At 41.2% G+C, this 487,587-nt stretch overlaps 6 protein-coding genes, 1 long non-coding RNA gene and 1 pseudogene across 13 annotated transcripts in view; 4 read left to right on the top strand and 4 right to left on the bottom strand.

The window, feature by feature from the left end:
- Nucleotides 1–42,974, bottom strand: part of LOC145346608 (retinol dehydrogenase 10-like) — a 55,171-nt gene extending 12,197 nt beyond the window's left edge. The window contains exons 1-3 of the mRNA XM_080194080.1: nt 42,373–42,974; nt 8,294–8,392; nt 3,214–3,359 (exon numbers count right to left, since the gene is read on the bottom strand). Of these exons, the coding sequence (XP_080050206.1) occupies nt 3,214–3,359; nt 8,294–8,392; nt 42,373–42,822 (695 nt within the window). The 5' untranslated portion in view covers nt 42,823–42,974. The remainder of the gene's footprint in view (nt 1–3,213; nt 3,360–8,293; nt 8,393–42,372) is intronic.
- Nucleotides 42,975–43,228: 254 nt separating this feature from the next.
- Nucleotides 43,229–58,816, top strand: rpl7 (ribosomal protein L7). Its single transcript, XM_080194083.1, has 7 exons — nt 43,229–43,279; nt 43,714–43,816; nt 46,026–46,192; nt 46,341–46,478; nt 48,573–48,682; nt 55,392–55,602; nt 58,757–58,816. Exons 1-6 carry the CDS (start codon nt 43,266–43,268, stop codon nt 55,598–55,600), a joined length of 741 nt encoding a protein of 246 aa, XP_080050209.1. The 5' UTR covers nt 43,229–43,265; the 3' UTR covers nt 55,601–55,602; nt 58,757–58,816.
- Nucleotides 52,176–67,342, bottom strand: LOC145346611 (uncharacterized). Its single transcript, XR_013887717.1, has 3 exons — nt 67,286–67,342; nt 64,770–64,879; nt 52,176–53,859 (listed from the first exon to the last, which is right to left on the bottom strand). It is a non-coding gene; the product is annotated as an uncharacterized LOC145346611 (long non-coding RNA).
- c8h8orf89 (chromosome 8 C8orf89 homolog) lies at nt 66,877–164,084 on the top strand. Its single transcript, XM_080194082.1, has 5 exons — nt 66,877–67,266; nt 104,114–104,253; nt 126,779–126,926; nt 155,408–155,463; nt 163,768–164,084. Exons 1-5 carry the CDS (start codon nt 66,980–66,982, stop codon nt 163,899–163,901), a joined length of 765 nt encoding a protein of 254 aa, XP_080050208.1. The 5' UTR covers nt 66,877–66,979; the 3' UTR covers nt 163,902–164,084.
- An 8,926-nt stretch (nt 164,085–173,010) lies between these two features.
- Nucleotides 173,011–385,774, bottom strand: LOC145346612 (ATP-binding cassette sub-family C member 8-like). 6 transcript variants are annotated; one of them, XM_080194086.1, is made up of 32 exons: nt 385,641–385,774; nt 384,886–384,984; nt 359,681–360,359; nt 357,833–357,942; nt 352,677–352,749; nt 351,341–351,397; nt 351,054–351,242; nt 345,947–346,099; nt 343,131–343,286; nt 341,168–341,356; nt 325,743–325,851; nt 316,820–316,860; nt 313,155–313,265; nt 299,507–299,674; nt 281,296–281,456; nt 268,421–268,544; nt 239,042–239,305; nt 236,636–236,697; nt 234,072–234,228; nt 226,981–227,086; nt 218,458–218,747; nt 218,183–218,297; nt 217,911–218,013; nt 216,973–217,161; nt 209,418–209,613; nt 208,335–208,448; nt 206,929–207,061; nt 197,163–197,366; nt 191,020–191,128; nt 190,828–190,906; nt 179,008–179,184; nt 173,011–175,050 (listed from the first exon to the last, which is right to left on the bottom strand). In XM_080194086.1, exons 3-32 carry the CDS (start codon nt 360,281–360,283, stop codon nt 174,871–174,873), a joined length of 4,722 nt encoding a protein of 1,573 aa, XP_080050212.1. In that variant the 5' UTR covers nt 360,284–360,359; nt 384,886–384,984; nt 385,641–385,774; the 3' UTR covers nt 173,011–174,870. The 6 variants fall into 6 exon arrangements, with proteins under 6 accessions (XP_080050212.1, XP_080050213.1, XP_080050210.1 ...); XM_080194087.1 differs by lacking the exon at nt 384,886–384,984 and having other exon boundaries at nt 385,515–385,774; XM_080194084.1 differs by lacking the exon at nt 384,886–384,984 and having other exon boundaries at nt 385,215–385,774.
- On the top strand, nt 282,892–298,738 carry LOC145346918 (zinc finger and BTB domain-containing protein 18 pseudogene; annotated as a pseudogene).
- A 19,827-nt stretch (nt 385,775–405,601) lies between the features above and the next one.
- On the top strand, nt 405,602–443,841 carry sbspon (somatomedin B and thrombospondin type 1 domain containing). The gene is made up of 5 exons (XM_080194093.1): nt 405,602–406,018; nt 431,783–431,977; nt 436,669–436,747; nt 441,372–441,548; nt 443,506–443,841. Exons 1-5 carry the CDS (start codon nt 405,796–405,798, stop codon nt 443,621–443,623), a joined length of 792 nt encoding a protein of 263 aa, XP_080050219.1. The 5' UTR covers nt 405,602–405,795; the 3' UTR covers nt 443,624–443,841.
- Nucleotides 442,634–487,165, bottom strand: terf1 (telomeric repeat binding factor (NIMA-interacting) 1). 2 transcript variants are annotated; one of them, XM_080194092.1, is made up of 10 exons: nt 486,930–487,165; nt 479,558–479,653; nt 475,128–475,261; nt 473,891–473,983; nt 473,547–473,696; nt 470,968–471,062; nt 467,863–467,928; nt 466,477–466,580; nt 463,911–463,996; nt 442,634–443,371 (listed from the first exon to the last, which is right to left on the bottom strand). In XM_080194092.1, the coding sequence occupies exons 1-10, from the start codon at nt 487,114–487,116 to the stop codon at nt 443,288–443,290; spliced, it is 1,095 nt and encodes a 364-aa protein (XP_080050218.1). In that variant the 5' UTR covers nt 487,117–487,165; the 3' UTR covers nt 442,634–443,287. The 2 variants fall into 2 exon arrangements, with proteins under 2 accessions (XP_080050218.1, XP_080050217.1); XM_080194091.1 differs by lacking the exon at nt 442,634–443,371 and adding an exon at nt 458,829–460,670.
- Between the last annotated feature and the right edge of the window lie 422 nt (nt 487,166–487,587).

Consider the following 487,587-nt stretch of genomic DNA (forward strand, 5'->3'; position numbering starts at 1 on the left):
GTTTGGGAAAGCAAGAAATTATACACCTGTTACCCCAATATCTGCTATGAAATTGCTAGTCTATGGTTAAGGATATGGCAATGGAATATCTAAAAGTCAGATGATCAGACAGAGTCAAGTTTGGATTTGAAAAGAGATCATTCCATGATGAATCTGACTGATTGTTTTGAACAAGTGACTCAAGTATTGGATAGGAAAATGTTTGATATTATTTGCACAGATTTTCAGAAGGCTTTTAGGGAAATCAATGCTAGCAGCCTCTTAGCAGTGAAGGCAAACATTTCCCTGGTTAAGAAATTTGTTTAGTAGCAAGAGATAGAGAATAGGAACAATAGTTAAATCTGTAATAATTGGTAGAATGTGACAAATGCTGATCTGTAAGAATCTGTAATCGTGGCCTTAAGTAGTCACTGTACTCATTAACTACTTAGACAAAGGGGTAGAAAGCCACACATCTAAGTTTGCCGATGATACTTGAAACATAGGTGGAAGCATATCCTGTTATTGTTATTTAAGTGAATGGGCAAAATTATGGAAAATGTATTTCAATACAAGCAAATGAGGTCATCCACTTGGACGCAATAAAGGATAGAATGTATTTTCTAAATAGTGTAATGCTAGAAACATTAATGGTCCAAAAGAGACTTGGGAGTCCAGGTATGCAGATCATTAAAATGTCATGAACAGATAGGAACAATTAAAGCTAATGGAATGCTTGCTTGTGTACCTAGAGGATAACAGAAGGGGTCAAATTCATATTTCAACTATAAAGGCCCCAGTTGGATCATATCTAGATTAGAGTGCAATTCTCCCTCTACACCTTGGCCTTGGAGAGTGCAATGCAAATTTACCAGAATATTGTATTACACAAACTAGGACTGCCAGGAAATGCAAGGAATGATGCGACTGAAGGTTAAGATACAAAAGGGAACAGAGTGTAGATAGAAATTGCATAAGAAATAAACAATTAGAACTAGATCTTTCAGGAGCAAAATTAGGCAACACATACATACAAAAGCTAGTATTTGCTTCCACAAATGACAATTGATGTTAGATAGTTCTTAATTTTAATTTCACAATTGATTTTGGTGAACAAAAAGCCTAAGGGATATATGGGGAAAAAAGGTAGAATAGGTTGCAGCTTAAAAGGAAATATTGCCAGAGTGTAAATGAAAGACCTAAAAGTCTGCTGGAAGTGAACTAATTTAGCAATTGCCCTACAGGTTTAATAAACCTTCAATTTCAGGAGTGTCTACAGCTAGTTTTACTTGATCACCTGCTTGTTCTAAATGTAAATCAGAAACCCAGTTGTAGAAGTGAAAAACAATTAGTTGCATTTCAAATAATTCAAACCATTACTATTGAAGTAGGAAGAACTATATGCAAACTACAGAAAGTCTGGAAGAACCAGAGGCTTCCTGTAGAGAATGAAATCGGTGACAATAAAAACAGCAATATTAAAGACTTCTTGACTTATTGAAAAGCTAAATGAGGCTTGGAAGAAGGGCTTTTTTAAAAATCGAAGAATATTTTAATTTCATTCCTTACATCACTTTTTTCCTGTTATGTTGAAAGCCTTGGATAGCTAAATTGGTATAAAGAGTAGACAATGGTTAGATCAGATATCAAAGAAGTTTATGAAATCAAAGATGGCACGGTGGCGGTGTTAGCACTGCTGCCTCAGCACCAAGGACCAGGGTTCGTTTCCCAGCTTGGGTCACTGTGTGGAGTTGGCATATTCTCCCATGTTTGTGTGGGTTTCCTCCAGGTGCTCCAGTTTCCTCCCACATTTCAAAGATATGCAGGTTAGGTTGATTGGCTGTGCTTAATTGCCTCAGTGTCAGGAAGATTAGCAGGGCAAATACAAGGGATTGTTGTCAGTACAGGCTTGATGGGCCAAAATGACCCTTTTCTGCATTGTAGGGATTCTGTAGAGAACTGATAACCAAATCTGTTCAAGCAAATACGAGTTTTATTTTATGAAAGTAGGGCTAATGAATTGAAGGTTCTTTTGATTAATTCTCTAGTTTACCAGTGAAAGTTCCTATTGTAGTCATGTGGTGATCAGTGCTACAAATTCTCAGGTCTCAAGGCATTCTTGCTGAAAGTCCAGTTTACTTATTCCTTCTAATTGCGAAAGTAAGTAATTGAAGCACCATGTCTGAAGTAGTACACACCTGCACTGCTCAAACCTAACTTGAAAGCTTTAGTGGTTGCCCCACTACATTTTTGTGGCTTGAAGTAACAAATAAATTTCATATCCTGAAATGCTGCAGGTGCGTCAAACCTGAGGTATAAATAGACATCAACACAAATGCCTTTCAGCTATAAATAAATGACACAATTACCAAAACATACATCATGGAAAACTAATCAGTTTTCAGCTACGCCTTTATTTCAGAATGCTGGAGGCTTACATTCATTAAATATCAACTTGTCATGATCTACCCTGGCACCCAAACATATGAACAATGTAGCACTGGAAGATATGCTGATGTTTTGTAAGAGGGATGCTAAGATAGAAAGTGGTAACCTGAACTGTGCGTCAGACGAGCCAGTAAACAAAATGTCCTATTTGCTTCTCAGTGAATGCTTATTTGAAAAGAATCAAGCAATTTCTAGAAATTTTTTGGTAACATTCCCCTTTCAACTGGGGATTCATCTTAATGCCGTTTTGTGGGTTCGCTATGTAAAAGGGACCGGGTATGATACTCGGTCATAGTCGATGCAAATACGATGGGCTGAATGGCCTATCGTGATTCTATGGCTAAGAAAAATGGGCATGAAAATTCTAATATGAAAAGGCAATGCTGCATTTATTCTGAATTTAAAAACACAAAACTTCATTAACAATCAGAAATAAATACCAAAAAATTGTTTGCAATGTGACACTCCAAAAACTTAAAACACTTGAGCTACGCATTTTCACTTAACCCCCAAAATACCTTTTCCTTCCTTTTGCCAAATACTTTTGAAGGGAATAAATAAGGAATACACCCTGTACTATACAGTGTGTACCCAGCCTTAATACAGCTGGTTAAAGTGGCTTAATGTAAACTAATGATATACAAAGTGCTAGGTCAAATTTCCTCAGAAGTTAACCCCTCATCATTCCTCTGAAGACAAATCTTTTTTTGACCACAAGACTTTTAATTCAGTAATTAAATATACAATTTAAACTTCATGCACTCAACAGCTCATTGTTCACCTCACCTTATTCTGCAGCCACGAAACATGCCAGTGTCCACTAAATATGGACAGACAAGTGTCATCTTGATCCCATCTTTCTCTGATGCCTTCAACTCATGGCTCAAGGATTCATGAAATCCTATTGCTCCAAATTTGCTTGCACAGTAATCCTAAAATGATAGGATAAATTTATAGTTCAGAACAGTTTTTATTTCAATTATAATCAAAGCCACTGATGCACATTTGATTCATGGGCAACAAGTTTACCAGTTGTGTGAATAGTACTGACCTTCTGTGACCAAGACAGATCATGCTTTCATTAGTAAATCTGCCACTTACCAGATTGGGTGGTTTCTGGAGGAATGGGTGGGAGAATGAATGAAAGAAAGAATGAACGAACGAACGAACGAAGCAGAAGCATTTCAGCTTCATTTGGAAGTGCTAAGCAAATCAAATTTAATACATGTCAGTATTTTGGAATCAAGCATTTTCTTTTACATTGGTCATGTCACTAGTAGTGAATGGAATTTGAATCCAATTAAGTGGTTTTATCAGGAACTGAACAGGTATATATGTATAACTAATAGAAATCAGTAGGGAATAAAAGAAACCAAAAAGCAATAAAGTATATCAAAAGGAAAAACAGTAGCTAAAGCTTTGGGATTAAAACTAGGTAATTAGTAAACAAGGAAATGCCATGTTATTTCTACCAGCTGTTCCAGACACTTCTTTGAAAATCTTTTTGCCATTCTAGATTTTTGGTTTTCATTCCAGCTTTATCATTTTCAACACCTCAATTGATTCTCAGTAAGTTTGAAGCATCCTGTGTTTTCTTCAGAATTACATTTCTGATATTTGCTGCAGATAAGAGGAGCTTTGTCCTCATGCTTCACTTAGTCAGGTTGGTCTTTGACAGTCTCAATTTATTTCAGTTCTGCTATCATGCTACTCATGGTTTCAGTATCTGCTCGGCTTGGAAAACCTTTCCATTTAATGCCTCTTCTTTACTAGTCAGCTGATTCTTCAGCCTAACAACCTCTGTTTCCATCTGATCTTTCACTTGGTTCTGCTGCAAAAGTGGGAGTGAACACTGATTGTCAAATTGGAGCTAAGTTTTCTACTTCTGTTGCTATTGTACTTGAATACCTTTTCCTCTGGAAGTCCTTCACTTTGTAGTTTGACTTCTGCATACTTTCACTTTTTCCATGCATAGTATTAACAAGTTTGCTTTCCATTTCTTCATGTGCATTTTTGGAAATGATATTTTTCTTGTTTTCTAAATGTTCTACCATTTCCTTCAGCTCTGCAGTTTTTGTACCTCTGGCTACCTCCTGGAATATTGAGCATTGATGAATCTTCTCTAAAAAGAACCAGTTGGCATAGTGACATTAAATTTTGCTTCTCATGATTTTCCAGACAAACAAATGGTGACTCGAGGGATCTTTGGAGCACATGAATGTTGTTCAACAAGTTCTTTTCCTTTGTGAAGCTCAGTTGCCCGATCGAGATTTCTCATAATTCAGGGCTCGTTTTTTTCTGCTGTTCAAGATAGTCTTCAGCAGCACTGTGGTTGGCACTGTTGCTTCAGTGCCAGAGTTTCAGGTTCAATTCCAGCCTTGTGTTGCCGTGTGGAGTTTACACATTCTACCCCTTTCTGCACAGATCTCCGCTGGGTGCTCCAATTTCCTGCCACAGTCCAAAGATGTATAAGGTTGATTAGCTATGCTAAATTGATTCTAGTGTCATGGGGATTAGCAGGGTAAATGCATGGAGTTGCAGGAATAGGGCCTGGGTGGGATTGTGCCCAGTACAGACTTGATGGGCCAAATGGCCTCCTTCCACTGTAGGGTTCCATAACTATGTATTCCTTTTACATTTGATTGTGAAGAACAATTAGCTGTTCATTTTCTTGTTGACCTCTTGACAAGATGCATGGTGCTTTGATAGTTCCAAAGCAGCTTCCCCCTCCCCAAGTTGTATTCAACATTAAGCTCTCAGGCTCATGTAATAAGCCTTTCAGGGCAGAGGCTGAGTATTTTTTCTGCTTGTTGTGCTGGTTGCGTTCTTCCACCTCACTTTTGATATGATCATTTTCCAATGAAATAATTTTTTTTTGGCAGGTTTTGTTGCTTTTGCACTGCACCAGATAACATTCCTTCATTCACAACCATCTGTTCATTCTGCACTGCCACTAGCTGTTGCAGTTTGGGTACTGTCAGAATTTTCAAAAGGTTGTGTGAAATACCATATTCCTCACTCTGGAGTCTCCTTGCACTTTTGGTGCTTTATTAGAGGTATTCAAGACCTTTTATTTAAAGTCTATGGTCTCCACAACTTGGAGTTTAAAATAGTTGTGAAAAGGCTTTTAATACCTCATGTTGAGGATTCATCTATGCCTTGTCAAAAATTTCAATTACAAGAATGTATTAACTTGCACCACCTTTGATTTCCTACTTAATCCTGATGTACTCCTGTAACCTAAAATTTCACTTTCCTATGATGCCCAGTTTTGAGTCCATGTAGGCCTAGGCATGAAAAGTAAAAAAATTTATTAGTATCACAAATTGCTTTACATTGACATTGCAAGGAAGTTAGAGAAAATCCCCTAGCCAGCACATTCCAGTTCCTGGAGGGAGAATTTAGCATGGGCAATGCACCTAACCAGCACATCTTTTGGACTGTGGGAGGAAACCTGAACACCCAGAGGAAACCCACACAAATTAGTAACCCAAGCTGGAAATTGAATCCAGGTCCCTGGTGTGGTGAGGTAACAGTGCCAAATCATGGCCACCATGCCACCCAGAGCTCAAGTTGGTCTGAGTGTCAAAAACTGATTTCAAGGTGCGCATTTAGCTCAGCTGAATGGGATGGCACACAATCTAGATCCAGCTGCAGTGTTATTAGCATGCTCTGATTTTTAAAAGGCTACTTCAGCCTTTTAGTGAATTTTTCTCACCCTTTGACACTTCATCTGATCAGGTTGGGCAGTGGATCTACACTTGCACCAGTGGGGTCCCTTTCAGCTACAGTGAAATTTCCTTCACTTCTTCACCTATAATGAAGCTTTTTAGGCAATCTCCAGTCCTGTCTTTGATTTAGGCACAACACTATAGCCTCACCTCTCAGATGTTTTCATTGATATTTTGGGGTTCTTCACCTGCTGCCACCACCATGTTTAAAAAGTTGTTTGGTGTCTGAGGCCTGGAGGCTTGTGGTTGAACATAAACTGTGTACTGTTAGCACACAGCTATATACATGCTTGCCTCCAAGATACAGCACTAACTACGTACTTTCTTCATGCAGAGTTCGCTCCTGCTCTTTCCACAGATAGGCTATCATGTCACTCTTTACATAATGTGGACAGTACATTTGCCCATGTTGCACATTAACCCTTACTACAAATTACTGCACAAGGTGGATGCTGTAGGGAACAGAATAAATGAGTCCCTCAGGTTGGCAATTGTAAGTAGTGGAGTACCACAACAACATCACTGGAGTCTAATTATTTATTATCTAAAAATTGTTTGCAAGTTTACATGGGGACATCAGTAACATTGGGGAAAACAAATTTACAGTTACACCATGTAAAGAATGCTCTGGAAAGAGAAGTTGCTACCTTGAGAATTCCTTGGAAAAGCTGAATATGGGTGGGTCTAAGTGTGTTTGTAACAGGTCAGTTTGTGTGAACATTCTTGCTGCTGACTGGTTGTTTCAGTGGTATCTTTCTTGATCAAATATGTCCAAATGTCACTGACTGGGCAGGCAGGAAAATGGATACTAGAATCAGTTCAGTCATGATCTTACTAATTGATCAGAACAGGCTTGAGGGGCCAAATCTTATGATGTTACAAGATTTAAGTTGGATAGTTTTTAGGAAATGCTCTTGTGTCATAGCTGTCCAAAAACAAACAGACAAAAATGATAAAAAATCTCACTCATCAACTTTTCTAGTAGCATGGAGAATAATGTGCATTTGATGCACTATGGAAATTAATTAACTAGATAAATAATAAGTGCTTCATAAAAAGGGAACTAAAGATACTCTTTAAATCATCAGAACCCTCCTGTACTTTAGACAATTTCTTAAATTCCTTTGCTTTATGTATTAGAACTCGTTTTAAAGGTGCAACATTATTACATACCAAATTACTGATGAAATGGCAGCAAAACACCGGTTATATATGTTGGAGTAAGGCAATTCTTACATTGATAGCAACTTTAAAAAACAGACAGACAGAGCAAATGAGCATAAGAACATCATGTGAAAGAGCTTGCTGTCCTCCCTTTCCTTATTCACTGTCATTTTTTCTTCTGCTTGGCTGAACAAAGTTGTCTTAATTGGAGCACAGTGGCACAACATTGTAAATGGATTTGAAGTTGAGCACATGTAAACAAGAGAATAGCTGACCAGCTGTAAAAAAAGGGGCCCAATGCAAGGAAGAGGGAATCAAAAAAAGGCCAGAATATGACAACACAGGAGATGACTGAGGCATTAAAAATGGTGGATAGTGTTATCAGTTCAGTAACTAATTTGTAAATTAAGGAAATATTGCTCACCAAACTAGTTTCAAAAAAAAAATTCAGTCGGAATCATAGGGTGGGGGAGGAAAGAGACAGACTCAAATCAAGGTATACAGTTTCGGTGCTGAACACTATGTAACTTAGGAATGTTCAACCTTTTGGAGGTGGGTGGGGTGAATACCAGTTTCAAAGCTTAGTAACTGAGTTCCATTGATTACACAAAGGCCCAGGAGGGGGAAGAGTCCATGCAAAATGCTTCAAATTCTCTTTTCCCCTTCGCTGCTGCCATCATGAGATCTTCTAGTCCTCCAAACATAGTGTTGCACAACGCGAAACAATAATATTTTAGCTGCTTAAATTCTATTAGTATCTTGCTATAATTGAGCAAATATCTATATATTGACTAGAAAATATAATTGATATGCTGAGACACCAAGACATGAAGCATTTCACTTCAAAAACAATCTGGGATTGTGGAATGTTTTAGATTTTAGACACTTAAGGCATTGCTTGTTCTTCAAAATGAGAAAATACACCTAAAAAATGAACATTTTTCTGGAGCAATAGTTAAAAAGGTACTAACCTCAACACCAGCAGTGCTGAACAACCCTAAGGAACTTGCCACTGTCACAATATGTCCATGGTTCATTTCCAGCATCTTGGGAAGAAATGCCTTGGCAGTCTGATGAAGGAAAGTCAAAATAATTTTGTTTCAAGACCTACTACACAAAAAAAAAAATCAGGAACTGTAAATAAGATTGTGTTCTCAAAGAGTTCAACCCTTAGTCTCTTTAAAGCTGGGAGATGTGATTGTAAAAAAAGAGCAGTGATTCAAATGGCAATCTTCAGACATAGAAAATAACTGCTCAAATCTTGGTGGAATAGTTTTAGAATCATCTGATAACAAAGACATAGTAAATAGTTCAGGTGTACAGTTATGTCTAATGACACATTATTTAGAATAAAGTATCCTTTTCAGAGTAATGATTTATTTACCAAAAACTCAAGAAATATCCTTCTCCTCAATTCAATGCAATCACATTTTACTGTATTCAGTTAACCTAGAGTCACTGAAATATCAGAGGAAATCAAAGTTCAAATATTAGCACGCAACATTCCCCTTCCTTCTTCCTAGCCAGACTTCAAGTTGAAGTTCATGATGCAAATGAGAACTGCATTAAGAGATGGTTACTTTTCATAACATTGATTCATTTCTCTTGGGTGCTGTCTTCACCTTCCCAATACAAAGTTGGTACCCATCAGAAAAGGGAGTCAATTTCAATTTACTATAATGAATGAATTTATTCCGTTAATTTAATGATCCATGCAAAAACAATTTAGCAAGCCCAGTGGCTGTTGTTAAACAAAATGCTACAGCAGTTCAGTTTTTTTTGTAGCTCCAAAGCTTTAACTGCAGCATATCCAACTTAGTTTTACGTTTCAATATCATCGGCATGGAAAGGAGTTACAGTTTGATTAGGGAAACAATGGTTGCATCACCCTCCTTCAAGGTAGAGAAAATTAGCAAAAGGAGCCTAGAACTAAGCCTAGCAATTTCATTCAAAAACTACAAAGACTAGTTCTGAGACAGATGGCATCCATATTCAACAGGAATGGGTTGCATATCAACAGGAATGCAGGGATGTGTGGCTTGGGAGGGTTTAAACTAAACTGGCTAGGGATGGGCATCAGCACATTAGAAGAAAAAAAAGGAAGACCACATAAAAGAAATGGATTGTACCAGAGAAGAAAGGAATACCATTTCAGTTAGGAGCAGACAAGGAATACAACTCACATTTAAAACAAAATGACTTGTTCAAAAAACGCTGGAAAACCTTAGCAGGTCTGACGGCATCTGTGGAGAGAGAACAAGGCCAACATTTCCAGATGCCAACAGACCTGAACATGTGCTCAGGAAAACTAAGGGAGGTGGCTGATAGAATTGATTAGGAAAGACATTGTACAGTTGGAAACAGGATCTCCTTGTCACTCAAAAACACATTTGTTTAAAGTTGAGAAACTAAACACTACTAGGGATGTTCAATGGGCCACAACATCATATGACAGATAGAAAAGCAAATCAGATGTTCAAGGGGAATAACGTAGTGACATCAGGGGAGCTAATCATCCAAAAGACAAATCAAGGTAATGTTAGAACAAAATAAAAAGCATAGGAGGGGAAATACATTTTTAAAATGTGTTCAGCAGAACTTTTAAGCAGCACTACCTCAGTCCAATTATGAAGGAGGCACTGCTGTGGAATAAGCTGGGCAAAGTGTCTGTTGGAGAAGTGGGTAGGAGTTAAATTGATAACCGAAACTAACAAGAAAAAATTTAATATAGAACTTGGGGGGAAAAAAGAGGACTAATTGGGGAGGGGGATCTTGCCCAAAAATATTAAACAGTTTGACAATTTCAAGATGCTTTCAGGACTAGACCAAGTACATTTCAGGATGAAACGCCAGGAAATAACAGCTAGAACTGATCAGGAAAATAAGGGACAAACAAAAAAAGGAGATAGGAGGTCAGGTGAATTCTTCAAGCAGGAGCAAAATTAATGAGTTTGAATAGAAAATGAAGAATAAATTAAGACTTGCATAGAGACAATAAAAATAGAATGGCAGTCAAAACCTTAATAACCTACCAGTATGTAACCAGTAAGCAGGATAGAACAAATTGGGAGTAAAGATGTTGATTTGAAAGAACTGAAACTCTTTTTTTTCCTTACTGTCCATAATCTTTTTCTTCAAAAAGGAAAGTGTTTAAGCAGAGTACAGTCAATTTAAATAACCAGTGGCAAGCTTTCATAAGTTTAAATTGTTGTTTATTCACATTTTTGCCCTGAAAAATATAATGCTATGACATGCACACATGAAAAAAATTTAAAAAGTTTGCAAGTCACAAACAAGGGAATAGTTTGCAAGTCATGTAATTGTCCTGGTAAAGAGGAGTTCTTTTCCACTTGTGTGGCTAGGTGAATTCAATAATCAAAGTCTTAAATGTTGTTGCAGGATTCCCTTGAAGACGTGGATTTTTCAGGAGGTCATAAAGTTAGGTGTAGTTTAAAAGGCTGGTTTTCTGTACTGGTGTCCCTTAAAACAGGTTTGGAGACCTTATGATGTTACAGGTCCAGTTTAAGCATAGATGTTGCTGCTGCTTCTCATTGTGTTGTTTGCTGACTGCCTGGTTTCTCCCTGGCACTTGTAGAAGCTTGGTCATCTTGATCAGTTTGATCAGGTGAACACTTCTATCAGCCATGATCTTATTGAATGGCAGGGCAGGCTCGAAGGGCTAGATGGCCTACTCCTGCTCCTATTTCTTATGTTCTTATGTTATGTTCACCCAGAATTAAGTTTGAAGCCATTGCTATACAAATGGAGGATGGATGGTGAACATTCACACCAACTCGTGATGATCTGGTTTCTCCATAGCTAAGTTTCAAGCTCGGACAAAAAGTCCATGGATTTTTAGTTTTTGGGCAAGTCCACAAGCAAGTGTTAATTCCACAAATGGTTTTGTCCTTTTATATCCATGGTATTCTACTCAGTCTTTCAATTAGGAAGTTCCCAGCACCTGAGGTAGTTGAGTTTACACAAATTGTAAAGTTACCTGAACCTTGCCAGCCATGTTAACAGTAGTTTAATTGTCCTTTGATTTAAAAAAATTCCAGGAAAGTTATGCAAATACAGTCCATGTTTAAAATTATGCTTATGGCATACTTCCACTGGGCATGCCAAAATGCTTACAGAAAGAGGTTAGAATACTTGATGAATATTTTGTTTTAGTATTTTCAAAGGCATGGATGCTGACAAAATATTGTTCAAAGTAAGAGGATTGAGATAATAGGTGAAACCTGATTGTCAGCCTTTTGATTTACATCCTGTCTGTGCTGATGTTGGCAAGTCATAGTTCAGGTTCCTAATGGGAGTAGGGGGTCCAGATAACAAAGGCCTTCCAAAAATCCTCCAATCTTCACTAGATACAGGAGAGGTGCCAGAGAACTGGACAAGTGGTTAATGTGACCTCCTTATTCAAGGGTGCAAGAACATTCCTGGTAACCAAGGGAGTCCATTTGAAATGTAGGTAATCTCAAGAAACAATAATCAGAAAATCAACAGCACCTGGGGAGTTTGTTAATTAGGGAGATCAAGCAATGGAATGTCAGCATTGATTGCTCATCCCAAATTGCCTGTGAAGTGGTGGTGAGCAGCCTTCTTCAACCACTACAATCCAAAATGGTGAAGGTACACTCAGGGGCATTGGGAACAGAATTTTAGTTTTTTCTGACCTATTGACAGCCAAGAACCAGCAATATCCAAGTCAGGATAGTACAGGACTTGAGGAAACCTTGCACGCGGTTGTATTCCCATGCATCTCCTGCCCCCAAATTTCAAGGTGGTACAGGTCATGGGTTTGGAAGCTGAAGTGCATTTTGTAAATGGTACACACTACTGGCACTATGCAACAGTAATGGAAGCAGTGTTTAAGGTGGTGGATGAGACCCTGATCAAGCAGGCAGCTTTATTGCTTATAATTTTGAGCGTTGTTGGAGAAGCAGTCATCCAGGCAAGAAGAGTATTCCATCACACTCAACCTTGTAGATAGCCAACAAACTGGATCAGCAAGAGGTCAGAGGCTTTGAATTTTGTAACAAGTAACTGACCACCCGACTCCCCAAATGCTTCTCCCAAGACAAGAGTGTGACAGAATACTCTTCAGTTGCCTGGGAGTGACACTCCAACCATGCTCAAAATTATCTGTTCTGAATCATTAAATACTGATGATGCCACACGACATTGAATGTCCATGTGATATCATCTCAAGAATTATGCTGTAGTTATTGCTACTAAAGGTGATGGATATTTGCATCCATAACAGATGGGCAAGGACAATATCAAATAGGCTTTCCCTTGTGTTGGTTTGCTCACCATCTACAGGCCCCATCTGGCAGATGTTCAGGATTCAGCCATCTCTAGTCAGCCACGATGCTACCAAAATACTTTGATACCATAAATAAATATTAACATGGAGCAAAATTTTAAAATCCGATTAATCCAAACTTGGAGGTGTGATAGACAATAACGATGATACTAACTGACTGCAAGAGGACAAAGGTCAGCAGAATAGGCAAGATCAGGGGGTAGAAATTTAAGCGCAAGATGATGCATTTTGACAAAGAGACAGATAATATAGACATACTAGCATAATTCTAAAATGTATGCAAAGACAAATTGAACCTTGGGGTTCATACACATAGACCTTTGAAGGTGGAAGGATATATTGTGATTAGCTAGCAAAGCATAAGGGATCAAAAAAAAAAGGCAGTGTGTTGAAAAAGGGAAGTAAAAAGTCTGTTTAGTCCACCAGAGTGTTATGTGCACTTCTGGTAACCACTAGGTCATCAAGAGGGTTCAGAAATTTACTAGAGATGAAGGAATTTAGCTAAAAGGTTGGGATTCACCTTGGAGCAAAGGTTGAAGGGAGATCAAATGAGTACAAGATTATGACCAATTTGGAGAAGATGGACAAAGAACATCCGATCCCATTAGCAAGGACTAGTGGACATAGTCGGTTTAAATGTTTTAAGCAAGAGATGTATAGAGGATGGATTTCTTTAAAAACTAAGATGATAGGACCTGCAACTTGTTGCCATTTGCTCCAACCAAGGTAGGTAGAGAGAGAGAGAGAGAGAGAGAGAGAGAGAGAGAGAGAGAGGGAGAGAGAGAGCAAGCACAAGAACTTTCAAAAAGGAAATAAACTTGCAAGGCCATGGTGTTAGAATGGGATGGAAAGGATTGTACTGCAGAACTTGCATAAGGGAGCCAAATGACTTCCAATGTTATAACATCCCAAAAACCTACACAAACACAATTTGTCTTTTAAACTAAATGGAAATCAAAACAAGCAGGCATGCTGGGTTGCTTTATTGGATGGGCAAGTAAATATTTAGTTTTGAAAGTATCTTTAAAATCCTGAATTGGTGTCATAGTACACAAGCAGCTACAGCATTATTTTTCCCTCATGTTTATGTATTTTAGTGTTTACAGTCTACCAAATGGACATGACTAAATTTAATCTGTGCCCTAGTGATGAATACATCGTCATAATGGTTGGAATCATAGATTCATACAATGCAGGAGACAGCCATTCAGCCCATCAAGTCTGCACTGACCACAGTCCCCCCCAGGCCCTATCCCATAACCCCATGCATTTACCTAGTCCCCCTGACACTGAGGGGGGAATTTGGCATGGCCAATCCACCTAAGCTACACATTCTCGAACTGTGGGAGGAAACCCATGCACACATGGGGAGAATGTGCAAGCTCCACACAGTGACCCATGTTGGGAATTGAACCCAGGTCCCTGGTGCTGTGAGGCAGTGCTGACCACTGTGCTGCTTAAATGTTATTAGTGAATCTATAAGTATCCCCAATGAGTAGGGCTGAAATACATGGAACATATGCCTAATATTTAGAATTATGTACATGTTAGAGCCAGCTATACAATATTAGGCAAAGTAATTTCAAAACAAGAAAATCAAGGCCACGTGGATACAGCAAAGCTCATTTGCTCCAACTGAGAATCCAATTACATTTTGACTGATGCAATACCTATTTCAATTATACCACTGATCAGAGGGGACAGTGAATATGCATGTTAGCGTATAAGTCAACTTGATGCTTCAAAGTGAAATGCCTGTATGGGGATGGATAATTGCCATTTTCAAATGGCATCTGTTTTTGATGCAAGATCTCTGCGACATACTGAATTTTGTCTCTTGATCCCAGTGTAAAAAAGATAAACATGCATTTGTGGGGACAAAAATTGAGGCAGCTATTACAAGTATAGCATGCTGTGGCTGACAAAGATGTCAAGCTATATAGTGAGCACATGCCCAAAAACAGGATTTTTTTTGGGGACCAAGAAAGGGTCAGCTTATATATGTCAGAATTTGCATCATAGTTAAACATCTTTTAAAAGTTAGGTAAGGAGGACCAGAGAGGGAGACTGTTATGAATAGCATTTTGGTTGTGCATGTTGTTATTTATTATGTTAGGAGATAGTTTGAAGGACTCCTGACAGCAAAAACAACAAACAAAAAAGTACATTGAATGAATGTACATTTTTAAGCATTAACTAATTATACAGCATTACATTAAATTGGACACTGGTGTTGTTAGCAACTCCTGGTATTCTTGATCATGAGCCTAAAAGCTTGGCAACAGTACAAAAATTGTGAAAATGCCCAAGAATTAAATTAAGCGACTGAGCCAAGAAAAATAGCCAACATTCCAGTTTCCCTATACAAGAACAAGAAATGGGTGGGTGCAGGTAGAGGGAGCAATGATAGACAAATCAGAAGTCCCATAAAATAAAACAATCCCAGACATTTACATGTGGCTAGTAAGTTAGCTTACTCAGACTTTACTCATTTTGCTCCCACTATATCTACAGGCATTAACCAGCATCTGCTAGTTAAGGAGTAGGTTGGCTTCAAGTACAGCAGTAGTTTGCTAAATATAGTGATATAAAAAGTCAGATACACATTGCTGTATAGATTAGAGCATATTTACCAATTCTGACAATTTAGCATGATGATACACAATCTGAAGTGAAAAGTCAATTCTTGTGTTTTCATTTGCACTCAATAGAATATATTAGGAATTGCCCAGGGTTTTTGGGGGGGGGGGGGGCGGAAATGGCAGGAAGCGAAGTGTGGCAGTTACTTAAAATGCAAGAAAACAGCCTCACCCCCAGTTTTATAGCAAGCAGAAGGTAGATAGAAAGAGCTGATCATAGAACTCAGCTGGGTAGAACAGAGACTAAAATAAAATGATGGGAATCATAGCCATACCCACTCTTCTTCATAGTTTTCACATACCTGCATTTCCTTGTAGAAGACATTGGATGGCAAGTCATGAATGAGTGAAAATTCCTCAAGTTTAAACACAGGAAGGATGGATTTTGGCTTCCAATATTAACTCCTCTCCTTTGCTCCTGATTCCAATCACCTCCCCTGTCAATAGTTTAGTCTTAAGTCAGGTTATATAAACTTAAATTGTTCAGCCAAAATCCACAACTGGCTGCAACATTAATTGCCTCCACCCTTTCATATTTCAGTCACCTCTAAACTCAATATTCTCCTTTGCAGACATCCCATCTTCTGCCTAGCATAAACTCTTAGTTAGCTGCTCAAATACAAAAGGTCTCAAAGTGGAAGGAGGGGAGGCAATGGAAGGATTTACAATTATGCTTGCACCTACTTCCACATTAACCAATTTACATCTCTCACCACCTCCTAAAAATTACCATTTAATCTGCACAATTATTTCATCCAGACTCCAAACAATGTTTCTAGCTTTTGTTCTGCTATTACAGTACTTTTTCTAATGACCTCAACTTGTTCATTGCAAACTCTGGTTAGTTTTGAAACAGATTGCAACAGCTGAGCATCCTCAAATGTTCAGGTATTGCATACAATTAGGTTTGCAACTTTTAAAATATCCCCATTAGCACCTGATTGTTTTTTTTCTATTTTTATTCCAATTAGAAGAGGGACAATGTTTATAATGTTTCAATTTCTCTAGAGGAGGAAGCTATTTAAAGATGGTAGAGAAGATCAGCTTTTTTCTGGGCTTACCACAATAATGCAGTTGATTTAGAAAATTCATATTTAAAAACAAAAACTATCACATTTACATAACACTTTTAACATGTTAAAAAAATGCCCAAACGGTCTTCACAATAGAAGTGGCGCTTCCTTTGGAAAGTGTCAAAAAGATTCTATGAGCAACACTTTCAGCAGATACAGAAATAGGAGTAAGGGAGTTTTAAAAATTGCTTGGCACAAAAACAGGAATTCTTTTCTTTCACAAACCTGATGACAAAGGCCAGGTGCACCCACCACCTAAACAGTGAAGACTCCAATTCATACATCTGATTTGCCTTTATTCAGTACTACAAAAAAAAACAGAAGTATAACTGGACATTTCAAATAATTTAAATGGGTAAATGAGCAAAGAATGGTATCTGGTCATTATTCAGTGATCCCATCTAGACAGTGAACAGGCAAGGGCAATTTCAGATCAGGGCACACCTAAAATTAGCTAGTTGTACAACTGTGCTGATATCATATTGCTTAAAGAATATCTACTAAAAATACTGGAGGACTGTGGAAATATGCTAATGTAGCAGTACAAATTAAAAACATACCTAAATGATACTGGATGCAACATTTGGTCAGACAGCAAATTTTAGGGGAAGGCAAGTGAGGTGTATGGGGAAAAAATGTTGGTCAGATTCTATAGTACAGGTATGTTGAAACAACCAGGTCTTAGCCTGAAGTGTCAAATTTGTTAAAATACCCAAATGATGCTCAATGTCAAATGATTCATTATGAAGAATGTCTCATTGCATAAAACAGAACAATGAGACCATGGGAAATGATGTACTGCTCCAAGGGCTTTGTTTTTCACACTTAAAGCAACAGTGGATCACACAAGTGAATTATTAATCTCTGAAGTGACTAATCCACAGTTCTGACCAAAAAGCAAGATTAATCAGTATATATTATGAAACTCAACCGTTCAAATCCCAAAAGGGTTACAGAAAATAATAGGAGCATATTTTGCATCGTGTATACATTTTAAACAAAGCTTCAGAATTTTGCTGCCAGGTTGGGTGTGGAGATTGGAGAATTCCTGACTCTGGGAACCCATGTCCAATGGACTTTTTTTTTGGGGGGGGGGGGGGGGGGGGAGGGGCAGGGCAGCGCAGGGGTGTGGGTGTGTGGTCATCACTTTAGCTGTAATGAGTAACTGGAGGAAAAAAAGGGGCCCAGCACAAAAATCAACCATATAGCCATTCAAGGAGGTAGGATTTCACTGGCAAAGTCCCTGGCATTGCAAGAGATATTGCATCATCAGGAATGTCCAAACTGTAAATGTTGCCCTGTGAGCTGACCCTGAAATGGTTGGCCCATCATGGGTTATTCTTATGGGAGAAATATCTTTGTCACTGCCCTCTGTTGAACCACTCAAATTGTGGAGTAGCTGGTCCCATCCCTTTCCCCATGTCAACTTGTGTGACATTCTATGAATAAAAATGTAAAGCAAAGTCATGAGCTATTCAGATTACAATACTGTGTGCTTACATGTACTATTGTTAAATGATTACTGGTAAAGTTGTGGCAAAAACTTTGGATTTCAGGGGACCATACTCATTTTTAATAATAAGTGTGTAGTCACTACTTGAATGGAGGAGAGCCAAAAATGTAGTGGCAGCAAATTATGATGGACTGAATTTGGTATTCAAAAGTAGAAGGAAGGAATATAGGCCTTCAATATTTACAAATTAAAGCAATTAAGTGCCACCAAAGCCAGTTAGCCTAACATTTGTCCTTGGGGAAAATGCTGGAATCAAAAATCAAGGTAGTAGCAGGACATTTAGAAACTCAATAAAACGTGCAAAAAAAAAGAAACAAAGTTGCCATACAAAAAGGTTGCTCTGGAATGTTTGAAGTAATAGACTAACATGGATAAATAATTAAGAGAAAACAGCTATAATAAACAGGTCATTTTTCAGTTTGGAAAAATGTAAACAGCAGCATGCTACAGGGTTCAGAGCCATGGTCTCAACTATTTATAATTTCTGTTAACAACTTGGGATGAAGGGACCAAATGTATTCTAACTAAATTTGTTAAATGACAAAAAAGGAAAGCAAGTTTGAGTAGGATATATGGGGATATAGCTAGGCTACAGGAGGGGGCAAAAGATTGGCAGTGGTAGAGATGAGCCATAAATGCACATCATGCATTATTGTTGGTCTGCCTTCTCAACTCTACCCATTTGGATTCAAATAGAAATCCTTATTATCTCAATTATTGCTAAACTACAGTGTCTAGAGGACTTTAGTGTCATAGGACTAGGTGCTCAAATGCACAAGGTTTGATAGGTGTTTGATGCTTACTGGATGCCCAAGTTTTTTCCCACCAAATTATAATTCTATATTTAATAGTAGCTGAGTCTTCCACTATCTTGCTTTTCTGGCTCATCTTCAGAAGTTGAATCTGAGTAATTGTAGAGTTTCTATTTACTGCTAAATTTGCTTTTAATGCACTAACAGAAGGGAAGACTTGAACAACTAGCAGGAAATGTATAAACTGAAGCCAATGTAATGGATGAATGTGGCCTTGAGGCCCTCCAAAACACCAAATGTGTTAAACCAAACAAGGCTCCACATCCTAGTTCAGAAACTTGGCTACTCTAACTATTGTTAGTCACAAAGCAGCCTTCAGTTTCTGCTTATGGCAGATTAATTCACAAAAGTGGAGAGATCTTGTTTTGCTCGCCTGCACCTCTTAATTAAATTTTCCTGTTGCCTTTTTAAACAGGAAGAATAGAGATGGGTTTTAGGAAACCAAGCTGATCACAGCTGTAGTGTCATCCCACATTAGTGCAATGAGGCAGCTGAATCAACGTTTAAACAGACCTCATTTTCAAAAAGCCACCTGGATTTCATTAGTTGAAATCCTTATTCTTGTACTTATAGCCACACCACAAAGCCTGTCATATTAGGATTTATCTGAACAAGTTCTATTTATAATTCAGCTTACTTACATTTGTGCTTGTAAAACAAATAAGTCCATTTGCCAACACAGGCAGCCTCGAATTACTTTCATCTGATGAATTTCAGTACAATCCATAAGCAATATTCTAGCATATTGTCAGACCAGCAGCTAATGGTGCAATACATAGCAGTAGCTCGGCATATCCCTTATTAGGTAGGAAAGCCTGGCAGCTTATAAGCAGGAGCAAATTATTGCAGATGTTGGAATCTGAAGCATAAACAGAAAATTCTAGGAAAGTTCAACAGGTCTAACAGCATCTGTGGAGAGCTAACTTTTCTGCAAGATAGTTGGTTTCACACCAAATATTTGTATGGCTGAACATTTGTATGGCAGTATAGTACATTCCTAGCCAAGTTTCAATATCTTTTTGGGTGGAGCAGCAAGAAATATTGTACGGAGTTGGTGCTTTGAAACGTTTTGGATCAGGAAGTACTTGCCGCAAATTTGGACAAGATTATTTTCCTTACTTGTTGTTTCATGTGTTCCATGCTGCAGAGCTGCAAAACATTTTGCAATACCTGACATTCCAACCAAAATATTGCATACCTACATATTGAGACCGAAGTGGGTGACCTGAAGAAAATCAGATTTTCTGCTTTCAGGGATGTGCATTAGATCTCTTCTCCCTCCTGCCCCAAAAACTCATTTCAGAACCAAGTCAGATTGTTATTGTATTAGACAAACTAATCTAAATAGAACTGTTACACTTCTCCATTTATATTAACTAAAAGTGACACGTTTGCCAATGAGTTTCTCTACTTCAATAGTAGAAAGAATTCATATTAGTACCTCCAAAATCACCACATGTCTGTATAAGCTATGCATGCTTAGCTTAGTAGCAATGTCAAGTTAGTTTGATTCTCATTCTCTTCTAGAACAAAAGAGATGAATTAAAAGTCTTTTGATTGTTGCATGGGTTTGAGACACATTTGGGTAGTCAACCCCATGTCTAATGTTACTTTACATAGAGACCTTTAGCAAACTATTTTCTTGCCATGGTATACTTTCAGCACAAGTTTAGAAAGAACAAGAGTGGAAAGCTCAAACAATGTCTTGTTATTCATAACAATCATAGAAACCCTACAGTACAGAGGCCATCCGGCCCATCGAGTCTGCAATGACCGCAATCCCACCCAGTCCCTACTCCTGATATTGGTATATAATTTTACCCACTAATCCTCTAACCTACGCGTCTAGAGTTAATTTAGCATGGCCAAATTGACGTAACCCGCGTGTTTTTGGACTATGGGAAGAAATTGGAGGAAACCCATGCAGACATGAGGAGAATGTGCAAACTCCAGAGTGACCCAAGCTGGGAATCAAACCCAGGTCCCTGGAGCTGTGAAGCAGCAGTGCTAACTACTGTAGTACCGTGCTTTTGCACATGTTAACAATTCTAAAGTGTTTGAAGTATTACAACCATTGCTTTATACCCTGTAAATCTAGATAACAAAGCTCCATTTAAAACATTGCGCAGATTATCACCAGAAAATATTTGCGACTTGCTGTAATTCAAGATTTAAAGACACGATTGGAATAGAAAGTGGATTGAAATGCATGAAATTCTGAACCAGTAAAGAACATATCTTTGGCACACAAGGATCACAAAATGCTTTTTACATGTGCCATACATATTAACAGCTAAATCCCTTTGCCTGGCAAGCTTGATTACCCTCAGGACAGTGAGAATTCTGTGCCATCAACATGGCATTTGCACCCTGTCATTTGGCATCTTGTCAAACTGCTCCCCAAAACAAGTAACCAATTGTAAAATAACTGGGTCAGCTCAGCCCACCTTTAGAAATCACTGTACCTCATCTACTGGCTTTCATTTCTTAAAGTAGAGCTCAGAGCCAAATATCCTCCTAGTTGTTCATGCACAAACTGGCCAATTACACTTTCCAGTCATAAGTTTGAGAGCCACAAACCATATTTCAATTTTACCTAGCATTACCTTCAATATTAACTTAAGTACAGCATGAACTATAGTTTACCTAGACATTGGCAGTCACAAAAAGGTAACAGGAAAGACTAGTCTAAAAAAATAGAAAGTAGTCTAGTTTCAGGATATTAACACTGTAGTTTGATTTACATAGATCATATTTGGAGTTTGATATTTTCAATCCTCTCCTCCCTGAGGTGTGGTGCTAGTCATGGATGCTTATAAATTTACAATTCAAGTACAGCACTACTTTGCTAGGTTTCTTTCTGAAAATGGCAACAGCTTTTATTTTTTTTCTCTTCCAAAAAACGTACATGGAGAGTTTACACTTATTTCTCCAGCATTTACGGCTTTTTTTTTTGCAGAGGGATAATAAATAAAAGGCAATGTCATCTTGCCTCACTCACCCACTCCAAAAGGATGTTACCAAAACAAATTTTGGCCCAATTATATATTATAGATACAGCACTTCTTGTTCTGTCAATGTAATTAAAACGAACTTAGTTATCAATGGAAAGGTCAAGAACACTGCTTGTGTTACCCTGCACTGCTGTTTTTATAGACTACATTTTAGAAAAATTAAGGAAAAAATATAATGCATGTGCACATGCATCTTCTAATACAATGAGTGGAGGGATTCACTTAATTTTTTGTTTCCCCCATCACCTGCCACACCCCAAACTAAATAGCTCATCAATATGTAATAAGCCATTCAGTCCAAAGTCCAATTTAATGGAGATCATGCTGATTTGTGACTCAACTCTTTACACAAGTGTTTGTCCTATGTCCCTTACTGTCTTTGGTTAAGAAAAAAACTAATTCCCAATTTAAAATTAGCAAGTGATCTAGCATTAATTGCCATTTGCGAAGAGTTACAAACTTCTTACCATCTGTGTATGCGTGTGGAAGGGTTTCCCAATTTTACTTCTGAAAGTTCTGGCTCTAATTTAAGATTATGCACCCGAGCCCAGTTCCTTCATGATCTTAAATTTCATTCAACTCACTCTTTCCCAATATTAATGGATCCTTAAAGTTTCCAGGATCTGGATCCACACCAAAATCCAAATCAGTCCTTCCTTTGGTTGTACCCTCTGTGTACCAAGTTACAGTCCATATTATTCTGATACAGGTTTAGAAACAAACCAACAGGGTTAAATCATTATCTCCACCACCAGCTTCCCAAAATCCCCACTGAATCCTGTCACCCAGCCAATTTCCAATGCAGGAAAATGTTTTTAATGTCAGCCAACAGTTTATTAGGGATGTCTGTAGATTTTGATGATATGAATTTCCAGAAGGCATTTGGTATTCTCCAATCCACACTTTAGCTACCTCTTCAAAAACACACATCAGGTTCAACTGGCATGACCTGCCTTATGCAAATCCACTTGGAGCTGACAGATGAACAGCATCTTGCCAAAAATGACTAGATCAATACCAGCAAAAAGCCTGATCATTGGCCTGTAAATGCAAGATGAGCCCAACAGCTCGCTGACAAAGGATGATGGCCTCAAAGCAAATGTAAAAAGGATCGGAAATTGTATGCTTTCCTGAACAAAGTAAATAATTTGACCATTTAAGCCTGCTTCACCAGAATAGATATCAGAAAGTTCTGATATCTATTCCTTTCAAGTTAGCCACTACCTTTAATATGCTTAAGCACCAATTAATTCTGCTTTGGTGATTTTTTTTGGCACATTCTACATTCCCAAAAATCAAATGGTGCTTGCAGGAATTTCACTTTGCCAGTTCAGTTCAAATGTTAAATCTTAATTCTCCCATATATATCTCTGTAGTAGGAAGCAATCAGTCTCCAGTTCAACCACGATCATGTTAACATTTCAAGATCATCCCTCAATCTTGGCTGCAAGTCTTGAAAGGCAGTGAATGAAAAAGGTGTCAAAACCAAAAACTGTAAAAACCAATTCAAGATTCAGATTTCACATGTTTTAAATGATTAAATTTGAAACTAACATTTACTCACTGCAGTTTAAAGTGTTCAATTTTTAAACAGATGTGTAAAGCAGGCCACTTTCTTAAAATGGCAAAAGAATCACAAATCCAGGCAATTCACTAATAATCCAGATAATGGTCAATATCAAGATTGCATTTGTAAGTTCCTTTTCATTATTTAGTTTCACTTTAAGTTATACGCAAAGGAAAATGCATTGTAGAACAATTTTCAAAAATACCAAAGTGATCACATTTATTGACCAAAAGTAGCTAGTTTTAAATCTTACAAAACAAGGGCAGTAATACTATCACCAAAAAGTCATTCACAAATTTATGATGAAAAAAATTAGTCAGGCAGCATCTGCTGAAGGAGAAAACACAAGACAAATCCTAGTTGACTAATTACTGTTCCAGCCTACTTTTGATCAAAGTGATGGATGGGGTCATTGACATGCTATCAAATGGCACTGACCTGCTCACTAACACAGTTTGGGTTCTACCAGATCACTGTGCCTGACCTCATTATATATAGCCTTGGTCCAAATAGTGGTAGAGGAGGATGACTGCCCTTGATATCAAGGTACCACTTGACCAAAGAGATGTAGAAAAATTGAAGTCAATGAGATTCAGGGAAAACTCTCCTCTGGCTGAAGTCATACTTTGAACAAAGAAAGATGGCTGTGGTTGTTGGAGGTGATCAATATGGTCCCAGGACACTGCTGCAAGAGTCCCTCAGGAGTGTCCTAGCCAATTATATCCAGCTGCTCCAATGATCTTCTCCCACTACCATGTCAGAATTGCAACTTCTCCAATATTAAAACAATGTGTCCATATGATTTATGCAACATTCAGTTTTGGGCTAAGTGGCAAGTAATGTGTGCACTATTCAAGTGCCAAGTAATGACTGTCAACAAGACAGAATCTAACCATAGCCCCATTACATCCAATGAATCCCCCACTTAACATCCTGAGGATTACCACTGACCAGAAACTAAATCAACCATATAAATAGTCTAGCTGCAACAGCAGTCCAGAGATTGGGAATTCTGTGGCAAGTAACTAAGCTCCCAACTCCCAAAGTCTGTTCACCATACACAAGGCATCAGTCAGCAGCATGTAATGGAACACTTTCCACTTGCCTGAAAGAGTGCAGCTTCAAAAGCACTCGCTGTAACTATCCAGGACAAAGCAGTTTGCTTGATTGAATATTAAGCGGTGGATGGGGTGCCAAAGTTAAGTGAACACCCTACACCATTGTATCATGGCAGTGTGCCACTACAAAATGCATTGCAACAATTCACCAAGGACCTCTACGTGAGGAGGAAACAGCTACTCATATCTGCTCTAATTTTAACCTCAACTCCTCATTCATGATTACCCCAATAACCTTTCACTAGCTTAGGAGAATCTCGGCTTCCACCTTTGAGGAAGAGAATTCCAAAGACTCAACCTGAGAAAATATATTACAATATAGGTGATCTCTTCATCCAGATTCATACTCGAGGAAACATCCTTGCCACATCCATCTTGTAAAGCCCCCTCAGAATCTTATGTTTCAACCAAGTCCGATGGATACAAGCTGCACCTGCCTAGCTTTTTCTCATGACAAACTCACCCATTCCATAATTGTGGCAATTCACCTCCACTATTGGCAAGGACAGAAAACTTGGTACTTGGCCAAATTTGCATTCATTACAGCAGGACCAGTCTTGCTAGCATGTACAGCCCAAGAATCCCACCCATGCTCTGAAGGACTGTTTCTCGACCCAAAGTTAACAAAAGCTGCCAGATTGGAGTCCTTCCAGCATCTATTCTGACTTATCAACATGTTTATACCCTTCCTTAAAAAGGAGATCAATACCATACACAGCACTCCAGATCCTTCAACAGCACCTTCCTCAACCATCCAGAAGGACAAGGGCCCTGGGACACCAACACCTGCAAGCTACACACCATGCCAACTTGGAGCTAGATCCCCTTACTTCACTGTTACTGGGTCAAAGTCCTGGAATTCCCTTCCTAATGGCTCTGCAGGCATACCTACTGGAGTCTGTAGCAATTCAAGACTCACTCAAGGGCAATGAGAGAGAGAGAGAGAGAGAGAGAGAGAGAGAGAGAGAGAGAGAGAGAGAGAGAGAGAGAGAGAGAGAGAGAGATGCTTGTATCTGCCAGTGCCTTACACTGGCAACCTGCATTGCCATGATTTGGGCAGGGGGTGGTTTACACCACAAAATTGGTCATATAACCCCCATTATCTACGTGGTATCACAGCATCAGGGCCCCCCTGATGAGTTCTCAGATTGGAGAGTGGTGCCAGAGGATAGAAAATTTCAAACATTGGACCTCCAAAATAAGGGACAAAAGTCACATGGACAAATGCAGGTTAAAGGAAAGCCAGCAAATTTAAAAATCACAAAACACATTTAACTAGGTTTTTTTTGGATGAGGAAATGAATGTTGATGAGACAAGGCCATTGTGGTGGTGTTCATGAACTTCCAAACAATAAGAAACCACACAAACTTACAAGCAGTTGTGGCTTATGGAATAAAATGGATAAGTAGTAATATGCATATTAAATAGGCCAAGTGACACCAAACAGTAAGTAGCGTTAACGAGTGTTTGGCGTGCTGGAAGAAACTTTGTAATGGAGTTCCTTGGGGTCAGTGTTGGAACCCTTGCTCTTTCAGACATATTAATGACCTATACTTGTGTTTGGGTACAAACTTAAAGTTTGTAACGATTCCAAGTTTTGTATCATTTGTGAACTGAACTATGGAGAATGACAAGGTAGAACTTCAAGGAGCAAAAACAAGTTGCTGCCATGGGCAGATGACAAGTAATCAATTTCAGTAGGACAAAAACAGAATATAAATTCTAGTGTGGGTGCAGGAGCAGAGGTACTTGGGTGTATATACACAAGTCATTGAAGGTGACAGGACAGGTTGAGAGCAGTTAAAGCATAGGTGTCCTCAGCTTTATTAATAGGAACATTGAGTATGAGTGTAAAAGGAGATTGTGTTAATTCTACAATACTGGCTTAGCCTCAGCTAGAGTATTGCATTTTAGTTCTGAGCAACACCAAGACTGCAGAATAGTTGCACAAGAATGGTTTCAGGGATGAAGAACTTCAGTTAGAGAGTCAGAGGTTGGGACTGCTCTCCTTGGAGGACAGGTCAAGGGAATTTGATTTGTCACATGCATTAGTATATAGTGAAAAGCATGGTTTCTTGCATGCTGTACAGACAAAGCATACCGCACAGACAAGGAAACAGCAGACTGCAAAATGTAGTATTACAGCCATAGGTAGGGTGTAGAGAGATCAACTTAATGCAAGGTAGGTCCATTCAAAAGTCTGATGGTAACAGGGAAGCAGCTGTTTGAGTTAGCTGGGTCGTGACCTCAGACTTTTGTATCTCCTCCCCCACCAAGGGAAGAAGGTAGAAGAGAGAAGGTCTGGGGTGCATGGGGTCCTTAAAATGATGCTGGCTGCTTTGTTGAGACAGCATCAGTGAATAGGAGGCTGGATTGGGCAACATTCACAGCCTTTAGTTCCTTGTGGTTTTGGGCAGAGCAGGAGCCATATCAAACTGCCACAACCAGAAAGAATGCCTTCTGTGGTGCATCTGCAAAAGATAGTGGGAGTCATAGCTGGCATGCCAAAGTTCCTTAGCTTTGAGAAAACAGAGCTCTGGGCAGGTTTTCTTAACTGTAGTGTCAGCAGGGGGAGTGGTGGACAGAAACTAGGACAGGTTTTTGGTGTCTTGGACACCTAAAAACTTGAAGCTTTCAACCATTTCTACTTTGTCCCCACTGGTGTAGGCAGGGCATGTTCTCCATACACTTCCTGAAGAAGTCGATAAGTCTCCTTCATTTTGTTGACATTGAGGGAGATTGCCATCACACCAGTTCACCATATTCTCATTCCTGTACTGTCTTGTCATTGTTTGAGATCTGCCCCATTACACTGGCGTCATCAGCAAGCTTGACAATTGAGTTGGAGGGGAAATTGGCCACAAAATCATAAGTGCATAAGCAGAATAGTAGGGGGCTGAGAACACACCTTGTGGGGCACTGGTGTTGTCAATAATCATGGAAGTGGTATTGTTGCCTATCCTTAGATTGTAGCCAGAGGGTTAGGAAGTTCAGAATCCAGTCACAGAGGGAGGTGCCAAGACCCAGGCCACTGAGTTTGGAGATGAGTTGAGTTGTGGGAAAAGTGTTGAAGGCTGAGCTGTAGTCAATAAATATGAGTCTGACAGACGTCCTTGTCATCTAGGTGTTCCAGGGTTAAGCACAGGGCCACAGAAAAGGTGTCTGCTGTGGACCTATTGCAGTGGTAGGTGAACTGTACTGGATCCAGGCAGTCAGGGAGGCTGGAATTGATTCGTGCCATGAGTAACTTTTGAAGTACTTCATGATGGATGTCAGAGCCACTGGATGATGGTCATTAAGGCATGCTGCTTGGCTTTTCTTTGGCACTGGGGTGATGGTCATCTTCCTGAGGTAGATAGGGACCTCAATGTTGTAAAGAGAAGTTGAAGATGTCTGCAAATACCCCTGCCAGCTGATCCACATAGGATCTGAGTGCTCATCCATATACACCAAGCAGACCAGTCACTTTTCAGGGCTTGACCTTGAAGACTGACATCTGCAATGGTGACCTCAGATACAAGTTCACCCATGGCTTCTCAGGTGGATGGCATGCTCTTGTTGACTTCTTGCTTAAAAAATGGGCATAGGATACATGGAGCTCATCAGGGATGGGTGCATTGGAGCTGGTGATTTACATGCCTTCATCTTGTAGTCTATGTCTTGCAGACCTTGCCATAATCAGTGGGGGTCTGTGTGGCTAGCCTGGGACTCTAGCATGGTCTGGATCTTGAAGATTCAATAGTGGTATTTAAAAATCATGATGGGGGCAAACTCTTCCTGCTGATGGCTCAATAATGAGGGGACATGGATTTAAGGTAATTGGTAGAAGTGCAACAGAAACAAGAGAAACTTTCAGCAGCCAGTGGTTAAGATGTTAAAGCACCGCCAGAGAGTGTACAGGAGTCATGTTCAATCGAGGCATTTAAGAGGGAACTGCATCATCTAAAAAGAATGCACAGGGTTATGGGAAAAGGTAGGGAATGGCACCAGCTGCACTGCTCATTTGGAGCTGGCACAGATAAATGGACCAAATAGCCTTCTTCTGTGACTAACTCATTGAGGAATGCTCTGCAGACTATGTATTTTACAGTCAAAGCATCAACCTAGATTCTAAACATGCCTGGAAAGAAGGTTTGAACCCATAAGCCTCTGGTTGAGAAAAACAAACTAAATTGATACTCAGAAATGGCTGTCAATCATGGCAACTAGAAAGTCACAATCAAGATCTTCAATGTGAGAGTTAAGTGGTTTTCAATATCATAACCATGCAGCGATTGCAACAAATTTTGCACTAGTAACTGAGAAATTGATGTGGTACAAATTTTAAGTTAAAAATTAAAAACACATGTACAAGAAATATTAGCAAACTTTTAAAATACTTATACATCCAAACTTCTTCCAAATGTGGAAAGTAAAACTTCAGAAATCATTTCTCAACTCAATACATTTCCTAATGCTATCAAAGATTTGTCAAAACTATTGAAAGAAGTCTTCTACTGTCCTACATATGATTTATTGGGAGAAAAATGTTAAACTTCCTATTCTTTCAAAAGGCATTAAGTGATGAGTGCCCAGACAAGTGTTAGATTTTTCTCAGCAGCAAAGCAAAAAGATCAATAATACTGACTGAATGATGTGTTCATTCTTTATAACAGCTATTTGTAGGACATGGTCACTATTAGACTTGCTGTTCCTTCCTTCATCATATGTTTTGGAATTCCCCCATTTCCAAAACACCAGTTTTTTTAAAATAAAGGTGGGGATCTTGAAATATCCCAAACTAGTTTACAGAAGGAAATGAGTTTTGTTTTTATTCCCCCTTAGTTAATAGTTTATCACAAGGATTTAAGACTTGGAAATCCCCCACTTCATTTACAAACATTAGTTCAGTGGGGAGGAATCTCCCATATTCCTACCTAAAGGTTAAGAAAAAGGAAATGCCTGTTAAAAATAAATTTTATTGAAATAAACACAATGTTCCCCCTCCAACAGTTGCAGCCTGTGTTCAGTGCCAGTGTTTCAGAGAGAAAAGTCAAAGGTTTGATTTCTTATTTAAAGTGGAAGTTGCAACATTGCTTGGCAGGCAGAAGGGGTAGCTCATTCCAGGTAGCAATCTGTGCCTCCTCATGCAGACATGAAGGATAACAGGAATTTAGTAGCAGACCATTCAGTTCTCTTATTACCAGAACACAAAATCCAGGCAGACCGAAAAACCTACCCTAATCAGAAATAGTGTCATGTATAACCTACACATTTAAAAAGCTGTGAAACATCTGCAGAATACAGTTTATAAAAGCTAAACAGTAAGATTGGAAGTGCATTATCTAACTGTTTAGATGTTTAAAAATGTAGAATAATCTTTACTTGTTCTTAAAAGTAGAAGTCTAATTAGTTCATGTCCAAACAATTGGTGATAAAGTGTGATTCCTGTCTGTACATTCTTCCATTAAAAAAATCACATCAGCAATTTTGTCACCCTTATCTTTTCTACACCAAAAACTTAGTTTACACAAGATAATTAGCCCTTAGCAAGATCCAATATAGTAGCATTTGTGGATCCCAGCTGTACCACTGTTAAAATGTTGCACATACTCCCTGCTCTCCTTAGATCATATTTTTTTTGCCATGTTGCAAGGTACTTTGTAGCATTGCAAAAGGAAGAGGTGCATTAAATTACAACATCAATTAAATTATCTGGACAGGTTAGCAAGAGCTTGAAATGACCCAACCTCCTGGTCGATAGTAAAAAAAAAAGCACTTTCTTTAAAAACTAAAACCCTACATGCTAATAGGAATAATTAAAATCAGAGAAATACACAAGTGCAGAAGCACAAAATATGAATGAGACCACCACCTCATTTTTTCTATTATGTATAGTGTTGCAGTATAGATTATATCAGAATTTGTTGTAGAAAGAACAAAATCCATTTGTTATTGGTACAATTATTTCCCAATAAATCCTGTGAAGATAGTGACAACTTAATAAAATTAATGCATTCTCTCCACACAGCAACACCCCCCCCCTCAAAAAAGGTGTTAAGCATCCATTTGCTAATACACTTTGCACTGTCATGAAATTTCATTTTTACACACGAAGTATGGCCAAAAAGCTGCTACATTTGAGACAACTGAATGCAAGTGCCAAGCTGTACACCATCTTTAATATTGACTGTTAATGCCTGCTGTGGGTGAGAATTCTAGTACATGCTATGGTATTTTTAATTTACAAAGATCTACAGCAAGTGATTACCTGCTTTTCCTTCATACAAAAGAGCTAGATGTTGGTGGAATCTCACCTTAAAATCTTGTGCTGGTTGAGCACAGAATTAGTGTAAAATTTGCATCTGATTTCCAAAACCAGTTGCATATGACACAGCACTTTATGAATGTGACTGAAGCAACCTTCTCCAGCTGCTCCATATTTGAAAATAGGAGAAACTACACCATGAATATTTTGAAAATCAGTTAGAAGGTTCATAGTAGATCCTTGATTCTTGTATGCCAAGACTGCACAAATTGAATTTAATGGTTTACACACCTAGATTTCTGGGACAAAAATAGGGAAAAAGTTACTCAAGTTCTCCAAATTCACACAAAGCACAAACAAGATTTAAAATCTGATTAGTTAACAAGATCCTTTGATCTGCTTCTTGTGGAGATGGTACAGTGATCAAGGGAACTGCAACATTGGATAATCCTCTTAATCTTGCATAATAAGAGTCTGTCTGAAATTCTGGCAGTCAATTGTAGAGTTTGTTTATTGTAATATCCTTCAAAAGGGAAGGGATTATTGCACACATTTACCATTAAAGCAGAGAATTCAAAACAGATTTTTCTAGAGCATTCCAACAAAATTTCCTCTTTCTGGTCACTTCAGTGTTATGTTGGCAAAATACTGGTTTGTACTAAATAGCAAAAGTGATTCACATCCCCAATTCACACCATGGTGTACATGCACAACCCAAGGAGAAAGCTCCTTTCAAATGTGCATCAAGTTTAAGCAGTTCACAAGTCAGGTTTAGTCATATGTACTAAATTACCAGCATTACATGCCACAATACAATGACCATCTTAGTGATGGTGGCAAACTAAGATGGTGGACAGCATTTTTGATTCTAGCAGCCATTTTACTCCTCTCAAGGCAGGGATTTATTTGGCTACTCTAATTTGAATTCTGAATTTAAAAAATTCTTTTAGGATGTAGCTGCTGCTGGCATGGATGATATTGATTGTATCTACAGTGGCCTCAGAAGTTGTGATAGTCCTTCTTGAGTCACTCACTGCAAGATGTTTTACACAAAAAAAGTTAGTGTTAGTCCAAAAAAAAGTCCAAGTTAGTTAAAAAACTGTTTTTGGAAAAATGCTTGAATCTGTCAAAGAAGAAATAGCGAGGCACCTGGAAAGGAATGGTTTGATAGAGCAGACGCAGCACGGATTCGTTAAGGGGAAGTCGTGTTTGACGAATTTATTGGATTTCCAAGAGGATGTGACTAGTGCGATAGACAGAGGGGAACCAGTGGATGTGGTGTTTCACGATTTTCAGAAGGCATTTGATAAGGTGCCTCAAAAGGTTGCTTCAGAAAGTTAGGGGGCATGGAGTTGGGGGTAAAGGTGTTAGCGTGGATAGAGAATTGGTTGTCTAATAGGAGGCAGAGAGTTGGTATCAACAGGTGCTATTCTGGTTGGCAGTTGGTGACTAGTGGAGTGCTGCAGGGATTGGTGCTGGGGCCTCAGCTATTTACCATTTATATAGATGATCTGCAGGAGGGGGCTGAGTGTAGGGTGATGAAATTTGCTGATGATGTAAAGATGAGTGGAAAAGCAAATTGTGCTGAGGGTGTGGAAAGTCTGCAGAGGGATCTGGATAGGCTAAGCAGGTGGGCAAGGACCCAGCAGATGGAGTATAATGTTAGCAAGTGTGAGGTTACACACTGGCAGAAATAATAGTAGGAGGGATTACTATTTAAAGGGCGAAAAGCTGCAGCATGCTACAGTGCAGAGGGACCTGGGGGTCCTTGTGCATGAGTTGCAAAAACCCAGTCTGCAGGTGATCAAGGCGGCGTATGGAATGCTGGCCTTTATAGCGAGGGGGATGAATATAGGAGGTCTTGCTGCAACTGTACAGGGCACTGGTGAGGCTGCAGCTGGAGTACTGTGTGCAGTTTTGGTCACCGCACTTGCACAAGGATATATTGACCTTGGAGGGAGTGCAGAGGAGGTTCACTAGGCTGATACCAGAGATGAGAGGGTTGGACTATGAAGAGAGACTAAATAGACTGGGTCTGTACTTGTTGGAGTTTAGAAGGATGAGGGGGGAATCTTAGAGATGTATAAGATAATGAAAGGGATGGATACAGTAGAGGTAGAGAGATTCTTCCCGCTTAGAAAGGATAGCAGAACTAGAGGACATAGCCTCAAGGTAAGTGGGGGGCAGTTTAGATCAGAGTTGAGGAGGAACTTCTTCACTCAAAAGGGTGGTGAATCTCGAATTGAAGTGGTGGAGGCAACCTCGCTAAATATATTTAAGTCATGGGTAGATAGGTTTTTGACAGATAAGGGAATTAAGGGTTATGGGGAGAAAGCAGGAAAGTGGAACTGATCCACTTCAGATCAGCCAGGATCTTATTGAATGGTGGGGCAGGCTCAAAGGGCTAGATGGCCTTGTTCTCATGAAACTGCAGTCTCAATGGCAATGTCCCTGAAGAGATGTGTAAGCAAATTATATTTTTCCTTAACTAACTGCTGAAACCAGGCATTTTTCTTACTTTCAAATTTAAAATCTTAACTAAGATCTCATGATTACTAGCTCAATATAACCAATGCCCAACAATATTTCACTTGTTAGCCAAAACCAGACTGTGATTAAAACTGCAATCTTCTCAGTCCATTTCAGGAAAACCGAGTGCAATTCTTAACCAATGCATAAAACAGGTAAGCTCAGTCAAATTGAGAACTTGGCTATATGATAAGCTGCCACTTTGCAGTAAAGTCATTTTCTGTATTTTTGGATCTTGTCTCCTTGTTCAATTGAATGCAAGATCCCATGGCACTACTCAAGAAGCGTAGTGGAGAACATGCTCCCGTCTACAACAATGGTGAAGTGGAAACGATTGAGATCTTCAAGTTTCTAGATGTCCAGATCACCAATCACTGTCCTGGTCCCTCTTGCTGATGCTATAGTTGAGAATGCCCACCAATACCTAGACTTTCTCAGGAGATTTAAGAAATCCAGTACGTCCACTATGACATAGATGCACCATAGAAACCATCTTTTCTAGATGTATCACAAATTGGTATGGCTCCTGCTCAGACCAAGACTGCAAGAAACTATGAAGGTATGTGAATGTAGCCTAGTACATCATGCAAAGCAACCTTCAATCCACTGTCCCCATCTACACTTCCTGCTGCCTCAGAAAAGTAGCCAACAGAATCATGGATCCCATTAACCCTGGGCACGCTCTCCCACCTTCTTCCATTGGAAAAAAAGATACAAAAGTTTGAGATTATGTACCAACCAACTCAAGAACAGCTTCTTCCCTGCTTCCATCAGATTTCTGAATGAACCTACCATATTAAGCTGATCTTTCAGCACGCTATATTTTGTACTCTCACCCTTCCTTCTCCCTATGCACTCCCTGAACAGTATGTTTTGTCTATATAGGTTTTCACTGTATCCCAACACGTGACAATAAGTCAAATTTTCAGCTCTCAACTAGCATTGTATGCTGGTAAAAAAAGGCTACATGAAGAAAACAATTCTGAGTTGGGATGATCTGAAATGTACTGCCTAAAAATAAGATGTAGGCAATCTCAGTGATATTCAGAAAGGAATTGGATAAATATCTACAAGAAAAAGTGGAATGGAACTAATTGGATAGTCTTCTAAAGAACCAGAATAGGCACAAAACTAAATGTGCACCTCTTGTGCCATATCAAAGTAATGTCACTTGTTTGCGTAAATTGTACCTGGGAAATTCTTCTCACTGGCAGATATTTACCTATAAAGTTGTGGCTACATTAAAGTTAGCAAGAATCTCATCACATCAAGACCAATATAAATGCTCCTGCTCTCTTAGCTTGCTCATGTCTCACTGTAAATGAACACACTTTTTACAAAGAGGCACTGTAAACAGACATTCCCAAATATTAATTTTAATTAAGCTTTGGTCTAACAGGACAAGTTTTTTCTTGGTTAACTTTTCTTGAAAATAGAACTTTTACAGATCAGGAAAACTGTAGTTTTAATCCCCATCATTGGAATTAAAATTGGGAGGAGATAACAAATTCACCATAGAGGTTGTGAATTATTTTATTTAGAATGTTGCAGATTGTCTCAGCTGATGTTCTGGAATTTCTTCACCATTGAAAACTCTGCTTGCATTTTGACAAAGCAGGTTGGATGTGGAATGGCCTAAAGCCTCCTCTGGATGGAAGTGCTCAAGAATTTTTTTCCTTACTTTGTAGTAAACCACAAGGAAACTACATAAATGGTAATAATGCTGAGTTAACAACAGGGCAGATGAATGCAATCTACTGAATGTCCTCCTCACTGTTCTCAGACTGATCAGTGATCCAAATTCTGCTGTCTGTTAAACAAAGCGAAGCCATTTTCTCACAATGTAGTGTACATACAGACTTAGAAACTAATGTTTTTCTCATTAGTTGGTGCTAGTTTAGTTTCAGTACCAAGGGTACATTTTGTTATATTAGATCAAAAAGATCTACTTCAGATAAACACAACCTCACCAGCAGCCTTTCAAAATCTGTTGAAGGATTTAAATAGGTGCCATTTTTGTTGCTTGGTAGTACAGAACTTGTCATTAAGGTCTTTTGTATTTTACTCACTGGGCACAAGAATACCAAATTTCAAAAGGAAAAACTATTTATATTGTAAAGAGAAGGATGGCAAGTTGACTCCAATTGGTCAATATTTTACCATGCTGAACGCACCAGGGAAATTGTTCCCAAGTTTTTGTTTAATTAAAAAGATGCAATGCCTGGACATGTTCATCTGTAGCAGTCAGGGCCATGTGTATGAATATGTAGTCACAAGTAAGTGCAATTGAGCCACTGGATCCAATTGAATCTTAAATTGGCTAGTATGCAATTCTTAGCACACTCAGGATTGACCAGCACGAGTACTTGTTTTGCAGTATGGGCTGGTTTAACAGTCAGTATTCTGCCTGTTGCAAATAGCAGAAAGGATTTGCTCTTTTGCAATCCTTGTGGCAACGTCTTGGCCACGTCTTGGCCACAGTAGACTTGTGGTTTTTAAATTAAACGTGTGGCAACTCCTTAATCAGAGACCACTTGCCAACCAACCAGCACCCTTTTTCCTCATGCATTATAAATTGTTGTTTCCTTTGAAATTGGCATTGTATCTGCTCTGATGAGCACAGGATGAAAAGCTTTGGCAGCACCTTATTTCAGAATAACAGATTTTTAATACTAAGGAACTTATATGCTATTTCATAGGCTCTTGCTTTATTTTTGAATTTATATCAGCATAGACATTTGAAATGAGATGCAGTCATGCTATCAATTCATGTCTGTCATCACCTCTCCAAAACCTAAAAGTAGCTTGCTTGCCATTTCCCTTTAAGATCAAAAACAGCCACACAAGGAGTGGAAAAATGCACTACAGCAGACAAGCATTTTCCTAATTGTGCAAACCTCATGGGTCAATAGGTTACAAAATAGGCCCTTCCCCTGAAAATTAAAGCTGAGATGCATATTTACCTCTTTCCAAGAGCTCAGACTTTAAACATCAAGATATTTAAGAAATGATACAAATAATGTTAATTTTATAATGCAAGTAATACAAATTACTTCAGCTCTTCTTTCAAAAGATTATGCTCCCACACAAAGTTGCAATCCAAGGCTTACATCCTAATCTTGAGAGAGTTCTTTAAAGATATTTTTCCTCACACTGTAGTGATCAAAAGTAACTTTATTCAAAAGTAGATTTTATTAAAGAGTTCAGGGCACAGGCAGCAGATGCAAATAAATGGGGGTGGGGGTGATCAAATCAGGTGATCAAGAAGGCGAATGGGATGCTGGCCTTTATAGCAAGGGGGATAGAATATAAAAACAGGAGGTCTTGCTGCAACTGTACAGGGCACCAGTGAGGCCACAGCTGGAGTACTGTGCGCAGTTTTGGTCGCCACACTTGCACAAGGATATTTTGGCCTTGGAGGGAGTGCAGAGGAGGTTCACTAGGCTGATACCAGAGATGAGGGGGTTAGACTATGAAGAGAGATTAAATAGACTGGGTCTGTACTCATTGGAGTTTAGAAGGATGAAGGGGGATCTTATAGAGACGTATAAAATAAGGAAAGGGATAGATAGGGTAGAGGTAGAGAGAATCTTCCCACTCAAAAAGGACAGCAGGACTAGAGGGCACAGCCTCAAGATAAGGGGGAGCAGTTTAGAATGGAGTTGAGGAGGAACTTCTTCACTCAAAGGGTGGTGAATCTCTGGAATTCTCGGCCTGAAGCGATGGAGGCTACCTCGTTCTTATACTCCAGGGATGAGTCTAGAACAGTGGGAAACTTGCAGATAGAAGTGGAGACTGATGGGTTTTGATGTAGTACAGTTGGTCCTGGTGATAGCAAGTTAAACTAGTTCTTTGCTAGGTACACAAGCCTGCACTCCTTGAACTTTGAATAAAGATGAAGACCATTACAAGAAAAATAGAGGCTCCGCTGGGAACAAGGACTACAAAAGGTAGAAATGAGCAAGCAACTGACCAAAAGCACTTTGTTGAATGGAGGGCCATATGTTGGGCAGTTTGGAGTTTCCATATGTACATGAAGTGCTGTCAGGGGAGAGTGCGAAAGTCCATCCATCCCCTCATGCTCAACAGGGACTGACTACAGAGGCTGCCAGAAATAACAAAATTAAGTGGCTGGGTAGTAGAGTTTGTATGGGAGGTTAAGATTAGGGAAGGACAGGAGGATAATGAAATTAGAAGAGGGGACTAGGGGAGCCAAGGTGAAGACTGGACTATGAGGGTGAGGAAAATTGTCAATACAGAAACAAGACATTGCAAAATAAACTTGAGGGGTAGTCAAATTATATAAAATCATTAATTTTGTTTGGTGTACATGAAAATGTAATATTCCTTTTAAATCAAAGAAAGGAAATATGGAAGAGGTTATTCACCAGCACTTGAGTACACCAATGTTTATGGGATTTGCCATGACAGTATGTACATGTTCAGGGCCAACAGGAAGGCAAATGGTACATTTCAAGCTATTAAACAATGAACATGGGATGGGATAGGATAGAGGATTTATAGGCAATTCTGAAATATGCAACAGGGCAGTAATATGAACACATTTTTAAGAATGTACCAGGAGTCTTGGGTCAGTTATGTTTCTAATTTTAGAAGGAAAAGAAGCAACTTCCAGTTCTCAGAAATGAAGGTGGTGCATGAAGATAACAAGAGTGAAATTAGTAAACAGTGACCACAACATTCAATAGGAAAGAATGACAATAACAACTGGGTGCTGGATTAGGGTGGGGGCAAGGATATCTAAAAAGTAGTTAACACTGGGAAATCTTTTAATTGGAAAAGCACTGGAAATTAATACATAGGTACAGATGTGGATAAGTAGGAAGATTAAAACTTAGCTAACATTAAAATATAAAATCAAAAAAGTAATGAGGTGAAAAAATAAAGCAATCAAAATATGAAAGAGGCCTAAAAAAGATGTTTCTAGACATTGTGATAACAGTGCCACACAGGAATGGAGTCTACAATGTAGAGGATAAAAGCATGAAATTTTTAGTGAATATAACTCACTAGTTTACACAAGTGCAGGTGGTGGTTAGGGAGAACTGTAAAAAAAGCAAACTAGTATTGAAATGATTCGATCAAGGCAAATAAGTCATCAGACTTGAAATGGCATACAACCCAGGCTGTTGATAAAAGCCAAAGAGATGAAAGATTCTGGATACAAATGCTCAAACCTTAAAAATTAAGTGCACCATAAGCTGGACAATTGCTGACACAGCAACTTTGCTCAAGATGGAGAGAAGCATAGGTAAAGACATATTGACTAGTTAGCAAAACGTCAGTCATGGACAGACTGTTACAAATATCAATAATCAGAAAAAAACAACACAATTGTTTACAGATTTTGGCAACTTTAAACAATGTCCAATGTCACTAGAATTTAGGCTCCCAGCAGTAATTCTACAAATATTAGATTACTTACTGCATGGATGATTTCCTCAGAATGTAGCTCAATTCACATAGAAGTAGGAAGTTACCATTATTCTGTAAAGAAAAACACTACAACATTTCTATTACAAGAAGTACCAGATTCCCACAGGTATTCCTTGTATACAAAATGGTGAGAGCTTTATCCTCTATTTGTGATAAACAAATGGAAGAGAAATTAAATTCATTTGTTTACATATATTGCATCAAGTCAGGTAGAACCAAGGGAGATGAATAGCAGGAATTGAAGAAAACAAATTAATTTTAGACAATGTCCCCAAAATGGTGTGGGCTGCCTGCACCTCAATTCAGGAATTTAAAATGATAATTTTCATTGCTGCTGCTACTAATGTTGAGGTTGATTGTGGCATGACAAGAACCCAAGAGACTCTCTACACATAGGAGTATAAGCAAGCAAACATTTTGAAGACTGCTTTGAACTCCTGCATCATTTTATTGTATTTGTACAAGTCTAAGTGAGGATTCCAAAAACATGAATGCATGATCTGGGAGATGAAAGTAATAAACATTTCCAAAGAGGAAAAAAAACTTTGTTTCAGGTAACGTCCCTTAATGTCAGGTCAAATAAAGGTACATAGTGCTTCATTCTGGTCCACTGCATTAGAATGGGGCAGATATAAAAGCAGCCTTGAGCTTCAAAGTGTTTTAGCAAATTAAAATACATTCTTCCTTCCACTTAACTCCACAAAATTGCAGAATACTAAAAAGTTACTATACAGGTTCAAATTACTTTGCAGCTGCAAACAGAACACCTCAAATTGCAAACACTGTCAGTTTACTAGTCTGTTGTTTCCTTGTGACTCATTTCTTCAAACTCCACAGTCCAGTTCGAGGATGGCACAGAGGCAAGTTACTGCTGCCTCCATGCCAGGGACATGGGTTCAATCCCAGCCTCAGGTGACTGTGTGGATCTTGCATTTACTCAGGATTTATAGGGGTTTTCTCCCACAGTCCAAAGATGTGCAGGTTAGGTGGATTGGCCATGGTAAATTGCCCCTTCAGAGGGATTAGTCAGATTGAGATTGCTGTTGTGTAGGCTTAATGGCCGAATAGTCTCCTTCTGCAGTGTAGGGAATTCAATAATTTATCTACCACTGCCCATCCTGCCATTTCTCCCAAAAACTTAAACCCATTCAGATCATAGCAGATTGTTATCTTCTCTCTTCCTCTCCCCCCCCCGTTATCCATAAACATGGTTTTGATGGTTAGAGAAATAATTGAAATGCTAAGTTTAACATGTCTTTTCATTAAAAATCAAAGACATACAAAAAGGATATTTGTTCCATTAAAAAAAGATTAGCTTGAGAAAAATTTAAAGATTGAATTTTAGCCCAAAAGAAAAGCTACAGCAGTGCCACTCAATGGTCAGGAGTGGTAATTGCAAGGATATTACACAAACCAACATTTTTTTGGACTGCATCATTGCTACTGCAAAGGAGCCTTGTGTTCCACTCTATGTTGGCATCTCAGCACATTCATTCTGAAGGGCAATGTGACAAACAGCAAGGGAAGAATGGAGGATAGTACTATTCAGTAACAAAACGTGGAATGCTGTCACACTTTCTGATCAGTGGGGGAAAGGCAGACGAGAACACTGCAGCATGGTGGCTAGTACTGCTCCCTCAGCACCAGGGACCTGGGTTCGATTCCCAGCTTGGCTCACTGAAGTTTGCCATGTTCCCATGTCTGTTTCCTCCCAGTCTCCATAGATGGAAAGGTGCCACATCAGCCTACACTTCAGTATGTAGTGTCATATGGTTACAGGTCAGTGAACCACAACTCATTGCAGATAGGGAAATAGGCTACAGGATATTCAGTTTAGGGTATAAGATTGTACTAGTTATATCAGATCACAGTCATCACCTTCTGTGCCTCATGCAGCTGATCAGAAGGAAGTGACATACCATGTTTTGCCAATTTTGCTGTGATTCAGTGTTTTCCTAAATCAAAGAATTGATCAGTCCAATATATTGCAAGCTTCCAGATTTAGTTTTATTGTGAATTCAAGTTGTATTTCTAGTGCTAGGATCATAGACTTATTGTGCCAACTGTCAATTAGATTCAGGTATCAGGTTGTTTATTCAATTTGTAGTCTTCCAGAAAGTTATTTTAAAGATGTGCAGCTCCTTCATTATTCTCAATCATTTACAGGTACCACGTATTTGCAGTTTACCTCATTTTTATTAATAATAGCTCAAGTGACATCAGAAACAGATTTAGTTTTATTAAAAGTGATCTAGCTCTATTTCATTTATTGAACACAACAGATGCAGGTTGAAAAGAGGCTGCTATTGGGGGTCTAATACAAAATGATAAATCACTCAACAGCAGTGCTGTCAAGCATCGTAGCCACACATTGGACAAATTGATCAGCTGCAGTCTTCATGATCGATGAAGAGTCCCAACTTCATATTCTCAGGGCACCCCCCAGTTAAAACTGAATGTTTTCTGAACAAAAATCTAAATGATTCCTTCTCAATCTTGGAGCCGTCTTCAGCGTTTGATTACAAGAAAATAGAATTCTGCTCAAGACACAAATGGAGTGATTTGAGAAATGAACCAAGACGGTTTTATAAAACGTTGAACATTCGGTTCTCTTCTCCCCCCCCCCCAACGCGCAAAAAGTACCCCAAGGCAGTTGAGGCAGCAAGTTTTATACAACTACAAAAATCATTCCTTAAAACGGGGCACAAGGTCCCTAAGCGTTTGTCTTTGTACGGTCACTTCACGAAAGTTGCGCTCATTACTACGACCTGAATTTATAAAAACACTCATGTATCTCGATAGGCGCCAATAGGAAATGGAACAATTTGGATGGTTCAAGGATTAAGGGGATGACGGATTCGCGTGAACAACACCTCACTTTTACTGGCGTGGGAGAGAGAAGTCCTTCCCACAATTTAGAGTGTGGAGGAGCACTTCAAATTCTGGCCCCTTTAAAAAAATCACAAGTGTTAAGTTTCTCCAGCATTAGCTAGCAATAGGATTATTGCTTTACAGGGAGCAATACACCGACCGATACGAAAATTGTTGCGCTCACAATATCCCCATTTATATATTTAGACTGCTACTGGACTCATTAGTCCTTATACGATTTTACAATCGGAATCGTAAAACGAATCCCTATCTTTTGCGTTTAGTTTTTCCACGCGAGGCTGTTGGGCAAGGAACACTATCCAAAGACCAAACAGACATCCTACTTCTATAGGGAAAATAAAATCTTTCACAGTAAAGTCCCCCACGTTAAGGGCAGCAGCTCAGGACCGGAAGCTACTCATATCACCAAATTACCAGGAACTGCTCTGAATCATGAAGACATCAATATTAAAAGCCAAAGTGTTTGGATACAGCTAGTAAAAGCTATGCACCATGTAGAAGGTCACATTAATCATTAATACTAAAGTGCTCACTAGTGTCTTAATATCTACGGAGCTTATTCACAGTTCTATTTCCCTTAAAAGCTTAGCATCGACACCGCGACTCAGGTGATAACTGTTACGTAAAAAGTTTCATTTTCCAGTGAAACGCCATTTACTGGGATGTTCATAGCATCTTAGTATTACAAAGCTTGTCGCGCAATTCAATAGACTTGAGTAAGGAATGTGTTGGTGTCAAATTAATTTGGCATATTAGAAATGATACTCAATTTAAGCAGAGGCTTCAGTTTAAATGGGAATATTTCATGGACAACACAACATGCAATTAAATACAGACTTCCTCAGCTTTTCACACTCACCCAAAAGTGAGCGTGGCAGTTGACCATCATGGTCCTCTCGATAAGTTCATCAGGACACTCGAGGAGATGGTGTCCAGACACCACACCTGCGTTATTGACCAGCACCGTCACATCTCCGATCTCCCTCCTCACCAAATCGGCCGTCCGGTACACACTGCTTCTTTTACTCACGTCGCAAGTGTAAGTGTACACCCGGGCGCCCAGCTGCCGGACCTTCTCGGCCGTCTCCTCGTTGCTCTCCCGGTTGATGTCCCATAGCACCAGGCTGGCGTTCCTCTTGGCGAACTCCAGCGCGAAGAGGCGGCCCAGCCCGCTGCCGGCTCCCGTGATCAGGCACACCTGGTCGCACACGCTCTTCTCCTTGGGCTTGATCAGCCATCTGGCGGCGGCCAGCACAAAAGCCCACAGCACTTTGAAAGTGACAACGAAAAACTCGGCCGCGATGTTCATGGCTGGCGCCGGGAAGAGCGGGTGGGAAAGGCTGGTAGGTTGCCGCACAGAGAGCTGTCGGAGGTGGCTGTATGGTGATGCTGATGAGGTGACTCCCCTGAGGCTGGGCCGGTATCCAGCCAGTACCGCCGCCTCCTCCGGACTCTGATCATCTTCACTCCGCCTCAGCCTTTAAATAAGCAACCGGCCCTCCCCGCGGGCAAGGACCCCTCCCAGAAACAGGTCACTTCACCACTGCCCACCTCTGACTGTCCCCCAATACGTTGTCTTCAGCTTTTCTTTTTAAAAAAAATGCCAATCGAAATAAATAGACGTATATTATTAAAGACATTGAAATCGCTGCATCGGTTCAGGCAATATCAGGGACAGCGGCCAATGGTAGGTTATAAATACCTTCTGCGCATGCGTGGCTCCCTTTCTCCTCTCCCTGGGCCGCAGTAATAATGGCGGACGTGAAGTGAGTGTAGGGTGGGGGGAATTAAAATCCGAATCCATCCGGAGTTAAATTTCCATTTCCAACACTTTCCACTTACGGGATATTCTTGTATGACGAGCCAGCTTACTTTTTACCCTTTTATTTAATTTAACGGTTTGGATACAGTGTTAAGACGACTAGCTTATCTAGCTCCGGCTGCTCAGGTTACATTGTGCCCAGTTGAAGCTTTCATTTATTCTTAATTGATGCAATTGACTAACCGAGATCTTAGAAATAGTATTTAAAAACAAATTTTGCATCAGGACAATATTCACTGTAAATATGTATTTAGTGTTTTCACGATCAGGCTATGGCCTACTACAATGCACGTTGTTTAGTATCCCCATCAAGTCAAGGGCACTGAAAATAATTTATGATAAAATAACATCAGTTCCATCTGTTTCCTTTTTAACCAGAGCGAAGAAGGTGCCATCTGTCCCTGAGAGCCTTTTGAAAAAGCGTCAGGCGTTTGCACTGATGAAGGCCAAGCGCATCAAGCGTTTGTTGGTAGAAAAGAAGGTTTGTGAAATATTTCCATCTATCGAACTACAACTTTTAATCATGATTAATAAATGTGTGACAGTAAAAGTTTAATTGCCTTTGTCTTACATTGCATAATAATGGAAACATTTATGCCCATGTACTGCACTATTAAGGACACATGAATGGTTTGGGGGGGGGGGGCAGCCGAACTCCGACATGATCCCCCACAGGCCTTGTTGGCTGACAGCGTCGAAGGCTTTTGTGAGATCAACAAAGATTGTGTAGAGTTCGCAGTTTTGCACCTGACAGTTCTCCTGAAGTTGGTGTGCAGCAAAAATCATGTCAATAGTCCCGCAACCGTTGTGGAAGCCACAGTGACTCTGGAAGCAGGCCCAGCTCCAGATGAGTGACCAGATGATTTAGCAGGACTCCTGCGAGGGTCTTTCCTATGATAGAGAGCAGCGAGATTCCTCTGTGATTGTTGCATATTTGCCGATTGCCCTTCCTCTTATAGAGGTGTACGATGGAAGCATCTTTTAAGTTTCTGAGGAATGGATCCTTGCTTCCAAAAGGACTGGAACAACTCAGTCCTCATCGACAACGATGGAAGAACGCATAAGGACGCATAATGTTCCTATCATAAATATATTATTTTGGTTGGTGGTTCATAATCTTTTAACTCTTGCAGACAAAATCTTTAACTCACCTGTTTCCCTATGTAGTAACAATTAAAAGGCTCCTTCCGTGCCCTCTGGGCACCGTGGGGGCTGAGGTGCGTTATAGACCCCGACAATCACATTTTGATTCGATGTGTCTTAAGTTTCCTTTGTACTTTTGTTTTTGTTCGGGCTGTTCCCCTTTTTGGGGAGCTGCCCCTTTTACTTTGTCCTAATGTAATTTGAGTTTGTCTACTTGGTTTGACCTTAAAAGAGGAACAATTAAAAGGCTATCATTTCGTGTTAAGCTGTACATGGGACAAAAAACCGAGGATTGCACACTTAGCGAGTTAAATTAATAGCAATTGTAATGCTTCATCAATAAGACAATTTTTGAAGTTAAAAACAAGTAACAGGACTGAAAGCATTCGTGGAGAGAGAAACAGTTAAGTTTTGGTAGACTGAAAATATTAACAGTTTTTCTCCATGGATGCTGTTGGACTTGCTGAGGTTATCCGGAATCTTCTGTTTTTATTTCAGATTTCTAGCATCTGCAGTATTTTGTTTCTATTACAATTGTTGAATTGTTCAGTTACAGAAGTAGCTTCAGTGCCTCTAAAGGCAGCTGTGACACAAGTTGGTAGAATTATTGCCACTGAGTCAAGAGGTTACGAGTTCAATTCACACTTAAAGATTTGAGCAAAAAAGCTAGGCTAAGATAGTGCAGCACTAATGTGCAGGTCCCATCCTTTGGATAAAATGTTTATCAACCAAAATCACCAGGTTGATAGCTTATGCATATGTTTTTCTTGCTGCTGTTTATATGATTTTTGTGCAAATTAACTACCGTGCTTTATCTTCATTACCAATATGGGGGAAACATCAGAAGTATTTAATTAGTTGTGAAGTCGTTTTGGATGTCCTGAGGTTGTAAATAAAGAATAAAGAAGATTGCAGCACACAAACCAGCCTTTCGGCCCTCTAAGCCTGCACCAACCATGCTACCCGATTGAACTAAAACCCCCTACCCTTCCGGGGACCATATCCCTCTATTCCCATCCTATTCATGTATTTGACCTTGACGCCCCTTAAAAATCACTATAGTATCTGCAAAGATCAACTCCTTGCAGACCATGAACTTACCACAGAGCAGAATTTAAATACTACCACGTACAAAGTAACATTAGTCTGATGATTTGGAAAAGAGGGAATAAAGGTAGACGTGCAGTTATATAGACCCTTTCAGGGACACCAGGCATCTCAAATATATCTTGTGAAGTTACTGTTGTACTGTGGGAAATTCAGCTGCCAAATTGTACACAAGCTCCCCCACAAACAACGCAATAAAGACCACATAATATTTTCATGATGTTGATGGAGGGATGAATATTAGCTAGAAAACGCTAACTCCCCAGTTGATCAGGTTAATCAGATGCTGTTCAGACAGTCAGTGCTGACTTGATGGGTTGTATTGGCCTCTTTCTGCACTGTAGGGATTCTATGTTTTTTATTTTAACTTTTTTTAATGGAGTATAATGTAAGCCATGTATATTTAGTACATTTTAAGCAAATATGCCTTTCATTTCAAGATGAATAGAGTGAAGAGAAAACTAATCTACAAGAGGGCTGAGTGTTACCACAAGGAATACAAGCAAATGTACAGACGTGAGATCCGCCTTGCCAGAATGGCACGCAAAGCTAATAATTACTACGTCCCTGCGGAGCCCAGGCTAGCTTTTGTGATCCGTATTAGGGGGTAAGTAGAAATGCAGAGTTATTCATCAGTGTAATGATGGGTTAATCTGATTTTTTTTCAAGCCATTACAAACTGACAGCAAATTAACAGCTACTTTTAAAAGAATGTTCCTTTATCTATCTTGTTAATTTCTGTCCTTGGTTCACAGCATCAATGGTGTTAGCCCTAAAGTTCGTAAGGTGCTTCAGCTCCTACGACTGCGTCAGATCTTCAATGGAGTGTTTGTGAAACTGAATAAGGCTTCAATCAACATGCTCCGTATCGCAGAGCCGTACATTGCATGGGGGTATGTGGTTAGAAATAAGCAATTAGCAAAGATGAAATGGTATGTTTTTGGTCAAGTGCTAAAATATAGTATAGTGTGAAACCAGGTTTTTTTTAATGCATGTGATTGGTGATTTATTATAACAAACCTCAAGCAGGCATGGATAGTGGCCTACACAGTTTCTGTCACTGTTTTTGATTACTTAATTGGAAAACATTCTAGTCTGCTGTGATTAGGTAACACATTCTTTATGTTTAAGATAAAATGTTTTCCTTAAGGTATTGACAACTTGCATGTCCCATGTTGTTAGATATTTTGGCAATTTGGCAATCATGACGTCATGGTGCAATTTAGCTCTTAATGGCCTGCTATAAAACACAGCCTGGTTATTTCATCACCCAAAATTTCACAAGTTTCTAGAAATAAGGACCGTTGCTGTTTCATTCCCATACCAGAGTACCGAGGTTATTGGATGTGACACAGGTGTCAGTTGTAGCTCAGAGCTAGCACCCTTCCCTCGGAAACAAGGTTATGGGGTCAGGCTCCATTGTCCCTCAAACACACTGTCCAGTTTCAGGTTTTAATTCTACACTGGGGGACTGCTGCATTGTTGGGTCATCTTTGATCTTTTGATTGAGACACTGTACCTCTAGGATAGATTCCAAAATTACTGTGGCACTACTTGGTGAACAAGGGATATATCCTATTCCATGTTTATCAGCCACAATCACCAGCGTATGATAGCAATGTGGCTATTGTTCCTGCAATTTATATGACCTTTGTGCAAATTAACTCTCATGTTTTTCCTTCATTACAATGCAGGGGAAACATCAGAACTACCTAATTAGCTGTGAAGTTGTTTTGGATGTCTGAGGTTGTAAATAAAGAACAAAGAAAATTATAGCAAAGGGACCGGCCCTTTGGCTGCCAAGCCTGCACCGACCATGCTGCCTGACTGCAAGTTGTATCTTCTTCATCAGAAGTATATATTAATAGTGTTCTCCAATGTATATCTGTCAAGCTGACAATCTGACGCACAAAGCCCAGAATTCAGTTCTATTTGTATTTCCATGTCTATTGTGGGATACAGTCCCTTCTGCCTTCTGGGGACTGTATCCCACAATAGACATGGAAATACAAATAGAACTGAATTGCTGGGCTTTGTAGGTCAGATTGTCAGCTTGACAGATATACATTGGAGAACACTATTAATATATACTTCTGATGAAGAAGATACAACTTGCAGTCGGGCAGCATGGTCGGTGCAGGCTTGGCAGCCAAAGGGCCGGTCCCTTTGCTATAATTTTCTTTGTTCTTTATTTATCCCAGAAGGGACTGTATCCCACGATACCCATCTTATTCATGTATTTGTCCAGACCCTGCTGCTGCTATCCCCCCTCCCTGCCGGCAACAAATTCCAGGCACCCACCACTCTCTTTTAAAAAAAAAACTTGCCTGGTACATCTCCTTTAAACCTTGTCCCTCGCACATTAAACTTATGCCCTCTAGTAATTGATTCCTCCACCCTGAGGAAAAAGTTTCTGACTATCCATTCTGTCCAGGCCCTTCATAATCTTAAAAACTTCTATCAGTTTACCCCCAACCTCTGTTGTTCCAGTGAGAACAAACCAATGGATAGTAACGTACTTGCCGTTTCTCTTGCTTTCATTTTTCTCCTCCCGGCTAAACTCTATCCCTTTTGAACCACCGGCGAACATCTGGTTGTTTTTATGTTTAAATTTCTGCCCTAGGATGGATTAACAAGCATTTTCACAATAGACATGGAAATACAAATAGAACTGAATTGCTGGGCTTTGTGGGTCAGATTGTCAGCTTGACAGCCACACATTGGAGAACACTATTAGTATATACTTCTATTGAAGAAGATACAACGTGCAGTTTCTGGTTAAACATGCCTTCCAAAATGGACAAGAATTTTGATTTGATTTGTTATAGCTAGGGACTAAATATGTCACTTTATCAGAAACTGAACTACATTTATATTGGTTGAAACTAGCTGTTCTTGGTGATTTAGTAATATGTGCACTGGGAGTTTAACTAGGAGATGGTATGTCATGGAATGGTGATATTCTTACAGAAACATTTATTTTCTAGATATCCAAATCTGAAGTCTGTCCGTGAATTGATCTACAAACGTGGCTTCGGCAAGATCAAACATCAGCGCATTGCTCTTACTGAGAATGCATTGATTGAAAAACAGCTTGGTAAGGTTATTTTCTTTTAATTGGCACTGATTTGGTTTGATAAAGACGTATGTTCAGATTTTACAAGTTAAGCAAGTGTTTTTTTCATTATAGCCCTTCATCTTTCTGATATTTGTACTGCTACACTAATGCATGGTTTCTCTAATAAAGTGAGTGACTGAATTTTTGTACACAGGCATTCAGAAGTTTTTCCTGCTATTGGAAGTTTGTAGATTTTTTTCGATTTGGCTTTCTCTCTCATTTTTATGCCAATGATATGTTTCAAAGGAAGAAAATTTAGTCCATTTGCAATACTACTCTGCAAGATAGTTATCCCTAAGGTGTTCTCCAAACTACATTGTAGACTGTTGGGACTCCAGAGATATTCTTTTCTGATTATTGGTTGAAGCTGCATTAAATTTAAAGCATCAAAGCAAGCCATTTGCCAGCTGGACTATGCCTTAGATCAGTTGATAGCACTTTCGTCTCGTTGCAGTTTTGGGTGCCGTACTTACGCAAGGGTATTTTGGCCTTGGAGGGAGTGCAGAGGAGGTTTACTAGGCTGATGCTGGAGTTGAGGGGGTTGAGCTATGAGGAGAGGCTGAATAAACTAGGCTTGTACTCGTTAGAGTTTAGAAGAATGAGGGGAGATCTCATTGAGACGTATAAGATGATGAATGGGATGGATAGGATAGAGGTGGAGAGACTCTTCCCGCTCAGAAAGGATAATAGGACTAGGGGGCACAGCCTCAAGATAAAGGGGGGGCGGTTTAGAACGGAGTTGAGGAGGAACTTCTTCACTCAAAGGGTGGTGAATCTCTGGAATTTTCTGCCCGTTGAAGTGGTGGAGGCTACCTCGCTAAATATTTTTAAGACGCGGGTTGATGGGTTTTTGATAAGAGAGGGGATTAAGGGTTATGGGGAGAGGGCGGGAATGTGGAACTGAGCCAAGACAGATCAGCCATGATCTTATTGAATGGCGGGGCAGGCTCGAAGGGCTAGATGGCCTACTCCTGCTCCTATTTCTTATGTTCTTAGTCAGATGGTTGTGTGTTCAAACCCTGTCCAGCAGTGGACTGACGCTCAGTGCAGTACTCTCTCAGAGATGCCATTATTTCAAATAAGACCTTAAAGCAAGGTCATGTCAGTTCCCTCAGTTGGATGTCCAGGGTTGGGAGACTGAGAGGGTGGGGGGGGGACACCGGAGGAAATAAGGTCAGTAATGGTGTTGGGGATGATAGCTAGGTGTGGTGTGGTTCAGTGTTCAGTAGTGTGGCTGTGGTCCAGGGGGAGTATCTTAAAGTTGGTGCTCAGTCTCTGCGAAGTAGAGGTCAATATGCCAGATGACAACAATGCCCACTTTGCTGTAATCCACAGTAATTTACATGGGAGTTCTAGTCTTGTGATCAATCAATCCTCCAATCATTACCACAAAGCTAGATTATCTGATCATTATCACAATGATGTGTCTGTTTATTATGTTAGAACAGTAACTGCTGCTTTGGGATGCTTGGTGGCCCTGAAAGGCACTATATAAATATAGATTTTCCTTTTTGCACCCATGTGAGCTGACCTTCATCAGCATAGACTTTTATTCATTTCTCCCTCACGTGATTCTCTAGCCTTGCCTTTGATGCATATATCTTATTTACTTCAACTACTTTTTGCGAAAATGAGTTCCACGTTCTTACTAGTCTGGGTATTTTTTAATTCATCCATGGGGTGTATGTCTTATTGGCAAGCTCAGATTTTATTCCCCCCTCCCTAATTACCCTCAAGAAGGTGATGGTGAATACAAGTGAATGACATGCTTAGCCATTCCAGAGGGCAGGGAATTGTCAATCACATTGCCCTGAGTTTGGAAGCTGCATTGGGTAAAGATGTTGATTTCCTTTGTTAAAGGGCATAAATAAACCATTTAGCTTTTACACTTCATGGTTCACGTTATGGTCACCTTGCTAGCTTTTTTTCAGAATCCATATTTTGTTTGGTTAATTGAATTTAAATTCCCCAACTACTGTGGTTGGATTTGAATGCATGTCGCTGGATCATTTATCCTTGCCTCTGGATTACTATTCCAGTAATATAAATATTTTGCATGTAAATAGGTTTCTCCTTTTATTGGCAACTTTCATCTTTCCCTGAAGTTTGGGGTGTCCACAATTGGATGCATCTTCTCTATCCATCCTATCAAACCCTTTCATAACTTTAGACACCTATTTTAGATCACCCTTTCCTAAAAATTTCCTAGTTGGAAAAGTTGTTCATTTTCCTCAATGCCTCTATATCCATAGTATAATATGGCAACCAGAACTGTGCACTTAGCTCCCAAGTATGATCTAACCAAGGCTTTACAGGTTTAACATGACCTGTCTGCTTTTCACTATCTATAGTGATTTGGGTATCTGTACCGCCAGGCCCTTTTGCTTGGACTGTTAAAGTTATAATTTTGCCATTTGTATTTTCAATATGTGGAGAGTTCTTTGAACTCCTATGTTGGGACCTTCAAACATAAATGCTTTTAAGTGAGAAGGAAGCTGCTTGATGGAGAGTAGTCTGCTCTGTCATTTGAAATGTGAATTTCTGAGCTCTCCGCTTGCAAGAAAACATGTTGACTATTGCAACAGCACTGATGTTTTTCAGCTTGCTGCCTTTCTCTACTACTCAAGTCTGGAATTGATTATCCATTGACCTTGATATGATATATTCCACTTGTCGGGCTTTAGGTAATGGTTAACGTTATATGAATATATGAATTAGCTGCTGGAGTAGGTGCAAAATGGTCATTCATTATGAATGAATGCCAGAAGTAATTAATAGGAAGTTGTTCTAATGAAATCTTACATCAGAGTAAGCCAAATGGTTACCTTTTGACTTGATTGTGTGATAGCAAACCTTTTGGTTATTTTTCCACATGAAAATAATCAGCACATCATAATTACTTTTTGTTATGTTAAAAGCATGATAAATGTAACATTTTGTAGTTATTTGCAGGCTTAAAGCAAAATTAGACATTGAGTCATAAAAGGTGATATCAGGACAGATGGCTAAAAGCTTGATGGAAGCGTTTTAAGGAATGCCTTAAAGAAGGAAAGAGGTAGAGAATTCAGGAGGCCGAGGAAAGGAAAACCAGAGCTTGGAGCTAGCCAGTTAAAGGCGTGGCCAGTGGTGATGAAGAACTGAAATCAGGTACTCAGGAGGTGTGTTGGAAAATCATGGAGGTGCTGGAGGTGATTTATAGACATGATGTGGGTATGCCGGCGTTGGACTGGCGTAAACACAGTAAAAAGTCTGACAACACCAGGTTTTAGTCCAACCGATTTATTTGATAATAGACTCACAAGCTTTCGGGTTAGTCCCTTCGTCAGGTGAAAGCACTGGTGAAATTCACCTGACGAAGGGACTAACCCGAAAGCTTGTGAGTCTATTATCAAATAAATCGGTTGGACTAAAACCTGGTGTTGTCAGACTTTTTACGGTGATTTATAGAGGCAGGGTACAGCTGAGGCCATGGAGGGATTTGAAACACAAGTGGGAATTTTAAAATCTTTCTTGACCCAGAGCCAGAATAGGTCAGCATGTACATAGGTGATGGATGAACAGGGCTTGGGATGAACTAGACAGCAGGTGAGAGACTAGCCATTAGTAATTGGAATAATTGAGCCTTGGCATCCAGGAGTAATTTTATTTAATTTTACAAGGTCTAAGTGCACATTCTAAAGGAGTGTATGAATGAGTCCAAAATAATTGGCTATAAAATCACCTAGTAATTTGCTGCATACTAAAACTAGTGATCATAGTAATCAGTTGTTGATTATGATGTACAATGCTATATAACCATGAATCTATGGCCGCATTAGCTGTTAACATTGCACGTGTGCAGTTATATGTGTGGCCACCATTGTTATAGGGGGTAGTGAGAGGCCCTCACTAGTCCTGGAATTGCAAATGTTGCAGTGCTGGCAGCATCAAGGTAACACTTCTGCCAACCCCCTCTGTCCTTAGCTCACCCCAAATCTCTCAAAGCTGGAAAGAGCAAGTGGCAAATGGGAATCACTTAGCCTACCCACCCTCACCCCCAAATCATGTGTCTTTAGAAATTTATTAGAAGTTGAAATACCAAAAAAAGGGGGGAAGGAGAAAACAGGCAGGGAAATGGCTATGCCCCGAGTGCTCACTTGCCTCAGAGCTCAGGAAGTGTGGAATTGCTTGAAATTTCAGTCTGACCATTTAATTAGTTCAGAAGAATGGTCCACCTGGTTGCTTTTTTTGGCTGGTGTAAACTATTTTGGAGATATGTGGGCAATGCTGTAATATTTATTATTAAAACTTAAGGCTGTCAAAAAGTCGTCACCATTGGATTCGTATCTCTTGCATATCACATCTTTGGGTTCCAGTGTGTATGTGCAGATGGGTATCAGCAGCCATCTTGGCTTGGCAGGACATAGTGTTATTTCATCGATGATCTCATCTGAGCTGTCAGGTAATAAATCAACAGCCCAAGGCAGCAACAAAGGGACAATAATCATTGTGAGTCAAAGAAACAGGACACCCCACTGCAATCGTTGTGTTCAGTAATGATTATCTGGGACAAAGGTTGGATTCCTGACTAGTTTAGGGGAGCGACCTGAAGTCAGTTACTTGGGCCATGGTTATCTTATTTGAGAGAGGCCGTGGGGAGAGAACCTTCCAGCGGGTTGTCTGCTTTGTGCTGGTTAGATTTTTGTCTCGGGGAGCCATTCTGACAGGGGATTATCATTCTTGGTCAGTTTCTCGGGTCGTGGTACAGACAAGTCTTGCCTCAAAGCACCAAGTACCTCTGTTACAGTACAACTTGCATATTGCAGTTATTAGATATATTTCTGAATTTTGTTTTAAAAAAGAAAAACAACTCATGTATCAACATAAGAACCATAGAGCTTTACAGCACTGAGGCTCCTCTTGGCCCATCATATCTTCGCCGGCCATCAAGCATCTATCTCTTCTACTCCCATTTTCCAGTGTTTGGTCTGCAGCCTGTTAGAGACAGACTGATGTTTCAGTTGCGCATCCATTTCCAGGCTCTGAAGTTGGTTTTAAAAAAATTACAGTTCTTGGATGCTAACTCCTCCTTTATTTATTATACTTTGTTTTTGCATAGGCATACTGTCAGTGGAATCTTAATCCTTTTTTTGTAGTACTCAGTGGTAAAGCAGCATCTGTAAAGAGAGAAACTGAGTTAATGTTTAAGGTCAATGCACTTGATCAGAATGGGGAAAAATTAGAAATTGTGACATCAAAAGAAATAGGAGTAGGCCATTCAGCCCATAGAGAGTGTTTTACCATTCAATAATATGGCTAATCTGATTGATGGTTTTAAGTCCACAGTTCTGTCTGTCCCCACAATGTTTGACTTAATTGTCTTAGTTGACTAACTCTGCCTTGAATATATTCATTAACTCAGCCTCCACTGCTCTTTGTTGAAGAGAGTTGTAAAAAGACATGACCCTCTGAGAAGAAATTCCTCTTTGCCATTTTACGTGGGAGGGCCCATATTTTTAAACTGCTCCGTAGTTCTAGATTCCCCCACGAGGAGAAATATCCTCTCAGCATCCACCCTGTCAAGCCCCCACAGCATCAAGTATGTTTCAATAGGATCACCTGTTACTATTTTAAACTCCAACAAGTATGACAAAACCTTTTCAATCACGCTGATCCCAGGAATCAGCCACAGTGAAGCTTCAAATGCAATTGTATCTCTTTTTAAATAAAGAGACTAAATTGGGTGCAATAATTTAGATGTATTTCCACCAATGCCCTGTACAGTTACAGCAAGCCTGGCTTTACTTCTGTATTAGATACATAATAGATTTTCAGCAAGCGAGAAAAGGAGGGTTGAAAAAGGATAGATGAGAGATTCTGTGATAGGGTAGGATAAAAGTAAGATTATGTGAAAAAAGAGTTGGTCGTCCAGGGGCAAAAAGGGTGGTAATAGGGCAAATAAGCAAAAAGTGTCTAAAAGAGGTATGAATGATAAAGTGATGAACTGATTGAAACCAAAACCTGCAAAGAAAAGGGCAACAATATGCACAGAGATTATAGTCTGAAATTGTTCAGAAGACAGTGGGATGCCAAACTGAAAGATGAGGAATGTGTTCCTGTTCTTCAAGATTATTTTGTATTTCAGTAGAACACTGCAGGAGTCTGAGGACATGGAGGTCAGTCTGACAGAATTAAAATTATAGGTGACCTGGAAGCTCGGTTTCATGTTTGGAGACTGAACAGAGGTGGTCTGTAAAGTTGTCAGCCAATCTGCAATTTTTTATTGTACAATTTTTTTGGGGTGGGAGGGAGGGGTGAATTATTACAACTGGATTTATATGATCCTAAAGTGGAGCATAATGTAAACAATGTTAATTTATTACGTTTTAAGCAAAGAAGTGCTCTTTATTTTAGATAAATAAAGGGCTAAGGGTTACCATTAGCAGTATGAACAAATGTAGACAAGCAAAGTTAACGTTGAGCTTGTAAGATTGTTTTTTCCTCTTCCAGATGGGGAATGATATCCTGGTTTTAAACTGATTTACTCTTTGCGTGGTTTACAATCCATTTTGTCCATTATTGCATGGCCTGAACCAGTGTAGAAGGCAGATGGGATGGTTTCGCTAATACAGTTCCTCCTTTTAATGGTGCATTAGAGAAACATTTCTAGGTAACATGAAAGCAAATAATCCATTTATTTACTTTTCAGGAAAATATGGTATAATTTGTATTGAAGATCTGATCCATGAGATCTACACAGTTGGCAAGAACTTCAAAATGGCCAACAATTTCTTGTGGCCCTTCAAGCTATCCTCGCCACGTGGTGGCATGAACAAAAAGACAACACACTTTGTTGAGGGTGGTGATGCTGGTAACAGAGAAGACCAAATCAACAGAATGATCAGAACAATGAACTAAAGGTAAGCTGCTCATTTGTGCTTTTTTTTTTGGTGGGAGGGGATTTGTGACTGGGAGTAGAGTATTGCAGTTCATATTGAAACATATCTTCCATTTAGTGTTTTTAATCATGGGTGAACTAGTACTCATAGTTTTGATCACAAAAATTGGCATGAATAAGTAATAACGCATGCTGGGAAAGTTTTATTGTGTTTCATATGATACTGGATATCATTTTTTAAAGTGAATTATGTTTGGTAGCAAATTAAATGAGTGAATAAAGCTACAAGAAAATTTCTCATTTGCCAAGTATAAAATCTTTATAAAACATAACCAACTAAATATTTGAGTTCAAGAAATGTAATTTATTGAAAAGATAAACAGCAGAATTATGGTATTGCACATGTACAGATTTTAGATTGTAAATTTAAAATCTAAAGTAAATTCTGGAGATTTTTGCACAGCAGCTCTGAGCACCTATAGCCATAAAAGGAAAATTACAGCACAGGACACAAATGTCCTTGCTATTTTCCACAATGACTAGAGATATTAAGTAACTAACTGTCTTCATTTAAACTAAAAATAGACCATCTATTCAAGGTATGTACTCTTGGGTACACAGTTTATTTGCTGAGAATAAATGTAAAGTTCCACAGAGCCAAATCCCCTTTCAGGGAAAAGCTGAATGATGGTGATTTAATCTGAGGACCACCACACTTCAGGCGAGGGGCAAGATTAAGAAGGCACGCCTTCATGAATAACCTCAGCCAGTCCAGGAATTGAACCTGCGCTGTTGGTGTTGCTCTGCATCATGAACCAGCCATCCATCTAACCAACTTCTCAAACTGAAAATATCCTCTTGGGGAGAGGGTAGCAAGTTTGGTTGCCAGGCAAACTGGAAAGCTCCAGAGCAGGAAAGAGATGGGGGCAGCATTTTCATTTCCTGGGAACAGTAAAGGGATTTACATCCTGCTGTATCCTCTGATGGTTCTCGTTGCTATTGCAAATCCACCAACCTCTGTCGTCCGCAAACTTACTAATCAATCCAGTTACATTTTCCTCCAGATCATTTATATATATTACAAACAGCAAAGGTCCCAGCACTGATCCCTGAGGAACACCACTTGTCACAGCCCTCCATTCAGAACCGCACCCTTCCACTACTACTTTCTTTGACGGAGCCAGTTTTGTATCCACCTTGCCAACTCACCTCTGATCCCATGCAACTTCACCTTCTGTACCAGCCTGCCATGAGGGACCTTGTCAAAGGTCTTACCGAAGTCCTTGTAGACAACATCCACTGCCCTACCCTCATCAATCATCTTCGTCACTTCCTCGAAAAACACGATCAAGGTTGTGAGACACAACCTCCCCTTCACAAAACCATGTTGCCTCTCACTAATAAGTCAACTTATTTCCAAGTGGGAATAAATCCTGTCTCGAAGAATCCTTTCCAATAATTTCCCTACCACTGATGTAAGGCTCACCGGCCTGTAATTACCTGGATTGTTCTTGCTACCCCTCTTAAACAAAGGAACAACATTGGCTATTCTCCAATCCTCTGGGACCTCCCCTGTAGCCAGTGAGGATACAAAGATTTCTTTCAGGGCCCCAGCAATTTCCTCTCTTGTCTGTCTCGGTATTATGGGGTATATCCCATCAGGCCCTGGAGACTTGTCTACCTTGATGTTTCTAAAGAACCCCAATACCTCCTTTTTGATCTCAACATGACTCAAACCATCTACACATCCTTTCCTAGACTCATCCACAAGTCCTTCTTTTTGGTGAACACTGACGCAAAGTACTCATTTAATACCTCACACATTTCCTCTGGCTCCACACATAGATTCCCTCCCTGTGTCTTGAAAAGTTTGATTATAATGTATAGAAGCTGAGTACATAGACTATTGAGTTTAAATTTTAAATATTCAAAGCAAGTGCTGGTTTTGTGATTAAATAAATGAACTGTGAAAGTTAAACTTACTGGGGCAGGTGGGGAATGAGTATAGTACATGAAATTAGTATACCTAAAACTCTGAGAATAGCTGCAAGGTTGTTGGGGCAGAGTATGGGAAAAGATTATTCTGCACCTGGCTGCAATTATGACTTGGTTGAGTCTGACACTAGGCTATTAACACATTCCTTTCAGTTAGTTTGGAGACTGGGAAAGAACTGTCATCTCGTTCAAGTGGCCACGAAACATTTTCTGCACAGGCAGCAATATTGCTGGAGTTGTCCATTTTGTATCATCACCTATTATTTTCTAGGGTGGGTAGTTATTGATGAGTCTGGAGGGGAATTGAGAGGCCCACCTAATAGAAAACACCTTTACCACTGTTCCTCCATTAAGAACTTTCAATTCTTGCTTGGCCAGAAATGCTGGTAATGTGGAGCATATTTTTCAATTTTCAAAGCCACACAGTAATAGTGTGTTCTGGTCTAGTTGCATGACAAGAGGCCATCTGGTACAAAAATGCATAACTAACTTGGTTGGCAACAAAATGCTTGTGCAGCTGAGGAGTATGGGATAGTAATTAAAATGTTATCATGGTAACATTGTTTTTTGCAGCTGAAGTAAGCTTTTGTAACTAATTCAGTTGATCAGGAATTTGTACATTTTGATTATTCTTATGCAGTTTTTGCATGGAAGGAATTCATCATTTTAAGTAGAATGTTAGTACCAATGCCACTCAAGCTATTAACATTCTGAAGTTGTTTCAGCACAAGGATTTCATAATACCCAAGAAAGCAAAAAACAAACATTAGTATTTGCATATTAAGGAATAACTCATTTACAATTGCAGTAGTCACTGTATGCAATGACTTTATTCTAAACCTTATAAAGGATGAAATAAACATTTGTTTTATAGGATGGGGGTGGGAAAAATATCTGTAATTTAGTGCTACTCTAAAGGGCAAAAGCAGCTTGTTCTTGTTATCTCTCGTAAAAGGGAGTAGGGGAGTCTTTGGAGGAACAGAAGGAAATAAAGAAGGCACGGGTATGTAATTTTTGAGCAAATTATTCATATAACTAAAGTTGACTGTTAACTGTTTAAAAGGAATCTCAAGATCTTTGCCAGATGCAGTGTAGTCCACTTTGTGTACAAAAACCCAAGAAATACTGTCATTGTGTTTGTAAAGTTTTTCTACTAAAAGGGTTTTTTTCTCTTCTTCTAGGTAAACCACAGATGTGAGATTTCGACCATGTTCTGTTAAATAAAGAAATTATTTACAAAATGTTCTTTTGTCCTGGACTCTTGTTTGCAAGTTCAGTAGAATTTTTAAGTAGTTAATACTAAATTGAGAGGTATGCCATTCAATCACCAAACTCAAAAGTAGGAGGAGTGAAAGTGGAAAGCTTGTGATTTTGGAATTGCCAAAGGAAATATTTGCAAAAATACACTTGTCAATTCATGGGGGTAAATAACATTTATAACCTTTTTCTAAATTTAAATCAATAATTCAGTGGTACTCCTTAATTGCACAACAGTTTTTATATTAATATTTTGAAATGAACACATTTATTGATTTGAAATAGTTAGAATGCAAATTTGCATTTGATATGGGTGGAGTGTCACCCCTCAAATTAATTGCTTGTGAACAAAAATTTTGTTAATGCGGTTTCTTTAACATGTTGAGATTTATTTGCCTTGCCTCACTTATACAACATTGCATTATTCTAACAATGGGTGCACCTTATTACGTGTAAAGTGTCCGATGGATTAGTTGAACCTTTGTAATGGAGATGTTTAACAACATAGAGGAGAGGCAGTGGTATTGTGGTATTGTCACTGGGACTAATAATTCAGGAACCAGGGGTAATATCTGGGGACATGGATTTGAATTCCACCATGATGTAATTTGAATCCAATAAATCTTTGTCAGTTGTTGCAAAAATCCATCGGGTTTGCTAATGCCCTTTAGGGAAGGAAATCTGCTATCCTTACCTGGTGTTCTACATGTGGCTCACGTTTACAGCAGTGTGATTGAGTGTTAAATGGCCTAGCACACCTCTCAGTTAAAGGGCAGTTAGAGTCATAGAGGTTTCACAGCATGGAAACAGGCCCTTCAGCCCAACTTGTCCATGCTGCCCTTTTTAAAACCCATAATCTAATCCCAATTGCCCGCATTTGGCCCATATCCCTCTATACCCATCGTATCCATGTAACTATCCAAATGCTTTTTAAAAGACAAAATTGTACTCGCCTCTACTACTACCTCTGGCAACTTGTTCCAGACACTCAACACCCTCTGTGTGAAAAAAATTACCCCTCTGGACACTTTTGTATCTCACCTTAAACATATGCCCTCTGGTTTTAGACTCCCCTACCACTGGGAAAAGATATTGATTATCTAGCTAATCTGTGCCCCTCATTATTTTATACACCTCTATAAGATCACCCCTCAGCCTCCTCCGCTCCAGAGAAAAATATCCCAGTCTATCCTGCCTCTCCTTATAACTCAATCCATCAAGTCCCGGTAGCATCCTAGTAAATCTTTCCTGTGCTTTTTCTAGTTTAATAATATCCTTTCTATAATAGTGTGCAGTTCTGGTCACCCAGTATTCAAAGTGTGGTCTTACCAATATCTCGTACAACTTCCAACAAGCCGTCCCAACTCCTGTATTCAATGTTCTGACCAATGAAACCAAGCATGCCAAATACCTTCTTCACTACTGTGTTCACCTGTGACTCCATTTTCAAGGAGCTATGAACACGTACCTCTAGATCTCTTTGTTTTGTAACTCTAACGCCCTACCATTAATTGAGTAAGTCCTGCTCTGGTTCAATCTACCAAAATGCATGACCTCGCATTTGTCTACATTAAACTCCATTTGCTATTTGTCAGCGCACTGGTCCAATTGATCAAGATCCTGATGCAATTGGAGATAACTTTCTTCACTGTCCACAATGTCATCAATCTTAGTGTCATCTGCAAACTTAATAACCATGCTTCCTATATTCTCATCCAAATCATTAATATAAATGACAAATAACAGTGGACCCAGCACTGATCCCTGAGGCACACCACTAGTCACAGGTCTCCAGTTTGAAAAATAACCTCTACAACCATCCTTTGGCTTCTGTCAAGAAGCCAATTTCGTATCCATTTAGATAACTCGCCCTGGATCCTGTGAGATCTAACCTTGTGCAACAACCTACCATGTGGTACCTTGTCAAAGGCCTTTCTAAAGTCCATGTAGACAACATCAACTCACTGCCCTCATCTACTTCCTTGGTTACCCCTTCAAAAAACTCAAATCAAATTTGTGAGACATGATTTTCCACTCACAAAGCCATGCTGGCTGTCCCATATCAGTCCTTGCGTCTCTAAATGCCTGTAGATCCTGTCTTACAAAATACCTTAGGGATGGCTAATAAATGCTGGCCCAGGCAGCATTTTGAATGAATTTTAAAAATGTAAAGATGTTTTGAATTTTACTAAACTCTAAAGAGGAAAGTGGTCATAATAAAAGTAACAATTACTTCATCAATTGTAATTGCTGAACAAATTTAGTCAATTTTTAAATTCTTGATGGGTGACCAGACATGCCTCCCAGTGACCCTGAGTAGTTTGGTTGTTGTAAGCAGAAATAGAGTTCTGAGGTAAAGCTAAGGATTGATTTGACTTAAGTAGCGGACTTTAATATTGTTTCTAAAACACTGAAAGGCTGTACTCAAAATTAGAAATGAACAATGCTTTTCTCCCCCAAATGTTGCGGAGAAGCTTGTGCTAAAGGCACTTTAAATTGGATGGCTATTCTGAGTTTAAAAAAAATTCTTGTTCTTGTTTTTTTCCCTTGATGTAGGCCTGATGTTTTTAATGTGGCCCCTTCTAAGAATAAATTAACTTCACATTTTTAAAAAATTAGTCCCTGAGTAGGATTGGAATATGAAAACAAAAGGAGACCTTCCATTGGAGCTAGGATTAAAGGCAGGCACGAGTTCAAATATATTCCTCTGGTTGGCGTGCTGGTTCACTGACTCCAGCCTGTCTCAGCTATTTTGTGAAGATGTAGGGCTACTCAGCTGGATGCAGTGGGCTCGTTAAGAATCTAACTGAGGCCAAAAGGTTCCTGCAGGCATCAGGAGCCAGCTTAATTGTCTGGATACTGGAACACAGGAAGGTCTAGAGGCAAAAATAGATGGAAAAGCAACTAATGAGGATAGCAAAGTCTACCGATGGATGTACGAGTTAGGTGTGTGGGCAAAAACTTGGCGGATGGAATATAATGTAAGTTATGCACTAATTGGAAGAATGAAAGACCTTTATTATTTAAATGGAGAAAGTTGCAGCAGAAGGATTTGGGGGTCCTTATGTATAATTCACAAAAAGCTAGCTTGTAAGTTCAGGAGGAAATTGGGGTGGCAAATGGAATGTTGGTGTTTATTTCAAAGGGAATGGGTTAGAAAAATAGGGAAGTCTTGCTAAGACTGAAGGCACCAGTTAGACCACACCTGGACTACTGTGAACAGTTTTTGTCCCCTTATCTAAGGAAAGATGTACTATCATAGGAGGCAGTCATAAGAACATAAGAACATAAGAAATAGGAGCAGGAGTAGGCCATCTGGCCCTTCGAGCCTGCCCCGCCATTCAATAAGATCATGGCTGATCTGTCGTGGCTCAGTTCCACTTTCCCGCCCTCTCCCCATAACCCTTAATCCCCTCTCTTATCAAAAACCCATCAACCCGCTTCTTAAAAATATTTAGCGAGGCAGCCTCCACCACTTCAACGGGCAGAGAATTCCAGAGATTCACCACCCTTTGAGTGAAGAAGTTCCTCCTCAACTCCGTTCTGAACTGCCCCCCCTTTATCTTGAGGCTGTGCCCCCTAGTCCTACTGTCTTTTTTGAGCGGGAAGAGTCTTTCCACCTCTATCCTATCCATCCCATTCATCATCTTATACGTCTCAATGAGATCTCCCCTCATTCTTCTAAACTCTAACGAGTACAAGCCTAGTTTATTCAGCCTCTCCTCATAGCTCAACCCCCTCAACTCCGGTATCAGCCTAGTAAACCTCCTCTGCACTCCCTCCAAGGCCAAAATATCCTTGCGCAGGTGCGGCGCCCAAAACTGCACACAGTACTCCAGCTGCGGCCTCACCAATGCCCTATACAGCTGCAGCAAGACCTCCCTACTTTTATATTCAATCCCCCTCGCTATGAAGGCCAGCATCCCATTCGCCTTCCTGACCACCTGCTGCACCTGCAGGCTGGGTTTTTGCGACTCATGCACAAGGACCCCGAGGTCCCTCTGCACCGTCGCCTGCTGCAGTTTTTCGCCACGTAAGTAATAGTCCTTCCTACCATTCTTCCTACCAAAGTGGACCACCTCACACTTGCCAACATTAAATTCCATTTGCCATTTCCTGGCCCATTCACCCAGCCTATCTAGATCCTTCTGCAGACTCTCCACACCCTCCGCACAATTTGCCTTTCCCCCAATCTTGGTGTCATCAGCAAATTTCGACACCCTACACTCGGTTCCCTCCTCCAGATCATCTATATAAATGGTAAATAGCTGAGGCCCCAGCACCGACCCCAATTTCGACACCCTACACTCGGTTCCCTCCTCCAGATCATCTATATAAATGGTAAATAGCTGAGGCCCCAGCACCGACCCCTGCAGTCCAGAAGGTTTACTAAGTTGATCCCAAGTATGGAGGGATTTTCTTATGAGGAGAGGTTAAGTAGGTTGGGCCTGTACTCACTGGAGCTCAAAAGAATTATTGAGACATATAGGATTCTTGGGGCTTGACACAGTAGATGCCGAGAGGGTGTTTGCTCTTGTGGGAGAGTCTTAAGACCAGAGGGCATAATCTTAGAGTAAGGGGCCACCCATTTAAGACGAGATGAATTCTTCTCAGAGAATAGTGAATCTGGAATTCTTTTCTGTAGAGGCTGGGTCATTAAGTATGTCCAAGACTGAGAGTTTTTTCATCAGTAATGGAATTGAGCTTTATGGGGATAAGGCAGCAAAATGGAATTGATAATATCAGATCAGCCATTATCTAATTGAATGGTGCAGACTTGATGGGTTGAATGGCCTACTTATGCTCCTACATCTTGTACTTCTGGACCTACAATGCTTGTGCAAGATTTCCTGTCTAAAGTTGGATCTAGGGGATGTAAATAGATCCAGAAAATTCTATTTTCGGTTTGCTGCATTGTGACTTAGTGGTTAGCACTGCTGCCTCACAGTTCCAGTTCAATTCCAGCCTTGGGTCACTGGTACATTCTCCCTGTGTCCACATAGGTGCTCCGTTTCCTCCTGCAGTCCAAAGTGCAGGTTAGGTGGATTGGCCACACTAAATTCCCCCTTAGCGTCCCAAGGTGTTTAGCTTAGATGGATTAGCCATGGGAAATGTGCGGTTACAGGGTGCCGGAGAGAGCAGTCAGAGTTAGTGCAGACTCAGTGAGCCAAATGGCCTCTTCTGCACTGTAAGGCGTGCTATGATTTCACTGCCTGGAACGACTAAATATCTTCCATCCATTATTGCTGATGATCCAGTGCTTTCATCTGTTGCAATATTTCATATCATTAAAACAAGCATTTAATGCATCTGATGGACACTTCAATGGCGATGGCTTGTTATGTGACTTATTCAAGAATAATTCCCAGACTTGTGCCTCAGAGTCTTCTGGGTTTCTTGATGCTGCTGATCAACTTCCCTGTTAACTCACTCCCTCAATTCAAATATTGCCCTAAACCACTACTGTTCCTTAATTGTACTTGATTGCAAATTGGTGCGGACTACCCAGTAGCTCATCGGAGGCTTTTCTATACGATTTGAAGAGTCTAAAATTCCTACGAATAGAGATGTTGTAGGAATGAGTAGTTGAAGCAAGACAATCTTTGAGGCTTATGTTCAACAGCAACCTTCTGAGGCATACTGTAGCAGTAACTTGGCGAGGTTTTTTCAAAAAAATCTTGGCTGGTAACATGACCGCTATGTTACTTAACCCAGTGGCAGCATCACATATAATTTGAATCGATCGTATAATTGGCGTCTTTAGTGTTGCTACGCTAACTAGAATATGAAAAGTAATTTCATACTTTTTATGGTTCTGTAATGGTAATCTTAAACTAGAGGCCTGGACAAATTCAGAGAATGAGTTCAAATCCCCACTGTAGGTAATTTTAGAATTTGCATTGTTAAAATTAAAAAGGGCAGCAGAAAGGGGTTCACCTGGGTGCAGTGGGATTATGGATGTCATGGTTGCTGATGAACGACAGTAGATGTCTGAAGATACCTCAAGACAGATGAGTGTGAATTCAAGTGCAACTTGGTAGGAGTAACTGCAAGCAAGACAGGAGAATAATTAAGAAAGTGGAATGAAGAGCTGGAACCAGTAAAAATGACCATGAAGTTGTGGGATTGCTTTGAAAAATTAACTGGTTCACTAACTGTAGCTTTGTTTACAAATTAAAAATCAAGTTGAAGTGAAGTTTAATTAAAGTGCTTATCTTTTCTGAATTCTTAAACTCATTTAAATGTACACATTTAAAAATATTAATTGCATATATTTTCTGAAATCTAACAGGCATGTTTAAGTCAGATTCTATTCTTTTTCTGACCATTCTTGTCCCAGAATGTTTGCAATTTTAACCTTGAAATGAATTTATCAATTCCTTGTCTCTTTCATCACAAAGACTGACTGCTTCCACCCAATACCCTCAATTAATCAGTTGGTGAATGGGCTCTTGCATGTTTTCCTTAACTTCCAAATTCAATTGTTGCAATCTTGGTTCAAAGGCCCTCCAATTTACCATTGAACATAAGGTTGTCTCATTCAAAGTCCTGCTGCCCATGCCTGAATTCACACCAAGTCCCCTTGTTCAGCTGCTATATAATGTTTTGAGTTTATTTATTGTCACAAGTAGGCTTACTTTATCACTGCAGTGAAATTACTGTGAAAAGTTACCACGCTATGGTGCCTTTTTGGGTACACTGAGGGAGAAATTTAGCATAGGCAATACACCTATTTAACATGTCAAAACAAACTTATAAAAATATTACTTCATTGTTAGCGTTAATGAACATTACACAGAGGGGTAAGCAAGACCATGAAGAAATTTGAAACAATAATGACAATATCAAAATGTGGAGATGCCACCGTTAGGCTGGGATAAACACAAGTGAGAAATCTCACAACACCAGGTTAAAGTCCAACAGGTTTATTTGGTAGCAAAAACCACTAACTCAAAGTCCTGCTGCACATGCCTGAATTCACACCAAGTCCCCTTGTTCAGCTGCCATATAATATTTTGAGTTTATTTGTTGTCACAAGTAAGCTTACTTTATCACTGCAGTGAAATTACTGTGAAAATCCTTTAGTTACCACACGGGAGGAAACCCATGCAGGCAGAGAATGTGCAAACTCCTCACAGTGACCGAAGCTTGTAATTGAACCTGGGTCCCTGTTGCTATGAGGCAGCAGTGCTAACCATTATGCTGCCCACAAACACTGCAGTGAAATTACTGTGAAAATCCCCTAGTCGCCACACATTTTGTTTGTGTATGTTGAGGGAGAATTGAGCATAGCCCGTCCACCTAACCAGCACGTCTTCTGAACTGTGGGAGGAAACTGGAGCACCTAAAGGACTCCAAACCACACAGACGGGAAGAACGTGCAAACTACAAACAGTGACCCAAGCCAGGAATTGAACCTGGGTCCTGGTGCTGCAAGACAGCACTGCATGTCCCCCTCACCAAAGCCCTGGTTTTGACACTGTCAAAAGTCTCACAACACCAGGTTGAAGTCCAACAGGTTTATTTGGCAGCAAAAGCCACTAGCTTTCGGAGCGTTGCTCCTTCGTCAGATAAGTAAGTGGAAGTGGGGTAACTTCCACTTACCTGACGAAGGAATAGCACTCTGAAAGTTAGTAGTTTTTGCTACCAAATAAACCTGTTGGACTTTAACCTGGTGTTGTGAGATTTCTCACTTGTGTTTATCCCAGTCCAACGCCGGCATCTCCACATTTTGACATTGTCATTATTGTTTCAAACTTCTCCATGGTCTTGCTTGCCCCTCTGTGTAATGTACATTAACACTGTGACAATTAAGTAATATTTTTATAAGTTTGTTTTGTGGTCTGATTTAGTTCTCGATTTGTGTTGCGTCTCCCCTGAAGAGGGTTGCTTATTTCAATGCTACTGTGGAAACGGTGCTTACAGTTCCATGAAAGCACGGTCTTCCATGTCGGGTGGAACACCTGTGCCCGTTGCTAGGAGACTGCGCGGGACACAATGGCGGTTATAGAAGGTGCGCGGGTGTTGGGTGGGGTAACGGCCCGGCTCGCTCACAACAATGGAAGCACTGAGCGCGAGGGAGTGCGCTCGGTGCTTTTGCTCCCGTAATCTGTCTATTGATCTTTTAACATAAATGAGGACGATAAATGTCGTGGCTGGATGCGGACGACGATGATGAAGAGGACGACGACTACCAGCTCCTGGAAGAGGTTTCTGAGAACTGGCGACGCGGACCCACAGTTCCACCCCGAAGTGTGTTCAAGGTTGACGGCCTGGTGCCGGCCCTCTCACCTTTGCAGCTTGGCCTGGGCTCAGAGCTGAGTCCTGAAGCTGGACTTCAGTCTCCGACTAGACACAAAGCCAAGCCATTGCGGGACAACGACAAGAGTACTCAAGAACGAGAGGATATGTACGAAGTGGAACAGTTGCGCGAGTAAGTGCAGAGCAGTTACCAGTCCTCTAAGTTTACGAGGTGTGAGGGATGAAGCATCCCTGCCTTTGTGCGTCGGTAAGTCGCTTCTGTCCCAGTATTGCACCCCCAGAGGACAAGAGCAGCAAGTTGTCCAGCAAGAATGGTGGTTGCCCAAATTCTGATTGCCCTTCCAAATGGTAATTATTTTTGTATGGATCCATGAGTGTTGACTCACTATTTGGTGTGGTGCTTGATCATGCCCCCTATTGATATAAAATTACATAGAATCAAAGGCACATAAACAAATCATTCAGCATCTGGTTTGTGCTGGGGTTTATATTCCACACAAGTCTTCTGTCACTAATTACCTCTTCTCACTCTGTCAGCTATCCCTCATCCACACATGAACCTTTTAATGTTAGTCCCAGCATAGTGGCACAGTGGTTAGCATGACTGTCCCAGAGTCAGGGACCTGGGTTCAGTTGTGGTGTTGAGTGACTGTGGAGTTTGCATGTTCTCCTCTTGTCTGTGTGGGTTTCTTCCAGGTGCACTGGTTTCCTCTCACACTCCAAAAATGTGTGGGTTAGGTTGATTGGCCATGCCAAATTGCCCCATAGTGTCAGGGGGACTAGCAGGATAAATATGTAAGGGTAGATAAAAAGGCCCAAGCTAAGAAAGCAGTTCTCTATCTAATTAGCTAATCCAACACAGAGTGTGTATTAAACTTAGAAACTTTCAGACCTATATGTTGTTTAACACGCAGTGCAGTTTATTTATGTTCAACTTTCTTGTTTAACTACAGGATGTGAGGGCAACAACTACTTACTTTGCAAATTGAAGCAGTCAGGTGTTGGGTTCCATTAAAATAACCCAATTTTTACTCATAGAACAGTTGTGTTAGTGTGGGGCTTTCATTATTGTTCGAGGCACTATTCAGAATGTTGGTGATGATAAGATCTTGAACTATGTTAAGTTGTGTTTGTGGAATACTGAAGAGGATTGGTCAATATTTTAAATGACTGGGACAGAAAAACTCTTTCAATTTTTGAACATGGTTATGTTTTCCATGGTTAGCTATCATCAGATTTAAAAAAAAGGGACGATATCAGTGATTTGATAAGAATTGACCTTGATTAGAGATTTTCAGACTGGAGGGGTACGTTGATGGTCATCTTCATCTTAAATGTGACCCCTTATTTTTAAACAGTGATCCCCCTCCTTCTACGTTCCCTGACAAGAGGAAACATCCTCTCCAAATCCACTCTATAAATATCTTTCAGAATCTTAAAGGTTTCGATCAAGTCTGTAGCACCATAAGACATAGAAGCAGAAATAATCATTTCATTTCATTGAGTCTGTTCTGCCATTCAATAAGTTTATGACTGATCTGATGTGATAGTCTTCAACTCCACTTTATTGCCTTATCCCCATAACCCTTGATTCTACTGATGAAAGATCTATGTCAGCCTTGAAAATATTTGCCTCTTAATCACATAGTCGCCTCTTATTCTTCTAAACTACTGCAGTGGTTCCCAACCATTGTGCCTTGAAGATCCCCTAAGTATGCCACAAAGAATTCAAAATTCACGTAACTAAATTAACACCAACCTTCGTCTTCAGCTTTGTGGTTGACATCTCCGAGATGCAGCGAGTCTTGGGCCTTGTGTGTATGTGCATTGGTAAAGAGCCGCACATGCATGGTTTAGATATTTTATGATGGTGAGGGCAATGCATGACCAATGGCACTTGGGACTTTTGTCTTCAGCTCCATGCGCCAGTGCAAAATCTCAGAAAGGGTACAAAATCCCCAGGAGAAGCCACAGAGACAGAACATAAGAACATAAGAAATAGGAGCAGGAGTAGGCCACCTAGCCCTTCGAGCCTGCCCCGCCATTCAATAAGATCATGGCTGATCTGTCGTGGCACAGTTCCACTTTCCCGCCCTCTCCCCATAACCCTTAATCCCCTTGCCTATCAAAAACCTGTCCACCTGCGTCTTAAATATATTTAGCGAGGCAGCCTCCACCACTTCAACAGGCAGAGAATTCCAGAGATTCACCACCCTTTGAGTGAAGAAGTTCCTCCTCAACTCTGTTCTAAACTGCCGCCCCCTTATCTTGAGGCTGTGCCCCCTAGTCCTACTGTCCTTTCTGAGCGGGAGGAGCCTCTCCACCTCTATCCTATCCATCCCATTCATCATCTTATATGTCTAAATGAGATCTCCCCTCATTCTTCTAAATTCTAACGAGTACAAGCCTAGTTTATTCAGCCTCTCCTTATAGTTCAACCCCCTCAACTCCGGAAAAGTGTCCCTCATCAGGGAAAAGTTTTAAAAAAAACACGTGAATGAACAGGAAAAAATTAAAAATGAAGTTTCCAGCGAGGGAAGAACATGGAGAAAATAGGAGATGTTAAAATCTTTTACAGTATACACTTGTGCCATGTCACGCAAAAGACTGGAAACCACTGCTCTGCTGGCTACAAGCCTAATCTTACAACCTTTCCTCATAAGACAACCTGTCGATTCTCAGTATTAGTCTAGTAAACCCTGCCTGAACTGTTTCTAGTGCATTTACATCTTTCTATAAATAAGGAGACCAGTACTGTATTCACTGCTCCAGATGTGGTTGCACCAATGCCCTGTACAACTGAAACATAACCTCCCTACTTTTGTAATCAGTTCCCGTCACATTTAAATAGTAACGTTCTATTAACTTTTCTAATGACTTGCTGTATATGTACACTAACCAGTCTTTGATTCATGGACGAGGACACCCAGCTTCCTCTGCACCTCAGAGCTCTGCAATCTGTCATCATTCAGATAATAAACTCTTTTTTTATTCTTCCTGCCAAAATAGACAAATTCACATTTGTCCACATTAAACTCCATTTGTCCACATTAAACTCCATTTGTGAGATTTTTACCTGCTCAATTAATCTATCTGTGTCACTTTGTAGCCTCCTTACATCCTCTTCACAATTTCCTTTTCTACTGTTGTGTCATCAGCAAATTTAGCAAGCATACCTTCAGTCCTTTTATCCACCTCTCTGTGGCACACCACTCACCACTTCCTGCCAACCAGAAAAAGACCCATTTATGCCAACTTTGTTTCCAGTTAGCTAGCTAGTCTTCAGTCCATACTAATATGTTATTCCCTACACCACGAGCTTTTATTTTCCACAATAACATTTGATATGGCACCTTTTTCAAATGCCTTCTGGAAATCTATGTACAGTACATCTGCCAGTTGCCCTTTATCCACAGCAAGTGGGGTGGTATGATGGTTAGCACTGCTGATTCACAGTGCCAGAGACCCGGGTTAAATTCTGGCCTCAGGTGATTGTGTCGTATGGAGTTTGCACATTCTCCTTGTGTCTGCATGGGTTTCATCCTGGTGTTCTGGTTTCCTCCTACAGCCCAAAGATGTGGGGATTAGGTTGATTGGCCATGCTAAATTGCCCCTTAGTGTCAGAGAGATTAGCAGGGTAAATACGTGGGGTTATGGGGATAAGGCTTGGGTGGTATTGTTATCAGTACAGACTCAATGGGCAGAATGGCATCCTTCTGCATGGTTTCTATGATTTTAAGTGACTCCTTCGAACAACTCAAATGTTGGTTAAACATGACTCCACTTTCACAAAACCACATTGACTCTGCTGATTGCTTTGAATTTTTCCAAGTGTCCTGCTACAACATCTTTAATAATAACTTTTAACATTTTCTTCGTAACAGATATGTGGCTAGCTGGGCTGTAACCTGCTTTCTGTCAGTCCCTCTTTTTTTGAATAAAGGAGTTACATTTGCTGTGTTATAAAGGAGTTACATTTACTAGGTACATTCCAACAAGACTGAAAGGTAAGGGGAACCAAATCCAGCACTTCTTGCATGATGGTGGAATTAGAGATGTGATGAAACAAAAAATGAGAGTATATAATGCCTGTCAGGTGAATTCTTCAAGCTGTAACCAGTTCAAATACAATAGGTTGAGTGGGGAAATGAAGAGGAAAATCAGACTGGTAAAGAGAAGATATAAGAATACTGTAACAGTCAACATAAAAGGGAACTCAAACATTTTCTACCAGCATGTAAGTGGGTGGTGAGATGTTGAGTTGGCATTTGATAAAGAAAGTGATGTAAAAAGCACGAGGAAAAGCTGGAATTCCTAGATGTGTTTTCTAAGGCTGAGGAATCTGACCATTAGAAGTAGAATTAGTCGAGATAACGGAATGGGATGAAAATTTAAATGGAGCAGATACTGGAAAGACTGGCTATGCTTTGAGTGAACAAATTGCCTTTCCAGAAGGCTTGCATTCCAGGTTGCTAAAGGAAGTAGGAGTAGAGATAGCAGAAGGGCTTGCCATAATCTTCCTAGGTACAAGGGAGATGTTAGAAGATTCAAGAGTGTCAAATATAACATTCTTATTCAAGAAAGGTATAGCCCTTCCATTGTTTGCTGGAGCAGGCAGAGTGAAGGAGCAGTGAGTCAGGTAAGAAATTACCTGTTTAAAAACTGTTTAAATCATTTAAAAGCATTTTCGCGGGCTTTTTGTGTTTACCGCTTTAAGAATTCAAAGGGAGTGGATAGCAGGGATTTGTGGGTAAGCAGGCTTTTAAACAGCGCCAGGTTTAAAAGGAGGCCTGGTGTAGACAGCGGGCAGCGTTGGAGCGGGCAGCAGAGTGAGCTACTAGGGCTTAGGAACAAAGGGCTTTGGAGAAAAGGACCAGGTAAGTTTACGTTGAAATCGTTGCTCAATATTAATACAGGGAATAATGGAGGGGCATGTGATGTGCTGTTTCTGTATGATGTGGGAGCTGGTGGACCCCAGGGTCCTTCCCAGTGACCATGTCTGCAGTAAGTGCAGGTTGCTGGAGGAGCTCCAGCTCAAAGTAGATGAGCTGGCCTGTGAGCTACAGACACTGAGGCTCATCAGGGGGAGGGAGGGTGCCATTGATAATGAGATGCAAGAGACATCCACCACCACCACCACCACACCCGCGCCCCCCCCCCCCCCCCGACTGGCTAACACTAAGGGTCAGGAACAGGAGGGTGGGGACCGGAGGAAGGAGGGTGGGGCCCAAATGCCTCAGCCTCTCAATCTGCATAACAGGTTTGAGGTTCTTGCTTCCAGTGTGGACAAGAACGAGGGCTGTGAGGTTGGTGAGCAAACTGCACACGGTACAGTGATGCAGACACAGCACATAGACAAAGAGAAGGTGAGAAGGAATGTAGTGGTAATTGGGGATAGTGGGGTTAAGGGTATTGACACTGTCCTTTGTCACAATGACAAAGTGCACAGAAGGGTGTGTTGTCTGCCTGGTGCTCGGGTCCAGGATGTCGCATCAGGGCTGCAGAGGAACCTGGAGTGGGAGGGTGAGAATCCAGTCGTTGCAGTACATGTGGGTGCCAAAGACGTAGGCAAAATGCAAACTGAGGATCTGGGGAAGGAGTATGAAAAGCTGGGAACAGAATTAAAAAGTAGAACCGACAAGGTGGTTATCTCCGGACTACTGCCTGAACCGTGTGCAGACGGGCGTAGGGTTGACAAGATTAAGGAAGTGAATGGGTGGCTCAGGGATTGGTGTGGGAGGAATGGGTTTGAATTTATGGGGCATTGGCACCAGTATTGGGGCAGGTGGGACCTGTTCAGGTGGGATGGGGTTGGTCTGAACCGTGCTGGGACCAGAGTCCTGGTGAATCGTGTAGATAGGACTGTAGATAGGGTTTTGGTCGCTGAACTTACGCAAGGATATTTTGGCCTTGGGAGTGCAGAGGAGGTTTACTAGGCTGATACCGGGGTTGAGCTATGAGGAGAGGCTGAATAAACTAGGCTTGTACTCGTTAGAGTTTAGAAGAATGAGGGAAGATCTCATTGAGACATATAAGATGATGAATGGGACATATAAGATGATGAATGGGATGGATAGGATAGAGGTGGAGAGACTCTTCCCGCTCAGAAAGGACAGTAGGACTAGGGGGCACAGCCTCAAGATAAGAGGGGGCGATTTAGAACGGAGTTGAGGAGGAACTTCTTCACTCAAAGGGTGGTGAATCTCTGGAATTCTCTGCCCGTTGAAGTGGCGGAGGCTACCTCGCTAAATATTTTTAAGACGCGGGTTGATGGGTTTTTGATAAGCGAGGGGATTAAGGGTTATGGGGAGAGGGCGGGAATGTGGAACTGAGCCACGACAGATCAGCCATGATCTTATTGAATGGCGGGGCAGGCTCGAAGGGCTAGATGGCCTACTCCTGCTCCTATTTCTTATGTTCTTAAACTATTTGGGGGGGGGGGGGAGGGTGCGAGGGTAGGTGAAACTATGGTAAAGGAGAGGGTACAGGTAAGGGAAGAGGCCAAGGATGTTCCAATAATAAAGGGAGTAGGGGGCGTGAGTAAGGTTGGAGGTGTTCCGGCTAATAGGGTACAGGTGAAGGCTGGGATATAGGCACTTTATCTGAATGCACGAAGCATTCGGAATAAAGTGAATGAGCTGGTGGTGCAGATCAGCACAAATGGATATGATCTGGTGGCCATTACAGAGATGTGGCTGCAAGGTGACAGGGACTGGGAGCTGAATGTACAGGGGTATCAAGTGTTTAGGAAGGATAGGCGGGAGGAAAAAGTTGGGGGGGGCGTAGCTCTGCTGATTAAGGATAGCATCAGGGTGGTAGTAAGGGATGATATAGGAGCCAAAGAGCAGAAAGTGGAATCGTTGTGGGTGGAGATTAGGAACAGCAAAGGGAGGAAGACGCTGGTGGGTGTCGTCTATAGGCCCCCAAATAATGATCTGGAGGTGGGGCGGGCTATTAACGCGCAAATAAATGCGGCGTGCAGGAATGGAACGGCGATAATTATGGGGGATTTCAATCTACATATTGATTGGTTGACCCATGTTGGACGCGGTGGGCTTGAGGAAGAGTTCTTAGAATGCTGCCGGGATAGTTTCCTTGAACAGTGTGTTGGAGCCGACGAGGGAGCGAGCTATCTTGGATCTGGTGTTATGTAATGAGGCGGGTAGAATTAGGGACCTTGTGGTAAAGGATCCTCTTGGGAAGAGTGATCATTGTATGGTGGAGTTTCTGATGCAGATGGAGGAGGAGAAAGTGGGTTCCCGGACATGTGCCCTTTGAACAGAGGGGAGTATGATAGGATGAGAGAGGAATTGGCAAATGTTGATTGGGGGAGCACGTTGGAAAATAGGTCTGCTGAGGAACAGTGGAGGATCTTTAAGGAGATCTTTCTTGGTGCTCAGCAGAAATTTATTCCGATGGTTAAAAAGGATCGTAGGAGGAGAGATAATCAGCCATGGATAACGAAGGAGGTAAAGGAAAGTGTTAAAAGCGGATGCATTTAGAGTAGCTAAGAGTAGTGGGCGAGAAGAGGTTTGGGAGAGGTTTAAATGTCAACAAAGAATGACGAAGAAGTTGATAAAGAAGGGTAGGATAAACAATGAAGCTGGGCTAGCGCTTAATATAAAAAAAGGATAGTAAGAGTTTTTATAAATATATAAAAAGGAAGAGGCTGACTAGGGTGAACGTTGGACTCTTCGAGGATGAGAGGGGGGACTTAGTGGTAGGGGATGGGGAAATGGCTGAGGCCTTGAATAACTTTTTTGTATCAGTCTTCACGGAGGAGGACGTGAATAATTTGCTGGGTGTTAGCGATGGAAAGATGGTAGGAGTGGAGGGCGTGAATGACATTATTGTTACTAGAGAGGCAGTGCTCGAAAGACTGGAGGGACTGACTGTGGACAAGTCCCCAGGACCGGATGGAATGCATCCAAGGGTTCTGAAAGAAATGGCGGAGGTGATAGTGGATGCCTTGGTGATTATTTTCCAAACGTCGCTGGATTCTGGGGAAGTGCCAGAAGATTGGAAAACGGCTAATGTTACGCCGTTGTTTAAGAAGGGTGGCAGGCAAAAGGCAGGGAATTATAGGCCGGTTAGTTTAACGTCTGTTGTAGGTAAAATGCTAGAATCCGTGATCAAGGAGAAAATAGCGAGGCATCTTGAGGAGAATTGTTTGATAGAGCAGACGCGGCACGGTTTCGTTAAGGGGAAGTCGTGTCTGACGAATTTGCTGGAGTTCTATGAGGATGTGTCTAGGGCGGTGGATAGAGGAGAGCCGGTGGATGTGGTGTTTCTTGATTTTCAGAAGGCGTTTGATAAGGTGCCGCACAAGAGGTTATTACAGAAGGTCAGGGGACATGGAGTTGTGGGTAGGGTATTAGCGTGGATAGGGGATTGGCTGTCAAATAGGAGGCAGAGAGTGGGGGTCAATGGGTGCTATTCGGATTGGCGGTTGGTGACTAGTGGAGTGCCCCAGGGATCGGTGCTGGGGCCTGAGCTATTTACCATTTATATAGATGATCTGGAGGAGGGAACCGAGTGTATGGTATCAAAATTTGCTGATGGCACCAAGATTGGTGGAACGGCAAATTGTGTGGAGGGTGTGGAAAGTCTGCAGAGGGATCTAGATAGGCTGGGCGAATGGGCCAGGAACTGGCGAATGGGCCAGGAACTGGCAAATGGAATTTAATGTTGGCAAGTGTGAAGTTGTCCACTTTGGTAGGAAGGACTATTACTTACATGGCGAAAAAACTGCAGCATGCTACGGTGCAGAGGGACCTTGGGGTCCTTGTGCATGAGTCGCAAAAACCCAGCCTGCAGGTGGTCAGGAAGGAGAATGGGATGCTGGCCTTCATAGCGAGGGGGATTGAATATAAAAGTAGGGAGGTCTTGCTGCAACTGTACAGGGCACTGGTGAGGCCGCAGCTGGAATACTGTGTGCAGTTTTGGTCGCCGCACTTATGCAATGATATCTTGGCCTTGGAGGGAGTACAGAGGAGGTTCACTAGGCCAAAACCGGAGCTGAGGGGGTTGAACTATGAGGAGAGGCTGGATAAACTAGGCTTGTACTCGTTAGAGTTTAGAAGAATGAGGGGAGATCTCATTAAGACGTATAAGATGATGAATGGGATGGATAGGATAGAGGTGGAGAGGCTCTTCCCGCTCAGAAAGGACAGTAGGACTAGAGGGCACAGCCTCAAGATAAAGGGGGGGTGGTTTAGAATGGAGCTGAGGAGGAACTTCTTCACTCAAAGGGTGGTGAATCTCTGGAATTCTCTGCCCGTTGAAGTGGTGGAAGCTGCCTTGCTAAATATATTTAAGACGCGGGTTGATAGGTTTTTGATAGGCAAGGAGATTAAGGGTTATGGGGAGAGGGCGGGAATGTGGAACTGAGCCACGACAGATCAGCCATGATCTTATTGAATGGCGGGGCAGGCTCGAGGGGCTAGATGGCCTACTCCTCCTATTTCTTATGTTCTTATGACAGTCCAGCAACTACAGGCTTATTAGTTTAACATCAGTCCGGGAGACAATAATCAGGGAAAAATCAACAGGCACATAGGGAGGTTTGAGTTATTTAAGGAAAATGATCATGGATTTGTAAAAGACTAATTGATTTTTTTCATGAAATAATAGGTTGATGAAGGGAATGCAGTGGATGTTGTCTATATGGATTTTAAGAAAGTTTTTGATAAAGCATTAAAGCTTGTTAACAAAATTGAGGGGCCATGTCAACTTGGATTAAAAAAAGATTTAAGGATAGAAAAGAGTGAGTCAAGGTATGGTTGTTTTTCAGACTGGAGGATGGTAGATAATGGTGTTCCCCAAAGGTCAGTGCTAGGTCTGCTGTTTTGTTTAATATGTATTTGTTGTAGGTAAAATAATACCTCGAAGAATGTAGTGAGTCAAAATACAGTGTTTTTTATTTCAAAACTCTGGCGTCTATTCCAGAATTTTGGGAGAAACTGGTTTCTTACAATGGACTACCAAACTTCTCATATAACACAAACACAAGTGGGCATTTATACATCATGAGTCTTAGTGTCAATCACGACACAAGTTTCCCATTCCGGCCAGAACTCTGGGTCTTCCTTCCTTGATTGTGATACAGCCCCAGATTTAATCACAATTTAATGTCCAGCTGCAATCATGACACAGGCTTAATCCGGTCATGATTCAAAATCCTTCTGCAGCAGTACCGACAGCCCTGTCTTTGAATGTACTTGTGCAATCACAGCTGTCCCAGCAGGACTCTTCCTGTTAAAAGCCCGTATCGTGATCTGCAATCAGCAGCTGTCAAAAGCCTGTATCATAAACTACCATCTGTGTAACGATGTCCAACTAACACAAATAGGTAAGATTTGCAAAGTCTACAAAATAACATCCACATTAAACTATCTGTCTTTATAAAAATGAGAGCTAAAGCATGTAAAACATGAACAAATAACTTATTATTGCCAGGAGCAGTGTAAGCTTGAGAAGATCAGTCATGATGAAGGGTTATGTTTGTAACACATTCTAGGTACAAAATCCATTAACCCTTTCCCTTGAGGTACAAAATGCATTCACCTTTTCTCTACTTCATATTAATGATTTGGATATTGGAAAGCAGTAATCCTTCAAAATTTGCCACTGACATCAAACTTGGTGGAGTGGCAAACAGTGAGGATGAGACTAATCAGCTGCAGCTGGATATAGGCTAGACTATAGACAGCAAAATGAAGATGGAATTTAATACACTGAAGTGCAGGTAATTCATTTTGGCAGAAAGAATAGGGAAAGGAAATATAGACTCTGTGGTACAATTCTAAATCATGCCCGGTGATAGAGGGATCGGGGGCAACATATGCATGAATCTTTGAAGGTGACTGCACGTGAGAAATTGGTTAGCAAAACATTGGGATCTGAGGCTTCTAGAGGCATTGAGTACAAAAGCAGGAAAGCTATACTGAACCTTTATAAAGTTCTGGTTAGGCCAGATTATTGCATGCGCTTCTGGTCACCACATTTTAGATTGTGAGGGTCCTTGAAAGAGTGCAGAGAGTGGGTGATTTTAACTACAATATTATGTTGAAGAAGCTGGGTTTGATCTTGGAGCAAAGGAGAATTGATAGAGGTACAAGCTTATGGGAGGTAGGCAAGGAAAACTTTTCTATTAGCTGATAGTGCAAGGACTAGGGGGGCACACACAAATAAGGTTTTGGACAAGACATGTAAGGGGAATGTGAGGAAGATTTTTTTATGCAAGTGGTAATAACTTGTAACTTGCTGCCCATGAGGGAAGTTGAAGCAGAGAGATTAGATCAATTATTTGGAGATCTTTGATTGTAAATAGTAGAGTTGACCAGGAAGAACTGGTAGATGTGGTTTATTTTGACTCTCGGAAGGCTTTCAACAAGGTTTCACATTACTATGTGAAGTGAAAGCGCGTGGGATTGTGGGTAGTGTTGTGAGATGGATAGAAAGTTGGTTAGCAGACAGGAAGCAAAGAGTTGGAATAAATGGGTCATTTTCGCTTGGCAGGTAGTGACTAGCTGTGCTAGGACCCCAACTGTTCACATTATTTATTAATGATTTGATGTGGGAACTAAATGTATTATCTCCAAAAATGCCAATGATACAAAGTTGGGCGAGCTGTGAGGAAGATAGATGCTTCAGTATGATTTGGCAGGCTGAGTGAATGAGTAAGCATATGCATGACAAAATGCAGTACCATGTGGATAAATGTGAGATTATCCACTTTGGTAGCAAAAAATAAGAGAGCACGTTGTTATTTCATTGGGTGTAAATTGAGAGATGTAATACTTGGTGTCTTCATACGCCAGTCGCTGAAAGTAAATGCGCAAGTACAGCAGGCAGCAAAGAAGGCAAATGGTATGTTGACCTTCATAGTGAGAGGATTTGAGTATAGGAATGGGGATGTCTTACTGAAATTGTATAGGATATTAGTGAGGCCACATCTGGAATAATGTGTGCTATTTTGATGCCCTTAACTGAGGGTGGATGTTCTTGCAATAGAGGGAGTGCACCAGAAGTTTACTGGACTGGTTCCTTTGCAGGACTGTCACATGAGGAGAGACTTCAGTTGGTCAGAATTATATCCATTAAAGTTTAGAGGAGTGAGAGGAGATCTCATAGAAATATATCAAATTCTAATAGGATTAGATAGAGTAGATTCACAAAGTGTGTTCCATTTGGTGGGGAAGTCCAGAACTAGGGGTCAAAGTTGGAAGATAACCTTTTAGGACTGAGGTGAGGAGAAATTTCGTCACCCAGAGAGTGATAAATCTGTGGAATTCACTACCACAGAAAGGAATTGAGGCCAATGTGTGTGATTTCAAGAAGGAATTGGACTTAACTCTTGCGGCTAAAGGGATCAAGGGAAATGGAGGGAAGGCGGCATCAGGGTATTGAATTTGATGATCAGCCATGATCATAATGAATGGTGGAGCAAGCTCAAAAAGGCCGAATGGCCTATTCCTATTTTCTATTTAAGTTTCTATGTATTTCACAACACAATTAAATGGCTCCTTGAAGAAAATACATTTGCGGATAGAGAGGAGGAATGGAACTAAATAGATTGGCCCATGATGGGCCAAATAGCCTCCTATTGTGTCATATGATTCTATGGCCTGTCTTATCTGTCTGAAGTAAATCATATGAAGGGAATTTCCACTGGAATTATAGGTTAATGGTACTTTTCCTGTTTGACCCCAAATATATGAGCCACGATGATGGTAGGAAGCCAGTAACCTTCTAATGAGTTATATAAGCTGGCCCTATTTTTTAACTGGTTAGAGTGATATTGGAATATTTGTGACTTTACTATGAGATCCTGCAGTGGAAATGCCACATTGTCAAACATCACCTACAGAAAGTTTAAGATTCTTGAGAGGGTTTGGTCCTTTAAGAAATTGAATTGAGATTTTTAAATTGCTTGGACCAAGCCAGTTCTCAAACAGCTGTGAATGTCGGTCTTCTCATTATTGGAGCAGGATTCCCATGGTGACGGGATTGTAAACACGATATGTCATCAACATAACCTTTGAAAATTTATATTTTTTAAAATAAACGTCATCAAAAGATCAGTGGAAAGCTCCGTAGCCCTATCAAATCGAGATTTGTGGTGACCAATCAGACAACTAGCAGGAGGAGGAGATGGCTCTGTGAGTATTTCCATGTCTGATCTTAGCAGAACACAGAATGTAAATATAAAACTTGGATGTAAAACATACGAAGAGCTAGACAGGAAAAGGACAATTAGGTCTATAAACATCATGACCCCAAGTATACTCTCCTCCTCGTAGTTATATAATGTTTTTGAAGAGGCACAAAAATTGATTTTTTTAAAGAACATGTTATGTGAGGAAGTTAATTCTGGAAAACGCCTTTGTGATCTTCAAAAGTGACCAAAAGATGTTCCAGGAGATCACAGTACCATGAAGGATGTAGCTGATGATCCACCACCCTCTTGTACTTCAGTCATATTAAGAAAGAACTCAGCCAATTCCTTGTGTTTTTGTAGCAAATCAGTTGCTGCAGCTTGGTAGCTTGTTACATATTGAGACAACCCTATGAATAAAAATCTTCCAATCTCTAACCTGGACTGAGATTTGTATATTATACTATACATGTGGCACTTCATTTTCCGTGACCTATCACAGAGATAATTTAGCCTTTACACGTTTTAAACACTTCAATTAAACTTGCCAGGAGTATTTTTTTAAAGGGTAAAAAGACCTAAAATCTCAAAGCCTGTTGTGTAATTCGAGAGCTTTTACTCTGGGGAGTCTACATGGAATGTACAACATAGAAATAGGCCATTCAGCCCATCTAGTTTTTTAAAATTCTTTCATGGGATGCGGTGTCACTAGCAAAGTTGTTTCCCATTCCTAATTGCCCTTGTACTGAGTGGCTTCCGGGGCCATTTCAGAGGGCAGTTAAAAGTCAACCACATTGTGGCTCTGGAGTCACACGTAGGCCAGATCAGGTAACGGTTGCAGATTTCCTTCCCTGAAGGATATTAGAGAACCAGATGAGTTTCTACAATAATTGAGAGTGGTTTCATTGTTACCATTACTGAGGCTAGCTTTATCATTCCAGATTTTTTATTAATTGTATTCCAATTCCATCAGCTGCTGAGGTGGGATTTGAACCCATGCCCCAGAGGATTATTCTGGGACTCTGGATTATGAGTCCAGTGACATTCCCCTAGTGAGGTACTCCACGTGAATCTCTCTCTGTTGTGTCTACTGCTTCCATCTTTTCAGCATATCTTTTATACTTTTTTCATGTTCATGTCTTTTTCTTTATGGAAAGCATCAAAACTACTTGCTTCAATCAATTCTGTTGCTCTTGATTTCCACATTGTAATCACTATCAGAATGAAGAAATGTCTCCATGTTTCCTCATTGGATTTATTTGTAACCATCTTGTATTTTGAATTGACACACAAGTAGAAATGTCCTCTTGACATTTATGTGTGGCTTGAATAGACTAACTTAAAACATTTCCTTTGTATCTTTTCTATAGAAAAAGCTTAATGTTTCAATTTTCCCCATTGTTGTAATCTCAATTTTAATATCATTCTTGTAAATCTTCTTTCCTACCTTTTGTTATGCCTCCTAGTCTTTTTTTATAGTGCAGAGATCAGGACTTTATACGGTACTTTTAAATATGATCTGACCAGAATCATTTCGGTGCTTCTGTTCTGGATCTTTTCCTTGGCCTTTATGCCACCAACCATATTACAGGATTACAGCATTTCAGAAGAAGCCTAACTTGTGCACCATAAGTTAGAACATGGTTCGCTTTTTTTGAGTTTTGTATGGAATTGTCCTTGCCGTACATCTGCATACTCTTTCTCTTTTCCAATCTGCCCTTGACACTGGCCATGTACCCTCAGAGATTTATACTAAATTACTCATACCTTTTCCTGCCCAACAGCCTTTAATTCTGTACCAAATGTGGTAAATACATACTTCTCATCATCCCTACCAATGTGTTTGGTGTTACATTTATCTGTATTGAATGACAGGTCCATCACACCTAGGCAAGATTGCATTTTTCTTTTAGCAAGACCTATCAAGGGTCCTAACACAAGTAGGTCATCTTCATGTTTGCACAGCAACCCTATTGTTGACCCCTCTGGCTCTTCAATAGTGACCAGTCTCAATGTGGAACCACTTCCATTATTAAAGGTGCTCTACCTACAAACACCCAACCAATTCTCTAGCCATTCCAGGATCTGTGCTGCTACCCCACAGGATTCTATTTTGTAAAATAACCCATTGTGCACAATTCTGTAAATAGCTTTTTGAAGGTCCAACAGATAATGTCAACAAGGCTACCTTCATACATCAATCTAGTTACCTCCTCAAATAATTCAACCAGTTTGGCAAAACATGTAGTAATTTATATGTTCAGTTAATCCATACAGGTAATCCTTAATCTCTTCTAACACTTTTCAATAGCTGAAATTAAGATAATAGTCCTATTTATTCCTGGCTCTGACTTGTTGCCCTTTCTAAATACCCATTGGAATAATCTCACTCCCTAATAAAATAATTAAATAGGTAAACCAGGGGGTCACTTACACAAAGAAATTGGGTGGTTGCTATTAAGGTCAGTAATCCTGACCAGATTTGAATCCTCAAGTGAAGAGTTTAGTATTTGTAAATGTGTTAGCCAGAGGACTGAGTGGCTGATTCTACTTGGCTGTTCCATGTGGGCATCACAATCATGGCTGGCAGTCTTCAGATCAATTTGGTTCATCACATGTGACATTAAGTAATAGATGAATGTGTTCAATGTTGCAGTGGCTATGGGCACGGTTGTTGCTAAGCTGTTGTAATGACAACCTAGGCACCAGTGCTACTGATCCTTACTTGAGCTTTTCCAATGCAGCTATGACATCAATATTGTAAAGTGAGGGTATGATTGTTGGCAAATGGGACTTAGGAAAATCCAAAGATGATTTATTAAAATACATAGTGAGAGAAACCCAAGGAAAGAATAAGGCCGATTAGAAACCAATAAACTAAGTATGGAGGCAGGTGTTGTGGTTCTGAATGAATGCGTCTATCTTCACAAAAAAGTGGGGGAGTGATGCAGACATTGCTATTAATGAGTTTGTTCTGGACAACTACGGGCCAATACTTGTCGATTTTACAATTATTAATGGGCTAATCAATTTTGCTAATAAAAACGGGAAGAAATAGTGGAGGCTTTGATCAACGTTTTCCAATGCTCTGTGGCTACAGGTGTGGTACTGCTAATTTTGAACTGTTCATTTAAAGTAATGTTAATGTCTTGTTGATTATATTGTTGAAGTCCACTGGCAATCACTTTGTTAAATGGCAGTTACATTGTAATGGTTTAATGGCAATTATATTGTTAAGACATTAGAATTGTTAAATAAGTTAATTTTATTTGTCCTAATTTGTTGATTTGATCTTTGTCAATTTTCCCCTCATCTGTTTTTCCCAAAATAGTTTGACTGGGGACAGTTGGAACACTGAGGGGGCGGAGGAACTGGGAGAGTCTATGACTTGCTGCCTTGGAAATAATCGTGTTTAAGTTACAGGCTAGCTTTGGACACCATCAACAACATACAATTATGGAAAGTAACAGGGATAGGCTAAATAATTACAAACAAACTTTCCCAACCTTAGAGGTGATCAAATTATTTGGAAGGAATTCTGAGGGACAGTATAAATTGTGATTCATAAAGGCTTAAGTTAATCAAGGACAATCAGCATGGGTTGTAATGGGGAGGTTGTGTCTGATTAACTTGATAGAATTCCTTCGAGAGAGAACAAGGAGAATTGATAAGGTTTGCTGTGGTTTATATGGATCTTAGCAAGGCTTTTGACTAGATCCTTACATGGCACACTGGTCAGCAACATAAGAGTCGATAGGATTCAAGAGAAAATGGTAAGTTAGATCCAACAGTTGCTGGAAGCAGAGGATGATGGTCTGCAGTTGTTTTTGTGACTGAGAGGTTGTTTGCATGGCTCAGTAGCAGATCCCTTGGTTTTTGTAATATATAGCAGTGATATAGAGTAAAATGTAGGGAGCACAATTAAGTTTGCAGATGCCGTAAATTAGTTCTGGTTGATAGAGAGGAAGAAAGCAGGCTGCAGGAAGATGTTAATGGAAGACTTGTGAAGTGGGCAGAAATGTAGTAAATGTAACTGAAGTCTGGAGGAGTGTTAAGGAATGCATTTGGAGAGGGCAAATAAAATGAGGGAAAACACAATCAATATTAAAAAAACATTCATGACCACAGAACCCTGAAGGTAAAAGGATAAGATGGTTAAGAAGGCAAACAGTGCACTTTATTAGCCAAGGTCTAGAATACAAAATATAAGGTTATCCTGGAACTATATAAAACATGAGTTACATCATAGCTAGAGTACTGTGTAGAGCACTGGTCATTGAATCTCATGAAAGAGGTGATCTCATCAAAGAATGTTCAATCATGATTTACAAGAATGCTGCAACAAGACTACCAACATCATCTCAGAAATAGCATTTTGTATGATTTGCACTCAGTTGTTGAACTTTAACATCTGATACAACCATTATCAGTGCACTGTAAATGCAGTGTGTACAATATACATAATTGTTAAGGTATGGATCAGAAACCTTAAGGTATATTATGATAGACTAGACCCCAACTATTTGCTATTGTTGGCTTTTATCAAAACAAACTTTATTTTACAATGTAGTTTAACTATAACAAATGAATTAGCTTAAAATTTACCAACTGGACAATGCATAAACATGACTAAATAAAATTCTGCTAACCTTTCCCAGGAGTTTCAATGCATGCAATATTCCTTTTACAGACTTAAACCCCTCTTCATTAGCAAAACATAGGCTTGTACTCAGGTTGCCAGCCCTAAAGATCTCAGACAACTGAGAGAGAGAGAGACTGTCTTGCTTTAATCACAACTAGGCAGAAACAAAATCTGTTTTCAAAATGAAGGCGAAACTGTGTGATTTCCCTGCATGCTTAGCTCCTCCCATCAAGCGAAGCAAGATTAGGCCACCAGGCCTTTCAAGCTTGCCCCACGTTTGATAATGATCGTGGCTGATCTATGCCAGCCTCAATTCCTTTTATATGCCATTTCCCCATAGCCTTGCATTCCTCAATCATATATTTTTCCACCTCCAGTTTGAACACTTCTAATGATCAGCCTCCACTACCATTTGGGGCATTCACCACCCTTCCTGAGAAGGAATTACTATGCATCTCAGTTTTAAACGACTGACCCTATAGCATGTAGCTATGTCCCTTTCGAGAGTCTCGCTCTAGTGAAACATCTCACCATCTCCCCTGTCAAGCCATCTCAGAATCTTCTATGTTTGAATAAGATCATTCCTCACTCTTCTAAACTCCAAGGAATACATACTCAGACTATTTAGTCTCTCGATAGGACAACCCTCTCATCCAGGAATTAACCTGATAAATCTCCTTTGGATTGCCTCCAGTATTACTATAATACTTTTTAGATAAGGGGACAAAAACTGTATGCAGTATTCCAGGTGAGGCCTCACCAACATCTTGGTAATAAAGGCCAAAATGCTGTTTGCCTTTTTAACTACTTGTTGGACCTGCTTGCTAGTTTTTAATGATTCATGCACTAGAACACCTCGATCCCTCTGTACTTCACTCACCTGCAGTCTTTCTCCATTTTGAAAATATTCAGCTTTTTGGTTCCTCCTACCAAAATACATGATCTCACACTTTCCCACATTGCCAGGTTTTCATCCAACCTATCCATTGCAGAATCATAAATCCTCATCACAGCACGCTCTTCCATCTATCTTCTTATCATTGATAAATTTGGAAACCTCCCATTCTGTTCCTCTCTCCAAGTCATTAATGTAAATAATGAACAATTGCGAGCCAAGAACTGATCCCTGCAGTACTCCACTAGTTACATCTTTCCACTCTCAAAAGGACCCCTTTATTCCAACCCTGTTTTTTATGTGACAGCTAGTTTTCAATTCTTGTGAGCACACTTCCTCCAATTCCATGGGCTTTTACTTTACGCAGCACTTTGTCAAATGAAAACCTAAATACATTTCCAGACTCTGTCTTGTCAATCAACTTAATCAAAACTCTACACTGAAAGCCCCAGGGGAGACCCAAGTAAACACAAATGCATTACCTTAGCTTAAAACAAACAATCCAGGTCTCAAGTGAGTACTTATCCTGAGGTTCCAGCTATCAATTTATAGGCATTGCTATACAAATCGGCACCTTGCAAATTAGACCTGAATTCTAAACATGCCCCTTACAAGAAACATGACATACATATATTTCTTAAAGGCACAGTATTGTCACGTCATACAGCCACTCACTAAGGTTACTTTCACTACAGTTTCCTTCACTATATAATAGCGATCATATATGAAACAACATCATGGGAAAATGGTCATTTCCATGTTAATCTGCAAGTCTTTCAGAATTCAGTTATGGTCATATTTCACTGTTTCTTCATCATGTCAAGTCAATATCCTCCAAATCTATACTTACACCATTACCACAAGAACTACAGCAGTTCAGAGAGAAACTTCATCACCTCTCAAAGGAAATTAGGCCTAATCAATAAAATTGACCTTATCTAGTGTTGATGACATCATGGGAACGAATATTTAAAAAAAAATTCAAGTTTAATTTTTTTTACATGTTTACTGTTGGTCCTTGCACTGAAACCCAGTGAGTTTTGCATTCCACCATTGCCATGCTTGAATGTTTTATATTGAGTGTGCTCTTAGCCAAAGTCCTGTACCTATAGTGTTTTATATGTTGACGATTTGCATTATTGCACCACCTATAGGGTTAAGAGATATTGCAGGTCAGTGTGAATGCTTCAAATTATTTTTTTCTAATGATAACTTTGGCCTGAGTTTTTAATGTATTTTCAGATGGGATGTTGTACCAAATTCATTTGTAAAATATGACATGATTTCATGATTTGTATGTGGTCATATGCAATCTTTTTTTTTGTGTGGTCAAATAGGGTTAGATGGTGTGAAGCAATTGAGATGATTTTGGAGTGAGGTAGGAGAAAGCAAATGGGAGTGGAGACAGAGACAAGGGGAATGGAGGAACTAGGTGGAAAAAAAAAGTTGAGAGATTGTGGCCTAGAATACTCCCCAGGGAAGGAATTGGGTTGTGTGTTTGGGGTTGGAGTGGTTGGTGAGTAGACAGTTTTGTTCAGATGGGAAATGCTGTTGGATATCGTGAAGAAAGGAGTTGGAGGGACAGCATAATTGGTCTCTGGCTGGGTTGGTGGGTGGTATAGTAACATTGTCATTGGACTAATAATCTAGAGGGGTCTGGGTTCACATTCAATCATGGCAGATGGTGAAAGTTGAATGCAATAGCTAAATTAATCTGGAATTGAAAGTCTAATGAAGAGCAGGGCAACTTTTGGTTGTTGTAAAGCCCTGTTTCACTAATAGGGAAGGGCTGCTGTCCTTACCTGGTCTGGTCTACATCTGATGCCAGACAGCAGAATGCATGACTTACTAAGAGGACTCCTGCTCCACTCCTCTGTCTGCCAGATAGGAACTGAGACATGAAAGATGCACCTGTTTGCTTTGCATTGACTGATATTTCCTGTGGACGAGGACGACACTTTGCTTTGCACCCTACCCTGTGGTAGGTATGGATGGTTTAGCCTTTCTCCTCTAACTTCCAAAGACGTGAATTAGAACCAACGTATGGGATAGATTTAGAGTCTGTGTCGGTGATAATTCAATATGAGGGACTATTACGTGCCAATGATAAAGTTGTATCTAATTCCATCATCAGGTATCTGGGAGCCCCCTTGTTCTCCACAACACATGCCCATGGACTCTGCCACCCACCAGTCTCCCACACTGCTGCTTTTGCAGTGGCAATGTGGCTACAACTGTCGGGTCCGCCCCTGGTTGATTGCTTTCTCCTGAACTTGTGTGTTCTGCAGGGAGAGAAAGAAAATAATTATCATTGTGGGAAATGGGATGTGTGGAGAGGATGGACTGACAGTTGTGGATGGTGAGGAAGATGAGAGTGAGTGACCAAATGAAGATATGAGAAGGGGGTGTCTCAATTGAGAGGAATGAATGGAGCTCAGGGTGTATTCTGAGGAGTTACATTCAGGAGAGTGCTGTGGAAATCTGTGTGAAGGGTGGCAGCTGAAAGTAAAGTGCCAGTCCCCATTTCTGCCCAACAAAGTTATTGACATTGTCTTTATTCTAAGGAATACATTCCTGCTGCTGACTTCTTCTGAGAGTTCCAGCCATGACTGTTTGATTTTATTTGCATAGTTGGCCTCCTAGTCTCATCCACAGGAAACAACAATTCTCTTCAAATGTCCCACTTCCATTGCTTTGCTTACACTACTGTCCAGGTCTAATGTAAAATATAGGTACTCTGACATCCACTGGGATCATCACAACAAGGCATGCTTGGTTAGATTCCTTGTCTGCCATCCCCTGTGAGCAGGTTGACTCCATTGAAATTCACTTTGAAAGTTCAGTTCAGTTCAAACCATTCCCTTAGTGAATCTACCCATGAGGCATTGGTCCCAGCTCTGGTTGGATGAAACCTATATGGACTGCAAAGATCCCACCTTATCCAGAACTAGTTCCAATATCCCATGAATCTAAAGCACTCGCTCCTACACCATCGCTGCAATGACACATTCACTTACTCTATCTTCCTAATTCAGTGTTCACTCAGTAATGACACTGGGGTATATGGGGAGATTACTACTTTTTAATTGCTTATTAATCTCCCCTAGCTCCCTAATATCTGTCTGTAGGACCTTATCCTGTTTTCTACTCATGTCATTGTACAGAACTGAGCAAGGACTTCTGGCTTTTCGCTCATTGCCCCTCAGAATGCTTAGTAGCCTTTCAGTGATACTCTGGATACTTGACACTGGGAATCAACATACTATCCTGAAATCACATTGGTGCTCACAAAAACATCTGTCTATTCCCCTAACTATTGAATCCTTTATTGCTATTAAGTTCCCAGTCATTTTCCTCCTCCTCCTCCTCCTCCCCCGTACAACTGACCCCTGGGCATCCGTGAACTCCCTAGAGGAACCATTACCCTCATTGCTATTCAGAACTGAATATCGACTAGGGAATGAGATTCATTCAGGATTCTGAAACTATCTGCCTGGACTTGGCTGTCTGGCTGTCATTCAACTCTTCTTCAGGGGTCAGAAATGTCTTGAGTCAGAACAACAAGTAATTTACTGAGAAGAGGTCATTCAGATATAATGCACAACTATAATAAGTAGGCATGTGATCTCCAGAAGACGAGGACAGATCAGATAGATGGAGCGGTGAGACAAAGTGCCTTGGTCTTTGTAGTTCACTGTTAGACTCCAGGAGTTAACTCCAAGAGTTAATATGGATATTTTCTTCAACCTTTGGTACAACAGTTTGACTCTCTCTGAGGAAAAAAAAATCTATTTGCAAACATGGGGTGGCTGTGAGTTAGGCCACTGGGAGAGCATTATCCGTTGGCCTTGGGCAGGGTGACATGAATCTCGGGCGGATGTGCTGGTAAAATTCTGGCCTTTGAAATTGTTTCATTTTAACTTCCTAACACTCGTGAGACTTCCAGTCCCATGAAATCATCTGTTCCTTATTTCTTTTATGTCCATCTTGTCGTGTTCTCCATGATGATTAATTTAGATGTTCATGACTCCTTCTTCCAACTTTTTATCATGCCTAGCTAGGTTTACACAAAGGTCTGTTCGTATGCTATGTTCTTGGTGATGACCTGATTTTAAAAAAAGTTAATTCATGTCAGCAGAAATTGCCAGGAAAAGAGTGAGATCTATTCATAAAGCATTTAATTAATTTCTTAAGATTTTATAAAACAGTTAGACCACCATTCCTTGCAGGATTTCCAAGATTTTAACTTGGCAATGATGAAGAACGCGCAAACACATGAAATAGGAGCAGAAGTAGGCCATTCAGTCCCTCAAGCTGCTCTGTCCTTCAATAAAATCATGGTTAATCAGTTTGTGCTAAGTTCCACATTCCCATCTACCCCAAACCTTTGATCCTGTTGCCCAACAAGAATCTATGTATTTCCTTTCTTCTGAGATATGTTTCTTTGGGACACTAATCCTCTGAGAGAAAATAAATCTCCTTATCTCAGTCATATAAGGGTTTTAAAACCGTGCTCCCTAGTTCTGGACTCGCGCACGAGAGGGAACATTTCTATGTCTACCTCATCAACACTGTTCAGGATCTTGTATCCTAGAATCACGTCATTCCTCGTTCTTCTAAATTCCAGTGGAACAAGCTGAGCCTTTCCAATCTATCCTCATAAGGTAATCACTCATTGCAGGTATCAATCTGGTAAATCTTTTCTGAACTGCCTCCAATGCATTTACATCCGTCCTTAAATAAGGAAACCAAAACGACACACGGTATTCATATTGCGGTCTCATTGCTGCCCTGTATAATTGAAATATAACATCCTTGTTTTTAATTCAATTTCTCTCATAATAAAGGATAGTATTCCATTAGCCTTCTTGATTGCATGCTACACCTGCATACTGGCTTTTTTATGACTAATGTATGAGAGCACCTTGATCTCTCTGAGAATATATTTCCAAGCCCTGCTGTTGTGTAACACACTTGAGTATCATTTCCAGTAATACTGTGTCAATCTAAGTTATTTTAATTCTAGCATGGGATAATATGTTAAGCAATGACTTGATTGGGGTATTCATCTAACTTAGTCCACCCTTAACTACCACTAAAAGACTATGGACAAATAGGTTCAAACAAACTAAAAACAGCATGCAGGTAGGTGTAAATGTTTTAGTGTTAAATTTTTAACATTAATTGCAATTTTTATCTATTGCAATGCCAGCTTCTCATTGTTAGGAAATAGAATAGTTTAAAGAATTTATATTTGTATTGTGTTAAAATAAGGTAAATATTTAGGTTTAAGCTTCATTTGTGTTTTTGTATTTGTGTGCTAAGAAAGGGTTGAATCTTTAGTTCAGCTTCATCTTAAACACAGGTACCTGTCACTCTGGCTTTTTGTTTTATTTTGAACTTTGCTTGCATTGTAATTTAGGGTTTATAGTGTTAAAGCAATTACAGGCTTTAAAAAAAATTAAGCTGTTCTTTAGCAACCAGAATTTCCAGCAGAAACTGCCAGTATGGGCAGGGCAGAAAGTAAGTCCTAGAATCAAAACAAAGATTCAGAAGTTAGAGAATGAAAAGATGAATCCTACGAAGACAGAAATGGAAGGGTTTTAAAAAATCAGAATCTGATCTAGGTGCTGTATACTGAAGTTTAAAAAAAGGGACAGAAAGAGGGTCCTAGTTAAGGACAGCTGCAAGGTGCAGACCTAGAAATGTCAAGCTTGTGAGAAGCCAGACAACCAAGGTTAGCTTAAGGTTGATAACTTAATACAGCCTCTGATGCTGTAGTATTCTGTTGGATGACTAGATATCTGAGAAGTAGTGTGGTAGCTTAAATGCATATGGTGACCCAGGGCAGAGGAATACAGAATTCGTGGGTGTGGATTTTTGGTGAAAACATTGTGTGGGAGAAGATTCCAAGTATGTCCTTTGAGAATAGACTCTGGAAACCCTTATGTGGAAGTCATGGTTCCAGTGAGACTAGTTTGCTCACTGTATGACAAGTATCTGGGATAATTTGATGAGAAATCCACTGAAGTTGTTTTGGGTGGTGCCTGTCACTTGTTTCAGACTGTGGTGTGTCTGATTATATTTTCCCTATGGTTTATGTGAACTATGTGCTTAATGAGAACATTTGAGTATAAGATTTAGGTAATGTTTCATATTTATAAATTGGTCCCTAACTGTATAGGTATAGCTGAGATGAAAGAAGAGTGTATTAGAGTTAATTTTTCTTCTTTAATAAAGAACACAAGAAATAAGAGTACACCATCAGCCCTTCAAACCTGCCCTGCCATTTAATACGATCATGGCTGATCTGTGCCAACCGCAACTCTTTTTCTGTGCCATTTCTCCATAGCCCTCCATTTTTTGATTTACCAAATATTTACCCACGTCCACTTTGAACACTTCTAATGATCCAGCCTCAGCCACCCTTTGGGGCAGTAATTCCAGAGATTTACCATTTTGCCGGAAGAAATTTCTATGCAGCTCGGTTTTAAATGCCCAGCCCTTTATCCTGTAGCTACGTCACTTTGTTCAAGACTCCCCACTAGTGAAACATCTCATCTCAAGGTTTTATTCTTTTGTTTAATATTCATTGGCAGTCCTGCGACTCTCTTCATCCACACTACCAAACAAAATATGAGTTGGGATCTGTTGAGTTGAGTTGTATTCTAGGACCTGACTGTCCAGTAGTAGCATCAGCTAAAATCATAAGAATATGTGAATTAATCTTTAGAATATTGCTTTTCAGCTTCCTCTTTCCAAGCATACACCAATTCCAAACTATCTCCAACTTGTTTTATGACCTGTCAGTCAATCAAATCCAAGATTCTCATCTGCAACCTGATCTGTAAGTGAATTCAGAGTTTCAAGAATATAGAATATATTATGTTAAGGGGATATACAGCAATATATTTTAAATACTTCAACAGGATAAATCTTTCACTTGTGTGTTTCTCCTACAAACCTTGTCATCTTGAGAGTGTGCACTCCATGATTTCCTGCCTATTTATTTTAATGAACGGCACTAGGCTGCTGCATGTTATTTTCCACTGTGCAACCAGTGGATGACTCTTCATACCGGCAATGCAGAAATGAAAAATTTACTCCATTGTTACTGCTTTTATAAAACAGAACATTTGATGTACTACAAAGAGATATAGTTGTGCTTAGCAAATACGAGATGCTCACCAAAACCTGATTTTTTTTTTATGTAGAGGGAATGGAGACACATGTTTGAAGAGAGGGGAGGCTGGAAATACTTGAAACGTGGAGGTCAATCCAAATTTTACAGCAAGGCCTTGTTTTCTTTTCACTTCATTTCTCCATCCGAACTGTTTAGATAGTGAGAGATTTGTCGTCTGGCAGAGAGAGGAAAACCAGTGGTAAAATACTGCAAAGGGATGGCCTCTGGTGATCAGGAAATATCATTCATTAGCTGAGAGATGGGGTGAGTTAAATAATGGTCAGGTTTGTGTGGTTGGGGCAGCAAATATCGCTGGAATTAGATCAGGAAAGATCACGGACAAGGAGAGAGGTGTATCCGACTGCCAATCAAGAGTAAGGAGGTCCATCCTAATATCATGGTGTTGATCAGCGTAGCAGACTGGTTGTTGAGAGGGAGGGTAGGTATTGAAGCAGCAATTAGGAGTGGGATTGCTAGTGGGGAGAAGAAAACACCAGGAGAGATAACAGGCTCCAGTTCCCAACATTTCATTACAAATGCAAAATGATTATTTTTTTAATAATAAGAATGAAAGTTGATACTTGATCTGCCAGCTAAACTTCCCAACCAATCAACACCCTTCTCTCATGGAGTATAAATTGTTGGTCCCTTTGAAATTTGACATTAATGCATCTTTCCTGATGAGTGCAAGATGAAAAGCTTCAACAGTGAGTCTTTTTTTTTCCAGAAACACAATTAGTAAATAAAAACCAGCCTGGATGCATTAAAGATTATCAATTTGTTCATTAAAGATTACAAACTTGATTGATATTTGATAAGCATGTTATGTACATTGACTTTCAAAAGCCATTTCATAAAATGTTGCATAATAGACTTCTTAGTAAAATTTAAACCCAGAAGAAGAGATAATGGCAGCACTTGTATATGAAGTTGCTATTGTGGTTCCTCACTTTAAGTCGCTTTGCTTAATATCATTTTGCTCTGAAGTTGCTTATTCATTAGGGTCTGTTTTGCCACTTCACCATTTTCATTTTTGTTGTTTGAGTGCGTCATTTGTGTTGGATTGCACATTTTTGGTGTTAGAGTTGCATGTCCTCATTGCACATACATTATACATCAGTTTGAGCTTTGTTTAATGTCAATCTGATGTCAAGTCCCTGACCTGGGAATCATTTGCTACTGAACGTAGGTGAAATTACTCTCTTGTCTCAGGGCTTGTTCGGGTGAAAAATATAGTATGCCATATCTGGTACAGTACTTGCCCTTCAGGAGACTGATTTTCAATTGTCTGTTAATTTCGAAGCCCCTAAGCCTGGTCTTTATTCAAGTCCATATTAGGTGAGACAGCGAGGCCATTTTAAGGTCTCTTCTTTCAAACTAATGATTTAGCACTGCAGTTCCTTTTGAATTATTCTTCAACATGAGTCAGAAGCACCCAACAAGTGGTGGTAGCAAGCCTGCTCCTGCCAAGAAAGCATACAAACCTATTAGCCCAGCAGTTAATTTGGTTATGGTAACATATCTTGAGGCCGGAGAGCGAGCAGTTGATATTAGTGGAGAATTGCTGACAAAATCATAGCGTGCACCATGTTTTTTGTTTAAGTGTTGGCAGGGTGTGTTGGACCAGAAGCAGCATTATGGAGAATGTGGAAAGACTTTTAGCACTCTGGATCAAAGTAAAACCTGCAGCAGGTACCTCCTTAGTTTGATTGTTATCCAAGCAAAAGCTTGTATGAAGATTTCCAGAATGAACAGGATGAGAGTTTGCAGTCAAAAAGTTTCAATGTTATTCATGGGAGCTTCAAGCATTTCATGTAGTATACATATCCGCACAACACTAAAGTGAACAGTAGAGCAGCTAGCATAAGTGACTGATGAATTCCCTGGCTATTCGAAGACAGTCTTTGAACAGGTAGCTACTAAACAAAACGAGTCTTTAATGTTGATGAGACAGCATTTTTGAAAGTATATGCCATGGAAAACGTATATTTCCAAAGAAGAGAAAATGGTGCCAAGATGTAAAGCTGCAAAAATCTCCAAACTGTCCTGCTGGTGGAAATGCTGCAGGAGATTTTAATTTAAATTCTTAGTGATGTCCAGTCCAAAACATCATGGGCATTGAGGGGTTATTCCTGGGAGCATCTACATATCATTTGACATTCAAACAAAAAGCCTACACGACGGGGACATTTTTTTCAAGAATTGTCCTCTCTGTATGCTATCCCTACCTGGAGATCGTATTGTGCCGGAGAAAATATTATCTTCAAGATATTGCTGTTTTTGGATGATTGCACAGTTAATCTCATCCATCTTGATTAATTGTTTGAAAATGTGAAGATGATTATCCTGCTACCTAACACAACTTCATTGAAACAGCCTATTGGAGCACTGGCAATATTCAAGTTCTACTATCTATATTGTACTTTGTTCCAACTCATCAAGGCAATCTATGGTGAGAATGTGTCGTCAAGGAATATTGGAATGGCTACAACATCCTTAAGTATATGGGATGAAATCACTGTCATGTCTGAATGATATGTGGTGGAAATTGAGTCCTGATTGATTGGGTATGTCACTGACCATGGAGAATCTCACTATTCTGTTGGTGAGTTGTATTGTGGCAAGGAAGGCTGGTTTTGAAGAAGTGGCTGAAGCTGACATAGTGAAATTGCATGCATCCCACAGAGAGTAATGATCAAATAGACTTAATATAGCTAGAGAGTCAATGGATTGAAGGGAGAGGACATGCTAACACATTACTCTTTTGAGGTTTTTCAATTAAATGCTTGTCAAGAGTTTTCCAACTTGTGGAAGAGGCAATGGAAATCTTCATGGAAGATGACTGAAATGCAGTGCCAAAGTGAGCAGGATGATCAATGATGGCATTAACTGCTACAGAGATATCTTTGTACAAGGAGAAACAAAAATGAGTTGTTCAACTATCATTGGATAAACCTTTCAAGGTTGTTGTCGATTCTTCTTCCCTTTATCTCTACCAGGATCTGGCTGCACCCTATTTTGAATTTGGAACAAAAATTGTCCCAACTTCAGTCATTTGTGCTTCTCAGAAGACGAGGACCAGGATCTCAAAACTGAGACTAAGGCCATGGCAGCAGGCCTTTCAAAGCACAAATAGCAGCACTTTCAAAAGGCCATCCAAATCCAGTGGGAAGAAAGGTTCCTCCCCCACCCCCAACTCTGCTCGTCCCCAAGTCAACATGTCCTGCATTGAGGTGCTAAATCATTAAAAGCCATCTCCATTGACATGTTTTAAGGAAGTAATTAAAGCATCCCTGGAGAACTCAAACATCTCCAACAACTCATTGTGACCGATCAAAATGGGAGTTCCTTTGGGAAGGCACTGAACATGGAGAGACTTCTTCAGGAATGTGCAGAAGCAAAACTAAGGTGACAGAGTGCAAAAGCATCAAGCAACTCACCCAACTAACCATCTAAGCAACACCTGTCCACATATGGTAGAGTCTGGAGATTGCACGTTGGACTTATCAGCTATCTCAGAACCTAATGAGTTGGAGTGGAAGCATCTGTGAACCTGAGGGATTCCTAAAAGAGACTGATCAGTGCTGGCTAATTTTGAAATTTTTGCATTCCTAGAATCCCTGCAGTCCAGAAGGAAGGCTTTTGGCCCATCTGCACCGACCACAATCCCACCCAAGTCCTATCCCCATAACCCCACTTATATACCCTGCTAATCTGCTCTCACTAAGGGGCAATTTAGCACAGTCAATCAACCTAATCTGCATATTTTTGGAGTGTGGCAGGAAAACGGAACACCTGGAGAAACCCATGCAGACACAAGGAGAACATACAAACTATGCATAGTCAGTGACCTAAGCCGGGAATCAAACCTGGGTTCCTGGAGTGTGAGGTAGCAGTGCTAACTACTGTGCCACTGAGCTGCATTTTCTATTGAGCGAGTCATTTAATTTTGTCAACAGTTTTGAAAGTTCTTTCAGCTAGAAATGCACAGTGCTGTAAGTGTACAAGTTTTTCCAGGTGAGAAATGTCCGAAGGTACCTAACTTTAGACTTTAAAATTGATTCCCATGAGAACCTATGACTTGCTTAAAGCTGTTTCACTTAAAAGTTGTGATTTTCAAGAACGCTACCACAGCTTCAGGTGAAGACTTAGTGTAAAAGACAGACTGGAGCAAAGTTTGCAGTGTTGTTATCTGAGTGGCGTTATGAGAACCAAAGCTGTTTTTAGTATTAATGACTTGGACTTAGGTGTAAAGGGCATAACTTCATAGTTCACAGTTTTACTTGGAATGTAGTGAACAGTGAACATAATAGCATACTTCAGTTGGTTACAGACAGACTGGTGAAATGGGCTAAGATGTGGCAGATGAAATTTAATATGGAAAATTGTGAAGGAATGCATTAAAGAAATCGGTTTGTACATAGATGCCTTTAATGTGGTTAAACACCTTAAGGTACTTTGCAGGAGCATAATCCAATAAAGTTTGACACTAAGCCGCATAAAGAGATATGAGGATAGATGTCTAAAAATTGGTCAAAGACATATATTCTAAGAAGCACCTGAAAGAAGAGAGTGAGAAAAAGATGTGGAGATGTTTAGGCACAGTAAAAAGTCTGACAACACCAGGTTTCAGTCCAACCGATTTATTTGACTGAAACCTGGTGTTGTCAGACTTTTTGCTGTGTTTACCCCAGTCCAACACTGGCATATCCACGAGATGTTTAGGAACAGAATTCCACAGCTTTGAATATGGCCAACTGAAAGCATGATGCCAATGGTTGAAAAATTAAAATAGCAGCAATGCATGAGTCCAGAATTAGGAGTGCAGAAATCTAGTATAATAATTAAGAATTTTAAAATTGAGACTTTGCCAGACTGGAAGCCAATGTTGATCAGTGACCATGAATGATTGTGTGGGATTGGTATGAGTTAGTTTGTGAGGGCGGATTGTAAGAGGGCAAAGATAGTTTTAATAATTATATTTCAAGAAAAATGCACTTTTACTTCTAGGTAATTTATTGAAGGACTTTTTCTTCCTTTTTCATACACCTTTGAATGAGTGTACAAGTTAATTGAAAATTTAGCCTTGTGTAATTTACAGTTTATATTAATGGGTTGATTAGCAAAAGATGCAATCAAGTTAAAGGATTATTTTCTGAGGAACAAGTTGACCACTATTCATACTTTAATTTCTTGAACAAAATCAGCATTTGATAATGAAATTTGGATGGTATGATTTTCCTTAACTTTATTATGTTATTGATGTGCCATGAGTGTTCAGTAGTACTGTATAAATGCCCTCTTGGGCACTTGCATATGATACTGTCAAACAGGATCTGTAAACATGACTTCTAAATAATTTTTGCTTAATATTTATCAGTAAATAAATTAAATTAGTTAGTTATAGATAATACTCTAACGTAGGATTTATTCTGTAGAGCACATCACTTCCGAGTCATTTGAACTTGCAGTGCGTTGGAGTTTTTTTTCACATCATTATAGGAATATAAGCAAATAAAACATCCATTCTAAAAATATTTGATATATTTGAAACTGTGTATTTGGAAAAAATTATGCCTTTTTTTTAGAGCCACAAATGAGGAAAATGAAGTATCCAAGCTCTTCGTATTTTGCAATGAGGTAAGTATTACTATAGTAAAAATTACCAAGTGGATTTTAAATTGAACTCAAACCCAACAACTAAATATACCATTTTATTAGGGGTGTGAAGACAACCTCCTTCATGATGCAAGAGAAAAAATGTCACATCAAGATAGCAGAAGTTTTGCAACAATCCACACACGGTAAAGTTGATGTTTGTGCATTCCTTTTATTTTGTGACACAAATGATTGATGCAAAGTTCAGCAACAGCAACCTGTATTTCAACAGTACTTTAGTATAAATAACTCCCCAAAGTGTTTCACAAATGCATGCAAGAAAAACCAATGTTGCGAGAAAAAGAGATTAAAAGAGTAAACAAAAGTTTCATTTGAGGTAATTTTGAGGTTTTCAAAGGAAAAGTAAAAGACAAAGGTTTTGTGTGAGAGTTCAAAAGAACAGGATTAAAGTGATGAAAAGTGTTTCCTATCTACTGTAGATATTTAGTAACCTGAAATTGGAAGATTGCAGTTTTTAGGAGGGATATGGGGCAACAAGAGATGAAGTGGTTAATGGAGGGCTATGAAGAGAATGAGAATTGGATAATTATTCAAAGAGAAAAGGTTTGCCAGACTATGGGGAACAATAGGACCAATTGAGTTGACCTTGTAGAGAGCTGGCACAGACATGATGGGCAAAATAGCCTCCCATGGTGTAACCATTCTATGATTCTATTCTAATCTGCTCGCTTCTGATTATATCAAAAATGCATTGAGATGTGGGCAACTGAGGTAGTCTTAGAAAGCAGTCAGCAAGTAATAGCTTTTTAAGGAAGCTGCATGTCTTTTTTTATTGGCTTTGAATTTTCTTTTTACCAGTTTTGACAGGATTTCTTGGGTTTCATAAAAAATTGCTGGAAATACTTAGGTCTGGCATTATATGTAGAAAAACTGAGTTACGTTTCAGGTTGGTGACGTTTTGTGAGAACTGTTCTTCCCACAACCATAATCACTTTCCCATTACCTCTTACCTTGTTCCTGTAGTATCTCTTGCTCCCTTCATCCATTGCAACCTAGCTGCAGCCTTTTTCTGCATTTTCCCATCTAAATGACAGTCCTATCAAGGAAATCTCATTTAAAAAAAATCTGTTAATTCAGCAGATAATCCAGAAAACTGGAACTCCCAGGTTTCCATTTCTGGATCTTCTGCTTGCCCGCTTCTCCTAAAAAAAAAAATCGAAGTCACTGGACTTTTCTCTGGAAGCCATGGATATCTAAATGCCAACTCTCTAGGTTATGATTCCACCGCTGATGGCAATCCTCTAATGTTTCACCTAAGCCATTCTTCATTGCAAGCCTGGACAATAAATGTCATTATGCTACTTAAGTAAGAAGAAGTCATAACTGAACTTGATCAATCCTGTTCTCACCTAAACCTCATATATTTTGATATTTTGAGGGAGCTGTGAGTGGCCACCCCAATTGAATGCGTTTTTCCTTTCTGGTCAAGTGTAGGAGAGCCCCGTCATCGGCCTTCTGAAATGCCCATATTTAACATTGTTTATTTTACTTAGCTTTTTTGTTGTAGCTGTACACTACATTGTAGTGTTGTCTCTCTGCCTCTGTTTCTTGCCTAAGGGCCCAAACTGACTGTAGGCAACTAGGACTGGCTATATAGTGCCTGTCCAATGGTTGCACATGCTCATATCTTCGCAGTTGAGAGATTTCATGGTTGTGGGTATTTTTGAAAGTGTTTTATTGTGCCATTATGTTTGTATTTAGGATAATTCTGTATTTTGTTTATCTAAAATATGGATTGTTAATTTGCATGTGATTATAGTAGTTTGTTATTTGAAGCATGTATTGTATTTTTTGTGTGTGTTAGAGTATTCCATGTGTGGAAATGGAGATGTTCTGGTGGGTAAGGGGCAGCCTGTGTTTTACAGTTGGAACTGAGACAATGACTGGAATTCACTGATGCTGTCCGCCCCTCCTCCTCCTCCTCCTCCTCCTCCTCTGCCAGTGAGAATGGAGAATTTGGAGCTCAACCAAATCTCCATTCGCTGCAGTGGGACCAAGAATCCCAGCCGGAGGTGAGGTCAGAGAATTCCCAGCCTGTATTTCAAACCTGTAAAGCCATACATGCATATTTTGTGTTTGATTAGTTGTTGGTTATTGTGTTCCATTCAAACATCTTTTTGTGCTATGTTGTAAATAATCTTTCCCATCTTCAGTATATATTTCTGCACCATTTTTTGCACTGGAATTTGAAGTTATAAGTAATACCTTTGCATAAGGGTGTCATTATGTGCTTTGCCATCATCAATATAAATATATTTTTTAGCCCTCCTTTTTGGGCCTACATTATCCTCATCCAAGCCATCACACCACCACCCACTTCAAGCCAATCTGGATCACTGATTATGAAGATCGCAGCAGTGGTTCTGTGGAAGCATAGAGCACAGCCCTATAGGCTGAGGCGACACTAGACATCCTGACTTGGATCATGTATGTCAATTTGTACTTCGCTCTACAAAGATTAAGCATTGCACTGCTAGGACTAGGTGCCCAACTTGTAGTTAAGCATATTTTGAAGAACTGCAATGAAGAATTTGCTGGTAGCACATTGCTATGTTTCAAGAGGTGTTGTGATGAATTCCTGAACTTGACAGCGAGTGTTGCTGCATCTTCAGAAAGATGATACAGACATGCCAGCATTGGATGGGGGTAAACACAGTAAGAAGTCTCACAACACCAGATTAAAGTCCAACAGGTTTATTTGGTAGCAAAAGCCACTGGCTTTCGGAGGACTGCCCCTTGTCAGGTAAGTAGGATTTCTGTTCACAAATGGCACATAAAGACAGAAACTCGATTTACAAAATAATGGTTGGAATGCAAATCTTTACAGGTAATCAAGTCTTAAAGGTACAGACAGTGTGAGTGGAGAGAGCGTTAAGCACAGGTTAAAGAGATGTGTACTGTCTCTAGACAGGGCAGTTAGTGAAATTTTGCAAGCTCAGGCAAGTTGTGGGGGGTTACAGATAGTGTGACATGAACCCAAGATCCCAGTTGAGGCCATCCTCGTGTGCGGAACCTGGCTATCAGTCTCTGCTCAGTGACTCTGCATTGTCGTGTGTTGTGAAGGCCTCCTTGGAGAACACTTACCTGAAGATCAGAGGCACGATCACAAGTGAATTTTATTGCCTACTCCCTTCACCTTGTTCTTTTACTCCTCTTCCTCCTCAACTAATCACTGTTTAGTTTGCACAAGAACTGTGCCCTCATAATGACAAGTTTGTGTAGCATGCAGCAGATTTTTTATTCATTCGTGGGACATGGGCTTCGCTGACTGGCCAGCATTTATTGCTGTTGAGAAGGTGGTGTGACCTGCTGCCTTGAATCGCTGCAGTCCACGTGCTGCGGGTTGACCCACAATGCCATTAGGGAGGGAAGTCCAGGATTTTGACCCAGCAACTTTGATGGAATGGTGATATATTTCCAGTTCAAGATGGTGTTTGGCTTGAAGGGGTACTTGCAAGTGGTGGTGTTCCCATGCATCTGCTGCTCTTGTCCTTCTAGATGTAGGAGGTTGTAGGTTTGAAAGTGCTGTCTAAGGACCTTTTTTAGGTGAATTGCTGCAGTGCATCTTATAGATAACATACTCTGGTACCGAGCATCAATGGAGGAGAGGAGTGGGTGTTTGTGGATACAGTGCCAATCAAGCGGGCTCCTTTGTCCTGGATAGTGTCCAGCTTCTTGAGTGCTATTGGAGTTGCACCCATCCAGGCAAGTGGGGAGTATTCCATCACACCCCTGATTTGTGCCTTGTAGATGGTGGACAGTATTTGGGGAGTCAGGAGGTGAGCTACTCGCGGTAGTATTCCTAGCCTCTGACCTGCTTTTGTAGTCACTGTGTTTATGCGGTGAGTCCAGGTGGATTTCTAGCTAATGGTAACCCCAAGGATGTTGACAGTGAGGGATGGTTAGAGTATCTCTTAGTGGTGATGGTCATTGCCTGGCATTTTGTGTGGCGCTTGTCAGCTTAAGCTTGGATATTGTCCAGATCTTATTGCATTACTGCTGTCAAGCCGCTCTTAGTGGTGGACATTGAAATCCTCCAACCAGAGTACATTTTGCAACCTTGCCATCCTCAATGCTTCCACTAAGTGTTGCTCAACATGGAGGAGTACTGAGTCATCAGCCGAAGGAGAACTGTGTGTGGTAACCAGTAAGAGGTTTTCTTGCCCACGTTTAACCTGAAGTTATGAGATTTTATGGGGTGCAGAGTTAGTGCTGAGGGCAACTCTCTCCAGACTGTATGCCGCTGAGCTGTCACTTCTTCTGCAAGGTCGTATATCCAGGGATGGTAATAGTGATGTCTGGGGTGTTATCTGTAAGGTATGATTCCGTGAGAATGACTGTTAGGTTGTTGCTTGACCTGTCTGTGAGACAGCTCTCCCAGTTTTGGCACTAGTTCCCACATGTTGGTGAGGAGGACGTTGCAGGGGCTGTTTGTTTTGCTGTTGTCTTTGCTGGTGCCCAGATTAATGCCAGGTGGTCCGTCTGGTTTCATTTCTTTGAGACTTTGTAGTGATTGTTACAACTGAGTGGCTTGCTAGGCCATTTCAGAGGGCAGTTGAGGGCCAACACATCAGATTTTCTTTCCTCAAGGACATTAGTGAAAACATTGCCTGAAAGATTGGTGGAAAGTGATTCTATAGTAACTTCCCAGAAATAATTGAAAAATGGAAAATTTTCAGAGATATGGGGAAAGAATAGGAGAATGATGGTACTTACTGATAGATCTTTCAAAGTACTGACAAAATTATGATAGACCAAATGACCCCCTCGGTCCTGTAAGGTTCTAAGAATGCCTTGAGTGGAAAACAGGGTACTCAGACAGCTGCATACTGCTTATCTCGACATAAGATGGCATTTGTCTCTTGGCCCAGTCACACATCCTGAAGATGAATACCTCAACATCTCAGGTTTCACTTTCAATTCTAGTCATAGCACTAGTGGTGCAAAGCAAGCTCTGACATCGTATGACATGTAAGCCAATAAATCATCAGAGGCCACTGCTTATTTTTCAGCTTTATAGAGATGTTTTTCATTCAAGCTTAAATTTCTGAGATTAGGAGTGATTTTGATTAATCATGTATCTTGTCAGATGATTATAATTCAGTTCCTGCTTCTTGATTGGGGTTCAATTATACTCAAATTCATGTACAGTGAAGGGTGGATTTCAGAACACTAAAGGCAATATTAAAATCTGGACATGCTCAGCAGTATCATCATACTTCAGTTTTTGCCGATGGGATTTCATTGATATTTTGGATAAGTCTTTGAGCAATCAAAACGTTTGATGCCATCTACAAGCGGGTTGAGAGTTCTGCCCCATGTGCAGCCAGAAATAACATTGATTTGTTTCGTCTAGAGCTGTTGCTAATATCTGTTTTCTTAGTTATGTCTTTGACAGTTGTTGAATTAATGCAAACCATTTACCATAAATTATTATAATGTATCTTTTCCTGTTTTTCAGTTCAAAAGAAAAGCAGGAATGCACAAGGCGAAGCCTTAAGCACAAATCTATTCATACCAAGTTATTTGAAGAACTGTCAGAAGGTCAATTTCCATTTGACTGGAGCAAGAAAAATGGTGGAGCACATGGTGGAAATAAAGGTAATTTGAAGTTTGAACATTTTTTAGTGATTTCTTTATCAAGATTGCCCATAAATCCACCGGGGAACTGATGGATGTGGTGTTTCTTGATTTTCAGAAGGCGTTTGATAAGGTGCCGCACAAAAGGTTGCTTCAGAAGGTTAAGGGGCACGGAGTTGGGGGTAAGGTGTTAGCGTGGATAGAGGATTGGCTGTCTAGTAGGAGGCAGAGAGTTGGTATCAATGGGTGCTATTCGGATTGGTGGTTAGTGACTAGTGGAGTGTCCCAGGGATTGGTGCTGGGGCCTCAGCTATTTACCATTTATCTAGATGATTTGGAGGAGGGGGCTGAGTGTAGGGTGTCGAAATTTGCTGATGATACGAAGATAAGTGGAAAAGCAAATTGTGCGGAGGGTGTGGAAAGTCTGCAGAGGGATCTAGATAGGCTAAGCGAGTGGGCGAGGACCTGGCAGATGGAGTACAATGTTACAAGTGTGAGGTTATCCACTTTGGCAGAAATAATAGTAGGAGGGACTACTATTTAAAGGGCGAAAAGCTGCAGCATGCTACGGTGCAGAGGGACCTGGGGGTCCTTGTGCATGAGTCGCAAAAACCCAGCCTGCAGGTGCAGCAGGTGATCAGGAAGGCAAATGGGATGCTGGCCTTTTATAGCAAGGGGGATTGAATATAAAAGCAGGGAGGTCTTGCTGCAACTGTACAAGGCACTGGTGAGGCCGCAGCTGGAGTACTGTGTGCAGCTTTGGTCGCCGCACTTGCGCAAGGATATTTTGGCCCTGAAGGGAGTGCAGAGGAGGTTCACTAGGCTGATACCGGAGATGAGGGGGTTGAACTATGGAGAGGCTGAATAGACTGGGTTTGTACTTGTTAGAATTTAGAAGGATGAGGGGGGATCTTATAGAGACGTATAAGATAATGAAGGGGATGGATAGGGTAAGGTAGAGAGATTCTCCCCGCTCAGAAAGGATAGCAGGACTAGAGGGCACAGCCTCAAGATAAGGGGGGAGGGCAGTTTAGAACGGAGTTGAGGAGGAACTTCTTCACTCAAAGGGTGGTGAATCCCTGGAATTCTCTGCCCGTTGATGTGGTAGAGGCTACCTCGCTAAATATATTTAAGACACGGGTGGATAGGTTTTTGGTAGGCAAGGGAATTAAGGGTTATGGGGAGAAAGCGGGGAAGTGGAACTGAGCCACTTCAGATCAGCCATGAGCTTATTGAATGGCGGGGTAGGCTCGAAGGGCTAGATGGCCTACTCCTGCTTCTATTTCTTATGTTCTTAAATTTGTACATTCTAATGATTATTTTGTTACCATTTGAATATTGCTAAAATCCTGGCTCCACCTAGAAAAATCAGTTTCTAAGTTACATTTTGTATAAGCTCATATAGGATTATGTTGTTAGTGTTTTCATATACTAGCTTAGAAAATTTGTCATCAAGTATCATAATTGCATGTATTTTTTTCGTCTATTCAGTTGAATAGAGGGGGGAACCAAATTGAGACCTTTTAAATGAAATAGGTATTCAATAGAGTACATCTATTGAAGCTTTCTCTTTTGTTAGGGAAGCTCAAAACAAAGGAGTGATTATAAAATTAAAGCTATACCTTTCAGAAATGAAAACAGCAGACATTTCTTCAAATAAAGGGTAGGTGATATGTGTAATAGTCTCACCCAAAAACCTTTGGTCATTTAAATTTTAAAGATTGAGATTGGTAACTTTTTATTTGGGAAGGAAAAGAAGGGATTCGCAGCAACATTCAGTAAATGGAGGTAAAGTACAAACCTATCATGATATATCAGAATGAACAGGTTTATGGGATTGAATAGTTTACTCCAAGCAAGAATAGAGACTTGAATGCAGTGGGTGATCCATGGGAATCTTCTCCAGCAATCATTGGTGGAGGAGGTTTCATGGCATCATGTGAGTTGGGTAGATGGGGTTTTCCTTGCCTCCAGAATTCTCCAGAAACCAAGGATAGTCTTATTTCTCAAAGATGAGAGATGCCAAGTGAATGCTTTCTATGTAGATTGGGCTTTACTCAGGCTGGGGAGGCCAAAGGACTCTTTGACAAGTCTGTGGGGAGCATACTACTCCTCCTGGCCCATGAGAAGTTCAAAGAGGGAATGTTTTAAAGCCCGCCTGGTTTCTTCTGTAGTAAAAATAAAAAGATAAAGACAAAATACAGCGGATGCTGGAATCTGAAACAAAAACAGAAAATGCTGGAAAAACTCAGCAGGTCTGACAGGATCTGTGGAGAGAGAATAGAGCCAAAGTTTCAAATCAGGATGACCTTTCATCAGAGCCTGTCCACACCCCAGCCCTTGTCATGCATTCACTATACCATCTGACCTTCCCCTCTCTTGAGGCTGAACGTGTTGTACTCAGCAAAGGATTCAGCTTCCTATCCTTGCATCCTCACCTCAACAACTATCAGGCTTAACATGATGTTGAACTCTTCTTCTGCTGCCTTTATCTCCATGCTCACTCCTTTTGGGTAGGAGTCCTCACGCCGTTCAGTAGATCCTTTCACACATCCCTCCACCTGGATTCCTCCCTCTGGCTTCTTACGTCCTTTTCATTGACAACTGTCAGCGTGACATCGACCGTCTCAATTTCTCTGCTCTTCTCACCCATGTAATCTGTCTACTGCTGAACTTGCTGCACTTTGTTCTCTCAGGTCCAATCCTGATGACAAGGATGATGCTGTTGTTATCTGGTGTGCTGACCTCTACCTCGCAGAGGCTGAGCGCCAGTTCTCGGATATTTCCTCCTACCTTGACCTCACTACTAAACATCAACCCACTGCTTCCAGGATTGTCAATAACCTCATCTCATCTGGAGATCTTCCCTCCACAGCTCCCAACCCCAGACAGGCCACTTCTACCTCCTTACCAAAATCCACAAACAGGACTGCCCCGGTAAGCCTGTTCCTGCCCCATTGAACTAATTTCTTCCTATCTTGACTCCATTTCTCTCCTCTTGTCCAGTCCTTTTCCATCTATATCTGCGATTCCTGTGATGCCGAAAGCCACATCAACAACTTCAAGTTCCTTGGCCCAAGTATTACCGCCTCCTCCACATGGATATCCAATCCCTCTACATCTCCATTCCCCATCAAGTTGGCCTCAGATCTCTTTGCTTCTTCCTAAACAATCCCCATCCACCACCACTCTCCTCTGTCTGACTGAACTTTTATTTTCTCACTCATTTCTCCTTTAACTCATTTCTCCTTTAACTCATCTCACTTCTTCCAAATAAAAGCTGTGGCTATGGGTACCCACGTGAGTCCCGGTTTTGCCTGTCTCTTTATGGGTTATGTGGAGCATTCCTGTTCCAGTCCTATTTTGGCCTTCTCCCACAATTCTTTCATTGGTACGTCGGCGACTATTTCAGTGCCATATCATGCTCTTGTCTGGACGTGAAAAATTTATCAATTTCGCTCCCAATTTCCACACGTCTGTTATCTTCACATAGTCCGTTGCTGACACTTCCTTTCCTTGTCCTCTCTGTCTCCATCTCTGGTGATAGCCTGTCCACCCATATCCATTACAAGCCCACCGACTCTCACATTTACCTTAACTACAGTTCTTCACAGCCCACATCCTATAAAGACTCCATCCCATTCTCTCAGTTCCTTCGCCTCCACGTCATTTGCTCTGATGATGCTACTTTTCAAAATGGCACTGCTAATGTGTCTTCCTTCCTTCTTCCTAAATCATAGTTTTCCACCCAATGTAGTTGACAGCGCTCTCAACTGTGTCCGACCCATTTCCTGGGCACTGCTCTCATCCCTTTCTCTCCCCACCAGACCAGGATAAGGTCCCCCTTGTCCTCACTTTTCACCCCATCAGCTCCATATTCAAAGGATCATCCTCTGCCATTTCTGCCAACTCCAGCATGATGCCACCACTTAGCACATCTTCCCCTCACTCCTCCTGTCAGCATTTCTCAGGGACCATTCTTTCCAGGGTACTCTGGTAAATTTCTCCATCACATCCAATACCTCACCCACCAGCAATGGCACTTCCCCATGCAATCAAAGAAGGTGCAACACTTGCCTTCATCTCCTCTTTGCTCACCATCCCAGGGCCAAAACATTCTTTTCAGGTGAAGCAGTGCTTCATGTGCACCTCCTGTAATCTGGTCTCTTGCATTTGCGGCTCCCAACGTGGTCTACACTAAATCGGAGAGACCAAACACAGGCTGGGTGATCACTTTTCAGAACATTGTCCGCAAGCAGAACCCCGAACTTCCTATCATTTGCCATTTCAACATGCCACCCTGCCCCTCCTGTCCACATGCTCATCCTTAGCCTTTTTCAATGGAATCCAGTTCTGATGAAGGGGTCATCCTGACTCAGAACGTTGGGTCTATTTGATCTCCACAGATGCTGTCAGACTTGCTGAGTTTTTCCAGCATAATCTGGTTTCATCTGGGTAGTTTATATTTCGATCATGTTCTGCTGCCAGCAATCTCCCCCAGGGTGGATCTTAAAATGATGTGCTACAGTGCTGATGTTACTAAGAGGCCATGATTTGAATTTCAAGAAAGCCCTGCCTATCATTTGAGGGAACTTCATCCAGCGGCTGAATTGTCACTTTGAATATAATCATGGCTGATAACATAGTAGGTTGGAAGAGCAATTTAGATTTTTAATATTTTAACCCTTGCTCACTCCTTTCCCTATTTTCGCATCTGCCATGTATTTGCAACTTGCTCGACTTGTCTAAATCACCTTAAACCTTCTTTAACATCCTCATCAATCACATTCCTACCAAGTTTCACGTCATCAGCGAATCTGGAAATATTATATTTGGCTCCCTGATTCAAATCATGGATGATACTGAATAGCTGGGGCCCAGACACTGATCCCTGTGGAGCCTTGTAGTCACGCCTACCACTTCAAAAAACGTCTACACTCCTGTTTCTTATCTGCTAACCCATTCTCAATCCATGCAATACATTACCCGTAATTCCTTGGCTTTAGTCTGAGAAGTTTCTATAAAATCACAAGAGGGCAGAGTGACAAAGGAATTTAGAATGGTAAAGTGGGATAGCCAAGCATTTCACCTTGTATGAGAGTCTTTCTAAAATAATACATTACAATGTTCTGGAAGCAAAATTAAGATACAAGCCCTTTTGCTGGGACTTCTGTTTCTCTGCCTTTGACAATTTTCAGCATTCACTTTTTGTATGGAATTGGATTATTCCTTGAAGTGGAGGAGATTCCTCATTGAAGCTTGCTTCCCTTCTGTTACCAATTGCCTTCCATTTTGTTACTTTCTCCATATGAATTCCATCAGTGATGCAGGTTATTGTGTACTGTTACGATCCAATTAGGGACCTTTAACATTTAAAGAACATCCATCAGTTGACCAACAGAACACCTCCACAAAGATTTGGGGTTTTCAACAAAAACAAAATTTATAGCGTTTTAATTAAGAATTAAACAAAGGCGCTATTAATTTAACACTTCGTTTATAAAGACATGCTGCAAACTCAGTTTTAGTTTTTACTTACCCCCAAGAGTTCTCTTACTTTACACAATCTTGAAGACTAATTCGCTTTTTCTGTGGCCAAACCAAAAGATATGTCATCTCTCTTTAGAATTCATTTCTGATTTCTCTTTAGTATTCTGGTTACTCATACAAGAGTTCGTAGGAGTAAGCTTTTGGCTATGTGACACTGCAATTTTTTACTGACTTCCAAAGTCTCTGGTTTCTCCAACTCAGGCCTCGCTATGTCGTCTTTGATTTCCATTCGCCTGCTGCTGTAGTTTCAAATTGCAACTAAGCTAACTATTTCCAGAACTCCAATTGTAGCAAGGTGAACTGCCATGCGTTGAGAGGTTCCTTTTGAGTTCTTCCTTTAGCTTCAAGATAAGCAAATCTTCCAGATGTTTTTCCCTTTTCCAATGTTGTCTTATGCTGAATAGCAGCTCCCAATCAGTGTTGTAGATGCTAGATCTAACATTTACTTTACTTCAGGTAGGTCTGGCTTTACCTCTTGACTTCCAAGGAGTGACATGCTACATAAGACCCAAATCTGACAGTGTTTTAGCTGTTTTTCCAAAAATCAACCAATCTTGCTGCTGGCTCTACACTACTTAATTTCACAAGATAAAGTAAAAACAAACAATTTCACTAAGATGCATCCATATCAATTGCAATCTGTTACACATGGCCTGTTCCAGGTAGAAATGCCAATTAACTACCTTTTTAGTTCCAAAACTTTCCTTGATTATTGGAAACCACATGAATAACACATCTTTTACTTGAATATCAGAAAACATCATGTTTCTGAGTCCAATTCGCAGAGATTTCCCAGTTCAGCAACCCTACCTTTAAAAATGTCCACCCGCAGGTTGGACTTTTGCAGGACTGAAGTAAGAGTCAGGACGAGTGACCCGGAATGAGTATGGAGTTGTCAGCTGTGGAGTGGGGTTGGGTGCAAGGCCTGCCTCTGTGCTCCAACACCTTATTTCAACTTTTAAGAATTAGTAAAACAAAAATCATATATTCACTCCTTCACATGCACCATTCCTGGTCTCTCACTGACAGCTTTGTCAATTTTGACTTTTCCTGGACAGCATGACAGTTCCAGTGAGTTGTGCATAATTGTGTTTAATTCTAACAATCCCAAAGTGTGTCTTACCTCTTCCAAAGATGTCCTCAGATGCAAGAGGTAAGGTACCTTACTCTTTAAAGGGCTATCTAAAGAATCCATTAAGTTCAGTTCCCCTTCTGTCTAGTCTGCTCTGCACGCTGTGGAATTCATTCAGTTAGAATTCAACAATCCTATTATGGTGGATGCAGCTTGTGATTTATGTGGCCATCACCTCTGTGAATTGCGCATGCACAAAACCCAACTAGACTCCAGTCCCACCCCTGCAAAGTTGTGAAATGCTGGGTTATGGAGCAGGACTTAGAAATTTCATCCAGTTCCAGGATTTCCACCACGCTAGAGAGGCTCTCTGTTGTAGCAAAAATCCAGGTCCATGCCCCTAGTTCTTTAGCTAAGTAAGCCTACCTGCAGTTTTATGACTCATTCTGTTATTTTGACTTTATGCAGTAAATACAAGTTGCCTTTTGAAATGTAATTATCTCAAGTCTGTGTGATTTAGTCTCTAGATGTTCACTACTGTTTTTCCGACTGAACTTGCACCTAAAATTCAGTTTCTAAAATTGAAAAGCTATACCTCCTAAAGCAAATGAATTATGACATTAGGCTTGTGAAATTCTGAGAAGTGTAATTTAAGAAACTCATGATATTAGAAGAAGGAACAGGACTACCCAGTAGACCTATCATATCAGCCATACCTTGCCTTTCTGTCAATGATGCCCCTCTAAATGCAGTGTCATTCCATCCTGGCATATCTGGAATCTATAGTATGTATAATATAGTCTGTCTAATTGCATGTTCTATTCTATTTTCTTCTTTGGATGCTCTTACACAGTCTCGTAGCAGCAGATGGCAGTATTTACCAACGAAGTACAGTAAACCACAGCCTTTCAGCAGCTGATCAAAAATTATAGCAAAATATGCTCAATGCCATGGATTAGCTAGTCAATACAGCCTGACTGGTTAACTAGAAAAGGGAAATGACCTAGAAGCCTAGCTGAAGTACCTATTAATCACATCAGCTATCTGAAGTTTAATAGCTGAAACTAAGAACTGATGTCCAGTACCATCTGTAGAGAGAACAGAGGAGCTAACATTTCAGGTTGAAACCTATCTCAAAACTAGAAGCTATTACAGATGAAAAGCATTTTAAAAGGGAATAGAGAGAGGCAACCATGTACACAGGCAGTAAAAGGAATGCAATGACTTATAAAGTACTTAAATGGAAAATTGGAGGTGATAGAAACATAGAAGCAGGAGTAGGCCATTTGGCCCTTCAGGCCTGCTCTGCCATTTTATGATCTGACTGATCATCAAATTCAGTTTCCTGATCCACCCACCCCCATATCCCTTTAGCCTCAAGAGGTATATCTAATATCATCTTGAAACCACGCAATGTTTTGGCCTCAACTACTTTCTGTAGTACTGAATTCCTCGGATTCACCAATCTCTAGATGAAGGAATTTCTCCTCCTCATCCTAAAAGGTTTACCCTTTTTCCTCAAACTATGACCCCTAATTCTGGACTACCCCATCACTGTGAACATTCTGTCTGAATCTACCCTGTCTAATCCTGCTAGAATTTTATAAGTTTCTATGAAATCCCCTCTTGCTCTTCTAAACTCCAATGAATACAATCCTAACTGACTTAGTCTCTCTACATGTGACAGACCTGCCATCCCAGGAATCTGCCTGTTAAACCTTCATTGCATTCCCTCTAAAGTGAGGACATCCTTCCTCAAATAAGAACACCAAAATTGCACACAGTACTCCAGGTGTGGCCTCACCAACATCCTGTACAATTGCAGTAAAACACCCCTGTTCCTATACACAAATCCTCTTGTTATGGAGGTCACATACTATTTGCTGTCTTTAGTGCCTGCTGTACCTGTGTGCTTGCTTTCAGCAACTGATGCACAAGGACATTAAGGTCACGCTGAGTATTTAACTCAATTTATTTGCATTCAAATAATAATCTGCCTTCCTATTTTTGCTACCGAAGTGGGTAACCTTACATTTATCCACATGTACTGCATCTGCCATATATATGCCCAGTCACTCAACCTGTCCAATTCACACTGAAGAATCTGCATCCTCCTCCATCTTGCACTTCCACCTAGCTTTGTGTCATCTGCAAACTTGGATATAATGCATTTCGATGCCTCTTCCAAATCATTAATATATAATGTGAACAGTTGGGGTCCAAACACAGATCCCTGCAGTACCCCACTAGTCACTGCTTGCCAATCAGAAAAAAGACCAACTTTTTGCTCTCTATCTGCTAACCAGCTTTTTATCTATCTCTAAGCACTACCCACAATCCCATCTGCAACTTTACATAGTAGTCCGCTATGTGAAACCTTGGCAAAAGTCTTCTGAAAGTCTAAATAAACCGCATTCACCAGTTCTCCTTGGTCAGCTTTACATCGCCGCCAGGAGAGCGTACAAATTCCACACATACAGTGACCCAAGGCTGAAATCAAACTCAGGTCCCTGGCGCTGTGCGGCAGCAGTATTAGCCGGTGTGCCACCCTTTTCTTCCACACCAATCCTTGAGCTATGCATTCAGCTGTCTCATCTTGTTTATTATAGTCCAATTTGCTCATGGCTCGGATACTAATCCTAGTGATTACCTTTGTGGTTCTACTTTTTACTTCCGCCTTGTTGCTCATATTCACTTAGTAGAACTTCTTCCTTATTCCTACTTCAATTGTTGGTACCTTCCATTGCCACTGCAGTTTCATCGCCTGCCATTTTGTTCTGCTCCACTCTGCCCTTGGCCTGAACCCCTCTGACCACTTGCTCCCAATCTCCACTCTTTTACCACTCTGATTTTGTCTCCTCATTTTCTTTGACTGTTCTTGATTGCACCCTCTTTGACCTCTCCAGTCATTTCCTCATTCTCTCTGACCTCTATGCTCTTAATCTCACCCTCCAACTGCTTCACTCTGGGCCTCATTCTCTCTGATTCCTCGAATGTTACCCGTAGTTCCTCTGAATGCTCTGTTCATTGTATTGTCATCTTTGACATCTGAGCTAATAAAGTTGATGAGAAGTTCTCCAGTTGATGGCTCCAATCGCTAATGATGCAGATTGGTTTTCAAAACAATTTTCAGAATTAATTTTGGAAGAGAATGTTGATGTGAGCAAAATGCTTTCATGGTTTTCACTCATCAGCAATTGGCAACTTTCTTTGTCTATTAAATTATGTTAGCCACAATTGTGTTGTAAATGGATTGCTACAAAATTCTAGGCTTCACTTTATAATTGCGTGTAACAGTTTGAGAAATTCAACCATGTCTTGCAGATAACAATATCTATATTATTATGAATTCATTTTCACTGTTATAATAATAATAGTGTAATAATATTTGAAACTTCAACATTGGAATTAATTCCTTTATGAAGATGAGGTTCAAAAACACTCAGATATCTTGCCTGCTATTTCTTTATATCTGGAACCTATGTCAAATTTTTTGGAGGCCTATGGATATTTGAAGAAAAAAATCTGTCTGGATTTTGCTTTCATAAAATGTGTAGAGTCAGTCAAAACTTATTTTTCAGATCACTGAATGCTGTAAATTTGCAGGGTGGAGGGAATCTACTTGGGTTACTCTGATCCATTCTTGTAAGCCTTGAAACCTAGTCTTGTATAGCCATCATGAAGAAACTGAAGATGAACTAATATATGAGCAAATTTTAGATTTTATATAGCATGTGCTTCTCATTCCAATATCAATGTAAGTATAGATGTGAGACTCATTGAACTATTTCTCTCGAGTTTTTACTTCTTACTGAACCTCTTCAATGACTGCCAACCATTTATTGGATGGCACTGCATTGGGCAGACCCAGAGGGTGGAATTCTGTTGTCCGTGAGCAGCTTCCAAAGTCAGAATACAAACCAATGACGTGGTGATGCAGACAGGTGGTGCATAATAAGGGAATTTTATTGGGTCCATCCAATTAACAACTGGCAGGAGCCTCTTTGGACCAGTTCGAGCTGATACCCAAATGGCATTTTAAAATATAAGTGAGTCAAAGAAGGACAGAAGCAAAGGGTTCTTGACTTCCACGGACAATATTGCAGTTTTTGGGGCCCTAAGATTTCCAGGGGGCCATGAGAGCTCCTGTCTTCAACTTCACACTATTTACAATTCAATTAAGCTATTATTTATGACCAATAAACAGGAAAGGGGCAGGGGCGGTGGGGTACTCCTCCAACCAGACTGGTGGAAGTGAAAGGACCTTGCCCCATTCTATGACAACACAGGCCAGCAAGGTGGACCAAGAAGACATGGCTGGAGGTCCCAGAGAATATTAGGAGGCACAGAATGCTCCCATGAATTTGATTTCGGTGTCAGAAGCGATCCAATGGCCTGTCTGGCAAGATGAATGGAAATCGTAACACAGAACTTAAGCCTTTGAACGTCACAAGTTATGTGAAGTTGGTGTCTATGACCAGGCACTGGTGTTCACTGGTGGCGGATACATTTCAGCCTTTCACTGGAGGATTCTGGTCTGTCATGGTGTCTGTTGCATTGCTACTACTGAATGGTGTGGAGAAGAAGACGATAATTTAACTATGAGGTACAAGAGTTTAGCAAAAGCTACTGACATGGAGGACAATAAGAATTGAAAGCTGAAATCAACACAGATTGTTTTAAAGACTGAACTTGAATAATCACCCATGCCTAAAAATGAGGAACCTTCTTTTGCAGATAAACCTTTCGAGTATAATTATTATAAGAAAGCTTTCAGCGAACATTGTAAAAAGTATTAGTTTTCAAGTTAAACTGGACTTGGAATACATTGGAGTGCTGATGGACATGTAACTTTCATTAGAGAATGGAAGAATGATTATTTTGTGTATTGCATGCTTAGGATAGTTTCTAAGATGTATAACAAACTGCAAGTTGCTATATCCTGATGCATTTTCATTTTTTTTGGTGGGGAAGTGTGACAAATATTTTAGAGATTTTTGGTTCTTAGAAAATATTGTCATGAAGATAAGGTATCAAAAGGTTGGGCTTTAGAGATTGTCGGACCATCCAAACAAAAGTAACAGTTCAGAAAGTTACCCCTTTTTGTTTAATAGAATCGGAATAGAAAAGATGGAGCCATGTAATAGCATGTAGCCTCACTAATTGGAATAGTGAGCTCTACACTGCTTGCACAAAGGTGCAGCTCAAGAGAGTTTTGTTTTGGAAGATGGTGTTAAATTAGTTTAAAAACACCCTGAAAGGCTATTTCATTATTGAGATGAGTTGGGCTTAAGAAAGTTCTCTCATTTTATCTTTGCGTTTGGTGGATAGTGTATAATTGCCATTTGGAGCTTGTGTTTGCAGCTCAGAGAGAAGCACTCCAGGCAGTTCGAGCTCAAGATAAATCCTGGGTTGCTGAGATGAAGCAGATGATCACAGTGGTTAGCACTGCTGCTTCACAGCTCCAGGGTCCTGGGTTTGATTCCTGGCTCAGATCACTGTCTGTGTGGAGTTTGCACATTCTCCTCATGTCTGCGTGGGTTTCCTCCGGGTGCTCTGGTTTCCTACCACAGTCCAAAGATGTGTGGGTTAGGTTGATTGGCCATGCTAAGAATTGCCCCTTAGTGTCCAGGGGTGTGTAGGTTAAAGGGATTAGTGGGTAAATGTGTAGGGATATGGGGGTAGGACCTGGGTGGGATTATGTTCAGTGCAGACTCGATGGGCCGAAGGGACTCTTCCTGCACTGTGGGGTTCTGTGGTTCTACGGGTTCCATTTTGGCAGCAATTAGGATTCAGAAGCCTTAGCAGCCATTCAGGAGACTAGAGTTCAGCGAAACTAAAGGCTGCAAGTCTGTGAAAGAATTGGAAGTGTGCTGACAATTAGAGGCGATAGCACAGCTTTGTGAATCCCATGGCACACAGTCACTGGAAAAGAGATCAAACCATTGGGAAGTGAGCAGTTATTGAGGCAGTGCATGTCAGTGACTTTTAGGGGAATTCAGAGGCTCAATCCTCAAAAGAGAGGAACTAAAATCCCTCATGAGAGAGATGGAATTAACAAGATTTTGTGATTCACAGTGGTCACTGATATCTGATTGGGTTGCTGAAAAATTTGTGGGATCTGCCATTGTGCAGTGTGGTGTGTTTGACTGTAGTTTGCCTGCTAATTCAGATTTGCTTCATGTTAATTTAGAGTATAAAATTAAGATTATAAATTGATATTCTTTTCTGACTTTTTATAGTAAAGTTTATTTTATTTCTTTAAAACTGTAGAATCTTGTGGCTTTATTCTCTTAGTTGGTAACATGGTTCAGTGAGGAGTACGGGAAAGCACGTCAGGAATATCTTTGGCAATTCATTTTAATTATGCCTAATCAGGTAAAACTACAACTCAGGATTGCATTCATACCAAATAGCAAAAACAGCATGTGATAGACAGAACTAAGCAATCACTTGACCAACAAGTTCTGCTACATCTGGTTGTGAATGACGGTGGATGATTCAACAGCTAAGCTGAGAAGGAGGTTCCACAAATATCCCATTTTCAATGATGTGGGAGCCCAGCTCATCATTGGAAAAGACAAATCTGAATCATTTTACAATTATCTTCAGGCAGAGTGGATGAGAACTCTTCTTGAGGTTCCCAGAATCTCAGATGTCAGTCTTCAGCTGATTCAATTCACTCAGTTTGTTCTGAGATGGTGTTTCTATCAGTGAACTATAGGTGTGGTAGATCCTTGGTTAGTAGACAAACTGTAGACATACCCTTGTATCTCTTTTAATACTTGTTAATAACTACTTCTAAACAGTTTACAAAGTAGGCAACCTCTCATTCTGAGGCCTGACAGGTGATTGATGTCAGTGATACATTATCTATGTCAAACATTAGTGTATCCTATCTGTTAACCCTTTATATTACACATGTGATATTACAAAATGGTTGAAGACACTGAATACGTAAAGACAATGGACCTTGACAATATCCTGATTGCAGAATTGAAGACTTGAGATTCAGATCTACCTGTGCCCTAAGTTGTTTCAATACAGCTACAACTCTGCCATCTACCTGCCAATGTAGAAAAACATTCACACACATCTTGTCCATAAAAAGGACAAATCTGACCAATTATCATGTAGTATGTCCACTATCCATCATTAACAAAGTGATAGGAGATGTTGTCAACAGTGCTATCAAATGGCACTCACACAGCACTGACCTGCTCACCAGTGTTCAGTTTGGGTTCTGCCCTGGCCACTCTCCTCCTGACTTGATTACAAGCCTTGATTCAATCATGGACAAAAGGGTGGAACTCGTGAGGTGAGAATGACATTAAGGTAGCTTTTGACCAAGTGTGAACTCAGGGAGCCCTAGCGTAATTGAAATTAATGGGAATCAAGAGAAAACCTCTACATTGGTTGGAATTATGCCCAACACTGTGGGAGGTTGTTGTTGTTCTTGCTCTCATCTCAGATCTGGTAATATTGTAGGCCTAACCATCTTCATCTACTTCATCTATATCCTTATTATATCCTCTATTATAAGTTCATTAGTGGGGACGTTAGCTGATTGCACTGTTCAGTAACATTCATGATGACTTAGATACTGAAGCAGTCCATGTCTATAAATAGCAAAACCTGAATGGTATCCAGGCTTGGACTGTTGAATGGCGAGTAACATTCGCACCACACAAATGCTAGGCAATGACGATCTCTAACAAGAATGAATCCAGTCATCTCGCCTTGACATTCAATGCATAATGATCACCGTATCTGCCACTAGCAATATCCTGCATGGGGCTTACCACTGACCAGAAACATAACTGAATTAGCCATATAAATACTGCGGCCAAAAAAAAAGTCTAGAGACTTGAAATTCTGTAGCAAGTATCTCACTTGATTGCCCAGAGCCTGTCCACTATCTACAAGGCACAAGTCAGGAGTGTGATAGAATATGCCTCACTTGCCTGTATGAGTTCAACCCCAACAATTCTCAAGAAGTTTGACACCGACCAGGAAAAAGCAGCCTGCTTGATTGGCACCTCATCTACCACCTTCAACATTCACTCTCTTTATCACTGACCATCACAACTGTAGCAGTGTGTACCATATGCTTCTGCAACTACTACCACCTAGAAGAACAAAGGTATTAGATGCATGGGACTACCACGTACTACAAGTTCCAAGCCATAGACTACATTGACTTGGAACTATACTGCCATTCCTTTACTGTCAAGGAGTCAAACTTCTGAAACTCCCTTCCTAACACTGTTTACATACACCAAATGGACTGCACACTTTAAGAAGTGGTTCACCAACACCTTCTCGGGGGCAATTAGGACTCAATAAAATGCTCGCCTTGCCAGCAATACTTGCACCCCATGAATAAATTTTTAAAATTCCAGTAGAAAAGATTGCAGACATGCTTTGTTGCAGGGACTCAGAACCTCAGTAGGGCAGCACACAGGTGATAGGCATGCACATTAAGATGTCAGTACATTGCCTGGTCTGCCAGTAGGCCTCCTTTACTGCCTGGGTGCTTACAGAGTGCCAGCTGTAAGTTGGCAAGGGCATTGCGCAGAGCTTACACTCTCTGCTGCCTCTGTTCCATCTCTCCATTGTACTGCAGATACAAAGGCATAGGGGAAATTTTCCCAAGTGGTTGGAGATGAGTTTAGAGGTGGGGGTGGAAATGAGTAAAATTGGAAAAAGTGTCTTTGGATCAGTGTATCTATATGTTCAAGCCATCTTTCCTGTGACAGGCTGCTGGACAAATTGAAAAACTCCACAGCTGAGGCAGGAAGGCAGTTAAACTCATGGAGGCAATTAAAAGAAATTTTCCAAGTGGAAACTCTCTCTCTATCCATAACAGAGCAGTTCATACTGTGTCTCCAACCTAATGTGTTTGGAGAAGGTGAGAGTTCAATGCATGGGATTTCCCAATGAAGCTGGCAATCTGTGAAGCTTTGATCAGTTACATTGAAGAGCTACAGACATGACTAGATTGAGAGGCTGCTTTACAAAGCACTCTGTATGTCAGAGTGGCATTCTGATAAAAGGTCCTTCACTTGATATTAACTCTGTTTCTCTCTTGTTAGAATTTGTAAGTTAATGAAGTTAACACTGAACTTGAGATGAAGACAAAAATTGACAACAAGATTAGTAGGAGTCCAGAGGAATACTGAGATGCATTTTTTTCCCCCCAGTAACAAGATTACAAGGTGTCTAGAGAAATTGAGGTGTGACTTGCCATTTCAGAAACATTGTTTACAAAAGGTCAGTGGAGTTATACAAAAGGCTAACTTCTAAGACGTGGAAATTGAGAGACAGCTGAATCTCCAGGCTGAGATGTCAAAGCAGCTGAACAGTATAACCGCTAGCATGCTTTTTGGGGAAAGACGCTAGCTCTCCATCCAACAGCAAAACAGGCCAGTTTCATCTCCGATCAGAACCACAGAGGACTGTTCCATCTAATACTTAGAACCACAATAGATTGCAGATATTCTCCTCTTAAAAAGTTGCAGTTTTGTTTCTTCACTGAACCAGCAAAAATTGTTTTCTCAGACTTGGTCATCTGAACTGTATTATGTGATAACATAATATAACATAATACAGCTGGATTTGACTTGTAGAGTTCAAAAGTGGATGTTTGGGAAAAGGGGTGTCTTGGTGAGTTCAGGGAACATTTTGGGAGCAAAAAGTAATTGCAGATAAAATGAGGTGTTCAGTTATTCACATACTTAAGTGTCATAGGGATACTCTTTGTTACTTGTTTACACAATGACTGGACTGGTTCCTCACTGGGTTGTACATTGTTCATCACGTTATTCCAAACAAAAATACTAAGAACCAGTGTTTCAACTTGTCCTTTGGGGTTTTGAGACACTCCTGCAAGTAACATCTGTGGAGTCCTTAACATTCTCTACAGATACTGTCTGACCTACTGAATGTTTCCGGCATTTCTGCTTTTACTTTTGGTTTCTTGCCCCTACAGTATTCTGTTGTTTGTTTATGATAATCATTGTTTGATAGCTGTTTGGCAAATACCTAGAAGGCACTTCATCTGACTTAAGCACCTTCTCTACACTCAGTTGCACTTGCACGCTACTTGCCTTCATAGAAGCATGGAAGCAGTTCTTTGCAGCTCAACCTGCTTCCTATACTGAGGGTTTAGGACAGAGGGCACTCCACTGCAATGTACTCCAGTTGCACCAGGAACAATACCAATAGCATCAGTCTTCCCTGCCACATGCCTCTCCACAAGACAGAGCGAATGTCCACCAAGATGCAAGCTGAAGAAGCTTGTGATAGACAGAGTTAAGTGATCCCACAACCAATAGATCAGATCAAGACTCAGTTCTACCAAATCCACTTAAGAATGGTGGTAGAGAATTAAACTAACCAGAGTAAGTTCTGAAAATGTCCCATTCTAGGTGATTGCAGAGCCCAGCACATCACTGCAAAGAACAAGAGTGAAGCAATTGTAACCATCCTCAGCCATGAAGAGCAGAATGGATGATCCATCTTGGCCTCCACCTGATGACCCCACCTTTTTATAGTTGCCAGTCTTCAGACATCTCCAAGTAATTCAAAGGTATCAAGAAATAGCTGAAGCAATGGCTATGGGTCCTGACACCATCTCAATTGTAGTACCAAAGGCTTGTGCTCTAAAATTAACTATGCCCTCAGCTAAGCTATTCCACTACAGCACCACACTGACATGCCCAGGCATGTTCTATGTATGAAAAGCAGGGCAAATCCATTCCAACCAGTTATTGCCCTAACAGTCTATTCTAAATCATTAGAAGAGTAATGGAAGGTGTCACAAGTGACACTTGCACTGCAATAATCTGCGCACTGATGCTCAGTTTGGGCCCCACTAGGGCCATTTAGCTTCAGGCCTCATTGTGACCGTGGTTCAGTTGGTAAGGCTGTATGATATCAGAATAGCACTCCTTTAAAGGCTTCTGGAGCATGCTGGGAACAATTGATAGTGTAGTAGCACCTCTAGGAGGGGGCAATCCAGCACTAATGAGATGAAACGTGTGCGCAATGTTTTAGCCGATGACTGAAAGTAATCTTCTATCACTACCAAAGAATGCTTTATTCATACATGCTTTGGTTTTAATTAGTGTAGTCTCCTTTATCTCCCAGCATTCAGTTTAATTACACGTCAAACTGGTGATTTATATATACATGCTGTTCGGAGGATGTTTGCAATATACCAAACAATTTTACTTCTCACTATGCTGTACATGAAGAATTTTGTCCATCTACGGTCTGCTTAAGTGAAGGTTCAAACACATGGCCCTTTGCGAGCCAGAACTAGTTAGCCAGAACTAGTTACCCAGAAGGGAAAAACAGTTCAGACCAGTATTTTTATTTTCCCGTTTTGCTTGCTATTTTTTCCTTCTGGGTGCAGTTGCTCTTAAGGGGAAGAATAAAATTACTTTCAACATTCAACACTTGTGGTTGAAGATTGGAACAGAGTCCACTTTCTCTGGTGGCTTCTATACCGAACATTGAATCAGACAGATCAAAGATGTTCCATGCTACTGTTGATTGGTTAACAAGGCTGGATGATCCTTTTTTTTTAGCCATAGTTAATCCAGCTGGTAATGAACAGAGTTGCCCACATCTGACAAAAGTAGGTATTTAATCTGTTCTGTGCACCTTGCTTCTGTTTACATTTGAGAATTCTAAACTTTGGATGAGTTTTGTCAACTTACTCTGAAGTCTGTGGAATTGAATAAATTGATTGTGTTCCCAAGGCAATTAAATTGTTAAATTACAGATTGGTATTGCAGAAGTTTCTGGTTGAATTAATTGGTGAATCATGCGCAGAATGTTGGGTTTCTGTACATTAACTGCCTTGCTAAACTGCCTTACTAAAGTTTTTGATATTTCCCCATTTCTGTTTTTCCTGATTTGTCAACAGAATATTCTCTTAGAAGTAGTGAATAATTTTCTATAATAATGTCAAGATAACATTATAACATGTAAACTAAAATTAAAATAACTTCTAAAACTACCAGCCTTGTTGCTTGCAAGTGTTGTTGCACTGCATGTGTAGGCTCTGTTGTATGGTCATTGCGATTTTAAAATAGGGGATTACCAACAAGGAAGTTGAGGATTTCACAATAGTTGATGGGGAAAATCTGGCCAGACTAGCCTTTGGCACTTTTTTTTAATCAGTGGTTCAGTTACTACCATGTTGCACTGCTATTGGAGTTGTCACTGTCATCAGTTTTGGCATTCACTCCATCTCAACTAAAGTGGTAGGTGAAAGTTACTTCTTTAAGATGTTTTAGTACTGTTCTGTATGAGCCTATGATAAGAATTAGATATTGCACCATCAGAATAATGATGTAATTTTAGATGCTGCTGTTGGCAATATTGGGCTCTGAAAGTTTTCAGTGGGCTGGAAGAATTTGTGCACTTCTAGCCTACTGAACATCTTTCAGTTTATCCTGCCTGAAAGTCGAGGGATTTTAGTTTTAAAGAGCTGACAGCATTTCTATATTCATGCAGCACAGACCAATAAGTGCTAATAATGCCAAAAAGTGCCTATTAAAGCAATGCTGAATTGAGTCAGGAAAGATTGGTGGGAAGAATAGCAGCAACTAGTAAATCAGAGAGGAGACCTAATTGGAGAGACAGCCATAGAGACTCACATCAGGGAAATAAACTTTCAGAGCAAAGGGCAGCTAAAGTAATTTAAAGCTATATATTCAACTAGCTCAACTTTCTACAGAAAGTGACCAATTCTAAGTAAATTTTGAAAGACCAAACTCAAAATTTCCTCTTGCCTTTTAATATAATTGAGCAACATTTGATAATTCAATCTAAAAAATTCACTATTAAATTCTGATCAGTTACATTATACAAATAACACATCCATGCTCAGTCATGGGATCCAGCATTTCACATCTTTGTTTTAATGCTAAATAATCTCTGTGACTCATGCGTAAACAGGCTGTGATCGAGAGTGAGTAGAAAGTCTCACAACACCAGGTTAAAGTCCAACAGGTTTATTTGGTAGCACAAGCCATAGTGTTTGGAGCACTGCCCCTTCAACAAGTAAGTCACACCATCGAGAGTGAGCCCAGGGATTGTAAGAGAACTGTTACGTTCTAGTAGCCAGGATATAGAGTATCGTGTCCTGCTAATTGTGTTTTGATTAGAAATGTTTTGGATGATAACCTATTACTTGGTGTTTCTTGCAATACCTAGTAGAATTTTAAATATCCAACATAAACAATTGTCTATTTTCGATGCACTGTAGTTCTGTAGAGTGTTTGATTAATCTGTTATTGACTATCCAAACACTCTATGCCTATTTTTAACAGACACTTAGCCATCTCTTTTTCTTTGAAAAAATCAATTTACTTTTTATCAGCTATTGTAATGTTACACTTATAAAAGCTATGTTATAATTATAATCTCCTGCTTGTCCAATCCCATAATCTTGGATGAAAAGATTCTGGAACCTTACCTGTAAATAATTGCTTTTCAGTATGATAACTCCTTTTTGTGAATGCAACTTTGGAGCAATCACAAAGAGTAGAAGATCTATTGTTGTGGACTTGCTGTGAACTGCAGTTCTTTTTCTATAGTGAAAGAACTTTCATACAAAATTGGATAAAGATATCTAGACAAATGTACCATCTGTAATTGAAACCAAATGCTCCTGAGCAAAGGCTAAAGTGGTGGTGCTATTGGTCTGCCAATTCAATCAAAAGGAATTGTGTTTTTTCAAAAATTAAAATCAAACAGGTTAAATTGAGAACCCTTCTTTAAAATTGAATTTCCTACTTTATTGTTAATAGTTTCTAATATATCATTAACAATCTCTATATAACCAGTCCATTAAAAAGGACATGGATTTTCCCATGTAGATTGGGTGGAACCTCAAAAAGCCACAGTAGTTTATCAAAGTTGTACACTATTATTTTTGACCAAGGGTAATTACAAGTCAACCTATAAAGTTCAGTTCATGCTGTGCTTTGTCATGTACACCTTGGTATGCATTATTTTTTAAATATATTCTTTCATGGGATCTGGATGTTACTGGCTTGGCTAGAAATGATTGCCCGTTCTTAATTTCCCATGAGAAGATGGTGGTGAGTCGCATTCATGAACTGCTGCAGTCCATGTGATGTAGGTACACCCACAGTGTTTTCGGAATGGAGTTCTAGCAACATTATAGGAATGGTGATATAGTTCCAAGTTAACCTCGTGTGTAGCTTACAGGTGATAGTGTTCAAATGCATCTGTACCTTTGCCCTTCCAAATGGTAGAGGTCATGGGCTTAAAAGGTGCTGTACAGAAGCCTTGGTTAGTTGCTACAATGCATCTTCTAGGTAAGTATACACTGCAGTCACTGTGTTGATAGTGGAGGGAGTGAATGTTTAAGGTGATGAATGGGATGCCAGTCAAGCGGGCTGATGGATGGTGTTGAGCTTGAATATTGTTGGAGCTGCACTCATGCAGGCAAGTGGAGAGTATTCCATCGCACACCTAACTTCCATTTTGTATGGAACTTCCATGTTTTTGTATGGCCGTGTATTCTTCAAGTCCCTGCATGTTGTGCACTAAATTGCCGCATGTTTTGCAAAGACCTCAGTTAGTGAATTAATTTGTTACAAATGCTGGAAAATCTTTTGTAAATGATTTTGTAAATGATGAACAGGCTTTGGGGAGTCAGGTGAGTTACTCTTTGCTGAATTTCCAGCTTTCACCCTGCTTTTGTAGCCACAGTATTTATGTGACTGGTCCAGTTCAGATTTTTGGTTAATGGTAGATAATAAATGTTTGATAGTGAGGGATTTGGTGATGGTAATGCCATTAAACGTCGAGGGGAGATGGTTAGATTTTCTCTTGTTGGAAATGGTCATTGATGGCGTTTGTGTAGCACGAATGTTACTTGCAAACATTGTGCATGTCTTGCTGCATGTGGGTGTGGACTGCTTCTGCATTTGAGGAGTTGTCAGTTGTGTTGCATATTGTGTCATCATCAGCGAACATACTCAGAACTGATCTTGTGATTGTTGGAAGGTTGTATAACCTATATATTTAATTAAAAAAGTATGACATTGGGCTATAACTGAAACATTAAAAAATTATTTGTTTTTCTCATTACCTTATTTTCAGGAAATGAATAAGTATTTTTGGTAATGTTAATTGCAGTTAAATCTGTTGATTGCCATTTTTCTTATTCCCAGCAGTGGAAAAATGCCGTAAGCTTAAAATGGGTATTTTTTCCTCTTTTGGTTGGAAGCATTATACTCGATGCTTGCAGCATTCTCCTCCTTTTAAATACTGTAATATCTACAGTAATCACCTGAGCAGAATTACATATTACTCTTCTTTCTTCAATAGCTTCTAATATGGAGAAATTGATTTGAATGCAGAAAAGATTCATGAGAATGGTTCCAGTGATGAGGAACTTTAGTTATGAAGAGATATTGGAGAAAAGAACGCAGAGAGGACAGACTAGATCGGTAAAACTGTCCGCAATCCCAAAAAAATTGAGATGAGAGGGTAAAATCTGGCAAAAGAAGCAAAAGTAATGTGAGAAAAAACTTTTTCATGTAGCAAGTAGTTAAGTCTGGAATGCACTGGTGTGGTTGAGGCAGGTTCAGTTGAAGCATTCGGGAGGGAATTAAACTATTATCTGAAAAGGAGGAATGTGCAAGGTTATGGGAAGAAGGCAGGAGAATGGCACCAAGGATATTACTTGTTTGAAGAGCTGTTGCAGACACAATAGGCCAACTGGCCTCCCTCTGCACTGTAACAATTCTCTGTAATTTTAAAGGATTTGATCATCAAAAGTGAAGGAGATTATCAGTAACCATACTCCTCCTGTATCATGAATGCTGTGTCCTGGATTGCTAGCCACAAAGATCTGTTTCCTTTCATTTGCAGTTCTTTCCTCCGAGTTGAAAAGAAATGATAAAAATGTTAGAATACCAACAGTGGCTCAAGCAAATGGAATCCAGGGGTGTAAGACCAAAAATGTTCAGCAGTTACACAAGGAATTCACAGATGTTGCACCTGAAACACATACTTTCAGGTAAGAGCAAATGTAAATACATTTTTAAAAAATCTTCGCCCCTGGCTTCTTTGTTATTTTCTCATGTTAGCTCTTCATTGAATTATATAATACAGCACAGAAGCAGACCATTCAGCACACCCAGTTTTTGCTGACATTTATGCTGGATTCTCACCCTCTCCCAAGTTTCTTCATCTAGTGTCAGCTTAATTCTCTATTTCCTTCTCCTCAGATGCTTATCTAGCTGCTTCTATTTGCATCTATACTGTTTATCTCAAGATCAAGTAGCAAGTTCTATGTTCTCACCTCTCTGAAGAAGTTTCTTCTGAATTCCCTACTGGATTTCTTGGTGACTGTCTAATACTAACAGTCTCTGTTTTTACTCTTCGCCACAAATGGCAGCATTCTCTCTGTTTGAAGACTTTATTTCCCTTTTTCTCTTTCCAAGAGAAAAGAAATCCAGCTGGTTTATCCTCTTTCTGATAGTTTTAACCTCCCAGTTCTGTTAGTGTTCTTGTAAATTCATTTTGCACCTTCTCCAGTGTCTGACATCCTTTTACTAAAATGATAAACAGAGCAAAACACACTGCTTCAAATTTGGTGTCACTTAGGTTCTATTCAAGCTTAGAATTACATCCTTACTTTTCAATTCCGGTCTGCTAGAAATAAATTCTAGTGGTTTGTTTGCTTTTTTATGACTTCATTAATCTACGTTGTTGCCAGTAAAGCATCTGAAATGCTTTCTCTTCTTGCTCCCACAAATTTCTTCTAGTGTCTCCCACGGATATTTCCTCGGCCTCCTACTTTTTCCCATGTATATGCGCTCCCCCCCCCGCCGCTTTAGCGATATAATTCAAAAACATATGGAAACTGATGCTGATGCCACCTTCCTCAATTCCTCCTCTTGCATAATGCAATATTGGGGCAGATGACCAAAAGTTTGTCCAAAGAGGGAGGTTTTTAGAAGTATCTTAAAGAAAAAAGAGAGGTGGCCTGTTAGAGAAGTTTAAAAGGGGAATTCCTGTGACACAATCACATGAATATCATTTGTGAGTTTGATGAGAGCTGTTTTTGTACTGTTGCTGGGTGGATACCTGATGAGAGGGATTGAGAAATGCAGGTCCAGGCATGGTGGTCACAGATTTGGAAGGAAACAGCATTAAGTCATCTCAAAGTTTAGAGATGATATCAAGTTGGATGGGAGGGTGAAATATAACGAGGATGCAGAAATCCTTCGGCATGATCTGCACAGATTGGGTGAGTGGGCAAATCAATGGCAGATGCAGTATAATTTGGATAAATGTGAGGTTATTCACTTTGGAAGCAAAAACAGGAAGACAGATTGAGAGAGGGGAGTGTGCAGCAGGACCTGGGTGTCCTTGTGCACCAGTTGCTGAAGGTAAGCTTGCAGGTATAGCAGGTGGTAAAGAAGGCAAATGGTATGTTGGCCTTCATTGCAAGAGGTTGAAAGTACAGGAACAGGGTTATGTTGTTGCAATTATACAGGGTCTTGGTGAGACCACACCTAAAATATTGTGTGCAGTTTTGGTCTCCTTTTCTGAGGAAGGATGTTCTCGCTCTTGAGGGAGCGTAGTGATGGTTTACCAGGATGATTCTGGGGATGGTGGACTGATATACAAGGAAAGATTGAGTAGGTTAGGATTGTTTTTGCTGGAGTTCGGACAAATGCAAGTACAACAAGTGATTAAGAAGGCAAATGTCATATTGTTTATTGCAAGAAATTGAATATACAATTATCATGTTTTGCTACAGTTTACAGGGCATTGATAAGACCTTATCTGGAATACTTTGTACATTTTTGGTTTCCTTATTTAAGAAAGGGTATAGTTGTATTCAATGCAGTTTCAGAGGCGATTTACTGATTCCTGGGATAAAGGAGGAGGAGTCTTAGGAGGAGAAGTTGTACATGTTGGGTCTCTGTTGGAGCTTAGAAGAATAGAAGCGGTCTTATTGAAACATATAAGATTCAAATGGGATTTGAGAGGGTGGATGCTGAGAGGATATTTCCCTTTGAGAGAAATTAGAACAAAGGGACACAGTTTTTTTAAAAAAGTGAAAAAAAATACATTTTATAACAGAGATTAGGTGAATTTGTTCTCCCTCTCTCTGGGGATCATTAGTCTGTGGAATTCTCTTCTCCAGACAGCAAGGAAAGCTGAGTGATTGAATATTTTTAAGGCTGAGTTAAATAAACTGAGTGACAAGGTTTTAGGGGCAAACAAGAAAGTAGAATTGAGACCACAATCAGATCAGTCATTGTCTTAACAAATGCCAGAGCGAACTCATGTGCCAAATGGCCTACTCCTGACCCTGATTTGTAAGTTCATATGAATGTTCCTATGAGGGAAGGATAGGAAAGAAAGAAAAATATGAGGGTTCTGGACTAGGGCAGGAGAGATCTTTAGAGGAAGCTTGGACTGGTGTGCTAGTGGAAAGGAGAGCTGCTGATTGGTCTTGTCCTAAGTGACAATGAGGACCATGAGCTACTTGCAGTAATGGTTTGAAGTAAGGCTGGAACAGTCAGAGGAGAGGGGTTTAAGAATATAGTTTGCAGTAGGGAAAAGAGGCAGGAGATTACGTTCCAGGATAATCCTGGAATAGTGAGCGGATTTTAGCAGATGAGAGTAGGACCTGAGAGGAGTTGTGTGGTCCAACTAAGTCTAGCGTTATATGGCAGACATCTGGTTCAGCCATTCACTTTCAAGCCTGCATCCCTTGGACATCAACAACTGGAAATGAAAAGCTAAATGAATGGCCAGGATGATAGAGAATAAAGGTTTTATTGAGGACTAGGGCATTAAAGGTGGCGGAGGGTTTTTTAAAATGTATCTCTTCACAGGATATGGGTATCACTAGTTAGTCCAGCAATTATTGCCTACTTGCCCTTGCAAAGGTGATAGTGATCTACTTTTTTGAACTGCTGCAGTCCATCTGATGAGGTACACCCACAGTGCTGTTAGCAAAGGAGTGCCACGAGTTTGATCCAGCAACAGTGAATGAACAGTGATATAGTTCCAAGTGTGGACGGTACACAGCTTGGAGGGAAACCTTGCAGGTTATGATGTTCCCGTGCATTTGCTGCCCACATTTTTCTAGTTGCTAGCGGTTGCGGGTGTGGAAGATGCTGTCAAAGGAGAGTTGCCGCAATGCTTCTAGTAGATGGTAAATACTGCTGCCACTGTGCATCAGTAGTCAAGGACTTTTCCAAACTCTAGAAACTTTTGGAAGATTATAACCAATGCTTCGACTATCTCTGCAGCCACTTATTTTAAGGCGCAAGGATGCAGGCCATTAACTCCAGGGGTCTTATCAGCTTTAAGTCAAATTAGTTTTCCTACAACTTTTTCACTTGTAATATCCATAGTTTTAAGTTCATTCTTTTTGCCTCTTGACTTTCTCCTATTCTTAGGCACTTTTTGTGTCTTTAATTGTGATGACAGATACAAAATACTTATTCAGTCTTTTCTTTTCCCCTAATTTCCCATTGCTAATTTCTCAGTCAACCTCTAGAGAGTCATTGCACACTTTAGCTACTCTTTTCCTTTTTATATACTTGCAGAAGTTTTTGCTGTATATTTAATATTTCTTGCTATTTTCTCTCATACTCCAATTTCTCCCTTTGTTTTATCACCCTTTGCTGTTTTCTAAAATTTTCCAAATCTTCTGGCCTAATACTAATTTTCATACTGTTGTGTATCTTTTCTTTCATTTGGACACCACCTGTAACTTGCGGAGTTAAGCACAGAAAGAGCGCATCCTTCTGGTAGACTTTCTTCCATGGTGGAATATATCTTTGTTGAGAGTGATGGAATATATCTTTAAATGTCTGCTACTGTTTATCTACTGAACCAATTTACCCAGTCTTCTTTAGCCAGCTCTGTCCACATGCCTTTATTTAAGTTCAAGGTACTAGTTAAGGATCTGCATTTCACACTCTTCAGTGAAGTGGATGAAGTAGAAAGGATTGAGAGTTTCAAGTTTTTAGGTGCCCAATCACCAACAATCACCTGTTGTCCCCATGCTGATGCTATAGTTAAAGTCCACCAATGCCTCTACTTTCTCTGAAGACTAAGGAAATTTTGCATGCCGGCTACAACTTTTACAAATGCATCATAGAAAGCATTCTTTCTGGTTGTATCACATTGGTACGGCTCCTGCTCTGCCCAAGATTGCAAGAAACTACAAAAGGTCGTGAATGTAGCCCAATCCATCACACAAACCAGCCTCCCATTCATTGACTCTGTCTACACTTCCTGCTGCCACAGAAAAGCAGCTAGCATAATTAAGGACCTTGCACATCCTGGACATTCTCACTTCCACTTTTTTTCTGTCGGGAAAAAGGTACAAAAGTCTGAGGTCACATACCAACTGACTCAAGAACATTTTCTTCCCTACTGCCATTAGACTTTCGAATGTACTTACCTTGCACTACTAAGTTGATGTTTCTCTAAACCCTAGCTATGACTATAACATTATATTCTGCACTGTCTCGTTTCCTTCTCTATGAACGGTATGTTTTGTCTGTATAGTGCACAAGAAATAATACTTTTTACTTATACATATGACAATAATCAAATCAAATCAACTAAATGTAAATGATTTAAATCTTATGATCACTTGCCTAGAAGATCCTTTACTTTGAGGTCTTTAATTTTCTCTCATTATACATTACCAGGTCCAAATAGCCTGGACCCTTGTAGGTTGCAGAACCTAAGAGAGTGTCTTGAATGCTCTCGGTGAACTTATTCTCTAGGATATTTTCATCAATTTGATTTGTCTGATCAAAATGAAGGTCACAACTGCCATGATTGTTATAATACCTTTCTTGTAAGCCCCCACAGAACGGCATGGTAGCACAGTTGTTAGCACTGCTGCTTCACAGCGCTAGGGACCTGGGTTCAATTCCCGGCTTGGGTCACTGTCTATGTGGAGTTTGCACATTCTCCCCATGTCTGCATAGGTTTCCTCTGGGTGCTCCAATTTCCTCCCACATTCTGAAAGACTTGCTGGTTAGGTGCATTGACCCGAACAGATGCCGGAGTGTGGTGACTAGAGGAATTTCACAGTAACTTCACTGCAGTACTAATGTAAGCCTTATTTGTGACTAATAAATAAACTTTTTAACTACTGTATCGCTATTGAACATAAGAACATAAGAAATAGGAGCAGGAGGAGGCCACCTAGCCCTTCGAGCCTGACCCGCCATTCAACAAGATCATGGCTGATCTGAAGTGGATCAGTTCCACTTTCCTGCTTTTCCCCCCATAACCCTTAATTCCCCTGTCCATCAAAAACCTATCTACCTGTGACTTAAGTATATTTAGTGAGGTACCCTCCACCACTTCAATGGGCAGAGAATTCCAGAGAGTCACCACCCTTTGAGCGAAGAAGTTCCTCCTCAACTCTGATCTAAACTGCACCCCCCCCCCTTATCTTGAGGCTGTGCCCTCTAGTCCTGCTGTCCTTTCTGAGCAGGAAGAATCTCTCTACCTCTACCCTATCCATCCCCTTCATTATCTTGTACGTCTCTATAAGATCCCCCCTCATCCTTCTAAACTCCAACGAGTACAGACCTAGTCTTTTTAGTCTGTCTTCATAGTCCAACCCCCTCATCTCCGGTATCAGCCTCTGCACTCCCTCCAAGGCCAAATATCCTTCTGCAAGTGTGGCAACCAAAACTGCACACAGTACTCCAGCTGCAGCCTCACCAGTACCCTGTACAGTTGCAGCAAGACCTCCCTGCTTTTATATTCTATCCCCCTCGCTATAAAGGCCAACATTCCATTCACTTTCTTGATCACCTGCTGCACCTGCAGACTGGGTTTTTGCGACTTGTGCACAAGGATCCCCTGGTCCCTCTGCACCGTAGCATGCTGCAGCTTTTCGCCTTTTAAATAATAATCCCTCCTACTATTATTTCTGCCAAAGTGGATAACCTCACACTTGCTAACATTATACTCCATCTGCCAGGTCCTCGCCCACTCACTCAGCCTATCCAGATCTCTCTGCAGACTTTCCACACCCTCCACGCAATTTGCTTTTCTATCATCTTCATGTCATCAGCAAATTTCATCACCCTACACTCAGCCCTCTTCTCCAGATCATCTATATAAATGGTAAACAGTTGAGGCCCCAGCACCGATCCCTGCGGCAGTCCACTAGTCACCAACCGCCAACCAGAATAGCACCCATTGATACCAACTCTCTGCTTCCTATTAGACAGCCAGTCTTCTATCCAGACAGCCTATCCTCTATTGTTTGGCAGTCTGTAAACTAATTCTGCCAGTTATTTTTTCCTTTGCTATTTCTCATCTCCACCCAAACAGTTTCTACATCTTGATCTGAAGCAAGATCATTTTTTACTACTGTATTGATCTCATTCTTTATTGATAGAGAACAAATAACAGAGAAAAGCACAGCACAGGAACAGGCTCTTCAGCCCTCCAAGCCTGCACCAATCATGATGCCTGCCTAAACTAAAAACATTTATGCTTAGAGTCCATATACTTCCATTCCCTCTTATTCATGTATTTGTCTGGTTGCCCCTTAAATGCCGGTATCGTACCTGCTCCCACCACCTCCCTAGGCAGGGCATTCCAGACATTCACCACAGTCCATATAAAACAAAAAATTTGCCTCACACATCTCCTCTAAACTTTAACCTATGCACCTTTAAACCTGTTCTCTACTTAACTTTTCTATCCTAGGAAAGAGCATCTGTCCATGCCACTTATAATCTTGTAGACCTCTATCAGTCACCCCTCAACCTTTTTCGTTCCAGTGAGAACAAACCGAGTTTATCCAACTCTCCTTGTAGCTAATACGCTCCAGACCACACTACTCTGCCCTTTTTTCTTCCTTTTCTCTTCTCCTTCCAAAATGTCAAATACTCTTGAATATTCAGGTCTCAGCCTTGGTCACTTCAACCACACGTTATAACGGCTTTCATGTCAAACTTATTTATTTCTATTTGTGCTATCAATTTACCCATCTTGTTATGAGTGCTGCGAGCTATCAGGTAAAGGGCTTTTCATTCTAACTTCTTTCCTTTATTATATGCTCTTATTTGCTGGTTATTTGGCATGATTATTTGTGGACATTTTAGTGCACTTAAACAAAAAACAACTAACAAATTTTTAAGGTGAAACATTGCCCTAATTATTAAATTGAATTTCCATAATTTTGCTCTACAATATTTTACATTATTGTGGACTGTGTAAAAATCTGGTTATAATATGCATGTTTACCATGGAAATCTTTGGTGCAGTTTGGAGATTGTTAGTGCTTCTTGTTTAGGTGCTGTGAATGCCACTTGGTCACCAAGTGTGAGTGCACACATCTTTTGTGTGAGCCCAGCAGATCTCTTATTGGTGAGGGTGTTGACAAACATGCTGAACAGCTGCTGAAAGTTTTCAGAACAAACAGAACATGGCATCAGTCAACGTGCAATGTGCTCAGTTTCCCCAGCTGTGGCAGGAGCCCAGCAATAAATCAGTTTTGGCTCCATGTAGGAGATCTAAGCTGCAACCCAACTGAGGGTTCACATTTATTTTTGTGATAATTCCCAAGGGATGGTCTTGCAATCATTTCGTGGTCACTGAAGTCTCCATTTTGCATTTCTTCAATGTCAGCTGCTTTCCTTGCACCGAAAGATGTTTCCTGCATGCTGTTGCAGTCCCATAGATGGACAGACATCATCCACACTGTGAAGACAGATGATGGCCATCTCCTCAGGCTGTGCTATTCGGATCTCCTGATGTTGGAGATTAATTAAATGGGGTTATAGGAGGCAGCATCTTAATTGGCTGCCTCTGGAAAGATTGCGCAGATGCCACACCACTTTCTTTTGAGTTCCCAACACAGAACTTACCCTGATGTTGGTATCAGTATGCTAGCTGCAAAATACAGCCCAATGTTTCCATTGTGTGGACAACTCTAGAAGAACCCTGAAGTACATAGCAGAGCCAGTGTTGAAGTTCATCATTGTTTCCAGTCTGCTAGCAAGCTAGACAAGCCTACTGTGATGTCTCTTACCCAAAACATTCTCCCTGTCATTGACCATAATAGCATTTGTTGAGTCACAGTGCAAACATAAAAACCAACACAAGATAAATATTCTAAACCAAATTTCTAAATTAGGTCATTCCAGATTACAAAGAAAAGTCTGCTAATCACCCTTATAAATTCCCTTCCTGCCTGACTTCTGTGTGCCTTTATCAGTCCTAGCAAACGCAGTAAGTGCTGCCTTGTGATTGGTAGGCTGCTAACTTTCAGCTACTGCCAATTGCCTTGGAGAATGACCTCAAACAGGCCTGCGCCTCACTGCAAACTGCAGCATCTCTGCCTGGCAGCAATCTGGGTAACTGACAGGCAATGGCAAAGGCACTGCTAGAGTGTCAGATAAGAGGATAAATGCCTTCCAGAAAGGACGACAAGTTTTGCTCCATGGTGCTACTGCCATTTTCATGCTATCCTTTTGTTGGAGGGCAAATTGCTGCACAGCTGTAACACCTATGCAAGCCATTTACACTATGTAATCCACAGCCACAATGGCAGCAATTCCTGCTTGCAGGGCTTTGGTTTTCTACAACTTCAGTCTGAACTTCCCTGCAGTTTCGGCTTCATGTAGGAGGTCTAAACTGCAACTCAATTGAGGGTTCACGTTTATTTTCTAGTGGTAATGACTGAAGTCTCCACTTTGCACTTCTTCAATGTCAGCTGCTTTCCTTACACTGAAGATGGATCCTGTGTGCCGTTGCAGTCCCATAGATGGACAGGCATCATCCATTCTGCGAGGGGGATTGAATATAAAAGTAGGGAGGTCTTGCTGCAGCTGTATAGGGCATTGGTGAGGCCGCAGCTGGAGTACTGTGTGCAGTTTTGGGCGCCGCACCTGCGCAAGGATATTTTGGCCCTGGAGGGAGTGCAGAGGAGGTTTACTAGGCTGATACCGGAGTTGAGGGGATTGAGCTATGAGGAGAGGCTGAATAAACTAGGCTTGTACTCGTTAGAGTTTAGAAGAATGAGGGGAGATCTCATTGAGACGTATAAGATGATGAATGGGATGGATAGGATAGAGGTGGAGAGACTCTTCCCGCTCAAAAAAGACAGTAGGACTAGGGGGCACAGCCTCAAGATAAAGGGGAGGCGGTTTAGAACAGAGTTGAGGAGGAACTTCTTCACTCAAAGGGTGGTGAATCTCTGGAATTCTCTGCCCGTTGAAGTGGTGGAGGCTGCCTCGCTAAATATTTTTAAGAAGCGGGTTGATGGGTTTTTGATAAGAGAAGGGATTAAGGGTTATGGGGAGAGGGCGGGAAAGTGGAACTGAGCCACGACAGATCAGCCATGATCTTATTGAATGGCGGGGCAGGCTCGAAGGGCTAGATGGCCTACTCCTGCTCCTATTTCTTGTGTTCTTATGTTCTTAAGATGGATAACGGCCATCTCCACATACCATGCTGATTGGACCTCCTTCCGTTGGAAGTTGCTTGTGGCACAATGAAAGCTGAATCTTGGGCTGTCAGGTGCTGTGATTTGGTTGAGTCTGCTAATGTGTTGATGGAGCTAGTCACCATCTCCATGTTGGAAAGGATGGGCTGCACATACTACACAAAACCCTATTAAAAATCAATGCTGACAGCTTTACTCATTGAAAAATGCCACAGGCTTTCTGACAGCTTTCCCAATGCATCAAACATTTTGTTGTACATATCCATCACTATTCTTCTGTCGCTCCTCCGTCAAAATGTTCATTGGAGTTCTTTGCAACTTCACCTCTTGTGAGCTGAAGTCTGCACTGCCCCTAGTTTTGCTCCAGACCAATCGTGCCATTGTCTCATCACATGCAGATCCTGCCTCTATGCTATCTTCTAAGTTATTTGCGGGTAGTGGCTATGAGCATGAAATTAAATGGTAGTATATCTTCTTGCTGTTCCTCAGCTATCTTACTAGGATTCACTTCTTGGGTATCTGAAAGGAGAAAGACCAAGTGTAACATTGTTATGCACTGAAGGAGTTACAGCAAAAAGTGCATGCTTACCCAGTTGCAGCTTGTAAACCCAAAGAGAATGTGGGGGAAGAGGATAGCGGAATCTGAGGATGATTAGGAATGAGGATTCCATCACCTTCCACTGTCCATTGCAATGGTAGTCCTAATAATGGCCACAGGAGTTGATACATGTAGCTGTATCTTGCCCATTGCTGTCCCATTACATTCCACTGTCTGTGTGCTGCTTGAGAGAGGGGAGGAGGTATGACAATGGGTGTAGGAAAATATGTTTGTGTGATGTGGCTGCCATTGTTGAACAGCTGGCACTGTGTATAAGCTGTAAGATATAGTTGCGAGTTTTCAGTAGGGCCAGGAGTGAGTGTAGGGGGATTCATAGAGGCTGCAATTCCCCCAGAAGTGTTCTGAGTATCGAATTTGCAGGCGAACTGGTATAATTCAGGATTGTTTATTCAATGGGAGTTGACAGTAGAATCTGCCCCCCACTCTGTGCAATGCAGAGGTCACACTTGTGAATATCGTCATTAACAGTTCGGGGGGTGGGGCCTATTCATGCCAGAGGCTGACATGCAAAGAGGCCCCTATCTGTCATCCTCCAATCACTGGCCAGCCCAGGATCTCCACAGTGCTGCTGCTCCTCCAGACATCCTTGCGGCCCCCACGAGCATTCTCAGGCTAGCCCCAAACCAACCCTACCGCACCCCCTCCCGAAACTTGCAGACCGTGCACACCTCCAAGCTGACCTGTCCAACACACCCTACGGGCTGACCACCCCACCCACCTGACCAGGCTGCCTGGATCACTGGCCTCCCTCCAGCCCTGACCGATCTCAATGCAGAGTGGCAGTGGCAGCGCCCCCCACCCACCCACCTCACACCTTGGCCTTGGCACTGCTCAAAGGGCAGTGCAAGATGCACCCTGGGGATGGACACTTGCTGCTTGGGCAGTGTCAGGAGACACAGGCTGGCACTGCTAGGGTGTCCATGCCCAGAGGGCACCACAGCCTACCCCCCCATGGGGGGCACCGATTGCCCCCCCTTTCACTCTAGTGGAGTCATCGCACTAATTTCTCAAAAGCGGGGAGCTAATCAGAACCCTGCTGCAGTGACATACTCGTGACGGGATGGGAGATGTTAACGGGCCTGGAGAATTCAGTCCTGGGTCCGCTAATCACATGAATAAGATTAAAAACAAATGCAAAATACTTACCTTGTGTTCCTGTCGGTTCGGCTGACACTCTATTCTCCTGGTCTGCTGTGCTAAAAACGTTAGCGCAGCAGGATGGGAGAATCGGCACTAGAGTGCCTGGTACCAGTCTGACTGATGGCAGTTGTTGAAATGTGAATGGTGAGTTTGTGTTAAATTAAGTGTGTGAGGCTAGTATCATCTATAAATTGGACCGATTTGCTTTGAATTTCTGAATTCAGAACATTTGTGTAGATTATAAGCAGCAGAGAACCCAATGTTAATGCTTGGGGTACTCGTATGGAAGTACAAGTAGTCAATTTAGTGCCACAAGCTTGTTCTGTCATTCAATCAAATTATGTCTTTGCTCCATTTCCCTTGAAATCGTGACCTAACAGAAATCTATTGATCCCTCATCCTTTGTTCTGAATTTTCCGACAGGGAAAGTAGTTTCTCTGCTTTTTAAAAATATATTTATTCATTTTAATTGTTTATTACCAGAAATAGGCCATAACCCAGGGGCTGAAAGAAGTAAGGAAGTTAAAATCAGCAGAGGAAAAAAGTTTGGAGAAACTTAAGGGGGAGAAAATCCAACAAATGAGTTACATTGCATTTGTCTTTGCCAAAGAAGTAGTTGCTGCCCAAGTCATGACGAAATATGAAGTAGTTGAGATGCTAGATGGGTTTAAAATTGATTAGGAAGAGGTATTAGATAGGTTGACTAGACTTTATAAGTTGATGAGGCATCAGGACCAATGATATGCATCCAAAGATATTGAAGGAATTGAGGGTGGAAATTGTGGTGGCACTGGCCACAATTTTCCAATCCTCCTCCCATACAAAGGTAGTGCCAGAAGTTAGGAGAATAGTTTCAACCTTGTTCAACAAGGCCCTAAGTAGTAGGTCAGCAACCCAGTTGGTTTAACCTCAACGGTGAGAAAACATTTAGAAACAATGGACAGAATTTTTCAGGCCCATCTGGAGTGGGAAGAAAGAAGGGAGGGGGTATTTAATTGAATGGGAGGCCAAAGTCCAGAACCTTTGGTGGTGAGTTAAGCTTTTGGAATAAAGATAGGAAAATGAGTTGACCTTCCTGTTGCTGATAGTCGGGGAGCTCTTTTGCATTTAGTAGCATGTCATTAAAATACGTAACCACCAGTGTTACGTTCATGGTCATCATCGTGTTAGTAGTGAGTGAAGAAAAGCATGCCTTCAGAAACCAAACCATGGAAAAGATGCATGCATCAAATGAGATGGATGTTTTCCTGCACTTTGGAATGAGTAGCCGTTACCTTGCCCTCTTTCAGGACCATTATTCTACTGGCAGGCTGTGATTGAATTCAGCTGCTGTGTGGAGTGTGACCAAGGAGGGAGGATGGAGTCTACTGGGTAAATTTGGAGATATTACATATAGTTCCCTCATCTATATCATTAATGTATCTGGTGAATAGCTGGGATTCCAGCATTGCACCCTGCAGTAATCCAGTAGTCACTCCTTGCCATTTAGAAAAAGACCCGTTTATTCCTACTTTTTGTTTCCTTTCTGCCAACCAATTTTCTATCCATCTCAATACACTGTCCCCAATCCCAGGTGCTTTAATGTTACTTGCCAATCTCTTATGTGGGACTTTGTCAAAAGCCTCCTGAAAGTCCAATGAAACCACATTTACTGGCTTCCCTCATCAAGTTAGTACAGCCTAGGAGAATTTCAGTACGTTTGTCAAGCATGATTTCTCTTCATAAATCTATGCTGATTCTGTCCTATCCTGCACTGTTTTGCAAGTGTTTTGCTATAAAATCTTTGACAATGGATTCTATCATTTTCATCACTACCAACATCAATTTTATTGGTCTATAATTCCCTGCTTCCTCCCTTTTTAAATAATGGGGTTACATTAGCTACCTTCCAATCTGTAGGACCTGTTCCAGAGTCCTACAGATGACCACCTTAGCTATTTCCTTAAGCGTTCTGGGATATAAACTATCAGGCCCTGATGATTTATTGGCCTTCAATCCCATGAGTTTCCCCAACACCATTTCTATACTAATATTCATTCCGCCAGTTTCCCCCTCTCACTAAACCATGTTCCCCAACATTTCTAGTATCTTACTTTGGTTCTGTCTTCGCAAAGACACAAATATGTATTCAATAGATCAGCCATTTCTTTGACCGTCATTATAAATTACCCTGTTTCTGACTGTCAGGGACCTACATTTGTCTTTACCAATCTTTTTCTCCTCACATACCTATAGATACCTTTTATAGTCAGTTTTTATCTTTCCTGCAAGCTTATTTTCCTCTTCTTAATCAGGCTCTTGGTCCTCCTTTGCTGAATTCTAAACTGCTCTCAATCCTGAAGTCTGTTATTTTTCTTGGCCAATTTGTATGCCTTGGATTTAATACTATCTCTAATTTCCCTTTGTAAGCCATGGTTTGGCCACCTTGCTAGTTTTACTTTTGCGCCAGACAGGAAAAAACAATTGTTGCAGTTCACCCATGCACTCCTTGAATGTTTACCATTGCCTATCTACTGCTATCTCTTTAATAATGTTTCCAATCTATCATGGCCTACTTGTGCCTCATATCATTGTAGTTTCCTTTATTAAAATTCAGGACTCTAGTCTCAGAATGAACTGCATCACTCCCATAATGATGAAAAATTCTCTCATGCTATGGTCGCTTATCCTTAAGGGGTCTCACACAACTAGATTTCCATTCGTCCTTTCTCATTAGACAGTACCCAGTCTAGAATTGCCTGCTCTCTAGTTGGTTCCTCAATGTATTGGTCCAGAAAACCATCTAGTATAGACTCCAGGAATTTCTCCTCTACAGCATTATGACTAATTGATTTCCCCAATCTAAATGCAGATTGAAGTCACCTATAACTATTGATGTCCTTTATTGCATGCATCTCTAATTTCCTGTTTAATGTAATTTTCAACATCACCACTACAGTTTGGCGGTCTATATATAACCCCTACTAACATTTTTTGCCCCCTGGTGTTTCTTAGTTCTATCCATATTTGTCTATCCATTTTGTCAGAGCTAATATCCTTCCTCAGTATGGTGTTAATTTCCTCTTTAACCTTTTTATCTTTTTGTCTATCCTTCCTAAATACTGAATACCCTGGTGTCCAGTTCCCATCCCTGGTCATCCTGCAGCCAAGTCTCCGTAATCCTGATTATATTGTACCTGTTTACATTTATTTATGCAATTAATTAATTTGCTTCATTGCAAATGCTCTGCACGTTAAGGCACAATGCCTTTTAAGCTCATCATTTTGACATTACTGGTTCACCGAGACCCTATTTGAATCTAACCCTCGGTTTCTCTGCCTGTCATTTATTCAGTTTTCTGTCTTTGTTTTTTGTCCTTGATTCCCCCCTCCTCTGACTCCTTGCATTGGTTTCCATCACCGAGCCATTTTAGTTTAAACCCTCCCCAACCACTCTAGCAAATAGTCCCCCAGGACATATTATTCTGGAGTCACAAGCTATCCTCACCAGTATCAACTACATGGCCATTTTTTGTATCATCTGAAAATGTCCCAAACATGCCTTTTAAGTCTAAATTATTAATGTAATACAACAAACAGCAAAGGCCCCAATGCTGAGCCCTGTGGAATATCACTGGAAACTGCCTTCCATTCACAAAAACATTCAGCTACCATTACTCTTTGTTTTCTGCCACTGAATCAATTTTAGATCTAACCTGCCACTTTCCTCTGTATCCCATGGGATCTTACTTTTCTGACCAGTCTGCCATGTGGGACCTTGTCAAATGCCTTACTGAAATCCATGTAGATTGTAGACAATATCCTTTGCATTACCCTCAGACTGACTGGCCTATTGTTTTCTGGTCTATTCATTGCACTCTTAAGTAATGGTACATTTTGAGATCTCCAATGCTATGGTATCTTCACCTGTATCTAGTCAGGGTTGCGAAATGACCCTCAGCATCTGCTAATTCCTCCCTGGCTTCTTTCAAAAGCCTGGGAAACATTCCATCTCATCCTGGTGATGTATAGTTCTTCAAGGATGCCTCTCACTACGCTTATGATTTTGAATATTTTGCAGTCCTCCTCTTTTATAATATCTGAATCATCCCTCTCCTTAGTGAGCACAGAGACAAAGTGCTCCATGAGAACCCTGCCCTCATTTTCTGAATCAACCCACACGTTACCATGTACATCCCTAATAATTCCTACCTTTTCCACAGTTATTTACTTGCTGTTAATGTATTGGTAAAACATCTTAGCATTTGTTTAAATTTTACTTTCTATACTCCTCTAGGCTTTCTACATTATGGTTTTGTGACTGTCACAAACTTTCTCTTTCTGCTTTGTCTTGGCCTGTATGCTTCTGGATAGTAAGAAGTCTCTCAACATCAGGTTAAAGTCCAACAGGCTTATTTGGTTGTAGACACCACTAGCTTTCGGAGCACTGCTCCTTCATCAGTTCCCCACTCACCTGATGAAGGAGCAGCGCTCGAAAGCTTACTAAATAAACCTGTTGGACTTTAACCTGGTGTTGTGGGACTTCTTACTGTGTTTACCTCAGTCCAACGCCGGCATCTCCACATCATGCTTCTGGATAAGCAGGAGGCTCTAGATTTGGCAGTATCACCCCTTTTCTTTGTGGGGACAGGTTTACACTGTACCTGTAGAATTTCACTTTGAATGCCTCCCACTGATTTGACAGTTTTTTCTTCTTTTGGCTGTATCCAGTCCACTCTTCCCAGCTTATCTCTTAGCTTTGTAAAATTTGTTTTCCTTCAGATTAGAACTTTTGCTCCAGTTCTATCTTTGTCCTTTCCTAAAATTATACGAAATCTAGCTATATTATGGTCACTATCATCCACTTGCTCAGCTTCATTTCCTAAGACTATATCTGGAATTATACCCTCTCTTTAGGATTTGTTACATTCTCGCAAACAAGTTTTCTTAAATGCAGATCAAGAAATCTGCTCTGTCTGTGCCTTGCACACTGTTCATATCCCAATTGATATGAGGATAGTTGAAATCCCCAAATATCACTGCCCTAATGTTCATGCACTCAGACATCTCTCTACGTGACCCTTCCACTATTTGGAGTCTGTCATACGATCCAGCAGTGTGGCTGCCCCTTTTTTAAAATTCTGAGCTCAATCCTCGTGATTCCATTTGATGCTTCATTCAGTATATCGTTCCTCCTTATAGCTGTATTTAATTATTTAACCAATGATGTTACATCTCCACCTCTTTTTGCTCCCCCTGTATCCTGCCTGAAAACTCTAATGTCCACTTACCTGATGAAGGAGCAGTGCTCTGAAAGCAAGTGGTTTTTACCACCAAATAAACTGTTGGACTTCAACCTAGTGTTGTGAGACTTCTTACTGTGTTTATCCAGTCCAATGCTGGCATCTCCACATCATGAAAACTCTACATCCAGAGATGTTAAGCTGCTATTTTTTGCCCCTCCTTAAGCCAAGTTTCCATTATAGCGATGATATCATGCTGCCACATGTCTATCTTTGTCCTCAGCTCATCAACTTTATCAACTTTGCAACTTGCAATCACATATATACCTTTTAACACTGCCAAATTCTTGTGCTGTACACTTTTTAACCCGTGCTGCTTCTGTCTTTCAGAGTCACTCACTCATTCTCCATTTCCTACTCCGAGTTTCTCACCCCCCCCAGCCAAACTAGTTTAACCACCCACACAAACCCATCCCAATACCTCAGAAATCTGATGCCCTCACTGATACACAAGCTTTCCACTCGTTTAATTGCTCAGTTCTTCTGTTTTTTTTTATATTCACTAACCTTGGGAGTAATCCCGAGATTACTGCTTTGGGGGTCCTGTTTTCCAATCTCCTTCCTAGCTTACTAAAGTTTGTTTTCAGCACCTCATCTTTCCTGCCTAAGTCATTGGCAGCAACATGGACCACAATCTGTAGCTGATCACTCTCCCTCAGAAATTTACAGCAGCTGCTCCATGACATCTTTGACCCTGTAGCCAGGGAAGCAACGTACCATCCTAGAGTCATATCTACAGCCACAGAAACTCCTGTCTGTTCCCCTAACTACTGCTGTTCCTCTACTTCCTCCCCTCCTATACAGCAGAGCTTATTTGGTGCCAAAAATCTGGCTCTGATATGCACACTTTCGAGGAAGCAACTGGTATATAAAATGGGAAACTGTGACTCCTGCATTACCTACCTAGTTTTCTGCCTGACGGTCATCCGTTCCCTTTCCGACCTCTTTAATCTGCACTCAATCTCTCTTGCAATCCAGGCCAATTTGCTAGTTGCATCCTTTACTTGCTGGCTGCACCTACATGTGACTTTACATTTACTTTTGATCAAGGATAGCCAGATCCATTTGATCGTCTTCAACTCATGATTATTATCAACAGTTCCCCCAGATTGGGGGGTGGCAAATGTCCCCCCATTATTTAAAAAGGGAGGAAGATAAAAAGGGAGAATTACACGCCAGGTAGCCTAACACCAGTGGTGGATAAGATGCAAGTGTCTATTATAAAAGATGTGATAACAGGACATTTGGAAAACATTAACAGGATTGGACAAAGCCAGCATCGGTTTATGAAAGGCAGATCGTGCTGAATGTAGATAGGCCGACTAGAGGTGAGGCTATATTGGATTTGGTGCTGGGTAATGAGCCAGACCAGGTGCTAGACTTGGAAGTTGGTGTGCGTTTTGGGGATAGTGACCACAATTCGATTACGTTCACCTTAGTGATGGAAAGGGATAGGCATGAACCTCGGGTCAGTAGTTTCAGCTGGGGGAAGGGTAATTATGAGGCTATTAGGAGAGAATTAGGAAGCATTGGTTGGACTAGGAGATTACAGGGACTGGGAACGTCCGAGATGTGGAGATTTTTCAAGGAGCAGCTACTGCGGGTCTGTGATAGGTATGTCCCTGTCAGGCAAGGAGGATTTGGTAGGCCCAGGGAACCGTGGTGCACTAAAAAAGTTGATTCGTTGGTTAGGAAGAAAAAGGAGGCTTATGTTCGGATGAGGCTTGAGGGCTCAGGTAGTGCACTAGAAAGTTTTAGATTGGCTAGGAGGGAGTTGAAGAGGGAGTTAAGAAGGGCTAAAAGAGGACATGAGATGACTTTGGCTGATAGGATTAAGGAGAACCTTAAGGCGTTTTACAGGTATGTCAAGAACAGAAGGTTGGTTAGGGCAAGATTAGGGCCAGTTACAGACAGTAGAGGGAAGTTGTGTGTGGAACCGGAGGAGATTGGAGAGGCGTTGAACCAATATTTCTCTTCGGTGTTCACGCAAGGGGACATGAATGTAGCTGAGGAGGACACTGGGGTGCAGGGGTGTAAAATAGATAGTATTGCAGTTGATACGGGGGATGTGCTGGATATTTTAGAGGGTTTGAAAATAGATAAGTCCCCTGGTCCGGATGGGATTTACCCTAGGATTCTCTGGGAGGCAAGAGAGGTGATTGCGGAGCCTCTGGCTCTGATCTTTAGGTCGTCGTTGGTCTCTGGTATAGTACCGGAAGATTGGAGGACAGCGAATGTTGTCCCATTGTTTAAGAAGGGGAGAAGAGACTTCCCTGGGAATTATAGACCGGTGAGTCTTACTTCTGTGGTGGGTAAGGTTTTGGAAAGGATTATTAGAGACAGGATTTATAGTTATTTGGAGAGTAATGAATTGATTAGAGACAGTCAGCATGGTTTTGTAGCGGGTAGGTCGTGCCTTACTAACCTTATCGAGTTCTTTGAGAAAGTGACCAAAGAGGTGGATAGGGGTAAGGCAGTTGACGTGGTGTATATGGATTTTAGTAAGGCGTTTGATAAGGTTCACCATGGTAGGCTTCTGCAGAAAATGCAGATGTATGGGATTGGGGGTGATCTAGGTAATTGGATCAGGAATTGGCTAGCAGATAGGAGACAGAGGGTGGTGGTTGATGGTAAATATTCGTCATGGAGTTCGGTTACGAGTGGTGTGCCTCAGGGATCTGTTTTGGGGCCACTGCTGTTTGTAATTTTTATTAATGATCTGGATGAGGGTATAGTTGGGTGGATTAGTAAGTTTGCTGATGACACCAAAGTCGGAGGTGTGGTAGATTGTGAGGAAGGGTGTCATAGTTTGCAGGGTGACTTAGAAAGGTTGCAGAGCTGGGCCGCGAGGTGGCGGATGGAGTTTAATGTGGAGAAGTGTGAGGTAATTCATTTCGGTAGGAATAACAGATGTGTTGAGTATAGGGCTAACGGGAGGACTTTGAATAGTGTGGAGGAGCAGAGGGATCTAGGTGTATGTGTACATAGATCCCTGAAAGTTGGGAATCAAGTAGATAAGGTTGTTAAGAAGGCATACGGTGTCTTGGCGTTTATTGGTAGGGGGATTGAATTTAGGAGTCGCAGCGTCATGATACAACTGTACACAACTCTGGTGCGGCCGCACTTGGAGTATTGTGTGCAGTTCTGGTCCCCACATTACAGGAAGGATGTAGAGGCTTTGGAGAGGGTGCAGAGGAGGTTTACCAGGATGTTGCCTGGTATGGAGGGGAGATCCTATGAGGAGAGACTGAGAGATTTGGGGTTGTTTTCGCTGGAAAGAAGGTGGCTAAGAGGGGACCTTATTGAAACATATAAGATGATTAGAGGTTTAGACAGGGTAGATAGTGATAGCCTTTTTCCTAGGATGGAGAAAGCTAGCACGAGGGGGCACGACTTTAAATTAAGGGGGGGTAGTTATAGGACTGATGTCAGGGGTAGGTTCTTTACCCAGAGGGTGGTGAGGGACTGGAATGCCCTGCCAGCTGCAGTTGTAAATGCGCCTAGTTTGGGGGCATTTAAGAGATCTGTGGATAGGTTTATGGACGAAATGGGATTGGTTTAGATTAGTGGGTTAGTGTTTTTTTTTAAAAAGCTGGTCGGCGCAACATCGTGGGCCGAAGGGCCTGTTCTGCGCTGTAATGTTCTATGTTCTATGAATGTGTCTACTGGAATTTTTTGAGCATGCAACTAGCAGAACAGGCAAGGGTGAACCAGTGGATGTGATGAATTTGGATTTCAGAAGGCTTTTGATAAGGTCCCTCATAAAAGATTTTTAGGTAAAGTTAAAGCACACGGTATAGGGGATAATGTACTGGTGTGGATTGAGAATCGGTTGACTGACAAGAAGCAGAGAGTGGGAATAAATGGGTCTTTTTCCGAGGGGCAGGCAGTGACTAGTTAGGTACTGCAGGATCAGTATTTGGGCCATAGCTTTTCCCATTATATATAAATGACCTGGATGAAGGAACCAAATGTAACATTTGGTGATGACGCAAAATTGAGTGGAGTTGTGACAGAGGTGCAAGTAGACTTCATGGTGATTTAGGTAAATTGAGTGAGTGGACAGATGCAGTACAATGTGTCTAAATATGAAGTTATACACTTCGTGTGAAAAACCAAAAGGAAGAGTATTATTTAAATTATTATTTTGGAATGTGTGGATGTAGAAAGGGACCTGGGTGTCCTTGTAAACCAGTCAATGAAAGTGGAGCGGCAGGTGCAGCAAGCAATTAGGAAGGCAAATTTTATGTTGGACATCATTCAGAAGTAGGGATTATTGCAGTTATACAGGACTTTGGTGGAACCACACCTGGGGTATTGCATGGAGTTTTGATCTCCCTACCTAAAGAATATACTTGCCATAGAGGAAGTGGAGCAAAGGTTCAATAAGTTGATACCAGGGTTGATGGAACTGCCCTATGAGGAGAGATTGGTTTGAATGAGCCTGTATTCACTAGAGTTTAGAAGGATGAGAGGAGATCTGATTGAACCCTATGAAATTCTGACAGGGCTGGACAGACTAGATGCACAGAGAATGTTTTCCTGGTTTCCTGTTTTCCTAGAACTAGGGGTCAGTGCCTCAGGATATGGGGTGGACCATGTAGGATTGAGATGAGGAAAGATGTATTCACTCAAAGGGTACTGACTCTATGGAATTCTCCACCACAGAAGGTAGAGGCCAAGTCACTGAACATATTGAAGAAAGAGAAGGGTTTTTTTAGATTTTAATGACATCAAGGGATATGGGGAGAAAGTGGAAATATGGCATTGAGATGGAGGATCATCCATGATTATATTGAGTGCCAAAGCATGCTGGAAGGGCCAAATGGCCTACTCCTGCTCCTAGTTTCTATATTTCCTAGTCTCTATGGAGGAGAGACTTCATTATTCCTGAGACCACAGTGGAGAGCCTGGTGCTTTTCTCACACACTCTATCTGCTGTGCTCCTGGCCACTTATTTAACACATCTAACTCCTTTTGAGGTCTCTTTGCATCATTTTCACAACTCTCACCAGGACACCAGTAGGGTATGCAATGACTTGGCTGCAAATACTGCACAGACACCATTCTCAGAGGGCTCAAAGCCAGGTGAGCAATATCTGCTGGATTGTCTGATGGAGGCCTAGGTCACACATTCACAAATGATAGCCAAGGCTAAAACATACCTATGTTGGAAAACTCTGGGATGATACTACTGATTATATGATATCATAGCATTGGTACAACCACATCTTCAGAATCTGATTGGGAATGAAATACAATGCCCTTAAATCTCCACAACCATTGCAATATTGAGCAAATGATAAACCTGAACACCGGAACAATTAAAATGATTTAAAATTGTGAATCATATATACAGTGATTCGACACCAGTGCCACCACTGTGCCTTCAAAATGTATTTATCTTTATTTTTCTATTGATACATCTAGGTACAGTCCCAACATCTACAGCCTTCTGACTCTGTACCATATTGATTGCAAGGCTTTGGTGAGTGTCCTCTGGTAGGCCAAGGCCTAGAGGTTCCAACCTGGTAAGAGTGTCCTGCACTGGTGCAGGTATACCCTCCATGGCCTGGCCTACTGGAGGCAATTTAGTCACTGGCAAATGGGAGATTGAGCAATAAGCACTCTAGGAATATCCTGGGATGGAGTTCTCGTGGTGCCTGGCTGGCAATCCTCTTTGCTGCTTGTGCGTGATAGTTCCTCCTGGTTCTTTGAGCAGAAAGGATACCTGGAGTGAGATTGAGATGCCTTATATCCATCTCATTTAACCATTGCTGCACTACACAGAATGGATGGAATGATGAAGTGCAGATCTGAGTTCATATCTGTCTGCCACTCCACTCCTTGTTGGATCTGTTTCTATGGCAGTCATCACCCTTTCCATGGTGGCTGTCAAATGCTTGCATGCCAGAACCACAACATCATACAAAACATGGACAGACTACTTCAGCCTTCAGTCCAGTATGTGCATGGTTTCTGGCATCTCTGCCTGATGTTCCCCTGCCTGTTCCTGCTCCTCCAGCAGGTCTCTTATGTCCAAATCTCAAAGCTCATAATCTACGTGGGGGTCAGCAGGGGCCTTATTTCCAACAGTCCTCAGAGTGTCAGAGACCTTGGCTGTTACTGTCTCGGCCAGCTTGGACTTGTGTTTTCACCAGATTGTGACCCCGAGCCTATTCTAGCTAGATTACCAACCAAGGGTGCAAAGACACACCTTGAGAATACATCCTCTGAGGACTCTTTCTCCACAGTGGTGGATCAGGAGCTGGAGGACGGGTCCTCTCCTCTTAGGTCTGGAGTGGGAATGACTTTCAGAAGCTGTATTGAAGAACATAACGTGTTACTAGTGTCAACAGCTGTGAGGCTAACACAAGGTATGCACAAGGCCTATTGTGTCCAGTTAGTGGAAACATACAGGAGGCATTCTTGCCTGATGTCTGGAGAATTCTAGCCTCCCCTTCAGCACAGATATGTTCACCCTGTTCTCCTGCCAGGTCTGTGGCCTCCTCTTCAAATGAGGTTAGGATCCCGATGTCAGGCAGTCCTCTCACTGGCCAATATCTTCTCAGCCCACCTAAAGACGGAAGCTTGGTGGGCAAAGAACTAACTTTGATGGGAGGCCAAGATCAATTTCCCGACCACGGGATGAACTTTTGCAATTACATTCTCAGAAATTTAAAGACAAGTCTATTATATATTTTAAAACAGTGCAGGTTGCTTTAAGAGCTGATCACATGATTTGATGGTGATGTCATTAAGGTGTGTGCTTAGGCTGCTATTTTACTTTTTGTTCTGATGCAAAGTAAGGAATAGCTCTTCAATAAAACCAGTTGTGTGTTAGTTTGAATCTATACGTGTAAAACAACTATTTTCTTTTTCTGTTAAAACCCACAACCCCTAACATATTTAGGAAATTAGAGGTTTAAAAGGCAGTGTGAAGCCCTTTTTGCATGCATTTGCATATTATCTATGCTCAATAAAAGGTTTCATCACCAAAATTATTTATCCTCCCGCCCCTTCCAAATTAAGCTCTCCACCAGCAAGAAATTAGAATATTTACATTTCTGGCTGGATAGTGAGCACCTGATGAGCTAGAATACTTCCTAGATATTGAATTGAGTAACTACTGCTTTGGCCTTCCTGGAGACAGCTCTTAAATGTCAAGGGTGGAGAGGAGGCTGGGCAGGCTAAGTAGGGAAGGGTGGGAAGGTGTCCAGGGTAAATGGCCAGATAGTACCTGAAGGGCAAGCATATCTCTTATGACTCCGTCTTGTTGTAAGTCAATGGATGACCTCTCTGGGCAGTGAGCATCATAGTGGGATGCGTCTAAAGGGTGTGCCCGATGAGCTCAAGAATTTGGTCCTAAGGGTTGAATGGGAGGCAGAGGGTATAGTGTCAGGAAGCATAGTTTTATGTTTGTACTGTTGGACGTTTGATATAAGATACAGGTTTAGGTGGGTCATTTTTCTCTAAGAAGAGGTAAAACTCTAGCTGGATTTATCTTAAACAGAAATGTTTGCATCTTTGGGGGGATTTTGGTTTCAGTTCAATATGTGTCTGCATTCTGCTGAGAGAGCTTATCATATGAAAGGTAATCGAGCTTGGGAAAGAATGAACTGTTGCTTAGTAATCGGGTCACTTAAGGGGGAAAAAGGACCTTTTGAATTGTGTAAACAGAAGAAGCTTATCAGTGAGAGGGAACAGCTCTCGTAGCTTTACTAGAAGAAAGAAAGCCATATAATGGAGTAATGAGCAAGAAAGCAAGTTCCAGAAGCTAAAGAACAACTAGTTCTAGAAACTAGTTTCTGAAAAGAAAGGTGTCCATGAAGACTGAAATTAAAAGGAAAACAGGAACTGGAATTTGAGCAGGGTTCATTGAGCTGAAAGTGCAGACCTGAGTGAAGCTGACTAGGGAAAAACCTGATATCTGAAGCAATTATACAGTTGGTGTTCTTACACTCAACACAATGAGAGTCATAGAATCCATACAGTGCAGAAAGAGGCTATTAGGATCATTGCGTCTACACTAACAATGATCCCACCCAGGTCCTATCACGGTAACCCCACATTATTTACCCTGCTAGTCCCTCTGATACAAAGGGGCAATTTAGCATGCCCAATCAACCTAACTCGTACATCTTTGGAGAAGCAATGGCCAGAGCACAAGAGGAGACAAGGTCTCAAGAAGGTCAAGATGCTGGCAACCAGGGACCAGTGCGATAATAAGCATTGGCCCAAACCCAGATAAATTCAGGCTGTTCAGCAACCAAAAGGCAATGCCAGAAGTGCTTTAGGATGCTTCCGGATGTGGTTGCTTACATATGCCAGCTTCTCCATGAAGGCCTGCATCTGCAAGGATTTGCAGCCCTAAACTTCTTTGCCAGTGGATCCTTCCAGGGCTCCAATGGGAATGTGTGCACCAAATCCCACCCAACAATGCACACGTGTCCAAGAGATTCCCAGAAGCAATTAGATATAACTCTTGGGGCTAAAAGGACCAAGGGATATGGGGGGAAGGTGGGATGAAGATACTGAATTTGTTGATCAGTCATGATCAAAATGAATAGTGGAGTGGGCTGAATAGCCTACTTCTATTTACTATGTTTAAGGTAACAGATCCCCTATTCAGGAGAACATAAGTTGTCAAATCCCTCTTGGATTCTAAGAGCCGGGCAGCCAGAGCATTGAGTTTTGCAGCAATTGCAGGATTTCCATAAGTGCTAGAGGCTAATATTGACTGCACATGTGGTATTGAGATCCTCCTGTCATCAGCCAATCACTTTCTTCAAAGGGAGAGATTTTTATTCTTTGAAAGTACAGCTAATATATGATCATCCACAAGAATATTTTGCATGCTTGTGCTTGATTCCCAGAAAATTCTTATGATGTCTATATTCTGAACCACTCCCAGGTGCCACAACTTGCTGAAGGACCTAAACAATTGCAGGGCTTGCACATTGTGGACAAGGGTTATGAGCATAAGACCTAACTGATGCCAGTTTACATCAGTAAATAACAAAGAACAAAAACAGGCCCTTCGGCCCAACGAGCCCACGCCGCCATTTTAACATTACCAGTCCCCCCTCCACCCATGACCCTTATCTATGCTTATGGCATTCCACATTGAGGGAAACTAATTTAGGGAATGCCACCAAGGAGAACTACAATGTTGCACATGCCTCCACAAGAATACCTGCTGAGCAGATGATAGATCTCCTAAGGGTGATATTTAGATGGTGCATTCCAATATTCCCCAGAATATTCAGTCCTGAATCATCATTTTCTGCCATGCCCTGCACAATCCCACATAAGAAAGGGAGGATTGACTGAGGAAGACTTGGAGGACTGAGATGTCTCCTCCAACAATGAGAATGGAGAAAGAAATGTTGACGCGGGTCAGGATGTCATAGAACATGCAGAGTCTCTTGCAAGGGTACGATGTGGCAGACCAGTGGCATTCTGATAGCTAACGTACAGGCAAGTAAGCTACTGATACTCATCCTTTTACTATTTGGTCTTCAATCCTCTATTGGCTGGTAGGCTGTGACTCCTTGTTTGTAACCCATCTTGTAGGTTGCCGTTATGTATTTTGATTTATGATGGTTGAATTTAATTGTAACATTTAAAGTCAGCCCTCCTTGGTGATGTGATCCTTTGCTTGTATCAAGCTGTGCTAATTACAAACCTCTTGTGCCAAATGCACACATCCTTGTATCCGTGACCTTCAGCACCTGTAGTCTGAAATTAAATGTTTCCCATGGCCTTACAATGTGCATATGCATAGCACATTAAAAGCATGAAATCTTACCTGGGCAGAGGTGCACTCATGTTGCCCTCACACTTGCCGTCAATAGGGAGCAGTCCTCACAGAGAACACTTTCTGACACTACCAGAAACATCCACATGAAAGTACAGCATCAGTAGACCATTTGGTTAGCTGCCTTTTTTGCTTTTGTCCTTGTCCCACCTACCCTTTGCTCAAAACTTATTGCATCTTAAATTTTGATTCCTTCTGATGAAGGGTCACAGACCTGAAACATTAATAGTGCCGGACCTACTGAGTTTTTCCAGTATTTTTTGTTTTTATTTTAAATCCCTGCTCAGGTGTGCTACTCAATAATAATGTTGTGGAGCATTCGGGGAATAATTAATGTACACTGATTTAGCCCACATGATGCATCTGATGGAGATGCCCACCACCCAATCTTCTATGTGACAACTTTGTGCAGTCACAAACTTAAACTACTTCATGTTCCTATGGGTGTAACTTTGCAGTGGCACTCAAGCTAGATGCAGCAGATCATTCTCTTTGGCACTGGAGCAGTTTCTACTGTGGGTCTGCACTGCTACTTCCCTTCAGGCCTCCATGGTCTGAGAAAAAGGACATCCCTTCTTTCCCAGACAGTCTAAAGGAGAATTTGCAGTGAGGCTTCACTAAAACATGGGGCCACATGCTGTCTGGTTTCAGAATCTGTTATGTGGGCTCAATGCTAGGAAAAATAATGATTAACTAACTGGCCTGAGTTTTTTTTTTGATGAAGCTGAGAGGGTAAATGAAATTTGGTGTACGTGGACTTCCAAACAGCATCTGATGAAGTGTGGCAAAACAGATGCACGATCAAGCTTGGAACTTATGGAGTAAAAGCTTCAGTGGCTGAGTGACAGGAAACAGTAGTGATGAATGGTTATTTTTCAGACTGGAGGAAAATTTATACTGGGATCCTCAGGGGCCAGTTTAGGACCCCTGCTCTTGATATATGGTAAAGATTTAGACATTAGGGTACCAGCACAATAGCAAACTTCGCAGATAACACAAAACATGGAACAATTATGAACTGTAAGGAGAGTAGTACTGAACTTCAGAAGGACATTGATGGAATTTAATGCAAAAAATGTGAAGTAATTCATTTTGATAAGAAGAATGGGGAAATCCTGTCAATAAGCTATGGTGCCTTTGGTCTGTATTTTGGCTATCCACCCTGTTGTCTTTTCTCGTGTCCTCAAAGATATAACACAAATACATGCAGAGTCAGCTGAGTCTATGGAAAGTGCTAGTGCTTGGAATTTCCACAGGGTTTCTTCAATGGGAGATTCTTCACTTTCATTTCTTCTTAAAAATCATATGGACTGTTAAAACCAACAATTCATTCCAAAAGTTTCTAGTTTTTTTTTAATTGAGCCTCTCCTGGAAACTTGTATCCTTTTCTAAAAAAAGAGTGGTTTCTAATTATTGTTCATGTAGATTTGGCTGGTAACCCAGAATGCTTCATCAGTTACATTAGCTATTTTAACTCTGTTTCTTTCACATGTTTGCACAGTGGTTAACATTGCTGCCTCACAGCACCAGGAACCTGGCTTGAATTCCCAGCTTGGATCACTATCTGTGCGTTCTCCCAGTGTTTGCATGGGTTTCCTCTGAGTGCTTTTTGTTTCCTCCCACAGTCCAAAAGGTGTGCTGGTCAGGTGCATTGGCCATGATGAATTCTCCTGAACAGGCACTGGAGTGTGGCGACCAGAGGATTTTCACAGTAGCTTCACTGCAGTCTTACTGTAAGCCTACTTATGACATTAATAAATAAACTAAACTAATCTATGAGTAACTACCAGCCTATTATTACTGGATTATAAAAATCACCTTGCAATTCTTCAACTATTTTTTAAACAAGAAATCATAGAACTTTTCTACATACTACTGTCCCATTGAAAAGTTTTTTTATTCTTCTAAGGAAACCTTGATGTTCAATGATAAACAAAAGTAGTACGGGCGTGGAATGCCCTGCCTGCAGCAGTTGTGGACTTGCCAACTTTAAGGGCATTCAAATGGTCATTGTACAGGCATATGGATAATATTGGAATAGTTTAGGTTGGAGGGCCATTAGATTGGTTCCACTGGTTGGCGCAACATCGAGGGCCGAAGGGCCTGTGCCGCGCTGTAATGTTCTGTGTTCTAAAATCTTTAAATTAAATGCTCTTTTTATTTCACTTAGCTCAAAAACACATAATGGACTCTGTTCTTCATTATCAATTCCATCTAGTCAAAAAAGTAAGTATTCTATTATCATTTTATAAGTTAATTTATGTAAGGAACAGTGTGATTTGGTACCATTTCAATTTTTCTAAAGATTTGCCAAACTTGCAAATTTGATCTTTCAACATTTATTGTGTTGCTGCTGTTTGAGGTTTTTAATTGCAAGAGTCAGTAGCTGCACAATATTTCATAATCGCTGCACAATGATCAAAATCTGTTTTCATAATGCAGTGGCATATTTTGATGTAAATTTTTGGCAAACAGTTTTACATAACATGTAATCTGTATTCCTTTCATTACTAAAATAATTTTGGGGTCTTTACTTTCTATAGAAATGTATTAACATTTCAAGTAGTGTCAGGGAAAAAAAATTTAAATTGCAGGCATTTCTTTTATGGACTTCGTAATTTGGCCCAAGGTAGAACATTTTGTCAACATTCTACTATTTCTTTTTATTCTTGAATTCATACATTGAGAAAATTACATTCTTGTGGAATAATGAGATCATTTGGGATCATAGTCTCTTGATTTGGTAATATTAGAGGCTTATCTGTATTTTCTGAACAGATGTATGGCTGATTATGTTTGCAAGCACTTAATAAAAAAATGGATTGACTCCACTTGTTTTCTGCATGAGTCAAATTGCAATATTCATGTTGTGTTCTCAATTGCTCACCGTATTAGAGCTAGGAACTAGCTACTGGAGGACATAAAGCATTGTTGTAACTTAAGGATAAAACCCATAACTGCTTGGAAGATAATTTAAAATCATGTCCAATTAACAAATATTTGTGAATACTACAAGTTCTGAAAGTTTACATCAAGTTTGTTCGTTGAATGATTAAACCATAGATTCTGACAGTACAAAAGCAACAATTGAAATATGTCCATTGGTTAAGCAGAAGGGGAAAACAGGTGTTTGGTTTTGAGTGAAACAGGGCTCCAAAGAGAACAGCGTTACAGCTGTAACAGGAAGTGACCTGGGCTACATCTGCCAATATGACAATTCTGTTCAAGACAAGATTTAAACATTCACTACAGCAGGCAAACTAAGAGGAGCTACCCACATCTTCCAAGTTTGATTTTGCATCATTCAGTTTTTCTATAATGCATTGCACCAAGTATGTCAGTCACTTAGCAATCTCGTTCTGGATAATTTATAATAATTGGAATTGTTTCTAACAATGCCAAGAAAGTTTTGCAGTGATCTTTACAAACTCAGCCTTCAACTCAATGTGCTCCTTCATTTCTAATTGTATATTTAATGCATATCTTTGATCACACCCATTATGGGCTGTACATTCACAGTCGAGTCCTACTGAATCTCATGGTGTGATAAAGCATGCTCATTTTCTGCAACAGGATCTGTGGCTACCATTAAACCTTTATGGCTCTCTGTGCAGAACCACTGTTTGTTCCACTGTCAGAAAGTTTTCTCTACAACGCAAAGCTTTCTAAAAATACCCGCCCCTTTAAATCCTACAGCAGCTCCCAATTTCCTCCTTAAACCCCAAGTAGCAAATTCCCACTTTTCAGTCCAAATACCATCATGAGCCCACCCCAAATATTTAACTTGACCGCAACAACTTTCACAGGTCTTACTTCCAAAGAACATCCAGTGTCAGTGGTGATTCATGGCATTGAATTGCACTTCCATTAGTGGTTGAACTGAGGAAGAAATTGCTAGTTGTTAATCTTTCTGAAAAAAATACAACTAGGAAAATGAGAATTTTTCCTCAGCTTCAGATATTTCCTAATAATTTATAGCATAAAGACAAATTGAGATTATTTTAATTATATCTATTTATGAATGAAAAATTAACCTACAATTATTAAAATATGGATTATGCAGAGAGCGGGGAAGAAAAGTGTCACTTCTGTAATGTACAAGGAAACTAACTATCCTTAGCATATATTTCATGTCTAGAAAACACCTTCAGGAACTGAACCTGCATTCTTTATCACAATTTGCAGTTCAAGGAATGCTTATGAAGGTTTGACATTTAGCCACATTTGACCACGTAGTTTGACATTTCACACAATAACCTTGAGCTGGAGTTAGAAATGCTAATCCTCCAGGATTGTCCAGTAGTCTCCAGGAATTAAAGATTGATCTCTTAGACATTGTTCCAAGCGATCCAAAATAAAAATCCATGGACATAGAAAACAAAGAAAAACAGAATTGCTAACCTGATGAAGCTCTAGCATAGAACTACATTGGCTTAGCTGGCAATTTTTATGCTATAAACAAAAGTAAGAGACAAATCAAAATTCTAACATCCAGTTGCAATTAATAAGGGACAATTAATCAACTATTGGATGGACTCGGCTACATGCTGTTCTCCATCCCCAAAGATGACAAAGTCCAGCATTTGAGTACAAAAGACAAGATTTTTGCATTTACAAGCGCCAAGTGGGTGGTCCTTCTCAGCCCCTACTGCAATCCCTATTATACTGAGCCAGAGTTCAGCCAATTTAACATCACGATGGCACAGTGGTTAGCACTCCTGCCTCATAGTGCCAGGGACCTGTGTTCAATTCCAGTCTCTGTGAGGTTTGCACATTCTCCTCTTGGTGCTGTGGTTGCCTCCCACAGTCCAAAGATTTGCAGGTTAGGTGGATTAGTCATATTAAATTACTAGCAGGGTAAATACATGGGGTTATGGGGATAGGACCCAGATGAGGTTATGGTCAGTGTAGATTTGATGGGCTGAATAGCTGCCTTCTGCACTGTAGGGATTCTATGGCCCCACAAAATGCGAAGACATGACTGGGTGCACCGAACACTGTTGTGCGACCAGTTAGTTTACCCAGCTAATGATGTATTTTTGTAATAATAATTTTCCTCAATACAAGATGAATGGAAATGTTGCCATGCACCATGTTTTCACCCAGCTGATCTCAGTTTGTGTATTGCCAGTGCCACTTGGGTCTAGACATATATGGTAATAAAGCTGCTACCATCTGAGAGATTATCTGTGTCACCCACTACATCCCCACCTCCACAACACAATGACCATGGGGCTGATAATATATCCAACTATAGTGCCGAAGGCATGTGTTCCAGAACTAGCCATGTTCTCATCAAACTATTTCCAGTACAGCTGCAACATTGGCATCTACCCAGAAAGATGAAAAATTATTCAGCTATGTCCATGAAAAGCAAGACAAATCCAACCGGCCAACTGTCTTCCTATCATCAACTTCCCCACTTCTGATCTTATGATACAGGACATCAGTGAACCAGTTGAAGATAATTGGGTCAAGGATGCTACCTGGAGGACTCCTGATTATTGGCCTGTAACAACTACATAATCTTTCTTTGTATCAGGCATGACAAGGGGAAAAGGCAGGAGAATGGGGAATGAGAAAAAAATCAGTCATGATTGAACGGCGGAACAGACTCAGTGGGCCGAGTAGCCTAATTTAGCTCCTATATCTTATCTAATGGTGTAAACCTTCGGTACTTAACACTTTTAAACACTTAAAAGTAAAACTTGCAAAATATTTAAGCTTTCCTTTGAAAATGCTGCATGGCTCACAATAGAGAAATTAATTAATTAAATTCTCCATACAGGGATTTGTAAGAAGAAATTTATAAATGGAAATGTTACTATTCACCATATTTTAATCTCACTGATGCTCAGTTTGTATTCTGCCAGGACACAGGACTTCAGACCTAAATCTTGGCAGTGTTCTCACCTCAGAGAATGTTATAGGGTTCAAGTCCCATTCTTGCACGAAATACAAAAGCAAGAGGGGTGCAGGGCTATCTGAGATGTCGTCTAGTTTGTCAGTTGGAGGCAGAAGATCCAGTGGCACTATTCGGAAAGTAAGTCGTCTCTCCACACCAGGTTAAAGTCCAACAAGTTTATTTGCAGCACAAGCTTTCAGAGTCACAGGCTCCTTCTTCAGGTGAGTGAGGAGTTGTGCTCACAAACGGAGCATATATAGACGCAAGCTCAATTTACAAGATAATGGTTGGAACTTGAGTCTTTACAGGTAATCAAGTCTTGAAGGTACAGACAGTGTGTGTGTGGAGAGAGGGCAAGCACAGATTAGAGGTATGTATTGTCTCCAGCCAGACAATTTTGTCTGTACCTTTAAGACTTGATTACCTGTAAGGACTCACATTCCAACCATTATCTTGTAAATTGAGCTTGGGTCAGTGTATATATATACTTTGTTTGTGAACACAACTCCTCACTCACCTGAAGAAAGAGCCTGAGACTCTGAAAGCTTGTGCTGCCAAATAAACTTGTTCGACTTTAACCTGGTGTTGTGAGACTTCTTACTGTGCTTACCTCAGTCCAACACTAGCATTTCCACATCATGACTATTTGGAAAAGCAAGGAAGTTATCCCCAGTGTTGTAGTTAATATTTATCCTTCAGTCAGCATCATATAACCGGATTAACTGGTCATTATCACATAACTGTGGGAACTAGCTGTGCACAAACTGGCTGCCATGTTCCCTGTATTACAGCAATGACTGCATTTCTAAAATACTTGATTGGCTGTAAAGCACTTTGAAATGTCCTTGGCTGTTAAAGATGCAATATAAATGGAAGTTGATCTTTCTATCTTTATGGTCTTGGTCCAAATATACATAGAAGTGCTGAATCTTGATGGTGAGATTGGAATGACTTCCCTTGACATCAAGGCAGCATTTGACTGAATGTAGTGCTGAGGAGTCCTAGTAAAACTAAAGTCAGCGGGCCTCAGAGGAAAAACTGTCCAGTGATTGGGGTCGTATCCACCACAAAGGGATATGGCTATGGTTGTTGGGTGGCCATTCATCATTGCCCCAATATATCACTTTAGGAATTCTTTAAGGCAGTGTTCTTGGCCCAACTACCAACAGCTGCTTTATCACTAACTTCACCCCCCCCAAGGTCAGAAGAGGAACTATTCAATAAATGCAGTGTTCACTTCTATTTGTAACTCCTTAGATAATGAAACAGTTAATGAATAATGAACTGTACAACTTCCAGCTTGAGTAAATAATTGGCAAATCACATTTGTACTACAGAAGTGCCAAGCATTGACCATCTCCAACAAGAGGGAGTCTAACCATCTCCTGTTCTCCCTTAACATGACCAAAATAACACTATCAAAATCCTGAGGTCTCTATTGACTAGAAACACATCAGAACCAGAAACTTCAGTCCCTCAAGCCTATTCTGCCATTCAACATGACAACAGCTGATCTTGTCTAGGTCTCATCTCCACTTTCCTGCCGGTTCTCCATAACCCTTCAACCCATTACTAATTAAAAATCTGTCTATCTCCTCAAATTTACTCAATATCCCATCATCCACTGCACTCAGATAATGAATTCCACAAATTGCAACCTTTTGAGAGAAGTATTTTCTCACCTCATCTCAGTTTTAAAGCTGCTATCCTTATCTTTAAAACTATGACCCCTCATTCTAGATTGTCCCACAAGAGGCAGCATCCTCTCTACATCTCCCATGCCAATCCCTTTTAACATCTTATATACCTCAATTAGATCTCCCCTTATTCTTCTAAACTCGAAAGAGTATAAGCCTAAATTGCTGAATTTCTCTTCATAAGACAAATCGCTCACCTTTTGGATCAATCTAGTGAACCTCCTTTGAACTGAATTCAATGCAACTACATCCTTCCTCAAGAGACCAAAATTATGCACAACACTCCAGGTGCGGCCTTGTACAGTTGCAATAATATTTCCCTACTTTTATGTCTATTCCTTTAGCAATAAATGCCAAAATTTAATTTGCCTTCATTACCTGCATACAAGTTTTCTGTGCTTCATGTACAAGGACACCCAAATCCTTCTACATCAAAGCACACCAAGTTTCCCTTCATTTAGATAATAAATTGCCTTTCAAACCAAAATAGATTCACATTAAACTGCATTTGCCAAATCTTGGCCCACTCACCTAACCTATCCATATCCATTTGTAAATTGCTTTTTTTAATTGCAGTTTACTATACCCCTATTTGTGGTTTATGCCCTCAAAAGTGAATTACAACATTCTAACATTCTAATATTCTACTTAGTTACAGTTGCTTTGAAATCTTAGGAATCAGGGGCTATGTAGATCAGGTGGGTAAGTGGAGTTGAGGTTGAAGAACAGGTTAGCTATGCCATTTCAGAGGTGAATTAAGAATAGTGGAAACTGAATTCCTAATAGATTTTTTAAATGGATAAAAATTGGAAAAAAATTGTAGCAAAAGAGCATAAGAATGGGACTAAACTAAACTAGAGCTACCTAATTAGTTTAATTCATCTGCTGTTCCTCTATGCCCCTGCAATTTTTTTCCCTTTTCAAGTGTATCTTTAAGATTTATTTTGAAGTTTTACAAGGCTGATCAAATACTTTCCTATGCATGCAGTGGTTATCTTTAAATGTTACAGTCCTTTTAAATTTGAGCTACTGCAATGTGGATTGTGCACGCCTTCATTTGCCTCACTGCCAGGCTAAAGATGTACTAGAAGGTTATACTAGTTATTCAAATTATGAGATCATACCAATTTCAGAACATGCATTGCAGTATGCTGTGGACCAGCTTGAGTGACATCTATTCCCATCACAAATTTTGTTTGTCCTTCTCACTAAAACAGAGCCTATAATTAGAAGTAGAAATCACTAAAATAGACTCCACTATTTCTAGAAGTGAGAACTATAGCAATCTTTACTGTGCTTGAAAATATATTTATAGTTGCTAATTAGCTGAGCTCATCTAATCCTGAAATGTTAGTCTGAACTGCAGGGCAGCCCTTCACAAGACTTCGCCCAATAAGAATTGGTCAAATATAACGTATGATATTTAAAGAGAAAATATTTTTTGACCATAAACCATTACAGCCAGTACAGAGTGATTGTTTAATTAAGATAAAGAATTGTTACTGTTGGTTTTTTTGAGTACTATTTATCTACTCTTATGTATCCATGCTATTCCTTGGGAAAGTGACACAAGTGGAATACAAACCAGAAATTGTTTACTATCAGGAAGTGTTCTACCTTCTTTCTTTCAACAATCTGTGATTCAATTAACTGGAACAAAATTTGAAATGTGAATCTCCTATATCAATGCCAGCACAGCAGTATTATTGTTATTGTACCCTGAAGTAGATTTCAATATGTATTCTGTAACAGAAATATCTTTTTTTCCCCCTCTTTCCTTCTAAATGTAGTCCAACATCATTTGCCAAGATGGCAGATCTTTATGCATAAACCTGGACAACTGCCAATTCACTCATAGGAGACTGTTGATACAGTCCAACCACACATGTACTTTCCAGTAGAAGTTACTGTACAGTAATCGGGCTTGGAAACTCTGGCTGATTTTTTTTTTCCCCCCCCATCCTACCTGGAGACACAGGTCAATTACAGCTTTTTCTATCTCCTCAACTGAATGCAGCGTAGACCAAAAAAAATGAACCTGGAGTCTCATTTTCCTTACTTATAGGTTTTACCATGATGCTATCACCAAATTTATCCATTCCTTTAATTCTATTTCAGTTACAAATGGGCAGATGGATTCAGTAACATTAAAACAGGTTCTTATTTTTTCAATCATAGGGCTGGGTTTTACCTGGCTTCTGTGTTGGGCTGAGAGAGGCCTGCAAAATGGCAAAGAGCTGGATTGCCTGTCAGTCTATTGCCACTATGCCATCTTGCCAGAAATGAGGAAGGTAGCAGTCAGCCTTTCTAGTATTTTATCAGTGGTCGGTGGGGAAATCAGAGGTCCATGTGAGGAAACTAAAAGATGGATCATACTGGTATTATTGTAGATTTGTAGGGTGGGGGAGGAGTGTCAGCCCTCAGTTACAGGACCACTTTCGTCCTTTGAGGACATCCTTACAGCAACATTACTGCCTTTCCTCACCAAGCCCCTAAATTGTTGGTTTTTACCTAACTGGTCTTGGCTACTGCCAACCCACTCACCTTATTTTGAGGGCACATTTCCATCAATGTGCCCTTGAGCTGCAGGTGCAACTTTGTCAGTAACCTCTGCTTCCATTGGCACTATGGAGGCTGCTGAATTGCTGGCTGTATGATTTGGCTGACATTTCTTGGGGCTGGCTATCCTTAATTGGCTGACTTCTGGTAGTGAACCCATACTGCCTCTGAAAAATCCCAGACTGTGTTTTCTTATGGAGCTACAGAGGGTCCCTTTGTTTCAGTTGTTGGATTGTGGTCATTATCTGGTTAAAAAATTGCTGTTGAAGTTTATATGCATAATATCGAGAAACAATAGATAATACATTTTTTTTCTAGAATTCAACTCAGTGATTTTAATTTATTTGCTTTTGTTTTCTGTTGGTGCAGTACACAGCTATCACAACCCTCTCCAGGGTGCATCAGCCTCGTTCATTCATCGACTGACAGAAATAGCTAGTTTGGAATGCGATACTATTCGGCAAGAAAAAATACACAAGCTAAAGAAGAGATCAGACTGCTGAAGATATTTAAATTGTTTCACTGTTGGCCATATGTTTCAATGCTAAAACAAAACAATATTAAATAGGATGTGACTAATTGGACTGATATACCCCAGTAAAAACAAATAAGTTTGCCGAACTGAGCTATCTAGTCAGGATTTTACCTGCACCTTAGAAAAGATAATAAATATATATTGATTTACACACTGTTTTAATAAAGTCTTCATTACACCACAGGTCACAATAGAAATTCAGTTGTGTGTCCCTATCTCTTTGTCAACTTCAAGTTGACAGTTCCAGTTCCATTTAAAAATTATTAGTTACAGGACTATCTGGAATTTATTTTTAAGTGAATAATTTTATTTGTAGCAGCAGGAATCAGACTTTTTTTTCAGTATGTCAATGAACAATATGTTAAAACTGATGCATTGCCAAGTAATACTGGAGTTAGGTTTCTGTTATAATATAACATTAGGAGCAGAAGTAGACCATAATGGCTGATTAAGTTTCTCCAATCAGTAGAATCCTGGCTGAACATCGATATCAGTTTCACTTTTCCATCCCATCTCCTGATCAAATATAATCATAGATTGGACATCCACAATTTTGTAAGGTAGAGTATTCCAAAGGTTCACAACCCTCTAAAGAAATTTCTCCTCATCTCTGAGGAGAACTGAGGAAGATTTGTCAAGCACGATTTCCCTTTGGTCCACATCAGCATGGAGTTACTAATCGTGTCACCACTTTCCAAATGCTCAGTTATTGCTTCCTTAATAATTGACTCCAGCTTTTCCCCCATCACCGATGTCAGGTTAACTCCTGATAGTCTTTCCTTTTTTAAAAAGTGGGATTACATTACCCACCCTCCAATCCACTGGAACGCTTCTAGAGTCTAAAGAATGCTGGAAAATGATCACCAATGCATCCAGTATTCCTAGGGTCACTTCCTTGAGTATTCTGGGATGCAGAGCATCAGACCCTGGGGACTTATTGAGTTTAATCCCAGCAATTTCCCCAATAAAATTTCCTGACTAATAAGGATTTCTTTTAGTTCCTCCGTGAATGTTGACTGGGGGAGCGCGTTGGAAGGTAGGTCTGCTGAGGAGCAGTGGAGGATCTTTAAGGAGATCTTTCTTGGTGCTCAGCAGAAATTTATTCCGATGGTTAAAAAGGACCGTAGGAGGAGAGGTAATAAGCCGTGGATAACGAAAGAGGTGAAGGAAAGTGTTAAATTAAAAGCGGAGGCGTTTAGAGTAGCTAAGAGTAGTGGGCGAGAACAGGATTGGGAGAGGTTTAAATGTCAACAAAGATTGACAAAGAAGTTGATAAAGAAGGGTAGGAGAAACTATGAAGCTGGGCTAGCGCTTAATATAAAAAAGGATAGCAAGAGTTTTTATAAATATATAAAAAGGAAGAGGCTGGCTAGGGTGAACGTTGGACCCTTAGAGGATGAGAGGGGGGACTTAGTGGTGGGGGATGGGGAAATGGCTGAGGTCTTGAATAACTTTTTTGTTTCGGTCTTCACAGAGGAGGACGTGAATAATTTGCCGGGTGTTAGCGATGGAAAGGTGGTAGGACTGGAGGGTCTCAATGACATTATTGTTACTAGAGAGGCGGTGCTTGACAGACTGGAGGGAACTGATTGTGGACAAGTCCCCAGGACCAGATGGAATGCATCCAAGGGTTCTGAAAGAAATGGCGGAGGTGATAGCGGATGCCTTGGTGGTTATTTTCCAAACGTCGCTGGATTCCAGGGAAGTGCTGGAAGATTGGAAAACGGCTAATGTTACGCCGTTGTTTAAGAAGGGTGCCAGGCAAAGGGCAGGGAATTATAGGCCGGTTAGTTTAACGTCTGTTGTAGGTAAAATGTTAGAATCCGTCATCAAGGAGGAAAGAGCGAGGCATCTTGAGGGGAATTGCTTGATAGAGCAGACGCAGCATGGTTTCATTAAGGGGAAGTCGTGTCTGACAAATTTATTGGAGTTCTATGAGGATGTGTCTAGGGCGGTGGATAGAGGAGAGCCGGTGGATGTGGTCTGTCTTGATTTTCAGAAGGCGTTTGACAAGGTACCTCACAAGAGGTTATTGCAGAAGGTAAGGGGGCATGGAGTTGGGGGTAGGGTGTTAGCGTGGATAGAGGATTGGTTGTCGAATAGGAGGCAGAGAGTGGGGGGTTAATGGGTGCTATTCGGATTGGCGGTTGGTGACTAGTGGAGTGCCCCAGGGATCGGTGCTGGGGCCTCAGCTATTTACCATTTATATAGATGATCTGGAGGAGGGAACCGAGTGTATGGTGTCAAAATTTGCTGATGACACCAAGATTGGTCGAACGGCAAATTGTGCGGAGGGTGTGGAGAGTCTGCAGAAGGATCTAGATAGGCTGGGCGAATGGGCCAGGAACTGGCAAATGGAATTTAATGTTGGCAAGTGCAAGGTGGTCCACTTTGGTAGGAAGGACTATTACTTACGTGGCGAAAAACTGCAGCAGGCGACGGTGCAGAGGGACCTCGGGGTCCTTGTGCATGAGACGCAAAAACCCAGCCTGCAGGTGCAGCAGGTGGTCAGGAAGGTGAATGGGATGCTGGCCTTCATAGCGAGGGGGATTGAATATAAAAGTAGGGAGGTCTTGCTGCAGCTGTATAGGGCATTGGTGAGGCCACAGCTGGAGTACCGTGTGCAGTTTTGGTCGCCGCACTTACGCAAGGATATTTTGGCCTTGGAGGGAGTGCAGAGGAGGTTTACTAGGCTGATACCGGAGTTGAGGGGGTTGAGCTATGAGGAGAGGCTGAATAAACTAGGCTTGTACTCATTAGAGTTTAGAAGAATGAGGGGAGAGCTCATTGAGACATATAAGATGATGAATGGGATGGATAGAAGTGGAGAGACTCTTCCCGCTCAGAAAGGACAGTAGGACTAGGGGGCACAGCCTCAAGATAAAGGGGGGGGGGGTGCGGTTTAGAACAGAGTTGAGGAGGAACTTCTTCACTCAAAGGGTGGTGAATCTCTGGAATTCTCTGCCCGTTGAAGTGGTGGAGGCTGCCTCGCTAAATATTTTTAAGACGTGGGTTAGAACATTAGAACATAACAGCGCAGAACAGGCCCTTCGGCCCACGATGTTGTGCCGACCAGCTTTTAAAAAAAACAACACTAACCCACTAATCTAAACCAATCCCATTTCGTCCATAAACCTATCCACAGATCTCTTAAATGCCCCCAAACTAGGCGCATTTACAACTGCAACTGGCAGGGCATTCCAGTCCCTCACCACCCTCTGGGTAAAGAACCTACCCCTGACATCAGTGGGTTGATGGGTTTTTGATAAGCGAGGGGATTAAGGGTTATGGGGAGAGGGCAGGAATGTGGAACTGAGTCATGACAGATCAGCCATGATCTTATTGAATGGCGGGGTAGGCTCGAAGGGCTAGATGGCCTACTCCTGCTCCTATTTCTTATGTTCGTCATGCTAGACCCTCTGTTTCCTAGTATTTCTGGAAAGTTATTTGTGTCTTCCTTAGTGAAAGATCTAAAGTATTTGTTCAGCTGGTCAGCCATTTCTTTGTTGCCTATAATGAATTCACCTGACTCTAACTGCAAGGGACCTACATTTGGCTTCACCAGTTTTCTCTTCACATGTCTATAAAAACTTCTGCGGTCAGTTTTTATGTTTTTTGCAAGCCTACTCTTGTATTTTCTTTTCCCCTTCCAAATTAAAACTTTTGCCTTCCTCTGCTGGATTTTAAATTTCTCCCAGTCCTCAGGTTTGCTGCTTTTTCTGGCCACTTTGTATGCCTCCTCTTTGGCTTTAACACTACCCGTGATTTCCCTTATTAGTCATGGATGAGCCACCTTCCCCATTTTACTCCAATGCCAGACTAGGATGTACAGTTGTTGAAGAAGTTCATCCATGTGTCCTTTAAATGTCTGCCATTGCCTATCCATTATCAACCCTATAAGTATCCTTTTTCAGCTTATCTTAGCTAATCCACATCTCAAACCATCAAAGTTAGCTTTCCTCAAGTTCAGGACCCTAGTCTTAGATTTAATTGTGGCACTCTCCATCTTAATAAGGAATTCTACCATACTATGGTCACTTCCCCAAAGGAACTCGCACCACAAGATTGCTAATTAATTGTCATTGCCCAGTACCCAATCTAGGATGGTCTATTCTGTAGTTGGTTCCTTGACATATTGGTCAAGAAAACCATCCCTTATACGTTCCAAGAAATCCTCCACCATTGCATTGCTACCAGTTTAGCGAGCCCAATCAATATGCAGATTGAAATCATTCATAATAATTGCTGTACCTTACTGCACATATCTTTAATTTTCTGCTTGATGCCATCCCCATGTCATTGCTACTGTTTAGTGGTCTGCACACAACTCCCACTAACTTTTTGTCTTTAGCTGTTCTGTAGCTCCACCCATACAAATTCCACGTCGTCCAGGCATTAATCTCCTCTTTAGCCAGCAACCCTAACCCACTTCCCTTTCTTTCCATCTTTCGTGAATATTGAATATCCCTGGATGTTGGGTTCCTATCCCTGGTCAGGGGAGCTCTCATTGCGACGTATCAGATGATGAATGGGATGGATAGGATAGAGGTGGAGAGACTCTTCCCGCTCAGAAAGGATAATAGGACTAGGGGGCACAGCCTCAAGATAAAGGGGGGGGGGCAGTTTAGAACAGAGTTGAGGAGGAACTTCTTCACTCAAAGGGTGGTGAATCTCTGGAATTCTCTGCCCGTTGAAGTGGTGGAGGCTACCTCGCTAAATATTTTTAAGACGCGGGTTGATGGGTTTTTGATAAGAGAGGGGATTAAGGGTTATGGGGAGAGGGCGGGAATGTGGAACTGAGCCAAGACAGATCAGCCATGATCTTATTGAATGGCGGGGCAGGCTCGAAAGGCTAGATGGCCTACTCCTGCTCCTATTTCTTATGTTCTTATGTCACCCTGGAGCCAGGTCTGCATGATCCCAATTAATGACTATCCATTTATGACTATCTGCGCAGTTAATTCATCTACCTTATTACAAACGCTCCTCATATTGAGGTACAGAGCCTTCAGGCTTGTTTTCAAAGAACAAAGAACAACACAGCACGGGAAACAGGCCCTTCGGCCCAACGAGCCCGTGCCGCCTTCCCATTGTCTCAGTGACCTATTCATGATTTTAGTCTACGCCTAATGTGCGAGGATCAGGGAGGTCCAATATAGGGACAATTTGTTACCCAATCAATCAGCCTAAAAGCGCATCTTTGGGATGTGGGAGGAAACCGGAGCACCCTGAGGAAACCCACGCAACCACGGGGAGAACGCGCAAACTCCCACAGACACAGGCCCAAATCCATGTGTCCGCACAGCAACAGAGATAGTCTCTGAGCTGTCATGTTGCCCTCGAGATGGTCCAGTTTAAGCACACTAACGACATGAAGCAATAGGCAACTCCCGAAGCAACATCCAAGAGCAGCCCACTACAACCTGCCGCATGCATGCCCCTTGCTGGTCAACAAGGTGGACTTAAATGCCTGTGGAGACAAAAAATTTTCTTGGCATTTATTGCCCTCCTAGAATTATGATGTAACATGGCCCTTTTTGATTTTTGTCTTTGGCTTCTCTGCCTTCTACTTTTCCCCTTCTTGCCTTTTATTTCTGTCCTTGCTTCCATCTGATTTCCTGCATCGGATCCATCCCCCTGCCATATTAGTTTAAACCTTTCCCAACAAGGCAAGTTGAGAAAGTGGTTAAAAGACTGATGGAATCCTCGGCTTTATAAAAGAGGCACAGAATACAAAGCAAAGAAGTTCTAATGAACCTTTATGAAACACTAGTTTTGTAGCAAAGGGACTAATTTTGGGCACCACACTTAGGACCAGAGGACACGGATTAAGGTAATTGCCAAAAGAACTATTAGTGACATGAGAAAAAGCTTTTTGCATAGTGTGTGGTAAAGATTTGGATTGCACTGTCTAAAAGTGTATTGGAGGCAGATTCCATAGTGATTTTCAACACGGAATTGGACAAACACTAGGACAGAAAAGGAATATGACAAATTGAGTAGTCTGTGTGTAACTATTCTACAATTTTAGTTAAAACCATAAGGGAGTCTCCGAAAGAATATAAATTAAAAGGGAGCATATGGGAAAACAAATATGCAGTAGGCCATTTGGCCCTTTACGCCAGCTTTGGAATTCAATTACCTCATGGCTGATCTAATTGTGGCCTTAACTCCACTTTCCAGTGTGTCCCTGTAACCCTTTCTGCCCCCTATATTCAAAGGCACATTTGACAAGATTTTTGATAAATAGCAAGAACAATACAATACTAAGAGGACCTCAATTTAAACCCTGATCAATGAATCCTAAAGCACTGAATATGAATGCGTTTATACATTTTGTACACTATAATTTTCTTGTTTCACTGAGTATTTGTGGTTATTTACATCCAAATAATATGAAATTCTTTTCAGATTTTCTGGATACTGTTTCATAAGGTGATTTTTATTAGTTAGACAAACACAACTTATTTTTTTAAAACAAGCCATGTAAAATGATTTGTGTAAGTCGGCACAATATTTGAAATGCTACAGCTAGTTTAAAGATCATCTATGTAAGGAAAGATTGAGTAAATTAATGGCAAAAGATCAAGGTAGTCATAAAGGTAATGATAATCAGAGTATGGCAGAAAAGGACAGTCCTGCATGATGGCAAGATTATGCATCATACCACCATGAACCCTGACATGCATTCTGCTGACTATTGTTCAAGCAAATGAGTGGTCATGTTGAAAGCCATGCTACCACACTCAATGTGTGTATGCTACCTACGTGTGTGCACTGCTCACTGGAATCATCAGTCATGTTACCAAAGGATAGTCCCTGCTGATTAGTAATCACCCTCTGTTTTGTCATTTGGCTCAAATGCCTAATTAAATGCATAATTAAAGCATCTTGACTAACAGGGATACTAAATACTTACGTAATATGCTGTGTACAGTCGCACATCAGCTGAATCTTGGCAGTGTGGAATTTTTTCCAGTTCTGGTACAGCTTAAAAATCGACATGCTGTATCTATAAAACATGTACTCAAGGACATTTAACAAGCCTAATCAGCATGGGTATAATTATAGATTAGTTTTAGGAAATGAAGCTGTGGGGGAACATTTTGGAGATAGTGACCATAATATAGTTAGATTTAGCATCACATGAAAAAGAACAAAGCTAGAGCAGGAGTAAAACTTCTAAATTGGAGAAAGACAAATTTTACAAAGCTGAGTGATGAGCTGGGAACTGGATACAGCTATTGGCAAGAAAAACTGCCAAATCAGTGGGTGACGTAGAAACATAGAAAATAGAAGTAAGTAATTTGGCCCTTTAAGCTTGCTCCACATTCATTTTGATCATAAGAACATAAGAAATAGGAGCAGGAGTAGGCCATCTAGCCCTTCGAGCCTGCCCCGCCATTCAATAAGATCATGGCTGATCTGAAGTGGCTCTGTTTCTTTAATCCTTGTATTCCCATTTTTCCTGAGTAATCAAACTCCTGATCCTTCATCCCCCCACCCCCACACATTCCTTTGATCCTTTTAGCCACCAGAGCTATATCTGATTTCTTCTCAAAAATCACACAATGTTTTGGCCTCAACAATTTTTTGTGGAAATGCATTCCCCAGATTCACCACACTCTGGGTGCAGAAATGTCTCCTCACCTCAGTTCTAAAAAGCTTACCCCTTATCCTCAAACTCTGGACTGCCCCACCATCTCCTCGTATGACAGACTTGCCATCCCAGGAATTAGCCTGGTAAACCTTTGCAGCACTCCCTCTACAGCAAGAGCATCTTTCCTCAGATAAAGACACCAAAACTGCATTCAACGCTCCAGGTGTGACCTCACCAATGCCCTTTTCAATAATAATTATACTTAAAATAGTAGGATTTTCACAGTAACTTCATTGCAGTGTTAATGTAAGCCTACTTGTGACTAATAAACTTTAAAAACTTTTTAGTAATCGTTATACTTAAAATAGTAGCATTCAAAGGTGAAATTGCACAGATACTGTGCAGACCTGTCCCGATAAAGGAAAAACATGATACTGCCCAATCTAGAGTTCCTGGTTATCTGGAAGCATACAGGCCAAGATAAAGCAGAAAAAGCTTGACAGTCACAAAAACATAATCTAGAAAGCTTAAAGGTATATAGAAAATATAGGGGTGAAGTAAAACTGGAAATAAGGAAAGCAAAGAGAGAATATTAAAAAATATTGGCAGGTAAAAATCAAAAGAAAATCCTAAGATGTTTTACCAATACTTTAAGAGCAAGAAAATAACTAAGGAAAAGATAGGACCTATCAGAGATGCACATGGCAAGTTGGAAAATGTGGGCAGGGTTGTCACTGAGCACTTTGTCGTGTTTTCACTAAGGACAGGGATGATGCAGACAGGTTAAACTGGAGTGTGAAATATTTAGATATAATAAGCATAGTGAGAGGGGAAGTACGGGAGGGACTGGCATCCTTGAAGGTGGATAAATCATCAGGGTGAAATGCAATGTATCCCAAGCTGTTGAAGGAAACTAGGGATGTTGGGATCATTTTCCAATCCTCATTAAATACTGGCAATGTCCCAGAGGATTGGAGGTCTGCGAATGTTGTGCCACTATTTAAAAAAGGTACGAGCAATGGACCAGAAAATTATAGGCTGCTCAGTCTAACTTTGGTGATGGGCAATTATTGGAAATAAATCTGAGAAACAGAACTCTGTAACTGAGGAGGGCATCAATTGATCAGGGATGGCCAACATGATTTTGTTTAGGGAAGATCGTGTCTTACTCGCTTAGTAGAATTTTTTGAGGAGGTAATAAGTAGGATTGATAAGGGAGTGCAGTGGATGTTGTCTACTGGATTTCAGTGACGTATTTGCCAAGGCCCCACATGGCAGACCAATCACAAATGATGAGTATTTGTGGGATACTGGGGAAGGTGGCTAGTTGGACCCAAAATTGGTTCGGGCCAGGTAACAAAAAATAGTCAATGGATGTTTTTGTGAATGGAAAAAAGTTTCCAGTGTGGAAACCTCAGCCTTGCGGCCCTTGCTGGTTATTGCATATACCAAGGGTTTAGACTTAAATGTGGGTGGCATGATTGGCAAATATTGCAATTGACACAAAAGTTTGGCATGTAGTTGATAATAGAAATTCCAGAATGATATCAATGATTTGGTTGAGTGAGCAGAGAAGTGGAAAATTGAATTCAATCTGCAAAAGAATGAAGTAATGCATTTGGGAAGAGCAACCAAAGCAAGAAAATATTCAATACTGGAAGATATTGAGAGGGGTTGAAGTGAGAGACCTTGAGTGAATATCCAAAGGTCTTTAGAGGTGGCAGGACAACAGGTAAACAAGGTGGTCAAGAAAGCATGTGGAATACCTTCCTTTATTGGGTGAGGCATTGAATACAAAAGCAGGGATGAAATGACAGAACCATATAAAATGTTAGACCACAGCTGGAATTTTATCTACCATTCTGGTCACCACATTACAGGAGGAACATAACTGCTCTGGAAAGAGTACGGAGGAGATTTATAAGAACAGAGCCAGTATTTGAAAATTGCAGTTATGAAGAGATTGGATAGGCTTGGATGGTTTTCCTTAGAACAGAGAAGGCTAAAGGGTGACCTAAATGAGGTGTGCAAAATTGAGGGGTCTAGATAGGGCTCCGAAGAAGAATCATACAGACGAGAAAGATTAGACCTGTTTCTCTCTTCATGGATGCTGCCAGGCCTTGGATTTTTGCCGTCAGTGGCATTCATCACTGAATCTGAAGGAAGTGATCACCAACATTCAGTGATCGTGGTGAGAACTTCATCTTTCCCAGCTCCAGTTTGATTCTGGTGTCAAGTCAAAGAGACTGTCAGACATCCAGCAACAGTGATGAAATTAAGCCAGGTATGGAGCAGATTGGAGTATTCTGCTAGACAGCAAAACATTAAATAAAGTGCATTTAATTTTTCAAGGTTAATTAAAATTCTACAAAGAACTGATGAATGGGTGATTGGAATTTGCTTCTGGATTAAGGTATTTCTAAGATATTAGAAACAAACTTTTAAAGAACTTTAAAAATGTGATCTTTTAATCATGGTGGAAAAACCTGACATTCCACAAATATAAAATTAGTTTTCATGCAAACTCCAAAGGTTGCCATCAGTTTCAGAGAAGCAGTTACTGTGAATGTTGACAGTTTCATCGTCATTATCACTGGAAAATCTGGACCATTCGGAGTTCAATGGACGCTACTGAAACAACAGGATTTTATAATATACATTCTTGATTTTCTGTTAAATTTGTGTTGATGCCAAATAGTGTAGTGTAGACAAATGGTAGTTTATGAAAACAATCTGAATCAATTGTTACTTAAGCTGTGTTTTTTTTCTAATTAATGCTTTTTTTGTAAAAAGCGATGTCATTATCCTGGGTAGAAAAAATAAATCTAGTTTCAAAGTTTTTCTCTCACTCGTCCACAAAATTAAAAGGAAAGTTACCCATTGATTCTTTTTTTTAATTAATCTTTTACCAACTGTTGAGAGACATACAGAATATGGCTGAATTGGCAGCTAACTATTACAATGTTGATTTTAGAAATAGCCACGAAAATAAATGTGTAAATTCATTCACATACCTACATCATATCTACGTACAGTTCAGTCTTTTTATGGAGACGATTTCAAATATTTTATAATAAAAAAATCTACGAAACCATTAATGGATCATACCATATAGTGGGAGATTTAACATACCACTTTCACAAAAAGCACCAAAATGAAATTCTCTCAAATTACTTTGGATTCAATGAATAATAGTGTCTTAAATATTTTAATATATTGTTTTCTATTCCATGAAAAAGCTTCTTTTAGCCAGGATTCCTCTTGCTGGTATTTCCCATTGTACAGTACTTTAAAGGATACATGCAACATATTAATAATTGTTCTTGATGCCTATCCATCATTTGGCTTCCTTGACAAGTTTAGCAAATAAACCATCCCTTTGTTGTAGGCTTTGTGGGTCTCCATCTTCAACAATCTTTCCTTGTTCCATAACTAGAACCCTCTCACAATCCATAATAGTACTTATACGATGGGCAATAATAAGTACTGTACTGTTTGTGAATGCTGTGCGGATAACCTAAAGAGCCCAAAATTATATGAAAGGTTAGTTCTGTTTCAAGTCCTAGGGTTTCCTATTGTTAGAAATGTAACATAGACAATGTAATCATTTACTTCTACTTTAATAATAGAACTGTGAAACTTGTGATTGCTAAACAAACCCCAATTATTTATTGTGACAGCAAACCTTGTGGCAAAATATTAGGCTTTATTAGTGAAACGGTGTATAATGGCAGTTGAATGCGGTCTCACTGGGACCACATGCTTATATTTAAATGGGCTGACTTTACAGAATAGTGCAATTCCTGCCCAATGAAGCAATTGAAGCTACCTTGTTGAATGTTTTTAAGGCAAAGATAGATAGATCTTGAACAATAAAGGAATTAAGGGTTATGGTGAGTGGGCGGGTAAGTAAAGTTGAGCCCATGAAAAGATTAGCCATGATCTTATTGAATGGTGGAGCAGGCTCGAGGGGCCAAGTGGTCTCCTCCTGCTCCTAGTTCTTATGGTCTTATTAACAAATTGGCCTTTAAAGACTAAACAAAAGTGTCAGACATGAACAATGGGGTCTGCTATTAGTAAGAAAAGGTTACAATGATTAAAATGCTATACTTTTTGCCAGTCCTTTTCTGAAGTGCCCATTCCAGATAGGTGCTTAACGAGCATTGCTTGGACTCTGAGCACGATCTCACAACCTTGTCGCCTGCCCTTCAGTGAGGCAAGGTGGTAAAATTGGGCAGGAGGCAAAAAAATCAAGTTCGCACCTGGTTATTTTTGCTTCCCCTGATTGTATCAGCAATGTTCTGCTGGCAAAATCGACTTATGAAGTGGATTTTGCATGTCATTAATGAGTTCAGGCCCCTATTGTCCATACTCATCTTTATCACCTTGTCAACCGAGGTTCTCCCCGGCAACAATCACACATGGTCCCCACCAATGAGGACTAGACATGATGACCTCACTTGGGGGCGGGGGGGGGTGGATTTGGAGGCCATTGAAGCCTCCAGGTGGTTGTGGGCAGGGCCAGGGAGTGCCAATGGGGCAGGGTCAACCTGGCACTGCTTGCCTAGCACTATAGCACTGCCTGTATGGCACCTTGGCGATGCTCATTAGGCACCATAATTGTGCCGGAGCAGTGCCGAAGAAGTGGGTCCTAATGGGTCAGGGGCAGAGCTATGAGGGGGGAGGCAATGAGAACTCTGCCAATATGGTGATTGGGGTGGGAGAGAAGGGCGAAACTGCCTTGGTGGGAAGGAGGGTAACTCTGCCAGAGAAGGGGACAGGGAAAACTGCTGGGGGATGGAGGGGAGTGATTGGCAATGGTATGGGAGGAAGGAAACTGCTGGGGGTGCGATCAGCGGGGGCAGGAGGGTCCCCCGATGTCCGTTTTGGTGGGTAGGGGAGGGTCCACTGACATCCATGAAGGAGAGAAGGGAGGGAGAGAGAGTCCCCTGATGGCCATGGGGGGGGCAAAGACGAGGGGCTAGGACTACCGATATCCGTGTGTGGGACTCCTGACATCCATGGTCCTTGGGGGAGGGGTGAATATACTTGTTGGTGGGAGAGTGTGCAATGTTGCACGTCCTTTTGTGGGCCAGATCAGATTCACTCCAAAGACATGTCAGGTTTGATGGGCTCATTTTATTAAAAATACTCTTCTGAGACATCATGTTAAGGAAGCACATCAGGTATAATGGGAGATTGGGGCTCCTATGCAATGAGAGCAGCCGGTTTCCCTGGTGACAGCAGGCTATACCCTCACTCCCGGCAAGAATTGCATCCTCGCACTTTCTTTGTACTAAGTGCCATAAAACTGCATTTTCAAAGAACTAATCCCATTTTTTTGCTGCTTCAGCACAAAACGTTTTTGTAAAATTCCTCCCTTTGCTTTTAATACAGGTCTCTGAACCAAGTTTAAAAATAACAAATGGTTACTGAGTCTTTATCACATTTTTTGCACAGGTTCTCCGCACCAACTATGTAGCCATTCGCATTACAAAATTATTCTATACAGGTCATAAGAACATAAGAATTAGGAGCAGGATTAGGCCATTTAGCCCTTTGAGCCTGCCCCGCCATTCAATAAGATCGTGGCTGATCTGAAGTGGCTCAGTTCCACTTTCCCGCCTTCTCCCCATAACCCTTAATCCCCTTGCCTACCAAAAACCTATCTACCCGCGTCTTAAATATATTTAGCGAGGCAGCCTCCACCACTTCAACGGGCAGAGAATTCCAGAGATTCACCACTCTGAGTGAAGAAGTTCCTCTTCAACTCCATTCTAAACTGCCCCCCCCTTATCTTGAGGCTGTGCCCTCTAGTCCTACTGTCCTTTCTGAGCGGGAAGAACCTCCCCATCTCTACCCTATCCATCCCATTCATCATCTTGTACGTCTTAATGAGATCTCCCCTCATCCTTCTAAACTCCAACGAGTACAAGCCTAGTTTATTCAGCCTCTCCTCACAGCTCAACCCCCTCAACTCCGGTATCAGCCTAGTGAACCTCCTCTGCACTCCCTCCAAGGCCAAAATATCCTTGCGCAAGTGCGGCGCCCAAACTGCACACAGTAGTCCAGCTGCGGCCTCACCAGTGCCCTGTACAGTTACAGCAAGACCTCCCTACTTTTATATTCAATCCCCCTCGCTATGAAGGCCAGCATCCCATTCGCCTTCCTGACCACCTGCTGCACCTGTAGGCTGGGTTTTTGCGACTCATGCACAAAGACCCCCAGGTCCCTCTGCACCGTAGCATGCTGCAGCTTTTCGCCACATAAGTAGTAGTCCTTCCTACTATTATTCCTACCAAAGTGGACAACCTCACACTTGCCAACATTAAATTCCATTTGCCAGTTCCTTGCCCATTCGCTCAGCCTATCTAGATCCCTCTGCAGACTTTCCACACCCTCCGCACAATTTGCCGTTCGACCAATCTTTGTGTCATCAGCAAATTTCGACACCTTACACTCGGCTCCCTCCTCCAGATCATCTATATAAATGGTAAATAGCTGAGGCCCCAGCACCGATCCCTGGGGCACTCCACTAGTCACCAACCGCCAATCCGAATAGCACCCACTGACACCCACTCTCTGCCTCCTATTTGACAGCCAATCGCCTATCCATGCTAACACCCTACCCCCAACTCCGTGCCCCCTAACCTTCTGTAACAACCTCTTGTGTGGCACCTTATCAAATGCCTTCTGAAAATCGAGAAACACCACATCCAGGTTCCCCTCTATCCACCGCACTCGACACATCCTCATAGAATTCCAATAAATTCGTCAGACACGACTTCCTCTTAACGAAACCGTGCTGCGTCTGCTCTATCAAACAATTCTCAAGATGCCTTGCTATTTTCTCCTTGATTACGGATTCAAGCATTTTACCTACAACAGACGTTAAACTAACCGGCCTATAATTCCCTGCCTTTTGCCTACTACCCTTTTTAAACAACGGCGTAACATTAGCTGTTTTCCAATCTTCCGGCACTTCCCCAGAATCCAGCGAGGTTTGGAAAATAATCATCAAGGCATCCACTATCACCTCCGCCATTTCTTTCAGAACCCTTGGATGCATTCCATCTGGTCCTGGGGACTTGTCCACCATCAGTCCCTCTAGTATGTCGAGCACTGCCTCTCTAGTAACAATAATGTCATTCAGGCTCTCCACTCCTACCATCTTTCCATTGTTAACACGATGGTCCTGCACTCTTGGGTAAATGTTGAACAGAAACAAAAGTAACAATATATGCTGGTGACATAAAAATTACTGCAATTCTCATTTGCATTAAACTATATCTGCAATGTGCAGCAATTCTCAACAATACCCCCACACAGTGAACTGGAAGTCTATTTGTTAATAATCACAACTTTGCAAGAAAATACACCCAAAATAAAATCCAGATATACATAATTTAGCCTTATCAATTTGATCAATAAAATTCCAAACAATATTATGTGTATTCAGCAAAAGAAGTCTTACAGTTTGGAAAGCAGCATCAGTTTCCATGTCAACAGATGCTGTGGCTTCATCCATTATAGTAATTTTTGATTTCTTGATAAGAGCTCTAGCGATGCAGAAAAGCTGTTTCTGGCCCAGGCTAAAGTTTTCACTCCCTTCTGTCATTAGGGTGTTCAGACCCTCTGGGAGCTGACTGACCTAATAAAATAAAGCATTTCATGAAGCTAGGAGTTGAAAACTCAAGTGTTTTGAATTAAAATAACCATTAGTCTCTTTAAAATGCCTATTACCGTAATAATATTTAGTTTCTGATCAATTTGTGGATAGAAATTTAATTTACTATTTTTAAACTGGGTTCAAAAATCTTCAAATATTATTTAAATGCAAGGTATCAAGACACAATGGATTATATATCTTTATTCAGGATATAACAGTGAACGATACAAGTGAAGCAGTATTACAGTCCAAAATATAACCTTTGGCTGTATATGTTACAACCACACAATGGACACTCAGAAATTGCACTGCTTTCATCATGAAGACTTATTTTACTGGTTACTTGCAACGCAGTGAATATAATAAAGGCCAAATGTGTCCCTTATGATTAATAATATGGCACCGATATCCTGTTCACATAGATACGATAGTTACTATGCCATACTTCCTCATTAAGTAGGCCATACATTTCACTTCTTTCAGTGTCCTTGTCTATCGTCTATTAAGTATTACGAGGGAAACGTTTTTTATGTATTTGAAAGACAGTTTAATTAAATACCTATATTTGATGCTTTCTTTTAAAGGTTATTTACTGAAATTCTATTTCTGCTTTACAATTGACAAACTTGTGTTCAATGTACAAAGCTGTGGCTCATTTCCCTCTACAAAATGAGCTTACAATTCTTCCTAGTTTGTCAGAAGGAAACTGGCAAGTGGAGGCAGTTCCACACAAGAAAAATTAACCTGGATTGTTCTTACACAACATGAACAGAATCTAGAAGATATGACATTTGGCCAGGAATACAGTGAAGCCTTCAATTTTGTAGACAATGAGGCCAATGGAAATCAGGCTACCAAAAAAGTTTTTTTAGTTCAGAGCACATTTCTTTCACAGCTCAGGGAGAGTTGAGTACAAAGCTGTTTTTGGTTACAGGCAGCAAGTGACACTCTCTCCAACTCTTGATTTTAACAGTGGTGATAAAATCAAAGAAGAACCTACAAACTTAAACAAGGGAATTGCATTTTAAAAGACAGGCTATGCATTACTTTGAGGTCTGCTGTCAATTGTACTGCAGGGCTTAATACTACCTCAGCTATTCTTTGTTATGTTCAGCATCAGGGAAATGTTTTGTCTCAAGTTCTTTGCAAGTCTGGAGGTTGAAGACATGGACAGAATTTAATGCCTTCCACCAATGCAAGTTTGGACAAGAGGGGGTAGGGTGCAAACACCATTGCTTTCTCTCCTTTGCCCCATTTAAGTCCAGGATTGGAAAGTTCGTGGATGGCCTTCTCAGCCCCATTGTCAACTCAGGCTCTCAAGTGGACAATTAATGCCTGCTTATGGGCCTCATCCCTCTGTTGCTGGTATTCAACCAGCAGCTGCCCAAGGAACTCTTGTGTGGGATGCCCAAAAGCAAACCCTGTCAGCTTTGCTTGGGGGATCCCAGGGAGGTGTGGGGGTAACACTCATTCAAAGATACTCACTGCCTGATCAAGAAATCAGCATTAGTTGGAGGAAGGCTGAGTGCTACCCCTCTACCCTTGCTACTGACATTCCTTCCTGCTCCCTGCCCTCATTCATGAGTGGACTTGTTCTTTTGATAATGCGAGGCCCCTATGGGTGCATAATTGGCTGCGCCCCTCATGGTGATGCCTGCAGTGCACAGATGCTGGCCTCTGATTGGCTGGCAGCTCTCAGGGGGTGAGATTTCTGCACCCAGGGTCCTTGACTCTGAGGAAAGCCTGCTGCTGGACATTAAATGCCAGTGGTTCTTCATTCAGTGGGTCTTCCTCAAAGAAGGCAACCTTACTCGCTCTCCAGCAGGCAGGTGAGATTCCTGTTTCATGTATTAAATATCACCACATAAAATGGGATGTGTGGTGCATCGGTGAGGCAGTGGTTTGGTGACTGGTTAGTTGTTGCAATAGCTGCTCTTTTGGGCCTTCTTTTTCCACAGTCATTAAAGTGGAAATGCTGGTGGTTGCATGGAGTGGGATAATAAATTTTTTTTCAATTCATATTGATGGGGTGTGCACATTGCTGGCTGGGGTGGTATTTATTGCCCATTCCTAACTGCCCTCCATTTCGGAGGGCACTTGAGAATCAACCACATTGCTGTGGATCTGGAGTCACATGTAGGTCAGACCAGGTAAGGTTGGCAGATTTCCTTCCCTAAAGGACATTAGCGAACCTCATGTCACCATTCAGCCTTGCCCCATCATCCTTAACCCAATTATTCTTTTTATCGATATTCCTGTTCTCCCCTATTCCTTTCACCATTGATGTGCCCATGCCCCTCCTGGTCCTGAACTTTCCTGTTCTCCTCTGCGAGACCACATCTAGAATAAGATGATAAGACATAGGAGTAGAATTAGCCTACTCAATCCATCAAGCCTGCACCGCCATTCAATCATGGCTGATATTTTTCTCATCCCCATTCTCCTGTCTTTTCCCTGTTACCGCTGATCCCCTTATCAATCAAGAACCTATCTATCTCTGCCTTAAAGACACTCAATGACCTGGCCTCCTCTGCGGCAAAGAATTTCATAGATTCACCACTCTCTGGCTGAAGAAATTCCTCCTTACCTGTGTTTTAAAGAGTTGTCCCTTTATCCTGAGGTTGCGCCCTCTGGTTCTGGTTTTTCCTATTAGCAGAAACATCCTTGCTATATCCACTCTATCCAGGCCTCGCAGTATCCTGTAAGTTTCAAAATGATCCCCCCTCATCCTTTTAAACTCCAATGAGTACAGACCCAGAGTCCTCAGCCATTCCTCATATGACAAGCTCTTCATTCCAGGGATTATTCTTCAGAACCTCCTCTGGACCCTTTCCAAAGCCAGCACATCCTTCCTCAGATATGTGGCCCAAAACTGCTCACAGTACTCCAAATGGCGTCTGACCAGAGCCTTATACAGTTCCAGAAGTACATTCCTGCTCTTGTATTCTAGCCCTCTCGACATGAATGCTAACATTGCATTTGTCTTCTCAATTGCTGACCAAACCTGCATGTTAACCTTAAGACTGGCAATACTGCATATGGTTTGGCCTCTTGTTTGAAAAAATATATAACTGAGTTAGAAGCAGTTCAGAGACTGTTTCTCTTTCCAGAAATGTGACAGACTGGCTGAGTATCTTAGTATTTTCTGTTTTTATTTCAGATTTCCAGCATTTGCAGAATTTCGTTTTTCTATTTACAGGGTGAATTCCATTTCAACTGACAAATACTACTGGATGTTTTGATTATCACATGTATGCAATCTATGACTTTCTGTACCTGTGGGAGTCCAGCCATTACAGCAAATCCAACAGCCCTCTCATTGTGACTGACCTCATCTGTAGCAAAAGGACATAACTGAAGTGCATGGCAAACATGGCATCAGTTATCTGGAAGATAGAGAAGATGGTGAAATCCGTGGAAAATGTCGGGTGCAAAGAAATTTGCGTTGTGGCTACCTTGACAACCATTGGCAACATTTGTCCTTCCAGCTCACATGGAAGGAGGTCTTGTTCCAGGAGGGTGCAGATGTCAGTGATGACTTCCTTGGAAATCTGAGCCTCCTGAGGCACTGTTGCTCAGCCACATTAAGAATGTGGATCCTGTATTGAGGGTACTGTCTCTTTTGAGCTGGAAGTATGTGTCCATCTCAATGCCCTGTAGAGCAGCAAGTGGCTGAAGAGAAAACTACTGCTCATGTTGATCCTACTACTACTTTCTCTTGTTTCTCATCTGAGTTCAAAGTAGAGCTACATAAACTGCTCCCATACTGCAGTAAAGGCTGACATTGGGGAAGTTGAAAATATTTGCAATTCCCTCTAAAACAATGAAAGCATACTCTTGAACAAGTCCTTTTATCTAGTCAAGGGTGTAGCTGTCCTGTTTTAGTATTTAAAGGCTCCCTACGTTTCCTGTTAATTTCTCATTCCTGCTCTGCTCTTACCTGGCTGACCATGGCGAGTTTCAGACAGCATGGGAAAACATTATCTGGCAGTTCAAGCCAGAATGCTGGTGATCAATGCCTTTGGGACAAGAAGCACCTAATGCACAAATGGTCTGCCCAAGCAAAGTTGCCAAAGCAAAGTTATTTGCAGATGACAGTGAGAGTATGCAACCCGATGTGCTTGGCATCCATCTGTATAAGATGCTTTTCAAACACTACAGGTTGAGACTATCTACTAGTGGCCATTAATTTCCTCTTAACTTTCTGCTCAGCTCCATTTGAACTTATAACCATAATTCCCTGATGAATTTTATACATTTACTAGCACCTACTCATCTTTACAACCTCTCATTGTTCTGTCTTGCTAGCTTTTCACTGAGCTCTAACAATTCTCATGACTTTGTATTTTCCTTTTCCCCATCTTGCCCACCTTTTTTTTTACATTAAGTACCTGTTCTCCTGTCCACATTCTGATTTTCTGCTCAGCTTTCATGATTGTGGCTTTAGCTCCACAAAATGTCTGTGTTGACAATATAGCATCAATCACAGGGAGCAACGTATCAACAGGAAAGGCCAAGTATCCAGGCAATATTCCTTTTGAATGGTTACAAAATGGCATTGGTGAAAGCCAAGAAGGAAGTCACCTGGCTTATTTATCAATTAGTAAACATTATATTTAGTGGTATTTGGGTGTCCTTGTACATGCAACATAGAAAATTAATAGGCAGGTACAGCAAGCAATTATTGCTCACACGGTTGTGAATTCTCAGATTCCCCATGGCCCACTGATGATCATTCATTATATTCAAGACTGAGATCAATGGATTTTTCTACATTTAAAGGATTCAAAGGTTATGGCTATAAGGCAGAAAAGTGGAGTTGAGGCAGAAGATCAGCCATGATCTCACTGAACGATGGAGAAGCCTTGAGGGGACATATGGCTGATTTTTCTTGTGCTATCATATAAAAATTAATTTTATACAACTTTACAGTCATATAAAAAGTGTCACCTGTAACAAATCGGTAGCACTTTCTCCACCTGTCCAGATAGTGTGGGTTTGCAACTGTACAGGGTACTGGTGAGGCCGCAGCTGGAGTACTGTGTGCAGTTTTGGTCGCCGCACTCGTGGGAGGATATATTGGCCTTGGAGGGAGTGCAGAGGAGGTTCACTAGGCTGATACCGGAGATGAGGGGGTTGGCCTATGAAGAGAGACTAAATGGACTGGGTCTGTACTCGTTGGAGTTTAGAAGGATGAGGCGGGATCTTATAGAGACGTATAAGATAATGAAGGGGATAAATAGGGTACAGGTAGAGAGATTCTTCCTGCTTATAAAGGATAGCAGGACTAGAGGACACAGCCTCAAGATAAGGGGGGGTGCAGTTTAGATCAGAGTTGAGGAGGAACTTCACTCAAAGGGTGGTGAATCTCTGGAATTCTCTGCCTGTTGAAGTGGTGGAGGCTACCTCGCTAAATATATTTAAGTCACGGGTAGATAGGTTTCTGATAGACAGGGGAATTAAGGGTTATGGGGAGAAAGCGGGAAAGTGGAACTGATCCACTTCCGATCAGCCATGATCTTATTGAATGGTGGGGCAGACTCAAAGGGCAAGATGGCCTACTCCTGCTCCTATTTCTTATGTTCTTATGTTTGAGTCATTCCAAATCAAGACTGACACTCCAGTGCCATACTGAGGGAACACTGCACTTTTGGACGTGCCATCTTTCAAATGAGATGTTAAACCAAGATCATATCTGTCCTCTCAGGTAAATAAAAAATCCCATTGTACTAGTTCAAAGAGCTGAACGGAGTTATTCCTGTGCCCTGGTCAATATTTTATCTCTCAATTCACAACACAAAAACACATTATCTGGTCATTATCACATTGCTGTGCACAAATCAGCTTTTTCTACATTACAAGAGTGACTACACTTTTAAAGTGGTTCGAAACTGAGACACACTGTCGTTGTGAATGAAGCATTATCATTACAAGCCTCTCTTTTTAAAAGATTGATTTTTTGAAATCCTGGAGGTGACAGGATATTCAATGATTTTCTAACAGATTTGGTTTCTTCTATTCACATTTTTGTGGTTACGAAGTTTAATAGCTAGAAGCTGTGTGAAATCTATAATGAAATACAACTTGTATAAATCACAATTTGTCATTTCAGCAGCTCATTAGAAAAGTGCTGCCTATTGCTTGAGGGTCTTGCTTGGTCTGTACATGCAGCCCTCACTCTAACAGATGTGCTGAAAGTAAAAACTACATTCTTCATACATTTGTGTATGTAACAAATACAAAGTCTGCTATTATCAATTGAGTGGAACTTCCTCTAGGGCTTGTCAAGGAGAAAGTTTATCTTCTTAGTTACAAAAGGAGTTTGGTAGTTTAAAAGAAATATTTTGGATTCCATGTTAAAGAGCATTATTTATACACACATTCATGATTTGTGCACAGCAATGTGATTTATGTATTTTTTTCCCCTATTAGAGACTTAAGTTTGAATACAATCTAAAAATGGTTGATGAAGGTTGTTTCTTACAGATGTTAAGTTAAAATAAAATCAGGCAACTGTAATCTAGCCTTGAATGTAAAAGGTTCCAAAGCCTTGCATTATCACTAATTTTGAATTTATTCAAATATACCCAAACTGAGTATGCGCAAAATCCAGAAATATCAAGTACTACATTTCTGAGATGCTAAATGCAACTATATTATTGCGATCACTATAGTTCCTCATATCAAATTTCACAACAGCATCAAAAATAGTTCAAAATCTAGATTTGCAAATAAAACATATTTGACGTTGCAGCATTTACAACTGCTTGTATGATTGACTGAAGACAGCATGGCGGCACAGTGGTTAGCACTGCTGCCTCACAGTGCCAGGAACCCGAGTTCCATTACGGCCTCGGGTAACTGCTTGTGTGAAGTTTGCACGTTCTCCCCATATCTGCATGGGTTTTGTTCAGATGCTCCGGTTTCCCCCAAAGGTTCAAATATATGCTGGTTAGTTTGATTGATCATGCTCAATTGCTCATTAGTGTCAGGGTAAATACATGGGATTACAGGGATAGGGACTGGGTGGATAGGGACAGTGAAGGCTCAATGGGCTAAATGGCCTCTTTCTGCACTGTTGGGTTTCTATGATTCTATGACTGGACATTAATTCACATGCAGAGAACGCTGGAAAATATGGAAATTATACATTCAATGGATGCCTGAAGATGTTATATATTGTTGTGGTGCTGGACGCTGGGTACCCATATTTGGGGACTGAGGTAGAATGGTTGATAGTAATGGTAAAATGAAATGCAGTCAAACATTTTATATTTTGTAGATCAGCAGAGAGATTTAAGACTTCAGATATACACATTCTTAAAAATAAGTGGTTATTAAAACCTGAACTGTCAGAGGTTAACATTAGTGACATTAATTGTGAAAGCAAAGGCATAATTTAATTGCAAACAACGGAAGCCTGAAACTAAAAACGTCAGGCGAGCTTTCTGGTTATCTTTGGTCCACGATGTCAAACCAGAGGCTGACTGCTGGCTGGAGAGGAATATCTACACCAGTTTCATGACTCCCCCTCTGTCACTCAATGACGTAAGGACAGTACTCCTACAACGAGAGCCATGAATGAACCCGGAACAGTGTGGAGCAAAATCATTGGTATCCTGAAACAACAGCTCTGCTGTCTAGACTGCTCAGAGTGAGCCCTCCAGTACTTGCTGGAGTGTGGTGATCTGCTGCATCCTCCACAAACTTGCTATCATGAAGGCACAATCTTGACACGAGACATGAGAAGTCCACCTCAGGAAGATGAATAAGAGGAGGAAGAAAGGAAACATTCTATACCCCTTTGTTCTTTTTTATGCAGAGAGTGGTGGATGCCTGGAACATGCTGCTGGAGGAGCTGGCGGAAGCATCTGGATGGGTACATGAATATGGAGGGAATAGAGGGATACGGACTGAGTAAGAACAGAAGGTTTTTTTTAGTTTAACATAGAACATAGAACATTACAGCGCGGAACAGGCCCTTCGGCCCACAATGTTGCGCCGACCAGTCTTATTTTAAAAAAAAACATTGACCCACTAATCTAAACCAATCCCTTTTCGTCCATAAACCTATCCACCAATCTCTTAAACGCCCCCAAACTAGGCGCATTTACAACTGCAGCAGGCAGGGCATTCCAGTCCCTCACCACCCTCTGGGTAAAGAACCTGCCCCTGACATCCGTCCTATAACTACCCCCCCTTAATTTAAAGCCATGCCCCCTCGTGCTAGCTTTCTCCATCCGAGGAAACAGGCTATCACCATCCACCCTATCTAAACCTCTAATCATCTTATATGTTTCTATTACATCCCCTCTTAGCCGCCTTCTTTCCAGTGAAAACAACCCCAAATCCCTCAGTCTCTCCTCATAGGACCTCCCCTGCATACCAGGCAACATCCTGGTAAACCTCCTCTGCACCCTCTCCAAAGCCTCCACATCCTTCCTGTAATGTGGGGACCAGAACTGCACACAGTACTCCAAGTGCGGCCGCACCAGAGTTGTGTACAGTTGCAACATGACGCTGCGACTCCTAAATTCAATCCCCCTACCAATAAACGCCAAGACACCGTACGCCTTCTTAACAACCTTATCTACTTGATTCCCAACTTTCAGGGATCTATGTATACATACACCTAGATCCCTCTGCTCCTCCACTCTATTCAAAGTCCTCCCGTTAGCCCTATACTCAACACATCTGTTATTCCTACCGAAATGGATTACCTCACACTTCTCCGCATTAAACTCCATCCGCCACCTCGCGGCCCAGCTCTGCAACCTGTCCAAGTCACCCTGCAAACTTCGACACCCTTCCTCACAATCTACCACACCTCCGACTTTGGTGTCATCAGCAAACTTACTAATCCACCCAACTATACCCTCATCCAGATCATTAATAAAGATTACAATCAGCAGTGGCCCCAAAACAGATCCCTGAGGCACACCACTTGTAACCGAACTCCATGATGAATAATTACCATCAACCACCACCCTCTGTCTCCTATCTGCTAACCAATTCCTGATCCAAGTACCTAAATTACCACCAATCCCATACATCTGCATTTTCTGCAGAAGCATACCATGGTGAACCTTATCAAACGCCTTACTAAAATCCATATATACCACGTCTACTGCCTTACCCCCATCCACCTCTTTGGTCACCTTCTCAAAGAACTCAATAAGGTTAGTAAGGCACGACCTTCCCGCTACAAAACCATGCTGACTATCTCTAATCAATTCATTCCTCTCCAAATAACTATAAATCCTATCCCTAATAATTCTTTCTAAAACCTTGCCCACTACGGAAGTAAGACTCACTGGTCTATAATTCCCAGGGAAGTCTCTGTTCCCCTTCTTAAACAATGGGACAACATTCGCTGTCCTCCAATCCTCCGGTACTATACCAGAGACCAACGACAACCTGAAGATCAGAGCCAGTGGCTCTGCAATCACCTCTCTTGCCTCCCATAGAATCCTAGGGTAAATCCCGTCTGGACCAGGGGACTTATCTATTTTCAACCCTTCTAGAATATCCAACACATCCTCTGTATCAACTGCAATACTTTCTATTTTACACCCCTTCACCCCAGTGACCTCCTCAGCTACATTCATATCGTCCTGCGTGAACACCGAAGAGAAATAATGGTTCAATGCCTCCCCAATCTCTTCCGGTTCCACACACAACTTCCCCCTACTGTCTGTAACTGGCCCTAATCTTGCCCTAACCAACCTTCTGTTCTTGACATACCTATAGAATGCCTTAGGATTCTCCTTAATCCTATCAGCCAAAGTCATCTCATGCCCTCTTCTAGCCCTTCTTAACTCCCTCTTCAACTCCCTCCTAGCCAATCTAAAGCTTTCTACTGCACTACCCGAGCCCTCAAGCCTCATCCGAACATAAGCCTCCTTCTTCTTCCTAACCAACAAATCAACTTTTTTTGTGCACCACGGTTCCCTAGCCCTACCAATTCCTCCTTGCCTGACAGGGACATACCTATCACAGACCCGCAGTAGCTGCTCCTTGAAAAAACTCCACATTTCAGACGTTCCTAGTCCCTGTAATCTCCTAGTCCAACCAATGCTTCCTAATTCTCTCCTAATGGCCTCATAATTACCCTTCCCCCAGCTAAAACTACTGACCCGAGGTTCATGCCTATCCCTTTCCATCACTAAGGTGAACGTAACCGAATTGTGGTCACTATCACCAAAATGCACACCAACTTCCAAGTCTAGCACCTGGTCTGGCTCATTTCCCAGCACCAAGTCCAATATAGCCTCACCTCTAGTTGGCCTATCTACATATTGAGTCAAAATAGTTTAGTTAGGGCATCATGTTTGGCATGGGCTTGGAAGGCTGAATGGCCTGTTCCTGTCTATACTTTTCTTTGTTGTTCGGGATAAGATGTTTATATACAGTCTCCAAATCGCCTGAGGTGCCACCCGAGATCATTTGTTACATAATCCTCCACCGTTCAAACCATCTTCTGCATGCAGATGACAACATTTGGAAGTACTGCACATGTGGACAATCCATCTGGTTCACTAATGAAATCTGGTTTCCTACATTGATTGACTTTTAAATGCCTTCAAGCAAGCCACTCAAGGGCAATTAGGGTTGGGCAATAAATGCTAGCCCAGCCAGCAATGCCCACATCCAATGAATAGAAGATGTACTATCCACAGGATTCATTACGGCAACTTGCCATGAGTTCTTCAACAGCATCTGAAGACTGTAACTGCAACCACCAGGACAATGACATCAGGAACACGAAGCATAGAAACACTCTAAGGCACCACCCTGACTCAAAAAATTCACCAACACTTTGTCAAAATCTTGGAACTTCCCACCCTATATGCTATGCAAATCCATTCACCACATGGCTTGTAGTGATTCAAGGAGACAGTTCAGCACCACTGTTAATAAGAGCTACACTGGTTAGTGCTGTCCATATCCTGTGAATTGAATTAAGAAAAAATAGGCCCATGATAGGTGTGTTAGGCAAGGGAATAAATATTTTTACTATCCTGCGAGTCAGCAGGTAAGAATATTATTTATGATCATCACTGAACTAATGATAGGGGAAATTTGGAGACATTTCTTTTAAGTTGAGGTGGTGGTTGATACATTCCTGACAGAAAAAGTGGTGGCAGCTTTTAAAATCATGGATAAATAACAAGATTTAAAAGAATTTGGGTGGATCAAGGAAATTGAACCATGTTCTTTTGCAAAGGGCTGGCACAAGTGGGTTGAACAGCTTCATTCTGTGATTTAAAGTTCAATTAATGTACGATTCTGCATTCTCAGGAATATTTGAACTCAGGTACGTTTTATGGGCAAGGCTAATCAGTGGCCACGTGAAGTATTTTATGATAAAAGTATCCATCCTTGCATTTACTTTTACTAGAAAGGCTCAGGTCCAAATTTAAGTAGCAATAAAAACATTTATTGTACAAACAACAGCAGTTTATTTCTATCAATTCATAAAATGAACAGGGTCCAATTAATCTCAATTTTCCAAAATATTTAAACATGTTGGATAAAATATTTATGCAGAGCTTAGATAAAATCAGCAGAGAGAGAAGTTACAAAATTATTTGCATTACAGCAGCAGATAAGCCAATCACTTACCACAGGTTTCAGTTGTGCAACTTCTAAAGTTTCCCACAATTCCTCATCACTGTGCACCAAGTCTGGATCCAGATTAAATCTAGATGTAAATTAGTACACAGATGCATTTCACCAAGCTGAGCAAAACTCAAGGATAAATTGTAATTTTAATGACTGTTTTGTTATAATTCTGCAACTGAAGGCACAATTTACCTGATAGTGCCACTGAACAGAATAGGATCCTGGGGAATTATTGATATTGATTTCCTCAAATGGTCCAATGTGACTGAGGAGATATCTAATCCATCAATTTTTATATAACCTGAAATGATGATGACTGTCAGAATTAACAGCTCAGTGGATAAACAGAAATATAACAACATTTTGTGTAAGGGTATCAAAAGAAGTAACCACTACAAGAGAACTGCATAAATACAAAATATAATTTGTTCATTTGAACATGTGAATAAGAAGTCTATCTTGAAACGGCATGTAATCTTGTACCTTAAAATACAAATAGGCATTAATATCTTGGGTAAAAGGAAATCAATACTTTACACAGTATGAGTGAAAAGACAATACTTACAATAATCCCAAAATATACTAATTATTCTAAATCTTCGCAAATTCTCAAATTAGGGAAGTACAGGAAATCACATAAAATGCAATCCTTGAAGATTTATAGGAGCATTTATTATTGAGCATAATATCAGCTATAATTTGTGAAGGCCTATTGCAGATGCACCAAATTGGTGGCAGAGGTCTTGGTGAAATGTATCCATAATTTACTGAGAATTTAATTCATGTATTTTACTCTGAACATCTAATCCTAGTATTATCTAGGAAACAGAATTTGCATCAGACCATTGAACCTCTTATAAAACCAGGGCTTCTGTTAATAAATCAGTTGTATCACAGGTTATATCTTCTCTGCCCCTACTCCAGTACATCAGAATTTTTTAACTGGTATGGTGATCTCTGCAGAAAGCTGTCTGTAGTACCAATTTGACAGCACATTCAATTTTCTAACCATCATGCCTTCTAGCTTTATTATTCTGACACATTCCCTGCTGGTCTCCCACACACTACCCTTCATAAAGCTGGGATCAGCTTAATACACTGCAAGTTCCATTCCCCTATCACCCTTCCACTTGCTGACCTACAACAGTTTCCACTTGAGCAACATCTTGATTTTAAAATTTTCATCCTTGTTTTTGAATCTTCCCATGGCTTAGCCCCTCCCTGTCTCTAATCTCCTCCAGGCCACCACGCTTCCAATACATCAGTGCTCCTCTAATTCTGACCTCTCAGGCATTTCCAATCATAAATACTTCATTAGTGAAGGCTGTGCCTTCAAATGCCAAGGTCTCTAGCTCCCTTCACCCATCTGTGCCTCTACCTCACTTTCCTCCTTTATGTAGCTCCTTACAACTTACTTCTTTAACCAAGCTTAAGGTCATCTCACTTAGTATTTCATGACGTGGCTTTGTGCAATACTTTGCTTTTAATGCTCCTGTGAAGCATCTTGGTACATTTTATTATATTAAAGGTGCAACACAAGTTGTTGTATTAAACAGTGACTGAGTACTACATTACCCAAAGTCAACTGCCCATTGACTTTGTTTAATGCATTCTACTTAGGTTTTCCATGTCCTTTATTTCATCCTGTCCTCCCCTACTGCTTTTGCAAATGTAAACAAAGCTTTGGAGGAATATTTGTCTCCATGCTAGCCACTTACATTAAAGTTGGTGCACTAACTTGCATGTTTGATTATATGGCCCATGTTCCTCATTTTGGAACATTTGAGCAACAGGTGAAGCCTTGCAGAATTTTTCCTGTGGTGTTGGCAATTATATCTTGGACCAGAGTTGTGGAGGTTTTTATGGGCTATGAGGAATTTCTGATAGTAGAGAGGATTACCTTTCACTGTTGAACATTTTCATTTAAATATTTTCCCACTGCCCTACTTGCCATTTCCAAAAGGACATGTGTGCCTCTCTAGTTTTAAGTAAAAACCATTCTTTTTGTGTAACCCAAGAATCTGAAACATTCTGCACCATTCCTTCTGCCCTCCCTGTCTGCCACAGTGTATGGCACTGGGAGTAATCCAGAAACAGTTGAGAAGTGGTCTACTAGTAGCCAAGGTTCTCACATTTGAAGGGGAAGCAGGGGAGATTTTTAAAAATTATTATTCATTCAAGGAACGTGAGACTTTCTACTGAGGCCAGTATTGATTGCCCTTCCTAATTGCCCTCGAGAAGATAGTGAGGAGCTGCCTTCTTGAACTGTTTTAGTTCATGTGGGAAAGGTACAGGTAAAAGTAAAATCACCATACTCCCAGATGCCTATAGGCTGCTCTCCCCTTTGAGGGGGAAAGTGGGCTGGTGATAACTTAACCTGAGGATCACCACACTTCAGGCAAGGGACAGGTTAAGAAGGTGATGTCTTCATGAATAACCTCAGCCAGTAAGGGAATTGAACCAATGCTGTTGGCATCGCTCTGCATCACTAAGCAGCTGGCCAGCCAACTAAGCTAAACTGCACATCTGCAGCGTTGTTAGGAAGGGAGCTCTAGGGTTTTGACCAAGCAACCAGAATGTTATTGTACAAAGTTATATGCAGGGATGACAGAAGATGGCATTGTTCACCTTAGAACAGAGAAGGTTAAAGGGAGATAGATTTAAAACAGGTGTTCAAGGTATGAGTTCTTTTTTTAAATGGAGTATATAGGAAGGAACTGTTTCCATGGGCAATAAGGTTGGTAACCAGAGGATACAGATTCAAGAAAATCTTAAAGATTAAAAGAAAAGGTGTGAAGATTTTTTTTCCTTTTATGCTACAAGTTGGAATGCACTGTCTAAAAGGGTAGTGCAAGCAAATTCAACACCAATTTCCTAACCAGAAGTAATTGTTGCGCAGCACATGATGCACTTGTTACTTAACAGCTATTGGTAATAGTACTGTAACTTAAATTGTATAACCCAAAGTTCAATATAATATATACAGAACTATAAAAAAAATTGGATGACTTGGACACACGTTTAGATTTTGGTCTCAGTTGTTAGAAATATGGGGTGGGATTTTATAGCCTTGCCCGTCCTGAAACCGTAAAATCCCACCCGAGGTCAATGGACCTTTCCATGCTCTGCCCCTCACCTGCTTGGAGTCCCATGGTGGCGGGGCAGTAAATTCCTGAATTTAATTTTTGAATGTTTGTTGCAGTAAGTAGAAGTCATACTACAATACTGCACCAACTGTATCAAGACAAGAAATATAGATCACTCATTTGGTAGTTGGAAGTGGAGAACTGTGTTACGTGAAAATCATTGTGGTGGTTGGTATTGTAGCACATTTGGGAGTGTGTACATCTCCTGAGATGGTTGGATTCTTGTATCTGTTATAAACTTTTCAATTAATCAATTGCCTCGCCAGAACCCAAGACTTCTACTCTCTGCAATGATGTATGAGATCCCGCAGGTGGAGGATGTGATCAAGAAGGCGTATGGTGTGCTAGCCTTCATTAATCGAGGAATTGAGTTTAGGAGTCGGGAGGTAATGCTGCAACTTTATAAGACCCTTGTCAGACCCCACTTGGAGTACTGTGCGCAGTTCTGGTCACCTCACTACAGGAAGGATGTGGAAGCTATTGAGAGGGTGCAGAGGAGATTTACAAGGATGTTGCCTGGATTGGGAGGCATGCCTTATGAGGACAGGTTGAGGGAGCTAGGTCTCTTCTCCCTGGACAGATGAAGGTTGAGAGGTGACCTGACAGAGGTTTATAGAATGTTGAGAGGTATAGATAGGGTGGATTCTTGGAGGCTATTTCCCAGGGCTGAAATGGTCACTACGAGAGGACACAGGTTTAAGGTGCTAGGGAGCAGGTACAGAGGAGATGTCAGGGGTAAGTTTTTCACTCAGAGGGTGGTGAGTGAGTGGAATTAGCTGCCGTTGGGGGTGGTAGAGGCGAACTTGCTGGGGTCTTTTAAAAGACTTCTGGATGAGTACATGGGATTTAATGGGAATGAGACTTATAGATAGTTCTATGGCCTGGTAGGTATGGATACAATCGGCGCAACTTGTGGGCCAAAGGGCCTGTTTGTGCCTGTTCTATCCTGCCAAAGGAAGTGTCAATTTGATTACAGTCCTTACATTGAAGTCAGTGCTTGAAACAAGCAATGTGCACCAATGGAACCAGCAAACTAATGGGGCAAGAGTGATCAGTATGCAAGATATCAGTCACTAGAGACAGCGTAATGGAGATTGGGTGCCAAAAAGAATGAAGTGGGGGTGGGAGGAAAGTGTTTAGTATTAAATAAGTGCTTTAGTGAAATTGTAGCTGAAATTTTAATCTGATTTTGAGGTTAATAGTGCTCATATTAAATGGCTTTTTGGCTAGATGTTGCTGGAAGCATGTTCTATCTAACAAGGCATGTTCAGCTTGGACAAAATGTCATCTAGACTTGAAACATTGGCTCTATTCTCTCCCCACAGATGCTGTCAGACCTGCTGGGATTTTCCAGCATTTTCTGTTTTTGTTTCAGATTCCAGCATCCGCAGTATTTTGCTTTTATATTCCAACTAGGTATTCTTATAAACAGAGTAACTGAATATGTAATGACCAAAACTTAGATTTTGATTGAGTTTAGAGCTTCACACACAAAAATGCAGGATTACAGATGAACTTTTCAAACCTTTGATATGCCATTTGACTCGAGTCTATTGTTTCCTTTCTAGAATACAATTATGTTTTCTTTACAGCGTCTAACTGTCCTTAAATTACTTCAATCACTCTTCTTGGCATCTGTTGATCACTCAGCCACGTAAAGAAATACATTTCAACATGTTGGCCAAAGTTTTTCCTCAATAAACCTAAACCTATGCTGTCTCTTCTGCTACTCCAGTATTTGAAAATATTGTTACATTCCTCTATCTGTTCAGTTTCTTATCATGTTCCCCCAAGACGAATTTTTGCAAGACCAAAGGGTCTCAATCACCTCATAACTCTTCCATTAGACATACAGAATCCATTTTGCTGCTCTTCCGTGCCTCTAGCCTCTGGACTTAAATAAGCTTTCTCAAATATCAGTGATGAGAACTACAGGTTGAGCCTAACCATCATATTATAACTTTTCAGTATAACTTTTGAACAATGGGAGGTGACACAAATAATATGTCAACGTAAATTATATCTTAGATCATGTCACATTTTATCCCTCCCATAGACCATAAGTTGCCTATTTTCATTTTTGACTTGTAGAATTTGTCTTGCCAAAACACACACCCCCATTATGAGAAACCAATACATTAGAGATGTGTCATTGGGTTTGGACAATTGGCACTAACACATTACAGTAAAACAAAAGCATTAAAGTACATGAACATGTTAAATTTTCACACGAGATACACATGACCCATTTTATATAAAATAAGTTTAATATACTGCATTGTGAGAGAGGTGCTGTTGTGGACAGGCTAGCACGCAGGGATGCCTGCAAAATGATGACAAGGAAAGGCAGGGAGTATTGTTGTCCTCCAACCACCATGGCATTTTACACGTTGGAGAAAGTGGAGGATGGTTTTCCAGCCCAAAGACGCAATTAATTGGTAGATTAAGGGCAATGCAGCAGACATTTTACCAGCAGCAGGTGGGTCCTCTGCCATCTTGGAAGACAGCCAGGTGAACCCTGGTAGCCCCTCTGCAGGCTCAAGGGTGGGAAGGATCTTCCTGTTCTGGTACTGTTTTGCCAATAGGGAAGGCTCTCCAGCAGCATTTGCCACATCCATGGCAACAAAGCTGTCTGATCCCACCAACACCTCGATCCTCATAGAGCTGACTGACCCTGATACCCCCAATTCCCATTTACCTGGACAATAGGGTGCTATCCTTCCATGATTCCTCTTTCTTCTAGGTGCATTCCCAGTAGTAGCCACCAGTAGTGTTGCTGAGACTCAGCTGTCAGCCCTCTGATTGGCAGGCAGCTCCAAGGGCTGGTAACCATCTTTTAAATGGTTGCCATAAACCACTAATTACTCACCTAAGCCCTTGTAAAATGTGACTGGAGGTCCTGCAAATGACTGAGGCGGGGTGACCCTAGACTTTCTGCTCATCTTCCAAACCTCTGCCACACAAATAAAATTCAACCCATTCTCTTTAAAACAAAGTTATCTTATGTGCCATTTTAAACAAAGCATTTATCTCCAACAAAACTGTATAGTTTCCAAATATTAGTGACAAAAGTAAATCATGCAAGTATTTACATGTTGTATTTTCACATTACGATTTTAACAACACATATCTTTACAATATGTGCCACCAAGCTTTCAATCAAATCACTTCTACTGAAGAAACACAAACCTTCAAAATTGTCAATAATTCTCAGAAGGGCTAATGTCAGGCTTGACTTCCCACTTCCTGTTCGCCCACAGATTCCAACTTTTGTGCCAGGGTTAATTTTTAGTGTCAGTTTGTGAAGGACAGGTTCAAGCTTCTCATCATATCGTACACTGACCTCATTAAACTCTATTTCTCCCGAGTGTGGCCAGTTGGTAAGATTTAAACCTGGAGAGATGTTTACAAAAAAAATTTGATGAGTGATCACGTGCTTTAAGTTACAGAATTCGATTGCTACTTGTACATACTTTTATGAAATGGCGGATTATATTTTCAATTAAAATAAAAACTAAATTGTATGCACAACTGTCAGTGCATGGAAGGCTGGTCAAGCTCACATTGCCATGACCTTGACCTCCACCCTAGGTAGGGCATGGAAGCAGGTCTCAAATCCACCCCAGCCAGAATGGGTTTTGAACATTGTGGCATCAATCCACACCAGCTGGTCAGCCATCTAACCAATCATCCTTGGCTCTGACTCTCCTAGCAGGATAGTTACCCAGGAAAAGGTTGAAGGATTAAAACCACTTCTAACTTCTGGCTAACTATGATATCGAACTCTTGACTCCCCACTGGACTCAATGACTACCACCCACCATCACCACTTGACTAACCCCCTCACCTATCCTCCCGTAATGCCAGCTATCCTCCTGATCATCCTCTGTGATCACCCTATCATCCTCCCCATTCGCCAACAACCATCCACCAGACTACCCTCTCAATCCACCTCTGACTACCTTCCTGAATCTCCGACTACATCCCCAAATCCTTCACTACTTTGACTACCCTCTCCAAACCCTGAATACCCTCCCACACCTAACTATCCTCCCAATGACCCAATTACCTTCCCAGCACCCCAAATACATTTCCATATCTGACTACCTTCCCAATGACCCAACCTCCTTTCCCATACCCCAAATACACTCCCATACCTAACTGCCCTTCGGATGACCTGACCACCCTCCATTTATCCTGAATATGCTCCCAAACCTTACCACCCCCTGACAAATTGACTACATTTCTACCACCTCCACCCCCCCCCGACCTCCCCCAGCCCCCCTCCCTATAGGCCATCCTCCCTACTACCCTCTGACCCTCCACTCCACCAATAACCGGGCCAACCCTCTGACCACCTCCATATCTTTGCAACTACCCTCTCAACCTCAGACTACCTCTCCTTACTTACAAGCTATCCTCCCAAACCCTGGACTACCCCTACATACCCAAAACTACCCTCTCAACTCCCTTTGACTGATCAGCCAAATCCATGTAAGCCATCCTAACCCTCATGACTCACCCAATGCCCTCTGACCCATTCTACTTCCACCCCAATTATAATAAAGAAATGCAAGTCTATTGCAAATATGTCTTAACAGAGAGGCAGTGGCATAGTGGTACTGTTACTGGACTACTAATGCAGAGACTCAGGGAATTTGGGGATTTGCATTAGAATCCAATCACAGTAGATGGTGAAATTTGAATTCAATAAATATCTGGAATTAATTTTTTTTTCCTAGGTGGTATGGTGGCAGAGGTTAGCACCGCTGCCTCACAGCACCAGGGACCTAGGTTCAATTCTGGCCTTAGGTCACTGTCTGTGTGCAGTCTGCACATTCTCGCTGTAAGTGCGTGGGTTTCCTCCAGGTGCTCGGGTTTCCTCCCACACTCTAAAGATGTGCGGGTTAGGTTGATTGGCCATGCTAAATTAACCAGAGCGTCAGGGGGATTAGCAGGGTAAATACAAGGGGTTACGAGAATAAGGCATGGGTGGGATTGTGGTTGGTGCAACTCAATGGGCCAAATAGCCTCCTTCAGCATTGTAGAGAGGCTATGATTCTATGACAGTTCAACAAGACCAAGGATTTGTCACCCAAATCCAAAGTCATTGTCATGATTACCACTGACCCAGGCTTTAATGACTGTAAATACAGACAGTTCTAAAACATTTGCAACAGTCATGTATTTAACAGATTGTGATGTAGAATTTAGGGCCAGCGGAGAATGGGATGAGATGAATAAAGTAGTAATTTCCTGCAATCGGATATAATCTTCTCCCTAGCTTCTCAAAATGCATTTAAGCACAGAGACCTTTAAACTGGTTTATAGCAGTTACTGCTGTTAAAAGGTGGCATGGCTTCAGTGCCTGACAGTGCTGCCCTGCACTAGAAGGCCTCAGGAATCTGGTACACTGCACATTTCTCACCCGACTTGAGTCAGAAGGTTGGGCAAGAAATGTGCAGCTCCTGGCCTGGGTAAGTAACAAGGAGCGGCGTAGCATCAGACTGTGATTGCCACTCCTCGGAAGTTCTGGCCCAGATTTTTTAATAATACAATTTGACTCAGAATAGAAAGTAGTTTTACATTTTCCACTGAACAATCAGCACTTTCTCTCTCCCTCTTCCTGGGGGCCTTACTGTGGAATAAAGTAGTAAGATGATTCATTCTCTAACTTTCGCCGATCCTATCTTATAATGAACTGGCTACTTGGAAAAGTTTGAAGGTGATTCTGGCTTTTCCCTCTCTAAAGCCAAGGATTGCATTTGGCATCTTTTCTAACAGCTCGACAACTGAGAAACCACTATGCTATTGTGCTACCAGACAGTACTTCAGAATTTCTTGAGATCACAGCAATGTTACTTCATACATTTAACTAATGAAAATAATTGTTAACCAGGTACAAGATATTTTATAGCTTCATGATTTCAACAACTTAATTACTTTGATTCAGTTATTTGTTTCTTTAAGAATAAGGTAGGATTCAGATCTTTAGCAAAACAAATCATAAACTGAATATTGCTAAAAAAAGACATGCCATTGAATCATTTTATCTTACGCTCATCAGATCAGATATAAGAATGCCAAATTTCAAAGGGAGCAACAACTTGTATTGCATCTGAAAACAGTGCTGATTAATTATCAATTTGATTCTGATTGGTCAAGGCATTGCCATGGAGAATGCACAAAGGAACTATTGTTCCACATGCTGTTGTTTAATTAAAAGAAAGGCACAATGCCTGCACACGTCTTTTGCTTACTGAGGGTAAGTTCCTGGGTATAAATATGTGTGGCTTCCAGCAAGTATAAGTGAACTACACTGTGGGTCTAACTGACAGATTGTGTAATTTTTGGCACACTCAGGATTATTCAGCAAATGCTGTCCAATCACAGAATCTCATCAAACATTAGACATTATATTCTGAGTCTTGCAAGCATGGGCTGGGTGAGTATGGTCTGTATTCTAGCGAACGCAAACAGCTGAAGAAACATATTAATTGGTGTGATCCACCTGTCATTGGTATGTAGGGGCTGTGCATCTAGCATCACATCGGCACTGAAATTCATAACTCCAGTACCTGCAGTACGTCTTTTTGGCTTGACATCATATCATCATCCTGTTGGTGGAGTACACCATTTGTGTTGCTACTGCATAGAAGCAGCATGAAATGGCTAACTTCATCTTTTATATAGATTTTTGAAATACCTTGCCCTTCCAGTGTAATTTTGAGGTAGAGTTGACACTTTTCAGGTCTGAAAGTGGCAGGCTTGGGCTTATTTGTGAGTATGCACGATACAATGATTTGATCAGGGTAGCTATTACCCTACAAATTACCCTGGAAGAGTAAGTTATCTCAAAAATTTGACCAACTGGTGATGCTAGCCAGTTCACACTGCTACAATGCAGTAGCAATGAGTGGTATAAAGTGTTACTACTCCTATACACAGTTCTGCAACCCCTGTTGGCAGTCTGTGAAGGTCAGTTACCATAAAATTGGGCTTGGTTGTGATGCCCCGTCAACCAAAATGGCCATGCAGATTTATTGACAAAACAGCTGCTGAGTTATCAGCATTCATTAAACTGTACACTATAGGAAGTTTACATCTTGATTTGGCTTATTATCATCACATGTATTGGTATACAAAGAAAAGTATTGTTTCTTGTGCACTATACAGACAAAGCATGCCATTCATACAGTACATAGAGGAAAAGAAAAGGAGTGTATAAAATTTAGTGTTACAATCATAGCTAGGGTATAGAGAAAGATCAACCTAATATAAGATAAGTTCATTCAAAAGTCTGATGGCAACAGGGAAGAAACTGTCCTTAAGACCATGGTATGTGACCTCAAAATTTTGTATCTTTTTCCTGATGGAAGAAGGTGGAAGAGAGTATGCCTGGGATGCGTGGGGTCTTTGATTATACTGGCTGCTTTTCTGAGGCAGCAGGAAATGTAGGCAGAGTCAACGGATGGGAGGATGGTTTGTGTGATGGACCGGGCTCCATTCACAACCCTTTGTAGTTTCTTGTAGTCTTGGTCTGAGCAAGAGCCATACCAAGTTGTGCTACATCTGGAAAAGATGCTTTCTATGCCGCATCTGTAAAAATTAATGAGAGTTATAGTGGATATGCTGAATTTCCTTAGCCTCCTGATAAAATAGAGACATTGGTGGGCTTTCTTATCTATGGCGTCACATGGAGGGGCCAGAACAGGTTGTTGGTGATCTGGACACCTAGAAACTCGAAGCTCTCAATCATTTCCACTTAATCACGCTGATGTCCTCTATTATGCTTCCTGGAGTCAATGACTATCTCCTTCATTTTACTGACATCGAGGGAGAGATGGTTCTGGTCGCACCAATTCACCAGATTCTCTATCTTGTTCCTGTACTCCCATTTCATCATTGTTTGAGATCCAACCCAGAACAGCCATAGAATCCCTACAGTACAGAAAGAGGCCATTCGGCCCATTGAGTCTGCACCGACCACAATCCCACCCAGGCCCTACCCCCATATCCCTACATATTTACCCATTAATCCCAGGGCACTAAGGGTAATTTTTGGCATGACCAATCAGCCTAACCCGCACATCTTTGGATTGTGGGAGGAAACTGGAGTACTCAGAGGAAACCTACGCAGACACGAGGAGAATGTACAAACTCCACACAGACAGCGACCCAAGCTGGGAATCAAACCCAGGTCCCTGGAGCTGTGAAGCAGCAGTGCTAACCACTGTGTTACCATGCCGCCCTTCACCATCACCATCAATAATAAATGAACCATTTACCACATACTGCTGTTTGGGGGCATTTCCCACAATACAACAGTGATTGCATTTCAAAATTAATTGAATGGCTGTAAGTGCTTTGGGATGTCCCGAAGTTGTTCTCTTTATCAATTAAGGGTAGAACTGAGACACAAGGTGAGATTTTCCACCCAATCCACCATGTGTTTCATGATGGCAAAGCCCACTGGCCAGTGATGGGACCTTCTGGCCCTACCACTGTCGTGATGTGGAGATGCCAGCATTGGACTGGGGTAAGCACAGTAAGAAGTCTCACAACACCAGGTTAAAATCCAATAAGTCTACCTGGCAGCACAAGCCCCTGGAGTCCTAGGCTCTCCCACCAGGTGAGTGAACAGCCGTGCCCACAAACAGGGCATACACAGACACAAACTCAATCCACAAGACAATGGCCGGAATGCGAGTCTTCACAGCCAATCATGTCCCAAAGGTACAGAAAATGTGAATGGAGAGAGGACCAAGCACAGGTCAAAGAGGCATGCACTGTCTCCAGCCAGGACACGATGTGGGTATTCCAGCCAGGACAGCCAGCGAGACCCCGCAAACCCAGGACAGCCGCGGAGGCCACAGACAGAGCGACACGAACCCAAGACCCCCGCCAAGGCCGTCCTCATGTGTGCAGAACTTGGCTCAGCGATTCTGTGTTGCCATGCGTCACGAAGGCTGCCCTGGAGAGCACCCACTGAAGACCAGAGGCTGAACGTCTGCGACTGCCGAAGTGCTCCCCGACCGGAAGGAAACACTCCCGCCTGGCAACCGTCAAGCAGTGTTCACCCATCCGCCATCGCAGCGTCCGCATGGCTTCCGCAATGTACCATGTGCCAGGACATCCCCCCCGCAATGCACCAGGTAGATAACGCTGGTCGAGTCGCAACAATACATACCATGCACCTGGTGAATGGTGCTCCCACGCGAGACGACCGCATCTGTGCAGATGGTCCGGCACATCCTGCAGAGGTTGCTATGGCAGGGTTCTGTGGTGTTGCAGCCGCTGCCCTCCTGAAGGCCAGACAGTCCACTGCGGGCAATGGTCTGTGGAGGCTGTGCAGTTGTTTGAAGGCAAGAACCCGGGGTGCGGGGATGTCCCTAGCGAAATGTTCGTCCTCATAAACCGCATCGACCTCAGAAGACAAACACAGGAAACGGCAGACAGAGTATCCTTTGTCATCCAATACTTCCCCAGAGGGAGAAGCTACGACATCTTCTCCGGAGCCTTCAGCATGTCATCGATCAAGATGAGCATCTTGCCAAGGCCATCCCCACACCACCACTTCGTGCCCTCAAACAACCGCACAACCTCAAACAGACCATCGCCCACAGCAAACTACCCAGCCCCCAGGAGAACAGTGACCACGTCACCACACAACCCCACCACAGCAAGACATGTCGGAGCATCGACATGGATACCACCACCCTGCACGAGAACACCAACACCAGGCACATGGTACACACACCTGCAACGCCGCAGGAATGGATGTCCCAAGGCATGATACACCAGGGAGACCACGCAAACACCACAGCAACGAATGAATGAACACCACCTGACAATCACCAGGCAGGAGCATTCCCCTCCAGCCGGGGAACACCCCAGTGGCCATGGGCACCCAGCCTCCGATCCTCAGGCAAGTGCTCTCCAAGGCAGCCCCCACAACACAGAATCGCTAAGCAGAAACTGATAGCCAAGTTCCACACATGAGGACGGCCTCAACCGGGATCCAGGACCCATGCAACAGTGGTGTCATCAACAAACTTGAAAATCAAGTTGGAACGGAATTTAGCCACACAGTCACGGGTCTGTAAGAAATATAGTAAGGGATCAAGGACACAGCCTTGCAGTGTACCAGCATTGAGGATAATTGTGGAGGAGGTGTCGTTGCTTAAGCTTACTGATTACGGTGTGTAGGTTAAGAAATCAAGGATCCAGTCACAGAGGGAGGAGCTGAGGCCTCGGCCACAGAGTTTGAGAATGAGTTTTGTAGGAATAATGGTGTTGAAAGCTGAGCTGTAGTCAATAAATAGGAGTCCGTGTTTTTGTTATCCAGGTATTCCAGGGTTGTGTGTAGGGCCAGGGAGATGACATCTGCTGAGGACCTGTTATGGCTACTGGCCAACTATGGTGGATCCAGGCAATCTGGGAGGCTGCAGTTGATTGGTGCCATGACTACCCTTTCGATGCACTTCATACTGATGAATGTCAGAGCCATCGAGCTTTAGTCATTATGGTATGTGGCCTGGCTTTTCTTAGATACGGGGATGATGGACGTCTTCTTGAAGCAGGTAGGGGCCTCAGATTGGTGTAAGGAGAGGTTAAAGATGTCTTTAAATACCCCCGCCAGAGTATGAACGCTCATCGGGTATCCCATCCGGGCCAGTCACTTTCCGTGGATTGATTTTCAAGAAGGCTGATCTAATGTCTGCGCTGGTGACATCAGATATCAGTTTGACCAAGGCTTCCAGGGGGAAAGGAGTGCTCTTGCTGACCTCTTATTCAAAATTGGCATAGAATGCCTTGTGTTCATCGGGGAGGGATGTATTGTTGCCGGTGATTCTACATGCCTTCACTTTATAGCCTGTTACGTCTTGCAGACCTTGTCATGATTGGTTCATGTGGCTAGCCGGGACTCTAGCTTGGTCCGGTACTCTCTTGGAATCTTTCATGGTTCTCCATAGATTGTATCTGGATTTCTTGTATAGGTCAGGATCACCCGACTTAAACACCTTAGACTTGGACTTCAGGGATATCCCTATTCATCCATGGTTTCCAGTTGGGAAACAAACTGATTTGTTTCTTTGGCATATAGTCATCTAAGAGTACTGTGTGCAGTTTTGGTTGCCGCACATGCAGAAGGATATATTGGCCTTGGAGGGAGTGCAGAGAAGGTTCACTAGGCTGATACCAGAGATGAGGGGGTTAGCCTATGAAGATAGGCTGAATAGGCTGGATCTGTACTTGTTAGAGTTTAGAAGGCTGAGGGGGGATCTTATAGAGACGTATAAGATAATGAAGGGGATAGATAGGGTAGAGGTAGAGAGATTCTTCCCGCTTAGAAAGGACAGCAGGACTAGAGGGCACAGCCTCAAGATAAGGGGGGAGCAGTTTAGATCAGAGTTGAGGAGGAACTTCTTCACTCAAAGGATGGTGGATCTCTGGAATTCTCTGCCTGTTGAAGTGGTGGAGGCTACCTCGCTGAATATATTTAAGTCACAGGTAGATAGGTTTCTGACAGACAGGGGAATTAAGGGTTATGGGGAAAAAGCGGGAAAGTGGAGCTGATCCACTTCAGATCAGCCATGATCTTATTGAATGGCGGGGCAGGCTCGAAGGGCTAGGTGGCCTACTCCTGCGCCTATTTCTTATGTTCACTTACCAATGAAGTCTGTTACTGTAGCGACGTACTCATACAGGTTGGTTGCTGAGTTCTTAAATATTGACTAGTCCACTGACTCGAAGCAGTCCCGTAGTTCATCCAATTCCTCAGACCAACATTGGACAACTTTCTTTATCGGATTCTCTCACTTCAGTTTCTGCTTGCAAGCTGGGAGCAGGAGCACAACCTTGTAGTCTGATTTGTCAAAGTGTGGAAGGGCGATAGAGCAGTAGGCATGTTTGATGTTTATGTGGCAGTGGTTGAGGATGTTTGGGCCTCTGGTGGAAAAGGGGACGCGCTGGTAGTATCTTGGTAGGCCACTCGAGCTTGGCTTGGTTGAAGTCCCCGGCCACAATGAACAAGGCCCCAGGATGTTTCGTCTTAAGGCTATTTGACGTGGTATATATTTTCAGCAGCGCAGTTCTCAAATCCGCATAAGGTGAAATGTAAATTTCTGTCAGGATAACAGAGATGAATTCCAGGGGAAGATAGAATGGGTCACATTTCAGTGTCAGGTATTCTCAATCCGGTGAGCAGAAATTTGCTAGTGTTGCTCCATCTGAGCACCAAGATGTGTTGATTAGAAGGCAGATTCCACCTCCCCTAGCCTTGCCCGAGGCCACTGTATAGTCCATTCAGTGGATTGAGAAGCCCTCTGGTTATAGGGCACAATCCGATGAAACAGAGTGAGTTATGTTTCTGGGAAACAGAGCACACAGCAGTCTCTCAGTTCTCTTTGAAAAATGAATCTGGCTTTTAGTTCTTTAAATAAGTAGAGGAGATAATTGGTGAGAAACAAAACAAAAATAGTTTGACCTCTGTCAGAGTATTAAGTGCAAAATATTTCAGAAGTGCTGGAATTCTCAAATTACTTTCATGCTGGAAATACTCGGCAGGTCAGACAGCACCGGTGGAGAGAAACAGAGTTAAAGCATCAGGTTGATTAAGGGTACTGCCTGACTTGTTGAATATTTCCAGTTTTTCTAATTCACAATATCAAAATGAAACAATTTGACACTACTGCGTAGAAAAATAACTGCTAATTGAAAGCTCAATTATTTTCCCTAGATTTTATTACATTTTGTGGGAAACATTACTATAAACAAAACCATTGGTTAAGTTTGTGCTGGTAGCCTCTAAACAAATGACATAATGTGGTGTGACTAGAATATTTAAATTTGGGTTCGTAACTTCCTAGTTAAAAGGATTCAGGTCGTGTCACCAAAAAATAATCAAAAGTAGATTGGAAGTAATTGGATTAAAATGAATAAATGTTTAAACCTGTGTCAATTTGCGATTCTTTAAGTTGCTGTTCAGATGGAAGGGTAGTGTAGTGATTCACCCGCTCAACAGCATTCATCTGCATTTCCAGATCTGCAAATTCCCGGACACACCAATTCAAATAAGTAGACATCTGGAATCAAAGAAGTACATTGTAAATAAAGGCCAGCTGAAATAAGGAACTGATTTAAAAGCACAAATTGTATTTTTTTCTACTTCCCTTACACAGTGCATTGACAAAATAGATTTATGCCTTTGCTAACTCTTTTGCAGTTGCTGTCAACTCTTAAATCCATTTCCGTCTTCTTTCCTCTAACATTTTCTAATCCTCCTTTTCAATTAATTATCTAATTCTTTTAAAATCATAATGTTTGCAGGAAAGCATTTCCTGTTCATGTTAACATTCATGTTAAAAAAGTTTCTTTAACATTCATTCTTATAGTGATAATTTAGAGGATTATTATAGCGGATATTAAATTATCACCACGTATCATTGTACTCAACACAGGACTTTGAGGAAAGTTTGGAGAGCTTAGGTTAAGCAATCAGGATTGTAATTAAATTAATGAAAAGTAAATTTAAAACAAGAGTTGGATGTTCTTTAACTCAAAGGGGAATAAAGATTTGAAATGATCTACTTTGTGAAGAAGTTAAATCAAATAAAAAAAACCCAATGACAAAAGGCATTTCTAGGAGAGAATTTTTAAAAATTAGTTGTGCAATTTAAAGTGTTAAAATGGCCTTGCTGCAGAACTTTGTTGCATTTCTGCAGCAAAATGAAAGGTCATGATAGGTGGAGAAGAACATGTTAAAATATTCCTTTTGTATTTATCTTCACTCAGATTGCAGAGCGCTTAGAAACAATTCTACCATTGAGTCTGATTATTCCATCTGACTGATTTTTGTCATCTGCCTAATGAATCATATCAATATTAAAACATTCATGCACTTGAAATTAATTCTATACAGCAAAGATAAAAGGTGGAATTAGATTTTGGTGGTGAAAATAACTGAATCTGATTTATTTGGGTTTTTAATAATTAAAACAGAAAACACAAAATACTGAGGTAGCATCTGTGGAGAAAGAAGTATCAAGTTTCAGAAAGTTTTATTAGAGATCATCAATTTGAAATGTTGAACAGAGGCTTGTTGTATCTGAATAGCGCTAAAATTTTCAGTTTTTATCTCAGATTTTGAGCATCTGCATCACCCTGCATTTGCATTATGTGAAGTTTTGTCTTTAAAAGCAAGGCATTGCATGAAGCATCAAATGGCTTAATCGAATCACTTGAAATGTGACTGAAAATCATACACCAGATTGTGTAAAATATTGGTGTAATATTGTGCATTATTAACTTTGTGAACATATTACCATCCAAAATTATAATTTGCTTTCACGTTTGTACCTTTAAGGCATATAAAATGGCAAGACCTACGAGTCCAGCTTGCAGGTAGCCCAGTGTTGCTGTCAATAATGAGCAGAGTGCTGAAGCAAAGACAATACTTGTTCCGATTAAATCCTGAAAAATGGAATTAGAATTATATACTTATTCCAGCACCAAAAAGCTTAATGATATTAACAATTGGGTCATTTGGGAAGTGAAATTCAAAATTTCAACTTTGCCTTCGAATATGCTTTCTTTCTATAACAGTGATCGGCAACCTGCAGCCCGGGGAAGCCACGTACAGTCCATCAGAATGTGGCCCACAAGATCTTTTTGTTGACTGTTGTCCACACGCAAGGTTGTGGACATATTCTGCTGAACTCCAACTACAAGAGTTTTTTCCTTCTGGTATGACTGAAGGGAAATGTATGTAAAGTGGGGGCAAGTGAAGTGCGATGCATGCTAATTGAGGGTGAGAACTCTGCATCCAAAGTGTAAATATTTATTTTATTTTTGTCATTTGAATTTGGTGACAGTTCTATTGATAATAAATAATAGAAATTCATATAATCCCTACAGTATAGAACAAGGCCATTTGGCCCATTGCGTCTGCACCAACCACAACCCTACTGAGGCCCTATTCCCAAAACCCTACATATTTACCCTGCTAATCCCCTGACACTAGGGTCAATTTAGCATGGCCAATCAACCTGACCCGCACATCTTTGGAGTGTCGGAGGAAATTACAGCATCCGAGGAAACCCATGCAGACATGGGGAGAACATGCAAACTCCACACAGACAGTGACCCAAGGCCGGAAATGAACCCAGGTCCCTGCTGCTATGAGGCAGCAGTGCTAACCACTGTGCCACCGTGCCGCCCAAATGATTAATCATTTTCTATAACTCGTTATGAAATGATGAAATATATTTAATCTTATTCATAGTCTCGTGTTTAGTGAACGGACCTGATTTTAATCTTGCCATTCACTAGCCCAGGTTGCCCATTACTGTTCTACAGTCTCCAAATAGACTTAACCACAACTACACAAAATAAAAAAATTCTCAAAAATTATAAAAATGTATGCTTCATTTGAAAACTAACCAGTCGTATTCCCAACCACCTATTCACTGTGTTCAGATATAAATAAGCAATGTTGTTATAGTCAATCTTGTTAAGGATTTGCTGAAAAAATTTGTCTTCACGTCTATATGCCCTGATAGTTGTCAGACCTCCGAGGGTCTCCGAAAAATGTGAAAACACAGGTGATTTGGTGATGCTGTCCAATCGCTGAAGTTCCCTGCAATGATTAAGGACAGAATCAATATCCTTTTAAAAAATACTGTTTTTACTTATTACAGTTTAATGGCTGAAACAGTCTACAGCAATTGCCTTATACTCCATTAAAAGTTTGAAGCTTATGACAAATTTCAATGGAAAAGCAGATGCACATCTCTCCAGGTATTGTTGACATTGACAGGAAGTTTGCATTTTTAAATATAAAAGTTTTATTTTGTTCAAAATACTCTTCTTCTGCACATTGCGAAACTATATGAATAAATTCCTATGGACAATATAAGGGATATCAAAAATTATAGAAAGAAAATCAAGATTTTAGAATCAAGAACAAAGAACTTCATAGTATTTTAACAACAGAAATGTAACCATTTAAAAAAATAACTTTTTGCATTTATTAAGATGACAGTTACTATTGTTCGGAACCGTTCTTATTTCAGGATTTAGCTTTAAACTCTCCAGTAACATAGTTACATGGTTTTGAAGACAGCCAAATGGCCTCTGTGTGCTGTAACAACTCTATAATTCTGTTAACATGGCTAGGCTGCATCTTTATTCCATTTACCTATTGCCATTCACAACTACCAACCAGCCATAAACATATCAAACAAGCTGTCCATGCACAAATAGTAGTTGATCAGCCAAATTTCAGCAAGTAAGTTGTGCAAGGAACCTCCAAACCGGCCTGAAGCCAGCCAAGCATCACCAGCACCAATCACCATAAGTTACAACACAACTATTAGCCACCACTGCTTTTGCAGTAACAGTCACCCATTCTTATGGTACAGGGTGTGACGGCAGTTTTGTTAATGTGCAAAGTTTTTGGAATGGAACAAATACACAGACAGAGAGAATCATAGATCTGAGGGTTACACCTTAGTCATGACGTGGAGATGCCGGCGTTGGACTGGATAAAAACACAAAGAAATTCCACAACACCGGTTTAAAGTCCAAACAGGTTTATTTGTAGCAAAAGCCGCAACTTTCGGGACAGCTTGTCCCTTGGGACAGAACATAAGAACTTAAGAAATGGGAGCAGGAGTAGGCCATCTAGCCCTTCGAGCCTGCCCCGCCATTCAATAAGATCATAGCTGATCTGTCGTGGCTCAGTTCCACATTCCCGCCCTCTCCCCATTAGGAAGGATAGGCGGGAGGGAAAAGGGGGGGGCATAGCTCTGCTGATTAAGGATAGCATCAGGGTGGTAGCAAGGGATGATATTGGAGCCAAGGAGCAGAACGTGGAATCGTTGTGGGTAGAGATTAGGAACAGCAAAGGGAGGAAGACGCTGGTGGGTGTCGTCTATAGGCCCCTGAATAATGATCTGGAGGTGGGGCGGGCTGTTAACGCGCAAGTAAGTGCGGCGTGCAGGAATGGGATGGCCGTAGTTATGGGGGATTTCAATCTGCATATTGATTGGTCGACCCATGTTGGACGTGGTGGGCTCGAGGAGGAGTTCTTGGAATGCTGCCGGGATAGTTTCCTGGAACAGTGTGTGTTGGAGCCGACGAGGGAGCGAGCTATCTTGGATCTGGTGCTATGTAATGAGGCGGTTAGAATTAGGGAACTTGCAGTGAAGGATCCTCTTGGGGAGAGTGATCATTGTATGGTGGAGTTTCTGGTGCAGATGGAGGAGGACAAAGTGGGTTCCCGGACACGCGTCCTTTGTTTGAACAGAGGGGAGTATGGTATGATGAGAGAAGAATTGGCGAATGTGGACTGGGGGAGCGCGTTGGAAGGTAGGTCTGCTGAGGAGCAGTGGAGGATCTTTAAGGAGATCTTTCTTGGTGCTCAGCAGAAATTTGTTCCGATGGTCAAAAAGGACCGTAGGAGGAGAGGTAATAAACCGTGGATAACGAAGGAGGTGAAGGAAAGTGTTAAATTAAAAGCGGAGGCGTTTAGAGTAGCTAAGAGTAGTGGGCAAGAAGAGGATTGGGAAAGGTTTAAATGTCAACAAAGATTGACAAAAAAGTTGATAAAGAAGGGTAGGAGAAACTATGAAGCTGGGCTAACGCTTAATATAAAAAAGGATAGCAAGAGTTTTTATAAATATATAAAAAGGAAGAGGCTAGGGTGAACGTTGGTCCCTTAGAGGATGAGAAGGGGGACTTAGTGGTAGGGGATGGGGAAATGGCTGAGGTCTTGAATAACTTTTTTGTTTCGGTCTTCACGGAGGAAGACGTGAATAATTTGCCGGATGTTAGAGATGGAAAGGTGGTAGGACAGGAGGGTCTCGATGACATTACTATTACTAGAGAGGTGGTGCTCGACAGACTGGAGGGGCTGATTGTGGACAAGTCATGATGTGGGTATGCCGGCGTTGGACTGGCGTAAACACAGTAAAAAGTCTGACAACACCAGGTTTTAATCCAACTGATTTATTTGATAGTAAACGCACAAGCTTTTGGGGTTAGTCCCTTTGTCAGGTGAATGGAGAGTTCTGGCCTCAGACAGAGCATATAAAACACAGACTGTTTAGAGATTACTGATTACCTTCAGGAGAACAGTGACCACAATACCACACAACCCTGCCACAGCAACCTCTGCAAGACATGCCGGATCATCGACATGGATACCATCATCACACGTGAGAATACCATCCACCAGGTACATGGTAAATACTCTTGCAACTCGGCCAACATTGTCTACCTGATACGTTGCAAGAAAGGATGTCCCGAAGCATGGTACATTGGGGAGACCATGCAGACGCTACGACAACGGATGAATGAACATCGCTCGACAGTCACCAGGCAAGACTGTTCCCTTCCTGTTGGTGAACACTTCAGTGGTCACGGGCATTCAGCCTCTGACCTTCGGGTAAGCATTCTCCAAGGCGGCCTTCTCGACACACGACAGCGCAGAGTCGCTGAACAGAGACTGATAGCCAAGTTCCGCACACATGAGGACGGTCTCAACAGGGATCTTGGGTTCATGTCGCACTATCTGTAACCCCCGTGACTTGCCTGGGTTTGCAAAACCTCACTTACTGTACTGTCTGGAGACAATACACATCTCTTTAACCTGTGATCAGTGCTCCTTCCACTCACATTGTCAACCACTTCAGGTCTTGAACAGCAGGTTAGGTGTAAGGATTCGCATTCTAATCAGTAATCTCTAAACAGTCTGTGCTTTATATGCTCTGTCTGAGGCCAGAACTCTCCATTCACCTGACGAAGGGACTAACCCCGAAAGCTTGTGCGTTTACTATCAAATAAATCAGTTGGATTAAAACCTGGTGTTGTTAGACTTTTTACTGTGTGGACAAGTCCCCAGGACCGGATGGAATGCATCCGAGGGTCCTGAAAGAAATGGTGGAGGTGATAGTGGATGCCTTGGTGGTTATTTTCCAGACGTCGCTGGATTCCGGGGAAGTGCCGGAAGATTGGAAAACGGCTAATGTTACGCCGTTGTTTAAGAAGGGTGCCAGGCAAAAGGCAGGGAATTATAGGCCTGTTAGTTTAACATCTGTTGTGGGTAAAATGTTAGAATCCGTCATCAAGGAGGAAATAGCGAGGCGTCTTGAGGGGAACTGCTTGATAGAGCAGACGCAGCACGGTTTCGTTAAAGGGAAGTCGTGTCTGACAAATTTACTGGAGTTCTATGAGGATGTGTCTAGGGCGGTGGATAGAGGAGAGCCGGTGGATGTGGTCTTTCTGGATTTTCAGAAGGCGTTTGACAAGGTACCTCACAAGAGGTTATTGCAGAAGGTCAGGAGGCATGGAGTTGGGGGTAGGGTGTTAGCGTGGATAGAGGACTGGTTGTCAAATAGGAGGCAGAGAGTGGGGGTTCAATGGGTGCTATTCGGATTGGCGGATGGTGACTAGTGGAGTGCCCCAGGGTTCGGTGCTGGGGCCTCAGCTATTTACCATTTATATAGATGATCTGGAGGAGGGAACCGAGTGTAGGGTGTTGAAATTTGCTGATGACACCAAAATTGGTGGAAAGGCAAATTGTGCGGAGGGTGGGGAGAGTCTACAGAAGGATCTAGATAGGCTGGGCGAATGGGCCAGGAAATGGCAAATGGAATTTAATGTTGGCAAGTGCGAGGTGGTCCACTTTGGTAGGAATAATGGTAGGAAGGATTATTACTTACGTGGAGAAAAACTGCAGCAGGCGACGGTGCAGAGGGACCTCGGGGTCCTTGTGCATGAGTCGCAAAAACCCAGCTTGCAGGTGCAGCAGGTGGTCAGGAAGGCTAATGGGATGCTGGCCTTCATCGTGAGGGGGATTGAATATAAAAGTAGGGAGGTCTTGCTGCGGCTGTATAGGGCATTGGTGAGGCCGCAGCTGGAGTACTGTGTGCAGTTTTGGGCGCCGTACTTACGCAAGGATATTTTGGCCTTGGAGGGAGTGCAGAGGAGGTTTACTAGGCTGATTCCGGAGTTGAGGGGGTTGAGCTATGAGGAGAGGCTGAATAAATTAGGCTTGTACTCGTTAGAGTTTAGAAGAATGAGGGGAGATCTCATTGAGATGTATAAGATGATGAATGGGATGGATAGGATAGAGGTGGAGAGACTCTTCCCGCTCAGAAAGGATAGTAGGACTAGGGGGCACAGCCTCAAGATAAAGGGAGGGCGGTTTAGAACGGAGTTGAGGAGGAACTTCTTCACTCAAAGGGTGGTGAATCTCTGGAATTCTCTGCCCGTTGAAGTGGTGGAGGCTACCTCGCTAAATATTTTTAAGACGCGGGTTGATGAGTTTTTGATAAGAGAGGGGATTAAGGGTTATGGGGAGAGGGCGGGAATGTGGAACTGAGCCAAGACAGATCAGCCATGATCTTATTGAATGGCGGGGCAGGCTCGAAGGGCTAGTTGGCCTACTCCTGCTCCTATTTCTTATGTTCTTATGTTCTTATAACCCTTAATCCCCTCTCTTATCAAAAACCCATCAACCCGCGTCTTAAAAATATTTAGCGAGGTAGCCTCCACCACTTCAATGGGCAGAGAATTCCAGAGATTCACCACCCTTTGAGTGAAGAAGTTCCTCCTCAACTCTGTTCTAAACTGCCCCCCCTTTATCTTGAGGCTGTGCCCCCTAGTCCTACTATCCTTTCTGAGCGGGAAGAGTCTCTCCACCTCTATCCTATCCATCCCATTCATCATCTTATACGTCTCAATGAGATCTCCCCTCATTCTTCTAAACTCTAACGAGTACAAGCCTAATTTATTCAGCCTCTCCTCATAGCTCAACCCCCTCAACTCCGGCATCAGCCTAGTAAACCTCCTCTGCACTCCCTCCAAGGCCAAAATATCCTTGCGTAAGTACGGTGCCCAAAACTGCACACAGTACTCCAGCTGCCGCCTCACCAATGCCCTATACAGCCGCAGCAAGACCTCCCTACTTTTATATTCAATCCCCCTCGCTATGAAGGCCAGCATCCCATTAGCCTCCCTGACCACCTGCTGCACCTGCAAGCTGGGTTTTTGCGGGTGCAGCAGGTGGTCAGGAAGGCTAACGGATGTCCAGGAACGGATGTCCCGAGGCTTGGTACATTGGGGAGACCATGCAGACGTTACAACAACGGATGAATGAACACTGCTCGACAATCACCAGGCAAGATTGTTCTCTTCCTGTTGGGGAACACTTCAGCAGTCGTGGGCATTCGGCCTCTGATCTTTGGGTGGGCGTTTTCCAAGGCAGCCTTCAGGACACATGACAGCGCAGAGTCGCTGAGCAGAAACTGACAGCCAAGTTCCGCACACATGAGAACAGCCTCAACCGGGATCCTGGGTTCATGTCACACTATCTGTAACCCCCACAACTTGCCTGGACTTGCAAAATCTCACTAACTTTCCTGTCTGGAAACAACACACATCTCTTTAACCTGTGCTTAAAGCTCTTTCCACGCACATTGTCTGTACCTTTAAGAATTGATTAGCTGTAAAGACTCACACTCCAATCATTATGCACGTAAATTGAGTTTGTATCTTTGTGTCATTTTTTCTGATCAGAACTCCCAGCCACCTGACAAAGGGACAGGCTGTCCCGAAAGCTTACAGCTTTTGCTACAAATAAACCTGTTTGGACTTTAAACTGGTATTGTGGGATTTCTTTGTAGGTTATACCTTACTCAGAAACTTAGAAATGAATCAAATAATTGTAGTAGTGCTGTTGCCTTTCCTACTCTGGATATTTGGCAGCAAAGATTCATCCCAATTGAAAAATTGAAATGTCTGTGCCAGCATTTTGGAGAAGCCAAAAAATAGACATCTACCAATTTTCAAGTCAGAAATTTTATATACATGAGTGTTATCTTTGACCACATTCCTGGATAGAAGGAAAGGAGGGAGCTTGGGGGGGGGGGGGGAAATCACCAAAAGTTATTGTTACTGATTGCAAGCCGCTGGAAAACACATACATGGGGACAGAATCACATACAAATGTGATGAGTCTTTGCAACGTATGGCTGAACTGCCTGATTAAAAAAAATCCCAGCTGACTTGACTATATGTAGAGTGAATCGCCACTTTCAGGGAAGAAAGGAAGAAATAAAATTAGAAGGGAACAAAAAGGAAAATTTAAAAAGAGAGATTTCATTATGTATCAAAAGCAGTGACAACTGTTTCATCATCAAGAGACCTGCACAGCTTTGCTATTTGGAGTTTTTGCTATGCACACTATTGGATTAATCTGTGTACTTCTAATATTGTACCAGTAACACGCAGAATGTAACATCAAATTTCACAAAATAGATTCTAACAATTGCAGACAATCAAATAATGGTAACTGTTTTGCAGACTTTTCCCACCATCTCATCTAGTTTCTTTTGAGTGTCTGTCCAACCTTAATCGAAAAACTGTGCACTGCTCAAGACAGTTCTTACTTTAAAAATATATCCCAAACTACTTAACATTTTTGTTTTTTTTTACAACCTAAGTTAGTTTAAAATTAATCAAGACTAAAAAAAAAATCAGGCCAACATGCCTAGCTATTGCTTGGGGAAAATTCCTGAAATTCTTGAGTGCAAATTGATCTGAGCTGCATTTTAATTTCACAGGCATGGCCAGTAGGCCCAAAAGGACATTTGTTAACCTTATAAATGCCATTTTAATTTTCCAATGATTATCCAAAACAGATTAATTTTAATTGGTTTCATTTGTGTTGTTTACCAGCAAAGGAAGTGTTTAACAGTGCTATGTGTAGGATTTTGGGGCATAGCATTGTCAACTGACAATGATATATTAGAAAGCAGTGACAGTACAACACCATTTGAAACTGAATACACTTAAATAAAAGATTTGTGATTATAAGTGTTATGCTTATCAGAACCTAGAAAAATAACTGCTGCCATTTCCACAAATTACATACATTTTGTAGAAGGTCAAACATAAACATTGCCAAACATGTGATGTTCCAGAAGATTACCTGGAGGATGCTCTGAAATACATTTGAAGAAAATAGTAGAGAATAAGTAAGGGAATAACTGGAAGAAGAAAGAATGGAGTCACGATAATATTGATCACAATGGCACTTAAACACGTCATAATGTGCCACATAAGATGCTCCAGGTTTGAGGGAATTTGATCATCTATGGTCTTGAAATCAGATGAAAATCTGGAAATAAACAGAGATTAATGAATTTGTACACTGATGTTAAACCATCATTAATTGTGAATAGCGTACTTGATTTGCATTTTACAGTAATCTAAAATGTTGTCGTAATGGCAGATGATCTGTTTACTCTCCTTTATTCCTCCATTCTCACCCACTATCCTGACCTAGATCTGCATCAATTCTGACCTCTTGAGCATTCACGATTTTGATCTCTCCACCAGGATGATCATGCTATCAGCATGGTTGTTGGTCCACATGGCAGTTAATCAGTAAATAGTTTCTACAAAATAAGTTAATTTACCAACTGAACTGGAAATTAGGGAATTGTAAATGCATGAATTGTGATGAAGCATCTGTTCCAAGTATAAAAAGTATACTAAGAGCAACTCTAAGCTTTGACAGCACCTATTAATGACTTCTTTAATATATTAAGAAGAATAGTAAATTCAAAACCCACTGAAAATATGTTTTGGAATGAAAAAGGCAGTATTGCATTTCAAGTGAACAATCAGATCACGTTCCTCCTTGGTAATAGCAATTACCCTGGCTTGCCCTGGGCTATGTATATTAAATTCTGACATAGCCTACATTTCTGCTTAGCTATTCATACAATACTTCAGTCTCTCTTTCCTCTATAATTACAACTTCCTAATGTTGCACTGTCTATCACGCTATACGATAACAATTTAAGAAAAGATGATCGTCTGGAAGTGACCTATATAATTAATGTAACTTTTCAAGATTCATACCTATTTAGAATTCTTCCAACAGGTGTGATTTCAAAGAATCTTAATGGAAGAGTTGTAATGTTTTGCAGCATTTTTGTGAAGAGATATTTTGAAGCACGGATACCTTCATACAAGAAAGAATAAGAAAGCCATTATGACCCATTGAATACATAATAGATTACATTAGTTTAAGTTAGAGAAATTCCAAAGAACGGCAAAAGAAACATATACACACGCTTGTTTAGTTAAATTAGTAATGCTACATTCAACTGTTGGTGCAACAGGGCACAAACCTGAAATAACATGTGCAAGGGAACTGAACAAAGCACATAAGATTCCACCACAAGCCAGCCCAATGTATCCATAAAGGAAATGATTCAAAACGCCACTTTCCACATCTTTTTCATACTAAGATAGACAAGAAACACAGAAGAATGAAGGTAATTCAGTGAAAGGATATGACTTTATTTAGAAACAAGTTTAAATATTAAGTCTGGTCTAAATTTAGTGATAGAGCATGGGTTACAACAGAACTTTTGGAAAAAAGACAAAAGTTTTAATAATAAACCTGAGTTGCAGTTGTCTCCGAATGGTTCCCAGCTGATGACCACTCAGCTAGCCAGAAATCAACAGCTACCAGAAAGCTTTGTTTTGTTAGCACAGCGAGAATTAAAAAAAATGAAGAGGAAAGGCCAATGGCTCGGGCATAAAGCCAATAGATTTTTCGGGATATGGATCCTTCTTCTCTTTCCTCTTCTTGAATCAGTTTTCCAGTCAAATTATCATCAGGTTTTTTCTCAATTTTGGAACCTTCGTCTACCATTTCACTTTTGGTTTTCTTTTGTTCTTTATGGTCACCTATTAAAATGCAATTTCAAACATTTTTAACTTCTGAAAAAAAAGCAAAGTAAATACTTATAGACAATTAGTAGATATTTACTTTAACAATATAGGCCGGAGTTCTCCCAAAAAATTCTAAGTATCGAATTTGCGTGAAAACTGGAGTAATTCACCCTGTGTTTTTCAGTGGGAGTTCAGAGAAGAATCTCCCACACCATGCACTGCAGTGGTTACCATTGTGAATATCATTAAATTTCAGGGAGCAGGGCCTATTCCTGCTGGAGATGCTGACATCAGTGCACTGAGCAGACTACTGCACACATTTTGATCTGTCAGCACTGAGATCTGCGCATGTGCAATGGCCCCACCCTGATGGCCTCCCGATCGCTGGCCAGCCCCGTGAATCTTGCATTGCCAGCTTTCTGCCCTCCCGCGGCCCGATCAGTGACCCCCCCCACCCCACCATTCTCGGGCCTAGCCTCAATCCTTCCCCCCACCACTCTGGCCTGCCGCGATCTCCAGACCTGATTCTACCCCCTCAACAGTAACTCTCCTCCTGCAGTCCCAACTCCCTCTATGCAGTGCTGACCATCCCCACAGGTTGTTTCCCTTCCCCCCACTCCTCTGGCTGATCCAGCTTCCCTCACCTGCCCTATTTGCTGGCGCGTCTCCTTTCCCCACCAATCCCTATAGAGTGTGGCAGCAGGATCCTCCAACCCCAATAATCATCCCCTAGGCCCTGTCCAATATGTCCCACTCCTTGCACTGTCCCAAGCCTGATGGGCAGTGTCAAGGTGCCCCTGGCCAATGCTGGGGCACAGGCTGGCACTGCCAAGGTGCCAATACCCAGGGGGCACCACCCTTCCCTCTGCGTTCTGCAATTGCCCCCCCTTCACTCCAGCAGGGTCAGACCGTGAGCTCCTCATTAGTGGGGTACCCACTCTGGCGGGTGTGGGAGAGATGCTAGCAGGTCTAGAGACTTCAGTCCTGGGCTCGTTAGTTGTATTTAAAAGATATTCAAATTGGTATTTAAATAATTCCTGCCTCACCCCGCCGATTTCCAGTGCGGAGCAGATGCTGCTGGACGTCTGGCGCTGGGAAACACAAATGGAGCCCAAACCTCACGAATCGTTCAATGCAAGAGTCTCCCGCAGTGGGACGGGAGAATCACGGTCACAGACTCTGTATTACTGTACAGACTAAAACAATTCTTTTTGTAACTGGCCATAAATGGTCTGAGAGTTACCATAGAAATGCTACAGTGCAGAAGGAGGCCATTCAACCCATCGATTCTGCACAAACAACAATCCCACCTAGGCCCTATCCCCATAACCCCAATATTTACCCTGCTAATCTATGCAATCTGGGACACTAAATGACAATTTATCATGGCCAATACACCTAACCCGCACATGTTTGGACTGTGACAGGAAACTGTCGCATCTGGAGGAAATCCACACAGACACAGGGAGAATGTGCAAACTCCACACATACAATGACCCAAGCCAGGAGTCGAACCCAGGTCCCTGGAACTGCGAGGCAGTGTTAACCATCATGTCACCATGCTGCCCCAAGTTGATGGTTATGGTTTGCCATGGGAAAATACCTGGTCCATACACTGCTTTTTCTTGAAAGAAGTATTAGAACATAGAACATAACAGCGCAGTACAGGCCCTTCGGCCCTCGATGTTGCACCGACCAATGGAACCAATCTAATGACCCTCTAATCTAAACTATTCCAATATTATCCATTATTGCCAATTCCAGATTTGACTGTTCCAAAGCCCGAGCCACCCAACATAAATTCCAATTCAACCAAAACTCCACCATATCTTGCACAATATCCTGGCTCATCTACCATCCAATTTGACTTTTGTTGGCATCTCAAATTTTTGGTTCACTTGCTACTTGAGCATAAAATTGGCATTGTAAAGTGGTTTCAGACTAGAAATGGCCAGATTTTTAATTCCCCCCCACCCCCCCCCCCCCACCCAGATCAACAACTTTGCTGCCAGTGGGAAGATCTCACATGAAGTCAATGCCAGGTGTTCAGGATTCAGAACATAGCTATAATGGAGATGAACGAAACTCATCTGGCGATCTATAAAATACTTCAATTCTTGAACCATAGGTTCCAGGAACTGATCACCCCACAGCCAGGAAGAGTTCATAGCTACCCAGAGGGTGGGAAAAGGCAGATGATGCAAGAATCCTCCAGAAGTGTGATTCTTAAATCAATAGTCAGCATTGAATTTTGGAAAAGGTGTCAACATCTCAAAAGAATGCAGTCTTTTTAAACTACACAGTGGACAATAGAGCAAAGTGTAAGGATGCTATAGTAATTGAGGATAGTAATTGTCAGGGAACAGACAGGCAATTTTGTCACAGTTGACTTGAGAACTGTAAGATATAAGAACATAAGAACATAAGAAATAGGAGCAGGAGTAGGCCATCTAGCCCTTCGAGCCTGCCCTGCCATTCAATAAGATCATGGCTGATCTGTCGTGGCTCAGTTCCACTTTCCCGCCCTCTCTCCATAACCCTCAATCCCCTCGCTTATCAAAAACCCATCAACCCGCGTCTTAAAAATATTTAGCGAGGCAGCCTCCACCACTTCAATGGGCAGAGAATTCCAGAGATTCACCACCCTTTGAGTGAAGAAGTTCCTCCTCAACTCCGTTCTAAACCGCCCTCCCTTTATCTTGAGGCTGTGCCCCCTAGTCCTACTGTCCTTTCTGAGCGGGAAGAGTCTCTCCACCTCTATCCTATCCATCCCATTCATCATCTTATATGTCTCAATGAGATCTCCCCTCATTCTTCTAAACTCTAACGAGTACAAGCCTAGTTTATTCAGCCTCTCCTCATAGCTCAACCCCCTCAACTCCGGCATCAGCCTAGTAAACCTCCTCTGCACTCCCTCCAAGGCCAAAATATCCTTGCGTAAGTACGGCGACCAAAACTGCATACAGTACTCCAGCTATATTGCCTACCTTTGTGCCAGGATAGGGAACATAATGCAGAGGCTACAGAATATTTTCAAGGGAGAAGGGCCAGAAGTTGCAATCCATGTTAAAAGCAACAACATAGAGGGAAAGTTAAAAAGCTGTATCTTAAAAGGTCATAATGTCTGATAACTCCAAGTCCTAAGCTCTAGTAAGAGCAGAAATTTGAGAATATGGCAGGTTAATGCATGGCTAGAAAAACAGTGTTAGAGGGAGGGCTTCAGATTTCTAGGAAATAGGGTCTAGTTCATGGCAGAATGGACAGGTTGTACCTGAACAGAGTTGGAACCCTAATCCACCCAGGCAGATTTAATTAATGCTGTGGGGATGGATAAAACTAATTTGGCAGAGAGTTGGACAGAATGCTGTAGCATTAAAAAGTCAAAACAAGGTGCACAGAAGACTGGGAAAGACAGAATTAGAAATAATACAGAATTAGATAGGATCATAGAAAATTCAAAGGTTTGGAGTGCATGTGTATAAATGCACAGTGTGGTTAATAAGGTTAGTGAGTTGTAGGTGTAAATAGCTACAGAAGAATATGATGTGTTACAATTAGAAATCTTACAAGATTATGTTTTGGGACTGTATCTTTAAATTCAGGGTAAACTAAAGGGGATGATCTGTTTTTAAGTATGCCTCACAGCAAGTCTGGCTGGTTTGATTGTTTGAGATCAAAGAATTAGATTGTTTTACTTGGAAAGAAGGTATGAGGTATTTACATTTGAAGACATTGGCAGTAGCCTGTGCATTAACAATAGAGACTGCCAAGTCCCTGAAAAATATTGCGGACGTTGTGTTTCAAAGAGTTATGCTTTAAACCATCTAGTTTCAAGATGAGAGTTGGGCACTCAAGCATAGCTAATAAGCATTTCTACCTAGATACAAGGTGTATGGGATTCGCGTTACCATGGGAAGAATACAGAAGAAACCATTGTAAAGATAAGGTTACAGGCTTTTCTCTAGAATGTCACTGACTATTACAGACAGTATGCCTGGATAATCCGAGCATCTACAGGCTAAAAAAAGTCTCTGTGATTTGTTGCATACAAATGTGAGCGAAAGCTCACAATCAGATTGAAAAGATAAAATTTGTAGGGAGTTAAAATAAGGCTGGACGAGTTGTCTTGCATCGTCTAGATGGAAATTTTCCAGGAAAAGAAAACTTCATTGTGAAAGATTGTTCTGAGATTGCAAGTTATCAGGCTGAGAAAAGAAAATAACAGAAATAAAGGGCCCTTTTTTCCATTTTGATTCTAAGTGCTGGATAGTTTGAAGCTGGGAGTGTTTCAGATCCGACTTTTAGACCTATTCTCAGACGCCCCCCAAATGCACTCTGCCTGAAAAAATATCAGCGATTCCGAATTGCAGTGCAGAAGCCCGTGGGCAGGGCTTAACGCGCCGAAAATCCTGCAGCTCTGATCAGTATCTCCAACTGTGCATGCACAGACAAAAAACGATAGCATGTGGCTTTGTTGCCACATCGCTCCCAGGCTGGATAATGCCTTCCCTTGGTACCACAGACATTGCCCCAGCCCACAACATTACTAAACACCCTCCCCACTGATCTCAAGCAGACAGTCACTGAACACTCGGCATTTACCTCCTCACTAACTGAAGCACCCAAATTGGACTTTTGTAGAGCATGTCTGTTTCCGCCAATTCTGGATGGGTAAACGCGGTGGTAAAGGGGGAAGTGCTGGTAAAGTTAGGCATGCAGCCAGCCCATTAAGTCAATTTAAATACATTTAAATGACCATCACACCCATTTCAGGCACAGTCACAATCGCAGCCATTTTTGGGCCTTGGCGTGAAGGCAGGCACAGATCACATTACTCAACTCACACCCAACTTTACCAAGTTTTCATGCCCAAAAATGGGCATAACTTGATGGTAAAATCGGGCCCAAACTCTCAGGAGCTAAGAATCACTTGACTGATTGAGAAAATTGAATTTCTATGTAAAGGACACTGTAAAACATACCTTGTAAATGTGTTTTTTTGGTTTGGCTAAAAATCAGAAGGGAATATTCTGTTCACTGGTTAAAGTACAAGTTGTTTATTAATCAATAATGTTGTTATTCTGTTTTTACAGTTAAAGGTGAAATCTTGATGTGTCATTCTGTTAACTGGAAGTTCAAAGTTCTTTTAAAAATTATCAGTTTATACAAGGATCATAACAGATGTAGTGGCAATAACAGAGATGCCTCAAACAAAAGGGATGCTTAATTGTCCTGGTTACACAATATTCAGAAAAGATAGGGAAGGAAAAAAGGGGTAGGTAATTAATTAACTGATTAAGAAAATACTAAAGTACAAGAAAAAGAGAATTTCCATAGCGGGGGTAATGATCTTCTATAGGCATATGAATATGGAAAGGGTTGTCAGAGGAGCAGTTGGAGAACTAGGAACTGAAATAAAGATCAACTGTAGGAAGGTACTTCCATTTAGCAAGAAAGAAGATTTTGCCAAACATATAGAAAACAACCAGATTATCAGGATAGTGGATGCAATATACTAAGATATGGAGGGGACATTAGAAAGGCTGACAGTACTTAACGTGGATAATCCACCTGATCTGGATGGGATACATTCTAGGTTAAGGTAGGTAAGGGTAAAAATTGAGGAAGTGTAGCCACAATTCTTCAATCTTCCTTAGATACACGGATAATACCAGAGGATGGTGGGATTGCAAATATTATACCTTTATTGAAAAAAAAGGGGAGGAACATAAATCTGGCAATTACAAGTTTGTCAATTTAACATGGCGATGGGCAAACCTTTATAAGAATAATCAGGGAGAAAATTAGCAGGACCAATTTGGCGATCTTACCAGCCTGCTATGCCAGTCAATTGACACGGCGAGGTTTGGTGCCAGAAGTTGATCCTGTTTTGCCAGCAGGATCAACTTCTGGGCAGGAAGCCAATTTGAATATTAACATCATGTCAGCAGACATGGTCATTTCAGGCCTCCTAGACACTCCACTCCACCAAAGGGAGCGAGGTGCTATGGCTATGGAGTGAGGGGGGCAGGGGCTGGGGTCAGAGGCCATTGAAGCCACTGGGTGGTCGGTAGCATGGCTGGGCAGTACCAATTGGGAATTGCCAGCCCAGCAGTACTCACTGAGTTGCATAATGTGCCAGGGCAGTGCCAGAGGGGTGAGGCCACAAGGCAGAGACATGCTGGGAGGGGGGGCGGGGGGGGTGGTGAGCACTGCTGGGAGGGTGGTGGGTGGTGAGCACTGCTGGGAGGGTGGGGGCGTGGTGAGCACTGCTGGGAGGGTGGGCACTGCCAGGCAGTATGCAAGGAGGGGAGCTCTGCAGAGGGATAAGCAAGGGTGGTATGAGCGGCAGGCAGGAGATGATCAGCGGATAGCAGCATGATCAACAGCCAGGAAAGACTGGCGGGGGGGGGAATGCAGGGGGCTGCAGAAGGTCTGTGGAGCGGGTTGTGAGGAGGACTCGTCAGGTATGTCCTGAATCCCCAGTGCTAGCAACGCATGTTGCCACTAATGTTGGGGGTGAGGGTGATGATGTCCTTTAGTGGGGGTGGTTTTAGGGGACCTGCTCAATGGCACCACAGCCAGCTTCCCAGGTGTGCATAGGCTCTGCTCTCCCCTACCCCTTCCGACATGAAATTCCCAACTGTCAGAAAATTTGACAGAATGTGGGAAGACTGCTGTGCCAAACCTGCCCAAAACAAAGAAGTGAAACACTCTGGTTTTCAGACCTTTTTTGAGGCGTGAAGTGCCTAACGAATGAGGAAATGGAAGAGTTTCAGACCCGCTTTTTTTGGGCGAGTTTGAAAATGCAATCTTACAACACTCTGTCCTGCTTTTGGACAGAAGTGCAATTCTCACCAGTTGGGATGGGGGTGTGGAGTGGGGGGCACAGTGTCTGAACTCCCCTGTGAAGCTGGCTGCAGACTGCTCGAGATGCCATTGCGCATGAGTCCTATAGTGGGAGACTTCCTGCCACCTAGAGCAAGGGGAGCTATGTGGGGGGTGGGGGTATGCAAGAGGGGGTGCTATACAAGTGGGGGTGGGGCATGTCAGAAGTCTGCCAGAGGACTCATTGGGAGGGGCCTGATGTCCTGATGCTGGAGACCCATGTTGGTGTGGGAGGCAGCAACGCCCCAGATGATTTCTGGGGGTGGGTGGGGGGGCAGGATCCCCCGATGTCCACACTGTGCAGGCAAGGGATGTCAGCAGGAGAGCAGGGCAACTGAATGCTCTGCAGCCAATTTCTCTGGTGTCATCGTCCACATCCCAGCCCCCCTCCCCCTCCCACCCCCATCCACTGGCACAAACCTCCCATCAGTCAGAAAGACTGACAAGAGTGTGGGAAGATTGCAGTACCAAACCCACGCAAAAAAAAAGTGTTTCCATGCTTTTATGATGCATAGAATTTTTTTTGAGGGGGGGGGGGGGAGATTTCCGCTATAATCTTTAAATTGAAACATTTTATTAACAAAAAACTTGTACTTTTTCTTTATCCTTTCATGGGGGTCACTAGCAAAGCCAGCATTTGTTGCCTATCCCTGATTATGCTTTAACTAAGCGGCTTTACTAATCCATTTCAGAGGGTAGTTACTATTGTTTTGCTTTCTAACTGCTAAGGAAATGCTGTCTGTGTGTCAAAATAGAAAAATAACATATGTTAATATTTTAAATGAGAGACTAGATGATATTAAAATGTTAAGAACTCAGGCTCCAGTTTACGTTCTGAAAAAATGCAAAGAAACAATTAGGTGACTCTTGACTTCAACACATGGATTTCTCATTATAAATGTTGAAACACAAAACATTCCTCAAAAGGTATGACAGGAGTAAGAAAAATGTGTGCTGGTGATGCACAGCAGCTGCATGACTTTCAACATGGATATATTATTAGGAAAGGTCCATCTTATGAGGTTCTCAAAAATTGTTGTTTAAGCACTCATTTGCTCAGAACTCCTGTAGTTAGAAATTTGTGGAAATAGGTAGTAGGTATTATATATCCATATTACTTTTTATATTTATTAATAATGTAATAAGCAGAACAAAGATTTTAAAAAGTAATTCCAAAGTGAGAATGGATTTGTTAGAAATGGGATATATATATTACACTGTAAAGATAAGTGTGTACAGCTCATATTTCCATATTAGTTCAGGTAGTGGATTTCTGGTAACATCCTCTTGACAATAGGTTTTACTTTTGAAACACTGGAAGTACAATAATATTTAATACATTTTATCCTGGAATACAAACCTTTTGCCGTCAGGTTTTTCCAAGCTTTTATCAGATTTGGATTTTGTTTAGAGATGTCCTGGTAGGTACCCTGGATTTCAATCTTCCCATCCTGCATTACAATTATCTAAAACAAGTAGATCACAGTATATAGAAGATTGTATATTTAAATATATATTTATTACAATTAATTTGTTGTAATTAGACTAACATTAAACTTTTGTTAACCAGAATTTAGATTCCACTCATTTAAAAAAATAAAAATGAGAAGGAAAGCTGGGGAGAAGAAATATATTACAAAGTTACAAAGTATTACAGCTCAAAAAACAGGCCATTAGCCCTAACATGTCCCTGCGGTGTTTACATTCCACATGACCCTCCTCCCACCCTTCTTTATCTAACGCAATCAATATACCCTTCTATTCCTTTCTCTTTCACGTGGTTACATAGCTTGTCCATAAATTCATCCATGCTATTTGCCTCAACTAATCCTTTTGGTATATTAAGTGCAAAGTACATCCTATATTTCTCTCCCCAGTATGTGCACGTATAATACCACACAATTACTTTAATAAACACAATAGTCACTTTTAACCTCCTGGAGGAGTCCAGTACAAAGAAACATATTTATAAAGTAAAAGCAATACTGTAAATGCTGAAAATCTGAAATTTGAATGAAAATATTTGAAATACTCAGCAAGTCAGGCAGCATCTAAGGAGAGAGTAAAATCGAGTTAACGTTTCAGAGCAATGACCTTTCATTTGAAATGGGAAAAATTAGAAATGTAATAAATTGTAAGCAAACAAAAGAAGATGCCTAGGACAAAGAACAGAAAAGACTTACATGATAGATTGGAAGATGAGTGAGATTAAGTGACAAAAGCATTGGTGTCGGGCCAAAGGAGGTTGTAATGCAACAAGTAAAAGAAAATCTGTTTGGAGCAGGTGTGAATGGTAAAAGGATGAACAGCTGTCATCTGAAAGCAAAAACAAGGGAAAAACTAGTATAAAGCTGAAATATTCAAGGAAAAATGAAACAAAATGGGAGTTGAAAGTAGGTTAGACATTTTTTACATCAATTTTGAATCAGAAAGGCTACAAAACGCCTAAACTAAAGATGAGGCATCTTTCCTCAAGCCTATGTTGAGCTTCACTGGAGCCCAGAGTCCAAGGACAAAAAGGTCAGTGCGAGACAAGGCGGAGCATTAAACTGATAGGCGGCCACGAAGTTCTGGATCAGGCTATTTAAAGATTATTTGCGATATGAGCATTACTGGCAAGGCCAACATTTAATGCCCTTCCCTGGTTACCCATACCTAATTCCCTCAAGACGATGGTGGTGAGCTGCCTTTTTGAACAGTCAATTTAGTGATAGATGTACACAGTGCTCTAAGGAAAAGAATTTAAACACTTCGACTCAATGATGTTTGGAAGGTGTTGTCGAAAGAGGCTTGACAAGTTGCTACGCTGCATCTTGTATATGATATACACTGCTGCTACTTTTGTGCCAATTATGGAGGGAATGAATACTTAAGGTGGTGAATGAGGTGCTAGTAAGTGGGCTGATTTGCCCTGGATGGTATTGAATTTCTTCAGTATTATTGGAACTTCAGTAACTCTGACAAGAGTATTTCACCAAATTCAAGGACACTCTCACTTCATCCCTTGAATTCAGTTATTTTGATCATTCTTGGCCCAAGGCTGTAATGGGAGCTGGATCTAAGTGTCTCTGACTGAACCCAAACTAAGCATCTATGAGTAGGTTATTGCTTGGTAAGCACTGCTTAATAGTACAGGAAACAAAACCTTCTGTCACTTTGCTGATGATTGCGAATAGACTGATGGAGTGGGAATTGACTGAATTGGATTTGTCCTGTTTTTTATAGTCTATACATACTTAGTAAGAAGTCCAACAGGTTTATTTGGTAGCAAAAGCCACTAGCATTTGAAGCGCTGCCCCTTCGTCAGGTAAGTGAGAATTCTGTTCACAAATGGCATATAAAGACACAAATTCAATTTACAAAATAATGGTTTGAATGCGAGTCTTTACAGGTAATCACGTTTTAAAGGTACAGACAATGTGAATGGAGAGAAGGTTAAGCAAAGGTTAAAGAGATGTATTATCTTCAGCCAGGACAGTTAGTGAGGTTTTACAAGTCCTGGCAAGTCACGAGCATCGTGAGGCTTACAGATAGTGTAACATGAACCCAAGTTTTACCCCACTCCAATGCCGGCATCTCCACATCTTGACATACATACTCAGGCAGCTTTACATACTGTCAGGTAGATGCCAGTGTTGTAGCTGTACCGGAACAGCCTGAATAGGACTACAATTATTTCCAGAGCACAGGTTTTGAGCGTTACTTCTTGGTGTTGTCAGGGCTTATAGCCTTTACTGTATCCAGTGCTGTCAATTATTTCTTGATATCATGTGAAGTGTATCGAATTGATTGAAGACTGGTATTAGTGAGATTGCCTACCTTTGCCTATCACATCCCATTGTATAGCATGCCTGAAATCCTGTGTTGTATTTTCATTGTTTGGCATCTCATTTTTTGGTATGTCTGCTGTTGCTTCTGGCATGCTCTCCTCTTCTCCTCAGACTGAAAGGAGGTATTCCACTAAATAACCACCCAATCTGCTTTGAATTATTCAAGTGTAAAGTATTGTGATCAGTGAATTGTAAGTGATATAAAACTGTTAACCTGGAAGGACTGCTTGGGCCCAGATGACAAGCACGTGAAAGGTTTTGCATCTCCTAACCTTGCATGCAAAGACACTGTGGGAGTGGAAGAGCTGTTGAGGGTGACTGAGGCAAAATCTGGGAGATGGTAACACAGTTAACATTTCAGGTTGATGTTTTTTTTTGGAACTGGGAAAGTTAGAAATGTAATAGATTTTAGGTTTAAAGTAAGAGAAAGAGGAAAAGAACAGAAGTGAAGGTCTATAGGTCGAAAGATGAGAGCTATGGAATTAGTAAGGAAATAAAATTTGTGTCTGGAGGAGATGTGAAAGGAGGCAATCATCCCTTTGGAATGCTGAAAGGGGATGTGTTTGGTGCTGGTGTCATACTGGAGATGGCAGAAATGACAGAGGATAATCCTAGGCTGGAGGGATGGAAGGTGAAGACAAGGCAAATCCAATATGTTTCCTACAAGGAGTAGAGGGAAAGGAGTGAGAAACTAAGCGTGGGAAATGCTAATGACATGGTTGTGTGCCCAGTCAACAGGGGGGGTGGGGGGCTGGTTTTAGGAGGGCGATATCCTCAGTTGAGGAGTAAAGATATATCAGAGTCCTCAACTGAGAAATACACCCCCCACCCCCCAAATCCCATGCCAACCTTGTCTAACAGCATCCTCAATCATGTCTGTCAGACCATCATCCCTCATTTCCACCATCTCAAGCATGACACAACCATCAAACACATCTGCTCTTTCCTGCCCCTTTTCAGAATTTCAAAGCAATTACTCCTTCTGTGACACCCTGGTCCCTTCCTCAATCACCTTCCTTCAGCACCTTTCCAGGGAAGCACAAGAGATTCAACACCTACTTTTTCACTTCTCTCATCATTCAAGACCCCAAACACTCCTTCAAGTGAAGCAACAATTAATCTGTACTTTCATTTTAGAAGACTATATCTGTTGCTCACAATGCAGTCAGCTTTAATCTGGAGTGATGAAACACAGATTGGATGACCATCTTTCAGAACACTTTTGTTCAGTCTGCAAATGTGACCCTAAGTTACCAGTTGTCTGCCATTTTTAATTCTCCACTTTGCTCTCACACTGACCCCTCTGTCCTGGACTTCCTTGCAGTAGTCCAAAGTTCAATGTAAGCTTGAGGAATAGCACCTCATCTTTTGAGTTTTCAGCCTTCTGAACTCAACATTGAGTTCAACAATTTTGAACTGTGACCTTGACCTCCATTTTGTAACTTTTTCTTTGCAGATTGTGTTTACTCTCATCTTTTTCTTGTTTCTAATTTTGGATTGCAGCTGTTCATCCTTCCATGATTTACATCTTCTCCAAATAGATTTTGTTTCTTTTCCCATCAAATTTGGCCATAAGTCAGAAATTTCTGTCATTTAAACTCCCCTGTCTTCCTATTCCAGATGTTCCCTTTTGTTTTTCTTCCTCCTTTTCACTTGCTATAAAACAAATAATATTTCTAACTTTTCCAAGATCATCAACCTCAAATATTAACCCTTTTTTTCTCCACAGATGCTACCTGACCTGCTGAGTATTTCCACTATTTTTTTTGTTTTGGAGCATATTCGTAAAACTAGAGCTTGAATATTCAGGAGTGAAACATGGTGTTAGGGGCTGCTATGATGGTTTTCTTGTTGTATTTAAAAATTGTCATTCTCGTCAAGTAGCCAAAGTAACAGAGTGGTTGGGAAAGTGAAAACGGGAAGACTTTGACTTTTGTTTACATGAAGGCTTCTTTTTGTCTCTGACTGCTGTCAAAATCCAAATGTACCCAGAGTGTGACTGAGTGGGAGAGAATCAACAAGCAAGAGTTTAACTTAGACATCAAATGTGTGTGTCTGACTGAGAGTGGGGGAAGAATCAACAAAAAAAATTTAATTTAGGCATCAAATGCATCCTAAGTTATACTGAGTGTGGAGGACTGGACAAGCAAGAGTTTAACTTTGATAGCAGAATACCAGGAAAGTTTGCACAGTTGATTAAATCAATACGATTGATTTAATAAACTATAGCTAGCTACAGGACCCTGAATGTACATTCAGGGAATTCAGAGCGAAAAAGTCAGAAATACAAATGCAATTAAAGACTCAGCTTTGATTGCAAGTAATTAGCATTTGCCAATAACAGAATAGCAGTTATCTTGATCCAATCATAGTTATGGTTACATTATGCATTCATAAAGATATAATGTCCAATTAAACTTATGCATGTTATATCATCAAGAAATGATAACTATATCTCTGACCAATGGTATCTCAACCTCCCTTTCCATTATTCCTTGTTCTAATGGCAAGAAGTCTCACAACACCAGGTTAAAGTCCAACCAGTTTATTTGATAGTAAACCCACAAGCTTTTGGAAGGAACAGTGTTTCCGAAAGCTTGTCGGTTTACTATCAAATAAACTGGTTGGATGTAACCTGGTGTTGTGAGACTTCTTACTGTGTTTACCCCAGTCCAACGCCAGCATCTCCACACCTTGTTCTAATGTGCAGACATGAACTACAGCTACACATCATTTGATTAGATAGTCCTCGAGTCTTATCTGGGCTTACTTTACTCAAAATCTGTCATTTGCACCTAGCTTTCCCTGTGTGAGACTGAAGTTTAGCTTGTAGCTTATGTAATTTTTAAACTTGAGAGATTTTTAACCCTTTCACATGGAAATAGGTTTACAAATAAAAGAAGCTTTGGAAATCTGGAACTTGCTGCCCCAAAAGTCTGTCAATCCTGGCCAGATTAAATTTGCCCATGACAGAGATTGGTGAGTATTTGTTCAAAACGGGATTAACGAATATGCGAAAAAGGTGATAAATGGAGGTACAGTCAGTAATGAGCTAATTGAATGGCAGGACAGACTCAAGGAGCTAAAAAGTCTAATTCCTGTTTAAGGCATATTATAGACGATCATAAGTATGGACACTAAACAAAGAAGGAGCAAATTAGCTGAAGGGGCTTACATAAATACATTTTCAGAAGGTTTATGTTGGAAAAAATGATATTATAAGGAAGGAAATCCGAACTGTATGGTTGAGGCAACAGAGATGATACTGGGCTTAACGTGATTACAGAGCAAGGACTGACAAAGTCACAGAAAGAATTAAAACAAGACTGATTATTTTAAATTTATGTTGAAAAACAGGACTCCATTCTTAGTACAAGGAGAGTGACATGATAGGTGAGTTAGACTTAATGCATGATAGGATTGGATATGTTGATGGGATAGGTTTGGCAAAGATTTGGACAGTTTGGAGCTTATGGAAAGTGAAGCATAGCAAGACAATGAGGGAAGATCTTGAGCAGTTAAGTCTGGAAATGATAAGACATATTTAAGGAGTTCAACAGTAAAGAAATTGAAGATTGAATAAAGGTGGACAGTGTCATGGAAATGGTTGTAAGTAGTTTCCATGAAGGATGAAAAATGGAGTCGTAAAGGTATCTGTGTGACAACTTTAAGATATGAACAGTTCCAATTAAGCTCAGGACAGTAACCAGGAAGGGGGATGGAATCAGCAATAAGGGAGCGAAAATTTTTCACAATATTTCACAGCCAGATGATCAGGTGATCATTATTGCATAAAATACTTAAGTTTTGTAATCCATTGTATTAGCTCAATGCCAATGGTTCTGACCTTTCCAACACTGAGTAAGAGGAAGTTATGATTCATCAGATATATTGGTCAAACGATCACACAGCACAGAAGCAACTGAGTAGCACAACCATTCAGGTAAAAGCTGATAAACTATTTTCCTAGAGATAATTTTCATCAAAAAGAACAAATAAAATGAGGAAGTGGAATGAGCCAATGGAGGACAATTTAGGAAGGATATCAGCTTGGGATTTGGAAGATAAACATTGAAGTTTTTAAATTATGTTAAAGGTTGAATGGATATTTGTTGTAGGAATGCTTACCCAGCCACTGGGTTACTTTTTCCTTTAATTTGCAATGAGTTTTGGAATTATGCCTATATTAGTAATGATTTTAATATTATGAGCACACAAGTATAGCAAACCTATTTATCAAAGCAATATGCTGTGAAGCAGGGGGATGGGAAATGATGAGCTTTGGTAAAGCATTGAGCAGAGTTTGGGCACAGGGAGAAATGGTAAGCAGGGAGAGTATGATTATTACATCAGTAATATCCTTGTACATCTATTAGTAGCTGTCTCTAAAATGGGCAGAGAGTTGGAAGCAGGCTACTCACCCAAACACTGAGCTAAGGAATTATCTATGGTACTGAAAAAAAAGATAAAAAAGGTTGCTGAGACACCACAGCCCTAATAGAATTTATTAACTGAAGGTTTCTCACAAAAACAATACATATGCTGCCCACAGGAATCATATAAGTCATTTAGAAAGTGTGCTGATGTCTTAAAAATTAATTCATCAAAATATCTTACGTACATAGTCAGCTTCTTCAGCATATTCCAGTTTGTGTGTTACAAAGATGGTTGTTCTGTTTTCTTTCTTTAACATCCCCATGATCCCTTGGTGGAAGACATGACTTCCCACATGGGCATCCAGGGCTGATAAAGGATCGTCCAGTATTACAACAGAGCATCTAAATTAAATTAAAGGTAGAATGATTCAGGAAGTGTATATTATAGGTATCCAGTCATATAGAATCCCAAAGCCTTCAATGCAATTCAAAATTTCAGTAAAAAGGATCATAATACAACTTTGACCATTTCATCTTCAGAATGGCACAAGTTGCTCAGAAAGCATGCTGAAATTTTAAAGATAATTTTGAACAATCTCGGCAAAATATTGTTTGTAAATCACGATTGCATCTTTGGTGATGCCAAAGTAAAACATTAAAACGGTACTTACAGGGGACAGCTTTTTCAAGATATTTCACAGGTTTATGATCAGTTGATTATTATTGTGAAAATACTCATTAAGTTTAACATGCCCTTGTATTACCCAGTAAAATAAAATCTCATCAAATCTTGCACATAAGTTGAAGTTGAAAGTCTATGATGTCCAAGAAAGGCACACTTGCTATGAGAAGAATGAGAAATTGAATGAGGGAAAGCTTAATGAATCTTTCTATATAATGATTTTTTTCAATCTTTCTTAAAGTTGTGCAAAATAACTGTCACGCACTGCTGAATGAAGTCTGCTTATTAACTTTCAGTTTTGCATGTTCTTGTACCCTTTCCTCTTTCTTTTCTTGAATTTTGTAAAGAGTCTAGCTCCTCTAATTCTGATGGAGGCTTTAAACATAAAACACTGTTTTGTTTTCATTACTGACCTGCTATGTATGTTTTATTCCAGATTAACATCTGAGAAAATCACACTTCACATGGAATTGAATATTAATACAACACAAACATTCCTTTTTGAACTTTATGGAATCAGCTCAACTCTTCTTTATTTTGTATTTTCCTATTATTCTATATTAATATTTTGCAGCTGGAATCACATATTTTCGCTTTAAAGTGTTTCTAATTATATATTTCTTATTTTAAATATAATTTATGATTCCACATTTAATTATTATATGAAAAGAATAACAGTTATATGAAACAGCATTGCATGCGAGAGAATGACTATTGCAATGGCATCTTTTCTAATAGGCTTCATGCTAGTCACTACATTTTAAAATGCAAGTCCATAGAATAGTAGAATTAAATGGCACAGGAGGCAGCCATTCAGTCCACAGGAGCCTGGAAATTATCTATTAATCCCATGCATCTTTTCTTTATTCATTGCCTTTCCATTATAGATCCAATTTCCTTCTGGAATCATTTCCAATACTATTTCAGGGAGTGTTTTTTGCAACAAAACCCTCTGATTCTTTTGCTAGTTATGTTAAATCTGTATTCTCTGGTTAATACCCGATTGCCAACGAGAACAGTTTCTCCTATCTGATTCTATCAAAATCGTTCAAATTTTTGAACATCTTTATTAAATGTCTAACTGTCTCCACTCTAAGGAGAAGTTTTAACTTTTTGTACGAAATGTTATGAGGCGTTTTGTTTCAAAGGCACTACAAAAATGCAAATAAAACCATTAAAAGTAATGATAATAAGAACTGCTAGATGAGAAAACCAAGTTTGTCTTCTACAATCCTGGCACATGATACAACAATAATAGCAATCAACTTTATCACTTAAGTCTGTAACAGAACCAAACACAAGGTAAGGAAATCCTATTGTTAGAAATCTTTGGGACACCTAGGTCCAAAGTCACCTATTCCTCCCAAGTATGCTACACTCATCATTGGTCAACCATAAATATTCATAAAACGTATCCCAAGATGTTATCTGAAAGAAATCATCAAATTTGCTCTTGAATGAATCAGCATTTTCTATTCTCCATACTGCCTCTCAAATTAGCTTGTTCCATAGATTTATCCAAATATACACAAAATGATTTTCTTTCACAAGCAGCCCCTTTGTGAAAATGATGAAAACAATAATTTTTAGGATGTTTGAAATTTTTTTTGATACTTATGATGGGAGCATGTGCTTGGTAAGTGCTATTTTCTGGAAATTTCTCTCAAAAGCAGCTATTCTAAAAAATGCAAATAGACTGTGATTCCAGCTACACGAGATCACCACGGTTGTGTAAAAAAAAATTTCATGAATAATGTGGTTCAAGTGAACATCTCCAAATGGCTTCCATTTCTAGAATTATCAACAGCTACTAACTTTCAAGGGGTCCATTAAAAAAGTGATTGAATTTGTACAATCACAGAATAAAGCTTTTTATACAACTCAGAACACTGCAGTATTAAAGATTCCTCCTGGATTTCAATTAGATTTCCATAATCAGGAGCATGGTCCTGGAAATCGTAGGTCCATTAATTTTTTATTTAAATAAATGGATAGAAAATCAGGCGCTATGGGCCTACAATTTCCAAATAGGTGCTGTTCCACAATGGAAGCTTACAATTGTGGAAATCATCCCTTATATCAAACATCTGTCACCACAATCCGCAAACTGAAAAAATGTATCTCTACCTTGAATATAGAGCCCGTGCGACACTAACACGTTGTTTCTGCCCACCACTCAGATTAATACCCTGAAAAAAAAAATCAGAACTATTGTTTCTAGTAACACAATACAGACCAAAGTAAAACATTTGGGGCTAGATTTTCCTGGAAATACAATGGTTTCTAAATGATGTATACCATTACTAATTTGCTAAATAGCTAGCAACTTGAGGTGAAAGCAATATCACTTTAATTGCAAGTCACTGGCTGATTTGCAATTCTTTGCGCTAGCTTCAAAGTAAAAAGCAATCAGATCACCTTCGATGATCACGGAAAAGAAATATATATTATGTGCTGGTGAAAGATTAAGTATTAAACTTATTAGGGGATGTCCTGATCACTCAAAATTTATTCAGCGTATAGTTTATCTGTATAGCTCAGGGTATACCCAATTTTGACTCAGTCTCTGGATTAGCTGATCTCACTGCTATAGCTATTTGGAGTGGATGTCGGGGGGATAATATTCTCCTAATGCTCCAAGTTAGAGAAGGTGAAATTAGTTTAAGTTCTGCTCCTGATTGTAGTCTAGCAAATTCTGCTGATGGATAAGGATTTTGGGTGAGCAAAAGATCTGGTTTTGCCCTTTCTCTGTTCTCTCACCCTCAGTGGTCAAATAGCTTGCTAATGCCTGACACGGTGGTTAGCATTGCTATCTTGCAGTGGCAAGAACGCGGATTCAATTCCCAGCTGGGTCACTGTCTGTGTGGAGTCTGCACATTCTCCCAGCGTCCAAGTGGGTTTCCTCCAATTGTTCTGGTTTCCACCCACAGTTCAAATGATGTGCTGGTTATGTACATTAGCCATGCTAAATTCTCCCTCAGAGTTTCTGAACAGGCACTGGGAGTATGTCAATGAGGGGATTTTCACAGTAACTTCAATGCAGCGTTAACGTAAGCCTGCTTGTGATACCAATAAATAAGCTTAAACATGCATTGCCCAGACTGATTGGAACAGGGGACAAAAGGGTAACCAGTGATCAACTCAAGAACCATTCATCAGTGACAAGTTAACATTTGAAAATGGGAGCGCTAACAATGAAAATTAATGAATAGGGAAATATCACTTCATCATCAATTTGATTATATTATCCTCTCAAAAGCTGCTGTGAAACTCCAAATGAAAAGCTAAATGTAACCATGTAATATGTAACACTGAAGTAAAAGAAAACCAAATAACACAAGAAATGCCAGTCTAAAATCACATAGGCACCAGTCTCCCAAATGATTGTCCTCCAGAAGATGCATTTGGGGACTGCTCGGAATTGCCAACAGAAGGAATCCACTGGAATTTTCAACTTCCATTAGGCAAATGTCCTGTATGTGGAGCCAATTGAAAAAAGTGAGGTAAAGCAGAAACTTTGAAAGGTATCGATACCAGAATAGTTACTTAGGGAAAGTTAGAAGGATTTAAAACCAGTTCTGACTCCAGTGTAACTACACTACTGATGCCCCTGACACCCTGACCAGATTGCAATCCCTGCAAATACTTTCTAATCCCTGACTATTACACTAACCCTCTCAGCTAAACCCATCCACCCTGACCTAATCCATTCTATCTCCGACCATCCAAATGCCCCACTCCACACCCTGGCTACCTGATTAACCTCAAACTCCCCTTGACAAACCTTTCAAACCCCTCCCTGGCTACCCTCTCGACCCACGTGTCCTCCCCCCATAAAACCCTACCCGAGCACTCAATTACTCCCTTAACTATCTACTCCTTGATCCATTCTACCCCCTCACCTACCTACTTTACACACTTTTCTCTGTAGGGACTTTAAATTTCCCAGTATACAGTAGCTAGTGCCATAAAAAGGCTTTGTTTCCCCCAGTTTTCCTGCACTATGAAGGAAGTGAGCCAGGAGCAGTCAAGCTCCACATTTTTCAGGAGTATGGTTTGAAATTCCAGCGAGAAGAGTCTTCTGGAGCAAGATAAATAAATAGGAGCACAGCGGCAATCTGACGGTGAATGCCACCCCTCATTTAATTGCTGAAAAAGCCTAGCTTGAGAACCCACTTCATTTATTGCAAAGCTGTAACATAGGAGACTTTTGAGTTATAATTGATAAACTCATGTAATTTTAAACTGACATTTCATCATTGCTTGTAAGCTATCTGATATGCATATAATTATTAAGCCAGATTTCACAAAGGAAGACTAAACAGTAGGTGGTTTAAATTTCACAAAAAGATTTTTTAAATTCAAATTGAAAAACCTTAATTATTTTTCAAATAAAATTAATTTCATGTAAAAAGACTAGTCTTACACCAATTTTTAAGATTCCATGTAATGCTCTAATATTATGCCAACAAACATTATGAGGAACAAAATGTCAGTAATAAGCCCTGGCAGTTATCACATCAGTGCATTTACCTTTTCACCAATTTCTGTCAGCCGGCCAGCTGGTAAAACATCAATATCCGGCTGAAGAGCACAGGCTTTGATCACGGTCTGAAAACGCTCTTCATTAAAACTTTCCTCAAACACAATGTTATCCTGTAAAGAAGCATTCCTCAGCCATGCGGTCTGTGCAGAATATGCTAGCGGCTGATTGGCTGATGCCCATACCACATGTCCAGAGACTGTTGTCATTTCTCCTAAAATGGCAGATATTAACGATGTTTTGCCGCTTCCAACCTAAAATTTATAAAAATTGAAAGAATTTGGCTAACAAGTTTTGTTTGTTCTGGTGAGAGTTCATGACCTGAAACAATACTGTTTTTCACTCCAAAGACAGATTTTCTTATTATTCCATAACAGCTAAAAAATAGGAACAGGAGTAGGCTGCCCATAGACCCTCCTCCACCATTCAGTAAGATCAGGCATTATTAATTCCACTTTTCTGTCTGCACCCTAATGTCCTCATTCCACTGCAGATCAAAAATCTATTTAACTCAATCATGAACATATTCAGTGATGCAGTCTCCACTGCTTTCAACGGAAGATAACTATTTCCATGAATTGTGGGAATCACTGGCAAGGCCAGAATTTGTTGTTGATCCTTAATCGCCTTCTTAAATTGCTGCACTCACTCTAGTGTAGATATATCAGTGATGGCAATTCCATTGAATGTCAAGAGAAGATGGTTTGAATTGTCTCTTGTTGAAGAAGGTCACTGATTTAATGTAAGAAAATAAGAACTAGGAGCAGGGGTGGGCCATCTGGCCCCTCGAGCCTGTTCCACCATTCAATAAGATCATGGCTGATCTTTTCGTGGACTCAGTTCCAGGTACCCATCCGCTCACCATAACCCTTAATTCCTTTACTGTTCAAAAATTTATCCATCCTTACCTTAAAAATATTGAATGAGGTAGCCTCAACTGCTTCATTGGGCAGGGAATTCCACAGATTCACAACCCTCCTCAACTCAGTCCTAACTCTGCATCCCCTTATTTTGAGGCCATGGCCCCTTAGTTCTAGTTTCACCTGCCAGTGGAAACAACTTCCCTGCTTCTATCTTATCTATTCCCTTCATAATCTTATGTGTTTCTACAAGATTTCCCCTCATTCTTCTGAATTCTAATGAGTATAGTCCCAGTCTACTCACTCTCTCCTCATAAGCCAACCCTCTCAACTCCGGAATCAACCTAGTGAATCTTCTCTGCGCTCCCTCCAGTGCCAGTATATCCTTTCTCAAGTAAGCAGGCCAAAACTGTACACAGTACTCCAGGTGTAGCCTCACCAGCACCTTATACATAACCTTGCTGTTTGTAAACTCCATCCCTCTAGCAATGAAGGACAAAATTTCATTGCCTTTTTAATTACCTGCTGCACCTGCAAACCAACTTCTTCTGACTCTTGCCCAAGGACACAGAGGTCCCTCTACAATTTTTTACCATTTAAATAATAGTCCATTTTGTTGTTATTCCTGCCAAAATAGATGACCTCTCATTTACCGACATTGTACTCCATCCGTCAGACCCTCACCCGCTCACTTAGGCTATCTATATCCCTTTGCAGACTTAATGCGTCCTCTGCACACTTTGCTCTGCCACTTATCTGAGCGTTATCTACCAATTTTGACACACAACACTTGGTCCCCAATTTCAAATCATCTATGTAACTTGTATGGTACAAATATTACTGACCTAAATGCCAGACCTACTGAATACTACAGGTATTTTCAGCTTTTATTTCAGATTTCCCACACAGTATTTTGCTTTTTCTTATCTTATCTCCTATGGATGCTGGTTCTTTCAACATTATTATTTTTTCATTGTTGGCAATCGTTTGCTACCTCAGCCTAAGGTTAATGGTACTGCAGGAGAGCAAACTCAAATCAATTTCCCTCCTCTCATCGCCAATAGGTACAGAGGAGGATTCTTAGCATTAAATATTGGGTTGGACGTAGAGGGAATGGGAAAAGAGCTCCGGCATGAACTGGGGAATAAATATCAATGTAAAATTGGTTACAAGGCAAGGGAGTGACAGGGTGAAATGGAGCAGGTGCCAAGAAAGTACGGGATCAGTATAAACCAGTATTCTTGAAAAGGATAGGAAATGGATGGAATATTGTGGCCTAGATCTTTGTGGAATCCTGGAGGCTTTTAAAAATGGTAGGCAGGATTCGGATCACACCCACACTTCTGACGGATCCTATTTTTGTCGGTAGGGGAATGGAGAGGCAGGATGTGATTTATACGAGGGAAACCCAAACTCTGCGTGGCCATTGGACCCAGTGCTGAGTTCTGACAGGCCCAATTTTTACTGGATCAAGGGCCTTATCCCTACAGTGTATGAATTATGAATTTTGGAGTAGAAGTGCTCGAGAAGGGTGGGATAACAGCTACAAAACTATCAAGCTATCAAATTATTTGGCTATGGCTGAGTTGAAAAAAATTGTGCTTGCATTTTCAATTGATGTAAACTAAGCGCTATTGTGATAGCATAGCATTATTATTGTTTGACTACTTTCCCAATCCATCATTATCCCAATGGAAAGCTGCAAGTTCGCTGTTTGACAGCTTAAAGAGTCTATTCAGAGATTGGCTGTCTTTGATGTGGGGTTATGAATACAAATCTTTCTTTTATATGGGATTAAGCACTTGAAGGGATTGAAATGTTTTGAATGGGCATATTTTTAATATGCCCTGCAACAGACTTTTATAAGTCTGCAACAGACATTTAGAACTTCATTTTATCTCAGCCATGTTCCCTGAGGTCTGGCCATGGTGGATTCTAGGTGAGCTGGCATAGGGGCTTTAACAGGCCATGAGGATGAATGGGAGGCAAGAGTTAGCACTGGGTTTATAAGTTGCATGAGCTGGCATTAAGTTGGAACTATAAGAGGATGGGCGGGTGCAAAGATGGCAAGTATAGGTGAAGGGTAAAGTCTACAGGGCAATCCATCCCCTATCTTTATCACTCTCACCAAGCACTACCAACCAGAAAGATGATTCTGCCACTCAAGGCACTTTTATCTAAGGAGCAAGAAATAAGATAATTTCCTGATTGTGTGTGCATGGCTTCAAAGGAAATCCAGGCCTGTGCCTTTGTTAACTGCACATTGAACAGACTGCGTGCCCCTGTAAAATAATGTGTAGAGGTGGGAGTAGGCTTGAATTATTAAAGAATGACTGATAAGGTAGTTTCTGATCACATCATATGCCATCAAAACGCTGACGCGGTAGCACAGTGGTTAGCACTGCTGCTTCACAGCTCCGGGGATCTGGGTTTGAATCTCAACTCAGGTCACTGTCTGCGTGGAGTTTGCACATTCTCCCTGTGTCTGCATGGGTTTCCACCGGATGCTTTGGTTTCCTCCCATAGTCCAAAGATGTGTGGGCTAGGTTGATTGGCCATTCTAAATTGCCCCTTAGTGTCCTGGGATGCATAGGTTAGAGGGATTAGTGGGTAAATATACAGGGATTAGGAATAGGACCTGGGTGCAATTGAGGTTGGTGCAGACTTGATGGGCCAAATGGCCTCTTTCTGCACTGAAGGATTCTGTGATTACTGATTAATTGATATCTCTATTTGTTTTATTTAATTGTAAATCCTTTGGCAATTACAACATTAATTTCCAATGTAAAATGCAACATTTTCAAAAAGCAAGTCTCTCACCTCCTAGAATATCACATTTGTGTTTTTAACATTTATATTTTTCTCATTCAGACTTCCATATACTAATGCTTTTTCTCACCTCATTACACGTGTATGACATTTTGAATTGTCAGCTTTTTGATGGCATACAAAACATGTGCTATATAGCAAATGGAAAAATTCAAACTGATGTAATAGAGTTTTAGTTGAGGTTTAGGATGGAGTACATTCTTTAGGCAGTGTGTTATTCTATATTTGGGGGTTTTGTATAAGAACTGGGAGGACCTGGTGTTAACGCTGGAGTATGCAATTGCTGCACTCAGCATTGACAATCTTCAGCTACATCAACACCATTTCTGGTACAAAATGCAGGAACCTGGACTTAGGGATTTAAACCCCATTTGTACTCAGCTGTAACATTTTAGAAAATAAAATGTTTGAAAAGATAATCTCCACATATTAAAATATTAACCAGGAGTAGTGATTCATAACTTATATAGTAGGATCAATCTCTGTCAAATGTTTTTCATGTAAAGTACTCTGTGTTTATGATGCGATCACTTGCAAGACAACAGCACCCTTCCATTAAGTCAACCTTACGTCTGCATCTCATATCATAGAACAACAGGATCCCTACTGTGAAGGAGGCCATTTGGCCCATCGAATCTGCATTCACTTTGACATATTTACCCAGGCCCACTACTCTGCCCTATCCCCATAACTCCAAACATTTCCCATGGCTAATCCATCTAACCCACACATCTTGGGACACTAAGGGACAATTGTACCATGGCCAATCCAACGTCTATGGACGCTGTGAAGAAATGAGAACACCTGGAGGAAACCCACACAGACATAGGGAGAATGTGCAAACTCCACAAAGTCAGTCACCCAATGCAAGAATTGAACCTAGGTTCCTGACACTGAGGCAACAGTACCATGATGCCGCTCATATATCAACATGAGGTGAGCAATGAAAGTTCATCATGCATTATGAGATTTTATAAGTAGAAGTATAAGCTTAATGGTAGGTGATAGCTCTAATATGTTTAATTTCTAATCTGACATGCACTTTTAAAATCAATATTAACCAAAATCAAAATTATAAAAAAGACATAACAAACAGAATTTTAGCTATCAAGTGGTGGGTGGGTTGAGTACAAATGGGGTTTAAATCCCTGAGAAACATCAGCATGTTAGAAATCTATTAACATTCCACCCACTTCCAGGTTTCAGTGGGGCGTATCCAAGCAGTAACAGTTGTCAGGTTTGTCATTTAAAGTATGATTAATTAATTCAGACTTTAACCCTAAATTCTGGCTTTAATAGTGAAGAAGGGAAAGGGTTAATGAATTTTGTACTTAGAATTTGTGCAAGAGCATTGCAAACCTTTTCTGTTTCTGCAGGCTTGTGTGCTAGCTAAACATAGCTAAACAACTGCAGATGTTTAAGTGTAATAACTGCTAGTTGAAAAGAGGAACAATACTGAGACAGCCATGACCACACAAGTTTCACAAAGGAAAAAACTGCCGAAATAGCCGGAAGAACTGCAATCATGACTGGACCCGGCGACTGCATCGTGACTGGGACTGAGAACCATAATGTATAAATTGTATTCAGGATGAAGTCTGACAGGCCGCTTTAGGAACCAGCTTCTCCCAAAAGCTTTTGTAATAAAGCCACTGTACTTTGATTCACTAATGGTCTCAGAGGTATTATTTTACTGACAACAATAGTCAGTTGCTTATAAACATGCAACTTTACAAGACAGCTACGTTTTAACATGTTTCCTTTAACTCAAGGTGAAAGAAAACATTCTGAAAAGGAGTGGTAAAGTCACACTAAACACCTCTGCTTGGAGACAGGCTCATGTAATCTGATTGCTGTGGAACAGCTTCAGCAATGAGTGGACACTAGTCAAACAGCCAATAATAACCCACACGCATACCATTAGAAGTCCTGAAACTAAAATGTAATGGCCTCGATTCACCCATTTGCACTCCAAGTGCTTCTGATAATGGAAAAATGGGAGTGTTTCTGGCTGGCATTAGCAGTGACTGTGAGGTGGGATTCACCCATCTTAACCACTTAAATTATGCAGATCTTGAAACACCCCCGCCAACACAGCTGTTCAGAGATTAAGGTTCCAGTTTTAAAGGACTCCCTGATCTCTGCATATGAAGAGAGGTCCCCTCACTGACCAGGGGAGCACTTCCAAACCCTCAGTAAAGAGGGTCATCCTCACTTCCCCCCACTCCCCAACATTAAAATTACAGGTCACTCCTCCTCACACACCATGCCAGCATGAGGGTGACCTGACACCTCCCTCTCCCCCCGCTTCAGCCAACTCCCTGCATCCAGTGCTCGGGGAGGGGGGGGGGTCCCCAATTGCCCCCCTTCACTCCATTCGGATCAGGCCGCTAGTTGCCTGTTAGTGGGAAGCTACTCTAAACTCCACTGGAGTGAACCACTCTGACAGGGGGAGATGCTAGCAAGCCCAGAGACTTCAGTCCTGGGCCCGCCAGTCACATTTAAATTTTATGCAAATGATCATTTAAATGGTCTTTGTACCTTCCCACCGATTTCCGGTGCGGACCTGACACTGCTGCAAATCCGGTGCTGGGAGACGCTAGAGGTGCGCAAATGCCGCAAATCAGCTGACGCAAGAATCTCCTGGCCCACTGCACTAAAGAATGAGTTCAGCAGGATGGGAGATTTGCAGCCCATGAGTTTATTAAACTTTTTATGATCTGTAGTGAAATGTAAATACTTCCAGTCAATTTCAAGTGGATTGGAGTATCGGACTTTAAGTGCATAGCAACATCAATTTTCCCTTTGTTTACCTTCTATTGCTGTCAAAACCAATACAATTGTATAAAATTACCAAAGTGACCTTAGTATTTCCGCATTCAATGTGCAAATAATACAGGATGAAATCCATACTAACAACAGAATAGGGCCTTCCTGGATTATGTACATGTAAAGTAAGGCAAAGGATTATGTTGGTTCTTCACAGGTATTTTCAAGGGAATTAGGAATGGGCAATAAAGGCTGGCTTTACCAGCAACACACACGTTACATTAGCAATTATATTTTTAAAATCCTCTTGAAAATTAAGATAGTACCAAGATGGCAACAAAAACAAAACAGCAAAAACAGCATTGCAATATTTGGTATGTTATTAAAGTTTGGATGTTATAAGTCTACATACATTATATAAATATGAATATCTGTGTACTTTGTTAAATTGTTTTTATTTGATACTCTCATCTAGGTTTCAACCAAACTCTCTAGATTCCCTTGTGACAGAAGACACAGTTAAGTCCTTTGCCCCTCCACTCACATTGTGATTGGCTCCTCCCCACCCCACACACACATCCCTCTTTGAACCCAGCCTTCACTCACTCACTCGTGTCCTCCCTCCAATCCCTACTCGCTCATGCTCCCTCTCCACTAAGCCTCCAACTCACTCATGTCCTCTCTCCCCACCGAGTCGTATGCTCCCTTCTCACTCAACCCCACTCATTCTTGTCCTGTCTCACCTAAATACTCCCCCTCCTCACTCACTCTTCCTCCCATTCACATTCAACCATTCCTCCTTGCCTATACAACGATTCCCTCCTATTTCTCCACCCTGTCTTCCCCATGACGATTTCTCCACTTTACCTTAAGTGGGGGAGCTGGAATGAAAAAACAGCAATAATGGTGAAGGACAAAAAGAAAACATTATAAATAAGACTCAAAACCATAATTTTTATAAAATATTGATGATGAACAAGAGAGGCAGCTGTCAGGGCACAAACGTCTGGCTCCAGATCCCAGGCCTAGATTCTGTACTCCAATTGGCCATTCTGTCAGAACAGTTAGCCAATCAGGGACATCCATAGATGCACTCACACGAAGGCAGTTTAAATGTGCTTCAGAGCACATGCAACATAATGGATTTAGTACTTGGGGAAAAATATTGCCCAGGAAAAGCAAAGCAAATTGTGAAAAAATTGCCTTCTAGGAATTCACTCCAGTGAAAATAAATGCCTTTTCTCCAACCTTCCTCTTCCACTTTCAATCATGATCCTATTATCTCCTATGGATAAATCCCAGTACCCCTTAGAAACTACCCCAGCACACACTAAAACATTAACTACAAAACCTCCATGAAATTATCACCAGTACCCTAACTCCTGATTTTTTCACAAACGGTTTGTATTCAAAGTCATTTCAAAATGATTATTTTCCTTTAAGAAATTTACAGTTGACTCCCAGCCACCTGACGAAGGGACAGCCTGTCCCGAAAGCTTGTGGCTTTTGCTACAAGTAAACCTGTTGGGACTTTAAGCTGGTGTTGTGGGATTTCTTTCCATTTTACCCCAGTCCATCTCCACATCATCACTTTTTCCTTCTAACAGCGAGAGGATTTTCAAATAGTTCAGTAAAGGGCGTTTTTTATACCCAAGTGAATTCCTATGACTGTTCTTCCCTCATAATTTATAGGAGATAATAGGGTTAACTCATGATTGTGAGTAACCAAGAGAGGAGGGAGAATGGAGAGAAGGCAATTTTTTTCTTCACTTAAGTGAATTCTGGCCAGTAGTGAAAAATTTAAAAGGACTGAATTCTGCCGTATGATGGAAACTTCTCATTCCTGTTTATCCAATTGTGGGTCAATCTCTGCGTGCTGGCTGGCAGAGTCTAACCAGGGCTTTGAGTTCATCTACAGCATTTCAATAATATCTGCTGAGAATGATTGCCAACAATGTCCTTTCCAATGCGTAGAAGGGAGGCCTGGCTGAGCCTGCCAGTTTAGCCAAGTCACACAAAATGGCAGCTATAACATGAGAAACTAACATGAACATTCAATGAACTATAGCCAGTTTCCTTCACATTAAAGAAATGTTTCTATAACTTCCCTGTAAATATCAATGCATGCTAACTTTGAGATGTGCCAGTACATATGGCTAGTCTCAACAAGTAACAATGTACAGATGAATAAAGTGAAACAAATGCAATGTAAATTAATCACAAGTGGAATGTCAACATCCATGCCCCTGTTGTGTGCTCAATATATTTTGTTAATGCAATGGAATTGGGCAGGAAGACTTTGGTCATGGTGCAGAGTTTAAACAGGTTCCTTCTCTTTTATAGCCCCACCATTGCTGCAGCATTGTCAATTCTTGGCCGGTTGTACCACAGAATAGCATCCCCTACCCCAGCTTTGCCCCTGTAAACCAGCAACATTTAAATTTTGATTGTAATCATATGGGAAACAGAAAAAAAAGCAAGAGAGTAGACTCGGCATCGACTTCCAGTTCCACGATTGGGAATGAAACACTGCTGACAAAATCCAGCCAGAGGGGGGAAAACAAAGGAGTGAGAGAAAACAGCTGTTGCTATGTTAATAATCCAACAGGATCCTGTGAGAATTTGTTTTCTTTTCAAAAGGAAGGAGACAGAACTAATTGAACTTCTGGAAATTCAAGAATACGGAGTCACTGAATTACTGGTAAAAATTGGATCTGCATGATTTAGGCTGAGTGGAATAATATTTGAAGGAAACTGGAAGTTTTGATTTGCAGGGCATGGAGAAATGAACCTGCTAAAGAGTTGGGAGTCATGGAGAGACTTTTCCTATAATGCTATATATCTGTCTGAAATGCAAAGCACACCAAAGATGTTTCATTTTATCATTCCATGGGGTTTGAGCTTTGCTGGCTAGGCCAATACTTATTGCTCATCCTTATGGCCCTCAAGGTGTTGCTGGGGAGCCAATTTCTTGAGTTGCTGCAGGTCACATGGTGTGGGTACATCTACAGGGCTGTTACAAAGGGAGCTCCAGAATTTTGACACAGTGACAGTGAAGGAACAGCAATATAAGCCTACTTGTGATACTAATAAATAAAAAAAAGTTCCAATCAGGATGGTGCGTGGCTTGGAGGCGAACTTGTAGTGATGGCATTCCCTTGCATCTGCTGCCCATCTTCTTTGAGGTGGTAGAGATCACGGGTTTGGAAGATGCTGTTGAAGGGGTCTTGGCAGGTTGCTGCAGCGCATCTTATAGAATGTAAACACTGCTTTCACTGTGTGTCAGTGATGGAGGAAGTGAGTGTTTAAGGTGGTGGATGGGATGCCAGTCAAGCAGGCTACATTTTCCTGGATTGTGTTAAGTTTTTTGAGTGTTGTTGGAGTTGCACTTATCCAGGCAAGTGCTGCATATTCAATTACACTCCTGACTTCTGTCTTGGAGATAGTGAACACGTTTTGGGAGTCACTAACTTCCCAGCCTCTCACCTGCGCTTGTAGCCACAGTGTTTATATGGCTGGTCTAAAGGAAACACCAAGGATGTTGATAGAGGGGATTCATCATGGTAATACCATTGAATGTCAAGGGGAGATGATTAGATTTTCTATTGTTGGAGATGTGCATTGCCTGACACTTGTGCAGTGCAAATGTTACCAACGATTTATCAATTCCCACCAGAATGTTGTCCAGGTGTTGCTGCATTTGGTCATGGACTGTCTCTGTCTCCAAGGAATTGAGGATGTTGCTGCACATTGTGCAATCAATTATCAGCAAATATCCCTACTTTCCACCTTATGATGAAGATAATGTCATTGATGAAGCAGTTGAAGATAGTTGGGCCTAGGACACTACCCTGAGGAATTCCTGCAGGTTGCAACATGATATCAGTCTATTCATTATTTGAAGCCAAGTAACTTTTCTTTCGTTTTGTTTGTTAGTTGTCTGTTAAGTAATGTTTGATGCATTTTGTCTTTTTGTTACAGTACAAATTTTAAAATATGAAATCTTATTCTTTGATAATTTCCACCCTTTGCTGGGAAATCTGTCTTCTTTTAAAAACAAGTTATTATAACATACTGCATAAGTTTCACGAGTTGTGTGAACTTACCAGGATCAACGCGATGGGAGCATGCTAGGATTCAATGATCAATGAAGCTGACAGCCTGGATGAATTTAACCATTGGAATGACATAGCTGCTGCCTTACATATGGGAAAGCCTGGTGTTCACATTAATCGATGTTCACATTGAGCTGATTTCACTGTTTTACAAATGATTTTCAACTTTTTGGAGCTCGTTTCACCTGAGACTGAGATTACTCACCATGATCTAAACTTCCATGCAGTTGACCTTAACTGGAGCATAGCAGAAATTATACCACAGACCTCTGATGAGGAATTAGGAACAGCAGCCACAACAACATTACTAATCGCAGGAGTCACTCCAAGATTCTCAATACCAACAACAGGATCAGTAAGGGTAACAACAGCAGGGTAAGAAGCAACAATACCAACAGCAGTAGCAGCAATAGACGTTAACTTATTTGCAGCAATATGCTGCTCTGCAGGGCAGACAAGATGGGTACAAAGATCCAGCTCGGACATTCTGGAAGGGGGGCTGTGGGAGGGGAATGAACAGCCAATTGTTGTGGTACATATCGGTACCAATGATCTAGGTAAAAAAGAGATGAGGTCCTAAAAGCCAAAATATAGGGAGTTAGGAAATAAACTGAACTTTAAAGATAGTGATCTCAAGATTATTGCCACTGCCTAATGCTAGTCAAAGTTGAAATACCAGGATTTCTCAGATGAATGTGTGGCTGGAAAGATGGTGTAAGGGGGAGGGACACTGGGGCCAGTTCTGAGAGAGATGGGACATGAACAAACTGTGCAGGACCAGGGCTGATGTACTAGGGCAAGTACTTGCTGGTGTGGTTGGGGAAAATTGAAACTAAAGTGGCAGAGAGACAGGAACCTAAGTGGGGTGACAGGAGAAGAGAAACTAGGACAATAATAAAAATAAGAGCAGTAAAATTAGTATGCAGGGTAATCAAAGGCAAGAGGCACATAAGGCCACATTACAAAGTTAGAATGATTAAAAATGGCAAAAAGGCAAGCCTAGAGCTTTGTATCTTAATGCACGAAGCATCCAAAATAAGATAGATAAACTGAAGGTGCAAATCAAGGTACATGGATATGATCTCACAGCCATTATGAAGTCACAGTTAAAAGGAGATCAAAACTGGGAACTTAATAGCCAGGGATATTTGACCTTCTGGAAAGACAGACAGAAGGAAAAGGTGGTGGGGTAGCACTGTTAATAAGAGATGAAATGAAGTCAATTGGGAGAGATTATCTAGGTTGGATGGTACAGAGTCCATTTGGATGGAGGTAAAAAAAAAAAGAACAAACAAAGGAAGACATTAGTAGGAGTAGGGTATAGACCCCAAATAGTAGCCACGCTGTAGAAAATTTACTCAGCAAATAATAGGAGCACATAAAAAGAATAAAGCAATAAATATGATGACTTTAATCTTCATGTTGATTGGGTTAGTTAAGTCGGCAAGAGTAGCTATGATAATGAATTCAGAGAGTGCATCAGAGATAGTTTCCTAGAGAAAAATGTCATGTAGCCAACCAGGGAACAGGTTATTTTGAATCTGGTAATGAGTAATGTGGTAGGTTTAATAAATGCCTGCAGAGTGAAAGATCCCCAGGAAGCACTGATCACAACATAATAGAATGTAATATTCAGTTTGAGAATGAGAAACTTGGATTAGGTAAAATTGTGTTTAATTTAAATAAAAGAAATTACAATGAAATGAGGTTAGAATTAGCTAAAGTGGACTGGGCAGATAGATTATAAGCAAGCAGTGGTAGGCATTTAAGGGAATAATTCATGGTGCGCAGCAAAAATATAGCCCAATAAGGAGGCAAGATTCTAGAAGAGGGATATACAACCATGGCTAACCAAGGAAGTTAAGGAGAGCATTAACTAGAAAGAAAAAAACACATAAGAAGGAAAAAATCAGTGATCGCCTCGAATACTAGGATAAATTCAGAATCCAGCAAAGGAGGTTTAAAAAGATAAAAAAAAGAAAATAAGCTACAAGAGCAACCTAGGGAGGAATATAAAAGCTGACAATAAAAGCTTCTTTAAATATATAAAAAGGAAAAGAGAGGTCCAAGTAAACATAGGCCCCTTAGAAAATGAATCTAGGGAGATAGTTATGGAGAACAAGGAAATGGCAGAGGATTTAAACAGATATTTTGCATCGGTCTTTATTATGGAAGATACTTCATATGTGCGATTAATGCTAAAGAATGGGGGGGGGGGTGGGGGGAGGGGAGAGTGGTAACAGTGAAGGTACTAGACAAAAATAATAGGGCTAAAGGAAGATAAGTCCTCGGACCCTGATGGATTGCATCCTAGGATCTTAAAAGAAGTAGCTATGGAGATAGTGGATGCATTGGTTGTAAGTTTCCAAAAATCTTTGGATTCTGGATTGAATTGAAAAAATGCCAATATGACACCTCTATTCAAAAAGGGAGGGAGGCAAAAAGCTGGTAACTCTAAGTCAATTAGCCCAATATCTATTGTTGGAAAAATGTTGAAATAAATTATTAAGTAATAAAAGCACATTTGGAAAATCATAATCTAATCAAGCAGAATCAGCATGGTTTCATGAAAGGGAAATCATATCTGATTAATTTATTTGAGTTTTTCAAGGAAGTCTCAGCCAGAATGGATAGAGGAGAACTAGTAAATGTGTTGTATTTGGACTTCCAGAAGATGTTCAACAATGTACCTCACAAAAAGTTAAATCATAAGATAACAGCCCACGTTGCTGGAGGTAGTATATTGGCACGGATAGAGAATTGACTAACGGGCAGGAAACAGTGAGTGGGAATAGGGAGTTCTTTTTCAGGTTGTAACCAGTAGGTTCCACAGGGATTATTGCTGAGGCCGCAACTGTTTATAATATATACTAATGACTTGGAAAGAGGAAGCAAATGTTCTGTACTAAATTTGCAGATAACTCTAAACTAAGTAGAAGGGCAAGTTGCGGCAGGGATGCAAACAGTTTACAAAGAGATAGTGATAGATTAAGTAAATGAGCAAAAAGTCAGCAAATGGAGTATAATGTGGGAAAATATGAAGATATTAATTTTGGAAGGGAGAACAAAAGAACAAAGTATTATTTAACATAAGAAACATAAGAAACATAAGAAATAGGAGCAGGAGTAGGCCATCTGGCCCTTCGAGCCTGCCCCGCCATTCAATAAGATCATGGCTGATCTGTCGTGGCTCAGTTCCACTTTCCCGCCCTCTCCCCATAACCCTTAATCCCCTCTCTTATCAAAAACCCATCAACCCGCTTCTTAAAAATATTTAGCGAGGCAGCCTCCACCACTTCAATGGGCAGAGAATTCCAGAGATTCACCACCCTTTGAGTGAAGAAGTTCCTCCTCAACTCCGTTCTGAACTGCCCCCCCTTTATCTTGAGGCTGTGCCCCCTAGTCCTACTGTCTTTTTTGAGCGGGAAGAGTCTTTCCACCTCTATCCTATCCATCCCATTCATCATCTTATACGTCTCAATGAGATCTCCCCTCATTCTTCTAAACTCTAACGAGTACAAGCCTAGTTTATTCAGCCTCTCCTCATAGCTCAACCCCCTCAACTCCGGTATCAGCCTAGTAAACCTCCTCTGCACTCCCTCCAAGGCCAAAATATCCTTGCGCAGGTGCGGCGCCCAAAACTGCACACAGTACTCCATTAAATAGAGAATAACTGCAGAAAGTTGCAAAAGGAACTTGGATGAACTTGTGCACAGAACACAAAGCTGACACACAGGTGCAGCAGGTAATCAGAAGGCTAATGGAATGATGGCCCTTATTTCATCAGGGTTGGAGTATAAGGGTAGGGAAGTCTTGCACAAGTGTACATGGTACTGGTGAGACTGTGGGGGCGATTCTCCCAAAAAATATTCCGTCGAATTCGTGTAAGTAACAAAGTAAATCCCACCGGTTTTTTTCAGTGGGAGTTTCAAAATGAATCTCCCACACTCTGTGCACTGCAGAGTGTGCTAGCCTAAATCACTCCAAAAATCTATGGGTGGAGCCTATTCCCACTTAAGAGGCTGGCAGCACAGTGCTGAGCGGGCCACTGAGATGTGTAGATCTGTCAGTGCTAAAATTGGCGTATGTGCAATAACCCTGCGCTGCCGGCCTCCTGATCGCTGGCTAGCCCGACTGCTGGCCAGCACAGCAAACATCCCCGTTGCTGTCCCTCCAGGCTCCCCACGGCTCAATTGCTGGCCCCATGAACATGCCCAGGCCATCCCTGCCCTGCCCACAGCCCACCTCAATCTCCCTCCTGCCCGGCAGCCTTGAATTCCCAATCCGCCCATGCCCCCAGCCCCAATAGCAGCCCTGATCCATCCTCTCACCATCCCCCCTCACCGGTAGCCTCAATGGGCAACGCCAAGATGCCACCTGGGCATTGCCACTTTGCCTCTTGAGGGTTCCAGTAGTAAACATTGCTGGAGTGAAACACTTCTGGTTGTTGGTGGTGGGGACACTTCAGTCCCGGGTGTGCTAATAGGATGTAAAATAGAGTCAAAGAACATTTAAATAAGTTATGCAGCTCCGCGCTGATTTCTGGCGCAGAGCTGAAGACGCTGGAAATCCAGCTGCCAGAGACTTGTGGAGGCTGTGGTGCCCAGTGGGAACCCATGAAATGGCCTCTGCTCGAGTCTCCTGGTACTCTGTGCTACAAAAGCAGCGCAGCGGGCTGGGGGAATCGTCCCTACATCCGGAGTAGTGTTAACATTTTGGTTCCCTTATTTAAGGGAAGATATTATTTCATTGGAAGCAGTTCATAGGGGGTTCACTAGGATGGTTCTCAGTATGGAGGGATTATCTTATGAGGAATGGTGAAACAGTTTGGAATTCTATTCATTGGAATTCAGAAGAGCGACAGGTGGTCTCATTGACACAGAGGATTCTTAATGGGCCGACAGAGTAAATACTGAGAGAACGTTTCCCCTCATGGGAAAGTCTAGGACCAGAGGGCACAATCTCAGAAAAAAATCAGAATTTAAGACTGAGATGAAGAGGAATTTCTTCTCTCAGAAGTTGTGACTCTTTGAAACTCGTCGCCACAGAGAGCTGTGGGGCAAGGTTCCTTGTGTACTTTTAAGACCAAGATAGATTTTTGATCAGTAAGAGAAGCAAGGACACAGACATGAGGAATGTCAGATCGCCATGATCCCACTGAATAGTGGAGCAGGCTCGAGGGGCTGAATAGCTTACTCCTGTTCCTATTTCTAATGGTTTTCTGGAAAAAGGTTGTACCCCAGCTCATGATACATAAATACAGCATCAGTCTACTCAGCACAGTGGAGTACTAGCATCTCAGGAAGTCAGGCTTTTGCAGCAGGTAGCTGCTGACACTTGAATAAAATCCCCTACTAAGAGGGCCAGATGGGCAGGTATTGTCAGTGGATTTAAACATTGAAATTAGGAGGAGTAGGCCATTTGGCCTTTCGAGACTGGCTCCATCATTCATTATGATCATAACTGATCATCCAACTCAATAGCCTTATTCCATCCTCCCCCCACTTACATGCTCAAAGCCAGATCCACAGAATAGGTAATATCAAAGGGAGTAATTACTTATCTATAGCAAGATAACCGGAGAAAGGAAATAGTAAAAGCAGTTACCATGATAGCCACACCCAGCTGCAGAAAACAAGCTCAAGTTATTTCTAAGAACCAGTGTTCCAAGTTATCCTTCTGGGTTTTGGGATAGCCTCGTATTTAGTATCAGCAGGGTTCATGACAAAACTGGGGGCTTGTCAGTAATTTTGAAAAGTACAATTCCTTGTGTGTAAGGGAAATTTTGACTTTAAATATGACAAGAGTGACAAAAGTGTTGAACCAAATTAGGAGGTCTATGATTTAAAATAAGATGACTGCAAAATGGTTCTTGCAATGGCTAAGACTTGTTTGGGAGTAGACAATATAGCTTTGGAACGTTTGAAATGTATACCTACATTGATAGAATTGGTACATTTGTTATAATTATGATTACCTACAAGGGCTAAGCAAGTTGAGGTAGTGGAAAGAATAGCAAAGCATCTAAATGAGTAAGTGTTGTCAGATAGATCAAGTTATAAAATTCTAACAGGATTAGACGGAAAGAATGTTGCTGATGATGGGAGAGTCCAGAATTAAGGGTCATTGAATTAGGGTTTGATTCCTGGCTTGCACTGTTTGTCGGCGTTTACCAAATAAATAGGTTGGACTAAAACCTGGTGTTGTCAGACTTTTCACATTGCACTGTTTGTGCAGAGTCTGCACGTTCTCCCAGTTCCACATGGGTTTCCTCCAGGTACTCCAGTTAACTCCCACAGTCTGAAAGACATGGTTAGGTGCAGTGGCCATGTTAAATTCTCCCTTAGTGTACCTGAGCAGGTGCCGGAGCGTGGCGACTACGGGATTTTCAGAACTTAATTGTAGTGTTAATGTAAGCCTACTTGTAACATTGTAAAGTAAAATGTAAAACTTAATAGTTTGAGGATAAGGGGCAAACCTTTTAGGATTGAGGTGAAGAGAAATTTCTTCATCCAGAGATTGATGAATCTATGGAATTCACTACCACAGAAAGTAGTTGAGGCCAAAATTTCAAGAAGAAATTAGATAAAGCTCTTGGGGCTAAAGGGATCATGGGATATGGGGGGAGGGGGAAGAGGCAGGATCAGGATAATGAATGTGGCATTCAGCCTTGATCAAAATGAATAGCGGAGCAGGCTTCAAGGGCCGAATGACCTACTCCTCCTTCTATGTTTTGATGTTTTCTGAAAAATGAGCAAATGAATTAGCTAAAATTTAATTACAAATGTGACAATCAGAAATGCAGAGAAAACATAAAAAGAAATAGAAATGAAGAACTTTGAAATGCAGGAAAAGCAAAAAGGGATAGAGAGGAAAGAGACAAAGAGAGCACCTTTCAGAGGGAATTGAAAATGGGAACGGTGGAAATGGCACAAAGGAAAAAGGGGAAAGAGAAAGGCTTTCAGCTTAAAATGCTGGAAGTTAAAGCAGAGGCGTTACAGCAGATTGAGGAAGGAAGTAGTTCTACACATTAAGCTACTGGGGAACTTTAGATTTGTCCAAAGAAGTTGTGGAGGCATTTTTTAAAAAACTCATTTGAAAAAATAGGAAGACAAATGAAATGACCGTGAAATATTTGGAGGCTGTTCTTGCAGGAAACTAATAGCTAGGACTAGTGAAGTCTATGCTTCTTTGTCAGAGGAATATGCTTCACCATATCATATTTCTGAGAAGTATAATGTGGTGAAGCAATGTATATTGCGTGCTTCTGAGTTAGTACTAGAGGCTTACAGACAAAGAGTTTCAAAATGTAAAACAGTCTAGACAGACTTGTATTGAATTCGTAAAAGGGTTAAACAAAATAATTTTTATAGGTAGGTAAGAACACTAAAATAGAAGGAACCCATGAGGCTCTTAGAGAAGCAATTCTGTTGGAAGAACTCAAAGGTTTATTACCTGCTTTGATAAGGACTAACGTGGAGGAACAAAGAGTTAAAACTGAGAGGCAAGCCACAGAGCTTGCTGATGACTGAATGGGTTCAGCGACCAAAAGTTCTTTTTGAATACACTTTTAAGTCTGAGTAAGATAGAAAATGGAAAGGTGCGAGAAAAGACAGTCAAGCAAGACAGGGAGAGGTTAAACATTCCAAGAAGATTTCATCTCAAAGTAAAAAATATAATGCTGAGGGAATAAGGGATATGAAGAAAATTTCATTGTAATAAACTGCACAATACAAAAATTTTTATGCTCATAAGCCAATTGGTAGAAAATCAAGTGAGAGAAAAATTACAAATGGACATTCATGGGGTGTTTCTTGATTGTGTTAATGAGGTCACAGACACACAAGGTGAAACAAGAAAAGAAGTTAAGAGCATAGGATGAGTAAAGTGAAATAAGATTGTCTGAAATCATCTTTAGTAAGCTGAATGAAGAGGAAAGAGGCGAAGGAAAAGAAACCCGATGTGTTTAGCTCAAATAGATTGATAGAATTACAGATAAACAAATTTATCAAATGACTTATTTGGAATCGGAAACTCAGTGTATTCCTGAATGTTATAATGTAAAAGAATCACATTCCACACATGCTAGTGCAGGTGAATAATGGGTAGAAATACATCAAATTGTATTACCTCCTGTGTATAGGAAAGAAATTGGGCATGTATGGGGTGTCAGGGAGGTGTAATACCTTTGGTGGGGGAACATGTTGCGTCCTTTCAGGGCAGTTTGTCCATCTTTTATCCCCACCTGGCACTCAGCTCTCACCTGTGGCTCCCCGTAGCTGTTTGCATGTGACAGCTGCCACGCCCCAGGCAACGGCCTTGACAAGCCGGCTAAACCAGGTGAGGGTAGCCGACAGGTCTCAACCCTCGGTGAGATATGGAGATGCTTCCCAGCATGTGAAGACAGAGTCCGGCGGATTGAGCGGAAGAGACCAACGTAAGGTCCAACGGTCAAGAAGGCGATCTCTGCAAGCGTTGTGGAATGCGAAGAGCAGGAGGAGACACAGAAGACGTCCTGGTCATCCACTGCACCTAGTCCCACCTCCAGCCATCTTGACTCTTGTCTTGCCACTGGATCTAGATGGGAACTGGGAAGAGAGAGTGAGGTTGACGCTGCGCAACTCTCCCTCACTTTAATCCAAATCAAGCGCTAGTTTTGACACCATCATCAACATCATCAGTGTCCTGTTCAACCCTTGAAGTCCTGTGGCAATGGGCGAGTGACAAAGCAGCAGGTGTGGATACACTGGGAGCTGTAGTCACGAACCTGCACGCAGGTGGCTCAGGTCTAATGATCGTTTTCCGCTGACCGAAGCAGCAGTGGAACTCGGCGTCTACCTGGGCGGCTGAGCAGTCCTCTTCAGGAACGCACTGCTCACCTCCGTAGAATGAGGAAGGGGCTAGAAAAGGTGCCCTAAACATTGCCTGCTTCACTACCCCCTGGCCAGTTTACCGCAGCTGGCGGGGATCCCATCTTGCGGTCAATCATACAAAATAAAACACAAGGTGACACCACTCACCATTGGCACTTGGAACGTGCACATGCTTTTGGACAACCCTACAGCAGACAGACCAGAGAGAAGAACAGCCTTAGTTGCCAGAGAGCTTGCAAGATACAACATTGACACTGCAGCCCTGAGCGAAACTCGTCTTGCCAGTGTAGGTCAGTTAACTGAAACTGGAGGTGGATACACTTTTTTCTGGAGTGGTCGTGGCAGCGATGAGCATCGTAATGCTGGAGTTGGATTCGCCGTCAGGAGTCACCTTGTTTGGAAACTTGATAGTCTACCCAAGGGTGTGAACGACCGGCTTATGACATTACTGCTTCCGCTACAGAACAGAAGTCAAGCCACCCTCATCAGCGCCTATGCCCCCGCAATGAACAACCTGGACGAGATGAAAGACAAGTTCTACGAAGAACCAGACGCCCTACTATCAGCAGTGAGCAGTACCGACAAGCTGATCTTGATTTCAATGCAAGAGTAGGGTGTGGCTCTGCAATCTGGCAGGGAGTCATTGGGAGGCATGGAGTGGGCAAGTGTAACAGTAATGGCCTCTTACTGAAGACTTGTGCAGCACACGACTGCCTCATCACCAACACAACCTTCCGTCTGCCATAACAAGATCTCCTGGATGCACCCCCACTCTAAGCATTGGCATCTTATCGACTATGTCATTGTCAGGAGAAAAGACAGGCAGAATGTCAGAGTTACCAAGGTCATGTGTGGTGCTGACTGCTGGACAGATCACAGGATCATTGTCTCCAAAATGAGGCTCCGCATCAGACCCAAGAGGTGACCACAAGGAAGCAAGGTCATGAAAAGAATCAATGCGGTCAAGCTAAAGGACCCCAGCATAGCTTCAGCACTGGCTGAAGACTTAGAAACCAAGCTTGCTGACCTACACCTCACAGGCAGCGCTGAGGACAACTGGGAATGCTTCAGGGATGCTATCCATACATCTGCGCTGAAGATGCTCAGGCCCTCCACCTGCAAGCAGTATGATTGGTTCGATGAGAATGATGAGGAGGTACAGGCTCTATTTGTTGAAAAGCACCGTCTTCATCGGTCCTGTCAGAACGACCCATCTTCAGCTGCCAAGAAAAATGCTTTTACCAGTGCTTGCAGGACAGTCCAGAATAAACTGCATAAAATGCAGGATGCCTGGCTCAGCACCAAGGCAGATGAAATACAGGGACATGCTGACAGAAACAACTTGAAACGGTTCCATGAAGCCCTTAACATTCTCTATTGACCTCAATCTCTCGGGAGCTCCCCCCTCTTGAGCACAGATGGTACAACTCTCATTCCAGAGAAGGCTCAGATCCTGCAGAGATAGGCTGAACACTTTGAAGCTGTCCTCAGCCAACCGTCATCTATTAACAATGAGGCAATAGACAGGATTCCCCAGGTTGCTATCAACAGCGCCATGGACAACCCACTGGTAGTAGCCAAAGTCACGAAAGCTGTCAGTCAGCTATCCAGGGGCAGATGCCATACTCGCAGAGATCTATAAAGCTGCTGGTCCTGCACTTATCGGGAAAGTCACCGAGTTGATCCAGCCCTTTTGGAAGCAAGGATCCATTCCTCAGGAACTTAAAGATGCTTCCATCATACACCTCTACAAGAGGAAGGGCAATCAGCAAGTATGCGACAACCACCGAGGAATCTTGCTGCTCTCCATCACAGGAAAAACCCTCGCAAGATTCCTGCTAAATCGTCTGGTCACTCATCTGGAGCTGGGCCTGCTTCCAGAGTCACAGTGTGGCTTCTGCAAAGGTCATGGGATTACTAATATGATTTTTGCTGCACGCCAAGTGTCAGGAGCAGAATCGCGAGCTCTACACAACCTTTGTTGACCTCGCGAAAGCCTTCGATACTGTAAGCTGACAAGGCCTATGGAGGATCACGTCAAAGTTCGGCTGCCCCCCCAAATTCATTCAGATGGTACCCCAGTTCCATGATGGCACGATGGCCAGAATACTGTATGGCAGAGAATCCTCTGAGGCATTCCCAGTCACCAATGGTGTCAAACAGGGCTGTGTGCTCGCATCCACACTGTTCAGCATGATGTTTACTGCCATGCTGAATGATGCCTTCCAGGACAGTGTTGCTGGAATCAGCCTCAAGTACAGAGTGGATGGGAAACTTTTCAACCTGAGGAGACTTCCAGCTATTACCAAAGTGAAGGAGACTGTTCTGAGAGATTTCCTCCTTGCCGATGACTGCGCCCTGTATGCTGGCTCAGAGCCAGAGATGCAAGTCAGTATGGACAAATTTTTCATGGCTTGTGACAACTTTGGACTCACCATCAACGTTAAAAAGACCGAAGTCATGCACTAGCCCGCTCCTCATGCACCGTACACAGAACCCATAATCACAATCAAAGGGCAGAAACTACAGGCAGTGGACCAGTTCACTTATCTTGGCAGCACCCTCTCCCAAGTAGTGACTATTGATGTAGAAGTTAACTGCAGAATAGCAAAGGCAAGCTGCAACAAAGCAAGCACCCTTAATTCATATTCCAGCTTTCAAAGAACTTTTTATAAGAGTTCTAGTTGATTGTGTTGTACCACTTGTGATAACTATTATGGACATATAGGCTCGATTTCCTGAAGCCATACCATTAAGAAATCGTGTAGAGAAATTAGTGAAGTTCTTTATTAAGTTCAGGGAATTATAGGCCGGTTAGTTTAACGTCAGTTGTAGGTAAAATGCTTGAATCCGTAATCAAGGAGAAAATAGCAAGGCATCTTGAGGAGAATTGTTTGATAGAGCAGACGCAGCACGGTTTCGTTAAGGGGAAGTCGTGTCTGACGAATTTATTGGAATTCTATGAGGATGTGTCTAGTGCGGTGGATAGAGGAGAACAGGTGGATGTGGTGTTTCTTGATTTTCAGAAGGCGTTTGATATGGTGCCGCACAAGAGGTTGTTACAGAAGGTTAGGGGGCATGGAGTTGGGGGTAGTGTGTTAGCGTGGATAGGGGATTGGCTGTCAAATAGGAGGCAGCGAGTGGGGGTCAATGGGTGCTATTCGGATTGGCGGTTGGTGATTAGTGGAGTGCCCCAGGGATCGGTGCTGGGGCCTCAGCTATTTACCATTTATATAGATGATCTGGAGGAGAGAACCGAGAGTATGGTGTCGAAATTTGCTGATGACACCAAGATTGATGGAACGGCAATTGTGCGGAGGGTGTGGAAAGTCTGCAGGGTGATCTAGATAGGCTGGGCGAATGGGCCAGGAACTGGCAAATGGAATTTAATGTTGGCAAGTGTGAGGTTGTCCACTTTGGTAGGAATACTGGTAGGGAGGACTACTACTTACATGGCGAAAAACTGCAGCATGCTATGGTGCAGAGGGACCTGGGGGTCCTTGTGCATGAGTCGCAAAAACCCAGCCTGCAGGTGCAGCAGGTGGTCAGGAAGGCGAATGGGATGTTGGCCTTCATAGCGAGGAGGACTGAATATAAAAGTAGGGAGGTCTTGCTGCAACTGTACAGGGCACTGGTGAGGCCGCAGCTGGAGTACTGTGTGCAGTTTTGGTCGCCGCACTTGCGCAAGGATATTTTGGCCTTGGAGGGAGTGCAGAGGAGGTTCACTAGGCTGATACCGGAGTTGAGGGGGTTGAGCTATGAAGAGAGGCTGAATAAACTAGGCTTGTACTCGTTAGAGTTTAGAAGACTGAGGGGAAATCTCATTGAGACGTATATGATGAATGGGATGGAGAGGAGAGAGGTGGAGAGGCTCTTCCCACTTAGAAAGGACAGTAGGACTAGAAGGCACAGCCTCAAGATAAGGGGGGGGGTGCAATTTAGAACAGAGTTGAGGAGGAACTTCTTCACTCAATGGGTGGTGAATCTCTGGAATTCTCTGCCCGTTGAAGTGGTGGAGGCTGCCTCGCTAAATATATTTAAGACGCGGGTAGATAGGTTTTTGATAGGCAAGGGGATTAAGGGTTATGGGGAGAAGGCGGGAAAGTGGAACTGAGCCACTTCAGATCAGCCATGATCTTATTGAATGGCGGGGCAGGCTCGAAGGGCTAGATGGCCTACTCCTGCTCCTATTTCTTATGTTCTTATGTTTACCAGAAATGGCTTACTGAAAGAGATATAAATCAGATCAACAGTCAAATTTTATGTCAGGATTATTTAAGTAAGTCATGAATAGCTTGGAAATAAACCAGTATAAATCTCTGTTTCGTTGTTTGTGCTTTAATCATTAGGATATCAGAGAGCATTAGAGAGGTGGCATCAAACTTCAAAAACAACGATGAGAGTATATAGTCGAGATTGCCCTTATGATTGGGACAAAATGATTCCATTTTTATTGTTTGCTATTCAGATGCAACAAATGATTCTACAAGATTTAATCCGTTTGAATTGATTTATGGACATGAAACTAGAGGATCACTGAAATTTATCCGAGAGAAATCAGAGCTTACGCTTTTGGATTACGCATTGAATTTTAGAGAAAGACTGAATGGGGATTGTGAAGTGGCAAGGAAGTATTTAAAAATAGCACAACAGGAAATGAAAGCAATGGCTAATTGGAGAGCATAGACTTGTAGTTTTGTCGCAGAAAAGAAAATGCTAGTGTTATTACCTCTATCAGCTAACCATTGAAAGCTACATTTTGTGAACCATGTCAGATTGAAAGAAAACTTAGTGAAATAAATTATCTGGTACACACACCAGATAGACCAGATGGTAAATCTGTCAGAGTATGACATATTAACATTCTTAAGAGGTATTGGGATATAGGAGATGAAGGCAAGCATGAGGTCTTGGTAGTAATGAAGCAGGAAGAGGAAAGGTGAAATTCGGAGAGTGGCTTTCCTCTAATTCATTCGGGCAATGAGGAAGTACTGGGCTAAGTTAGGAAGTACAGCTGGCTAAGTTACCTTCCAGATAAGAGCTGAGGAGAATTGAAAGAATTACTGCAGTGTTATTTGTTGGAATAAATTGGATAGAACAGAGATAGTGATGCAAGATGTAGATGTGGATGAAACAATTCCAAAAAAGCAAAATCCAGATGCACTAAAACCAGCAAAGTTATCACAAATACAGAAGGAAATTGAATGTATGCTCCATACTTACATTATTGAATTGCGTTCTAGTGATTGGAATTCACCTGTTTTTTATGGTGCCAAAGGCTGTTGGAACACAGACTTTGCGTGGACTACAGAAAAGTGAATATTGTCACTAAGGTGGATTGATTTCCTATACATTGTCGGAGGATTGCATTGCAAGGGTTAGACATCTAAATTCAATACAAAAATAAACTTACTAAAGTGATATTGGCGAGTACCTTTGTCCAAGAGGCAAAGGAAATTTCAGTGTTCGTGACGCCACACGGACTTTAAATTGATAAAGTTATGCTGTGTGCAATGAAGAATGCATCAGTAATATTTCAGAGATTAATTACTCAAGTTATTCAGGGATTGATTCACTGTGCAGTGTACGTTGTCAATTTAGTGGTGTTTAGTTGAAAATGGGAAGAACTTCTGCAAAACTTTAAAGAACTGCTTGAATGCTTAAAAGAAGCCAATCTAGTCATGAATTCAGCAAAAATCAATGTGCTGAAGCTTAAATTTCATAGATAGGACATAATGTGGGACATGCATTTTGGTAGATTGAACCAGGGCAGGATTTACTCAATTAATGGTGTTGGGGAGAGTTTTAGAACAAAGAAATCTAGGGGTACAGGTTCAGAGCTCCTTGAAAGTGGAATCATAGGCAGACAGAGTAGTGAAGAAGGCATTCAGCATGCTTGGTTTCACTGATCAGAACACTGAATACGGAAGTTGGGATGTCTTGTTGAAGTTGTACAAGACATTAATAAAGCCACATTTGGAATACTATGTACAGTTCTGGTCACCTTTTTGTAGAAAGGATATTATTAAACTAGAAAGAGTGCATGAAGGATTTACTAAGATGCTAACCGGACTTGATGGTTTGAGTTATAAGGAGAGGCTGGCTAGATTGGGACATTTCTTCCCTGAAGCTTAGGAGACTCAGGTGATTTTATAGAGGTCTATAAAATGAGGGGCATACATCAGTTGGATCGTCAACGTCTTTTTCCAAAGGTAGGGGAGACTAAAACTAAAGGACATAGGTTTAAGGTGAGAGGAGAGAGATACAAAAGGGTCCAGTGGAGCATTTTTTCCACATAGAGGGTGGTGAGTGTCTGGAACAAGCTGCCAGGGGTAGTAGAGGCAGGTACAATTTTGTCTTTTAAAAAGCATTTAGACAGTTACACGGGTAAGATGGGTATAGAGGGAAATGGTTCAAAAATAGATGACATGGACAGTTGGGCCAAAGCTCCCGTTTCCATGCTGTAAACCTCTATAGTCAGATGGTCCACAAAATGCAAAAATACAGGCCATTTGGAATTTTCCAGAACCTACAACAAGAAAAAGAGATTTTGCGATTTCTGGGGGCGAGTGTATTTTTTCATGAGTTTGTGTTGAACATTAGCAATGTGGTAACACCACTAACAGAACTCTTGAAGAAGAAATTTAGCTGGACATAGGACTGCCAAACTGCATTCCAACATTTAAAAACTGTTGACAACAGCACCAATGACAACCATTTTAAATTGGCTGTGGATGCTAGTGACCTTTGAATGGGGGCTGTGTTGTTGCAGGGAGATAAACTTGAAAATAGAGAAGCCTGTGGGATATTTCTCAAGAAAATCAAATCCTTATCAACAGAAGTATTCTACAATTGAAAAAGAGACATTTTAATTTGTTATTGGCATTGCAACATTTGAGACTTGCGTTGCCAGTACTTCAGCAAAAACAATCATACCTACAGACCATGATCCCTTAAACCTGTGTGTGGTAACTATCTGCTGGATTTAGTTCATGGAGTTATATATTATTGGATGTTGTTTGGGGGAAAAAGGTTATCTGAAGAGTTGGGAAGAAAGCGGTAACTTTGTGTGAAATTGTGTGCTTAGCCATCCATATAGTTAAGTGCATAATTATAGTGTATTATAGCCCTTTTTTTAATGTTAATAAATATTCTTTATTAAATGATCACAAAATAACTTGATTGAGCAAACCTGGGAGGAACATCATTTCCCACAGTACACCAAATTGAAAATATACCACTAAGGATCAGAGTTCCAAGTTAGCCTTCTGGGTTTTGGGAGAATGTCGCATTTAATATCAGCATGGTGCCTAACAATATCATTTCTGGTTGGTTCTGTTACAAAATTACAAGTTTAATAAACATAGGGGGTGTGTTCACTGGAAATTTGACTAAGATAAAATGCAGTCTGTTTTCAATAAACTCTGACAAGATCAAGGTTTATAGAGACTTAGTTTCTCTCAGAATAAATCATTCAATAAATAAATGCTTGCAATAATGACCTTACTTTGTGCATTCTGAAGGAGTGCGCTACCACCCTTCATGCTTCCTTCTCCAGACTTATCAAAAGGAGCTCTGTTAATGCTATTATAAAAAAACATATATTAGTATTAGATTATTAGATTAACGTAGCACTTAATTACACTTCTACTATCCAGAAGTCTTGTAGTCTCAGTAATAGCCAAGACTCCTATCCTCATCAAATTTGTTTCAGTGAATCTGTTGCAAGACTCTATTTTAAAGGTCGCACCATAACTTTTCCTGATCAATTTAGAGGATCAATTCTGGCCACTCTCACTATATATATTAATGGTCTAGATCTTGGGGTGGGCTTTCCACACCGCTGTGAAGTTTCAGGACAGTGGGGTTTCTGATCCCATTGTTGTCAACGGGGTTTCCCATCTATGCAACCCCTGCCACTGGAAAACCCATGGTGAGGGTTCACCATCAGCAGACTGGAAAATCTTGTTGCTGAGTATGACTAGAAAATTCCAGCTTCAATGTGCAGGGGACAGTTTCAAAGTTTGCGGATGATACACAACCAGGAAGTTTTGTAAACTGTGAAGACAGTGAGGACAGTGTAGACAGTGTAGAACTTCAAAAGGACACAGACAAGACAGATTAGTGGAGTGGGCAGAGAGGTGGCAGCTGAAGTTCAACGCAGATAAGTGTGGGAAATGTGAAGTGATGCATTTTGGAAGAACAGGGAGAGACAATATAAAATAAGGGGTACAATTCTAAAAATGGTGCAGGAGCAGAGGGACCTGGATAGAGATGTGCATAGATTCTTGAAGGTGGCAGGACAGATGGAGAGAGCAGCTAATAAAGCATGTGGTATTCTGAGCTTTATTAATAGAGGCATAGAGTACAACAGCAAGGAGGTTATGCTGAACTTAAACAAGACCCTAGTTAGACATCACCTGGAATATTGTGTAAGCTCTGGGACCCACAATAGAGGAAGGATGTGAACATACTGGAGAGGGTTCAGAAGAGGCTACATGGCTGGTTCCAGGGATGAGAAACTTCAGTTATAAGGATAGATTGGAGAGGTTGGGACTGTTCTCCTTGGAGAGAAGAAAGGACATTTGACAGAGTTGATCAAAATCAGGAGGGTGCTAGACCCGGTAAATAGAAAAAAACTGTTCCCCTCATAAAAGGGTCAAGAGCATGAGGGCACAGATTTAAGATGATTTACAAAAGAAGCAAATGCGATACTAGAAAAAACTTTCACACGGAGTGGTTTGGGTCTGGAATGTACTGTCTCGAAGCGTGGTGGAGGCATTCAAAAAAGCATTAGATGATTACTTGAATAGAAACAATGTGCAGGGATGCAGGGAAAAGGCAGGAGAAATGGCACTAGGCCAGAAAATACTTGTTTGGAGACCTGACGCAGACACCTGGGGCCAAATAGCCTCCTCCTGTGCTGTTACAATACAATGATCAACGACGCCATGTCGAATTATTGTTCATCTCTTTGCCTCCCATCCTACTATAAAATTTGAATCTGTCTGACATTATACCTTCTCTTTCTGAAGCAGTCTTTCAAAAGTACTTTGCTTTGCCAGTGATAGCTTCAAAAGTTGTTTAAGAACATATCTATCCAATCACAGAAATATTGAAATATGCCACTTAGCTCTGCTTCTGTCCATTAATTAGATCATGACTGATTTCAACCTTGACTTTATTTACCTGCCTTTGAGCCGTATTCCATAAAACCTAAGATATAGGAGCAGAATTAGGCTCTGCCATTCAATCATTTCTGATAAGTTTCTCAATCCCTTTCTCCTGCCTTTTACCCATAACCTTTGATGCCCTTACCAATCAAGAACCTATCTATCTCTGTCTTAAAATACTCAATCAATTAGCCTTCACAGCTTTCTGTAGCAAGGAATTCCACAGATTCACCATCCTCTGGCTTAAGAAATTTCTCCTCATCTTGGTTCTAATAGGTCATCCCTTTATTCTGAGGCTGTGCCCTCAGATCTTAATCTCTCCTACTGAAGGGAACATTTTCTCCATGTGCACTCTTCCTTAATAATCTTCGATAAGAAAAATTTATTAAACTGAATCTTGAAAATTCAAGTTGACCTGGCCTGCTAGGGAATTCTAGATGTTTAGAAATCCAAGATTTCTGTTATGCTTTGTGACAATTGACTTACTGTTTGAATGGCCTAGCACTAATTTAAAATTGTGCCTTTAGATTCTGGATTTCCCCCAAGATAAAGTAAATTTGCTGTACCTACTCTATTAAATCCTATTATTTTAAACTAATTGTTCTAATTGTCAACCAACGCATATCAAAATGCTTGTTGATGTTAACCTCTAGATGTAAAGCAATGCAATATGATATTTTACATAATGAACACCATAAACATGTAAACTATATTGATACTGACCTATTAAAATAGTTATAGATATCTTACCTTGCCTATAATAACTGTAACTTTGCTTTGGAAAATCTTTAATGAGATATCCTGGAGGACAGATCTGTCAGATTTGTTATCCCATGCAAAATAGCCATTGTGGATCTCCAGTACATTGCCAATACTGGAAAAAAAAACATTGCATTCAACTCATTTAAAAAAAAATCAAATGTATAGACCTTTGTAATAAAGATTAAAGTAATGGATTATTGAAAGTTTTGCAATTTCCCCAACTTCTCATTTAATTTACATTGACTTAGTATTATTAAATGAATTATTAAAAATGTGTGCAGAAACAAAAATAGGGGAAAGAGAAACCAAATTCAAGTTCACATGCACAATCAAACCAGAAATGTGAATCTTTCTAAAAATCTTCCACCTTCAACCACATACACAATCTATCCTTGCATGTCTCTCTCAAAATTAAACAAAATTCAAACAAGTTATTTTACGCATGTAGTAGTTAGACAGGAAAAGGGGAAAGAATTGCCAACATGTGGGGAAGAGGCAAATAGTGTGCCAGCATGAATTGAAGGGTTAAGAAGGGAGTGCTGGAATGACCTGCAACGGGAGAGTGAGAAGAATGCCAACCTAAGTTGAAAGGAAAGGTAAGGATGCCTGTGAACAATGGGAAAAGTAGAGAATTGCACATATGTCATTGTTGAGGTGGTAGAAATTAAATTACCAGATTTCAACCTTTTTGTTCACTACCTTGAAATTGTGCTTGGAGTATATGTTTGTTGATATCGTAGGAGGACAGGATAATTTGTGTTGTTCCATTGGTAAAACAGCCTTCCTACAATCATTATTAAGGCTTGCACATAAAATAATGATCACTTTGATACTGTACTGAAGGGAAACCAATCATGAAGATGAAATAAATTTCACCTCCTATCTTGTCCACCTATTTCTCTTTAGGAGAGGGACAGGAGAGAAAAATAATCACAAAAGATTGAACAAACTGTTCTAAATGGAAATTTGAAATTAAGATAAGAATTACATTGAGCTACAAGGCATTAGAACTATTATATGGAAGATTATGTTGATGTTAAATGATAACAGATATATTATGATAAATGATAACAATATATTATGATGGTCCTCCTTGTTTCATGTCATCTAGGATATGGAAAATCATAACTCCATCTTAAGCAAGTCATGTTCCCTCTGGATAACACCACCATAATGAATTGAGCATTACCAAAGATTAACAATAATATCATACCTGCAACGTATTGTGAAGAAAGGAACTAGGGAAAGTAAGAAAAGACTAGACTCCTAATGTACATAAAACAAGGAGCCTGAAGAAAATTTAGAACCTTTCACTACTAGCAGAGAAAACACAGCACCTGGCATTACCTGGTGACCCGGAGACAACTATTATTTAAAAGGTAAGTTTTAGGAATTTTTAAAGAATAATTCTTGTGGAACCCGAAGGAGTAGAATATAGGTCTTTGTTAGCCTGGTCTCACTGTACTTCTCTGCCCTCAACTCTTGTTACAATTGTACAGGGTTCTGCTGAGACCAGGCTTGGAGTACTGTACACAGATTTTGTCTCCATATCGAAAGAAGGATACACTTGCATTGGAGGCAGTACAGCAAAGGTTAAGTTCGTTAGCTCGCCCCTGGGATGGGATGGTCGTCTTATGAAAAAAGGCTGAGTGCACTAGCCTGTACTCTCTGGAATTTAGAAGGAGAGGTGATCTCATTGCACTATACAAGATTCTAAAGGGTTTACATGGGAGACAGAGAGAAGTTGTTTTCCTGGTTGGGGAATCTAGAATATAGGGGCATGGTCTCAAGATAACAAGCTGATCCATTTGGACTGAGATCAAGAGGAATTTTTTCACTCAAAAGGGGTCTGAATCTTTGGAACTCTAACCCAGTGGGTCACGGATACGCCATTGTTGAATATATTTAAGGTTGAGATTGACAGATTTTTCGTCTCTCAGGAAATCAAGGGATATTGGGAAGCAAGTGGGAAAGTAGAATTAAGATGGAAGATCAGCCATAAGAACGTAAGAAATAGGTGCAGGAGTAGGCCATCTAGCCCTTCGAGCCTGCTCCGCCATTCAATAAGATCATGGCTGATCTGAAGTGGCTCAGTTCCACTTTCCCGCCTTCTCCCCATAACCCTTAATCCCCTTGCCTACCAAAAACCTATCTACCCGCGTCTTAAATATATTCAGTGAGGTAGCCTCCACCACTTCAACAGGCAGAGAATTCCAGAGATTCACCACCCTTTGAGTGAAGAAGTTCCTCCTCGACTCTATTCTAAACTGCGCCCCCCCCTTATCTTGAGGCTGTGCCCTCTAGTCCTACTGTCCTTTGAGTGGGAAGAACCTCTCCACCTCTACCCTATCCATCCCTTTCATCATCTTATTTGTCTCAATAAGATCCCCCCTCATCCTTCTAAACTCTAACGAGTACAAGCCCAGTCTATTCAGCCTCTCCTCATAGCTCAACCCCCTCAACTCCGGTATCAGCCTAGTGAACCTCCTCTGCACTCCCTCCAAAGCCAAAATATCCTTGCACAAGTGCGGCAACCAAAACTGCACACAGTACTCCAGCTGCGGCCTCACCAGTGCCCTGTACAGTTGCAGCAAGACCTCCCTACTTTTATATTCAATCCCCTTCGCTATGAAGGCCAACATCCCATTTGCCTTCCTGACCACCTGCTGCACCTGTAGGCTGAGTTTTTGCGACTCATGCACAAGGACCCCCAGGTCCCTCTGCACCGTAGCATGCTGCAGCTTTTCGCCCTGTAAGTAGTAGTCCTTCCTACTATTATTCCTACCAAAGTGGATAACCTCACACTTGCCATACTTGAAGAAGTAAACATACTGGAAGAAGGCTCAAGGGGCCTTGTGGTCCACTCCTACCCTTATCTTTTATGTTCTTATGTTTATGGCACTCACCCATGGCTACTGCTAGCAAGGCAGCCAGCTAACCTCCACGGGGTGCTCATAAATCCCTGTGAACAAACTTTAGATTATTCGGATGAGGCCAATTAAAGCTCATTTTTGGGATACCCTCCAGTTGCTTGATTCAAAGCATATTACAGTTCCGTCATTGATTTCACAGCAGAATTTAGATGCCAACAATATTCTATTCCAATAAATTAACAAAAGTCTGCATGAGCTTAATCAACAAAACCTAAAAGTTAACCATTGTTGAAATGTCTCAATATCCTTAATACCTTTTCAATTTAATTATTAATTTTGTAAAACTTCTAATCTGCCTTGGTTTTTTGGTTACTTGCAGATTTTTAAAAATAATTTTATGTCGTGATTATTTTGAATCTCTTTACTCAGCAATTACAGTGCCAGTCTTGTTTTCCTTCTTTTTCTCATAGGAATATACTTAATTCCCATATCCTTCAAAGTAGTCTTAAAATATATTTTATTTTTAGTTTGGTTTCCCATTTACTGTTAGAACTTTTCTCATAGTTCCATAGTTAGCTCTCTACATTCTTCTACATCTATATTGTTTTTGGCCTTTATCTTGGTCATATCTCTCAGCAGAATCCAAGGAACAACACTGCCAATAAAGAAAGAAATAATTTCAAGACGCACCCTTCCAAAGATTCACAAAGGGCAATGGGAATCCCTCATAAAAGTTAGCAGCACCATAGACATTCCCTCAGTGTAACAAAATCCCACACACAGTCATCAATCATCATGATACTCAAAAAGATCATCCTGTATCACTATAGCTGCGCCAACAATGCTGACGTAGCAACGTCATGCACAGTAGGTGCATCGCAGAAACATCAGAAAATAAACGATACACAATTCTGAATTGATGTAATTAATTTCACATTGCTGACTATAAATCCTCTGCAATAATCGTTGTTATAGAGCTGCTGAATCTCAGTCTAACTATAGTCTGTTGCTTCCATGGGCAACCATAGAAGGGGATGGCTCAGGAATGGACAAATCATGTTTAAAATCTACTTGGCAAAAAAAGAAAGCCTTTCCAACATCTGTTCAGACTAGCCACACTGCAACAAAACCCTCCAAAAACTCAGAAACAGGGTTGCAAATGATCTGTTAAGTTTCTCTTCTTCCTTGTGCTCCTGATGCATGGTGCGTGAATGGAGATAAAACACCAAAATTGCGGACTCCACACATTATGTCGTGTTACATTTTTCACAGTATATAGAAAGGAAGATGGTCATGCATCAGCTTAGCTCAATGAGACCACTCTTGCCTTGAGTCAGAAGATCTTGGATTCAAGCCTCATTCCAGTACTTTAACTTTGGATTATTGCTGACACTTCACAGCTAGACTGAGGGAGCCCAATTTTGTTGGAGGTGCTATCTTTTGGTTAAGACATTAAACCACCGTGACATTATGGTTAGCATTGCTGCCTCACAGCGCCAGAGACCCAGATTCAATTCCTGCCTGGAGTCATTGTCTGTGTGGAATCTTCACTTTCTCCCTGAGTCTGCGTGGGCTTCCTCCAACAGTCCGAAGACATGCTGGTTAGCATCAGCCATGCTAAATTCTCCTTCAGTTTACCTGCACAGGTCCCGGAGTGTGGCAGCTGGGGAATTTTCATAGTAACTCATTGTAGTGTTAATGTAAGCCAACTTGTGATACTAATAAACAAATTTTAAGGCTCTATTTTCCTGTTCTAATGGAGGTTAAAGTTCCCATGGTACATTCAAAGAGGACAGTCCTTCCTGTGTCCTGGTCAACATGCATTATTGAAACGTCACCATCAAAATAGACATTATCGCTGCTTGTGGAACCTTGCAGTATGTGAACCGGTTGCCTGTCTGCCTACAAAATAAAACTTCAAAAGTAATTAATTTATTGTGAAGCGTTTTAGGCATTCTGAATAGGTGAAATTGTAGATCATTGAATTTACAGCATGGCGACAGGCCCTTCGGCCAAACTAGTCCATGCCAACCAAAATACCTAACTCCATTTGCCTGCATTTGGTCCATATCCTCTCAACCTTTCCTATCCATGTATCTGTCCAAATGCCCTTTAAATGTGTCAGTGTTCCTGCCTCAACCACTTCCTCTGGCACCTCATTCCACATACTTATCAACCTCTGTGTAAAAATGTTGGTCCTCAGGTTCCCATTAACTCTCTTCCCTCTAAACTTAAGCTATGTCCTCTAGTTCTCGATTCCTCAATCCTGGGAAAAAGACTGAGTGCATTCACCCTATCCATGCCTCTCACGATCTTAAACAGCTCTAAGATCACCCCTCAGTTTCTTACGCTCGAAAGAAAAAAGTCCTAGCATATCCAATCTCTCCCTATAACTCAGTCCCTTGAGTCCTGGAAACATTCTTGTAAGTCTCTTCTGCACTCTTCCAATTTAATAACATCTTTCCTACAGCAAGGCGACAAAAACTGAATGCAATACTCCAAGTGCAGCCCTACCAACCTCCTGTACAACTGCAACATGCACTCCCAACTTCCTGTCAATATTGACTGATGAAGGCCAACATGCCAAAAGCCTTCTTCACTGCCCTATCCACCTTTAGAGAACCATGCACCTGAATTCGAAGGTCCCTCTGCTCCATGACACTCCCCAAGGTTCTACCATTCACCGTGAAAGTCCTACCTTGATTTGACTTTCCAAAATGCAACACCTCACATTTATCTGTATTGAACTCCATTTGCCATTTCTTGGTCCACTTCCCCAGCTGATCAAGATCCTACTGCAATTTTTGATAACATTTCTCACTGTCTGCAAACTTGACATCATCTAGGACAAAAAAGCGGCCCATTTGATTGTTTGTGAATTGAGTACCATTCATTAGCTTCACCACTGAAGCACAGCGACTGCAGTGTGTACCATCTATAACATGCACTGTAGGAATGCAGCAAGCCTTCTTAAACAGCACCTTGCAAAGCAATGACACAACGAAAATGCGCATAGTGGCTACCACTGCTGTCTCACAGAGCTAGGGGATCCGCAAATGTGATGCCACTGTTTAAAAAAGTGGATTGACAAAAGATGGGTAACTATAGGCCAATTAACTTTTGTAGTAGGGAAAATGCTTGAATGTATCATCAAGGAAGAAATAGCAAGACATAGAATCATAGAATCCTACAATGCAGAAGAAGGCCATTCGATCCATCAAGTCTGCACCAACCACAATCCCACCCAGACCCTATTCCCATAATCCCATATATTTACCCTGCTAATCCCCCGACACTAGGGTCAATTTGACATGGCCAATCAACCTAATCCGCACATCTTCGGACTGTGGGAGGAAATCGGAGCATCCAGAGGAAACCCAAGCAGAGACAGGGGGAATGTGCAAACTCCACACAGTCAGTGACTCAAGGACAGAATTGGACCAATGTGAGACAGCAGTGCTAACTACTGTGCTGCCCTTCTGGAATTAAATTGTCCCATTGGGAAGACGCAACATGGGTTCATGAAGGGAGGTCATGTTTGACTAATTTGATGGAATTATTTGAGAATATTATGTGCGCAGTGGACAATGGGGAACCTGTGGATGTGGTGTATCTGGATTTTCAGAAGACATCTGACAAGGTGCCACACCAAAAGCTGCTGCTTAGATAAATGTGCATGGTGTTACGGGTAATGTGTTAGCATTAGATTGGTTAACAAATAGAAAGCAAAGAGTGGGGTTGAATGGACGCTTTTCTGGTTGACAGTGACTAGTAGTGTGCTTCAGAAATCAGTGGTGGGACTGCAATTGTTCACGACTTACATAGACGATTTGGAGTTGGGGACCAAGTGTAGTGTGTCAAAATTCATGGATGATACTAAGATGAGTGGCAGAGCAAAGTGTGCTGAGGATGCTGAACATTTGCAAAGGAATACAAATAGTTTAAGTGAGTGGGCAAGGGTTTGGCAGATGGGGTACAATGTTGGTAAATGTGAGGTCATCCATTCTGGTAGGAACAACAGCAAAATGGACTATTATTGAAATGGTAAAAAATTGCAGCATCCTGCTGTGCAGAGGAATCTGGGTGCCTTTGTGCATGAATACAAAATGTTGGAATGCAGGTGCAGCAAGTAATTAAGAAGGCAAATAGAATTTTGTCCTTCATTGCTCGAGGGATGGAGTTTAAAAACAGGGAGGTCATGTTGCAGTTGTATAATGTGCTGTGAGGCCACACCTGGAATACTTTGTACAGTTTTGGTCTCCTTACTTGAGAAAGGATATACTAGCACTGGAGAGGGTACAGAGGAGATTCACTAGGGGGTTGTTTCCAGAGTTGAAAGGATTGGCTCATAAAGAGAGACTGAGTAGACTGCGGCTATACTCACTGGAATTCAACCTCATGCCTGGTTACACAAGTGAGTAAAATGTGTTTCAAATGAAATGGTTATATCTTGCATGGTCTGGTTCACCCAGGATAATTGATGAAAGATGCAGATAGAATCAGTGATAAGGAAGTGGAGTTTATTTTGGGGACCAAAAGCAATATCTTTGGTCTTTCCAATGTTCGACTGGAGAATTAGAAACTAATCTAAGACAACTTCAGGCTGGCAGTCTCACAGCAAAGTAATGGTCATATGATCAAGAAAATTAGAGAAGTGGTAGTGCTGGATATCATTACTGCATTAGTTCAGATTAAAACAAATGTGATGTCAATTATACTAGTTCAGTAACAATAGAGGATACAGGTTGCATATGAAATTCCAGGGACTGATAGAAACATCCTGCAGAGAAACATGATTAAAATACATTTCTTAAAGGCATAGTATCATCACATGTCCATGAGGTTAGATCACAAAACAGTTTGGGGAAGAAACAAACTAAATAAAAATAAATTGTGGTGTTTAAATCAGGTGCAATTAATGAGCAAATATATTTCACTGTCCATAGGTCAGGAAGTTAATGAAACAATTGATACTGCACACTATTACTCCAAGGTTTCCTCCTGGTCACTTCCTACTCCTTCTCATGATGAGCTTTCCTAGCCCCATGTTTGGGTCGCAAGAATTCAAAGTATGTCAACAACCTATCTGGGGTCATTACGCAGTAGTCCACAACTCAAATTGTATTTACTTAGACCTAAAGCATGTTTGCAAGAATTGTTTAGTGTAGGAATCACTCCCTGTAACAATTTGCATGAGCAGATCTATGCCAATTCAATTTCAAGCTCATTTATTTCACGCAGTTGGTTCACCTTGCAAATTTTTGAGATAATCTGCTTGAAAAGTTCGCAAATCTCCCAAGTAATTCACCAGCAATAATAGTAAATGCAACAGTGTTCAGTGAGAAATATAAATTGTTACAACAGGTAAATAAATCAGTGATCTCACATTTTCTGCTGATCATGCTCTGTAGTAAGGACAGTCAAAACTAATCCCATTAGTTTGCCCATGTCCCATAGACCTGTATCTCCCTTTGTTTCAAAAAGTCAATTTTCCACTTAAAAGTGCAACCGTCTTTGCTTCAACTACATGCGCTGCTGACTTTTACCATGCTGGGGAAAAATAAGTACCAGTTTAATAAATCACGAATTCTCCCACTTATATGCACCCAAATACATATAGCTATCCATAAAGCAGTGATGGGCAACCCGCAGCCTAGAGGTCACATGCGTCTAATCAAGTTTGAGTACAGCCCATGAGACATTTTGTTGACTGTTACCCACACACAGGGTTGCCATATTCTGCTGGCTTCCGTTCACATAGTTTTTGTCCCAAAAGTATTACTAAAATGATATGCACATAAAGCAAGGCCATGCGAAGTGAGATGCGTGCTGATAGCACACAACACTGACTGAGAGAGCTGTGTGCTCCCTCTATGCCCAAAGTTTAGACATTTCTTTTATTTTTATCATTTAAAGTTCATGGCAATTGTATTAGTACATGAACAATAACTCATTATGAAATATTCAGCATTTTTAAAACATACTCAATCTTATTCATTGGGTCATGGTTCATGAATTTGCCGATTTCAATCTTAGAGCCCACTCAGATGAAGGCGGGCCACTTCTGCGGCCCACTTACCAGCTGAAGTTGCCTATAAAGTAACTCCTTGGCATGAAGCTGACAAAACTAATTAACAAAATATTAAAATTTTAGAATTTTCTTCACATCCAGTGATCTGCAAATTCAACCAGATAACATTCAGAATAACTGCTCTTATGGAGCTTGCTTTAGGAAAATGTTACTTTCCTATTTGGGGTCAAAAAAACTCGAAATGAAAAGAGTCTTTGTCTAACTGTGTCAGTAGAATTCAAGAAAAGACACAGGTCACAAGACACAAAGAAATTGCAACTTAAAAAGCAGCTGCAAAACTCCCAAGTGACAAAACCAAAAGTTAGATCATGATTTGAACAGCTTGTGTACGGAGTCAAATCACAAGATGAACAGTTTTGAAAGTTAACAAATATTTTAATTTACACTGTGAAATGGTCATTATTATAATTGCTATCAATTCATTCCTTTATAAAAAAAAAATTCCTGGTTATGCATTATTAGTGTGACTTTTGGCCTTGCCTCTTATTTACTAAACATCTTTGCAAATCCGTTTTTCACATCCCACCACTTTCACCTCCTATACAAATTGAGGGGTGCATGGATTTCTTTGAAATATTAAATGTTACTTACTTCTTCATATCTTGTAAAATAAATCATATAATGTTAAGTATTTATTGTATTTTAAACTCCTTGACTGATCAAAATAATAGAAGAAATGCAACTGTTAATAACTCAACAGATGCTTTTCTTAGGTAATTTTTTATTAATGTATTTATTTTCCTAAAATTTCCTGCTGCTGTGGTTATAGCTATTCATACCCATTTCTTGAAACCAAGCCGATCTTGAGGGGAATTGCTTGATAGAGCAGACGCAGCACGGTTTCGTTAAGGGGAAGTCATGTCTGACAAATTTACTGGAGTTCTATGAGGATGTGTCTAGGGCGGTGGATAGAGGAGAGCCGGTGGATGTGGTCTTTCTTGATTTTCAGAAGGCGTTTGACAAGGTACCTCACAAGAGGTTATTGCAGAAGGTCAGGGGACATGGAGTTGGGGGTAGGGTGTTAGCATGGATAGAGGATTGGTTGTCAAATAGGAGGCAGGGAGTGGGGGTCAATGGGTGCTATTCGGATTGGCGGTTGGTGACTAGTGGAGTGCCCCAGCAGTCGGTGCTGGGGCCTCAGCTTTTTACCATTTATATACATGATCTGGAGGAGGGAACCGAGTGTATGGTGTCGAAATTTGCTGATGACACTAAGATTGGTGGAACGGCAAATTGCGCGGAGGGTGTGGAGAGTTTACAGAAGGATCTAGATAGGCTGGACGAATGGGCCAGGAACTGGCAAATGGAATTTAATGTTGGCAAGTGCGAGGTGGTACACTTTGGTAGGAATAATGGTAGGAAGGATTATTACTTACATGGCAAAAAACTGCAGCAGGCGACGGTGCAGAGGGACCTCGGGGTCCTTGTGCATGAGTTGCAAAAACCCAGCCTGCAGGTGCAGCAGGTGGTCAGGAAGGCGAATGGGATGCTGGCCTTCATAGCGAGGGGGATTAAATATAAAAGTAGGGAGGTCTTGCTGCGGCTGTATAGGGCATTGGTGAGGCCGCAGCTGGAGTACTTTGCGCAGTTTTGGGCGCCGTACTTACGCAAGGATATTTTGGCCTTGGAGGGAGTGCAGAGGAGGTTTACTAGGCTGATGCCGGAGTTGAGGGGGTTGAGCTATGAGGAGAGGCTGAATAAACTAGGCTTGTACTCATTAGAGTTTAGAAGAATGAGGGGAGATCTCATTGAGACATATAAGATGATGAATGGGATGGATAGGATCGAGGTGGAGAGGCTCTTCTCGCTCAGAAAGGACAGTAGGACTAGGGGGCACAGCCTCAAGGTAGAGGGGGGGCGGTTTAGAACGGAGTTGAGGAAGAACTTCTTCACTCAAAGGGTGGTGAATCTCTGGAATTCTCTGCCCGTTGAAGTGGTGGAGGCTGCCTCGCTAAATGTTTTTAAGACGCGGGTTGATGGGTTTTTGATAAGAGAGGGGATTAAGGGTTATGGGGAGAGGGCGGGAATGTGGAACTGAGCCACGATAAAGCAGCCATGATCTTATTGAATGGCGGGGCAGGCTCGAAGGGCTAGATGGCCTACTCCTGCTCCTATTTCTTATGTTATGTTCTTTCAGGAATTGTAAGTTCATTAGTTACTTCTTTGAAATTACAAAATAAAAAGAATGGCCTTTGTTATATTTGATCATTCAAGTTTAAAATGGGATTGTTAGCTATGAAAAACAGAACCAATCACACAGTTTTGTTTAAATTTTTGAATTATTCTCCTCTTTAGCCTGCTGTAATGAACCATATTTAGTTTCCAAGCTACCTAATTTGCATTGACCTGATTTAGAACAATAGGCATAAATAATAAAACTAAACCAAATATTTAATTTTGATCATGTGAATAATGTTATTTTGCTTAGAAAAATATATTTGTAAAGGATCATGAAAATTATAGAGGGTAGAGTACAGGGCATGTCACTGTTTGTAATGTGCAAAATGCTTAGTTCTCAAGGACTACCTCAGAAGTAGGATGAAGTATATCTGTACAAAGTTTCCACAGAAGTGGTGCTGCAATGATGCAAACATAATCAAGACCAAAATTGGATTGAAACAGCAGTCTAAAATAGAGTTTGGCTTCTTGGAGATATAAATGAGAGCCTATTTTAGGTCCCTTGCTGAAATTGGATTATGGTTCTTTAGAAATCGAAAGTTATTTTTATATAACAAAATCATTCTGGTGGGATTCAGAAAGCACAGGAGTTCTCCATCACAAAATGTCCGATTGTCCACCTCACCCCCATTGTCCCTTCAACTTACCTTTAGGGACTAAATTCATTTTGTTGCAAGTGAGCGAAGTGGTATAGTGTTCAAGATCTTAAAATCATTGAGAAGCTTGGAAAAGTATGAGTGGTGTCAAAAACTCAGCCAAATGGTATCATCATTTTAAATTATTTTAGGAAACAAACATTTTGGTGGGAGTTTTAACAAATACATTTGCCCTTTATGATGTTAAATTTCAACTTGTAGAACACATTTTTATTTTGGTGCCTTCAAAAATTAGCACTATTTTAGTAACATCTTGAGATTGTTGAAATTTACATTTACCAAAACAGAAAAAGCTGTATTCAGGATGTAGTATAATGAAAAATTAGAACCCTCATGACATTTTCAGAAAGCAAACAAACAATTTAATAAATGCTGGTACATAATCCAAAACTCTTTAGATATTTAAATTCTTGTCCAGTAAATTATCTTTCTTGGTTCAGCATGGTTCAACATATTGTTTGATAATACTGCTTAGTAGTTTTTATATAAATTAGAAACAGCTCCTTTATTTGTTGGCCTATTTGGATTAATAAATAATTCCCTATCTGGTTCCTTACCAAAAGACTAAGAGATATTTATGCTTATGTCAGATTAGATCACTACAAACATGGTTCCACTATCTGCTTTTATTGGCAAACTCTCAAATTTACAAACAATACACAAGTTCCATTGTTCTGAATCTATTTCCTATTACTTGTGACTTGAGTTAACGTTTTTCATTTGTGATGTAACTCAGCTAGCCAACCAAAACTATTAATCAATTTTATTGGACTATTTACAATTTCATTCTTAGGTGAGATTGTGATCTTCTAAAAATCCAAATTTTCAATATCTTTAAACTTAAATCTTTAAGATCAAAGTCAGAAATGAGAAAATGCCAGTTGGCCCAACAAAGTTCATTACTCTCAAGTGCATCTTCTTTCCAAACAAGTAACTTGGTTGGTTTTGTAACATTCTAAATGTTTTCATTCAGTTACACAGCTTGCATCTTTACTTTCTGTATGTATGGTATGCTACCAACATCAAAGAAAATTCACCATTAGTAAAGTTTATCTGAAATATTACCTGCATTTGGGAGGAAGTTCCACATCATCTATATTATTTTCATCTTGCCTTGCTCCATTGGGATAATTAATTATAGAATCCAGATGTTTCTGTGGGTGGTCTAAAGAATCATTGTAGCTGTTTGAGTGATCAGGAACATCTTTTACTTCTCTTTGTAGAAGCTGTGAAATTTAAATCGAGCATAATGAAAACAAAAGGAATATAAGAGGAGTAGGCCATTCAGAAATTTGAGCCTTTTCCACCATTCACCCAGTTGCCTTTGTTCCATAACATTTTTGGTTATAAAAAAAATTTAAAAGTTATTAATTGAGAGATCATCTATTACATTTGTAGGACAAAAGTTCTAAACTTCTTACACCCTTTACATGAAAAACTGTTTCCCTAACTTCTCTCCTAAGGTGATTACTTCTCGTCATAGACTTTCACACTCGCAGAAAAACTACTGACGTTACTAATTCCTTTCAAAATTCTAAAAACCTCAATTAAATCAGCCCCATTTCTTCTTGTGCTCCAGGGGCATACAAACCTAGTTTATATACTATCTCCTCATAATTAAATCCTTGGCGATCTCATAATATTCTGGCAAATTTGTTCTACACTGCTTCAAAAACCAATATATCTTTTAAGGTGTAAATGCCAGAACTGTACATGGTATTTACTCCCATTGATAAACTAGCCGTCTCATCATAATGGTTAACATTCCTTTTGTACTTCTCCAGTACATTTTGGTGTTTACAAATCCCTAAATCTCTTTGGGTCTCCACTTGCTTATAATCAAATACACACTCTCCATCTAAATATCAGTTCCATGTCTCCTGCAGATCCATCACTAATTTTCCTCAAATTGAGTTTTCCATAATTTGCAAATACTTAAAGCATTCAGGCAAAATTTTAAGTTATACTTACTAAGATCATCATGCTTTTCAGTTTTGTAATCCATACTGTCCGTAAGATCCAAGTGAGAAAACTACTTTATTACTACTACAAATTGTTTCCCTTATGGTGGTTCAATAATAATTTAAATTTGTCACAAAAATCCATCTGTGGCACCTTGCTATAAAATGTGGTATCAAACTTGATTTTTTTAAAAAATGAGCTAAGTCAGCTGTTATCCATTCACTGAAAATAAAAGTACATGGGGGGAGGCTTTTTCCCAAAAAAGTCTGTCAGTGCCGAGACCGGTGCATGTACAGTGGCCTGTCTATCAGCCTCCCGATGCTAGCCAGCTCTATCGCAGACCAGCCCCACAATTCCCAGTCCCCAACTCTCTCATGGCCTTCTCTTTCATCCCACCAAGTATGCCCGGGGCCAGCCTCAACCCCTTCCCTACCCGCAGCCTCAATCTCCCACACCACCTCCCAATTTAACACCTCCCCCCCACCCATCTGGATGGCCAGCCCAATTGCTGGCCTCCCTCTCTCCCCTATTGATCCTGAATACAGAATGGCAGCCCCCGCCCCCGAGAGGGCCTGCCCCCTTAGCGCTGCCCCTTGCCCAATGGGCAGTGCCAAGGTGCCCCCTAGACATTGGCACTTGCCCCCACCTTCCCCCCAAACCCCATCCCCCCACCATCCTTCATTCCAGCAGGATTGGACCATGGCTCCCTGCAAGTGGGGAACTATAGTAATTCCCGCTGCAGTGAAATACCCCTGGTGGTGATGGTTGGGGGCTGGTGGTTGGGGGTGGTGAGAAAGAGAGGCTAGTGGGCCCAGAGACTTCAATCTCAGACTCACTAATGATATTTTAAAAACATACAATGAAGAGCTGCAAATGTAATACAACTACACACTTATTTCCGGCATGGAGTTGACGGCGCCGGAAATCCAGCACTGGAAGATGTGCTCGGGGCCAGATGTCCAGCATGGATTGGGATAATCTGGCCCCGTTTAAATCAACGCAGCAGGATGGAAGAATCGTACCCATGATGTTTTTCTTTGATGTACGTGTCATGTGACATTAGTGTACCCTTAAGAATTTTTTTAAAAAATTATGTTCTCTGCAGCTTTCTCAGCCTTAACTTATTTTATTGTTGTTGCATTCTCTGTCAGGGACTCCTTTTTTGCTCCTTCCGTGGTTTAAATGAAGATTTATTTTTCTTCTGAGAGGCATTGAACCATTATTTCTCTTCGGTGTTCACGCAGGACGATATGAATGTAGCTGAGGAGGTCACTGGGGTGAAGGGGTGTAAAATAGAAAGTATTGCAGTTGATACAGAGGATGTGTTGGATATTCTAGAAGGGTTGAAAATAGATAAGTCCCCTGGTCCAGACGGGATTTACCCTAGGATTCTATGGGAGGCAAGAGAGGTGATTGCAGAGCCACTGTCTCTGATCTTCAGGTCGTCGTTGGTCTCTGGTATAGTACCGGAAGATTGGAGGACAGCGAATGTTGTCCCATTGTTTAAGAAGGGGAACAGAGACTTCCCTGGGAATTATAGACCAGTGAGTCTTACTTCTGTAGTGGGCAAGGTTTTAGAAAGAATTATTAGGGATAGGATTTATAGTTATTTGGAGAGTAATGAATTGATTAGAGATAGTCAGCATGGTTTTGTAGCGGGAAGGTCGTGCCTTACTAACCTTATTGAGTTCTTTGAGAAGGTGACCAAAGAGGTGGATAGGGGTAAGGCAGTAGACGTGGTATATATGGATTTTAGTAAGGCGTTTGATAAGGTTCACCATGGTAGGCTTCTGCAGAAAATGCAGATGTATGGGATTGGGGGTAATTTAGGTACTTGGATCAGGAATTGGTTAGCAGATAGGAGACAGAGGGTGGTGGTTGATGGTAAATATTCGTCATGGAGTTCGGTTACGAGTGGTGTGCCTCAGGGATCTGTTTTGGGGCCACTGCTGTTTGTAATCTTTATTAATGATCTGGATGAGGGTATAGTTGGGTGGATTAGTAAGTTTGCTGATGACACCAAAGTCGGAGGTGTGGTAGATTGTGAGGAAGGGTGTCGAAGTTTGCAGGGTGACTTGGACAGGTTGCAGAGCTGGGCCGCGAGGTGGCGGATGGAGTTTAATGTGGAGAAGTGTGAGGTAATCCATTTCGGTAGGAATAACAGATGTGTTGAGTATAGGGCTAACGGGAGGACTTTGAATAGAGTGGAGGAGCAGAGGGATCTAGGTGTATGTGTACATAGATCCCTGAAAGTTGGGAATCAAGTAGATAAGGTTGTTAAGAAGGCGTACGGTGTCTTGGCGTTTATTGGTAGGGGGATTGAATTTAGGAGTCGCAGCGTCATGTTGCAACTGTACACAACTCTGGTGCGGCCGCACTTGGAGTACTGTGTGCAGTTCTGGTCCCCACATTACAGGAAGGATGTGGAGGCTTTGGAGAGGGTGCAGAGGAGGTTTACCAGGATGTTGCCTGGTATGCAGGGGAGGTCCTATGAGGAGAGACTGAGGGATTTGGGGTTGTTTTCACTGGAAAGAAGGCGGCTAAGAGGGGATCTTATAGAAACATATAAGATGATTAGAGGTTTAGATAGGGTGGATGGTGATAGCCTGTTTCCTCGGATGGAGAAAGCTAGCACGAGGGGGCATGGCTTTAAATTAAGGGGGGGTAGTTATAGGACGGATGTCAGGGGCAGGTTCTTTACCCAGAGGGTGGTGAGGGACTGGAATGCCCTGCCTGCTGCAGTTGTAAATGCGCCTAGTTTGGGGGCGTTTAAGAGATTGGTGGATAGGTTTATGGATGAAAAGGGATTGGTTTAGATTAGTGGGTCAATGTTTTTTTTTTAAAAATAAGACTGGTCGGCGCAACATTGTGGGCCGAAGGGCCTGTTCCGTGCTGTAATGTTCTATGTTCTATGTTCTATCTTCTATTTACGACCCTGCATTGTTAGGAGGAAGACTGGTTGGCAGACTCATGTGTTTTGGACGGTTTCCTTTCCTTCCTAGTGATTTAAGATTTAATTTTCAGTTTGACTGGCTGCAGTTTGAGTTTAGAAGGGACATCAAGCTGAAAAGATGTGTTTCTCTCTCCCTGGTTTTGGAAATTCTGCTGGTTAACTGAAAGCAAGATTTCTTGCCTTCTGGAGTGTAAAATCTGCTGTTGGTGGCTTGACCAGAGAGCCTCCCTGGTGTCCTGGGTGTATCCAGAGGGCTGCTAGAAATTAGGGGTTCAATTCTCCAACCAAAGGGGTCAGTTCCAGTATCATGTGAGCATTAGTTTTTGCTGTGAAAAATCTGTGGTAAAGGTTTTGCTTATGGGATTTCCTTCGTTGGAACGGTGTTTAGTTGTTATGGTTTGTACAACTGTCCCCTAAAGAACAATCTAATTGCTTTGGAGGAAGTGCAAAGCTTCACTAGACTGATTCCTGAGATGATGGGTATGAAGACAGTATGGAGTTTCCAGACTACAGCAGCACTTGCTCCAGTGTCTGAGTGACCAAAGGCATCACGATTTCCTTTGTGACTGCACTGTCTTGGTTGGAGATACCCAATTTTGAGCCCATCGTGCTGTGCTTGCTTCATGCAACATGTACTTTCTTCTCTTTTACAAGGACCAATTGGACAAAGGGACATTGTTCATCTAAACAATGACATTAGTACAGGCTCAGCTTTCGCCCTCCTCCTTGAATTCATGTATGAAGGGAAACACCAGTTCAAAGATTTGCCTACTGAGGATGTACTGGCAGCTGCGAGTTACCTCCACATGTATGAGATAGTGAAACTCTGTATGAAACTGAAATAAAAATCAACTACAGAAGCTAACAGCAGCAAAAAAGAAGAGGCCTTGAGCTGTTCCAATAAAGGGGAAATTTCCTCAGTGAGCAGTACACATATAGTGGGGGAGCTAGCAAGCCAGTAAGATGAAACGGAGGAGAAAAATCGAGTGCTGTATTGAGCAAAAGGGACATAGTTATTGAATCCGGGAATATGTGGATGAGATTGCCCTCTGATTCAGCAGGCATCACTCAGCCTGGAGTGGAGATTGAGGCACATGCAGTAACAGCTGGAAAAACAGTGCCCAGTCTTTTTCTTTTGGGCGACTCGGTGGTGAGGGCTGCTGCTTCACAGCGCCAGGAAATGGGTTGGATTCCAGCCTCGGGTCATTGTGCAAACACCACACATTCTCCTCATGCCTGCATGGGTTTCCTCCGGGTGCTCTGGTTTCCTCCCGAAGTCCAAAGATGCGCAGGTTAGTTTGATTGGCCATGATAAATTGACCCTAGTGCCAGGAGGATTATTAGTAGGGCAAATATGTGGGGTTACAGGAATAGGGTCAACAGTGGTCAGTACAGACTTGATGGGCTGAATGGCCTCTTTCTACACTGTAGGGATTCTACGATTCTTCTATTCTATAAATACCATGGTTGTTTTGTTTCTAATTGGTAAAAGGTATTGCTAATTTATTTTTCATACATGTTAACTGTATTTTTAAGTAAACTTTGTTTGATAAAAGCTTCCAAGTGGGTCTTTTGAATTATACCTGAGTGAAATACCTCTTGCTCATGCTAGCCAAATTCAAAGCATAAAACATACGATCCAGACAGATTTCATAAAACATCTTGGAGTTTCTGACCTGTGTTATAACAGTCAACAATGGCTCAGTTGGTTCTGAATCATACTTGAGCATACAAGTCAAGGTTGACACTTCAGCGTAGCATTTGAGAAATATTACAATGTCAGAGATGCTGTCTTTCAGGCGGGATGTTAAATCATTGCCCTCATCTGTTTGTTTGAATGGGCATAAAGATACTGTGGTATTATCTCAAAGATGAGCAAGGAGTCAACCCTGGCATCTGACCAATATTTATCCCTCAAGCAGCATTAGAAAAAAAAAGATCATTTAGTCATTATCAAATTGTTGTTTGAGTGTTTGCTGGAAGCAATTAGCTGTGTTTTCTACACTACAATAGTGACTATATTTAAAACAAAACTTCATTGCTGTAAGCACTTTTAAGCTATGTCAGTGATCATAAAATGCTAGTTTTTCTTTTCTTCATGTTTATCGCATTCCTTTGCCTTCTTATGTTGTTCCTTCACAATCTCCATTTTCAGAATTTCTAATTTGCAGGCATGCTTGCTTTGTATTAACTTTTCTTGAAATGTGGATGATACTGGCAAAGCTGCACTTATTGCCCATCCCTCGCTGCCTTGAGAAAGTTGTGATGCTGGAATTTCACCTAGAATTTTTTTAGTTCTTATGTTTATGGCATTCAAGGATGGGTGCAATCTTACTTCTTGTAACACAATCATTTCCACTCTGGTAGTCAATTTTATGTTAAGCATCATCTAATGAGGTTCAGAAGCCACACTCTGTCACAGCATTGTCGCTGCATTTGCTGCAGAGGAAAACAGTAGGTTGTGAAAGTGCACAATTTGCCGACTACAATTTTCTCTGGATCCCACTTCTCAACCAGCTGAATTCTTCATTCCTACTTGCCTCTTCTGATGTTCTTCCAAACAGTTAGCCTCCAGAGGTCATAGGCATCAGTGACTGTCTCCTAGACGTCACTGTCTGTCCGACACTTTTAGGTGTCCTTATAGTGGAAGTATAGGTGCCCAGATGGTTGTAACTCAGTGGCCTGTTCACCATACAGAAGGCCATTGTCCATCCGATGGATCAGTCAGAGCCAGCACAGATGTTGTTGCCTTAGCAATGAGAGTATGCTGATAGAATTAGCATGCTCCAAGACCACAGGGTTGGTGAACTTGTCCTGCCAAAAGGTGCCCAGAATATGAGAGATAGCAAGCTCAAGGATATTTCTCCAGCAACAATGAAGAAATATTGATATATGTCCAAATCACAATAGTGTTTGACTTGGAGGAGATCTTAAGAGGTGATGGTGTTGCCATAATATTGATACTGTTGTAAGGTAGTCTTGGTAAGTTTTTGTAAGTAAGTCGCACATTCTGCCCAACAATGCACCCTTGATAAAGGGTTGCATTGAATGTTGAGTGGGAAGAGCACCAGTTAACCAAACTGCTGTGTCAAACTTTGATGCAACTGCATGCCTCCAGGAGAATGGTGAGTATTGAATTGCATTCTATAGATAGTGGAGAGACTCTGAAAAGCAGGTGGTGAGCTATTCATTATACAGTAGCTAGTCTCTGCCCTGATATGGCTTGTCTAATTAAGTTTATGATCAATGCTGCTAAGGAAGTTGCAGATGAAAGTCTGCCATTGGAAAACGGCTGAGCTTTATCTTCTTCACAAGATCTCACACTATCTTTTTATAAATCATATATACATATTTTCAAGTTTATTTTTAAAATAAAACAAAACTGGATAGAGAAATTCTAAAATGACTGAATTGAAGTCCATCTATAACCCCAAACAAAAGGAGATATCTAGCAGTATCGGAGAAACTTACATTACGTTATCTTTGAAGAGACAATAACGACCTCCCTTGTAGGCTGCACAGATTAAGCTAAAAGAGAATATACAAAGACGAGCTGCATTTCATAACCCAGACTGACCAACCAGATTCTGCTGAGATAAAGGGCCCTGCAACCTTTTTTTCAATTCTTAATGGTTGAGACATTCAACAATCTCAGGAACTCAGAAGAGGAATATACAAGTTTAGCCTGCTGACCATTCTACAAACAGCCTCACAGTAAAGGAGTTCTGACCTAGGATTAGTCACCTGGTTGCATCTACGATGCTTCCACTAGAAATTTTATACCATTGCCGACAGGACTGATTTCTATCTCATTGTGTAAAATCAATACCACTAAACAAGAACCAGTTTGCTGAACTCCATGAACAAATACTTAATTGGACTTTGATTCAAGACTCTAGAACTGAGGTAAAACAAAACTTCCTTTCTCTATGGTCTGTCGTGTAAATCTTTCTTTTTGCTATCCTTCTTTTACTATATAAATGCACAAAAGGCAACATTGCAACCCTGCTCCCACATTTTGAGTGTCTGCAACTAATGTTTTGAGCTCAATCTATCTTGAGTTTGCTGTGTACTCATTCATAGAAATTAGATCACACCAAAAACAAAATTTTGGGAAATGCTTTTAAAGAGGAAAGCAAATCAAAAACACCAGTCAGTTTACAGATGGGTGGTGAGAGGAGAAATTAATGTTGTTTAAATTGACCTCCCTCCTGTTGTACTTCTGCAAATATTACCACCCACTTGTTGGAAGTGCTTTTAAGTTAATGTGGTCTTGCTGTAAATTTGTGTAGAATGATTTCATGATAGAAGGCACAGTATTAATTAAGCAACTGAAGATAGTTAAGCCAGGTTGATTTTCCAAGAACTTCCTGCCATAAATTCGAACACGATCAGCCACAGTCACCTGACAATACTTCAAGTGGATTTTAAATGCTGGAACATTTTTTCCTTTCATTGGAACCTCCGCAAACAGCATCACCCCTTTTGATGCTGCCCCATCTGATTTGAGTTTTACTAGCATTTCATGGTGCCATACTAGGTCAAATGCTGTTCTTCCATCCATACCTGGACCAATTTTATGTTAAGGTATGAAGAAAATTAGTCTGCTGCCATGTCACTTCAAAGCAATATTGACTTTTTTCATTACTTGTGATTGGGAGGACTTATTGGTTAGGGTAGATTTACCTGCTTTATTGTTCATAGGACACCCCCAGACAAGGGGAGCAGTGACACAGTGGTATTGTTACTGGACTGGTAATCCACAGACCCATAGCAAAATTTTCAAATCCTACCACGGCAGATGGTAATATTTGAATTCAATATGCATTTGAAATTAAAAGTATAATGGTGACCACAATACCATTGCAATTATGTAAAAAACATTGTAGTTCACTAATGTCCTTTTAGGAAAGGAAGTCTGCCATCCCATCTACCACCCCTTAATTTAAAGCTATGCACGAGGGGGCATAGCTTTAAATTAAGGGGTGGTAGATATAGGATGGACGTCAGAGGTAGGTTCTTTACCCAGAGGGTGGTGAGGGATTGGAATGCCCTGCCTGCTGCAGTTATAGATGCGCCTAGTTTGGGGGCGTTTAAGAGATCCGTGGATAGGTTTATGGATGGAAAGGGATTGGTTTAGGTTAGAGGGTCATTGCTTTTTTAATTGGTCAGCGCAACATCGTGGGCCGAAGGGCCTGTTCTGCACTGTAATGTTCTATGTTCTATCCTCAGCTGGTTCGGCCTACATGTGACTCTAAATCCGCAGCAATGTGGTTGATTCTCAAAATGCCCTCTGAAACGAACAGGCATTACATGCAGGTCCAACCAATGTCCCATAAAAATGAATGTTTAAAACAGGTGTGTTAGATGGACCGGATGACTCTGGTGCAGAGTCTTTCAGCACTATGTTCGTTGGCGCTTTCCTCTGCAGCTAAAGAGGCTAACTTAAGCTTTTTGTCCAAGTTTTATTGACCTCTACTAATTCTTAAACACTGTATCCATTAGTTTCTCTGAATTTTACAGCATTTGAATAGTACACTTGCCTTAATAGTCATCTGTGCCAACTTATCACTAATCTTTATTTTGCTTGAGACAGTTTTCTTGGATTCAGTGCCACCACTATCAATGCAACTCTCAATGCCTAAGAACTGGAGCATGTCCTTACGTACCTAATATCTAATGAAATGTAATGAGACACAGGGGTCAACAGATAACTCGTATTCCAGTAGCTTGGGATATCATTCTCAGTTTGGAATATCATGATAGTAAAATGTGTTACCATTCGATCTCTGATGTAGTTAGGGTGGAAAAGCCTTCATATATAGTGCCTTGAACGCACAAACCATCTTAATGTGCTCTATTTAAGTGGAAAAAGGATAAGCCAAAGGAGGAGCTATTGGGAAGAATAACTAAATTCTTGGTCAAAAAGTCAGTTTTAACAGAGATCTTGAAGAAGGGTAAGATGGAGACAGAATGGGAATTGCATAGCTTGAAGCCTAGGCTGTTGAAAATATGCTGCCAATGGTGAGGAAAGGGAAGAGTGTGTAAGAAGTGTCAGGTTTGGAGGAAGGGAACAAAGTGGTAGATTTGGAAGGGTCATGAGGAGATTTAAACACAGATGAAAAGTTAAACCAAGAGTCAATGTAGGTCAAAAGGACATGGGTGAGTGGACTAGAATTCTGAGAGCAGAATGTTGGATGAGCTAAATTTGCAGGTAGTAGATGGGAAGCCAGCCAATGGACTACTAGAATAGTCAAGTCTGGAAGTGGCAAAAGCATGGATGAGAGTTTCATCAGCAAATAGCCTGAGACAGAGGAAGTGGAATTGGATTTAGGTTGTCTTTGTTATGAGAGAATGTTGCGTCAGAGAATCAAATCAGAATTGAACAGGACTGAAATACAAATAGTCTGGTTCAAAAGAAACATCCTTTACCAGGACTAGACACAAAAGACTTAATTTTTTTGATCAAGAAAACTGTGTGTTGTATCCACTGATTTCTTTCAGCTGTCCAATCTTCCAATTATTAATAGCAGCTGCAGGAAACACCTGGGAAATGGGTCGTCCCATGAAAAAGGGGCATAAAAACACAAGGACTATCTATCTGAGATCATCTCTATTTTATTCATCTTTCACCATATTACAGCCATTCTGGGTTTTTAAAGGGCTGACAATAAAGCTATTGTTAAAACAGAGGAGGACTTAGTATCAAAATTATAGTACAATTTAATGCCATGAGGTCCTTCATTTGAGAACTCCCACAATGAAACCACCAAAAATCAAGTCTTGTGTTGACTTCTTACAGAACAAGGATATGAAAGTTGTACAGGTTCCCAGGACAGGTATAATGGAGGTTGAATAATTCACTCGAGTTAATAGCTGAATAATCAATAATTGGCCATATTTGATGCTGCTTGAGGTGCCTGAACAGATTTTTGAGGCATTCTACAATTTAATGAGGGTTTGAGGATTATGTCGTGTCCTGGGCAGATTTGTAGCTTATCCATTGCAATTCCCTTAGGCTTGCTCTTGGAATCCGCTAGGATTGATGTCTCTGACTTACTGCTTGAAAGAGCAAAGCTCTGGCAGGTGCAGTTACAACTGAACTTGTGGCTTAGCTCCTTGAGAAGCACAGATCATGTAACACGGTAAACAGGTATAATGGGACGATTCTATGAGATGGTTTATCAATAATTAATGCAATACATTAGGATGACAAGAAAATGGAAGAGGCCTGGATTACCCATGAAGCAACAATCATTGTCAGATTGTCAGTTGACACATTGATGCTGTTCTGCATATCTTGCTAGGTTTCCTGAGCTGTTTCTCCAGAAATATGTCTCTTGGAAAACTCCAGCACAGTGCCATACTGTCAGGAGAAAGACAAGGCACACCTTTTTTTTAAGCACTAGTTGCTATATAAGGCAAGTTGAAATGTCCAGTATGAATGTTAGTGAATGTATGCTGATGAATAGTACTCAAGGACGGCTTGTACTGTTAAACTCAAAAAATTGGCTGCCTAATCAAAATAACCTGCCTGATTTACCACCAACCTAACTAATCTATAAATCAGCTAATCGCCGTTTTGTGAAACACTGCCTACAGAGAGAGACTCTGCCTCCTGGGGTCTTCAAATCATCTACAGACGTTATATAATTTTGTCTGTGACTTTTCCTGTGATTTTCGAATCTTCATCATTAGTTTAAGAGGAGCCACTGCTGATATGTTTGCTTAATATAAACATGCCCATCTCATATAGAACTGGTAAACTAAACATATGATTGAATTATTTGAAGATTGACATACATGATTGCTCAGATACATACTTACTAAAAAGTTTCAACAGCTATTGTTAAAAGAAAAGTATAGCTGCAATTACTTATCATATTCTTCCTAAACTGAAATCGCCACTGAATAATATTGGCTGGTCATTTATTTTACAATCTGGCTGCTTATGCATTAAGATATTCTCTCTTAAGGCTGTATCAGAACAAGTAGGGTGGAAAGAGGATGAGGGTGTGTAATGGCAAAATGGGAGGTAGGTAGGTTGCGAGAGGGGCAGGTGAGATGGTAGGTGCATCTGGATTGTTTGTGTCAAGTCAGGTGCTAGTTAGGTCACTTCAGGGGAGTAGTCAGGTTATCAGGGTGTTGCAGTTGGCTGATCAGAGTAGGCGGGCTGGAGGGCTAGTTGGTGTCAGATTGGAGCGATTTGGGAAGTGAGGCAGGTTAGTCAGGAGGGGTGGTTAGCTCACGGGAGTTAGTTAGGGATTAAAAGACAAGTTGGGTGTGATGCCCAGTCTGAATGATTTAGACGTCAGTACTTTAACTACCCAGAGTTATACCAGGAATTTTCTGTACAACATATCCTCAGTATCTAAACAGTTAAATCCCACAGAACTGGCCAAGTCTCTGACTCTAGTTTAAGTTGGATACTTTTATTCAGATCTCAGCAAGAATGGGAATGGCCCATTGGGAGTTGAAATTTCCCTAAAGATTCCCACAGAGGTCAGCACATCAGGACTTCCACAGGGTGCTGATGTACACCTTGGTCATACATTCAGTCTTTGATGATCCAGAGGCTGGAAGATGCGAGCCAGTATGTCATTACAAACCAGCAGCTGACACTACCTCCTATTTTCAACACTTATATACATTGTCTACCTAATACTCGATACTTCTTCATCATTGATGGCAAGTGGTCAAGAATTTGGTAAAGGGCGAACACCTTCCCCAGCTCTCTTTCAGCTGCTGTAAACCATCTTGTCATTGGTAACAAAAGATAAACCGGTATTTTTTTTCCCCATATGATAATACCTTGCTTTTGGCACATAGCCCAGAACAATTGGATGAAAGGTACATGCAACAATCAAGAAAGTCTATGAAAGACATTTTTAAGGACGTGATTTCAGAAAGTGTCACAATCAATCCTAATTCTGCTAACTTTCATTGAAGGAAGGAAGGAGCAGGAAATTGAATTCACCTGTATGATTAGCTGAGAACATTTATCTAATTAAGGAGCTCATTAGGCGATTGCCTTTTAACATTCCATGATTTTCATAGGACAAGTGGCTTGTGTGTGTAATTTACAGCTTCAGCAGCTTTGAAAAGGTTTTGAGATTTCAAAAGGTGGAAACATTAATGAAAATCTATTGTGCAGTAATTCTAACAATCTCCTACCTGGGCTCCAGCTCTTCATCTGCCCTGGCCAATTTGAAGATGCAGCAATAGCTGCTGAGTTGGGTCAGAATGTGGTCCATTTCCCTGGTGTCCCACTCCCCTCCAGTCACCATTTTGCTGCCACACCCGACCCCTCACCAATTTAATTTATGCTTTGATGAAAATGTTGATCAGTTCCCAGTTCACATTTGACCATGTTTACAACCTGGAAATAAACCTGCCATCCAATTCCTGTCTCTGTCACAAAAATCCAGTGCTACGTCTCTGCCCTTCTGTCACTGTAAGAGGTCTCACAACACCAGGTTAAAGTTCAACAGGTTTATTTGGAATCACGAGCTTTCGGAGCCTTGTTCCTTCATCAGGTGAATGACCTGATGATGGAGCAGCGCTCAGAAAGCTTGTGATTCTAAATAAACCTATTGGACTTTAACCTGGTGTTATGAGACTTCTTACTGTGCCTATTCTAGTCCAATGCCATCATCTCCACATTACTTCTGTCACTGGACAGCTCTTTTCTCCTCAACTGAACTTCTTTATGAACACCAAAACTAATGCTTTCACATTAAACCATTACTGGCTTTTAAATCGTCCATTAACAAAACACTTCTCCACCTCAAACAGCTGAGTTTCAAAGATTCTCAAATGACTTGGATAAATGAATAAAGAGGCATATACCCAGATTTGCTGTTGGCATCAAGTTAGATGACAGGAAATAATGTAGGTGGCAGCAAAATGTTACCAAGGAATGCACACAGGTTTAGTGAATGGGTAAAACTGACGCAGCTCGAGTTCATACATGGGAAAAAGTGTGAGGTTATTCACTTCGGACCCAAGGAAAATAGATTAGACTATTTTCTAAATGGCAAAAAAAAAATCAGCCATGATTGAATGGTGGAGCAGACTCGATGGGCTGAGTGGCCTAATTCTGCTCCTATATCTTATGGCAAGAAACTAGAAAATGTAAACGAACAGAGAAATTTAGAAGTTTCTTGTATAGAATCACCAAAAGCAACTGCATAGGTACAGATATAGTTAAAATGGTTAATGAAATGTTGGCCTTTATCTCGAGGGTTGGGATATGAATAGATTTAAGCTACAGCTATACAGAACTCTAGTTAGACACTATTAACTGTACTGTGTTCAGTTCTGGGCACTACACTTCAGGAAGGACAAGTTGGCCTCCAAGGGAGTGCAGTGCAGAATCACCAAAATAGCACTGAACCCAAGAGGGTTATATTGAGAACAGCTTTTATAGATGGAGTGATCTAATAGAGGGGTTGAAGATGATGATAAGGTAGATATAAAGGAACTATTTCCTCTCGAGGATGTTCAGAACAATGGAGAAAACAAGAGCTAAACTCAGGAATGATGTCAGATACACTTTGTTACAGAATTAGTAGAAGAAAACCTTACCTTACTACCGGAAGGACGTGGAGGCTCTGGAGAGGGTTCAGAAGAGGTTTACCAGGATGTTGCCTGGTATGGAGGGGCTGGGGTATGAGGAAAGGTTGGAGAAACTGGGACTTTTCTCCTTGGAAAGACGGAAGTTGAGGGGGGACATGATAGAGGTATATAAGATACAGAAGGGAATAGATAGAGTCAATAGTGAGAGACTGCTCCCTAGACTGGGTACAAATACGAGAGGTCATGATTTAAGGGTGTGGGGGGAGAGGTATAATTTGGATGTGAGAGGAAGGTTCTTTACGCAGAGAGTTGCGGGGGTATGGAACGCGCTACCGAGGAGGGTGGTGGAGGCAGGAACGTTGGACTCGTTTAAGGTTCAGTTAGACAGACACATGAGTGAAACGAGGATGGAGGGTTATAGTAGGGGCTATTAAATAAGGTTAGAACCTCGGGAGACACCGGAAATGCAGACTTGTAAGTTAACGTTTTTGTCTTTTTATTCCGCAGGTAGAGGTCCACCTCGTTGTCAAACGAGGGGCATGCACACGGTGGGTCGTGCGTGGGCTGCTCTTGGAGGTTCCGGGAGTGGCCTAGTACTTCGTGTCGGTGTGTGTGCTTGATCCTGGACCGGTAGACGGGCGCCGCAACAGCTCGGTGACTAGCACTGCTGGCTGTGCAGATACATGGATTTGGGCCTGTGTCTGTGGGAGTTTGTGCATTCTCCCTGTGGTTGCGTGGGTTTCCTCCAGGCGCTCCGGTTTCCTCCCACACCCCAAAGATGTGCTCTTAGGCTGACTGGTTTACCAAATTGACACTATTCTCCCCTGAATCTGGCTAAGTTAGGGGTTCCATTCGTAGACACGCAGGGTAGAATAGGTGTAGGGTGAAGCGGCGGCGCGGGCTCGTTGGGCCGAAGGGCCTGTTTCCCGTGCTGGGTTGTTCTTTGTTCTTTAAAACTGAGTCCTGAAGAAGTCATACAGCTTACCAGACATTTTTATTTTATATTAGTAGAAATTTATAATTCTCTGTCTGAAAAAATCTCTTGAGGTTAGGTCATCTAAAAACTTCAAACTTGAGATTAATAGAATTTTGTTAGTTTAAGGGTACAAGGGTTACAAAATCCAATGTGGATAAATGCGGTTAGGATATAGATCAGCCAAGATTTAATTGAATGATGGAATAGATATCAAAGGGCTAAGATGCCCACACCTATTCAGAGACACTTCTTGATGTCTAAAACTTGGCCAAAATTTTATAATGAGGTTCATCTTACAAAATTACAGCAGGTAAGATATGATCTTGGGCAAAAGTTATAACTGCTGTTATTCCAAAGTGAGCGTTAATGGCATAATAAGTATATGACATTGAAAAGTTAATTTTACATGTATGGAATCTTATTAACTCAGAAATAAATTAATGTTGGACTTTTAAAAATTAGAACTTTTTTCTCTATTCTGTTTATCTCCTTTAATCCTGACTGTATAAATTTTATTTCTATATCTGAACATAATTTAAATATAACTAATATTCCCTGCTTTGCACTCAATATTTAAATAAGGATTGAAGCGCCTTGTTGATTTTTTCACTGTTCTCAGATCTCCTGCATTAGTGGAAATTTCCACTGAGAGACACATATAAATGTCTATCGACAGTTGTCAGTATGTTCCTTCATTACTGAGAGCAAAATACATACTATTATACCATAGAAGATTGTTCAAGCCTGTAATACACGGGCTCCTTAATGTAGCTGCAAAATAAATATCCCATTTACAGTATGAAAGGAAGGATTCTATACCTTCATCCAAACCACTTCTTTCATCAAATTGAATTCAACTACATCTTACGGAAAAAGGAAATTAGTGCTCTGAATTTCTTGATATGATGTACGATATTGGAAATCTTTAGGCAAAATACACCAGATGCTAGGTGGAAAACGAGAAGAATTACTTGTCTTTTTTAAAAATCTGATGAATGATGTTATGGCCTTTAGGACATGTTTTAACAAGCTTTTGACAGTATTTCAAAAGTAAAACCTGAAATCTTGATACCAGATTGATTTCCTCCAAGTTAAAAAAAAGGACAACTTCCAAAGTAAAGCTCACAATCCTACTTGGAAAAGAATTAAGCACATTCGTCCAGATTTTGCAGTAAAAATAATCATGCGACTATCAGCACTTACTGTTATTAAGGGTAAAGCAAACAACAACCTCAATCAATCAAACACGCAAAGTTGACTGCAGGAATCAGGAAGTTGCTGTCTGACTTTCCTTGCTCTTCCAGAAGCTTTGCTACACTGGTATCTTACATGGAAAGCTATACTTATCCAGTAGATATCAACTAAACTAATCAGGAGAAGTTAATATTCACCCATTCTAGTGTAAATGAATTTTTAATACCATGACAAGTCTTAATTGCTACCAAAGAATCTTTCTGACACCGAAACTAATTTTTCTAAGAGTGTAGTTTATACCTTCAGGTTTTAATCATTGAAGATTTTTTAAAATTACGATTATTTAAAACCTATTCTTCCTAGCTCTTACCACTTTTTCCTAATTTTTTTTTCTGAACCATTTTCTTCCTATTTCTTCAATCTGCATGATTGCAAACAGCACAATGCACATTTTAAAAGTTCCCTGATGATGGAATTGGTCAAATATTTTATTGCAGCAAAAAGTTAATTTGTTCCTTCATATCTCTTAACGTTAAATATTTAGTCTGCTTATGGATTGTCAGGGTTAACACTGAGGCAGAGATGTGTGTGCATGTTACATTTCTGGATATTGTCAGGCTGCAACTCAAGGATGTTCAGGCAGACAGGGACTGGATGACTGCAGTCAAACAAAACCAGGCATAAATGCAGGAGACCCTCAGAGTGCATCTTTGTCTCCAATCTGTATTCTTCAATTTTTTTGCCTTCTACCCCACTTTCAGTTCATTTTGGTGTTGAATTAAATACTCTAATTTTCACTTCTTGATTTAGGCTGTATGCTGTTATTTGGAGATAAAGGTACATAATTCACATATCCCCAAGTCTCCTGTACAGTACTAAAATAGATTTTTAATTATTGAAGTTGAGTGCAAAAGCCCATAATAGACTGTTGGCAAGCATAAACAAAACGAACAGCTAATGCCTTTCACTCCAAGATCCAGACCAGTAGATACTTTACATTAGTCTTGAGTTTCTAATCTAGACTTAAATAACATTACGAAAATTAATCAAGTGATTACACTTAGCCAGCCAGAGAAAACAATTCCATTGATTCACATTTCATTTTTGCTTCAGTAATAATGTTCATCATAGAAAGATTCAATTTGAAGTGATTTTGTAATAATTAATCAGTTGTTAGCTACATTTTGCATCTTAAAATTCGTCAAAGTCAACTTTTTTATGGATTTCTTTCGTCCAAGCAATATGGAAATGAAAAGTGTGCAAAATGTATTAAGACTTTTAGAAATTTACTTCAATTATATCTATCTGCAAATGATGGTCACATAACAATGAAAGTAAATGATTGCACATATTTGAATAAATAATGCAGGATGGAGCAATATGTTTCGCAATGAAATACACCAATCCCTAAAAGGGGATTTAAACAGTATTATCACATCCGTTACAGGCAACCTCACAAGGCACAAAGGTCTGTTTGTCCTAAAAATGTTCTGAACCGTGACTCAGTGTATTGAAAATTTACTTTAAATATAATGAGTTTTACGTCGTTTCAACCGAGATTGAGACCGTTCTTTCTGAAAAGAAAAATGATATAATTATCACCAATTTCTTACTTCAAAAGACATTTTTCCATTTTTGCCAGACGTATCAGGACAGATCACGCAGTATTCTGTTTCTTTAGGTGCAATGTTGGATGCTGTCATTCGTTTCAGTTCCTCAGTGTTAAAGAAAGATGCTAATCGACAAGTGCTGACCACAGCGTTCACTGCTATTTTCACAATCTGAATTGGAAAAGAAATACATTTCTTTATTTGACAAGCGAACTTAAACAAAAAGAATAGACTCAATTCTGAAACATAAATTATAACTATTAGATAACATAAGCAGAGGCAGTGAACATTTTGAGAATAGACAGTATAGCAAGTTATACGATTGAACGCTGGTGAAAAAATATAGTCTAGTTAAATAAAAATTCTAATAGTCACATCTAATGTCCAAAACAATTCCATTGATTCACTGACTGCCTGATTCTGCAGTTTTCACATCATATCCAGGGAACAATGTTGCTAACATGAAAGCATTTGAAATTCTAGAAAATCAGAGTCATTTTAAGAAAGTAACTAACTTCGTTAATACTTTTATGACTGCAAACAGCACAATGCAAATTTAAAAAGTTCCCTGATGATGGAACTGGTCAAATACTTTATTGCAGCAAAAAGTCAATTTGCTTCTTCAGATCTCTTAGCATTAAATACTTAGTCTGCTTGTGGATTGTCAGGGTTAACACTCGGTGAGGCTGAGTGTTACATTTCTGGATATTGTCAGGCTGCAGCTCAAGGATGTTCAGGCTTAAAGGGACTGGGTGACTGCAGACAAACAAGGCCAGACAGTGAATACTGGAGACCCTCAGAGTGCATCTTTATCTCCAATCTGTATTCAGTTCTGAATAGACGAGGGTGTGGATTCTTCTGGGGAATTTAGTCAGTGGCAAGGTATAATTGTGAGCTCAGCCGTTTAAAGGGAGGGGTGTGGGAGGAGGGGACGAGCAAGATCAGGAAGACAAGTGGTGGGTGACTTAATAGATAGGGAGCAGGCTGGTATTTCTGTTGTTTCTGGACGGTATGTTGCCTCCCTAGTCCCAGGGTAAAAGACATCACTGAGCAACTGCAGAGCATTCTGAGGGAATGGTGGATAGCCAAAGGTCATGAACCATTCAGTTACAGTAACATTAAAAGAAAAGCAAGGAATTATGCCCTGCAAGTGGATTGCAGGAAATAGGAAAAAGTATTACCGCAAAAGTGGTAATCTGCAATTATTCCCAGTGTCATGCATCAGTGACTACTGAAACAGTAAGAATAGGCAGCATGATGGTACAGTGATTAGCACTGCTGCCTCACAGCACTAGGGTCCCAGGTTTGATTCCCGCTGTCACTGTCAGTGTGGAGTTTGCATATTCTCCCCATGTCTGCGTAGGTTTTCTCCATGTGCTCCAATTTCCTCCCACTGTCCAAAAAATTTGCAGGTTAGATGCATTGGCCATGCTAAATTCTTCCTCAGTGTACCCAAACAGGTGCCAGAATGCGGCGACTAGGGGATTTTCACAGTAACTTGATTGCAGTGTGAATGTAAGCCTACTTGTGACTAATAAATACAACTTCAAACTTTAATAGTGTGGCTGAATGCAAGTCTAGAGAGGTGGTGCAAGAGGGAGGACTTTGAAACCAGTTTTGGGAAGATAGGACTTTTACCAACAAGACAGTTTGCATCTCAGCAGGGCTGGATCCAACTTAATGGTGGTAAGGTTTGCTAGTGCTGTCAACTTGACAGTGGGATGGGATTCAGAAAATAAAATTGAAAATAGAAGGCAGAAAATTAGTATGCAAGCATGGAATCTTGAGGAACCAAAAAAGATAGAAACAAGGACAAAAGCAAAATATTGCAGATGCTGGAAATTTTAAATGAATCCAAAAAATGGTGTAAACACAAAGCGAGCCATGCAGCATCCATGGAAAGAAACATTTAACATTTCAGGTCAATGGTCTCTCATCAAAACACTGAAAAGATAGAAACATAATAAGTCTTAAGCAAATGAAAGGAGGGAATGATAAGGTGTAGGTCAGGAGAAAGTCGTGAGAAAAGGGTTGGGTAATGTATGGTTGAATTTAAAATACTGATGGAGCATGAGAATTTAAAATTAAGATGGAGTATGAAAATATAAAATCCAATACCAGTGTTTTATGCAAACAAAGAAGACACAATGGGATGAGGGACAAGTTGGCTAAGGTAGACTAGGAGCAAAAACTTTATGGTAAGGACAATTGAGGAACAGTTGAGGACTTTCAAAATGATTTTTCATAACGCTCAGCAAAAATATATATCATGGATAAAGAAGGACTTTAGAAAAACAGATAATGAGCCATGAATATCTAACAAAGTATCAAATTGAAAGAAAATGCATACAAAGTGGCAAAGATTAATGGGAAACTAGAAGATGGGGCTAAAGGTAAACAAGTCTCCTGGCCCTAATGGAATGCATCCCAGGGTATTAAAAGAGATGGCAGGAGAAATAGCAAATGTACTTGCAGTAATTTACGAAAATTCGCTGGACTCTGGGATGGTTCCGGCAGATTGGAAAACAACAAATGTGACGCCACTGTTTAAAAAAGGAGGGAGACAAAAGGCGGCTAACTATAGGCCGGTTATCTTAACTTCTGAAAGCGCTTCCAATCATCAAGGAAGAAATAGCGAGACATCTGGATAGAAACTGTCCCATTGGGAAGACAATCATGGGTTTATGAAAGGCAGGTCATATTTAATTAATTTAGTGGAATTCTTTGAGGACATTATGAACGCGGTGGACAATGGGGAACCGTTGGATGTGGTGTATCTGGATTTCCAAAAGACATTCGACAAGGTGCCACACAAAAGGCTGCTGCATAAGATAAGGTAAGTCGTCTCGCAACACCAGGTTAAAGCTCTGCAGAGCCCCGAAAGTTAGTGGCGTTTGCTACCAAATAAATCTGCTGGACTTTAACCTGGTGTTGTGAGACTTCTTACTGTGTTTACCCCAGTCCAACGCCGACATCTCCACATTTTGCATAAGATAAGGTGCATCGCCATTATGGGTAAAGTATTAGCATTGATAAAGGATTGGTTAACTAACAGAAAGCAAAAAGTGGGGATAAATGGGTGTTTTTCTGATTGGCGATCTGTGACTAGTGATGAGCCTCAGGGATCAATGTTGGGGTCGCAATTGTTTACAACTTGCGTAGATGATTTGAAATTGGGGACCAAGTGTAGCGTGTCAATGTCCGCAGATGAACTAAGATGAATGGTAGGGCAAAGTGTGCGGAGGACACTGAACATCTGCAAAGAAATATAGATAATTTATGTGAGTAGGCAAGGGTCTGGCAGATAGAGTATAATGTTGGTAAATGTGAGGTCATTCATTTTGGTAGGAATGAGAGCAAAATGGACTATTATTTAAATGGTAAAAAATTGCAGCATGCTGCTGTGCAGAAGGACATGGTGTTTTTGTACATGAGTCGCAAAATGTTGGTTTGCAGGTGCGGCAGGTAATTAAGAAGGCAAATGGAATTTTGTCCTTCATTGCTAAAGGGATGGCGTTTAAAAACAGGGAGGTTATGGTTTGGCTGTATAAGGTGCTGGTGAGGCCACACTTGGAGTACTGTGTATAGGTTTGGTCTTCTTACTTGAGAAAGGATATACTGGCACTGGGGGTGCAGAGGAGATTCACTAGGTTGATTCCGGAATTGAGAGAGTTGGCTGATGGGGACAGACTGAGTAGACTGGGGCTGCACTCATTGGAATTTAGAAGAATGAGGAGAGGAGGGGAATCTTATAGAAACATATAAAATTATTAAGGAAATAGATAAATTAGAAGCAGGGAGGTTGTTTCCACTGATGAGCGTAGTTAGGATTAGGGGCATAGTCCCAAACTCAGGGGCAGCAGATTTAGGATCGAGTTGAGGAGGAACTTCTTCACCCAAAGGGTTGTGAATTTGAAGAACTCCCTGCCCAGTGAAGCAGTTGAGGCTACCTCATTGAATGTTTTTAAGACAAGGATAAATAGATTTTTGAACAGTAAAGGAATTAAGGATAATGCTGAGCAGGTGGGTGAGTGGAACTGAGTGCACAAAAATATCCACCATGATCTTACTGAATGGCAGAGCAGGCTCAAGGGGCTTCAAGATGGCCTACTCCTGCTGTTAGCTCTTATTACGATGCAGAGAGTGTGGTAATGCGACAAATAAAGAAACAAAATATGTGCCTATAGAAAATGTGAATGGTAAAATTATCAGCTATTGTCTGAAGTCAAAAAGAGAAAATGAGAATAAAGCTGAAATTTTCAAAGCAAAAAAAGAAGCAAAATGCTGCCCGATCTGAGTATAGACAACAAACAAGTTGACCCGAGATTAGTGATATTTACTTCAAAGCAAGGATCTATTGAATAAGATAGATCAGCTGAAGGTATAGATGCAACACTTGAAAATATGACGTCATTACTACTGAAACATGGCTTAAAGAAGAAGACTGTAATTTTTAAAGGCCAATTATTTCAGCCCTAGTACATTGTTGCAGGAGTTCAAGGTAATGTCCTGGGTCCAACCATCTTCAGCTTCATCAATGACATCCCTTCATTATAAGATCAGAAGTGGAGACGTTCACAGTGTTCATTACCATTTGTGACTCCTCAAATACTGAAGCAGTGTGTGTCTGCATGCAGCAAAATAAATGCAGCAACATTCAAACTTGAGCTAAGTGTCAATAACATTTATACCACAAAAGTGACAGGCAATGCCCATCTCCAATAAAATATAATCTAACCATCTCCCCTTCACATATGAATGCAATGCATTCACTCTATCCTCCACCGTCATCATCCTAAGAGTTACTTTTGGCCAAAAATTTAACTGGGTGATTCTGGCTACCAGAACAGGTCAGAGACTTGGAATTCAGCATTGAGTAACTCGCCTCCTTAAAGGCCAAAGCCTGTCCTCTACTTACAAGATGCAAGTTAGGAGAGTAACTGAATATTCTCACTTGCCTGGCTGAGTGAACTTCAATAAAACTCAATAAGCTCTATACAATCTCTGAAAAAACAGCCTGTTCGGGTGGCACCCTATCCACCAATTCAAATACTCACTTTCTTTACCCCTTGATGCACAAAATCCACAAAATGTTCCATTTGGTCAGCATCTCAAATAGTCTCTCCTAATCAAATTTATGGGTTCACATGTCAGTCCTTGTTTAGAACTAGATGTGTGAAGGTGGATGTGATGCCTTTAAATCATGTAACTCTGGGTTGGTAGGGCTCATTAGCCTTGATTAGCAGAGTCACGAGTCACTAATTTCAATGCACCAAGCTACAAATCATGTGCAATTACATAAACTGAACATGCAGGCTGTTCAGCAAGTCCTTGACCAAAAATCAGTGATGTCAAAGGGAGATCACAGAATCATAGAACCCTACAGTGCTGAAAGAGGCCTTTCGGCCCATCAAGTCTGCACCGACCACAATCCCACCCAGGCTCTACCCCCATATTCCTTTACATTTTACCTGCTAATCCCTCTAACCTAAGCATCCTAGTACATTAAGGGACAATTTTAGCATGGCCAATCAACCTAACCCACACATCTTTGGATTGTGGGAGGAAACCGGAGCGCCCGAAGGAAACCCACGCAGACACGAGGAGAATGTGCAAACTCCACACAGACAGGGACCCAAGCTGGGAATCGAACCCAGGTCCCTGGAGCTGTGAAGCAGCAGTGCTAACCACTGTGTTACCGTGTCTCCCACAGATGAGGCTCTTCAGTCTGCTCAGCAGATGACCTGGGAGAAGGACAACTCAGAAATCAAATCGAATAGCATAGCAGCTATTATATTGCATCAATATATCGTATTAACTGCCTTAAACAAAGGAGGGGGGCTCTGCACAAAATATGTGTAATTAAATATACTAAGCATGCAGGTTGTTCAGCCAGTCATCGACCAGAAATCAGATATACGATGCCGTATGGTCAAGAAGAGATTAAGGGGACAGATAGGGAATGCTACTAATAGTCCTCAGTCATTCTCATACACTGATAGCCCCAGGATGGCGGTTGCCCTCTGCAGATTGAAGAAGATTTGGAGTTCATATCCTCTCGAGATGACAGAGCAGACTTTTTCAGGAACAACAGAGCTCCCTCCCAGTGTGGCCAAGGAAACGTAAACACAACCTGCCGGGATACACACCTGGCTGGTCATCCATTCACTGTCATCAACATGCAATGAACTTTAGGTGAAGTTCAATTCAAGAAGGTCAGAACAAATCTAGACAATAACATAGAACATAGAACATTACAGCGCAGAACAGGCCCTTCGGCCCACGATGTTGCGCCGACCAGCTTTTTAAAAAAAAACAACACTAACCCACTAATCTAAACCAATCCCATTTCGTCCATAAACCTATCCACAGATCTCTTAAACGCCCCCAAACTAGGCGCATTTACAACTGCAGCTGGCAGGGCATTCCAGTCCCTCACCACCCTCTGGGTAAAGAACCTACCCCTGACATCAGTCCTATAACTACCCCCCCTTAATTTAAAGCCGTGCCCCCTCGTGCTAGCTTTCTCCATCCTAGGAAAAAGGCTATCACTATCCACCCTGTCTAAACCTCTAATCATCTTATATGTTTCAATAAGGTCCCCTCTTAGCCGCCTTCTTTCCAGCGAAACCAACCCCAAATCTCTCAGTCTCTCCTCATAGGATCTCCCCTCCATACCAGGCAACATCCTGGTAAACCTCCTCTGCACCCTCTCCAAAGCCTCTACATCCTTCCTGTAATGTGGGGACCAGAACTGCACACAATACTCCAAGTGCGGCCGCACCAGAGTTGTGTACAGTTGCATCATGACGCTGCGATTCCTAAATTCAATCCCCCTACCAATAAACGCCAAGACACCGTATGCCTTCTTAACAACCTTATCTACTTGATTCCCAACTTTCAGGGATCTATGTACACATACACCTAGATCCCTCTGCTCCTCCACACTATTCAAAGTCCTCCCGTTAGCCCTATACTCAACACATCTGTTATTCCTACCGAAATGAATTACCTCACACTTCTCCACATTAAACTCCATCCGCCACCTCGCGGCCCAGCTCTGCAACCTTTCTAAGTCACCCTGCAAACTATGACACCCTTCCTCACAATCTACCACACCTCCGACTTTGGTGTCATCAGCAAACTTACTAATCCACCCAACTATACCCTCATCCAGATCATTAATAAAAATTACAAACAGCAGTGGCCCCAAAACAGATCCCTGAGGCACACCACTCATAACCGAACTCCATGACGAATATTTACCATCAACCACCACCCTCTGTCTCCTATCTGCTAGCCAATTCCTGATCCAATTACCTAGATCACCCCCAATCCCATACATCTGCATTTTCTGCAGAAGCCTACCATGGTGAACCTTATCAAACGCCTTACTAAAATCCATATACACCACGTCAACTGCCTTACCCCTATCCACCTCTTTGGTCACTTTCTCAAAGAACTCGATAAGGTTAGTAAGGCACGACCTACCCGCTACAAAACCATGCTGACTGTCTCTAATCAATTCATTACTCTCCAAATAACTATAAATCCTGTCTCTAATAATCCTTTCCAAAACCTTACCCACCACAGAAGTAAGACTCACCGGTCTATAATTCCCAGGGAAGTCTCTGCTCCCCTTCTTAAACAATGGGACAACATTTGCTGTCCTCCAATCTTCCGGTACTATACCAGAGACCAACGACGACCTGAAGATCAGAGCCAGAGGCTCCGCAATCACCTCTCTTGCCTCCCAGAGAATCCTAGGGTAAATCCCATCCGGACCAGGGGACATATCTATTTTCAAACCCTCTAGAATATCCAGCACATCCCCCGTATCAACTGCAATACTATCTATTTTACACCCCTGCACCCCAGTGTCCTCCTCAGCTACATTCATGTCCCCTTGCGTGAACACCGAAGAGAAATATTGGTTCAACGCCTCTCCAATCTCCTCCGGTTCCACACACAACTTCCCTCTACTGTCTGTAACTGGCCCTAATCTTGCCCTAACCAACCTTCTGTTCTTGACATACCTGTAAAACGCCTTAGGGTTCTCCTTAATCCTATCAGCCAAAGTCATCTCATGTCCTCTTTTAGCCCTTCTTAACTCCCTCTTCAACTCCCTCCTAGCCGATCTAAAACTTTCTAATGCACTACCTGAGCCTTCAAGCCTCATCCGAACATAAGCCTCCTTTTTCTTCCTAACCAACGAATCAACTTTTTTAGTGCACCACGGTTCCCTGGGCCTACCAAATCCTCCTTGCCTGACAGGGACATACCTATCACAGACCCGCAGTAGCTGCTCCTTGAAAAATCTCCACATCTCGGACGTTCCCAGTCCCTGTAATCTCCTAGTCCACAAGAACTGAAAAGCCTTCATGGCCAGGATGCTGGGTAATTACGATATCAACATAGCTGCCCTCAGCAAAACAAAGTTTGCTGAGGAGAACTTGAGGATGCTGAAGTGTTCGCCACCAAAAAGGGAACAGTCTTGCCTGGTAATTGTTGAGCAGTGTTCATTCATCCGTTGTTGTAGCATTTACATGGTCTCTCCAATGTACCATGCCTCGGGGCATCCTTTCCTGCAGCGTATCAGGTAGACAACGTTGGCCAAGTTGCAAGAGTACGTGCCATGTACCTGGTAGATGGTGTTCTCACGTGAGATGACGGCATCCATGTTGATGATCCAGCATGTCTTGCAGAGGTTGCTGTGGCAGGGTTGTGTGGTGTTGTGGTCACCGTTCTCCTCTGGAGTCTTCAGCATGTCATTGATGAAGACGAACATCTCACCAGGGCCATCCCCACACCCCCACTTTGTGCCTTAAAACAACCGCACAACCTCAAACAGACCATTGTCCGCAGCAAACTACCCAGCCTTCAGGAGAACAGTGACCACAACACCACACAACCCTGCCACAGCAACCTCTGCAAGACATGCTGGATCGACATGGATGCCATCATCTCACGTGAGAACACCATTCACCAGGTACACGGCCCATATTCTTGCAACTCGGCCAACACTGTCTACCTGATACGCTGCAGGGAAGGATGTCCCAAGGCATGGTACACTGGGAAGACTGTGCAGACGCTACGACAACGAATGAATGAACACCACTCGACAATCACGAGGCAAGACTGTTCCCTTCCAGTTGGCGAGCACATCAATGGTCACGGGCATTCGGCCTCTGATCTTTGGGTAAACATTCTCCAAGGCAACCTTCACGACATACGACAGTGCAGAGCCACCGAACAGAAACTGATAGCCAAGTTCTGCTCACGAGGACGGCCTCAACCGGGACTTTGGGTTCATGTCACACTATCTGTAACCCCCGTGACTTGCCTGAACTTGCAACATCTCACTTACTGTCCTGTCTGGAGACAACAGACATCTTTTTAACCTATGCTTAATGCTATCTCCACTCACATTGTCTGCACCTTAAAGATTTGAAAAGCAGATTAGCTGTAAAGACTCACATTCTAATCAGTATTCTGTAAACTGTATTTGCCTTTATATGCCCTGTTTGTGATCAGAACTCTCCACTCATCTGACGAAGGAACAGCATTCCAAAAGCTAGTGGCGTTTACTACCAAATAAACCTATTGGACTATAATCCGGTGTTATGAGACTTATTGCTATGTTTATCCCAGTCCAAAGCCGGCATCTCCACATCATGAATACATTTCCAAGTCAGGCTGGTAAATAACTTAAGAGAGGAACTTCCAGTTCGTGGTGTTTCCAGGTATCTACAGTTCCTATTCTTCTAGATGATATTGAATGTGGGTCTGGAAGGTGCTTCCTAAGGAACTTCTTTATGGGTGCAAGAATCCAACAGCACCACATAAAGCAACTAGAAGCATTTTATCTTCACCTTTTGAGATCTACTTGCAACATCAGATGACAGGACAAAATCCCCAACACCAAGGTTCTTGCGTGTGTTGCATACCCGGTAACAAGAACATGCTCATCAGACTCAGGTTTGCTGGATTGGTCATGTGGCTCACATGCAGGATCCCCACATACCCAAAGGCAGTACTTTGCAGCTAGTTGAGTATGGGAACATACACCACAGGATGTCCCAAATTTACATATGCAGATGATCTGAAAGCCATGTTCAGAGCTTGCATACCTCCAATATTAAATTTATATGCAGTATTTGCAATGTCATGCAAGTCAAAACTTGGTCTAATGTCACAAATGAAATTACATCAAAGTAGACTGTAAACCTACTTTTGCTGAACTTATCGAAAGTGAATTCTCCTAAAGGTTATTTAACACATGGGGGGGGGGGGGGGGGGGGGGGGGGGGGAGGTGAGCACATGACTTGGGGAAAAAATTTCTCATATCACCAATTCTTTGCCAGCATTCTGAATTGTGTTTATTACAAAGCTTCAATACCAGAAGAGCTGCAGAGTTTCTATCATCTTCTCGAGGGGAATTAAGGATGACAATAAATGCTGGTCTTGCCATCATCCCATGAAAGAACATTTAAAAAATCTTTGGTATGAAAATGATCCAGTGCAATGCATCTTAGCTTTTACAAATGGAATACTACATTGAAATCAAGTTTACAACCAATAACATACTCTCATAAAATTAACTGCAAAATAACTCATCAGCATTTTAGAATCATAGAATAATACAGAACAGAAAGAGGCCATTTGGCCTTTGTGCTGATTCTTTGAAAGAGAATTAATTACTATCACACCCAGCCTTTTCTGTGTTACAGACCGAAAAACAAAGTTTGACAAAACATTCACCCCAAATCAATAAAACTGTACTGTGAATGATAAATACGGTAAACTAGATTCGATGACACTACTCAGATACTGCCAGCATTTTATTTGTCTTTAAATTGGGTAATATGTAGTCAGAAGAATTATATTTTTTAAACAGATAATTACATAAAATTAAGCACAGAAACAAGCCATTAAGCCCAGCTAGTCCATGCCAGCATTTAGCTACCCTCAAGCCTTTTTCTCATCGAAATGTCAATTTCCTCTCCCTTACAAGCTTAGATTTCCCCTAAATCAATTTGTCTCAAATACTGGCTGTAGTAGCAGGTTCCATATTTTCATCACTCTCTGTTTATGTTTCCTGAATTCTCTGTTTTTTTTGTTGAGTATTCTATATTAATGGCTGCTAGCTCTTCTTTTGCCTGCAAATAGAACCAATCTCTCTACTTTTTTTTAGCTTTTGTTATTTTTAAGACCTCTTTTAGTTCATTTTCCAGCCTTCTTTGTCCAAGACAGACTTTGCCTATTCATCTTTTTTCCAATAGGGATAACATTGCAGTTCTGTATGATCCTTGTAAGTCTAATACACCCATTTTCCTAATTCCTTGCACAATTAAATTCACAATCCTTCAACATGATTGGTTAAAGAGATGCAGAATTGCTTGCCCTCTTCACTCAAGTCCCAGATCTGATTTTTCTCGCTGTGACATCATAAGAAAACCAGCCTTTTCTTCTCATCCCAAGAAAGTGCTGAGATCAAATAGTTCCTGTCTATACATCAGTCATAAAAGCTGTCATATAAATCTTCTTAATGTTAAGACACCACGAGCTGTGGAGGAGCAAAAGGATCCAAGTGTCCAAACTGCACAATTCTCCAAAAGCTAGTGCACAACTACAAAAAGTAATACATGATACTAAGGCAATATTGGACTTTATCACAATAGGATTGCAATACAATAGTGAGGAAGTAATGCTCAGTTGTACAGAGTCTTTGTTAAACTCTATCTGGATATCGTGTTCAAATTTAAGCATCAAATCTCAAAATTAGAAAATGCCGGAAATGCTTAGCATGTCACGTAGTATTTATGGCGAGAGAAACAGAATTAATGGGGGCGATTCTACCAGAAGTGCTGAATTGATGGGAAAACTATTCTCGATCACAACTGTTTTCTCAGTGCAAATTCAGATCTGAATCTCCCCTCTCAGAGCACTGCAGAGGACACAATCAGGAATCTCATTAAAAACCCAGCGGGGCAGGGCCTATTCACGCCAGAGTCTGACAGCTCTGAAACTCTGTGCATGCACAGTGGTCCTGATTTGTCAGTTCCCCTGTTTGCTGGCCAGCTCGATTGCTGGCCAGACTGGGACCACCAGAGTGCTGGCCTTCCAGGCCCCCCATGACCCAATCGCAGTCCCCACAACAATTCCCGGGCTAGCCCTGACTCCCCTCCCCGGAGCGCCCCAATGACCAGCCCATCCAACCCAACAGAGTTGAACCACACCACCCCCCCACCACTCCCAGGGTCAGACCTCCCCTGACGAGGCCAGCCATCCCCAGGAGGCAGGCCCCCACCCTGGCAGACCACCCCTCTCCCCCACCCCCGGTGGACCACCCACCGCCCTCTCCCCCAGAAGACCACCCACCCCACCCCCCCGATCGCCTCCCTCCAACACAGACCAATAGCCATGCACAGTGGCAAGGGCACCCACAACAGGCCCAACCCCCTTGGACTGCCTGACGCCCGATAGGCATTGCGAAGGGGCACAGCCTGGCACTGCCAGGATGCCCATGCCCTGCAGGGCACCCCCACCCGACACCTGAAGGGGCCCCAATTGCCCCTCTTCATTCCGGCAGGATCTCCAGCTCGTTTCCTGAACATGGAGAGTTATTCTAAACCCCATTGGAATGAAGTACTCCTGGCAGAGTGGGAGATTCAATTAGGCCTGGCAAGTTCCCAATAATCACATGCAAGCACATTAAAAAAAGATTCAAATCACTTACCTGTCTTTCCGCTGGTTCCCATCGTGGTCTGGACTCCAACTGTTCTCCGGCTCTAGGAGACGTGCATGCGTATTCTCCCTACCAGACCCGCCAGAAAAGCTGCAGGTCACGATGGGAGAATCTGGCCCAATATTTCAAGTTAATAACCTTCCATCAGGAAATGTTATAGATTCAATATGTTTTAAGTAAGCCCAGAGATAGGGAAAATTGGGAGAGGGGTAAAGGTCAAACAGGAAGAGCTAAGGTAGGGTGAAAGGCAGGAATGATTAAGTGACAAAAATAGTAATAGTGCAAGGCAATATGGAGTAGTAATGAGACAAGAAAAGGAACAGAAACCAAAGATGGGTCTAATGGAGTTGTAAACGAAAGTAGCAGAATAAATGCTGGCAGCTGAGGGAAAATAACAACAGTGGTGATAATTTGTAATATACAGATAATAACCACTGTTCTCATTATTTCTTTAGACCCAACTTGTTTTCTTTTCTTGTCCTCTGCTTTGCATTGTCACAGTTTCATCATTAATCACTCCTGCCTTACACACAATCACGGACCTTCCCTTTTCTCCCTCCCTCCCTCTTTCCCTTCCTTTATGCATGTTTGAAACTTCTTACAATGCTAATCTATTCCCAGTTTAAGTAAAATGTCATCAACAACATGAAACATTAAAATTCTCCACAGATGCTTCCAGACCTGCTGAGCATGATCAGTATTTGCTTTCTAAATTCCAGATTACAGCATCTGAATTATTCTACTGTTGTCTCAGAAAAAGCATGTGGATGTTTAATAGGCAAAAAAAAATCATAGTCCATAGTATCAAAAACTGTACTTTTTTAGCCTGGGCTTTCTAAACCACATGACGCAAAAATCTTATACACATTTAATATTGAACTAAATGATTAATGTGCAACTTACCACTGGGAGTAAAAGTAGTGGAGAATTAAATTTATCGAAAAGTGCCAGTGCTGAAAAAGCCTTGTCAGCAGTCAGTGGTGACTCACTCAAACTGGAATAAATGCTGAATGTCTAAATGTAAAAAGAAAATAAATATTAAAATAAAGTAGAACTGTAGGTCCCCTACATTCTGTCTCTCAGATTAGACCATAGATTTTGTAGAATCAATTTATAATCATTTGCATTAAGTTAAATCTCACAGGATCCAGGGTGAGGTATCTAAATGGATACAAAATTGGCTTCTTGACAGAAGCAAGAGGATGGTTGTAGAGAGTTGTTTTTAAAACTGGAAGCCGCTAACCAGCGTGTGCCTCAGGGATCAGTACTGGGCCCACTGTTATTTGTCATTTATATTAATGAATTGGATGAGAATATAGGAGGCATGATTAGTAAATTTGCAGATGATACCAAGATTGGTGGCATAGTGGACAGTGAAGAAAGTTATCTCCAATTGCAACAGGATCTTGATCAATTGGGCCAGTGGGCTGACAAATGGCAAATAGAGTTTAGAGTTTAATTTAGACAAATGTGAGGTGAATGCGTTTTGGTAGATTGAACCAGGGCAGGACTTACTCAGTTAATGGTAGGGTGTTGGAGAAAGTTACAGAACAAAGAGATCTAGAGGTACATGTACATAGCTTCTTGAAAGTAGAGTCACAAGTGGACAGAGTGGTGAAGAAGGCATTCATCATGTTTGGTTTCATCAGTCAGAACACTCAATACAGGAGTTGGTATGTCTTGTAAAAGCTGTACAAGACATTGATAAGGCCACAATTGGAATACTGTGTGCAATTCCAGTCACCCTATTATAGAAAAGATACTATTAAACTAGAAAGAGTGCAGAAAAGATCTACTAGGATACTACAGGACTTGATGGATTGAGTTATAAGGAGAGGCTGAATAGACCTCGCATAGGAGGCTGAGGGGTGATCTTATAAAGGTCTATAAAGTAATGAGGGGCACAGATCAGCTAGATAGTCAATATCTTTTCCCAAAGATAGGGGAGTCTAAAACTAGTGGGCATCGGTTTAAGGTGAGGGGGAGAGATACAAGTGTCCAGAGAGGCAATTTTTTCACACAGAGTGTGGTGAGTGTCTGGAACAAGCTGCCAGAGGTAGTAGTAGAGACGTGTACAATTTTATCTTTTAAAAAGCATTTAGATAGTTACATGGGTATGATGGGTATAGAGGGATATGGGCCAAATGTGGGCTATTGGGATTAGCTTAGGGGGTTGTATAAAAAAAGGGTGGCATGGACAAGTCGGGCCAAACGGACTGTTTCCGTGCTGTAAACCTCTATAACTCTTATGATCATATAGAGAAATTTTTCAAATGTAAACATATTTTAATCTGCAAAAGGATCCAAACTTAATTTTTTGGAAAATAAATTAAATATGTAGTTTTTAAAAAACAATCTATTTTGCTTCCAAACTAATTAACTTGGCCTGTATTAATTTATAGTACTTCCAAGTGTTTTATTTTATAGAACAGTAACTGTCAAATCTAAATCTTTATTCATGCAGCATGAATGTAGCAAAATTGGATTCGGGTAAAACAATACTTTGATGCTTCTTGCATTATATCTACATACCAACTGAATGACCGAATGCCAATTAACATAAATACCAAGAGGTCAGAAGGTATTAATAGTTGACACCACTTTAATTAGACTTGAGATGCACATAATGATTGAAGAAAAGTTGAAGGTACGACTGCATTTTTTGTGTGCATGACACAATTAAATTTTTATCCTTCACAAAACTCAATACTATGGCTCATGATCAAACTGAGAGATTACAGCCAAAAGTACAACCTCAAGGATTTTTGTAATTCCAGCCATTAACTAAATTGGAAATCAAGCTTATTTCTAGCTCAAGTCAATAGCCATAACACCCTCAGATCTTAAAGTTCTGATCACTAAGAGATTTAGAGGTTTATTTACAACATGGAAACAGGCTCTTCCGCCCAACTTGTCCACGCCATCCTTTTTTTTAAACGCCTAAACTAATCCCAATTGCCCACATTTGGCCCATATTCCTCCATACCCATGTAACTATCTAAACACTTTTTAAAAGACAACATTGTACCCGCCTCTACTACTACCTCTGACAGCTTGTTCCAGAACACTCACCACCCTCTGAAAAAAACTGATCCTCTGGACACTTTTGTATCTCTCCTCTCTCATCTTAAACTTATGCCCTCTAGTTTTAAACTCCCCTACTTTGGGAAAAGGTATTAACTATCTAGCTGATCTGTGCCCCTCATTATTTTATAGACCTCTATAAAGGTCACCCCTCAGCCTCCTATGCTCCAGAGAAAAGAGTCCCAGTCTTTTCAGCCTCTCCTTATAACTCAATCCATCAAGTCCTGGTAGCATCTTAGTAAATCTTTTCTGCACTCTTTCTAGTTTAATGATATCCTTTCTATAACAAGGTGACCAGAATTGCACACAGTATTCCAAGTGTGGCCTTACCAATATCTTGTACAACTTCAACAAGATGTCCCAACTCCTGGATTCAATGTTCTGCCCGATGAAACCAAGCATACCAAATGCCTTCTTCACCACTCTGTCCACCTGTAACTCCATTTTCAAGGAGCTATGAACATGTACCCCTAGATCTTTTTGTTCTGTAACTCTCCCCAGTGCCCTACCATGAACTGAGTAAGTCCTGCCCTGGTTCAATCTACCAAAATGCATCACCTCGCACTTGTCTAAATTAAACTCTATCTGCCATTCGTCAGCCACTAGCCCAATTGATCAAGATCCCGTTGCAATTGGAGATAACGTTCTTCACTGTCCACTATGCCATCAATCTATGCATTAATTTCCAATTAACATATGCTTCTGTTAATCACAATTAGTGGGGAAAAGATTCAATTTGCCGCCTTCCATTAATTTTATTTACAAATACAATTTTAAAAATTCTAAAAATGAAGTTGGAAATGTTCAATAAAACCAGAAAATGCTCATAACTTAAACGAGAATCAAAAGGTTATAATATTTCAAGTGGAACCTCTTGAGAGATATCAGTTCTCAATTCAGTTCAGATAGCACCTAAAATATTAAGCCATCTTTTCTCTTTCAAATGCTGATTGATCTGCTGTACATTTCCACAATGTTCTGTTTTACTTATGTTAGACCGAAACATGGTAGACATTATATGATGTGCTAATATAGTTAAATTTATCATCAAGATAGTTAATATATAAAATAGTCCCATGTACCTGAGCTAGTGAGGTCCACATAACTTAACACAGTTAAGACTGGCAACTCAACCATATTCTTGGAGTGGAGGGAGAAGAGGAAATTAAATAGAAACTTAGACCAGAGTTGTCCGATCTTATCCGCAGCTGGGATTCTCTGGTCCCAGTGAATGGAGGCTTGACCAAATGCCAAAACAGTGAATGGCATTTTGGCTGAATGCCAAATTTTCCATTCTCGGTGACAAGGTGTACAACATATGACATTTCCAGCCTAAATCTCATTCTTCTTGGTTCTGCAGCACTGCAGCGTTAGTGCAAACATATAGCACAGTCTGTTGTCCTAGTATGTTTCAGCTAATGTATTAATCTCAATGATAATAACAAGAATTAAATTAAAATTGTGAACTAAGTATGTTTACCTACCACTGTTGTTGCTAAAAGAGGTGTTACCTGGGTAAGAAACACTGCAAAATACAAAATTTTAAAAAACATGAAACAAATCAGTTCAATTAAATCTCTGACATACAAAAAATTGCTAAAAATAGAAAGTTACATAAAGAAAATGTTTCATTTTTCTACCAGAGAGAGCCAAAACAGCTTCAATCATAGAGCATTCAACATCAGTATTCACATTTTTTAACTAAATTAACAGCTCAAATTAAATCATTTGGATAGCTCCATGCATAAGGAGATACTTTGGTGCAATGGGCAGCATCCTTCTCTGAAGCTGTGGATACATGTCTTGCTCCAGCACCTGATGGTCAAGGAAGGTGTAATCACAATGTCACTAATAAGGTTGTGATCGATCTGTAAATCGGAGGGGGGGGGTGGAGGTGTTAGATTTACAAGGGGGCCAAGGGTTCAATCCTGTTCTGGCTAGGCCAGATGCAATGGATCCAAAATTTCTGATTGGTACAATAGTTCTGATATATAGCCCTACAACAATTTTACAGCTAACCATTACGTTTCAACTATTCTTTTGATCTCATGATTCAGAGGACTACACAAAGATGATCAAAGCAACATTTCAATTAGTTTTAGCACTGTAACTTGCATTGCACAATATTCTACCACGCAAAGAGAAATGAAAAAAAAGACATTTCTATAGTGCCTTTCACAACCCCCAGACATCCCAATACACTGGACAACCAATTAACTATTTGTTTTAGGTATAGTTACGGTTGTGATATAGGAAATTTGCATACAGCAAGTTCCCAAAACAAAAAAAATGTTTTTTTTTAAATCATGTTGATTGGTCAGGAATGCTGAAACATGCAAAATGTTTATTTCAAGACCATTCAAATTTTAAACTTAAGAGTATATGAAAAACCCAACCAAAAGCAATGTTATTTCCTGCGAAATAAAAACATTTTAGAATACTTTGATAAGTTTAATTTCGATGAAAGATGAACATTAAAGTAAGGTGTGCCTTTCAATTAGAAGTTTTTCTCCTACAAGCTCAGGATTTTCATGTTGATGACAATTTTTATATTCATGAGTATTTGTTCTCCCAGTTTGATGTTATTAATGCTAATTACTTTATTTCATCACTGAACCTTAATCATTCTTTTACTGTCGATTCCATTCTACATTCATAAACTTCTTCAAGGTTGTATTCTGTTAACATACAAATCTCTGATATAATGGCTGAATTTGTAATTGTCAGGAAGCAGAGGTAGTTTTAAGTGATCCATATTTGCACTGTTGAATACTAGAAACAAGATATAGATTTAAATGAGTTTAATTTAGTGTTTCTGTGAAAGAAAGAGTAAAACTCAAGTTAAACAAAGGTGTTTGCGTGTAAAAGTGTTTTGTTTCCAGTTTAAACTGTCTCTCTTGAGCTTAGAGAGTTGAGACATAAAAAATAAACAGGAGCTTGGAGAAAAAAACAATGACCTGTTGCTTAGTATTATGATGGTCACAGCGAATTGTCAACAGATTTTCCGTGGGGCTCATAGAATACAAGCTCCTCTATTAGGCAAGTGGAGGCTCACCCAATAGGGAGGAGGAGGAGGAGGAGGAGGAGGAGGAGGAGGAGGAGGAGGAGGTGGTGGTGGTGGTGGTGGTGGTGGTGGTGTTTAAAACCAGCTGGCTCCAGTCAGGCTGGGAGTCAAAAGATTTTGGGGCTGACCTGTACTCTAGCTGTTGAGCGGTACTTTGAGCATGTTGTAAATGAAGCACGATGGTGACAAAAAAAACTGTCCTCAGTAAGACTATTATATTGGCAATGAGGAGGAAAGCAAGATTTTCTTTCCTCCCTGTGGACTACCTTTACAGTTGAGACAAGTAATCATCCAGTAAGAAACTGTTGGTAAACTTGAAGCTTACGATGTAAACATAGAAGAGTGGGTCCAATATGCAACACACATGCTTAACTTTTTTTGGGGGAACAATATTGAGAGGGTTGAGGAGCAGAAAATGGCCCTCATTGACAGCGTGCAAAGACCAGACCTTCAGTGTAATAAAAAACCTGACCAACCTGGATGCCCCGACTCCAAACCCTTAATGAATTGATGAACTTAAAGTCTATTATGATCCAAAACCCTCCATAATACTCCAGCGATATTGCTTTAACACGGTAGTGCCGACCCCTGGAGAATCAGTCACCAAATTTCTGGTTACGATAATTGGCAGAGCACTGAGAACTTGGATCTAAAGCAGGCCTTTGAGATAGTCTTATTATAGGAGAATGCAGAGAAGGGAATTCAAGAACAACAGGGGATATCAGACAGCAGTGTCCTCCGATTTGGGGTGAGGGGCCTCATGCAACGTCCATCCTTCAACTGAGAGCAATGGTATTGATAAAAACATGACAGAATCCTTTATTCCAGCAGAGCCCAAGTCTCATCATTAGGCAATGAAGGAACGGCAGGGACCGTCTTTAGACTCCTAAGGAGCACATTCCAGAAGGTTTAGATGCTGGACAGTAGAATAGTGCAAGTGCTTCAGAAAACTACAACCGAGGCAAAGATATAGGGACAGTCAAAGCGTGTGCTATTTCGAAAACAGTTTAGATGCTAGACAGTAGAATAGTTCAAATGCTTCAGAAAACTACAACTGACACAAAGATATAGGGACAGTCAAAACGTGTGCTATTTCGAAAACAGCCCAAGGCCAGTATGGACCATACCTTGCAGGTATGCCCACAACCATCGATAGGGACAATGAAATTAAATTGCACTTCCATGACAAAGGTTGGTCCCATAATGGAGTCATCGTTGAGAAATAGCCACCCACTAAAAATGGAAGTGGATGCGGAACTGCAGTCTCCATTATTGGGGAGAAAACTTACAGTCACCTCCAGTCTGGTATTCAGCCTCTGAATTTATAAAACACAAAGTCCAAGCTGGCTACCTATACACGGAAACCATTGCAGGTAAAGGGCACTATGGCGACCCTAGAGACTGGATTATAGGTTGACCCGAGTGGGTTCCTGATCTGTAGTCCTTTCGGTATCTTGTCTATTTTCTTGCATTTTTATAAAAACTTGATGTCTGTGTCAACATCTCCGCTCACATTGTCTGCACCTTTAAGACTTGAATAGCAGGTTAGCTGTAAAGATTCGCATTCTAATCAGTATTCTGTAAACTGTGTGTGCCTTGCATGTCTTTCTCTGATCAGAACTTTCCACACACCTGACGAAGGAACAGCGTTTCCAAAAGCTTGTGGGTTTACTATCATATAAACTGGTCGGACTTTAACCTGGTGTTGTGAGACTTCTTACTGTGTTGACCCTAGTGACTTACAGGCAGCAATGAGCTCGGCTTCCACTCATCATAAGATCTAACCTTATGGGAGAGACTGGCTCCAATACATCAGACTGAACTGGCTGCAGATCTTCAGGCTGGGCATGGTTGGGGAATGGGGATGGAAAACAACAGGACAGTACAAAGTCATTATTAACTACCCCGAAGTTTTCCAGGAAGGACTTGGAAAATAAGAGGAGCCAAAGCTAAGATCTTTATTGACTGCAATGCTATGCCTAAGTATTTTAGAGGCCAGTTGGAAGAGTCAGAACTGGAATGGCTGGAAAAGTTGAGCAAAATACAATCCTTATAATTTGCAAAATGGGCCACATCTGTTATTCCTCTCCTCATGTCAGTCGACTTTGTAGAGGCATTTGATAAGGTGTCACATCAAAGGTTATTGAGAAAACAGGAAACAGAAGATGAGTCATTTTCTGGTTAGTAAGATGCAATGAGTGGTGTCTACTGAGATCAGTGCTAGGGATTTAACTTCTTTACAATTTATATAAATCACTGGATGAAGGCACCAAAGGTATGGTTGCTAAATTTACTGATGACACAAATGTAGATAACAAAGTAAGTTTTGAAGAGGACACAAGGAGACTGCTAAAGATAGGTTAAGTGAGTGGGCAAGTATCTGCCATAAAGAGTACAATGTGGGAAAATGTGCAATTGTCCATTTTGACGAGAACTTAAAAAGAGCATATTATCTAAATGGTGAGAGATTGCAGAGGGATGTGGGTGTGCCAGTACACAAGTCACAAAAGATGAGCATACAGCTACAAGTAGATGTTATTGTTTACTTCGAGGGGAATTGAATGTAAAAGTGGGGAGGTAATGCTTCCGTTATCTAGGATATTAGTCGGATTATATCTGGACTACTGTGTACAATACTGATCCCCTTATTTAAGAAAGGATATACATTTGTTGGAAGCAGCTCAGAGAAGATTTTATTAGACTAATACCTGGAATGGGTAGATTGTTTCATGAAGAAAAGTTGGAGGGGCTAAGCTTTTATCCACTGGGGTTTTGAAGACTAAGAGGTGACTTCATTGAAACGTACAAGATCCTGAGGGGTCTTGACAAGGTGGATGTGGTCAGGATGTTTCCTCCTGTGGGAAACTCTAGAACTATGGGTCAGTGTTTAAAAAAAGGGGTTGCCTTTTACCCAAACTCATCCGTGCTTAGGGCTCCTGGCCCTGCTTTAAAAATCCAGACAGAGATGAGGAGAAATACTTTCTCCGAGGGTTGAGACACTTTAAAACTCTCTTCCCAAAAAGGTGGTAGCAGCAGAGTCTTTGAATATTTTTAAAGGCAGAAGTAGATAGATTATTTTATTAACAAGGAAATTAAACATTATTAGGAATAGGCTGAAATGTGAAGTAGAGGTTAAAATCAGATCAGTGGATTAAATGGCAAAGCAGATTCAAGGGGTTGAGTGGCCTATTTCTGCTCCCATTTCAGATGTTTGCATCTCCTTCTGAAAGCGTAATTGAGAGGGGCAGTCTGTGTTCGAATACTGCACAGCATTCTGCACCATCACCCCAAAATGCTGCATTCACAGGTCTAACTATAAGACAATAAAAAGGCATTAAGACCTCAATCCAAATGTTTTTTAAAAAAAAGTTTATAACAATACTGATGTGACCTAAAATATGGATCTGTAAGTCTAAAATGGTGCCAAATATAAATTGCAGCAAAAAAGCAATTAACTATGCCAATGAAAGTCAGCACAGGCACAACAGGTAATATCAACTGTGCCATAATTTCTACGACATAGGCTTCTCTTAAATGGTAATTTAGATTTAATAATTTACAAATTTCCTAATTTGTTGCACAACACTATTGCAAGACTGCAATAAGTTGCCACATTTCTGTTCGTTTAGACATCAAATACTCCATCGTTTCATCCTCCCCTGCTGCCAGTCATACGAAGAATGATATGACAAGGATAAAAGATGAATGTCTGTAAGAGGAATGGTTTTTCACTATGGGTTGTTTTACTGGAGATTGGGAGTGGGTGGCACATTGGATTCAGAATTGGGTGAATTGATTGTACTGTCTCAAATGAGTTAAAGCATGCCTCAATCAGACCATCCTGAGCAGCCCTGGCAGCTCGAGTGAGCACACAGTCGAGTAGATAAGAAAGGGAAGAAAGTTAGGGAACATAAAAGTAGGAGAACAAGTCAAAGAAACGTATGAGAAAATAAACAAGGATTTCACCTTCCCCCTCCCTGGCACACATGCACACATCCTCTCCCAGCAACAAAGAGAAAACCCTTCTCTCCTCACTCAACAGCAAGTAAGCAAGAGTGCAGCTGTCAGGTATACAGTGGATGGAGGGAATATTTTTTAGATGTTAAAATTCTTGAGCCCTTGGGTATCATGTGCATTATCTCAGTTTTGCTAGTTCACACTCCAACCGATGCTGGCACTTTTAGCTGCCTGCTTCCTTTAACGCAGCAGCAGCCCATCATGCTGCTGTCTTCCATCACCACAGGTGCTAGGCTGATAATCCCACCTTCTGGAGACACTCAATTGGGTACAGAGTTTGCCTCCTGACCAATCATAGCATTTACAGTGATGCATGAAGAGGTCAGGAACCCAAACTCATCTGTGCTTGGGGTCCTGGCCCTGCTTTGAAAATCCAGTAAGAAGTCTCACGACATCAGGTTAAAATCCAATAGGTTTATTTGATACTAAATGCCACTAGCTTTTGGGGTTTGCCCCTTCGTCAGGTGAGTGGGAGTTCTGATCACAAACAGAACATACTGATTATGTAAACTGTTTACTATCAAATAAACCTGTTGGACTTTAACCTGGTGTTGTGAGATTTCTTACTGTGTTTACCCCAGTCCAACGCCGGCATCTCCACATCCTGAAAATCCAGCCCAGGAATCTACTAGCGAGTCAAATCTCAGAGCTAACTCCAAGTTATGCCAACTCCTAGATTTATTCTGTACTGTTCTACTAAACCCCAGGCTTTCACTGCAAAACCGTCAGACTAAATGACTCACTATGCTGCCAAATTCCAGAAGTCCCATTTCATTATCGTCAAACATTAAGACTCACCATCCAATGCTACCAAAACATTTAGATTAGAAAGAGCTATATAAACACTTTTCATTGGAGTCTTTGTTGTCAAAGGAGCCTTGGTAAGTTGTGCAGGGATCTTGTATATGATACACAGTTGATGCCACTATACATCAAAAGTGGAAAGGGTGCTAGTAAAGCAGGTTGCTTTGTGCTGGATTGTGATGAGTTCATGTGAATGTTGTTGAAGCTGCATTCGTCCAGGCATATGTATTCTGTCACATTCTTAACTTGTGCACTGCAGATGGTAGATATGATTTGGGCTGTCAGGAAAGCGAGTTACTCAGTGCAGAATTTCCAGCTTCTGACCTGCTCCGGCAGCCACAGTATTTATATACATAAAACGTGATTTATATATATATATAATATATATATAAATCTTTTCCAAAAACAATACACAGAAATTGTGAAATTCAATTCTACATCGCAATTAAAATCCCATGACATACTTTTCAAAAATGTAATTTGACTTAGTAATGCTAAGTCAGTGCCTCTGTAACTTCTGCATGGCATAATAAACTTCTTGCCATAAAATAGCAAATTCTGACTTACCAGGCCCGACTTTACCATTGCGTTGCACCCGCTTTTGGGTGCAAAAAACGTGGTACAGTCAGACGTGAGGCCATTAATGTGATCTACAGGTCCGCACAAGGCCCACTTTACTGAGGCCTGGAACGGCCGCAATCTGATTCTCACCCAAAACAGGCACAACAATGATGTAAATCATTTTACCATCGCGTTCGCCAGTCCGGAATCAGGCTGAAATGCTAAATAAAAGTCTGATCAGGTACTCTAGCTGCTGAAGAGATAAATTCAGCACTTCAATGGCTCTCTGACTCAAATCAGAGGTGGTGGTGGTGGTGGTGGTGGTGGTGGCGGGGTTCAGATCATTCTCTGGTGGCGATGGGGCAGGGCAGGGCGGGGGGGAGTTAGCGCTCAGACTCAGATTGGTGGTGGGGGAAGGGAGAGACGCGGGCCTGATCACTCTCTTGTGAGGGGGTAGGGAGGGAGGAGGAGGCATGTCAGATGTATCTCTGTGGGTGGGGGAGGGGAGACCACATTGTTCTCTTGGAGGAGGTGGAGGGAGGAGGAGGGGGGGGCGGGTCAGATGTACCTCTGACGGGGGAGGAGGACAGGTAAGATGTATCTCTGGTGGGGGAGCAGATGCATCTCTGATGGGGAATGGGGAGGAGGTCTGCTGCCACTCTGCAAGAGAGCGATGAGGGGGGGAGAGGGAGCAGGGGGTCGTGATCGGTCTGGATAGATAAGGGGGACAGTGATGTCTGTGGGGGCCATTGCTTCCACTTTTGGCCCCCAGGCCACTTTCTCCACTTTTTGTGGCCTGAAAGCAATCTGACACAGGTGCGCTTTTTTTCTAACTGCACATGTAGAGCATTTCAGGCACGATAAGCCCCACCCACAGCATGATTCAGACCCGCGATTTTTTTTCAGGCAAAGTGCATATGGGGGAGTCTGGAAGCAGATTTGCAAGTCGGATCTGAATTGCGCCCAGATTCAGCACTTAGAATGAAAATGGTAAAATCAGGCCCACTGTGGGGAACCTAACTATCTTGAAATTATTTTTCCATCAAGGACAAATGTAAGTCCCAACTCCATGGTTTAAGACCATGCCTATGCGATCTTTCAGCAGGCAGCATACTAGTTGACCACCTCGTGCACGCCATCCAATTAAGGACAGAAGATGGATTCCAGAGGCGCTGGCCAAATTGGAAGATCTGAAGCTTTGAAACACTGGCAACCACACTGGGAGAGGTAGGTGCTGCTAAGGCTTCATTGTGGAACTGGTCCCAGAGACATGCAAAGGTTTGAACTATGAGGGCGAAAGTCTATCGGATTTTGAAGTGGAGAGGAAACCCCTCAAGTGAATTTTGTTTAGGTCATACATGCAGTCTATCAGGTCCATATACACAGAGCTACCTGGTTTGGCACTCAGCAGGAAGACGCTCCACCACCAGTAAGATCCTGGCAACATCCTTCCCATCCTCCAGCTTCTACCTACCCGATGGTGATGGGTGGCCTATAACCAGCTTATAATGGCTAACGTTGGCCACCCACCATCATCAGGTACGTAGCTACTTCCATTGTTCTCTTGCCTCCAGCAAGATCACCACACACCAACTAAACATGCAAATGCTCTGGTCCCTTTTTTAAACCCGCCTCCACAGAATCAAATGGTTCTGCCAACTACGAGCACCACAGTCCATCTGTTAGTGTAGAATTAAATAATAGTCTTCTGTGCTGCAGTCTCTGCAATTCAGAAGACAATTAAACTTTTTAAGCACTAAAATCCTACTTCACTGCAATTTGCAAATAAATGGATAATTCAAAGTTTAGTGCAAAAAAAATTGATTCATCAGGAAGACTGAACTGCTAGAAAACATTATGTAATTATTTCCTAAATTCTATATCAATGTATAATTGCTTTGAACAAATCCTGATAAATAAGATATGAAGGGTACATGTAAATGTTAATGAGTACAACTCACATGTTGCAATGACATAAACTGCTCCTTTCAGCATATACTTCAGCTCCTTTTCCCTTGCTACCTCAACAGCCTTGGTAAAGATTCCTTCCCAACTGTAAAGCTTCAAAAGCTGGAAGACAATTAAAATATAGGTTAAATAAGAACACAAATACATTCACGTAACTCTTCCTAACCTAAAAGTTGGCAAAAACAGTCTGGTGCAAGGCATTTGAAGGAAAAGGCAACACATAAAATATAATTTTGAGTGGCACTCAGGTGGTCTTTGGAACAGAATAATTATTTAATACACTACTAATTTCTTTAAATAGACCAAAGAAGAACAAAGAACAAAAGAAAAGTACAGCACAGTAAAGACCCTTTGGCTCTCCAAGCCTGTGCCAATCACGATGCCCTACCTAAAGAAAAACCTCTGCCCTTACTTGATCCATATCCCTCTATTCCGTCCCTATTCACATACCAATCCAGATGCTTCTTAAATGTTGCTAATGTGCCTACTTCCACCACTTCCTTTAGCAGCACATTCCAGGCACACTCCACATTCTGTATGGAAAACTTCCCCCACACATCTCCCTTAAACGTTCCCCCTCTCACCTTGAACCTGTGCCGTTGTGTAATTGACACTTCCATCCTTGGAAAAGGCTTCTAATTATCCACCCAATGTCTCTCATAATTTTTGTAGGGCTCTATCAGGTCTCCCCTCAGCCTCCATCTTTCCAGTGAAAATAATTTTACTTTATTCAACCTCTCTTCATAGCCAACACCTTTAAAACCAAGCAACATCCTGGTGAACCTTCTTTGCACTCTCTCCAAAGCTTCCAAGTCCTTCTGGTATTGTGGTGACCAGAACTGCACACAATGTTCCAAATGTGGCATTACCAAGGTTTTGTTTAGCTGCAACATGATTTCTCAACTCTTGTACTCAATGCCCCGAATGAAAGCAAGCATGCCATATGCTTTCTTAATCACCTTGACCACCTGTGTTACCACTTTTAGGTAACTGTGGACCCGAACGCCCAGATTTCTTTGGTTGTTGATGTTCATGAGGGTTCTGCCATTTACAGTATAACTGATACCTAAATCTGATCCTCCAAAATGCATCACCTTGCATTTTTCCAGATTAAACTCCATCTGCCAATTACACACCCAAGTCCCCAAACTATTTATATGCTGTTGTATCCTCTGATAATCCCTGGCACTATCAGCAACTCCACCAATCTTCGAGCCATCCGCAAATGTACTATCGGACCATCCACATTTTCCTCCACATCATTTATGTATACACTACAAACAATAGAGGTCCCAGCATTGATGCCTGCAGAACACCACTAGTGACAGATCTCCACTCTCAAAACACCCTTCCACTGGTACTCCATCTTCTATAACCAAGCCAGTTCTGTATCTATCTAGCCAGTCCACCCCGAATCCCATGTGATTTTAATTTTTCTACCAGTCTGTCAAACACCTTACTAAAGTTCCCTCATCAATTATCTTTGTCACCTCTTCAAAATCTCAATCAAATTGATGAGACATGACCTTTCCTGTACAAAACCATGCTGCCCGTCACTAACTAGTCCATTTTCTTCCAAATGTACATATATCCTGTCCCTCAATATCTTCTCCAAAAGCTTCCCCACTGCTGATGTCAGGCTCACCAGCCTATAATTTCCTGGATTATCCCTATTTCCTCTCTTAAACAAGGAAACAACAGTGGCTATTCTCCAGTCCTCTGGAACATTGCCTGTGGTCAAAGAGGATGTGAAGAAATCTGTTAAGGCCCCAGTTATTTCTCCCAGTGCCTCCTGCAGTTAACTAGGAAAGATCCCATCCAGTCCCGGGGACTTGTCTACCCTATTGTAATGAGGGATACTCAACACTTCCTCCTTCGATAGATTGACATTCTGTAGAGCATTCACACACCTATCCCTAATCTCAACATCTGTCATGTCCTTTTCCTTGGTGAACTGATACAAAGTACTCATTAAGGATCTCACCCACTTTCTATGGCTCCATGCATAACTTTCCTCCATTGTCCTCGAGTGGGCCTACTCTTCTTCTTGCTATCCTCTTGCTCTTAATATATGCATAAAAAGCCTTAGGATTCTCCTTGACCCTACCTAATAATGGTTCAGTTGGTAATTAATTATCACACATATCAAAGAACAAATTTAAGTCATGATCCTAAGGAAACTGTTACCTAGATATCATCTGAAATCAATTTTCTTCCAAAACTAAACTTACTAACACTGCAATAGGAGTGGGACTCTAGAAGCAGTTCAGCAGAAATTTACTTAACTCATTTCTGGGATGAAAGGCTTATTTTGTGGTGAATGGTTGAACAGTTTGGGCCTATTCCCATTGGAGTTGAGAAGAATAGGAGGTGCTCTTATTGAAACATGCAATATCCGAAGGGACCTTGATAAGGTGAACACCAGGAAGAAGTTTCCCCTTATGACACAGTTTAAGAATCTGAGACCTCCCTTGTAAGACAGATGAGAATTTTTTTTTTTAAGAGGACTGTTAGTCTGTGGAATTCTCTTCTCCAGAGAGCAATGGAGGCTGGACCATTGAATTTATTCAAGACTGAGTTAGATAGATTTCTGACAAACAAGGTAGTCAAGGGTTGTGGGAGAAATCAGAAAGGTGCACTTGAGACCACAACCTGATCAGCCATGATTTTATTGCTTTCCTGCTCCTAAGTCCTATGTTCCTATGATTCTGGAAGGACCAACTGAATAAAGACAATGCAGGCAAATTAATCAGATTGCACCTTCATGATGTAATGAGGAGCAGTTTGCATTTACATGATAACATCTTTCACAACCTTCTTTTACAGTCAATGGAAAATTGCTATAATACAGAAAATATGTTTGTAAGACATGGACCAATAAATAGCAATGAAACAAATGGCATGGCTTTTTCTTTTAAAGGTATCGGGTGGGGAATATATACAAAGAACACAGCACAGGAAACAGGCCCTTCGGCCCTACAAGCCCGCACCGCCCATTTTAACATTCAGTGAGTGCCTCATTCCAATCCATATGACCCCAAGAAAATCTTTGCTTCTCCTTAATTATACTATGCATCTTTCATCTCCAGAATAGGGTTGATTGGGTATCTTATACAAAAGGCAGCACCTCAAACATTGCAGCGCTCCCTCAGTACTATATCAAAGTGTCAATCTCTTTTTACATGCTCAGGTCTCTGGAATGGGGCTTGAATCCATAACCTTCTGATTCAAGAGGCAAAAATGCTACCACTAAGCCAAGGCAAACATCTGAAGTAGGACCACAGAAACATCGTTTAGCTCAGGAGCAAGTTGAGAATGGTGCATAGTACAGAGAAACAGATTAAAAAAAATACGAACCAGCTGCACAGTCACCTTTGATTTGCAATTAGACAGTGTTCAATTCAAAAGGTCTTGATAACTGTACAATAGTTTGTCCAGAGATCATGCAAATGGGACAGGTCAGTCAGTGACAATCAAGGAACATTAAAAAAGCATGTGACAATTATATCCCAAACGTGTTGAAAACAATCAAATTTCAGGCACTCTCCTTCCTCCCCAGAAAAAAACAGATCTAAAATTGTAAATACTGAATTATTTGTTTCTCACTTCTACCATCCAACTCAACACAAGCCTCAATGTAAGACTGAATACAAAACTATTCCAGGTGTACAATGTACTTCTAGAATTCAATTGGGTACTACACTGTAGCATTTGAGGGCAGAAATGCACAACCTATTAAAAACAACTCGCAATTTAAGTTTATTAAAAGTTCTGGATTCAACTATCATAGAATTGTACATACAGTAGGTGATCATTCAATCACAAAGATAAAAAAGTTGAGTTCAAAATTCACTACTGCAATGAGATACAAAACTTCTGTATATCTTTTACACAAAAATAAATTTAGGAGGAAGAATAAATGAAAATCCAATGCAACCCAGAGACTGCAATCCCACTTATTCTTCACAATGGTCAATTTTACATGATTTTGGTTAAAACAAACATGATTAACAATGTCTGAACAATAAAAAGCTGTGTCACATTACTCCAGATTATCAATTTACCAAAATCCTTTTAAGCAGCATAAAATTCTACAGCATACTATATTTGGCAATTTATCCCGTAATGCTCAGAATTTTGTTATCATAAATCAAGGCAGCATAACATGTCTGAATTTTCCAAAAAGGGCAAAACAATATGTCATGATGCATTAATTCTATGAATTCCAACAAGAGATTTCTCAAAAAAGTTGACTACACATTGTGACATTGTTGTACAAAGCAGACAGTTAGCTATTATTAGTACTATTGGACGATATTAAACTTGTTTTGCGCAGTTGGCAAGATAGTTTGAAGAGTGAACAAATCACCAGATAATTTGACACTTTTTAAATCTTATTTTCTTAGTTTGAAAGTTCTATACAGTTGAAAAGTATTTTAACCTTTGTACATGGTTTACGGTTTCTTCATAATTTAGTATGAAATGTTCTAATCACAATACCCAAAGCATTAAAAGATAAATGTTTAGTCAGATTGTTTCAAGCTTTGAAAGCTCACATTCCAGAATTTAAAGCATCCATCACAAGATTTATCATTTCATAAGCTATATCCTTCAATAGATGTCATAAAAAATAATTTTAAATATGTAGTTAGTAACATAGGACATCAATTTCCAGGAAAATAATCATCCCTTGGAGCTCCTACTTGGAATTGCTATATGATGGACATCGCTGCTAGCAAGTTCAGTCAGCCAGCCCTTCCCTCAGACCCCCAATCAGACTTATTCACAGCCCTACCCCCTTTTTCCACCTTGCATGAACTTGCCTCCTTGTTACTGGGATGCTGTAGCTCCTCCTTAGATAGTACCAATTGCATCCGGACTGCTAGGGAGGGCAAGCTATCAGCCCAGGGGATAGGCATTAGGGCCTCAGGCTGGAAAGTGCAACTACTTCCATCATTGCATGCTTGGATGGCACCGGAGTCCCAAGTAAGCCAAACCAGAGGTGGTGCAAAGCAGCAACTGTTGCAGAGGGTGATATTTGGTTGCATCCACGGTGAGCTGGAATCTTCCCTCTGATTGTTTTGATTATTTAAAGTGAAAGGTTTTTTTTTATTTGTAGTGTCCTTCTCCTATTAATTAATGTTTGAATTAAGTTGATTTTAGTTGGTTTGTTAGTCAATTTTATAAAATAAAATCTTGTCCATTGGTTTTCTTTCCATTGGCTTTGTGGAGATTCCTCTTATTTAGTTATTGGGAATCACACAGGTGTCATAACAGGCTTGTTAGATTCTATGTTCAACATACAGAGCAACAATCCAAAACTCAATACAATATCGAACCACATAGCAAAAACTATAGCATATAGAGAAACTTTTAATCAAACAGTGTAACCCAAATCTTCAATACATGACACAAGTGGAGGCTGTGTGGCAGGCTTCCCACTGGGTGCCACAGCCTCTGCGTGTCTCTGTTCACTGGATTTCTGGCATCACCAGTTCCATGCCACAAATTATGTTAGTGTGTATTTAAATATCATCAGTGGGCCTGGGACTGAAGTCTCTGGGCCTGCTAATGTCTCCAACCCCCCCACTCCACCAGGAATGTTTCAATCCAGCTCTCCACTAGTAGAGAGCTGGCAGCCCGACCCTGCTAAATTGAAGGGGAGACCCCCGAGGGTCAGGGATAATGGAGTGTCCCAGGGCATTGCCAGCTTGGCAATGCTAGCCTGGTCCTTTGGCACTGCCCAAGTGATGTGGCAATGCCCAATGATGCATCTTGCCTGCCAGGCATTGGGCAATGCCAAGGGGGCAGGGTCAGTGGGAGCAGGAGATCAGTAAAGGTGAGGGGTCCCACTTCCACCCTTCTGCACTTGGGCTTGGTGACAGAGGGAGGGAGGGAGGCCAGCAATTTGGTCTGACCACTGGGGGAATTCAGGACTGCCCAGGGGGGCAGGGTGGGGGTGTAATTCAGGTGGTCAGTGGGGGAGAGGTCACATGGCCAGTGACGTGGGGTCATGAGGCTGGCCAGCAATTAGGAGGCCAGCAGTGCAGGCTATTGTGCATGAACTGATCTCTACTATGGCAGATCAGCACATGTACAGTGGCCTGCTCAGCACTATGCTGCTGGGCTCTACAGCAGGAATAGACCCACTGACAATTTTTTAAAATGATATTCATGCTTGTGCACTCAGCAATGCACGGAGTGTGGAAAATACATTTTGAAAATCCCGCTGAAAAAAACCCAGCAAAATCTACTTCCATTTTTAAGCAATTTCAGCACTTAGAATTTATTTGGGAGAATCCCACCCACTATTTCTACATTACAGGCATTAATAGATTATGAATTTAACATGTTTTAAGTGCTTCATTAGGAAATGGAACCATGTTAAGAAACAGAACTGCATCTATATCTTTCCATCCTGCATCTTACAGTGTTGAATTTGGCCAAATTTATGAGTTGTCTTGATTGCTCTCGACATGATCCTGATAACCAATTCTGAAACTGGGTAGATCATAAAAGGAATTTTCCAAATTGAACCCGCAAATTTTAACTCTTGTTTGTGAAGTCTGAGCTAAATGACATGAAAGCCGTTGTCATGCAATTGGTACTGAGGACCTAAATTCAATCTCAGCTCAGAATTTAAGGCTTTCAACTGTGTCATGTCGGGTAATTGTCGAACCTTATGAGAAGGGGCAAGCACTTATGTGCACACCAACATGAACTTACATCTAGTAGCATTAATTACATACTGTTTTACCCACACCACTCACTGAAAGTATCAAAAGTCTTCTGATCCCCATTAGCTTCACTCCACCAATGCCTCTACTTTCTCAGAAGACTAAGGAATGTTGGAATGTCAGCTACGACTCTCGCCAACTTTTACAGATACACCATGGAAAGTATTCTTTCTGGTTGTATCACTGCTTGATATGGCTCCTGCTCTGCTCAAAACCGCAAGGAACTACAAAAGGTTGCGAATATAGCCCAATCCATCACGCAAACCAGTCTCTCATCCATTGATGCTGCTTACACCTCCCTCTGCCTTGGCACACATTCAGCTGCATGATCTCATTATTCCTAGCCATGCTGTTACTAGGCAGCAGCCCAGAGAATGCCAAATTGGAGGCCCTGCTCTTCAGCTTGGCCCCCAACTCCCTGAATTGCCTACGTACATCCCCCCTGCTCTGCCTTCCTACGTCCTTCTCTCCTATGTGTATAATTACTTCAGCCTGGTTCCCTTCACCCTTCAAAATTCCCTCTATCCTCTCTGACACATCCTGTACCCCTGCTCCAGGCAGACAGACTACCATCCTGGAGTCACGCTTCTGTCCACAGAACTACCTATCAATTCCTTTAACCCTCCCATCCCCCACCACTATCTCATTGCCAGCCCCCTTCCTTCCCTCTGAAGCATTCTGGTCCTCCTGTCTTACCTTTTGTACCCCTGTTGATGCCTTTTGGGGGGCCAATGGGGTAGTCTTTGGACCAGGACTATTCTTCTTCTTCTTCTGCTTCCCCTTCCTAACAGTTACCCACCCATCCCATCCCCCAGGCCCTGGAACCGCGACTTGACCATGGTTCCTAGCCATTATCTCCTCCTTCTCCCTGACCAGAAATGCATCCTCTAAACACAGCTCTGAATTGCCTGACCCGGGCCCTCAAACGCTGCAGCTCTAAACACTTGATGCAGATGTGGGCCTTCGGGAGATGTGTTGTCTCCAGGAACTCCCACATATGGCACCTAACACAGCTGAAGTGTCTCCCCACAGACCCTGCCATGTACCTGACCACCCTTGGAATTATGTATACCGAAATGGAACACAGGAAAGATGGAACCAGTAACTCACCTTGCCTAAGCCTACTCTTGCCTACGCCCAGCAAGCCAAAGCCCTTATAGCTCTCACTCTGCTCCCAACTCACTCCGCTGCCCGCTGTCTACTATTGCCTTCTTTTTATACTCCCTGCTCTCCCTTCCCGACTAGCCCCTCGCTTAACTTCCGCTACGGAAATAAAAAGTACTCAAAAACCCCGCGAACCGGAAATATAGCCAAGACCTTCCAAAGGAAAATCAAACACTCACCACAGCCACCAGGTACACTGCTCTGGAGATAACATATCAATGACCCTTGCAACTTTTTTGCTCCCGACTCTACTATTTACTATGCCAACTGAGTTACTGTCATTAGCAAACTTTGATTCATTCCTTCATCCAAGTCATCTATAAATATTGTGAAAAGTTGAAGCCTCATATAGATTCATGAAAGGTACCACTTGTTGCATTCTGCCAATTTGACAGCATGTTTATAATTCCTAATCTCCTTCCGCCACCTCCTAACCAACTGGCTTCCAATCCTATACACTTCCTACATTGACAATTCACGTACAATACTAGTACAGTACCTTTTCCACAATTTATGTTTTAAGATAAATTTTTCAAACTGAGTTTGATTGATAGGTCAGCTTGAAGCTGTAAGATTCATGCAAAACTGTCTTAAAGTGTTCCCTTGGCCCACACCATTCACACCACAATAATAAATGTTACAAAAACCAGAAAGGTTACCTTGGACTATGCAATTGATCACCTTGAAATTATTTTTTTAAAATTCTGCCAGCTATCTCCGTGCCATTCAGCAAGATGGAGCTCCCCCAATTGCTAATCTGGCAGTTAGGGTAAATGTCTCAATAGTGACTGCACAAGTTAGGGACTCCCATTTGAACAACCCTGTCATCACAGGGTTTGAGATAGAGCATATATCCTCCACTGTTGGCAGACCAGCTCTCAACAATGGAGTAGACAGGCAGGAATCGCCAAAATTGAGGCCATGTGTATTCAATAGAGAACCTGAAAGATTAGCAGCGACTTATTTTATAGAAACTCTGGCCTACTACAGAACTAACAGATGCAACAGGTTTACACATAACATCAATCACTTCAAAAACACTTTGCTCCAAAGTTTCAAACCATTTAAGGAAGCCATAACTTGAAATGGTTCATTTTGCAGTAAAATTTAAATAAAGCTTTAATTCTTTTTAGGCATGTGATAAATTAAGAATACAATTACAAGGAAAAATAGTGACAACACATAAAATAGTTGCAGTCTTGTTGTCAATAACTAATAAATCAAGGTTAGATATGGCATTTTCAATCAAATATGTTTACATTATGAATTTGGAAAGCTTATGAAATACATATTTTTCCCCGAGAATTATTACTTTGTTCATTTACATGTTGGAGTTTATCTCTTAACTTTGGCAACTTTCCATCTGGAAGGATCATTTTGTGGAAGCCTTCCAAGAGTTGAGTGTAGGTAATTGCATGAGAGGCCTTAGAAGGAGATTGTGTTTTATTCCATTTAATGTTTCACATTTTACAACGGCTTTCATTTTTCCCACAAAAAATACATTCTGATCAAGAGATAAAGTCATCTTTTGTAACGCCCAGTTAATGAGAGCAAGGAACAGTACATTACTCCCGCTGTCAGAATTTAGCAAACACTGTAAAATGTGAAAGCTACCAAATAACTACTCAACAAACATGAAATAGTTTGCTTCTATGACATATTTTTCAATTGATGAACAGTATCCCTGGCTCCTACTCCATCAAGTCCTGTTTCTGGCAATGCGGGGTGGGAGGGGAGCGGATAGAGGTGTGATGGGGCCTAGTTGGAGAGAATCTGAGAAACTGGAGAAATCATAGAACCCCCATGCAGAAAGAGGCCATTTAGCCCATTGAGTCTGCACCCCACTACCCTATTCCCACAACCCCGTATATTGACCATGGCTAATCCTCACCTAACCTGCTCATCTTTGGACTATGGGAAGAAACCACAGCACCCAAAGGAAAAGCTCACACACAGCGAGAACATGCAAACTCCATGCAGTCATAAAAGGACATTTTTACTGCAAAAGTGACCTGATATGCCTGTGCCTAACTGAACTAAATTAATAACCCATCTGCTTAAACCTTTTGCTTGCGATCTGTGGACAAATAGCAAATTTACAAATTAAACAGTCGCTAGTCAGCAGGAATGGCGAGACCAACAGCGTGGATTCCTATACAGCCTATTCAGGTACTGTAAATTCTGGATTTCAGCATTAATGAGTTGACTAGAAATTTCAGTGCCATTGTGGCCCTCAATATAGCAAACTTCTCAAAGTTTCCCATTGTTGGGAGTTTAAGGCTTAGGATAATGATCTCTAATAATATAAATTATATTTCAAAGCCATATGCTCAACCCTGTCATTCAAATAATGTTGATTTTTTGAAAAGGTTCTCACATAATACCATAACTAATGAGGCTGCCATTTGGCCCCTCCAGCTAGATCCACCATTCTATAACCTGATTGTCGCCTTAGCTCCATTTCCTTGCATGCCCACATAAACTCCAACTTCCTCGTACATCAAATCTGTCTAATTTAGCTTTATTTATATTCCATGACCCAGCCTCTACTGCTTTAAAGGGTAGACAATTCTAAAGATTAATGACCATTGAAATATCCATCTTAAATGAGAAACTCCTTTACTTTAAAACTTTGGCCCTATTTCTAGATTTCCCCATTGGGGTAAACATTCCCTTAACACCTACTGTGTCAATCAGCTTCAAAATTTGATTTGTTTTAATATGTCACTCATTATTCTTCTAAACTCCAATGAGTATAGGTCCAACCTGCTCAACCTTTCCTCATGGACCAAATCCGCTATACCAAGAATCAATCTGTTGAACCTTCTTGGAACTGCCACCAATGAAAGTATATCCCTCTAAGTAAGAAGATCAAAATTGTACTGGTTTAGTCCCACCAATGCCCTGTACAGTTGTAGAACTCAAAAAATAAAACTCTTATAAAACCCTACTCTTATAAAAAGACTAATATCTTATTTGTATTGTTAATTTATTGCTGTACCAGCATGGTAGTTTTTTGTGATTCACATACCATAGAATTCTGCAGATTCATAAGAACATAAGAAATAGGAGCAGGAGTAGGCCATCTAGCCCTTCGAGCCTGCCCCGCCATTCAATAAGATCATGGCTGATCTGTCATGGCTCAGTTCCACATTCCTGCCCTCTCCCCATAACCCTTAATCCCCTCTCTTATCAAAAACCCATCAACCCGCGTCTTAAAAATATTTAGCGAGGTAGCCTTCACCACTTCAACGGGCAGAGAATTCCAGAGATTCACCACCCTTTGAGTGAAGAAGTTCCTCCTCAACTCCGTTCTAAACCGCCCCCCCTTTATCTTGAGGCTGTGCCCCCTAGTCCTACTGTCTTTTTTGAGCGGGAAGAGTCTTTCCACCTCTATCCTATCCATCCCATTCATCATCTTATACGTCTCAATGAGATCTCCCCTCATTCTTCTAAACTCTAACGAGTACAAGCCTAGTTTATTCAGCCTCTCCTCATAGCTCAACCCCCTCAACTCCGGTATCAGCCTAGTAAACCTCCTCTGCACTCCAAGTTTTAGCAGCAGGAGTAAATCATGTGGCCAATCAAGTCGACTCTGTTGTTTAATAGGGTCACAGCTGATCTTCTGTTTCAACTCCACTTTCTAACACACTTCCCATGTATCTTGTTTCCTGGAGACACTAAATATCTGTCTATCTCAGTCTTAAATATAATCAATTATGAATGACCACAACCTTTTGCGACAGAATTCCAAAATTTACAATCCTCTTGAATGAAGATTAAATAATAAATAATGTTATTTTGTACTAGAGTCTTGGAGGTTTACTGTATGGAGTTAGGCCGAAGGGTCTGTTTTGTCTATGCCACCTAGTTTTTACTATGAAGCTAGTCCCAATTGCCCGCATTAGGCCCATATCCCTCTACATCCATCTTACCCATGTAACTATCTAAATGCTTTTTAAAAGACAAAATTGTACCCACCTCTACCACTGCCTCGTTCCAGACACTCACCGCCCTCTGTGAAAAAATTGCCCCTCTGGATCCTTTTGTAACTTTCCCCTCTCACCTTAAACCTATGCCCACTAGTTTTAGACTCCCTTACTTTTGAAAAAAGATATTGATTATGTAGCTGATCTATGTCCCTCATTATTTTATAGACGTCTAAGTTCACCCCTAAGCCTCCTACGCTCCAAGGAAAAAAGTCACAGTCTATCCAACCACTCCTTATAACTCAAAATTCCTCCTGAATACATTCAATAAATTTCTCTCCATCCAAGCCCCTAATACAATGGCTGTCCCAGTCAATGTTGGGAAAGTTGAAGTCCTCTACTATTACCTTCCTACGTTTCTTGGAGCTATCTGTAATCTCCTTATATATTTGCTCCTCAATTTCCCACTGACTATTTGGGGGGCTGTAGTACAATCCTATCACAGTGATCTCCCCCCTTCTTATTTCTCAGTTCTACCCATAGAGACTCAGTAGGCAAACTTATGGATATATCCCCTGTCAGTACGGCCGTGATGTTCTCCCTAAATCAAAAGCACAACTCCCCCTTCTCTTACCTCCTGTTCCATCTTTCCTATAGCATCTGTATCCTACACACGTATAGAAATCTTATGCCAGAAGCATTCATCATCACAGATGTTAGCAATAACAAGCATCAAGTTGTAAGTCAAACCCACAACACAGCCGCCCACTCCTTGATAAGTCAGTGTGCACAAAAGAAATCTTGCATTTGTGTGACTCTTCACTTAAAGCAATTTCAGCCAATGAAATACAATAGCCACTGCCCTTCAAAGTAACGTAGGAAACAATGCATAATGTTCTTTAAGCAACGAGCCACAACCTCAGAACAGAATGCACAAGGTCAACACTATGCAAGGTTATGCTGAGATTGAAAGAAAACTGAAAGGCTGTATCACAAAACTGCATCAAACAGAGCTACTGAGAACAATAGTGGAGGCATTATTCCTAAACTTACCCCCTTGTTATAAGATCATGAACCAGAGCAAGTATTGAATTTGTAAAAGCTTCACACAAATATATTTTTGCTTGGGGCTGGGACATCCATGAATACGATTCTCTAATGAAAGCCTCACGTTGATTTCTCATCACCTTTGCCTTGGTATTCCAATGCTTGAAACAAAATTTAATTTGCCCTTTTCAACTGTAATTCCTTTAGAGATCTGTGCCCCATGCCATCAAACCTCTCTGTTCCTCCACTCCAGAGAATTTTAATTTTTAAGTACATTTCCATTTTCCATTGTTATTGAAAGTGGACAACCGCACATTTTTCTGTATTATTCTCAATCTGCCAAAGTTTTGCCCACTCATTTAACCTACCTTTATCCCTCTTGTACCTTGTATTTCTACCTATCTTTGTATTATCAGCAAATTAGGACACAATAAACTCAGTTCTTTCATGCATTAATATTAACATAGATTGTAAGTAGTTGAGGCCCCAGCACTGATCCCTCTGGCATCCCATTAGTTACAGTTTGTCATCCTGAAAATCACCCATGTATCCCTACTCTCTTCCTCCTGTTAGTTAGCCAATTTTTTACCCATATTAATATATCAGCTCCAAAATCATGAGCTCTTATCTTGTGTAGTGCTTTTTGGAAACCCAAATACATTACATTTTTTGGTTCCGCTTTATCAACCCTGCTTGTCATACCTTCAAAGTATTCTAATAAATTTGTCAAATATGATTTCCATTTCAGAAAATCATGTTGACTCAGCTTGATTGTATTATGATTCTCTAAATATCTGACAGCTACTTCCTTACAATGGACTCCAATGACAAATGTTCATAGAATCCCTACAGTGCAGGAGACCACCTGGCGAATCAAGCTTGCACTGACAACAATCCCACCCAGGGCTCATCCCCTCAACCCCACGCTCGACATTTACCCCGCCTGACACCAATGGATAATTTAGCATGGCCAATCCACCTAACCTACACATCTTTAGAATGTGGGAGGAAACAGGAGCACCTGGAGGAAACCCATGCAGACGTGTGGCCACTTACTTTAAAACACTATGACACAAGCCATCAGTCCAAATGACTTGTCAGCCTTTAGTCCTATTATTTTCACTCGTAATTTTTGTTGCCTCTTGATACTCTGTCATTATGATGCTATTTGTGTCTCTTTAAAATCCTCTTTTTTTTAATTCTTTGCTACTTTCTAAAAGTTCGCCAAACTTCTGGCCTACCATTAATCTTTGCAGCATTGTAAGTCTTTTCTTTCAATTTGATGCCATCCTTAACTTCATTAGTTCATGGATAATACATTCTTCTTGTAGATTCTCTCTTTCTCAAATGGTATATATATTTTGTTGAGAGTTATGATGTATTGCCTTGAATAGCTGTTACTGCTTCTCTACTCCCTTTCCATGACCAAACAGTGCCACTGCTAGATCAGCCCAAGAGGTCAAAGACATTCCCAGAATTTTGATCCAGCAATCATGACATTATGGGCTTGGAAGGAAACTTGGAGTTAATGGCGTTCCCATCAATTTCCTGTTTTTGTTCTTCTTCACTGATACCTCCCGACTTCCCATTTAGTAGGTACAAATCTGGAGTGAGATGGAATTCTCTGCACTTGTCTAGATAGGTGCAGCTCCAACAACACTGAAGAGGTTTGGCACAGTCCAGAACAAAGCAGCCCACCTGATTTCCACTCCTTCCACAAACATTCATTCCCTCCATCATTGTCAAACAGTGGCAGCAGAAACTCACCAATCTCCTTTGGTAACACCTTCCTTCTAAATGTCCTACCATTTAGAAGGACAAGGGCAGCAGGCACGTGATAATACCACCACCTAGAAGTTCCTCTCCAAGTCACACACCATCCTAATTTGAAAATATATCTCCGTTCCTTAATTTTGATGGCTCAAAATCCGGGAACTTCCTCCTTAACAGCACAGTACGTTTACCTACACTATAGGGACTGCAGCAATTTAAGGAGGCAGCTCATCGCCACCTTCTCAAGGGGAACGAGAGGTGAACAATGAATGCTGGCCTGGCAGCAGCATCCACATAAACATATTACAGTCCTTCAAATCACATGTTTTATTCATTTGTGATTTGGATCAGGCTGTTTAAATCTGCAGATGGGAGGAATTAAAAGGAAATTTAAGTTCGTCTCCGTTTGCAGATAACAGTGAGAATTAGATCACCTGTGTTAACCATTTCTGGAAAATTCAACCTGAAATGCTAAGGTCACTCACATTCATACTGACACCGTACTCGTTGGTCAAATAACTGCTAATTCTAACAGAATTGAAAATTAAATATTCCAATGGGGAGAGTTAAAGCTAATATTGAAATTTAAATAAAATTGTGATGACACAATAATTATGAAAGCAAATATTATTCTTTGAATATGAAAGAGGAAAGGAACTTGTCCCAGAATGGCGAGTTCATGCAAATCATTTTTCAATTTTTGGTGCTTAGTTTAGATAGGAGTGTAGATTTATACCAATCTTGCATCTCTATTATATAAATCATTACCTTTATACTCTGTAGCATTTCATTTGATTTCTTGGTCCTCTCATCTGAATATTCCATTGTTCTTCTTTGAATAGAAATCAATTGTTTTGAGATGAAGTACTGCATGGGGATGAGCACAACGATGATAGATACTCCAACCAAAGCACTATACCCTAATTGATTGTAGAGTAATAGCACTGCTAGTATAATCTGAAATCAAAATACAATTGATACTTTTAATAGAAAATAAATGCTAAAAGTAGTCAAGTAAGGTAAATAGTTTCACACTCTTTGTCAAACACGTTGAAGTAGTAATAGAAATCATTAACAATTTATCATGCTACTTTCAAAGTAAAGTTTATTTATTAGTCACATGTAAGGCTTACATTAACACTGCAATTAAGTTACTGTGAAATTCCCCTGGTTGCCACAATCTGGCGACTGTTCAGGTCAATGCACTAACCAGCACATCTTTCAGACTGTGGGAGAAACTGGAGCACCGGAGGAAACACACACAAACACGAGGAGAATGCGCAAACTGAGTGACCCAAGCTGGGAATCAAACTAGGTCCCCTGGCGCTGTGAGGCAGCAGTGCTAACCACTGTGCTGCTGTGTTATTGATTATTGTATCACTTGAATATTTTGATTGTACGAGGAACTGCTGTACTTGAGATGATCCTACATAAGCTTTTGTTTTGAGGAAAAGCACCACACTATTCTTTCTAATTTTCTCCAGTACCCTCACAAGACATAACAAATTTGAACTTTACTCAATACAATCTCAAGGTGCACCTCTTCTTCCAATTATGTGCTCCACACCTTCCAGACTCAACACCGAGTTTAACAATTACAGACTAATCTCTTCCCTTGTTTAATTTTCTTTTCTTTGCAAGTTTTGGTTTTAGCCTCATTTTCCCCCGTGTTTCTGTTTTCTGATGGCAGCTGTTCATCAATCTGCTATTCACATCTCCTCTAGACAATCTTTTGTTTCTTTACTTTTCCCATTACCACTTCCTTTAGCTTGGCACAACCAACTCCTTTGTCATTTAATCTCATTCATCTTCCATCTGTGGTGTTTCTCCACTTTAAGAGGTGATCTGCCAAGAGGGTCATGTGACTTTGTGTTACCAATCATGGAAGAGAGAGGAGGGATCATCTCAGCAAGCTCAGGTTTCTGTAACAGTTCAAACCAGGAAACTGATTGGCAACCCTGAGGCTGCAAGCCTCTGCATTATAGTTATAAGTAAATATGCACTGTAGTTGTTATTTAACTAACTGGTAAACAGGAGTTATTACACCAGCCCTATCATTGACCTTTCTTTTTGCTTTATATCCAACAATTCACCATTTCACTTAGTTAAAACATATTACATTTCTATGTCCTGTCCAGGAGTCAGGAAACAAAAGTTCCACTCAGTGTTTCCAGATAACAGCAATTAGCAGAAGGGACATCTGTCCTGAATGCCTCACACACTTTAACATCATCACCATAAATTCATAAAGGTCTACAACACAGAAGAAGGCCCTTCCAACATTTTTCCCCACTGGCAAGTATCTGCCTTGTGATCTCACATTCAATACTGCCATCCACGATTCCTGCCAATGGCAGGAAGAGAAAATTCCACCCATTAACTGTTTGTCCCTCCTCAGATCATAGAATCATACAGTGCAGAAGAGACCTTTCAGCCCACCGAGTCTGCACCGAAATGCTGTGCATCTCCAGCATTTTCTGTTTTCATATGGCATTCCTTAACCTAGCAATCTCAAAGGCATCTTCAACACAGTAGAGACAAAATACCAAAGGCTATAGCACATAAAATATTTATAAAATGCTAAAATTGACATAATCTGTGAGCTTTATATAATAAAGTAACCTAAAGAAGGAAAAGGTCACTTTATCAAATTTCAGGTGTGACCTACTTCATACATTTTGCATTTTCAATAAAAATCAATATTAATTTAACTTTTATGAAGTTAACTGACCTGTATCGGAATTGCAATAATATAGTATCCCATAAATGCTGCCATCATTATCTGAAAAGCATCCACTGACATGTGATTGATAATCTGGCCCACTGTCAGATGGCCCCCACCGAAGGCCCACATAGGCAGTGACAAAGCTTTCAAATAAATCATTGTCTAGGGAAAGAAATGGAAAACACATTGATATTACTGACAAAAAGTGGTTCACATTTCCCACATCATTTTATATTACACCCACTTCTGTAAAGCAGTATGAATGTAAGTTACACTTATGCAAATAGTACAGTGCAATTTTCAATCAAAATCACAAAGCATACCCACGAAAGCAACAAAATGGGGTTGTTGTGCAAGGGGACAGGGAGGGAGCAAAGCTGACTACTGGCAGTCTGGAAATTCAGAAATGCCCAGAAAGCAAAGATCCTGCTGAAATCAATTAAAAATTATTAGAAATTTGAAGGCTGTCAAGATGCATTTCAATGCAGCAGCCGAACACCACTGGAGATTGTGCTTGGTAACTGGAAAGATTTAGGTTGGGGAGAGGCAGTGGTTGGATCATGGGCGAGTAGGCACAAGGAAGGGGAAGGCAGAGTCCCAATGCAGAGGTTGGAAGGCAGAGGTTGAGATTGGTTTACAGTGGAGGTTGGGGTTTAAGTATTTAGCTTTTAGGGACAGGTTAAACACATCTGTTTCTCCTAGTCCCACAAGCAGTGCTGGAAAAGCACTTATCTGCTGGATTAGGAATCTGGAAATTCCTGCCTCTTTTAGCTGCTATGTTTGCTGAGCACTGGTTAACACAACCCACAGCTACCAAAGTCAAATGGCTGCTAAATTCTGACCCGCAACTGGACTTAAATATTAGAATTGCCAACGTACTCTGCAAAGCAGATTATTTATTGACCCCAAAACTACCCCCATTAAACTGAAGTATATATATTTGCAACAGTTGCCCCTTTTGTCAAATGTACATAAATGGGGTGTAACAATTCGCCATAGTTCTGTTAAAATGCATCACAGATGAAATAAGCTATTTTTTGCCTCCAGTTCCCTGTATGGTATAACATTGACCAATAGCTACCACAAAGAGGGAAGTTATGAGGTGCCACATACTGGGTTGTAGTAAAACACAGTGCAGGTTTGTTAAGAAGGTGCTGCTTGTTCCACGTCTAAGATGGAAGAGCCACAAAAATCATGAATCTCTATAACTCACATGATGTTACACCAGAAGAGATACGGTCACTTTAATACATAACATATGGTAAATCCAGAATTTCAGTTGGAGCCCAGCACAACGCTAATTTTCATATCCAGCGCCTGTATTTTTTGAGCTGGCTATCAGCCCCTTGAAACGAGGATGCTATCTGCCAGGCTTCCTCATCTGAGTCCTCAAGTGACTCAGCAAGCCAATCCTGGAGCCACAGATCTTTAGGCAGAGAGGACAAGAGTTGCCCTGAGGGACAGAAGGGGATCTCGAACGAGTGTTCTGATCTTTTTCCTTCCACTTTCACCACTTCCACTTTTAGTGACTTCAAACTAGACGTGACGAGAACGAGAGACACATCTGCCACCAAATAGAATGTTAACATTGCAAAAGAAGAACAAGTCCTTAAATACTATAAATTTGTGTTAGGTAGTTTGGAAAATTACCTCAACAACACAAAATTGTGTGGCAGTAAAACTAAGACTTTTCAAAACTGACTCAAGCTCATCTCCTGAACTGAATAGCGTATGGTTGCATAACAGATAGCAGACAATTGACTGACGAGCTTTAAACTCAACTTCAGGTGAAAGTAGAACTGCTACTTCCTGAGGAGCTCTGCAACTACATACAGCATTTGGTAAAAACCAACAAAGCTAACAGAGCAAAAGAGCAGTACCTTGCACCAAAGACTTTACTCCAGGACTTAAATGGGGGAAACTGGTTACGAGATTGATTTTTGGCTGTGTGAGAGTAGAATTTGTTTAGTTCTACAGCTACAAGACAATCTTCTGAACACACTACTCAAGAAATCCACGTGACCACCTCTTCTGGTACAAGGGATTTGTTTAGAATTCCAAGATTTCAATATTTGTCTTCAGAGTGCATTAAGTGAATTGATTTTGAAAAAAGTCACAAATTATATCCAGTTCAGAAACAGATTTAATACTAAAATGCCTCACCAGCTTTTTGGAAGAGATCAGTGTATTCCAGATTTAGTGTGAAGGAGTGTTTTCTGACCCCTTAAGTGGTATAGCTCTAATTTTGAGACACCATATTCAAGACTTCCCATGACCCCTCCCCTACAACACCTTCCACCCCAAAAAGTAATAGATTTTCCCCATCTACAAAACAAACTCACTAATCATTTCAAACACCCCAATTAGATAAACCCTTAATCTTATACATTAAAGAGAATAAAAACCTAGTCCAGACAGAGACCTGATTTCATAATTTATGTCTTTTACCCCTGGTGGTATAATTCTGCTGAATCAGTGCTACATCCTCAAAGGAAAAATAGGAAAGGAAAGGGAGGCAAGAAAAGGGTAAAGAGAGAGAAGGGAATGTTGGAGGAAAGGGAAAGAGTGGGAGAGTACTGCTTCCAAAAATACCCATTAAAGTGCAGAAGCTGGATGTTAGATGAGGATAGGATCAGGTACCCTTAATCCCTCAAGATTACATTCAGTCGTGACTCTGAAGAATGGCCATGTTGCTAAGACATGGACATAGGGCTGACAAATAAACACATAAACCAGACCCTGGAAGAAAACATATTTAAAACGGGACGGGCGTGCGAAAATTGGTTTAAATGGAGAAATGAATAAAGAAAAAGGCATCTTACCTGCAGAGCTGCTTTTATGTGTATTCCATCCCGGATAACAATGTAATATGAAAACTGTAAGCAAACATTCTGAACAAGAACGGTACACAGCATCAAGAATGCCAGTATGTATCCATTATTGGTAAATTCCCAGAAACTCACAAAATGTATTCCCTGTGTAAAGTAAGGATATAAAATAAGATTTAATTGACTATTAAAGGTGGCCTCTTCTCAAGCATATGCATATATTTATGCAAACCATCAGTTTTTGGATCCTTACATTTGCTTTTCTACATTTACTGATGATAAATCAGGCCACTCAAATTTCTAACAGAAAACTCTTCTGTGCCACACTTTAGTTTCAGTGCTCAGTAGATAAATCTACTTTAGTAATTTAGTAATAGGTTTTAGTAATAGGAAGATTAGCGACAATAACAGCGTTAAGCAAACTGATAGCACTTTCATTCATCTTACTCAACCTGAACACTGGACAAAATAAAGAATAGGAATGATGCTTAAACGGCTCGATTCGCATTGACTGGGTTTGGATATTTCTGGATGGAACAAATAATAAAGTTTTCAGGTTGTCTCAATAACTACACGTAGGACAGAATAAATGGAGTTTTCAACATCCTTCAGAAGAAACTTGGTGACAGAAATGTAGTTATCCAATTTGGTCACCAATGTTATGATTTCTGAATGACTTGCTTGCCTGATAATTGTTTTTTTTAAGTTAAGTTATTAACCAGTGCCAGACAGCTCTACTCCGAATTACATGCCCAAAACAAAAAGGGACGGGAAGAGATTGCAAAGCATCACAGAGCTATGAGGTAATAAAAATGGATACCATAAAGTTGAATTCAGAGCACATTATGTGCAGGCTCATAACATTTTAGCAAATAGGACTAGAAGTAGGCTATTCAGCCTAATGAGTCTGTTCCACTATTGAATAAGGTCATGGCTGATCTGATTGTGGCCTTAACTCCACTTTGCTAACTGCTTCCTTTCACATCAAAAATCTTGAATATATTCAATGGTCCAGTCTCCAGCGCTCTCTGTGGAAGAGAATTTCAAAAGCCAACAACTCTCAGATAAGTTTTTCCTCAGATCAATTTTGAGACCATTTCCTGAATTCTAGATTCCTCCACAACAGAAAACATCTCTCAGCATCGACCCTTTCAAGTTACCTCAGAATTTTGTGTTTCAATAAAGGTATTTCTCATTCTGCTAAACTCCAATGAATATTGCCCAGCCTGCTCAACCTTTCCTCATAAGACAACCCCTGCATCCCAGGAATAAATCCAGGTGAACCTTCTCTGAAATGTCTCCAATGCAAGTATATACCTCCTTAAGGAACCTAAAAGTGCACACAATGCTCCAGGTGTGACCTCATGAATGCCTTTAGTTATTGTAAAATTTCCTTACTTTTATACTCCACCGTCTTTGAAATAAACAGTGAAAATTTCATTTGCTTTCTTAATTACTTGTTGTACCTGCATGCTAACATTTTGAAATTCAAGTATAAGGACACCCAGATTCCTCTGTCCTGCAGCATTCTTCAGTCTCTCTTCATTTAATATTCTGGTTTTCAATTTTTTCATTTAATGCTCCATATGTCAAATTTTACCTACTCATTTAGCCTATCTGTATCCTTTTGCAGACTCTTTGTAACCTTCTAATATCTTACTTTTCTTTCTATTTTTGTATCATTAGCAAAATTACCCACAATACAATCAGTCTCTTCATCCAAGTCATTAACATAGATCATTAATAGTTGAGATCCTAGCATTGATCCCTCTGGCACTCCACATGTTAAATTTGTCAACCCAAAAAATACCCATTTGTCCCAACTCGATTTCTTGTTAGACAATCCTCTACCTCCGCTAACATCTCAACCCCAACAAACTCTTGTTGCACCTTACTGAATGTCTTTTAGAAATCCAAATACACTGCGTCCACTGGTTCCTCCTACTTGTTACATCCACAAAGAATTCTAATAAATTCGACAAACATGAATTTCCTTTCAAAAAACCATAATGACTCACCTGATTATAATATGATTTTCTAAATATCTTTCTATTACCTCTTTATTGATAGATCTTAGCATTTTACCAAAGACAAATGTCAGGCTAATTTCCTGCTTTGCAACCTGCTGAGGCCTTTCTAGAAAACAGGGAATTTTGGAAGATTACAACCAATGTATCCAGCATATGCATGTTGGCATGAGGAGTCCCTCAAGAAAGTGTCTTGGGGCTGCATTTATTTGTGGCTTATACTAAATACGTTGATGGCCACTTGCAGTATAGCATGGTTTTGAAATATGCAGATGACATAAAATGTACTTGCAAGTTAAGAAAAATAATCCAGAGCTCTCAAACACACTTCTCTGAAGTGAACTCTCTACTATGGTGCCAAGGAATGGCAACGTACCTTTAATATGGCAAAGTGTTCAGTTTAAAGTTGATTTATTAGTATCACAAGTAGGCTTACATTAACACTGCAATGAAGTTACAGTGAAAATCTCCTAATCGCCACACTCTGGTGCCTGTTCAGGTACACTGAGGGAGAATTTAGAATGGCCAATGCACCTAGCCAGCATGGCTTTCGGACTGTGGGAGGAAACCCACGCATATATGGGGAAAACGTGCAGACTCTGCATAGACAGCAACCCAAGCCGGGAATCAGATCTGGGTCCCTGGCACTATGAAGCAGCAGTGCTAATCACTGTGCCACCATGCCACCCAGTTCATTTCTCCACTTCAGCCACCATAATCCTAATTCATAGTACCATATTGAAAGCCAGTCTTTAGCACATTCCACTACTGAAAATGATTTGGACGTGACTGTTTGAAGTTTACGAATCACGTGATTCAGGCAGTACAATGCAGAAAATGTTTTACAAGTGCGGAATGCATCCTTTTTGAGTGGGGATGTCAATAGTTATCTTAAACTCTATAACAGCTGGTATGCCCACATCTGGAATATTCATTCACAGTTTGGTATCCAGTTTCCAAGAGATATATAGTTTATAGAGAGCTTTTAGAGAGGTAATACGGTCTGCAAACACCAAATTGCCATGAAAATGGAAGACATGAGGTGAATACCTTATGAGGAGCATTTAAGAATTCTTGGATTACAATCTTTCGAGAAGAAATCTGATTTTTGATTTAGCTGAAGATTATAAATTGATACATGGTCTTACTATCAGTAAGCTTCAAAAGTTCTTTTCTCACAATTACAATATTTTGCATGGCAATCAGTATAAACTACTGAAATTTAGTTCACATCTTGATATTTGCAAATATATATAAACATAAAATTGTTGATACTTGAAATGCTTTCCCTGATTTTCTTGTCAATATTGAAAATGTTTTGATTTTTAGAAGATTTGTCAGAAATGTAGCGTGATTTCAACACGTATTGTCTGATGTTGTTGTCGTTCTCATTTTTAATACTGTGCCTATGTGCTTTGCACTGTATGGCAATAAAGATAAATAAATATCTGCAGCCAAGAACGTACTCAGGATGCAGGCCATCAGGTCCAGGGGACCTGTAAGCTAGTCGTCGAGTTTTCTCAGTGTTTCTTCGCTAGCAATCACAATTGCTGTTAGCTCTTCCATCCCTTTTGTCTCCTAATTTTCCACCATTCTTGGGATTTTTTGTGTCTTCTATTGTGAAGACAGATACAAAATCCTTGGTCCAAGTCTCTGCCATTTTCTTGTTTTCCAGTATTAATAGTAAACTTCCCTATTATAAGTTCGGGGAGTCAAAGTTAAGCCCAAGTCTTACCACCATACTCGACTATTCTAAAGCTCTCTTTGCTAACTGTATATAAATTATGTTTAATTGTATGCCGGTGATGCATTAAAGAGGGATTCACTGGGTCCCTGTAAATAGGCTCAGACTCAAACTGTACTTGTTGGATTAGGTGATGCATACTTTTTAGGTGTAACTCTGTAAACAAGTGTAAAAGGTGCTTGTTTGGCGCCCCATCCACCACCTTCAACTTTCACTTCTGACCATTACTGATGCACATTGGCAGAAAAATACACTGCAGCAAGTCACCATCGCTGTTTCAACAGCATATTCCAAACCCACAACCTAAGGGCATAGGCTGCAGTGGCACCTCATCACCACTTTCTCAAGGTCAGTAGGTATAGGCAATAAAAATCCTAGCTTAGCCAGCAATGCTCATATCCCATAAGAGAATAAAAAGATAGATTGCCTCTAATTCTATCCTTCAACCAACTTCCTGAAATAGAACACTCCTGGCCAACCTCTTATAAGGTTGACCAAACGCTACAACTTTTCCTTTTTCCCTATTTATTCTGTTTGAATGTATGGTGCCATTTGATGTTTTCTACTCTGACATCAATTGTTGCCCCTAACTAGACACTAACTCTATTCCCAGAATGCTTCCTTCCTTATTTTGACACATTCAGATTTGAACCTGTTTTTCTTTAAACTGTTAGTGTACCGAGGAATGTGACTTTAACTCCCCAGTAACTCCATGTTATTCTATTGTTTGATCAATAAATATGAACTCATCAAACTTCTGCTGCCATATCCTAACTCGCACCCCCCATTCATCCAGCACCACTCTCCTTGCTGAACTGAGCCAACGTGAAAATTTTTATCCCAATTTTCAAATCCTTCCATGGCCTCACTGTTCTTGATCTTGTAAACATTTTCAGCCTGAGTGTTGCTTTTCTTCAATTCTGGCCTCTTGTGGTCTCCTACCTCCTTCACCTCTCCAGCTCTTAAGCTTTGGAATTTCTTTCCAAAAAAGGGTTTCTTATAAACAATCAAGTGGTTTGTTAGGCCATGCAATGTGGTATTTGAGTCAATCACTTGACGTGGGATTGGAGACAAGTATATGTCAGACCTGTAGGAAGATAAGTTTACTTTCACAAAATACATCAATGGAAGGTTGAGTTATGACAATCCAGTAGCTTTCAAGGATATAGTTCTGCCTATAAATTAGCATTTATAGAGCTCAATTTTACAATTTGCTGTTAAGACTCTCAACTTCTGGCCTGCCATGATCTCTACATTGTCATCACAGTAAAATGGCCAGATTATAAATTATAGGTATGTTTAGTGCAGAAAATTACACAAGTACCCTTACCTTCTCCAATTCCTTTGGCTCTGCAGACACAAATCTTATAATGCCATTAATGCAGAGTGGCCCACCTAATCCTGCCAGGTCACCTATAACCTTTAAAACTGCTGCCATCAAGAAAGGTCCCCCAAAAGCCTTGAAATAAACTTTTCCAAGATCTCGTGATCCTGCTGTTCCTGAAGATTTATTTTCTTCCTAAAATTAATAAAAATCATTCAGATCAAGCATCATTTTCCCTTATAAAAGTACACACAATTATCTAGATTCTAAGGACTTTGTAGAAACTTACTTACCTTTTGCTTATCATAATACATCTTCAATGAATCAAAATTTTTCAGTGCAGTTTCTTCCTAAAAGAAGAAAATACAACTAGTTACGTGGCTTTTGGTCACGTTGGGTGCTGTAGGAACGTTGACCAGGGAGGACCACAAGAACCTTTGGTTCTTCACTAAACAGCTTTCACTAAATGGGTTTTCTTACACCCGCCAGAACAGAAAGATAAGATTTCTGTTTAATGCCAAATGATTGTTCCTCTGGCAATGCAATACTCAGTAAAAAGTCTGACAACACCAGGTTTTAGTCCAACCGATTTATTTGATAGTAAACGCACAAGCTTTCGGGTTAGTCCCTTCATCAGGTGAATAGTCAATAGTCAAGGGACTAACCCGAAAGCTTGTGCGTTTACTATCAAATAAATCGGTCGGACTAAAACCTGGTGTTGTCAGACTTTTTACTGTGTTTACCCCAGTCCAACGCCGGCACATCCACATCAATGCAATACTCAGCATTACATATAAAGGCCTGGAGTGGGTTTGAACCCATAAACTTTTGACTCAAAAGTGGAAGCAAAGACTTTTATTTTTGTAATAATCTGATTTATACAGTCAACTTCACGTGAGAAAATACAAATTAATTTGGATTAATTTGGGATGTACTCTCTGCTTTTGAATAAATCAGCATAGATTCTTGTGACTTAGTCGATAACAGCACACATGATACTTGGTGTTTAGACTGCCAAGACCATGGTTACACATTCAGGAAAAACAGCCTTTAGACAAGGCACCAAAAAGTGGCAATGGACCCATACTCAAAGCTTACAGGGTTGGGAGCATCGAATATAATCAAAAAAATTACCATCAAATACTCAAAGTTGCCAGATAGAAAGAATATGTGCATAACATCCTTACAGATGCTACAACACCTGCTGAGATTTTCTAGCATTTTCTCTTTTGGTTTCAGATTCCAACATCCACGTAATTTGCTTTTATCTCAAAATTTCAATTTTTTTTGTTTTAAATGCGCCAAGATTTACATTTTTATTAATAGAATTCCTTATACGCATCTAAAAGAATAATGCATTCAAATGGTGGCGCCAACAAAATTATCAGCCAAATAGATTAATAACATTTAGAATTGAAAGACTGAAATTGACCTTAGCTCACTGGGTTAGAAAGGACGACAAACGGACAGAAAGTACCTCAACTTGGAATTACATTTTGTCACCAACTCAAATAGAATTGAAAAAGTTATCAACTGTTTTTACATCAGATGTACATAATTCCATTTGTGTATTATGCATGCATCTTTCTAGGAAGTCCACACTTTAACAAATACTAAGTAATATACAACCTGAGGGAGTTCTCCTAGATCTTCCATCTTAACTGGTTCCTGGTAGCCACTTTTCAAAAGCCATGAAATCCACCTGCGCAATAAAACAGAAGGCATTGTTGTAATGAGAACAAACATGATGGCTAACTTACATGAAGAACACTCTCACAAACATTAAATTAGGTAAACAACTAGTTATGTGGCTTTTGGTCATGTTGGCTGCTGTAGGAATGTTGACCAGGGAGAACCACAAGAACCTTTTGTTCTTTACTAAAGAGTTCGACTGGGTTTTCATACACTCGCCAGAACAGAAAGATAAGATTTCTGTTAAATGCCAAATGATTGTTCCTCTGGCAATGCAATACGCACTCAGCATTACATATAAAGGCCTGGAGTGGGTTTTGAACCCATAAACTTCTGACTCAAAAGTGGAAGCAAAGGAATTTATTTTTGTAATAATCTGATTTATACAGTCAACCTCAAGTGAGAAAATACAAATTAATTTGGCTCAATTTGGGATGTACTCTCTGCTTTTGAATAAATCAGCATAGAATCTTGTGATTTAGTAGATAACAGAACACATGATATTTGCTGAAATGTCACAGGTTCAGTCGCTACTGAATTAGCTGCAATTTGGTCCCAGGGCTCCCTAGACCAGAGAGGATAAAAAATAGCCAATCGTCCTGATCTTTATCCCATGCACAGCATGTGGACAATAGGTGAGAAGAGGATTTAGCTTAACTGGAAGACTCTTCTCAATTAGATAGTGTGCAATATTTACAGTCTAGACTTACACATACATTGTGACCACTGGGACCAAATACGAGAAAGTTGTCATCGATTACAACTGCAGCATGAAACAGCACCTTCAGGAGATCAGAAAAAAACTGGAACTCAAGTGAAAAGAAAAAAAACTCTACACAGAGGTGACTTTTCCCACCATGTTTTAGACATTTTGGCAAAAAAATGAAAGGACAGGTCCCACGATCGTCAGCAAATTTAAAAAAAAGCGAACGCCCACCCTCTCTGGCATTTCTTTCTCACAATTCTTCTCCCCCATCACCATCACAGAATGCCCCTGCATGTGCATACTGCAGCACTGCTCAGGCAAAGTCTGATAGCACTGCACCCAGACAGTGCCAGCATGCTACCCAGGCATAACCCACTCCACCCAGGGGCCGTACTCGCCTTCAGCAAGTTCCGCTCATCAAGTGCACGTTGTGGGGAACCTGTTGTGATTCACTTCGATATATGAATGGACGATTTCTATTATGTTATTGGTGAGGACGGGGATAGTCGCAACAGGAAATCCCATCAGTATAAAAGGGGTGGCACAATGACAAGCACTACTGCCTCACTGTCAGAGGCCTGTGTTCAATTCCAGCCTTGGTGATTGTCTGTGTGGAGTTTGCACATTCTTCCCATGCCTGCATGAGTTTCCTCTAGGTACTCTGGTTTCATCCTACAGTCCAAAAATGTGCAGGTTAGGTGGATTGGCCATGCTTCTACATACTCGATACAAAGGGACAATGTTAGATGGATTAGCCATGGAAACTGTAGAAAGATAGGGTGGGGAATAGGGATACTTTGTCAGAGAGTCGGTGCAGACTTGATTGGTTGAATGGCCTCTTCTGCTCTATACGAATTCTATGATTTAATTTTGGGACTCCTGCACTATTCTCTGTCCCCTCTGAAAACAGGAGCAGAAATCCCCTCCCCAGCCCCTGCCCCTTCACCCCAAAATATGCCCGACTTGAAAGTATACAAAATGTAGGCAATGTACAGAACAAAAACCTGGAATTAAACAAATTAAGCTAGTACTTTTATCCTAAACACACAGCTTTTTTCCATTTAGATTTTCCACTTTTTGTGGAGGTGTTGGCTTTTAATGCTGAAGCTATGCTGGACAAAAGTGTGAGGTGATTCACTTTGGTAAGAGTAACAGCAGTACAGAATATAGGGCTAATGGAAGGACTCTGAGTAGTGTTTACAAGCAGAGAGATCTCAGTGTACATGTGCATCGCTCCCTGAAAGTTGGCACCCAGGTTGATAAGAAGGCGTACGGTGTGTTAGCTTTTATTGGTAGAGGGATTGAATTTCGGAGCCGTGAGGTCATGTTACAACTGTACAAAACTCTGGTGCGGCCGCACTTGGAATATTGTGTACAGTTCTGGTCGCCGCATTATAAGAAGGATGTGGAGGTTTACCAGGATGTTGCCTGGTATGGTGGGAAGGTCTTATGAGGAAAGGCTGAGGGGCTTGAGGTTATTTTCATTAGAGAGAAGAAGGTTACGAGGTAACCTAATTGAGGCATACAAGATGATCAAAGGATTGGATAGGGTGGACAGCGAGAGCCTTTTTCCTCGGATGGTGATGGCTAACACGAGAGGACATAGCTTTAAATTAAGGGGTGGTAGTTATAGGACGGATGTCAGAGGTAGGTTCTTTACTCAGAGGGTAGTAAGGGCGTGGATGCCCTGCCTGCAGCAGTTGTGGACTCACCAACTTTAAGGTCATTCAAATGGTCAGTGGATAGGCATATGGATAACGTTGGAATAGTTTAGGTTAGAGGGTCATTAGATTGGTTCCACTGGTCGGCGCAACATCGAGGGCCGAAGGGCCTGTACTGCGCTGTAATGTTCTATGTTCTAAATCTAAACACTGATAACAACCAATGGTACAGAAATAAAGTTGGTTAAGAAACTGGAAAGTTGGGAAGTGACAGAAAGTGAATTTTACTGGATGACACATTGTTGCACAAATGGGCAGAATTTTCATTTCTGAAAGTCATGGCGGGAGTCAGAAATTTCCAGGTTCATCATGCTGCCTTCGGGGGAAAAGTGCCTGCAAAGGCAGATATTTGTTCTAGGTATGGATGCTAGCTGGGGTGGGGCCCACCTCAGTAAATAACAGTTTAGAGGCAGACACAGGTGAAGCAGCAACACTCTGAAAGCTCATGCTACCAAATAAACCTGTTGGACTTCAACCTGGTTTTATGAGATGTCTTACTGTAACATAGGAAATATAGGGGGCAATCCTACAATTGTGCTGAATTTGCGCGAAAACAGGTCTAGATCATGACTGTTTCTTCAGTACGACTTCAGAACTGAATCTCCCCACGCTATGCAATGCAGAAATCACAATCGTGAATATTAGAAACATGGGGGGTAGGAGCAGAGTCTATTCACACCTGAGTCTGACAGCTCCAAAACTCTGTGCATGCTCAGTGGCCCCGATCTGTCAGTCTCCCCATTTACTGACCAGCTCAGTCGCTGGCCAGCCCGGGACCACAACAGTGCTGCCCTTCCAGCAGCCCCTCCCCTCCAACGTCTCAAGCCAGCCCTGAACTCCCCTCCACCCTGGAGCACCCCAATTTCCAGCTCACCATCCCCCCACCGCCCTCACCCTGGCAGACTGCCCCCTGGGTCAGATCCCCTCCCAGGGTAGACACTTCCCCTCACCGTAGACCCCCCACCGGGAGGCAGATGCCCCCCTGCAGATCACCACGCCCCCCCAGCCCACCCCAAGCACTGGCCTCCCTCCAGCCCAGACTGATCCCCGTGCAGAGTGGCAGCGGGACCCCTCACTCCCAATCACCCTTGGGCTCCACCCACAAATGGCCCTGCTCCCCAGCACTGCCTGATGCCAGGTGGGCAGTGCCAAAGTGCCCCCTGGCCACGGCAATACCAGGGTGCCCAAGAGGAGCCCCAATTACTCTCCCTTCACTCCAGCAGAGTCTTCCGCTAGTGCCCCGAACGTGGGGAGCTACTTTAAATCCCGCCAGAATGAAGTACTCCTGGCGGTGGCGGGTGGGGGTTGCTATTGGGCCCGGCAAGTCCCGTGCCAGGCCCAATAACCACATGCAAACTACATTTAAAATACATTTAAAGCAGATTCAAATGACTTACCTCTCTTCCCGCCAGTTTCCAGCGCAGTCCCAACTGCAACTGTTCTCCGGCTCTGGGAGACGCACATGCATTGGGAACACATGCGCAAATCCCATGAAATGGCCGATGTGATTCTCCCGACTGGACCCGCCAGAAAATTTGCAGGTCGCAATGAGAGAAAACCCAAAATGGTTTAAAAGTGTTGCTGTGAAAAACTGCTCCAAAATGATAAGCTAAAATAAACCTAAAATTTTCCTCGAAAGTGATGCTGGTGGTATTTTTGTGACCTCTAAATCACTTTAATTACTCTTTGCCTTCCTAGATTATTGAATCCCAGTCAAATTATAACATGTTCCCAAATTCTTATCCCTTCAGATAAATGATGGAAAATTGCAATTTCAGAATCCAGAAATATATTTAACACAACAAACTGTGATTTTGAATACCTAAGAGGTTGTGTCACTGTTGTAATTCAGGGAGAGGACAGCTGATTTGTTGTTTGTTGGACCTTGCTTTGCACAATAGAATCACAGAAACCCTAAAGTGCAGAAGGAGGCCATTCGGCCATGAGCCTGTACAGTCAACAATCCCATCCAAGCCCTATCCCCATAACCCCACATACTTACCCTGCTAAACCCCCGGCACTAAAGGGAAATTTTTCATAGTCAATCAACCTAACCCACACATCTTTGGATGACATGCCTGATTAGATCATCTATTTTGGTTATGTTGGTTGAAGGATAAATTGATTGGAGAATATCAATGCTTGTCTTTGAATATGGTAACAGAACTGAAACATTGCACCTCCAAGAGTGGCGGTGACATTTGGTATCACACTGAAATGCCAGCCTGGATTACATACTCATTGGACGGAATTTTACTGACATGATCGCCCAAAGTTCACATGATCCTGCCCAACGCCAACGGAGAATGTTGTTCTCTGAGCCTCACTTGTCCCCGGAATCAGGGCTGGCGTGCCAGTAAAATTCTGGCCAATGTCTTTGGAGTGGGATTTCAACCCACAACTGCTGACCGAGAGACAAGAATGCCAATTTCTAGCCAAGATTACACATTAAATAACTAAAATGCAACATTAAAAGAAACTGAAGAGGATTTTTTTAAATCAGATTTTTAAAATTTCTCTCCACTATTCTGGAATAACTTTGAACTAAATTCATTATAAAAACGGTCTTCACATTTTGTTTACAACCTTCAGAGGATTATATTTAACATCAGCTATTATTAAATTGTAGACAACAAATTTATTTAGATAATGTCACGTTTCCTTACGTGTATGTAATCTGTGACAAAATATTGACATAACCTTGGTGAAATTTTTTTTCTGGATCTTGTAGTTCTAACGGTGGGATGTCTCTGGAATACCCTGGGCAGAAGTAACCCTAAAATAAATAAATTATGTATTAGTTCAGCATAGAACATGACAATTTGAAACAAATTTGGTCATATTGCAATCATACACAAACTAATTTCAATTTTTTTGCAATAATGGCCCATAACTTCTGTGTAGTGGCAATCAGAAATCACCTGCTCCTGTTTACTTACCTAGAAATGTAGCTAATCTGTTCTCACCCAACCTTCCAACTCAAGCCGGGTGAGTATGGTGTAGTGCAACTTGTTCTTGAGACCTTCTGTTGAGGGCAATGGAGAAATAAGGAAGCCAAGTCTCTTTTTGTAGCAGTTGCTGTAAAGCAGTTAAATTTAAAGGTCTAGCGACTTTGTCCCTAGCGTATTTTGAAGTAGAATCTTAATCATAAGAACTAGCTGAATGAGTAGGCAATTCAGCCTCTCCAGCCATTTAATACAATCATGGCCGATCTCGTCTCTGCCTGAACTCCAATCACCTGCATACCCTTACTAATTAAAATCTATTCACTTCTGCCCTAAATTTACTCAAAGTCCCCTATTCACCATGCTCTAGGGTAGTGAATTTCAAACTCATGACCCTTTGAGAGAAGTAATTTCTCCTCATGTCTATTTTAAATCTACTCCCCTTATCCTAAAACTATATACTCTTGTTCTAGAGTTCATTCTTCTAAACTCCTGGGAGTATAGGCCTAAACTGCCCAATCTCTCTTCTTAAGTCAAACCCTTGTCTTTGGAATCAATCTAGTGAACCGCCTCCAACGCAACTACATCCCTCAAGTAAGGGGATCAAAACTGTGCAGTCTCCCTATAGCTTTGTACCATAGCAGCAATACTTCATGACTTTTAAATTCTAAATGCCATGTTCCATTTGCCTTCATTATTACCCATGAATCCCTCGGATATGATGCCCTGGAGCTCATAAGTTATGGGTCAATATATTTAGAAATCTGACCATTCATAAAACACTAATGTTGAGAAGTCAGTTACCCAAAAATCATTTCAAAATATTCAGACCAAAATCGGTTCTTCTTCTCTCAACACCTTCTGCAGTCAAGACTGTCAAATATTTCTTCCATGAAAAAGTGAATTATGTGCATGTAAGTACAAGAATCCATCTAATCACATACAATATACCTTTTATTTATATAGCAATTTAACAGCAAGGAAACAAAACAAAACCATTACAATTTCTATATTCAGTCAATTTATAAAGACCTCAAGGAAAATTGCATAAAATACAATCAAGTTCTTGCATTGGTGAGCAATTTTCTAATGAAATCCACATATACCAAATTATAATATCCTCAATATTGTTTTCGTGGGGCAGCACTCACAGCACTAGGCACCCAGGTTCAACTCCCGGCTTGGGTCACTGTCTATGTGGAGTTTGCACATTCTCTGTGACTGAATGGGTTTCCTTCTGGTGCTCCCGTTTCCTCCCTCAGTCTGGTGAGGTACATTGACCCGAACAGGTGCCGGACACTGGAGACTAGGGGATTTTCACAGTAACTTCATTGCAGTGTTAATGTAAGCCTTACTCGTGACACTAATAAATAAACTTTTTAAAAAAGTAAATGGGCCAGCTGATCTAAAATTTTTACTTTTACTAACCCAAGTTCAAGCAGGATTTAATATGAACTAATATGATTATGCCCACTGAGTGGTGTAAAGTAACTTAATGTAATACAAGATGTTTAATAATAATCTGGATTTGAAAAAGTTTTTTGTTTTAATAAGTATTTAAGGACTTACCTTTTTAAAAAATATGCCGAGTTCCAGAATGAGAAAGGATCCATAGATTGAAACCATGATACAAACAAGAAGAAAAGTCAAATCACTGATGATGAACTTCTGTGAATACAGCTGATACATCTTAAATATATTAATGCTAAAGGCAGCAGGCCAGTGGAAGATAAAGAGCACCAAAAACATAGGTGCATTTGCACTTTCAGCTACATCATAATAAATGATTGAAAGAAGACAAGAGGCTAGTTGTGCTGCATCTGGTATATAAATAAATGGTCTGTCAAACTTTGTGTACAACTGTGACAAAATACCATCTCCTAAACAACAGGCAGATATAAAGATGTAGAAGAATGCTAATATCCATCGAATAGTATGCCATGGAAAATGGATCCAGCCTCTCAAGCCACTATCAATATGAAACGTTGTAATGGAACTCCTCCTGCACTTAATCACAATAAGGCCAACAAGAGAAAAAAGCACAAATCCCAGATGTACAAGGAGGTTTACACCTTCTGTGAAACAGATTTCTTCAATGAAAGACTCTTCATTTGGTTTCAGGCTATTATTTTTGTTGGCAAGGCCACAGAATACAAGAAAAGCATCTTCCATCCTGATTATTTCTTTCGGTATCCATCAATTGCACTTCTTGCAGTGTAGCATCATCTTTCATGTAACTTGGCTTAACCTGTGAAAAGAAGAAGAAAATGATTAACTGAATGTTGGCACATATTGCATTTTAGTTTCCTTATAATTGGAACCTTTTATTTACTGTTCAAGGGAAATATGGTCTCAGTGATTTTATCATCTTCAATTAAATCACTCACTTTATTTCTGAGTTATTTTGTAACCCTTAGTGGTTTGTGGTTGGACAGCCTTCCAGTAAGTAGAGTATCTTTTTAATACCAAGAACGAAAGTTAAACAAGGTCACTGAAGACTCACACATTCATTCAACAAAACAGTTTTAAACAGGAACTGACTCAGCTCTAATTGCACCATTCTGAATTCTTAAGGAAAAACAACAATCTGAATGTGGCTTTTTTCACTACATGAAATTAGATGTATCATACAATAAAACAATGACGATCTTAGAATCACTCACAATAACTAGAAACAAAAATGCTGAATATAATGAAGAGAATGATATCCACTTTGGAGTTCTCCACAGTTCTGTGGTGATCTTTCATTCTTTCACTATATGACTCAGTGCTCAGTGTTCATGTCTAAACTAACCTGTGGCTATACAAGATAAAAAGTTCTGACTAACCTCAAAGGCCTTAGTTTGAACAGAAAAGGATGCGGAGTTTGAAGTTTACATGACTCACAATTCAGTATAGGAAACTTAAAGAAACTTTTGCCATTGCTTTTGGGTTAGGAAGTGCAAAGAAGCAAACTATTATTAAAATATGCGGGAGTTCCACATCCACTACCTCAGTATCGCACATCAGCTGTTAAGTTAAATTTATGAATGAAAAAGTTCACAGTCATACATGCAATAGTGGTTTCAGCCATAGAATGTACACAATAGTCAATGACTGGAACAAAGGAAGTATTATATTTTATATGGTAACAGAATTCAAGGAGTAGATACTATTATGTTTATGGAACTTCACAACATTTCATTTTATAAAAGGAAAGCAGGGTTAAGAGTCAGTACAGAAGGGATCTCATGATGTTGTGAAATGCATGTGCAAATTTCAATGGCTCATCATATCGATCAGGGTTCCAAAACTGTGGGTCAGAGTCGTGGGATGAGATTCTACAGTCATGAACTTCAAGACAGCAATGGCGGCTGTGAAGCTCAATAAACTGTGAAGTCCCTTTAAATGTTTGTGTCTTTTTTCTGTTGGTGAGCAAGGCTTAAATAATCTGTTCACTGAGGCCTGAATGCTTTTACAACCACTGCCAGTAAAAAGATGGCTTTTTTTTTAGGGCAAATCCATATGTTTTACCTACACCCATCAAGCACTCACTCCCAAACTCTCTAAACCTTATTCCTACCACAACATATCACTTTACACATTTCTACATTAAATTTAATTTGCCCATTCCACTAGCCTATGTATTCTCGAAATCTATCATTATGCTCCTCACAATTTACTAAAGCTTCAAATTTTGTGTAATCTAAAAAAAATTTAATTGGGCTGTGCATATCCAAGTCTAGGTCACAGATACAGAGACAGGGACAGTGAGAATGGAAAAGGAAAGAGTGAGAGACACAGACAGACAGAGGGAAAGGAGAGAGAGGAGAGAGAAGCACACACAGACAGACACACTGAGTTAGGAGAGAGAAGTAGCATGGGAAAGGGGTCACACACACATATACACACACACACACACACACACACACACAGTTGAAAGGGTGAGTGAGAGGTATAGAGACAGAGTGGGAAAGATGAGAGGGACAAGACAAAGACAGAGACGGAAAGGAGAGATCATTCAAGATCATAAGGTAGGACACAATGGCCTATCATTTCAGCTGAAGCAAGTCTAAAGTTTGGACGGGTTATCCTGAATGTGGCAACTGTGATTCACAACATGCCACAGTACAAAAAACCACTAATGGCAAAAGAGATCCCAGAGGAGTACAAAGGTGTGTTTACAGGGATGGGATATCTACCAGGAGAATACAATTTAGAAGTAGATAAGATTGTAAGACCAATTCAGCATCTACTGAGAAGAGCTCCAGCTACCCTCCAGTCCAGCCTAAAAGACAAGATGTGAGCTGGAAAAGAGAGGAGTATTTAAAAAAAAAAGTGACACCTCCTACAGACTGGGTCAGGAGCATGGTATCAGTTAAAATACCTGGAAAGCTACGAGTATTCTTAGACCCAAAGGATCTAAATAAAACACTGGAGATCTTACTACTCCATACCACCTATCAAAGGAATTTTGCTACATCTTGCCAAGGCAAAAATCTTCACTGCCCTGGCTGCGAAGGATGGTTACTGGCAAGTGAAGCTGGATGAAAGCAGTTTTCTAATGATGGTCTGGATGCTGTTGGGAAGATATAGATGGCTGTGCGTGTTGACTGGTATTTCCATGGCTCCATAAGAGTATCAATGCAGACAACTTGAAGTAGTCAATGATCTTCCCAGAGTGGAAACCATGGTGGCTGATATACTAGCGTATGGATGCAGAGACACAGTGGAGGAGGCTGCAGCAAACCAGGCTCAGAATATACTCCAATTGCTGGAGATAGCTCATTTAGACAGATCTGAAGAAAAACAAATTGCAACTAAAGATGCCTGAAGTATATAGATCATGTATTGACAGCAAAAGGTCTTCACCTGGATCCTGACTGGGTGAGAGCTGTAGCAGCAATACAGCAACCAACAGATATGAAAACAGTGCAATGATTTGTTGGATTTGTGAACTAATTTGCTTTTTTTTTTGCTTAATTTGACAGCTGAGTGTGAACCATTACACAAACTCACTGCTAAAGATGTGCTCTGGTACTGGGGGATGGAGAAATAAATGGCTGTCATTAAAATCAAACAACTAGTGATAATAATGACAGAAGTACTATGATGTCAGTGAAAGTCTGGAAGAATGTATTCTAGCAGGGAAAACCAGTTATATTTGCATCTAGGGCATCAACTCAAATGAAATGAAGCTATAGTCAGTTTGAGAAAGAGTGTTTAGCCATTGTCTCTCCCAAACAGCTACTGATGAAACTGCTCCCAAAGTCAAATAGTGGAGTCTAACCACAAGTCCCTTCAAAGTATTTTTCACAAATAGCTACCATCTGCTCCAAACTAGCTACAAACATGTTACTAAGATATGATCTGGACATGGCATACATACGAGGGAAACAGATGTACACTGAGAGCAATGCTCCCACTAAGGATGTTAAGAAGGCTACAGCAGAATGCGACATCCAGATTCAATATGCAGCCTTGACCTGGAAGTCATCAACATTGCACCACATTATGTCTGACAAACAAAGGCCTTGGTCAAATCAAGCAAATTACCCAACAAGATGCAAACAAGAAGCATTGATGAAAGCGATGAAAGGATGGCCTGAGAGCATCATGGATGCACGTGTGGCCATAGAACATATTGCACATAGCAAGACAAACAGACAGCCCAAAGATGGCATCTTGTACAAAGGTTATAGAGTAATCATTTCCAAGGGGATGAGGAAAGATGCTGAAGTGTATCCATGCAAGCAATCAAGGTATTGAACTAACTCTGAGAAAGGCAAGAGATCTGGTGCTATGTAACGAGGCGGGTAGAATTAGGGACCTTGCAGTGAAGGATCGTCTTGGAGAGAGTGATCATTGCATGGTGGAGTTTCTGTTGCAGATGGAGGAGGAGAAAGTGGGTTCCCGGACACGCGTCCTTTGTTTGAATAGAGGGGAGTATGGTAGGATGAGAGAAGAATTGGCGAATGTGGACTGGGGGAGCGCGTTGGAAGGTAGGTCTGCTGAGGAGCAGTGGAGGATCTTTAAGGAGATCTTTCTTGGTGCTCAGCAGAAATTTATTCCGATGGTCAAAAAGGACAGTAGGAGGAGAGGTAATAAGCCGTGGGTAACGAAGGAGCTGAAGGAAAGTGTTAAATTAAAAGCGGAGGAATTTAGAGTAGCTAAGAGCAGTGGGCGAGAAGAGGATTGGGAAAGGTTTAAATGTCAACAAAGATTGACAAAGAAGTTGATAAAGGAGGGTAGGAGAAGCTATGAAGCTGGGCTAGCACTTAATATAAAAAAGGATAGCAAGAGTTTTTATAAATATATAAAAAGGAAGAGGCTGGCTAGGGTGAACGTTGGTCCTTTAGAGGATGAGAAAGGGGAGCTAGTGGTAGGGGATGGGGATACGGCTAAGGTCTTGAATAACTTTTTTGTTTCTGTCTTCACGGAGGAGGACGTGAATAATTTGCCGGGTGTTAGCGATGGAAAGGTGGTAGGACTGGAGGGTCTTAATGACATTACTGTTACTAGAGAGGTGGTGCTCGACAGACTGGAGGGGCTGATTGTGGACAAGTCCCCAGGACCGGATGGAATGCATCCGAGGGTTCTGAAAGAAATGGCGGAGGTTATAGTGGATGCCTTGGTGGTTATTTTCCAGACGTCGCTGGATTCCGGGGAAGTGCCGGAAGATTGGAAAACGGCTAATGTTACGCCGTTGTTTAAGAAGGGTGCCAGGCAAAAGGCGGGGAATTATAGGCCGGTTAGTTTAACGTCTGTGGTAGGTAAAATGTTAGAATCCGTCATTAAGGAGGAAATTGCGAGGCATCTTGAAGGGAATTGCTTGATAGGGCAGACGCAACACAGTTTCATTAAAGGGAAGTCGTGTCTGACAAATTTACTGGAGTTCTATGAGGATGTGTCCAGGGCAGTGGATAGAGGAGAGCCGGTGGATGTGGTCTTTCTGGATTTTCAGAAGGCGTTTGACAAGGTACCTCACAAGAGGTTATTGCAGAAGGTCAGGGGACATGGAGTTGGGGGTAGGGTGTTAGCGTGGATAGAGGATTGGTTGTCAAATAGGAGGCAGAGAGTGGGGGTCAATGGGTGCTATTCGGATTGGCGGTTGGTGACTAGTGGGGTGCCCCAGGGGTCGGTGCTGGGGCCTCAGCTATTTACCATTTATATAGATGATCTGGAGGAGGGAACCGAGTGCAGGGTGTCGAAATTTGCTGATGACACCAAGATTGGGGGAAAGGCAAATTGTGCGGAGGGTGTGGAGAGTCTGCAGAAGGATCTAGATAGGCTGGGCGAATGGGCCAGGAAATGGCAAATGGAATTTAATGTTGGCAAGTGTGAGGTGGTCCACTTTGGTAGGAAGAATGGTAGGAAGGACTATTACTTACGTGGCGAAAAACTGCAGCAGGCGACGGTGCAGAGGGACCTCGGGGTCCTTGTGCATGAGTTGCAAAAACCCAGCTTGCAGGTGCAGCAGGTGGTCAGGAAGGCGAATGGGATGCTGGCCTTCATAGCGAGGGGGATTGAATATAAAAGTAGGGAGGTCTTGCTGAAGCTGTATAGGGCATTGGTGAGGCCGCAGCTGGAGTACTGTGTGCAGTTTTGGGCGCTGCACCTGCGCAAGGATATTTTGGCCCTGGAGGGAGTGCAGAGGAGGTTTACTCGGCTGATACCGGAGTTGAGGGGATTGAGCTATGAGGAGAGCTCAATAAACTAGGCTTGTACTCGTTAGAGTTTAGAAGAATGAGGGGAGATCTCATTGAGACGTATAAGATGATGAATGGGATGGATAGGATAGAGGTGGAGAGACTCTTCCCGCTCAAAAAAGACAGTAGGACTAGGGGGCACAGCCTCAAGATAAAGGGGAGGCGGTTTAGAACGGAGTTGAGGAGGAACTTCTTCACTCAAAGGGTGGTGAATCTCTGGAATTCTCTGCCTGTTGAAGTGGTGGAGGCTGCCTCGCTAAATATTTTTAAGAAGCGGGTTGATGGGTTCTTGATAAGAGAGGGGATTAAGGGTTATGGGGAGAGGGCGGGAAAGTGGAACTGAGCCACGAGAGATCAGCCATGATCTTATTGAATGGCGGGGCAGGCTCGAAGGGCTAGATGGCCTACTCCTGCTCCTATTTCTTGTGTTCTTATGTGCTTTATTGTCTAAACATGGGCACTGAAATTAAAGACCACATTTGCCAGCGTGGTGTGTACAAAGAGCATCAAGCTAAACAAGCTCAAAAGCCATTGGTGACACATGACATCCCACACAGACCATGGATGAATTTGGGAGCTGACCTTACATTTTGGCAGAAACTGATTATCTAGTCATTACTATTTCTGACTACATTATCCATATTAGCTACTTCACCCACTCCTCCTACCTCAACCCTCAAGCAAAATACAGAGTTAAGTGTACATTCTACTTGTTTTAAACAATTTATTCAGCAAATGTCCCTTAAATATATTTTAAAAATAGATTTGTCTTTGACTCTTTACACCTGTTGAATTTTAAGATGGTTGGAATCGATCTAATTGACTCCCATTATAAAATGACCATCTTTTGTGATTTTGCTGTTTCTGAGATTCTGCAGGAACAAAAACCCAGGGAAAGGCACGACTACACTAACATGTGGTAAACTCTTGGCTGCCCTCTGAAACGGTCTAACAGGCCATTCAGTTCAAGGGAATTAAGGATGGACAAAAAATATTATACAAACACAGGAACATCACATCCCTTAAAAGAATTAAAAAGCTAATTAGGAACTTCCAGCTCACCATATCCTGGGAAAGGAAACCAAAATCTCAAAGTTTCCCATCTTTGCAATTCACTTACAGTAAATAATTTCACAAGCCTGCTGCAATCCTTTACAGTAATTTGTGAAACTGAAAGCATCCAATAGGATAAGAACATGCCCAAACAATCTTTTAAATTGTCTTGCTCAAAAACTTATGCATTCATGGCTGGTTAGCTATAAACAGATTATTCTTATGTATTCAATATTAAATATTGAAAACATTTCAATTGACACAAGATTTTGGTCCTGGCACAGGAAGACTTTAATTTTTTGAGAAAAACTTAAAACAAACATTTCTCCACATGCAATGGCTTTTCAAAAACCAAGAAATTACAGCCCAGGTCATCATTGACCCTGCCAGGTAAAAATTAAGATATTCAGGAAGCATCTTTCTGAAATTTGTCACTGTGCATTTAGTTGGACTATATTCACTCCAATATTTTTTAAAAGCCCTTTGCTAAATCAATAAGTTAATTGGTGCAGACTTGCTTTATTCGTCAGGCCAGGTTTATATCTAGTTTCAAGTTCTGAAAGCATTTGAGCTACTGATGAAAATTAATTTAAAAAACTGAGTTATTAGTTCAGTAATGAACAAGACCTTTGCTTCAAGTTCATAGCCTGAATATTGCTGAGTTGGTCAATCCAGAAGTGATGTGCAATTTGCGCCAGGCAGGCACTGGGTTTGTGGCGAGATTTCACACTGGCTGGCCATTTAAGGCCACCCACAACATCAAACGGCCCCCTTAACTGGTCAGGACATCCACAGTGGCCAGGTGGGGAGATGATCATGTGCTGAGTCCAATGATGATCTACTGAGGGCTTTAAAAAGTTAGCAGCTCCTGAAGCGTGGCTGCTTTTAGGGAAGACCTGACCTTGTCTACTCAGACCCGATGGAGGTCTGCTACTGGTGGGAGGGCAAGTCCTTTGGGCACTGCTCCTGTTTTTTGCCTGGGAATACTGGTAGAGGTGGTCAGTGCCAGGTGGGATATTTTGATGCACAGAGTGGTAGCAGGCGGCCAACCTCCAAATGAGTCCTAGACCCTGAGCAGTCTCTTGACATCAGAGGTCAAGCACCTATCAAATGCACGTTTCGCACTGTTAGGGACCAGATCAGATACTCCAAGATATAGTATGAAGTCAGCCTAGGCCCCAACTTTTTTGACTTTGGCATTAGGGTGAGCATAAGATGTTTTGTTTCAAGTATGATTCAATTGGCCCACTAGGAAGCTAAACCCACAAACTTCATTTTTAACTACACTGTAAAATATAAAAAGAATTAGCATTGGAAATACTTAAACATGACAAGGTATAATTCTTAACAGCTAACGATCTCTATAGTTCCAATGTAAACATTATCCTCAGATACAAGTCCCTCTTCAGAATCAGTACAAAACAGATATACTGACATGGGTGCTATGTTTAGAACCTTTTAAAGCCTCTGGACAGAAAGACGCCTGGCTTCTGGCTCTCATACAGAAACCTTCAGAGAAAGATCCACACCCAAAGTTCCAGCTCCTAACAGCAGACTCTCAGAGAAAGGCTCATTTCCTGGCAGATCCCACTCTCAAAATCCAAAAAGAGACAGAAAGTGATCTCTCTCTAAAGATCCCAAGCAGCAAATCAAACTGGGTATTTCTCTGTGAGCCTAGCCCAGCCTAGGCACATGACCTTGGCAATCAACCTAATCATGACCTACTCTGAAAAGTCCCATGAAAAACACTAAAAATAACAACTCTGCATTAGTTCAGATAAAAATAAACATTCCAGTAATTAGAACCAAGTCCAAAGATGTGCAGGTTATGTTGATTGGCCATGCTAAATTGACCCTAGTGTCAGGCGGATTAGTAGAGTAAATATGAGTTTACAGAAATAGGGTCTGGGTGGGATAGTGTTGGATGCAGACTTGATGGGCCGAATAGTCTCCTCCTGCACAAAGGATTTTATGATTCTATGACTAATTACGTCGCTGTAGTAACAGTGGCTGCATATACAGACAAAACAGCATCAATACTTTGAACAGCCTGCTAAAAATCCTGCACAAGATACAAATACATTTCTTAAAGGCACAGTATAGTCACAACACCCTTACTTGGAACCAGGCACCAGCACAGATTCAAACTTCTCAGTGGGGATGTGCAGGAACATCTGGTGGAAATTGCATGCCATAGAGAAATCCATGCAGAGTTTGAGCATTGCACTGACTGCGCACTAAGCACATAGCCTTCTCCATTGTGGAAGTGGTGACTTTCACAGAAAGGCAGCTTCAAAAACAGAATCGGGGTTCCTGGGCTGCATCTGAACCTGTAAGCCCTCACACCGGCAATGACCTTCCAAGGTTATTGCCATTGGGAAAATAAATGAGCACCTACTCACTGCTAGGTGCCTGTCCATCAACAGAAAGCAACAAGGTCCACACTGACTTCAAGCTGGCTCCCCTGATCAGTCCAGGTATCTGACTCTCATCTTCTGGAAACCAATTGTCCTCTCTATCACTATCCTTGTGGAGCAATGACTTCTATTATAGATATCCTCTGCTTCTGTTCTTAGGTTCCAGAGAGACAGCATTAGCCAGCTTTTTGGTGAATAGTCCTTGTAACATGGCAGCCATCCATACAGCCGAGTTGCATCGACAGATCCACTTGGTATCTGCCAGTGTGAGGGGATGTAGGCATCATGGGTGCTGCCAGAGTACCTTGTATACACTTGCAGAATCTGTATCTTATGGTCACAAACTAGCTGCACATTTATGGCATGCAAGTCCTCCCAATTCACAAAGATACCTGTGAATTGGGAAAGATACTTCAACTGGTTCAGCCATGGTGCTGAGGTGGTCATTGGTGCAATCAATGGCACCCTGGAAGTAGTGGGACCCTGAAATCACAGCAAAGCCTCTGGCTCACTCAGCTTGACTGGCCTTGTTTATCTGGCAATGAATAAATGTCACGATCCACCTGAAAAGAGCTTCAGGGACAAGCTTGGCACAATTGTGGCCAGTAGATTGGGACATACTGCACAGAATTCCCACTGACCCATGAAAAGGGTTAGAGGCATAGAAATTGTGAGCAATGTGACATTTAGAGCCATTGACATGCAGTAGCCATCCACACAATTGGCCCAATCATCTGATATGGAGGTTGCAGTCTCCCAGGAGCCTTCATCAATACTGTATCTCTGACATCTTGAGGTATCTGGATCACTAACTATACACTCTGGCAGCAGAGGAGTGACATCTTCTGTAATTACTTCTTCCTTGGACTGCTTAGTGGCTCTGCGACTCCTCAGACTCTCTTCCCACAAGTGGACACTGCCCACTGCCTCCTCTCCCTTCTGTCTCAGTCTTCCTCCTCAGAGGAGATTCCATCAGTGCAGTAGACAATTCCCATTATCAGAGAAACAGAAGACTGTGAAGTGACCCAAAGCATAAGTCCTCCAGGAACATTGGAGGCACCAATGGGCCTTGAAATGAAGGCTAGCAATGCAAAGACCGAAGCAAAAAAATAGATAAGGCTGCCAAGTTTCACTAAACAACCTCAAGCTCCTCATTATTCACAATAGCAATGTTCTAGACTCTTTTATCCTGCCGTTGGATGACAATCTAAATATCAGATACTTCAACTGCGTGAAATAGCACAGGCAACATAAAATGTTGCTAAATTGATGATTTAAGAACATAAGAACATAAGAAATAGGAGCAAGAGTAGGCCATCTAGCCCTTTGAGCCTGCCCCACCATTCAATAAGATCATGGCTGATCTGTCGTGGCTCAGTTCCACATTCCCACCCTCTCCCCATAACCCTTAATCCCCTTGCCTATCAAAAACCTATCAACCCGCGTCTTAAAAATATTGAGCAAGGCAGCCTCCACCACTTCAACGGGGAGAGAATTCCAGAGATTCACCACCCTTTGAGTGAAGAAGTTCCTCCTCAACTCCGTTCTAAACCGCCCCCCCTTTATCCTGAGGCTGTGCCCTCTAGTCCTACTGTCCTTTCTGAGTGGGAAGAGCCTCTCCACCTCTATCCTATCCATCCCATTCAACATGTTATACGTCTCAATGAGATCACCCCTCATTCTTCTAAACTCTAACGAGTACAAGCCTAGTTTATTCAGCCTCTCCTCATAGTTCAACCCCCTCAACTCCGGAATCAGCCTAGTAAACCTCCTCTGCACTCCCTCCAAGGCCAAAATATCCTTGCGTAAGTGCGGCGACCAAAACTGCACACAGTACTCCAGCTGCGGCCTCACCAGTGCCCTATACAGCTGTAGCAAGACCTCCCTACTTTTATATTCAATCCCCCTCGCTATGAAGGCCAGCATCCCATTCGCCTTCTTGACCACCTGCTGCACATGCAGGCTGGGTTTTTGTGACTCATGCACAAGGACCCTGAGGTCCATCTGCACCGTCGCATGCTGCAGTTTTTCGCCACATAAGTAATTGTCCTTCCTACCATTATTCCTACCAAAGTGGACAGCCTCACATTTGCCAACATTAAATTCCGTTTGCCAGTTCCTGGCCCATTCGCCCAGTCTATCTAGATCCTTCTGCAGACTCTCCACACCCTCCGCACAATTTGCCTGCCCACCAATCTTGGTGTCATCAGCAAATTTCGACACCATACACTCGGTTCCCTCCTCCAGATCATCTATATAAATGGTGAATAGCTGAGGCCCCAGCGCCGACCCCTGGGGCACTCCACTAGTCACCAACCGCCAATCCGAATAGCACCCATTGACCCCCACTCTCTGCCTTCTATTTGACAGCCAATCCTCTATCCACGCTAACACCCTACCCCCAACTCTATGCCCCCTGATCTTCTGCAATAACCTGTGAGGCACCTTGTCAAACGCCTTCTGAAAATCAAGAAAGACCACATCCACCGGCTCTCCTCTATCCACCGCCCTAGACACATCCTCATAGAACTCCATTAAATTCGACAGACCTGACTTCCCCTTAATGAAACCGTGCTGCGTCTACTCTACCAAACAATTCTCAAGATGCCTCGCTATTTTCTCCTTGATCACGGATTCTAACATTTTTCCTACAACAGATGTTAAACTAACCGGCCTATAATTCCCCACCTTTTGCCTGCCACCCTTCTTAAACAACGGCGTAACATTAGCCGTTTTCCAATCTTCCGGCACTTCCCCGGAATCCGGCGACGTTTGGAAAATAATCACCAAGGCATCCACTATCACCGCCGCCATTTCCTTCAGAACCCTTGGATGCATTCCATCCGGTCCTGGGGACTTGTCCACAATCAGTCCCTCCAGTCTGTCGAGCACCGCCTCTCTAGTAACAATAATGTCATTCAGGGCCTCCACTCCTACCATCTTTCCATCGCTAACACCCGGCAAATTATTCACGTCCTCCTCCGTGAAGACCGAAACAAAAGAGTTATTCAGGGCCTCAGCCATTTCCCCATCCCCTACCACTACGTCCCCCCTCTCATCCTCTAAGGGTCCAACGTTCACCCTAGCCAGCCTCTTCCTTTTTATGTATTTATAAAAACTCTTGCTATCCTTTTTTATATTAAGCGCTAGCCCAGCTTCATAGTTTATCCTACCCTTCTTTATCAACTTCTTTGTCATTCTTTGTTGACATTTAAACCTCTCCCAATCCTCTTCTCACCCACTACTCTTAGCTACTCTAAACGCATCCGCTTTTAATTTAACACTTTCCTTCACCTCCTTCGTTATCCACGGCTAATTATCTCTCCTCCTACGATCCTTTTTAACCACCAGAATAAATTTCTGCTGAGCACCAAGAAAGATCTCCTTAAAGATCCTCCACTGTTCCTCAGCAGACCTACCTTCCAACGCACTCCCCCAATCAACATTCGCCAATTCCTCTCTCATCCTACCATACTCCCCTCTGTTCAAACAAAGGACACATGTCCGGGAACCCACTTTCTCCTCCTCCATCTGCATCAGAAACTCCACCATACAATGATCACTCTTCCTAAGAGGATCCTTCACCACAAGGTCCATAATTCTACCCGCCTCATTACATAACACCAGATCCAAGATACTCTACTGCCACCACTGAAAATATCAATTGCAATATATTTTATCAAGTATGGCTTTTTATTTTTACAGTTAAAACTGAAGAGGTAATAATTTTTGACAACCTATGTATTTATTGCATTTTCTGTTCTTGAAGGGATATCACAGAAAAAAGTGCGGTGTATTTTGAACTTTGATTAATTGATTTCTAGATCATGAAATCACTAAGTTCCAAAAAAATGCCCATGAGACTCTGGGAATTAATAGCTAAAAAGTAAAGGATAAGCAGAAAATTAATTGCAATAGGTGAAACCAGCCTGTATTATTTCAGTTTTGCAGTTCAGAAGACTGGGAATTCAAATGTGACAGCTCTGTTAAAGAAAGGAGAAGACAAGCAGGAAACCATAGGCCAGCTCCATTTAACATCTGTCACTAGGAAAATGCTAGATCTATTATTAAGGACATAGCAGTAGGGGATTTAGAAAATTATAATTCAATCATGAAGTGTCAACATGGTTTTATGTAAGTGAAATAACGTTTGACAAATGTATTAGTGTTCTTTGAGGATATAAACGAATAGGCTGAATATAAAAGAACCAGTAAATATGGTTTATTTGGATTTCCAAAAGACATTCAATAAGGTGCCATATAAAAAGTTGAGGGCTTATGATTGGGATGTGGAGTCAATATGTAGATCAAGCTGATAGAGGACTGGCTAACAGGAAAGAGTTGGGATAAATGGGTCACTGAGATTAGCAAACTGTAACTAGCAGGGTGCAACAGGGATCAATGCTGCGCTTTAACTATTTACAATCTTTAATAAAGAACTGGAAAAAGGATAGTGTATTGTAACTGAATTTGCTGCTGATACAAATTAGGTGGGAAAGCAAATTAGGATAAAGACACAAATGGGGAAGTGTACTTTTATGCAATATTTGGAGGTGACGTAGGTACACCCTCAAAGATATTAGGAAGGTAGTTCCAGGATTTAAATTAGAAAAAGCATAAATGATAAATCTTAGGTTGTCAGAGCCATTTAATGTTTCTTTTTTCTACATGTGCTTTCAGGCAGTGATTAACAATAGGCACCCAATCATGTTTAGGAGTTGCCATTAATGGGTTTTAAATGCCCAAATGGTGGAGGATTACAAAATGACACACGGCTTCTTATACCAATATTAACTCACTTATAATCCATACAACTGCACCTAGAATTTGAGCCAAAGTTGAAAATGAAAAAGAAATAAGTCTGTACTTTGTTTTTATTTGTCCTCAAGTAGACAACATTGAAAAAACTAAATTTATCCCTCAACAACCGTAAATGAACTGAGGATTTCAGCCTCCCCCTGCTGTATTACTTATGCCAATTGTATTGCCAAAATGAGTCAAGGTCCTGGATATTCTTAACGATGACAATAAGTGGGCAGAAACATACGGCCAAGTCAGAATGATGCAAGACTGGAGGGGATTATGCAGGTGATGGTATGGCTACTCATATGGTATGTTGCTGCAGTGTACTATGTCAATCGTATATATTGCAGCCAGTTGATAATTGCGAGCAGACTGATAAGGCGATAATCAATCTTGCTGCTCTCTTCCTCCCTTTGTGCTGGTTTATGGTATCTCACTGCTCTCTCTCCTTTTGTCCCGTTTTATGGTCTCGCGGCTCTCTTCTTTTGTCCTGTTTTATGGTGTCTCACTATTCTCTTCCCCTCAAGTTCATTTATAGTGTTTCACTGCTCTATCTCCCCTTGCATCCTTTTACAATGTCACACTGTTCTCTCTTCCCGGCATTCTTTATGTTGTCTCCAACCTATGAGCCACACTATCTTTATAAAACTCCATAAAATTTCGGGGCACTTGCTACATACAATAAAGCAAACATTTAAAATAGTTAATAAAAACAGAAAATGTTGTAAATATTCAGCAGTACAGGTAGCATCAGTGGAGAAAGAAACAGAATTAACTTTTCAGGTCGATGAACTTTCATCAGAACTGGAAAATGATAGAAATGTAGTAGGCTTTAAGCAAGTGAAATGGGCAGGGATGGAAAAATAACACAATGGAAAGTCTTTGGAAGGGTGTGGGGGGTGGTGGGGGCAAAGAAGATTAAATGACAAAAATGTTGGTGGCATAGGGCATAAGAGATTGATAATATGACTCATAAAGAAATTACAAAAATGTGTCTGAAGAAGGTATGAACAACAAAAAAGATATACAGCTGCCTCCCGGGAGAAAAACAAAGGAAGAAAAAATAAAATCAAAAGCTGCAATAAGAATGGAAATAAAATGGAGACACAGCACACCGTCCAAAAGTTTTGAACTCAATGCTGAGTCCAGAAAGCTGTAGAATACCTAAATCGAATGGCATAGAGCATTTAAATAGTTAACAGGTTTTGAAGATCATAATTCTAATTGAAGCAAAACATCCTGCAGCTAAGCTATTTCTGTTTTCAGAGAATCCCTTAGGCTGAATTGCTACTGTCAAGATACAAATATACAGCAAGACTGGATGAAATAATTTTATACAAATAATAAATGGTATATTTCTGGAAGAGGAGACGTGTTCACCTCCTTCAGCCTCACATTTATTATGGAGTTAGCTCCCTTTTCACGCCAGTTGTGGTCAATAAGTTAAAGAAATCTCAAAAAAGAGAAATATTTCCCACATTTGAAAAAAACCTTCTGGTTCCCAGTAAGGGTCATTTAAGTTACATGAAATACCAAAGTTCAAGCTCTGTAAATTATTGGAATGACTGCTCACATGATATAACTGAAAACAGCAACCTCTCTGTTATACTGTAGTTACAAGGTTTCAAAATTTTAAAAACTTGCAGATCAATTTCATCCCCAAAATCTTCACATGACTGCCCAACAAACCTGGAGCCAAACCTTCCAAGGACTGGCAATCACCATTGGACTGCCAGTTGCTTTTTTTTTTACGTGCACTGGAGCATCACATTTTTGGCCTGAACTTCCAAACTGGGCTTCTTTATAGGGCAGGATTGATGGGAGGAGCTTAAGCCATTTTACCCCTTTTTTACAGCACAAACTGCCACATTTTTGTAATCTTACATAAGAACATAAGAAATAGGAGCAGGAGTAGGCCATCTAGCCCTTCGAGCCTGCCCCGCCATTCAATAAGATCATGGCTGATCTGTCGTGTCTCAGTTTCACATTCCCGCCCTCTCCCCGTAACCCTTAATCCCCTTGCCCATCAAAAACCTATCAACCCACGTCTTAAATATATTTAGCGAGGCAGCCTCCACCACTTCAACGGGCAGAGAATTCCAGAGATTCACCACTCTTTGAGTGAAGAAGTTCCTCCTCAACTCCGTTCTAAACCGCCCCCCCTTTATCTTGAGGCTATGCCCTCTAGTCCTACTGTCCTTTCTGAGCGGGAAGAGCCTCTCCACCTCTATCCTATCCATCCCATTCATCATCTTATATGTCTCAATGAGATCTCCCCTCATTCTTCTAAACTCCAACAAGTACAAGCCTAGTTTATTCAGCCTCTCCTTCTTTCATCAACACAGTGAAAAACTTTGAGACATTTGGATAGCTTTACACTACATGAGGTATTTAGCAGGTTGATGGATGGCAGGTAGGATGGGAGAGTGGGTAGGGTACCAACTGGGTAGAACACAGATGAATCCAGGCATGGGGAAATTCCCCATCTGATGTTGAAACTTTCCAGGCAATTCTCAAGTTCTTGCCTTGGGGTTTCACAGCTCATCTTCCTTGGTACATCTGGGGTACAACCATCCGGACACCTGGGCATTATCTATCTTCCTTTGATATTTCAGGGCAATCTCCCAAAAATTATTTCAGCTTGAGTAATTATTCATTTCTGCCCCTCCCCCCACGTCAATTCCTAAACTCTACCATGTCAACTGTCGCTGACACAACCATGATGACAAATGTAGCTCCACAACTGACCACAACACCCTGGCCTGGAAAAGGAAAAATAAACTATGTTTCAAGTGAGGATATATGGTACCCTATGTTTGCAATTTTTCCATATTATTTCTGACAGCTTCTCATACTGCAGCTCGCGATGGCAGGGAAGTTGTACCTACTAGATCAATGCAGGCAGAAATTCAAGACGAACTTCATAAGCTATGGCGAGAAGTAATTCTGAGGTAAGAAAATCAAAGTTTTTTTTATATATCCCCTTGAGGATTTCATGATGCAGAAGACCTAAGGAAATGTCCCTCCCTCTGTCATCTTTTAGCACCACAGAAGGAAGCGTTCATCTGGTTTCTCTCGTATAAAGTTTATTTATTGGTGACACAAGTAGGCTTACATTAACACAGCAATGTGAAAATGAGTTATAGTGAAGATCTATCATTCAACATCCTGCATTAGGATGCAGTTCCCCAATAGCAAAAGTCTTTATTTCCAAGACATTTTGAATAACGTTGTTCAAGTTATTCTTGCTAATTACACCAGATGCTTTGGATTCCTCCAAAATTCTACGCACATGACATCATGAAGGTTGGTGGTGTTGTGAATAGTTGGAGGGATGTTAGAAGTTGCAGCAAGACCTAGATAGGATGCAAGAACATAAGAAATAAGAAATAGGGGCAGAAGTAGGCCATCTAGCCCTTCGAGCCTGCCCCACCATTCAATAAGATCATGGCTGATCTGAAGTGGCTCAGTTCCACTTTCCCGCTTTCTCCCCATAACCCTTAATCCCCTTGCCTACCAAAAACCTATCTACCTGCGTCTTAAATATATTTAGCGAGGTAGCCTCCACCACTTCAACGGGCAGAGAATTCCAGAGATTCACCACCCTTTGAGTGAAGAAGTTCCTCCTCAACTCTGTTCTAAACTGTCCCCGCCTTATCTCGAGGCTGTGCCCTCTAGTCCTGCTATCCTTTCTAAGCGGGAAGAACCTCTCCACCTCTACCCTATCCATCCCTTTCATCATCTTATACGTCTCAATAAGATCCTCCCTCATCCTTCTAAACTCTAACGAGTACAAGCCCAGTCTATTCAGCCTCTCCTCATAGCTCAACCCCCTCAACTCCAGTATCAGCCTAGTGAACCTCCTCTGCACTCCCTCCAAGGCCAAAATGTCCTTGCGCAAGTGCGGCGACCAAAACTGCACACAGTACTCCAGCTGCGGCCTCACCAGTGCCCTGTACAGTTGCAGCAAGACCTCCCTACTTTTATATTCAATCCCCCTCACTATGAAGGCCAGCATCCCATTTGCCTTCCTGACCACCTGCTGCACCTGTAGGCTGGGCGGAGAAGTGGCAGATGGACTTCAACGCGGATAAATGTATAGTGGTCCATTTTGGCAGGTCCAATGGGATGAAGGAGTACAATATCAAGGGTAGGGACTCTTAGTAGTGTTGAGGAGCAGAAGGACCTTGGGGTCCGGGTCAACAGGACTCTTAAATCGGCCTTGCAGGTGGACAACATGGTCAAGAACGCTTATGGTGTGCTAGCCTTCATTAATCGACAGATTGAGTTTAGGAACTGGGAATTAATGCTGCAACTTTATAAGACCCTTGTCAGACCCCACTTGGAGTACCGTGCACAGATCTGGTCGCCTCGCTACAAGAAGGATGTGGAAGCCATTGAGACAGTGCAGAGGAGATTTAAAGGATGTTGCATGGATTGGAAGGCATGCCTTATGAGGATAGGTTGAGGGAGCTAGGTCTCTTCTCCCTGGAGAGATGAGGGTTGAGAGGCAACCTGATAGAAGTTTAAGATGTTGAGAGGTATAAATAGGGCGGATTCTCGGAGGCTGTTTCCCAGGGCTGAAATGGTCACTGCAAGAGGACACAGGTTTAAGGTGCTGGGGAGCAGGTACAGAGGAGATGTCTGGGGTAAGTTTTTCACTCAGAGGGTAGTGAGTGAGTGGAATCGGCCGCCGTCGGTAGTGGTAGAGGCAAACTCGCTGGGGTCTTTTAAGAGACTTCAGGATGAGTACATGGGATTTAATGGGATTGAGAGTTATAGATAGGCCTGGTAGGTATGGATATGATTGGTGCAACTTGTGGGCCGAAGGGCCTGTTTGTGCTGTAGTGTTCTATGTTCTATGAATCATGTATATGCCTACATTGTGCTGATCTGAGCCTAGGAACAAGCTGGAACAGCTTTTAAAGCCATCCAGCATCAAAGAAAACAGATATTCCAATGCAAACATCATGGAAGATCTAGGTTGTGAGGCTTTGTCTTAATTCTTCATACAACCGAGCTGCTGTAACTTTCCTATGCTACCACATCATTTGTAATAAAGGCCAATTAACAAAACAAGTAGTATTATGAATCTGGCAGCAGTATTCTTGGGAGTAACGTGGTTGCCCACTCTTTCAGCCTCAAATACAGTTGTTTAAGCAGAATCAGATGGTGCCGAATAGCAAACACCAAACTATAATTATTCATGATTCAGAACCTACTGAGTGAGCATCCAACATCTTCCACACTTGAGTTTAGTTTGTAACAATGGCGCTTGAAATAAACTGTTTGCTTTCAGAATAAGAGATAGCTTTGGTATAGCTGATTCCATTAAATCACAGGTAGAGCCTCTGTTCTGTGATGGTTTTCCAAAGTGCAGGTAGATTCAAATTGTTGGAGCTCATTTGCATAATAAATAAAAAGTGCAATCAGCCAAGGTAATCAAGTTAAACTGGTTTTCTTTGCATTAAAGAAAATCACTGATTTATTCCAGAGCGGAAACATGGTGTTATTTTCTTTTGCAGAGCACTTGTTTCCAAAACTGCCAATCATCATTGCCTGTGATCCTTAGTGCAAGGATGATTCCCTGCAGGCTCTGTTCAAATCGGGAGATCTGCAGTCTCAGCTTTTCAATTGCCTTTGCTATTGGGACAAGCTTTGCAGTACCAAAACTTTTTCTCTATTTCTGAACTTGATTAATTGCAACCAATATTTGCTTATTTCAAGATTTCACCTTTTAAAGTCTGAAACACAGTTTTCTTCTAGCTGGGTGCATCTTACTTTTATTTCAAAAACTCCTGACCAATTTTTTTTCTGTTACTCAAGTTTCACTTCCCTTGCTCCTGAAGGCTAATCTCCCTTCATTTTATATATATCTTTCCAAATCTCTTGACTCACCGGCCATACTGGGTTTGGTACTTTGACTGCCCCTCGGGAGCTAGCACTACCTGGACAACTCTCTCCAAGTTCATTCTCTCTAAAACAGGCACCAGGGTACATTCTCCCTCTTTTCCAAATTTCAATAAAATTGGGTACTCAGAGATAGCCATTCAGTTAATCCACCTCATCACCAATATACTATGTAGTGGCTTTTCAGATATTATCAAGAGACTTCAAACTTTGTTAGGAACAAGAAGTTGTTTATTAATAAGACAAACTAAGTACAGAAGTTGCAGCTCAGGGTTGCCCTAGAGTCGTGCTCCAGTCTTTATTATGTTAACCACATGACTATTAGATGATTCTGCTTAAAAGAGGACCTATGGTATGATCGCGTATTCTCGATTTTCCACTGGTTCCTCATATCAGGTAACTCTTCTGCTGACTTAAAGAGACAGACACCACATACACAATTTCAGTCCTGACTTGTGCCTTGTAGACAATGTACAGACTTGGGGTGTGGGTGGGGGTGGGGGGCTGATGGTTAGAGCTCTTTTGTTGGCGATAATTAGTGCCTGCACTGTATGGCTTGAATGTTATTTTCCAGTTCTCAGCCAAGCCTGGTTAATGTCCAAGTCTTGCTGCATTTGGACATAAACTGCTTCAGTATTGGAGGAGTCATGAACGGTGCAGATTTTGTTCCGTCATCTCTGAATATCTCCACTTTCAACTTTCAACCTTATGATGAGAGAGAGGTTATTGATGAAGCAGCTGAAGATTATTGGGCCTAGTCACACTACCCTGGGAGGAACATGCAGTGATGTTCTGGAGCAGAGATGATTGCCCTTCGACCACTACAATCATCTTCTTTTGTGCCAAGTATGATTCCAACCAGCAGAGAGTCTTCTCCAATTTCCATTAACTCCAGGTTTTGCTAGGGCCATACTCGATCAAATTCTGTCTTGATGTCAAGGGCAGTCACTCTCAACTCAGCTCTGAAAATCAGCTCTTTTTTCCATGTTTGAATCAAAGCTTTAAATGAAGTCAGGAGCTGAATGACTCTGACAGAACTCAAAACTGAGCATTCATCAGCACTGCAAGTGTCACTTGCACTGCTGATGACTCCTTCCACCATTTACTGATGATTGAGAGTAGGCTAATGGGGTAGTAATTGGCCAGGCTGGATTTGTCCTGCTTTGTGTGTACAGTACATACCTTGATAATTTTCCACATTGGACGGATAGATGCCAGTGTTGTAGCTGTAATTGAGCAGCTAAAAGCACAGCAAGTTCAGAAGCACAAGTCTTCAATAATATTGTCAGCGCTGAAAGCCTTTAGAGTATTCACTGTTTTCAGCTGTTTCTTGATATCACATGGGGTGAATCGACTTGGCTGAAGACTGACATCTGTGATGCTGGGGACCTCCCGAAGAAGCCGAGATGGAACATCCACTCAGAGTTTCTAGATTGCTGCAAATGCTTCAGCCTCATCTTTTGCACAGATGTGCTGGGCTCCTCCATCACTGAGAATGCATTCATTTGTGGAGCATCCTTCTCTAGTGAGTTGTTTAAATGTCCATCACCATTCACAGCTGGATATGGCACAGCTGCAGAGCTTAGATCTGATTTGTTGATTGTAGAATCACTTAGTTCTTTTTGCTGCTTATGCTGTTTGGCATGCAAGTAGTCCTATGTTGTAGCTTCACCAGGTTGATACCTCATTTTTAGGAATGCCCTCCTGAACTCTTCATTGAACCACAGTAGATTCCATGGCTTTGTGGTAATGGTAAAACGGGGGATATACTCTGCCATGCGGTTGTAGATTGCGATCGAATAGAATTCTGCTGCTGTTGATGGCCCACAGTGCCTTATGAATGTCCAGTCTAGAGTTGCAACATCTGTTTGAAGTCTGTACCTTTTAGCATGGAGGTAGTGCTATGCAACATGAAAGAGGATATCCTCTATATGAAGACCGGCATTTGTGTCCACACGGACTGTGCGATAGTCACTCCTACCAATACTGTTATGGACAAGTGCATCTGCAGCAGGCAGATTGGTGAAGATGAGGTCAAGTATGTTTTTCCCTCAGGTTGGTTCCCTCACCACCTGCCGCAGTCCCAGTCTAGCAGCTATGGCCATTAGGATCCAGCTAGCTTGGTTTGTGATGGTACAATCAAGTCACTCTTGGTGATGGATATTGAAGTCTCAACACAGAATACATTCTGCACCCTTGCCTACCCTCAATGCTTCCTCCAAGTGGCGTGGAGGAGTACAGATTCTGTGTGGGTTTCTTCTGGGTGCATCGGTTTCCTCCCACAGTCCAAAGATGTGCAGGTTAGGTGCACTGGCCATGCTAATTTGCCCCTTGGTATCACGGGATGCCTAGGTTAGAGGGATTAGCAGGGTAAAAATGTGGGATTACGGGGATAGAGCCTAGGTGGAATTGTTGTCAAATGCAGACTCAATGGGCCGAATAGTCTCCTTCTGCACTGTAGGGTTTCTATGATTCAGCAGCTGAGGGGGAACAGTACCTGGTAATCAACAGGAGGTTTCCTCACCCATGTTTGACCTGATGCATGAGACTTCATGGGATCCAGAGTCAATGTTGAGAACTCCCAGGGGAACTCCCAACTGTATACCACCATGCCGCTACCTCTGCTGGGTGAGTCTTGCAGGCGAGATAGGACATGTGCAGGAATGGTGATGGTGGTGTCTGGGACATCCATAAGGTATGATGTCACGATTATGACTATGACAAGTTTTTGCTTGACTAGGTTTGCAAGACAGCTCTATCTATTCTGGCACAAGCCCCCAGATATTTGTGAGGAGAACTTTACTGGGTTTGCCATTGTTGTTTCTGGTGCCTAGGTTGATGCTGGGTGGTCCATCTGGCTTCATTCCTTTGTGTCTTCTTCAAAGCAGTTGAATACAACTGAATGGCTTGCTAGGCCATTTAAGAGTCAACCACATTGCTGTGGGTCTGGAGATACAAGTAGGTCAGACCAGGTAAGGATGGCTAGGTTTAACTTCCCTAAAGGACATTAGTGAATCTGTTGGGTTTTTACAACAATTAACAACGGTTTCATGGTCATCATTAGACTTTTAATTCCAGATGTTTTATTGAGTTTAAATTCTATCATTTGCTGTGATTCGAACCCTGCATCTCTGAATTACTAATCCAGTGTCAATGCCACTGTGCCACCATCATTCAAATGAATGTCAATTTTCCAACGAAGGGCTCAATTTATAATGGAAATTTGAATAGCATTTCACATATCAGCTAAAAGATATGTTAAGGCAAGAGCAGTCTCTCAACTACAGATAGGCCAACCACCCCTCCACAAACTTGGCTGCCTCCACAAAGAACTCTTCAGAACTCACTTTTCAAATGATTCCAAAGACAAATATAGATATGATTTATCTGGTTAATTAGATTATTAGTATTTATTTTCCCCAAAAACAGCACATACCACTGAGGACATTTAGCAGTTTTTACATTTGCAAAAATAGTTATGAAACATGTCACACCACTGGATTCTACGTTGACATTAAACACCTACAAATTTTCTTTATCCTTAAGAAGTGTCATCATTTCTTGAAACAACGTTTTCATGCTCCTGGGTCCCCCAGGCGTTAACCTCCTATATAATCACTTTCATAGTTGATTTTGCAATAAGAGAAGTAACACCTTTATATGAAAGCTTCAAATTCAAAAAAACTTTTGGTTCTGATGAGGCGTTTTAGCCTCTAAATGCAAAAAAAATTATAATTCATATTTTGAGTGATCCTCTTCAATTCTGTGGTACTTGTATTTTGACACTGGATTTGAAATTAATCCTGGGACACTCATATTGTTTATAGTCATTTTAAGCTATTGGGTTGTCTTAACACTCAATTAAAATTTTATAATAAAAACAGACAACTGAGTAGGCATTTTAAGCTTTCGGCTTGCCAAGGGCTTAAGAAATTGCAAACATATGTTGAAGAAAATATAAACTAAAATAAAAAGGAAGAAGATGTGCTCATAGCCTAAAGTCCTTTCATTCTTTGTAATTAAACAGTCTGCAGAAAGTTCAGACTGCTTACAATTTGTACATGCATGTTGTTCTCAATGGAAGTAACCGCATATGATTTATAATCAATTCAATCCTAATCGGACATTTCATTTTCCACCATCAAAACTGTGGGAACATATTGGACAAAACAACTGCTTGGCAAATTGCATGAATGGCTACAATGTAAACTGGAGGTACATGAATAGTCACCATAATTAAACCAAAAGAGCAGAGTAAAATGAAAACGTTACTTGTCACCTCAGATACATACATGCATTTGGTTGTTGTCGTATAACGGTCTGGAACATATCTGGTTAACGTGGGACTGAGTATAATACTACCAACACTGTGGTGCAAGACATGACTTACACACAGGGTCTTTAAACATGCTTCTTAGAAAATGCACTAATCCAGGTTGGGTAAGGATAGGATCAAGCTCTGATGAATTAAATTCGGTAAAAAGTCTGACAACACCAGGTTTTAGCTTGGATCCGGCAGTTTGCGGTGTCGATAGTAGTCATGATGTGGATGTGCCGGCGTTGGACTGGGGTAAACACAGTAAAAAGTCTGACAACACCAGGTTTTAGACTGGTGTTGTCGGACTTTTTACTGTGTTTACCCCAGTCCAACGCCGGCACATCCACATCAGAATTAAATTCGAACACACGTCATTTAGGCTCATGTAAAATTTCCAGAAGAGAAAGATAATACAATAACCAATAATAATTTAAGAAAATAATATTGACAGTGAAAACTCGACTCCACTTTAGCATATCTCGGCTTTGCGCATAGAACGTTTGCGAATGCAGTCAAACAACATTAGGATTGTTGTTTGAATTTATCTGCAAATTAAAACATTAAAGCAACGTCTCGGAAACTCACCAAACCGAAGAGACCTTCGCCGCGACGCTACTTTGACGGTAAATACAACCCAATGCATTCCAAAGCAGCCCCACCAACAGCAAATTACTTTCGACAGGTCTGGAAACCGAGATATAGTTGAGTCAAATTACAGGAAAAGGTGTTTTTTCTTAGCATTTATTGAAAATGGGTTCAGCGACATTATGATGCCCATGGAAGGGAGTGTTTCAGTAACCTCGATACATCTTACGGTATTGGGATTTATATTTTTAATATTTATGAGCAAAAGACTGATGTATATCAGATTAGGTCCCGTTCAGACAATGATGAAAAAACAGGGCAAGTCCTACCTCCCTGATCACCTGAAGCGAAACACAGGATTTAAACCTATCGTGGCAAACCAATTTCTGCCAAGTTTTTCAGTCAGATGCAGAGACAGGTTGCAGCTTCACATCACACAACACTGGATAAATTCGCCAATTTGCCGATCTTTGGTTTATTACAAGGTTCTGCTTTGCCGGGAAAATAATAACTGAACTGAACTCAACTCAGCAGGTCAGAGCAACCTGCAAACATTTGCTGACAGCGGTCACCCAGTCTGCAACACTTGATTACGAGAAAATGTAAAAGGGGTTGGAAATAGGTCGTACTCGCCCTCCTCAGCGAGACCAGACTTTATTGTGAGGGCCTATAATGGTCCTCGGACTCGCCGTGGAGAGGCAGCCGCCTGACAGCGTTGGCGAACCGCCAGCTTTCCCCCGTCCAGGGAACCCCACCTGAGTATGGGCCTCCGGTGACGTGACTAAAAACCGTTTGCCGTGAGCGCGAGGACAGTTATAACCGCCGCATCCCCAGCGCGAGCGTCATTTCCCCAGCCGCCCGCTTACTGGAAAGAAGGAAGGAGGAGGGGAGGAGGAGGCAGAATATCCAGCACTTCACGCCGGCTCAGGCCTTTCCCCATTCCCTCCCGCACTCGTTCGAGCTTAAGAAAGGTTAGTTTCAGGTTTGTTATTTTTTAAAAAAGAAACAGGTCCTGAAGGTATGGCTTCTGTACCAGAACAAAATAACAGCACAAAAAATATTTTTGTCATTCACCTCTCCTGTCACACTGCAGAGTAACTGGCAGGCGACTGACTGGCTGCTGTGACTTTTGTTTTCTGAGCAATTGGATCCTCCAGGTTTCCTTTCTGCCTCTTTAGTAAAACATAGACTCTAAAAATGAAAGAAAACGGTCAACCTAATATTGACTGATCATAACTAGAATTTATAATTTGTCTTAATTTCATCAGCACAAATGATTGTGGGCTATTCATATAAGTTTTAGAGAAACACATTTTCTTGACCATCGTTTCACTAACTTGAAATAGAAATGCAATTATGTCCCCAAGTATGCATAAGCTGATATATTCTTCCGGGGATATGGGTGTTGCTAGCAGGGCTAACATTTGTTGCCTTGACTGAATGATTTGCTAGACCATTTCATCGAATCGTAGAATCTTTACAGTGCAGAAGGAGGTCATTTGGCCCATCGAGACCGCACCGACAACAATCACACCCAGGCCCTATCCCTGTAACCCTACATATTTACCCTGCCAATTCCCCGGTCACTAAGGAGCAGTTTAGCATGGTCAATCAACCTAAAACACACATCTTTGGAGTATGGGAGGAAACTGGAGCACCCAGAGGAAACCCATGCAGACATGGAGAGAATGTGTAAACTCCACATAGACAGTCATCCAAGGCCAGAATTGAACCTGGTTCCCTGGCACTGTGAGGCAGCAGTGTTAATTACAGTGCCACCACACCACTCATTTCAGTTAAGTTCATCAGGTTGTTCTGGATATGGAGCCACGTGTAGGCCAGTATGGGTAAGAATGACAGATGAGTTTTTAACAATATTTAAATTCCACCAGCTGCTATGGTGGGATTTGAGTCCATGACCCCAGAGTATTATCATGGGCCTCTAAATTATGAATTCAGAGACATAGATTGGCTAACTAATAGAAGGCAAAGAGCTGAGCTAAGAGGAACATTTTCAGGTTGACAACCTGTAACTAGTGGAATATCACAGTGATCGGTGTTGGGGCCACAATGATTTATAACATATATTTATGATTTGGACAAGGGAAATTAACATACTCTTGCCACGTTTGTGGATGAGACAAAAAAAGTGGGAAGGCAAATAATGAAGACAACACCATGTAGGGAAAGTGAAGTTATGTACTTAGGTAGGAAGAATAAAAGAACTGAATATTGTTAAGATGGAGAATGACTGCAGAAAGTTGCAGCACAGAGGGGGTAATCACAATCACAAAAAGCTAGCACACAAATTCAGCAGGTAATAAGGATGACAAATGGAACATTGGCTTTCATTTCAAAGAGAATGGAGTATTAAAATAAGGAAATCTTGCTAAAACTACACAAGCTACAAGTTAGACCATACCTGGATTACTGTGAGTAGTTTTGGTCCCCTGATCTAAAGAAAGATACACTGGCACTGGAGACAGTGCAGAGAAGTTTCATTAGGTTGATTTAGGTTATGGATGGATTTTCTCATGAGGAAAGGTTGAGTAGGTTGGGCCTGTACTCATTGGAGTTTAGAAGAATGAAGGGCAACTTTAACGAGACATATAGGATACCAGTGGCTTTATAGGGTAAATGCTGAGAGGTGGTTTTTGCTTGGGAGGAATCTAGGACCAGAGGGCATAATCTCAGAAGAAGAGGTTGTCCATTTAAGACAGATGAGGAGGAATTTCTTTTCTCAGAGGGTAATGAACCTGGAATTCTTTACTGCAGAGGGTGAGTTGTTAAATACATTCAAGTTAAAGGTAGACAGATTTTTAATCAGTAAGGGAACCAAGAGTTATGGGGATGAGGCAGGAAAATGGAGTTGAGGATTACCATAATAAATCAGATATGATCTAATTGAGTCACAGAGCAGATTCAGTGAGCTGAGTGGCCTACTTTGCTCCTATGTTTTATGGTCTTATTGCCAATAGGCCACAACTTTTACCTTAGGAGGAATGACTGATTTCCTAATGCAGAAGAATACTAACAAAATATATCTTAACTGGGTTACTTCAGTACTTTTTATAAGTTACTTTTGTCTCTCTCTAAGCAAGGTCTTCCTTGCCTAACAAGTAAACTGATGTTATGAAGGTAATGTTGAAATTCAAATTTGCTTAATGCTACACAACCTAACCTTTATTAGAGTTAATTCATGATATGAAGAATATAACACCACTTAAAAATAATGAAGAGATGGATTTATGTGCATTAATAGTGAAATTTGCAATGCAGTAGAAAATGCTCTGTTGAATGCATGTATTAATGCTGATCCACTGCATCATTGCTGCTGGTTGAATGGGCAATTATTCCAGCGGTAAAGTTTCTTTAATGTTGAAATGATAGCAACAGCAAAAATGTCATTTCCAAACATCATTTCAACATGGACAATGGTCCTATACTCTGTTCTGCCCCTTGGGATTATGGGTGAGGCATTCTTGTGGAATCTCAAGTATTTCTGAAACCAGAAAGGCTGCTCTCTCTGTCCCTCAGTTTCACAAAGAATTTATCTTCAGCTCATTCCTTCTATTTACTGGCATGTTGCCACATCAACTACAAGCTACAACTACAATTGCTTTCACATGTACACTGAGAATCTTCACCACCATCTTTAGCAACTTCTCAAACCCTTCCCTGCTATCATACATTTGAGATATAGAATGGGTAAGTCAAAGCTTGCTTCATTGTCAATGATGCCATAATTCCTCCCCTGACACACACTCAGCCAGAACGAAAACATTCAATTAGCTTCAGTGAGCTAAGTTTTGAATCCCATATTCATTCCATCACCAAGGCTGCTAATTTTTAACTTTACAACAGTTTCCACTTCTGCTGGGGAGACAACCAGATGTCAAAGAGTTAAACTGATTGAAAAATAATCGGAAGTGAAAAGAGGAAAATCTTTTTTCATGATTGGTTAGGATTTGGAATGCATTGCCTGAAGAGGTGATGGACATAAATTCAAATAATGGCCGTAAAAATTAAATTGGATGAATATTTGAAGAAGAAGAAAAATACTGGAATATGGGAAAAGGGGGAATGGAACTAAGTGGATTGCTTGTCAAAAGATATGATACAGAATTTTTGGGCAGCATATTGCGGGGGGGCAGATGGATTGCTCACCCCCACCCAGAAGCAAAGTTAGCGTGGAGCCCTCAACACCAGCCTGTGTCACAGCCATATAATGCTTTGGGGGTTAACTTGGGCAATGTAGGACTTTGCCCCCCGCTGGGGATAAAGTCCCGCCTCCAGGAACTGATGACCCGTGCTATTGGCCAGAAGCTCCATCAGTCCTGGCAGTTCCAAGAGCGCATTAATGGGTGCTGTTGGGACAGCAAGCAGGGCTTTTGATCCTGGAGCAAGGTAAATCCAGGGTCTTGAGGAAGAAGAATTAGATCAGTTCAGGGAAGGGGGCTGTGAGTAATGAAGAACAGATGGGTAGGAAGAAAGGGGGTATTATGATCGGGGAACTGCCCCAAAGGGCACCCCCTTAAGATAGTACCTCCCTTCTTCCCACCCTTTGAAAATATTTTTTTAAAAAGCAGCCTAGCCACTTCCACCTGATTGCTCACACCAACCATTTTATGGTATGCATGGCATTATTGGGGTCAGTTATTTTATTAATCTCAATTGACCTTTGAAATGGAGCAGCAAGGTGGCACAGTGGTTAGCACTGCTGCCTCAAAGCACCGGGGACCCGGGTTCAACTCCTGGCTTGGGTCACTGTCTGTATGGAGTTGCATGTTCTCCCCATAACTGCATGGGTTCTCCAGTTTCCTTCCATAACCTGAAAGACATGCTGGTTAGGTACATTGACCCGAACAGGTGCCGGAGTGTGGTGACTAGGAAAATTTCACAATAACTTCATTGCAATGTTAATGTAAGCCTTACTTGTGACTAATAAATAAACTTTACTTAATATTTATTATCAGAGTGAGTTCTGAGATGGACAGGAAGGTGGTGGGTGTAGTAGTAGGGCCTGACATAAAAGATAAATGTGGTACTGAGTATACTATTGCCTATACAATGATGCAAAAAGATGCATGACTCAGCCAGGATCAGTCTAAGGATGGACAGAGCTAGATAAAAATGTAGATTTGGGTCAGCTCCATACCTCTACTCTATTATAAATATATATAGTTATGAGTTGTTAATTACTTGCTGTCGATATACTCAAGCCTACAAGGCCTACTTCATAGTGTCCATAGCTGGATTCTTCATGGTGGCAGCATCAGGATCAAAACTCTGATCCCCTCGAGAATGCTGCAAAACTAAGAAAAAGGAGACGAACAGATTCTGCGCTGAACCTATCTCCCAACTGAGAAACCTTGCCAGAAAGAAAGTAAAGAAAAAGTTCCAGAAACAGGAGTACCTGGCAGCAAACAAGCAAGGTCAAAGTTTTCCTTAAACAGAAGACTGCATTGCATTCTTTTTTGGAAGTCCAACTTCAGCAAGCAGTGCTCAGAACCTGCAAGGGTGAGAATCTTTTTAAAATTCCAGGTCAGTCAATCTTGAGAAAGCCTTTTAAGTCATTCAGTCAGACGGGTTGTTTGAAAGCAATCCATCACTAAACCCAATCCCATGAGTGTCAACACATGATTCCCAAGTCCTACAAAAAAAATTAGATTTAATCCACCGTGGGTCTTTGTGACCATCCAAGTTCAGAAACAGAAATTGCATTGGCAATCTGGTTCTTTTCCAAGAGTTCCAATGCATAAAGTGATAACACTTAACAAATAAAATCAGCAGCCAGCTGACTTACACCACCAATGCAGTCCCTTCTTTTTCAGGTAGAAGCACCCCCACACTGTCATTTTGAAAAGACCTCCAAAATCAGGCAAGTGTGGAAACATCCTTTGCTCAATAGGAACTGGCAATGCCTCAGTGTAAAATAGTGAGAATGGGATCAATAATGTTAAAAGGACAAGCCTAAAGGCAAGTTCTTCCCATGTCTGCATGGGTTTTCTCTGGGTTCTCGGGTTTCCTCTCATAGCCTGAAAGACATGCTGGTTAGGTGCATTGACCCGAACAGGCACCGGAGATGCATATGATAAAGGAACAACTGTGATTATGGGTGATTTTAATCTGACTATAGATTCAGCAAATCAAATAATTCACAATACCATGGAGAAAGAATTATTGGAGTGTATACGGGTTTCTTTTCTGGACCAATACATTGAGGAACCAACTAGAGAACAGGCCATTCTAGACATGGCATTGGCAATCTAGTTGTTTATGACCCCCTTAGGGGTCAGCAACCATAACATGATAGAACTTTTCATCAAGGTGGAGAGTGATGTAGTTGATTATTCTGAGACTAGGGTCCTGAATAAAGGAAACTACAATGATATGAGGCACAAGTTGGCTGTGATAGATTGGGGAACATCACTTAAAGGGATAGACAATGGCAAACATTCAAGGAGCACATGGGTGAACTGCAACAATTGTTTATTCCCGTCTCATGCAGAAGTAAAGCTGGAAAGGGGGCCAAACCATGGCTTGCAAGGGTAATTAGATATAGTATTAGATCCAAGGCAGAGATACAGCCGGATTAGGCAGGAACTTATAGATACTGATCGGGAGAGGTTGTTTGAGGGTAAGTCCATGTTTGGCATGTGGGAGTCGTTCAAGGGACAAAATGAAAAGGTTGCAGGAAAGACATGTGCCGGTTAAGAGGAAGGATGGGAAAGGTAGGATTAGAGAGCCGTGGATAACTAGGGAGATTGAGGACTTGGTCAGGAAGAAAAAAGATGCGTATGTTAGGTCTAAGCAACTGGGAACAGAGAGCATTGGAGGAATACAGGGAGAGTAGGAGGGAGCTCAAACGGGGAGTTAGAAGGGCGAAAAGGGAGCATGAAATGGTCTTGGCAGACAGGATTAAGGAAAATCCAAAGGCATTTTACTCCTATGTTAGGAACAAAAGGGTGGTTAAAGGAAAAATCGGTCCTCTTAGGGACAGAGGAGGGGAACTGTGCTTAGAGTCCGAGGGAATGGGGGAGATCCTGAATGAATACTTTGCGTCAGTATTTACGAAGGAGAGGGACTTGTTGTCCGGTACTGTCTTGGAGGGAGTTGTAGACCAGTTGGAGGAAATATCTATTACGAGAGAGGAAGTGTTAGGGTTGTTAGGTAGTATTAAAACTGATAAATCTCCGGGGCCTGATGGCATTTATCCTAGGCTGCTTAGGGAGACGAGAGAGAAATTGCTGGGCCTCTGACGCAAATGTTTGTCTCTTCTTTGGACACAGGTGAGGTCCCAGAGGACTGGAGGATAGCGAACGTGGTACCGTTGTTTAAAAATGGTAGTAGGGATAACCCGGGTATTATAGGCCGGTGAGTTTGACATTAGTGATAGGGAAGTTGTTGGAAAGGATTCTTAGGGATAGGATATATACGCATTTAGAGTGTGGCAATTTGATTAGTGATAAGCAGCATGGCTTTGTTAAGGAGAGGTCGTGCCTTACGAATCTGGTAGAATTTTTTGAGGAGGTGACAAAAACGGTCGATGAAGGACGAGCCATGGATGTCGTCTACATGGATTTCAGTAAGGCGTTTGACAAAGTCCCTCGTGGTAGGTTGGTGGAAAAGGTTAACGCTCATGGGATACAAGGACAGGTGTCTAGATGGATTGAGAACTGGCTTGGTAACAGGAGACAGAGAATAGTAGTGGAAGGGTCCTTTTCTAGCTGGAGGTCTGTAACAAGTGGTGTGCCACAGGGCTCAGTACTGGGACCTTTGCTATTTGTAATATACATAAATGACTTGGAAGAGGGAGTACGTGGTGTGATTAGCAAGTTTGCAGATGACACAAAGATGGCTGGACTTGCTGATAGTGAGGAGCAGTGCCAGGCAATACAGCAGGATATAGATAGGCTGGTATATTGGCAGAGAAATGGCAGATGGAATTTAATCCAGATAAATGCGAGGTGATGCACTTTGGAAGAAATAATGTAGGGGGGAGTTACAGGATAAATGGTAGGCCTATTAAGAGTATAGAAACGCAGAGGGACCTGGGGGTGCAAGTACACAAGTCCTTGAAGGTGGCAGTACAGGTGGAGAAGGTGGCAAAGAAGGCCTGTGGTATGCTTGCCTTTATAGGGAGGGGTATAGAGTATAAAAGCTGGCGTCTAATGTTGCAGTTGTATAAAACGTTGGTTCGCCCGCATTTGGAGTACTGCATCCAGTTCTGGTCACCTTACTACCAGAAGGACGTGGAGACCCTGGAGAGAGTGCAGAGGAGTTTACCAGGTTGCTGCCTGGTATGGAAGGACTGAGCTATGAGGACAGATTGGGCAAATTGGGGCTGTTCTCCTTAGAAAGACGGAGAATGAGGGGAGATCTAATAGAGGTGTATAAGATTATGAAGGGTATAGATAGAGTGAACAGAGGTAAGCTTTTTCCTAGGTTGGAAACAAAAATTACGAGGGGCCACAGGCTTAGGGTGAGGGGGGGATGAGGTATAATTCGGATGTTAGAGGGAGATTTTTCACACAGAGGGTGGTGGGGGCCTGGAATGCACTGCCGAGTAGGGTGGTGGAGGCAGGCACGCTAGAGTTGTTAAAGGCTTACTTAGATAGGCACATGAGCGGACTAGAGATGGAGGGCTACAGGAGACTGATCTAAATAAAGATCAAGAGCCTTGGGACGTCCCTGGGAATCAATTGATTCCTGTGGACCTTTCAACATATTGTATGGCTCACTTGTCTTACTTCTGAACTTCTGGGGATTCTGTATATGTCTGTCAAAGTTTTGCATGTTTATTGATGTCTTTTCTTTCACTTCACAGGTGATTCGGTCCACCTTGTTGCCCAACAAGGGGCATACACACGGTGGGTCGTGCGAGGGCTGCTCTTGGATGTTGCTTCAAGAGTTGCCTAGTGCTTCACGTCGTTAGTGTATGCTTAAACTGGACCATCTGACGGGCAACACAACAGCTCAGTAACTATCACTGTTTGCTGTGCGGATACATGGATTTGGTCCAGCGTCTGCGGGAGTTTGCACATTCTCCCCGTGATTGCGTGGGTTTTCTCTGGGTGCTCTGGTTTCCTCCCACACTCCAAAAACGTGCTTTTAGGCTGATTGGTGTAACAAATTATCCCTAAATTAGTCTTCCCTCAATTTTCCCCAATAGGCGTAGACAAAGGTCATAGGTAGAGGAGGGCACTCATAATGTTAAAATGGCGGCGCGGGCTCATTGGGCCGAAGGGCCTGTTTCTCATGCTGTGTGTTGTTCTTTGTTCTAGAGGCGTACAAATTGGCCAAGAAAAATAACAGACTTGAGGATTGGGGGCAGTTTAGAATTCAGCAAAGGAGAACCCAGGGTCTAATTAAGAAGGGAAAAACATAAAGTAATCTTGTGGAAATGCAAAAACTGACAAAGTTTCTATAGGTATGTGAGGAGAAAAAGATAGGTGAAGACAAATGTACGTCCCTTACAGTTGGAAATGGCAGACCGACTGAATACATACTTTGGCTCTGTCTTCACACAGGGGGACACAAATAAGATACCAGAAATGTTGGGGAACATAGAGTTTAGTCAGAGGGAGGAACTAAAGGAAATCAGTACTGGTAGAAGAAATAGTGTTGGGGAATTTGATGGGATTGAAGGCCGGTAAATCCCCAGGGCCTGATAATCTATATTTTAGAGTACTTAAGGAAGTGGCCTGAGAAACAATGGGTGCATTGGTGGTCATCTTCCAAAATTCTACAGACTCTGGAACAGTTCCTATAAATGGGAGGATAGCTAATGTAACCCCACTATTTTAACAGGGAGGGAGAGGGAAAACAGGGAATTATAGATCAGTAAGTCTGATGTCAATAGTGGGGAAAATTCTAGAATCCATTATCAAAGATTTTATAGTAAAATGTGACATGATTGGACAGAGTCTGTGTAGATTATGAAACAGAACTCATGCTTGACAGGCTTACTGGAATTCTTTGATGATGTAACTAATAGGGTTGATGAGGGGGAGCCAGTGGATGTGATTTATTTGGACTTTCAGAAGCTTTCGACAATGTCCCACATATGAGATTAGTGTATAAAATTAAAGCGCGTTGGGTTGGGGATAGTGTATTGAGATAGAATGAAAACTGGTTGACAGATAGGAAACAAAGAAAAGGAATAAACAGATCTTTATCCAAGTGGCAGGCAATGACTAATTGGGTACTGCAGAAATCAGTGCTGGGATCCCAGCTGATGAGTATATAATTATTTAGATGAGAGCACCAAATGTAATATCTTCATATTTCAGATGATACAAAGCTGGGGTGGGAGGATGAGCTGTGAGGAGGATGCAGAGTTCCTTCAGAAAAGTTGAATGAGTGGGCAGATGAATGACAGCCGCAGTATAATTTTGATAAATGTGAGCTTATCCTCTTTGGCAGCAAAACAGGAAGGCATTTACCATTTGAGTGGCCATAACTTAGGAGGGGAATGGGCAATGAGACTTGGGTACACTAGTCACTGAAGATAAGCATGCAAGTGCAGCAGACAGTAAAAAAGGCAAATGGATGTTGGCCTTCATCGTGAGAGGATTCGATTGCAGGCGTAACAATGTCTTGCTGCAATCATACAGGGCCTTGGTGAGAGTACACCTGGAATATTGTGTGCAGTTTTGGTCTTCTCTGAGGCAAGATGTTCTTGCTGTGGAAGGAGTGCAGAGAAAGGATTACCAAAGTGATTTCTGGGATAGCAAGATTGACGTATGAGGAGGATTGTATTCGCTGGAATTCAGAAAATGAGAGGGGACCTCTTAGAAATTTATAAAATTATAATGGGATTAAACAGGGTTGATGCAATAAGGATATTCCTGATGGTAGGAGTGTCCAGAACCAGGGCACATAGTCTAAGGATGACCCCTATATAGCTGGCCTAGCTCAATTTAGGATTGAGATGAGGAGAAATTTGTTCACGCAGAGAGTGGTCAGCCTGTGGAATTTGCTACCACAGAAGGCAGTTGAGGCCAAAACATTATCTAATTGCTGCTTTGGAAACATATATAGTGCTTGGGGTGAAGGGGATCAAAGGATATGGTGGGAAATTGGGATCAGGCTATTAAAATGGATGGTCAGCTAACTGCGATTTCGGCATAGTTGGTAGACACTCCAACCACTGTGTACATATTACAATTTACAGCTGTGTCCAGAACTGCAAAGGCTGATGGAATCTCATAGCAGTCTCACACTATCAACAAAAAAAAATGAGCATGCTACTCAATTGTCTTCTTGCCATAGGAATATTCTTCTTCAAGCTTTCTGCTAGTCCACATGAAAAAACAAGAAAAGGCACTGCCAATTCAGCATGGTAGCACCGTGGTTAGCACTGCTACTTCACAGCTCCAGGGTCCTGGGTTCGATTCCTGGCTCTGGCTCGAGTTTGCACGTTCTCCTCGTGTCTGCGTGAGTTTCCTCAGGGTGCTCTGGTTTCCTCCCACAGTCCAAAGATATGCGGGTTAGGTTGATTGGCCATGCTAAGAAATTGCCCCTTAGTGTCCAAGGATGCGTAGGTTAGAGGGAGTAGTGGATATAATATGTAGGGATATGGGGGTAGGGCCTGGGTGGGATTGTGTTTGGTGCAGACTCGATGGGCCAAAGGGCCTCTTTCTGCACTGTAGGGTACTTCGATTCTATAAGTCAGACACTTGGAGTAGATGCATGAGAGCGCCCCAATCTGCAAATTCTCCTGCAAGTTATTCACTATTCTGACATGGAACTATATCACCAATCTTTCACTGTTGCTGAGTCCAACTTCTAGAAGTTCTTCGCTTACTGCATTGCTGGTGTAGCTACATCACATGAACTGCAGAGGTTCACTGAGATAATTCACCATTGCGTTCTACAGGTGAATTAGGGAACAGTTGAAATTCACTTTTCTCCTTTCACTGCTTAGAATGTTATGTATTCTTCTACTCTTTCAAGGACTGTGAGCATTGCTGGCTAAACCATCATTCATTGCCCATCCCTAATTGACCTCGGAAAGGTGGAAATGAGTTATTTTCTTGACCCTATTCCTTATGTGTGTAGACACACCCACAGTTTTGTCAGGAAGGGAATTCCGGGATTTTGACCCAGTGACAGTGAAGGAATAGTGATATATTTCCAAGTCAGGATGATGTGTGGCTTGGACGGAAACTTGCAAGTGGTGGTGTTCTCATGCATCTTCTGTCTTTGCCCTTCAAGGTGGTAGAGGTTGTGGATTTGGAAGGAGCTGTTGAAGGAGCCTTGGTGACTTGCTGCAGCGCATCTTGTTGATGATACACACTGCTGTCACGGTGTGTTGGTACAGTAAGAAGTCTGACAACACCAGGTTTAAGTCCAACCGATTTGGTAGTAAACTTGCAAGCTTTTGGGGTTGGCCCCTTCATCAGGCGAATTGGTCATTCGCCTGACGAAGGGGCAAACTCCGAAAGCTTGCGAGTTTACTATCAAATCGGTTGGACTTAAACTTGGTGTTGTCAGACTTCCAACGCCGGCATCTCCACACGGTGTGTTGGTGGCAGAGGGAATGAATATTTAAAGCAGTGTATGGAGTGCCACTCAAGCAGGCTGTTTTCTCCTGGATAGTGTCAATCTTATTGAGTGGTGTTGAAACTGCATTCATCCAGGCAAGTGGAGACTATTCCATCGCACTCCTGACTTGTGCCTTGTAGATGGTAGATCAGCCTTGGAAAGTCAGGGGATGAGTTACTCACTGCAGAGTTCCAAGCCACAGATCTGTTCTCGTAGTCACAGTATTTATATAGCTGGCCTTGCTCAGTTTCTGATCAATGGTAATCCACAGGATGTTGATAGTGGGGTTCAGCAATGAGAATGTCATTGAGTGTCAAAGGGAGACAGTTAGATTCTGTCTTGCTGGAGATGTTCATTGCCTGGCACCTGTATGGTGCAAATGTTACTTTTGTTTTCAGTTGAATTGTGAAACGAAATTGTCTTCTACTTGATGGCATGGCATATGTAAATAAATCCTCATTTAATTTTGCAGTTTATATTGTTAACTTTTTACTTACATTCTATTCAATATTTATCAAAAATCTTTTGATAGATACTCAATGTAATTATCTCAACCACTGATTTTTGGGAAAAGTTACATATCTAACTTAAATGTATTCATAACGATTCATAAGTATTGCTGGATTAATTAAAATATAGATGGATCAGCTAATTGGTATTGTCTTCTCACTGTTCCTTACTCTCATCATGCTGCTTTGCATACTTCAGCTGATCCTTTGACCGTGCCATGCAGTAGCACCATCTAATGGTATGAAACAATATTTCATAAAGAGATTTTATTTCTTTAAACTGTCTTTTACTTCTGCAGTTGCTTGTCTTGCTTTGCATGAAAATTGTCTCTAGCATTTTAACATTTATTACTTCAGGGTGATGACTGCGAAGGAAAGATGGGGCAGGAAATGGTGGCCATAAGTCCAAGGCATGACCAAGTTTCTGAGGACCGTGGCTAAAAGCCTCGGGAACATGCTCAAGGTGCAGCGGGTGACTGCAAAGGGGCTCCAGAGCTTGGTCAGACTCAGGAGACCATTGCTGAGGACTCAAACAACATGGCGCAGACCAAGTTGGGCCTCCAGGACTGGCAGCGCCAGGTGGCACAGAGGCTTCTGGAGCTTGCTCCAGCTGCCCCGCCATCCCACGGAGTGTCCTAGAGGCCCACAAGCAACTCGATGGAGGAGAAAATGCCTCAGCCTTCCACTCAGGAGATCCAGCTATCCCCATCCTTTCCAAATTTCCCCTTCTTGACACCAGTGCATCTCATAGGCAGCGGGCTGAACTGGATGGCATGGCTCATCTGTGACACTCAAAAGTCAGTAAAAAGTCCAACGCCGGCATATCCACATCATGACTACTATTGACACCCAAAAGTCAGCTAGGATGCCCCTAATCCTGGGCCTCCAGGGATTGTTTTCCAAGGGCATGAAAGACCATGGAGCGCAGAACACAGCTAACTACTTCCACCTTTGATGTGTATCCTGCGGGGTCACCTAGACCTAGCAGGCCATGTAAGATTAAGAAGTTCTAGGGTCACTAAGAGGGTACAGGTGTAGGTGGACACTGCAGTAGGGATAGAAAGCACTGTAAATAATATTATTAAAGATTATTGCATCCCACAACCAGCTTGATCCACATTATACAGTGCAGGAGAGACCCTTTGGCCTCCCCTCCACTGAGTCTTCACCGATGATGACTACCACTGAAGTCATGCAAATCCCACCTACCAGCACCTGTGCCATATCCCTGGATGCCATGCCGAGTGTTCAGCCAACTATGTTGTAACACTTGTAAGGTAATCCTAGGCAGTGAGTTCTAGACCTCTGCCATCTGCTAAGTACAAACTGTTCGTGAGATCCCTGTTCCACACCCTAAAACTTTGTCTCCTTGTGAAATCCCCAACAAAGGGAAGAGGTACTCCCTTCACACCCTGCCCACACCCTTTAAGAACCCATGCAGCTTGACCATGTGCCCCCTCAACCTCCTCTGCAATACAGAACACAGTCTAAGCCCATCCTGTCTTCCCTGATGGCACCAACGTTCCATCCCAAGCAACAGCCTGGAGACCCCTGCAGTAACCTGTCCACTGCAATCACACCCTCCCTCCAGTGAAGTGACCAGAACTGGACACGGTACTTCAGCTCTGGCCTGACCACCATTGCATGCAATGTTGTCATGACCTCCCCGCCTTTCTACTCTATGCCACGACTAATGCAAGCGAGTGTCCCATGTGTGCCCACACCCACCCCATCCACATACCCAATTACTTCACTGAAACCCGCTACTGAATTTGTTAGGTATGACCTCCCCCTGCCAATGCCATGCTGCTCATCCCAAAACAACACACACCTTCCTAAATGGGGCCCTCCATCTGAATCTTCGCCAATAGTGACCCCAGTCTGTTGTCCTCCGGATCATTTCCCATCAGCCCCCTATACCCCCTATGCTGATCCTCACAGACATGGGCCCAGGTGTCCATAAGAAGTTGGAGGACAAGCATAAGTCAGACCAGGAGCATTAGGGCAGCATCACAGCTTGCCTCATAGTGAATCTTCTTCACCTTCCTGCCTGAACAAGTCATTTGCTAGTATGGCCAACCTTGTCCATCATCCTGGTATGATGTCAATGTAACTCCTCCCGCCTCAAGAGGAGAGGGGAGGGCGTGGGTGGAGCTGCAGGACATCACACTTCGTCATCGGTAAATCTTGCAGTGATGAGGGCCTTCCTGGCCAGCTTGACCTTTGCCACCACCAGTTCCCTACCCTTTGGATCCTCCTCAACCTTGTCCTCCACACCCTCTGGTTCCACGTCCTCCTCAGGAGCATCCACCTCTTCCAGGATGTCACCCCGATGCTACACCATGTAGTGGAGTGTACAACAAACCACCATGAGGTGGGAGACCATCCAGTTGGGGGCTGTACTGCAGAGAACCACAAGACTGGTCCAGGCATCTGGTTGGGCCTGGCCTGGGTCTAGATGGATGTATTGGCCAGGGCATCTGTGGCTTCCCAAGTGCATCTGTGTGCTTACGACTGAGAGATGCCACACAGGTGCCTGCCTGAGCTCTAGAATGACCTGGAAGTTCAGGGCTGCCTTCAGCTTCATTGCCACTGGGAGCAAGTGTTCTCTTCCCCCATGGGGTGCCAGGTCTGCAAGGATGTGGCACAGGTGTCTGGCAGCTCATTGCAGGACATGGGTGTCCCCCTCCGCTATCTTCTGCACCACCCCCTGTCCCCCGGGCCAATGGGCACCTCTGCCAGCTCTATACCAAAATTCATGGTTGCTTTGGGGGGTGTGGGGAGAGTGAGAGAGGTAATACATAAGGTTGTCCACCTCAAGCCCCTCAATCCCTCCCACCACCCCATGTCCCATATATTTGAACCCAGGCAAACACACCTATCCCTGGTGCCACCTCAGTTGGCTGCCAATCATTACCACAGTTGTCTCAGCAGATATGGGCATGGTCACTAATTGTGTCCCACTTGGCTGTACCCTCCCCTGACATGGTGTGGCACAATGCCTTCTGCATCCCCAGTGTGCAATTGCATGGTCGCTGTGTGAGGCCACCCACTACACCCCCTGTATGGATGGCCACTCCCAGATATTGACCCCTGATACCACAGGCCATAGGCAGCAGCATGAGGCAGACTGGGCTCAGCATTCTGGCACTCATGTAGTGCATAAGGTTAGCCATGAGAAGATCCTCATTGAGGCACCCTTGTGGTATAAACCTGTGTGCACCCACCTGGGCTAGCTTCTAGACAGGCGTGCAGTTTTGTCAGTTGATAGGGAAGCTCCCTCCTGACTTCCTTGCGATGAGTGCCTAATTTAGGGAGTGCTGTAGATTTCATGCCGTGTGAAAAGCCATGTTAATATCATCCATGCTCACTTAATTGTGGTGAGAGCTGCCAGATCTGGTGCTTGTAACTGTTCGTAGGGCCTGGGACGGGATGTCCATAGTAAATCATAACCCTTTCAGCTGATAGGAGCAGGATGATGGGTGCGACATTAATGGGATCTTTTAGCAGGCAGGGGGAATGCTCGCCATCTGCAATCCACCCGCCATCCCTGGCCGAAGTCCAGCCGCTCCCCAACTCCATGCGGCCATGGGGGACCGGACCCCACCCCGCAGTGGCTGACCCACCATTTGGAACCTGTATGTTGACCCTCAGTGGTGCTCACTTCCTCGCTGGAACCACACTTTATAGGAAGAATCATGATACGCATCCGTGTGATGTCAGTCGAGGTAGGTGCATTCCAGGAGAGGGAAGGGTCACATGTCAAATTCGCTGATGTAATTGAAATGCAGTCAATCTGGTGCTAATCACTTTTGCGTCCCTTCTGAGTGTGAACCAGTTCGTGCCATTTGATAGGGGCAGGGAGAATCGCAACTTGTTTGGTGCTGGGATCAGAGCGATACTGATAGTGCAGTGAGGTCGGAGAATGACCCCCGAGGCTTCACCTACCATAGTCTAACGTAAATACACAATCAAGAATGGGGCCAGTTCTTCCTATTGTTGCGGCATTGAGCCTTTACACATCTGTAAGCTTCCAGCGCATTGGTCAGATAAGCCAATATGCTTTTCACTCCTGCATTAAAACAAACAATTGATACAAAGTTTTCTAGAAAAAATAGCTTAATGACCTTCATAATGCAAAGGAGCCTCTAACTGGAAAGAGCTTAGAACTTTTAGTCCCTGGAAGGTTTTTCAAGAGTCAAAGGGATTATCCTCAGGCGGGGGATGCCCTCATTCCTGGCTTGCGCAACTCCAATTTTTCTAGGTTCACCAAATGGGGAGTGAAATATGGTACTTGAAGTATTTTGCTTTTCCAATTAATGATAAAATATGATTTTCTGTCCGGCTAGTAGGGTTTGGAATGAACCAAAGCTGAAGTGAATGAGCTGGTGGCACAGATCAGCACAAATGGATATGATCTGGTGGCCATTACAGAAACGTGGTTGCAGGGTGACAGGGACTGGGAGCTGAATGTCCAGGGGTATCAAGTGTTTAGGAAGGATAGATGGGAGGAAAAAGGGGGTGGGGTAGCTCTGTTAATTAAGGATAATATCAGGGCAGTAGTGAAGGAAGATATAGGCTCCAAAGAGCAAAACGTGGAATCGTTGTGGGTGGAGATAAGGAACAGTAAGGGAAGACGCTGGTGGGTGTGGTCTATAGGCCCCCAAATAATAACTTGGAGGTGGGGCGGGCTATAAACAAGCAAATAAATGATGTGTGCAGAAATGGAGCAGCGATAATTATGGGGGATTTCAATGTGCACATTGATTGGTTGACCCAAGTCGGACGCGGTGGGCTTGAGGAAGAGTTCTTGGAATGCTGTCGGGATCGTTTCCTTGAACAGTGTGTGACGGAACCAACGAGGGAGAGAGCTATCTTAGATCTGTGTTGTGTAACAAGGCAGGAAGAATTAGGGATCTTATTGTGAGGGATCCTCTCGGGACGAGCAATCATTGTATGGTTGAGTTTTTGATGCAGATGGAGGATGAGAAAGTAGGGTCCCAAACCTGTGTCCTCTGTTTGAACAGAGGGAAGTACGATAGGATGGGAGAGGAATTGGCAAATGTAGATTGGGGGCGCAGATTTGTTGGTAGGACGGCTGAGGAACAGTGGAGGATCTTTAAGGAGATCTTTTTCAGTGCTCAGCAGAAATATATTCTGATGGTAAAGAAGGAATGTAGGAGAAGGGATAACCAGCCGTGGTTATCGAAGGAATTAAAGGAGAGTATTAAATTAAAAGCTGATGCATTCTGAGTGGCTAAAAGTAGTGGGCGATTAGAGATTGGGAAAGGTTTAAAAATCAACAAAGAATGACTAAGAAGTTGATAAAGAAAGGAAGGATAGACTATGAAGCTAAACTAGCACTAAATATAAAAAAGGACAGTAAGAGTTTTTAAAAATATATAAAGAGGAGGAGGCTGGCTAGAGTGAATAGCCCTTAGAGGATGAGAGGGGGGATTTAGTGGTGGGAGTTGAGGAAATGGCTGAGGCCTTAAATAAGTTTTTTGCCTCAGTCTTCACAGAGGGGGACACGAATAGTTTGCCGGATATTAAAGATAGAAGGATGGTAGGAGTTGAGGGCCTGAATGCGATTACTGTCACTAGAGAGGTAGCGCTTGATCGACTAATGAGACTGATGGTGGACAAGTCCCCAGGACCGAATGGAATGCATCCCAGGGTTCTGAAGGAAATGGCAGAGGTGATAGTGGATGCCTTAGTGATTATTTACCAAAATTCGCTGGATTCCAGGGAAATGCCGGAAGATTGGAAAACGGCCAATGTTACGCCGCTGTTTAAAAAAGGTAGCAGACAAAAGGCAGGGAATTATAGGCCGGTTAGTTTAACGTCTGTAGTTGGAAAAATGCTTGAATCCGTCATCAAAGAAGAAATATCGAGGCACCTGGAAAGGAATGTTTTGATAGAGCAGACGCAGCATGGATTTGTTAAGGGGAAGTCATGTTTGACGAATTTATTGGATTTCTATGAGGATGTGACTAGTGTGGTAGACAGAGGGGAACAGGTGGATGTGGTGTTTCTAGATTTTCAAAAGGCGTTTGATAAGGTGCCTCACGAAAGGTTGCTTCAGAAGGTTAGGGTGCATGGAGTTAGGGGTAAGGTGTTAGTGTGGATAGAGGATTGGTTGCCTAATAGGAGGCAGAGAGTTAGTATCAATGGGTGCTATTCTCATTGGTGGTTGGTGACTAGTGGAGTGCAGCAGGGATCGGTGCTGGGGCCTCAGCTATTTATCATTTATATAGATGATCTGGAGGAGGGGGCTGAGTGTAGGGTGACGAAATTTGCTGAAGACATGAAGATGAGTGGAAAAACAAATTGCACGGAGGGTGCGGAAAGTCTGCAGAGGGATCTGGATAGGCTGAGCGAGTGGGCGATGACCTGGCAGATGGAGTACAATGTTAGCAAGTGTTATCCACTTTGGCAGAAATAATAGTAGGAGGGATTACTATTTAAAGGGTGAAAAGCTGCAGCATGCTACGGTGCAGAGGGACCTGGGGGTCCTTGTGCATGACTCGCAAAAACCCAGCCTGCAGGTGCAGCAGGTGATCAAGAAGGCGAATGGAATGTTGGCCTTTATAGCGAGGGGGATAGAATATAAAAGCAGGGAGGTCTTGCTGCAACTGTACAGGGCACTGGTGAGGCCGCAGCTGGAGTACTGTGTGCCGTTTTGGTCGCCGCACTTGTGCAAGGATATTTTGGCCTTGGAAGGAGTGCAGAGGAGGTTCACTAGGCTGATACCAGAGACGGTGGTGGGGGGGGAGGTTTGGACTCTGAAGAGAGACTAAATGGACTGGGTCTGTACTCGTTGGAGTTTAGAAGGATGAGGGGGTACCTTATAGAGACATATAAGATAATGAAAGGGATGGATAGGGTAGAGGTAGAGAGATTCTTCCTGCTTAGAAAGGATAGCAGGATTAGAGGGCACAGCTCAAGATAAGGCGGGGGCAGTTTAGATCAGAGTTGAGGAGGAACTTCTTCACTCAAAGGGTGGTGAATCTCTGGAATTCTCTGCCCGTTGAAGTGGTGGAGGCTACCTCGTTAAATTTACTTAAGTCACGGGTAGATAGGTTTTTGACAGACAAGGGAATTAAGGGTTATGGGGAGAGAGCGGGAAAGCGGAACTGAATCACTTCAGATTAGCCATGATCTTATTGAATGACGGGACAGGCTCGAAGGGCTGGATGGCCTACTCCTGCTCCTATTTCTAATGTTCTTATGACTGATTCTGCCAGAACCACGCCAACGTTATGTGTAATAATCTAAATGTTATTAATATATTGTAAAATACCCTGTACTGTCTTTAAAGAGTTCCCATTGGCAGGAGAAAGAATTTGATGCCAGAAAGTCGAGCCAGTCCCCTCTCACTGTAGAATCTTTTATGTGGCTTAGAACCAAATGTTCACATTCCTTTGGGCGGTGTTAGAATGGCATTAGAAACTGGTCGCACTCACTGGAGGAGAATTGTGAGTGTACTTTTTTCCTTGCTTGCACTGGCATCATCGCAGTCACAGTAAATCATCACATGACAATCTCTGTAATTTCAGCCTCAGACACGGGACTATTACGAAAGTTTTCTCTAACACTGGGCAAGATCAGCATTTCTCACTTGAATGTAGTCTCTTGTCGGTAAAGATCAACTCTGGCCAGGTTTTCCTGGAGTCGCTTTTTGCAAAGAAAAAAGGCCCACTATACATGGAAACTTTTCTTTAAGGGGACTATTATCTTTGAAATTATTTTCGATTGGGGGTGGCGGGGGTAACCCACGATAGTCTCGCCTCTGTCAAATTGGAAATAGAAGCCAGTCAGTTGCTGTACTTGTGGCTCCCGAATTACGATGGGGAGTTTATGGGCGAGTTTGATTCTCTTGGCCGCATTACCGTGGATTTCGGATAATGCTGAAGCGGGATGCGCGGAACCTCACAAATGCTGTGACGGTAGAGACCACAGATGCAGTAGCACTGGCTGGAGAATAGACCGGGTTTACGGGACTTGCTACTGCGACGAAGCATGTGAAAGTACCGGTGACTGCTGTTCCGATTACATCCAGACATGTCCAGGTAAAGGGCAGCTCGGCAGCCACAATCGAAGTGGGTTCTTAGTGTGTGCCTTCCACTGAATGAGGGCAATTGTTTCTTGCTTTGTAATTATACGGAGGTAGGTCAGCGTATGAAAGAATGAATTGAAAACGAGTGGTGAAATATGATGCTCTCACAATTACAATAAATGAATGCACGCTTTTTCTATTGTTTATAAAAGCGTAAAATATATTAATCTAAAATGGTTGACTTAAACGTGTTACTAGTTCAACTTTAAGACACGAACTTGTAAATTAGTTTTAAAAGCTGGATGAAATACTTGCTCAATATTCAGTGGTAATTTTATGGTACGGTGCAGAAAACCTCGCAATTTTGGCCAGTTTGGATAACTTGCTTGGAGCGCATGGAGTGATGGATGGCACTGGGCTGTTGTATTAGTCACTAAGATGTGAGTCCCGCTTTGACCATCTATTTGTACATACGGCCAACTATCCTATCTGATATGGTGATTAAAAGAAAAGCCACCCATTTCGAATAAATTTAAAGAATGTGTCATCCTTCCAATTATTATATTTTGAACATTTTCTATGTTTCTATGAACTATTTTCATTTTCTAAAATGAGTTTTTTATTGGCTTGTTGAAACTCGTCATGAAACTTTAATACCTGAAATTTAAAGGCTTTAAAAGATTTTTCGTGACATGTTTCAATGAGTCAAATAAAAAATAAATATTTTTATGAAAATAGTTTGAAGCCATCTTTTAATTTGGCAGATTTTAAACATTTTTCTTTTAATTTATCATTACGGGCATTATTTGTAATAACTATCCAGATTAATTTTTAAACAAATATATGGAGCAACTGTCCTACAACATGAATGTTTCATTTCCATTTTTAGGAAGTCAATTGAAAATTAAAGAGAGGTCTGTTTTTGGTTTAAATGAAGTTCGTAAATTACTGCATTAATTAAAATGATTATTGCTCATTGCAAGATGTGAAAATTGGTGTCAAACATTATTCAAAATTAATGACTGTGGTAATAATGATGTTAGGGATATAATGCATAAATAAGTTTTAGAGTTGCAATTATTGAAAATTCAATAGCTGGAAATTGTCCCTTTATAAGGATATTTTTTTCCTGAAAGAGGGGAGGACTTGCTCATCTCTGACTGAAATTTCTACTCAATCAATCATTCGCTTCTGGCTACTCTCTTCATTGCTTCACTTGTATCAAAATATTTAATAAGAATGTCCATTTTTATTTGTATTATGTTTACACTGGCAAATTAAGTATCACTGCAAAGCACTTCCCCCTTCACATCAAACTTCCAGTTATAGCATAAACCCCGAGTCAAGTCCTGATCTAAATGTGGAGGGAAATGGCATGAGACTCCCTGGAGTGTGTAATCACACAACCATTTTGATTTGAAGCCAAGTGGAATGTTAGTCCAACTTGATGAGGAAAAAGGTTTTGAAAGAGCCCTTGGACTTGCTGAAGATTTTTAAAATGTGTTTTGAGCTCAAGGCTCTATTTTCAATTTTTAAATGCTGTGAAAGAAACTCTGCACATGTACGTAACTCCATAGGGAAAACATGTCCTCTTATATAGAATAATTATAGTTCTGGGCAGGTTGTTTAAAAAGGATGGCATAGATTCTGTTTTGCGTGCAATTAAGGTTACAGTTTAAGATACTGCTAAATTTATTTGCATGGTCACAGATACAAAATCTTTCTGAACCAGTAAAATGAGCCAGTGTAGTGAAACATTTTTTTCATTAAATAATATTTCTTTATTTAAGAGTGGTAAGTAGTTAAGTCCAGTTGTACTAATACAGCTGAAAGTGGGTTTTGGGACAACTTTATTAATATAGCTGAAAATGGGTTTGTCAACAAAAATACAAGCGTGCTCCGCCTAGAAGTAACAAGAAAGCATTGGAAATAAATTTAAATGCTATACTGAGCCACTGAATTCTTTCATTGATGTAGATTAGCCAGTTTCTTAGAAAATTAAATACTTCTTGATATGAAGCAGCTCTGACAAAGTGCCCAATAATACCTTTCCACTTAATGCACTTTGAAGCGCTTTCTTGAACCAACAAAATCTCTCAACATTGATCTCTGGTATGGCCAACTTTGTCTATGACCAGTGTCCATAGGAGGGGCCTTTACTGCAAGGGGATTGTGGTACAGAATAAAGAATAATTGTATATTTTGGACTGAAATAGCCCATATGTATTTGACGAAAAACACGTTGGCGTGATAGTCCCTAACTAAGTTACTCTAGGATCAGATTTATGGATGCAGTAAATGAACATGTGACCAGATTTCCTGGGAGAAAACAATATAAAAAAAAACTTGGTTATATGAATGGGTTCTGTGTTGAAGCAGTTTAGTTTTAGTTTAAAACAAGCTGGAGAAAAGGATGTATTTCTTTAAGAAGTGTTCAATTGAAATCTGGTTTCTCGGCGAAGAGTTTAAAAAGTTTATTAACTGAAGGTTACTAATCTGGTATACGTAACATTGAAATCTGAACTTAAGTTGGGAGATGCATATCAGGAGCCTGTAGTAATCCTGGTGCAGACAAATGCACTAAAATTACATGGGAAGTTTAAACTTCCAAATGGTTGATTTCTGCTACCCCTGGACTTTCCACGAATGTTTCTGATGATGAGCTAGTATCAGAGCCTTGGATCAAAAATCTGGGACTTATCCAGGAATTTACAATGGAAATGTTACGCTGGTCACTACCTGATCTAATTCTATGATTGGTCAGGTTAACCAAACTGAATACCATAACTGAAACACAACTTGACTCACCCTCCCTCCATCAAACCATTGATACCCCCTCCCACCCTGAAATGCCAATTCAACCCGACTCAACTATCTCTCCCACCACAACCCAAACTGACCTTCCTCCCAGACCTAACCCGATCTGACTTTCTCTTTGAACAAACCCCAGATCTGACCTGACTACCCAGCCAACCTGACCCGACTCTTCCACCATTATTTCACCGACTCAAATTGACTGCTTCCCTGACCCAACCTGACTCTCCCATCATAACCCACCACCTGACCCAACTACTCACTCACTCACTCACCCATCCTCTCACCTATATGACCACCCAATCCCTTGCCTGCTGCCCATTGTCTCACCAACATGCCCAACACCTCGCCTGGATACCCACTCAGTCACTCGTGCACTAACTAACTGGAGTACTTGAGAACTTTTAAAAATTTAACTGAATATGACAGTTAATGCTGTAAAAATGTGGCTTGTCCATCACATTGCTCTGCCTCACCTACCTATTGCTGCTATAGTTGGGATCAGATTTCAATCGGGAATTCTGATCCTGGCTCAAATAATGCAATGTGTTTGGGTCACAGAAATCTTCATGGGCATTAACAATATGCACAGCAATGATGCTGACCAGAAGATCTGGGTCAGTGAGTTGGACCTCTGGTATAGCCAAGCTGAGGAGAGAAAGAGAGTGAGTTTTTTTTGCAGGCCTCTATAGTTGAAGAATGTTAGAACGAGGAGTGTTCTGACTGAAGGTGGCTACACTTGAGTTGCTGCAGACACCTGTGTTGAATGGGGTGTTTGCAACCAGAGGATGGTTAAAGGAGATTTGAAGAGATAACATTACCAGACTTCTGGAAGGCCCAAGAAATCTCAGCATTTATACAAACCTTTGAAGCAGTACTTAGACTAATCAGTTAATCTTCCAGGTTTTAATAAATATTTAACTGGAGTTTTGGTGTGGTGTAGTATTTGGTTTTGGTTATAAATAACAGAGTTTCTTGTACCTTTAATACCTTTGTGACTGTAAATTTAAAATAGAGTGGAATTATTTGGATACGTATGCTTTGATCTTGGTGCAGTAAAATTATTTTGTTTTAAACTGTGAACTTTATTGCCTGGGCTTTCAGATTCTAAAAAATATTAGACACGTAACTGATCTCTAACGAGATCATAACAACTGGGGACTAGTGGAATCACAAATTCACAGACTGTGATGGGTGAGCTGGAGCATTGGCAATGGTCAGGCTAACAGGACTTCACGGTAAATTTTATTGTACAAAGTGAGTAGCAGTGGCTTTGTCAGTGGTGAAGAATTTTCTGGAAAGGGAAGATTTATCACTGAGTGACTTGCAATAATTAACCAGGGGTTAGGTTAATAGAATTGGCTGGAAATTTGAAGGTGGAGATAAAAGCAAGGCTAAAAAAGCAGAAGTAATTGATGCAATAGCGCAGCATTTGGATTTGAAGAAGAAAGGATTCATCCAAATAAATTACAGCTTGAATTAGTTCGGATTCCATTGCAGATGAAACAGCTTGAATTAGAAGAAAAGGAAAATGGAAGAGAAATGCAGAAGTTTGAAATTGAACTCAAAAAAGGCAGCACGGGAGAAAAGACTACTGTAAATTGAATTGAAAAAAATTTTTGATTTTTGAGTTTTGATTTAACAATGACTCTTCACTTAGCGCCTAAATTCACTGAGGGTGGAGTTCAGAGATAATAGCTGTGATTCTCCAGAAGAAAACTAGGTGCTGCACTCAGCAGGAAACACAGTGTTTCTGCTAGATGGTGGGAACATCTTCCAGGTGGGATTCATCCACCTGAGGCATGTAAAAAATATGCAGAACAAGAGTTATGTCAGCCAGTCTACCTTCACCAAGATCTGGGTACCATTTTTAAAGGTTGCCCCGATCTCCGCACAGAAAGAAAAGCCCCCCTCCTCACCACCATGCAAATGGTGACCCCCCACCCGGCCCCCCACCGACCAGAGGAGCACCACCAAACTCTCATGAATAGTGAAACACAAAACACAAGGACGAAGGTGACCCAAACCCCATCAGCCCTCTCCGTCAGGCTCCTCTCAGCACCTTGCCCTCCACTACAGTGCCAATGATGCACAGCCTCCTGGCCAATTGCGTTGGACCACAAGGGGAGTTGAGGAGGTAAGTACAGTGCCCACTGCCAGGCTGCAGAGGGAGTGTCCGCAAGGAACCTGGGGGTTGGGTTGTTCTCAGGCTGGGACAAGGGCTTGACCACAATATTTTCCCAGGGATTTCAGGGTTCTAAGGAATGTGGAGGAACAAAGAGATCTTGGCGTTCATATCCACAGATCTCTGAAGGTTGCCAGTCAAGTGGATAGAGCTGTGAAGAAGGCTTATAGCGTGTTAGTGTTTATTAACAGGGGGTTTGAGTTTAAAAGCTGTGGGGTTATGCTGTGACTGTACCGGATGTTGGTGAGACCACATTTGGAATATTGTGTTCAGTTCTGGTCACCTCACTATAAGAAGGATGTGGAAACATTGGAGAGAGTGCAGAGGAGATTTACCAGGATGCCGCCTGGTTTGGAGCATAGGTCTTATAAGGAAAGGTTGAGGGAGCTGGGGCTTTTCTCTTTGGAGTGGAGGAGGATGAGAGGCGACTTAATAGAGGTTTATAGAGGGATTGATAGAGTGGACGTGCAGAGACTATTTCCTCGGGTGGATGTAGCTGTTACTAGGGGGCATAACTATAAAGTTCATGGTGAGAGATATAGGAGGGATGTCTGATGTAGATTCTTCACTCGGAGAGTGGTTGGGGTTTGGAATAGACTGCCTGCTGTGATAGTGGAGTCAGACACTTCAGGAACTTTCAAGCAGTTATTGGATAGGTACATGGAGCTATCCACATGGAGGGGATAGCTTGTTCTTGGGATTGGACATAGCTCGGCACAACATTGAGGGCTGAAGGGCCTGTACTGTGCTGTAATGTTCTATGGATGGGAGTCTAGTTGCTAACCTGCTCTTTTTAACCCTGGGAAACCTGAATCTCACTCCTGGCATCGTGATTTCAGGCATTTCACTGATCATGGTCTTTATTCTGGTCTGTGGACTTAGAAAACTTTGAAGAGTGTTGGTCATTGTAGGAAATGTCATATTTACTATATTTATTTGTTCATGGACTGTGGTCAATATTATAGCCCATCCCTAATTGCCCTTGAGAAGTGGTGGTGAAATTCTTAAACTGCTGCAGTCCATGTGATGTAGGTACACTCATGGTGCCTTTAGGGAGGGAGTTCCAGGATTTTGACCCAGCAAAAGTGATGGAACAGTGAAATAGTTCCAAGTCAGAATGATGAATGGCTTGGAGGGGAACTTACAAGTGATGGTGATCCCAAACATCTGTTGCCTTTGACCTTATCGTTGATAGGGCTATGGGTTTGCAAGATGCTGTTGAAGCAGTCTTGATGAGTTGCTGCAGTGTACCTTGTAGATGGTACACATTGTTGCCACTGTGCATCAATGGTGGAGAACGTGAATGATTGGGTTGTACCTAGTTTGCCTATTAAAGAGGTAGATTTTTATTAAGAGATGCTTTGGCCGGTGATATGGTATTAGTATCTCCAACAATTTAAAGAGAGCTAGCTGAAGTGAGAGAAATAAAGTTTGAGGAAGGAACATGCTGGATTGTTCCCAGATTACATCATAACAAGGTCTCAGGAAGATAGTGAGACAGGATGAAGCAAAGTTAACTGAAAGGTAGAATAATTCAAGTATTTGATTATTCATTAGGCCTCAATTAGGACTTTGTTTTGGAAGCTATATGTGAGTAAAAGACATGAATAGAATGAGCTGACTTATTTAATCAGTCTTCTCTAATTTACCCTGAGTTTGGTAGAACTTGGTTTGCAATGATTATTTCAAACAGTGCTGACGAAGAATCAGAAAAGATTCCTGGTGTTATTATCTAAAAATGATATACCAACAAGGAAATAGGGATCTCTTCAAAGACCAGCAGATGAGGAAGCAATATTAATCTATCAAATTAGGTGAATTGCTCATTCAGAGAGCCAGCACAGATATGATGGGCTGAATGACCCCTTCTTGTACTGTAACAATTCTGTGATTCTGTAAGGTTGTTGTCCCTCCTAGTTAATACAGGGAAAATTTAAAAATGCCCATGGAATTTCAGTTAGTCAGGCTAAAGTAATGAAACATTTTCACCAATCAGGTTTCCACAAGATGTGGTGGAATTCTGCAATACATGCCACAATTGCCAGATGTTTGGAAAATCCCAGCCACCAGTTAAAACAACTCCATTGATTCCTATGCATGCTTTTGACTAACTGTTTTGTAGGGTTCTAGTGGATTGCATGGGACTCTTGCATAAACTAAAATGGAATATCAATATCTTTTAGCCGTCATGGATCTGGAGGTTAAAACTTTAATAACATAAGATATGCTGATTACACTATTCTTATTGCTGACTCTGGCGAGAAATGGCAAAAGATTTTGGATAGAGTAGTGAATAAACGTGAGAAGAAAGGGCTGAGCATAAATTTTAGGAGAACAAAATGTCTTGCAGTATCTCAGAAGAAAATCATATCAGAATGTAAGGACACAGTGAAGAGTGAAAAGCTAGACAAACGTTGTTAACTAGGAAGTATGTTAACATTGAATGGAAAGTGCAACCAAGAAATAAGACGAATGATTGGATGGCCAAAGATGCATTTCAAAAAATTTAAAAGATTATGAACTTAAAATTAGCCATGAAACAAAGCTGAGAATCTGAAATGCTGCATCACACTATTTTGAAACATAGAAGTGAGTGTTAGACAATCAGTGAAGCAATGCAGAGAAGAATCAAAGCTCCAGAGTTATGATTTTTGAGGCGAATAATGAAGATATCTTGGACAAGTCATACTGTCATGTGAAGGTGTTAATAAAATCTAAGACCAAAATAATTCTACTGATCAAGATCAGAACAAGACCATTAAATCTTTTAAAATAAAAAATAATGACTTAGAATGATTAATGCTGATGAGAAATATCAATGGTAAAAGAGATTAGGTTAGACAAAAAAAAGATCTTTCTAAAAAGCCTCTAAATCTGGATGAATGTACCACTAATGAAGATGATCCACATTTCCAGAGCATGATTAGCTGGAGGCCCATGGTTGCCACCACCCTCATAGGCATGGTACCTGAAGAGATAGGGAGAGGGCGTTCACTTCAGAAAGATTACTGCAAAGATGGTAAATAAAGGGTTACTTTTGTTTTTAACAAGATGTGGATTACCCAAAGGGTTCAGTCTGACCAAGGGTCAAAATTCTATGCCACATGTGTTCCTGAAAACTATTTACAGTTTAGGAATAAAGCAACTTTGATAAATGTGGAAAACCCACAGTTCCCAAAGGACTTGGAAAGAGGCTAAACCTTAAAAACCGTATCCAGAGAACTGAAATAAAGGAATTTCAATGTTATTGTTTGCAATTCGGGATGCACCTATTGAATCAACAGAGGGATTCAGTTCCTGTGAATTGGTCTATGGATGTGAAGTGAGAGGACCACTTAAATTTATTAAAGAGAAATTTATGGATCACGAAGAGGAATTAATTCTTTTAGATTAAACATCCAAATTTCAAAACAAATTGTCAAAAATATGTACAGTTTCTTGAAAACACTTTAAGGTCTCTGAACAAGTAATTAAAAGCAAGCAAGTAAGACAGTTGAAGAATGCACTTTTAAATCTGGGAATAAGATTTTCGTTCTGTTACCTATGCAGGGTTCTATTATCTGTTCACTGAAGGCTAAATTTAGATCTTATTCAGATGAAAACAAACTTAATGAGAGAAACCATATTATTAGTGAACCAGATAGAAGGAAAACTCAATAAGTGTGTTCCATGAATATGCTGAGACAAGATTATGACAGTGAGATAAACAACCAAGAAGTGTACATCAGTTTGTAAAGAAGGAAGACAGTGATATGGCTACACATGAGGGTTCAGATAATAAGACAGAAGCTGAAAATGTTCAAACTGAACCCTTGTAATAAGGTTAGGCAGTACAAAGTGTTAAAAAAAATTACAAAATATTAAACCATATCTGAGTAGAGTCTCAGAATGACATAGTCAAATTGCTAAAAGAATGAGAGTCACGGTGTAGAATTAGATTAGAATGAACTTTCTATGCGTGATGTTGATGCGCGAGGTACTCCACCCATTAAACAAATTCCTTATAGATTGAACACTGAGAAATTGTCTTGAGTCAGCGAAATGAATCAATTTCATGTTGTACAATGATATAATTGAACTGAGTCAAGACTGTTGGAGTTCACTAGTTGTATTCATACAAAAGTCTGACTAAACTCAAAGATTTTGCATTGACTTTTATAACAAAAACAGACTGTTATCTTACGTTATGCATTGAAGACTACATTGATACTAAGAGTTCATTAATAAGATTTACTTATTAAAAATATGGAGTATTAGCAAGTGCCACTAACAGAGATAGCCGGGGAAAATTCTGCTTTTAGAACTGCAGACAGCCTATCTCAATTTAACGTATGCTATTCAGATAGAAGAATACAGCAGTTCTTTTCAAAGATAAACAAGTTGAGTTAATAATGGACTATCATACTATGTTGTACATATGACAATTTATTGATCCACAGTGACTCTTGGAAAAAAAATATAAAATACTTCCATGAATTACTGTAATTGGGAGACTGCAAAAAGCTGACAGTGATTAAATTTGGTGAAAAGTAAATTTCCCAAGGCCAAATGAATTTATTTGGAGAATGTTGTGGGGTGACAAAGTGGCACAATGGTTAGCACTGCTTCCTCACAGTGTCAGGGACCTGAGTTCAATTCTGGCCTTGGGTGACTGTGTGGAGTTTGCATGCTCTATCCATATCTGCGTGATTTTCTTCTGGGTGCTCCGGTTTCCACCGCAGACTAAAGATGTGCAGATTAGGGTGGATTGGTCATTCTAAATTTCCCCTTAGTGTCCAGAGATGTGTAGGTTAGGTAGATCAGCCATGGTAAATGAACAAGGTTATGGGCATAGGGTGGGAGGCTGGGCCTGGGGAAGATGCTCTTTTGGGAGTTGGTGCAGACTGTATGGGCCAAATGGCCTCCTTTTACAATGTAGAGATTCTATGGCTCAATAGATACTATGAATCAATGTCTCAGAGAAGCCATATATCAAGCAATTATAGACTTTCCTAATTCTAAAACCAAATAAAAGATAGTGTAGTTTCTCAGAATGTGTGGATTTTACAAGCAGATTGTATTCAAATTTCAGCACAGTAGCTGATCCATTAACAAACTTATTGAAGAAGAAAGTTAAATACGACAGGACAGATTCTTGTGAGCCTGTCTGTGAGGGATTAAAGGCTGTCTTGATAAATGAGCCTTTGACTGTTCCAAATATCCACAAACTATTCAAAATAGCAATTGATGCCAGTGATGTGGGTGTGGGAATCTTATTATTACACAATCATGACGCAAACATAAAGCATCCAGTTTGTTATATTTCGAGAAAAATTTCAATGAAAGTACTCCACAATTATAAAGTGTTTAGTCTTGTTTTGGCTTTGTAATAGTTTGAAATATACACTTGCAGTAACGCCAGAGAGACTATGATTTACACAAACCATAATCCACTAGAGTTTTTGGAGAAATTCTACACTAAAAATCTCCATTTGTTTTCGTGGAATCATTTACCTTAAAAAATGTTCAAGTTGCAAGAAGGAACAATATCATTGCAGACAACCCCAAAGGCCCACCCCCCCTCCCCACACTCACACTTACACTGTCTGCTGGGATAAGGGTAGTGAAGCCACTTGCAGCAATCCTGACCTGGCTGGCTGCATTCCGGAGTGGGCATTTCAGAACCTCCCTCCCCCACTGCAATTTTAATGGAGTTGGGCTGGCTTTTGAAGTTAAGCTATCATACCAGCTCAGAGTTATCCTATACCATGGAGGATCCTGAAAGCAGAGTCATGAACCAGTCAACGTATGATAAGTTATGCATGTTTTTATTGCAGTAATTGATGATGGGGCTTTGTTCGGAAAAGCCAGACTCAAAAACCTTTGATTTGATAATGGGATTATTGCAGAGTCAACTAGACTTTTGGTCATCGCTGAAATGTTCAGATTTCATAAACATAACCAACAAGAAGGTGAATCAATCACAAAGTTCATAGCTATTTTAAAGAAATTAGTTGAATACTTTGAATTCAGGGATGACTTGAACAACATCATTACAACATAGTGTCGGTTAAGAAGTAAAGCTATTTTGAAAAGCCTGTGTATAGAAAGCAACATAAACCTAAAGAAGACTTCAGAAGTTGTGATATCTATGGAATTAGCAAATAAGAAGCCCAACAATTAAGCTTGAGCATTAAAGTCCATGAAGTATCAGCTGAAACTCTAACACAGACATAGCTTTGAAATTGCCATCAATGTGCAAAAACTGGGCACAGCAACTGACTACTGATACAATGATACAAAATGTAGGAATTGTGATGAAAAGGGGCACATTGAACATGCACATTTGAGGAAGAAGCAACAAATTCCAAACAAGAATTATAAAAAGCAAGAACCAAGTGTATCAAATGGAAAACCTATAGAGGCAAAAAGGATCCATGGGATACAAAAAGGACATGAAAAAGTACCAGTCACAGTCAAATGATGAACTGTTGTTGAATGTGCTGGCCATTGTGGATGCAACAAACCATTACTGCGTCATTGGATTCACTGGATGGACAATTGGTGAAATTGGAGGTGGACACCAGAGCAGCAGTTTTGTTGGTACCAGAAATCTTTTACTAAAAAAAAACTGCAACATATTGCCTTAAACCCTCAAACGTAACAATAAAAATCTATATTGGAGAAATGGTTCAGTTTAGGGGCCATATCAATGTAAACAAGCAGCTAAATGGACAGACTGCAGGTTCTTAAAGGTAACTATCTAGCTCTGGAGAGAACTTTAATAATGCCTCCTTAACTTGTATGAAGGCCTTCTCGCACTGATCCACCCATTCCTATTGCCTGTTTTGACACAATAAGTTGTGTAAAGGCTTAAGGATGGTCTCCAGATTAGGGACAAACTTTCCATAATAGTTTAATAAGCCCCAAAAAAGAAGAAAGTTGATTTAACTTTTAAAGGTGGTTTGTGCAGTCCCTTTGTGACTATGAGATGACCCAGATATTCAATAGAAGATTGGAAAAATTCACATTTATCTTTCCATACTCTTAATCCATAATAGCTTTTGTGTGACATTTGGGTTGTGAAGATGTTTTTCCTCATTCTTTCTAGTACTAGGATATCATCTAAGTAACATTGGACTCTTTCTAATTCACTTTGAATTTTTTTCCATGGCTCATTGGAAAAATGATGTGGGTATGCCGGCGTTGGACTGGCGTAAACACAGTAAGAAGTCTGACAACACCAGGTTTTAGTCCAACCGATTTATTTGATAATACAAGCTTTCGAGGGGACTGCCTCTTCGTCAGGTGAATGGAGAGTTCTGGCCTCAGACAGAGCATATAAAGCACAGACAGTTTAGAGATTACTGATTAAAATGCGAATCCTTACACCTAACCTGCTGTTCAAGACCTGAAGTGGCTGACAATGTGAGTGGAAGGAGCACTGATCACAGGTTACAGAGATGTGTATTGTCTCCAGACAGTACAGTAAGTGAGGTTTTGCAAACCCAGGCAAGACATGGGGGTTACAGATAGTGCGACATGAACCCAAGATCCCTGTTGAGACCGTCCTCATGTGTGCGGAACTTGGCTATCAGTCTCTGTTCAGCGACTCTGCGCTGTCGTGTGTCATGAAGGCTGCCTTGGAGAATGCTTACCCGAAGGTCAGAGGCTGAATGCCCGTGACCACTGAAGTGTTTGCCAACAGGCAGGGAACAGTCTTGCCTGGTGATTGTCGAGCGATGTTCATTCATCCGTTGTCGTAGCGTCTGCACGGTCTCCCCAATGTACCATGCTTCGGGACATCCTTTCTTGCAACGTATCAGGTAGACAATGTTGGCCGAGTTGCAAGAGTATTTACCATGTACCTGGTGGATGGTATTCTCACGTGTGATGATGGTATCCATGTCGATGATCCGGCATGCCTTGCAGAGGTTGCTGTGGCAGGGTTGTGTGGAATTGTGGTCACTGTTCTCCTGAAGACTGGGTAGTTTGCTGCGAACAATGGTCTGTTTGAGGTTGTGTGGTTGTCTGAAGGCAAGAAGTGGGGGTGTGGGGATAGCCCTGGCGAGATGTTCGTCTTCATCAATGATATGTTGAAGACTCCGGAGAAGATGTCGTAGCTTCTCCACTCCGGGGAAGTACTGGACGACGAAGGGTACTCTGCCCACTGTGTCCCGTGTTTGCCTTCTGAGGAGATCACTGCGGTTTTTCGCTGTGGCGCATCAGAACTGTCGATCTATGAGTCGAGCACCATATCCTGTTCTTATGAGGGCATCTTTCAGGGTCTGGAGGTGTCTGTCACGATCCTCCTCATCTGAGCAAATCCTGTGTATACGGAGGGCTTGTCCATAAGGAATGGCTTCTTTAACATGTTTAGGGTGGAAACTGGAGAAGTGGAGCATTGTGAGATTGTCTGTGGGCTTGCAGTACAGTGAGGTGCTGAGGTGACCGTCCTTAATGGAGATGCGTGTGTCCAAGAATGCAACTGATTCTGGGGAATAGTCCATGGTGAGTCTGATGGTGGGGTGGAATTTGTTGATATCATCATATAGTTGTTTCAGTGATTGTTCACCATGAGGCCAAAGGAAGAAAATGTCATTGATGTATCTAGTGTATAGCATTGGTTGAAGATTCTGTGCAGTGAAGAAGTCTTCTTCGAACCTGTGCATGAAGATGTTGGCATATTGAGGTGCAAGGATTTGCATTCTAATCAGTAATCTCTAAACTGTCTGTGCTTTATATGCTCTGTCTGAGGCCAGAACTCTCTATTCACCTGACGAAGAGGGAAACCTCAAAAGCTTGTGAGTCTATTATCAAATAAATCGGTTGGACTAAAACCTGGTGTTGTCAGACTTTTTACTGTCATTGGAAAAATGCAGATGCGGGGCATGATGCCAAATGGATGTCGTTTATATCAGAATAGCCCTCTGTCACGATTGTCAAATATTGTTGTGAATCTGGATCCACGTTGATCTGAAGATAAGCTTGAGGCAAATCAATTTTACTGAGGTTTGGCCTCCAGTCAACACAATAAATAAATCATCAATGAGAGACAGAGAGTACACTGTACAGGATTGATTGTGACTTTAAAATCAACACAAATGCATACCAATCATTTTTCTTCATCATCGGCATGGCCCAATCATTCACATTAACAGGTTTGAGGACTTCTGTCCTAACTAATTAGAACAAGCTATTCTAATTCTGCCTTTATGTTAGGCCTGATTGTGTATGGCACTGACCTAGCCTTTTAGCATGTGGCTTGACTTTCCTCCTTAATCATTAACTTGATTAAGAATTCCTTCAAGCTTCTCAGCTCCCCATTAAAGACAATGATATACTCCCTTAAAGCCTTTGGTAGACCTGCTTCATAATCTGACACAAGATTCACCTTGGCCCAGTTTAATTTGATTTTTTTCCAGCCAAGTTCTCTCCATTAATCTGGATTGTTTCCTTTAACATTGTGCAAGGACAAATCTATTCAATTGCATGTTTACATCAATACAGCCCCTTAACGGAACCACTTCTCCAATGTAGTTTTTAATATTATCTTCAAAAGTTTCAAGGCAATGTGTTGTAGTTTTCCTATTTCTGGTACCAATGAAACTGCTGCTCCACTGATCACCTCCATTTTCACTGGCTATCTGTCCAGTAAAGAGTGACCAGTAACTGTTCGTGGCACCAGCAATAGTCAGTACGTTTTATGACAATTCGTCTTCCAACTTATTCCATTTTCATGCCCTTTTTGTACCACATGGACACTTTTTCCCTCATTTGGTTTTCCATTTGATGTATTCGATTCTTGTTTTTTTTGTAGTTCCAACTTATTGACCAAAATTTTACCGACCTGCCCACCATGGGAATTGGAGTAGGTGAGGGGCAGACCATGAATAGGTCCATTGACCTCAGGCAGGATTTCACAGTTTTATGATGAGTAAGGCCATAAAATCCCACCCATTGTTTCTTTCTGCAACAAGCATGTTTGATCTGCCCCTTTCTGCCACAATTTCTGAACTTTGTCTTTGCTCCAGCAATCTGCTGCTGTGTGCCCAGTTTTTGCATGCAAGTCTGTATGTAATGGTGTCGATCAAGACATCCCTAAATCCACAGTATTCAGCTGGTTTCTTCAAAGTAACGTTGAACTGTGTAATTGATTCACTTTCTTGTTGGTTATGCATATGGAATGTGCATGTCTCGGTGATTTCCACTATCTTATCAAAAGCTTTTGAGCCTGGCATTTCCAGCTGTATCAGACTTCTCAGGAGATTGAATATTGTTGACCTGTTTTCTTCTGAGTTTTGCAACAACCCCGAGCTCTAAACTTATTGCTGCAGGATACTTGCGACTCACAGTGATTCCTATACTGTTCCAGATCTTTCTGAGCAGAGCACATGGTGAACTTCTTTTCGACCTGGCCCACAAACTTCATTGATGCACACATGCAGAAATGGTTCCAGATTTAAGACTTGCCAATATTAAAATAAGCCTGGGATACAGCACTGATGCAATTGCATTAATCGGTTTCTTCATTGTTTAAGTAGTAATTGTAGTGTAATAATTTATAATATGTAGTGTTATAATAATAATAGTATAACATTGAACTGGAAATGATTTTGAATGACTCACTCATACTGATGTCAATGGGGCTGATAGGACAAGATTGGGTAATATTGAGAATGGCAATACATGGCAGGCCTGACAGGACCTTCCTTTGTGTGAACACTTAATTTTGATTGACATTTAAGAAATGAGGCCAATTAGGTCACCATTTGGAATCATCCAGCCTCTAACTTGGTTGATTTTTCATATCATTGTTATTTCTAAAACCATTCCCACCACTGAGATTAAACCAACCTCCAATTGTTTGGTTTAACCTTACACCGTTTTTGTACAAGACTGTCACATTTGCTATTCATGATGTGGGAATGCCGGCGTTGGACTGGTGTAAACACAGTAAAAAGTCTGACAACACCAGGTTTTAGTCCAACCGATTTATTTGATAATACTCTCAAGTTTTCGAGGGGACTGCGTCTTCGTCAGGTGAATGGAGAGTTCTGGCCTCAGACAGAGCATATAAAGCACAGACAGTTTAGAGATTACTGATTAAAATGCGAATCCTTACACCTAACCTGCTGTTCAAGACCTGAAGTGGCTGACAATGTGAGTGGAAGGAGCACTGATCACAGGTTACAGAGATGTGTATTGTCTCCAGACAGTACAGTAAGTGAGGTTTTGCAAACCCAGGCAAGTCACGGGGGTTACAGATAGTGCAACATGAACCCAAGATCCCTGTTGAGACCGTCCTCATGTGTGCGGAACTTGGCTATCAGTCTCTGTTCAGCGACTCTGCGCTGTCGTGGGTCGTGAAGGCTGCCTTGGAGAATGCTTACCCGAAGGTCAGAGGCTGAATGCCCGTGACCACTGAAGTGTTCGCCAACAGGAAGGGAACAGTCTTGCCTGGTGATTGTCGAGCGATGTTCATTCATCCGTTGTCGTAGCGTCTGCACGGTCTCCCCAGTGTACCATGCTTCAGGACATCCTTTCTTGCAACGTATCAGGTAGACAATGTTAGCCGAGTTGCAAGAGTATTTACCATGTACCTGGTGGATGGTATTCTCACGTGTGATGATGGTATCCATGTCGATGATCCGATTGACGAAGACGAACATCTCGCCAGGGCTATCCCCACACCCCCACTTCTTGCCTTCAGACAACCACACAACCTCAAACAGACCATTGTTCGCAGCAAACTACCCAGTCTTCAGGAGAACAGTGACCACAATTCCACACAACCCTGCCACAGCAACCTCTGCAAGGCATGCCGGATCATCGACATGGATACCATCATCACACGTGAGAATACCATCCACCAGGTACATGGTAAATACTCTTGCAACATTGTCTACCTGATACGTTGCAAGAAAGGATGTCCCGAAGCATGGTACATTGGGGAGACCGTGCAGACGCTACGACAACGGATGAATGAACATCGCTCGACAATCACCAGGCAAGACTGTTCCCTGCCTGTTGGCGAACACTTCAGTGGTCACGGGCATTCAGCCTCTGACCTTCGGGTAAGCATTCTCCAAGGCGGCCTTCACGACACACGACAGCGCAGAGTCGCTGAACAGAGACTGATAGCCAAGTTCCGCACACATGAGGACGGTCTCAACAGGGATCTTGGGTTCATGTCACACTATCTGTAACCCCCGTGACTTGCCTGGGTTTGCAAAACCTCACTTACTGTACTGTCTGGAGACAATACACATCTCTGTAACCTGTGATCAGTGCTCCTTCCACTCACATTGTCAGCCACTTCAGGTCTTGAACAGCAGGTTAGGTGTAAGGATTCGCATTTTAATCAGTAATCTCTAAACTGTCTGTGCTTTATATGCTCTGTCTGAGGCCAGAACACTCCATTCACCTGACGAAGAGGCAGTCCCCTCGAAAGCTTGTGAGTATTATCAAATAAATCGGTTGGACTAAAACCTGGTGTTGTCAGACTTTTTACTACATTTGCTATTGTCCAGCCCTCTGGAACCACCTCTGTATTTAAGGAGAATTAGTTATGATCAGTACTACTACTGTCTCCACTGTTATTTCCCTCAGCACTCTTAGATGCATCCTTTTGGTCCTGGTGAATCGTCAATTTTTTTTTTATAATCCTGACCTTGTATCGTCAAATCCATGTCTGTTATTGCAACATCTTATTCATGTGACTGTTTACACCTTCAGTTCATTAGCCTTATTCACCACACTTGGCGTGTTAATATGCACTGTAAACCAGGGTTCACAGAATCACAGAATTGTTTCAGTTCAGAAAGAGGCCATTCAGCCCATCATCACTGCATTGGCTCTCAGAATGAGCAATTCACTTAGTGCCATATTGTATTCCCTCTTAGTCTGACCAAATGTAATACCTTACTGTTTTTTACTCTGTGCTATCTGTCTTCCCAATACTTCATGCACCTTCTTATCTTTCCATACACCTTCTTTCTAAATCTACATCATGTTTCCAAACCCTTGCTCTGTTGAGGTGCACACCATCCATTTTGTAAAGATCTTGTCTCCCTCCTGATCCATCTCTTCAGTCAGCAATTCATCTACATTATACTCCTATTTCTATAGTCACTGGTGCATAGTACCACAAGCAATTCAAAATTACTGCTTCTCAGCTTCTACTTTTTAGTCTCTTTCCTAACTCGCTAAAATGATTCTGCAGGACCTCATGCCATGTTCTACTTATGTTGCTGATACCAATATGAACCACGATCTCTGGCTGTCACCCTCCCACCTCAGAATAATCTGTAACCAAAAGAACCAGAGGGGAGATGAGGAGAATTATTTAGTACCGTGAGTTGTTATGACCTGGACTGCATTGTCTGAAAGGGTGATGGAAAAAAATTGGTAATAACATTCAAAAGGGAATTGGATATATAATTAAAAAGGAAAATAATGCAGGCCCATGGGAAAGAACAATGGAATGGGACTCCCTTTAAAAGAGGTAGTGCAGGCTCAATGAGTTGAAATGTGCTGTATGATTCTATCATTTATTAAATTAATTAATGGAAAATTGCTGTCATTGGGCACCAATATACCTGAAATGCCTCCAGGAATGCTTACTCATAAAACCATTGGTTCAATATAATCTACTTCAATCCACAGAAACTATGTCATTAATTTAGTGCCATATTGTGTTCCCTCTTTTGAGTCTATCAGATTGTGTTCTTTGTTAAGTGCACAACAACATTTTTTTAAAAAAAGTTAGCAAAATGTAATTCCCCTCTTTTAGGGGGATGAACAATCTTCAGTCCCAAACATAACCCCTGCATCAGAGGGTGCAGCACCAAGGACAGAAAATTCTTCCAGTTGGAATTTCCTTTGCTTCGGCCACTACTCTTTTGCCCAGACCTCTCATTTCTTTCTTGTTATCTCTGTCCTGTACTCTATATCTTAATAATTTATTTCTCTTACAGAATTCAACGATGTTACAACTGGAATTTATTCTCACTTTCTGTTGCCTGTCCCTTCCAAAGAATTTGAATATGTTATAGGAAAGATCAGAGTTGGCTCAAATCCTAGAAGCTTGTATTTTCAAGCCAACACCTTAACCCTAAGGGTATGCTTCCTCTTAGTACTTTAATGTGAATGTTGGAGAGAGAATGCTCTTTTACCCTCGGAATATTATTGCTTAGAATCATATTTCTCCATGTCAGAAAATTTCAGAGTTCTCTTCATGACATCACTTTCTTCCTCAAGTGAGGTAGCAATTATTTACTTTAATATGTTTTAATTCTGTGACATGATTGGTAATTTCACTGCCTGCGTGATTACTGCTTCATATATGTATTTCAAAACAGTGAATTCCCATCTGTAATAACGTGACAAAAGTGAGCCATGATAAGAATGTATTTAAAGAAAAATTGAAATGTTACCAGAGATATTTGCCAGTGAAATGTAAAAAAAAATCTGAATACAGCACCAGTGAACTGCAGCTGTATTTCAAATCATATGCGGGACCACCATAGCTCTGCTATATAGACTAAGTTTGGAGATCTTTCAAACTTGTCAAAGTGACGGGAGTGATTCTCCCAGCCTGCTGCGCTACTCTAGCAGCACAGCAGGCCAGGCAACATAACCAGAGGCTGTGTAGTGGGTTTCCCATTGGGCGCCCATGGCCTCTGCATGTCTCCAGTCGCCAAAAATCAGTGCAGTTTTTCACTCCAGCGGGGTTTACAACAGCTCCCCACTAACAGGGAGCTAGCTGCCTGACCCTGCTAGAGTGAAGAGAGGCCATGGAGGCCCCCCAGGAGGTCAAGGGTAAGGAAAAATGCCCTGGCGGCATTGCAGCCTGTTTGTGCCAGCCTGGCCCCCAGCACTGCCCAGGGGGCAAAGTGGCAATGCCTGGGGGCATGCCCACCGGGCATTGGGTAGTGCCAAGGGGGCAAGGCCAGAGCGGCAGAGCCTCTGGGGGTGATCAATGGGGTGGAGGGTCGTGCTTCCACTCTGCAGTCGGGGTTGATGACAGAGGGAGGGTGGACAGTGATTAAGGCTGGCCATTGAGTAGAAGGAAGGATCTGCCTGCCAGGGAGGTTGGGGCTGCGGGGTAGATTTGAGGCTGTGTGGGTGGGTGGGGGGTGTGAGACTGTTGGGGGTTCAGAAACTGTGGAGGGGAGGTTGGGGCTGCGGGGCGGTGATGTCAGGGAGATCAAGGCAGGCCGGGGGTGGGGTGGGGTGGGGTGGGGGGCAGGGGCACGTCAAGGCTGGCCAGTGATTGTGGGGGGAGTCACATGGCCAGTGATGAGGGGTTGCAGGTGTGGCCAGCATTCGGGCTGACCAGTGATCAGGAGGCTCGCAGTGCACATGCATCGATCCCAGCACGTGCAAAGAACAAAAACAGCCCGGGAAACAGGCCCTTCGGCCCAACGAGCCCACGCCACCATCTTAACACCACCAGTCCCCCCCTCCACCCATGACCCTTGTCTAATGTTTTATGGCCATCCACATTAAGGGAAACTAATTTAGGGACAATTTATTACTGCCAATCAGCCTAACAGCACATGTTTGGGGTGTGGGAGGAAACTGGAGCACCCAAAGAAAACCCACACAAGCACGGGGAGAATGCGCAAACTCCCACAGACACTGGCCCAAATCCATGTGTCTGCACAGCAATCAGTGATAGTCACTGAGCTGTTGTCTTGCCCAGTATCTGGTCCAGTTTAGGCACACACTAACGGCATAAAGCACTAGGCCAATCTCGAACAACCAAGAGCAGCCCAAGTACGACCCATCGCGTGTATGCCCCTCGTTGGACACAAGGCGGACCGACTTAAAACCTGTGAATGAAAAGAGAAAAAAAAACATTATTATTGTACCATATCCATTTACCCTACCAGGGACACCCCAATGCTAGTGACACTTGTTTAAAACAATCTCCTATATCCCCCCATCTCCAACCCACTCATGTGCCTGTCTAAGTTACTCTTCAACGACTCTAGCATGTTTGCCTCCACCACCTTACTTGGCAGAGCATTCCATACCCCCACTACCCTCTGTGTGAAAAACCTCCCTCTAATATCTGTGTTATACCTCTCCTCCCTCAGCTTAAGTCCATGGCCCCTTGTCTTATGTGTCTCTATCATAGGAAATAGCTTACCTCTGTTTACTCTATCTATACCCTTCATAATCTTATATACCTCTATTAGATCCCCCCTCAGTCGCCGTCTTTCAAGGGAAAAGAGCCCCAATTTATTCAATCTTTCCTCATACCCCAGTCCTTCCATACCAGGCAACACCCTACACGCAGGGTAGAATAGGTGTAGGGTGATGCGGCGGCGTGGGCTCGTTGGGCCGAAGGGCCTGTTTCCCGTGCTGGGTTGTTCTTTGTTCTATCCTGGTAAACCTCCTCTGCACTCTCTCCAGAGTCTCCACGTCCTTCCGGTAGTAAGGCGACCAGAACTGGACACCGTACTCTAATGGCGGCCTAACCAACATTCTGTACAACTGCAACATTAGACTCCAGCTCTTATATTCTATACCCCTTCCTATAAAGGCTAACATACCATAGGCTTTCTTCACCACACTGTCCACTTGCACTGCCACCTTCAAAGACTTGTGCACTTGCACCCCCAGGTCTCGCTGCGATTCTGTACTCCTTATGGGCTTACCCTTTATCATATAACTCCCCCCTACATTATTCTGGCCAAAATGCATCACCTCACGACGGTGCAGAGGGACCTCGGGGTCCTTGTGCATGAGTCGCAAAAACCCAGCTTGCAGGTGCAGCAGGTGGTCAGGAAGGCGAATGGGATGCTGGCCTTCATAGCGAGGGGGATTGAATATAAAAGTAGGGAGGTCTTGCTGCAGCTGTATAGGGCATTGGTGAGGCCGCAGCTGGAGTACTGTGTGCAGTTTTGGGCGCCGCACCTGCGCAAGGATATTTTGGCCCTGGAGGGAGTGCAGAGGAGGTTTACTAGGCTGATACCGGAGTTGAGGGGATTGAGCTATGAGGAGAGGCTGAATAAACTAGGCTTGTACTCGTTAGAGTTTAGAAGAATGAGGGGAGATCTCATTGAGACGTATAAGATGATGAATGGGATGGATAGGATAGAGGTGGAGAGAGACTTCCCGCTCAAAAAAGACAGTAGGACTAGGGGGCACAGCCTCAAGATAAAGGGGAGGCGGTTTAGAACGGAGTTGAGGAGGAACTTCTTCACTCAAAGGGTGGTGAATCTCTGGAATTCTCTGCCCGTTGAAGTGGTGGAGGCTGCCTCGCTAAATATTTTTAAGAAGCGGGTTGATGGGTTCTTGATAAGAGAGGGGATTAAGGGTTATGGGGAGAGGGTGGGAAAGTGGAACTGAGCCACAACAGATCAGCCATGATCTTATTGAATGGCGGGGCAGGCTCGAAGGGCTAGATGGCCTACTCCTGCTCCTATTTCTTATGTTCTTATGTTCTCACATTTATCCGGATTAAACTCCATTTGCCATGTATCTGCCCAATCTACCAGCCTATCAATATCCCGTTGTATTGCCAGACACTGCTCCTCACTGCCCGCCAATCCAGCCGTCTTGGTGTCATCAGCAAATTTGCTGATCACACCACCTACTCCCTCTTCCAAATCATTTATATGCACTACAAAGAGAAGAGGTCCCAGTACTGAGGCCTGCGGCACACCACTAGTGACAGACCTCCAGCTAGAAAAGGACCCCTCCACTACTACTCTGACTCCTCTTTGCAAGCCAGTTCTATACCCATCTAGATACCTGGCCACGTATCCTATGAGCTTTAATCTTCTCTACCAACCTACCATGAGGGACTTTGTCAAACACCTTACTGAAATCCATATAGACGACATCAACGGCTCGTCCTTCGTCAACCATTTTTGTCACCTCCTCAAAGAATTCTACCAGATTCATAAGGCAAGACTTCCCCTTGACAAAGCCATGCTGCGTATCATTAATCAGATCGCAACGCTCTAAGTGCTCATACATCCTATCCCTAAGAATCCTCTCCATCAACTTGCCTACCACTGACGTTAAACTCACCGGCCTATAGTTACCCGGGCTATCCCTCCTACCCTTTTTAAACAACGGTACCACGTTCGCTATCCTCCAGTCCTCTGGGACCTCACCTGTGTCCAAAGAAGAGACAGCTCAATGCTATGCTGCCAACCTTTTGGGTGGGAATAGGCATTGCCTCCTGACTTTTATTGAGATTCACACTAGGGCTCTCTGTGATGCCATGGAGGCCCCCAGGGGGTCCGGTCCAGGGATGGCACAATGGTTAGCACTGCTGCCTCACCGCACCAGGATCCAGGTTCGATTCTCAGTTGGGTCACTGTCTGTGTAGAGTTTGCATGTTCTCCTTGTATCTCCGTGGGTTTCCTCCAGGTGCTCTGGTTTCCCCTCTCAGTCCAGTAATGTGTGGGTTAGGTAATTGGCCATGCTAAATTGTCCCTTAGTGTCAGGGGTTGCAGGGATAGGGCCTGGGTGGGGTTGTTAGTGCAGTCTAGATGGGCCGAATGACCTCCTTCTGCACTGTAGGGATTCTATGATTCAGAATGTGGGCGATTCATTTTGAAAAAACCAGCGGGATTTGCTCCAGTGTTTATGTGAATTCGGCACTTTGAATTTATTTTTGGGAGAATCCTACTGACTATTTAATTCAACGTCTCCAATGAGAGGTAGCGAGTGGTACTTTTCGGCTATTCATGCCAGCGAGATCTGCTGGCCCAGTTAATGGTACACTCCTGCTGTGGATTTCCCAATGGTGAGGGGTGAATTCAGAACTTTAGAATACAAGAAATTGGAAGAAATGTAGGTGATTTAGCCCCTCAAGCTGCTCCATTATGCTCCATAAGATGGTGGCTGATCTGACTCTGGCCTTAACTCTACTTTCCTGCCTACTCCACTAATCCTTGACTCCTTTGTCCCTGAAAAATCTGTCCAGCTCAGCCCTGAACATTTGCAATGTCCCAGTCGCCACTGCTGTCTATGGAAGAGAGTTCCAAACACTAATGACCCTCTGAATGAAGAAATTCTTCATCTCCATAAATGGAGGACCACTTATTTTGAAACTGTTTCCCCTTGTTCTGGATCTCCCATAAGGAAAAAATATTCTCGCAGCATCTACCATGCCAAACCCCCTTAACATCTTAAATAAAAACAGAAAATGCTGGAAAATCTCAGCAGGTCTGACAGCATCTGTGGAGAGAGAATAGAGCCAACATTTCAAGTCTGAATCTTATATGCCTCAAATATTCTGTCAGTGGACCTGACACAGCGGACTTGATCCCAATCTCTCTTTGCTGTGCCAGGCGTCTGGGAACAGCTGAACTCTCTTAGCTTGAATCTTCACATTCCCATTAGCTATCTAATTGCTGACACAAAGTGTAGATGAAACATCTCATCGCAAGGAAAGGTAAAATCATACAGGCATCTTTGGAATCACAGCTGGTTCTGAAATACATTGTCAAAAGATCACATACTCACCCACATTTTATACTGCAAATAATGCATAGCTGGATGGGGAGAGGTGCTGGTGCAGAGAAAAATTAAGAGGGAAATCTCCCTCACAAAATAAATTCTTATGTTACAGATGCCCCCAGTTTTGCACTATTAGTTTTTGACTTTATTGAATACCTTGAAAGCTGTTCCACATGGGCCACCACGGTCTTAGTAGGAAACTAAGGACTTATGAAATTATTAAATCCTCAGATGTTAAGTAAATTTAATAAATGGACAGTATTGTTACTGGACTTTTTTTTTGATGTGTAAACAAACTAATGATAATATTTGAATTAACCTACAGAATGAACATTCAGAAAAGTTGCCAAGATTTAGCCAGCAGTCTTAACATTTAAATAAGTTTACTGTCATCGGTTGCAACATGCATTGATCAAATGATACATTTCAATGGTGGACTGGGCGAATACCAACTCAAAGACAGTGTGATATGATCTGAATTGTGATTTCATCTGACATTTTAACTCAAAAGTTGCCATTTAGTGACTAGAAATTGGGTAGTTTGCAAGTGTGAGACAGGCATCCAAGATCAATTACTTCCCATCTCTGAACCTTTTTATGCTTGACACCTTCTGTTTCCAATGAGCTGCCTCTGGGGCACAACTGGGACCTGCAGCTTGACGTTAATAAACAAATGACCTAGCAAATCAATTTTCTGTGGTCTTGTGTATCACTGAGATTTTTCTGAATTCTTGTGGGATGCAAACCTGAGACCAGTGAATGTTACATTTGTTAGTTTAACCAGTAGATAAGCATTAGACAGCAATGGGTTATATTTTATGACATAAATAAAGTACTGCATGAACCACAAAAAGATTTTTTGAGTAGAAGCTCATTCCATAACTAGCCTGTAAACAGAATAATTTCATTAACATCAAGAATACAAAGGTAATCATCCGATTTGCCATTATCTCCCTACCCACCCATTTCTCAATAAAAACAAACACAAAGGTATAAATACTTATTATATACAAATAATAACTCCCCCCCCCCTGCGTATAACTAAAGCTGTTGCGACAGTAAGAACAGTGCTGCTAAACATGTATGTTTACATGTATGTCAAAAAAAATGTGGTCAGGTTAGAATTTAATGGAGGGATAACTTCCCTGGAATGGAATCAGCCCCAGATCATACTGTAAAATAATTAGAAATTAACACTTTAATGCAGCAGAACAGTTTATACCACAACATCCCAAACTCATTGCTGTAATAGTATGACCCACAAACCTGAACAAACATCATAACTTCAAGTTGTTTTCTCATTTCCAGCCAGTCCATGTGTGGTGAGTGAGTGGAGTCACTGGAGCGGCTGTGCTGAGCAATGTCAGCCAACTATGCGAATTCGCCAACGTCACGTTGAGCAAGAGCCTCAGAATCATGGAGATCCTTGTCCACCACTGGAGGAACGAGCTGGCTGCTTAGAGTACATGAATTATCAGGGTGTACATTGTGGACAGTCCTATGGTACAGATCTGTTAGTTTATCTTATTATCTTACTCCCAATATAATCTTTCAGATTTTTCTTCTGATTTATCTAAAAATTGTTTTTAATTAGTAAGAAAGCCTATTTGGGCATTGCAAATTGACATTATTATTCTTTATTTTGTTCATTAAAGTGAGTATTGGAGCAAGGGAACATTTTCCCATTGCCTATTTCAACCCTATTGTCATCAGGCACTCTCAAGACTGTTAATAAATTAATTATATGTAGAAATATTCTCAGTGTAGGACATAGCTTAATGTTGCAATCAGAAAAACATCGCAAAACATCACAGTATGAACTTTTCATTTCCCATGCCTGCTATTCGCATAGCTTCAAGTGATCTGCGAATTGATGCCAAACATCAGGCCACTTTGTGTAATGGAATGCATGATCTCATTTCACTTGCAATCCTTAGAGCTGGCAGAGAGAAGATCCTATTGTTCTATTAGTCAGGGTTGGATTTATATCCAGATCTCCAAAGTGAAAGGATAGTGGCTTAACTCCATGTGACACTGCATAACCATTTCCTTAGAAATATGATTGTCACCTCTAATCCTCAAAGCTTTCATTTGTCATGGGCTTTTTTGTATAATTTAGCATAACTCAGCATGAAGCGTCCAGCAATATCTGTACAAAATGGATAATGTTTGTTGCAGAGATATCAGTTTGACAGGAGTAAATTGATGTTGATGTTTGGAGAGTTCTGACAATAGCAGAAGTCAAAGTGTAACTGTTCACTTCATTGCAGTTTTAACAACCATGTATAAATGAATAAGCAACCATTATGATAACATCAGTTTATTTGCAGGCTTGACTGTGAACTGCCGCTGAATGCTGTTCATTAATATTAAATTATTCATAGTAAGCAAAGTAATTCCACTTGTATGGAACCTTTGATGGCCTCAAGCTGTCCTACAGTGCTTCTCAGCCAAGAACTTATTGTTGTAATGTAGGGAAACGGGGCAGTTAGTAAACCTATGGATTCAAACCTGTTATACATTAAGAAATGTGCTTCGTTATACAGCTGACAAGCCTTTTTGGCTACAATTGGCATTGTCTTATTGGGTTTTGTCTTCACTCTTAAAAATAATTTATCAAAAAGATTAAGTAACAGAACCTTGCTACTAATTGCAGCAGCAGACCAGGAAGCAATCAGCTTATGAGCACTTTGTGAATGATTTGCATTTGAGTGGACCTGGAAGTGGCAGTGATGATTGAAATTCTAAGACCACCATCTCCACACTGACCTAACATAGAGATAACATCAGTGCATAATTTTCTAATGTTTTAGCTAGGCTAGTAACATACTGTAAAAACACATTTATTGTGGGTCCTTTTAATGTCAGATATGAATGTATATATATTTAACCTTTTTTTAAAGTTATCCTGGAAAAGATTATTTTACTTGTATAATTATCAGACATTCTAATTAATGTTATTATTGATAGACACTTGAGGGAAATAGACTTGTAGGGCTATAGGGACAGATCAGAGGGATGGGACTGACTAGATTGTTCTTCAGAAAACCAGCATGGATTCATAGAGTCATCGAGGTTTGCAGCATGGAAACAGGCCCTTTGGCCCAACTTGTCCATGCCGTTCTTTTTTTAAACCCCTAAGCTAATCCCAATTGCCCGCATTTGGCTCATATCCCTCTGTACCCATCTTACTAATGTAACTGTCTAAGTGCTTTTTAAAAGACAAAATTGTACCCGCCTCTACTAATACCTCTGGCAGCTTGTTCCAGACAGTCACCACCCTCTGTGTGAAAAAATTGCCCCTCTGGACATTTTTGTGTCTCTTCCCCCTCACCTTAAACCTATGCCCTCTAGTTTTAGACTCCCCCACCATTGGGAAAAGATATTGACTATTTAGCTGATGTGCACCCCTCATTATTTTATAGACCTCTATAAGATCACCCCTGTGTCTTCTACACTCCAGAGAAAGAAGTCCCAGTCTATTAAGCCTCTCCTTATAACTCAAACCATCAAGTCCTGGTAGCATCCTAGTAAATATTTTCTGTACTCTTTCTAATTTAATAATATCCTTTCTATAATAGGGTGACCAGAGATGTACACAGTATTCCAAGTGTGGCCTTACTAATGTTTTGTATAACTTCAACAAGACATCCCAACTCCCGTACTCAGTGTTCTGACTGATGAATCCAAGCATGCCGAATGCCTTCTTCACCACTCTGTCCACCTGTGACTCCACTTTCAAGGAGCTATGAATGTGTATCCCTAGATCTCTTTGTTCTGTAACCATCCCCTGTGCCCTACCATTAACTGAGTAAGTCCTGCCCTGGTTCAGTCTACCAAAATGCATGACCTCGCATTTGTCTAAATTAAGTTACATAGACGATCTGGAGGAGGGGGCTGAGTGTAGGGTAACAAAGTTTGCTGATGACATGAAGATGAGTGGGAAAACTAATTGCGTGGAGGATGTGGAAAGTCTGCAGAGAGATTGGCATAGGCGGTGAGTGGGCGAGGACCTGGCAGATGGAGTATAACGTTGGCAAATGTGACGTTATCCACTTTAGAAGAAATAATAGTCAGATGGAATATTATTTAAATGGTGAAAAGTTGCAGCATGCTACTGTGCAGAGGGACCGGGGGGGTCCTTGTACACGAATCGCAAAAATTCAGTCTGCAGGTGCGGCAGGTGATCAAAAAGGCAAATGGAATGTTGGCCTTTATTGTGAGGGAGATAGAATATAAAAGCAGGGAGGTCTTGCTGCAACTGTACAAGGCACTGGTGAGGCCTCAACTGGAGTACTGTTTGCAATTTTGGTCCCCTTATTTGCGAAAGGATATATTGGCCTTGGAGGGAGTACAGAGAAGGTTCACCAGGTTGATACCGGAAATGAAGGGGTTAGCTTATGAGGAGAGATTGAGTAGGTTGGGCCTGTACTTGTTGAAGTTTAGAAGGCTGAGGGGGAATCTTATACAGACATGTAAGATAATGAAGGGGCTGGATTGGGTAGAGGTAGAGAGATTCTTTCCACTTAGAAAGGAAACCAGAACTAGAGGGCACAGCCTCAAAATAAGGGCATGGGGCAGTTTAGAACAGAGTTGAGGAGGAACTTCTTCTCTGAGAGGGTAGTGAATCTCTGGAATTCTCTGCCCACTGAAGTGGTGGAGGCTACTTCGTTGAATATGTTTAAGTCACAAGTAGGTAGATTTCTGATCGATAAGGGAGTCAAGGGTTATGGGGAGCAGGCAGATAAGTGGAACTGATCCACTTCAGATCAGTCATGATCTTATTGAATGGCAGGGCAGGCTCAAGGAGCTGGATGGCCTACTCCTGCTCCTATTTCTTATGTTCTTAAATTCCATCTGCCATTCATCAGCCCACTGGCCCAATTGATCAAGATCTTGTTGCAATCGGTGATAACTTCCTTCACTGTCCACTATGCCATCAAACTTGGTATCATCTGCAAACTTACTAACCATGCCTCCTGTATTCTCATCCAAATCATTAATATAAATGACAAATAACAGTGGACCCAGCACTGATCCCTGAGGCACACCGCTGGTCACAGGCCTTCAGTTTGAAAAACAACCTCTACAACCACCCTCTGTCTTCTGTCAAGAAGCCAATTTTGTATCCATTTAGATAGCTCACCTTGGATCCCATGAGATTTAACCTTATGCAACAACCTACCATGCGGTACCTTGTCAAAGGGCTTGCTAAAGTCCATGTAAACAATATAAACTGTACTGTCCTCATCTACCTTCTTGGTTACCTCTTCAAAAAACTCAATCAAATTTGTGAGACATGATTTTCCACTCACAAAGCCATGCTGACTGTCCCTAATCAGTCCTTGCATCTCTAAATGCCTGTAGATCCTGTCTCTCAAAATAACTTCCGCAGACTCAATGGACCGAATGGTCTTCTTGTGTACTGTAATAGCTCTGTTGGCAGAACTTTCCCATGCCCAGTATGATGGACTCGGTGGCAGGTGGGCTGGCAATTTGGCAGGAAAACACATCAATCAGTGTGGCCCAACTGTTTCCACCTCTGGAGATTCCCAGAGGCAGCCAAGCTGCTAGAATAGACTGTGCTTATCGGCAATGGGCAGGCAATTAAACTTGTCAAGGAGCCAATTAACCAGCATTTTACAGAAGTTTTCAGGAGTTCACAAGAAGACTCTCGCCAGCTATAAGGAGATGGGAGTCTAGCAGCAGGTCAGCGTGGGGTCCAGTTGCAGCAGCAACATTATTTTGTACAGGGAGGGTGAGAGTGAATTAAGTTTAAGAGTGACAAGCAGGAGGCTGGGCAAACTCCAAGATGCACCTTATGTAAACAGAGTAAAGGGAATGAGAGACAGCAGGTTACAGTGGGTCTCTTGTTCTCTATCAGCTATCACTGCATTATCATCACACTTGTCTGGCTTTCCTTTTGGTTTGTGCTACCCAAATATAGTGCGTACTTCTCAGACGCTGAGACCTACTCCACCGGCTGCCCACAACTGGCCAACTCCCACAGCCACTGGCCATTAATAGGACAGCCCTAATAATATTCCCTTTCATCTTCTGCCATGCAGCTACTCCACCCACTATGCGTCCTGACAATGAGACGCCCTTCCTGGCAAATAAAGCTCCACTTTATGACTCTAAATAATTTGTCTGATATGCAGCTTGTGATTCAACCTTTTGCTTTACTGTTCTAGTTCCTGCTTTTATAAGCACAGCAGAGTATAATAAAGAGAGAAGAAAACATGCTTTGTTTGAAGATAAAGAGATTCCTGGGTGAGTAACTATCTTCCTTATAATATCAGTTTATCACTGAACAAAATTGGGTGGATATTAATAAAATATTAAATACTCATATTGGAATAGTTGGCAAAACCTCTCCAATAAGAGGTTACAAATAAGGAAGTAATTTTATAATTTTGATTGGTCTTCAGTATTTTGACAAAAGGTTTCTACCTGAAGCTGTAATTTATTTTCAGTTGCTGATGGCCTTGCTGTATACAGAATATTAGCCTTTTATTTCAGATTTCCAACATTCAGATTTTTTTTCTATTTTCTATTTAACTGAGAATAAAAATGAGTAATTTGCTCAGGAAGTGGAAGAACATGCACTAGTAAAGCTTCAAGAATGTGAATATGAATTCATCATGGTGAGAGTAAGTAAAAGCAGTGACTGGGATCAGAGTGAGTGTAAAGCAGCATAAGATGTGTATCTGTAAATGCAAAGCTACTTGGTAGGAAAGTGACAGTGACTGTGAAATGTATTTTACTACTGAGTCAGGAAGAGGCAGCACTCAAACTGATGGAAAAGTTTGCTACAAAAACCAGATGCTTTAATTGTTTCACATAGGGAAAAGATTATTCTACCTGTCACATCGAAACAGGTGTTTCTGCAGATGTAGAAAATGAATGAATACTTTGTTCATTCTCCACATTGTTTCAAATAAAACAATCTGTGTTCTAACAAGATGGAGTCAAGAGGGTCAGGTAACCTCCCTCCTTGTCTGGAAATATAGATGGAACTGCTCGAGGCTAGAAGCAGTCTGCTTGTCTGGTCAGGACATTAAAATGTAAACACATTTTTGGAACATTCTTTTGAAAAGACATTGCAAATGCATCATATCTCTCCTGTGTATTTCACAGCTACTACTAGAATGGTCATCAGCTCTCTAAAGTCAGCCTTCCTTCTCAGATGGGGGCAAAAGTCTTACCCTGAGCCTATTAATGCCCACTTGGGTGTAAAATAGCTTTGGAGCAGTTTTTTTTCATGGACATTCTCCTTCTTAGTTTGGTTTTGGGGTGGAGAGGGAAGGTGTTGTGAGGAGCACAGTAGCCTGTAAAATCCAGTCCATGGAGTGAGGTCTTGGACAGGGAGACAACTGAAGTTTGGGTAGGAGACTCCAGTCTGGAGCTACCATTAATAACTTGTATCATTAAAATGTTAACATATATTATGTATTTAAGAATGTATTACAGTAATTAACATAAAGATAACAGAGACAAAGGTAAATTATATGATCTCATAGTTTTATTGCCTACTGTATAAATTTCATGGAGAAGTAATTGATGTTTTCATAATTGAGCTAAATAGATATATATGGATTTGCAAAGGGTAGGTTATGTCTGATGCATCTAATTTAATTTTTGAGGAAGTAATCAAAGTAGTAGACAAAAGAAAGGTAAAGAGGACTTCTGGGCTTCCAGAAGGCAACTGGCAAAGTTATAAAAACCATTAGCTAAAATTAAATCTCATGGAATTAAAGGCAAATTATTGACCTGGTCAGAGATTGGTTAGGCAGTAGAAATCAGAGTTGAGTGATAAATCCCGTAAGTATCTGTATATATTCCCATGTTTTATTAATAAAATAATAGAGAGCCATGTATCCAAGTTTATTGATGACAGAAAAAACATTGGCATAGTACATAGCATCGATGAGAGCATATAATTACACAGATATGGCAATGGATTAAGTAAGCAGGCAAAATTGTAGCAGATGGATTTTTAATGCAGGTAAGCATGAAGTTATCCTTTTTGGGCTAACGAAGGATAGATTTGAGTAATAGGAACATAGGAATTAGGAGCAAAAGTAGGCAATTCAGCCCTTTGAGCCTGCTCCACCATTCTATATGACCGTGGTTAATTGCATTTCATCCCAACTCCAATTCCCTGCCTTTTCCCCACAGCCATTTATCCCGCTTTTGATCAAATATTTATCAATCTCTTTCTTGAATCCATTGATTGATTCTGCTTCCACTGCACTCTGGGGTGGTGAGTTCCATAAATTTACATCTGTCTGTGAGAAGTAGTTTCTCCTTAGCTCTGTCTTGAACCTCCCCCCTCTTAGTCTACAAGTATGGCCTCTTGTCTTAGACTGTTCTAGAAGGGGGAATATTTGGTTAACGTTTACTTTATCAATCCTGTTGAGTATTTTGTATACTTCAATCAAATTCCCCTCATTCTTCTGTATTCCAGTGAGTACAAGTCCAAGTTACTCAAACGCTTCTCATACGACAGCCTCTTCAAACCCGGAATCAATCTAGTGACCATCTTCTGAACTGCCTCCAGTGCCACCATATCCTTCCTCAAAGAAGGTGGCCAAAACTGAACAAAATACTCCCAAGTGTTGTCACACCAATGCCTTATACAATTGTAACAACTCTTCTCTACTTTTATACTCTAGACCCTTTTTAAAATTAATTCATGGGATATGGGCATTGCTGGCTGGCCAGCATTTATTGTCCATCTCTAGTCGCCCTTGGAGGGCAGTTGAGAGTCAACCACATTGCTGTGGCTCTGGAGTCACATGCAGGCCAGACCAAGTAAGGACGGCAGATTTCCTTCCCTAAAGGTAAATGGTAGGACACTAAAGAGTGCAGTAGAACAGAGATCTGGGAATACAAATACATAATTCCCTAAAAGTGGCGTCACAAGTAGGTAAGGTTGTAAAGAGTGCTTTTGGTACATTGGCCTTTAATAATCAAAGTATTGAGTGTAAGAGTTGGAATGTTATGGTGAGGTTGCATAGGACATTGGTGAGGCTGAATTTAGAGTATTGTGTGCAGTTTTGGTCACCTAATTACAGGAAGGTTATTAATAAGGTTGAAAGAATGCAGACAAAGTTTACAAGGCAATTGCCAGGACTTGAGAAACTGAGTTACAGAGAAAGGTTGAATAGGTAAGGACTTTATTCCCTGGAACATAGAAGAATGAGAGATTTGATAGAGGTGCATAAAATTATGATGGGTATAGATAGAGTAAATACAAGCAGGCTTTTTCCATTGAAGCTAGGGGAGAAAAAAACTAGAGGACATGGGTCATGGGTAAAGGGGGAAAAGTTTAAAGGGAATATTGGTGGGGGGGGGGCGGGCTTCTTCACACAGAGTGGTGGGAGTGTGGAATGAGCTGCCAGATGAAGTGGTAAATGCGGCTCACTTTTAACATTTAAGAAAAACTTGGACAGGTACATGGATGAAAGGGGTGTGGAGGGATATGGTCCAGGTGCAGGTCAGTGAGACTAGGCAGAAAAATGGTTTGGCCCAGCCAAGAAGGGCCAAAAGGCCTTTTCTGTGCTGTAATGTTCTATGGTTCTAAAGGACATTAATAAACCAGATAGGTTTTTCTGACAATTGACAATGGTTTCATGGTCATCAGTAGATTCTCAATTACAGATATTTTTTATTGAATTCAAATTCTATCGTCTCTGTGGTAGGATTCGAACCCAGGTCCCCAGAACATTAGCTGGTTCTGGATTAATAGTCTAGCCATAATACCATTAGGCCATTGCCTCCCCCATTTGCCTTCGTTGTAACTTTTTGCATACCCACTTTCTGAGACTCATATAGGATACCCAGATCCCTCTGCACAGACACCTTTTGAATTAATATTTAAATAGTGAAAAGCTAGGAATAATGGAGATCCAAAGAAATTTAAGGGTCCGTGTATACTGAAATGTCATAGTTAGGTACAAAAATAATCAAAACAGTGAATGGAATGGTAGCCATTATAGCAACAGCACTAAAATAAAAGGGCAGCAAACTTTGTTACAATGATAGAAGTACTAGGCACAACACGTTAGAAATGATTTTTTGTTGAAGTAAGTTAACTCATAGATTGCTTGCAAGGTCAACATTTATTGCCTATCCATAATTTTCTGTGAGGAGGTGGTATTGAGCCGTTCTTGAAATATTACAATCAGTGTGGTGAAGGTACTCTCGTAGCTTCATCAGATAGGGAATTTCAGAAATTTGATGAAGGAATGGTGATATATTTCCAAGATAGGGTGGTGTCTGATTTGGAGGGGAACTTGGTGGGGGTGTTCCCATCTGTCTGCTAGCCTTGTCTTTCCAGTTTGGAGAGTGCAGGGTTGGGAGCTGCTGTCAGAGGCCATGGTGAGATGGTGCACAATGCAGTTGTGTTGCACTGAGATGGAGGATCGATTGACATTGAAATGGTATCGCATAGATTCATCAGAATCCAAAGCTTCCAAGGTTAGATTGTGAGGAAAGGAAGGCTTGTAGTTGATTTCACTGATGTTTTCAGCATTTTGAAATGAATTGGCAATGTAGATGGAGAGAAACTTTTGTCTACTGGGGGATACAACTTTAAAATCAGAGCCCAGGTCATTCAGGAGAAAAATTAGAAACACTTCTTCATGAACTAGGTGGTAAAAGTGTGAAACACTTCCCCACAAAATTAGTGGATGTCAACACAATTCAGATGAGATTTAAAGATTTTCTTTCTAGCCAAGGTATAAAAGGATATAGAGACAGGCCAGTTGGATGGAGTTGTGAAGCTGATCAACCATGATCTCACTGAATGACAGAGTAGACTTGAGTGGCTGGGTGGCCCAATTTTGATCCCATGTTCCTAATTCACCTTTATTTTTATGTTATTCATTAGATATTGTACAGAGTTCATGATTGAATCACTATCTTTCCACTGCACTGTTGAGAACCGTCCATTTGCGAGATGGATGCAGTATCTTCGAGAGGGTTACACTGTCTGTGTAACATGTCAGCCACCAGCCATGAATTCACATAACCACCGTTGTCATGGTGATGGGGCAAGCGATAATGGGTAATTATGAACCCGATAACACATGCATGTATGAACACTAAATATAATTCAGTTAATTAGTCCATTTATTGATGCGATTTCTGGAATTTACCAGTTTCTGCAAAGTGTTCTATTATTGCAAATTATCAGCCAATTAATAACCTTGTTTGATGAGCCAGTTCTTTAAAAGTCTCTTCATTAGCACAAACATATTACATATCAAATTACAAAAAATCATTACTGAGCATTATATATCATTATCAAATTACAAACATCACTGCTGATCATTACATATCATCATTTACAATGTATAGCATGTATTTTCTAACATATACATTCTTATTATATCCATACATACTGGGCAGTGATCTTGAGCCCATTGGCACACTCCATCTGTGGTATTGGCAGTGGGGGCTCAATATTCAGCAAAACTCAAATCGCAAACTTCGCTAGCAAGATTGGGATTTCTGATTTTTGCAACCCTGTCACCATCACCCCATAATGGGTGAGAACCTGATTTACATATACTTTTAAATTACTTTTTATATTATTAAATACCCTCCTTGCCAGATATTCCCCCAGACATATTTTTGTACCTTGCCAATGTGATGTCAAAGGTGAGTATAGCATCCAGGGGAGAGGGATATGCCAGCACCAATTAGCACTACCAGGTTGTGGCAGTCTAATGCATGTGTAGTGGGGAGGGAGAAAGCATTCAATAAAATGAGGAAATACTGGCGATTACTGTTGAGGGGGAGAGAGGGAGGCTGGTGATTACTGTTGGCATGGGGAGAGATGACAGAACTGAGTGGGGAAATGGGGTGTGGAGGGGAGAGAGAGAGAGAGAGAGATTCTGGCCACTGATTGGCGGTGGGGCAGGGGAGATGCTGCCAATGATATTGATTCTGGTGATAATCGGGCAGAGGGGGCAGGGATGCTAGTGTTGTTGGGAGAGTGGGGAGATGCCAGCATTTGAGGGGGTGGTGCAGAGGGATCCTAGCATTATTGGGGGAGATGGGAGAGGCGCTAGAGTTGTTGGGGGAGAAGGGAGAGATGCTGGTGTTGATGGAGTTAGGGAAGATGTTAGGGTTGATTGGGGGGGGGGGGGGGGAAAGATGCTGGTATTTATTGGGAAAGCGGGGTGAGCCCCTGAGACCTCCGTGGTGGGGTGGAGATGATGTTATGTCTTGGTCTGTTCAGGATGCCCTGTAAAAATGGCATTTTGGTCTCAGTGCAGCTAGCTTTACTGGTGTGTTTAGGCCCTACCCCTCAAAATGATGACATGAAACACATCGGCCTGCATTTTTATGACAAAGGTTTAGATATAGCAAGAAAACCTGCCTGTTCCTCTGGAGAGAAACACACCTGTTTTCAGTCAGATCTGACACTTTGCCATTATTTGGTAAGATCTACCCAGTATATCTGCACACAGATCGCTACACAGTCATATACTTGTCACAATTTGCAGTGCTACAGGTGAAAATAAATCTTTAAGAAACAAGAATACTGGTATTAAATGATGTTTATTCAAGCTTAGCACCAGAAATTTAGAATTACAGTTGTCATCAGGAATTTACACTTACCTGCAGTGGTTTGCCTATTTAGATCACATTCAATACCTGGGCAGTGAATCATTGTGGCACATTCCATACTTGGGCAATGGCTTCAAATAAGACATCATCCAGGGACATTGCTACATATAATTATGTAAATTTCAGTTATGTACTTCACAGGTTGATTGCACACATAAGACACTGGTTTCAAGTATTCTTTACAGATGCTGATAAACCCACTTTATTTTTCCATCTTTTCATGTTTATCTCAATTTTCCAATCATACAGGTTCTATAACATAAATCAGTTTAGAATTTTTTCAGCTGTTGGCAGGTTAATTTTGTTCATGTTAAAGCTGTATACCTCCATACATCTTTCCATATCTACTGACCATTTATATTTTTTCATGTTTTCATTTCTGGCAGGACTCAAATTTTCCAGTGGCAAGCAGTGGGTAATTCTCAATGTAGAGGAACTTGGAAAAAAGTGCGTGAGGTGGCACAGTGTTCATGCCCTATTGTCCATAGCTTTATATTTACTTGAAAAGTCATTTCTTAATTTAGAAATTTTACACTAAGTTATAAACTGTTATAAGTTTAATCTTAATGTAACACAATGAGAAAAACATCACTCATCATGCTTTCAGGATCGCACAGTGGAAGTATTACTGTAAATGAGCACTGATCTTTCTGAATGTGAATGAAGAGTTTTAAAAGACCAGTTCAAACATTTAATAAAGTGGCACAGGTCTGAAGACACCATCACTTAACCTGTGAATTCTGTAATGCATTCTTGGGTCTTGAGCTTTTGTTTAAAAATAAAAATGCCTTGTGACATATTGCAGACATTCAGGAATTCAACTTAAAATTGATATATTTTTCTTCACCTTTTTAAAAAAAATTTAAGTCACTCAGGATGCATTGAGGAGATTTGCTTTTTCAATTCAACTGTAGTCCTGACAAGGGGGAAAAACGTTCAGACAAAATAAATCCAACTCCCAATGGAGATGTCCAAGACAACAACTTGCCACACATTAACTAATGATGGATAATTTTACTGACAATGTTTTAAAATTAAAGCGTGGAATCTAAATATGATGGTAATTTAGTGGACACTGCTTTCCTAATGTAGGGGCTTAAGCACATTCCCTGGATTGGGGGAGAGAGTTCTTCATTCCATTTGAATTGTGACTTACTACACCTTGGGATGAAGAATCCAATAAGCAGAAAAATACTGCTCATTAACACGTTTTCTAGGTACAAAATTGTGTGTATTTCTGGACTATATACCCAGTACCAATTTGGGGATTGCATAGTTTTCATTCATACTAATCATGATTGCTGCAAAGTAAATTAGGAAAATAGATAATTGGAAAAATGCTTAGTCATGTTGCTTAAGATGCAACATGAGTTTTTGTTGGATTCAAACGAATATTAAAATTTTGGGAGAATGTAAAATAAGCATCTTAAAAGATGAAGGAAAACAACCGTGAACCACGTGTCACAATTCTTGAAGTGCTAAATGGTGGGATTCAGAGTAGGTCAGGGAGTACAGAGACTGTGGAGAACTCAGTGAATGCAGAACACGGGGAGAACATACACTTCAGACCATCTGTCATGTTTTGTATTTGCTTTAATGCTGGGTCTTAAGTTTTTGTTTAAAAATTAAAAAACAACCTTGTGACATCCTGCAGACATTCAGGAATTCAACTTAAAATTGGTAATATGTTTCTCTTTGCCTTTTTAAAAGTTAATTTAAATCACCAGGGATGCACTGAATGACAGGTAAGACAGATGCGCTTATAGCTTGGATTATTATATGGAACTATGATGTTGTGACAATTACAGAGATTTGAAAGAAAAGGGCAGGACTAGCAATTTAGCATTCCAGGATTTAGATGCTTCAGGTGAGACAGAGGGTGACAAAAGAGGTGGGGGTATTGTTTACTGATGAGGGCGAATGTTACAGCTACACAGAGGGAGGACACCTTGGGATCATGCAGTGAGGCCATATGGGTGAACTCAAACAGGAGCAGTACAATTACACTGTGGGGCTATATTACAGACCTCCCAACAGCCAGCGTAAAGTGGGAGAACTGAAATGTCAGCAGGTTTTGGGAAGATGTAAAAACAACAGGATTGTTGTGATGGGCGATTTTAACTTCCCCAACATAAACTGGGATTCCTTTAGTGCCAGGGCTTAATCAGAGCAATGTTAGTTCACTGTGTCCAAGAGTGCTTCTCAAGGCAATATGTAGATAGCCCCTTCCTGAGTCGGACTATCTTAGACCTGGTTCTGGGAAACTAATCCAGATAGTTGATTGATGTCTCAGTGGGGGACCATTTTGGGATCAGTGTTCACAATTCTGTAAGTTTCAAGATACATGTGAAAAGGACAGTAGTAGTCCCAGAGTGCAAGTATTAAACTGGGAGAAAGCTAATTATGACAGCGTTAAACAGGAGCTAGAAAAGGAAGACTGGGGGCAGCTTCCTGAGGGTAAATCCACATCTGATATGTGGGGAGTCTTTTAAAAGTCAGTTGTTAACAATTCAGGACAAGTATGTCCCTGTAAAAATTAAGGATAAAGGTGGCAAGATTCAGGAGCCCTGGATGACAAGTGAGATTGTGAGCTTAGTGATAAAAGGAGGAGGCATAAATAAATTTCAGGAAATTGAAAATGGATAAAGCTCTTGAGAAATACAATGATAGCAGGAAAGAGCTTAAACAGGAACTTGGGAGGGCAAAAAGGGGGCATGAAATATCTTTGGCAGGCAGGATTAAGGAGAATCCCAAGGCTTTTTATGCATATATAAGGAGGAAGAAGGTAGCTAAGGAAAGGGTAGGTCCATCCACTCAAGGACTGTGCAGAGAATTTGTGTGGAGCCAGATGAATGGGTGAGGTCCTGGATGAATACTTTGCATCAGTATTCACAAAGGAGAAGGATGTGGTGGATGGTGAATGTAGAAAAGTGGATGTTGACATTCTAGGACATGTTGAGATAAAAAGGGAGGAGTTACTGGAAATTTTGAAAAATATTAAAGTGGAGTAGACCCCAGGGCCAGATAGGCGTGAGGGAAGGAATTGCTGAAGCCTTGGCTAAATTCTTTATATCCTCTTTAGCCATGGGTGAGGTACCAGAGGATTGGACAGTAGCTAACATTGTTCCTCTGTTTAAGGAGGGCACAGTCTGGAAATTACAGGCCTGTGAACCTTACATCTGTGGTGGGGAAATTATTTGTGAAGATTCTTAGGGATAGGATGTACTTACATCTGGAAGAGATAGGCAGCATGGTTTTGTGAAGGGGAGATCGTGTCTCAAACTTGATTGAGTTATTTGAGGAAGTGACAAAAATTGACCAAGGCAGGGCAGTGGATGTTGTATACATGGACTTTAGTAAAGCCTTTGATAAAGTTCCTCATGGCAGGCTGATGCAGAAGGTGAAGTCATATGGGATCCAAAATGAAGTGGTAGGATGGATACAAAACTGGCTTGGGCATAGAAAGCAGAGAGTAGCTGTGGAAGGCTACTTTTCTAACTGAAGGTCTGTGACAAGCGGAGTTCCACAAGAATCAGTACTGGGATCTCTGTTCATAAATTATATAAATGATATGAAGACAAATATAGGTGCTCTGATTAGTACATTTGCAGATGACACAAAAAGTTGGGGAAGTAGTGGATAGTGAGGATTGTCAAAGGATATAGCAGGATATAAACTGGCTGGAGACCTGGGCTTAAAGATGGACAAAAGTAAGGTGGTGAGATTTGGAAGTACACAGTAAATGGTAGAGCCCTCAGATATTAGCGTTCAGAGGGATCACGGTGTCCAGATCCACAGTTCCCTGAAGCTGGCCACTCAGGTGGACAAGGTGGTCAAGAAAGCTTATGGCATGATAGCTTTCATTGGTCGGGGTGCTGAATATAGGAATTAGAAAACCATGTTGGAGCGGTACAAGACTTTGGTTAGGCTGCATTTGGATAATTCTGGTCGCCACTCTACTGGAAGGATACAGATGCATTGGAAAGGGTACAGATGAGATTTGCCAGATTGTTGCCTGGTTTGGAGGACATGGCAAAGAAGAAAGGTTGAACAAAGTTGGATTGTTTTCATTGGAGCACTGGAAGATTAGGGGGACCTGATAGAGGTTTACAAGATTATGACAGACTTGGATAAAGTGATTAGAGTCCTTTTCCCAGGGTTGAAGGAAGGGTCAATTACTCAGGGGCATAAGTTGAAAAAGTGAGAGGAAGAAAGTTTAAAAGAGGTAAGGGGCAAGTTTTTCACACAAGGGTGGTGAATGCCTGGAATGCTTTAGCAGAAGTGGTGGAAGCAGATTCTATAACAACGTGCAAGAGGTATCTGGATTGATACATGAATAGGCAGGGAATAGAGGGATACGAACCATGTAGAGGCAAGAAAATATTAGGTTAGGGAAGCATCTGTGTCAGCACAGACTTGGTGGGCCGAAGGGCCTGTTCCTGTGCTGTACTATTGTGTTTTTGTTAGTTCGGGATTCTGTTGAACAGTAGTATCAACTACAGAATAAAGTACAAGCTCAACCTGCATTTGAAACAGCTTATGATAGGACACCACTTAAAAACTGTTGACCACCATTGAAGAACTACATAAGTTTCACTCAAGAATATAACAATGTCTCAAATTCAATTCAGGGTTGCCCAAGACTCAATTATAATATACATGTGGCACCACAAAAATAAATGAGCGTTGTTTTGCAAATAAAATTTTAAAAAATTGTAGCCTCTGATTATAGTGAGATTTGGACTGATTTTATTTACCAGAAATATCTGATTAGAGGATTGAAAAATAATAATTGGTATAGATTATTGCAGGTAAGTATACTGTGATATTATTGTGTAGCAGAACTAAGAACCCATTCATCTTGAACTCTGCCTGATCTGTTGAATTTTCAAATCACAGCTGTTTTAAGTACACAATTTTTATGACATATTTAAACTGGCAAGGTGAAACTAAACAAGTGGTTAACTCACACTCTTAAGTCTTAGCACGAAGTATCTGTAAAATTGTAAAATTTGAGCCCTATTTTACTATTTTGATTCTAAGTGCTGGGCGGACTTGAAACAGAGGGTTTCAAATCCGACTTTTAGACCCGTTCTCTGATGCCCCCATACACACTCTGCCTGCAAAAATATCAGCGATTCTGAATCGCACTGTGGAAGCCTGTGGGTTAGACTTAACACACCCGAAACCCTGTAGCTCTGATCAGTGCCTCCAACGGTGCATGCAGAGATAAAAATGATTGAACGTGGCTCCCTTGCCATGTTGCTCCCAGGCTGTCTAATGCCTCCAGCTGACCCCGTAGACACTGCCCCAGCAACATTACTGACCTCCTTATTCCCCCCAAATTGATTGTGGGCTCCCGTCCTCCCAGAGTGGCAGTGGACCCACTGATCTCAAACGAGAGTGTTGGATGCTCGGCACTTACCTCCTCACTAAATGGAGCACGTCTGTTTTGCGCCGATTCTGGATGGGTGGATAGGGTGGTAAAGCGGGAAGTGCCAGTAAGGTTGGGCATGTAGCCCATGTCAACTTAAATACATGCAAATACATTTAAATGGCCGTCGTACCTATAATCGGGCGCAGTCCTGAATGTGACCATTTTTAGGCCTTGGTAAAGGGGGAATAGGCGCAGAAGTGGGCACGGATTGCACTACTCACCTCATGCCCAACCAAGATTTTGCACACAAAAACAGGCGCAATGCGATAGTAAAATCAGGCCCCATATATCTGAAGCTTCATGAATGCTTCGAAAGAATGCGACTAGATCATCTTTTTTCACACTGTTAAAAATAATATTCCACTTCCTACAATATTGTAAGAAAACACCTCTATTCTGAATCATACGTTTCCTCCTAAATTCAGACTTGGTTCAGAATACCTTTCCATCTCAGGCAGTTCCTTCTTTCACCATGTAGGCTCTATGGCCACCACAAATTTACAGTTTAGTATTGGTATGCAATTGACAAATGTGCTTTGATATGACTACCGATAAATATATGTAATACAGTTTGGTTGGAAGAATAAGGCAGCCATATGCTCTTTGGAAAATAACTGCCTCAATTTATTGCCCACCCCTAACTACCCTCCATTTCAGAGGGCATTTGAGAATCAACCAAATTGCTGTGGGTGTGGAGTTACATGCAAGACAGACAAGATAAAAACAGCAGATTTGCTTCCCTAAAGGAAGGAAAGGTTTACTAAACTATTTCTGCAAAAGACAAAGTTTTTTTTTAATCTTCTACTCATCAGGAAAATTTTGTAAGAACAGGAAATCTCAATGTGAACAATAATTTATATTGCCTGAGAACAGAGTGCTGATTGGATAGCAAGTGGCCTCTGATTGGTATAGATGCTGCTATAGAGAATGTACCAGAGTATAGTTTACTGTCAAGTTTTTGAGTCATAGAGTCAGAGGTTTACAGCATGGAAACAGGCCCTTCAGCCCAACTTGTCCATGCTGCCCTTTTTTAAAACCCCTAATCTAGTCTCAATTGCCTGCGTTTGGCCCATATCTCTCTATACCCATCGCACCCATGTAACTATCTAGATGCTTTTTAAAAGACAAAATTGTACCTGCCTCTATTACTACCTCTGGCAACTCGTTCCAGAAAGTCACCACCCTCTGTGAAAAAATTGCCCCTCTGGACACTTTTGTATCTCCCCCCTCTCACCTTAAGCCTATGCCCTTTAGTTTTAGGTTCCCCTACCTTTGGGAAAAGATATTGAGTTTTTACCTTGTCTATGCCTCTCATTATTTTATAGACCTCTATAAGATCACCCCTCATCCTCCTACACTCCAGTGAAAAATGTCCCAGTCTATCCAGCCTCTCCTTATAACTCAATCCATCAAATCCCGGTAGCATCCTAATAAATCTTTTCTGCACTCTTTCTAATTTAATAATATCCTTTCTATAATAGGGTGACCAGAACTGCACACAGTATTCCAAGTGTGGCCTTACCAATGTCTTGTACAACTTCAACAAGACGTCCCAACTCCTGTATTCAATGTTCTGACCAATGAAACCAAGTGTGCCGAATGCCTTCTTCACCACTCTGTCTACCTGTGACTCCACTTTCAAGGAGCTATGAACCTGTACCCCTAGATCTCTTTGTTCTGTAACTCTCCCCAACAACCTACCATGAATTGCCCTGGTTCAATCTACCAAAATGCATCACCTCGCATTTGTCTAAATTAAACTCCATCTGTCATTTGTCAGTTCACTGGCCCAATTGATCAAGATCCCGCTGCAGTTGGAGATAACTTTCTTCACTGTCCACTATACCACCAATCTTATTCTCATCTGCAAACTTAATGATTTGGATGAGAATATAGGAGGCACGGTTATTAAGTAACAAATAACTGTGGACCCAGCACTGATCCCTGAGGCACAGCACTGGTCATAGGCCTCCAGTTTGAAAAAAATCTCTCTACAACCACCTCTGACTTCTGTCAAGAAGCCAATTTAGATACCTCACCGTGGATCCTGTGAGATTTAACTTTATGCAACAACCTGCCATGCGGTACTTTGTCAAAGGTCTTGCTAAAGTCCATGTAGACAATGTCAACTGCACTGCCTCATCTACCTTCTTGGTTACAACTTCAAAAAACTCAATCAAATTTGTGAGACATGATTTTCCACTCACAAAGCCATGCTGACATAAGAACATAAGAAATAGGAGCAGGAGTAGGCCATCTGGCCCTTCGAGCCTGCCCCGCCATTCAATAAGATCATGGCTGATCTGTTGTGGCTCAGTTCCACATTCCCGCCCTCTCCCCATAGCCCTCAATCCCCTCTCTTATCAAAAACCCATCAACCCGCTTCTTAAAAATATTTAGCGAGGTAGCCTCCACCACTTCAACGGGCAGAGAATTCCAGAGATTCACCACCCTTTGAGTGAAGAAGTTCTTCCTCAACTCCGTTCTAAACCGCCCCCCCTTTATCTTGAGGCTGTGCCCCCTAGTCCTACTGTCCTTTCTGAGCGGGAAGAGTCTCTCCACCTCTATCCTATCCATCCCATTCATCATCTTATACGTCTCAATGAGATCTCCCCTCATTCTTCTAAACTCAAACGAGTACAAGCCTAGTTTATTCAGCCTCTCCTCATAGTTCAACCCCCTCAACTCCGGCATCAGCGTAGTAAACCTCCTCTGCACTCCCTCCAAGGCCAAAATATCCTTGCGTAAGTACGGCGCCCAAAACTGCACACAGTACTCCAGCTGCAGCCTCACCAATGCCCTATACAGCCGCAGCAAGACCTCCCTACTTTTATATTCAATCCCCCTCGCTATGAAGGCCAGCATCCCATTAGCCTTCCTGACCACCTGCTGCACCTGCAAGCTGGGTTTTTGCGACTCATGCACAAGGACCCCGAGGTCCCTCTGCACCGTCGCCTGCTGCAGTTTTTCTCCACATAAGTAATAATCCTTCCTACCATTATTCCTACCAAAGTGTACCACCTCGCACTTGCCAACATTAAATTCCATTTGCCAGCTCCTGGCCCATTCGCCCAGCCTATCTAGATCCTTCTGCAGACTCTCCACACCCTCCGCACAATTTGCCTTTCCACCAATCTTGGTGTCATCAGCAAATTTCGACACCATATACTCGGTTCCCTCCTCCAGATCATCTATATAAATGGTAAATAGCTGAGGCCCCAGCACCGACCCCTGAGGCACTCCACTAGTCACCAACCGCCAATCCGAATAGCACCCATTGACCCCCACTCTCTGCCTCCTATTTGACAAGCAGTCCTCTATCCACGCTAACACCCTACCCCCAACTCCATGTCCCCTGACCTTCTGCAATAACCTCTTATGAGGTACCCTGTCAAACGCCTTCTGAAAATCAAGAAAGACCACATCCACCAGCTCTCCTCTATCCACCGCCCTAGACACATCCTCATAGAACTCCAGTGAATTTGTCAGACACAACTTCCCCTTAACGAAACCGTGCTGCGTCTGCTCTATCAAACAATTCCCCTCAAGATGCCTCGCTATTTCCTCCTTGATGACGGATTCTAACATTTTACCTACAACAGACGTTAAACTAACCGGCCTATAATTCCCCGCCTTTTGCCTGACACCCTTCTTAAACAACAGCGTAACATTAGCCACTTTCCAATCTTCTGGCACTTCCCCGGAATCCAGCGACGTCTGGAAAATAACCACCAAGGCATCCACTATCACCTCCGCCATTTCTTTCAGAACCCTCAGATGCATTCCATCCGGTCCTGGGGACTTGTCCACAATCAGCCCCTCCAGTCTGTCAAGCACCACCTCTCTAGTAACAGTAATGTCATTGAGACCCTCCAGTCCTACCACCTTTCCATCTCTAACACCTGGCAAATTATTCACGTCCTCCTCCGTGAATACCGAAACATAAAAGTTACTCAAGACCTCAGCCATTTCCTCATCCCCTACCACTAAGTCCCCCTTCTCATCCTCTAAGGGTCCAACGTTCACCCTAGCCAGCCTCTTCCTTTTTATATACCTTATAAAAACTCTTGCTATCCTTTTTTATATTAAGCGCTAGCCCAGCTTCATAGTTTATCCTACCCTTCTTTATCAATTTCTTTGTCAATCTTTGTTGACATTTAAACCTCTCCCAATCCTCTTCTCGTCCACTACTCTTAGCTACTCTAAACGCCTCCGCTTTTAATTTAACACTTTCCTTCACCTCCTTTGTTATCCACGGCTGATTACCTCTCCTCCTACGGTCCTTTTTGACCATTGGAATAAATTTCTGCTGAGCACAAAGAAAGATCTCCTTAAAAATCCTCCACTGCTCCTCAGCAGACCTACCTTCCAACGCGCTCCCCCAGTCCACATTTGCCAATTCCTCTCTTATCCTACCGTACTCCCCTCTGTTCAAACAAAGGACACGTGTCCGGGAACCCACTTTGTCGTCCTCCATCTGCACCAGAAACTCCACCATACAATGATCACTCTCCCCAAGAGGATCCTTCACCGCAACGTCCCTGATTCTACCCGCCTCATTACATAACACCAGATCCAAGATAGCTCGCTCTCTCATTGGCTCCAACACACACTGTTCAAGGAAACTATCCCGGCAGCATTCCAAGAACTCCTCCTCGAGCCCACCGCGTCCAACATGGGTCAACCAATCAATATGCAGATTGAAATCCCCCATAATTACGGCCGTCCCATTCCTGCACGCTGCACTTATTTGCGCGTTAACATCCCGTCCCACCTCCAGATCATTATTCGGGGGCCTATAGATGACACCCACCAGCATCTTCCTCCCTTTGCTGTTCCTAATCTCCACCCACAACGATTCCACTTTCTACTCTTTGGCTCCAATATCATCCCTTGCTACCACCCTGATGCTATCCTTAATCAGCAGAGCTACACCCCCCCCTTTTCCCTCCCACCTATCCTTCCTAAACACTTGATACCCCTGGACATTCAGCTCCCAGTCCCTGTCACCTTGCAGCCACGTCTCTGTAATGGCCACCAGATCATATCCATTTGTGCTGATCCTAATCAGTCTTTGCGTCTCTAAATGCCTGTAGATCCTGTCTCTCAAAATACCTTCCAACTATTTACCCACCACAGATGTGAGGCTCACAGGTCTGTAGTTCCCAGGCTTTTCCCTGCAGCCCTTTTTAAACAAAGGCACAACATTTGCCACTCTCCAACCTTCAGGCACCTCACCCATGACTACTGATGATTCAAGAATCTCTGCTAAGGGACCCGCAATTTCCTCCCTGGCCTCCCACAATGTCCTAGGATAAAGTTCATCAGGTCCCAGGGATTTATCTAACTAAATGCACTTTAAGACTTCCAGCACCACCTTCTCTGTAACATGTATACTCCTCAAGACATCACTATTTATTTCCCCAAGTTCCCAAACATCCATGCTCTTCTCAACAGTAAACACTGATCTGCACAGAGGCATAGATGACCTTGTTGATCCTTAAGAGGCCCTACTCTCTCCCTTGTTACTCTTTCGCCCTTTATGTAGGTACAGGCCACCGAGCAGAGAGACACAGGTAAGTATAGACCCCACCAGCGGAGATGCACAGCTAAGTCCAGACAAACCAGGCATTCTGATTCTGATTGGCTAAGGCATTGCTGTGAGGAACCAGGGAATCCTACCCCTCAAGCTTTTAAGTTGAAAAGGTACAATGCATGAACATGCTTTTTCTGTTTGCAAAGGACAGGCCCTGTACATGAACACATGTAGCTTCTGGCATCAGTAAATGAGCCATTTCAGCCCAACTGATAATCTTAAATTGATTGTTAGTGTAAGTCTTAGAACAATCAGGATTGTTTAGCAAGTGTTATCCAATCATGGAATCACACTTAATGTTGGACACGATTGTTCTGGTTTTGCAAGCATGGGCTGGTAGAGTATAGTCAATAGGTTTGTCTGTTGTGACCAGTTAAAAGGGACATGCTATCTGATATGAGCCAAAGCCCTTGGGACAAATGGCCTACAGATATGGCATCATACTTGCCCTGAACTTCATGTCCCACATTACTCATTTTACATTGAGAGCACCATCCTGTTAATAGAGAATACTATTTGTGTTACTACTGCATGATAGTTGTGTGTAATGGATAGCCTCATCTGTTGCTCAAATTTCTGAGACACCTTACTCTTCCAGGGTAACCTGAGGCAAACTGGACACTTTTCAGGATGGAAGGTGGGGCCCTTAGGCCTAGTCATTAGCATGCACAATTTATAGTCAGCAATGATCTGGTCAGGATAGCCATTATCCTGCAGGGATATGCTATAATGTTCTCAGTAAATACACAGTCCCTCTTACCAACAGGCTAACAGTGGCCAGATACACTCCATGCTGAAACCCACTGGCATATCCAAACAAAGTTCTGTGGATTTTTCCAGATGATTATCAACACGTTTCCAAACTCCACTCTCAAAAAGACACACCTCAGCCTCTTCCACTTTCTCTCAGCTGCTTTCCGCAAGGATCCACTTCAAGAATTTCTATCTCTCTTTTCAGTATTTGTTTGTCTGAAATTGCCATATGCATTCAAGTTTCCACACAATCTCCCAGGTATCCAACCACAAATAGAACACTGTTGTTTCACAGGCTGTATGAGGTCACCAACCTTAGGATTGCTTCAGATATCTTGCTTCTCTCTAGCCAACTTCACCTGGTTTGCACTTCTGAACTTTCTCTTTGACTTCAAACGAGCAACGATACTTTGTTCAAATGCCAGTTTTTGTTTTCCATTTGACTTCAACTCTCCTGGAACTATTTTCATTCCAGGGTTTCTAGAACTTGTTTAGTTTCTGCGACTTGTTCTCTTGCACATTACTCCATTATTCTGCTTCTAGCAGAGCTGTGAGAACCACCCTCTCTCTCACCACCTAGTTCCAACTGCCTTTGGGCCCAGTTAAATCTAAACGCAAAAATTCTTCATCCTGCTTTTTACATAATGCAGTTAGAGTCCGAAATTAAACCAAAACCCCCGTACGTGCAAATACCTTTAACATGAATCCAACTTTACCCTTTCTTACACAAAAACACTAAATTAAACTCACTGAAATCCATATATTATTTCTAATATCGCAAACAGATTACTTAAAACTACATCTACTGCTTGATACCAAACCATCCTCCAACACTACTGACATCCAGCTTAGTGGTCTCTCACCCAATTCCCTTCTAAATCATAGCCAAATTATCACTTGCTATTGCTTCTTTTCTTGCTCCCGCACCCTTACTTCTGGTGTCCAAGGATTGATCCTTAGCTCCTCTTATTTGTCATCTACACTCTCTGCAATATCATCTAAAGGTACAGCATGTTGGCATAGTGCTTAGCACTGTTGCCTCACAGCACCATATATCTGGGTTTGATTCCGGGTTTGGATCATTGTCTATGCAGAATCTGCACGTTCTCCCTGTGTTTGTGTGGGTTTCTTCTGGGCACTCCAGTTTTCTCCCACAGTCCAAAGATGTGCAGGTTAGGTGCACTAGCCATGCTAAATTCTCCCCCAATGTACCCGAATAGGTGCTAGAGTGTAACAACTAGGGGATTTTCACAGTAACTGAATTGCTATGTTGCTAATGTAAATCTACTGGTGACACTAATGAATAAACTTAAACTTAGATTTAGTTTACAATTGTAGCTAATGACAATCCTGTTCTACCTCACCATCTTCTCCCTTGACTTCCCCACCCACTATTGTTAAACTTTCAGAGTACTCATCCAATATCCAGTACTGGATGAGCAGAAATTTTTTCCAATTGAACACTGGAAAAACTAAAACCATTGTTTTCAAATCCAACTCCAAACTCTGCTCTCTAGCTATCAACTCCGTTCCTCTCCCTGGCCGTGGTTTAGGATTAAGTCAGTCTGGTCACACCTTGGTGTCACATTTGACCCCAAAATAAAATTCTGACTTAAGAATTGTATCATCACTAAGAGTGCTTTTTCCAACCTCTAACATTGCCAACTTCATCTATCTCAGCTCAAGTGCTACTGAAACCCTCATTCACACCTTTGTTACCTCTTGACTCAGATGCTTCAATGCATTCCTGATGCTCTCCCACATTCTATCTACTGTAAGCTTGAGACCAATCACAACCATCTTCCTTTGTGTCCCTTAAGGCTCTAAATTAGTAGTTTTCTCATTTCCACTGACTTCAATTTTGCCAAGTTTTTTTTTAAATGCCACACAGTCAAATGCTCCCTTGATGTCAAAGGCAATTACTCTTATCTCACTTCTCTAGTAAAACAGAGACACATCATGCTATAGTAAAGGAAGCAAATCAGAGAGAGTTTAGCCACGTTAAGAGTCAAGGGAGTAAGGGATAGTCTTTACCTAATACACTCCTACCATTAAAGTAAGACTTATAAGTTAAGAGTATGGGTTGATACATGGAAGTGTTATATTGTTGCCATCACACAGATAGGTTTGATGGAAAGGCAGGACTGGCAACTCAACATTCCAGAGTGAAAGGATCTTTATGCGAGACAGAAGAAGATATAAAAAGGAACATGGTTTTGCACTATTTATTAAGGAGTCAATTAATGCAAAAAGATGATATCTTGGAAAGGTCTTCAAACAAGACATCACGGATAGAACTTAAGGATATAAATGGGGCACCCCCCCACCCACCCCCCAAAACAGTCAGTGGGAAATAGGTGAGCAGATAATTCACTGAGGTATGCAAGAATAATAGAGTAACTAAACTTGAGGATTTCAACTTCCAACATAAATTAGCAGTCGTAACGTGAAGAATCTAGAGGGGGTGGATTTTTTGAAATGTATTCTATGGTGTTTTTTGTATCATGCTCAAGGGACGGAGCAGTGTTGGATCTGAGGAATGAAGCCGGATGTGTGTGCTATATGGCAATGGGGGAGCATTTTAGTGATAGCGTTTGGTGGGGATGGACTTTATTAAAAGAAGGCCAAAGGTGACTGGGAACATCTTCTTGCAGAAATGGGGAGTACAGGTCTAACATGTTCCCTATAGAGGAAATGTAGGAGCAATATGTTCAGAGAAGCCCAGATGTCGAAGGCAATTACACGGTAGGACAATGGAAAGCACTGCTGCTTCACAGCTCCAGGGAGCTGAGTTCAATTCCTGGCTTCAGTCACTGTGAGGAGTTTGCATATTCTCTCCCCATGTCTGCGTGAGTTTCCTCCAGAAGCTCTGGTTTCCTCCCACAGTCCAAAGATGTGTGGATTAGGTCGATTGGCCACGCTAAAAAAATTGCCCCTTAGAGTCCTGAGATGCATAGGTTAGAGGGATTAGTGGGTAAATATGTAGGGACGTGGAGGTAGGACCTGGGTGCAGTCGGTGTAGACTCGATGGGCCCAATAGCCTCTTCCTGCACTGTAGGGTTTCTATGATTCTAATTCAAGACTGGATAACTAAAAAGAGAAAGGCTTTTAGCAAGTCCAAAGTGACAATTCAACTGTTAACCTGGAGGAACATAGAAAGTGCCAGAGGGAACTTTAAGCAATTAGAACAGCAAAAGTGGGATTTTAAAAAGGATTTGTGAACAAGATTAGACAGAATCCTAAGATATTCTATAAATACATTAAGGGGAAGAGGTTAACTAAAGCAAAGAGTAGGGCCCCTTTGAGACCAATCTATGTGCAGGTCAATAGAAAGGTGTTAAATGAATATTCCTCAAATCAGTCTTCACTCAAAGGAGAACATAGGCACAAAATTCAGGAAAAGGGACCTTAGACAGTTTAACACAGGGAGCGAGGAAGTATTGGAGGCTGTGACAGGCTTAAAAATGGACAAATTCCAGGCCCAGGAATTATATTAGATAACTGACTGGTTATACAATTATCCATTGAAACCTAATGCATTAAATTAATTCACAAAAAAAAGAATGTGACTGAAAATGGGTATTTACAAATGATGCAGGAATTGAAAATTACAATTATACATTTGTAAAAACATTCCCAATCTCTCCATCATCACCCTCCTGTCATGTTTGTTGATCATCTGTCATATCCCCTGGTCTAGAAGCCAAGCTCAGGATAAATTGCTTTTGTTTGTCTTCCTTTGTAAAAATTGTGATCCTAAGAAAATCAGCTTATCCACTGCAGGTATTGAAAACCTTTCAGTTCATGCATGGTCAAAGAAATCAAATGTTCACTGAATCTTGGGATGAATTAAACAGGAAAGATGCAAGAAGACAAAGTACCAGTGATACTCTGTTATAGACCATGAAGAACTGACTAACTAGTCTTACTCAAGTGACAAGTCCTTTAATTAGCAGAATTATTCTTGAAATTTACATACTCCTTTTTACTTAAAGCTTCTAATCCATGTGGGAAATTTATTATAAGAACATATTTGGGCTAAAAGTCACTTTTTAAAAAAAATACATCAAGATCACATATAACAAATATTGTCCCATCATTTTGGGAATACTGGCATTTATAAAATACTGAAGGTATCCTAATGTTTTAAAAATGAAATGGAAAAATGTTCCATACATAATAATATTAGAATTAGGAATCAGATGAGGGGAGAAACAAGTGCTGTTATCTGATCTGAAAGAACATTTATTTACAACATATACAGATATTGGAACTGGACAATATTTTTATATTTTACTTAAAAAGTCTCTTCCTCCCACATTTAAACTCCAATTGTCATTCAATAATGTAACAGAAACTCAAATGCTGCTCTTTAGCTCCTTCCCTATAGTTAGGGTTACAGCAATTATGTAAATAAAAGTTGGAATACATTGTCTTGTTGCTTTGTGCAGCAACAAATTTTATACTGTGCAGCTAAACTGCATCACAATGTAGAATATGCATGTGTTTGAGAATCCTGTAAAAACTGAGAATCTTAAAGAACCCTGAACTCTCAGCATTTCATCTTTCATCCATTTAGAATAATTTTTCTACTAGCCGGGTTTCTCTCCTCCTTCATCTCGGGGAAGATTTGAACTGGGCTTAGACATTTTCAGATTACTTCTGATTCACTCCAAACCTTTATGGAGTACAACTGGTCCTGCCAGTTTTTTTTTGTCTCACTGCTACTAAACTAGGAACCTGTAAAACCCATTCAAAAGGTCTGTTCCAATAACAACTGCTGAGACTAGTGCTTGAACTCTGATCTTCTGGCTTTAAATTCAATTTGTTAATCGGACACAAGACTGTCAGAATTATTTTTATATCCCTATCTCTCACAGTCAGCCAAACAATCACAATTGTCTACATGCCACTCAATTAGAACATGGTGTGAACTTTTCATTGCAAATAGTACGCCAAATGAAAACAACAAATAGCATATTCAGCACTTCTCACAAAACAAAATGGGTTCTTGCATAAAATGCTATGCTCTTTAGTACCCAAGAGCCGGTTTATGTCAAAATAGGCTCTCACATATACAAGTCTTTAATAAATTGCTTCCCATTCACTAAGTTTGAACCTCAAACTCAGGAAAAGATTAGAAAAAAAAGCCTTAATTGGCCTCCGAATTACTTGTAAGGAACACCTCATTAAGATACTGATGGGACAAAGGTGCAATGTGGAATGGTTGTTGACAATAGGTAGAATTGGGGATTATTAAAATGTAGTAATATATGTTTCCACCCCTCCTTGACTTGGCATACGTGACAGAAAAATTATACAATTGTCATATTTCACAAAGCATGCATTTCATTACAAAATGCAAGACACAATGGTTAAAGAAAGACATAATAAAGGTACATCTGAGAAATTTACTAACAAGTACTGCTCAAAGCTTACTGAAAGAACACAGATATTTCAGAGTGATGGATCTGGCAGTTAAGTAGGTTGAGCCACACGTTACCATAAAAATGTGAAAAATATCACCTCTCTCTCTTCATTTATGATGGTGGCCAATCACCTTGTGAAATGTTTTATTGCTGTGATTTTCAGCTATCGTCATCAGAGCTGACCATGCCGAGCTTTTTCATGGTTCTCCACCTGTCCTTCAGCATCACACTGGTACGATTATTGAATTCATAGTGCTCCAGAATTTTGCTCCAGCATCCAGATCCAAATCTTTTTACTCCTAACTTTAGTTGCATGTCTTCGCTCCATGACCAGGGCTTTAAATAAATAAATTATTTATTCAAAGAGAGAATGACAGATGATTTGTGGACATTTGTTAATTAAGTTACAAGTATTTTTAAAAGTTACAAATGTTATTTGGTACTAGATTATTCATAATTGAAAAAATATATTGAAGACTTTGTTAAATTAAGTGTGCGTGACCATTAACAATATAGGTGCTAGGATTATAATTCTGACTTGCCCTGAAGCAATCGACTCAAAATATAACAACTTGCATTTTGTGCTTTACATCTTCTCACTTCTAAAATAAGAGATTAACTATATTTGCTTTTCTTATTTGGAGACGAAGCTTTGAGTTAACTAAAACAAAATGTTCAAAATTTTGAATGGGGCTGACAAACAAACCCAAGCAAATTGCTCACTGTGGCAAGAGATGAAAATACCAGGACAAATTACCATTGGGAATTAATCATGTGCAGTAGAATATGAAAAGTTACCAAAAATGTAGACACTATTCATGGGTCCAAGGGAACCAGGTATGCAAATAACAATTTCTATCCTGTGAAAGGGTCAGATTGTTTTCTGTCCCTCAAAACCACATTCATTTGGAACAATTTATGAGAAAAGAATGAACTTGAAAAATTAACAGTTTGCATTACTAAACAACTGTCCTCTTGTACAATGGGATAAAAAAGAATAGAGCATGGATCACTTAGTGATGAGTTATTTGTAATGGTTAAAACCTGCTTTCCAAAAGTATATTTTTTTTGTTATTACAACACAGCAGACCCTAAGGGGAAAAGAGAAATCATAGATTGGAAGTTGAATTAAAACAGAAAATTGCAGATTAATGGATGTCTAGTGAGCTGGACAGATGTAAACAACGGTGCTTCTCCAGAGGCTCATTCTATATATAAAGTACACCCACAAATAAATATCTTAAACTTGGACACCACTTAGTGGACTAAACTTGGAGGAAACATCAAGGTGGCAAGGGCGCAGAATGTACTCTGGGCAGGAGGCTTCAATGTCCAATCAGTAGCACCATCACAGACCAAGCTGGCCTGGTCCTAAAGGACACAGTTGCTAGACTGGGACTGTGGTGGTGTGGGAATCAACAAGAAAAAACATACTCCACCTCATCTTTGTAACCTACCTGTCATAGATGCACCTATCCATGACAGTATCGGTAGGAGTGACCAAGGAGTCCTTGTGGAGACAAGTTCTGTCTTCACACCGAGGGGGAAACCATCCATCATGTTGTATTCCTATCACCATGCTAAATGGGATAAACTTTGATAAAAAAAAAACACGCAATTCAAGACTGGACAACCATGAGGCACTAAGGGCCATCAGCAGCAGAATTGCACAATCTGTAACCTCATGGCATGACATATCACCCACTCTATGATTATCATTTAGCCAGGGAAATCAACCCTGGTTCAATGAAGAACACAGTAAAAAGTCTGACAACACCAGGTTTTAGTCCGACTGATTTATTTGATAATAGACTCACAAGCTTTGTGAGTCTATTATCAAATAAATCGGTTGGACTAAAACCTGGTGTTGTCAGACTTTTTACTGTGTTTACGCGAGTCCAACGCCAGCATACCCACATCAACGAAGAATGCAGGAGGGTATGTCAGGAGCAACACTTGGCACACTCGGTGAAGCTACAATACAGAACTAATTGCATGCCAACTGCGTGTGCAGCAAGTGATGGAGATGTCTTCACAGGGAGCAGACCCTTCATCGTGTTGTGCGGGTCTACCACTGTGCTCAATGAGATAATTTCATAACATCTAGAAGTTCAAAACTGGACATCCATAAGGTGTTGTGGACCATCAGCAGCAGCAGACTATATTCCACACTATATGTAACCTCATGTGTTGACTTGATGAAAACTAATGTGCTGATGGTATTTAATAATTAAAGTTTTCAAATACAATCATACAGTGTGATATGAGGGGAAAGCATTGTATTAAAAAATGGGCCACAAAAACTGAAGTAATTCCAACTAAGGGTGTGAATTTTAAAATTAAAGTATTGCAGGATGGGGAAATCAATGGAGTTGCTAAAAAAGCAAGAGACAGCATAAAACTAAAAGAAAAATAGTGTACAGACATAAAGAACAGCAGGGATGCAAAAGGATATTAAGGGCTCCAAAAAGGGAGTATGCAAAAGATTCTTGCAAGAGATATCAAATATGGCAAAAAAGAAATTCCACTCACACTAGGAAAAAGAGGGTGTGCAGAGCCCCACAAAACCCAAAATTTGTTATACTGTCACAGAAAACAAGGAATGATGGACATGCTTAATAATTAAGTAGTCACATATGATATCATGCATATCTTTGATGAGGCTCCTTTCAGTGCTGTGGCAAACAAGGAATTGAGAATACATGGATTTGGACATATTAGAGATGGACTGGTATTTACATGGCCAGCAGGATCAAGGGGTTCTTTTTTGAAAGGAGTGGCTGACCGATGATGGCAGATTTGAAGGGGAAAAATATTCAAGATTGAGAATGGCTGAAACAAAAAAGGACTGAAATTATTTTGTGACAAGACACTTTGTATGATCTCAAATGAACGCAGGTGCTTCTATGCTACTTCAAGTAGTTGGAATTACTAGACTCTAAGTGGGTAGAAACATTAGTTTTCCCCGTGTTTCCCTTCTATCATCTAAAAGATTGTGGACCAATGTTTTTCTATCAAATCACCAAAGTGACTTCAACATTTCAGTATTTAGTGCAATTAGTGCAGGCAAGATAAAGTCCAAACCAATAACGGAACATGATCTTGTTGGATTATATATAAAAGCAAAAGACTACAACAACACTACACATTTTTTTCCCCCAATGCGACCCCATTTTAATTCATCACCACCTTCACAAGGCAATTAGGGATGGGGAACAGATGCTGATCTGCACTGACTCTCTGAATGAGCATTCGAACTAGTCCCACTCTCCTGCTATATCCCCATATCCTTGCACATTCTTTTTATATAGCAATCCAATTCGCTTTTGAATATCTCAATCAAACCCACCTCCACCACCCCTTCAGGAAATAAAAGTAAAATACTGCAGACACTGGAAACCTGAAATTAAAAACCTGGTAAATGAGAGAAAAAAAAAATCAGTATATTGAAAAAATGATCAAAGAATCAGTTCTCTTCTACCTTGCCTTTAAAACTTGCTTGGAAGGAAAATTATGTTTCTTTTATGACTTTAACAATGTCATGTTCAGCTCATGATTTTTCCTTTAAGTACTTACTCTTTTCTTCCTCAGCACTTCTGAATTAACTGATATATGTTGCTTTTTACTTTCCAACGGATGTCCATTACTTGTGATTTTCTTCTCTATAAGAAAAAGAACAGACAATATTTGTACAGCTGCAAAAGCCTTCATCTTCCCCCAGATTGTCCCAGTGGACTTAAGCTTTGCAAATTCTAACATTAGTATCTAAATTTCTAAATGGAACTGTGTTTTGAAATACAATGCCTCAACACTTGTAGCTTGGCCTGCTACACATTATATCACCAATTTGCACTTGTATTTCAAACAAGATCTTGTTTAAAGCACTTAATTTTCTCCCCCTACTTCAGTGTTCCAACATCTGGTGAGGCTGCAACTGGAGTACTGTGTGCAGTTTTGGTCCCCTTATTTGCGAAAGGATATGTTGGCCTTGGAAGGGAGTACAGAGAAGGTTCACCAGGCTGATACCGGAGATGAGGGGGTTAGCTTATGAGGAGAGATTAAATAGACTGGGCCTGTACTCGTTGGAGTTTAGAAGGCTGAGGGGGGAATCTTATAGAGACTTACAAGATAATGAAGGGGCTAGATAGGGTAGAGGTAGAGATTCTTTCCGTTTAGAAAGGAAACCAGAACTAGAGAGCACAGCCTCAAAATAAGGGGGGGTGGCGGGGGCAGTTCGGAACAGAGTTGAGGAGGAACTTCTTCAAAGGGTGGTGAATCTCTGGAATTCTCTGCCCATTGAAGTGGTGGAGGCTACCTCATTGACTATATTTAAGTTACGGGTAGATAGATTTCTGACAGACAAGGGAATTAGGGGTTATGGGGAGAAGGCGGGAAAGTGGAACTGATCCACCTCAGATCAGCCATGATCTTATTGAATGGCGGGGCAGGCTCGATGGCCTAATCCTATGTCTTATGTTCTTATCTTACTTCATTGCCAAACTGACCACATGGGAAGGTTACCTACATCCAGACCCTTGTTACTATTATTTAATTTTTACTGTTGAACACCTCAAGAATGGAAGTGAAGTGTGTGCAGATTAATGTGCTCCATTTTCTCCCCAATGTCTCTGGGAGTTGCCTAGCTTTTGCTCCCTTGTGTTTTCAGTGGCATGAAATCACAAACTTGCAGCATGGGGAATTACTAATACAAAGCTGTCTTACACCCAGTAGCACAGCTCCTAAAAATACTCCTGAAATAAATATAAGCTTTGGTCAATGAATTCAACTTTTAAAGTTAGACATGGGTTTGAAAAATAAATTTGCTACTTATTCTTTTAAAGACTCAAACAGAATAGAAATGGGATGAAAAAGTCAACTCACTAAAATAACATCGCTCTTTATTTGAGGATGATCTCAATTACTTAATTTTCATGGATCAGCATGCATGTCATTCAGACAGGGTTCAGGATTTGACAGCAACTTACACTAAAGGTGCAATATAAGTACAAGGTAAACATCCCAAACAGCTTCACAGGATTGTTGTAAAGCAAAATCTGGTGTAGAGTCACAAAAGAAGATACGAGGACAGGTGACAGTTTTAAGAAATATCTTAACATCGGAAAGAGAATTAGAAGGATTTAGGGACATGTTTCTAGAGTTTAAGGCCTAGGAGGCTGAAGGCACATCCACAAGTGAAGAAGTGATTAAAATTAGGATGTATAAGAGGGCCAAATTAAAAAAATGCATAAATCTCAGTTGTGGGGCTGATGGAGATTACAGATAGGAAGGGCATGGGAGGGTTTGAAAACAAGAATTAGAATTATAAAATCAAAGCATTGGTTTAACCGGGGGGCCAATATGGGTCAGTAAGAATGAGCTGATGAGCAAGTGGGACTTGGTGTGGATTAGATCAGAGTAATTGGATTTGGGATGAAGTTTATGGAATGAGAATGTGGGAGGCCAGCCAGAAGTGGTTTGGAATGTTCACATCTGGAACTTAAAAAAACATGCATGGAGGATGATTTCTACAGAAAATGAACCAGAAACAGGGGCTGACAATGTTGCGGGTGTTCCTTTATTTATTGATCTATTGTGCAGGGACACATCCAAAACATTCTCAGGAATACTTCAAAATGCTGGACTATGGACGCAAACCATAAAATCTCAGTGAATCCTGATTTCAATCATGCAATACAGCCAGCTGACAAAAGACCGATGAAGAATTTCCCACAGGAATGTGAAAAAAAAACATGAACATAATGGTAGATTTATTTCCTATTTATTGACTCTTACAAGTTGGGAAGCCTTGTTTGCTGATGCTTCAATTATCTTTTCCATAGAGCATATGAATGAAGAAAGATACTGATTTGCAACTCAACCAATAACCCACAATCATAACCAAAAACATATACCTGGTAGTACATGTAGCTATATATCCACTTAGGACAAAAAGGTAAAAGAAATGTTTGTTGGCCAGAACTAATCACACTGGTGCAGAAAATTACTTAAGTATCTCTAGACTTAGACTTTGTCAGCTGTCCAGATTGAAAGTTGCAACTGGTAATACAAATAAATATTACTAGAGGCTTGTATTTAGACTAATCTACGCCAATTACCAATTCTTACATTCTCATATACCTACTTTTCACTGTTGACTCTTTTCTGTTTCCTGCAAAATCTTTGATGGCTTGAGACTTCATTGGTTTCCAAACTTCATGCTCAGAACTATAAAGTCGCCTTTTAGATCTGCAAGAAAATGTATTTGATCAAAAAGGAATATTTGTATTTGCTAACATGGAAATATTTAAAACAGTAACGCATTTGTAACTAAAAAGTACTAATTTTCAGATTTACAAACCTTCACATGAACACCAGCATTCAACAACTTTGTAAGAGTGATGGGGTATTTGGTGCAAATAATCATAATTTAGTATTTTTAAATCACAACATCTTGGGGGTTACCACCAGCTAGAAACTGGATTGGTATAAATACTGCAAACACTACAGGTAGAAGAGCAGGTCAGAGGCCAGGAACTGGAGCATCTGACAGCCAAGATCTTTGGAGGTGGCCAGCAATGCTATCCAGGACAAAATAAAGACATGTACCATTCTACACCACCTGTAACTCACCATCCACAATGATGAGGAGAAGTTCAACAATCTGCTGGGAGGGGTCATCATAGTATAGTATGGGGTCCTGCCCAACATCAAGACTGTGCTACTGCCCAAGGAAACTGGACACCCCAGCTAAGTTTATGCCTGATGGGCACGAGAAAAAAATCTCTTAACTCCTCAAAGCCCGAGCACCATCTAATGGCACAAGTCAGGTATGATGGATACATGCAGCTCCAGTACCACTCAAAAAGCTTGACATCATCCAAGACAAAGCAGCCTATTTGTTTGGTACCACATCCACCAAACATTCAATTCCTCCATCACTGATGCATGGTGGCAACTGTGCATCATCTTCCAAGATGCACAGAAACTCACCAAGGCTCCTTAGTCAGTACCTTTCAAACCAGAACCTCTGCCACCTAATAGAAGATGCATGAAAACACCACCACCTGGAGGTTGCCCACCAAGCCACACACCATCCTGACTTGGAACTATACTGCCATTCCTTCATTGTTGCTGGGTTAAAATCCTGGCACTCCCTCCCTAACAACACTGAGTGTACCTACACCATACGGACTACAGCTGTTCATCAGCACCTTCTCAAAGGCAATAAATGTTAGTCTTGAATAAATAAAAATAACTGGGATGCCAACTGCACAAAATCCTACTGGTTAGATTAATACTATAGATTTATAGTTTTATAATAGTAGGAAAAATAAAATACAAACACTCCATTACAATGCTAATTCTCTTCTAAAGCTTGTTCTAATATCAGAAAACTGAACATAGACAGTAATTTCAAAACTCTTAGTTTAGTCATGTTATTAACATTAAAAAATAATTTTACTTCTGCATTTATATTCCCAAATTCATAGAAAGGATACCAGGAGATTAGAACTATACCAGAACAAACCTTTTTATATTTGTCCTTGTGTTATTCAACTCGCCAACTACATCTCCACTCGATGAATTTCCACTGCTAAAAACAAAAACAATGAATTTTCAAATGTCTTCTAAACAAGGAGCAGAAATTACCATTTCAGACAAAAGCAGTGTTTGCAGCACAAGATATGTTCACTATAGCTGCAGTACTAAATTTTTGTTCATGTGCTGATACTGTATCTTTAAGAATTGTATTTATACTATGTTTCTTGTAAGGGGCATATTTAAAATTCAGTTCTGTTTATATGGTGCTGGTTTGTCTGCACCAGGCAGCTCACATGCTGAGAATGCAAGCTAGTGATTAATTTTAGCTCAGGATGTGTTTGCTTTTGAGTTAATGCATTTTTGTTTATTTTGGTTTTTCCCTGTAGGGTTTCAGAGCAGGCTTTAGATTGTATTGATTGACAGAGGCAGAGTCACGTGAATGGGTGGAGCTAAGTTTGCAAGGAAAAAACAAGTTCTCTTATTTTGAAAGGGTCAGTTTTCTGCCTGGCCCTGAAAGGAGCAAGAGGTGTCTGTCTCTCTCAACACTATCAGAAAACAGCTGCCTCTCTGGATCCAGTGATGTTCAAAAGGCTCTAGGACTGTTAGTGAGTACAAGCACTCAAGCTTGGGGGTTGCTAACTGATTTTGAAGAGGTATTTTAATTCTGCAAATGAAATATAACTTGAATTGGAACTCATAGGGAAAGGTTAGCAGTTAAGAACTGGATCTTGCCATATTTAAGTATTGTTCAATTAGTAAATTGCTGATTATAGTTTAACAAATTATTGTTAAATAAAGTTTACGGTAGGGTAAAGAAAATTGTTTTTAATTGTGCCAAGATTGATTCTTCATGTATCTCAAGCTGAAAATGCTATTTAAAGTTAAAAGTTAAAGTTTATTTATTAATCACAAGAAAGACTTACATTAACACTGCAGTGAAGTTAGTGGTTTTTTTTAAACCTTTAATGGCACCACCACCACCTTTCATCAAATATCCCCAATGCATTTCTCATCCCATCCAAAAATAAGAACATAAGAACATAAGAAATAGCCCAAAAATGCACACAGTACTCCAGTTGCGGCCTCACCAATGCCCTATACAGCTTCAGCAAGACCTCCCTACTTTTATATTCAATCCCCTTCGCTATGAAGGCCAGCATCCCATTCGCCTTCCTGACCACCTGCTGCACCTGCAAGCTGGGTTTTTGCGACTCATGCACAAGGACCCCGAGGTCCCTCTGCACCGTCGCCTGCTGCAGTTTTTCGCCTCGTAAGTAATAGTCCTTCCTACCATTTTTCCTACCAAAGTGGACCACCTCACACTTGCCAACATTAAATTCCATTTGCCATTTCCTGGCCCATTCGCCCAGCCTATCTAGATCCTTCTGCAGACTCTCCACACCCTCCGCACAATTTGCCGTTCCCCCAATCTTGGTGTCATCAGCAAATTTCGACACTCTACACTCGGTTCCCTCCTCCAGATCATCTATATAAATGGTAAAAAGCTGAGGCCCCAGCACTGACCCCTGGGGCACTCCACTAGTCACCATCCGCCAATCCGAATAGCACCCGTTGACCCCCACTCTCTGCCTCCTATTTGACAACCAATCCTCTATCCACGCTAACACCCTACCCCCAACTCCATGTCCCTCGACCTTCTGCAATAACCTCTTGTGAGGCACTTTGTCAAACGCTTTCTGAAAATCTAGAAAGACCACATCCACCGGCTCTCCTCTATCCACCGCCCTAGACACATCCTCATAGAACTCCAGTAAATTTGTCAGACACGACTTCCCTTTAATGAAACCGTGCTGCGTCTGCTCTATCAAGCAATTCCCTTCAAGATGCCTCGCAATTTCCTCCTTAATGACAGATTCTAACATTTTACCTACCACAGATGTTAAACTAACCGGCCTATAATTCCCCGCCTTTTGCCTGGCACCCTTCTTAAACAACGGCGTAACATTAGCCGTTTTCCAATCATCCGGCACTTCCCCGGAATCCAGCGACGTTTGGAAAATAACCACCAAGGCATCCACTATCACCTCCGCCATTTCTTTCAGAACCCTCGGATGCATTCCATCCGGTCCTGGGGACTTGTCCACAATCAGCCCCTCCAGTCTGTCGAGCACCGCCTTTCTAGTAACAGTAATGTCATTAAGACCCTCCAGTCCTACCACCTTTCTATCGCTAACACCCGGCAAATTATTCACGTCCTCCTCCGTGAAGACAGAAACAAAAAAGTTATTCAATACCTTAGCCATATCCCCATCCCCTACCACTAGGTCCCCTTTCTCATCCTCTAAAGGACCAACATTCACCCTAGCCAGCCTCTTCCTTTTTATATATTTATAAAAACTCTTGCTATCCTTTTTTATATTAAGCGCTAGCCCAGCTTCATAGTTTCTCCTACCCTTCCTTATCAACTTCTTTGTCAATCTTTGTTGACATTTAAACTTCTCCCAATCCTCTTCTCGCCCACTACTCTTAGCTACTCTAAATTCCTCCGCTTTTAGTTTAACACTTTCCTTCACCTCCTTTGTTATCCACGGCTTATTACCTCTCCTCCTACTATCCTTTTTGACCATCGGAATAAATTTCCGTTGAGCACCAAGAAAGATCTCCTTAAAGATCCTCCACTGCTCCTTAACAGACCCTCCCTCTAACGCGCTCTCCCAGTCCACATTCGCCAATTCTTCTCTCATCCTACCGTATTTCCCTCTATTCAAACAAAGGACGTGTGTCCGGGAACCCACTTTCTCCTCCTCCATCTGCACCAGAAACTCCACCATACAATGATCACTCTCCCCAAGAGGATCTTTCACCACAAGGTCCCTAATTCTACCCACTTCATTACATAGCACCAGATCCAAGATAGCTTTTTATTTTTTTTATTTTTTAGTTTTTATTTTGCAGATAGTGACAAAAAGAAAAATCAAAAGGCCTTCCTACTTATTTACCATAAAGTGTTAGAACATAACTTAAGTAGGAGGAGCAGGAGTAGGCCAACTAGCCCTTCGAGCCTGCCCCGCCATGTTGTTTGCTCTTCACCTTTCAAAATCAAATGCTTCTTCAATTTCAACATACTTACCACTTTCCATGTTGGTGTTCAGAATTACCCTCATCTTCAGAACTGTCCAGCTCTGTATCTCTTTTCTTTCTAGATTGCACCACTTTGGTTGCTGCCTGAAAACAAAAGATATTACATTAGTAAGGATAGCATGATTAAATGTAACTGTGATATAGTCATTTTGCTTAATTTTCCTAAAAAGTATTGGTCCAACCCTTCTGGTCTCTGGATTACTGTTGACCAGACATACAACAGATGTTTATCAGGAACCTGCAGAAGTTCTGCATGTTGATCTCCAAGGGAATTGCCCAGGAGGTTTCAAATTCTGAGGCAATTCCTATGCCTTCTTGGGGCACTCCGCAAATGTCTTAGAAGTAGTAGTGGAAATTTGAATCAGAATCTCTATAGTGCAGAAGGAGACCATTCAGCCCATTGAGCCTGCATTGTCAACAATCCCATCCAGGCCCTATCCCCAAAACCCCACATATATACCTTACTAATCCCTCTGACACTAAAGGACAATTTAACATGGCCAATCCACCTAGCCTGCACATCTTTGGGAGCGTGGGAGGAAACCCACACAGAAATGGGGACAATGTCTGTGTGGAGTTTGCATAGTCATCCAAGGCTGGAATTGAACCTGGGTCCTTGGCGCTGTGAAGCAGCAGTGCTAACCACTGTGCCATCATGCTAAATAATAAACTGTTTAGTCAGTAACGAATGCTTGAATTCCATTCATAGAGACTGAAGACATCCTGTACTTAAAGTAAAAGAAACTCAGCTCTTACAGTTCAGTATACTGTCATTTTGCTTTCCACTGCTCAGAATTTGGGACTAAGCACATTTTGTATTTATTAGGACTTTCTAATGTGGCAAATGTAGGTTTGCTTTAAGGTTGAATAATTAGGTGGAGCCAGAGGATGCAGGGCTTTGGTGGTCACTAATAAAGAAAGATTAAATGTCAGGGAAATTTTCAAACACCAGTGAGTAAATTATTTAGATAAAATCGCCAGAATTTGTGAAAATATAGTAAATTCCAACAGCAGCCCCAACCAGCAAAGAAGGCTTAAGTTTACTTTTATCTTGGCTTGATAAAGGAGAAGGAATTGGGAAGTAAGCATGTCAGGGCCAAAACTGAAGACACATTATTCGGGAAGACATGACCATTATACCCGGTATGTAACATTCCAACTAGAATTAATGACTGATGTAAAATAAGACAAGATAAAAGCATTAAAAATGAATAGGATGGCTAATACATATTCCAAATTGCTGAAAGTGGTGGTAGCGGAAAGAGTGGAGGTATCTGTGTGTGGAGATTGTAATCTATTGACAAAAGTAACTTTAAGTTCAACTCAAAATGGTGGTGATTCAAATTAAAACACATGGATGGATGAGGAATTACTGAAGAACAAGAGACAGCATTTATTTTTAGAGAGATTCCAAGATTTTCCTGTTCATCCATATTCTTCTGTATCTCACTACTGAGTGTATACTCCCATTCTTTGTTTTGCTTTCCAAAATACATGATCTCACATTCATTTATATGAAACTGCCCTTGCCACCTCCCTACCCACTGCTGTTACCCATTATAAAAAGGACAAAATTAATGTACAATTAACAGAATAATGATATTAATCTGATGTCAGGAATGATTGACCAGGTGCAAAACAATGAGGATTTTCATATCTTCAAGATGGATACCAAGATTGCCTCCAATGTGCCAGTTGAAGACTATGAAAAATTTTAAGATTTATATCTGTTTTCAAGACAAGCTTTCCCAAGGTACAGAAAGTGGTCCGCATGTTCCAGGATCTTGCCATTGAATCTAATAAAGGAGGAAGGCATTTTCCTGTGGAAGCCAGTTGGAAGAGGACCTTAGATTTCCTGAATGTTTAGTGAAAGGTTCATTTTTGCATACGTTTTGGAGAAGGCGTTGACAATCTACTGGTGCTTAGTTTCTGAGTAAGCGCACACAGAACCATTATCTGCATATGAAAATCCATGAGGTTGGAGTAGATTTAGACTTGGATTAGAGGTGGTGTAGCTTCAACAGTTTCAGCAGATTATCTCCATGTCTATGGACAATTTGCTGAGGGTGAGGCGCAATATGGAATGCCAAGCATAGCAGCACAATAGCTGAAAACCAGCTCTACTAGATCAGACGTGTTACTTGTATGCCTAACACCAGGCTCCTAAAGCAACTACTACCCACCGCACCCCACCCCCCCCCGCCGGTTGGTGGCGGTGGCAGAAGATTCCCAGGAAAAATAGGGACAGATCAAAATAGAGAAGGCTTAGTTGGGAAGGCACTGCGCATATCAAGAAACTTTGCGCAGGAGGTAAAGTTGAGGTGTCGAAAGGAATACATACATTTCCAACAGCCCATCTACCTGACCTTTCAAATACCATCTACTCTGCATGTAGGAGAGTCTGCAGACTGTGCTTAACTTAACAGTAATTTCATAACCATCAAATCAAAGCTGAAACAAGTTATCCTCTATCCCAAGAGACTGCCAAATTAACTATGTTAGCAGAATTATCTATTAGAGAAACAGCAAGAAAAAAAAAATCATCTAGATGATGCAAATGACACTTACTTGAATGAGGAAGTTTGACTCTTTCTCATTTAATATTCTGTTTGCAAGAGACTCAGCACTGTCCACTAACCGTTTGTTACTGAAATTGTTGAGGAATTTATGGAACGGATCTTGCTTATTGATAATCAAGGACAGCTTCCTTTTTAAAGGCTGGAAAACAAAATAAAAGGAAAATGATTAATAAAACACCAAAGATATATAACAAGAATAGAAAATAAGTAAAAATAATTTTGTCTCAGAAATCAATAAAATGACACTGCTGCATTATGATTCTTAACAGAAAATCTTCTGCTTATAACAGGTGGTTTGTTGTGACATCTTTAAGAGATTTGAAACACAAATACCTGGTCTGATTCAGAGGCTACATCTTGAAATTGTCGTTCCAGAACTTCAGAAGCTTTCTTGAAATCTCCCTTTTCCATACAGACTGCCACACTCTACAAAGAGAAAGTAATAGGAAAATTTTGAAAAATGATTTTAACAAAAGCATAAGACTTTCAGATGTCACATTAGCGTTCAGATGTGCCTGTGCCTCAATATTTTTGCTTACATCCAATAATGCCTTTAAACTGGAAAGGACTGCTCCGTGGTCATTTCTGTACCTTTGATTGTTTTTTAACTATATATTTTAAGTATATTTCCTTCATCACCTCTGCTGCTGAAATGCTAACTAGAACAGTTAATCATCCCTCTTGCCTTTTTCTCCTCAGAGTCGTACACTCATTATAATAGAAACTATTGTAAATAACTATTGTATACAACCCACACAGATTCTTTAGTACAATGTTCAGTATTAAAACTCTCACCTCCAAAACACAACCCTTAAATAAAGTTAAAATCACTTCCTTAAAGGCATGTATCCCCTCAGAAGGGCTGAGATCCTCAAACACATGCTAACAAACTGGGTTTTTTGAAAGGGGCCCACAATATACCCATGGAAAATTGTATAATGTGTTGAATTGCTCACTAACTAAAATTCCTCCAAGAATTCTTTCAAATGGAATACCCATAACATGATTATTGAAAATGTTTTTTAGCTTTGCACCTATTCTCACTTGAGTATAATGGGTACCAAACTTCTTTTCCATTTCCCCCTCACACTTCTCTATTGATATCAAATCACTTTTTAAACTACCCGGATTTCTTCAGTTACAGGCAGGTGGTGACATTTTACAAACTCCTTCCAACGTCACCATGAGCCAATTTTCAGGAAGCATATAAAAGCAGTGTGAGAACCAATTCCAACAGATCATTTCTACTCATTCTTTTCTGTTCAATGTAGGAATTTGGAAGTACGAAGGGAAATTGAATTTAGATATAGTGAATGAACATGCATGTGCAAAAAAGTTGTAGATTCATCACAACTTCTACTTCAGTTTACAACTTAATTAATTTAGTACCAAGTAAGCACTAAATTAGCTGTTTTATATTGTACACATATCCTTGCTGAACGCATTTCCCTTTAGAAGTGCCAACAGAAGTATTGTTAAATTAGATTAGCACAGTACATGTTTAAAGGAGAAAATCAATAAGGTTTTCACAACCTTTCATAATAGTTACCACTCAGAGCACAAAACCAACCTGAATCTGAAGCAACTGTTTTAGGTCTGAATATAGCGTATCTTTCTTTATCTCTTTGCTATCTGCCATTTCAATCAAAACCGATAATGCAGATTCCAACGGAGTTATACTTTCATCTTCATCAAACTGGACATCTGAAGTACAAAAACAACTGTTGCTTTAAGAAAAGCTGACATGTGAACTCGATTACCATTATTCAAAGGGTTGAGAGTCTTTGGAAGTTGCTAAAAAAGGTGCTGGTGGAAGAGTCTTTGATTATTTTTAAGGCAAATGTGGTTTGATTCTTGGTAAGCAAAGAGGTGATATGTTAGCAGGGGTAGACAGGATGCAGATGAGGTTATTAGATTAGCCATGATTTTCTTACATAGCAGGGCAAGCTTAAGGGGCCAAATGGCCTACTCCTTGCTCACATGTTCATATCAATGTCTTTTTTAAATTATTAGCTCAGATTTTGCTGCCAAAATAAGAGTTTAATTCGCACAGCATTGTGTAAATCGTATGGTGCCTTGTGGGGAGGAGATATCCTGTGAATTTCAATTGTGACAAGTTGCTGTACTACCTGTTGTCTTTAACTTTGTAAAAATGGCAGATCACCCTCATCCTCACCGAGTTTCACAAAATTGCTGCATTTTCAAAAACTGATTCATTCATGAGCTGTGGGTGTCACTGGCAAGGACAGCATCTCTATTGCCCATCCAGAATTGTCCGTGAGAAGGTGGTGAGAGTTTTTTTTTAAGAAAATAAAATACGGACATGTTACAGCTGTAGGATGTGCATGTTGGTGGATATCAGTGTGTTCTACAGCAACTGTCAGTAAGCATATGCAGTTTGAAGAGCTCTGAGTTAGAGTTGGTAAGCTGGAGAACAAGCTTTGGACATTGTGATGCATCAGGAGGGAGAAAGCTAACTGGTCACTATTCCAGGAGGTTGATTTCCTTTCTTAAAAAGGGCATTAGTGAAAGAGATGGGTGTTTGGAACATTCAACAATAATTTAATAATCACTGTTATCGAGACTAGCTTTTTAATTCCAGATATATTAACTGAATTTAAATTCCACCAGCTGCCGTAGTGGGATTTGGATCAACATCCCCAGAGCATTAGCCTGAGCCTCTACATTGCTAGTCTGGCAACATCATAATGTCACTACCTTTCAAGAACATCCCAGACATGACCCATTGCCATGGAAATGGATAATGCAGGGGGGTAGCCTTTTGTTTTGGATTTATTGCACAGCAACAGACAGACAGAAGCTCTGAGGTTGGGTCAGGAGCTGTAAAAGGAGTTATAAAACTGGAGCAGAGGGTTATCAGAAAACAAGGATATTCTCTGAATGTGGAATCATTAAGCAAGAGCGAGTCCAAGCTTGAGTTGAATCCACAATCATGGGATGCTCAAGACAAGTTAGAGAGCCACCTAGTCAGTTACTGGTGCTGGAGCCCCAAGAAACATCTGGAAAATAGTGGGAATGCTGAGGAGAAGCAAGGCAAATTCCTGATACCTGTGGAACATCTTGCTTGGTCCCAGGAGAAGTGATCGAACTCTCAAGTTCCTGTGGAGTATTGGGGAACTATTGGCTGGAAATAGAAGTAGAGCAGGGAGTATCCTATTGAGACTTTCAGAAGAATTGGCAAAATATAGCATTAAGTTTAGTACTTACTTTGCATGAATCTTGTATGGAAAGTTTTTGTTTAAAATGTGAAATCTTGTGGCATAATTCTTTCATTTGATAACTAGGAGATTAGTAATTTGGCAAAAATAAATTCAGTCTCTACCAAAACCATAACATTATATTTCCAACTCAGGATGATGTGCGATTTGAAGAACTTACAGCTGGTGGTATGTCCATGTGCCCACAGCTGTTGTCCTTCCAGGTTTAAAGATCATTGGGTCGGATGGCGTTACAGAAGTAGGCACGGCAGGTTATTACATTGCATTTTTGAGATGGCACACGGTGCAGCTCAGGTGACCAAGGAAGTGACTATTTAAGGTGATGCATAGAGCCGACTTGATTGACGTTCTATTTTGTTTTGAATCATGTTCAACTTCAAATGAACAGTTTGAAGTTCAAAGTGCTACACATTACACCAAAACACTTAGAAACAATATCAGAATTTTATAAATACGTACATAGACATATGCACGCCAGAACTTCCACGCTTCCAAACAAAACACATTACTTTCACTTAATGTACCGCTGCATCTGCTACAGAATTAAATTTCAACACTTACTACACCTAATACTTGTACTGCCAACCATGATCTGTATGCAGTTAAAACCCATGCTCCTTATGGTCCAAAGCTGGAATCTCATTTTCACATCAGTAAAATTCATTGCTGTGGTTTCCAACTTTTTCTGTTAGTAATGCAGCAATTTACATTTTGTCTGCTTTGTAATTAAGAACTGCATGTCTATCAACTGCCTGCAGGTATGTATAACATGAATTACAAATTTAAAAATGCCCAAAACAAAATATTCTGCTCCAGTTTTGATTTGGGTTTACGAAGAGTGTGATTTTAATATCCTGTGGGTGACTTAAAGTGCAATTGACCCAAGTGTCTAAAGTCCAACCATTTTCAACTGCCTCATCAATAATCTTCCTTCCATCATAAGATTAGAAGTGGGGATGTTCACTGACAATTACACAATGTTCGGTGCCATTTGCAACTCCTCAGATACGGAAGCAGTCATTGTCGAAATATAGAAGGATCTATCCAGAATTGCGCTGACGAGTGACAAGCATTCATGTCACATCTCCAACAGAAAATCTAACTGCCACCCCTTGACATTCAATGGCATTACCATCACTGAACTTGTCACTATCAATACTGACCAGAAACTGAATTGGTCTAGCTATACAAATACTGTGGCTGTAAAAGGTCAGAGGTTAGGGACCCTACAGTGAGTAACTCAACTTCAGAATCCCAAAGCCAGGCCACCATCCACAAGATACAAGTAGGGACTATGATGGAATATTCTCTACTTGCTTGGATGAGTTCAACTGCAATAACTTTCAAGAAGCTCAATCTTTGAAGCCTGAGGCCTGTGCCACTATTTTTTGTAATTCTGTAATTTGTATTTTATTCCTGCCTTGCTCTAAGTTTAATACTTAGTCATTCTGTAGTTTTTTACTCTGTAGACATTGATCTTAACCTACCTTGTGCTTTGATTAAAATCAGTAATAATCAGTAATGACGTGTTTTAACTTTTTTCAGCTCAAGTGGCATGCGGTTGGTTTTTAGAAATAATCTTGTTTCCCATTTCTCAAGCCAAAATACTAAAATAAGTTGTCTTTTGTTTGCGATCAGAGGTATTGTTCTACTGCATTCAGTGATCCTTGGACTATAGGCCAACACACCTGGCAATCTTAGTAAGGTCTGAAGCATGGAAAATAAAGTTTGATTGATGGGCATAACACCCGAATGATAGCAGATGGGAAGAGACCATTAAGAGTTGCATAAACAATTTGGATACTGTGAAGTCTGCATGGCCCTATGAGAAGAACAGAAAAGAGCAGAGATTGTTTTGGGAAAGACTGTACCAGGCCTTGAAAGCTGGAATGCGACCAAGAATTTTGCTTAAAAGGGATGTCGTTTCAGGGACTCAGTGCTGCATCAGAGTGGAATAAACACCACCAAAGATGGGAGGAGGAAGTGCCAGGAATGGAGTGACCAACTGTAGTGCCCACCTGTTATTGTCAGCAACTTGACACAATATTGTGGAGCTGTTGTGGAACAGACCAAATTAGGAGTATTGTTTATGCTTAAACAAAAATCTCTTCTTCTGCTGATTGCTCTTTGTATCATTATTATTAATTGTAATTCAATATTCAATAAAGCCTAAGTGATATTGCAAAAAGACCCTCACAACTCCTTACACCCCAGCCATGAACATTTACTTCCTCTCCCTCTAAAGTGGCAGGCATGTGTACCATTTACAAGATGCCTAGCTTCTTAAAGTATCTTCCAAACTGATAACCACAATCATCTACAAGGACAAGGGCAGCAGATATGTGGGAACACCAGCACCTGCAAGTTCCCCTCCAAGCCACTCACAATATGACTAGGAAATATATCATGTTGTTTCACTGCTGCTAAGTGAAAATTCTGAAACACATCCCCTAACAGAAGTGTGTGTAAACTACACCACATGGATTACAACAGTTCACCAGCACATTTTCTAATAAAATTAGGGATGGACTGCTCTAGCCAGTGACACACACATAGCATTAATTTTTTTTTTAAATTGTAAGAGGGAGATAATCACATTGTATATTAATCCCTTTCAAGTATGTAGCCACGGAAAATGTATCACTTTAAATTGTAAAGTATGTAATTTAATAAAACTACATATACCACAAAGTAACTTGGACCTCAACTAACGTAAGTCTTGCACAGGAGAAAATAAAATTATTTACTAAAAATATATTACCAAGATTTTTCCCTTCAACAATTCGGGATAGGATTTGGCAGATATGCACCTTCTTTGTCTGTTTGGTCTCTATAATGGACGGATGCTGAACAAAACCTAAAAGAAAAAATATATAATTGTCATAATTACTGTATGCTAAGTTTGTGTAATTTACCCATATATTCATTTTAATTTTTTTGCAAAAGGCAATCCTGTAATCTTTCACTCATCAACAAGACACTCACAAATCACACTTCACTGTGGATGAATCTGTAACATCCTAGCTTCTGCAAATCCAATGTGGGGCTGGCAATGATTGTTCTTTCATTTTCTTGCCTGCTTGGTTCATTACCTGCCCTGTCTTAACTGATGCAGCAATGGCTGAGCACTCAGCATGCCACTTCCTAAAAGACATTTTTAAAATAAACTGAAGATTTACCTGATGCACATTTCCCCAGGACTCCACTGTAGAAAAAAATCAGGAAGCAAAATTAAAGTTGCCACTGTAGATAAATGGGGGAACCTGGTTAAGAAATTAATTGTTTCTCAAGTGAATGCACTTTAAAGATACTTAGGAATTAAAAGTTAACCTACGTTTATTTTATAAGGTCGGAGTAGAAATGTAAAACTTAAACAACAAAGGATGAGTCATTGAACTTACAATGGATCCAGAAGGTCTACACTCATTTCAATAAAAGATTTAAATTACATATGTAGTTCACAGTTCGAAAGATTGTACAAAGACAAATTGTAAACAAGAGATTTCCTTAACACAGTCAGCAATGCTGGGAGCAGCAACAGTAAAACTCAATTAGTGATGTAAATTGATCACAGGTTACAGAATCAGAGTGTTTCGTCGAAGGGAAAATTATTTTGTTGCATTTGTTTTGAAACATCCAGGGGGTGGGTGGGGGGGAAAGAGAGAGAGAGAAAAAGAGGCAGGGGAATACCTTTGAGTTGGTCTGATGAAAAGTGAATGGACCTTCAAGATTTCATGAGGGAACTCTGATGGTAGTGGAGGAGTTAAAAAGTAGAATTCAGTTTATAGCGCAAGTTGCGATAGGCAATGGTGTTAAATTAATAATGCTTGCTTTTTTTTGGTTGCATTTGTTTATTTTTACATAAACTTTGTTTTTGATGAAAAATGTGAAGCCTGTGGTGTTGTTTTGTCAATTCATTGCAAAATATTCAGATTTCTTCTTGAAACATTAATGGTCACTAATAGGTTTGTAACAACATAAATGCAATAACTCTTGAGTAACTTCTGAACAAGTAGTGGAGGTAAAAAATTGTAGAATTTTTGAAAAATATTCCTGTAATCTAGAGACACTAGATTTACCATCTTTTCCTGGTTGCAGTGAGTTATCTTTCAGTCACACCAAGTTGTCAGAACAGACTTTATGCCATTTGAACACAAGAGCCATTTCAAAATTTTTATGGTAAAGGATTCCACAGGCAAACATTCTTGGCTTTTAAGACACCAGTGACAGGTTAGCACCCTGCCAGATACACTCTCCACTTTAAATGGAGTGCCACCTATTTGCTATCATCTTTGAATCCAGTAGAGTATGCATGGCTGATGAACTGGACTGAACGGAACATGAAATTCACTTCATGACCTGACATTGACTACAAGGGTAGACCGTTGATCATATACCAGCTGCTGCTTTGGTCCATTTGAATCCTCCTCCTTGATCTGTTTGAAAATATAGGAGGAAATTCACTGATTTCTTCAGGACAGTGAGAGGCACCATGTCTCTTCTTCATTCTTGTGCCTCCCACCTGGGAAAAGAGACCACTGCTGATATGCACTCACACCCAGGCTGACTGTGTCCGGAGACATAGAAACAAAGACATTGAAAACAGAAGCATGGGGAGGCTATCTGGCCATTTCAGCCTGCTCTGTCATTCAATATAATGGCTGATTAACCAACTCAATAGTCTGATAACCTTCTTCCCATATCCATTGATTCCCTTTGCCCCAAGTGCTATATCTAAGTGCTTCTTGAAAACAAAGTTTTGACCTCACCTACACCTGTGGTGGTGAATTTCACAGGCTGACCACTCTCTGGGTGGAGATGTCGCCTCATCTCTGTCCTAAGTGGTCCATCTTGTATCCTCAGATTGTGACTCCTGGTTCTGGACACCCCACCATTGGGAACATCCTTCTTGCATTTACCCAGTCAGAATTTTAAGTTTCTATGAGATTCCCTCACCATTCTTCTGAAGTCCATCATAACCATCTTAATCTCTCCTCCTACATCAGTCCTGCCATCCCAGGAATCAGTTTGGTAAACCTTCTCTGCACTCCAAAGCAAGAACATCTTTCCTCAGATAATAACAGCAAAACTGCACAGAATGCTCCAGGTATGGCCTCACCAAGGCCCTGTAAATTTGCAGCAAAACATCCCTGTTCCTGCAGTCGAATCCTCTCACTATGAAGGCCTACCATTTTTTTACTGCCTGCTGCATCTGCATGCTATTTTTAGGGACTGCGTCTACAAGGACACCCAGATCTTGCTGCACATTTCCGTATTCTAATATAAGGCAAGTCAGATAATAATCTGCCTGTTCCTGCTACCAAAGTGGATAACCTCACATTTATTCAAATTATATTGCATATGTCATTCATTTGTCCACACATTCAACTTGCCCAAAATCATATCAAAGGACCTCTGTATCCTCCTCACAGCTCACACTGCCATCCAGCTTTGCGTGATCTGCAAATTTGGAGATATTAAATTTGGTTCCTTCATCTAAATAACATATATTGCGATTAGTTGGGATCCCAGTATTGATTCCTGTGGTACCGCCACTAGTCACTGCCTGCCATTTGGAAAAAGACCCATTTATTCCTTTTTGTTTCCTGTCTGCCAACCAGTTTTCTATCCATCTCAACACAATATCCCAATCCCACGAGTATTAATTTTACGTGCTAATCTCTTGAGGGACTTTGTCAAAAGCCTTCTGAAAGTCCAAATAAACCATGTACATTGGCTCCCCCTCATCAACTCTATAAGTTACATCCTCAAAGAATTCCAGTAGAACAGTTAAGCATGATTTCCCTTTCACAAATTCAAACTGTGTCCAATTATGCCCTGTTTTGCTACAAAATCTCTGATAATGGATGCTAGTATTTTCCCTGACTACCAACATCAGGCTTACTGGTCTATAATTCCCTGTTTTCTCTCTACCTCCCTTGTTAAATAGTGGGGTTATATTAGCTATCCTCCCAACATTTCTGGTATTTTGTTTGTGTCCTCCTTTGTGAAGACAGAGCCAAAGTAAGTATTCAGTTGATCAGCCATTTCTTCCCCCCCCCCCACATTATTCCCGTTTCCTGTTTGCCAACTGTTTTCTATCCATCTCAGTACACTGTCCCCAACTGCATGTGCTTTAATTCTACACGCTAATCTCTTGTGGGGCTTTGTCGAAAGTCTTCTAGAAGTCCAAATAAACCACATCCACTGCCTTACCCCCTGCAACTCTACTAGTTACATCCCTGAAGAATTTCAGTAAATTTGTCATGCATGATTTCCCTTTCATAAATCCAGGCTAACTGTCCAATCCTGCCACTATTTTGCTATAAAATCTTTGATGATAAATTCTAGAATTTTCCCCACTACCAACATCAGGCTGACTACGGTTCCAGACCTGGAAAATCTTGGAGATGACCACCAATGCAGCCACCATTTCAGGTCACTTACTCAAGTACTCTGGATGTAAATTATTAGGCCCTAAGGATTGATCAGCCTTAAATCCCATCAGTTTCTGCAACACTATTTCTGTACTAATACTGATCTTCTTCAGTTCCTCCCTCTCGCTAAACCGTCTTCCCCAACATTTCTGGTATCTTATTTGTGTCTTTTCAATGACAGAACCAAAGTATGTATTCAGTTGCTCAGCCACTTCTTTGTTTCCCTTTGTAAATTCTCATTTCTGTCTTCATCAAATTTTTGTCCTCAGACATGCATAAAAACTTACAATTTTTCTGTTCTCTACAAGCCTCACACTCAAACTCTATTTTCCCCTTCTTAAATCAGTCACTTAATCTTCTGCTTAATTCAAAACCATACCCAATCCTCAGGTCTGCCAATTTGTATGCCTCTGTGTTGAATCTAATACTATCTCTAATTTTCTTTGTAAGCCATGGTTCGGCCATCTTGCCAGTTTTACTTATGCACCAGACAGAAATGAACTACAAACTAGCAATTCACCCAAGTGTTCCTAGATTGTTTGCCATTGCCTATACACCATCATTCCTTCAACTAATGTTTCCCGATCTTTCGTAGCCAACTTACGTCTCATATCATTGTGGTCGCCTTTATTAAGATTCAGGATTCAGAATCAACTACGTCATTCTCCGTCTTGATAAAAAATTCCACAATGTTATGGCTGTTCATCCCAAAGGGGTCTTGCACAACTATCTTGCCAATTATTCCTTCTTTATTACACAATACCAAGTCTAAAATAGCATGCTGTCCAGTTGGACGGCATGAAGCACAGTAGTTAGCACTGCTGCCTCACAGAGCCAGCGACCCAGGTTTGATTCCCAACTTGGGTCACCGTCCATGTGGAGTTTGCACATTCTCCCCATGTCTCCGTGGGTTTTCTTCAGGTGCTACAACTTTCCTCCCACAGTCCAATGATGTGCTAGTTACAAGGGAAGCATGGTCAATCCACCTAAGTTTCGGCGCTGGGCAAAGGCCTGAGGAAAGAATTGACCCAAGCAGACTGCACACAAATAATTGAGGGCAGGACAGTTGAGGAACAATGGTGAATGTTCAAGGTGATATTGAATATCTCTCAATTATAGTATATTCCTCAGAGAAAGAGGAATTGTAAATGGAAGAAAACGTTCCATGGCTAAACAAGGAATTCAAAGGGGACACAAAGGCAAAAACTAGGGTATACAAAACTGCAAAAGCTAGTGGTAAACTGGAGGTTGGGAGAACTAAGGTTCAGCAAAAGGCGACTAAAAATAGAATCAAAAGAGCTAGCTACGGAAGGAAACTGGCAGAAAACAAACACTGATACCAAAAGCATTCAATGGAGAATAGTTAATATAGGCTGTTTAGAGGAAGATACTGGTACAGTATTAATGGGGAACAGAGATGGTGGAGGTAAAGTAATATTTTGCCTCTGTCTTCACGGTAGAGAATAATGATGATTTTCCAAAAATTGTAGTTGCTACAGAGGAACTTGGTGCAATAACCATCACAAGGGAGAAGGCATTGAACAAAAGGGATTAAAGGCAGAGATAGTGGAGATAGTGGATACGTTGATTGCGATATTTCGAAGTTCCTTGGATTCTAGTAAGATTCCGATGGATTGGAAACCAGTTAATGTGACACCCTTTTCAAAAGATGTTTTAAATGATTTTATTTATTAGTCTCACAAATAGGCTTATATTAACAGTTCTATGAAGTTACTGTGAAAACTCCCTAATTACCACACTCCAGTACCTGTTCAGGTACATGCAGGTAGAGCACGTAATAAAAAAAGGCAAATGAAATGTTAGCATTTATTGCAAAAGTTCTGGAGTATAGAAATAGAGAAATGTTGTTGCAATTGTACAGGGCATTGGTGAGACCACATCTGGAGTAGCGTGTCCAGTTTTGGTCTCCTTGTTTGAGGAAGGCTGTAGTGGCATTGGAGGCAGTTCAGAAGAGGCTCACCAGGTTGATTCTGGGAATGAGAGGGTTGATGTATGAGGAGAGTTTAAGCAGTTTGGGCTTGTACTCACTGGAGTTTAGAAGGATCTGAGAGGATCTAATCGAGCTATCTACAATATAAAAAAGGGATTGATAGAGTAAACATAGACCAAATGTTCCCCCTTGTGGGGTAATCTAGAATAAAAGGTCACAGGTATAGGTTGAGAGGTGGTAGATTTAAAACTGAGATGAGGAGGAAGTACTTGCAAAAGGGGGTGAATTTGTGGAACATGATACCCCATAGTCTAGGTGGAATTGGAATCATTAAATGGATCAAGAAGGAGATAGATATAGTTTTGATTTAAAAAGTTAAAGAGTTACAGGAACAGGTGGGAGGTGGATTTGAGACCAGGAAAAGATCAGTTATGATCTGATTGAATGGTGGAGCAGGTTCGAAGGGCTGAATTGCCTACTTTGGCAATTCCTTTGTGACTATCCATGTTGTTGCTCAAATTAAGAGGGTCATTTTCCAGGGATGTTACAGAAATTAAGGTACCCTGAGATGGCCACATGGGGCCTTGAGCTGAAATGCCAGATTGGCCTGCTCTTAGAGCAAGGCATCACCTTAGTAAAGGGCTTGAAGTTTGCAACAGGAACAGCTATCCCAGGATTAGTAATTAAGATTGATCTGGCATTGCACCCACCCATGGACAGGCTCATCCCAGAGACAAAGTTCCCATTGGTTCTGAAATGGTGCATCAGGGAAGCTCAAGCTTTCTCATCTAAGATCACAGGTTTGGATAGCAGAGTGAAGGCAACAACAAATTTCAAATCCATGCTATAATGCAGCTCGTGAAAAAGGTCCAGGTTTAATTCCAACAGTCAGTTTCAACGATACTGATTACCTCCATGCCTTCTTAGACGCAGGAAGAAAACAAAAACAGCTAGAGTTCCCACTTGTTTGATTAACATCAAGTCAAACATGACTTCAGAATTGAAGAATAGTATGAATGCTCTATACTTTTGAACAGCAGGGTGAAGGAAAATAAATAAGAACATCTAGTGTGTAGGGTAGAGTATGGGAGACATTAAACAAGTTGTCATGGAACAAAAGGCAGAGAAAGTGGTAATGGTAATAAAGAAACAATACTTTGGTCTATAGCGAGTGTTAATAGCAGAATAATGAACCATTATACTATTAACGCTCATTTTGGACCACTGCATTGTTTGTTTATTACAGCCATTACCACCCTCTTTGCATTTTATTCCATTACATATTTGTTATTTAATCTACATTGCACCCAAAACTTTCCCTTTCATTCTTTCTCCATTTCCCTCCTTTAAATGCCTCAAAATCCATCACATTTCTACTTCTACTCAGCTCTGAAGTCATATTTGACTTGAAACTTTAAGTATGCTGCTCTCTATTGTAAATTATAGGCGGGATTGGCAGTGATGCTCCAGCAATTAAATTACCTGTCAATTCAACACAACCCTCATGTTGTTAGGTGACGACTACCACGCGAGACGCCAGCACTTCTGGGGAAGATAGAGGAGAAAATGGGATGAAAGGGGGAAGATAAAAAAGTTTAGAGTACAGTATTCCTGACTCTGAATTTGGCCCAGGCATGCACGAAGACGTCTCAGTCAGTGAATGCCTAGACCGGGTGAAAGACGATGGTTAACCCGCGAAGTAATGAAACTTTCACAGCAACACTGTCTGGGTAATAGAAACTAACCGTTCATGGCGTCTCTCAACGTCCTGAATTCCTCGTACATCCTGGCCCCAAAATACCGACACAAACAATAATACATGAAATCCATCATCCAACCGTTCGCCACCTCAACCATCTGAGAAAAATCATCGCCGAGAGATTGGCCCCTCAGTTCCTCCATCCGCACCGCACTCCAACCACCTGCCTCCATCACACCACCATAAACACAGTCCCCCAACTTCCCAGTGTCACACCAAACACCGTCCCCCAACCTCCCGGTTTCACACAAAAACCCGTCCCCCTATCTCCCGGTGTCCCACCAAACCCCGCCCCCCACAACCTCCCGGTGTCACACAAAACCCCATCCCCCAACCTCCCCGTGTCACACCAAACCCGTCCCCTAACCTCCCGGTGTCACACCAAACCCGTCCCCTAACCTCCCGGTGTCACATTAAATCCCGTCCCCCAACCTTCTGGTGTCACACCAAACCCGTCCCCCATCCTCCTGGTGTCACACCAAACCCGTCCCCCATCCTCCTGGTGTCACGAAGCGTCGTCCAGAGTTGAAAGGTTGCCTCTATTCTTTCTCAGTAAGAAGTCACACGCCACCAGGTTAAAGTCCAACAGGTTTATTTGTAGCAAACGCCACTAGCTTTCAGAACTGGCTGTTCTTTCGTCAGGT

The sequence above is a fragment of the Carcharhinus amblyrhynchos genome, chromosome 8, assembly GCF_965287045.1.
Source record: "Carcharhinus amblyrhynchos chromosome 8, sCarAmb.v2.hapA, whole genome shotgun sequence".
NCBI classification, from domain to species: domain Eukaryota; kingdom Metazoa; phylum Chordata; class Chondrichthyes; order Carcharhiniformes; family Carcharhinidae; genus Carcharhinus; species Carcharhinus amblyrhynchos.

Excerpts from the sequence above, each read along its gene's own strand:
- c8h8orf89 (XM_080194082.1), top strand. The coding sequence starts at position 66,980 with ATGTCGTGGCTGGATGCGGACGACGATGATGAAGAGGACGACGACTAC. Across the intron at positions 67,267-104,113 it reads GAAGTGGAACAGTTGCGCGA|TTCAAAAGAAAAGCAGGAAT; the intron begins GTAAGTGCAGAG and ends CCTGTTTTTCAG. Across the intron at positions 126,927-155,407 it reads CCTGAAACACATACTTTCAG|CTCAAAAACACATAATGGAC; the intron begins GTAAGAGCAAAT and ends TATTTCACTTAG.
- rpl7 (XM_080194083.1), top strand. Across the intron at positions 43,817-46,025 it reads GTTTGTTGGTAGAAAAGAAG|ATGAATAGAGTGAAGAGAAA; the intron begins GTTTGTGAAATA and ends TTTCATTTCAAG. Across the intron at positions 46,193-46,340 it reads TTTGTGATCCGTATTAGGGG|CATCAATGGTGTTAGCCCTA; the intron begins GTAAGTAGAAAT and ends CTTGGTTCACAG.
- terf1 (XM_080194091.1), bottom strand. The coding sequence starts at position 487,116 with ATGGAGGCAGGTGGTTGGAGTGCGGTGCGGATGGAGGAACTGAGGGGC. Across the intron at positions 467,929-470,967 it reads GAACACCAACATGGAAAGTG|CAGTGGAAATTCATCGAGTG; the intron begins GTAAGTATGTTG and ends TTTTGTTTTTAG. Across the intron at positions 466,581-467,862 it reads ACAAGGACAAATATAAAAAG|ATCTAAAAGGCGACTTTATA; the intron begins GTTTGTTCTGGT and ends ATTTTCTTGCAG.
- LOC145346612 (XM_080194086.1), bottom strand. The coding sequence starts at position 360,283 with ATGGAAGATGCTTTTCTTGTATTCTGTGGCCTTGCCAACAAAAATAAT. Across the intron at positions 351,243-351,340 it reads TGTATTATGATAAGCAAAAG|GAAGAAAATAAATCTTCAGG; the intron begins GTAAGTAAGTTT and ends TATTAATTTTAG. Across the intron at positions 217,162-217,910 it reads GTTGGAAGAATTCTAAATAG|ATTTTCATCTGATTTCAAGA; the intron begins GTATGAATCTTG and ends GTTTATTTCCAG.
- sbspon (XM_080194093.1), top strand. The coding sequence starts at position 405,796 with ATGGGGAGTTTATGGGCGAGTTTGATTCTCTTGGCCGCATTACCGTGG. Across the intron at positions 431,978-436,668 it reads ACATTGTGGACAGTCCTATG|TTCCTGCTTTTATAAGCACA; the intron begins GTACAGATCTGT and ends TTACTGTTCTAG. Across the intron at positions 436,748-441,371 it reads GAAGATAAAGAGATTCCTGG|ATATTGTACAGAGTTCATGA; the intron begins GTGAGTAACTAT and ends GTTATTCATTAG.